Raw genomic sequence first — 576,716 nt, forward strand, 5'->3', positions numbered from 1 at the left:
TTTAAACGCTGATCCTCCTTGAAGGCCCTAGGCTCCCATTTAAGGATGGAGTTGGGGCCAACAAGATGGCTCAGCGGGTTAAAGCACTCTTGGCTATACCTGAAGACCTGGGTTCCACACCAGGACCCAAGTTCTAGAAGCCGCATGGAAGAAGGTCAGAACCAACTTCTTCATTTGTCCTCTGAGCCCTCATACACAACCTGATGAGAAGCACCCGCTCCCCAACAAAACAGATAAATAAAAACATAATACAAAAATTTTTAATGGGGTTTACTTTTGTTTTGACAGAGACTTGCTATGTAGTTCAGGCTGACTGAGAAACGGTGATGTCCTGTCTGGGTTTTCCTAGTTTGGATTACAGGCATGTACCACCATAACTGGCTTCAAAAGTTGATTTTAACAGTCACCTTCTACGTAATTGAAATGTTGCTGACTTTTGTGTGTACTTTTCTGACACTGGACATTGATCATACTGCCTCAAGTACGTTTGACACCTGCTCTGCCATTGAACAACACTCCAGGCAAGCTGCTATTGCCCTTAGCATCAAAATAGCTCCTGTTTACTTTGCCAGGGAGAAGAACCCAGTATCTTGGCTGTAACATGGTGACAACGGATACACCCGTGCTCATGAAACATCATATTTTCTACCTAGAGCTACTTACCATTTACACAGAACTCTTCAAAAATGTCCTGGTCGGTGTCACATGACCAGACTTTATAGGTAAATATACAGTGTTCAGAGTGTGGCTCTGGTACAGTGCTTGACTAGCAGGCCCAAGGCCAAAGTTCAATCCCCAGCAACGCACGCACACAGAGACAGAGACACAGAGAGACAGAAGGAGAGGCAGAGAAAACGCCCTAAATTATGAGTACAGAACTGAACAATAGAATGGAAAGAAATGACAATTTAAAAGGAAATGCACACGAAGATCCCACGCTTCAGAAAAACCAGGAACAGAAAATGCCCAAATTCTCATCAGCTAATAAACTACCTAAACGGAATGGAGTAAAGCCATATCACAGAATATCACACATGTATAAAAGAATGAAAAGGGAGCTAGAGAGATGGCTTGGTGCTTAAGAGCATTTGCTCCTTCAGAAGAGGACCGGAGCTGACTTTCCAGAACCCACACGGGGTGACTCCCAACACCCATAACTGTTCCAGAGGATCTGACCCTCTCTTCGGACCTCCCAGGCTCCTTAAGTCAAGCACACACACCGACTTAAGTAAAATAAAACTTAATAAAAGAAACTGTGGCGTATGTTACAACATGCATATGCCCTCAAAATACGATAGACGCAGCCGGCTACGTGCTGTATTTCACATTTGCACAAAAAAACAGACGATACAAAAAAAAAATCATAGGGATGAGAATGTTTTTCGTCTAGCAAATAAACTACAAAATCCAGACAAATAACAAAATCATTTCACTAAGTGCCCTTCACACCTTTAGCTTTGCCCTGCTTTTCCTTTCTGCTCCTGATGATTTCTTTATTTGGTAAGGATTTGACAGTCAACTTCAAACAGAAAGGTAATTAGGTTTTCAAGGTGAATTGCCTCAAGTGCTTTCTATTGGCAGTTTAGAAACACCTTTGTCGTCGTCTTAGTTTATTATTGCTAAGTTAGTATATTATATTTTAGACTGGCATACATTTTTTTTGAAAGCCTCAATGACATTTCTTTCATATCTGAGCAGTAGCAGTTGAACCAAGACACAGCTGAAACAATCTTCACAGGGACAATGATCATCGGTGAGCTTGTGGTCGATGACAGTAGATGCTCCTATCGCAACATAAATGCACGCCGGGCATTGGGCATATTCCTGTAAAGTGTTCCGCTCGGCAGCAGCTAGCAGCTTTCCTCAGGAGTGACAGCAAACCACAAAAACCTACGCCACTAAACCAAATTATCCTTTCCTTCCCTCCAGGGACCACAGTTATTCCAGCATCAGCCAGGGAAAGGCCAAATAGAGGGAGAGTGGAAGAGGAAATTGTCTACTGTAGTAAATCACTTAAAAAAAAAAAAGCAAATTTTCAAAAACTGCATGATGGTGTGAACACAGTACCAGGAATTGTTTAGGGGCTGATACAGGTGAGGGATCTTAAACCCTAAGCATTTCCTGCAAGATTATTCTGTGCATGATGAAAACAGACTCTCTGACGCCAAGCCCATTATCCTTTTTTTATTTCCCAAGATGATGTATTTTCCAGGAAATTTTTAACAGAGCTTGACTGAAAACCTGTTTTTAAAAATGATTCAGAGACCAGCCTGGTCTACAGAGTGAGTTCCAGGATAGCCAAGGCTACATAGAGAAACAAACAAAAACAAAAAAAGAAAAGAGAAGGAAAGAAAAAAAAAAAGATTCCAGGGTGCCACATGCTTTGTAAACCCACAACTGGGGAGGTGGAGGCAGGGAGATTAGGAGTCCAAGGCCACCCCTGGCTATACTCAGTGAAACTCTCCCATAGAAACCATCACAACAAAAAGACTCATTGGTGGAAGATGGGAGAGTTTAAGTTGTTCACGGAAAGCTAGACCCAGGATAAAAATGGCATCCACCTAGCTTCCTTGCATATTCAACTCAGACCATCAAAAAAACTCTGTGTTCTTCATCTTCCCTTTAATACAGTCTGTTTTCAGTTGTCATAGGAAAACACACACACACACACACACAGAAAATCCAATTCACACCAGCATACAAATAACTGCTAAAAGCTTAATGAATTACCTACAGATGGGGCGCTGGGGTTGTCCTTACTAAACTGTGAGGAGATAATCCTTTAATTCAATACCCCCGATCACTAATGACAGCAATTCAGACATCACTAGAAGGCTAGTAGAAAATTATTTTTGTTGGAAGGGAGCCAAGCATCCTTCAATCCTTTGCAATAAAGTAAATAGATAAAGAACTGATTTTTTTTAATTCAGATATCATAAATATTTCTTTTTAAATTTAAAGGAGGTGGTAGCACACACCTATAGTCCTAGCAGTGGAGGCAGGCAGGTCAGAAGTTCAAGGTCAGCCTTTAGCTAAATAGCAAGTGTGAGACCATAAGACTACATGAGACCTTGTCTCAAAATAAACCTGAGCAAATACGTAAATGATAAAGTTAAAAATGCTAGCTGCCCTGGGAGGCTCTTCCTTCTGTCATCCTGTTTCCCAACAGGCTTCACTGTGTAGCAGCCTACGCGTCCTCGGATCTCTTAGACTCGGCTCTCAGGAGCATCGCCCTTCCCTCAACACAGGACCAGAATCGGGGTGAGGCAAGCAAGGCGCCTGAGATGCAACTCCCACAGCCTGCCAGTTCAGGCTTGGCGGTTCCCGTTCCATGGATGCCTCCTGCTCTTCAGTCACGCGTTTTCTGTGTGCACCACACCCCTTTCCTACCTTCATTCGGTAGCAGCACCCTTAGGAAACCGCCCCCTCCCCTTCAGCGTATTTCCAGAAGGGCTGAGAGTAGCGAATCCCAACCTCCCAACCCATAATGGCGTAGAAGCTGGGACAGCCCTTTCCAGAAAATGTTGAATTGACAACAGAGGAGCTGTTTTCTGTGCTCTTGGAAGGAAAGTGTAAAACATGTGACCCACGTCATATCATGGGTCACGGGAAGGGGCACAAGGAAGAGGCAACCCTGGGAGGTAGAACAAGCCTGTGACCTGTAACCCCTCGAGGGCTGTGCCCTCGCAAGTTCAAAGCCTGCCCAGGCTACAGGAGGAGGAGAAGCAGGATGGTAGGGGTAAAGCCTAGAATGTTTATCACTTTCCCCAGCTGACCCCACCTAGGTAGGTGTCCACGCTCAACTCTGCAGGCTCGGCTCAGCGGCCATTTTCCTCTTTGATCCATGAGTTTTAATCTCTCCTTTGTGTGAACTACTGTGGAATTTAATGTGTATCTTCTAGTCATTTAGCTTCATATCTGTCATCTCCTATGTATAAGTCTTTAAGGCTGAGATCTACAGTCTCTGTAATCTTCCCAAAATTGAACGTAGACTCTTACCAACAGGAAAAAGTCAATAGATATCTGCAGAATAAATGAACTAAATGATCATAATAATTAAAGGATGGCCAGAATCATTAAGTTTCATTTCAAGAAATTTTATTCCAAATGAGCTAAAGTTCAAAACAGAATTTTAAAAATAACGTATTTTATCAAGAACGAACATAAAGTATTGCTATTGATTGCCAGGGAAAGAAGTAAAAATTAAAAGGTGTCAGCATTTTATTTTAAGTTCAGGAAATAAGACCTTCTGTTTGCTCATATCTAAACAAATAAATAAATTCTAGAAGCACAAACAAGAAACAGCGGCTTCAAGCTGCAGGGAACAACTGAGCAAATGAAATCCTGAAATTAGAGAAAATTTCCACGTATAATTTGTAAATTATTAACCTTATTATCAATGCCTCTTCAATGGTTAAGCTGTGGCTTTGGTAGTGTGGCTCAGTGGTGAGATATGTTCCCGCATGGCCCTCCCAGTTTGGTTGAAGCCCCGTTTTTGTTTTTGTTTTTTTACCATCTTTGACTTCTGATGTTAACTGTTATGAGGTCCAAGCTCTGTTGTCCAGAAAGAAGGAGGGTTACCGGAGATTGAGGAGAATTTGAGAACGTTTAGACTGATAAGACATACTTGGCTCACTCCAGACCAGGGCTGCTCCTTAGGCAGCTGGTGGCAGGCACCCAGGCACGCCCCGATGTGCACAGGCTACGAACAGGTGGGCACTGGCACCCACACCAACTAGAATGTGGGCCTCATGGAGGTAGGCCCACAGACCTACAGCAAGATGCTCCCAGGCAGGTGGAAGGCCTCAATCCTCAGGGCCGTATTTATATGGAGTCACACAAAAGTGGCATAGAGTTACTTAGCAGATGGCATCACTTTGACTTTTGGGGCCTCTTAGGCCCCGGGCAACTGCCATTTTGTGCTGACTCACAGGCTCACGAATATACAGTATCAACCACAGCTAACTTACACCGGATGTTCATATCAGCGCCATGTTGCCTAAATAGAAACTGACCCCCCTGGACCTTTGTTTCCAATTGTTCATCACCTGGACGGTCTACTTGTCACCGGCTACTGCTGCTGCCTCAGACCTTTTGGTTATCTCAAGTCCTGTCAACTGTATTAAGCTTCCTTTCACAGCCGGTGCAGAAGCAGCTGCATTTAGTCTTAGTCGATTGCTTGTCTGAGAGACGGTTTGGGGTCTCTCTCCTAAAGTAAGCGGGAATCTCTTCTTGGATGCCATCCTTTCTTACAATCTTGTCTATTATAAGTTAGCTGTATTAGAAGCAACAACATGTAAAATGCAATGGTGTCTAACAGATTCCTTCAAGGGCACTGAGTTGGGGGACCAGCCAGCCTGCTGTCACTGGCCCAAAGCTTGTCTGTCATAGCCCTTCTGCTTGGTTACCTCATGCCAAATCCTCTTCCTCCTCAGCGTTCCGGCTCTGCTGTTTTAACTCTTCATCTTCCCTTAGCCCCAACCCCTACGCTTATACTACTCTCCCTCACTACTTACAGAGACCTAGCCCCTGCGTCAATAGGGGGGCCTAAAGCAAAACAAACCCATAATTCTGAGAGAAGCAGAACGCCTCAGGCAGGCACCAGGTGAGGCCCATTAGTGCATGATGGTGCGTTCGGCCTCCCAAGGCCGAAATGAGAGGAAAAACATCGAAAGCAGATGAGGTCACACCCAGAAGTCTGCCCACCAGGACAGAGAGAACACAGGAGCCAAGGCTTTAAAAGAAACCAGGAAGAGTCCAGAGTGCTGGTGCTTCCGGCTGGGAGTGGTAGAGTCTATCAAATAAACATTCGCTTACGCGTTTGTTAAATCAAACTGCAAAAACAAGAAAAAGTAATTCTGAATTAATTCACCTTAATGTAAAACATTAAATTGATTTCCCCTCACTCTGTCCTTCCCACTTAAAAAAAAAAAAATGGAAGAAAACAGAAAGAACATCCTGCCTGAAATACCAAATTGCTTTATGGAGTCACTGTGAGTCACCACTGGAATTCTGTGATTTAATTTGTATCTCCTTGTTCTCACCACGTCCTGTCTCAGCCATGACAGATGATGTCTCTAGGTTTCTTCTCAAATTCTATGGCCTTCAGCAGAGGTAAGGCTGGTCTAAAAGAGAAGTGGACTTAGCAGCTATCCCAAGAAAATGAAGGACCCATTTCATTATAAAATGAAGGATTTTATATCTCAAGTAAAGTACGGCGGTAAAGACCATGACTGACTCTCATTCTGTAAGGCTGGCTCTGGGGGAGGCCGAGGATCCTCTCTACTTCAGAACAAGCCCCAAAGGCTTCTAAGAAAAGTCTGTGCTATGGTTGGTCCTGACTGATGAGAAAGGGGTTGGATAAGGAGCAGGGCTGAAGCTGAGACATGAACTGTAAAGATGGAGCTAGGCAAGAAACAGTTTGAAGTTTTTTAATGTAGAAAAAACTCTGAATTTTTGAAAGCAAATCTGTTACTTATCTGATTGTATTACACTGTAGGTAAGTAGTTTGATTTCTCTCTTTGATCCCAAATCTTATTTTTAAGCCCAAACCTGTTAGTAAAAAAAAATAAAATAAAATAAATAAAACAAACAAACAAACAAACAAAAAAAAAAACAACCAGCAGAGCTGGGAGGCAGGAGCAGATGGATCTCTGTGAGTTTGAGGCCAGCGTGAAGTACAGAGTGAGTTCCAGGATAGCCAAGGCTACTCAGAGAAACTGTCTCAAATGACCAACATAAGGCAAAACAAAACAAACAAGCAAACGAAAAACTAGCAGGACCTCTAGGCAGTAACACAACCTTTTGTTGAAAATCCACATATCGTAGCCAGGACTGTCATCCAGAATAGTCCCTGGAGCATGCTAGGAGGTCATAACCTCAGGACTCCATTCCAGGCCTACCCAGTTGGACCTCTCAAGTCCCAGGAACCAAACTCATATCACCAGGCTCTCAGAGCAGGCACCTCCATCGGCTGCACCATCGCAGCAGCCCCTCCACAGTATCTCTAAGCTGACAATCATCTTGGGGCTCCAGAGTACTACAAGTCAGACGTCCAAGCTCCTCCCTACCTATGTTTCCACAACAGTCTGTCTCGTCCGCTGCCCCCTCTTCAGGACCCAGCTGACACACATTTGTGTTTCTTTCCCGATTGCTATTGTTTCAGAGTATTTTTAAGTCTGAGCAGTTACCTAGTGGACAGGACAATAGATTGCCCTATTTGTGAGTGGATGCTTAGGACACTTCATGGAAGCCCCGTGCTTCAATACGACGAGAAGAGCCGCCGTTCACTGGTAATGACGTGGGAATCTAAACGGTTACGAGGCTTTCAAAAACACTGAGTGTGCCATGATCGTTATAAAAGATTGCTTCCGTTCAGATCATTTGGCAAACGAAAACAGACCAGCACAGACGTTTACAGGGCAAACGCAAGCCATCCCATTTACCCCTCGAAATACAGAGACAAGGCATGCGTTATCTAGAAAAATAGAACATAATCTAAAATGATTTTTGCTTTCATCTTGAAAGGACGTGGTCTTTACAATATGGTGACACTCTTTTGATTTCCTCAAAAATAATCACTTTTGGGGCTGGGGATGGGAGGGAGGCTTGGTGGATTAAAGATCTTGCCTGATAACCTGGGATTGATCCCGAGGACCACAAGATGGAAAGCAAGGGACTCCAAGCTTCTGCCCCTCTCCCCAGAGGAATGAATGGATGAAGGAGTGTGATTTCAAGCAATCACTTCTTTCTGGCATTGAGTTTAGGTTATCAGAGGGAAGATCCCCTTCAGGATTACCTCTAACCCCTACGTAAGGTCAGGAAAGGCACTGTTTGGGGATGTTTAGATGGTCCACATCACCACTTCTCTTGGCCTGGACCACCCTTGGTTAACATTTCATATCCATACCTGCCTCCGTGTTCTTCTCCTTTGTCCGTCTTTCTTTCTCTAACTATAACTGCTTAGGGTGAAGGAACTCTTCCTAGCCTGCATGTCACTACTGGGTATAAATCAAGTTGATAGTAATAAAAGCACAACCCCACATCATAGATCCACAAGAAAAATAATAACAGCAAATCTATAAACACGTTCCTTATTATATCAACTGGAGTCATGTGAAACTGCAGCTCAAGGCAGTGCTGGGGATGTAGCACGGTGATGGAACCTCCTTTTGAAATGTGGGGAACTCCACCAACACGTGTGTGAGCAGGACCTTTGCAGGCAGATGTTAGCCAGGCTTGTTACTGACCTCCGTTGCCCTGTACGTCTTCAACGCATTGGCAGCCACTGTAGCAATTCAGGATTGATGTGTAAGAAGTTTGCTGGGAGCCAGGCATAGCGGCTCACATCTATAATCCCAGCGCTCAGAGAAGCAGAGGCGGGTGGATCTCTGTGAGTTCAAGGCCAGCCTGGTCTACAACGTGAGTCCAAGGCAGCCAAGGCTACCCAGAGAAGAAACCCTGTTTTGAAAGACAAACAAACAGGAAGTTTGCTGGGGGGTGCTAAAATTCTAACTAGTTTTTATTGACTTTCTACAGCAAAAAGGACTTCAAGTTGCTCTTTACACCACTCCTAATACTGTTCATACTGATGCCGAGGTTAGAGCTCAGAGGCAGGTGATCGTCTAGTGCATGGAAGGTTCTGTGTCCCATCCCCAGCTCCAACAGTAACAACCGCTTTTCTTCAGCAAACATTCAAATTATTTTGTTCCATTTGGCTAAGTGAAATGTATTTGCAAGTTAATGCTACCTGATTCTTATAACATTTTTTTTAATGTGGCTGATAGAAACATTTCAATTTCCTGCATGTCTGGCTTTGTATCTCCACTGGACTGAGCTGTTAAGACACTGATCAGTGGTTAGGGCACAGTGTGGAGTCAGATTGCCACGTATCTTTTATGCCATCATTCAACTTCTAACTTAGATAACACTGCTCTGAGATCTTTAGCCATCTGTTCCTCTTGAAAGGCTTAAATGGATCCAAATAGGCATGGTGGTTCCCGTTAGGAACCTGTCCAAAGTCAAACAAACTGAAGACTTGATCCCCAGGTGATGTTGACATTGGGAGGTGATTTGAATTTCAGAATTGCTAAATTAATGGATTTAGCTATCAAGTGATTAATTATTGAGTGAGCATTTTTAAAATTATTTTATGTATATGAGTGATTTGTTTGCATGTTTGTATGTGCATGGCATGCATACTGTGCCTGAAGAGGTCAGAAGAGGGCGTCAGAGTCACTGGAACTGGACTTACAGATGGTTGTGAGCCACTGAGTGGATGCTGGGAACTGAACCCAGGTCCTCTGCAAGAGCAGTAAGCACTCCTAACTGCTGAGCCATCTCTCCAGCCCTAATTCACACAATTAAGTTTGGGCTGATCTGGAAAAGAACAGAAAAGTCCTGAGGATGATATAAGGAACTGTGTTAGCTTTCGATTGTTGTGATAAAATACATAAGTAGCTTAGAGAAGGGAAGATTTCTTCTGGCTCGTGGTTTTGGAGGTTTCAGTCCTAAGATCATTGCTTTGGACCTGAGGTGAGGTAACATGTCCTCATGGTGGGAGGATAGAACAGAAGAAGCTGCTTGCAGTGGCAACTAGGAAGGAAGAAGAGGGAGAAAAAGAGAGAGTGGGAAGAAGGTAGCTTTGGGAGAGATAGACAGACAGAGAACAAGCTGTGCCCTTCAGCTAAGCCTCCCTCTTTTGGAGTCATTGAGCTGAAAATCACCATCTGAAACTGCAGTTACCGGGAAATTCACAGCCCTCTTCTGGCCTCTGTAGGCACCAGGCACACATGTTACACACACATACATGCAGACAAAACAATTACACACATAAAAAATGAAAAACTAGTATGACTGAATAATTCTGAATTCATAACACTTAGTTTATAGGGCTGTTTGGAACATTGAGTTTAATTAGTACTGTTGGAAAAAAGTTTTCTTCCTATCTGTTTGAAAACTGCTTTGTGGACAGGCTGTGGTGGAGTATGCCTTTAATCCCAGCACTCAGGAGGCAGAAGCAGGCAGATATCTGAGTTCAAGGCCAGCCTTGACTATAGACTGAGTTCTAGGATAGCCAGGGATACCCAGAAAAACCCTGGCTCAGAAAGAGAGAGGGACAAACATAGAGAAAGACAGAGAAAGAGAATGAGAGAGACAGGCAGAGACACAAAGGAGAGAGAGACAGAGACAAACTCAGAGACAGACACAGATAGACAGATGGACAGACAGAGACTGAGGAGAGCTTGTTGATTATATTTTCTCTAGGACTTTGTACTTCTATACCCACGATCTATACTGTCACTCTGTCTTCACTGACAATCCCTTCATTCTCCTCCATCACCTTGCAGTTTTGTAAAATGTTGAAATACCCAAAGTAAAAAATTCTTAAAGTCTAAAGTTCTCCAAAACTTGCAGTGGAAGCTTTAAAAACTTAGTTATGTTATGTAAATATGTTTTTGTTTTAATCCCAAAACAAAAATGGGTTATGGAATTGCTTTTAGTTTGTCCACGGCTGATAATTGCTTCGTGTGGCTCAGAGAGGCACGTGATCTTTGCCAGCTGGAGTTAGTGGAATTCTGAGGACCCTGGGAGAGTATAAATATGAGAATGCAGAGAAACAGAAGGGTGGTAGGTTGGAGGAGATGGATGGAGAGAAGCCTTTGAGGATACAGATGTTGAAAGAAGGTCCATGGTTACCTGGACTACTGATAACTAGATTGGTATTGCCTCCAAAGAACCTGACGACCCTAATCCTAGTTCTAAGGAGGTCTATGTCCCATTTCCCTTCTAACCTTCTTTCTCACCCACCTAGGGTTGGGGGCTTGGAAGGAAAGTAGAGGCTTTAGGAACCCCAAATAAAGTAGAATTTAAAAACTAGCACCTACAAAAAACTTGAAGCTGGGAAGACTGCCCAGATGATAGAGTAAAAGGATGTGGACTGTTCTGTCAGGTAGGAGTTCTGTCAGGTAGGAACCAGAGCATGGTGGCTTGTTCATGTAATCCCAGCACTGAGAAGTGGACACAGAAGTATACTTGGATTTTGTGGATGGCCAGCATTGCTGAAAGTATGAGCTTTAGGTTCAGTGAGAACCCCTATCTCAAAAAACAAGATAGAGACCAATTAATGAAGGCCACTCTGGCCTGCACACACACAGAAACACATACATACCACAGAACACAAACAGAAGAAAAAGCTTCCCGAACCACAGTCTCAAAGGCTTGGTCCCAGTATGGTGGTACTAAGAAGTAGGGTCTAAGCTGGGTGGTGGTGGCACATGCCTTCGATCCCAGCACTCCGGAAGCAGAGAGGCAGGTAGATCTCTGTTAGAAGCCAGCCTGGTGGTCTGCAGAGTGAGTTCCAGGACAGCTGCAGCCACATAGAGAGATCTCTGTCTCCAAAGAGGAAGAAAGGAAGGAAGGAAGGAAGGAAGGAAGGAAGGAAGGAAGGAAGGAAGGAAAGAAACAGGGTCTAGTGGGAGGTGAGTAGTTCTTTGGGGTGCTACTCTAAAATGTAGTAAGAATTATCTCACAGAATGAGAAAGTACAGTCCCTTGAAAGGACATTGTTTTAAAAGAGGAGGGAGGGTGGGACTGGGAGGGGAAGGGAGAGGAGGTACAGCTGGGGTACAAAGTGAATAAACCGTAATTAATAAAAATAAAATTAAAATTAAAAAAAAAGAGTCTCTCTGCTGGGCATAGTAACGCACGTCTTTAGTCTTAGCACTTAGAAGCAGAGGCAGGCGGATCCCTGTAGGCCAGCCTGGTCTACACAGTGAGTTCTAGGACAGACATGGCTGCACAGTGAGACCTTGTCTCAAAATAAAAATAAAAGACTCTCTCTCTCTCTCTCTCTCTCTCTCTCTCTCTCTCTCTCTCTCTCTCCTTCCCTCCCCCTCTCATCCCTTGTTCTCTTACCATGATACCATCCATCCTGTGACGCAGCCAAAAGCACCCTCACCAGAGCCCAAGAGGTGTTGGACCGCTGTCCTTGAAGCTCTAAAACTGTAAGCTAAACAAACCCTTCTTCATAAGTGCTGTCTTGGTTATGTCTCGTTACAGCAATAGAACTTGACTAATGCAATACTGTCTTCAGTGTTTTGTCATTTCAACACAACACAGCTGGAAGCATCATCGCATGGTCTTCTCAGTTGGTTCCTTTCAATTAGCAATAAACTCCTGAGCTTCTTCTAACGCCCTTTCGTAGTTTGCAGATTCATTTCTTCTTAGCACTGCCTAATGTTCCGCTGTGTGCAATGCACCATCGTGTCGTTGTCCATTTGCCTGCTGAAAGGCATCTTGGATGCTTCCAAGTTTCAGCCGTGGTAATAGAGCTGCTATCAGCATCCTTGTCCTGTGTTTCTCTTTCATAAGGACACACTTTTAAATGGTTTTGCTGTTGTTTTCACTTTTGACATGGGGTTTTGCTGTTGTTGTTAGCTTATGGTTGGTTTGTTTTGTAGCTGTCTAGGATTGCAATTGCTGAACTGAATGCATGAACCATGCTTAGCTTTTTGAAGTGACCACTCTGCCTTGAATTCCAGCAAGCCATGAACTTTATATCCTGGGCAGCGCTGACTGTCAGCAGTTTAGATTTTAGCCGTTCTGGGGGCCAAGTTGTGGGAGACCAGAGGTCATCTGCTTGCAGTCGGTTCTTCTATTTCGTGAGGTTGGTGGCCAGTGCCTTCCAAAGCATCTCGATGGCCCTTGTTGTTTTAATCTGCCATCCACTGACAACAGCATGTGTTTTGAAGTCTTTTACCATTTGCATATCTTCTTCATATGGTGACTCTTCAGATCTTTTTGATTGAGTTCCATTATTTTTACATTATTGAATTTTAATAACTCTTTGTAGATATTTTGGATATAAGTATTTTATTAGGCACTTACTTTGCAAAAATCTTCCTCCAGTATGAAGTTTTTTTGTTTTGTTTTCTTCTTCTTCTTCTTCTTCTTCTTCTTCTTCTTCTTCTTCTTCTTCTTCTTCTTCTTCTTCTTCTTCTTAATTCTCTTAACAGTGTCTTTCCCTGAGCAAAAATTTTTCATGGATTGTATTTTTGGAGTTCTAAAAGTAATCACCAAACTCATAATTTTCCTCTTACGTTATCTTCTACAAGTTCTATAGTTTTGCATTTTATATTTAGACTCCCAACATATTTGAGATAAATTTTGTAAAACATATAAGGTCTGTCCAGATTTATTATTTTGTTCATTGATGTCAATTACTCTAGCATTGTTTACAGAAAAGATTATCTATTCCTTTTTTTTAAAATATTTTAAAAAATTTCTGTGAGGGGCTGGAGAGACGGCTCAGAGGTTAAGAGAACTGGCTGCTCTCTTAGAGGTCCTGAGTCCAATTCCCAGCAACCACATGGTGACTCACAACCATCTATAATGAGATCTGGTGCCCTCTTCTGATGTGAAGGCACACATGCAAATATTGTATACATAATAAATAAATAAATTTAAAAAATTCTGTGCATAGCTAGCCACAGTGATGGATGCCTGTAATCCCAGCACTCAGGGAGGTAGAGGCAGGCAGATCTCTGTGAATTCGAGGCCAGCCTGGTTTTCAAAGCGAGTCCAGGACAGCCAAGGCTACACAGAGAAACTGTCTCAAAAAAAAAAAAATGTGCAGTGCTTGTGTATATGGGGTGGTGGTTATGTGGTCACTGTGGCCAGCGTTGGACCCCTAGAGCAGGAGTCACAGGTGGCCCTCAGAGCAGAGAGCTCTTTAAGCCAGGAAGCCACCTCTCCGCCCCACCCTTTCCCTTTTGAACTACCTTTGTCCTTTCTGGCAAACTCAGTTGACTGAATTTATGTGTGTCTGCTCCTGCCTTCACATTTTTGTCAGTGTAAGGATGGACACAGAATCCCATTCTCACAGAGCCCCTACCCACTGAGCCACCTGCCAGGCCCTCTTTCTGGCGTTAATTGATTTATGACCATTTTCTGTCTTGTGTTAGCATGTCAGTCATACCTCTTTTTAGGAGTAGTAGGGTTTGTTTTCTGTGGTTTTCCCACAGTTACAATCTGCATTCACAACTAATCCGGTTCACTTTCAAGCGACACTATAATTGCTAAGCCTATCTTGAACAAATTGCTACCTGTTGGATAAATTGATAATAAAAAAGTGTGGGGCTTTGTGGCAGGTTACTTTTGCTTTCCTTCTCTAACAGTCTCGTCTCTTCACAAAGGCCTGGGTTTCTGAGCACACCATTTCCTTCACTCTGCAAAACACTTTGCAGGGAAGTTCTGATGCTAATCGTCCTTTCTTTCCTTCGCATCTGAGAAAATATTCTCTTCTCCTTTACTCTCAGAGGATAACTTTGCTGAACACAGAATTCTAAATCAAAGAGGGGTATTTTTAAATTCTTCCTTGTGCGGTCTCTGAGTAGACAAACTGATGCATGGTCTGTCCTATAAGGCACGTGTCCCCCTAGCTTTTCACTGGGTCCTCTCTTTACCTTTGGTTTTCTTTAGTGTCGTCATCCTCTCCTTTAGGGATAATTTTCTTGGCATCTGTCTAAGTCAGGATTTCTATTGCTGCGGGGAAACACCATGACCAAAAAGCAACTTGGGGATGAAAGGGTTTATTTGGCTTACGTTTCCATAATTGCAGGAACTCAAACAGGGCTGGGACCTGGAGGCAGGAGCTGATGCAGAGTGGTGCTTCCTGGCTTGCTCCCCATGGCTTGCTCGGTCTGCTTTCTTATAGAACCCAGGACCACCAGCTCAGGATGGCACCACCCCCTATGAGTTGATTGTTTATTGATTATTAACTGAGAAAATGCTTTACAGCTGGATGTCATGGAAACATTTCTTCAACTGAGGCTCCTTCCTCTCTGATGACTCTAACTTGTGTCAAGTTGGCACAAACCAGCCAGTACAGGATCTCCAAACTTCCTATATCTGTGCTTTGGTATCTGACACCAACTTTGGAAAATTCCCAGCCAATTGTTACTGCAAATATTTCTTTTATTCTTTTCTCTTCTCTGGTACTCCCACAATACATATATTGCAAGTTTTGTAATTTCCTCTCAAGTCTTGGGTATTTTGTTCCATATTTTTCTTTTTTTTTTCTGCTTTACATATCAGTTTTGGAACAGTCTGTTGACATTTATTCAAGCTCACTTATCGATTTTTGTTGTTGTTTTGTTTTGTTTTACACAAATGTGTCTGTACTTAAAATATATGGATGATAGGTCTTGCCGAGCATATGGCCTGATTTGGAGGGGAGCAAAGTTGGAAGCAGAAAGATCATTTAGGCAATAGTGGTAGTTTGGGGTTTGGGGGGTTTGTTTGAAATAGGAAACTGAATGAGGATGGGAGCAATCAAGGCAGTAGGGATAGAGACAAGAGACACCAGGTAAGCATCTGATTCATGTGTGTATACACAGGTAAAGCATTCATACATAAGAGAAAATAAATAGACCTAAAAGAGGACACAAATCAAGGAAAAGAACAATGAAAGGCGAGAATGAACAGTGAGAGGAAAAGGAGAATCAGAAGCATGGCAGCACACAGCTGAGCAGAGGGAAACGTTTCAGCATGAAGGGACTATCTGAATCCACCTCTATAGGTGAGGAAAATTAAATTCAGAAACTTTAACTTTCTCAGCATTGTTTTAAAAGGCACGCTCGGGGGGGGGGCTGGAGAGATGGCTCAGCAGATAAGAGCACTGTCTGCTCTTCCAGAGGTCCTGAGTTCAATTCCCAGCAACCACATGGTGGCTCACAAACCACCTGTACTGAAATCTGATGCCCTCTTCTGGCACGTATGTATACGTGTAGATAGAGCACTCATACATAAAAGAAATAAAATTAAAAATAAATCAATAACTAAAACGCACGCTCAGAAGCAGAGACGCTTCAAGTCCATATCTCTGGTTTGTAACAAGTCCATCTTGTGGGCCTCAGTTTCCTCATCTGCAGTACATTGAGGAAGTGGGGACTGGGCAGATCCATTGGACTAAGTGACCCCTGCTTCCCTTCTAGTTACACACCCAGTGAGGAATGTGTGGAGCCAGAGGGGGGTAGTCTTTGGTACACTCTTCAGATCTGGACTTGACTCTGCATCAGAGGGAGGGAACCTTTAACATTTCAAACCATAACATGAGAAAAGGATAAAAGGTGGTGGGGGGAGGCAGGGGCATCGTTTAGTGGGTACAGGTGAACTTTTGCGTGGAGATATCATTTCGGCTAATGGTGACGGTTGCATGAGTGTTTGGGTGTACTGAATACCATCAGCTGTAGGCACAAAGAGCCAAGTTTTATTTCTGCTTTTATTCACGTGACCATTTAAAAATGCTACTCCTGCTGGGTGGTGGTGGCACGGGTCTTTAATGCCAGCGCTCTGGAGGCATTGGCAGGCGGATCTCTGAGTTCAAGGCCAGCCTAGTGTACATGCTCCAGGACAGCCAAAGCTGCAAAGAGAAACCTTGTCTCAAAAACAAACAGACAATTACAATAATAAAATAAAACTACCCCTGAAGCTTCTAGAGAGTATCTGGAAAGAACCACGGTTTGGAGATGAGGAACTCAAACATTCTCCTTCCGAACCTTACACTTTGTGTGACCTGGGGAAAAAAGCAAGTTCTTGCCTTTCTATCATCATCATTATTATTATTATTATTAATGACTATTATTTAAGTTTTTGGCGCTTTTTTAATTTGTTTTTATTTGAGACAGGGGTCTCACGCTGAAACCCACGACTCACTCAGTATATAGCCCAGGCTGGTTTGCAAGCTTGTGCCATCCTCCTGACTCAAACCTTGCAAGTGCTAGTGTCACAGGTGTGAGCCATCATGAACAGCTTTTTGGGAAAGTAGTTTTTGAGCGGGAGATTTGTAGCAACCAATGCCTAACTAAAAAAAAACAAAAACAAAAAAGTTCTCAAATAAGTCAACTGGAGTCTCCTCCCCAAGAAGCTAGAAAAGTCAACTAAGCCTGACTTTGTAGGGGGAAGAAAATAATTATCGTCACACAGAGATAAGCAAAACAGAAGGAAAGAAGCAGCAGAAGCTGATCAACAGAGCCATGAATTATTGAAAAGGCAAAATCAACAAACCTTTAGCTAGGCTAAAAACAAAAAAGAGAAAAGATACAATCAAAATAATTAAAAAAAAAAAAAAGACACATTGCAACCAACACCTCAGTGACGCAAAAGGCCGTGAGGCTACAGTGAACAATTACACGCCAACAAACTGTTTAACCTTAAAGAAATGGCTGAATTCCTACGCACACTCAGTGCACCAAGCCTGAGGTGTGAAACAGAAGAAAACCCAAACAAGAGGCAGCAATGGAAAGTGTCCCAACAAGGAAAATCCAGGGACGGATGGCTTCACTGCTAGGGATACAGCGTGTTTGAAGAACTGATAGCCATACTCCCTCCCCCCCAAAAAAAAAAACAAACTGAAGAAGCACTGAAAGGGGCATGGCCACCTTACATGCCTGCTCTGAGTGTACTGAGAACATGCATGCCCCGCCTAGCATAAAGTCCTGGTTTTGGAGGAGGGCTCAGCAAATAGCATTTTTTATGAAAAGCGACGATGACAACAACAAACAAAATAAGCTTAAGGGCATGTGTTTCCATTTTGAAGCTACATGCAGAGGTGAACGGACCTTCCAGAGTTTCTAAGTACGGACGTTATTTAGGTCATTTGGAAATGATGAACATAGGGAAACTTGTTGGATGTCAAAACTTTGGAGCCCTAATGGGTCTTATTTCTAATTTGCCCATAAATCATAGTAGTGAAATCCTGTGCTGAGTAGGTCTGAATTTGTGAGCTCTGAGAGTTGAAGGATTATTTTGTTTTTCATCTCCCTTTGGGTTTCAGCTTACCAATATTTTCATTAAACATTTAATTACTCGGCTGTTAAGTTACCCTTTCTGCATTTAATGCTCAATTCCAAGCCAGACAAGTGAAGGGATTTGATGTAATTCTCATAGTTAAATGTCGAGGGATGGAATTAATCCCTGGATTACCTGTATGCAGATGTAACTTTAGGAAGACATGATGAGGAAGCAGCAGTTTCTCGAGGCAGAAAAACAGCTTCTGCTCGGAGGAGGCCCTCAGTGAATTAAGGTTAAAGGGATTTGCCCTTGCAGGACCCGAGGTCTTTAATTGGGACCTTCAATTCCTGTAATCCAGAAGGATTGGGACCAGACACATCTAGATTATTGCCAAAGCCCACAGGTGACTCACAAGGGAAAACAATTAGTGCGCCCAAAACGTTTGGGGGCATTTAATGAAACCTGATGCAAGCCAGCCAGGAAGTCTGTGGAGTACCCTCCTCTCTTAACCTCCTTAAACATCTGGGTCCCGCCCAACCCCAGAATCTATCAATTCTTCCCTGAGAAGAAGGTTTTTCTTTGTAGACCCACACTTTTTTTCATGGAAAAGTAATGAAACATGTAAAGCGTATGTGAAGCGTCTAAAATCCTACACACGTAACCAACGGCAAGGGCAGTCTGAGTAGGGAAGAAAAGTGTGCGGGGAGGATTCTGGGAACAAGGCTGCGAGCTCACAGTGGCTACTGGCCTGCTCTGCACAGCTGAGGAGTTTCTGGAACCTTCCCCAGACTGTGATATAATTGGCCTTGGGGCAGCTCTGGCCTCTGAGAGAGTAAAAAAAAAAAAAAAATCCCACAAATGCAACCTAGGAACCTCTCTGAGGAAAAGCAGCAGAGAGGTGGCCCCTTGTACTGGCACTGGCTACACAATTTTTTTTGGGGGGTCAGGTACAAAATGACAACACAGAGCCCCTTTAAAGATTCTTAAGACTCTGAGATGGCGATTGCAGAGCATCAAACAAAGCCTCTCTAAGCACAGGACCCCGTGTGCTTGCACAAGCACACACCCATGGCCAAGATTCCACTTTTTACCAAACCAAGTGTTTGGCTTGTGTTTCGAGAATTGACGTCTTTTGAGTATCGAGGGGAAAAGTCACCTTTCCGTGTGCTGTGCACCTCCAGACTCTCACAAACGGCTCGTCTCCGGGGAGCATTACTGTCTCCTTAAATGGCTTGCTTCGCTTTGAAAGCACCATCGCTTTGTCAGGATTAATAACAGGCTGTGCTAGAGAGATGATGTGTGGAGACACTTGGGTTTTCCTCCTCACATCCTTGTCCAAAACGGAACTATTGTGCGAACCTAAGAAATTATGTTTCACCAATGAAATGCTAACTCTGAGTGAAGGGTTTTAGCTCCGGAAAAGGGAGCAGGATAAAAGAGTTTATGACCAGGTCTATCAACCACATGCCATGAGCACAGCGGGCCCCACGCTCATGAGTAGTTAGGCAACACAGACTCCATGATGTGTGTGTGTGTGTGTGTGTGTGTGTGTGTGTGGTTTGTCTTTGTCTCTGTTTTATTTTCAGAGAGAGAAGGAACATGAAATTGGATGCGTGTGAAGGAGGAATTGGGAGAAGGGGAATGAATAAGATCAAACTAAACTCTATGAGTAAATAAGAACTTGTTTTTTTCCCCAATCCTTGATCTGAAATAGTAGCACTTGAAAACTCAACGACCTCACATCTGACAATCACGAATTGTATTTTTCCTGCTTCCGGAGATCAAAGCCAGGACCTGGTGTGGTCTAGGTGATCACCATCGCTTCCACTGAGCTGCCTGTGCTCAACCCTAAAACTCAAATTTTGTTAACGAGCACCTATAGTAAAGGGTTAAACTTATTTTAGTAAATTCTTCGTGATTTTTCAATATCGTGGAATTTCCGGAAAAAACGGTATCGTCAAATGTAGAACCCCCTTTTTGCACATTCTGTTAGGGGGTCCCTCCCCTGACCGGTCTGTTTTGCAGTGTTCGGAGCGCCCCCTGGTGGCACATTGGAGTTCTACGTCAGGAAAGCGAGGGAAGAATAAAGGAAATGAACGGGTCTAGAGTAGAAAGGGCAGTTTGCACGCCCGCCCGGTGTCTCCTCCGCCTGCTTACCTCATCGTCAGAGCCAGCAGGGGAAGACGTGGGGAAATGGAGAAAGCAGAGACAAGGAGCCGCAAAAACTGGTTTCTCGCTCCAAAAGAGATCTCTTAAATCTTAGGACACAAAACTCTCCTCAGTATACACACACACACACACACACACACACACACACACACACGATTTTCATCCTCTACCCAGAAGCCCTAATCCTAGGCTTTGAGTTTTTCACTGACGGTGGCCCACTGCGTTAAAATGACTGAGAAACCTCTCACGAGGGCTCAGAAATCCCACTGCAGGTTTGCAGTGCATGGCACAGTAGTTTGGGAAACACTGGTTTACGACACTGCCTCTTCTAACGCGGAGAGAGTTTGCTTGTGAGGCACCCGGTCTAAACACGCACAGACAGTTCACAGAGATTTCCTCATGAGCCGGGGTTCTCAAGACCTGGCCCTAAGAACCCGGCCCTAGGTATTCCGCTGGACAGCGCCAGACTGGAACCAGACACATGTGGTTACAAATGCCCCAGGCGACCCTGGCACACCTGATGGGTGGTACAATGACCTTGTGCCCTGTTTTTGTTGAACAGCTTGGCACAGTCTAGAGTTCTCTGGGAAGAAGGACCTCAAATGAAGAAATGGCTCCATCAGGCAAGTCTGTAGACCTTTTTTTTTTTTTAATGAATGATTGCCCACTCTCGGAAATGCCACCCCTGCGTAGATGGTCCTGAGTTACACAAGAAGACAAGCCATAGGAGCGAGCCAGGGAGCAGCACCCCAGCCCAGGTTCCTGCCAGCTTCCTCAAGATGGACCGCCATCAGGAGTTGTAAGACGAAATAAGCACCTCCCTCCCCAAGCTGCTGTCAGTCCCGGCCTTCTGTCAGAAACTAACAAAGGCATCCGTGGATGAGGTAACTCCAAGGCAGAAAGCACAGAGAGCGAAGGTTAGGAAGGAGACACACAGTAGAAAGCTTTGAGAGCCGGGCGTGGTGGTGCAGGCCTGTAATCCCAGCACTGGGAGAGGCAGAGGCAGGCAGATATCTGTGAGTTCAAGGCCAGCCTGGTCCACAAAGCGAGTCCAGGACAGCCAAGGCTACACAGAGAAGCCATCTCAAAAAATCAAACCCAAACCAACAGCATTTGAGAAATGCTTTTTTCATTTTGCACCTGAGGGTATACAGGTATGTTTGTGCGAGCGTAAGTACCCATGCCATAGCGCACACATGGAGGTCAGAGGCTCTGTCCTCCCACCTTGTGGGATCCGGGTGTTGAACTCCGGTCACCAGGACTTCTAGCAAGCACCTCTACTTACTAAACTATCTCACTGGCCCCATAGATTTTAAATAATGTTTCTTTGATAACTCATGTATCAGTTCGGGATTGACAGATTCATTTCATGTTCTGTTATTCTGTCTTGAGCTTACGGGTATGCCAAATAGTAACTGTAAAGTTCACCAGAAAAAGAAAAAAAAAGAATATTAAATTAATACTTAATTTGAGCTCAGAGTCCGTAAGCACTAATTCATTCAGCCCTAAGTCTTACTGAATAGCTGTCCTCATATTTCTAGCTGAATCCTACAACGTGCAATGAAAAGCAATTGCATACATTAATGTCTAATTAAAGAAGTATGCATTGTGTCCACATATTAATAGCATGTAAGTCATGCTTGGTGGTATAATCTTACAGTCCTAGCTAGCTGGGAAATAGGCAACTTTGTAAGATTCTGCCTCAAAACAAAAAGGGTTTTAAAAGTATTAAGGATATAAGAAATATGAGGTCCTAGGCTCAATACTCAGCATCACAGGGAAAAAAAACTCTCTCTCTCACCAATCATATTCCAATGTGTCATAGAATAAGTGTATATTTGTGTATTTTATGTAATATAATGCACCTAAATACTCATGTGCGATCTGCTTAAAACAAGCACCATCATAAGATATTATACAACAGTTTTTATGACCTTGGAAACAGCTTAGGAGGAGGTGGGCAGTGAACTCCATAACCATGCCACTATTCAAAGTAATACTGCCTTAAAAAGAACACCTGCTTTGATTTTCTTAGATTTTAGGCCATATAAGTCTGTGGTCGACCCCCTGCCTCCAGGACATTCCAAACTTGACCAACTGACAGAATAAACTTTTCAAAAATGTGACTTGTGCATTCCACAAGCTAGGAGAGCGCACAGAGGCGAGGCCAGTTCTCCCTTGCCCTGCAAAAGCCAGTTCAAAAGCAGCAGCGGGCAAACTAGAGCCTCCATGGGCAGCCTCTCTTTAAAACCACACTTCCTCTCTGTGTGCCTCAAGGAACGCTGACGCATTTCTTTTTTAAACCTCCTCCCAGAAACTGCCTCCCTCTGGACTCCCTGGAGGAGGCAGATAAAAAGGGGGGGGGGGAGGGAGCTCCAGAAACTGAGAGGGGCTCTCCGGATTCAGGAAGACTTTGGACGGGGCAGAGGTAAGAGGCAAACCCGGATTCTAGTCTACCTAGCCGAGCTAACTCATCCTCCCCGGGGCCTTTCCTGGCAATCCTATGCGCTTGGACAGCATCCAGAAAACACCCCCACCGCAGCGGGGGGGAAAAACTGCCCCTTTAAGCAGCTCATACTCAGCGCCCCCAACTCGGGTTCTGTTCAAGGCGTTAAGGAGTCCCCAGGTGTTCATTCTAACACAGGATCTGCCTTTCCCGCCACCACCACCCCCACTGGTCTTTTGAAACATCCATAAACACCTAATAACTTTTCTTACCAGAAATACTGCTTCAATTGTATTTTAAAAAGTCAAAACAAGACGAAACAAAACCCATAAACTACAGCTCGGCAGCGGCGAACAGCCCCTGCCCCCTCCACTGCGTTCTTCCCAAATCGCCCTTCCAAGGGTCTGTAAGGCCAATCCAAGCCACGAAATGGAAACCTGGGAATCTAGGTAGTAAATACCGTGTTTCCCCAGAAGGGCCTGGATACCTTTTCGTAAAAGCATCCTCTGGGAAGTGAGATAGGAGGAGGACCGGCCGAGGGGGAGGGAGAGGTCCGAGGACGCAGCTTTGCAACTCCAACCCCAGGGTGACAGACAGGATGCTAGTGGCGGCGGGTGACGGCGGTCCCTACCGCAGGGTAGCAGCGCCACCTTGCGGGCAAAAGGGCGCCTTGCTCCGTTTTCTTGCCTGCTGACTCGGGCTCACGGACACCTCTGAGCCTGCCTCCCTCGCAGCTTGAGCGTTGTTGACCAGACCCTCGCTCACCTGCGGTCTCCTTCCAAGAAGATCCATCTCTTTACGAGTACCCCAGCCTGCGGTGTGAAACTAGGCAAATGGTAGGGATTCGGAAACGTCTGACAAATGAAAAGATTCGGTTAACTGTTGAGTTGAGGGTCCCGGGGAGGAGGACAAATCAGTCCTATCAATACCAAATGTTTTCCACCAAGAAGCTCCTCAGGTTAAACTGGAAAACAAACTTTTAGGATTCTATCAGACCCAAGAAATTAAACCAGCTTTTGAGCTACAAGAGCGCCCCGAAGTTGACTGGAAACGCCAACGGAAAATTCAGTATTCACGATTCAGCCTTATCTGAAATAAGTAAAAAGTCCTGAACTAGGAAACCCGAGCCCTAACATGCAAACAAACTCACCAGAATTGTTGTACAAATTCTCACAAACTTAAACCACATCTGAAACGCCAAGACATGTGCAAGGTACTTTTGGGATTCTCGTGGCATTAAAACAATGGACAATTTTCTTCCAGGAGTCCTGTGTGACGCTCTAGCGTTAAAAACAAAACAAATGGATTTATGAAAAGCTGCCCAGTTGAGGTTTTTGCCTGATAGAACAAGCGCATCGCAGTCAATGCACAGGCACCCTTCATCTGTCAGCAGCCACACCTCAGGGCTCAACAACCTTTAGCAAAACCACACAGGCCCCAGCTTCCAAGAAGGGTCTTTCTGTCCAAAACTCTTATGAATTCCAAGGCTGGACAAGAGTATGTATGACTAATTCTAACTAAAATAAAAACCAGCTGCCTGGAGCACACCGGTAAGCACACATAAAACGCTGAGAGCCACACTTCGTGTTTTGAGCAGGGGGCTCGAACAAGGTACAGAACAGTAGGAAGCAGAGGTAGATTTGAAAGAGCCCCTGCCTGCGCCCAGGGAAGACTCTCTGCTATTGATGTCACACCTCACACTGCCAAAGGTGAAAAGGATTCCTGGTGGGATTCGGTGGTACAAGTCACGGTGATGCCATCTCTTCAAGGCACTGATTGCTGACATAACCTCATCAAAAGGCTGGAAACCTGGTTTTTGCATTTTGTCATGGGTGAACATTAGTTTTGAGCTATTTGGTATATGTGGTCTGTGAATCACATGAGAAACATACAGCAGCCCGCCATGCTTCTAAAGTTATTATTTTCTTTCTTAAAAGGTGCCAGCTACGTGTAAGAGAACAGACACTTTTGGAACTTCAGGAGAAACATATTAAAACATTAGCTTTTAAAACCTAAAAGCAAGCCAGGCATAGTGACTCTCAGCTTTAATGTCAGGACTTGGGAGGCAGAAGCAGACAGATCTCTGTGTGTTCAGGGCCAGCCTGATCTGCATAGTGAGTTTCAAACTATAGCGAGACCCTGTCTCAAAAGAAATAAAACAAAATAAAAGCCTTAAAAGCACCCCTCTGGAAAAAAAAAAAAAAAGCACCCCTCTGACGGTTAAATTCTTTTTGGAATTGTGCTTTTATTTAATTCGCACACACACACACACACACACACACACACACACACACACAGCTGTGCATAGGCTAGGAAATGTAGCCTCAGTTCACAGAATGTTTGCTTAGTATTTGAGTTCAGTCGCCAGAACCAGGCACACGCCTGCAATCCCAGCACTCAAGAGGAAGCGCCAGGAAGATCTTCAGTTATACAGCAAGTTTGAGGCTATCCTGGACTACACGTCTCAAAAGCAGCCATACTAGCCAGTCACCCTGAGTGTGGTGGTGAATGTTTGTAACCCCGGTACTTGGGAGTCAGAGGCAGGAGGCTATCACGACAGGCTCAAGGCCAGCCTGGCCTACATAGAAAACTCTAGGACAGACCGGATTACATCATAAAACCTTGTCTCGCAACAAACAAATAAGCTGTTCACCACGGAAGGTCACCGGGAGGGAAAGCTATGCTCAGGTCCTGGCTGTATCAGTAACCTGGACCTAAAATTGACATCAGAGCTTCACCAGCAGCTGTGGGGAAGGCTGGGGCTGTTTTCTTTGAATATTTGCAAATTGAGAGCATGTGAGAAATGCTTGGGTGCTATGTGGACATTTGTGTTTGTTATTTTTCACAGCAGCCTTAGGAAGGAAACTGAAATTATGCCATTCCCCCCCCCCCTTCCCCAGACAAGGAAATCAGGACCTGGGGACTCAGAAAACTTACCCAGGACCATGACAGGCAAGGTCAAACTGGCAGCCAGGCGTGAGCACGTGTGTCAGGGTGAGCAGCTTTGTATCCAAGACTCTGCTAGGCTTGTGATGTGGAAAGGGGACACAAGACAAGAAGCCCAGAGTTCAGCTGGGAAGTGGAAATGCTCACAGTGACCTCTGAGCTAAATGGGAAGACAGGCACATTCTGTTGTTGGTGTTTGCTTAGTATAGTTTTGGTTTTTTACAGAGTGCTTCAATTTCACACGTCTTTGCGGGTGTGGGGGGGTACATTGTCACCACCAGCGGGACTAGAGGAGACTGATGAAGCAGGTGAATTAGGAGACCTGGAAGCTGAGGAGCCTGGCTCCTACCCAAACTCTTCACAAGGAAGAGTTCCACCGACACCCAGCCTCAGGGAACAAGGGTGCTTTCTAGCTCCGTGGTTCCTGACCATTAACCAGGAGGCTGTAAGAGCATCTGTCACAAGCTTACTGTAAGCCAGGCTCTGTCTTGAATTTCTCTTCTCATACACACTATTTCTCATTTAATCATGGAGTGCAAAGCTAATATGACCAAGGTCACATCGCTGGGGGGGAAAGAGGCCGTCGGGTGCCAGCATGCTTGTTCATAATGCAGTGGGGCTGTGCATCACCCGGAGAAGATTAGGAAAATACTTGTGTCAGGTCCCCAACCAAACCCAAGGAATCTGAATCTCTAAGGAAGAGGGGAAGCCAGTCTTGCAAGCACAGCTATTTCCCACGCCCGGGGACTCAGGGATGGGCTGGCATCTTTAAAACAGTCAGAAGTCACCCGTGATGCTGCTAATCCTTGCTTGAAGGGACCACGTCTCTGCCACGGTAGTTAAAAAAGCTATGTTTAAAAAGGGAACTTTAACATAAACAAATGAATGGGGACACTGTTGGGGTGAAATGTTCCTAATGGAACATGAAGCCACGTGGCTACAGTGGCAGACAATAATACCCCCAGACTCGGAAGACCAAGGCAGTAGGAACATGGTTTAAACATAGCCCATTCTGGGCTATATAAGTAGATCCCTACTTTCAATTTTTTTTTTAATTTCAAGTAATTTATACATCATGAGAGAACATTCTTGTTTTCTGTGCTGTAAAATGTAAAGTCCATATTTAATTCACAGGCCGTACCAAATTTTACCCATGGCCTTTGTACACTAATGCTCCTGAAAAAGGTTACTTCAGGGTACCTATGGAAAGGAGCTCAGGCTACTTAGATAGCTCTGGAGTTCAGAAGGTGGATTTCAGCCAGATCTCTAAATCTGAGAATCATACACATAAGAAAATATGAGTGATGACATTAAATGGAAGGTTTTTTTAAATTTCTTTATTAATGCATCTGAGTGCCCTATCTGCATGTACACCTGTATGCCGGAAGAGAACACCAGATAGCTGTGAGCCACCATGTGGTTTCTGGGAATTGAACTCAGGACCTACTGGAAGAGTAGACAGTGTCCTTAACTGCTGAGCCATCTCTCCAGCCCAAAATGGAAGGTTTTTAAAGGCTATTTTTAGAGGTTCATTTTATGACCTACTGCCCTCACTGCTCTGCTAAGGTGACACTTGGCACTTGGCAGAAGGACATTATTTATGTCACAAGCCAGGGAGCAGATGAGGATAAAGAAATGGTCAGGCTCCTGCAATCATCTCTCTAGGCATGCCCTGAAGACCTAAGTGTCACCTACGAGGCTCCATTCCCAACGTTCCATTGTCTACTTATACTATCTCCCTTCAGACCAAGCCTGTGAGATGAAAGATGACACCCAAATGATAGCAGTCCCTTCCAGGAACATGATAGAAAGCTCTCTGCTTTCTTGAAAGCTGGGAAAGGCCGTGTCGTTTGCTTTGACCAGTGAAGAGCAGCAGGAGAGACCTGGGTCTCTGCCAGGAACGTGATTCCAGATGTCAACACGCATCATCCTGAGTCAAGGAGACATAGAGTAGAATGTCCCCTCTCCTCACCAATTCAAAGCAGATGTGTGACGAAGGCACAAACACATCTCCGCTGTCATCAGCCATTAAGAGTTGCAGGTCGGGCTGGAGAGATGGCTCAGAGGTTAAGAACACTGACTGTTCTTGCAAAGAACCTGAATTCAAATCCCAACAATCACATGGTGGCTCATAGACCATCGAGAATGAGATCTGCTGCCCTCTTCTGGCCTGCAGGCAGTTACTGTATAAATAAATAAATCTAAAAAATAAAAAAAACGTTAAAGAGTTGCATACCAGCTGAATGTGTGACACACACCTTTAACCCCAGCACTTGGGAGTCAGAGGCAGGTGGATTTCTGAGTTTGAGGCCAGCTCGGTCTACAGAGTGAGTTTAGGACAAGCCAGGGCTACACAGAGAAACCCTGCAGGGAAACAAAGAAACAAACAAAAAAACAGTAGTCAAATCTAGATGCATGTAATGATTTGAAAGCAAATGAGTTTAAAGACCAACTAGCAAACAGAGAATATATCCATTTATATTTATATTATATATATATATATATATGTGGTTTATCAGAAGATAGGTCAGCAGGTAATTAGGTGTTAATGATAGAAGGCAGCAGTGAAAAATAGATAGGTGGGAACAGAACTTTTGATAGGAGCCTGAAGCAGGGCACGATTTTCTCTTTGAAAGATGAACTGAATGGCAGGGACCATTAGGCTCATTTGATGAACAGAATAAAGAATGAACCGTTGGTGTAGGGCTAACATTTCGGCTGAGTGTGTGCGTGTGCGCACGGTTGCACGGGCATGCATGCGGGTGTCTGTAAGTGAGGTATCGAAAGCCCTTAGCACAATGTCCGCTCATGATTTTAGACATGACTAGCATCATCCCTGATGTTCCCATTGTTGATGGCGTGTAAGGACCACGGAGGCTTCTGAGAAACGGGCCACCACAAAAGCAGTACTTTAATCTGGCAGGTTTGTACAAGAGGACTCACTAGAGCACAAACATGAGAAAATCAATCAGGCCACGGTCCAAGAGGGCGGCAGTAAGAGAAGACGGGGAGAAAAACAAACGGTGCCGCAGCTACTATCTTTCCTATCCATCCAGCGCATCACACGGCCACCAAGCGTGAACGAAATCTTCCTTCATCCAGAACCTATAAAATTAGTGCTTGATGAGTCTATTGGGCATTAAGGGGTTGCCATAGTAGTAGTCTCTGGAATGATCCATATTATCGTGCCTGAGAATGGAATTGGGCAGCAAAGAAGCCTTTCATTCCCTTAGCATGTTCTGTTTAGACTCTGTGGCTCTACTGGAACCCACAGTAACTCCTCTCCTCAGAAACCGTGACTTAGTCAGACCCCCCAGAGGTCCTTCCATAACCAAGTGGAATACCTGAGGGCTAACTTATGCACGAAAAGGAGTGTTGGGTGGGGTCATAGTTTTGGAGGCTCCAGTCCTTTGGGATTGGCCCCATTGCTTTTGACCTGCAGCAAGTCAGCATATCTTGGAGGAAGTGCACAGCCCAGAATCACCTATATCGCTAGCCAGGGAACAAAGAGAAAAGGCTCCCCTTCAAAGACGGCCCTTCAAAGTTCTAAAGATCTCTCGACAGGCTGGCTCTACCTCCGGAGTGTTCAACCATTTCAATAGCCTCCTGGACACTAGCTCTTTAATACGAAAGCCTTTGGGGGATAGTTATTCAAATCATGGCCTCCCTGCCCTGCAAACTCCACTGAATGTGCCGGGCACTACCCAACATAGGAGGTGGGGGTGAAGCCTTGAGACAAGAAGATGAGCTCCGCCTGCTTCCGGGCAACTACCCTCCCTCACTTGACAGATTCGCATCCACTTCCTCTCAGAAGACAAGTTTAGCCTTGTCTGGAAGGTCTTGTCGCGGAGGCCAAGGCTGACTGGTCTTATTTGAAATGTTTTCTAATTCATTGCCTTCTACCAAGTACTGATCGTGTGACAGTTTAGAGCAAGCAGCTTAGAGACAGTCCCTTTGCACACCGCCACGGCCTGGGCAGCGGCCAAAGGGCAGTGTTCCAGCTTGCTCCTCCATCTCCCGGTAAACAGTCGTATTGGCTTCACAGGGAAGCCTTAATGATTGTTTGGGAGATGTGAGTCTTAATGACTGTTTGCATAACACTTCGACATCTTTTAATGAAAAGTGCTGTGTCTGGGTGACATAATTACAGGCATGTTTGTTTCTCTGATCATTGAGAGAAAAGGGAATGCAGGGGAAACAATAATTTGCACATTTATCCTTCTTGTGAATTCAGTGATTCCAAGCACACACCACCTCCCTAACATTCTGACCAAGGAAAGAAAGTCTTTAGTGACTAAAAATAAAACCCATTAAATTACCACATCACCTTTCCCTTCCATAACCAAGGACATATTTTTCTCTTTTACCAAGCCAGCAAATCTGGGATCCACTCCAACATACTTACACACAGCAGAGGGAAAAGATCCAGACCCCAAGAGCTAAGTGACTTGCCCAAGGTCAATCTAAATTTGGCCCCAGAAACTTTTATTCCCATTCGATAGCTCTAACTTTTCCTTCTCAAAACAGTTGAAAATGACAAGTCAAGTCACGAAAAAATTTAGGAGGCAGAAAGGATACCCCTTTCCTGGTAGGAATATTAGACTTGTATGAAATAAGAGCCATTTTCTATACCAGCCAGAGTGTGAGGATTCCAAAAGTCTTAACTGAGCGGGCCTGCGAGCAGAGACTGCAGTCCAGTGGAAAAGCATGTGGCCCTTAGCATGTACACGCCTCTGCACTCAATCTTCAGCACCAAAGAAAGGTGGACGTGGGCCAATGAATTCTCTTCCAAAATATTTTAGCTTTGCAGTAATGTCCTTTCCATATCTGGGAGGGTGAATTTCTAAATACATAGCAGATTTCTCATATTTTCTCTGGAAGCCTTCCCCAAGCAGCTTCGTAATAGCGGCTTGCTACTAAAGCCTGTGATGGTCCCGCAAAGCAAAACTCTCCCAACCCATTCAGCTCCTTGGCTCCAGAGACCAGCATGTGGACAGGTCTGGAAGCAAAGAGTCATCTCGAAAACCTCCATAGGTTTGCATTTAAATGCCCAATTTGTGTGCTTTCCTACCATAAAGAGTTTTACACACACACACACACACACACACACACACACACACACGAAATCTAAAATATGGTTTTGAGTATTCCTAACACAAAGAAATGATGAACTTTGTGGATAAAGGATATGCTGGTTGTCTAGGTTTGATTATCATGCAATGCATACATGTGTCGTGATGTAATGTTTGTGCCCTGCATGTACAAATTACATGTCAAATAAAAACCAAAAAAAGTGGGGCTGGGAATGCAGCTGTTAGCGGAATGCTTGCCAGCATGAACAAAGCTCTGGGTTCCATCCCGAGCGCGGCGTCATACCAGGCGTGGTGAGTCGTCTGTAATCCCGACCTTTGGGAAGCTAGAGGATCACAAGTTCAAGGTCACACTCAGCCACAAGTTCAAGATACATGAGACCCCATCTCAAATATATATATATATATATATATATATATATATATATATATACACACACACACATATATAGTGAAAAATGTAAAATATAAAAATATAAAACAGTTTGTGAAAGGTAAAGTTATATTTGTTTCGTTTCATATATATATATATAAAGTCCTACTTGTCTCTATAATAGCACATTTTACAAAATCTCTGCATGAGCATCCTGGGAAGGGGTTAAATTGTAGAATATTTCTTTCACTTTAGCTGCTTTTAGTGATCCTGTGAACCACATGTGAAACCTAAAGAGCCAGATTATTTTATGTGGGTAAATGTGGGTAGCACCCTACTATTTAATTAGTTTTAAATACATTACTTCCATTTTTCTCCAATAAGAACTTATAATGTTTGGGGTTTTTTTTTTTTGTTTTGTTTTGTTTTGTTTTGTTTTTTTAGCTTCTGAGACAGAGACTGGGGATGGAAGCCTGCTCATTTTTCAGAGAAGAAAAATTAAGATATTCCTCCCGTGATAATATACAAAACAGGTCTTTACCTCAGTAAGATGAAAATAACATTATTTTAAAAATTCATTCGAAAATTCTTATTACTCTCCGCCTGTAATTCCAGCACTTAGGGAGGCAGAGGCCGGCGGGTCTCTGTGAGTTCAAGGCCAGCCAAGGCCACATAGAGAAACCCTGTCTCAAAAACCAAAACAAACAAACAAAAAGATTCTATTACTCTCTACTGTGTTGACAATCCTAAATAAATGCTATGAACATAGGACTGGCTCTTTCTTGTTCGGCGCAGAGGTTGGGCACAGTGACAGGAATGTCTCCTCAGAAGTGTCACGCTCCTGGTGGGAATCTCACTAGAGTTAACAAAAACCAGACTGGGAACGCGTGCGGCTCTGGCTGCTGCTTTCTCAGAAACCGTGATGATCATCCGCAGAATGTGCTAGCGAGAAGAGAATTGTCCGTCCCCCCATTCAGACTGGAGCTACCCCATGAGCTCTGCTGAGGCCGGGGTGCTGTCTCCCAGGTCGGACTTCTCCACGTCTGAGATCAAATGAGAGAATGCCTCATTAAACAAAAAAAAAAAATGAAAAAAATAAAAAAAATCCCTCCATCCTGTTGCTTTGTCTCCTGAGCAAACCCTGACTAATACAGGAAATAAAGTCCTGCTGGAACCCTTTGCCTCAGTGTCCTCTGAGGATATTTCTGTGTCTTCATATGGATCCTTTTGTTTGGTTGGGGTTTTGTTGTTGTTTGTTTTTTGAGACTGGGTTTCTCTGTGTAGCCCTGGTTGTCCTGGAACTAGCTCTGTAGACCAGGCTGGCCTTGAGCTCACAGAGATCCACCTGCCTCTGCCTCCCAAATGCTGGGATCACAGGGGAGCGCCACCCCCATTTTTTCATTCCTAATAGCACAAACCTCATCCCACAGATGTTATCTGGACTTAATTTTGACTTAAGACAGCTTCTTCCCATAATTTGGCCTTATTATATGCATTTTCCTTTTTCTCTTAAAAGGCTCTCATTAGCATATATTAATTGTACAATTGTACTTCAGCATGGTGTTTTCATGTGTGTATGTAATATACTTTGCTTAGGTTCAGCTTTTTAACCCCCGCCCTCACACCCCCACACCCCCGATATTCTTCCTCTTTCCCAGCATTCCCCTTCTACCTCTCAAAAACCTGTGGCTGATTTCCCTTGAGATGATGGTCTAGATTCTAATCATTTTCCTGAGAATGAAATGATGGTCTTTAGTTCTTCCTAAAGAACATAACAAACCTTACCAAAGAGGTCAATCACTCCTACCCCATGTACCACTAAGACATAGCCTAGATTTGTTTTTCACTGTGGTTTCATGAGGTCTATGCAGCTGAAACTATTTTTAGTACGACCTTGGATTTGCAAGGAAGCTTAACGCCACATAAATTCCTCTGTTCTTACACTTTTTCAAATATTTTTTTTTTTACTTTTTAAAAATGCCTTTGTGTTGAGATACTATTTACATCAAGCATTTTTTTTTTAAAAAATGTTCTTTTTAGATTTTCTAAAATCTTTAAAAAGTTTATCTGCAGGGGCTGGAGAGATGGTTCAGTGGTTAAGAGCACCCTCTGCTCTTCCAAAGGTCATGAGTTCAATTCTCGGCGACCACATGGTGAACTGATTCCCTCTTCTGGCAAGTGTAAATGCAGATAGAACACTCATATACATAAAAAAAAATAAATATTTTAAAAAAATTTAAAAAAAATTTTATCTGCATAGTTCTTTTCTTGACTTTGACTCTATTTCCTGAGTCCTGAAGATGGAGCATCAATTTTTAATTTTCCCGCACGGACAGTCATTTGGCTCAGTGCTATTCCTAAATAACTCGTCCTTTATTCCATCAATATGCAGGGCTCCATTGTCACATATCACGCAGCTGTAGTGTATAGTTCTGTGAAGAGGCTGTATGGTAAAATCCACTTGTTTTTCACCCATCTTTGCTGCACTCTCACTAGTCCCTGTGATGGATTTGACTAAACCTTGGCAGTCTGTAGAAGCTTTCACTTTGTTCTTCAAGACCGTGTCGGGTACCCTCCTTGGGACTTAACTCATTCTCGAGAACTTTCCTGTGAACCCATCATAGTCTTCCCTTCCACGGCAAGAAAAATCTCTCTTGGAGTTTTAATTGGTATTGCAGTCATTTGGGGTATTAATGGGGAATTAATCAGCTCTACGATTCCGATCCCCTTTAAGAACGTAATTTAGGCCTGGAGAGGGTGGTCAATGGTTAAGAGCGTTTGCTGTTTTGAAAGAGGACCCGAGGTCAGATCTCAGCAGCCATGTTAGGTGGCCTAACTAACTGCCTCTAACTCGAGCTCCACGGGATCCACTACCTTCTGCCCTATGCAGACACTGTGCTAAAGCGATACACACACACACACCCACCACACACACACACATAATCAAAATGTAGGACAGATCTTGCAGAGGTCGCAGGCTCAGTTCCGGCACTCATGAGGCCGCTCACAACCACCTACATACAATTCCCGTTGCAATGGGTCCAGCACGCTTTTCTGGCCTCTGTGTGCTCATGTGCACACAAACTCAAGCAGACCCTCACACACACAAATGGATAATAAATAAACATAACTTTTGAAGATGAAAAAAGATATGTATAGTTCACATTCCTTTAATTTGTAGGCTCAATAGTTGTCTTCAGACCGGTGGTTCTCAACCTGTGGGTCATGACCCTTTTGGGGGTCAAATGACCCTTTCACAGGGGTCACCTCTGACCATCAGAAAACACAGCTATTTACATTAAAGTTAATAATAGCAGCAACATTACAGTCATGGAGTAGCAATGAAAATATTTTTTTCTGGTTGGGGGTCACCCACAACATGAGGGACAGTACTAAACCATCTCAGCATGAGGAAGGTTAAGAACCAGCGCTTTAAAGGATATTTTACAGGGTTTGTTTGTTTTTTTTTTTTTTTTTGGTTTTGTATGTTTGTTTGGAGTTTTTTTGTTTTATTTTGTTGTTTGTTTGTTGTTATGTTTTGAGACAGGGTTTCTCTGTGGAGCCTCGGCTGTCCTGGACTCACTTTGTAGACCAGGCTGGCCTCGAACTCACAGCAATCCATCTGCCTCTGCCTTCCTGAGTGCTGATATTAAAGGTGTGAGCCACCATGCCCAACTTAGGGTTTGTCTTTATAGCAATCATTTATTTTGCCTGGTTTGTTCTTATATAACATTCTTCTGCTGCTATTGTAAATTTCATCTTTTTGGATTAATATTGTCTAACCATTTATTGATGTTTAGAAATGCAATAGATTTGGTGCATTAATCTTATATTCCGTGTCAACAATTTTTCTGAACTCAAAATTAATTATAACCTTGTAATCACTATAAGATTTTTCTGGACTGCCTGTTTGAGCAATCATAATTTATGCCAAAGTGATAATGTTCTTTCATTTTAAGTTTGTTTCCTGTGGCTTTGCTCACTAACTAAGGTCTCAAGTATAATATTAATATTCTCATTTGATGTTTTTAAGAAATTTTATTTTATCAAAACCCAACTTATCATGTTATCTATAAAAATCTAGACGAAGTAGCCCATTATTATCTTTTCCTACTGTCCATCTCACAGCGCTCTTGTCTGCTTTCAACACTGAGCTCATAATACCACGTCAGGGATGGCTCCTCAAATGTTGATTGTGTATACGAGTGTGTAATTATCTGTTGTTGTATGTTCAGTAAAATGCTGAAAAGTCACTTGGCTTTTGTGTGCTTTTTACATAGGTAATATACATATGAAGGTCAGATTTGATTGAGTCAAGCTGTAATCATTGATTCAAGCTCCTTTGTGTGGCTTTCTGCATACTCTATAGACTTTCTATTACTTTTTTTTAAAGTTAACTTTTTGTATTTATTTTATGCGTGTGGGTTTTTGTCTGCACTTGTGTCTGCATACCACATATGTGCCTGGTGTCTGAGGAGGCCAGAAGAGGGGGCTTTAGAGCCCCAGGACCGCAGTTATAAACATGTGAGCTGCCATGTGGGTGCTGGGCATCAAACCTGGGGCCTCTGGAAGAGCAGCCAGCGCTCTTAACCACTCAGCCACCTCGGCAGTCTCTCTATTGTTTTCTGAACCCATATTCACAAGTAATGTTTCTACGACATTGTCTACTTAACTTACGTTTTCGCATTTACTGGCATAAACACAGTTGTGGCCTCTGCCTATCATTTTAAAATTTCTGCTGCACATGCTTTTTAAACTATTAACATTTATTTATTTATTATTTTACATTTTCCTTCAGAACCGTTCTTATCAGATGACTGCTTATTTTATTAGTCATTCTAAAAAGACCAGCTTAAGCTCTTGCTTTTTGATCGCCTCTAACTTATTTATTTTTTTTGTTTCATTAACATCTGATTTTATCTTTACTTCTTTCCTTTTATTTTCTTTGTGCTTATTTTGCTGATCTGTTGCTTAACTTGGATGCTTATCTCATTAATTTTCTGCCTTCTCTCTTTCTAATGTAAACAGTCAAAATCAGACATTTTTGTCTGGGACACGGCTGTGGCAGAGACAATTCACATTCACCTGGGTTTGATCTAGCCCACTGCAGAAAAGCTGCAGCTTATGAATTCTGACCGAAGAGCTTACGGACAGCTGTGAACGTTTACAAACTTCTCTTTGGCTCTGCCCTTACTTCTGATATTTTTACCAAACTTCTTTTAAATTTCCAAACTTTTAAATAATGCTGTATTTTTATTTAACTTATTGTTTAATGTGTGTGTATGTATGTATGGTGTGTGTGTGTGTGTGTGTGTGTGTGTTCTGATAGTTTCAGATATGGTTCTTGCCCATGAAGCAGGCCTTAAACCCAACAGCAGTTGATTACATTAAAAAAGTCATGCTTCTATCATGCTGGTGGGTGTGTCTTGCCAGGCATGCTGGTAGTGTAGGAACAGTCGTTACAGTTCTCCAGCAGCCAGCTGGCACAGTCTTTTCAGCCAGGGGAGAGAGGCTCAGGGCCAGCTTGCCTTCTCCATGTCCTGGAGCCGTGGTCAGTCTTTTATTAATCTGTTTTCCACAGATGATCCATTTTCCTTTTGCCTTCATATACGGTATCTTTTCAACATAGTTATATTTAAACGAATATATGGCTGGATCTAACAATCTTTTTGTTCATTGCGGGGTTTAGATTTAGAATATTGCTCTAAAGGGGCTTCTCCAATTTAACCCATAAAATTTTTTTTTTAAAGTATTCTATGCTTTTGTCCCAAGTCTATATAATTAAACATGCATTTTTAAAGCCAGGCAGTGGTGGTGCACACCTTTAATCCCAGCACGCCAGAGGCAGAGGCAGGTGGATCTCTGTGAGTTGGAGGCCAGCCTGGTCTACAGCGGGAGTTTCAAGACAGCCAAGGAAACTATCCCAAAACAAACAAACAAACAACAACAACAACAAAAAAAAACACATGCCTTTTTAAATAGTTGGTTTCTTTAGAATTTCTTTAACATAAAGAATACATTTAGAGACTGAGGCAATAGATTACTTACAAAGTGCTCACTATACAAGCATGAAAACCAGATTTCTATCCTCGGCACCCATATGACAAAAACAAACAAACAAAAACCCTGGGCTTAGTACCAAACAGTATACACTCTATTGCTAGAGAGACAGGAGGATCCGTGGGGCTTTCTACCTTAATTGGTGAGCCCAGGCCCCAGCAAGAGACAGAAAAACAAGGTGGACGGTTCCTGAGGAAAAATATCTGAGTTTTACCTCTGGCCTCCATATGTAAACACACACACACACTCTAACCCACATGCACACAAACATACACATACGTGCACACAAACATATACATACTTGCACATGAAGCCAGGCACAGTGGTACACACCTTTAATTTCAGCACTTGGGAGGCAGAGACAGACAGATCTCCGAGTTCTCAGCCAAACTGGTCTACAGAGTAAGTTCCAGACAGCCAGAGCTACACAGAGAAACCCTGTCTCTAGTTAATTCATTATTTACTCACTTTAATTAAACCATACTTGCACACGAATATACACAGATGTGTACATACACATTTAGGAGTGGGGCTTGGAGAAACGACCCTGCCAGCAAAGTGCTGGCTGCACAGACCTGAAGAGCAGCACCCCCATGAAGGCCGGGTGCAGGCCTGCAATCCCAGCCTGCTGGAGACAAAGTGAGGAAGATCCCTGCTGCTCTCTGGTAAGCCAGTCTAGCTGGATCAGTGATCTCCAAGTTTGGAGACCCTGTCTCAAAACAGTAAGAGAGTGACTGAGAGAGACTCCTGATGTCAACCTCCAGCTTCTGCTTGCATGAGTGTGTGTGTGCGTGTGCACACACACACGCACACACACACACACATATGTGTACACATGCACACAGAATAAACTAATCTATCGGGTTTTTGCAAAATCTACCACTTACCTTAGACCTATCCATTCATTCATCATTTACTCCCTCAAATAAACCACCGTCCAATGGGTTGTTTGTTGCTTTTTGTTTTTCCAGAGAGGGTTTCTCTGTGTAGCCTTGGTTGTACAGGAACTCACTCTGTGGAGCAGGCTGGCCTTGAACTCAGAAATCCACCTGCCTCTGTCTCCAGAGTGCTAGCATCAAAGGTGTACGTCACCACTGCCTGGTTCCATAGTGTTTATTTTAAAGATCCCTTTCCTATATTTTACCTACACAGTGGTGTCAATTCCTGGATGCTCTCTTCTGCTACACAGATCAGTTTTTTCACTAAACAGCAATAGTTTTATAATGTATCTTAAGAACCTATGAAAATATGAAAACTGGGTTTTCATATTAGTTTTGTTGTTTATAACTTAGCTAGACTCACATACTATATTTATTTAATAAATTTAGTCTAGTAAGTTTTAAAACATACATATTAAACATTGCATTGCAATTAAGTGTTGAAGTTGTCTTATCAATAATTTTTTATACTGTCAGCTTCATGAGACCATCCTGTTCACCATTGTCAAAGTCCAAAATAAAGTGCGCAGCAAGTACTTAAACAATGAGTTGGAAAGATGGCTCAGCAGGTAAGAGTATGTACTCTTCTTCCAGAGGTCCAGAGTTCAAATCCCAGGACCCGCACTGGGTGGCCCACAACTGCCTGTAACTCCAGCTCCAAGGAACCCACTGCTCTCGTCTGGCCTCCATGAGCTGTCCTCACATGTACAAACCCACCGCCACACGTGTGTACACCTAGTTATTAAAATAATAATAAAACACAATCTTTTTAAAGCACTCAAGCAGTATTTGCTGGGTGAATTAATGAGCGAGTGAAGCCAAAAGTTACAGCACTGTTAACCTGATAGCCCGAAAGAGAAAGATTTGTTCACAGTTAAACCCTCCTGCTGATTCTTATTTCCTCATTCTCCCGAGATCCTGATCCCTGGATTATCACTCAATAAACTTCCTGCTCATAAATCTGTATCTCGGTGTCTGTTTCCCTGGTAACCTAACTAAGATGGAGATGGCTTATACACCTGTAGGCAATACCCAGAGACATGATGTTACTCAACCGATGTCTGAGAAGCACTGCATAGAGAGCTTTGGAATCTACTCCCCAACCAGTACTTCAGAATTTTTTTTTCATCAATAAAGTTTCTATCTACCTGCTTATGGAAATGGAGGAGGGAAGGGTCCAGTAAGTTATCAATGCTGGATAAAACGCATACAAACTGCTACCATTGTGCTTTTCTTGAACACGAATTGTATATGGGGTGCATTTTAAGCTAGACCTGGTGGCCCCAGTCTGTGCTCTTAAGACTCAGATGGAGACAGGATCAGGAGTTCAAGGCCAGCCAGGTCTTTCCAAGAACCTGTCTCAAAAATAAATAAAGGGAGGCATGTCAGCACACAGCTGTAATCACAGCACTCAAGAGGCACAGGCAGGCTGATCTCTGAGAGTTTGAAGCCAATTTGGTCTACACAGTGAGCTTCAGGGTTGCACAGTGAGACCCCCTGTCTCTAATAAATGTAACAGTAAAACATAATAATCTAGTTGTGTCACCTAACAGTTGTGAGGAATATGGATTGTTTTGATTTTATTTGCTGTAGTCTGGATGTTGATGGGCCTTGAGATTTACAGGTTGAAACCTAGGGCGCATCCTTGCCTCATCTGAAACATACCTGACAGATGTCAGAAGGAAAAAAAAAAAAGGCAAAGTTTGATCCCTGACTCACAGCATACATAAAATCAATTCACAATGAATTGCAAAGCTAAACGTGAAAGATAAAATCATATGCCTTCTGAGTCCTCAGGTTTCATTGATTCATGTTAGTTGGCAGTGTGTTTTTAATATTTTGGAATTTTACAGCTTTTTTTTTTTTGTTTTGGACATATAGTTAACATGACAACATGCTATATATGATCTTTTTCTGCTTATTCAAGTACTTTATGGTACAGAATATGATCTACCCTGGTGAGTGAGGCATGTGCACCCTGCGGTTAAATGGAGTGCTGTGTAAGTGTCGCTGTTAGATCAAGCGAATTGAGGGTGCTGTCCAGTTCGTCTATAATCTCACTGATTTTCTGCCTGCCTGATCTATCGGTCACTGTAGAATAATGGCTGAAAAAAGAAGGCGCCTAGAAGACGCTGCTTCTAGTGCTTGGAAAGCCGAGGCAGGAAGATGGCCACATTAAGTTTAGGTCAGTTGGGCCAGCTTCAGCTACACAGTGAGTCTCTGCCTCAAAATGGCAATTACGAAGGACAGGTCACTTTTTTGGGAAATGTTCAGTGTACAAATTTTAGTGTCTTGACAGAATTTGGAGACAGAGAGTGAAGATATCTTGACCTTGGGGAGTTACTGGGCCGTGCTCGATTGGTAAAACTTCACAAGCTGCCCCCTCATCATCCACATAACTCTCTGTACGTACGCTACCATTTAACAAGACACTTGCTCTGCCTCCGCGTTCCCCAAAGCATTTTTCCTTTCCTATAAAAAGATTTCTTTTTATTTGTGTGTATGTGTGTGTATGTGTATGTGTGTCATGTATACACCGGAGGCCAGAAGAGAGTGTCGGATCCCCTGGAGCTGGAGTTACAGGCAGTTAGTTGTGTGTGGTATTTTCTGGCACCATGAAGGTTAGACCACAAGAAGGAGGCTTTCGGCTCAGACTTGGGCCAAATCATCTGCGTTTTGTGTCGTAAGAGTCAAATTGGAGTGTCGGTTGAAGTAGAAGTTTCTGGTTTCTTTGGAAACTCAGTTGTGATCATGTGAATGTTTTTTTTGTTGGTTGGTTGGTTGGTTGGTTGGTTGGTTTTGGTCCCAAGTGTGGGATGCGGGAATGTTTTTCCCCTCAGGAAACAGGCCCCGTGAGAGGGCACCTGCTGTTGGTCAGCTGAAAGCTACCTCGTGCGAGGGGCGTGTTTTTTGTAATCTGCAAAACATCCTCGTGTGGACTTTGAGAAGGGTTAACTAGAAGCCCACAAACAGTGAGACAATGCTTTCTGCATCTCTACGCTTTTGCACTGCTACGGTTATCATCCTTCAATGGCCTTGGCAGAGAGAAATGCTCCAAAGAACTGCGGGTGCTGCTTTGGGCGGAGCCTAGCCGCTTTGGGCGGAGCCTAGCCGCTTCTAGTGAATTGTTCCGGTTCTTCTGGCACATGTTGCTGCTGCTGCTGCTGCTTTGCTGTTGGATCGGTCTGCTGGTATCCTGACGACTGAGTCTGGTAATCCCCAAAGAACCCATCCACCCTTGTCAACGGGCAGTGGATAAAAAAGGTCTACAGCCCCTTTCCCTACTAATCTCCTACCTAAGGTCAGGGGGTTGGAAAGAAGGTAAAGGGTCTTAAGAACTTTAAATAAAGTAGGTGTCTGAAAAATATAATAAGCCTATGGTTAGTTTACTGTAGGTATTACAGGGTCCCACCAGGCTGGAATGACACAGGTGTGCCACCATGCCTGAATTCAGTCAAGTCGTCGTTCAAGGTTTATTTCAAAACAGGAACCACCAGCCCTACCCCCCACCCCCACCCCCGCCGCCCCGGTTCTCCTTTCCCTCTTAAGATTCTGAAAAATGCCTGTGGTCTTGCTGTGGGGGTGCAGGGGAGGGTGGCTCAATGATAGAGCCCTTGCCTAGCATACACGATTCTCTGGATTTAACGTTAAATATTGCAACCCTTCCTATTTTACTTTGCAGAGGGGTGTGTGTTTACGTGACTGATAGACAGAGTATCTCACTTGCCTGGGACTCACCAAGGAGTTAGACATCAAGCCCCTAGAATCCGCCTGTCCCCACCTCTTCCGCACTAGATCGTAAGTATACCGCCGAGCCTAACTTTTTTACAGGGGCTCCAGGGGATCAAACTTAAGTCTCATGCTTTCCAGCCCAGCTGAGCTAACACTCCAACCCTGTAAAAACAAACACACAAACACACCAAATCAATCTGTATATGCAGTCTTGAGTGATGCCATACATATATGGTGTGTATGTATATAGATTTGAATATCGATGTATAGACACATAGAGACTGTATACAATATACTGCCATAGACTAGAATAGGCTCTAGCCCCAGCCCATGCTAATTTCGTCAGAACGGGCACCTGTCAGTCAGCATACGCAATGTATTTGTGAAACCAACCAATTTACAATCTTTATTAACAGAACTCTTCTTTCTTTCGTTTTTTTCCCCCTTAAAACACGTAGCCCAAACTGGCCACTGGTCTACTCTGCGCTAGAGAAAAGCTCCAGTTCCTACCTGATCCTTCTGCTTCCAGTTTCCAAGTGCCAGGAGGACAGGCCTGTGCCACCACGCCTGGCTACCAACTCTCCTTTGTGGAATGTTTGTGCATACCCTTTCTCTATTTTCCTAGTTTATTCGTAATGGCTTCCTTATAAATAAACTATATAAAGCAGCCATCTTCATTTGGTCATATTTTTTACAAATACCTTCTCAACAAGTTTCCTTAATTTTTTTTAACTTAATGTGATCTCTAGTCATTACAAAAAATGCTTGAAAGGACCTGGAGAGATGGCTCAGCAGTTAAGAGCACTGGCTGCTCTTGCAGAGGACCCTGGTTTGGCTCCTATCACCGACAGGTTGGTTCACAATCACCTGTAAATCGATTTTTAGGAAATCTAATGCCCTCCTCTGACCTCCTCTGCCATCAAGTGCTCTATGATACACACTCATACATGTAGGCAAAACAAATAATAAAATAAAGAAAAAAATCTAAAAACAATGAATACATACTTTCAAGATATATATATATCTGTATATAGTGGATTTTTTAAATTTTGTTCAGGTATGTGATTTCATGGGATATTAATTATCCATCCCTACAGCCATCAAATTATCCAAGATGACATTTTCTACAATTAAGCCAACACTTTTGTACAGTATTTCACAGCAAATTGGCAGTAGATTTTGGACAATAAGGCAATGACATAAGTTGACCTTTGCAATTTATGTTATTTAGAAGTCAGGTTGCTCCATCCTCTACCATCCTGCAGGATAAAGTGTGAGATACTCCTCGCTCTTTTCAGTGCTAAGAATGAGCTCACTTGTGGGACAGACTTCAGAAAACTAAAAGACGACAACCAACATTGCAATCCCAATGTTGGGGACGAGGCCTGGAAAGAATGAGTTATCACTGGGAGTGATGGTCCACCAGGCCAAGCTGGTTCACAGAAGCAATTTCTAGGCCAGCCAACACTACACAGTGAGATCCTGTCTCAAACAGCGAGAAGAAAAACGTTGCTAGTTGTCGCACATGAAGACTTTTTTTTTTTAATTATTTATATTTTGAGCATAAGTAGCTTTCTTGGCTAGGCTGGATAATTTAATTTAAGAAAAAAAGGAGAGAAAAGATCTGGAAATAGAAAATAGATTACAATGACCTTGAGCAAGCCACAGGTACTCCCAGGACATTTGGTTATGCACCTGGGCATTTATGGAAACTAGAGGAAAAGAAAAAGTCCGTGTGTTGTGACAGTGCCGTCCTCCCCCTTTTGCAGGAAGGCCTCCTCCTGTGGCTTCTTCCCACACCTGACATGCAAGGGCACTTTGCAAAAGAAATCAGTGAGAATGAAAATCATGAAAGTCATTTGGCGTCTGCCTCACTCAAAAGGCAAAACTAATCTTGGCTCTCCCTTTTACCCAAATTGGAGAGAAATTATAACTTTGTGTGTCCTAGGGGGGTGGAATGACTAATACAGTCACAATACCAGTTACCTCGGCATCTGAGAATGAAACCCAAGCCAGACTCCTGTCCTTTACATGCCCAAGGCTTGCAAAGGTGAAAACTGAAAAGATTCATCTCTGCTAAACGATTGACAGCGAAAGATGTACTCAGTCTGTTTTTGTCGCAGAAATAAAACATTAATTTGTACTTCACAGTCAGTAAAACAGCCTTCGTGAAGCATACTGTTTGTTTGTTTGTTTGTTTGTTTGTTTGTTTTCAAAATAGGGTTTTTCTGTGTAACCTTAGCTGCCCTGAACTCACTTTGTAAACCACGCTGGCCTTGAACTCATGGAATATCCACCTGCCTCTGCCTCCCAGAGTGCTGGGATCACAGGCCTGAACCCCTACACCTGGCTAAACCTTGTATTTTTAAATGAGTTGCAAAGGTCCAATACCTCATACAAGAATAGAAACAACTATACATATGTGTATCAAAAATAACTTAATGTTTGTATCAGTATATAATAATCTATACAATGTATCAAAAATAACTTATTTCTGTATCAATGTATAAAATTCTATACCAATATATCAAAAATAATTGAGAATGACAATAGTTCTATAGTTAAAAGAGCAGATTCAATAATCTACCCTTTTCTCTTATTATCCCTATATGATATTCCTATTTTTCTTTCAATCCCTTTACCATTACCTAAAAAAGAAAGAAAGCAAAAAGAGAAAGAAATCACTGAGTCTAAGTTCTTATCCCTTGTTTTTTTCCCTGATCGAGACTATTAATAGCTTACAGCAAATTCCCCTAAATGACAACAAACATCCATACATAGCCCATTAAACAACCAAAACTGTCCACCCAACCTAAGGGACTAGGACATTGCTCTTGTTTTGAATTGCTCGTCGCTGATTTGGGGCAGAGGACACCTTTTGGAGGGCTCAAAGGAAATTGGAAAAAAAAATGATTACGCAAGCCAGCAGTAGTATTTGCTGAACAGTCTCTAAATGCTGTAAAACTTCAGGTTTAACTGAAATCCTGTTTGGCACAGTCTGTGATTCTGGACGATTTGAGCTCGCTGCTTTGGAGCTGTCCTGGGAGCAAGTTTTGATGAAAGAGCAACTGAAGCAGTCCGAGGCTTGATCATGCAGGATGCTAGAATAAATGTGTCTCAGCAACCTTGAGAACGAGTGTGTCAAGTCCATCTCCATTCTACTGGTGGTTGGTCCTTTTGCTCTGTAAACATGAATTCCTCCAAGTAATATACAGCTCTGTAATTGCATATGCATGGCCTGTGCAAGTCACATGGGTGAATTAGAGATGATACTTTGCTCTTTGTGTGAGCAGAAGAAAGACATCTGTCTTTCTTTAAGCCGGTCTGGATTGTATATTGAACTGTAATACCAATTTTTATCTATGCCACTTAAAATTATGACATGGTAAGTCCTGGAGAATTTGTAGCCAACAAGATTTTTGGTTTTGGATATGCATAGACATTACATCTCAGCAAGTCTTACAGCTGTTCCCATAGAGGGACTAGTGCATATACATTACCTGCTTGTACTTAATTTGTTTCTTCTTGTGTGGGGCCAAGATCTTCATGGGGTCTTTCTCTGTCACATCAAATTCTTGTCAGTGTGGATGGAAGACACAGCTTTTCTTCCCCTGTATGAACATACATAAACTCTCCTCCCCAACACATCCTGTCTTCCAGTTTGGAATTAGGACCTTTATATGCTGATCTAACTCAGCAGTCCTTTCTAAAAATCCAGCATTTTTTTAAAATAGTTGTGCTATTTGTCTCATTGACTTTAAAAAAATTCAAAGTCAACCGAGCACTATTAAATCTATTTCTGGAAACTATCATATCCCCTTTTGGTTCTTTAAATTATTGTTACATCTTTTTATAATTGCTTGCCCTGTAGAATTGCAAGATATATCTGTAATAGGTTTCATGCCATAATGTCCAAAAACTTGTTGCATTCCAATGGGTAAACAAACCATCAGACCCATTTTCAAAGACACCTCCACGGCAGTCACCACCTCCAACAAATGTGTAACCTCAGAATCAGACTCCACAGAATTCAAGCCAAAGGCCTGCTGGAATTCTGAATGTGTATCAGTAAGTAAAATCTGGATTTTTAATTTAATATATTGTATCTCTATGGATTGTCATGCTAATTCCTCAAGCCCCTGTGGGCTTGTCTCATCTGGAACTGGTTTTTCTAATCTCTGTTCTATGGTACCCAATCCAGCAATCCATTTCTCAGTCTGTTCCTTCTCCAAGTCTGTTTTAATCCTTCTTCAGGAGGATATATAGAACTATGCTTATTATTAGACATATTATTATTATTTGTATGTTGACAGTCAAAACAAACCCGTAGGGAGTCCAAATATCCTTCTCTGTAGGGTTTTCCATTTTTTGACATGAAATATATATTTATTATTATTATCATTATCATTTTTATTTTAAGCTCTCTAAGTCTCTATGTAGACTTATTATTTAAACTATATTTTTGACTGTTTAAGTTCAGTTTATTTATTTATCTATTTATTTATTAGCATAAAATTATAATTTTTAAACAATTTTTACCTGATTAGAAGTTTGACTGAATTTGGATTGTGTGTGTGTGTGTGTCTGTGTGTGTGTGTCTGCCTTTTTGTGTTTGTGCTTGCCTCCTGCTTCCCGTACTATGCTGTGCTTGGCCACGCCCCCTTTTATTAACTTATTCTTTTTATTAATTAATTCAACTTACATCTCAATCACGAGCCACTCTCTCCTTTACTCCCAGTCCCACTCACCCTCCTGCGGGATCCCCTCTCCCTATTTCCACAGAACAGAGGAGCCCCCTATCCAGACACCCCAGCTCATCTATTCACATGAGGACTGAGTTCATCTTCCTCCCCTTGTGGCCTGGTAGGGAAGTCCCATCAGGAGGAAATGGTAGAAAAGTAGGTAATATAGTCCATGTCAAAGATATCCCCCACTCCCCTGACTACCGCCCACATGAAGCCTAAGATGCCCATCGGGTATTTATAAGTAGAAGACCTAGATCCAGACCATGCATTGTCCTGGTTGGTGCTTCAGACCCCACAGACCCCTCTGGGCCCTGGTTGATTGGCTCTGATGGTTTTTGTTCCCACACTTCCACCATTATCTCTGTCTATTCTATTTCCCCTTTCTGACTGAGGTTTACGTGTCCTCCCTTGGGTCCTCCTTGTTACTTATCTTTGTGGAGCCTGTACATTGTAGTATGTCTATCCTGTACTATATGATTAAAATCCACTTATAAATGAGTATATACTATGTGTGTCTTTACACCAACAAACTAAATAATCCAATCAAAAAATGGGGTACAGAGCTAAACAGGGAATTCTCAACAGAGGAATATCGAATGGTGGAGCAACCCTTAGAAAAATGTTCAATGTCCTTAGCCATCAGGGAGATGCAAATCAAAACGACTCTGAGATTCCATCTTATACCTGTCTGAATGGCAAGATCAAAAACTCAAGTGACAACTCATGCTGGTGAGAATGTGGAAGAGGGGGAACCCTCCTCCATTGCTGGTGGGAGAACAATCCATCTGTTGCTTTTTCAGAAAACTGGGAATAGCTATACCTCAAGACCCAGCTCTACCACTCTTGGGCATACTCCCAAAAGCTGCTCCACCCTACAACAAGGACATTTGCTCAGCCATGTTCATAGCAGCTTTATTCGTAATAGCCAGAAACTGGAAACAACCTAGATGTCCCTCAACTGAAGAATGGATAAAGAAACTGTGGTACATTTACACAATGGAATACTATTGAGCTATTAAAAAAATTTGTGAAATTTGCAGGCAAATGGATGGAACTAGAAATGATCGTCCTGAGTAAAATAAAGGTCAGGTTTTAAAGGACTAAGCTTCCCACCCGGACCAAGTGGACAGGAAGGGGTGGTCCCACCATGATGTGAGCAGCTGGGGGGGTTGTTCTCGGTGGCATTTGCTAGCCCCTCTGCAGTGGCTGGCCCAGAAAACTGTGGGTCTGCCTGGACTCGCTTCAGAGACTGCTGCTCAGCTCCAGCCCCCACCCACCGAGCAGCTGTTCACAGGCCCTGATTTCACTAGCTGCAGGGTTTTGTTGTTTTTGTTTATTTGTTTGTTTTTTTAGAAGCAGGGGCCTTCTCTTTCAAAAGCTGCTTCTGTCTCTGCGGTTTCTGGATCTTTGGCTAGAAACACCTCTTTTCCAGCCACTTATGAATGAGCTTTCCCAGGCTCGTTTCAGGCTGCAGTTCTGGAAAGCTTTTTGCCTTCAGGGCAAGCCTGAAGTGTTAGTCTGGTCTACTTTCACTGTCTCTTAAGGAGACTAAAAAGCTTTTCTTAAAAAGTCAGAGCTTAGACGCTGTTTTCTTTCTGGGAGTACCTTGGACTTTTTTCAGGTTATTTTTTATTCTACGCCCCATGTTGGGTGCCATTTGTTGAATGATTGTTAATAATTAACCTCCAGCTCTGCCTTGCCACTTGTTCCCTTCTCGGGGATTCAAATCATCACTTGTCTGGCTTTCACTTTCCACCATTTCACCTCGTCACAAGAACTGTTTCTCCATGTAAATTAGGGCAGCAAAATGGAAAATCCTAAACATAAGGATTCTCAGCATTGTAGAATAATCTGGGAAATGCGCCTTACTCTCTGCTTCTTTCTAATAAAACGTTTCAACCATTCATCAGAATGCAGAGCAGACACAACAAACCTCCACTTACACAGCATTACACTTCATTACTGACATCCTGTCATTTTTATCTATTCTTTTTTTTTTTTTTTAGATTTTCTTTGCTGAGGTACTTTTTAAAGAAAACATGAGACAACCTATGACTTTATCCTTACATGTCTCAATGAATGTCTCCAAAACCTGTGGACCGTTTTCTTATGTACATCAGTGTACTTAATAAAATTAACAACAATTCTGTATGTCTTTTAATTTTATTTATTTATTTTGTGTGCATGTGTGTTTTGCCTACATGGTTATCTATGCGCCACATATGTGTCTGGCGCCAGAGGAGTTCAGAAGAGTGTATCAGATATCCGAGAGCTAGAGTTCCAGACAGTTGTGAGCTGACATGTGCGTGCTGGGAATTGAACTCAGGACCTCTGGAAGAGCAGCAAGTGCTCTTAACCTCTGAGCCGTCGTTCCAGCTCCAAGCAGCAAAATGTTAATATCATTTATGAAGGGTCGACATCAGTTATCCTGACAGGATCTAGAATCACCTTGGAGACAATCCTTTAGCCATGTCTATTGGGGTAATGGAGGTTGGGGGACTATGTTCCAGGCTGAGGCATGGACCGGGTTAAAAGGAAGAGCCAAACTGAGTGTGAGCAGCCATCGCCCTCTGTTTCTGACGGGATGGATGGGACCAGCTGCCTCCCGTTCCTGCCTCCAGGACCATGGTGACCCATACAGACCCTCAAACTATGAGCCCAAATGAATTTTTCCTCCCTTACGTAGCCTTTGTCAGACGTTACTGTAGTAATTAACACACCGTCCAATAAGGACCACATGTGAGGTAATCGCCTCTTCAATATCTTCCTTTCCCCAGTGTTAGGTCTGCATACGTTTACGTTCGTGCCGTATCACTACGTGGAGGTCAGAGGGCAACTTGCAGGCGTCAGTTATCCTCCTTCACCGTGTGGGTGCTGGGGCTTGAACTCAGCTGACAAGCACCGTGACCCGGGGAGCCAGCCTGCTGTCCGGCTGGCTGGCTGGCTTTGTAACAAGTGGTGTCACGTACTTGAAATGGCCTCTTATCAAGAAAAGCACAGTGCCGTTTGTCCTGCTTTGTAATGGTACCTGGTATTGCTTCATCTTAAGCCACTTCCTTTTCTCCATAATGTTTTTTTATTGATGATTCGGGAATTTCATAGCATGACCCCCAAGCACACTCACTTGCCAGTCCTCCCAGGCCTTGGGACCTCCCCCACCCCTCAAAAAAAAATTTTTTTTTTTAAAGTCCGATTTGTGTTGCCCATATACTCACGGGAACATACTCAAACTCCCGGTGGCCAGCCCCTTAAAAAAATAACAACAACAAAAAACAAACAAACAAAAGACAAAACAGAACAAAAAGAACTCGAGTCTTTCCCCACCGGCACCCCCGCCAAAAGCCATCAGTTGTGGAGAACTAACGTTTAGCGTCCTTATCACAATTTTTAAGAGTTTTCTTTGGTGGTTTTCTGTCTAGACTGCTACCATTTTTTTTTGGGGGGGGTGTCATTGGAGCCTTCTATGCCCCTCTTTCTCAACTGTGAATCTGCAATCATCAATACCACGGCAAATGTCCTTTCCTTGCCCTTTAAGGTCAGTGGGAGCGTGGGTCATGAACTTCCACATGGTTTGTGGCACGGATCACAGGCATCAGCATATGCCATGGACCTCAGCATGGTCTCTGGTGGCAGCACAGATATCAACACAGCCCTTTGGCATTGAACAGGCCACAGACACCCAAAATAGCCCTCAGCGGTAGCACAGTCCGTGGACATCAACATGGCTTCAGGCTGCAGCACAGACTACAGACATTCGCATAGCCTTTGGTGGTGACATGGGTGTAATGGAAGTTTTGGTTTCTTTAAAAACTCAGTTATGTCATGTGAATGTGCTTTCGTTTTTAATCCCAAGAGTGGGATTTTAGTTTGGGCTTTAGTTTGCCCGAGGCTGGTAATTGCTTAATACTGGGCGTGGTCTTTGCCAGCTGGTAACAGCCTGCCTCCATCGGCACAGAGAGGGGCGTGGTGTAGGATTCTGAGGGGGATAGATATGACAGCCCAGGAAGGGGGAGGGTGTCAGTTTGGAGAGACCAGAGATGGATGGTGTGGGGGCTTGTGGAGACGCTTTGTGGTGCAGAGGCTTGGAGAAGACAGATGGAGGAGACTGCTTGCTGCGTGTGCTGGGATTGGTATTGACCCAAAAGAACCCATCAACCCTAAACAGCTATGAAAAGTAAAGCGGTTTACTCCTTCTCTCTCTGCACTAACCTTCTCTCTCTCTCTCACCTAGGGTTAAGGGGTTAGTGAAAGGGAGATGGAGGCTTAGATACCCCAAATAAAATCATGTTGAGGGGGCTGGAGTGATGGCTCAGTGGTTAAGAGCATTGACTGCTTTTCTATAGGATCAGGGTTCAAATCCCAGCACACACATGGTAGCTCACAACTACCTCTAACTCCAAGATCTGACACCTCCACACCAACATAAATGCAGCCAAACCATCAATGCACATAAAATCATGTTGAAAAGGAGTGTCATCATTTGGGCTACAGACAGCAACACAGACCCCGGTTGCAGTAGAACCACAGACCCAGGCTTATCCCTCAGCCGAGCTCAGCCCCAGACATCACCATGTCTTAAGCCATTTCTTATGAAGATCCATAAACTCAACAAAAATAATCATGTATCTGCACAAGCCACATTCCCTTCTGGAGTCTCAGCCTAAGAAGAAAACAAGGGGGCAGAAGCCTACTTTTGCAAAGCTTCTCTATATTGCTATCCGTTCTCATCCTGCCGGCTGCACTAGGTGCTCTGTAGTGTTGCTGCTCCTTTGTAAAAATGAGTTTATATTAAAATGATTCGCATATAAAATTTTTATATTTGCTTGCATATGTGCAGAAGCACAGAACTTAGGTTCTCTTTGGTGGGAATGCATGCATTTGTATTAAAATGTCCTCATTGTTGAGAATGAAACTCAGTGATAGACAACTTGGCCGACATATACAGGACCCAATCATCACATACACACACACACACACACACACACACACACACACACGAAGTAAAATGCTTGGGGTCAGTAAAGTGCTCAATGGGTAAAGATGCTAGTTGCTAAGTTTGACAGCCCGAGGTTCATCCAAGATCCACGTGGTAAAAAGAGAGATCTGTGGCTGGCAGGATGGCTCAGAGCTTAGGAGCGCTGTCTGCCCTTCCAAAGGTCCTGAGTCCCCATTCCCAGCAACCATCCATAATGAGATCTGGTGCCCTCTTCTGGCATGCTGGCACACATGCAGGCAGAATACTGTATAAATAATAAATAAAAAAGAAAAAAGAGAAAGAAAGGAGTGATCTGACTTCTACAGGTTGACCTCACTCCCTTTGTCTCTCTCTCTCCTTCTCTTTCTATCTCTCTCTCTGTATCTACCTATCTATCTATATCTATGTAGAAAGAGACCTTATAGATAGGTTTATCTATATAAATTTATACATCTAGCTATATAGATCTATATATAGCTATCTCCATTTCTCCATATCTTTATAACTCCCTCCCTCCTTTGCTCTCTCTTTCTCTCTCTACCGCCTATGAATAGAGACACTGCAAAAAGGCAGAAAAAAAATTTCCTAACTTCTGGTTCTTTCCTTTCCCAAAAACTGACATTTAATTTTTCCTTGCATTTCATAATCTAGTTTTAAAAATCATTCTCAGTTATTTTCTGTACCTGACAAAAACAAGCACAAAAAAAATAGTTAAAACATAGAGTAGAACCAAACATGTACAAAAAATCATGTCATTGTCAAACAATATTTTTTTTCAAATAAACAGAGTTAAACAAAAAAAAAATTGTTGATTTTTATTTTATGTGTACATGTCTGCAGTGTTTATCTGTATGCCACAGGAGTGCAGCGTCTCTGGAGACCAGAGCAGGCAGTGGATTCCCTGGAGCTGAAGTTACAGGCAATTGTGAGTTGATTAACTTAGACTTTGGAAACAGAACTCTGGTCTTCTCCAAGAGCAGCAAACGCTCTTAATGACCGAGCCATCACTCAAAGCCCAGATGGTCTTAATACCATGAACATGGGTGGGCCTCTGGACAGCACTGGATGCAAATGGAGTAATCAGGAAGCCATCAAGCCAATTGGTAATGACTACACTCAAGGCCACACCTACCAAGATGCCAGCACTACAGCTGCCAGGATGTCCCCACCCCTCCAACCGTAAGCCCTCATACCTCCTCCACCTGTGGATGGAATAACAAAGAAAGAGGCATTTATTTAGATACCAGTTATGTGTTACTGTTCAAGGGAAGGGGGTCCTTCCTTTCATTTGGCAGAGCGAAACACCTTTTCAACTCAGCAAACTCCCTTCACCTTTCTTAGGAGATCATGAGTGGTCATGGCAGTAACTGTTTCATGAGAAAAGGGAAGGCAGAAGGAGGAAAGTGTGTGAGTGTGTGTGTGTGTTTACTTGTGACAAAAAAAAAGGTGGATGTTGGCTCAGAGATGTAGGGAAGGCAGGAGTGTGAGGTGGCTGGGCTCATTGTGTCTGAAGTCAGGAAGCAGAATGAGATGGATGCTGGGGCTCAGCCTGCTTTGTGCCTTTTATCAGTCTAGGTTCTCACACGGAAGATAAACACCCATATCTGAGGTATATCTTCCACATCAAGGAAAGGCCCAAAGGTGTGTCTCCTGGGTGATTTTAAGTACCGTAAAGTTGACAACCAAGGTTAAAAAAAAAAAAAATCACAAAACATCAGTGACGAAAGAGTAAGGTATAAAATGTCTGTCCATCTCTGCTATGCAACTGATGACCAATGAATTGAAGTAAGAGCATCCAAGGAAATGAAAATGATTTACTGTTTGTGTTTTTTTTTCTGTTTCATCAGTTTCTCATTCTTTCTCAAGAGTCTGAGTGTACTGCCGTTAATCACCAGGGTCTAGGGGAAGAGAAGAGAAGGGAAGGTGGAAAGAGAAGAGGAAGAAAGCAATGAGGAAGGGGAGAGGAAAATCAGAGGTTTTTTGTTTCATTTTGTTTTGTTTTTTTAAAAAAAAAACCTTTTTTGTGGGTTTTGTGATGGGGCCTCCCTCTAGGTGGGCTTCTCAGCCTCCCACACAGCTGAGAATAGAGGTAGATACCACCCACCCAGCTTGTAAAGATATTTACATTAGAGAGATCAAGCTAACACTGGCCAAGCACATCAATCAGAGTTAATCACGGAAGCCTAACACTGTGTGCCTTAGAATGTGGTACAGTCAGGAAGACCAAGAAACACCTAAATCCACTGAACTCCCTGGCTAGGACTATCATTTCACAGGAAACAGGAGGGAGAACTACAATTGATCATAAAACCATGCTATAAGGGGAAAAAAAAAATCATCCAAATGTTGGCTATCAAAAAAAATCTACTGACAAAATGGCCCGATGTCTTAGGGCTCTTCGGGAAATTAATTCTGAGGTAGAAAATCACGTGCAGGGACAGTTATTACCTACCTAGGAGGGGAAATGCCCACAGGGAGTGAGACAATCATGACGGGAAAAGAAAGGTTGAGCTGCACCGCAGTTAGAATGAAGAACCGGCACACCCGGGCATGCTGGTGCGGCAAAACTGACTGGCGGAGAGGTCAGAGGGACATGGGTGCCTTTGACCCTTCACAGCGACCCGACTCGCGTTTGTTGTGTGAGAAGGGGCCATCACAACAGGGGCACTCGGTAGCCACCTCTCTGCAACTTGTGTGTTCTCTCACCCAGTCCCAGAAGCGCTCCGTGATGGTTACCCTTAATGACCAAATTGATGAGATTAAAAGGCACCTAGGGGATTAGCTAAGTACACCTGTGGGTGTGCCAAACGCACCAGAGAGACAATTAGACAGCAAAGACACCGGCTTCGGGAGTGATTTGATCTATGCAGTGGATTTCAGTTTTGGATAGAGGACAGAGAGGCGGCAAAACAATAGGAAGGAATAGGCTGCCGAGGGGGTACCTTAAAGTTCGTGTGTCCAGTCTCTTTCCGTTTCTCTGGCCACCTCCTGTCTACCACGTGGCGAACAGCTTCTTCCTCCACTTGCTCCCGCTGCTGTGAGGTTTGGCCTCGCTGTGCTGGCTTGTCTCACGTCAACTGGACACAAGCTAGAGTCATCTAAAAAGAAGGGGACCTCGACTGAGAAAAATGCCTCCGTAGATCCACCTGTAGGGCATTTTCTTAATTAGTTACTGATGAAGTCCCATCGTGGGGGTGCCGCCCCCGGGCCGGTGGTCTTGGGTTCTATAGGAAAGCAGGCTGAGCAGGCTGAGCACGCTGAGCACCCCTCCATGGCCTCTGCATCAGCTTCTGCCTCTAGGTTTCTGCCCTGCCTGAGTTCCGACTCTGGCTTTCCTCAGTGACATATTGTCACATGGAAGTGTAAGCTGAAATAAACCCTTCCCTCTCCAAGTTGCTTTGCTCATGGTGTTTCATCACCACAATAGTAACTGCTACTAGGGCACTCACCGTAGGCCCAGAATCAACAAAGCCGAAGGCCATGGACTAAGAGAAACCACAAGAAAAATAAATTTTCTGCCTAATTGTTGCTCTCTCAAGTGTTTTATCCATTGTTACGCAAAATGCAAAAGTCCCTAGCACAAGCTGCCCTCACCGATTGATCTCATAATTTTATGCTTCTGACCAAACCCAGCTCTGGCCATAGGGTCATTATAGTCCAACACTACAGGGCCTCGGAACCTAAAAGCAGCTGTTTTGTGAATGATCTATCATTCTCTGCTACAATGAAGATGCCCTTGAGCCATGAGATATTAATTGTGACTTTTCTATGAGAGTTTGCCATGCATTCTTTGTGACATCTTCTTCCTGTCATCGGTACTTCCCGAGCCATGGTGTGTAGGACACGTGCCCCAGACAACAGGGTTGCTTTCACCAGTCTGCACCTGCTGCGGATCCCTTCCACCCTACGAGCCCCCAAACAAGCCTGGAAAACCTTCCACATCATTCAGCAAGTGAGTCAGAGCATTATCTCTTCCTATAGCCTATCTCCTCCCAAGAACCCTAATGGACCTATCAAATATTTTGCTTCCATCTTAGCAGCAGGAAGATGAAAATGCGGTCATTTGTCCTTCACTTTGGGGAGAATGTGCAAGCATACTCCTGATTTCTGGGTGTTTTACTGCCGCAGTGGACCCTTGAATATTTGCAGGGATTATCTCCTATCTGCTGGAAAACAGGTATCTTAAAGTCATTAAGGACTTGTCACTTATTGCTCATTCAGTCCAATTAACATGTCTCTGGTAAGCTATGCACATATGATGCTCTGAATCCTTGTCCCCTTGGACTGTGTAGGAGACAGAAGCAACCTCTGTAAACAAGGAGAGACTTAGCTTTGACAGAAGGAAAATGGTACTTTCTTCAGGGCCAGAGATCTCAGGGGAATCTGCTGATTTCCTGCCTCTAGTGCATTAAATCAGATACAGGTTCCTCCAGCCCCAGTCATAGGGAACCACTTCTTCCCAACCTGGGTCTGATCCCCACACCACAAACCCACCTTATATGACAGTACAGTCTTCTTCAGACCCTTGCTACACAACCATTTAAGTCCTAGATCTGATAGCCACGTCTGCCCTCTGGCTGCCAGAGATAAGAAACCCTTCACCAGCTGCCAAGGAAGCTCCCTGGTAATCAGCCATAGATTTTCATTCCATCTCTTTTCCCACTGCATCAATAGCCCCAGCCAAAGCTGTCCAAGTTGACACCATTGTTGTGTTTCCTAAGCTCGTCCAGTCTACCAAAGGCCTGAGAAACTGTCCCCTCACATCCCCTTCCACAGGACCCAGCAACAGTTTGCCCTCTTTCAAACTTTAAAAACATCACCTCTGTGGCCTGTGGGAGCCGCCAGGATTCCACCTACCAGAAACAACATTTGAACTGCCAGTTGGCAGGCAGGACAACTCCAAAATCCCATTTGGATTCTGCTTCTGAGAACCATTCCACTCAGCTCTCTTAGGAAACAAACTCTTTCCCCAAGACTTGAGTTCGGGAGTTCTCTGTGAAAAAGCCTCAGGGAGATGCTCTGACGGGGAGTGCAGGAAATTGGGCTGGGAAGGGAGAGAACTGAACGGATGTGGTCACCTCTGACATCTCCAGTCACCTGGCAGAGAAGCCGGCAGCCGAGAGAGCCTTTCAGAGTCATCTCAAAGCGAGGCGAGAGTGCCAGGCATGTACACCTTCAGAACATGCCTGGCCCTCTTACCACTCCAGCTGCAGAAAAGAGCCCCAATGGCTTAGAGGGAGGAGAGGAAGGGGACTATTATCGCAGACGAAGAGCTTTAAGAACAGATCAACCAAAGGTAATGTGTTGGTTTGGCTTTGATCCCGGCCCATACAAGCCAGCTATAAAAAAAAAAAAAAAAAAAAAAGAACCCGAGATAATTAGAGAAAGGTTCATGCAGACTTTGAGTATTGGCTTATGTTACAGAACTGTCATTCCTTTTGTCACAGGTGATAATGGCAGAGTAGCTATGAAGGCAGCTCCTTGGCCCATTTGGAATGCATACTGAAATGCAGGAGAAATGACATGATGTCTTAACATGTTTCAGGGAAACATTGGAGGAAGAGATGTTTGAAGATTGATTCAGGGGGTAGAAAGATGGTCAAAAAAATATTGTACTGTTCTTGTATTCATATCAGGCAGCTCACAACTGCCTATAACTCCAGTTCCAGGAGATCCAATGCCTTTGGCCTCCTCAGGCAATTGCACTCATGTCCACACAACCACAGACAGGCAGGCAGACAGACAGATACATACACACACACGAGAGGGGAGTAAAAATTAAATAAACACACACACATACACACACAGAGGAGGGCAATAAAAATTTTAAAAAGTGTATATTTAGAATTGGCTAGATGGACTCAGTTTAGATGATCCCATTTTTGTTGGCAACATCCAGAGAGCATCAACATCAGAAGCCAACAGAGTCAGGTCTTACCAGGGTTTTCACTTTGACCACAGCAATGTCCTAGCGTTTCTTCACAGCCTGTTGGATCTGGTACTTGCTGGCCTTCACATCCCCAGTGAACACAAGGGTGCTGCTGTCTTCTGTCTTCTTCATGGCTGGTCAGGGGGAATTTGAGGATGGTGTAGTGGGTCATGCTTGTTTTCTCCTGGGTTCATTCTTTCGGGGGAATTTAGGCTGTCTCCAAAGCCTCAGGGTCTTGGGCCATCAGTATGTGGGTGAAGTGGGGATTTTCTTTTTGTGGCTGTAGACACTTTTCAGCACTGCCCTCTTGGCTGTCAAGGCTTTGGCTTTGGCCTTGGGAAAGGAAGGTGCTTCCTTCTCTTTTGGCACCATCTTGGTGAAAAGGCAAAATTAATCTTTTTTTTAAAGATTAAGTGTTGGTGATTATTGATATTGAATGGCAAGCGTTAAACTTTTACTCTGATCCTATCTTTATGTTTTGTTAAAATTTCCGCACAGGAATAACCAGATCCGGTGGCTAACACCTGTAGCCCACCCAGGAGTAGCCTGGGTTATGTACTGAGTACTTGTCTCAAATTTTTTTTCTTTTTCTTAAATTTAAAGATCAATATTTGCCCAGGCATGGTGGTGCACGCCAACACTTGCACCCAGTTCTTCCTTGGGAGGCAGAGGCAGGTGAATCTCTGTGAGTTCGAGGCCAGCCTGGTCTACATAGTGAGTTCCAGGATAGCCAGAGCTATGTAGAGAGACCCCATTTGATGATGATGATGATGATGATGATTATGATGATGATAATGACAAATTATGACATGTCATTAACTATCCCTCACAAGTGCCACAAGACTCACTGCTGTCACTCAAGTCCCAGGTTCCTTTCCATGGTGTTTGCAAAGATAGAAAACCCTATCTCAATTTCAAACACTAGATATTAATTTCAAAGAGATGCCAACTTTTAAAAATGCAACTGAAGCTGTTTGGAGGCAGACATCTTTTTTGTATGTGCTCCATAAATCATACTCAGAGCCTAGCCCGGGATTTAGCTCAGGGTAAGGATGAATAAAACTTTGTGGAAATTAAAATATTCCCTGGGCCCCCTTCTTGTCACCATCCCTTAGTTTGTTTCTATGCTTTAGATTGTCTGGATTCCACTTGGGCTCTGCACCTAGTAGAACCAGGTCATGAATTTCCCCCCTCTTGTTTTTGGCCTTGAGTGAGCGCTGGCTCTTCGTGTGTAGCTATTATTCTTACTGCTGTTATCAATAACGACGTCTTCCCCTTATCACAACCCCGCTCCAAGTGGGTGTTCTGCAGCAAAGAGAGGAGCAGAATATGTAAAATGTGCTGAAGAGAATGCAGGGAGTTAAGAGGGGAAAGCTGAGCTCCAGCGCAGGGTAGAGAAGCAGGGAGGGAGGAAGGGAAGGGAACTGGGCAGATCCAAAAACCCTGAGGACTCGTGGGAAACAGTGTCAGACTTTCTGGCCAGGAACGGAGATGTGTGTCTGCAAAATATGGATGGCTCAGCAGCTGACCGCTTCAACCTCCCGACATCCTTTCTCTAGGCCTCTTAAGAGCTGTCCTCCCACACCTCGGCCCCCTCCCTTTCACCAGCAGAGTCCAAAATCAGCAATCAGTGTTGACATCAATGTGCAAAGGGCTTAGAGCCCCAGGTAAAACAAAAGACAGCCTGCAAAAAAGGCAAATGAGAAAAGAACCCAAGGAAAGATCACGATGGAAAAATAAACACAGGCAAAACAAACATCCACAGAGAGGAGAAAGAGGAAAACCAAAGAGACAAGATCAGCCAGAAAAAATAAGAACAAAAACAATGAGAAAAGCCAAGAATGGGGGGAGGGGGGAAGGGGTTGACTAAAATAAAATACAGGCGTAATCCTTCATACATGTCTTCGGAGAGAGAAGGGACAGGGCAGAGTGAGCACCCCGACACATGCTTGAGCGCTTTTGCGTACACCACCTCAGTTAATTTTCACACCAGCACCCCAAAGCGGATATTGCCATCTATTTCCCAGAGTGAAAACAGAGGCTTTCCACGTAATGCCACAGGTATATACAATTTAAAAGGGGTTGATGGCACACACCTGCAACCTCAGGACTCAGGAGGCTGGGGTGGGAAGGTCGTGAGTTCAAGACTAGCCTAGACTACATAATGAGACTCTCAAGAAACAAAGGAAAAATGGTAGGGCAGAGTCTGAACGTGGCTCTGCTGATCTGCGAACCTACTGCCTCTTGCAGTCTAGCCTGGATTTGAAAAGTGAGATGACTATGACTTCTAACCTTAGTTGGTTATATTCTCTAATACATGCTCAGCTATTTCGTAGTTTTGCAGTCTGTTGCTGAGGTCAAACCCAGGGCCTCCTGTATTCCAAGCACATATTTTCCCACGGACTTACACACTCAATCCTTGAACAATTTCTTAAAATTAATCCTGAATGTTTTTATTTCTTTATAATAACAATGTTATTATTATGTTACTTTATTATCCTATTATTATTATTTTATGTGTATGGGTGTTTTGTCTGCATGTATGTCTCTATGGCACTTGTGTGCCTGGTACCCACGGAGGCTAGAAGAGGATGTGAGATCTCCTAGAACTGGAGTTACAGGTAACCACCATGTGGGTGCTGAGAACCAAACCCAGGCCCTATGCAACAATACCTAGTATTCCTAACCACTGAACCATCTGTCCAGTTCCTGCCTTAATTTCTTTACAATCACTATCCTCCTCATTACACTTGACCTCCCACTGTGAATCTCTTCTATGTGGATATGTCACCTAACCACATCTAGGCAGCTAAGGGGTGGGGGGAATTTCCTGGGACTGATTTGAAAGGCTGATGTTATGGAAGTAAGTGGGAAGAGTCCAAGGTAGCGTGTGACGGAGACTACCTCCAGTATGGAAGAGCACTGGCTGATCTTCCAGAGGCCCTGGGTTCAATTTCCAGCCTCCACGTGGCCGCTTACAACCATCTATAACTGTAGTCCCATGGGATCCGATTCCCTCTTCTTGTGTAGACATACATGCAGACAAAACACCCATAAACATAAATAAATGAATAAATGAGTCTTTAAAAAAAGAGAGAGAATATCTCTAAAGTTTACGACAAAGGCGTAGTGGCAGTGTGTATCTGCTGTGTGCTGAGGGACCTGAATGGCATTATCTTCTATATCTGTGTTAAATCATAAGCTCCAAATGCACAGGGACCAAATACAAGATGTTTATCTTGTACAAAATAACACACTGTCTTAAAGCCCAAAGCTGTTCTTAGATCAGTCGAGTTACTGAACCAATACCATGTCTGAATTACCTGTGAGTGAGGATATATTCAGATACTCCTCTTTGCATGCCTTTAATCCCAGCACTCAGGAGGCAGAGGCAGACAAATCTCCATGAGTTAAAGGCCAGCCTGGTCTACAAAGCAAGTCCAGGACAGCCAGAGCTCTGTTAAACAGAAAAACCCTGTCAAAAACAACAAAACAAAGCAAATCCTTTTATTGAGCTAGGATTGTAGTTCAATGATAGAGCGCTTCCTTACCAAGTACAAGGCCCTGGGAATGAAAGAGGGAGATAGGGAGAAAGCAGGGTGCGACAGCCAAGTTCCATAGCTAAGCTTTTTCAGCAAGGGAGGTGCTGGTGCTTAGAGGCAATCAGAGAGAAGAGCCACTTCTCAGCCAACCCCGGGTGGCTTTGCTCTATCTCTTAGGTTTCTTCTCTAGTAATCGTTCAGGTTTCCCACTTCCTGTGTTCCACACTGAGCTGTAGCACCTGCATGAAGAGGGCACAGAGTATGTGCAGGCCAGATGGCCACACGCCTTGTTTTTCAGTTCTTCAGCCAGTGGCTGTTCAGATACAGAGGTCCTTCCGCTTCAACATGACTTTACAGGCCCCTCCAATTTACTGGCGGGGCTGCGAGCGCAGTGTTGATTTTCCTGGTTCATAAAGCCAGGCAGAGCTTCTGCCTGCCAGACAGGTGTATTTGTTTTTGAATGCTAAGGACACTCACTCGCTCTGTTTAGGCTAATAATAAGCACTTCAGAAATCCTTCTAAGTCTGAAAGCGGAAAAGAATTTAAAAAAAAAAAGTCAGCGGCAGAGTCTGTTAATGGAGTCCTTGTCCTCTGAGAACACAGCGTCTCGGGCCAAAGCTGGGTGCTTGCTGGCTGACCCCTCTGGCAAGCAAACCCCATGGAATATTGCCTTTGAAAGCCCTCTTCCATCAAAGGAGCCCTCAAATTAATGGGTAGTTCCACAGTGAGGAGAAAACAAACAATAAACACAAGTGTGGCCGCCCCGAAGATACCAGGCAAGTGTGCAGCAAGAGGCAGGCCCTTCCTCCCTTCAGCCTAGCGGCCTCTGAGGGCAGACTTTCCGTGAGACTTGAGACAGCCACCAGGGAAAGCAAGCCTGGCAAAGGACAGTCCGAGCAAGCCACAGAGAACAGCCTTGCTTGTCCTTGAACCCACCTAAAGATCCAATATTGAAAAAGAGAAAGCTTGCCATTAGATGCGTGTTCAGGTCACCCTCACAGCCCTCTGCTCTGGTGGATGCCATCCAGGCTCAAGTTGCAGCAGCCCTCACTTCGAAGAGTTCCAGCATCCCGGAAGGCAGCCTGCCACAGGGCAGGGACGCTGTCCTCCCCACTGGACTCATGTTGAGTGACCTCATGCCTTCTGCCCTTACTTTCCAGTCAAGCCCGTTGCTGAGCTTGTCTCGACCACCGCACATCAGCGGAAGGAGACTTGCCTTAGGCTGCAGTCTGATGAGTGCGACCAGCTGCAAGTTGGCTCCTTCTGAGCTCTTGGGCTGAGGTTATCTTAGTGGAAGAGGCACAACTTAGTCCCATTACTTCTACCCAAACACACACCTATACATACATGCACACACAAATGCACGCACATACAAATACGCTCATGCATCCAAAGATAATACACATACGTATACACACATACACAGAGACACGCTCACATATGCACAGACAACACATAGGTGTATACAGACATGCACGTACATACACACAGAAATACACTCACATGCATAGATTCTATACACACACATATGCCTCAACTCTTACTCTGAGGTAAGCATGAAAGAGCGTCTGTGACTAAGTTATCGTGTGTCTTAGTTAAGGTTATCACTGTTGTGAGGAAACACCATGACCAAAAGCAACTTGGGGAGGAAAGGGTTTCTTTTTGTTGTTGTTTTTTTCACTCACAGTTCCATATAACACTTCATCATTGAAAGCAATTAGGGCAGCAACTCACACAGTGAGAAAGCCTGGAGGCGGGGCCTGTGGAGGAGGCTGCTTCCTGGCTTGCCTCCATGGCTTGCTCAGCCTGCTTTCTTACAGAACCCAGGACCGCCAGCCCAGAGACAGCTCCATCCACCTGGGCAGGGCCCTTCCCCATCAATCACTAGCTAAGAAATTGTCCTACAGGCCTGTCTGCCTACAGCTTTTTCTCAGCTGGGACTTCCTGCTCTCGGGTGGATCTAGCTTGTGTCACCCGCCATAATAACTAACCAGCACGGCTTGCTTTGATTTCTCTTTGTGTGACTTCCCCTTCAGGTTTTTGGAGTCTCTACACATAAAACTAATCCTCTGTTCCCCGATCACTTTGTTTTGTCTTGCGTTTGGAGAAAGGCCTCGCTATGGAGTCAGGAAATCCCAATCCACCTGCCTCCACTCCTCTAGTGCTGGGGATTGCAGGAGGAGACGACCACACCTGTCTCACACAGTCTATCTTTGAGAATGATATATATTTGTTCCCTGACTCATAGATTCCCCTGGCTTCACTTTCTCCATAAATCATCACCTTTTCCCCTGTATTTTTTAAACCATGTCATGACGGTCCAATTAAACATCCAAATATTCTCATGGGTCACCTACTTAAATAGCTCGGAGTCAGCTTCACAGACAAATAAGGTACATGCATAAGTGTATACACATTTGTATACACCATACATCATAATTCTATGACTTTGGTTATATAAAAGATAAGGTAAAATTAGTAAACTTTGAAACATAATAGAAAGTATGCATATTCATTATTTTCACTCCTTGTATGCTGAAGCTTTTCATAATTAAAAACTTAAGAGAACAAATCAGACCAAAAAGAGATAAAAGAAATGAATGAAAAAAAGAAATGAAGGAAGGAAGGGAGGAAGAAAAGTTAAAATCTGAGTGTGCTAACATAGTCCTGTAACCCCAGCACTTGGAAGTTGGAGGCAGGCGGATCAGGCGTTCAAGACCAGCCTGGGCTACACAGGAGGGGTCGAGGAGGGAGGAGAGAGACAGATTGCTTCCTTAAGACAGCCCTGAGCTATGTAGCATTTAACTGGTTTTCCCCTTCTAAGGCTGCTCATGGTCATATCCAAAATAGCCTGCAACATTTTAAAAGACAGATTTCACTATACATCCCAGGCTTGTTTGGCACTGTCTACATAGACCAGGTTAGCCTCATATTCATAGATATCAACCTGCCTTTGCTGGGATCAAAGGTACACACAACCAGGCCAAAAACATTACAAAGTAAGTTTTATTCATTTATTTGTTTATGAGTTTGTTTTATATGTCTTCACGTATGTCTGAGCACCCAGAAAGGCCAGAAGAGTGTGTTGGGTGCCCTAGAACTGGAGTCAAAAAGAGCTGTCAGCCACCATGTGGGTGCTGGGACTCAAACCTAGGTCCTCTGGAAGAGCAGCCAGGGCTCTTAACCACTGAATTTTTTTCTCCATCCCAAAGCAACACCATGTATTAAGGAGCTCGCATACAGCTATTGTCAGGTAGATAACTGTGCTGTGAAGTCTAACTCAGGATTCACTGAACCTTCCCTGAGAATCTTTCTTTGGAGCATTCCCTGTAATTTAGTTGTGACACCCTTATGGGCGAGCCATACCTCCGGTTTACAGCTGAGCTCTGTCATGGCACGAGCAAATGAAGTTACAGGGGTTCTATTGCTGAGCTAGTCAAGGCAGGTTTCGTTTTTGAGTTTATGTTTGTTTGCTTACACTTATTTGTGTTGGGCCACTGCTCTGGCTCACATGAGGTGCCCGGGATTTCGGACTTAAGCATCCAGCTGGGCCACCCAGCCCTCACAGTTCCATTCGTGATAATGTGTATGGCAACTTGACAACTTGTTGGCTACGTCCTCTGGCTAAATTCTGATTTTTTTTCCCCTCCCCAAACTAACATTTCCTCTTAAGACTTCATCCCTTGTCTTTCTTTTTCTACCACTGGGGATCAAACCCGGGGCCTCACAGCACTACGTTCACCGCTGTGCTGCATCTCAGGTCCCTGCCCACTGACAGTTAGTTCCTTTTCCTCCTGGCTTGACGGCAGGTGTGAGGTCCAACAGTGATTGCCCGAAAGAAGAATGGCGATGAAGTTCAGAGTTCAGAGTTCCCGGTTAGAATGCCTGTTGAGATAAACAACAGTGTAAACCCAGAACCATGCAGGAGGGCGTTGGCCAAAGCATAGCTACACCATACCCAACTGATACAGATTTTGCCACCACCTAGAAGGCGTGATCGTGGCATGACAAGCCGTGTCAGCCTCACACCAGGTCCTGATGATGGCTGAGAATTGGCACTGTCCATGAACTATGGAGGGCGTGGTTTTTTCATGTCACTTTTCCCGAACTGCAATGACAGATGACTCCTGGGTTCTGAGTTTGACTTGTTTCTTTTGTTTTCTTCAAATCTTTAACACGACCAAAAAAAAAAATAAGGTGTTTTGTGAATGTGGGTTTTATTTCTGTATTTTAGATTATTGGGTAATGTCCAGTTCCTTTAGGCCAGACAGCATTACTACCTTTACCTCTAGAGAGTAAGCCAAATATTGGGCCAAAAGAGTTGAACATTGCCCATGAATCCTAGTAATCACAGCCATGACTTTTTTTTTTTTTTCAAGAAATAAATCTTCTTCTGGTCTTTAGAAATGTCTAGAGACTCTGGAAGAAAGAATGCTGGCCTGCATATCAGATAGAAAGGCAGGGGAAAGAAAATGATTTGTTCTTCCAAACGTCCAGAGAACAGTTTAAGTAAATACATTTCAGCCAGTAACTCTGCTGATAAACATCCCTCACCTTGGCATTGCTGAAGTGCACACCAAGACAGAATAAATTTCCTCGACCCTTAGTCCCCAGGCCTAAGCTTTGTACTGGGCCCTAAAACACTGTGTGTTTTAGAAACCCCAAACCATGCAAAACTCAATAGGTCTGGTGTTTGAACATCGGAAGAAAACGAGCCAAGTTTCCATCTGACCTTGGCTGACCTTGAAACCACTCGTCCTTCCAGTGCTAGCCCAGTCAGGAGTGAAGCTTGTGGTTTCAGCTCGGTTTTACCACAAGACTTTGTGACGAAACACTGAAAACCCACTGAGACTTCTGCTCCCATTCCTGTCTTGCTTCAAGACCCTTTCGCAGAACCTAGTGAGTTCTATGGCCCATGACTACACAGCTCTGTGATTTCTGTTCCACAGAAGAGAAACAAGTTTCTGCTGAGCAGAACTTTTTTTTTTGAGAGTTCAATGATGAAAGCGCAGCCAGGCTTGGTGGCCCGTGCTTGTAATACCAGCCCTTGGGAGGCAGAAACAGGGTGATTACACTGTGAGTTTGAGAGCCTGTCTCAGAACCCCACCACCACAAAAAGGGGGAAGAGATACAGATAGCATTACTAAAATCCATCCAACGTAAAAATCACAGATCCAACTCAAATCTACAGAATAAGAAAATTAAGCCAGACGTAACAGCAACTCAAATAATTTAAGACAATTGTTGGAAAATTGCTGGGGGTTTGAGAGTATCAGTAGAGGATCTAGGGGAAGGAAACCCAAGAACTGACAAATTTTACCCTAGAGTAGAAGTACAAGAAACATAAAATTGGGATGGCAGCCTGAGGGATGCCAGAGACAAAGAGTAAGTGAGGATTTCTCCTTACGTGGAGCATCTCCACGTTTCCAACTCTGAAATAAAGAAAGCATACCCGCTCTATCCCAGCGGAGGCTTTTGTGAGTTATTCATTGTGTTGTTCAGGAAACAGGAAGCCATAGCAAGAAAAAGGCACACCACCAATGAGGAGAGCATCCTAGAAGCAGAAAAATCAGTCTTGGCACGTTAACCATGCGTTACAGAACATGTGAAGGCATCACTAATGTTGTAGGGAACAAGCCCAGGAACTTCAAATTTTCTGCAAAAAAAAAAAAAAAAAAAAAAAAAAATGACCAAGAACGACCCAAGGGGAAGATAGACATTGCCCAGCATGTGCGAGGAAGGCCGTATGCTTTCTCCCCAGTACTGAAGGGAAGGGGAGAGAGAGAATGCCTCAGGGAGAAACGGCTGTGGTGGCCCAGGCCTGTAATGCCAGCACTCAGGAGCCCGAGAAAAGAGGGTGCGCTACAGCTCAAAGCTAGCCTGAGCTGCGAGCAAGGCCTTGTCAAAACAAAACACAAGGAAAAAAATGATCATGAAGCTCTTTTGGGGGGGGGAGGGTGTTTCAAGATGAGTTTCTCCATGTAGCCTTGGCTGTCCTGGAACTTGCTCTGTAGACCAGGCTGGCCTCGAACTCAGAGATCTAGCCTGCCTCTGTCTTCCCCAGTACTGGGATTAAGTGTCGCCACTGCCCAGCACATGAAGCTCTTAATAGATCAAAATATATCGGTTTCCCTTACAGTCCATTTCTTCCTTCTGGCCCTCAGGGGAAACCTTGAGTTGGCTGATGATGCTTGAACCTGTGTCTGCTGGATTACCCGTAGGCCACAGGTGACGGCCTCTGACAGAGTGGGACACACCTTCCTTAAGCACCAGCTGGCACTGCGGCTCCAAAACCAGGAGTCGAAGAGAAGATTACACATTTGGAATTGAAGCCAACACGTGGTCACGTAAAAGGCGCTCCTAATTTTCTACCTTCCCGTAAAATACATATGCAGGCCCCCCACGGTAAGAAGCCACCCACCAGCTGCCTACGTCACTAACGTATAAAACTCGGTGAGCTCATAAGACAAATAGAGCGCTGTTTACTGGATCCTTGGCACGGGTGCGATAATAAACAATTGCTCGGTGGGATATTTTTACATTTGCGTTTGTTTCCTGGGTATGTTTTTGTTATAAATCTTCACACTTACCCAAAGACCACATTACTCACTAGGATTTACAGCTGTCCTTGTGACCTGTTGCTTGGGCACGGTCCCATTAGAAAGCGCAAACGGATTCTGGGTCGAGGCGGTAAAGGTCCGGTGTATCCGGAAGGGGGCGCTCGCAGGCAAGGTTACGGGGAGCTTCGGCTGTTCGCAGACTTGGTTCATTAAAGCTCCCTGAGTGGTCTGTAAACGGCTTGCACTGTTGCGGGGGAAACCGAACTTTATTCTTAGTGCCTAAAGCGGAGTCTTGATAGTGGATTCGAGTAAGACTTTTTATCTCCCTTAATGCAATCTAAAAGTGGAGGAATTCCACACTGAAAATAAGGTTTTGTGAGCAATGGCAATCAGGCTAAGACGTAGACCTATGTCTGTTAGCTCTTTCCCAGTTGAGCGATGTTTGCAATGGGATTAGGAACTCACAGAAAAACCTACCTCACACTGCTAGGGGTAAAACCCAGCAGTTTCACCTTGAATGTCTAGGATGAGCAACGCCTAAGATCCCATCCCGGGAACTGCGAAACCACCAGAAACTCACATGTTGGGACTAGGGCGATAGCTCAGTGGTTAGGACCATCTGCAGCTCTTGCAGAGGGCCCAGGGCTAGTTCCTAGAATCCCCTCGGTGGCTCACATCCATCTGAAACTCCAGTTCCAAGTGATGAACAAGGGTCTGTCTGAATGACCCTTCTGGGCTGTGTGGGTACCAAGTACATGCAGCACATACAGACATGCAGGAGAAAATGCACATAAATTTTTTAATTAAAAATGTAATTAATCCTTAGATGCCGAAAAAGCATTTGACAAAATCCAACACCCATTCATCTTTAAAGTCTTGGAGCGATCAAGGATACAAGGCACATACCTAAACATAGTAAAGGCAATATACAGCAAGCCTATAGCCAACATCAAACTCAATGGAGAGAAACTTAAATCAACCCCACTGAAATCAGGGACAAGGCAAAGCTGCCCACTCTTTCTGTATCTCTTCAAAATAGTACTTGAAGTCCTAGCTAGGGCAATAAGACAACTAAAGGAGATCAAGGGGATACAAATCAGAAAGGAAGAAGTCAAAGTATCACTATTCTCAGATGATATGACAGTATACATGAGCGACCCCAAAAATTCTACCAGAGTCTTCAGCTGATAAACGCCTTCAGCAAAATGGCTGGATACAAAATTAACTCAAAAAATCAGTAGCCCTCCTGTATGCCAAAGACAAGAGGGCTAAGTAAGAAATTAGGGAAATAAAACCCTTCACAATAGCCACAGATATCATAAAGTACCTTGGTGTGACTCTAACCAAGCAAATGAAAGACCTGTTGGAAAAAAAAATTCAAGTCTCTGAAGAAAGAAATTGAAGAAGATATCAGAAGATGGAAAGATCTCCCATGCTCATGGATCAGTATTAACATAGTGAAAATGGCCATCCTACCAAAAGCAAACTACAAATTCAGTGCAATTCCCATCAAAATACTAACACAATTCTTTACAGAACTTGAAAGAACAATTCTCAATTTCATATGAAAAAAACCAGAATTGCTAAAACAATCCTGTAAAATTAAAGAACTTTTAAAGGTATCTCCACCCCTGATCTCAAGCTGTACTATAGAGCAACAGTAATAAAAACTGCATGGTACTGGCATAGAAACAGAATGGTGGATCAATGGAATCGAATAGAAGACCCAGAAATAAACCCACACACTCATGGATCTTTGACAAAGATGCCAAAACCATACAATGGAAAAAAGATAGCAGTGTCAACAAGTGGTGCTGGTCTAACTGGATGTCTACATGTAGAAAAATGCAAATAGATCCATACTTATCACCCTGCACAAAACTAATGTCCAAGTGGATCAAATACCTCAACCAGACACACTAAATCTGTTAGAAGAAAAAGAGGGGAAGAGCCTTGAACTCACTGGCACAGGAGACAACTTCCTGAACAGAACACCAATATCACAGGCAACAATCAATAAATGGGACCTCATGAAACTGAAAAGCTTCTGTAAAGCAAAGGACTCTTGTCATCAGAACAAAACAACAGCCGACAGACTAGGAAAGGATCTTCACCAACCCGATATCTGACAGAAGACTAATATCTGGAATATATAAAAACCCAAGAAGTTAAACACCAACAAACCAGGTAATACAATTAAAAAATGGGGTACAGAGCTGAACAGAGAATTCTCAATAAAGGAATATCTAGTGGCAAGGAAACACTTAAAGAAATGCTCAACATCTTTAGTCATCAGGGAAATGCAAATCAAAATGACCCTGAGATTTCACCTTACACCCATTAGAATGACTAAGATCAAAAACTCAAGTGACAACTTGCTGGAGAGGATATGGAGAAAGGGGAACCATCCTCCATTGCTGGTGGGAATGTAAACTTGTACAACCACTCTGGAAATCAATCTGGCGCTTTCCCAGACAATTAGGAATAGTGCTTCCTCAAGCTCCAGCCATACCACTCCTCGGCATATATCCAAAAGATGTGCAAATACACAAAAAGGACATTTGCTCAACCATGTTTGTAGCAGCTTTATTCATAATATCCCAGAATCTGGAAACAACCCAGATGTCCCTCAATGGAGGAATGGATACAGAAATTGTGGTACATTTACACAATGGAATACTACTCAGAAATTAAAAACAAAGAAATCATGAAATTTGCAGGCAAATGGTGGGCACTAGAAAAGATTATCCTGAGTGAGGTATCCCAGAAGCAGAAAGCCACACATAGTATATACTGACATATAAGTGGATATTAGACATATAATATAGGATAAACATACTAAAATCTATACTCCTAAAGAAGCTAAACAAAGAAGACCCTAAGGAAGTTGCTCAATCCTCACTCAGAAAGCAAATGGGATAGACATCAGAAAAGGGAGAAAACAGGGAACAGGACAGGAGCCTACCACAGAGGGCCTCTGCAAGACTACTCTGCAGGGTATGGAAGCAGATGCTGAGTCTCATAGCCAGACTTTTGGCACAGTGAAGGGAATCTTATGAAAGAAGGGGGAGATAGAAAGACCTGGAGGGGACAGGAGCTCCACAAGGAGACAAACAGAACCAAAAAATGTGGGCCCAGGGGTTTTTGCAAAGACTGATACTCCAACCAAGGACTATGCATGGAGATAACCTAGACCCCTTGCTCAGATGTAGTCCATGGAGGCTCAGCCTCCAAGTGGGTTCCCTAGTAAGGGGAGCAGAGACTGTCTTTGACATGAACTCAGTGGCCGGCTCTCTGATCACCTACCCCTGGGGGGAGTGGAGCTGCACCAGGCCACAGAGAAGACAGTGCAGCTAGTTCTGATGAGACATGACAGATTAGAGTCAGATGGAAGGGGAGGAGGACCTCCCTTATCAGTGGACTGAGGGAGGAACATGGGATGAGAAGAGGGAGGGAGGGCAGGATTGGGAGGGGATGAGAGAAGGGGCTACAGCTGGGATACAAAGTGAATAAACTGTAATAATAAAAAGAATAAGAAAAATTTTAAAAAAGAAAAAATGTAATTAAAATTTTTAAATTTTTAAAAAAGTTTAAAAGCTTCACATGTTAATTTGAACATTTGAAAGGAAGCCAAAACTATTTTGGATAAGAATAAATTGAGCAGAGAAAAAACTCAAAAAGGCTTTCCTTTGTGAAGAAGCTTTCTTTTCTCTTTTTCTTTCTCTCTGTCTCTGTCTGTCTGTCTCTCTCTCTCTGGACAGTAGGGTTGGTGGGGAAAAAAGGTGATCTGGGTCTCCTCATGTAGTGTAGGATGATATGGAATAAAAATCTTCCTGCTTTCGCCACCTAAAATCTGTCATTACAGGCCTGGAGCCTGTAACACTGGGTTAAGGCTATCTCAATATAGTAACACTGGGTTAAGGCTATCTCAATATAGTAATAGTTCCCATAGTTTTAATTAATAGTTCATAAGGGTCCAAATGTGTTCTGTAAAAGTGGTGACAATCTCACAATCAATAAGCTATGCTTAGAATTTATTTCTCCTTGACTCAAATGTACTAATTATTATTAATAATCCATGCTTCTTGAACAAGTAACATCAATCATTCTATTATTTCAGTAAAGTACATGGAAATACAATAAGATATTATTGGCTGTATAAGCTCAAGTAAGCTAATGCTGGCTGATTCTGCATTTACTGAGCAGTTATAGACCACCAAAAAAAAAATCTGCAACATACAGCAATTTAATGTTTATGACAACCTATAAGGAGGGCAGCCCAGTAAACTCCATTTTGTTAAGAAAGGAAAATGAAATTTAGAGGCAAGTTTATCTACATATAATATACAGTACATTAGTAGTTAATATATGTAAGTTAATCATATATAAAAATTAATCTAATGCTATGTAAATTAACACAGTTATAGATAATGAATATGTTAATTATATATTAGATATAGAGCCTCTCCTCATTATTCAAGCATGAATAAGAGAACATGACTTGGCTTATGAGAATTGTCCCTACAAAGCCCATGGACTGAATTGGTTCTTTTTCTCTTCGCTGTGACTAAGTGGATGACATGAACCAACTTAGTGAAGAAGGGATGTATTTCCGCTCACTATTGGAGTACATACGGTCTATAGGGCCCGGAACCTTTGCTTCTTGCTCATACCGCTACAGAGAGACTAAGGGCAGGCAGGAAGCTGGGTGGGACCATAGAGCCCCAACGTCTCCCCACTTCCTTCAGTGAAGTCCGCTGCCAGGTTCAAGACCTCCCCAAACAGCAACACCCAGATGGGCACCAAGTCTCCAAACATGAGTTTGTGGGTGCTGTATCATTCAAATCCCGACAGTGAACATATAAATCTCGCGTGATCACTATTGCTGCTGTTACAAGGCTTACTCCAGTGTGTTTGTATGTATATAGGTATGTGTGCATGCATGCATTTATTTTTATTTTAGATACGTCGGTGTTTTGCCTGCATGTGTGAGGAGGCTGGGTTCCCTGGAACGGGAGTTACAGACAGTTGTGGGCTCTGGGAACTGAACCCAGGTCCTCTGGAAGAGCAGCTGGTACTCTCAACTGCTGTGCCATTTCTCCAGCCCTGAGCATTTATTGTTGTTGTTAATGTTTTGAGGTTATTTGCTCAGGATCACGGACAGTACATCACAAAGTCAGAAGATGAACTCTTGCCTACATATTTCAAGCCTTCGATTCACAGCCAGTAAATGGTGCTTTCAAATGACTAAACCCTAGAAACCCGACCACAAAGGTAGAGAAATGGAAGTCTGACTCCTTTTATTGAAGGAACACACAAGAATAGTCTTCAGGCCACAGAAACCATCTCTTTCTTTTTCTTACAAACCCAAATAGACATATGAACAAAGGCTTCCACGCCCATCTTGTGGGTAAAATGACCTTTTATCTATTTAATCTTAATGGCCATAAAGTTGCATCCTTCTTGAGAGAAGAGGGCAAAGAACTGAAATTACCAGGATGATCGGGAACCTCAGCGCCGAGCCAGCCTGACCACACCACAGAAAGGAGAGCCAAGTCTTCATCCTGGCTTACCCAGTATCGGTGACGTAACGCAGAGCAAACCAAACCAAACCATTGTCCAGGAATGTAAATCACAGTCATCTTGACACATGGCATTAAAAGACAGCTTCTCTGAGCAGAAGCCTCAGTAAGATGGAGGGAAGTGAGTAGTTTTGACTGGCTCTTTCAGGGCTGGCTTTATTTCTGTGCTGTCGCTCTAATCGTGTGTGAAACTGTACATCAACAAGCCCCCTGAAGGTTCATTCTTACCTCTGCTCAGTGAATTGATTTAAGTGTTTTGGATTTCTGACTCTCAAGATGTCTCCATGAGTCTAGAATTTAAGCTTTGATTTCTTGAGCATCTACTGTGGGCCAGTGACTATGCTTCTAAGTCACATAGTTAGATCTTGTTGTTATTATTGTTTTACTAGGGGTTGAACCTAGGACCTCTTGCCTGTTGGGTAAGAACTCTATCTCACCCCTGTTTTCACTTTCTATTTTGAGACAAACTCTCACTCAGTAAATTGCCAGGGCTGGCTTTGACTCTGAAATCCTTCCTCAGTCTCCCAAGTAGCTGGGATCACAGGACTGTACCACCAGGCCCGTCATTCTTAGAACACTGACTCATCAAATGATTCTTCTAGACCAGACACTGGAAGCAGGAGGAAGGCTAGAGTATCCATGTTTTAGATTAGGGGGAAACTCCACGCATATTTTTAATGACCTCCTCCCCAAAACGTAACATTTTTTTTCCTATTGCTAAAGCCAACAAGCCAAGTGCTTGTCATAAAACTTGTTATCTTTGCCACCGACATAAACTGCAGATGTTTTCAAGATACATTACAGTTTTAAAAATCATCTCAAACTATCATTTGTGCCCATCATTATTTAAAATAACTCTTGATTAATATTAACCCAGTTAGTATTATTAAACTCTAATTGTGCTGGGTGGCTTTGGTGCATGCCTTTAGTCCCAGCACTCAGGAGGCAGACGCAGGTAGATTCTGAGTTGGAGACCAGCCTGGTCAACAGAGTGAGTTTCCAGGACACCCAGGGCTACACAGAGAAACCCTGTCTTAAAAAAAAATCTAGTTGTAATCAATAAAAGACAGTATATATGAATAGGCCACCAATGTAGTAATTTTGATGGGTATAGCACTTTATGCTCGATCCCAGTTGCTTAAAGATAAAACGTGACTCTGAGGAGTCTCTAGATTTTACAAAACTGCTGGATGCACTCAGAGAATGGAAAAGGGACTTGTAGTCCTCCATTCTATCAACAACGACCCCCTCCCGGCCACTGACTGGTGTAGGAATCTGTATGTGACTCAGTTCTAGCCAAGGAGACATGAAAGTCGTCTGGGGAGGGGACTTCCGGAAGGGCTTCTGCCCTCAGGAGAACGCCAGGAAGAGCAAGCTACTTTTGTCCCTCTGCATGCAGCTGTAACTCGATGCAGTGCCTGGAACTGTTACAGCAGGCTTGCAGCCAACCTGAGGATGACATCAGCGCAGAGAACATCTTAGCCTTCAGCACGCTGCCTGATGGGTAACACCGAGAGCCAGCTCCCTGTCCTATCTAGTTTGGATTATGGTTTCAGAATCCGCCTCTCCCCTGTGCTGCTATACTTAGGCCTTAGAGGAAAGGCCTGAGAGGTTAACCCTTCAGCTGGGGGCGTTAGAGCAGGGTGATCACAGAGTCAGAGGAAAACTGGGCTGGGGAAGTCCTCGAGGAGTGAAGGACTGCAGGCACGGGGCGCCTGGAATCCCAGCAAAGGAAGGTCGATGCCTGTGAGTTCAAGGCCAGCCTGCTCTCACTGGGATGAAGTAGAGCATGAAACAGGGTAAGAAAGAGACCATATAGGACCGTGTGAGATGTTTACCCTTAATTCCAATGTGATGGGAAGTTCCCGGAGAGCTTAAAGCAGGTACGTCTGACCCACGGCACACATGAGCTACGGCTGGCCCTGGCTGTTGCCTGCGTGGAGGTGACGTTAGAGAGAGGGGATGGAACAGTGGGGCAAACCCAAACGGCTATCGCAGGAATCCAGATAAACCACAAGACCTGTTCCCATCACTCAATCTTCATTTATTCGGAAAGCACTCATGAAACATAATCCAAACTAGATAGGTGAAACACTGGCTAGGAGCTGGGTCCCTGAGCTGGGAACTGCTCATACCAAACTGAATAAAAAGGAGTTTCCCTATCATTGGTGCTTGCCTGTTCCCTCTATCTCCCCTCAGGTGCCGCCCATGATATATAGCTTAACGTGGATGGAGAAAGGCAGAATTACAAAGGGAAACTGGGTTCTGCAGAAAACAGCAGTAGGAGGATGTTTCCTAAGACTTCAGCCATATGGCGGCACACACCTGTAATCCCAGGGCTCTGGCAGTGGAACCCTGCAGGTCATAAGTGGGAGGCCAGCCTGGGCTACTAGAAAGACACTAAATAAAACTTTTTTAAGGAACCAAAACACCAGAGCTGGGTGTGGTGGCTCACAGCTTTAACTTTAATCCCAGCACTCAGGAGGCAGAGGCAGGCAGATCTCTGAGAGTTTGAGGCCAGTCTGGTCGACATTGTGAATTCTATGATGACCTATGAAGAGAGACCCCGTCTTGAGCCCCACCCCACCCCACCCCCCCAAAACAAAACAAAAACCTACTGGGCAATATGAGACTGACCACAGCCTCCGCCAGGTCCCTCAAGGGGATCAGCTTCTCTTCCCTGAACCTTAGGGAACAGTCTGCCCCTGTTTCAGACCATCCGGCCATGGGAGAGCACTCCAGGAAAGTTAATTAAATACCCAGAAAAGACAACCATGTGACTAGTTGTTTACAAACCTCTGGGACTGAAGTTTTCTCCAAGAGAGAAAGAAGAAAACTGAGGTTGACCAAGGCAAAGGTCCAAAGCATCACACAGCGACCCCATCTGACGCGTGCACAGTTTTAAGAATCAGGAGATGCTATTCCGTTTCAGCCCGAGTCCTGGCCCTTTGAGGTTTATTTAATTAATGTGCTCAGCCACAAGCTCATGTACACCCTTCCTGAATTAGACTAGAAGGGTTTTATAGAGAGCATAATAGTTCCTTTTGTAACACTAGAAATTCTTCCCTAAAGGGTAAATATGATAGGGTTCTGAGAGGGCATCAGACCTGGCAGTAAGTTTTACACACATCTACCTAAACCCTTTTAAATGACTGTTGTTCAGTAGGCAACTCTGGCTGTTCTCATGGGTTACCTAGAACATCAAATGTGGCTTCTCCCCTCCCCACCCCCCAGCCACTCCAAGCACCTAACAAGAAAATAAAAATCCATATTAGATCATTGTAATAAAGGAAATTGTTATGACAGTTTGAACTAATTTTGCCGAGACATTGGGCACAGCGTGGCTTTCTGGCTGCTGAAATACACGCTGGCAGATCTTTGCTGAAGACATGGTTCCGATTAAAAACATAAAATATGCACCACACAATGGTGGCATGCGCCTTTAGTCCCAGCACTCAGGAAGCAGAGGCAGGTGGATCTCCGTGTGTTCAAGGCCAGCCTGGTCTACAGAGCAAGCTCCAGGACAGCCAAGGCTACCCAGAGAAACCCTGTCTTGAAAAAGCCACTGTGTGTGTGTGTGTGTGTGCGTGTGTGTGTGTGTGAACATAAAGTATGGCTGGCATGCTAACTCCATGCTTGCCACCAAGCCTGACCCTCTAAGTTCAATGCCTGGGGCCCATGCAGTGGAGGAGAAGAGAAGCAACTCCCCAAGAGAGAGGAGAGAAATGACTCAACCCCACATGTCTGACATGTGGCGTACGCACAGACACACATATGCACAGACACACATATAAATAAACACAAATGGAATCTTCTAAATACTTATATAAGGAGGTTTCACATATGAAAATATAGAAACAAGACCCTATGACCTGGGAGCTTTAGTGTGCCTTAGGAAATCTCTGATTTACTGGGGAAAGAGGGCACCCGAAGCTGACAGCCTGCTTTACATTTACAAACTAAGGTGGCTGTGGTGGCTCATGCCTTTGATCCCAGCAGAGGCAGGCAGGTCTCTGTGAGTTTGAGGCCAGTCTGGTCTACAAAATGAGTTCCAGGACAGCCAGGACTATGTAGAAAAACCCTGTCTCAGAAAAAAAAAAAATTAATTTATAAACTATAAGATGGGAACAATGCACACAGCACAAAAGTTATCGTGCCTTGTCTTGCAAACAGCCAGTTTTCCCTGTACTTCAGGTAGTGTTTTATAGAGCCATAATGCCCTTTTTATGTGGGCACAGCCTTAAGCACTTGGAAGAATCTGATTTGTCTTTCCTGGTTTAATATGAAGTAAAACACCAGTAAATTCACTGGGTCTGGTTAGATAAAAACCTCTCTTCCACTAATTTACAAATATTTCCTATGGCTAACATTTTCCTGGGGCACTGGGGCACCATTTTTGTTTTGAGTCTTTTAACGCAAACCGTGCCTTGCAAAGGTCTATAGTCACGACCTTAGACAAATGCTCTCTTTTTAAGACTTTTATACTGAAAACATTATTCATCCTCAAACACAAGTGGTAGGCTAATTAAGCAGAACTCAGTGAAGACATCCTGAGTCTTCATTACAAAGTGTGTGGTGTTTGCCAGGACTGTGAAACCCCATTTCTCCAAGGCTACCTGAAATGCTTTCAGTTTCTACCAGCACAATTTTATCAAGATCAGGCAGGGAGATAAGGCTACCCCATATACTGTTACAACTGGAGTCCACGGCCAAATTCTCACTGCTACTTTTGACCCAAGCACCATTTTGTGGAATGCTCTTGATAATCTTTTTTTTTTTTACTACTCCCACTCATTTTTAAAGACAGCTTTATTTATATTCAACTGATCAGCTCTTTAAAATAGATGTAACCTCAACTCTTTAAAATAAATATCACCTCAGCTTCAACTCTGTAAATTAGTGAGTGGCCACAGGCAGATTCCTTCGGAGACAACGGGCTTCAGTCATACAGCCAGGAGGGCAGAGAGGCCTTTCAGAATCATGACTTTCTACCCATTGCCAAACTCTCAAGGTAGGAAAAAAATAAAAAAGCTCCTGTAAGAGCTAAACAGGCCTGGACTCTAGCTCAGGACAAAGTACTCACCTCGTATGTTCAAGGCCCTGGGCCTGATTTCCTGCTCTGTGAAAATGGAAAGGGGAGAGGTAAAAGGAGCCAAAGGTACAGTCCTTCCTCACCCTCACATTTATCACAAAAACAGCGGAGTCTAAATCCTCAGGAGATGCTTCCTGCTTTAGGCCTGACGTATCATTAACATTTCTTGCACATACACGGGGCCGTCAATTTCACTTGTCGTGAACTTTCATTCTTGGCAAAATTTCTGATTTAAATGTAACGCCAAGAACATATCTAAATATTTGGATTCATTCCTGGCGAAAACAAAGGGGACAGAAATTTAGCAGAGATCTCTGTGCCGGCATGTCTAGGGTTGGAGAGGTTTGCTATGCTTTGTTTTTCTTTCTGACATGTCTGCTTGCTACACGCAAAGCCATTGGCCCAGCCAGGCAGTACAAGTTCACTCAGTCATCTAATCCCTTCTAACATTGCATTTTGCCTTTTTCAAATCCTTGGCTCATTATAAGCACAGCTCTATCAGGGAAAGAGAAAATATTTGCTTTTATGCCCTTTAATCCAACTTTATTACCAACTCTCATGTCACCTCCCACTAAGGCTTAGTTTAATTATGCACTATTGATGAATGAATCAATCCTTCAATAAAGATAGCGTCTGCTTCCATTTGTAAAGACAGTTGCGTCCAATCCAGAATGTGCCAAATAGAAAAAAAAGGGGGGGGATACAGACTTTTTAAGAGAAGACTACATGGATGAAATTACTGAGGAAACAGAGATCCTTCAGTTTTCCTGTTACCCAAAGCTGTATTCACTAAGGATCCACTGCTTGACGAGTTGACTGTCTCTAAGTACCAGATTTAAGATAAGATTTTTCATTAACATTAAGCTGACCTATTGACAGACTCTTTGAGATGTTTCTTTATCCATCTTTAATAGCCCACTGTTATATATAAAACCCAATCATCGATTTTTTTAACTAAAATTTTACAAAAAACAAAAACAAAAACAAAACATTAACCAATAGTCACAAAGGCACATAGTATACAAACAGACATTAATAAGAGAGTCTCAATAATTCACTCATATTTATTTTATTAAGTATCCTATTTTCTCTAATAATGAATGTTCCTGTAAGAATTTTTATTTACTCTTTAAAAGTTATGCCAATGAAATATACCAAAAGAGCCTTCCATGATCGGCCATTTGTTGAACAGCCCCCTCCACTAAAGTCTAGAAAGGAAAGTAAAAAATTCCTACTTCTAGTTACAACTGAAGCATAAAGGAGCATATGGAAGCCTTCCTCTTGAATTCCAGCCAGGGTATCAGGATTCTCGATACCTCCGTGGAGAGAATAAAGAACATTATAGAGAACTGTGTGGTCAGGCCTTGAGCTTTGTTTCCCGGCTAGGAAATATGACATGCCACAACTCTCCTGGTGTTTAAAGGGCTATAATTCCAGCTCTTTACCAACTGTACTGGATCAGAAAGGGCCAATGATGAATTTACAAGTAATGTCCTAGAGCGGCCTGTTAGCCAGAGAACTATGGGTCTTTCTCTGGACCTTCAGTTTCCTTCCCCACCCTATCAAAGAGGGCAAGTAATCACCAAAAGCATTTCCCACAGGAAACCACAAACCCCAATGCCCCTGGTGCCACCTGCAGTCCTTCTGTACAATGGTGGGGCCACCCCAATTCTCTTTAATTCTCTAGGGCCAACGGGTATACAACTGCACCAAACCACTGAATTTCACAATGTAACCCGAGACAAACTGAATCTGAAAGGCTATTTTATGGGTATTTTGCCTCCACTCTTGCAGGTAATACAATCCATAGTACACCCACTGGCTTGCAGCGTTGGTCCTCCTAATCCTCATTACCATACTTCCTTTGGTTCCCTTCTCAAAGGAAGTATGGCTGAGAGGACCAGCCAGGAAAACTAGTCTTTCTCAATAATGGTGTTGTTCATAAGGAGCATCATGGAAGATTAGATTGATTTTTAATTTTGTTTGTGATTTTTTTTTACTTACTTTAACCAAAAAGAAGGGTGCTTTTGTTTTTAATATGTTTTACCGGTTTTAAGTTATGGTTTAAACCAAAGTCTTGGTTGTCTTGAGGTTGTTCATGATGTATGAACAAAAAGGAGGGTGGTCTCAAGCCATAGCATTGGTCAGATGAATCTTTTGACTGCAATTTTGCCAACTACATAATAAATACCAAAAACTCAAAAATCCGAAAAAATAATGTTTGGACTTCATTCATTACTTTGCTCAGCTAATATTAAAATTTTGCACTCGGCATGAAACTGTTGTATGCATCTATAATGTTAGGTCTTAATCAGAAGGACGGAAAAATACAACCGGTAGCTGAAGGACCTGAAGGTTATCTGCAATTGACCCATAAATAAAATGATAAAATGCCCTGCATGAAGTATGCTGAAGACATCTTTGTTGTCTTGTAAGCGTTCCACGAGGGCTATTTCATTTTCTCTGTAAGTAATTTCCAGTAGGGAGAGGGTGACTATATTTCTGAGCATATTGACAAATAAGTCTTTAGCTTTCATGGCAGCTGAATGATCGAACAGGAACGCCAGCCTCAGCACTTACGCACAAGCCCTTTCGTCTGAAAGGGGGGGACCTACACTACCTCACTACAGTATCTGCAGAGTGGGCACAGAGCTCTCAGCTTTTCCCAACCTTCAAGTTCAGTCATATATTTTTCTATTTGAACCGAACTGATGCTGATTTAGGGCGGACATGCCTTTTGGAATGCCCTGAGCCCCTTCATTTCTTGAATGATATGCTAAGGCTTGGAATCTACCCAAACCTCCTTGAAGCACCCTCTGCAAAGTTTAATCTAATTTAAGTAAATTTATTCCTCAGCTTAAAATGCTCTCTCTTGTTCCCCTTCTTTTCTTTTTACAGTGGGCATGTGGACATATTTCTGTTTCTAAACATGTGGATGCTAAAACAATTCAGAAAGAGAGAACAAAAATGAAACAGTCATGTTAAAAGCAGTGGCAGAAAGGAATAATTCTAAAAACTGTGCAAATTATTTCACAGTACACAAAGGCCCAGGCAGCAATACACTCCGGTTTTTGTCACATGTTTCTCCACTATGAGTAATCCCTTAAAGCCAGAGGCCTGACACTTCCTTTCTATTTTACTCATTTCTGTAGTGTTTACATCCATATCTTTACAAATAAAAGTTACAGTGAATATGCATTTGCCAAAATGTGCATGCATGTGGATAAATGCAATTATACATGCATACGACATGGTACACAGATTTTGATACATTTCAAAACATTTATCTCTACAAGGAATATGTGCGTATAATGCAGAATTTCGTAAGCAAACAGAAGTGTTGAATTCTTCCTGGACATATATGGTGATTGGCTGTAAACTGATCAGCTCTTCTAAACAAAAACTTAAACATTTACAGATTGTAATTGACCAGGATGCCTATGAAGATCTTGGAGGTAGGGGAATGTCATGTTTAAAGAAGGGACACAAAAAAGTTCCCTCTGGTAAAAACAGTGATGTAACCGTGAAGGGTCACAGTGCATGAGCTTACAGTTCTCTGCCTTGTGTCATCCCCAACCTCTCCTTTTTTCCTAGCAATTTCCAGCTAAGCGTTTTGCCTCCAGTAATGCAGGAAAGGGGAAGTCCTTGAAATCAGAGATGTGTTTTATATGTTGAAATGAGCTATTCATCCCTGGTGATCATTAGACAATGTCACCAGAGAAGAAATGTCCCCAAGAGGGCCTTGCAAAACTCCAACTCTGGGAATTCTATTCTTTCTGAAGACTTTCTATCGTCTCGGCAGCCCATTCATTTACTCAAAAAAAAAAAATTTATCAGGTACCATTATACACAGCACTTTTAACATCAGCAAGGCATTAAATCTTCAAAGCAGTTTTTTTTTTTATTCTACACTGATGTTGACACATTTAGGTGGAGCCTTAGAGTCTCTATTCAGCTGAATGGCTTAGTTCCTTTCTAAGTAATTTGTCATCCAAGGCACCTTGAGGAGGGTGTCATTTTTCACCAGTGGAATTCTACCATGTATGATGGTAAGAGTTCAAAATCATACAGAGTATAGATGATAAATTCTAGCACTACAGATTAAATATTCCAGAAGTGGGTTACCGGAATTAGACTTCTGAATTCTGTACTTAGTTTGGAGCTTTAAGAAATAAATTTCGGTCTTGACTATCCTCCAGAAAACCCAATCAAACCTTAGTTCACTATAAAATAATTTGTTTCTTTCATTGCTCTAGACAAAAGGAGGAATGAGAATAATCTCCTTTTAACTGGATGAAACTCTAGCATCATGGGAATTTTCCCAGGCAGCTTTGCGACAATCCAAGGAGGCTTCAAGGATGTTATAATTATAGCTACTATTCATTATATGTCTATTGTGCTGAGCGTTTTATATTCAATACTCCGGCTTATTTTAAGCTTCCCTGCAGTGTATCATAATTCCTACTTTCCCAACAGGGAAATCAAGGCTCGGAGAAGTTAAGAAACCTTCCCCAAGCTGCATAGCTTGCAAGTGTGCTCAAGAGAAGATTTCTGCTTCCTGGATCAGTATCAGTTCTCTGTAGCGTGTTTCTGTGTGTAAGAGAGAGTGGGGTGGGGCGGTGGGGACCCGCCATCACCGTGAAGATTGAAGAGATGAGGACTGATACTGCTGTCTGGGGAAGATTTCTTAGTACAGAGGAGGAGAAGAAGAAGAAGAAAAAAAATAAAAAATCCGGGGGGGGGGGCGGTGAAGGGAACAGTCGCAGCTGTTGAAGTAAAGGGCTCTGGTCCTCTTTCCTCCCACCTACCAGGAGCTGGATCCTACTCCGGGCAGGGTGATTGACAGGCCACTGCGAGCCACCGACGGAGGACCGCGTGGGGGTCGGGGCAAGCGTCAACTTCTCGGCTTAGCTTCTCCCATTACCTCCCCACCCGCCCCCTCCAGGCACCCGCTGGAAGCTTCCACCGCCAGCGCCCGAGGCCTCGAGGCAGACGGGGGCGGGGAGGGGGGTTCGCTGACTGATGAGGGTGGCCGGGAGGGAGGGTGCTGAGAGGGGACCCGGCCAGCCGCCCCCTGCTTGCTTGGCCAGGTCGGAAGGGACGCTCAGGCCCAAGGCTTGGCCTAGGTTGTCCCTAGCCAAAGGGATATGGCAGAGGTGAGGCCTTGGCCTGCGCTGTGGCCTCGTTGGCTTGGAGACCATGAGGCCTAAGCACCCAAGGCGGAGGTCCTCCCACCCGGGATTGACCCTGAAGACGGATTTCACCGTGTCAGCAGCCCACGAAGGCTGATGAGACGCAGCAAAAGAGCAGGCCCTAGGGCCGGGCCGCCGTAGGCCTCAGGCTCCCAGCCGCCCTGCTCGCCTCCTCCTCGGCCTCCGAAAGCTTGCCAGCCTAGGCCCCAGCCTCCCCTAACCCCTCCCCGGAGCTGAGCTCCGCTTTCCCTCCATCAACTCCGGCCTGAATTCAATCCGAGAAGGCTCCTTTGAGCTTTTGTGTTTGCTGGGGGAGATGTGGGCGCAGGAGAGATCGCGTTACAACTTTCATTTCCTGAAATGTTTGAGGGAACATCCAGGGTTTTTTATCCCCACATCAGGCCGGGCCGTGGGCTCGAGTTTCAGGCCTTGTCACTCAGCTGTCACCAAACAAACCAGGCTCTCAGAGCCCAGGAGAGAGGGAGAGCTACCTGCTATTCATGACCCCTGAAGCAGGTGATCGCTCATGGGAAAAACAGGTAGAATTAATCATAGGGCTGGTCTCTGCTTCCTCTCCTTTTTGGCAGACCTGGCCACCGTGTGAAATCTATCAGAAACCAAATTAACCCTTTCGTGTACCCCCCCCCCCCACGGGAACAGAAAATACTCTTCAGAGAACTCAAACATGCGTCCACACCCAATGAGTGTGAGGTGACACATCTTGCGCCCCCCCCCCCCACCCTGCAGTTTCTTAGCTTCTAGTGTCCCCTGGATTTGGGGTAGACTGAGACACCTCCAGGAGACACCTATTAGAAGTTCCGCCTGCTAGAAGTCACGGGTGGAATCCCTAACCTCGCATAGATTCCAGCACCCTCCCTCCTGTCCACCTGGGCGCCATGCCGGTGCTTGCAGTAAAATGGAAACTTCCAAGGGGAGTTACTAAGAAATGTCCGTGGACAGGTGTTTCCTGTTTCCCATCTTACCCCCCCCCCCCCCGCCATCTATCGATGGGTAGAGTAGCCTCAAAATCTGCCCCACCGTTTTCTTCTTATCTTTTGAGAGTTTCATACACACGTGTAAGGGTGTTTTGATCAAATCCATCCCACTTCCTGTCCCTTTCCCCACCACCCTAACTTCATGGACTCCCCTTCTAAAAGCCCGCAAAATGCTGTTAGCACGTGCACGCATGGGAGTGAGACCACCCACTGGAGCGTGGGCAACTCTCCCCACCCCCAACCCCCTTCGTTTTAATTGTGAGTTAATTCTTGCTTCAGCGGGACCAAATCAGAAAAGTCCACATTCCTGTGCTCTTTGCAGATAGACTGTTTGCTCTAAAATGGTAGTATGAATTTTAAGCTATCCTATTCTTGTGTTCTGTTACGTCTTTCCTTTTCCTAAACCTCTTTCCTCTCCCTCGGAGGAAATTTGTTTTAGAGGGAAAACAGAAATGCATTCGGTTTTGTTTCTAAGATATATTAATATTGGACAGTTAACTGTTAACCAGGATGGCTTAGGAACTTTAAAGCAGACTTTTTTTTTTTTTTAAAGTAGAAATGTGGTAAGGAGCTTGCTATTATCATTCTGCCTCTTGTGGGAAAGGAGGAGATATACTGCATGTAAAATAATACCCCCTGGCCTTTCTAATGAAGATTTTGTCTGTTTATTCGGAAAATAGCCATTCCAGATTCCCAGGACTGATTTTTCTTAGATTAATGATTTGTACTTAGAGGTAGAGCCCTGGGCAAGTATCTTTCTTCAATTAAAACAACGATGATAAAAAACCTTGACTTTAGGGGAAGCATGTCATGTTTGCATCCACAGTGCACAGAAGACATTCACCACACATATCTGAAGGCAGACAAAGGTGCAATTGTTTAAACGTTCTTTTCCCCTCGTAGATGCTAAGGTGAGTTGACATTCTATCCAGCTCAACCTTAAAAAAAAAAAAAACAAAAAACCCAAAATGACTATACCTACTTCCACCTTGAAAGCACTCTAAATAAATTCAGCACCAGCTCTGCCTTTCCAGGACTAACCCGGACTCACATCTTAGAGGTACAATTAACACCAAGTGTTTCAGAGTACTCCTCTCGCTCTACCAACACTGTAAACTTCTGTTCCCCCGACCCCCCCCCCATACCAGTCCCCACCACAGCAATCCCCCCCAACCCAGCAGCGGCAGCACAAGCCAAGGGGAGTGTTACCCCATACAGATGCTTACAGGAATATAATATTTATGTGAGAGCCATCCAGAGATGTCACACTTTGCTGGGCTGCTGTGTTCTGTTCTTGGGTGAGGCAGAGGTCACAGCCCCATGGTCTTTTCCTGGTATTTAAACCACTTAGATATTTCTAGGGTCAAATTAGAAATTTTAGCAAAGCAGCTAAAGCTTTGCCTGAGGGCAAGAGGGAAAAAAAATGTGTGTTTGGAGAGAGTGGGAGAGTAGCTGAGTTTGTGAAAGTGCTTAATGTCAATAAAAGAACACCCCCCCCACCCAAATAAAGACATTTTCACAGATGTGAAATGCTGGGATTTGTAGATTATCAAGGGCTCTCTCTATGAGATGAATTCTTTATGAATCTCAAGACGTTTAATGTCTTGTGTCAGTAAAAATATGTAGCCTGGGACTATTCTTTAATTTCCATGTGCACATCAGCTCAAATCCTGAATCACCACCAATTTCCCACCTCCCCCCTCAAAAGTTGTTTCTGCTATGAATGAGTCTTGGCATTTCCAATGTCACAATCCATTTAAAGTCCCAAATTAAAGCCAACTTCTATGGCATATTAAGGTGAATTTGGCTGTGTCAGTCCACTGCGTTCCTATCTGATTCCTCCTGTGTCAGTCATGAAGTGTGTATCTTTTAACTCTGAGGGAAGGGCAGGAAGCGGCGGTACATATTCTTAGACGTGTTATGCAAAGCGAAGGCCTAGAATCTCTCCACATATTTTTTTTCCTTCGGTGGCAATGGCTCACAGTAAGAAGAAAGAGCGCTCTGTATCTCTCCACCATGTTTCATTACAACTGAGCAGCCGCTTCAGGTGCCCTGAAAAAATCTAAAGCTAACCTATTTCCCTTTTCAGTAATGGCTTGGTTTTTAGTTTTCGTGTCTTTCCTTTAATTGTTCTGTTTGATCACAGAGAATGTTTTCGCGTTACGGTAACGGAGGGTGGTGAGTGGCTTCCTTAAAGGCGGCCAGTGCTCTACCTGCTGAGAAGCCGGGTCTCAGCTGTCCATTAACAAATTAAAAGGAGAGGATCCGAGGCCCGGGATTGGAGACCGAGCAGCTTTCCACGGGCCTCCGGCAGTCTCTTTCTCTTTGTTTTTAAACGCTACTGCAGTGTTGTTTCTCGCTGTCTGAAGGACCACGGCGTCTAAAACCCTGATTGTCATCCTCAGTAGGAGAACAGGTTTCCAATTTCATCAGCTGGAACAAAGTTGTGTGTGTGCCGAGTTTAAAACGCGCAAGAAAATGAGGCCTTTCCAGGGCAGCGCTTTTTTTTTTTTCGGGGTAGAAGAAAAGCCAACTAGTACATGATTTTGATGGGTTGGGTTCCTGGCTGGTTCACCTATCTCTTAGTTAACCCACCCCCGCCTCGCTTAGAGCCGGCTCCAGATAGATTTTATGGACCCAGTCTGAGCAGCCTGGGGGGCTCAGAAGCCCTCCCTTGGCTAAAGTAATCCAGCATGCCTGCAGCCTGAGGGGCTAAGTCCTCCTCCCCGTGAAAAATAAACGCTCCTGAGATACAGTGGCCACGGGACACGAGTTCTTCTGGCTTTGGGCAGCTGGAGGAGGTAGTCTAGGGGTTTTTAGAGCCTCCTGGGAGAAGGCCTTGGGAAAGGAATACCCCACCTGTGCCTGTCAGTACCACCCACCTCTAGAAAATCCCTGTGTACTGTGCAGCCAGAAGCAAGAATGCCCCAACCCCAGCCCTACCCCAAGCCACCAGGCCACACCGTGGAAGCAAAGCCACCCTTTCCCCAGCCGCAGAAAGGGCAGAGACTGGCTCCGAAATTGCCCAGCTCCATGCTAGGCACTGCTAGGTCAGTGCCGGGGCGAGGTAGTTAAGTCACAGAGCCGAAGCCCGGGTCCCGTTTTAGTGGGAAGGGCTGTGGAGGAGTGGGCCGAGGTCGCTGAGAACAGGGCTGGCACCTGCCCCGGGGGCCGAGTGAAGCGTGGAGACCTACCCCGCCACAAGGCCGGTGTCACCCCGCCGTGGAACGTCCTGTGCCATTCACGCGTGCGCTAGGAACTCAACAGGGAGGCGGCCCGGCACTCCCGGGATGACAACTGCCCCAAGGCCTCCTCTTCTCCCCCGAGGCCTGGCCTGGCCTCCTCTGCTCTCAGGAACTTCAGGGGTCCACCAGCCCCTCCACCGGGATGCTGCTGCGATGGGATCCAGCACTAACGGGCCTCTGGGGCCGGCAGGTGAGCGATGCTCCAGTTCTCTGAAGCCCAAGAGGTCTCTGGATCCTGGAGTTCAGGCGTGGGCGAGGCCGCTCCGGTGCAGGGGTGCGGTGCCTGGCGCTCCGAGGGCCCCCCACGAGCAGGGAGGAGGACGCGATCCGGAGTAGACAAACTTGGAGCTAGTCCCCCAGCGTGGTCCCACTGAGGGCTTCCACCCCATCTCAAGATGAAGACCAAGCTGTCCTGGCTTAGGATATAGGGTCGGTACCTAAGGCTACCAACTCCAGGGATCTTGAATCCAAGTTCTCCTGTCCCTATTACCTGCTAAGCCAAAGACTCAGGAACCACCGGCCAAACAACTCCTTGGCCTCCAAATACTTAGGAAGCTTCTTTCTCAGCCAAGGGGTCACCGCGCGGGGGAAGAAAGCCAGATCCCAGCGACCTTGCGTTGAGATTAAAAAAACGTTTTAGAAAACAACACTCGATTTGGTGTTTTTGTTTGGTTTTTGTTTTTTTAAATCTCACGTGGCAAATGCTGTGAAGTAAGTCTCGTCCTGAAACCCCTCTATTTATGAGAGGCTGCGCGTTAATTTTTTTTTGGGGGGGGTGGGTGGCTATCGCTATGAAATCTGCGGAGGAGAAACGAAAAAAGTGGCTGGAGACTCCATCAGTCGGGTAAATCGGATGCCCCTCGACAGCTGGCTCTCGAAGATTTTCCTCGAGGGGGGAAAAATGGTTACTTTCTCCCCCTTCCCCACCCCCAATGATAGCCCTAAAATGATTGCCAAAAAACCCTCAGAGCACTATCCAGCTCTCTCCTCCCGCTCTCAGCCAGACTGGGCCGAGAATAGCAGAGAGGCCGACTGTGCGATTTCTTATTAAACACATCTGGAATATGCACATTCGGGATCGAGTGCCAGGGCTTTTTTTTTTTTTTTTACAAAGAGTTTATGGCTATGACAGAAAGCTGTCCTTTTAACGAGTTTACAAGCAGTAATCACGGGGGCTTTTACAGGACCCGCCGTTCCTAGCTGCTAGCCAGACCCGAACACAGACTCTTCCAAGACCCACCAACCGATCCAGCAGGAAGTGGGCCGGCGCGCCCTGGGAGACACAACTTCCACAATTATGCCAAGAGGAGCGAGGCTGCGAGAGCGGGAGGCGGTCCGGGTAGGAAGCGGGGGCATGTAAGAAATTAAAGTAATTGGCCCTTCCTTATTTTCCAGAGAGATTTCCGCGGCCTCCTTTGAAGCCTGTCAGGGTCACTGAAAGCTATCTTTGTGCCGGCTGTTTGTTTTGGGGAGTGAATGTGAAGAATGTGTGGAGATTCCCCGAGAGAGCCCCTCCTGCAGAGGGTGGCGCTTCTCCGTGGCCCAAGACGTGGAGAATAAACACCCCAGTGACTTAAATAAACACCGACTTAATGATCCAAAACACTAACAGGGGAGATGGGGACCCGGAGCTCCCAGGCCAAATGATGGTCTCTGAGCGGCTGTGCGCACATCTGTCCGTCACCAAGGGAAAATGACTTTATAAGTAAAAGTGACTATATTTAAGAGCACAGTGGCCATTTCTCTCTTGGACGCAAAACAATCCGACAGTTTAAAAAAAAAAAAACTCATAATCAGGCCTAAATTTCACACACGCACGCGCTCACGAGCGCTCCTACGCACACCATTTCACTCAGTCAGCTCAAGGACAAAAGGGAAAGGTAAGAAAGAAATATATTAATGTTGACACTTATAGATGAGGAAAAATCAAAATTATGAAACTGTCATGTCAGAAAAATAAATAAACTCTCCCTGGGGAACAATATTTTACAAAGCACGAGCAAGCCAATCCTGTTATCCTGAGTAGAATTTTAATAAATAATGCCATTTGTTTCACTAGTCTTAAAAGCTAAATACAGGAGACACATTATTTTGCCCCAGGCAAAAAGAACATTGAGCCTTCATGATTACTGGGATTTTTCTGGACACTATCTGACAAAAGAGCTCCCGATGGCCTGCATTTTCATTTGTACAGATCAATTCATAATTTTAAATCTTTGTTCGAGTTCCCTTTTTTTTTCTTAAAAAAAAAAGCAGATAAATTACTTTTACTTTCACAGTCTTTCCATAAGTTGTCAACACGAAAGAGCCCAGTTAACATATGAATGCTGTGGAGGAGAAACCGTGGTAAACAAAACTGCATTTCTAAATAATAAAAAATAAATAAATACCCCAGGCTAAGTTTCTTCTCTTTTCATCATATCATTAACCTAGCCACTATTCTTGGTTTCAGGTGATAGACTTCAAAAATACCCTGCAATTCATAACTGCTACTAAGAAAGCAAGAAAACTTGTTCTTTAAATAGGCCCAATGACAGCAATACAGAACTCACCTTTCAGAAACAGAATCAAACTCCCGGTGGTCTACGAAGTTTTAATTTAGACTGGTTTAGGTACAATAGAAAAGAAGCCTAAAAACACATGCTGTTTTAGTAACAAATAGCGGGTTGCCGGATTCATTGGCACCCCTCTTTGCAAGTAGAAAGTAGGAGTGGCAGAATCCTTTGGGCAGAGGCAGCCTGGAGACAGGAAAGTTCTGAGGGAAGAAGTGAGGACATTTAGGAAAGTGGCTTTTCCCCTCCCTTATTGGTACACTTGTGAAGTTTGTCATAAAAATAAAAAAAAAAAACCCAAGGAAACAATCACCAAAACCCCCATTAAATTTGACAAAAATAGCTACCATCACTTCTATTCCTAACCACCTCACATAGAGAGCATTAAGACATTTAGGCACTTGTTTTCCCCACTAATACTGTTCTTTTATTTTAATCTACATAAAATTATTTAACACTAAATATGAAAAATGTAAACTTAATTTTCCCATCAAAAAAAACCAGTTATGATTATATTTTTTTTCCTAATCATCTTAAGAAGGCAGCCAGCTCCTCTCAGACTGGAGGTTTCTTGTTTTCATTATTTTGATACGTCTCTCTTTTCTCTTCGTTTCCTTTTCCTCTTCCCTAAACCGTTTCTCCATTAATAAATTAAAAGAAAATAATTAAGATCCAGTTGGTTTGTAATATCTGTTCATTAAAAGAAGACGAAGAGGAAGAGGAGGAGGAGGAAGAAGAAGAGCTGGAGGAAGAGGCCACTGAAATGGGTCGCCCCAATCAAGACTGGGTGCTGTTCTTTGTTTCCTGACCTTTCTGTGGGGAGGAGAAATGCAAGAGTATTAAGAGCCGAGGAGAGAGGAGAGGGAGACCGTACTCGACTGAGATCGCTGTCGGTTGTAATTTCTAAAAAGACATTTGTGGAACCCCACCGTTCCTTTAGGCGCAAAGAACCCCCAGAAACGAGCATCAGAATTGTTCCTGGCTTCTATGTACAAGTGTCCCTAGTTGCTGCGGTCGGTTGCTGCTCTAGCCATCCCTTGGAGGCCCCTGTAAAACCTCCCGACTTAGGAACCCAAGTCCACCAGACTGGAGGTGAGCGGGCCCAGTAGAGAGTCCTGGAGCTGATGCTGATGAGCCTGCAGGCCGTGGCCGGGCTGTGAGGCCGTTAGGCCCGGGAGAGAATAGTTTGAGCTCCTGGCGTGGCCCATATTGCTCTGTAGCAGAAGGACCGAGTTCTGGTCTGGACTTTGGGGAGGTGAGAATTCCTCTTCGGAGCTGGACATGAGCGGCTTGCCCCCTTCCAGAGGAGAGAGTTGATTCTGCTTGTTGGAGGAGGAGTTATTGTTTTCAGTGTTCTCCCTGAGAAATAGAGGATAACACCATATGGTTAAAAAAAAAAAAGTAAAAAAAAAAAAAGTGTGAGGTGAAGGGAGGGGAGTCTGAAAAGGAGGAGAGGGCCATTGTGCAATCTGTCACCAACCCAAATGGAGGAGCTCTTTCCCACCCAGCCCCAAGGGTCATGGGGGGAGGTGGAGAGAAATGGAGAGCCTGATCCATGGAGATAGCTCCCTCCTGTACTTCTCAAAGTGGGGTGAGTCGGGTTTATTTAAAATAAGCAAAAAAGAAGAGAGAAAAAAAGCGTTTTCAATTTTGTTCAAGCAGCTATGTTTAAGTGCCTATCCACCAGCCCCGAACTTCCAAGTAACTGTTTGGAAGCCTTCCGACAAATGGTGGCTGCGATAAAGAAACGATCCGGAGACAAAGTGTCCAGTGCACGGACGCTCGCAGTGACCCAAGTCAATCGCCCGCCTCCATCTGAGGAAACAATCAAGACGACCAGTTTCCCCGTCCCCGTCCGGAGACCGCGGTTCCAGAGACCTAGGACAGGTCATGGGGAAGTCGTGCCCAGAGCGGCCCAGTGACCTGGGCGAGGGCAGGGAGCTTAGCCGGTCTCTCGGATTTCACCCGAGAGTGGGGGCCGTCGCCTGGCTTCGGGGGGACCCGCCGATTCTGTAAACCGGAGGCTAGCCGGACCCGTGCCACCTCAGCCCAGCCGCCCTCCGCCCCAGCTGCTCGCCAGCAGGCCACAGCCTCCCAACCCTTTCTCGGCAGGAAAGAAAACTTGGCTGCCCTGCCCCGGCTGGGCGCCCCCCGGGCCCCGCACCACCCAGGGTCAGTCAGTCCCCGCACCCGGGCCGGGTCAACTTCAGGGCTCCCCCGGTTCGCGCTTCCACGCCCAGCGCTCGCGGCCACCCCACGCCCAGCGCCGGGCCGTCTGCACACTCCCTTCCCAGCACGATCTCCTCTCTCCTCTCTCTCTTCCCTCTCTCTCTGCGAGGAATCCAGACAGGCTCTGCGGTTTCCAGACCCAGAGGGGGGAACCCAGGAAGGCAGACCTTCGGCCCCCCAGGCTGCCCACGAACAAAGAAGAGCCAGCGGGGCCTTGCGCCCCGGGTCCCCGGCTTTCCGGTCTCCCCTGCCTGCGCCCTGCCTCCGCCCGCCCCGGGCGGTCCCCAACCTCCGGGCCGCAGCAGGCGCCGCGGGGCAGGGGAAGCAAAGCTCCGGGGCGGGGAGAAGCCAGCCAGCGGCAGGCGCCCCACTCACTCCTCGCCCGCGGCGACCCGGCCACGCGCGAGGGAGGGAGCGCGACAGGCGGCGGTGCGCGCTCCAGGCTCGGGGCTTCGGCTGAGACGGCCAGCAAGCCGTTTCCCCCGCCCCCGGAGCTCTGTTTTCAGGGCATTTCTTTCCTCTTTGTCCAGCCAGCGCGCAAGGACGCAGGGCTCCCATCCCCTAGACTACCCCGAGAGAGCGCCGGAAGGCGCCGGGAGGCTCTGCGCAGACTAGCCAGAAGGCGGAGCGAAAGGACGGAGGTTCAAGACCCTCCGCCGCGCCGAACCTCCTCCCGGCTCTTCCCTCCAGATACCAAGCAACGCTCCCCTTTCCCTCTGATCGGCAACCCCCCCACCCCCCGGGCCAACCCCTCTCTACGCCGCAGCCAGCCAGGGAGGCGTGAAAAAAAAAAAAAAAAAAACCCAGCGCCGGCAGTTCCCGACACCCTTCCCCACCGAAGAGCCCCCACGCGCGGGCGCTCCACGCAGACGCGGCCCGGTGCCCGGCAGGCAAAGCCCAGGGGTTCGTAAACTTTGGCTGCGGCGTCGCCGAGGGGTGGGGAGGGGGCCGGGGCGGCGGCTAGGGATTCGGTAGCCGATGCCTTTCGGGAAGGGGGTGCAGAAAAGGGGCGAAGGAGTGAGACTTTTCTTTTCTTCCGGGATGGCCCCAGCCTTGGACAAGCACGCCCCGTACCTTTCCTTGGCCTCGGCGGCCCGGTCTCTTTGCCTCCGGTTCTTAAACCAATTGCTGACCTGGGTGGTGGTGAGGCCGGTGGCCTCGGCCAGCTCCCGCTTCTCCCGCGGCGAGGGGTAGGGGTTGTGCGCGTACCACTCCCGCAGCACTCCCCGCGACTTCTCCTTGAAGCAGTAGCTGGTCTCCTCGCCGTCCCAGATGGTGCGCGGCAGCGGGAATTTTCGGCGCACCCGGTACTTGCCCACGGCGCCCAGGGGCCGGCCGCGAAGCTTCTCGGCCTCCACATAGTGCGCCTTCAGCCAGAGCTGCTGCAGTTTGGGGTGGTTGTGCGGCGAGAACTGGTGGCTCTCCAGGATCTTGTAGAGCTCGCGGAAGTTGCCTCGGTGGAAGGCCACCACGGCCTTGGCCTTGAGCACGCTCTCGTTCTTGTGCAGGTGGTCACAGGCGGGCAGCGACCACAGGAACCTACCCAGGCGCTCCAGGTTCCCGCCCTGCTGCAGGACCTCGCACACGCACGCCACTTGCTCCTGCGTGAAGCCAAACGACGGCAGCATCGACATGGCTGGCGCTGCCGGGGGCGCACGGGCCCGGGCGCACGCGGCAAGTGAGCTGAACGCGGAGAGCGAGGGGTGGAGGGGGGGGGGGCGCGTCTGCCGCGGGGAGGGGGGCGCGGCTGCTCCCGACCCCCTCCCTAGGCTTTGGCGAGGGCTAAAAGACCGGTCGGACCTCTGGCGGGCGGGAGCCGAAGGGCAAAGCGAGGTGAAGAAGAAGGGGCTCGCTCGACTCCCGAGTGGCTGGCACACTCCGCTGCCTTCCGGGCCTCGCTGGCTCCCGCCTGCCGCCGGGTGGATGCTGCTAGTTGCCCGGGAACTTGGTTTCTGTTCTCTCCGCCGCGGCCTTAAAGCGCGCAGTGTCCCCGGCACGCTGATTGGCTGCGCCCGGCGCCAATCCGAAGCTGGCCAGCCTGCGCGCCGCCGGGGCCCGGGCCGCTAAGCCGCGCCGCCCTACCGGCTCGCGGAGGGAGGGCGAAGCTGTGGGGCCTGGGTGATGGGGAGCGGTGGTGGGAGGAGAAGGACCCAGGGAGGTGGGAAGTGAGGTGGGGGTCCGGAGGAGGGAGCCAGGGTGCCGGACCTTGCCAAGCGGCGCTCTCTTTGGTGTCACCTAAGGGGAGCCTCGCGCACCTCGGGAGAAAAATCAATGACTGCAGACGTTCTAATGACCCTCTTCGCCGTGCTCCCCATCCCTGTCCCTTGCAGTCTTGGCTTTTCCCGGTGAGCTCATATTTAATTACCTTAATGTTGAGATGAATAAATAATGGATTGATGAATAGCTTATGGAAAGCGATAAATAATACAAGAGCAGACCTAGGGTTCTCTGCTGCAGACGCTCAGAGAGTGGCTTCTCCCGGGTTTGGCTTCAGCTCCAGGAGCCAATCCCCTCCCCCATTCTCCCTAACCCCCAACACCTCCCAAAGGGTGCAGGCACTCTGATCTGGGCAGCGTTCCCCTCATTCTCAAAGTGCCTCTAGAAGTGGGACCAGAAGGGTTGAGCCTGGCACAGTAGCCAAATGGATAGACACACCAGGGCTTCATTTGCGATTTAGTGTCTTGACGACGTCGACAGGCTTCTGGACTCAGTTTCCCCATTTGCATGGCTGAGTTTTTCCAATGCAGCCTCTGCCATCGATGAATGCTGAAAAGTTTTACTTGCCACCAGCAAAAAAATGTTTTGGGAACCTCATGCAGAAGGGGCTGAATGGGGTGTAAATTAAATAAAACTGTGCCCAGCTCCAATAACCGTCCGGCTGTAACATAATCCTTGCCCTGCTCTAAGAGGGACACTGCCCTCAAAGCTAGAACCACAGTGGCTCCACGAAGATTAAATAAAGTATGTGCGTGTGTGTGTGTGTGTGTGTGTGTGCGCGCGCGCGCGCGCGCGCGCCTTGCAATGCTGGCCTATTTTGCTGCCAGAGAATGAGAGATGTCATGCACTTTCAGTCCCATCCTCTGCTGTTTCGTTCCCGTGTGGAGGACGCTTAGTAAAACAGCACAAACAAATGGAGCTGTAATTATCTTAAGCCTCATTTGCACACCTTGTTCCAAAGCAATTATTAAAAAGATTTTGAAAACAATTAGCCTCTCTAAACAAAGATAATCTATTGTCAGTAGCTAAGACTGGCAGCAGATAAGAACAATGTGTGGAGATAAGGGAAGCCAAATGGTGGAAGGGGAGTGACTTTATGACTATACTTATCTCTGATTAGATAAGTTCAAAACAGAATTTTAAGTACACTTCAAAAATGCTTTTGATTTCAGTGTGCCCTCTTAGAGAATGGTGGGGAGCAAACACTAGTCTCTTTAAGCTTGCTTGTCTTCTTTCAGTGTTTTGATTCCATCAGCCAAAGAACCTTTAGCATTTTGAGATCTAAGTGAGAGAAGGCTTTCCCTTTTTATTATTTATATGGTTTTAAAATAATGCACCCAGTCTGGCACACCCTGCAATATGCATTTCAAACTCATAAAGGGTTCCCACCTCAAGGCTGCTTCCCCAGAGATTACAAGTAGACAGAAAGCCCCCGTCCCCCCCCCACTCTGATAAGCTCCCACACATTGCTTTCCTCCTCCTTGAAACTCCTTCTAGCCATGCAATTAAACCTTGGAAGCAGATGCTGATACATCATTACGATTAGGCTCCATTGTTTTGTTGTTGTTGTTGTTGTTTATAAAATTCATTTAATGGGTGTGTATTATTTCAAAAGAGCTCCTGCCACATGGTACGCCCGATGACTTACTTTCTAAACTGGAAGCCTGGCACGGCTGAGCCCAAGGCTGTGTGCCTGGTAATTTTCCCTCGCTGTCTTATTTTAGTGCTCATGACGCTTCGCTTCAGATGAAGTCTAGGGGAACTGCAAGTGTCCTGCCAGGAGGAGTGTCTCTGCTTGGAACAGTCCTTATTGACATGGCAGCTGTGTGAGGACCAGCATTCGGACTTATTTGGGCTCTCAGAATCAGCACCCTAAAGTCCGGAACAAGTGTGCACAATTAAAATGGGAGGGGGAGGGGCATAAGCAGAGTCGCACCCTGCAGGACAATCGGTGCCTGGAGGGCCGCGTGCACTCTGTCATCGACAGTCTTTGGAGGGAAGGGAGGTATAGCTCACACAGATACACAAATGTATATGGGCATACGTTCACAGAGGATAACTAACTAACGGGAGAGGAAGGTGGCAGTGTGTGACCACCATGGGCCTGGCATCCTCTAGATTCCCCTTCTTTTCGTCTCTGTTGAAAAGGAATCAGGACTGTCCCAGGCGCTGGTGACAAATGAGGAGTTCCGTAGGTGCTGTGATAATTGGCAGAAAGGTAAATGAAGTGCCAGCCTCCTCCCTCTCCCCATTTAATCCAATAGCTCACTTAACTAGAAAGGAAAAGTGCTGTGAGCTTTGTACCAAGGAGCCTACCTGTTATTTGGAGCCCTCGGCTAAGGGAACCAATTGTTATAAATGATAATTATTGGCTTGGATATATAAGGTTTCCCAAAATGGAACCTTTCACTGAAAACCACTAAAAGAGGTAAAATGACATGAATTTACAAACCACATAAACCAAATGATCCATTTTAAATCGCGCACAGAAAGGTTTGAGCTGTTCTGTAACATAAAACCTTTGCTGTCAATGCAAATCTCATGAAAAGCAGAGAGGAGTCGGGAATTTAAAGGAAACCCAACAACTCTAGCCTGTCCGGGCTTAGTAGGTTAGAGCTGGGCGGAAGAGGCTCTCTCTCGAAATACAGGTAGGGACCAGATATACCCCAGCAGTGGGCTGAAAACCCAAGATGAAAACCTTAGGAGCTGCTGGGCTGACATAGGCCTTGGGTCAAAATCCTGTATCTGGGACCTCCTTAGGTTTTTTTCCCCCCTCTTGACTTGAAGCAAGCTGCCTTGAGGCGCCCGGTCGGGTTTCTTAAAGTTCTTTTACCATCAAGAAGGACTTGGGGCTCCTACCCTACCTACAGATTTGGAAGTCAAGGGCATCTTCAATAAACAGCCATCTCTGTGCGGCAGTGCGGAGAGACTCAGATCTGAGCTGAGGCGACAATATTCATCTTTTTTTCCTCTGCTTTGAAGAGAGCCGTTCCTGCCCAGGGTCTCTGGGAACCCGATTCTGATCCTGGGGGACGAGCTGCTGCCCACCTGCCCTGTCCAGAACGCCGCCGTTGCCTGCTAGGACTGAATAGGCCGAGGGATCAGGAAGGGAGATTTGCGGACCCAGAGAGGAGAAACCCAAAACCAGTCCATTAGTAAATGAGGTTTGTGTTGTCAAGGTTCTTTCCCATCCACTTGCTGTTCTGAAAAATAGATCACGTTTCGTTATCTTTAGTGGGAATCTGCAACGAGACACCGGATCCGCGCGGCCCCCGCCTCCCTCCCTCCCTCTCTCCCTCCCTCCTTCCCTCCCATCCTCTCCGCCGCTTCTGCCTCGCGGAGGGGAGCCGTCCGGCCTCCTCGGCTTATTTCTGAACAATGAGGATTTGTCTGCAGCCTTAATGTATTTATGTATGGGAGCAGGGGCTGGTAGTGGCTTTCTCCTGGAAGCGGGAAGCGTGGGGGACAGGGGCTCCTGCTTCCGCGGTGCCCGGGACGCCGGCCGACCGCCACCCCCTCCCACACCTGGACAAACAGAAGCAGCTGGAGTCTAACGCCTGAAGCCCTGGTCCTCCCAGCAGAAAATGCCACCCCCATCTCCGCACCATCCCGAGGACACACGTAGGGACAGACAGAATACGACGACCCCAAAGACCTACACCCTAACTCCGCTCTCGGCCAACCTGAGTTTCCTATCCCAGTTCCCTCCCCTCCTCGTCCAGAAAACTCCAAGAGGGGGTCGGGAAGGAGTGCTTGGCCCCTGCAGTTTGAGAGGTTCTAGGATGTGCCTCCCAAGGTGCCTCCGTCTCATTCTCTGTACTACTCAAAGAAAAGTGGCTTATTTCGTCTGCACCTGAGCTGTCACTCACTCGTTCACTCTCGACTCTTGCTTTCTCCTTCCGGTCTCCTCCTCGTCCCTTCTTTTAGCCCGTTCCTCACTCCCTCCCCACCACCACCCTTTTTTTCTTAGGTCTTTCCGTCACTACAGCTGCACTCCGAGGAGGCTCGGCCCAGGGACACCAGAAGATCCCATCCAGCCTTAGGTGGCAATCGCCTTCCTGGAGAGTGAGGTGTCAAAATCGGTCCTTAGGGCTGGACTGTAAGACGCACCGGCCCCTTTCTCCTTAACTATTGCACTGGAGCAAGTCTGCAAAGTGCTCACCTTCCATTGGCTATTCAATCAACTCTCCCCTCCCTCTCCTCTCTCAACTAACGTACATCCTGAGTACCGCGTCTGTCTAAGCTACAAGAATTTCCTTTTGGGAGGTGAAAGCCTGCAGCTCCTCCTGTTCAGAGGAAAGTGCTAGTGATGGTAATGCAGGGTGACACTAAATAAACAGTTAGGGTGGACTGGAAAGATGGAGTTAATTATCCAGTGAGCTGCATTTCAGCCCAGACCATCAGGGGCTGATTTGTTTTGGCTCATACTCCAAGAAAAGAGACAAACCGCTCTCTTCTGCACATCTCTTTGGGATCCTGATCATTCATATCTTGAACAAACAAAACAGAAACCACCATCCGGGTACCGCTGCTTTAATTATAATTCTTCTTATTACTCTTGCAAAAAAATGTATATAGAGAAAACATACGCACATTCCTATGAGATTAAAATCTGCATAGAGACAAAAATGTTTTTAAATTCCAGTTTTAAGGAAAGCAGACTCTGTCCCTCCTCATCTCTTCACTGAGATCTTTAAAAATCTATTTATAAATCTACTTTATTTAAAAAAAAAACTAAAACGTTAGCCTGCCTTTTGTCGTTCTCTCTCTCTCTCCCCAAAATCAAACTTCGTGAAATTTTAGATGCAATTAGATTTATTGTTTGCGTGATTCCCTGACTATCCGGTTTCCTCAGGTAAGCCTGTAGTTATATATAAATCCTAGTAACTTAAAACGTCTCCCTCCCCAGTTTGCTCACCCCCACCCCCCCACATTCTGATATTAATAATCCCCGGCTGCCCCTCTTTCCGGGTCATTACGGTACTGCTGGTCTCTAATCAATCCTAATGCGATGGCAATTGGAGTCCCTGATGACTGCGGCTCGGATTTCTTGTAATGGCTCTACCACATTTTCCTGGACCTCTTTCTTTAACCTGAGATGCCAGGGGGACGAGTCCCTCCTCAGCTGCTGATTACTTCAAGATGTGGGGGCTGGTTCTAGCAGAAGGAGAAAGACGCGCGCGCACAGTGTGGCCGCGGCAGCCCGCGGGGATGCTCAGACGCCCGTGCGCCCGGGCGATGCCTCTCTCTGTTCTCTGTTCTTTCCCGCGTCACTGTCCAGGCCCTGTCCGCCCTCAAGGACCGAAATGAAGACTCGAAGACCGTCTCCCCCATCCCAAACCAGCTCCCTGGTGTGCAGAAGCCTGGCCGTCTCCAGGCCTCCCCAGCTCTTGCGGGGTGTCACCTTAGCAGCGCGCCCCCGAGGCCTCCCCCAGCTCCCCCAACCCCCCCCCCAGGCCTGCCTTTTCCTGGCTCCCCACCTCTCCGAGCCGGCTTCCCTTTCCCCTGCTTCCTCTCCACTCTCCACTCGAGAAGAGGCCAGATTCTCCCAGTACCGGCTCAGACCCTTGACCTCCCTCTCCTGATCCCCGTTTTAAAGTTCTCAACCTGTTACAGACTCAAAAACCCCTGCTCCTCTTGGCCTGGTCACGGCAGGGCGCGAGCCTCTCTTCCCCCCAAGCTCTGAGGGGCCTTCGCTGGGCGACTTTAACCTCTAGGGACAGAGGACCGGCTCTTCTTTTTGGCTGCTGGGGAAAGACAGCGCGTCTCCGCGCCGGGTCTCCCTCTCCCCCGCGGAAAAGTTCCTCGACCTGCTCCCCCACCCCTCGTCCAAGCTCAGCCCCGAGGCGATCGACAGGTTCGCCGCGTCGCTGTTCTTCCATTTCGCAGTCTAAAGCCATTTAGGGTAACCCGAGCCCAGGATAATTGCCACGTCTCCGGCGCGATACTTAAAAAAAAGAAAAAGAAAGAAAGAAAAAAAGAAAACCGGGGTAATACTTCTGAATTGCGGACAAATTGGGCGCTGAGCTGCCGAGATAGATGGCTTTGTTAGGAGCGGCCGGTGGTTGGTGGTGACTCAATTAGCTCATGGCTGGGAACCGCCTGGGTTCGACAGGGAGGTCGTCTCGAGGCGAACTGCACCCCCCACCATCGTTCTAGGGAGCGAGAAGAGGTTCCGTCCAGGGCGTGGGGTCATTTTAGGCCTGTGGTTGCCGGGGACGGTTTAGCCATCGTTGTTTTCCTCAGTCCCTACGAGAGCTTGAGTTTGGCTTTTCACGCGTAGAGCTGGGCCGCGCCGGCGTTTGTCCGCAGCCCGCTGAGTACTGGGGACTCCAGGGCAGGGGTTGCTGGGAAAGTGTCCCTTCACCCAGCGTCTCTGGGAGTCTAACCCACCCGCCTGTGCTTCAGCTCTGCAACACCGTCACAGCTCCTGGCTAAGGCCTCCTGGAACCCAGCGGGGCGAGGCTGTCGGGACGCTGGTGAACTTCCCGGGTGCAGGTTTAGGATTAGGAAGGAGGCTGCAAGGTTTGTTTGGTTTTTTTTTTTTTTTTTTTTTTAACGTCTCCCCGCCCCCACCCTAGTTTAGCCACGCGCACCCCCACCTATCACTCCGCGTGCACACTGGGTCCCTGACTGGGCGCTCAGTTAGATGCGCACCCGGAGTGCTCCCGTGGGGATCTCGGAGCCTGGCCTCACCGCGGGACCCGAGCACGGCCTCTGGGCCGGGACGGCTCCGCCCAGTTTGTGCCGACCGGGGTCGGGCGCTCTAGCCAGGTCGCCGGGGAACCTCGACCCGGGCGGGCTCTGGGGCCGCTGCTCTCCCGGGTGGAGGGGCGATTAGTAGAAGGGCGGATCTCCGTGTCCGCCGGACGAAGGAGGAGACCCGGAGCGGGAGGGCGGGGAACAGAGGGAGGCGCCGCGAGGTCAGCCGAGCAGGGAGGGGGCGCAGGCCGAGCGGCTGGGCTGGAGGAGAGAGGGCGCTGTCTTCCTGGCAAAGCAGCCTCCGGCCTGCTGAACCCAAAACAACAACAACAAAAAGGGAACCGGGCGGGCCGGGCTGCAGGATGGAGGAGCAAGGACCCGCGTGGAAGATAGATTCTTAGCCGCGAGTCACGGAGCCTGGGAGCAGGGGTCTTAGAGGGGCTTGTTTAGGCTCCCAGCCCTTTCTCTTCGCCTCTTTCTTCCTTCAGGCATAGCCCCTACTCCACCCCTATCCCCAGACCTGCCCTCCCCAAACTGGAGGCACCCGTGGAAGGAACTTTGCAGGCAAGAGGTGTCCCGCTTGCCCTGGGCAGGCAAGGAATCCGGACCCCTTTTCCTAGGTCCTGGGACTTGCAAGCAGGAAACCGCGACTTTCCCAAAGCAAAACGGTCTCACCTAGTTCGGCTGCCCCTTGCCCAGGATGAGCGAAGACAAGGGGGGAAAAATCTCTACGTTACCATCTGCAATGCAATTGGTCGGGGCGCCCTGGTAAAGCTCAGAAACATCCAAAACCTAGCCATTTGCTGTTCCCCATCCAGACCCACAGATATGAAAATTATGTTGTTGGGAAATTATTATTCCCTCTATCCGCAAAGGTGATACTTCACTATCACCTACCGAAGACAATGTGTCCTTGTGTTCCCAAAAGCGTAATAAACCAGGCAAAACAGAAGGAGCCCAGACCCAGATAGATCCCACGGCAGTGAGCTGTCTCGAAAGGTCCTTCTAGGTGAGTGGAGTGTCAGGGGCCTCCTGGTTGCGGCGTAGATACTAGAAGCCTTTGTCTGCATTCCATTCTTCCACCAGAGCGTCGCTGGTCGCGAACTCCATTTGAATTTCCTGGGGAGACCTGAGTCCTCGGCAGCCCCTCCGGCAGAATCCAGGTGGCCCTGCAGTTCCGCCTTTGGCCGGAGAGCTAATTCCCAGCAGTAACTGGGTGGGCCGCCGTCTGCCTGACTCTTCACGTTGACAAACGCTTCTCTTGTGGGAACGTCTGTTTCTGTTCATCCGATTTTCTAATTTCTTTGATCAGACTAAATATTTTCTTGGCAAACGGAAATTGACCGTGCCATGAATATGATAACAACCCCGCTTGGAAAAGAGCTATTTTGTTTCCAAGCAGCAGGAACAAGGAGGGGGTAATGCGCGTGGGGGGTTGGGGGCTGGCTCCTAGAAATGCCTGTAACAGATTCCAGCACCTCTCTCTTTCTCTCCTTCTCTCTGCCTCTCCCTCTCTCCCTTCTCTTTCTCCCTCTCCCTCGCTCTCGCTCTCAGTCTCTGTCTTTCTTCCTCCTGGTTTAGGGCCTTCCCTTTCTCCCCTCCCTTCAGGTAAACACACACCTGGCCTTCTAAAGCTCTTTGATACTGTTTATTAAAAAAAAGAAAGGAACTTCAATGGATACCTCTGGAGAATTTCCCTTTAAAACGCAGATGAAAGGCAGGCTTGCCACAATGTTCTCTTAATCCCTTTGCCTTCTGAGTCAAAACAAATATTTTCTTCTGCATGCGACTGTACAGCCTGCCGTTCGGCTGTGGTTATACGCGAATCAATGGGCAATAAAAGTGTTTTTTTGGAGGCTGTGCATGAAATGCAATTGTCTTGAAGTCCAGGGGGGGAGGGGAGGAGCCTTACTTCACAAGCATGAGTTGGTGGCTTTCTGGAAAAAAAAAAAAAAACTGCAAGAAAAGGACCTTTCACCTCTCATTAGTGGTACCATCAGTGTTCAGGCAGAGTGGGGCTGAGGTCATGTTACATATGGCACACAGTCTGCTCAGCACTTGAAACGTCAGCTTTGAAATTTTAGAGAGGGGAAAGGTCATCTTTAATAAGCTAAAGTCTGGGGCTCCCTTTGCCCTGGTTGCTTACTGGGTGGGTTGTCCATATGCCTCAGACCCTCTGCTCAAGGTTTTTTTTTTTTTGTTGTTGTTGTTTTAAGTTTGAATTTTAGGCTGATTTGGCGTCCATCCTCATTTAAGTCCTAATGTTTTCATCTGTTAATACAGCAAAAGGCCTCCCATTTTTATAACAGCTCTGCCATCTTCCCCTTTCTTTTTATGCAGTCATGAAACTGTCCATTCTGAGTAATAGCTTTTTAGAAATCTAACTTCCCAGGAGAAGTGAAGTCTATCTGTCCATCTGCATACATGGATCCAGACATGTGGGCTATAGGGTTACTATCTGAGTGGGTAATTTAGCTTTCACTCCTGTGCACTGCTACATAATTTACTAAACTTTCAAACTTCTATGCCATGTGTTCTGAAAGCTTTCTGAGTCCTCCTAGAATGTTTCACGCCAGTTATTGGAATTTCATTTTATTTTTTACCACGTGGAGGGGGAGGAGTGCTCAAATTAGAGTACCCTGATTCCCCTACGAGGCTAGCAGACAGATGGCCTGATGGCACAGCCTGCACGGAGCAAAAGTGCTAACGTCCCGCTTCCTCCTTCAGGGAGATATTAGGGACATTTGTGAGTGTTTAATCCTTCAATTTGTTCAAGAAGTGAAGTCAGCCAAACCCAGGCAACTGCACTAACCCCAGGTCTCTTTGTAGCCATTCTAAAGGTACATAAAAATAGCTTTCTGTCATAATATCCTGCAAGGGCGTTCTCAATATGATTACTCAATTTACCCCGCTTCAGAATCTTTCCTCCACCTGAACCTACTGCCTGCAGCCTTCAGACACTGTACACGAATCCCTCGCTTAATTTTTTTTCTTTAGAGTTGTCAGTTCCTTTTATCTGTTTATCTCTGTGTGCCAGATTTGGGGTGTTTTCCCTTTCTCTCCTTCCTTTCCATAAGACTTACCAGTTTTGATCACAAAATAAAAAATAAAACCTAAAAAGAAGACAACAAATGAAAGTAACCAATGCCAAGCAAACATACCCACTGGTATATTTCAGAAACCTTTCTTCCACTCTGCAGTGGAAAAAACACTGATGTGGTCTTTAAACATCCTCTTGAGCCAGTAAGGAGCTGTTTCTTTGTAGAGAACTTAATGATTGTAACATGGAAAGAGATTGGGGGTTTTCTTTATGACTATAATTTCAAAAATCCTTGCTGTCGAATAAGCAAAATTTCAAAAGAGGGATTTGTGCATGGTAGCAACCAAAACAAAGGCTGAGCAGGATGATTTCACAACCGAGAATGACATCAAGTAAATAATTTATTTCTAATCACTCTCTTGCATTAGGGTTTACTGCTAATGAGCTAGCGGACTTTGTGATACTTTAGCTAACCCAAAGCACTTGAGGCTTTGATGACCCAAATGGTTTGGTAAGTTCAATCAATCTAGTCAATAAAAAGTGGAAATAAAGATGCACGCTCTAGTCAGAGAGAGAAAGAAGAGAGGAAGGGAGGGAGAGAGAGAGAATGCATGGGGAGGTGCTATATTATATGTATGTGTTGTGCATACATATGAGGTAATGTTGATTGTTTTATTTCATTTTATTAAATTTTAAAGTACGCCTCACTCCCAAAACTTCCAGGATAATTTATGTCTCTCCAGTAACCCTGAAAAAACAAGGAGTGATTTATTTCAAGCAGCAGATTAATGAATGACAGGTTGATAACTCATTAAAGGCCTGTAAAAGGGATAGTAATAATTTTCTCCTCTTATAGCATCCCTTGCTGAAGAACCCTTCAGTTTTACAAGCCTGAGCCCATCCATCCTCTCAGATCTTTGGGGAGTATTATGTCTCTTACAAAGGATGATTTTACCTATTAGAGAAACGTGGCAGGGCTGAGCATGACAGCACATGTCTGTAATCCTAGCATTTGGGAGGCTGAGGCAGCCGCTTCAAGAGCTTGAGGCCAGCCTGGGCTACTGAGTGAAACTTTGTCTGAGAAAACAAAAACATGGCCGTGTGTATGCACAACTTTCTCGTGGCTGAAAGAAGGGAGTCTAGGGACAGATGTTATGAATTCCAGTCGTTCTAATGTGCCAATTCATTTGTTGGGATCCTTTGGATAAATCCAGGGTCTCTCAAATGCTGGCCGAGTGATCTACCACTGAGCTATGCCCTCAGCTGCCCCCCCTTATTAAAAAAAAAAAGCAGTTTTCTACACAGAAATAAACGATTAAAGTAGGCTTTGACTGGTGTGCTCATGGCCCTATCACAGGGTTCCGTCCCTAGCACTAAAAACAAAAACAACAGCAATAACAAAGAGGGAATCCTTATAAAATACTTTTTCTTCTGAAAGTAGGCTCTATAATATAGGGTCAAGATATTTGAAACATTTCACGAGTGTTTTTAAATTGCAAGGAAAAAAAAATAAAGGAGTAACACCAGTTATACCATCCTGTCAAGAAATAAGCTGTTGTCTTGGTGCAAGTGTCCTGTGGGAGGAGACGATTATGGGGCCATGACCTGTCCCATGGAAAAGTTATTAAGTGTTCACAAACAGGGTCATAATAGAGAACGTTTCCTTGACAAGATCTGGTCTATTTTTGAATGGCTCGCTACTACTTGACTTACTGAATAGCAAAACATTAGTGAAAGTTCTACAACATGAAAGGTTGGGTTATTTACAGGGCAGGGCTTCCCAAACTTTAAGCAGACGAAGGTGGCACTGAAAAAAAAATGCAGCTTCTGGAATCACCCCTCTTGTGTTTAAGGAGGGGCCTTCAACTCTTGGCTTGAGCAATCACCACAGGCGACTTTGGCACAGCTGGTTGGTGGGCAGTATCTTGATGGGGGAAAAATCATTCTCAGAGCTTAACAAAAGAAAAAACCTTTCAAGGAGAAAAAAATTAAACATTCCAATTTTTACTAAGCTGGAACTTGATGTTTTTGTTTTTCACAGCATTTTGAAGAAAGTTGGTAGGCCAGGTTTCCGACGAAGAGGAGACTGGGTTCCCGAAAAATTCTGTAGAAATGAGAAGCTGAGCAGCTAATGACTAGATTGGGCAGTCACTGTCCTCTATAAATGTCCTCTGAGATGGGGGAGGGGAGCTCTGGAATGGAACCCTCTTCTAGCATGTGCTTAGGCACAGGGCTACATCCTCAGCACCACAGCAGAAATAAATAAAAATAAACCATTGCTCTACAATGAATAGCAGTTCCTACAATGAATAGCAGTTCCTACAATGAATAGCAGACAGGGTGCCACAAGAGACAAAAAGTCTCTGAGGAAAATGGAAGCACCAGTCACAAACATTAAGCAAGTCAACATGAACACAGAAGCCAAAGGTCTTTTTGGTTTGGTTTGGTTTGGTTTGGTTTGGTTTGGCTTTGACTTCTTTTAAGCCAGGGTCTCACTATGTTCCTCTTCTACCTGCCTCTATCTTCCAGGTACTGGGATTAAAGAAATGGACCACCACACCCGGTAAAACCAAACTTTCTGTTTGTTTGTTTGTTCTTTTTAACACATCTCTCTATGGTGCCTGAGTCCTGTAGAAGAGCATAACTCAGTTGGACTTCCCTTCTACATATGCAAGTAGGGGTGTTGTGGAGAATAGGAACAAAAGGCCTAGTAGAAAAAATCTGTGAGGAACTTAGATGTCACCTGCACTGCAGCCCATTGTTACTTATAAATGAACTTTAAGTTACTTATTTTTTTATTTATGTCTCTCTGTGTGTATGAGTGTGTGCATGCACTTTTGTGTGTGTGTGGGTGTATGTGTGTAGATAGGTTGTGTATAGATGGGTGTGTGTGTGTGTGTGTGTGTGTGTCACTGAAAACAGGTCCCAGGGCTTCTCAAATGCTAGGCAGACATTCTGCCACTGAGATAAGCCTTTTTTCTAAGATCTTACTAAGAAGCCCAGTTTGGCCTGGACTCCTTATCTTCTGGCTCACTTTGAGCTGTGTCGGGACACACTACCAGGATGGGTGTGCCTGCCAATCTCTGTAGAATCTCAAAAACAAACAAACAGATTCTTAATTCTTCAGCAGGTGGTGATGTCAGGTTGCTAGGCAACCTAGGAGTGGGCTAGTGCTTCTCTTGTGAACTAACAATGGTGGCCAGAGAGATGGCTCAGTGATCCAGAGTCCCGGATGCTCTTGCAGAGGTCTCTAGCTGGATTCCGGCACCCAAATGCTAACTTACTACCATGTGTCTTTTCAGTTCCAGGTGATCCAATGTCCTCTTCTGACCTCCTCAGGCACCAGGCATGCAAGTGGTGCACAGACATACATACGGGTGAAACACCCAAGCACATAAAATAAAATAAAATAAAAATAAAACACTATCATGTTATAGAACTCATCACTCCACATCTGTCTTGTATGCTTCCAGAGTCACCGAGACAAGAAAGGTAAACCTGGCGACAGCAGGTCGCATGCACCCAGGAGCCCACAGAAACTAGACAAGATGTGGGAGCGGCATGCAGGGCCTCCTCCAATTACCTGTTGGTGAGCTAGAAAGTTGGAGTGAGCCACCACCAGCTAAACTGCTCTCTCAAGTTTCCATTTTAGGCATTTCTACTGTTTGCCCGCTGCCTACCAGGCTGCGAGCTCACTATAGGAAAAGTAAATATTGTCATTTCAAATAAAGAACTGTTTATTATATAACAGAACAGAGGCTGCCTTCTATTTTTGCGTCTCTGGTGAGTTAATTGGGGACAGTAGCCAAAGCAGCTGCCCAGGAGACAGTGTTTTCCAGCAGCCACGGTCTTGAATGCTGACGGGGTTCGTGTTTGTAAAGTGGTAATTGCATTGCTCTTTTCACTGAATTCTCTCTTGGCGTCCGCTGGAGTTGAACAGACCTGCTACCTTACCATCCTATGTGACTGCCATCGCAGGGGCAAGCCAAAAGACAAAACACATCATGCCCTGCCTGGAGAGCCTGGTGACTGCGAATGGGATTCAGCCCAGATTCTTCTCAATAAAAAAAGAGAAAGAGTCTGGGGGAGAGGGGATTTCAAATCCTTTCAAACAGTACAACTCCCTAATGACCAAGCATTCGAATCTGTGAGCCTGTGAGGGCCATTCTTATTCGCACTATCACAATGGGTAAGCACTCAGACATGTAAAATAAAAACAAAATATTGTTTGTTTGTTTATTTAGTAAAGCATTTGGCTGCATGTAAATCTGTGCACCATGTATTTGCCTCATCCCAGAAACACCAGAAGAGGGCATTAGATCCCTTGGAACTGCAGTGATAGACAGTTGTGAGCTGCCATGTGGGTCCTGAGAATCAAATCCAAGTCCTCTCTGGAAGAGCATCCAGTGCTCTTAACTACGGAGCCAACTCTCCAGCCCACCAAAATTTTAAGCCAACAAATGAAATAAACTGCTGAAGCTGGGCATGGTGGCCCATGTCTTTCATGTTAGCACTCAAAAGGCAGAAGCATGTGGATCTCTGAGTTTGAGGCCAGGCTGGGGCGTGCCTAGAATGATCAAAGGCTGGCCCCAGTGACAGCAGAGCTCCTGTCCCAAAAGTTCCACAACCTCCCCAAACAGTGCCACTATCTAGATAGAGGTCATGTGTTCAAACATCCAATCCTGTGAGAGTACATTTCCCACTCAATCATGACAGTCTTGACCTGAGATTTATCAGTATTATTCTTTTAGCCATCGCAAATGGTTTACTAAATCCTCTCCTCGGAACTATAGTAATTGTCTTTTCTCAGGCCATGTCAAGTGTGCAGGAAGCTATATGTTGCTGCAAAATGTACATTTACCTGAAATCCTAGCATGTGATTCTGTTTGGAAATAAGATCTTTACATAGAGATTTAAGGAAGCCAGAGATGAGATTATACAGGATTAGCGTGGAACCCAAATCCAAGGGGGGGGAAGGACACACAGGTGCCAAGAAGGCATCCAAGTGAAGACACTGCCAAGGGATTCTGAGAACTGATGGAGCAACAGGAAACAGGAGGCATGGTGTAGAGACTGCTGTCCTTAGAGCTGCCAGGAGAACCAATCAGCAAACACCCTTTTCCTCTCAGTGTTTTGGGTCTCCTGATTCCTGGAGACCTGTGGCAGTCATGGCAACTCAATACAGAGCATCCTGGGAAAGTTTTTAGAGTTTATTAACAACAAAAGTGTAATTTTAAAATTAACTTTATTTCTAATTTTAGGTACTTTTAAATTGTTATTGTGAGTAAAATCTCCGAGGGTTGTAAAGCTAGAGTTCTCTGTATTTCTGAGTCAGGATCTCCGAGGCAGCCCTGACTCCTGTGTAGCCTGGAGTTCACCATGTAGTCCAGTTTAGGCGTGAACTTCCCCCATCTTGCTGTGTTCGCCTTGCTGAGTCCTGGGATTACACCGCCTATCACCATGCCAAGCGCAAATAAAGTCCTTAAACTCCCAGTCGGCCATCTAACCACTGCGGGGGACCTGAACAAGCTCTTTTGGGGTGGGGAAGGGAGTTGAAGATCAGCCCAGGAACACCATTCTAAGCACCACGCTGTTATCTTTTATCTGGCCTCCTTATTTAATACTGGCTATAAATATTGTTTTATTATTCCTATTGGTTTTTCTATGATGGCAAAAAAAAAAATTAAGGAACTTAAATTAAGTCCCCATCGTTTATAGATTATCACTATAACCATAAGTAATTTTAAAATTACATTTAGTGTGTGCGAGTGTGTATGTGTGTTTATATGTACGTGCATACACACAAGAGCCACAGCACACATGTGGAGGTCGGACCACAGTCTATAGGAGTTAGTGCTCTCCACCGTGTCGGTGGGGGGTCGGATATTGAACTCAGGTCCTTAGTCTTGGCAGGAAGTACCTTAGGCTTGACAGGAAGTGCCTTTACTCACTAGTCCCAAACATAAAAAAAACTTTTATTGGAGTTGTCTCATATTTTTTGTGTGTAAAAATCCCCCAGGTCCTGACAGTTCTTAATGTGTTGCTGGACTAATTTATTTATTTGTTAAAAGGTTTTAGTGTGTCGGGAGAGCAGGCCCTGCACCTTACTGGGGCAGCACAGTAGAGCTGGCACGGGCACCGATGAGCCCCGAGGGCTTTGCCCCTTGCTGGAGATGGCACTGGATGGACTAGCTGGGGCAAAACAGGAGGGTTCACCCTGGTGGTGTGGGTGTGGGGAAGCTGGCCGGCCGACCATCTCAGATACCTCTCGGGCCGGGCCCAGGGCCTACCCACCATCTACCTCATCTGTGAAGTACTGGAGGGCATGAAGGGGCCGGTCCTACAGATGCAAAACTACAGGATCTCCACGACACAGGGCAATGACAGAGCATCCGTGAGGAGTCCCAGCGACGTTCCAGTGTTGGTAGTGCAGAAGTCAGAGGCCTCCTACCAGACCCAGGAGTCATTGCCACGAACCATTGCAAGCGAGAAAGTGTGGGCAAGGAGTATACCGTGAGACGCGCTGTGACACACTACATTTTCCACAAGATTTTTTTTCCCCCTCTGTTGTGGGGGAGATTGCAAGGGTGGGTTCCAGGGGAGAGGGAAATGAGTGGGATTGGGGTGCATGATGTGAAATTAACAAAGAACTTATAAAAAGTTAAAAAAATATTAGTGCGTGTGTGGTAAGTACGTGTCAGTGCATGTGGCATGGTTTACATGTAGCAGTCAGAGGATAACTCTGTGGAGGCTGTCCTCACTTTACACTTTTTTTGTCGGTCCCAAGGATCAAACTCAGGACTGGAGGCTTGCTTGGCAAATACCTTTACCTGCTGAGCCATCTCATTGTTTACTTACTAGGTTATTTATATCATTGTTATTAGTAAACTGTTCTGTTTTCATAGTTTGGTATTTTAAAGAACATAGACAAGTGTAAAAAAAAAACAAAGAAAGGGGGGCGTGGTGTTTCAGGCTTGTAATCCCAGCACTGTGGGGGAGGGGGGGCAGAGACAGGCAGATCGCTGAGTTCAAGGCCAGCCTGGTCTACAGAGCCAGGACAGCCAGGACTACACAGAGAAACCCTGTCTCAAAATGCAAAATAAAAAAAAAATTAAAAAAAATAAAATTAAAAAAAAAAAAGACAAAAGAATTGTGGTCTGGAGGCTGGAGAGATGGCTGAGAGGAAAGTTACCTGTGCATGCTGCTCTTGCAGAGCAAGAGTGTGGTTCCCATCATACAGGCCTGGCACTCCACAACTGCCTGTAATTTCAGCTCCAGGCACATCTGATGCCTCTGGCCTCTGAGGGTACGTTCTCTTATGCTCCTGTGTGTGTGTGTGTGTGTGTGTGTGTGTGTGTGTGTATGTGTATATGTGTATGTGTGTGTGTGTGTATGTGTGTGTGAGTGTATGTGTATGTGTGTATGTGTGTGTGTGCGTGTGCTGCTGCAAATCAACGCAGAGCCTCCTGCATGCAAAGCTCTGCCCTTGAATACCCTTAGCCAGACTATTTATTTTAAAATAAACTGTAATAAATACTCTTTCCTTTTGAAAATGTCCATTTTACCTGGAATATTGTGTTATATTGTCATTATTTGAGGATAATTTTATTTTGGAATCTAGGCCTTTAAGCTAATGTACATTATAATAAGGTAATTTTTAAAAAAATATTTTTAGTGTTTTTAGGGGCTGGGAAAATGGCTCAGCGGTTAAGAGCACCAGTTGCTCTTCCGGAGGACCCGGGTTCAATTCCCAGCACCCACAAACCAGCCCACAACTGTCTGTAACTCCAGTCCCAGGGGACTTAGCACTGCCACACGAGCATACATGCACATAAAACACCAAGGCACATAGAATAAATAAAATAAATAATTAAAAAATATTTTTAATGTTTTTTAAAATTACTTGAAGCCTGTGGAGATAAAAAAAAAGAGTTAAACATAAACTTGATTATAATTCAACAGTTCTAATTGAGGTAAAAAAAAAAATGTTTTGTTTCTTTTTGAGACAAGGTTTCTCTGTGTCACCCTGGCTGTCCTGGAACTCCATCTGTAGACCAGGCTGGCCTTGAACTCATAGAGCTCTGCCTGCCTCTGCCTCTCTGCGTGCACCACCAGGGTTGGTTGTTTGTTTTTTTTTAATGTGTCTGTCTGCTGATATTTTTCCCAGTTTTCCAGGATATTTTTCTGCACTTTGTTTTTTTTTTCTTTTCAGATTTCTGTTTACTGTTTTTTTTCGTATTGTTAATTTCTGTTTATTGTTTTTCTTTCATGTTGTTAATTTCCATTGTTCCACTGTTCTCTGGATGTGCCCTTGCCATGACAACCTCTTCTGGTTTAACGGTTAGAGCATGTTCTCTTGGAGACACTAATTGGAATTTCTTATGTTTTATAAATTAGATTTCCATGCCAGATTAGTTTTTTGATGTTTATTTTTATTGTTCTCACTAAGCTACCTACAGCTCTTCCTCATGACTCATGGCCTCTCACTATCCTTTCTATGAACTAAGGTTTGTTTGTTTGTTTGATTTTCCCTTTGCTCTGAATTAGAGCTAGGTGAGTAGACAAATGAATGGCAGGAGTCACTTCAAGGTGTTAGGAGAAGACAGTCAAGATGAGCATTTCCTCAAATACCAAAGCAAAGGAAGGCAATTCTTTCTGGTGTTTTAACCTCCGGCACAGTTACATGAAAACACCACATTCCCCAGGCATGTTTTCACCTTGGCCTTAGAGCAATAATGTAAGTCGAAGGGCTGAAGGACCCCATCAGCCCTGATGGCATACGCCCATCTTTAAGGTGTGATGATTGAGCGTGGTATAAGTTGGTCCACACTTGTAAACTCAGCGCTTGCAAAGTTGAAACGGAAGGATTATTAATTCAGTCCAGACCAGACTAGGTAGAAAAACCCTTAAATAAGCAAGAAAGCAAAAAACAGAAGCAAACAAAAGCAACATCAAACCTACAGTAACACAGCCAAACTATAAGTCAAGTAGGGAGGATGCTCTCCTTAGGAACCCAGTGGGTTTTGAATTGTAAATCAGTTTGTTTGTTTGTTATGTGTTATGCTGAGCTCAAGCTAGAGCCTCTGAACTTCCATTTCACATAGCTTAGGTAAATACTCTATCACTAAGTTATATCCCACTCCTCATGTATTTCTTTTTGTTTGATGATTAAGCCAATAACGATCAATGTCTGCAATTATTGGCAAGTGTGATTAACCATGTTTTATGAACAAATTGGGCAAAAAGTGTGATGGAATCAGGCGAATCGGCTTTCACTACACATATTGATCACTGAAATTCAGCTAAAGAGTGAAAATCTGAGCATTTCTGTGGGTTTAACTGTGGCCACCCTGTACCACCTGTGAAGAGAAAAGAAGAGGCTTGGAAAGGGGAAGGCTCTGCCATCTGTAATACCACAGTAAGGATGTAGCTGGCATTAAAGAGACCAACCCTCAGTCCTGGATCCAGTGGAAATCTCTGTTAAGATGAGCATATCAAGAGCTGGAAAATTGGCTCCTTGGTTCAGAACACCTGGTCTTACAGACTGTCTGGGTTCAATTCCCAGCGTCCACATGGTGGTTTCCAGCCATCCATATCTCCAGTTACAGGAGATCTGATCCCCTCTTCTAACCTCCCCAGGTACCAGGCAGACAGTCCCGCACGCACGTGAGCACACACACAGAGAAGTACACACTTAAGCAAAACACACATAAAACAAATATAAATGAAAAATTTTAAAAGATCATAGCATAATCATTGAAGGAGACATTCTACCATGTCTGTAGGAAAAAAAAAATCTGGAGTTCTACAGGATGTTTGGGGCCCTATTCACTCTATTTCTCGATCTCCCTTCATTTGTAGAGCTCTTAATCCACTTCAAAGACTTTCCTGAGTGCTGACAAGGAAGAACGTTTTGGCAAATTGGAACCTTCGGAAACAGATCAAGATTTTCAACATACCCCAGCGCCATTAGATTAGAGGCAGATAAATCTCAACCTCGTCACAATGTTGATGGGATCGCTCACTTCCTTCCTTTTCAGCAGAATAACTGTCATTCCCAGACGCAGCTCGGTTGTTTAGTCTTAACAAATGTTGTAATCAAAATACAGGGTGATTCAGCTTATCCAGTTTCCCATCCGTGTCTCAGCGGTAATGTTTAATTTTCATTTCCTCTTTTCAATTGACATCTTAACCTAGTCAGGGAGGCCTGATGGGCCTTTCCAGGGATGCTGTTACTTCCTTATTTCTGCTTAAGAGCTGGAATTCCATTTGGAAAGAGAAATTACGTTGGGTTTGATCAATAACCTCAAAGAACTAAAAGACAAGAATTACCTGTTGTCTGACTTTAATATGTACTCTATGTATGTGATTTGTGTTCTTGTGTTAATTTACGGTCACTAGTTATTTGATTTGCTATCTTTAAGACCTAAAATTGATTCAAATGCAAAAAAGAATCAATACTTGAGCTAAATGTTTAGATATCTGGCCCCTAATAAGAGACTGAGTCTTCCCAATTGAATTATGCTTTGCTTTATACATTTTAGAAGAATGGGCATATTTAAAAGAGATGAAAAATCTACTATTTTATTTATTTGTTTTTGGTTTATTTTATTCATTTATTAGGCAGGGTCTCACCGTGTGGCCCTGGCTAGCCTGAAATTCAACATGTCTTAGACCAGACTGGTCTCAAGCTCACAGAGATCTGCTTGGCTAAAGGCGTGCTTCACCACACCTGGCAAAAATATGTTATTTCACATGTCTATGTAAGTTGTTTTCTATGATCATAGACATGAGAGAGTCACTAAGGGTGTTTTCTGTTTTGTTTGTTTAGTACATACTATATGCTTAATACTTTTATTTTTCTTATTTAACAGAACATAAAAAGAGTAATAAGTAACTAAACAAGAATCTGCCTGGGAGCTGGAGAGATGGCTCAGTGGTTAAGAGCACTGGCTGCTCTTCTAGAGGTCCCAAGTTCAATTCCCCACAAACACACGATGGCTCACAACCATCTATAATGGGATCTGGTGCTCTCTTGCATGTAGTCAGATAGAGTGCTCATATGTATAAATAAATAAATTAATTTAAAAAAAAAAGATTTTGCCTCCCACCAAGTCACAGTGGAATACTGGGCTGAAGCCCAGGTCTGCAGAGGACAGATCTAAAACCCATGACCAGTATGCTATGTTTAAATACATGCACACACATACAGACACACACACAAACACACACAAAGACACAGACCTAAGCACATATACACATACGCAGACACACACACCCACAAACACACACTCAGGGCCTTGAGTATGCTAATAAGTACATTACTGCCGAGCCACACATACAGTCCCAGCACACAATGTTAGATATTCGAGTGCCGATAAATCTAAAACAGAGGAAGTCCAAACGTGTGGTGTCTTAGTTCCTTTCCTATTGCTGTGAAGAGCCTCGGTGATCCAGGCAGTTTGTAGAAGATTCCTGCGGCTCACATTTCCAGAGGCTAGAGCCTGGGACCACCATGGTGAGGAGCAAAGCAGGAGCCAGGCATTCACGACACTGCAGCAAAAGCTGAGTAGAAGCGTGAGGCAGAGGGACAGGAGTGGGAGGATGGGAGCGGGAGCGAGCTGGACACACTAGGAAAGGTGTGGGCTTTTGAAACCCCAAAGCTCACTCCCAGTGACACACTTCCTCCAGTGAGTTCACAACTCCTCATCCTCCTCAAACAGTTCCAACAACTGGGGACCAAATAGTCAAATATATGAGGCTGTGGGGGACCATTCTCAGTCAGCTCACTGTAGATAACATATTTGGATTTTGGAGTCTATTAATTACTAGCTATAGTAATATGCCTATTTTACTCTCTTGTTAGGTTTGATGTCACTGTAACCACAAATATTTGTTAAATTTGATCCTACAACATTTTAGAGTGTTCAAACCTCTTTTGGGGTTCCCTAACTGAAAACTTCAGGGTGTGTGCTGTCATAGACCATGTCCAATTTTAGGACTGTGGGTTCTGGAAAAGCTAATTTTAGCTCAAAATAGGTGGGATTAGTCCCCCATCCCCACCTGTGTGGGTGTGTGCTGGAAGAGTCACAGGAGGTAATCAGGATGAAAGGATCCTAAACACTGTCAGTCCTTCCTTTGAAATCAGCACTATCTGGTAGGCATATTATCTGGGCTTTTGTTCCTTGGAATCACTGCAGAAGTGGCCACAGTCATAGAAATGTGTGTCCAGCAGACTCCCCGCGCTCTTGCAGAAAGTGGTATAGCAGGATCTCCGTGAGTCCCCAAAGGCCCTTTTACCAATAACCGCTGGTTTGTAGAGCTGAAGAGAGCAGGCAGCAGTGGAATGAGATAATTTGCACAAATAATCTGAAAACCGAACAAGCTCCTTGGTGATTTAATATTACCAGTGTATCTCTAAATGAACGGAGCCCATCTTAATGGAGGGACAAAGGGCTGGAAAGGGCATCGGTGGCCCCCTAGAGCTACCCCCAAGGTCAGGGAGTATGATCTGAGGGAGTAAATGAGACTGGGTGTCACCCACTTCTGGCCTTTGTCACCTGGGCATAGAGAATGCGGGTCAAGTCAAGAGTCAACGCTTGAGCCTGACGGGGTGAAGGAGTTCTACCAGTGCCCAAGCCTACAGCGCGCTGGATGCAACCTTTGAAGGCGTGGCTCCTCCCTTCTTAGCTTAAGAACTTTAAGAAGAAATGAGCTGGGGGTGGAGAGATGGCTCAGTGGTTAAGCGCACTGCTTCTTCCAGGAGACCTGGGTTCAACTTCAAGCACCTACATGGCAGTGCACAGCTGACTGTAACTCGTTCTGGCCTTTATGGGCTCCATGCACACATATGGTGCACGTACATACAAGAAAAGTACACACGAAAGCACATTAAAAAAAAAAGGTTAGGTATGGTGACACACATTTTTAATCCTAGTGTTAGGGAGGCAGCAGCAAGTGGATTCCTGTGACTTTGACATTAGCCTGGTCTACATGGCAAGTTTCAGCTTCTAAGGCTACATAGTAAGAGCTTGTCTCAAACAAAGAAGAGGTGAGTTTTTTAAACTTTAAGGGGAGCAATATTTTAATACACCCTCCAACAGTTTCCAAGTATGCTAATCACCCGAGTTGCCAATTTGACATCTCACTGACAGATATGTTTTGCGTTAAATTTTTATTTTAGGTGAAAATGCTTTGTTTGAGGATATCTTAACAAAACTAAAATGTATTTTTAAATTTGGTTTGTTTTGCCGAAGATTATTCCAGTTTTGGAATCACTAGTTTCTACCATTTTGGCAAAAAAATTTGTTGTGTTTGATCTATTTGGAACCCCAGGAAGCACCTTTTCCAGCCCCTGTACCCTGTGAAGGTGTTTTTGTAGAAGTGTTTAGGCTGGAAGAGTCACCCTAGGCAGAGCATACACAAGTCCTGGTTTCAGTCTTCAGTACAGCAGAAAGAACCGCCAAGACTGGGCTATGAAACAGGCCGAGGCAGAAGGATGGAATGCTGGAGGCCAGCCTGGGCTACCTACTAAAACCATATGTTAAGCAAAATAAAACAAAGCAAAAGGAAAGACTTTATATCAAGTAGTTCTGGAAATTTGGGTGGGATATGATTGACCTTTATTGTCTTTTTCCATGTTCATGTGTTTGTATGTATGGGATTACATGTGTGGGTATGCATACGTGTGGGTGTGCTGGCTCAAGAGGGTTTGGGGTTGATGTATGGAATCGCCTCCGTCACTCTTCCATCTTAGTCTCTCCATCAAACTCGGGCCTCATGGATACGGCTAGTCATGCTAGCCAGCTTGCCCCGGGATCCCCCGTCTTCATCTTGCAAGAATGTAATTGCACGGCATTTCTGTGGGTTTTGAGGTTCTGAACTGTAGCCCTCACTCTTGCAAAGCAAGCTCTACTCCCAGCCATTCTCTGTCTCCCCACCTCTTCCTGACTTTTAGGGAAGTTCTCCTTACCCTCTGTTACATGTTGACGGCCCTCAGGGAAGCTCTTCCATACTGAAAAGTGCTTAAGGAGGTGGGAGATTCGGGTTCAAATCTTGGAGCCTCTACTCATCTTTGGGATGGTTAAAGACCAAAATTCTGAATCCTAGTCTGAGTGTTCAGCGGTGGAATAGGAGGAGATGATGGAAACTTTGCAGAGGTCTTAGGATTTAGTGAGCTGCCATGTAAAAGTTTCTACTGACTATTGGCATGAAACATACTCTGCTTCTCCTGATCATTCCTGACTTTTGCAAGTTAGAATATAATTTACCACTAACTTTCTTGAGATTGCATCAAGACTTTTATTATAGAGTCTAGGAGTCTAAGGAGAAAGAAACAAATTGGGCACCAACTCTCATCGCAGCATGGAATGATAAAAAACAAAAACAAAAACTTCAGATAGTAGATGAATAGATTCCTTGCTACCACTAATTGTTGTTGAATATTTATTAATTATAGAGGGCTTTTCTATGACTAGAGGGCTTGGCTAGTTCCTCAATAATTGAGACAGAGACCTACTGTTTTATTTAAATAAGCTTTAAGCACAATAACTAGAGAGATACGATTTAAGCTAATTTTCTAAGCTAGTCTGGCTACCTCCCAGCCACACTCCCCAAGTTACTTGCCAATCTTCATCCTGTCTGGGCTGGATCTGCTCCTTCAGGCCACATTTTCTCTCTTCATCTTTTTCATCTCTTCTTTCTTCCTTCCTCTCTCTTTTCTCCTGGCCAGAGACCCCAACCCCAGGAACTAAAGCTTCGCCTACTTCTTTTCTGCCCAGTTACAGGTTGTCCAGCCTTCTTTATTAACCAATCAGAGATAATTGGGGAGCAAAGTTTACACAACAAAGATTGATGAACACGAGAATGCACTCCTATGGACTGCAAGCAGATCTCAGCACTCAGAATTTAGCATTTGTATACACAGCACCAACCAACCCCCAACAACAACAACAACAACAAGAAAGACAAGTTTCTCTTCTATTTTTTTTTTTTTTTTCCTGAGACAAGGCTTTTCTGTGTAGAGCTGGTTGCCCTGGAACTCACTCTGTAGATCAGGCTGGCTTGGAACTCAGAGATCGGCCTGCTTTTGCCTTCTAAGTGCTCGATTAAAGGTGTGCACCACCACTGTCCAGCTTGCTTTTTATCTATTTGTGGAACAAATATTTACTGAACATCTGTTATCTTCCAGGAATTATTCTAAACCTGGAGGAAATCGTAAGAAAACAAAGAAAGTCATCCTTGTGCCTGACTGAGGACTACACTCTAAAGCACTCTGACACCGTGTGTGTCTGTGTGAGGGTACCAGATCCCTGAAACAGGAATTACAGAGAGCTCTGGGCTACCATGTGGCTACTGGGAATTGAACCTGGATTCTCTGGAAGAGCTGCCAGTGCTCTTAACAACTGAACCATCTCTCCATACCCCAGATTTTTAGACCTACTTTTATTTATTTTTCATATATTATGAGTGTTTTGCCCATGTGTATATATGTGAGCCATGGAGGTCAGAAGAGAGCATTAGGCCCCCTGAGACTGGAATCGCAGTTGGTTATAAACCACCATGTGGTGCTAGGATTAGAACTTGGATCCTTTGAAGAATAGCAAGTGCTTTAACCTCTGAGCCATCTTTCCAGACCTGAGACAGGGGGTCCTAACACTGTGACCCACATTGGCCTGGAACTCACTATGTAGCCCAGATAAGTCTCAAATCTGTGCAGTCTTCTTGTCTCAGGTTCCTGGATGCCTAGGCTGCAGGCATGAGCCATGGCTGATTTAAATGGCAGCTATGTTTTTAGATTTATTGATTTTATTTTATGTACGTGAGTGTTTTGCTTGCATTTATTTATATGCACCATGAGCATGCATGCCTGGTGCCAATGGAGGAAGGTATGGGATCCCCGGTAACTGGGCTTACAGATAATAGTGAGCCATCACAAGCTGGGAACTGAGCCTTGGCCCTCTGCAAAGACAGCAGATGTTCTTAATGGCAAGCCCTCTCTCCAGATGTGAACTGCATACTCTAAAAAGGTTCCAACAGTACATTTAATGTTACATTTATTTTACCACAATTGAAAGTAGAGAGGGCTGAATGACCTTCCTCTTCAAATATGTACAAGTACATATTTACACATAAATACACCTGTCTGTTGATTTCATGTGTGGGATGGATGTGCCACAGTGTGAAAAGTGTAGCATCTCTCCGTCCTCTCCGTTCTGAGGATTGGATTCGAACCATCAAGACTGGTAGCAAGTGTTTCATCAACTGAGCCATTTGCCAACTGCAGCCTTCTGGAGTCATAGAACATAACTTTTGTACTTTAATAGTAGCAGGCTTGGAGAACTTGGAAGTGTGGAGCAAGTCTGCTCTACCGTGGGTTGGTGCCCAGCCTCACGCTTTCCCCAGAAAGTAAAGAATTAAATCATAAGAAAGGAGAGCACATTATCTAATCTTATTTTTCTTCAAAATTTGAAATAGTGATTAACAAGGTGTCTGGTGGTATACACAAAATGTGACTAGAATACACAATGGAATTAGCTAACCAAACAGTGAAAGACAAACTCAGGCAGTACCCGTCAGCCATCAGGACAGGCCAAAGCAAACAAAGGCATTTTGCACTGCGAGTTAAAGGTTAAGAGACAGACTTTGCCAGCTCAAGAGAGGCAGAGAAATGTGGAAACAAGGGTTTGAGAAAGGAGCTTCATCTCAAAATCAAACCCACTGGCTAGGCCTCCGATAAGATCAGTGTGGCTATGCCCGGAAAGTGACAGGAAGAAACCAGCTAGCTGGCTCTGGGTGCTAGAAAACAATACTTTAGTACCAGCCCATTTGGGGTAAATAAGCTCAGCTCCAGGTTCCAATCAGCAGGTAAATACGACGGTTTTTCCCAGTAACGAGATTGCGAGGATGTAATCAGGGGTTCCACTCAGCCTGGGGGCCAGAAGAAAAAAGGGGGTGTTGGGTTTTTCACTTCCTCCACCATTATTGTAGTTCAAATGCTTTCACTGGACAGTCTAGCAGACACATCCTGTTTGTGTGTATGTGTGTGTGTTGCTGTGTGTGTATACCGTATGCACACCTGTGTGCACACGTGTTTGCCAGGGTGTGTCACTCTCTTTGGGTGTCACTCTCCTCGTTACTCCCTTGAGGCAGGGTCTCTCATTGAACCTTGTTGGCACAAGCCATCCCACTCCACAGCACCAGGCTTACAGGCACTCAGGGTGTGACCACACCTGACTTTTTTTTTTTTTTAATTTATTATAGACTGGGTGAGGTAGAACATGCCTTTAATGGGAAGCACAGGCAGGTGGCTTTCTGAGTTAAAGTCTACAGGGAGAATTCCAGGACAGCCAGGGCTACACAGAGAAACCCTGTCTCGAAAACCCCCAGAACTTGTGTGAGCGAATATATGTGTGTGTGTGTGTTTATCATTACTTATCTATTTATGTGTTTGTACCCAAGAAGATCAGATAGGTATCAGATCCCCTGGAGCTTGAGTTACAGCTGCGACCTGCCTGATTTCGATGCTGGGACTTTAACTCAGGTTCTGTCTAAGAACGATATACGCTCTTAACCACTGAGCCGTGTCTCCAGCCGTGTGCCTCGGCACATGGGTCCTCATGCTTGGTCAGCAAGCTGGTCTGCTGAGCATCTTGATAGCCAGAAGCTCACTGCTTGATGGCTAAGCAGCTGTCTCCTAGGTACCTTAGACTATATGCCTCTGCCCTACCTGTCCACTGGGTGCTGCTATCTTCTCTTACAAAGCTACACCCCATTCCATGGCTTTGTCCAGTTTGGTCAATGACAACCCTAACTCAGTCACTAGGTCTTGACTGGAATGGAATCTCAAATGGACCCATAAGGATGCACAAAAATTCTGAAAGGCAGGGAGGTCCTTGTCCAGCACCAGATGAAACAAAGAAACGAATGAATGAATAAACAGGTAAAATGGGCCGATGAAAACATTTCACCGACATTGTTATAGCAGACAGTCCCAACCTCTGTAGGCATTGGGATTACTCGTATCTCTCTCTTTTCTTTCATTAGTTAATGTTGTACTTCATATTATTGAGCCTTGGGCTTCCTATATTGACATTCTGCCACCAGTGTATACCCCCAATCCGATTCTTTGTTATTCTGTGTAAAACTAGAATACGTGACTCTAGCAGCTGCTGGTGACATGGACATCTGGTTTACGGAGAAGACAGCCCTCTCACAGCAGACGCTGACCCCAGCTCAGGGAGGAGCAGAAGGAAGGATGAAAAGAGACCTTGGTTCTAGTTAGGTCTAGCAACTGGCCTGTGGGTTTTATTAAGACTCTGAGGACCAGAGTTCAGACCCCCAGCATTCACAGTGCCACCCCCCCATAATCCCAGTCATCCAAAGGCAGAGCCACAAGATCCAGAGCAAGTTTGTAGCCAGAACAGTTGAATCAGTGATCTGTGGATTCAGTGATAGACACAGCCCCAGTATATAAGATGAGGGCTGATGGAAAAGATACCTACCGTCAATTTCACATCAGTCTGCACACATGAACACCTACACATGACAGCATGCATATACACAGAGAACACTCACACACATGCACGCACACTCACCACATGAACATACACATTCAACTTTTTTGGCTGAGCATAGCGGCACATGCCTGTAATCCCACTGCTTGGAAGAAAGAGGCAAGAGGCATGAATTGGAGGCTAGCCAGTCACAGAAGTTTAAAGCTGTAGCTGTAGCTCAGTGGCAGAGTGCTCTGTCAAATAGGTGGTGGGCTTGATCCTTAGCAATGAAAGACAGACAGACAGACAAGAATAAAGCCCAGGCATGGCTCACAATGCTTATAATCTTATTTTTAAAAAACTCAGATGATGTGAGCCGGGCAGCAGTGGTACAAGCCTGTAATTCCACCACTCTAGGAGGCAGAGGCAGGTGGTGGATCTGTGTGAGTTCAAGGCCAGCTTAGTCTACAAAGTGAGTCCAAAGGACAGCCAAGGCTACACAGAGAAATGCTGTCTTGAAACAAAACAACAACAAAAGTAAGATGTAGTGGTACATGAATATTTTTCAGTCAATACTCAGGAGGAAGAGGCTAGAATGTAGACTGGCCTACGTAGAAAATTTGAGGACATTTAGGGCTACAGAGTGACACCTAATCTCAAAATATAAAAAAGGATTATTTTATTATGTGTCTGTATGTTGGCCCAAACATTCTTTCATTAAAAAAAAAAAAAAGAGCCAAGAAACAAAACTTTTGTTGGGGCCCAGCAAGATGGTTCTGCTACACTTGCCAAGCAAGCCTGGTGACTTGAGTTCCTTGCCACATGGTGGCAAGAGAGAAGGAATTCCTGCAAGTTGTGCGCCGCGCACACACACACACACACACACACACACACTCACTCACACTCACATAATGCATGCACAAATAACATATAAAAATATTTTAAACTATATTTTTGTAGCTGTGGAACTTGTATTCCTTATCGTCACCTTTGGCACCGGGAATTGATTCTAGAGCTACATGCCTGGTGGCAAACACATTAACTATCCCCAATTCTGTGGGCTCAAGAAGAGAAGAATAGAGCTGGTAAGATAGCTTTGGGTAAAGGCCGTTGCCATGCGAGCCTGACCACACAGTGAAAGGAGAAAAGTAACTCCTAAAGGTTGTCCTCTGACCTGTGTGCATGAAAGCCTACACTCAAACACCACACACACACACACACACACACACACACACACACACACACATTCTATGATCAACTATTTTGAAAGAGAGAGGGAGGGAGAGGGATGATGAATCAAAGAACCTTTGTTTTCCTACGGCTAGTTTTACGCTTTAATTATTGCTACTGACTTATCTTTTCAACACAGGAATCTTTGTAGGCCCTGGTGTGGGAGAAACTACGTCGCTGTTTTCAGAGGATCTACAAGGTTAGATTCTGCTGTTGGGTCCCCTGATACCCAGTAGGAAGTGGAACAACAGAAAAGGAAGAGGACAAAGAGCGATATTCTCCATGCCTCCCAGTAACCCATCCTTTTATTCTCACGCCCAGGTCTGCCAAAGGCGGACTTACAAAGGCGATGTGCTCCTTGTTATCAATTCACTTAGTTGATCGTAAGTTACTCCGGCTAGGTGCTTCACACTCCAAAAGCTGTCAGAATGCAGATTCCCCAGCGATGGAGTGTGGGGCTCTGCCTCCTTAAACTGCTAAGTACCAACACCAGATGGTCAGTTATGGTATTTGGGGCAACAGAGTAGCCAAGTGACCAAGGGAAGAAAGCCCCAGTAGGGTAAGGTAGATACAAGGGAAGGAGGGAAGATGAGTTAAAAACCAGACCTGCTTTACTTTGAACATCTCATCTCAAGGAGTTACGGGCTGTTGCCCTCATATCAATCATTTCATTTAATTATTTTATTTTAAAAGATATTTAATTTTTTGTCTGCCTGAGTGTACATATTGCGTGCATGCAGGAGCCTATGGTGGGGCATTGAATCCTCTGCAAGTAAACTGCCACGTGGGTGCCAGGAGTTGAACCCAGGTCCTCGGGAAGAACAGCCAACGGTCTCAGCCATGGCGCCATCTCTCCAGTCCCCAGTCGTTTTATTTTAAGATTGTTGTTCTTATTCACAGTGCACTTTCATCCTAAATTTGGTTTGACTGTCTTAATTCTGTGACGTGTTTTATTAAACCAGTACATACAACTGCTTCATACGCGTCTTCCAACTGCAGAGATCTCAGGCAGTCTCAAAACAGTGATCTCTACTTGGCACAAAACAATAGAGCCCAGGGAGGTGAAGTAAATACATCTGAAATCCTAGGGTAATTGTGATTCAGTTTCTGATGCGTGATTCGTTTCTTTTGCTCTTTCTCACAGATTCTGTAGGTGTTTGCTCAGCCCAGCTACAAGCAGCATGAATATACCCACAGGAAACATTTTGGAAACAGTACCTCTATCTAAGTATAAACAGCTCTTCTGTGTAACAGCGCTATTTTGAGACATTGCCCTAGGATGGGCCAGGGAGCGCTTGTTGTTGTTATTGTTGTTGTTAGTGCTGTTCTTGTTGGTAAAACTTAAGCCATCTGGAACCCAGCCTCAAACTTGGAAGTAAGTGAAAAAAAAAAAAAAAAAAAAAAAAAGAAAAAAGTCTCTGTCTCCGTAAGGAAAACAGTAAGAACCATCCACTAATGCTGGAAGACTGAAAGCCACCCCCAGACTCCAGCCCTAACTGTGTTGATTGGCTTAGGAGCTTTAAATGGTGATAAGGGTTGGGGATGTGCCTCAGTGGTATTAGCACATGCCTAAGCACAGAAATAGTATAGTTCCCCAGCACTGGGGGGTGGGGGCGTGGAGGGAAGGTAGGGAGGAGGGGGGAGGGGGGAGGTGGGCATAATAATATTTGAATTATGTGATTCTCTAATCCATGTCAGTAAAATGGCTTTAAAAGATGATGGAAATGCAGGCATTAGTTTTAGAATGCTTTTCTGGTATCTATCATGTATGAGGCCTTCGGTTCAATATCTAAAAATAGAAAAAGAAAAGAAAGGAAGACATGAATTTCTGTGGAATCTCAGAAAAGGTCCTTTGTCATTTGATGAAGGAGGGAGCGATAAGGCAGGGCTTCCCAGGAGACAGGTGACATTCAGCGATTCTTGAGGTCCGACATGTAAAGAATCTGGGCTTCCAGGAAACTCTTTCACCTATCTTGGACCTTGCTTGCATGCTCCCAGTTTAAGTGAAAATTCTTAGATAACAGCTTCACCGAGTCTTTAAACTGGGATATGCCTCTAATTTTGAATGTCCCACATCCATGTAGTTGTAAAATGTTGCCCAAGTGAGGGGGGCAGTGAGGCAAGCAAGGGAAAAGAAATTAACTCAGATTTGGAGACTGAGGAACTCAACAGAGCACTTGTCTAGCATGTACAAGCCTGGGTCAATCCCGAACACCGAAGCCTAGCAGGACAGAGTGGCTTTGGCCTGCCACAATGGACTGCTTAGAGGACATTCCATTCTGGAGACCTTTGTGGGCCAAATGGCCCTCCCTGCTGCTCCTGGGCTCCTGATCCTGATCTATTTCCTGTCTCACAACTCAGTGCAACCTGGCCACGGTTTCCCAGTTCCTGCCTTTTGTCTTCCTGACATTCATTTTCCAGAGCCGCCACACTGATGTTTAAAAGTGCAAATCATTATATGACTCCTTGCTTCAAAACCACCTGGGTCTTCGACTCAAATCCAAAGTATCTGGTGCTGGCCCCACAACGCCACATTGGAGGTTCCTTATCTCTCCGAGCGGATCCTCTCTCTTGATGCCGAAAGTTAACCTTGAAACTGAGACCTGCCTCCCAGCCAGGGACTTCCTAGCTGCTGTCCTTCGCGTTGGAACAGTCTTGGTTCTGAATCATACCACTGAAACGGTGCTTTCCTGTCCAATCTGTCACCCACCCAACAATACCCACTTGCAACTCCATTTCTCTTTGCTCTTTGTACTGACATCCCGTGGGACTGTCATGCTTATCTGCCACCAAGGTGTCCCGGGGGTGGATTTGCAAAGGCAAACTTCTGTAGATAGTATTTCTTATGGGAGACTGGAAATGCAGCTTAAATTCCTGTTGTATTTAAGTGATCGGTTTTGGAAGAGCCACAAAGGAGGCTTGAAAAAGGCAACTACCTTTCAAATGTTTCACAGTACTTTGTTTTGGTTAAGAAGTTATGAAGTGTAATCACTTCACTTCGTGCTGAACTGGTTTAACTCCTACGCAGAACACTGCCAAATGAGCTGAATGACAAGAATGTGCCTAGATAGCCCACCTGACACTAACTTGATGCCTTTAATTAGCTTCATTAAAAAAAAAAATGTACAGTTGGTTCCTGATATGGCTTTTAAACATCTCCTGGGCTGATGTGTAAGAATAGAATTCAGACTTTATGTGATTATAAAATCAGGACCAAACTAGATTAACGCTCCATCTTCTCCACTCAACAGAAACACAGCTCTGACCAAAGCTATTTGCCAAATTGGGGTATAATCACAATTTGGTTAACAGCAGTGGCCAAGGGGTGAGCAACAGAACTCCAATTTTAATCACATCCGTGACAGAAGGGTCTTTGGCCCTTTCAGTGTAATCTTACAGTGTCATCTCTGTGCCATAGTCCATGTGCAGCTTTTGGGAGATGGAAACCACTGAGTCTACCTGTCTCTAAACTCTTGTGGTTTAGCTCTGGGTATGAACGCAGTACAGCTAAGTGAGTTACATAATTCTGTACAAAGACCAACAGATTACTTTTCCAGAATCACTCTAATTGGCCTTCTAAGTGTTTTCCAGCTGAAATATTTGCATTTTCTCACTCTTTGCTTTTCTAGGCAAACATAAAAACCATGTCCTGTTTCTTGATGACTGAAGTGGGTTGCCCTCATTTCAAAGACCAGTATTCCCCAAACAATCTCTTTTTTTTTCAACACCAAGTATGTATAAATATAAAGTTTATTTAGCATAGTGTTTAGAAAAATAAGTTCACATCATTTCAGAAAACAAATAAAACACTTAATTGTCCAGGCATAACCCCCCATTACAGTACAACATACATACTTTAGATCTCTTTGGTTGGGTAGTTAAGCACAGAAATGTTCTGGGACATGCTGTGTGCTATCATCTAACAGTGCAGTCGAGGCTCTGTTCCCCACCCCATGTCATACATTCTGTATAGTGTTTCTCTTCATGTAAGGCACAGTAAAACCATATCGAGTGTACAACTGGTTGCCTCTAAATGTACAGTACATGCAACAAAATGATACATTTTCTTGGAGAAACCCTGAAAGCCAAAAGTCACATGCTATATAACTTTGATTAATTAAAAAAAAAAATAAGGTGGTAACATTTAATTAAATGAAACGTATCAATTAGACACAAAATAACCATTAGGTTCTACCACCTAGATTTTAGGAAGACTTTGAAACAGTTCTTGTAAATTATCATTGCTTTCCCCACAGATTTCCTGAATTATTTTTATGAGATGATCTATCAAAGATTTTAAAGAATGAAGGACTCGCGGTTACGTACTAATGTGCACATATTGAGGATGTAGCAAGCTAGTCCGCTACAAATGGCCAACAAGCCAACTTTAACATGCAGACTAACAAGGGCACATACAGAGGTCAGGTCAGTGTGCAGTTCAACTATGGGTTTTCTTAAAAAAAAAAAAATCTATGGCTACAACCTCTACTTGCCTTTCACGACACAAGAAAGGCACCGAAAACGTGTAAGTCAGTCTTTAGTATAAATATACATGAGAATAGTTACATAGTACAACACAGATGCTTTTGCTTGTTGGGGGGGGGCGGTGAATGCACCTCCTTTGAATGCTAGATCATTCTCTCTACTAGATGTAACTAAGAGCTGAATGCCAATTCTGGCTCTAGAGTGCATAGATAGGCTGACACCAAAAAAAAAAAAACCACCCCACAGCCAGCAGCAGGGTTGGGCTTCTAGGGAGTTATTTACCTCTATTCCGATTCCTCTTCAGGAATCACTAGAGGGTAATTTGCGGCATCTTCAAGCATTGGTTCATGGAAGGAGGATATCCTGCCACACGAACTCCAAGGGCTCTGAGGCTGACCCTTGGTGTTGAAAGAAAAAAAAAGTCTTTGCACTTCTGTGCACTGAGATCACAGGGTTTACCTTTTCCCATTCACATCTACACGAGCTATATAGCAACTGGCCCTTATTTTGCTGAAAAGAACAGTACGTTCTCATTCATAATGTGCACTGACTCTTGGTGGATTGTACAGCTACCTGGAGAAATTACAGGGTTAGAAGTTCATTCTTTGGGAATATGAATACATTTCCTAGGTAAGTACTTAGTTTTGTGCTATCTTTTCTTTTTCATAGGGAGAAAAGAGGAAGAATAAAAGATACTTTTTTGTGTGTGTAAGTTTGCCTACACACACACACACACACACACACACACACAAACCCCTCATATAACTTGCTGACTTCCCACTTCCTTTGCCAGACAGGTATTTGAAGATAATGGACTCCTGATATCTGCAGCAAGCTAGTGGAAAATATCTTTTTTATGTATGTAAATTACACTACAAGGCCTGTGTAACTAATCACAGCAATATGATCAGCACACGACTGGGCAGGACGTGGGGCCAACACAGCTGTGTAAGTAGTGGCAGAGCGGAAGACGGATGCTCAAACAACTGGCTCTGTTAAAACAAAAGAGTAGCCCCAAAACAAACAGCCTCTGGCCACATAACGTTGTTTCAGCAACTGAGGGACATTCACCAGTTTCACAAAAAAACTGGGATTTAAGTTCTTTATCAGAATGATGGGCACGGAAGTCTTCAGAGGGCTCTTTATCCAGGCTGAAAGTTCCCTTTGTAAGAACAGCAAATGCTAAATAAATACCCGGTGACTTATTTCACGGCCCCAGCCGATAAGCATGTTAGTTAGAAATCAAGCACTCCTTTCCTCCTTTTAAAGAAAGCAAGGTGTGTGCTTCTACCGTCTTTATGCTTGACGACGGAAAGTCACCTTGGAAACGATCACTTTCTTTCTTTCTTTCTTTCTGAAATCAGAGACGCCCTGGACTAACGACATGAAGGCATTTGCATAGTTACATCTTGGATGCGGAGTCCTGCGAACACTTTTAAACACAGCCCACAACATTATCATACAAGAGAATATCCTACAGAAACCCAAAGGATTTGCCAGTAATGGAGACGTGACAAAATAGGGCAGGCAACAGTCTGTGTCATAGTGTACCAACCAACTCAAAAACACTGAGATTGGAGTTTCAACTGGACGGATTTTTGTTCACTACAATTTACATGTCCTTTGTTTACTTGAAAATGAGTAGTGGTGGTGCATGCCTTTTGTCTCAGTAGGTAGGAGGCAGAGGCAGGGAGATCTCTGTGAGTTCCAGGACAGCTCTGGCTGTTACTCAGAGAAACCCTGCCTTGGGAAAAACAAAAACAAAAACAAAAACAAGAGAAAACAAGTAGTTTTCACAGCCCGAAGAATTGCCGTTTCATGGTCTTCGATAATTCTTTTACTTTCATTATAACGATAAAGCATCGCCAATAAGTGTTTATCCACGTGCATGACAAACTTTACACATATTTAGTGAAACTTACGTCTGCCGCACATAAAGCGGTAGTAAACGTGACCCTGTTTGACAGTACAAAAGAGCCACCCACACTCTGTTGACACTTCTGTACCTTATTAGTAATAAAAAGGCCACAAGGTAAAAAGGCACATAGGAGTCTATATAAAACATATTTAAATGAAGCAAACCTGCTAAAGAAAGAGGGATGTGATGAGAAGTACCAAAATTCCAGTTTTGGGGGTTAAGAGTTCCTGTTTCAGTGTCAACATTGACCTCAATAGACTACTGACAAAAATCACAAAAAAAAAAAAAAAAAAAAAAGCTTGGTTGGAAACAAAGATGTCCTAATTCCGCTCAAACAATAAATATAAATTAAACAGTAAGAAAACAATTTTCTTTTCAGTTCACAGAGCCTGAAGGGAGACATACGTGATATAAATAAAAATTCACTGTACTTACTCAAATCTTGCTTATAGAACTGGCATATTTACATTCGTACCCAAGTTGTGTCAGAGTTTAGTGGAGTTTCAAACTTTCTCTGCCACATTTAACTACTAACAATCACATTTAGAAACAGGTAGAGAACTAAAACCAAGCCTTTCCCAAAAAAAATGCTGAAAACGATGAATGTGTGTACGTACACACAAACACACACATAAGCTACTTAATTTGAAAAATATACCCTTATGATAGTCTAGAGTACCACTGTTTCACAACCATCTCAATGCCCATGGAGTAAAAGTAAACAACAAACAAACAACTGCATTGCTTCTAACAACAGCCTCTAGCTATTATTTAATTTTCTAAGTTTAGGCGAATACATTTTAAATTTAAAATCCTATCATGTTCCATTTAGACCTTAGAATTATATTGCTGACTAAATGATATATGATGGTTTGATACAGTTCACTTGTCACCATCTATTTAAGAGCAACCGTGATGTGAACAGAAAGGTCTCAGCAATGCAGTTCCACTCCTGTGTATTTGACTACGATCTTCATGCAGATCAGTCCAAATGCATGTGCTTCCGAAGTAGACTGGTTTCCTTTAAACGAGTAAGAGCTCTCTGTCTTCAGGGCTTCACAAAGAGAAGATTTGCTGCTGATAATGGAGAAAAGGGGTGTTGTGTGGTGAATCAGGCTTATAAGTCTTGCATATCTTCATCCAACTGGACAGTCTGGAGCTTGGCCAGCTCTTTTTTGTCCGTTCCCAGGTCTTCACAGACAGTTTCTACCATGCCGTCCAGAACATACTTGGATTTGGAGTCCAACATCATTAAGTTGTTTGTTGCTTTGTTCTCCGAGTTTTGTAAGAAATTCTCCTTTATGTTAGCTACCGACGGCAGAACCAAGCGCTGTTCCCTGACAAAATCCTGGTGAACGGCTGGCGAGGCGTGACCCACCTGCTCTTCAGCTGTAGGAACTATTTCCCCCAAGGCAGCCTGAGTCATAGGGACTGACAGTAGGTCTTGACCAGTGATAAGGGAACAGTTCTGAAGGGTTGCATAGTTAGTGTTGCTAACAGATGTCACAGTAGATTTGCTGGCCACAGGTGCAGACATTGGCTGGCTCTCGGCAATGTCAGGGTTTAGCTCAGTGGGATTTAGTAGTGTAGGGGGAGTCAGGGAAAAGCTATGAGCCGGGGACACATTCACTAAGGAAGAGGCCAGTGGGTGGAGGCCACTGCCAGAGAGATTGTCAGAAGAGAGGCTTGCATTCACTTGTGCGTTGTGATTGACGGGCATCAGCTGAGAAAAGACCAGGCCTCTTTCTAAGCCTTCCTGTTTCACAGCTCCTACAGTCTGGCCTGAGTTAGGAACAGTGTATACCACTGCACTTGGGGCAAGAGGGCTCAGGAAAAGTTTGCCATGCTGGACTGTGGCAGACTCGCTTGTAAATGTGCTTCCATCTGAAGTGCTTGAATTTACTGAAATATTCCCTAGGGAAAAAAGTACCAGTTAGCATTGATGAAAACCACACAGAAAGGGAAGCAAACAAACGGTGACTTCTTTCACACACATGGTTTTTCCTCAGGTATAGGATTTATGGAGAGGGGCCGCTTCAATGTGCTATGGCAGTGATGGGGACTGAACTCGGAGCCTTCCACATGCTAGGCACAAATTCTGCCACTGAGCCACAGACCATCTGCATTTGTTAACTTCCCATGTCACTGTTATGACCGAAAAGAGGCACTGCTGGCGGCTTGGAAGGTTATGTGTAGGGGAGGGCCTGGGGACAGAGTCCCTCAGCTTCCCCCCAAATTAAAACAAAAATACAAGACAGCCAATCAAAGCAAGCAAGTATGAGGGACCTGAGACTGAACTTGAGACCAAGGGAAAAGGAAAAAAGAGAAGAAGGAAAATCTTGTTCAAGTTGTGATGTGTGGAGTTTCTGGGTCTTTACCAGAGACTTAGCGTCTCTTAGTTGGTAGTGATCACTAACACTGTCAGTCAGAAAGAGAAAACACAGATGCAAAAGAAAATATTTTTGTTAGAACTGCACCGGCACTAGCCAGGTGGTGTGGAGAACTTGGAGCCAGGGAGTGTTGCGGGGGAAAAGGGGAGCAGAGGCAGGCAGCTCTCTGCGAGTTCGAGGCCAGCCTGGTTTACAGAGTGAGTTCCAGGACAGCCAAGGCTACACAGGGAAACCCTGACTCAAAAAACAAACAAACAACAACAAACCTAAACTAAACCAAACCAACCAAACAAACAAAAACTCTGCACAAGTCCTGACATAAAACGTAAATGAAAACATCCAAAATACCACATAAAATGGGTTTCTCTAGAATTTACAAGTTAACCACATCAGCCTGTACAGACACGTTTCAGACCTCCGCCAAACTATGAATAAAGCAGTCTTGAGTCAACAAAACCCTGAAGGCTCTTTTTTTCCTCTTCTTCTTCCCTCTTTTCTTGTGCTAGCTCTAAATCTTCAGTGTTGCAGTGATGGGAGAAATTAATGGTAACACTGAAGTGTTCTTTTTGAAGTACAGAAGCACATAAAGTACCAGAATTAACACCTCTGTAAAAGGTGTCTTTTGAGGCTCTCTAATGGCCTGTAGAGGCTAGGAAAAAAAAAAAAAAAAGCGCAAGCTGAAGATCGATGGTCAAATGAGAAACTTGGGACAACACAGACCCCATATCTCCAAATACAACCCCCCATTTGAGTTTTTGAAAAGGAACAGTGAAATGACAGCAATTTAGATGACTCAAGTCCCCAAATATTACCACAGAGAGAAGGGTGAATTTAGGGAGATTTCTGGGGAAGAATTAAGATGGGGCACTTATCAACCCTCCTTTTGAATTAGGGGTCTAATCAACTCCCTTACGAGTCAGAAAACGGGCCAATATTAGATTAAGTAATTCACTCAACATTGCCCTTCTTGAATTATTAGAATAATTGTGATAATAGCACTATCTATGTTAATAAGTGCCGTTTATATGCCTTTCAACATTATAAGCACTTTATGTAAACAAAAGAGTGTCTTTACATGAGAAAAAAAAAAAAAAAGGAGAAAACACTGTATTTGAACTCCTTTAAAAAATGTCTACCTACTAATACATAATAAGTAATTCTCCGTGGAAAGACTGTTCGGAACGAAACAGTTCTGTGTATGGTTGGGTTAGTCTCTAATCTATTTTAAACCTTTTGGTTTTAAATGCTTTTTAAAAGCCATGTTGGCTTCAAAACTGTAAGGAGGGAAAAGCCGATCAATGTTTGCTTTGCTTTGGGTATGTGTTAGTGAAACTGTTTACTAGCAGACATGCACAAAATGATTATTTTTGATAGAGTCATAAATAGCAATATATGCGACATTTCCCCAACAGCTAATAATAAAAAAAAAAACACGTAAAACAATGCACTCTGTACATGTAAAATAAACTTTAGCAAATATAAACGAAGGAAAAAACAAGATATATTCCAAAGGATGATTTTTTTCTCCCCCCAGTATTGGGGATTGAGCCCAAGGCCTCAGACATAAAACACGATTTTGTTGTTTTAAGACAAGATCTCTGTAAATAGCCCCGGCTGTCTTGGAATCCACTCTGTACACCAGGCTGACCACAAACACAGAGATGGGCCTGCCTCTGCCGCCCAAGTGCTGGGATCAAAGGTGTGCGCCACCATGCTGGGGTGGAACATGATTTTTAAATACAGCTGCAGCTAAGTTACAAATTAAACAATAATTTAAAAATCAGTACCAAAACTGAACTGAAAAACCCCAGGTGCAAAGCATAATTTCACAATAATGCTAAGGAAGAAAACAAACAAACAAACAAACAAGAAAGCACAAATCCTCTCTGATTATAAAATGAATAAAAATATAAACTGTCTGCTTTTCCTTGTAACTTCCTATTTAACTTTCCCAGCTATCTAGGAAGACAGGACTGTGTTTCTGGACATTTTAAAGAATGTTCAGTGTTAAGGTTGACTTGATTTGGTTTGGGGATGGACTCTCACTACATAACCTGGTTTAACTTGGAGGTAGCTCTAAGTGACTACGTAGTTCAGGCAGGCCTTGAACCCTAATCTTCGGCTTCAGTCTCCTAAGTGTTAGGATTACGGGCATTTACCACAGTACCCATCTTGGCCTGTTTTTGTTTTTTTTTTTTTTTAAATAAAGTTCAAATTCCCGAAATGCTTTCCTGCAAAGTGTAATACACAACTACTACAAAGCAAGGTTGCCTCCTTGGAACCCTCTGGTTAAACTTATGCCTTCAATTTGCCCAGAGAGTCAGAGGTAAGAGCCTGGTCATTTGATCTTAGCTAATTTAACTGACCATGCTATTCTTATTCCTAGTAAATATCCCATTTAGGAGCTAGCAATTGCTGGGTGGTGTAGGTGCAAGCCTTTAATCTCAGCACTTGGAGGCAGAGGCAGGCAGATCTCTGAGGTCTGCCTGGTCAACAGAATGAGGTCCAGGACAGACAGGGCTACAAAGACAAACCCTGTCTTGAAAAAACTGAAGGGGGGGAGTGGAAAACAACACCCCCCCCAAAAAAAGCCCACCCTAGTTATTACTTCATAATACTTTTCTATGACACTGTTTTTCTCAATTACAGATGAAAAGCCTTTTGTATTTCTCCCCTGCTAACATATATACTCCTACTGTCTGTACAACTTTGTTGTCAGAAATGCTGCAAACTTCTCGGAAATTTTCATAAAGCGGGAAAATGGGTTAGAGTCCTAAATAATTGTAAAACTAAGCTCTTTGGCTCTCTCTGGATTATTTGTCTTTTGTCCTAGAGTAACTTGAGTTAACTCTATACATACATAACCTGGAGCAAAGAACTAAAGTGTGTGCTACAGGGCAGTGTGGCTTACTCTCTCTCTTTTTCTAGAGAGAGAAAATATGTGGGGTGAAATGTACAACCCATTTTTCACTAATGCCTCCAATAAGTTGAAATACTTGTATAAAAACTGACGGCGTTGCAGAAGGTTGACCTTTGGTAAAAACCTGGGTTTTCAGACTTGCGTACAGGAGGGATAACATGTCCACCAGTTCCTGCCTCTAAGAGCTAAGGGCTGCACAGCTTCCAATGCCCAGCCTTCTCACTGTTCCTGTTTCTCTGCAGTGAAAAAAACGACAAGTGATCCAGGTTTGATTCACGTTCCTGAGGATGGTGTGCTAGCCTCAGGCTTACTTCCTTTCTCCAATAGACTGCTGTTAGCAGCACCACAAATGCTCGAGGACACAGTTGATTTTAGAACGATAAGCCCACACAGCTGAGAAAGGAACATACATCCAGAGCGACAGAAAAGCACATATTCTTCTAACTTTCCTTTAGGTCCTTTTAGGTTTTAGTATTAACTGTAGGAAGAACAGGACGCAAACAAGAATAGATCCTGCCTTTTAGTTTACTCTTTTAAAAGGTTTTTTTTTTTTTCTGGTCAAATAAATAACTACTTGACTAATTTTTATGTTCCTAGCAATTTTATTAATTTTTAATTTAAAAATGTCAAGTACTGGGTTATTTCATAAGCGCTGGTTGACTTATCATACTCCTCTAATTGTAGAGTTGGCAAGATCTGCTATAAACTGTACTTTTCCATTCCGTTTGAGGAAATTAAAACCCCACTCCCCAGGATGTAAGAAAATCAGGCAAGCTGGAGAGTGTTTAGATACTGGGAATCACATCAAGGCTATTCTCTAACTGTGTAAACCAATGGTGTGTCTGGGTAATAACAACAATCTATTGCATTCACTATTAAATCCATCATCTACAGCAAGTAGCCAACACATGCCCTGGTGCATTATGGTACCAAAAGAGGCTTTTACCTTGTGAAGCTGCTACTGAGACAGGGGGCAGCTGCAGTGGAGAGAATCCAATGCTCCCATTAAGGAACTGGCCGTTTGCTCCCGAATTAGGGATCTGGACAATGCCATACTGGTTAATTTGCACTGGTGTAGTAAAAGTCACCACAGAGCCGCCATCCTGAGAGGCCACTGTCTGAACGCCTTCTCTTTTCACTTCAGTGCAGGGTATCAGCCCTGGGAATGACACGGGGGCACTAGCGCTGTAAGAGGTGGTGGCTGCTGAGTTCACAGCTGAACTCTGGAGGACTTTGAATTCCTTCACATCCTGGGAGGTAGAGCCCAGGATGTCTGTCATGGCTATGCCATTGCTCACAATGTTTGAAGACATTTTTGGTGGGTTCAGCGACACAGTCTGTGTGTTCCCCACATTCAGTCCATTAAGGATAACTCCACTGTGTCCCTGAATAAAAGAATTACCATTAAGGAAGACAGGTGAAGTACTCGCTGGTACCAAGCTTCCATTCAACAAAACTCCAGAAGAGCTTAAGGATATCTTAGCATTTCCAATTTGTTGCATATATACTGGCTCCATGTGGCTAGAAAGGCTGAGGTTGGTGACGCCATCAGATGCACCCGAAAGTGGGTGGGGAGACAAATCCTCGTGTCCCTTGCTGGATTCGTCTTCAGTGCTGGGGTTGCCATCTGATTCACTGTTAAGGGGGAGAAGACATTTTGAACGTCAAGGGGATGACAATCTACGTAGCTTATAAAACATCCTCCAAGCCCACTAAAGGCAGTATTTAAGCAAAGCACACCAGATGCCTGCTGGCCCTGCTGAAACCACGAGGTAAATTCTGCCTGGCTGGACAATGAGAACATGAATTCGGATCCTAACATTTTTTTTTTTTTCTTAAAAATCAATCCAGAGAAAGACAAGAGGGTTGGACAATGTAAAATTCAACCAAAAGAACTTCAGTACTGTGTTTTCTTTCCTTCTTATGGCATTAATGTTAAAAGGACTGCTACCTCTGCCATTGAAACAACTCATTAAATGTTAATGTGTTTTTTCCTGTTTAAGAAAGCCGTCCTCTTTCTAAACCATTTCAGATTAGTGTTATTTTTGAAGGTAGATGGAATTGCCAAAAGGAGCAGGAGGTGTGGTGAGGTGTTCAGTTTTATCTTCCAGTTAGTTGAAAAGAGATAATTTTCTCACCTGCTCCCAAACTTCTACTCCACCAGACAAACAACTCTCATTCAATAAAGTGGCTGCCCTTGTGGGAAAGATACTTGCCACCCAAGGTAGGCGCAGTTGCCTTTGAATCCCAAGGAAGCCATAGGGGCCTATTTAACACACACCATCCGGTGCCCTGGTCAGGTGGGAGGGAAAAGGTGAGCATCACTCAGTGGCCTTGTAACTATCAAACTCCTTCACCGAGTCCTCAGTCCCTCTATGCCGGGATCCTGGACTTAAGGGAAATAACCAAGTTCAGGTCAGGGAAGAATGGTGGCAGTCTTCCTCACTTGGTCTGAGTCTGGGCGGGGCAGGACAGAAGCAGTTCGCAGGCCTGGTGGGACTTGGTCCAGCTGAAGATCCAGTGTGGTCCGATCCCTTTCAAGCTGAGGGGAGGGGATTACCGGGCTTTGGGCTTTGGGGCTGGGAGCGCAGAAAGCGCTTTGATTTACGAGCTGAGCGGTCGCCGCCATTGGTGAGGGTGACTCACCAGGGGTGCGGGTGGGAGGTAGATCCGGAGAGGGGCCTATACCAGGCAACTGGGCTGGGGGTTGAGGGTGTGGAGTTAATGCGGAGGAGGGTGAAGTCAGCAGAGCGTGGCTAAGAGTGTGTGTGGTTGCAGGACAGCCGGCCTGCATGTGGCACCGGCTTCGTACCCAGTGCCTTGGCCTAGCAGATTCCTTCGGTGTGTCTGCACTCCAGGGTAGGTGGGGTCGCCTAACTAGTGCTCCTTCTCTGAGTTGCCCCCTCTCTCACGGCTGATGAGGGGTGCTCCCAAGTCGCTGGGAATGTTTTGTTTATGGTTACCGGGAGCCAGAGTCAGGGCTGCACAGTGCGCCTCTCTCCCTGCCTGGGGTGAACTGTGGGCCTCAGGGCTCCGCCCGGGCGCAGTGGCAAAGCAGCGAGGGCGGGCTGCTGCCGGCTCTGGAATGCGCAGGGTGATCACCTTCACCTAGCCCAGGAGAGCTGCCTGCCTCCCTGGCTCCTGAGTTCCTTCACAGGGCAGAACATTTGAGCTGCATTTAGATTCTTTTCTCGCCAATCCCCATAGGGAGGGGCCCACCTTTTCTTTACCCACCCTACAAGAATACACATAAACACACACAGACACCCAAAAGGCACATACAGCCGAGATTATGACATTAGCGGACACACAAAAGAGGTTGAAAAACTGCATTTTCTACGAAAGAAGGGGGGAGGAGGGAAGCATTGACTATAAAGTTCAAACCAGAAAGAGTGGGGGTCGGGGCTGAAGGAGGACTTAGTGGCTACCTCCCCCACTTCTTTCCTGCTGTCCACCTTATGCCAGCTGGTCCCTTATCCCCCAATTGTCCCACCAGGAGGGAATCATGCTGCGTTCAGGGGCCCAAGAAACTGCCCTTCAGTCCTGCCACCCCTGTGGCACTGTAACCCGATCCGAAGTTGTTCAGAATCAGGTTTCAAAACACCGCATTGGCAAGCAGCACTGGCACCCTACGCTGCCCTAGCCGCGCTGGGAACCGGGGAGGGCAGGGTGAATGATTAACTCTGTCATATTAAAGCCTCGACGTCCCCAGACCCCATTCGGGCCACCGGTCTCCATTAACGCCCCCTTTTCCTTCCAGGGCGGCCCTGGTGACCTCTAGGGCAGGACCGGGGCTCAGTCGAATTCTGGGTATCCTGGAGCGTTGGCGCACTCCTGGCTCTCAGGGACCCGGCGGAGCCATAGACCCCGGCCGGCGCCGGCAGCCCCTGCGGGCTCGGAGCCGCCGTGAGAACAGCCTCGCCGGCGTGCGCACACCCTCCGTACAGGAACCAAGGAAAGTGGCAACTTCAAAGGCAGCAGGATGGGGGTGGGAAGCCGGGCAGCAGTGACCAGCGAAGTGGGGGCGGAGACTGAGACCTAGGCGGGCGACCAGAAACTTCTGGTGGCAGGAGGGGGAGGGTTAGGAGGGAGGATCCCCCGCCCGTAGCCACCGTCGTCCTCCCCTCTCCCCGTAGGGAAAGCGAGGTGGGGGGCGGGGAGAGGTGGGCAGCCGGACCAGGCTGGTGGGGAAGGTAAGCGCCATGTTTGCGAGCGCTTGGAGAAAAAGAAAGCTGGGAAGGGGTGGGGGTGGGGGGAAGGAGGAGGAAAGTTGGCGCTCACCTTTTGGACTGGGTCTCGGAGGGATTCCGGTCGCGCTGCCGCCGGTTCTTGAACCAGTTGCTGACCTGGGTGAGGGAGAGGCCAGTGATCTTGGCCAGGTGCCGCTTCTCGGCGGGCGAGGGGTAGCGATTCTGCTTGTAGAGCTCCTTGAGAGCGTTGCGCGACTTCTCCTTGAAACAATACACCGTCTCCTCGCCGTCCCAGATGGTGCGGGGCAAGGGGAATTTCCTGCGCAGCCGGTACTTGTCCACGGCGCCCAGGGGCCGGCCGCGCGCTCGCTCGGCCTCGGTGTAGCGCGCCTTGTACCAGAGCTGCTGCAGCAGCGGATGGTTGGCCGACTCGAAGCTATGGCTCTCGAGGATGCTGTACAACTCGGGGTAGATGCCCTGGTGGAAGGCCACGAGCGCTCGCGCCTTCAGCAGGCTCTCGTTGCCACGTAGCAGGTCGCTCTGGGGCAGGGACCACAGGAACCGGGCCAGGCGGTCCAGGTTGCCCCCCTGCTGCAACGCTTCGCACACGCAGGCGACATGGTCCGGGGAGAAGGCCAGCGGGGGCTGCGCAGCCGCTGCGTGCTGGTGCCTGCCCAGAAGTTCCGAGTGGAGTTGTACCTGATCTGCCGCTCCGGCCGCCGCTGCCCCTTCCTCCCGGCTTACCCTGGAGGCAGCCGCGGCGTCCCCCGGCTCCAGGGGGAACGGAGCTGGAGCCGGGGGGCTCAGCCCTGCCGCCGCGCCCCCCGCCACTTCTCGGTGCGCCTCCTGTCCTTCCGAGGCGCTTTCCATCCCATTCTCCTGCTTGATGTCCGCCGCACTTGCAATCTGCCCGGTGGGGGAGGAAGAGGACATTTTTTGTTGTTTATTTTCCTCCCTCCCTCACTCCCTCGCACTCTTTTCCTCTTTCTTTCCCCCTCTCTTACTCCTCCTTCTTCGTCTCCCTCCCCCTCCCCCCTCCGGAAAGCCCACTCCCTCCCTCCCGGTTTCGGCTGGATCTGGCCGATCAGGTTTCCCCCAGGCCACGCAGTCACCATTAAGATAGCTGCTAGAGCAAAGTAGTGTAAACGGATAGCTGCCTTCTGCCGTTCCCCCAACGTGACTCCTCCGGTTGCTGCATACTATATGGCACTGGCCGCCCGGCCGGCCCGGCCGCGCCACCCCATTGGCTATTTCACATTCAGTGGGAGGAGGAGACACTGTTTCTATCCCTGTCGATCACCCGCCTCCCACTCCACCCCTTGCCTTTCCCTCTCTCTCTGACCCCCCAGGCACCTATACCTGCCGGAAAACACCGACATTCTTTTCTGGCTATGTTTCTGAATGGGCAGTTACCTAGTGGGGCCTGAAAACTCGACAGCTCTTTCAAAGAAAGGCCATGTGATTCCCAAGGGAATATTAATCTCGTGACCTTAAGGTCTGGACGGCTAAATTTTTAACAAAGAGACCACCCCCAGTATGTGGATGCCAAAACTTAAGAGAATAATTCCCAAGCTTCCCGGCTCCTCCCTCTTCTCCTCCCCCACCTTGGGATGTCTTTATTAAGGATGTGTATTCAAAAGGGTCAAGAACAGCACTAAGGAATGTTCTGCGGGAGAAGCATTGATAGTAATGAAAATTCCAGAGGGGGAGAACTTCCCGAAAACCTGGAAATAAGCAGTGTGTGTAGTCCACTTGGATGACAAAAGCAAGAAGTATTAATAATAATAATAATAATAGTAATAATAATAAAGTTGCCAGAAGCCTGGAAACCCTGAGATGGAATGGACATAAATAAGCGTATAGAAAATAAAACTGGATGTTTATCTTGGATAAGTAGTAAGAAAGAGAGCTAAGTTATAAGATAAGCTAAGAACCCAAACCTGCTTATCATAGTAGAAACACTCAAAATATATGCACCAAATGTCCCCCGCCTCCAGCTCCCAACACACACACACACACAATGTGGTGCTAGGATGGATAAATAGTTTCTCTTTGAAGGTGATAGATTGGTCTGGGAAGAACAACTTCTCTATATGCGGGCATGTTGGAGATCAGTGCAGGATCACCAGCCCTTGCCAAACACACACAAATGGAAGACTGGTCTCAGGGTTTGGGGCTGAGGGTGTGGAGGTAGAGTGTGTTGCTGTCATCAGTTGGGTTTCTTCCGATCATGGACCTCTGTTCATGAGGTCTTAGCTCAGAAAGGGGCGAAGCTGTCTGTGGCTTCTGTGGGTCAGCTGGATTTGCCTGTGGGTGCTTCTCAAAGTCTAACAGCTGAGTGTCTTCTCCCTAACCTTTATCTGAGGGTTGCCTTGTATTGCTTCTGCTTCGCAGTTAGTCACAACTGCCTATTTCAGCATGTTGTAAGGCAGCTGTTTGGGTCACCTGCTGTCACATCAATTTGGTGAGACTCTCTCTCTCTCCTTTTTTGCTACCAGGCTGAATTTTATTGTTGGTCAGCCAAGATATTTGATACAGAACCTAATTGTTCTATGAAAATGTGTGTGTGTGTGTGTGTGTGTGTGTGTATGCCCGCACATGCCAGCCATCATGACATATGTGTGGAGGTCAGAGGACAACTCTTAGGAGTCAGTTCTCTGATTTTCTTCTTCCACTTAGGTGGTTAGGCTTAATGGCAAACATCTTTGCCAATTCAGCTTTCTCACCAGCCCTCACTCTTCCTTCCTTCTTCCCTTTCTTTCAAAAACAATATCCTAATATTATGAAACCATAAGTGGTGATATATTTGGCAGCTTTAAAATTGATGATCATAGGAAAGACTTCATTTTTCTCTTCCTTTGAAGACATCAAGAGAGCTATCAAGTTCAGGGTGATATTTGGGTTTTAAAACTTCCTTGCTTTTTAAAATTTTCTTGTACTTGAAAACATACTTTCGTTTTAGAATAATTTTGATTTACTGAGAAGTCACAAAAATAGTAGAGTTCTGGCTTACCCTTCATATATTTGTCCCTAATGTTGAAATATTGTAGCAGTACATTCGTATGAGCAGATAACATTGGCATATTACGCACCATTATTAGTTATTTATAGACTTTATTATCTGGAGTCCATTCATTTTTCTACTACTTTCTGTGTTGCAGTCCAACCTAGGTGGCCATACTGCATTTGATTTTTTGAAATTTATTTATGAGAGCAAAGTAGACAATAAGTAGTTTGCTTCCATGGAAAAGAAACACACTTATGGTTCAGCTAGACAGACTTGAGTTCAGTCCTAGCTCTGCCATTTACTTGAGTATAAAGAAAGCAGAGGTTATTGTAAAGATTAAATAAGTAGTTCCAAAAAAAAAAAACCTTGATACATAATTACTCTTCTGTAAATAATTGCTGTCTTCCTACCAATAATGCAAAGCAGGAGACTTTTGAGTTTTATATACCTAATTTAAAATTCCTTTGGCCAGCTTTATGGGGTCATAGGAGTTAGCTTCTGAATCATTATCAATTAAATATAATGCGTGACTTAGAAGAGAACACGTTTGGCTTTTGCATGTCTTCTGTATGTTGTCTCTAGGGTACCAAGTTCATCATTTTATACGTAAGCACTGGTGGCTCTGTCAGTCTACACTAGTGCATCTATGGGAACCATGGACCTTGGGGCCTGAATAACTCCATTCGCAGGAGATCTAAGGAATCCCGCTACAGATTCAAATTTTGTCAATTTATACACCAGCTGCAGGGGAAGGTGCTTCTAGGACCAGGAATCTTAGTCTTTGGGTGTCTTGGGCAGGGTGAGATTCAGAGCATATCCTGCCATAATTCCTAGTAGATTCTAACATGGTCAGTGAGAGTGGAATGGAACACTGGATTTATGTGTGGAGTTCATCTTGGAGCAAGCACTTGTTGCACCAAATGGTTTTTTTGAAATTGTTTCTGTTTCCTTCCTCTGTCATGCTGGGAACATTGAGTCTGCTGTGCTGACGTGCAAGGCTATGCTGTGTTATGATCTGGGAGAGTGGCTGAGATTGTGTGAGTATGAAGAACAGAAGAAAAACCCAAATCCTTATTCTGTGTCCTTTCTTATAGACTGAAGACAGTGATGAAAGCAAGGAGATTTTCATGCTATCTTAGTGTCTTGAAGAAAATCTGGTTCAGTATAACATGCTATGTTTTGAGTTTTTGAGTTCGTTTTTTCTTTTTCTTTTCTTTTTCTTTCTTTTTTTTTTGGGGGGGGGGTTGTTTGTCTGTTTTTCCAGATAGGGTTTCTCTGTATAATAGCCCTGGAGGTTCTAGAACTCACTTTGAACACCAGGATGGTCTTGAACTCACAGAGCTTCTCCTATTCGGTCTCTAGAGCACTGAGATTAAAGACATACATTACCAAGCCCCACCATGTCATTTTGTTTTTGGATTCTTGAGACAGGGTTTCTTCCTGTCCTGGAACAGACTCTGTAGGTTGGCCTCAACACTTAGAGTTCTGAGATTAAAGGAAACTCTTTAATCTGGCTTCAGATTTCTTTAAAATTTAGGCTGGGTGGTGGTGGTGCATCCCTTTAATCCCAGCACTCGGGGGGCATATATATATATAATTATTGTGTGTTGGTGTGTATATGTGCTGCAGCTCATGTGTGGGAGTCAAAGGACATTTCTGTGAAATTAGTTCTCTCTTCCTACGTTGCATTGGTTCCATCATCAGGCTTGGCCCACAGAGCTATTTCTCCAGCTCCAGAATGGGAATTTCCATTTCCAAATTGACGTTGGCTGTCTGAAGATAACCAGCTTCTTGGTAGGCTCGTTCTGTTTCAGAGAGCTAATGAAGGCTGGTTCTAAACTCACCCTCCTCCATTGCTACTTAATGAAGGTGGTTGATGTGTAATGAGCATTTCTGAAGGACCATTCACTTCCCAATCGTTTTCTGAGTCCTGCCTAAGCATAAGGCATTGCATTAGGAACTGAAGGATAGAAGGGCGAATCTATTGAATCTCTGTCTCTGTAGGAGGTTGAATTCTTGGGGGGAAGATAAGACATTTATAGATGAATACAGTCTAGAGCAAGGGAAGGAGGAAGAGAGTAATTTTAAGAGTGGTGGGTGGTAAGGCTTGGGTTTTCAGCCGAATCTTTAAAGGATGAGAATTTTGCAAGGACAGTGAGTGGTTCATTAGAGGCAAAGGAACGGAATAGGAAATGCATGGAACCAAGAGTATTTGATGCTTTGCTGAAATACTAAGTAATTTGATATGGAACAGAGGTTTTTATATAAATGGGTAGTTGGAAAGTAGTTAAAAGACAGAACATTGATCCAAAGTTATAGACCAATCAAGATCTTGCCTAAAAAAACAAAACACAACAAAAAACCAGACAGGTGCAGTGGTGTACTCCTGTATTCCCAGCACTTAGTGAGTTCAAGGCCAGCCTGGTCTACAAAGGGAGTACAGCAGAGCCAAGTCTACACAGAGAAACCCTGTCACAAACAAGCAAACAAAGAAGCAAACACCAACAATAAAACCACACACAAGCAAATAAAAAAACACCAAACAACAAAAAAACTTTTAAATGTTCAATTTGCTGTTATGTTTGTAGTTTGTACGTTTGTCTATGTATACCATCAGGGCCAATGCCAATTATCCAGAATGAGTACCTTCCCAAACCAAAACAATGAGAACCTTTTTTAAAGGGCTTTCTATTAGTGCTAGAAGAATCAAGATTTGTATGCATGTTTTTTGTAGCACACTGATCAACAGGAGGTAAGGCAGTGGGTGACCTAATGAGTCACATAGGTGACAGTGTAGAGAAGAAATACAGACAGAAAAATGACTGATTGTAAGTTTCTAGTGGTCTCCTGTGTGTGTGTGTGTCTGTGAGAGAGAGAGAGATGATATAGATTTCTCTAGAAGCCCAAGTCTCATTGCTTAAGCAAAAGGATGAACTTACTGAATTATGACACTGGATTATTAACTTTTCTCATTACTCTGACAAGATATCTGACACAAACAGCTTAAGGGAAGAAAGTTTTTGTTGTTGTTTGTTTTTTCGAGACAGGGTTTCTCTGTGTAGCCCTAGCTGTCTTGGAGCTAGCTATGTAGACCAGGCTGGCCTCAAACTCACAGAGATTTGCCTGACTCTGCCTCCCAAGTGCTGGAATTAAAAGCATGTACCACCACTACCCAGCTCCACCACCCAGTTTGTGAAGGTTTTTTTCTTGGTTGTTTTTGTTTTTTTTGGCTCACGGTTGTAGAGGGTTCAGGCCATGGTCAGTTGGCTCCATGTTTCTGGGCCTGGAACGAGACAGTCCATCAAGACTGCAGGAGTATGTGGCAGAGGCTGACCGCTTTGTGACAGAGGGGCAGCAGAGAGAAGGAAAGCTTCTGGGGATCAAATATAACCTTCAAAAGTATGGCCCCCAGTGACCTACTTCCTTTAACTTGGCTTCACCACCTAAAGTTTCCAGAACCTCTCAAAATAGCGCTACCAGCTGGGGACTAAGCATTCATCACAAGAGCTTTCAGGGGATATTTCATATTCAAATGCTAATAGATAACAGACAATGTGAAGGTCAGGAATGGAGCTGTGTTGACTAGGTAAGACTTGCAGTTCTATTTTGCTCACCTCTGCTTTTCTTCCCGAGTTTCCAGAGGAGTTTCCACCTCAGAAGATGGAAGTTCTATGGCTCCCAATAGCTCCTAGTTCATTCTTTCATCATCATTATCGTCATCGGAGACTCAAGTCTTTCTGAATTGTCAGTTAGGAAAAGTAACAGAGCCTCTTTGACTCTGATGATGAGATAACAGTGTTTTAGGTCAACCTCTCTGTTTGAGGACCTGCATTCTACAGGTCAGCCTCTGTAGGACCGCTCAGCCTGTGCTGTTGGAACTGTTTTTCATAAGAATTAGTGAGAGATGTTATCTCTAGCAAAGAGACAAAGCAGTGGTTCTGCCCACTCCGAAAAGGAAAACCCAATAAATCTGTAGCCCTGGGGCAAGGAAGGAAGTTTGCATTTAAAAAACATTGCCCAGGAAGGTAGATTCATTGTTAACTTGGACCGGCAGATTTGGCAAGAGCAAGAATGTATTTAATTGGTTCAGGTAGCTGTCTTCAGAAAGGCCAGAAGCTTGACAGGTTTGTTGTTGTTGTTTTTGTTTTTTGTTTTTTTTTCCAACAGATTGAGCTTCCACTTGAATCAGAAGTCTGGTACTGTCAACACTGCTCTCTCAAAGCTATCTTGCTATCTAGCACTTCAGAGCTTCTGTTTTGTACACGCAATGTTCTGAGTCCACTATGTAAGCCCAAGCTATACAATTTCACCATCATCATCACTACAACCATTATTATTATTATTATTATTATTATTATCACTTTTTTTAAAATTTATTTTATGTTTGGTGTTTGACTGTGTATATGTCTGTGTGAGGAGTTATAGACAGTTGTGAGCTGCCATGTGGGTGCTGGGAATTGAACTCAGGTTGTCTGGAAGAGCAGTCAGTGCTCTTAACCTCTGAGCCATCTCTCCAGCCCTTATTATCACTTTTAAGACAGGGTTTCTCTGTGTAGTCCTAGGTGTCCTGGAACTCTATCTGTAGATCAGGCTGGCCTCTAACTCAGAGATCCCCCCTACCTCTGCCTCCTGAGTGCTAGAATTAAAGGGGTGCACCACCACCTGCAGGCTTCAACTTCATCATTATAACCCACTGGTGAAGGAAACTAAGGTAAGGGCTAAAAATAATTTGGCTCAAGTCCAGTTGTCTGATTTGAAAGAAGGTCATGCTTCTCTTATTCATTATACCGCCTTTTGATATTACTGGCACTATCACTATGAATGACAGTCAACAGGTACGGTGTTAAGCATTTTAAATGAAATGTCTTTTTTGGACTGTACAAGTATTTATCTTCAATTTATTGTTGGGAAAACCAATACTTGAATCATCATGTAACTCGTAAGGAATGCGGCCATTATTTCCACCCAGTTTTCTCAGTGCCGTGGCTCATGTATGAACAGTATTTTCTACTGCATGTGATTCTAGGATCAAAGTGTTTCTGACAGAGTTGCAAGTCAGCTCTCACTTCTGTCACTGGGCTCCTCTGCTTAGCAGTTGCCTACACGGCAAATGGAAGAATTTCTAGCAGTTTCCTCCTATAAGTAAGTTTTACTGTTTTCTTTTCTTTGATCTTACGACTTGAGGGAAAAGAAGAGCAATTCACTTTAAAGTGTGGCTAGGAATTTTCTTTTTCAAAGACTGTTCTGGTGCTAAGAGACAATAGTGCCAGCTGAGTGGATGACATCTTAGCACACATCTCTACTAAATTGCCTCTCCAGCTTCCTTTCTTGGCTCAGGAACCACACTGATTCACTGGGACTTTCTAACGTTACCTTTATTCTTGTAGAGTTTCACTTTTGGTGACAAGTTTGCTATGGCCTTTTAAAATCAGAAAGTATGGCGCGACAGGCCTCCAGACCAGCACGCCTTCTCATGATTCTTATTTTAGTGAACTTGGGTTTGATTAGCTCTTACTGGTGAACAGCATGACAATCAGGGAGATAATGGAGTTTGTAAAGGAGTCGCTGATGCTTGTACGCTGATGTCAGAGTCTTGAGTACCTCCTGGCCTGCTGCCTCTGGAATGTGATGTGTAGCTCTTTGTCTTTTTTCCCCTTCCATAACATATAGATGCCCTAACTTTATTTTCAGCCTAGGGATGACTACTTTGTTCAGTTTTTAAGAGGGGGTAGGGTTGTTTCTTTTATATTTTCATTGAAAGGAGAGAATTCTGTAGAGGTAAAAATGGCTGAGAATGGATACAGCTGGTATTCAAGCAATGGGCTAATTTGGAAAACCTTTTCTGAGAGGACGATTGTGGTGCCTCACCCTTGGGAATCCCAGCACACTGAATATGGAGGCAGGAGGACTGCCGTGAGTTAGAGGTCAACCTGGACAGCACAGTGAGTTCCAGGCCGGTGTGAGAGCTGGAACAAAAACCAAAACCAAATCATAAAACAGGGGTGGTAACATATTTGGGCCGGTTAGCTGAGGAATTATTGGCATTTGATAACGTTCAGGAAAGGAAAGAAGAGTCACTTTTCTTTAATGGAGAAATCACTATATACTCCAGGGTAGGTGCCAAATCTAAGAGCAGCTGGCCAACACAAACTGGCCTGGATGGGGAGGGCATCGAGAAAGAGAGGGGGAGGCAGGAGAGAAAGAGGGGGAGGCAGGTTTTGTGGGTAGGAAGGGAGTTTGTGAGGGTGGATCTAGGAATTGGGGAAGAGTTGAATATGATCATAATAAATTGTGTGAAATTATCAAATAAGTAGTGAAAGTAATATTAAAACAAAACTAAAATAGAGTTGGTGAGATGGCATAGCAAGCAAAGGCATTTGTCACCAACCCTATAATCTACAGGACTCACATGGTAGAAATAGCGAACTAACTGCTGTATGTTGTCCTCTGGCCATCACATGCATTCTGTGACACATGAACACACACACACACACACGGGCACATGTACACAATACTTGTAATAAAAAAGTTTAAAAATAGCTGGGCATTGGTGGCACATTCCTTTAATCCCAGCACTCGGGAGACAGAGGCAAGTGGATCCCTGTGAGTTTGAGGCCAGCCTGGTCTACAGAGCTATTTCAGGACAGTCAAGGCTATGCAGAGAAACCCTGTCCTGAAAAACCAAAACCAAAACCAAACAAAGAAACTCCACAACTGATATACACAAGCAAACGAACAAAACCTAAGCACCTTCTCTACAAGTTTACCTCAGATAGAATTTCAGTTAGGTGGAGGTGATTATAAGAAACGCTTGGCATTACAAATGTTCACATTTGCCTGGGCACACACCTTTAATCCCAGCACTTGGGAGGCAGAGGCAGGCAGATCTCTGTGAGTTCAAGGCCACCCTGGTCTACACAGTGAGTTCTACAACATCCAGGGCTACACAGAGAAACCGTCTTGGACCCCTATACCCCCCCAAAAGAAGTCCACATCATTTTACCGTTATTTGATGGCCATATTATGAATTCATTTAGTCTTCATTTGTTAAGTATCAGTAAATCCTTATTCAGAGAAGATGTATCCCTTACAGTAAGAATAGTTCATTAACTGAAAGCTCTTTAGGACTTCTGACTGTCTTCTTATTTGGCTTACAATTCCCAAAGAGAGTAAGGTTCTCAGATTTTGGGATTGTTGAAATTAAGTTGTATACAGTACAGGCTATCCACTTTTTGAAAAGAGAACACTGGTCTGTGTTATTGAATGTAAACTAGCATCAATCTTGGAAATCATGTGGACGTCTCCAAACAAAACAAGAATTTATCTTCCTAATTCTATCGAGATGGTTCCTTGTAAAATGTAGTTAGGCAAGAGGTGTATAATTTAAAAGCATCCCTTCTCTCATTCCCGGTTACTGAACTGCCTCACCTAAGGTAAGGGTGGAATGGTAGCGGCGGGATCGGAGAACTCACTCCCGGAACCTTTGTGCTGCAGTGCCTGGCTTCTACCCGGTGCTCTTTCGCAAAGGACCATTCCGGCCAAGTGCCTGTTGGTAGGAGCCAGGTTGACGTCGGGTCTGGGGGTGCTCGTAGGTGGCAGTAGTTCAAGCCGGAGTTGGGGAAAAGCCCAAGCTGAGGAGACGCCATGGACGACCAGGGCTGCCCCAGGTGCAAGACCACCAAATACCGTAACCCTTCTCTGAAGCTGATGGTGAACGTGTGCGGACACACTCTGTGAGTCTGGCGGCCGTGGATTCCGTGGGTGGGAGGACAGTCCTGGGAGATGCTGGGAGGCTGGTGGGGGAACTAAAGGGTGTGGTTAATTTCAACATGGGGCGAGGGGAAAGGAAAACGAGAGCGTCGTTTCTTTATGAGGTCTGTATCCGCTTGCCCCGGGCTTCTCTGGCCCGCTTTGGACTTGGAGTTTTGATTGTGGCACGCAGGAGTTTGGTAGGTTGTCCCTCATCTACCTTTCCAGTCAGTGAAAATCCCGACTGTTTCCAGGCCTTGTGTTGTTAGTTAGACTCCAGACAGGTCTCTGGCTGAAAAGTGTGGTGGATTGGAGTGTTTAATTTCTTACGAAATGTTTTCTTTTCTTTTCTTAAATTGATAAGAGAAGTAAGTGAAAAGTTACTGTGGGCATATACTGTTAATTGATTGAACGAATGAATTGGAAAGCCTATTGTGAATGTATGCATGTCCTGATGAATTCAGTTGGACTTTAACCACGTAAAGGAAGAAAAGAAAATACAGACTCTAGGCAGTAATTTTAGAGATAAGTAATGGTTTGGCTTTTATTGGGTGCATATTATATTCCATGCACTGTATCGGCCTATCATGAGCAAACTCATGATAATTTTATGCGGGGATCAGTCCCTCATCACAGGAAATGATCCTGAGACTTCTCAGGATTGTGGGACTTAAGAGTTTGGATCGCAGGAAGTGACTCTAGGAAGTAGGTGCATTTTGGTTGCTTGATAGTGGAAGGAGGGAAAGTGATTTTGTGTATTTTGAAGAATAAGTGCAGAATTTGGTCAAAGCGTTTATCGGGTTTTTATGGTAAAGTGGTTTAGTGAAAGGTGGTCTGAGATTAAAGGTACTGTAAATTGTGATTGCATGTATTCCGGAAGTTCCAGCGTTCTTACCGAGAGTAAAGGCAAGTTACAGTGTGGTAGACGAGGTCTTCAGGCATAAATTGCACAGTGAAGTGTATTTATAATTGTCATGATGGGATTATTTCCTTCATTAGTCCCTTTTCCTAATTGACCCTTATTTTGCTTTAGACAGTGTGGCTGTGGCTGAATGGTATAGGATGAACACCACAGTAAAGGTAGTCAACTGGAATGCGTGAAGATGGAAATGAGGGAACACTGTGGCTAAATTGTCAGGCACTTGTTAAAACCGGGCCTCAACTGGTAGCCCAGCCTAAGGGTGTTGGAATTTCAGGTATGTGCTACCATGACTAGAAGACTGTTGAGGCTTTTGGAGAAGTTCTGCTCAATTTCTCTGTGTGTTACATTTTTAGCTTTGAAAACCACACACACACACACACACACACACACACACACACACAGGTAATGTACTGAGATGGTACTCATCCTCATGACCCACTCTACCCTCCTTCCTTTCCCTTTGAATTTCTTCTGAAACACGCCAATACCAACGGTGGCTGCACCATTGAGAAGCACTCTCCCTGACCCCCACCACCTGGGCCCCCGCTCTGTGATGGAATGTTGAAGGGCAGATGCCTATTGCTGCTGTATGCTCATGATTTGGAACGTCTGGGCCATCTCTGGATGACTGTTTCATAGCGCTGCTTTCTATCTCTGGCTTTTAACCTTCTTTTTGCAAGCTCCAAAGGCTCCCCACTCCCCATGTGTGTGTGTGTCTGTGATATAGTTTCTATTGTACTGGATTATTGTAGTGACGGAGTTATCCTGCCTAAGAGTGAATAATCTCTTTGGCTTTGTCCACTCTCCTCTGTGTTATATCTAAACTGTTAGTTATATTGAGTTTTATCAGATTAACATTTAACTAATGTATTTGCTGGTGAGAATAACTAGTAAATGATATCCATTTATTTTAAGTAAGATATAGTAGCATGCAAATTTGGAAACAGCACCCTCTGTGGGCAGAAAAATTAGGAGAAGGCACTCATCCTGGGGGGGTAGTTAGAAAATGTGTGGGTATCCTCCAGGAGTCTGTGAATCAGCTGCATGAACTTCCCGCACTCGAGCCCCTCCTACAGTAAAGCGTAACTGCTGTGCCTGTTAAAGACTTGTTTCTATTTATTTATGCATGTGGGTGTTTGCCTGCAGGGTATGTGTATGCACCATGTGCTTGCCGTACTACCAGAGGCTAGAAAGGGACGTTGGATCCCCTGGGACTGGGGTTACAGATGGTTGTGCGCTGCCGTATGGATGGTAGGAATTGAACCTGAGTCCTCTAGAACAGCAGCAGGTGTTCTCAATCTCTGAGCCTTCTCTCCAGTCCTTATTATTAACTTTTTTTTTTTTTTGAGACAGTGTCTTGGTACATAGCCTGGGTTGATCTGGAACGTGCCTTGTAGCCTAGGCAAACCGTAGATTCTTGCTAGTTCTGCCTTAGTTTGAGTCCTGGGATTATTAACTGTGTGCCACCATTCTTAGGTGTGTGCTCTTGAGTGTGTGCACGCCTTCAGTGTACGTGGAGCTATGCGTGTTAGGTATATGCATGGAGGCCAAGGGAGGATGCCTGCTGTCCTAGTGTATCACGTTCTTCCTTATTCCTACGAGACAAAGGGTTTCTTATTAAACCTGGAGCAAGCTAACTGCTTCTCATAGTGCTAGGGTTACAGGAGCTTGAGGCCATGCCCAGCCTTTTTATGTGGGTACAAGTATCTTGAGTTCAGGTTCTTCTGCTTGCAAAGCAAGTGCTCTTACCCACTGAGCCGTCTCTCCAGTACGCCCCCACCCCCTTTTTTTCTTTGTCTTTTTGAGACAAGATTTTGCTTTGTAACCCAGGCTGGCCTTGAACTAGCTAGGTAGCCTAGGCTGGCCGGGAGGGAACTTTGGTATCAGAAAGTTTCCTAGGGTCTTTGTCTTTACTGAGAGCTTTTAGGACTTCCTTTCTAGGAACCTATATTATCAAATGACATTATCAAACAGATAATAGGAAATTTATGCTAAACCTTAAGGACTGTTTGTTAAGATGCAAATTGTTTTATTCTGTAAGAGCCTGAAACAATGGCATATTAATACAAGTACAGATAGAAGTGAAATTAATTTGTTTTCTTATAACTTTTTTTAGTGAGCATGAAATATATCTATCGAACAAGTAATATGATAGCCCTCTTGCCTCTCAAATCCTAGATTGGCTATTTAATGTGTAAAAGTAGTGAAAATTAGTCATTCGCTCTAAGGATGGGATTAAGAGTTATGCTTACTCCACAGGGTCACTGTGAGGGATTGCTTGAGAGATAGTTTAAGTAAACTTAAGAATTAATTTACTCTCACCTATGAAGAGATATTGCCAATATTCTAAATAAAATAATAATTTCTTGGGCCAGTAATATGGTCACCTTGAGTTTAATCCCTGGGACCTACTTAATGAGAGGAGAAAACCCATTCCTTCGAGTTGTCCTCTGATCTAGGAGACACACTCTTTCTTATACCAAGTAAGTAATTATAATAAAAAATGGTTTTGTTGGGTTAAGTTTTAGGAGTCTGTAAGTTTGAGGCCAGTCTAGTCTACCTAGAGAGTTCTAGGCTAGCCAGGGCTACATAGACCCAAGAAGGATGAGGAAGAGGAGGAGGAGGAGTAGGAGGAGGAACAACATTTTGAAAGCCTGCAACATAACCAGTTAGGAAAAGGGCCTTTGATTAGTGAATACAAAGGTTAACACCAAGGGAACAAAATGTTTGTTTGGCTTCAAATGCATAAATGTTGTATAAATCAGACGTTGAGGAGGGAAGAGCCTCTTAGGAAAGTCTGATTTGGCTCTTAGGCTTAGTCAGGAAATATGTATGAAAGTACAGGCTACAAAGTGCTGTTTATTTTATTAACAGGAGGAAGTTGGAAGACATTTTAGCTGGAAGTTGGAAGGATCTTAGCAATCTTGCTTGTGTTCCACACCCACTCTTGTCAGACGTACAGGGAAATGGAAGCCTGTTCCAGTTGTTCTGTGTGTGCATTTGTTAGGAGTTATTTCACGAAATTTTAATCATGTTTGCTAAATAAAACTCTACAAAGATTGCATTTTTTACTTTTCTATGTATAAAATGAAAATACTGTATTATCAAATTAAGTTTCATCTACTTAGGACAATTCTCTCTTAACATTTTATTTTTTAGGGTGCTAGTTTAAACAAAAGAAACACTGCTAAAACTTTAAACATTCAGTCATGGTTGTGTGGCCCATTGCTGCATTTTGCCACATCTTTATCTTTGGCCTATAATATATAAACAGTGTCAGTACTTATTTTATAATTACAATTAGATAACAAGAAGGCTAAATAAATTTTATTACTTACTTGAAGGAATAATTTCAGTACCTTCACTTCTAATGTTTCATTTTCATGTTGTGTATCAGGATATATTGTGTATATGTGTTATATATGCATAAATATGAATATGAATTCCCTACAAATAGAAAAGAAAATATAAAGTTCATGAACTTCAGTAGAAATGCCTTGGACTGTTAGATTTTTTTATTTAACTAAGTTGAAATATGTAAAAAATAAAAATTTTGAGAAGAAGGCAAATTTTTATATCCCCTCCCCCTGCTTTAGAGCACAAATATGATAGTGGCTACATCATTGAAAATTAATGAGGGTTCCATCAATATGGTGCAGTGTCTATGCATCATAGATTCATATATATTTAATGAGCCTGCTATTCTAATTCCAGGTAACTGAAGCAAACTGCATTTGACATTAACTCTGATTTGCTCGTAAACAACTCATCCCATTAAAATATAAATAAATGCCTTGAAATCTACCAGTATTAAATATAGCTTCTTCATAAATAATCTCGTAGTGTTTACTTTGTTGCCATAACTAAGTTGTTTTTAAACAAACAAGGCTTAAATTTTAGTATTGTTTCAGATGTTGCCACATATGTCATATTTAATTGATATTTTAAAAATGATTAGTGGGGCTAGAGAGATGGCTCAGTGATTAAGAACACTTTCTGCTCTTGCAGAGCGCCTGGGTTCAATTCTCAGCACCCACGGGGCAGCTGAGCACTGTAACTCCAGGTGCAGGGGTTGATAGCTTCACACAGATATCCATGCAGACTAAACACCAACATGTAATTAAAAAAAAAAAAAAAAGGGAAAATTCTTTAGGGAGCTGAAGAGGTGATGGTTCAACAGTTAAGAGAACTAGCTGCTCTTCTAGAGGACCTAGGTTCAGTTCCCAGCACTCACAGGGTCAGTCACAGCTGTCTGTAACTGAGTTCCGGGGGACCCGACACCCTCAGAGACACACATGCAGGCAGAACACATAAAGTAAAAATAAAAATTAAAAAAAGAAAACATTTAAAAAAACTTAGTGACTAAGGGGTTAATAAATACAAATTCTTTATCTCTGTTTACTTTTTGCCCAATTGATAGCAAAGGGAGATGTCTCTCTTTGACACTAATAATATATATATTTATGTGTGTGTGTGTGTGTCCATATGTATATATGTATGATAGTTTTGTGTGTGTCTCTGTGTATGTGTACACGTGTTTGTGTACCTGTGCACACATGGAAACCCAAGGAAGATGTCAAGTGTCCTGCTCTATCACATTCCACTTTGTGCTCTTGAGACAGAGTCTTGTACTGAACCTGATGCAAGGCTGGGGCTAACAATTTCCTGTGATTCTCCTGCATCCTCCCTACAAGGTTACAAGGGCATGTAGCCACACCCAGCTTCTTATGGGTGCTGGGAGTTTGAGTCAAGTACTTATTCTTGTAACTGAGCCATTGTCCCAGCCCATTAAAAATCAATGTACTGTATTTGTTGAGACATGTTTTCATGTTTGGCAGCTTAGCCCTGAACTCACTAGGAAGCGATGGGTGACCTTGAACTTCTACTCTTTTTGCTGCTCCCTCTCAAGTGCTGGGGTTGCAGGGGTGGGCCACCACCACCAGTTTACCTGTTGCTTAAGGGTTTGTGCCTGTTAGGCCAGCACTATCAGCTGAGTTGCGCCCCAGTGCCAGCAGCAGTTTAAAGGCAGGAAATGTGTAACCTTAGCTGGGCATGGTGGCATATGACTGTAATGTCAGCACTGGGCAGGCTGAAGCAGGAGGGTAGCAGGTTGTAGGCCATTCTGGATTACACAGCACGTCTTTCCCTCCAAAAGAAAAAAAAATCCTGTTTAAGGTAGTTTAAAATATATATTGAAATAGATGTTTTTTTCTGCATTATTCAGCTTATGAATGTCTTGTTCATATATCAGGCACTCATTAATGTTTAATTTCTTTTGGAAGTTAATTGCAAAAAGTGATCTCTGTAATGTGCTGTAATTAAATGCAAAATCATACACTTTATCGTGGGAATGCGGATCCTGTCGATAATGACCACGACTTGGGCAAATTTAGTGCTTCTAACTTTTCTTTGGAAAATACGTTGTGTCTTGTGCTTGTTTCATGTGTTTTGGATTTATGTTATTTGAAGAGGATGGAGTCTAAAACGTATGTTATGTGAGGAAGCTAATATGTAATAAACTAGAAATTATTGAAAACATGGCTCAAGCAGATTGATTACTGTACTAGTTCATGAAAGAGTCCCATGAAAGAGTCCCAAAAGCTCCAGGGCTTTTGTTTTCCCTCTGCATTGAAGTCGGGGTCTGGGTGTGCTCAGCACCTGTTCTGCCACTGTAATGTATCCTCACGCAAGTGTGGTTCTCTGACTAGATATTTGGCATGTTGAACCTGGCATATGGTAGCAAATGCTTTTTGACCACATAATATATTATGTATTGTGATATTATTTAGAGTGATGCTGCCAGTCTCAAGTGTTACAGAATGCTGGATGTTTGCAATAATGGAGATTTCAATTATTGGTTGTCTCATGTAACCACAGGTCGCAGTTTCTGTGCCTGAATATCTTTGTGTATATGTGAGTATAAAAGATACATTTCCTCCTTCCTCTCTTTTCCTTTCCTTCCTCCTCTCTCTCCCCTCCCTTCCTTTCTTTCTTCCTCCCCCACCCTTGTGAGAGTGACATATTTGTAGTTCAGGCTGGCCTGGGACATACTATATCTTGAACTTGAAGTTGTACCCCTGTCTTGACCTCTTGACTGCACTACCACACTTGGATTTTTTTTTTTCTTCTTGTTTATGGTGCTGGGGATCAAACCTAGAGCCTCCATCATCCAAGGCAATGTAGCTTTCATTAACACGTCATCAGCCCCACATTTCTTCTTTCCATTCTCCTTCCCTCACCCTCTTCTCTTTTTCCTGCCCGTCCATTCCTCTCATTCCCCTTCTTTTCGCTCCCCCTCCCCCCATTGTTCCTCCTTCCCTTTTTCGGTAGGTTCTTGCTGTATAGTCTCAGTTTGGACTTCTTATCATCTCACTTCAGCTTTCCAAGTGTTGAGGTAACATATACTTCACTGCATCTGCCTTCAGGAGGCTAGAGGTCTAGAAATAGGGTGCATATGTATAGTTTTTGGTAAATATTTTTCTTTTCTCAGTTTTATTAAGATATAATAAAAGCACATATTTGAAGTACATAGTTTTATAAGTTTTGAAATACACTCATGAAACCATCATCATATTATTTTTGTCAACTGATAAAATTTCTGTGTCTAGCTGCGATGGTGATGGCATACACCTTTAATCCCAGCACTTGTGAGGTAGAGGCAAGTGGAGAGTTTGAGGCCAGCCTGGTTACATATTTATGGGCCAGCCGAGGTTATGTAGTGACCTTGTCTTAAAACAAAACAATTAAAAAAAAAAAAAAAGGAAAAGAAAGCAAAAATTCCTCTGTCCTTTTCCCTGCATTCTTCCATCCACCCATCCCCCAGGTAGATTATGACCCTGTGTAAGTTATAGTAAGAGCAACCACAGTCTGCACTCTGTGTGCTTCCTGTAGCAGCAGCTGGCTCCTCTGCACTGGAGACTGGCATTCCATCTCATTCCACCTTATGTACCACACTTCGTTTATCCATTTGCTGGTTGATGGATGTTTGGCATGCTTTTGGTTATCTATGTCAAGGGTTTCTCTGAACTTATTTTTAGAAGCGTGTGTGTGTGTGTGTGTGTGTGTGTGTGTGTGTGTGTGTTTTCTTTTGGGTGAGTATCTAGGACACTGACAGGGTTAGGCACCATTCATACTTAATTTGTTTTTGTTTTTCGAGACAGGGTTTCTCTGTATAGCCCTGGATGTTCTGGAATTCACTCCATGGAGCAGGCTGGCCTCAGACTCACAGAGATCCACCTGCCTCTGCCTCCAGAGTGCTGGGATTAAAGGTGTATGCCATCATCATCTGGTTCATGTTTAATTTTTAAAAATTTTATAGTTTTGGATTTTTGTGATCCATTATGACTTAAGCTTTTACATATCTTGTAAGGTTAAAAGGTTTCTTTTCTGCAAGCATGTCTAGTTGGCTTAGCAACATTTATTGAAATAACTCCTCTTTCCCCATTAGTTTTCTTAAGTATTTTTTATTTTGTTTTTATTAATTACAGTTTATTCACTTTGTATCCCCCTGTAGCTCCTTCCCTCCTCCCTTCCCAATCCAACCCTCCCTTTCCCTTCTCTACCCATGTCCTTCCCTAAGTCCACTGATAAGGGAGGTCCTCCTCTCCTTCCTTCTGATCCTAGTCTTATCGGGTCACATCAGGAATGACTGCATTGTCTTCCTCTGTGGCCTGGTAAGGCTGCTTCCCCCTTAGGGGGAGGTGATCAAAGAGCAGGCCAATCAGTTCATGTCAGAGACAGTCCCTGTTTCCATTACTATGGAACCCACTTAGACACTGAACTGCCACGGGCTACATCTGTGCAGGGGTTCTAGGTTATCTCCATGAATGGTCCTTGGTTGGAGTATCAGTCTCAGAAAAGAACCCTGTGCCCAAATTTTTTGGTTCTGTTGCTCTCCTTGTGGAGCTCCTGTTCTCTCCAGGTCTTACTATCTCCCCCTTCTTTCATAAGATTCTTTGCACTCTGCCCAAAGATAGGCCATAAGTCTCAGCATCTGCTCTGATACCCTGCAGGGTAGAGCCTTTCAGAGTCCTTCTGTGGTAGGCTCCTGTTCTGTTTCCTGTTTTCTCCCTCTTCCGATGTCCATCCTTTTTGCCTTTCTGAATGTGGATTGAGCATCTTAGCCAGAGTCCTCCTTCTTGATTTGTTTCTTTAGGTGTACAGATTTTAGTATGTTTATCCTATATTAAATGTCTCATATCCACTTATGAGTGAGTATATACTCTGTGTGTCTTTCTGCTTCTGGGATACTTCACTTAGGATGATCTTTTCCAGTTCTCACCATTTGCCTACAAATTTCATGATTTCCTTGTTTTTTATTGCTGAGAAATAGTCCATTGTGTAGATGTACCACAATTTCTGTATCCATTCCTCAACTGAAGAACATCTGGGTTGATTCTAGCTTCTGGCTATTACAAATAAAGCTGCTACAAACATGGTTGAGCAAATGTCCTTGTATACTTGAGCATATTTTGGGTATATGACTAGGAGTGGTATAGCTGGATCTTGAGGTAGCACTATGCCTAATTGTCGGAGAAAGCACCAGATTGATTTCCTCAGTGGTTGTACAAGTTTGCATTCCCACCATCCTTAAGTATTTTTAAAAGCAGTTCACAGTGCAATGTGATGGATGGTACAAGCCTGGAGTTCCAGTTCTAGGGAGACAGAGGCAGGAGGATCCCATGTTCCAGGTTAGGTAGCCTGGGCTACATAGTAAGTTTCAGGTCAGCCTGGGTTATATACTTAAGAAAACTCTTTCAGAAAGAAACAGATGAAAGGGAAAAAATAATTAGTCAAATACAAGTGTAGTTTCTCAGTCCACTTCTTATTGATTTATATGTAAATTTGCCAGTATATACAAATTGTGTTGATTACCAAAATGTGTAGTAAGTCTTGGAATAAGGTACTGTAATTTCTTTATCCTTTTTATTACAAAAGTGTCTTTGATTATTCTGTAACTTTAGTATTTCAATATAAATTTTGAAACATTTTGCAAAGTGAAACAAACAAACAAACCTGCAAGGGTATTGACTGGGATTGCGTTAAATTTGGGGAAAAATGCCATTTAAAAAATATTGAATATACAAATCTGTGAATGTGATAATGCCATCTTAGTTATTTAGGTCTTTACTTTCAGACAGCAGTCGTCGGTAGTTTCCAATAAAGTGGTTTTAGCTATCTTTTATTACATTTATTTTAGATAGTTTTTGGTTCCACTGCTTTTTTTTTCTATTTTACTTTTTGTTGTTGTTTTGGAGATTGGATTTTTCTGTGTAACAGCTCTGGCTGTCCTAGAATTCTCTCTGTACACCAGACTGGCCTCAAACTCATAGAGATCTGCCTGCCTCTGCCTCCTGAGTGTTGTCATCAAAGGCATGTGCCACCACCACCCAGAGATAAGTTGAATTCTTACATTCAGTAGCAAATATCTAGAAAGTGAAATTAGCTGAGTGTGGTGGCGCACACCTTTAAGCCCAGCACTTGGGAGGCAGAGGCAGGCAGATCTCTGTGAGTTCCAGGCCAGCATGGTCTACAGAGCTAGTTCCATGCCAGCCAGGGCTACACAGAGAAACCTTGTCTCAAAAAAAAAAAAAAAAGAAAAAGAAAAAGAAAAAAAATAATGTGGAAAGTAATTGAGGAAGACATCTGAGTAGGCTTTTGGCCTCCACACACATATGTACGTAAGTACAGGGATGAACACATACAGGGAAATAGTACAGCTCTATTTAGTCATTATGTAATATATTTATTTGTTATATATAATATATATTATATATATATATTTGTTGTTGTTATTGTTGAAGACAGAGGGAAAGCTGTATCCAAAAAAGCTTAAGACAATTTTTTTATTATTATTATTTTTTTTATTTTGGAACATATTGTAGTTGCCTCAGAAAGTTTGTGCTTGGCAATTTCTCATTCTTTTGGAACATACTATGTTGTACATGAAATTGTGACCTTTATAGCATATAATTTAAAAAGGGACTTTTCCTTGTTGCTAAAGAGATTGATTGGATGTTCGTAACTGATACCCAGAGGTTTCTTTCATATTTTTAGATTTCTTAGCATCTTAAAGATAAAGTTAAACTAGAGGATAGAAAAAATCTTGCTGTCATTGGTAAGTGTATTAATTGAAAATCAGTTAAAATGAAATTAACATGTGGGATTGAGCATTCTTAGAAATATATAGTTTATTCACAAAGAAGTCAAGGTGTCATTTATGTATTTTTTTATAGTTATATTTTTGTTGCCTAAAGTCACATGCTTTTGTGACTTAATTTTCTTTTTTTCTTTTTTCTTTTTTTTTTTAAGTTTGAGACAGGGTTTCCTTGTGAAACAACAGTCCTGGCTATCCTGGACTCACTTTGTAGACCAGGCTGACCTCAAACTCAAAGAGATCCACCCGCCTCTCCTTCCCAAGTGCTGGGATTAAAGGCATGTGCCATCATACCTGTCTTTGTGATTTAAGTATTACCATAGAAGAAATGTGTTTACAAACCCAAGATTGTGCTGTGGGAAGTGGGTATAATCCTGTATGAATGAATGATGTGGTTGAAGGACCCAAATGGATTTCTGTTTTTACTTTTGGTGTATGGAGTCTTATATGTGAATCCATATATCCATGGCCATTTCCTCTGTCAGACTGGATCTCAGGGAATCCAGTCTTGTAGGTCTTGCCCTTCAGGTTACAGATGGCTGCTCCCTTGTCCTTGGGAGACAGCTACAGATAGTGACAGAGGGCCGTAGCTGCAGCTCTAATAGTGCCCCATGACCTACAGAGAAAGGGAAAGGAGACAGAGAGGTAAATTCAATTCCTGTTGAATTTGCCCCAACCTGCCTGATACCTCGGATACTGATGCTGAGGAAAGTGACTATGAAGATGCAGTTACCTAACTAGCCCATGGTAAGTTTTACCTTGGTTCTGGACTACCAGAAGTGAGATGGAGTGATCTGACACTCTTACCACAAAGCTTGTTAGGGTGAGAGATTTGGGGGAAGAGGCTAATTGTCTTAACTGCCTTCCCATGTTGGAGGGGCCTGTTCCACAAAAAAGCCAAACCAAATGGTGCTTTATCTTGAGACTGCCTTTCACATCCTTAAAGGGGGTTAAAGAAGCCTGCACAGCCTGTGGGCCCATTGTTCTATATACTCCAGGAGTTACTCAGAAGCTCCTCCTCGACAGTGCCTTGCCTTCTTCTGGTTGGCTAAGCATGAAAAAACGTTAAGTCAACCCAAGAGGAGTGATTACTGGTTAATCAAGACTGGGTTTCCAGAGCTACCTTAGGACTAGGAGCAATGAGCTCTAGCCATGGACTTGCTGTCACCACCTGGTCCAGTAGCTTATGAAGGAGGTAGCAACCAGCTGTGCTAGCCTTTGCCAGCTTCCCAACAAATTAACAGCCTCCTCAAGGGTGTGGAGGGAATTGCTCACCAAAGGGGGAAAAACCTTGTTGCCAAAATTCACCAGGGTCCAGAAGAATTCTACCCAGACTTTGTGTCCAAAACTTAGAAGCAACCTGAGAGAGGCTTGTTGTAGGAGGAGAACCTTTTGGTTTTGAGTTTTTCTAGTTCGTGAGAAAGATGACAGAATAACCCAGGACAGAGGCTGCTCTGTTTTATTTCATTTCTTCTTAGACTGCAGAGAGTCGGCAGAGCTGTGGCTGGACTAGAAGCCAGGCTGCATTGGAAACATCTAAGAAATAAAATAGGGGCGGCGTGGGGGGCGAGCTCGCTCCTGTGTGAGTGAATACCCTCTTGTCAGGACACCAGTGCTCTGACCAGCGGGAATGGCAGGGCCTGAGTAAGCTTGTTCCTCCAGGTCCTCCTCTAGGATGAGACTGAGACTGCTCCCCTACAGTGACCCCATACTGAGAGCAGCTAACCCACTGGGCTGAGTTTCTAGGCTGGTGGTCCTTCTGTGTCAGAGCTCCCCACCCACCCTATCCCAGCTTTTCTCTATCTGTGTCTATCCTTTCTTTTCTCACTGCCCCAGTCACGTGAGTCCCAAAGCCCTGCAGGTGGCTACAGTGCATGCTTGTCTTTTTTTTTTCAACCCCCCAGAGCTGAGGATGGAACCCAGGGCCTTGTGCTTGCTAGGCAAGTGCTCTACCACTGAGCTCAATCTCCAACCCCCCAGTGCATGCTTGTAATCCAAGCACTTGAGAGCCTGAGGCAGGAAGGTTGTGAAGAGAAGTAGGTCATGGATCTGGAAGATGCCAAGCCTTAAGACTGTGCTTTGTGTTGAAGAAATGAACCTCAGGTTGTCCTGTTGTATTCGTAGGTGCTGAGGCCCATGCATATACACACATCGCATGCACACACTGCATGCACGCATGCTTACACTAAATGAGTGTAGGGACTATAGAAGTAGCTTGGTGGTTACGAGCCCCTTGTTGTTCTCACAGAGGACCTGAGTTCAGTTCCCAGCACCTGCTAGAGTGGCTCACAAAGGCCTGTAACCACCTCCAGGGTACCTGGAGTCCTCTGCTTACCTCTCTAGGCCCCTGCTTTCAGGTGCATAGACCCCACACAGACACATACACATAATTAAAAATACAAGTGAAGTTTTAAAAAAAGGTGGAAAAATAAAAAGATGAACAGGCTAGCCAGAGCTACATAGAAAGATCCTGCCTGGGGGGGGAGGGGGATGTGTATAAAATATCTGTGTATGTTTTGACAGCAAATAGTTTTCTTTTTGTAAATTCTGAACAAAACCAGTTGTGCCTTGTATCTGGTGATACTGACAGTGTGTGCTTACAGCTTGCATAGTTGTCTCTTCAGGTTATGTTTGACTTCCTTTCTAAAATGAACTTTAAGTTTTCTTTCTTCTCTCCTCATTTAAATTATTATTTGTGTCTGTGTGGTCATGTGTGTGTACATGTTTGCGCGCCCTGTGTTCATGTGTGTGCAGGTAACTGTAGAAGCCAGAGGCCAATGTTGGGTGTCTTCCTCTTACTGCTTTCCAGCTTATTTTTGAGGCAGCTTATTTATTTTTTTTTTTTTTATCACACTTATGGGGCTGTTTAGAGGACAGTGGGGATCACTTTTCTCTTTCTAGAGATTGCTCTCAGGCTGTCAGGCTTGGCAGCACGTGCCTTACCAGTTGACCCTTCTCACAGACCGGAGTTTTGGCTTTTTAAAAACTAAATGTAACTGTTTGGTTTGGATCAGAGCTTGTTTTTTTTTTTTTTAATTACTTACTTTTTATTTCTACTTACTTACTTTTTGTTTCTTTTTCTTTTTTCTTTTTTTGAGGCAGGGTTTCTCTGTAAAGCCTTGGTTGTCCTGGACTCACTTTGTAGACCAGGCTGGCTTGCACTCGCAGAGATCCTCCTGCTTTCGTCTCCCTAGTGCTGGGATTGAGAGTGCGTGTACCATGCCCAGCCAGAACTTGATTGTAAGACGCATCAGCACTGAATTCCTAAGTGACAGTCTTTCAGATTTTACTAAGAGAGATTAGGCTATTTTGCTTAAGAAACTTAAGAAATATGTGCAGGTTTTTTTTTTTTTTTTTTGCTAGTGTAAAAATTGTTGAGAAACAACATAGGGTTCGAAGAAGCCAGAAATTTCCTGTTTGAAATAGAGTTGGCAGAAGTAATTGTTATATGTGGAAGGGTTAGTGTCAAAGATGTGGAGATACATACTCTTTTGTCAGTATCTTCTCACTCAGACTGTTTCCTCCTCTCTTTTCCCTCTTTCTTCTCCCTCGTTTTTTCTCTTTTCTCCTCCCCTCCTTTATTCACATTCCTCCCTCCTTTCTTTCCTCTCTCTCTCTTCTTTGCTTGCTTAGGATGGGATCCAGTGCCTCAGGTGTGTTAGTCTAGCACTGTGTCACTGAATTATGTTTCCAGCTCTCAATCTCTTATTCTCCTTTTGTTATTTTTTTCAGGTTTTGGTGATTATTCTAAGCTATACAGTTTATAGACTTATTTAAGCTAGCATGAAACTTTTAGGATTTATCTTTCCTTTATTTTTATGGTCAAATGGATTGAACCCAGGGCTTTGTGCACTCTTGTGCTCTGCTGCATAGCTATCCTCACAGTACCAGGATGAAATTTTAAAAATTTAATTTAAATTTATTTTTTGAGGCAGGGTTCACTATATAGTCCTAGCTGGCTTGAAACTCACTGTGTAGACCGTGCTGGCCTTGAACTCACAGAAATCTACCTGGCTTTGTTTCTAGTGCTGGGATTAAAACATGAACCACCACTTCCAGCTCCAATATGAACTTTTTAGCTAAATATAATTCTACATTTTGTGATATGTTAGTATATTATTCCTTTATTGTATAAGCATGCACACACACACACACAAACAGAATGCTAGTCAGTTGAGATATAACCTTGAAATGTGTTACCTGGTAAACATGCTGCATTCTGTGTTCTTATCATTTATTTTCAGTTTTAAAGGCAGGTTTTTGTTTTATCACTCAGGCTGCTCTTGAGCTCACATCAGGTCTCCCATCTCAGTGTCTTTAGTGCTGGGATTACAGATATGCATCACCATGTCTAGCTTACATTCGATTTTGAAAAATTTTTAATAGAATGATTTTAAGTTTTCAAATACAACAACATCTGTAAATTTTGTTTTTTTATGGCAAAAGTTTAATTTTTAGAATGTCACCTATCTCACACATAGATGGTATGAAAATTTAGGAGATAAAGTACAGTTTTATTTTAGTTAAGATGATTGTCTCTTAGTATCTATAGGGAGTTGGTTTTAAGACTCCTAAGATGCCTGTATAAAGTATAAAGTATATACTTTATAAATCTGCATAAAGTAACATAGTAGTTGTTTGTGATTTATATATATCTTTTTCTCTGGATGGATTGTGCTGCCTAATACAATGTGAGCAAGATATAAATTGTTGTATTATCCAGGGGATAATGACAAAAGAAAAAGTAGTCTACATGTTCAGTACAGGCGTGATTCTCTCCCCCCAAATTTATTTCCCAAGTTGGTCGTGTGTGTGAATGAAAAGGAGGGACAGCAGCACTTTGAAAATGTCTACCCTGGATATGCTAGTCTTAGAGATGCTGGTGATGAGTCATAGAGGTTCTTTTTCCATTCTCAGTCCTAGATCCAAAGATTTAAGAGAGAGAGGACCGGGACATGTAGAGTGGAAGAAGCTGTTAATGACTTCCCTGGCTTCTTGATTTCCTTCTACTTCAAATGTCCTTTCACTTGGCACTTTCTGTGTGCTAGAACCTGATGCTGCAGAGGTAACGAAAAGACAGTCTTTCCCTGGGGTATTATTAGATAGGCAAGGTAGGGCTGCCGTGGTTGTACTGCTGGAGTCATCTGTGGCTTGTAGTTTAAGGAGTAGGAGCAAGGCACCACCAGACATGTAAGTCATTGCCAAGCCCTGTGTAGACTGTCTCCTCTAACTGCCCGTTTCCTGTGTCACAATCCATATTCTTCTCTCTCCTTGGACTGTTTTAGATGTCTCTTATCTGAGGCTACTCTGTTTCAATTATAACCTGCATGCTTGGCTTGATGCCACCACTATTCCCCTAACTCCAAATTGAGAAAATGAAAAATTGCCTTCCTGCTTAGAAAAGCCACGTAAGTAATAATGATACTTTCTGCTTAGTCTGAGCTGGTTACCCAGCTGGCTTTCCTGCGCTCATACACTCGGGGAGGTCCATCAGCAACCCCGAAACCACAGCCAGGTCTACCCTGCTGCCCAGGTGTGGTGCACGGCCTAACCACCTGAGTATTGCATCTGGGGACATCACCAGTTCTCCCACTCTCATGACCCCAGGGCCAGCTTTCCTGCCTGCCATAAATTGTGCGGGATGAGGGAGGGGAAGAGGACATCTCTCCCTCATCTTCACTGCCACCCAACAGAGAGGCAGGGCTAGCTCTCCCGGGCTCATGCCCTAGCGGGCTGGGTCACCTGCAATAAGCCCTGTGTTCAGGGCCTGCTCTACTGTGCTGCCCAGGCGAGGGGCAGGGACAGCTCTCTGGAATGCTGCAGCAGGCGAGGGGCAGGGACAGCTCTCCTGCTCTCATGATCCCAGGGCCAGGCCTTGCACCTACTGCAGGTGGTAAGGGGCGAAGGGGAGAAGGTTATCTCTCTTTCATCCTCCCAGAACCAGCTCTCCCACACTCATATTCTCAGGGCCCACTCACCTGTAACTCCTGCAATGTGCAGTGATAACTGAGGGTGAAGTGTCAGCTCTCCTGCTCTCCTGCCTCCCTGGATGCCCAGGTGAGGGGTGGGGGCCAATTCTGCACAGCCTTCAGACATCAGCATGGCTCCCGGTGGCAGCCCAGACCAGGATGTCTGCCAGGCCTTCAGCAGTAACAGACCTGTGCTGCCGCAGGGCCATGGACCCAGATATAGTCCCTAGGGACACCACAGGCCAGGACTCCATCATGGTCCCAGGTAACATCACATCAGGCTGTTCCTCACTACCCTCGAGTCTCCAGTTCTGCCTCTCTTCGTTGTGCCCATATTCTTTTGTTTCTCTTTCTCTTCCATCTTCTCTTAGTGGCATCTCGCGTCTCTGAGTGTCTGGGTCACAGGAGTGGTCTCGAAAGTGCTATGCTCCACTTATGCATTATGACTTGGTTAGGATCATGTTGGGCATGGTCCGTTTCTCCCCCCAACCCAGACCTGCATGTTCCTGGGCTAGTGATCATCTCAGGCTAGCTTCTTGTCTGGGCCCCATAATGCCAGTCTGGTGGTTGTCTTGGGCTTGCTCCTTGCTCCATCCTGCCCTAGTGGCCCTATGTGAGGTTTGTCTCAGGCTCACTCCCTCCTAGGGCCTGTGGTCCTAAGTGAGATTCTTCTAGACTCCCACTTGCAGGGAGCTCCTCTGGGCCTATGCAGCACCTGACTGGTGGTCTCATCTCAGGCTAGCCCCCTATCCAGGGGCCCTGGCCTCTGACTGCTGGTCATCCCAGGCTCCCTTTTTTCAGGGTTTGTTATGCTACCTATCATTCAGATGTTCACAGGTCAGAACCCTGCGTGTAGACACAGCCTGTTCTCTCTGCCGCCTACTGACACACATGTGACATGGCGACCACACCAGCACGGCTTCTAGGGGCAGTTGTTCTTACAGTCTTTCCTCCCCATCTTCCGGAATGCTCCTTGGGCTTTAGCTTTTGGGAGTCACTTTGTGGATATATCCATTGGGACTGGGCTCCACAAGTCTGCATTTTGGGAATCTTGAAAATTATTAATGCTCTGATTAGAAAGTATAAGATCAGTTGCCTCAAAAGGAGACTTTTTCCTTCTTATTTAAAAAACGTTTTTTTACCCCATGAAATGATTTGTTGTAGATATCCTTATTTTAGCTGTATAATCAAGCCCAAGTTAAATAAATTAGAATTTTAAGTAACAGCTTTATGTATAACACTTTTCTAGTTGGTGACCAACTGATAAAAAAATCATCTTTTCTTAGTTTAAATTTATGTTCATTCTATAAAAAATGTTTTTATTACCTATAAGAGCAGCCTATACTTATTTAAATTTTATTTTAGGAGATTATAATGTTACTTTGAAGGAAGTAAATTTTCTAGTTAGATATTTAAGTAATAAAAAAATAAAGAGCTAAGCACAGTGGTGCATGTTTGTAATTCTAACACTTGAGAGGCTGACACTGGCCTGAGCTTTCTAGCCAGACTCTTGTTTAAAAACAAAAAATTGAAACCAGTTTGGGCAGATATAGTGAGGGAAACTGAAATTTGTGCAGTTTTTTTGTTTTGTTTTGTTTTGAGGCTGGGTATCCTTGGCAGACTGGCCTTGAATTCACAATGATCTGCCTGCCTTTGCCTCTCTGAGTGCTGGGATTATGGGTGTGTGCCACCACGGATGGCTCTATGCACAGTTTTTGTATGGTTAAATAATGTATGTATTGTAAATGAGTATTTTTAAACTTAGGCATTAATGAAGTGATGTGGCCATATTGATTAAAAATCTGCACACATGGGATCAAAGTGCATTTTCTGCCTTTGCTTTTCTTCAGTGTAGAGTTTGCTACTGTATGTCCTCTATACAAGGATTGATACTTTTCCTGTTGGTAGGAATGTAGAAAGCCAAAGTTGTTTCTGAACCACTCTGTGAAAGAGCAGTTCATTAAATTCCCTGCAACAACTTAACAAAGTGCCGTTTCCTCAGACCGCTTTGGAACACTTGGGATTTCTCAAAGGTTTGTGACTTTTAACTTACTCAGATCTCTACCATTCTTTTATTATTTTTTTGTCTTTGTATTTAGTAGCATGTTTTCAATATGAAGCAAATACACAGGTTAAGTTTTAAGCTTACAATTGTATAATTTTCTGAGTAGTTAAACTCTGAAGGAACATTAGAAATGTAATTATATGAAATGGCTTTGTTGATAAGCACCTGATCCATCTCTTATTTCTGTGAAAGTATCGTATTTCAGTGAGCGTGGGATCTGTTTTTTGGGCAGACAGCAGGAGAAGGAAAATGACTCTTGTGGCTGGAGAAAGTGCAGTGCATTTTCCCATAGTAGACTCGTTCTTTTTCAGAGGATAATGGATTCCACACTGGTGACTCAGCCTCTTGTGGTCTTACAGGACCAGGCGCGCTATTGATTTTCATCATGGCAGTCTCGGCAATTCTCATACCAAGAAGCTGTTACAAATGGAGGATAACCAGACATTTCCACATTTGGGTTGTAAGAAAAGACTTTACCTCAACTCTTTTGGTCTATTACACATTTTTCTTGCTAGATGAACTATAACCCCTTTGGAAAATGGGTTTAATGCGTTGTTACTTTTTGGTGCATGGATTGTGCCTCATGATCTACTTACTTAATTTAGACAATGAAGCTAAGTGTATTTTAAGAGTGGGAAAGATTCCCTATTACAAACTTTTCCACACACCAGATTCTAGGAATAGTCTTCTTCAGATTGTATTCTGGGCTTCCAGTCAGTTGATTGACCTTTAAGTCCTAATGCCAAATACAAGTTTTGAGTTCCATCGAAGTCAAACATTTCAGAATAAACTTAAAGTAGGTTTTATAAATAAACTTTTGGTGTTGGATAGCTCAGTGTAACAGTACTTGACTCCTATGGCACAAGGCTTTGAGTTTGATCTCCAACCCTCACACAGACACATGAACACACAAAGACACACACAGATAGGACAGACACATGCACAGAGACAGGCATATACACAAACACACACAGACACGACAAACACATTCATAAACACACAAACTGACACAAAGAGACATACACACAGACACACAGATGCATGCACAGATACACACAGACAGATGCGTAGAGTCATACAGACACACTCAGACATAGACACACACACAGAGGAACAGAATTCTTAGTTAAAACCACTCACTTTAATAACTGAGGAAGAAAAAAAAATAACTGAGGAAGAACAAGTGCCTCCTGCTTTACGAGTGTCTCTCTTTCAGGTTTATAAATTGTTCACTGAATAAATGAATGAACTTAGTGTGTGCATGTACATGCCACCACCTGTGTGGGAAGGTCTGTGTAGTTCTTGAGCTTAGGTCACTGAGCCTGGCAACAAGTGCTCTTAATTGCTGAACCAGCTCTCTGGCTCACATTCTTCATTAAAAATAAAAAAAAAAAAGAGCAGAACTATGTAGTGAGCATGGTTTATTCTATTTTAATATTTAATGGATTTGGATATTGTCAAATAGTTGAAACAAAACTTAATTTTGTAGGTTTTTTCCTCCTTTATTACTGGGAATGAACTTTGTGCATACTTTGCAAGCAGTCTTTCTAACACTGAGCCCAGCCTAGGGTAAATTTCTTTCTAAGGTTGTCTTTTCCTTTTGTACACTTTAAAGAACACTACTTGTGTTAAATGTATTTATCATTACAGAATGATTTTATCGTTTGCCCCGGAGATTAGGACTCTTTGGTTATTGACTGTCACTCTTAGTAAAAATTTTGTGGCTGTTTCCCCTTATTATGCCTTATGTTATAGATAGTTTCGTATGTATTATTTAAACTACTTTTGTGGAAGTTAACAACTCTTAGTATCTAGGTAATGTCTTGACTGGGATAAAATTATGTAGCCTTTGGACTCATATCAAGGTCTCATCCTATAGCTCTGATGCACATAGAATTCCAGATTAGTCTCAAACTCACAGGACCCACCTATTTCTTCTTCCTGAGTTCTGGGATTAAAAGCACTGTCATGCCTGAACCTATAACTTGTGTTTTAAAAAAGAGCACAAATTTATATTTTCCTTTTATTTTATTAATTCTATTTGTCTTTTAAGTCCTTTCCCCCTTTCCTGTTAAAGTAATCATCTACGTTCCTGTCACAAAGCAGATTATTGCTATAATTTGAGTCAGTAACTTAAAGTTTGGGGGACCAATGTTTCTTTAGAAATTTTTTATTTAGCTGGCTTTGGTAGTGCAGGCCTGTCATCTTAGCTATTTGGAAAGCTGAGGCAGGAGAATCACAAGTTCAGTGCTTGCCCTGGCATAGAGAGTCAGTCCAGACCAATCTGGGCGACTTAGTTAAATCATGTCTCAAACCGGAAAGTAAAAATGGAGGGGCAAGATGGTCCTGTAGGTAAGGGCTCTTGCCTCCAAGCCTGGTAATCTGAGTTTGATTCCCAGAAGCCTTATAGTGGAAGGAGAGAAGCAACTCAAGGATATTGTTCTTTGGCTTCCACACTTGTGCCATGCCATGGTGTATCCATGTGCCTACATTCATGCATACACACATGTATAGATAAATTAATAAAGATTTAAAATAATTATTTTTAAAAGGTCAATAAACAAGGATTGAGACTATATATGGCTTAATGTGGAATGCTTGCCTGGTATGCATAAAGCCCTACATTTATTCACCAGTACACACACACACACACACACACACACACACACACACACATGAACGCACACATGCATGCACATTCATGTTCTACATCTGAGCAAATGAGTCTCATCTTCATGGCTTTTAAAAAGTGTTTTCTTCAATAGTGTCTGGGGGTTTTAGACAGCGTCAAGTAGATTAGCAGGGCATGGTAATATGCTTCTATATATTATGGTATGTTTTTAAAACGTTCTTTATATAACTTTTCTTTGCGTCTCGCCAAACATTAAATTCTAACTAATTGGTCAGAAAGTTTTGCTGAGCTGTGCAAGATTATTTACATACAAAGTAAGATATGGAGGCAGGCAAGGTAGCCTAGCAGTAGAGTGCTTACCTGGCACGGGTGAGGCCTTGAGTTCAGTCCCCAGTATAAACAGGGGAGGAGGGGAATTGATATCCAAAAGGTCGAAGAAAAGAAAACTCAAAAATTTTTTTCTTATGTTGCAGTTTGCAACTGAGTGCTATATAGAAGTAGCTTATTCTGTGTATAGATGTCACACAGCCCAAAGGCGCCTCAAAAATCATATAGCTGGCAACTTATTTTAATGGATCAGATTACACTTTTTTTTTAAAGGATTTTTGGTATTGGAACTTTACAAATTCAAAGTGGTCCCTCCCTTTCCCCAGTTGAATGAAATTAGTGAAGTGAAGAAGTTTATAGCTAAGGAGTTAGGCCGCGCAGTTCTTGTTGCCCCTCCCCACGTTCAAACAAGCCCACTTGTTCATCACTTGCCTTGTTAATTTATGGGTGAAATGGCCATTACCACATCTCTGTAGCTCCAACCTATATCACTTAAAATGATGCTTGAGCTTATTTTCCAATGTGTGTAGATATTTTAATTTTTTAGGACTTTAAGTTTTTGTGTTGGAAGAAATCTCAGAGAGCATCTATTACGTACTCTTATTTTGTAGATGAATAAACTAGGGTCCAAGGCATTAAATGATGGGTCTAAATCTCTATGTCTCTAAACCATTTTATTTGTTGGAATCCTCAGTGACTTAGTAATGATAGAGACCTTAATTAATGCTGTCTGATTTCAATGTTACTTGGCAAACTACCAGTTCATTAATGTGTTGGTTGTGTTTTATGCTTTCATACTTCATTTAATGGTCAAGTAGTGAAAACTCAGAATTTATGGTGAGTTGTAATTAGCAGTCATTTTTCTAAAACCTATCATTATCTGTAATTTAGAAACACAATGACCAGGAAGCAGTATTAGTGTAAGCATAGTTTTATAAGTTCATATTAATCCATCTGGTAGAGCATAACATTTTAACATACCTTTCAGAGCCACAGTGATAGGAAAAAAAAATGATGGAATTGCTTATTGTCAAAACAAAGAAGTGCTTTAGAAAGGGCTACTTAAGAAGCTGTTTTGCAGCATGAAAACTTTAGCTCTGAGAGACACAATCATGGGGGCTTATCTTTCAGTGACAACTGTTGACTGTCTGGGTTTACACCTGAATGCAGGTGTTGATGTGTTATGCTTCTCAACTTGTTGCGTGGCATGGAAAATAGTTATTTTGCTGGTTATACACAGTACTATCCTGTTTAATGAAGTAAAACCCAACTTTAGTGTAGTATGACAGAGTTGTGTGCATGTGGGACTACTGTATATGTATATATGTATATATATGTGATATTAATATTTTATGTATAAATATTATTTACAACATTTCTTCAAGTTACAATAATCTTCAAGTTCAAAATAGAGAACAAACATCAGACACTTAAGACCTACAGCTAGAGAGATAGAGAGATAGCTCAGTGGTTAAGAGCACTGTCTACTCTTCCAGAGGTCCTGAGTTCAATTCCCAGCAACCACAACCATCCATAATACGATCTGATGCCTTCTTCTGGCATGCAGGTGTACATGCAGATAGAGCACTCATATATAAAATAAATGAATGAATGGATGAATAAATAAACAAATATGTGCAGTGTTGTGGTAGGCATTCTTGTCTAGTGCATCTGTTAACCTCCTTTCCCTTGTTCACAACTTTATATTTATGTCTTTAATAGCATAATTCTGCTAAGGAAGCCTCTGCTATCAGTCAGTCATGTTATTAGAGCTACTTGTCTTTTGACTCTACCCTGTCAGGTAGGTAAATACATGGATAGAGCTCATCACAAGAGCTTAGAAGTTAATGGGTTGTTTCATTTGGAACCCAGACTCCTAGTCACTTGTTTTATGCTGAGTTAGTGAATGTTCTCCTCAAACTTTAGAGCTTACTTGATGAAAGGAAAGAAGATTTGAGATAGATTCAGGAAGCAAGTGTAACATGATTTGTCACATTTGGCTTCTTATGTATCCCAGGCTTGCCTCAGACTCTTTGACAGTTCTGCCTCAGCTTCTCAAATGCTGCATTTACAGATATGTGCCGCCATTCTTTGATCTCATTTGGAATATTTATGGTTATGCGAAGATTTAGTAAAAAATTCCTTTCTGGAAGAGGGCAGGTGATGTATAGGTAGATGAATAAGCAAGTCAGTTAGCAGTAGTGGTCAGTGAAATGATATCCAAGAGATGTTATAAAAAGAGATGTAACTAGAAATGAACTATAATTAGAGAAAAAGTATTAATGATAGAGAGCTGATCATATAGATCAGAGGGGAATCCAAGGGATAAAATATTGGCAGTGCTGGCTCAGAAAGACTTAGTTGGAAATAAGAATGTAACCAGACAGGCTGATAAGTTCTCCAGTGCTGGAGAAGATATTGGGAAGAAAGCTATATACAAGAAGATGTTTAAACAATTAAGAATATTACAGTGATTTTCTAAAATTATTATTGGAAAACAGAATTTTATTGCTCATGACTGCTATTTATAATTCCTGTGAACATAAAAATGCTAGACTTCTTGCTTTTCTGAGGCACTGTGTGCTGTTCGTTTTTGAACTTTTAATTTTTACTATGATTGTGATTCTAGCAGAAATTGGGGAGAGTCTTCATTAAGTATACAATCCTTAAAGTATGGAATATATATGGGACATATATACATTCCATGCATATACATATATATGTATATTCCTGACATATAACAGTAAAGATGTAACTTAATGATTTTTCAATTTTTTTTCATCTTTATTATCTAAAGTTTTTACATTTGTTTTGTGTTTGTGTATGGGTCAATGCACATGTCCCATGGCGTATGTATGGAAGTCAGAGAACAATTTGTAAGAATTGGTTCTCTCCTTTTATCATGTGGGTTTCAGGGATTGAATTCAGGTCATCAGGTTTGGCAGTGAGCACCCATGAACTGCTGAGCCATCTTGTTTAGCCTTATTTGTGTTTTTTAAACTTTTACTTTCCTTCCTTCCTTCCTTCCTTCCTTCCTTCCTTCCTTCCTTCCTTCCTTCCTCCCTCCCTCCCTCCCTCCCTCCCTCCCTCCCTCCCCCTCCCTCCCTCCCTCCCTCCTTCCTTGGACTCGCTTTGTGCCAGGCTGGCCTTGAACTCACAGAGATCCGCTTGCCTCTGCCTGAGTGCTGGAATTAAAGACAAGTGCCACTACACCCGTCTGTTTGGCCCTATCTTTTAAAAATCATTTAAATTTTATTTTTATATGCATTAGTGTGAGGGTGTCAGATGTCTTGGAACTGGAGTTACAGAGAGTTGTGAGCTGCCATGTGGGTGCTGGGAATTGAACCCTGATCCTCTGGAGGAAAAACCAGTGCTCTTAACAGTTGAAGAATCTCTCTAGCCTTGTTTGGCCCTATTCTTAAATTATTATTTTTATTATGTTTTGTTTTCACTGTGTATGTGTAGTGTAAGTGTGTATGAGTGCGAATGAGTTCACACGTGGGCACATACTGTGGAGACCAGAGGTTGATGCCAGATGTCTTCCTCAGTCACTCTCTTGAGACAAAGTATCCCTGAACCCAGTGCTCCTTGATTGGCTGGACTGGCTGGCTAGTGAGCCCCACTTGTCTTTGCTTCTTCCAGCACGTGGCTGCTGGGGACCCGAACCTAGGCCCTTTTGCCTGTTATCAACTAAACTGTATCTCCAGCCCCAATTTTTGTTTTTGATGCTTTTTTAAGAAGACAACTTAATTAATGTAATTAATGTAATGTAATGTAATAGTTCGTTTCACAAATAATCTGTATTACTTCCTCTTTTCCTCATTTTCAGTATCTTGTTTCCCAAAATCTTTGAGAAATGCTCATATATAGGACAACCAGTAGGCTAATGAATATTTAAAGCTATTTGTTATATGATTTTAGATTTATTACACAGGAGTTTTATTAATATAGTTTAATAATCTTGTTATTAAGAACAGTGAATTGGGTAGATGTTTGTTAGAACTTCATATATAATTGAAATCTTGAATCAAAACAAGGGAATAAATAGTCTGAGGAACAGGAGGGCCAGGACATAGCGCAGTTGGTAGAGCACGCCTCACACGCACAAGGCCCTGGGCCGTCTCCGCACCACCAAAGAAAAACAACCCAAACCAAATAAGACACGTGGACAGCGTGCCACATGCCTGTAATCTTAGCACTCCTGAGGCTGAGGCAGGAAGATTGCTATGAGTTTAGGCGACCCGGGCTACATAGTTCCGGGCCAGTCTGCAGGATAGTATGAGGCACCCTTCTTTAACGCCCCTTGCCTTGAAAGAATTAAAAAGTAATAAGAAAGAGATGTTTTCAGATAACATGAAGGAAATATGTTCAGTAGTAAAAACTATTTCTAAGTAAAGCAGGTTTTAGAATTTCCGTTTTAATGTGTAAGATTCTGTTCAGAGCATTGTTTCTTTAAATGAACATTTAAAATATAGTAACAGATGAGGACAATGGTTTCCATATGCTTCTGGAGGTGTTAACAGTGCACTTTTAGATTGGAAATGCAATATAACCTGCACTCTTCTGGAAGGTGAGCAAAAGAGCATGTCATGGTAATATTTACAAGTAACCCTGTGTGTTGTGGATTTGTAACTCCAGTTTTATGAGTTTCTGGAAGCTGCAAATCATTTTTCCACAAAGTGTAGTCTGACATGTGTGCTCAGTCTGGCCTAGTGTTCCCTCCACTACATACAGTTTATCCCTGTGGACTCTCTGTAGGGAGAATCCAAACCATCTTGGGGCTCAGTTTTAAGAGATTTAAGATATCTAAAACAATGAGGATGATAGGGGAAGTAAATAAAACTCATCTGCGAGACCCTTTATGTTCTTAGTGATCTTGAAGGCAGCAACACTTGAATGTTTAATATTGAATGTGTGTGTGTGCATGTGTGTGCTCCTTGCAAGCACATGTGTTTGTATGCTTGCATGAGTAGGGACACAGATGTACATCATTTCTAGGTCATAAGTCATAAATGAGTATTTGACAGGAAGGAATACCAAACTTTTTCCTAATGAGGCTGTATAGTTTTCACTTCTCTGTAAAAATACAGCTTTTCTATGTCTTTGCTGATATTTGCTGCTGTTAGGTTTTTGAGTGGGATTGAATTCAGAGCTTCAAACATCTTAGTCATATCTTTTACCACTGAGTTACAACCAAACCCAGACCTTGTTTTTTTGTTTGTTTGTTTGTTTGTTTGTATTTTAGATATAGTCTAGCTAAGTAATCTAGACTAGTTAAAATTTTGCTGTAAGCCCAGGGTAGCTCATTATTCACAATTCTCCTGCCTTTGTGTTCTTAATGCCAGGATCACAGGTGTGCACTATCACACTAGCTCTTTTCTATTGACTTTTAAAGATATGAAGTACTGTCTACTGTGGTTTTAAAATATATTTCTCCAAATGCTCACCTTTTTATGCACCTTAATAATTTCTGTGTCTCCTCATCTAATGCTCTTAAAGGCTAGAACCTGGTCTCTTGTCAGGCTGTTTTTATTTTGGTCATTTTCTTCTTGGATCTACTTGGATTTGATAATCGCCCACAAATTAGTTCACCCACTTTAGCCTTTGCTCCCTCTGGTCTCTTTGGCTTTTTCCTCTCATGGAGGAAAGGCCAGTACCTTCTGTGATCTTACTTTAAACTTTCCCATATCAGTGTTCCCCTTGCCATCTTCCTCCATGGACGACCACTGTGTTTCACCCTGGTAAGCCTTTTTCACAGGCTTAGCATCTTCTGACACTTTGTAGTTTACATCCCATGCTGGAGTATAGGCTTAATCAAGGCAGAGGTCATTGTTTGGTCACTGAGGAACTCCTAGTGTTTCAAACAGTGCTAGCTATTTTAGTAAGTAGCTAATAAATATTTGTGTATGAATTTGGTAAATAAATGCCCATTTTTTTATGGTATAAACTTTTTACGTTCAAGTATTTTAGCTCTCTGAAGAAATAGAAATTTTCAGTAAAATTAAATCAAGGAGACAGTGTTATACTTGTTTTCAGCCACAACAGAAGCTTTTGCTTTCCTTTGTCAAATCCTTATTTAGATGAGTTGAGGAATATTTCTTTGGTTTTGTGAGGCAGGATCCATGTTCCCAGGCTGGCCCTGTATGTATGACCCTCTTTCCTTGGCCTATTGAGTGTTAGGATTGAAGGTCGCTACCAGTATACTCAACTTCTAAGTGCACATTCAAATTAAAAAGAAATACATTTAAGTTAATGAATTATTTGTGTATGTGTGGTGGTCAAAGCACAGCTTTCTGGAGTTGGTGCTCTCTCTCACCTTTACTTTGTTTCCACAGATACAGCTTACATTGTCAGGCTCTTTTAGCAAGTGCCTTTGCCCACTGAGCCATCCACTTGGCCCTTGATGAGTTTTATGATACAGTAATCACTATAGAATTTACTTTGATATATTTTACTTCTTGTGTTGCTGGAGATCAGGGCCTACCATTGACTAGACCCATGGACTGGGGAATTTGGAATTAAGATAAAAATAAGCTGTACATCAGAAACTCAGATTGCATTGTTTTAACCACAGAGAAAGATAACCTTAATTCAGGTTTGTCACAAATTGGACAATCTTATGGTTTAAGAATCAGAAGCCAAACTGAGTATTGCTCTTGGTTGTGTTGTCCTAGTAGAGATCAAGGAGTTTTAGGGTAGAAATTAAAAATAACAGCAAGGCTCTACAGTAGCTGAATAAGCAAAGGAAGGAAGGAAACCAAGGTTAAAGAGTTCTGGTTATTTACTTACTAATTAAATGTTCAGTTTCTGGTTAGGGTCTTGTTATGTAGCCCAGTCTGTCTTTGAACTCACAATTTTCTTGCCTTAGCTTCTCACATACTGGGATTCATACAGTCTATAGCCTGGCTGAGACACTTTGAGAGTTGGCGCTGCTGTGTTTGATATTTTTTATTTTATTGTGAAGGGGTTACATTTATTCACCAAATGATTGTTCTCTACATGAGGTATAATAGTGAGCTTAGCAAGAGTGATCCCTGTGTTTGTGTGGTGATTTAGTTTGGAAGCTTAACAACTAAAAAACCATTGAGGTCAAGTGTCATGCATAGCTCTTGCTTTGTAGTCCCAGCACTTGTGAGGGACTGGAGGATAACTGTGAATTTGAGGCCAGCCTGGGTTGCATGAGAACCCATCTCAAAACAAAACAAAAATTATTGAGTCAGTCTTCTTGGCTCATGCCTGTAAACCCCAGCACTTGGGAAGCTGAGGCAGGAGATTGCCAAGAGTTTAAAGCCTATTCTAGGCTACCTTTCTCCCTCCCCTTCTCCTTAGAAAAAGGGACTTCCTCCCTCCCCCAACCCACCTGGAACATCAGGACTAAGCACATTCTTCCACTGAGGCCAGACAAGGCAGCCCAGCTAAAGGAAAGTGATCAAAAAGCAGGCAACTGAGTCCATGTCAGAGATAGCTCCCACTCTACTTGCTAGGGGACCCACATGAGACTAAGCTGCCCATCAGCTAAATATGAGTAGGGCGCCTAGGTCCAGTCCATGCATGCTGTTTGTTTGGTGCTTCCGTCTCTGTAAGCCCCCATGGGCCCAGGTTAGTTGACTCTTTTGTTCTTCTTGTGGCTTTCTTGTCCCCCTCTGGGCCCCTCTACCCTTCTTTCCACTCTTTTACAAGACTCCCAGAGCTCCACCTAATGTTTGGTTGTGGGTCTCAGCATGTTTGGATCTGCTGCTGGGTGAAGCCTGTCAGAGGACATTCATGCTAGGTTCTTGACTACAAGCATAGCGGAGTATCATTACTAAGTGTCAGGAGTTGGCTCTCTCCCATGGGGTGGGCCAGTCTTTGGCCATTCTTTCGATCTCTGCTTCATCTTTTTCCTGTACACTTTGTAGGCAAGGTAATTTTTGGGTTGAAGGTTTTGTGGGTAGATTGTACTCATCCCTCCAGATGCCCCTCAACTGAAGAACAGATAAAGAAAATGTGGTACATTTATATAATAGAATATTGCTCTGCTATTAAAACAAGGGAATCATGAAATTTGCAGGCAAATAGATGAAACTAGAAAAAAAATCATTCTTAATTAGGCAACCCAGATCCAGAAAGACACACATGGTATGTACTCACTTATAAGTATGCATTAGCCATAAAGTACAGGATAACCATGCTACAATCCAGACTCAAAGATAAGTAACAAGGAGGTGAAGGGAGGATGTTTGACTAGCACTAAGAAGGGGAAATAGAATAGACATCAGAAGTGTATGAAGAGAGGGAACTGGGTTGGAGAGGGTGTGGGAAGGGGAATGAGGTGGGAATAAGGTGTGAGGATCAAAGGTGAGAGGGTGGGAGAGATAAGGGAAACCGATGGGGCATCTCTGAGAAGAGCTGGAGACCTGAGACAGGGTAGGCCCCTGGGAGGACATGGGGTGACTCTAGCTGAGATTCCTAGCAGCTGAGAATACTTCCTAGCCAGGCTTACAAATTGTTAAAAGTATAGGGGCAGTAAGGGAAGGGAAACTCCCATATCCAGGAAGGCTGGAGGAGCAGGTGCTTCTGTCATTGAAATAGGGGGTACGTGGAAAGGCTGGGAAGGAAACCTGGCATTAGCTGCTGATACTTGTGGGTTGCCCAGCATTTCGGAAAGGAGTGATGCGTCTACCGATTTTTTTGCTTATAAAACTTTTGTAGATATTGCTCTAGGCAGAATGAAAACTGAAGCCATGCTGGAATAGATTTTGCTTCTATTCTAAATGTAAATGTACTTCCCAGATCTGGAGAGCACAAAATGATGGAAATAGTGTAGAGATGCGACAAGACAATCTGCACAGATAACTGACAGACTAAATAATGTGGCCACCAACTTCTGAGCGGGTGGTGGAAAAGGCTACTCTAAAGTGGAGATATTATTGGATACATCAATACAATAAGAGTTTTTTTTTCTGACTTACAAGAGTTATATTTAAATTGGAATAACATTACTTTTTCCAGTGGGTATCTGCAAAAATAACATTTCATTAGAGAGTGATCAGAGGAGGCAGCTGTAGGAAGATTTGGAAGAAGTTTCTAGGAGAAAAGATAGGTACCAGGACAAGAGTGATCTTGGTATGTTGGAAGGAAATAAAAAGGGAAAGTTTGATAGAGCTGAATCTACAGAGGCAGTACAGGACTCTGCTTTTAAGATCTTCAAGAGTATATGGGAGGTATTTGTATTTTATGCTCTTTAGCACAAGACAGTATTGAGTCATGAACAAATACATGAATGAGCTAGTTTTCATTTTAGAGCAGCTGTTACACCTAAAATTTTGGTGGTAACATGGCTGGAAAGATGGCTCAGTTGTTAAGAGAACTGGCTGCTCTTCTAGAGGACCTGGGTTCAATTCTTAGTAACTGTGGTGGCTTACAACCATCTGTAACTCCAGTCCCAGGGGATCTGACAAACTCTTCTGGGCTCCGGGGCTACCGGGCATGCATGTGGTGCACAGACACACATGCAGATCAAACATTCACACAAAGCAAGCAGACAAATAAATTATTATTGTTTTTTGGGGGGTGTCCTTGACGAGGTTAAAGGGCAGTAGTGTGGAAGTAAGGAAGCAGTTGGAACCTTTCTTTAGTGCTTCTTCAGGCAATAAGTGACACTGGTGTATTGCAGCAGAGATGGACAAAATTAGGTATATTTTAGCTATTGAATTAATCAGGCTTTATATAAATTAAATGTGGGAAAGCAGGAAGAAAGAATCCATGGAAGCCTCCTAGGTTTTTAGCCATAGCAACTGGGTGTATAGCAGTAGTGTTTACTGAGCTCACCCTTTCTAGCTCTTTATGAATTCTGGCGGCCTGTTTCAACTCAGCTGCCTGGCTCAAAACTCCTCTTCATGCTGACTGATTCAAACTGGCTTTTCTTAGCTTCTGACTGAGTTGCTCTGGTTGGCCTCATAGTAACTTTGGCAATATGTTCTAATCTTCTGTCAGCTTCTCATTCTTTGGCTCATTTGATTCACCTGTGTTTAGCTTGCTCTCTCTGCAACCTGTCTCTGTACAACTGTCCCAATAAAACTGGGTTCTCCTCCTCCTCTCTCTCCTTATGCTCTCCCCCTCTTATGTGGTTTCTCTTTCCTCCCTGTTCAGTCAGAGTTGGGCATCTTTTATTCTGTCTCATTCTATCAAATTTTTCTCTGATTTGGTACTTTGCCCCTCAATTAGATATCTATCACTTTCAAACATCCGTGCTTCTTTTGCAAACTAGCTTTATCATCATTGTTTGGGATTAAGGTGTGGGCATGTCTGTATTCCAGCCGGAGTTGCCATGCTGTTGGATTAAAATTTTTTTACACAGTTGAGTAAAAATAACTCTTCTCTGTTAATTAATCATTGGCTTTGGTAAAATTGAGAATATTGGTAAGTTCTTTAGAAATATTTCAGGGGAGGGGCTGGAAAGATGGCCCAGTTGGTAAAGCATTTGTTGCTCAAGCATGAGGACCTGAGTGGGTTCTTCTACACCCACATACAAACTGCCATGACACTGTGCTTGCAATCCCAGTGATAGAGTGTACAGGAAGATCCCTGGGGGAGTGGCCAGTCTGCCTAGCCAGCAAGTCACACACATATACACCTTACCCCATCCCACCTCACCCCGTACATACACATACACCTTTACACCACACCACACCACACCACACCACACCACACCACACCACACCACACCACACATACACACCCCACCACCACACCTCACCCACACCACACATAAACATACCCATACCAAGCCACACACCCACATGCGCACATCCCCCCACCACACCACACCACAGCACAACACACCACACCACAGCACAGCACATCACATCACATCACATCACATCACATCACATCACATCACCACACCACATCACACACACACACACACATCACAATACACTATACCACACCTCATGCACAAACAAAGTGTTTCAGTGGAAAGTCAGGAAAGGAAAATTGATCATAAAGAGTTCAAAGGATAATGGGAGGAAAGGCAGTGAAAACATTATATAGACAACTCTTCCTTCTATAATTTTGCTTTGAATGAGAACAGAGAAATTGTGTGGTATCTGGAAAGGAACTAAAGAGCCAGGTTTTTGTTTTGTTTTGTTTTGTTTATTTGTTTTGTTATTTCAGTTTTTTGTATTAGTGGATGAATGTATGCTATTAAGAACAACTCAGCAAGCCAAGTGCACACTTGTAGTCCCAGCACTCGGGGAGGCAGAGGCAGGCAGATCTCTGTGAGTTCAAGGCCATTCTGGCTTATAAAGTGAAACCAGGACAGTCAAGGCTACACAGAGAAGCTCTGTCTCAAAAAACAAAAACAAAAACAAAAAAAAACCCCAAAAAACAAAAAACAACCCCCCCTCAAAAAAAACAACAACAACAGAAAAACAAAACAAAACAAAAAACCCAAAAAACAAAAACCAAAAAACCTTAGCAGAGAAGGCATTCATAGTGCAGGGCATGGACAATTGCAAAGCTAAAGTACTTGAATAGAGATTAGTGAATGGGATACAGGGCACAAGTGCTGGGAAGGGACCAGTTAGTTAGCAGTGGGGATGGTTTTGTTTTGTTTTGTTTTTTTTTTTTTTTTTTTTTTTTTTTCATTTTGCTGTGAAGCAGTGTGGACATATAGACGGCTAGACTGATGGAGTCAGTGTTCTGAACCGAAGTGAATTTTGTCTGAATAATCTTTATTAACTTATTTTGAGGCTAGGTCACCACTTCTAGGTGACATTGGATCAGGACATTTATATATAAGGGGAGAAAAGAAAAGCTACGATATTTTTCTCAGAGAACAGGGAAATAAATATACTTAGAAAGTGCAAAAGGAATGTCTGGCAGTGTTGAGTGATTGAATTCAGTCTGTAAGATTACAGAAGGATTTTCTCCAGCAAAAGCCAGCTGCTCAGATGCATCTGGATAGGTGGATAGGCTTGCCGGCTCCAGATGCCTATGGGACAGGTGGTAGAACAGCGGAGGGAAGAGTGTTCAATGTGCAGTCTAAGTTTGTGTAGGCATGAAGTCAGGACCATGAGGGGAATGGTGGTGGCGTCATTATAGGGGAGTTCCTGGGAAATCAAATGTCCTACTTACTGCGCCTCATCCGGAAAAGAGGAAGAGGTATTAGAGAGTAGACTCTTAGAAACAGGTTGCAGGGGAGACAGCCACCAATGACTAGATTGAGGGTTGAAGCTGTAGTTACAGGTGGTGAAGGTCTAGATAAGGAGAATGGGCAAGACTCATTGACATTAAGAAAGTCAAGAAAATGAGTCCCAAGAAAATGATGGCTGGCTCATTTGTGAGTATGCTTGAGTTTCCAAAAATGATGGTGGTGACAGTGGGGAGTGGGGACATCATAAGGCAGATACACAAACTGTTGAGGGTGGAAAGAGTGAGTATTCCATAATACTCTCTGAGGTAAGTGTGGTGGGTTCCAGTTGCAATGCAGTACTGGTTGAAATATGTGCAGAGAGTGTGTGTGTGTGTGTGTAGATCTGATCAGTGTCACATGAACAGTTAGGTGTCAGATGTTAGATTGTGACCTTGGTGACAGTTTAAGAGCTGTGTCATGTTAAGAACCTGAGGCTGTGGTATGGCTCAGGGGTTGAGGACTTGCCTCACATGTGTGAGGCCCTGAATTTGATTGCTAGCACAGTGCCTCTGCCCCCAAAGTTAGCACTTGAAGGTATGTCTTTAGGAAAGTAGCGCTCTAGGTCATGTGTATGTGTTTCTCTCTCTTTATAATCCCATTGGCTTACATACAACATTTTTTTTAAGAAGGTAGGCACATCACTTGGAGATGACTTATCCTTTCTTCTTCTTCTTCTTCTTTTTTCCCCCCTTAATTTTGAAGGATTCGCATGAACCCAGTTATAGGTATTTGATTTGATGTTATATGCTTTTGCATACTTTAATGACCTTTTACATTTTTCAAATGCTATTCTTTTTATTCATTTATTTTTTTGAGACAGGTTTTTATGTAGCTCAGGTTGGTCTTGAATTTCTGTCTTATGCTTCCTCCTGAGTACTGGAATCACAAGTATGTGTCATCATCCTCGGCTGTTTACCTTTTATATAGGTGTTTATTTATCCATCCATCTATCCATCCATCCATCCATCCATTTATTTTTGAGACAGGGTTTCTCTGTATAGCCCTGGCTGTCATGGAACTCATTCTGTAGACCAGGCTGGCCTTGAACTCAGAGATCTGCCTGCCTCTGCCTCCTGAGTGCAGTGGTTAAAGGCATGCACCACCATTGCCTGGCTTTTGAGACAGGTTCTTACTTTGTAGTGTTGGCTTCCCTGAAGTTGCTATGTAGACCAGGATGGCATAGAACTTAGAGAAACACACCTGCTTCTATTTCCTGAGTGCTGTGATTAAGGGTGTGTGCCACCATGCTGGGTTATGTTGGAATTCTTTAAATTGCTATAATTAACCTGATGATCTCCCTGCCAACTTCATTCATATATATTGCTAGAAATAAAATACTGGATTGCTAATATATGTATCTGTGTTATTTTTACAAATATTCTAGTGGCAAAGTTAGTATAAGAAGCAGAGTATATGATAATAATGTAATATTCATGTAAGATGGTTGTGTCAGTTGGTTGAATTTAATGGGTTGGGTTCCAGGCTAGATCAGAGCTACCTGAGAGTTCATTTCTATTGGCAGTGCCCAGGATTACTATATATTTTTGTGTAAAAGTATCTTTTATTTGTGTCTGTAATTGTCATTTCGGAGGCTTACTTCCTCCATCTGCTAACCTTAGGCCTATTTTAGATTGTATGGAGGCTAGCAGTTTCCTGGACTAGGCCTAGGTTAGCAGATGGAGGAAGTAAACCTCTGAAATGACAATTACAGTGATGAATAAAAGATGCTTCACATATGGCGCTCAATGTGGTTAGAAGGATAATTCAATGAGATTGGAGAAGAAAGCCCACCAACACTGCAGATAACAGAGGACATCTGACAGAAACATTGCAGAGGATAGGAGACATCTGGTGAAAGCAGCAGAGGAGAAGTTCACCGGGGGATCATCTCCAGAGGAAGCATCGGTTCTTTGAGTTAGGCTGACTGCCCAGAGAGACTCAGGAGATCCCAGAGCAATGGGAGCCGTGTCTGGTGTAGATGCAGGAGCCTCAGAGACAGTGAATCATCATCGAATACAAGGTTGTGCCTACATTTCCACAGGTGATGAAAGACTATAGGTTCTATCAAAATTGATGAAGATTTTGATCTGAATAAGAGAAGCCGTCACATGAAAGAAAGGAAGGAAGAGACACAGAAAGACAGCAGTATAGTTAGTGCAGAAAGCAGATCCTCCATTGTGCATGGAGGCAGCTCAACAAGCCAGCTGACGAAAGACTGGTCATTCTCCAGACTGGCAGATTGGAAAGAAAGCCCTGATGCTGAAGTGGACTGTTGCTGAAGACAGATGATCAGGATCATTGAATCAACAGATTTTCATAAGGACATTTGGAATGTTAGGTTAGTGGAATTGATAATTGTTTCTGTTATAAAAGTTAAACTGTGTACAATTTTTAGCTTAAACAGAAAGGGGGAAGATGTAGAGGAATTTAAATTCAGAACATGACTACTTTGGCAAGAGACCACATAGAAAGACCTTCTAGGTTTGTGTGATCTAGCTGGAATACAGACACACTTTCCTAGGAGACAGAGGCAAGCAGAGCTCTGAGTTCAAGGCCAGTCTGGTATAGAGCAAGTTTCAGGTAAAGAAAAAGTTTAGGTTTGGGCTTGGTGGTACATGCCTTTAATCCCAGCACCTAGGAGACAGAGGCATGTAGATCTCAGAGTTCTGTTCAGTCAGTTGGGTTGAGTGGGTAAGTTGAGACACAGTGCAGTGGAGTTGAGTTTGTGGCAGTTCTGTTTCATGGAATTCAGAGGCTGTTTCACTGGGAGAATTATATACAGGTTGAAGCGAGAACAAGCTAGACACAGGTGAAGACAGAATAAGCCAGAGAATGAGAAGGAGCCATAAGATTAGAACAGATAGCTAGAGTTAATTTGAGGCCAAGCAGAGCATTTCAGTGAGAAACTGAAAGAAACTAGTTTGAATCAGTCAGCTTGGAGAGGAGTTTGAGCCAGAACAGCTGAATTGAACTAGCCAACCAGAGCTCAGGAAGAGCTAGAAAGGGTGAGCTTATTCAGTAGTAAGTCTCAGAAGATGAAAACATTCTAGGCCTAGGTTAGATTATATGGAGGCTAGAAGCTTTCAGGAATAGGCCTAGGTTAGCAGACAGAGGCAGTAAACCTGTGAAATGACAATTATAGAGATGAATATCAGATACTTTTACATTCTTTAAGCTCTTTTTTGGACTTTATTAAGATGCTTTCTGACATTGTGACAAAATACCTGAGAATATAAACTTAAAAAAGATGAAAAGGCTTATTTTGACTCAGTGTCAGAGGTTACTTGGTTCAGAACATTGAGCCTATGGTAGCATAGTAAGTAGTACATCTTGATAAGAGTACATGGTGCAGGAGCCCTTTTTATTCATGGTGTTCAAGAAGCACAGAGAGGTACTTGGGAGATGGCTCAGCTGGTGAAGCGCTTGCCATGCAAGTATGAAGATCTGGAGTTCTCTTCCCTAAATTCCATTCATTAGGCTCTACCTCCCTGACTTTTTAGTAGTACCATATGCTGAGGACAGACAGACCTTTGGAGGACTTTTAAGATCTATGCCTAACCTGCCAATAGTATGCTGGTTTTGATTATTTACAGAGTCGAGAGTTACCGTTTAATCTTACTGTGCCCGCATAGCCTGTGAATAATGGTTGTGAATAGAATGTGAATTGACAGTAAAATCTCTGGTCTAACTTCTACTCCTTCCTCCTCATTAGGACAAGGAGCTTTAGTCAGGTAAGTATAATAGAGCCCTGGTGTCTGTTCTCACCTGCTGCTCATTTCATTGATTCCTAGATTTGTAGTTGGGGTAGATAAGCATGGTAGCGGCAGAAGTCTCCAGTTGTCAGTAGGGAAAAGTCAAGTGAAAACATAAACCTGTGCCTTTCTCTGCTCTGAAAAGTGCAGCTGTCCTACTCTGAGTTAACACATTTGTTGGATATAGATTTGATTTTCTGTCCACTGCTAATTCTACATTCTGAGGAGTTACAGTGTGGGATCTTGAGTAAAACTTGTACTGTTTCTTGCCAAGAGTCCTACATTATAGGAAAGGATTAAAGCAATGAGCCTCACTTTGAAAATCTATTGGTTCAACTCAGTGCTGCTCTATTCATGGCCCTCTGGTTGATGTAGAAGTTAAATTTTAGTCTTATAAAGATACAGCTGAAAAGCAAGCATGGTGACACATACCTGTAATCCAGCATTCAAGAGTCAGAAGCAGATGGTGAGTTTAAAGACATCCCGAGTTAGAAGATGTCCCGAGTTATGCAGCAAGACTCTTTCAAAACGGGAAAAAGCTTGAGGTGCCTGATTGGAGGTAATTGTCTGCAGGAATTAGCAGCATCTTTCAGGATCCCTACTATATATTTTGAACACATGGCCAATATGTGGATGGCTATTGGATGTCCTCAACAGATAGGATACATGGGTCCTTGAACCCAGGGATGAGAGTGGGCGTGCTCTCACTTGATGCCTTTGTACTTCCTATTCATGTAACTTTAGCCTGTGTGAGTTTAGAAGTCTGGTTACCATAAAGGGAAATGTCCCGCTAGGGGGCAGACACAATGAGAGCTTCTTTAAGATGTGTGTGCATCTGTTCACTTGGGACATCTTGTGCCAAAAGATTACTGGGAAAGCGGAGGAGTCACCCTCCCAGCAATGGTAACCGACTCTCCTATCATGAGGGTTCAGGGAAGAACTTGTCTGGCACTCAAGGGAGCCACTGGAATGTCTCTTGGTGCTCCCAAACCCATTACTGTGCTAAATGTACAAGTGTAGCAGACACAGCCTGCAAAGGGTGTAGAATCAGGCGTTTAGGGCTTTTAGAGATAAGGGTTTGGGTAAACATAATAGCAAGTTGCCATGCCAGCAGCTGTTGGCAGAGGATGACGGGACTCTAGAGTGGGATGATGCCAGTAATGGCCAGGAAATGAACTGCAGCATTGAGGCTGGAGTTTGCATTTCTCTTGAAAAAGTTTCCTGTGGAAAAGAGAAAGACTCCTTAATGAGGTCTTCTGCAAAGGATCCTTCTCTAAGAGACAAGTGTTTTGACTTTTTTGGATAGTTTAATTTGTCTAAGCTACTCATTTTTCTATAGCATTTTATGATTGATTTGTGGAACCCATTTGTAGTCTGAATAATTTATGTGCTGTGGAAAAATTGCCTTTCTTTTGTGGCAGAGCTTTCAGTATTATTGTATCCACCCTTTCACATAGAAGTTAAATTTGTATAAAATGAAATTTATCAGTCTTTTTACATGATTTAAAGTTTTAAAGTTACCTTTAGGGAGTCCCTGCCCCAGTGTTATAGTTATGTCTTCCAATAATTTCATAAAAATTTAAACTTTTCTCTTTTACTTGTTTGTTCAAATGAAATTTATTAAAGATAGACATTTCCCTTCATCCAGAAAGCCAATGATATATCAAGTATTTAACTTATAGTATTCCTTTACACATTGGTTATTATGCTTTCTCTTTCGTATGTCAAATTCTCAGGTATGCATGAGTCTTTTTTTTTTTAAATTTTAATACATAGTCTCACCATCTAGCCCAAGCTATCCTGGAGCTTGCTGGATGTAGCCCAGGTTGGCATTGAACTCACAGTCGTCCTGTCTCAGCCTTCCATGTGCTGCGTTTATAGGCACTAGCCACCCTGCCAGGCTTTCTTTATGCTTTTCAAACTAAAGCCTGTTTGTTTCTCTGCATGTGCTTGTATTTTGATGTTAAAGGAATCCATATACATCTTCTTGGAATGTCAGACTTACCTAGGAAAAAATTAATAAGCAATATTTATCTATAGGTGTTTTTCAGTAAAATATAACATTATAGAGACAAAATTTTCATCCATTTTCTAAAAAAATAAAATGTTATATTTTGTAGAGGGAGGATTGGGGGAACCATTGAGGCTGTGTCAGTCTTTCTGAAAGCACATTACTCTCTGCCTTTTTAGAGTCCCAGTGGAATTGGAAAAAAAGAATATGACTACCTTACAGAAACTGTTTTATCAAGTTTTTTTATTGTTGTATTTCTAAATTGTGAGTATAATGGCTCTTATTTTTGTTGTTCTTTATACTTTGTATTTAGAAATGTCAGTATTTTGTCTTTAAGGCCATTACATTTCTCAAGACCTGGGTCAGTTCAGCCCATTTCTTCTGGGTATTTTGATATTTGTGATTCTTGATATTAGTGTGCCTTTGAATTTTGGTCCCTATTGATTCATTGGAAAGTCTTTGTAATAGTTAATATTCACTGGGAACATATTATGTACCTGGTGCATTTCCGAACCTTTAACCTATGGAAAACTTACAGTTCAGTTATCACGATATAGGGAAGGTTACCTGGGTGCATTAGAAATGACTAAAAGATATTCTCTGCTGCAGGCTAATGTAGATCAAGACCCTGTCTCAAAACCTGCCTTCTGCTGGCCCACAGCTCTGCCTAGTCCCTTCCAGATGTTTTCTTTCTTTTTTAAAAACATTAGCTTTATTTTATTTCCTTCTGAGCTTGGGGTCTTCTTCTTTCCTTCTTTCTTTCTTTTATTCTTTTAAAAGGATCTCACTATTATCCTAAATCAAGGCTCAACCTCCTGAGCAAAAGTGATCTTACTGTATCAGCCCCCAAAGCAGGTGAAACTACAAGCACATGCCTCCACCTCTGTTTGTAAAATTTTAAAAATGAAAATAAGACTCAGAGCTGAGCATGATAACTCATGTCTAATAATCCCAGGAATTGGACGGGAGGCTAAGGCATGAGGATTGCCCAGAGGTCAGCCTGGACTACATAATAAATTCAAGACCAGTCTAGATAAGAAAGTGAGACACTGTCTTAAGAAACTCCCATATAAAATGAATAAATATAAATTAATTACATAAAATTCACCACTTTAAAATGGATAATTCTGTGCATTTTGTACATCTATAGTGTTGTACAAGTATCACCTCTCTCTAATTCCAAAACATTTTTATCACCACCAAAGGAAACCCTATATCTGTTAAGCATTTATTTCTGGTCCTTATTTCTAGTAAATCAGTCTGTTTCTTTGCCTATTCTTTATCTTGCACAAAACAGGATTATGTAATATGTGGCCTTTTGTGTCTTACTCCTTTCACTTGGCATATGTTTTGCAAGGTTCTTTTTCTGGTCGAATGATTCAATTGTGTTTCCACATCACAATTTGTTCTTGTATTCATCCGTTGGTAGACATTTGGGTTCTGCCTTCCTTTTGGTTGTTGTGAACACTGCTGTTTGTGAGCATGCCTGCACATGCATTTGTTTGAGCACCTGTTTTTGGGTGGAATTGCTTGGTCATGTAATAAATGCTATTCTGCTTCTTGATGAACCACCAAGCTGTTTTCCATAACAATTGAACTCTTTTACATTTCCACTAGTAATGTTTGAGGGATTGGATTTCTCCATATTTTGCTGACTCTTTCACATTTAAAAAATTATAATTACCCTTATACATATAAAATAAAGTCATGGTTAAATTTGCTTTTCTCTAGTGACTGGTCATGGCATTCTTTGGTGATTTGTCTATCTTTTTTTGAAGATTTTCCTTTTCAGTCTTTGGTAGTTTTATTATCTTTTTGTCCCTGAGCTATAAGATTTCTTCATCTTCTGTGGAGAGCAGACCTTCATCTTGGTCCTTCCCATTTTATAGATTGTCATTTTACTTCTGAGTAATATCCTCTGCTGCACAAATAATTTTTTTAAAAATTTGCTCTTCAAGATAAGAGTTTCTCTACATAGCTCTGCCTGTCCTAGAACTTCCTCTGTAGACCAGGCTGGTCTCAACTCAGAAATCTGCTTGCCTCTGCCTCCTGAGTGCTGGGGTTAAAGAGGTGTGCCACCACATCTGGCTCCTGTGCAAGGTGTGTGTGTGTGCACACGCGCGTGATGTGTATAGATGGCTGCAGAGCCCAGACTATCACTTCAGATGCCCTGGAGCTGTAGTTAGAGGTGTTTGTGAGATGTGTGATGAGGGTGCTGGTTACTGAACTCTAGTCTGCTGGAAGAACAGCAAGTGCTCTTATCATAGAGCCAGCTGTCCAGTCCCTGCTGCACAAATTCTTAAAAGTTTGACAACTTTCACGTGGCTTCTCCTTTTTTTTTTTAATTTTTTATTGTTGTTGTTGCTATGTTTTTGGTGCCATATAGAAGAATCCCTGGTCATGGTCATGGGTTTAACCCTCTATTACTAGTGTTTCGTTTAGCTGCTCTATTTCTGTCATTAATACATTTTAAGTGAGTTTTTGTATATGGACTGCTCAGTCTTCTGCGTGTAGGTTTAGCTCTCGTTTTTAAAGTAATTAACATTTTTTGGGGGGTCAGAAACTACAAACTTTTTTTTTTTTTTTTAAACAAACGGTTTTGCTTTCAACATAACAGGCATAAACAGGTGTTTTCTCTTTGGTTTCTGTTGGATAAAGGCCTGGCTTGCCTGGGCTGGGAGAGGAGACGCTACAGGCTGCACTCATGAAGCCAAAAGAAAGCTGGAGCTGGGTCACCAGGAAGGCTAGGCAGTGTGGTGGATCAGCAGAACAGGTAGAAGGTTGTGAGGTAGGGTTTGGCTCTGTAACACAGCTTAATATAGAACTCGCTGTGTAGCCTCAGGCTTTCCTAGGCTGGTTGGCTCAAATTCATGGCGATGCTCCTGCCTCCGCCTCTCAAGTTCTGGGATTTACAGATGTGGACCCATTCCTGGTCTTAATTAAATACTCTTCAGGAAAGAAAATAAAATCTGACACTAATAAGTCATTCAGAGGGGAAAGGGGAAGGTGTCATCGTGACCTTTAAAAAAGAAAACTGTAAACATAATAACTAACGATTTAGACCTTTTCGGCAATTTTTCCTGTGTTCTGTAAAATAAGATTTTGTTTGGAAGAATTCCCAGAAATGTTGCAGGCAAGCAATTGCCCACATAGTGCTGACCTGGTGGTTATGCTGCCAGAGAAATACAACTAGCAATTATCAACTTTTCTTCTGTTCTTTTGTGTGTCTAAACATCCATGTCTGTACTCTATAAATACATCGGAAAAGATGTGCCCATATAAACAAAATCAGCAGTTTGTTAGAAGCGAGGCACAGAGCCGAATGATTTGAAGCTTTTTTTTTTTTCTTGGTATGCTTTATATTGTTTAAACATTAAGGGTGTTTTTATTTTGTTTTATTCTTTTGCAGGTAAAATCAGAAAGAGAAAGCCTGGGAATGTAGTTCAGAGCATGTGCTTAGCTGTGTTCAGGGCTCTCGTATCATTCCCTAGCCCCCAAACAAATAAGTAAATCAGAAGATAGATAAAATTAAAAATAGTGTAAGGGAATTCTAAAGTGTAGCTTCTTGAGGCTGGAGAGATGGCTCAGTGGTCAAGAGCATGCAGTGGACCTGTGTTCTGTCACCCCCATGGTGGCTCACAACTGTCCATAACTGCTTTTCCAGATCTGTCACCTTCTGACCTCCATGAGAACCAGGCATGCAGGTGATGCACATACACATATGCAGGCAAGACATGCATACACATAAATAAATCTTAGAAAAAGTTGTTTCTTTTTCTAACCTTTTCTGAAGTATGTGTGTGTTCGTATGTGTGTGTGTGCGCACACAGGGAATTGAACCTAGGGTCCCATTTATTCTGGCACAGATTTTAACGTTCAGCTAACCCACAGCAATACTGTTTCAATTATTTTGACTTTAAAATAGGTTTTTAAAAACTAAAAGAGCTGACAATTTTATTTTCACATTTTATAATGCAAGTGAAGCTGCACTTTTTTATCCCACTTATCCTTTCAGAACTATTTTCTTCGCCAGGAAGGGGGAAGTCTTTTTTATCATGCAGCTAGAAAGCACTCAGGCTCAGCACTGAGGTCTCCTGGTGAAACACAAGTAGTTCATAACCAGTCTGTCTACTTGGGTCATGCCAGTCCCAGTGGGTACTGTCATGGTGCTAATGGGAGGTCTCATAATTGGTGGCCTGGGCATCATGGCCATGTGGTTTCCCATGTTTGGCCTTATTCCAGGATCCAGTCCCCTGGGCATCATCTCAGGAAGAGGAGGACTATCATTGGCATCATGGGAGGGCCTGTCATGTGGGTGTGGGCACCAAAGCAGGGCGAGGAGGACCAGAGGCTGGGAGAAAGCAGGACCATGGTCTCTGCAGAAGGAGAAGCAGAAAATCTTTTGTTGTTGAAATGCAGCTGTTTTGTTAGTCAGGCTCTTGGCCTGCTCTTTCATTGTTTTTTGTAGTAGTCTTTCATGTTTTCTTAGTGTTTTCTACTACCGTAGTGTGTCTTTTTCATAGATGGAGAATCATGGCTAGATGTATATTTGTGGTGGTTTGAATAAGAGTGACCCATAGGCTCATCCATTTGAATGCTTGGTCACCAGGGAGAGGCAGGCACTATTTGAAAGGATTAGGAGGTGTGGCCGTGTTGGAGGAAGTGTGCAGTGGGCTTTGAGGTTTCAAAAGTCCATGCAAAGCTTAGCATCTCTTTCTTGGCCAGCAGATCAGTATTAGCTCTCAATTATTCGTCCTGCACAATTTCTGCTTGTGTGCCACCATGATGATAGTGTACTAAGCCTCAGACACTGTAAGCAAGCCCCCAGTTAAGTGCTTTCTTTTCTAAGAGTTGCCCTGGTCAAGCTGTCTGTTCAAAGCAGAACACTGACTAAGACAGTATTGCAGTAGTCACATCAAAACTGGGGTATGTTGCTCTACATAGGAAATGATTAAAACAAATACACTTGATTAGAAACAAACAATATATGTCTAACATATAATAACACTTTAAGGAATATTTATTTATTTATTTTTATTTGCATGAGTATATGTATGTATATGTTGAGTATGGTGGATATGCGTGTGCATTGGTGTGTGGGTAGTATATCCCTGTGCTTGCTTGGAGATCAGACGATGATATGGGTCCTGCTCTTCCGCTCTCTAACCCTGGCGCTGGGTGATAGCGAGCAAGCCTAATCAATCCTTGTCTCCACTTCCTGCAGCACTAGAGTTAGAGGTACATATGTGGCCATGCCCAACTTTTTACTAGGAGCTGAACTCAGGTCCTCATGTTTGTATAAAGCAAGTGTTCCTACCCATTGATCCATCTTCTCAGCCCTAAATATAAATATTTTAGAAATATTAATGTATTTGACATATATTCTGAATAACTGAACTATTAGTTTTCAACTCTTGAAGTTGATTTTAATTTCTTCTAGCCTCAAGATATAGCAGAAATGAAATACTGCTTTATGGTTTTGTTGATCTTGGGAATGACTGCTATGATCTGTGAAATTTTTTGTCATTAGGATTTTAAAATTTACATTGATTTATATATATTGTGTGTGTATATGTGAGAAAGATAGAGAGAAAGATAGAGAGAGCGAGGCCAGTGTTGGGGGTCTTCCTCAGTCATCCTCTACCTGCTGTTTTGCAGTGAGGCCTCCCCCTGAATGGGGCTCACAGGTTAGCTAGACCGTTTTACTAGGTAGCCCGTGTCTCTGCCTCCTCAGTACTGGGTTACAGTGGTGTACCTCCACACCCAGCCTTTATGTGGCTGCTGGAAGCCCAAACTCATACCCACATGTTTGCAGGGCAGGCACTTCACTGGCGTGTCGTCGCACCAGCCTATCTCAAAGTTTGGAAGGGACTTGACGGTGCAGAGGGAGTCTTTTCATGACTCATTGTTAGTGCTTTTCACTTCTGAACCTTCTTCGTCCTCATTTAATTTATTCATGTTGTACATTTCTATAACTGGTGTCTTTTCAGTTATTTATGTCTGAAAAAAATAAAAGTGGTATTTCAGTTTTATTTTTTTTAAAATTATAAGTATCAATGAAATTTTTATCCCAAATCCTACCCTGAAGGGCAGACTGTTCAATCTTGTAGATTTGAACACTACCTTAAATCTTATGTTTTCTTTCTTTTTTCCTTCCTTTTGAGAATTTCATCCATGAATACTGTTTTGCATCATTTCCACGTCTCCCTCTCCCTACTCCGCTTCATCCTGTTTCCCCAATTCCCTTTCATATTCATGACCTCTTCTTGTTTAACTGTCACTACTGCGTGTGCTCTTTCTTTATAGGTGTGAGAGCTGTGTGGATTTGCTGTTTGTGAGAGGGGCTGGGAACTGCCCTGAGTGCGGCGCCCCACTGAGAAAGAGCAGCTTCAGGGTGCAGCTCTTTGAAGACCCCACTGTTGACAAGGAGGTTGAGATTCGGAAAAAAGTACTAAAGATGTAAGTGCTATGTTTAAGGGATTTGGCCAGCAAAGAAAACCTCAACAGTTATTTCAGTAGTCATGATTATTATTTTCTTACGTTATTTTTGAGCAAATTGGCAAATAACAAGTTATAAAACCATCTATATTCTTATTTTACAAAATTTATTAAGTTTAGAGAAAAGTGTAGTATCTAACCTTTGTTTAAGAAGAGCCGTCTTGATGTTGTCTGTGTATTCATTTGCTACTTATTAGTTAACAAATAAATACCTGTGTAATATATATTAACAGGGATTAATAAATAATGTATAAAATAGCTATAAACCTTGTTTTCCTGACTTACTAATAAAGTAACATAGGATATTAAAGACAGAAAATAAAAGAGCGAAAAAAATAAATTTTCTGTAAGGACTAAAGAAGTAATATTTACGTTTCAGTTTGAAGCGTAATTAGATACACTAAAATATTAGCTATTTTTTTTGTATGCATGTGTTGCATTTAGTAGTTTTGAGCTTTATTTTATCTGTCCTTTTGTTGTAAGATACTTTATTATTTTAGAGTTGACACATTTTCTTACGGTTTTGTTTTGTGGTTTGGTCTTGGGAGTCTGAACCCAATGCCTTGAGTACTTGAAGCATTTGCTGTCTCTGAGCCACACATCTCACCCTTACTTCATGTCTTAATTTTTAAAAAATGGCTCATTTTGTTTTTTAAATTATCTGTATTGTGAGTGTATCTGTGTGTGGGTTTGTACAAATGAGCGCTGGTATTCTGGGAGCCGGAGGTGTTGGTGCTGGACCCACCAGGAGCGGGAGTGACAGGCAGTTCTGAACTCCTAGCTGGAGGGGCTGGAAACTGCTCCTTGCAAGAGTAGTGCAGGTTCTCTCTCTTCTCTTTTTCTTTTTCATGTCATTAGTTTATTTCTAATCTTGTCTAGTATGAGAGTTCAAGAGTTTAATCTACTTTTCAGAGGTCACACCTCTTAAACATTCTTCATATCTACTAAAAGGATGAATTAAACATTCTTGTTTTTTAAGTAGTAGGTTCCTTACTATAAAAGAAAGTACAGCAAATTCAGATCTAAAGCACAAAGTCCTCCTAGCCAGCCGCCGCCACTTGTTTTCTACTGAAAGTGGCAAATTCTTCCCGGGGCCCTCCTCATGGTGCCTGGGATGGATCACGGAGGTGGTGGGCCTCCCACGCCCTGGCCAATATGGTGCCGCTAGAAGTTCTGTAGGGGCGAAGAGAAGGAAGGCGGGAGAAATGGTTTTCCTCATGAGCTTGCTATCCTGAGGGTAATACAGGCTTTTAACCACTGAGCTATCTCCCCCTTGCAGTTCTTATTTTGGGGGTATACAGTTTACTAATGGTTTAGTAACATTTTCCTAGGTTTTGAATCAGTAATACATTTCAGTGATCCAGCTGACTTTTTTCTTTATTTTTGCTTGTATTACTTCAAAGAGTCACCTTTTACATTCTGATATTTTATCTTTAACCTTTTTAGTTGTATTTTTATTTTGTTATTTTTATTTTTGTTATTATTTGTAGGCACATTACAATATTTACATATTTTTATGATGTAGCCTCCCTACCACCCAAACCCCCACATAGAGCTTCTCTGTGTAATTCTGCCTGTCCTGGAATTTACTCTGTTGACTAGGCTAGATTCGAACTCAGAGATCTGCCTGCCTCTGCTTCCCAAGTGCTGGGATTAAAGGTGTGTATCTCCACTAGCTGGTAGACCTAAATGTTTTAAGTCATTATTGTCATGAAAAAAATAGTCTTTTTTTCAATTGAGCTTTAGTTTTCTGTAATTAACGGCTCTATAATAAATAAGTAATATAATTTCAGTGATATATCTTCTTTAAGTTCATTTCCAAATCCCCAAAGCACCTAAGTATATCCCTTTTTTCTTAAGTCTTTAAAAAATTGTGTATATGATACTATTCTCTTCTGATTTTACATTTTCTGTAATCATAAGAGTTTTAAGAACAGTGTTTTTGGGTTGCATGCATAGCTCAGCAGTAGAGCACATGCCTTTTGTGAACAAAAATCAACCTTCCACACCCCTCAAAAGAATCAGAAAAACAAAACAAAACGAACTTAAACAACAACAACAACAAACAAAATGAAACAAAAAATCCCCGAAAACCCAGCTTTCATTTTTGGTCTAGTTAAAAGTCTGGCCTCAAGAAAACAATTCTTTATCCAGTAAACAGTCCTTTTCTATACAGCATGTCTGAATTAAGCAGGGTGAGCAAGGTGCCCGTGATAATAAGATGGTCTGCAGTGATAGGCGATACGTTGATATTTTTCTTCTCCGCAGATACAACAAAAGGGAAGAAGATTTTCCTAGTCTGAGAGAGTACAATGATTTTCTGGAAGAAGTGGAGGAAATCGGTATGTTTTCATTTGATGTGCTAGCCTTGAGAGCTTGTGCTCTTATCTTTTAGATGCCTGGACAGTGTCTCACACAAAAGGCTCCTGATCGATTCTGTTGTGGTAGTGGTAGCTGATGTTCCTTTTTTTTTTTGTAATTGAATTATGTTTGTCAACTTTAAATTATACTATAACTAAAGAGTATTCTTTTTGGTTTTTTGAGACAGGGTTTCTCTGTCTCAACAAGCCCTGTTGTCCTGGAGTAGCTTTGTAGACGAGGCTGGCCTTGACCTCACAGAAACAAAAAAAAAAAAAAACAACAAAAACCCTGAAAACCCTGCCGGAGACCGCCTGACTTTGCCTTCTGAGTGCAGGGATTATAGGCATGCACCATGCTGGGCCACTAAAGGGTATTTTTAAGTAATTTTATCCTGGAGAAACTATTCGTCAAGTAGCACTTCTTGGCTGGACGAATGATGTGTCCATACTTTGCCAAAGCAGTTTAAGCCACAGGAACTGCTGATGACGTCGTAGGAGTGTCTTTAGCTCCATCTAGGACAACAGAAGACAGACTGTGTATTATCATTTATGCCTGTGTAACACTGGGTTGGGAGGGGTTTGAAGCAGTTGACTGTTGAGGAGAATTTTACCTGGCGGTGTTGCCGAGACGCAGTGCTTCTCTTCAGTGGGATTAGTCACGAAAGTACACTGTTTCTGTTTGCTTTCCTCTCTTTCAGTGTTGGGTTAGGGATTGCTGCTTGTCTCGTTTTTTGCTAAAGAAAATTTCAAAGCTGTTAAAAGGTGTGAAAATTGTGATGTAGTGATGAAAAGTTATGCTCTCTAAAGCTGTGATAGTCAGAGCAGGATGCTTGCCAGTAAGCGCAAAGACTCGAGCTCCTTCCCACAGTGTCAGAGGAGCACCAGCCCCCATGTTGTCCTCTGACCACCGCGTGTGTGCACTAAATACGGAACTGTGCAGCACACATTGAGCAGGTACAGACCACAGAGCACATCTCCTCAAGTGATAAAAGGGTATAGCCTAAGAAAACTAGACTGAAACTGTGAGGATCAAAGAGTCATCTTTCTATTCTCCCAAAGCATAACTTTATTATTTAAATATGCTAAAAGGATCACCAGAAGGTTTTTATATATGGCAAATTAAAAACTTCAAATTCTTTAGGAACTAATTATTTTAACAATTCAAATCTATAATTCTTAGGATTAAAATTTTTTATAAATTCCTTCTGATAAAGTCCAGATACCTCTCTTATCAGGACTTTCTAAAGTGTCCAAGTTACCTGGTATGTCACAGTAGAAGCATGTGCAGAGCATAATTAGAATTTCTTTCTGATATAGTTTAGTACCTTAGAACTGGTGTTTTTCATTCTAATGTCATTTGTGCTTTGTGTGTATGTTAGCTACAATGAGTACCTGTGCTTAGTCGGACATTAGGATATAGACTAAGAAGTTGCTTTGGTACAGGACAAGCAGGGGAACAGCATCACAAAGAGACAGTGTGCATATATATGAAAGGCAGTACATTAGTCAAAGCCCTGCTGATTCGGAAAGGCAAAAAGAGGGTATAGCGCTTACAGGCAAGTTGAAAACACTGTTACAGCTCCAACCAAGTATCCTAGGTAGCTGAAGGAAATGGAAAGACAAACTGGAGACCAGGCTTAAGGGATGAAACAACAGGGGACTTTGATTTTTCATGAGCTTCTGGTTAAGCCTGTTTACGTACTTTTTTCCTGTGAGATGAACTAATTTGAAAGAATTGTCAACCTGGGGCCCATATGTAAAACCAGGGTCATGTTGGAAATTGGCACAAGGATTAACAGGACAGAGTAAGACAGACAATTTACAAATTGTCTATGACTAGACAACATGTAAAATTTTTTTATTTTCCTTTTCTTCGTGATGGAGTCTTACTATGTGGCCTCGGATGTTCTGATAACTGTTAGGTAGGTCAAGTTGGCTTTGAGCCTGCAAAGAGTTTTCCTGCCTCTTTTTCCGAGAGTTGAGATGACAGGCATGCACCATCATACCTGGCCTATATTTTTTCTCTCTCTGTGACTGTATGTTGGTACGTACACCCATGCGTGTGGGTATTGAGGCCAGAGGTCAGTGTTGGATGTCTCTGTCATTCTCCACTTTATTTCTTGAGACAGAGTTTCTTGCTGAATGTGAAGCTCACCTATTGGCTAGATTGGCTGCTGAACAAATCCCTGGGCTTTTCCTGTCTCTCAACCACAGTGCTGGGGTTACAGGTATATCCTGCCATGCCTTGCTTTTTATGTGGGTGCTGGGGATCCAAACTTGGGTTCTTATGCTTGAATAGCAAGCACTTTACTCAGTGAGCCATTATCACTTCACCAGATAGAGAAACTATAGATAAATCAGTGCATTTGACTTGAAAATGATTATGCTACTATATATATTTCATGAAAGCCTGTCTTTAAAATATGTAGAAATTCTGAACCAATGTCTAGTTAATTGTCTCATTGGAGGAACTGATATTTTCCCGTCCTTCTGTAGACTGTGCTGACTCATGCCAAAGCATGGTGATGCATGGGAAATGCTTTGCGTTAAAAGCTGTCCTCAAGTACATCTCTATTCTGCTCTCCAGTGTTATATACCATTAATTATTTGTACCAGTGATCAAGCTTTCTTAGGCCAATTGTGCTTATTATTTAATGCAGTTTAGTTCAAAATCATATAACTATGCTTTTGCTTCCCCTAAAAAATGGAAATAGCACTGTAGGTGGTAGTATGATTTATATAAGAAAGAAGAACTCCAATTAAAGTCTTGGATTTATTCACTTAGAGAATGACTGCTGTATTAGTTACTTTTCTATTGCTGAGATGACACACGATAACCAAGGCAAACTTACAAAAGATAGAGTTTAATTGGGCGTATAGTTCCAGAGGGTTAGAGTCTATGATGGTAGAGTGAAGGCATGAAGGGAGTAGGAGCAGCCAGGAGCTTATATCTTGATCTATACACAGGAGACAGAGCACACTGGAAAGACTGGAATCTTTTGAATCCTCAAAGCCTGCCCCTAGTGACTCACCTCCAACAAGGGCACACTTCCTAATCCTTCCCAAACAGTTCCACCAATTGGGGACCAAGTACTCAAACATATGACTATGAGGGCCATTCTTACTCAGACTTCCAAACTGCTGTATTAGTCAGGGTTCCCTAGAGGAACAGAATCAATAGAATGAAAATTATATTAAGTTATTATACATATAATATCATTAAATTAGCATTTCTTGAAATAGTAACAATAGCTGCTTCACATCTGAGATGCAGCAAAACCCATAGTTGCTTGGTCCTTGAGACCAACAGTCTTCCACAGTCAGAGTCCCACAATGGCAGCCTCCCTCAGGAGAAGCTGATAACTCAGCTGTTACACAGTATATAAGGCCGTGTGCCTCAGCAGTCCCAGTCTGGTGCAAAGACCTAGCAGATTGTTGGAGAGTCACAGTTCTTCAGTCAGTGATAGGAGCCTGGAAATGCTCGCTCTGCTATGAACAAAGGAATTGCCATCCCTAGCAGCAACATGGTAAATGCACTTGATTGTAAGAGGGAGGCCAAGAAAGCAAACTGTGAGTAATCTCTTTTTCATCTGGGCCACGCCAGAAGGTGCCACCTGCATTTGGTCCACTTCTCTTCAGGGAATGAGTACAGCTCCTCAGGTGAGGCTTCTTGCGCAGATGTTTCCACTTGGTGGCAAGCTGACATTAAAACCGTCAGAGCTGTGTATTTATGCTATGTGTTTTTCAGTTAAAATAACCTAGAGGGAGGAGGTAAGGAGGAAAGCAGAGGGGCAGAGAAGGAAAAAGAAGAGGGAGGAGATGAGAGGATTGATCAAATTAAAAGGCTTTGCCAGAGCAAAGGAGACAAACAGAAGAAAAGAAGAGTAGAAAACATTTGCAAACCACAAAGCCACCATTAACTCCTTGTCAGTTCCACTTCTACTGCTGTGATAAAATACCATGGCCTAGGTAACATTTAGTAGAAAGACTTTATTTTGGTTTACTGTCCCAGAGGGATAAGAACCCATCACCATCATGGTAAGGAAGCATGACAGCAAACAGCAGACGTGGTGGCTTGAGAAAGAAGGTGAGGACTCACATCTTGGAACAGAGGGAATATACATTGTTCGGAATAGCAAGAGTCTTTAAACTCTCAAAGCCTGCCTCCAGTGATGTACTTCCTCCAACAAAGCTACATCCTCCAAGCTTCCCTAACAGCACCACCAAATGGGACCAAACTTTCAAATGTCTGAGGCTATGGGGACATATTCAAATCAACACATCTCTGAAATTTACAAAAACCTTTAACAACTCAATAGCAAGAATGCAGATAATCTTGTTAACAAGTAGATATTTCTAAAACAAAACAAAACAAAACCATATTAACACGTATATGTAACAATTCTCAATATCCCTAATTATTGGGGAAATGCAAATTACAATCACAATTAGATACCACTTGCTAAATGGTCCCACTACAAAAAAAGAGCATGTGGTGTGATAGGTTTCTTAATCAGCTTACTGTAGTAATTCCACATGTGTACATATACCAGATATCACAGTGTATCCTATATATACATACAGTTACTGTTTTTTAAAAAGATTGGAGAGATGGCTTAGTTCTTAAAAGCACGGCTGCTCTTCAGAGGACCTAGTTTGCTTCTCAGCATACAGATGGTATCACAGAGCTGTCTGAAACTCTGATCCCGGGAGGTCTGAAGCCCTTCTGTCTGAGGGCACCAGGCATGCATGTAGGCAAAACACCCACACTAATAAAATAAACACGTAAATACAAATGTTTCAAAAGGTAACTATGAAATGAGATGCTGTGCAGACTTGGCTGTCGGAAAGATTTCGTCTGTGGCCTGTAGGAAGCCAGTGAGGTTTTTAAGGGACTGTTGTCGTAGTGTGGATAAGAATGAGGAAATAGACTAGACAGTAGTGGTGGGCAAAGTAAAGACGTTTTAGAATATTCACTCACCGATTCCACATTGGAAGTGATTTGGAATGAATAGGCAGATGACTTGAAATATGACCTTGAACATTTCAGTTCAGTGGTGTTAAGATATGCAAATGAAGGGCTGGGAGAGTTGGCAAAGTGCTTGCTCTGCAAGCATGAGGACCTGAATTCAGCCTCTAGGACCCAGGTGAAAAGGTCAGCTGTGCTGCCTTGTGCTTATGATCGCAGCACTGAGGAGGCTGAGACAGATTCACAGGGCTTGAGCCAGAGAGCCTAACTTACTTGGCATATTCTAGGCCTTGTCTCAAAAAACAGGGTGAATGTTGGGTGGTGATGGCGCATTCAAGAGGCAGAGGCAGGTAAATCTCTACTAGTTCGAGGCCACCCTCGTCTAGAGAACAAGTTCTAAAACAGCCAGGGCTATACAGAGAAACCTTTCTGTTTCGGGGAGGAAAAAAGAAACAAGGTTGATGGCCCTCATGAAAACTGACTCCTAAGGTTGACCTCTGTCCTCCGCAGCAAAAGGTAATGCATGTTGTAGAGTTACGGTTTTTTGTTTTGTTTTGATTGTTTTGTTTTGGTACATGGGGAGTGTCCAGGATTGAGGGTTTGGATAAAGACTTAGTTTAGGCTTTTAAACTGTTGGGTGTGGTTCTACCACTTCGTTGTGTGGCAATGTTCAGATTGTTATTGTAGAAATAAAATGTTCTTTCAAAATCTTGTTTCTGTAACTGTCTACTTTATGCCTTATTTGTCCTTTCAGAGATACTTAAATTTCCTTGCTGTCTGTATTGACTTTCTCTGTTATTCAAAAGAAGAAAATGTTAACTTAATAGACATGTACTGATTACCAGCGTGAGCTGCAAGCACACTGTAATTTTCAACATTCTAAAAGAGACAGGCATTTTATGGCATTGTATATGGAGAACAAACGCAAAGAGCTCAAGCATTGTGGACAAGTTCATATTGCTCGTAAATAGTGGCAGTGTAGACTTTTCTTCCCCTCAGTGCTTTGAAAATACACGGTGGGTCTAATGAGTAGTTAGCAGCCTATGTCTAGAGCATGGGGTACTGAGAAATAGAGATGAGAGAGGAGCGTGTAGGTTTGGCCTGGTGTGCAGGCAATTCTAGTATCCAAATGACAGGCAAGATGTCTATAAGTTACTGGCTAGCCTTGGTTGCAAAGAAAAACCAATCATAAAACAAACAACAAATCAAAATGACCTCACACCTACTAACTAGCCCATCACCAAGAAGGAAGTTTTCTAGAGCTGTGTTTTGACCGATGTAAAAGCTTTGACTTTGCTTGTGTAGTAAGCAAAGTGTAGCATTAACGACATTTAAATAGACAGTGAGAGGCTTAGAGATACCAGGTAGCTCAGGTTAGTGTTGAGGAGTCACAAAATGGAGATGAAGACATTTTGTTATATAAATGTCATTAAGGCTTTCTTGAATAGTCCACATATAAAAATTAAAATATGCAATTTTAAATAATGATATAAAAAACTCACTATAGAAGGTATACATGAAGATGAACTTTCTTGTGGCATTACAACAGGCCCTTCTCTGTAGGGGTGACATAGAACTTTTTGTTCCTCTTGGCCCCAGGGATCATCTCAAACATTTGTTCTTAGCTTCATAATAAATAGATTAGTCTTTGAGTTCAGAGAATACTTATTTTAAAAGGATGAGAAAGCCCAAAGGGCATTAATTGTAAATTCCAAATGCCAAAAGACTTTAAAATTGTACTTAAATAGCATTAAATCTTCCAGAAAATATAATAGGTTTTTTTGTTTGCTTTTAATTTTTGATTAGAGTCAGGTCAGTAGCTGAGCTATAGCAGCAGACAGATAGAGCGTCCAGTGACTGTGACAGGGCTTGCTTCTGCCCCTTCTCTGAGGCTCTCATACATCCCGATTCACTGTGTCATGAATAAGCTTCCTTCATCTAAAAAGTTTTTGTGTTAGTGATTCAATTTTATGATCCTTATTTTTGAGAGAAAGAGGTTGTATTATCTGATCATGATTTATCTTTATTATATTGCTAACACCTTTATGTTTTTAAGTGAAAAATGAAACAGGTGTTTTTTTTTTTTGCTTTTATTGGGATTTCTCATGAGATTTGTAATAGCAAATGAAAATAATTTCACTTAGAATTGAAGTTTACTTATTTTTTTGATTGTATTTAACAACAAGAATAAATCAATAATAAACAGGACTATTCTAGTAGGTCTAACAATACCATGTACACTGAAAAAATTACAGAGGGTAGAGAGTGGACAAGTAGAAGAGACTGGTAAGCAGTAATGTATCTTTGGCATTTGCAGAAGGAGAATTGTCATTGCAGAGTGAGGTGAAGGAAGAGCTGGTGATTAAGATGGAGATAGTAAGGGGCTCAGATCTTGATATGGACAGAGTTTTTTTCTCTGGTGGTAGATTGAAAAGCTTCAGTCTTAGGGATGTAGAGCATGTATAGGTATGTCAAAATGCTCAGCTGGGCAAACATTTACAGAAACAGCATGTTTGTTGTTGATAAAAGTTCAGCTTTTCTAATTTGCTTATATTAAAGTCCTGGTCCCAATGATTGCTAACCATATACCTTGGCTAAGCTATTTGTTAGCTTTAGACCACATCTGGGACTGAGAGCAGTAAAGGTACTGCTGTAAACCTGATGACCCATGTTCCACTCCTGGAAACCACAGGATGGAAGGAGATAACTGACACTCACAAGTTATCCTCTGACCATCACACACATTCTGTGGAACACACACGCACACACACACCATTTAATAAATGTAAAAAACACAATCCTCTATCTGCCATGTATGGATTAGACTAAGTGAGATTATTAGATAAGAGACTGTATTACATAGATGTTTACAGTATAGGTCAGTTAGTCTTGATTTGTTTTTATTAATTTTAAGTTTGTATGGGTGTCTGTGTGTGTCCCCCCAGTAAGTGCTGGTGTCAATAGAGGGCAGAGATTAACAGATACTCTTGGATCTGGGGTTAAAGGTAGTCATGAATGACCCAATAAGATAGAGAGATGATTAAAATACACAAATACAACCTTAAAGACTGTTAATTCAATGAGTAAGAAGTCAAAATACTTAATCTTTGGCTTTTATAATCACTTTAAGATTTATATTAAAACCATCTCATCACATTTTTTCCTTTCTGTTATAGTCTTCAACTTGACCAACAATGTGGATTTGGAGAACACTAAAAAGAAAATGGAAATATATCAAAAGGAAAACAAAGATGTCATTCAGAAAAATAAGTTAAAGCTGGTTGGTTATCAAGTATTTCCTTCTTTTGTATGAGTAACAAAAGGTTCACATAATATTTAAAATGATTTTATTAGTTCTTTGAGTATTTCATACAGTGTGTTCCCATTATATTCACTCTCACTCTTTTCAATCTTCCTCAATTTACCCCTTTCTGCCCTACATCTTTGTGCCCTTTAAAAAACATCTTTCAAAAGAAATTTGTGCTACTCAAATATTCTGGAGAGTGGTTGACTTGCTAGGAGCTATTTTTCTCTTAGAGAAAGGTTCTTTGTCCCTCTCCCAGCAGCTATTGATTTCCAGTAGCTCCATGGCTAGGGGTGGGACTGTGTGACCAACTTTCTCTCCATGTGGTCTGGCTTGGGCTCAGACAGGTTTTGTGCATGTTGTTGAAATTGCTATGAGGTCATCTGTGCAGCTACTCTGATGCTTCCTGATAGTCATCTACTGCCCCAGGCTCTTAGCCTCTTCTCCGTTGATCCCTCAGCCTTGGGAGGGCTGTGCAGTTTTCTTTAGGACTGAGCATTCTGCAGTTTCCTAGTTTCTGCACCTTGGCCTGTTGTGGATCACTGTTAATTACTATCTACTGCAAAGAGAAGTTTCTCAAGTTAGGGTTGATAGAAGCATTACTCTTTGAGCATAACACTAAGTCATTAAGAGATGGTTTAGCAGTATATCTGTTTAGTCACGTAATAGTAGTAGATTCTCTCTAGGCCTATTACCTGTCTAGCCACAAGTTAAACTGTGGTGCCAAGTATGAATTTCATCCCGTGGAAAAAGTGGTTGGTCACTCTCATGAGGTTTGTGCCACTGTTACACCAGTGGGTATTCTGTCTAGAGCAGTTGTAGCTCACAGAGGTCACAGCCGAGTAAGACTGATGATTACTTTTCTCTTCTGGTAGCATCCATAGCACCTCTGGCACCATAAAAGCTAGATATAGGGATAAAGGTTGTAGTTCCAAGCTGGCCTGAATTTTACCAGGTTATGGGACTCAAGTATGTTTCTTTTCCCTATCAAATTCTAGTAGATAACCAGGAGTATTGATAATAGCCTCTGATGTTTGGATGTTTATGGGGCCTCACTGGCTAATAATTCCAAAAGAAGTAACTCATGCCTGGCATTGGGCTTCTTAAAAATTTGTTAGCCTCTCAAGTTTATTAGGCACATTATTGCCTGTTATAGCATAACTTAATTTTAACTTTGTGTATGTCTATTTTATATTTTAGAAAGTTTCTGTAGTAGTAGGTTTTTGAAAAGTCTTTAGCGTTATTTATTCCTCTCCATTATACCTTCTTTATCCTCCCATCTGCTCCCAGTTTAACGATTCCTATTCCATTATTCCCTTTTGATCCTTATGCCAGAGCAGTCTCAGTCCTCACCTTTGGAAGGCCCTCCCTGTGGTCCCTTAGCAATGTACTGACTTTTGTGGCATTACAAATGAAACATACATCTGAAGATTCAAAGCTAATATCCACAGAGGAGAGATAACATGACATCTTTCTAGGCTTGGAGTACCTCACTCAAAATGATTGTTTCCAGTTTCAACCATTTACCTGCAAATTTTACCTTTCTTTGGTGTTGAGACAGAGTCTCTCTTTGTGGCCTGGGCTGTCCTGGAACTCTCTGTGAAGACCAGGCTGGTCTTAAACTCTCACAGATCACCTGCCTCTGCCTTCTGAATGCTGGGATGAAAGGCTTGTGCCCCTTTTTCCTAATTTTTCATAATAGTTGTAAATGTTTCTATACTTTCATTATCTGTTCATCTGGACATCTAGGCTGTTTCTATTTCCTGGCTATTGTAAATAGAGCAGAAATGATCATAGATTATCAGGTATCTTTCAAATAAATGTTGAGTCCTTTGAGTATAGACCCAAGAGGAGTAATAGCAGGATCCTTTGATGCAGCCCCTTATGGAAGTCAGTGTGGAGGTTTCTTATAATACTTTTAAAAAACTATCCTCCTTTAAAACCAGTTATAGTTGCAAGGGATTTAACTGAAATTTATGTTAGAAATACAGCTGTACTGTTATAAATGCGTGTATTTAAGAGGATATCCACATTACTGTAGCAAAAAGCATTTTGACAGTATCACATTAAACTTCTTTTTTTCTTAAGCGTAATGATTATTTAATTCTTTGGAAACTACACCCATAAGTTATTCTTTTATTATTTTTAGAATTTTTTGTCAGGGTTGTATTTTATTTTATTTTTAATTTTTTTCATTGACAGATACATTTATTTTACTAACAGCAGTAGTACTAATTCTTCATCATTTTCTTTTTTTTATATTAATTACAGTTTATTCACTTTGTATCCCAGCTGTAGCAGCCTCCCTATGTCCCTCCCAATCCCACCCTCCCTCCCTCATCTCCTCCCATGCCCCTCCCCCAGTCCACTGATAGGGGTAGCCCTCCTCCCCTTCAGTCTGACTCTAGCCTATCAGGCTTCATCAGGACGGGCTGCATTGTCTTCCTTTGTAGCCTGGTAAAACTGCTCCCCCTCAAAGAGCCAGCCACTTCTCCCCTTACTAGGGGGCTCACATGGAAACTGAGCTGCCTATGGGCTACATCTGTGCAGGGGGCCTAGAGCCTCTCCATTTATGGTCCTTGGTTGGTGCATCGGTCTCTGCAGGCCCTCTGTGCCCAGATTTGTTGACTCTGTTGGTCTTCTTGTGGAGCTCCTGTCCCCTCTGAGTCCTTCTATCTCCCCAACTCTTCCATAAGACTTTCCACCCTCTGCCCAGAGTTTGGCTGTGAGTCTCAGCATCTGCTTCAATCTCCTGCTGGATGGAGTTTTCCAGAGGAACATCTATGGTAGGCTCCTGTCCTGTTCACACCGTCTTCAACCATTTCTGGTGTCTGTTCTGTTTGCCCTTCTGAATGAGAATTAAGCATTCTCCCTAGGGTGTTTCTTGTTACCTAGCTTCTTTAGTTCTGTGGATTGTAGAATTGGTAAAAATGGTTAGGAGAAATACAACACTTAGCAGCTGAGTTAAAGGGAACGAAAAAGAGAGAGTAAACTGAAAAGCTTTGAAAATGAGTTCACCTGTGGTGTGGGTTTGCTATCATCAGAACAAGGAATACAGTGACCTTGTTTAATTTTGCACATAAGGAGGTTATAGTGCAGGAGTGTGCAGCTCCTCTTTCTCCTTGAATTTGCCTAATACATGAACTGAAAAAGAAAATCTGTGTTAAGTTCTATAAATTGAATGACTTTAAGTTGTCTAAAATGATCACCCAACCCCACCCTCCACCCAGTATGAACTAGTTATTCCATTTCTGCTTCAGAGCTTAGTGTACTTGGTTTGGTGCTTGTCCTCTGGGGTGGTATGTGCTCGCATGAAATAACTACTATCCTAGTTTGTTCCGTATAGAATTGTTACATTATTAAAGTGAGGTGATTCATTTGCTCTTTGTTTCCAGTAAATAAAGCAGGAGAGTACCGCATAGGATTGCTATGGGTTGGTCAATTCATTCCATTCCTTATGTAAATTTCTGTTTAGACGCGGGAACAGGAGGAACTGGAGGAAGCTTTGGAGGTAGAACGACAAGAAAGTGAGCAACGAAGACTGTTTATACAAAAGGAAGAGGAGCTGCAGCAGATTCTGAAAAGGAAGAACAAGCAGGCCTTTTTAGATGAGCTGGTAAGTGTTAATGCTAATTACCACGTAGAAATTAATTTTCCCATGTGCGTTGCTAAATAATGGCATTTAATGGAAGTTCAGAGTATTCCTGTTGTAGTTGACTTTGTTTTTTTTTCTAATATATTAAAAGTTTTAAAATTTTTATTTATTATTGTTGTGTTCAAGGATTGGGATGGGTTGTAGAGCATGTGCCTACCGCGATGTGTGTGGGGGGATCAGAAACAATGTTGTTAGATTTGGTTTTCTTCTTCAGCCTTTACCTGGGTTCTGAGCAGTGAACTCAGGTATTTGGGCTACCAAGGCAGGTCAGAGGCTTTACCTGCTGAGCAAATTTCGCTTTTGCTTCTGATAGTTATTGATGTCATCATATATATTGGTGAATAGTAAGACCTATCTTCTCATTCCATATATGTTTACAGTTCTGTGAGTCAAGTGGGTGTGGTGGCACTCACCTTTAATCCTAGCACTCAGGAGGCAGAGGCCGAGGCAGAGGCAGACGGATCTCTTGAGTTTGAGGCCAGCCTGGTCTACAGAGTGAGTTCTAGGACAGCTAGGGCTACATAGTAAGACCCTATCTAAACAAAACAAAACAAACAACAATAACAAAAAAAACAACAATTCAAGCGGGCTTTTGAAATCCTGTCCTCTGGAGTGTCTCCGTGCTGCCCATGTGACTTCTGAAGTTGTGTAGTTGGACATCTTGTACAGCCCAGAGCTGCAGGGATATTCTAAGAGTAAAGAAGTAGACAGTGGATAGTTTGAAGGTTTTGCTGCAAACTGGCACAAGCACACCTCCTCATCAGTGAAAGAAGCTGCTGTGTCTCGGGGGATAGGGTGTAGATTCTGCCCCTTTGTAGGTCAGTTTGACCACTTCTTCTATAGTATCGGCTCAAAAAATGTATGAGTTCATAGAATTTGCTGTAGTGTATGTTAACTTGATACCCAGTTTCCACCCCAATGAGAGTTAAGAGATAGGATCATGACAGTGACTTTAATTATAATTTTTATGATTGTCACATGCCCCCCTTTATATCTTTCCAATTTCTATAAAGGATTTAAAGTGATTCATCCTAAGCTACGAAGATGCTTGTGGATACGACACATTAGTGGGCCTTAAAGAAGGCTGTCAAAGTGAAGCTCTGTTGTATTGCATTCCTGTCCTTCCTCTCCTCCTTCTCTCTTCCTCTTTCTTCCTCTGCCCCCACTACCCTCTCCCCTTTTCCTCTTCCTCCTTCCCCTTCTTAGTTTTTGTCTATCTTCATTTTCAGATGAGAGTAACATTATGATTGACATATATAAAAATAATACTCAATAGATTGCTTATGTGTCTCTAAGCTTACGAGCATTTTCCCTTAATGGTTTCCCAACAAGCTAGTTTTGAATTCGTTCATGATGTGCTGAAATATGGTGACTACATGCCATATTTCTGCATGAAAAGTAGCATAGTTGGGTGAAATGTGTTATTAGAATACTAATACTTTTGGCTCTGTATTCAACTTTGTTAACATAGCAGTAGTGACTGTGGGCAGAGAAGTGGTTCATGGAATTGATCCTTTATTATTTATATGTATTATAACCCTTTGTGATGCTGGTGACATCACAAGCTAGAAAATGTTTCTCTCTGGGAAAGTCTGCATTCTTACTTTTTCATTCTGTCTTCACATATTCATTTTTATGAGGCATTTCTTCAGTATTGTCATGCTTCCATTTCTTAATTGCTGTGTTGTTATTCTATATTGGAATAAATGTAAATGTATTTTCTGTTATGCCTTTCTTCAAAAAGCATTTTAAGCTAGTTAATGAATTACTTGTAAAATGAAAAGGAAGATTATGTCTTAAATTAGATGTAGGTAAGAAAATAAGGAAATTAGGAATAAGAGGATTAGTGAGGATTAGACAGAAAGCACTTATCATAAATGCCTATCTAGGGCTGATGAAATGCTCTGGCAGGTAAAGGTGCTTGCTGCCAAGGCTGACAGCCTGAGTTCAAGCCTCAGAACCCACTTGGTGGAAGGAGAGAACTGACTATCACAAGTTGCCCTCTGACCTCTACGTGTGTGTGCTCCATGGCACATGCATATGTACTCATACAAAATAGATAAACTGTAGTTAAAAACCTTTCCCCACTTTCTGTGAATAGAATGTGAATTTGCCTCTGAACTCGAGCAGGCAGCATCTGAGCTGGAAGAATACTTCAGCTCTTCCCAAGCGCAGTCTCTCCATTAGTTCTTTGTAGCAGCTGGGCTTGCAAGACCTTTTAGACCTCAGGAGCACTGCGCCCTGCTGTCTCACTGAGCTGCGGGGCCGTCAAGCTCCCCTCAAATGCAGTGAGGCAGGAAGTAAGACACTCTTGCCTGTGCTGTATATTTGTGTGATCTGGAGTTAATACGGGTCCTGTGAGTTCCCTCCTCTTGCTTCCTGTTTTCTTCACCTGCAAGTCATTACCGCACAGAGTTTACTCACTCTTTAAACCATGTAACGTGGTGCTTAAATAATTCTTAGTAATTCACTGTATTCGTTACTACAATTAATCAGTAGATAGTAGGTTATAATGCCGCTGCAGTTTGGTTTTTGATTTAAATTTTAAATTTGTTTTTATAGATTCTTTTAATCTTTATTAATTTTTTGTTACTTTTAACCCTTGAGTAACTGAGTTAAATTTTTCTTATCGTGATTGACCTGTACTAATGAAGTGAAAAATATATATATATTTCTGTGCTTTTGAGTTGTTTTTATAAAAAAGGAAAGCTAGCGTAGACATCTATAAGTATGTCTAAAAGATTTAGCTTTTGAAATGTTCCCTGAACAACACTTATGCAAGGAGAACTAATTGGAGGTTTTTTGTTTTTTTTTCCCCCTGTTTTTGAGTTTGGTCTTTGTGCCCAAAGTCACTTTTGAACCATCTGAGAAGCACTGGCAGCACATTATACTGTATGTGACGGGGTTTAATGTTACGGTCTGAAGGTTTATGGCTTAGCGTTTGCCATAATGTTGGCCGAAAGTCCATTTATTTTAATCCTAACTGTAAATTCAATTTCTTAATAGTTTGGAAAAAGATTTTTAATCAGGTTCTCTGTTATTAAATCTTTTTATATTCCTGTTTGAAAATTCTGTTCCATTTATGTCTTAAATTTTATGAGTTAATGCTGTTGTCAAATGCAGTAGCTGATTCTTATTAGGAATATTGTTTGCCAGATGGCTTGCTTAAAGTCAGTTAAAATAATCTTTAAAAATGGTCATTATAAAGCTTTTAATGAGTATTACAGGCAGTCTTATTAAAATTTCTTTAAATATTAAGCAGTGTGCCTTTAGGCAATTACTATGGGCTCTGCAGCCTTCCAAGGTGGAATGCAATGCCCAGAACAGAGAAGTAACTCCAAAACTAGACCTGCATGCTCTGTATTCCCCAAGCTTGTTTCACAGGCTTGTTCTACTCTAGAGCTATGTTTATCATGAGAGCCTATGCTGAATTTTGTTTTAACACTCATAAAGGCATTCAAGGCTCCAAAATTTTGAGTTCTAAAATAGAAGTGATAGTTTTAAAGTGTATTCTGTGGCTTGATATTAAAGTGAAATACCTAGAATGCTTAGGTTTTACAAATTTTCAGTATTAAGACATGCAAGGGGCTGGAGAGATGGCTCAGAGGTTAAGAGCACTGGCTGTTCTTCCAAAGGTCCTGAGTTCAATTCCCAGCAACCACATGGTGACTCATAACCACCTGTAATGTGATCTGGTGCCTTCTTCTGGCCTACAGACACACATGCAGGCAGAATACTGTATAAATAATAAATAAATATTAAAAAAAGACATGCAAGCATTCAGGTCCTTTTACTGTGAATGAGATACTAGGATTATAGTAAACTGGTCTTGGTTAGCAACTTTTTAAAAAGTGAACACGTTTTGCTTTAATACATTAAAAAACAGTGAGAGAGAGAGAGAGAGAGAGAGAGAGAGAGAGAGAGAGAGAGAGAGAAAGAGAAACTCTGTGTGTTTGGGTTAGCTGCCTAATGTAAGTGCTGGGTTCCCTGAAAGAGCAGCAAGCACTCCTACCTGGTGAGCCATACTTCCCATTCCATTGTCTTGCTTTTATATATGGAATTTTGCTCTTTAGAATAAATAAATGTGAGTGTATCCGTGTATGGGTGTATGCATGTGAGTGCAGGTATTCTCAGAGGCCAGAGAATGGATGCCTTGGAGCTGGAGTTATAGGCAGTTTGAGAAGCCTGGAGTGGGTGCTGGGAACCAACATAAGTCCTTGGGCTAGTCATATAGTTCACTCTTTAAAGGCTAAGGCTTACACTTTTTAAATGAAAGAGCAACAATCAATAAATGGGACCTCGCAAAACTGAAAAGCTTCTGTAAAGCAAAGGACACTGTCGTCAGAACAAAACAACGGCCTACAGACTGGGAAAGGATCTTCACCAACCCTATATCTGACAGAGGGCTAATATATAAAGATATATAAAGAACTCAAGAAGTTAAACAGCAACAAACCAAGTAATCCAATTAAAAAATGGGATACAGAGAATTCTCAATAGAGGAATATCTAATGGCAGAGAAACACTTAAAGTAATGCTCAACGTCCTTTGGTTATCAGGAAAATGCAAACCAAAATGACCCTTAGATTTCACCTTACACCCATCAGAATGGCTAAGATCACAAACTCAAGTGACAACACATGCTAGAGAGGATGTGGAGAAAAGGGAAACCTCCTCCATTGCTGGTGGGAATGTAAACTTGTACAACCACATTGGAAATCAATCTGGCTCTTTTCAGACAATTAGGAATAATGCTTTCTCAAGATCCAGCTATAGCACTCCTAGGCATATATCCGAAAGATGCTCAAGTATACAACAAGGACATTTGCTCAACTAGGTTTGTAGCAGTTTTGTTTGTAATAGCCAGAATCTGGAAACAACCTAGTTGTCCCCCATCTGAGGAATGGAAACAGAAATTGTGGTACATTTACACAATGTAATACTACTCAGCAATTAAAAACAAGGAAATCATGGAATTTGCAGGCAAATGGTGGGAAGTAGAAAAGATCATCCTGAGTGTGGTGCAGAAAGACACACGTGATATCTGCTCACTTATAAGTGGATATTAGACATATAATATAGGATAAACATAGTAAAATCTGTACACCTAAAGAAGGTAAGCAAGAAGAAGGACCCTGGGTAAGATGATCAATCCTCATTCAGAAAGGCAAGTAGGATGTATGTTGGAAGAGGAAGAAAACAGAGAACAGGACAGGAGCCCTCCACAGATGGCCTCTGAAAGACTGTACCCAGCAGGATATCAAAACAAATGCTGAAACTCATAGCCAAACTTTTGGCAGAGTGCAGGGAATCTTATGAAAGAAGGGGGAGATGAAAGACCTGGAAGGGACAGGAGCTCTACAAGGAAACCAACAAAACCAAAAAAATCTGGGCACAGGGGTCTTTTCTGAGACTAATACTCTAACCAAGGACCATGCATGGAGATAACCTAAAACCCCTGCCCATGGCAGCTTAGTGTATAAGTGTATAAGTGGGTATCCTAGTAATGGGAACAGGAGCTGTCTCTGACATGAACTCAGTGGCTGGCTCTTTAATCCCCTCCCCCTGAGGGGGGAGCAGCCTTGCCAGGCCACAAAGGAAGACAATGCAGCCAGTCCTGATGAGACCTGAGAGCTAGGATCAGAGGGAAGAGATGGAAGATCTCTCTTATCAGTGAACTTGGGGAGGGGATTGGGAGGAGAAGAGGGAGGGAGAGTGGTATTGGGCGGGGCCACAGAGGGGGCTGCAGCTGGGATACAAAGTGAATAAACTCTAATTAATAAAAAAAATAAAATAAAAAAAAAAGTAAATGAAAATGTTTAGTTCTGAAAGTCAGGTCCTCTGGTTGAACCGCAAGTGCTTTTAACCACTGAGTCATCATCTCTCCAGCCCTTGATATAATTTTAAAACATTAATTAATATGTATGAATATGAGTACCTGATGTGTGTGTTTGGACATTAATGTGGAGTTGGTTTATTCCTCTGTCTTTATATGTGTTTTGAGTATAAACTCAGGTCTCCAGGTTTTTGGGCAGGCAGTCTTTCCTGCCCAATTATAGTTTAACTTTTTAGCCAAGAATATTTCTTTTTTTTCTTTTTGTAGTTTTGCACATGAAAAGGTTATTTAAAAAGATATTTTTGGCTATAGCTCATTTAAAGTCTTCTTTAATGTTACAGTTTTACAAAATTCCTAAAGGAGATTTCAGATTGTTCCAGGAATGCGCAACAATGCAGTACAAATGCTTTGTTGTGGAACATGAAGTGAAAGGTATTGATGACTCTTCTGATATTGTTTCTTATTCATCTTTATTATGGCTAAACCCAGGTTTAGGATCTGTTTTATAAAGAAATTTGTGACCTTATATGTTTTAATTTTTGTGATACTGCTCTTGAAAAAATTATGTTGTTATAATGTAATTTTGGTTTTGTTTTTTAAGACAGGATCTCATGTAGTCCAGGCTGGCCCTGAACTCACTGTGTAGCCAAGGCTGGCCTAGAACTTCTAATTTTTCCTACTACATATTAAAGTCTGTATTTTTATGCCCTGCTGTGTTATAAAAATCTTAATATTCTAGTGAAGGAGAGAATCAGCTCCTGCACTTTGTCCTTTGACTTTTGTACATGCTCTGTGACATGTGTAGACACCCATACACACATACACACACATGCACACATATATACACACACACACACACACACACAAATACACAAAATGGGAAAGAGAGAGAGAAAAAGGAAAGAGGGGAGGGAGAGAGAAATGCAATTAAAATGCTTATGTTGGGGACAATGTTTTGCTTCTTCCTACACCTCTAAGCAAAGCAATGTAGCACATCTTTATAATTTAGCTGCTACATCTACTGAGCTGTGGGAGAAATTTTCCATGGCAGAGAAAAATGAAAGTATTCTTTTAAATTCTCAAAAACAAAAACAAAAACCCTGAGTCTTGATATGCATCTTTATTTTCTGTTGAATTGAGCTGCCTGTTACTGCTTCTATGCTGAAATTTTAAAACATTTATTTTAAATGTGTTAGTCAGCCACATTTGTGCCTAAAAATTATTAATGGGTTCAATTTGGAAGAAAAATGAGAATTTGTTGTAATGTTTTCATTATGAGATGATAACCAGGGAGTTTCTTGAGGATTAAATGCTGGGTGACTGCTCTTCCTAATACTCAGTACTCTCTCTGGTGGCCCTGGGGAGGGCACCTCAGTTTCAGATATGTTAGGCCCAGCACGGCATCACTGAGCTGCGTCCCTTTCTCTATTTTTTATTTTTAGATGACCTCAATAAGTTGCCCAGGCTGGCCTTTAGCTTTCTGTGTAGCCTTTCACACATAACTGTAGTGTGAGAGACAGAAGAATGGTGGGTTTTGTTTTGTTTTGGTTATTTTTTATCTTTGTGTCTACATTCAGAATATATACTCTTGTATGGGAAAGGTGGATCCTTTCTCTGAATGTGTTTCTGGGTTCTTATTTACTGACAGCTCAGAAAGGTAAAAGCCTAGGTACCATTTAGTTTAGACATTAGTTTTACAGTACCTCAAACACGTCAGTGCTTCACGTTCAACAGGATAAATAACAGTCTCTCTATTAGGATCATGTTAGGATAAGTACTTTGCTGCTCAAAACAGGAGTATGTACAGATTTGTATAAATAAAGGTCCTGGGTAGTATCAGTGTGTGATATTAAACATTTTTTATTTCGTTACTTGATTAAAATGTGATTTAAAATGTAAAAATAAAGGATAAAATAAATAAGTCTGCATGTGGTGGTGCTTACAATAGTTCCATTGTTCAAAACAACAAAGATTACTTGCAAACAGCCTTAGGTGAAATCTAATGGGAAACATTTCAAATGGCCTGAACTCTGAGTGAAAAGAATGTGTCTCAGATAAATCTCTGATCTGCTCTTTTTGTGATTAGCCTTTCTTTAATAAATGAGTTGGTGGCTAGATGAAATAGGACCCTATTATATTGTCTTTAATGTGGCTTTTATAAAATACTTGTTTGCAGGTTATTTTGATTTATGAGTCGACAGCAGCCTTTTCTTATTATGGAATGTTAATATTCTTTTGTAAAGTGTTCTATATAAAGTGAATATTTAGGTTGATATCAAATGTTTATAGAGGCATAGTTTGAAAGTGTTGTTGCATTTTATTCTTTCCATCTTAAGTTTCATATTGAATTTCTTGCAGGAGAGCTCTGACCTCCCTGTTGCTCTGCTCTTGGCTCAGCATAAAGACAGATCTACCCAGCTGGAAATGCAGTTAGAGAAGCCCAGATCCATGAAGCCAGTGACATTTTCCACGGGCATTAAAATGGCAAGTCTTATTTTAATTGTTTATTTGAAAGAGATTTCTCAGGACTGTGCTTTTCAATTCTTCGGTAATTTCTCTGGTAAAATAAGTGGGTTAGCTGTTTAAGGACAGGTATGTTCTAAGTTAGATGTCTGGAAATATGACACATAGTGTAAGAAAGGTGAAAAGTAATACTTTTCAAAGGATGCAGAACAGTGTTTTCAGCGTGACATGGATTGGTGTGGTGTCGGCTGTGTGTGGAGATGAGACTCAGTGTCTTGTGCATGTTAGACAAGTGCTGTTTCACCGAGCTGCGTCCTAGGGCTGCTTTTCCTGTTATGTAAACTTGTAATCGTACATGAACATTTCTTCATTGAGAAGGCATAAATATGGTTAGGGAACTATTTATCTGCTGGTATGAAATAGAGTAGTTGATTAATTTATACTTCCCTGCAGACAGGTTTTTTTCTACATAAATGTATTTCAAAAATGTATTAAAGCCATTTGTAGATTCTATACTCTTTAAGGATAGACTGATTTGAATTAAAACATTGTTTAAGCTAACCATTCTTAAAATAAGGGTATGTTTATGAGGGTTTTTTTTTTTGCTGTGGTTGTGCAAGAATTATTAATTTTATTTTTTGTAACTTTCTAAATACATGTACTTATTGTATGTGTATATCTGTGTGTGTCTGGACATGTGTGTGTCAGGGTCCATGTGTGAAGGTTAGAGGGCATCTTGTAGGAGTTGAGTCTGCTTTAATCACGTAGATTCTGGGGATCAAGTTTCAGTCATCAAGTTTGGCACTAAGTCACTTAATCATCTCACTGGCCTGTGACTTATTTACATTGTTATAGTAATTTTTATGTGTTTTGATCCAGCGTCTTATGATATAGCTATAATATATAAAGTTTTCGAATGATTAAGTATATTTTAAAAGTTTCATTAAAGTAATATAAAGTATTGTACATGGTGAAATTGTGGTTAAAGATTTGAACTGTGGAATCAGGTTTGTCCCCTCTATCTGTAAAATGTCAATGACAATAAGTGTTTCATATTACCAAGGATGTTAAAGAAAAATGATGTGAGAAAAATGACCAACATCATGCCTGGCTGATGATAAGCTCTCAGTAAAAAGATAACTGTTATCAGTGATAGCGTGAGTTGATTATTCAGATGACTGTTATCATTTGTCCATAAAAGTTTATATTTTGTGTTTATATACTGAGTGGAATTAGACATGCATTTAAATGTTCTTCTAACTTTATTGATACATGAGCTTGCCCAGTTTCTCTGCTTCCATTCTCTTCATCTATAAAGTCATTTGCCTCTTTATAAGATTGCTCTGAGGATTAAATATTGTGTTCTTTAACTTCTGCTTGACATTTATAAAGTATTCTGTAAGTATGAAATAAAATTAGAATTCTGCAGTATTGTTTAATATTTTTGTTTTCATAATATAGTATATATGAGCTATAATATATTCTGTGTATGTCTAGCATTTATTAATACAGTTGCTATGCAGAATTTTTATATTTTTACCCTTTTTTCTTAAAATGTTTGAGGATCTGGCTTGCTTCCATGTATGTGGACCTATCTGCATTGCCCCCGTGGCACGCCTGAGTTGGCTACCCAGAGGCTATTTAAGCTGTGGGCTGGCTTTCCCCGGGGTCCGAGGATTGTTCAATGTTCCTGAATAAACTGCATTGAAAAAAAAAATGTTTCGCTTTAAAACAGAAAGCTTCACCAATTAAAACTTACAGACTCATTGCTTGTTGTGAAATGGTTTTATTGTCTAATATCATTTTAGATTCTTAGCTAATAGAATTTCTTGCTTGCTATTTTATTGCTTGCTATGTTTTCTGTAACATTTTTTTTCTTGTATCACCACTGTCCCAGTATTTAAATTATTAGTTTACCTTTCTTATTTCTTTCATCTATAATTATCAGATAATAAGCGTTTCATAACTCTTGCTTAGAAACTAGGATGTTGAACAGATGAATAGACAGTTGACCAGAATTGTATCAAAGTGTATCTTAAAGAAAATCATTAAAACTCCTAGTGAGTTATATAGACTGCAAGTATTAAGAATCTACTCTGCCATTGAAACTTAAGAGGATGGGGTTTGTAGCTTTTTGGTTGACATTTGTCATTGTATGCTCATGAGTAAGTGTTTCAAAGCTATTCTTAAGGGCATGCAGAAGTTGAGGTAGATAAATTAGCTGAAAGACTAGTCTAGTCACTTTCTGGATTTAGTCTAGTGCTTAGATGACACAAAATAGCCAAATACCCATAAGTCTCTCTGTCCTCAGTTGAAAGCAGAGCATGATGGGAATGCAACAGAGAATGGCTCAAAAATGTTACCACGTGCATTTTAACTAGATACAGTATTCTGACTGTAAAACACACAGACTGTTCCTTCTCATACTACATTAGTTTGAGCAACTATGCAGCAGATGCTATATAGTTATCTTTCTTTCATAGTCTATATAATCAGGGGTGACAGTCTAAGTAGAAGACACAGATCATCTAAGTTTCTCGCAAGCTCATTTTTTCCCCACCTGCTGCCTACAGTAACTTGAGTATCTCAATGATTGTCTCTATTTTAGAATTTATCTGGACTTCATTTACTTGTCTTTATCTCATCCATTCTAGGCTAGTTGCTATCAGTTGCTCTCTATTCTGAGCACCTTATGGTCTACTTAATAAACTTTTTGGATGCTCCCCCAAATGAATAGATTTTAATAAATAAACAACATTTTAAAATTTGATAACTTTCTTGCTTAATATTTTATTGTCTCTCCAATTTTCCTAGAATAAAATCAGAACGTTAATCATTCATTCTTCTCATATCTGAGAAAGTGACATTTGTACTAATAAGTTTATGATGAAAATGAATTAGCCATGCAAAAATCCCAGCAGAGGAACTAAAAATGTCTGTGTAAGAAGTAACCTTTTTACAAACGAAAAGCACATTTAACAATGTTTCTCCTACCATGCTTGCTCGTTATACTTAATTCACGGGGACCTTTTCCCACCTTCAGTGTTTGAGAGAGCATCTTAAGTAGCCCAAGGTGACCTTGAACTCTCTATATAGTGGAAGATGATCTTAATTTGAACCTTTATCTCCACCTCTCAAGTGTGTTGATTATAGGAGGGAGCTACTGCTCTCAGCCACACTGAAATTTTGATGGTCCAATCTAAAGTATCTTTTTTTTTTTTTTACCAACACCCTATTATTTTATACTGTTAAACTCTTTAAATGTTTATTTCAATGTTTGGCATATAAGCACTGCAATCCTAACACTAAAAATATGCCAGGGTTTAATGAAATGTTCTAGAAGAGTAAATGAACATTCTACACTATGTTACTATTAATGGAGTCTAAAGATATGTATATACTTTGAAGCTTCTTTGTCTTTATGGAATACTGTGCTTGGGATGTTCTTAAATGCTTGTGAAAACACCAGCTTTAGTTTAAAAAGAATTAATTGTATTTGGTTTTTAGTGAGAACTTTGAGCGAAAGATGGCATTTCATGGCCATTTTTTCTTGTTTTTCTCTTTACTTTTTGCCTCCTCTTCTGCTGTGTTTACTGAGTCTCAGAGGAGATTCTAGAAATGCCTTATTTATGGCCGAGCACCCACTGCTTAGGGCCATGCAGTAGCCATGAATCTACCCTCACCGCCATTCACTGGGAGATGTGCCATTTTATTTTAGGGCCTTGAATGCCCTTGGATTTTGCTAAAATCAATACCTCACAGATATTAAGGCATAACTATGTTTGTTTAGACCAGCTTTGAATTTTTTTTTGAAGAACAATCATTGCTTAACAAATATATTATAATAAAGATAACAGGAGGGAAATCTTCGTCGGTGTAATGTGTTTCCTTGAAGAGAGTAGGAAATTGAGCCAGAGTTGGCCCAGCAGCATTCCTTCTCATGAGAGATGAATAGGATAGCATGGAGAGCTTTAACCATTTTCCCTGTAGTGTTTCCTTGCCATTAAGGCAAGACTTTAATGTTAACAGATAGGTATCAGTGTCGAAGACTCACAGACATACCAAGTTCTACAGAGCAGATTCCCCGAGAGCACCATTGCTGAATCCCCATGGTTGTTGGCTAGGAGAGGTGCCCACTGTTATCTAATTATCTTGGGGTGGGGAGTGTGCTGTGCAGATCTTTCTCTGTCTGGCCCTCCCTTCCTCCTCTCCCCTCTGGTGGAAGCTCTTTCTTTTCATTTGTTTTTAATCATGTTTAGCATGTGCCGAAAGGCAAAGCTGTAGAGGAAAGGCTTATTTCTGTGTTTGTGGTGCCTTCATGCTCTGAGTGCTACAGAGTTCTCTCATGTGGGGACAGAAGACAGCTCACAGCAGTTGGTTCTTTCTCCCCCATGTGAGTTTTGAGGGTGGCCCCGGGTCAGCAGGGTTGGTGGCAAGCCACCTTTCCTTGACAGAGCCGTCGTTTACCAACCTCCAGATACCAGCTTTGGTCTGCAAATATGCATCTTTTTCTTTTTTTCTTTTCATACATCTTTTATTTTCAGCTTCCACACAGCTACTCTTGGATTCTTAAAATTACTTACTTCGTGTGTTGAAATGTATGCTAGTTAATAGGTTATAGATGCTTTGAGGGGAGAAGCTTCATACTGTTTCTCATCCTGTGAGTTCCGTGAGTGGTATCCTTACTAGCGGTCAGTATTGTGAGTTTAAAATGTATCTTAGCTGTGTTGAATAGGTATTAGTGGCATCTCAGTATGGTTTTTTAATTTCCTCCAGTTTTATGATTTTTATCATCTCTTTGCAAACTTATTTGCCATTACTTTTCATTTTGTGATATATATATATAATTTATATATTACATATTATAATTTATATAATTGTAAAAACAGTATAATATAATTTATATAATTTTAGTAGAATGACTAAGTCAGAATAAGTGGTATTTCCATTCAGAGCCCATTCCGCTTGGCTATAGGTACGTTCGTGCAGTAGAACATTAGAAATTTGTATTCCTCTACAACTGTACCTTGTATTTGTTAACCGTTCTCTTTCCACCTCTGCTCCCTTCAGCCTCTGCTAACTACACTCTGCATGGATTGGATCAGCTACATAATATCCTCTTGTTCCATTCATGCTGCTGAGAGACAGAATTCCATTTATATTTACAACTGATATCCTACTGTAAATATTAACCACATTTTTTTAAAATCTGTTTTTCTGTTGGTGGACATGCAAGCTGATTGGCTGTCTTGGCCACAGAGCATAGTGCTGCAGTAAACAGGGGTGTGCAGATACTTTTTTTTATTTGTTTGTTTTTTGTTTTATGAGGCAGGGTTTTTCTGTGTAGCCTTGGCTGACCTGGAACACACTCTGTAGACCAGGCTGGCCTTGAACTCAGAGATCCACCTGCCTCTGTCTCCCTGAGTGCTAGAACTAAAGGCATGTGCCACCACACCTGGCTAGCAGAAACCTCTTTGACATGGTTATCTTCTTACCTTTGGATATTTATCGGGAAGTAGACTTAATTGCTGTGTCAATTAGTAGTTATGTTTGTAGTATTTTGAGGAACTTTCCTCGTGCTTTTGGGAGTGCTGTGCTGGGTTATACCCTCACCAGTTGTCTGGGAGCTGCCTTCTTTGTGCCTGCCCAGTGGTTGTCATTTGGTGATAGCTGCTCTGTAAGGAAACGCAAGCATCTCATGGTGGTTTTGACCTGTGTGCCTGTTGGTTGGTGCTGCTGAGCACTTTTCATTTACTTGTTAGTTATTTGTATATCTTAAAGAAATATCTGTATCATCTCCTCATTTCTAATCATATCATTTACTGCTGTTTTTCCATTACAGTACAGATATTAATCTCTTGCTGGATAGATAGATTGAAGATGTTTTTTCCCTCTCTATATATGCCATCAGTTTCGTGTTTGGTTTTGCCTTTCTAATTCCTTACTTGTATTTTTAATTATTAGTTTTGTTTTTGTTGTTTGTTTGTTTTGTTTTGTTTTTTTGAGACTAGGTTTCTCTGTGTAGCCCTGGCTGTCTTGGAACTTGCCCTGTAGACCAGGCTGACTTTGAACTCAGAGATACCCCCGCCTCTGCCTCCAGAGAGCTAGGATTAAGGTGTGTGCTACCATGATCTACTTACATAACTAGTTTTTTTAAAAAGTTTTTTGAGTTTTTTTTTTCTGGATTTTTTTAATAGGCACTTCTTACCTTACCTCAAGCTTATTGGTTAGTGTGGCTTTTTGCTATATTTCATAGATATCTGTATGTTGCATTTCTGTTTTCATTTATTTCAATAGCTGTAAAGTTTTCTTTATTCTTTCCATTGGTTCATTGTCCTCAGGAGCACATTGCTTAGCTTTGGTGTCTTTGCACAGGTTTTGAAGTTACCTTGATTATTTATTAGGGAAGATACATACATGATGTGGTTTTCATTGCTTAGAATTTGTTGAGACTTTGTTGTGTGGCCTAATATAAGAATGTTCCGTCTACTGAAGAGAAGAATGTGTGTTCTCTAGCTGTTGGGTACATTGTTTTGTAAAAGTCTTCCTGCTGCTTGGTTTATAGTTCCTTTCTGATGATGTCTTACTTATTTTTCTCTCTGTATGATTTGTCTATTGAAAAATTCTGTCAGATTGGGAAAATTAGGTTTTATTTCTTTGTATAACTCTGCTGTTCTTTCTCTTCACCTTACTATGCAGTTTTAATTGCCTATAAGTTATTTTTCTTAATAGTTGATGCCTTGTCCATTATGTTTTTCTAATCATTTCTTGTATGTGCTTTGGGAGCTGCTATTCCTGTGTTCTCAGATTCACTGATTGTTTTTCTCTCATACTGCCTGATATTCTTACCCAGCTGTATGCTTTTTATTTCTCCCTCCTTCCCTCTCGTGTTTGAGAGAGGGTCTTTCTATAGAGCCCTAGCTGACTCACAGACGCTCCCTCCGCACCCCCCCCCCAGAGTGCTAAGATTAAAGGATGTGCCACTTTCTTTTTTATTTTGTGAAGTATATGTTTTTATCCATGGAATATTCTGTTTGGGTATTTGCTTTTTTATTTTTCTTCTTGTATTTGCTTTTTTTTTCCCCACACCATCTTCTTGAGCATGTTGAATATGTAACGTATTTTCATTAGCTATACCAGCTAGGCAAGGGAGCCCAGGCCTGTACCCAGTGCCTTCAGAGGCTGATGTAGGAGAGTCGTGGTGAGTCTGAAGTCTGACTCAGCTACACGATGAGCCCAGCCAAAGTGAGATCCCAGTCAGAAACCTCTAAACAACCAACAAACACACATTGTCTCTACTAACGCTCTTTTCTGACATCCACCACCTCCGTTATTTCTAGCTTTGTGTCAGCTGTTTTCCCCTTCTCTTTTCTTTCTTTTTTCTCTATTGGGGCAAGCTGATACTTCTGCAATGGAAGTCTCTTTATCTCAGATGTATTTTATAGTTTTGAGTGGTATGTCTTAAGACTTATTGACACATCTGTTCCCATGTATTTCATGTTTTAGATATTGTCTTCAAGGAATTATTTCAGATTTCATTTTCAGTTGTTTAGTCCTGAATAAGGTATACAGTACAAGAATAAGCCACATGTAGCAAAACCACGTTTTTTTTCTCCTAAAATGCAAATAAACAAATAACAATAACTAGTAATAATGGATAATTTGGAGTAAACTCACTCCTGTCTGATACACCTGTTGGGAGGGTGTGAAAGTACATTCCAAGAACAAACCGTGTTCTGGAGGAACAGAGGTTACAGCCCTCTTGTTTGCTTGCAGTTTTCTCACAAGCTCTCAGAACTCCCCTCACATAGCTTCCTGGAACGTATTCTACCAGGTGTGAGCCACCGTTTGGGCTGGGAAAAGAACCTGGGTCCTCTGGAAAAGCAGTCAGTGCTTTTAATCACTGAGCCATCTTTCCAGCCCTGTCAATTTTCATTACAGATTTTTTGAGTGCATGTTAATGAAGTGTGTCCGTAGGTCCACTAGGGCTTCAGCTTCTATGGTTCTGTCATGTGTCTGAGGCTTCAGTGCAAACAGGCAATTTAAAGTTTCATTATATTCAGACTTGGAGACTAAATTCATCTTATTTGGTTGCCTTTTCCTTTAAGTTTTCATATTTGTTTGATTCCATAATATCTCTTTGAGGAGGAATAGCTCAACATCTTTACCTGTGAGAAATGGAAATACTATGTGAAGTTTCTGTTTCAGCACATGCTGTTTTAGCTCATATTTTGAAAGCAGTTCGTACTAGTGCTTGAATTCTCTTTTTTCCTTTTTTCTTCCTTACAGTATTTTGAACTCATGGAGTCATTATATATATGTCAGATAAAAATAAAGCTTATCATCACAAGGTATAAAACATAAAAATAAGGTTCATAATGATCAGAGGTATTAGCTTTTCTTGAAAGTCTATGTGATCTTCATTTTCTTTTTAATGAATACTTAATGATGATTTTAAATACTAGTAAGAGATATCACAGTACATTTAGCATTGCATTAGGAAATGCATATTCTCTTCAGGCGTTTATGTCAATAAACACTTCCACGGACAATGTCATTGCCATGTAATATCCAGAACTCCAGTTCCCAGATGGAGATTTGATTTGCTGCCTTATTTCTTGAAAAGTGTAACTATGAACAATAGGCAGGCAAAGGCAAGAAGGGGGGTGGCACATGGCAGGGAAATAAAACAACAAATTTCTACAGCCTGGTTTGGTTTGGCTAGTTCTTGTCCTCAGCATATGGAAATACTTTGCACATTTGAGAATTGTGTGCTCCTCAACCGTAAATCACTCATGTAACAGAAACACAATCAGATTGTTGGGACATTTCATTTCTGGTCTTCCTTTGTCATAAGTAGACAAATTTACTCTTTCAAATCACATTTTTTATAATATATTTGGAGCATCGGAAGCATGAATTTAAATTAGGTGGTACAGTTAATATAAATAAATGATAGATTTATTTAATATTTTCTTGGCACTCATAGTCTTCTGCTATAAAAATGAATGTTATTAATGGGAAGAAACAACATATACACCTAAAGTCAATGTAGTGAGGTTTTTGCAATTACCTGTGTTCCTTGATTTTTTTCTATGTTAACTGTGTTCATAGGTTTTAAGACTAAAGAACATGTTCTAGTGTTGAATACATTTCCATGCCTATTTGTAATATAGCTATTATTAGTCACCCCTTGTTACCTACTAATATACTCACTAAGCATAAGATACAGTAAAAGCACAAGCATGTAGATTGTTTGTTTAGTTATGTTTTATTTTAGCAGAATGTCTCTTGTGTTGAACATGTTAAGTTTGAGAGAGGTGACAAAGACTTGATCCAGGACCATCCCTCCTTGAACAACGTTATTATGTGTGGCTGTAGGGCCTGCAGAGCTGTGCCAAACCTAACTCTTTTGAATGAAGATTATTGGCGTAGACAAGGCTCTGTAAAATAATTTTTAATTTCCATAATTGCTAATTTTAGTTTAAAGCTCATAGGCACAGATGTAATTAAAATTTCTGACCCATGATCTGTGTTCCTTGAAATGGTAAGTGATGTTGCACACATTTTCTTGGCTATTTTGAGTTCTAGAAAAGTTCCACCACCCTTTTCTCAAAGGTTAGTTATCAAGCTAGTTCCTTGTGTCCTATGTGGTAATGAATTGTACTTTTCTCATAGGAACATTTGAGTCAAGAACGGGAAGTAGGGGAGCATAATTATGGTCACCTTTTATTCTGATTTAGTGGTATATGCACCCTAAGCCCCGTTTATAAAAGACAGAGTTATGATGGCTGTAAGGGCTTCAGTGTCACATTGAATGGGTTCGTATTCTGGTTAATGCCTGCAGGACTTGGACAGATATCCTTGGTCATCTTTACATACACTGCAAGGTGCTATTTATGGGACTAAAATAACATGCTGAAAATGCTTAGAGAGCATCCTTAAATGGTCTTAGATGTTGTCAATTACAAGGTAAACTGTTTCCCATATTTAACTTAACTATTTTTCCATAAATTTTAACCTTTTAGAAACTAAAGAAACTAACAACAAAGATGTCAAAGCAAGAGAATGATTAGGCGAATAACTCCATGCAGAAGATCCCTCTTACTTGAATATAGGGCTTTTAGGGGTCCAGCGTGGGTTTACTGCAGAAGATGTCACTATCAAGTCAGAGGCACCTGACACCCTGCTACTGCAGTAACATGCTGAGTGTATTGCTTCTTGTGGCTCGAAGAAAGATGGTTGTGAATACTTGTGCATGTATTGCAGAGTGAGTGGCATCGCCTGGGCCCTGACAGTGATGGATCTTATGGGACAGCTTATTATCTCATGAACAGAGAAGTAATATTGACATGTATCGAGTCATGTTAACATGAGTGTCGGGGAGCAAGCACTGGACATGGTTCACATCTGTATACTCTTAGTGCTGTCCAGATTTTATATCAGTAATAATGTTACTGATATAAAAGATAAAGTGGAGTATGTTCAGAGTCTACAGAAGGTATTTAGGGAGAAAGTGATAAAGATTCTCATTTTCTGTGGTGGCAACTTTGACTCTCTTGGGCACCCTTGATGCTATGAATGTGGGAAAGGTGATTGAGTTTGTTTTCTCTTGTATCAACTTTCATGATTGACTTGAGCGGGCTTGTGCTGGACAGCTCTGTTGTTGCACATGATTCTTGGTGATGATTAGTCAGTTGTACCAAGTGAATTCTGACCTTTTTGGTTGGTGGTTTTTGAGAATAGCAGTTGTCCTCAGATGGACTCGGTGGAAGACTGGAGAAGTTGCCAGCTGTATGCTACTCATGGTGGATTTTGGCCTCCCTAAAGATAATCAGGAGGCTTCATTGCATTGATAAAGAAAAGCTGTGCAGTTTCATGTTTGAGTGTCATGGTGAAGAGCCTGGAGGTTTTGCCAACAGGCCTGGAGGTGCGGTGGATCCTTTTCATACCTTATTTGTCATTGCTGTACTGGAGGAGTAAACCTGTTAGTCTTGTCTTTTGAATGCCTGAAGTGTCCCAGTGGGTGGAGAGGCTACACTTCTGAGCTATGTTCAGAGGTGGAAAGATGCATAGTATATGCTGCTGTAATCTAACACTGCTGTATTTGAAGCGCTGTCAAACCTAGAGGTGACTACTGCTAATATTTTGTATATCATGCTGACTTAGAGATAAATTATGTAATTGTGACTATTGTAAAATACCTATTTAGATCTTCTGCAGTGTTCTTGTCTGTACCTGAAGTTTATGTTTTTGATGTTTTTATAACAGCAGACTGAAAAAGAGGTAGTGTTTGACTGGTGTCTCCTGTTGACCTGGAACAATAGTGATGGAAAATAATTTTTGTTAACAGAGTGCTAACTGATACAAGTGAGTTACACTCATGATTTAAAAGGTGCATAATGTTAAAAAGAAAAAGACACTTGGAAATAGAATCTGCCGGAATTTTCAGCCCTTTCGAGAAGGAAGGAGAGGCAGAACTCTTTCTCTAAGGTGTAAATAGACTAACTGTAAATAATGTCACAGTCTTCTATACACTATTAGTGAGTTTATAAGTCATTCAAAGGATGATATAAAAATCACATTTTATAGATAACTGGAACTCTAAAAGTTATCCTGTTCCTTTTAAATATTTTGTGGGACTTTCTGCTAAGCAGATATGGTGTAGTTAAATGCATAATGAGACTGACATTAATCTGGCAATTCATTAGAATTTCTGTAAACAAAAAAACCAGAATTCAAAGTATGTCAAAACCTCCGACAGACTTGCGTTTTAGAAACAGCCTTGTTTTGTTGAGTGAAAATACTGTAGTTAGGGAATTTTCATAAGCATTCGTTCTCTTGTCCTTTGTGTGACAGTGGTGATTGATGCCAGTGCAAGGACACGTGTATCTGCTGTAAAAATCATACCTTACGATACAGGAAATCTAGGTCTGCTTTTGTGAGACACTGTGGTTTTATACCTTAATTAGATGTGGATAGCATTTTATCTGTGTCACATAGATTTTTGTCTCTGACTGTTGAAGGGGATTTTGTTTTGCTTTGGGGACTGGTGCCTTCAATTGCCGGGCCCTAAAATGTACTTAATAGATTTGTTTGGAGACAGAGAGGGAACCTGCCTGTAGACTGTTTGAATGCCCTGTTGCTCTGTTGGTAGTATTTAGATATGTGAAAGGACATTGAAGAGAGAATCAGAAATTGAGAGGTCAGTAAGATTGGAGACAGTCTTTCCTAGCCTTTCTAGTTCTGAGAGTCCTTGAATTTCATTATTTCTAGACCTGTTAACCCTGGGTTTCTGTACTCTTCCAATCTCCTATCATAGGGTATCCAACCCTGCTCATTAGCCACTGTGAAGTGTTGGTCTTTGTCTTCTTTAATAGGAGTGTGTAAGATAAAAAGTACATAGGTAATCTTTGTGGACAATTAAAATACACAAATATCAAGCAAGACAGAAAATAAGTAAGTAATCATTAGTCTGTTTTTCAAAGAACTACTTTACATATTGCTTAAAATTATTTCACAAATGCCTTTAAAAATATCAATAATGAAATAACAAATCCCAGATGTTTACCAAGTAAAACCATCCAATTCCATTTCTCCTTCTAACACCTTACTGAAGTCAGAGAGTTTTTATTGTGATAAATTCAGGTCATGGCTTAAGATCAGGGAGCATAATAGGATTCGCAGTGGCCAGAAGGGCAAGTTTCTTCTTAGGAATTTAGGGGTATCCTGTTGTGGGGATATACAGTGCCTGGGATAGGCACTAGGTGCTAGATGAGAATACAAAGGACAAGGGTTTCTTTTGGTTTCCCTCCTGTATTGTTCCCAGAGCCCCAGACTAAATTAAAAGTTGTTAATGTACTTTGTATGTTGTCAGTCTGGGATGCACCATCATTAAGAATGTTATTTCTATAGGAAGATGTTTTGAATTTTAACTTAATTATAGACAGATTTCCCTCCCCTCCCCCTTTTCTTGGCAGGGGCCATGATAGGATTTCACTGTGTTGCCCAGACTGTCCAGGCAGTATGTAACCCAGATTGGCTTTGAATTCTCTATCCTCTCCTCTCATCTCCACACTGGAGATGCTGTAAGCCTGCAACACCATGTCAGCCTACAAGGATTCTGTAAAGGGTACATTTGATATGCTGAGGAATGTCTGCAGTGATTCTATGTGGTGGAATATTGAATGACAGTGGATGTGATAGGAGTGATCCACCTCCTCATGATGTAGATCATGATGATGGAGCAGTGATAATAAAGGGCATTTTGTAGACATTTTGACTCTGCTGCATCCTTTATGTTTTATTTGATTTCTTAAACATATTTATAAGCAAAACTGAGACTTAATAAAAATCCCTGTTCATTCTTGTTCAAAAATCTGTTCATTCTTGTTCAAAACATACAGTTCAAGATACAGGATAACTTTTTGGGTTGCATAGCCCCCTCCCCTATCTCTGTCTCTGTCTGTCTGTCTGTCTGTGTCTCTTTTTCTGTGTATGTGTGTGTATACCCATGTGTGTGCATATGAAGGTCAGTGTATATATCATGGGATAGGGGAGGAGGACTGTCTGTCTATCTCTCTGTCCGTCTCTGTCTCTCTCTCTCTCTCTGTGTACGTATGTGGGTGTATATAGCCGTGTGTGTGCATATGAAGGTCAGGGTATACGTCATGTGTCTCCCTCTATTGCTCCCCACCTCAGTTTTTAAGATAGTCTATGACTGAACCTAAAGCTAACTGTTGGAGCTAGACTGGGCTAGACTTGGCCCAGAGGGTCCTTGGGATTTCTTCTCTCTGTCCAGCTCCTCCTCAGTGCTGGAGTCAGAGTTTCCTGGTGTAATGCCCATCTTTTTACATGGATGTTGGGACCCTAATTTGGATTCTTGTATGCCTATATTTTCAATAATGTATTATTTTAAGGGTATATGTCATATGGGATGCTATAGGCAAGTAGTCAATATACTTGTTTTCTTACTGGTAAAAAGATATATTGATGATAAAGCTATTGTGTTGTGAAGAATCAAAATCAGTGGAAGAAAATTGTTCCTCCAGCTTGTTGGATGAGTTCCAGGCCATCTAGAGACCTTGTTTCAAAGAGCAAGTTAGATGGAGCCTGAGGAATGACACCCAAGGTTGATCTCTGACCTCCACATGTATGCCATGAATGTAGAGGTGTACCTGCATATACATGAGAACACACATACTTTACCAGGTTTTAAGGCATTTTATAGATGTTTGTCTTGTTTTATGAATATCAATTTTTATGTTGTTCTGTATAGTATAGATTCATATTGTTACTGTTTCAGGTGAATAATTTTCATATATATATTTATATACTTAATTTTTCAAGATTAATGCCTGTAAACATTTAAATTCTTTATTATAATTTTTTATAATAAAATGCATAATATAATCGCATCATTTTCTCCCTTTCTTTTCTCCTCTCAAGTCCCTCCCATCCACCTCTACTTGCTCTTTCTCAAATTCATGGCCTCTCTTTCTTCAGTTGTTGTCACACACACACACACACACACACACACACACATACTCGGTAAAACACTTAAAAGTTCAATAATTTTTATTTTCTGAAAGACTAAATTTTCTAGAAAATTCCTGAAGTGTTATTTTGGTTTAGTGATGAATACAAAGGGTCCAAACTCCTAAACTTTTAAATTAATTCTCTAGAGGGGGCCATCGTAGATAGGAACTGCTTGAGATAGCCTAAGAACTGAGGTAGTATAATTATACTCTCAGTGTCAAACTTTAATGAAAGATATTTCTTCTTTAAGTAAAGACAAAGTATATTTGGTACTGTTTATGAATATACTTATTTTACTCACTATTCAACCCCTAATTTCTATAAATCCTTTGATTTTTTTTTTTAAACCACAAAATAGCTTAATAATCAATTATTTAAAACTATATTTGGGAAAGGATTACAGACCTTTTCCAGTTTGTATGCTTGGTGTTAATGGGATTATTAGAACTATTCAGTGAGGACATGGCCACTTGACTTAACGTACTTCCGTGTCTTTGTTAGGCAGCTAGCTGATAGGTTAGTTTGGACTTGGCATTCAGGATGGAATACTTCTTCCGTTATGTGATCTCTCTCTCTCTTTCTCTCTCTCTCTCTTTCCTTCTTTCTCTCTTTTTTCCTTTCTCCCCTCCTTCCCTCCCTCTCTCCCTCTCTCCCAAGGCAGTACTGTTTGCTAGATCAATTAAGCAAGTGCTGAAGAATTGATTTAAACAGTGTGGCAATTGTTATTAGAGATGCTTCTTAAAACTTCGCCCTGTCGCTAGGAATCAACTCTGAGGAGCTAAGGAGGGGCCTGCTGAGGATGCTCCCAAGATGAAGAAGAAAATGCTTTTGAAAGGCCCACAGGAGAACTGAATGAAAAGTAAAACATGCAAGACTGTGAAGTTTCTGATTTTGAAAGACCAATGAGTAATGTGAGATTAAAAACAGCAAACAGATCTCATTTTCTTAATATATAGGTCTGTAAGCACAGGTTTTTAATAATGATTTTAATAATGATTTTTATTGCTTTTACCTTGTAAGGACAGCAAGGCAGGTAATTGTTTTAGGGTCTGAGAATTAGAGTGCTATTGTTTGGAATGTGCGTTGAGACTAGTTTTCACAACCTTTATACATAGCTTTATGTGCTAGCTTTTTTTTCCCAGTGTAAAATGAATCTTAATATGCCCTGCAATTAGTGACAAATAAGAAACTTTGTAATTAAGTGATGATCTATTTATTTAAGAGCCTTCAAAGGTTGTAAAAGATTATACTTGGCTGTACGTCCAGGATGAATGTTGTGAAATAATGGCCCTCAGTTCCCCTTTTATAATAAATCTCAGCTGTGTGTTCAGCGCAAGGGCTCAGTGCCAAAGAGAACAGGTTCAACTTGTCTGTGAGGATTTGCACTGGCAAATCATACAACTGCTTTGTGGAGGTCATAGTGGAGGTCACAGGCATGTACAACCGAATAAAAGTGGGTTTAAAAACACTGTTGAACCCAGTGTTGCTTGCTGTTTAAGAGTCTGTGCTAACTTCAGGCATTAAAAGCACAGCTAGATCATAAAAGTAAACACTGAGTACAGGTCTGTCTGTTTCCAAATGAATTCGAAGTAACTTCATCAGCGCCGTGTACTAGACCTTTTTAAAGTTCTTCAGAGTCATTTTATCGTAAGTTCCCCGTGCAGAAAAGTTATTTTATTTGGTAGTTCTGAATGCGTTTAGTGGGGTCGCATATACTCGTGGAAGAACCAAGTGTGCAGGGGTGGGAGGTTTTTACTGGAAGAGGGGGGGAATGTGGATGAGTTCCAATGCAAGGCCAGATGTCGTGAGAAGGTGGGAAGGTTTATGTCTTCACTAAGTTCTAGGTTTCCTGATCTTAATATGATCAGTGGGGTTAGAATTTAACAACAGCAGCAAAGAAAACACCATATTATATTACTATGTAACTCTTTGCCCCAAACATCTTAGGTTTATTCGTTTGTCTATCATATCATATTCTGTTGTCTATCTGTCTGTCTGTCTGTCTATCTATCTATCTATCTATCTATCTATCTTCCCAGTTTTTAGAAGAGGCAATTTTGAAACAGCCCATGGAGAGATGGTGAGAGCCAGGAAAGGAAGATGTGGGTTTAATATAAGGAATTCCAGAAAACTGTAGAGGGAAATAAGTAGATGAAGAACTTAGGTGAGCTGTGTTTTGCCTAAAGTTATATCTGATTACTTTTTCTTGTTTTGATGACTCTGTTTATTTTCAGTGGTGATTATAACAGAGCAACTGGCAGCCGTTGCTGTTGGTGGGAGATTAAATGGTAATCTGTAGAATGTGTTTCAGCAAAGGCAGCTGATTGGCGACAGCACCTGTCCTAGCAACTGGTCACATGTCAGTACTGAAACAGCGTTAAAATACTAAGCTGTAACATTTAGAAGCACTTGAAAGTTAGGGTTTTTTCATTGCTCGTTAGGTTACTTTTTTACTAAGTATACCTCTCTTCACTTCAGTTTTTTTTTTTTATAATAAAAGGAAGACTATAGCATAAAACTAGGTTTTATCCTCCTTGATTTAAAACAAACAAAACCTAAAGCCAACTGTGTGACAGTCTAGATGCTTCCATGTTTGTGGGACCAGCATGCAAGCTGAGTGATACATCTGCTTTCAGATGAAAACCCGGAAGCACCGTGACTCTTTTGTGTTGCTTCTGTAATCATAGAGTACATGCGGAGCTCTGTGAGGGCTGTGAATGCAGCTGACCAGCTTAGCTACCTAGATGGTGCTTTATCTCAGCATTGCTAACAGTTATCCTTTTTAGTTGAACCAGTCTTTCTGACCACATTTGAATGTGTATACAATTTGTAGTGGTCAACAAGAAAGCCATCAGTTTATATATTATTTGAAAATGAGATTGTTTTCGCTTATTGTACGAAGAAAACTGAACATGTAAGATATATTATATATATATATATATATATATCTTAGCGTTTCTGTCTCAGTACAGATGTAGTTTGCCTAAGTCTAAATGCTTTTTCAGAAATGGATTGTAAATATTTTCTACAAATGACATTTTAGAAAACTAATGTAGCTTTCATTTAAAAAGAACTTATATATTAATACATAAATAAGCACCTTATACTTTATGGTTTATGTCAATAAATCCATATTGTTGCATATTAATTTGTTCCTACTGATAAATACTTGAAAGTAATGTTAGTTCTAATGATGCACGCTAAGTTATAGCTGCACAGTGCCTACCATTTGCTAAATATTTAATAAATGAATTAAAATATTCCTGTAATAGGTAAGTGCTTAGTGTCTCTGGCAGTGAAGGGGTTAAAACCTGGGTAGGGGGTCTGGAGAGATGCTTTAGCAGTTAAGAGCACTAGCTTTTCTTGCAGAGGACCTGGCTTCAGTTCTCATCACCTACATGGTGGCTTGTAACAAATGCCTTTAATTCCAGCGCTCGGGAGACAGAGGCAGGCAGATCTCGAGTTTGAGGCCAGCCTGGTCAGAGTGATTTCTATGACTGCCAGGGTTACACCAAGAAACCCTGCCCCTCCTTCCTCCCCCTCAAAAAAAGATTTATCTGTGTACTGCAGTTCAATAAGATCCAACACCCTTTCTTGGACTCAGTGGCCACTAGACATGCACACAATGCTCATTAAAAAAATAAAATAAAAAAATCTTGCCAGGCAGTAGTGATGCACACCTTTAATCCAGCACTTGAGAGGCAAAGGCTAGTGGCTATCTGTGAGTTCAAGGCCAACCTGGTCTACAAAGCAAGTTCTAGGACAGCCACAACTACACCGAGAAACCCAATCTAGAAGAACCAAAACCAACCAACCAGCCAACCAACCAAACAAAAAACCTATAAAAAGAAAAAAATCCCCAAGCTTGTGTAGGGATATTAGTCATTTGTCTTGTTGTTGTGATATAATACCCAACAAAAGAAGTTGTACAGTAGTTATTCATTCTGTAGTTCAAAGACCTTAAATAGAACCAAGAGATTTGTCATGCATTATTTGGGAGGATGAGGTAGAGTATTGAAGGGGCCATTATAAGAACACCTGTTCATTCTTGAAATAAACATTCCTAATATGTACCAAGCATAGTACCAGGCATAGAACATGTATGACTCAATCTTTATAGCTTTTTATTTTGTTTTCACTAAAATTTGTTTTTGTTTTGTTTACAGAATAGTGACACATTTAGATAACTACATAAATCAATTTTATATTTATTACAATCAGAAATGTAGATATATGTACAAGTTGTCATTATCATTGGTTACCTACTAGTTCACTTTTGGTGGCAAGATAACAATTCTTTTTTGAAAATCACTCTTACAGGAACTAGCAGCAAATCATCTAAAATGTTGTATGCCCAAAAAGCTGATTTTGAAATTTCTAGCAGATACTGTGAGTTTTCTGTTGTTGGTTTGTTTGTTTTGTTTTTGTTTTGGGGGCTTTGTTGTTGTTGTTTAACATTTAACACAGTCTTTTTAAGGAAACAGGTTTTTGTCTCACTAGCTAGTCTCCCTTGATGTTTTTCTTTTCTGGTCTTTTTATAGAAACAGACATGATTTGCTGGACGCTATGTCCTCCTGGCAACAAATTATAGTCCAGCCGTAAGACAAGCATCAGAGAAAGAATCAGTTCTTTCAATGCTTTGTTGTTTGTCAGTGCCCAAGGAAAAATAAACCTAAAACAACAAAAAGAGTAAATCAATTTCGTGGGTCCTGTCCTTTGCTCCCTCTCTCCGTCCTTCCTTTTCCCCTTTTCCCCTTGGTAGCCCTGAACTCCATAGTGAGCAGTTTCACTCTCCTCTTCCTATCCCACTTCCCGAATACTCAGATTACAGGTAGGTGCCATCTAACCTTTCAATTCTACATAAGCTACTTTTTATTTTTGAAACTTTTTTTTTTGCAGTAGTTTATATTGGTATATTCCAATAAATGTCTAAAAGTTGAGTTGATATTATTAGAGTATTTGACCACTAAGTGATGAGTTTTGAGAGTGGATGTTGCAGATGGGATTTGATTGACAAAATTATTCTTTTATAATTAACAGATTGTGAGGATTCAGAGCCAATTTGCTAGAAACAGTTTTACAGTCTTGTCTTGGCCAAGAAAGAATATACTATAACTTTTTAGGATCATTTGATTGCTAACAATGAACAAGAATATTAAGTCAGCTAGATGTTAGGAATTTTTGATGGTTTGAGACATATTTTCAAAATATGATCATTTGCTGATGAACTGCCTTAGTGCATACAGGATGAGAGCTCCTTTCTTACTTTGCTAAAATGTTTTTAGAAGAAAACATTTTGGTTTCGTGGCTAATATACTTTAAAAGATAAAGGGTCATAAAGGCTGATTCTAGGAATAAGTCATCATTAGAATATTTAATAAGTAACTAACATTTTTGAAGTTATAGTCTACCCATTCTAAAACTTTTGTCTTATTTGATGATTTTAGTGAAGAAGTACAGAAATGAGTGCTTGTTTTTTTCTCTTTGGGTGATTTTCTTTCTTTCTTTCTTTCTTTCTTTCTTTCTTTCTTTCTTTCTTTCATACATGGGAACCAAACATATTAAATTGGATATTAAACTACATATTTTTATGATACATGAACAGGCAGAGGCTTGTTTCTGCTTCCTGATCATTAATTCCTAACAGGCTACCTTGGTGTGCCAGTCTTCCCCAACCCAATAGTAGATAACAAAAGTGAGACTTAGAGTTTACCTCAACTCATTCAACTCTAGAGGCATAGGTCTATAGTTACTAGATGCCTGCCCTTCATTTGTCCTTTGACAGTTACTATAAATTTTGAAAAACAATGAGAAAAAGTAATTTCTGTATGCCTGTAAGGGATGGAGATGAATTGTTCTGACCATGATAGGATGTTTTAGCAGGAAGTTATTACCGTGCAGCTGTTACAGTGATGACAGGCTGACATCAGCCTAGAGTGACCGGAACAGCAAAGTACAGAAATTACTTTGCTTGTTCCTAAAATAAATTCAAAATACCTGAACTACCACAGAAATGTAACTCTAAACAAGCTGCTTATAGACTGTGCCAGGCATATTCTTTTGGTTTGCTTGCCTCTTAAAACATTAAAAAATTTATACCAACTCATATATGCATATATACATGCTCACATGTTTAATTTATTAGGACACTTACCAGAATAGAAACACTACAGAAAATCTTATTTGATTTTTCCCAGAGGCTTTCTGTAGATCCTGTCTCTGGAAGTAGCCTCAAAATTGAGGAGACTCATTGCCCAGAGAGCAAAATGTTTTGGATCCCAGTTTCAATAACAGAGCTGCATTCTGTGCAGTTTGATAAATTTACCATTGTAAGAGAAGCAAGCTTTTGGAACCCTCCATTGCTCTTGTTCTTTCCGGAGTTATTTAAATAACCCTAAAAAATGCAAGTATAGACAAGTTCCTTATACTATGATTTACTGAAATAAAAACTCTGCAAGGCAGAAGCTGAATTGTATATCTACCTACACACATACATGATATGCGTGTATGTGATGTCCATGAATGGTTTTATGTGGCCGTGTGTCCATGTATGCAAGTGTGTTGAAAGGTCTTCAGTTGCTGTCAAGCACCTTCCTTGATTAATTTATCCCACGTGTTAGTCAAGGCTCTCAGTTGACCACGAGTTCACTGTTGTGACTAGTCTGCAGAGCCAGCTTCCTCCAGGCATTTCCTGCCTCTGTTCTGCACATGCTGGAATACGTGTGGGCCACCTGACTCACCTTGCATTCGTATGGGTGCTGGGGATCCAAACTCTGGGCCTAACGCTTGCATACTTGGCTTTTAAGCTGGAGAACTGGATGGTGTATGCAGGCAAATAGGAAGAAATTATATTGTTGAGTGTATGGTTTGTGGCCATCTATCCATCTCTTCCAAGGGGAGTGATTAAACACCCCCTCAAGGTTGTGTGGTTTTCGGTGGCTCTTCTCACTGAATTTTTTTCTGAAAAGCCTTATTTTTTATGATATGGCAACAGTAACAAAAATGGAAAGGGTCTCAGTTTTGTGCTTCTTTTTGAAAGCCAAAAAATGTACTTGAATTACTCAATGTTTTTTAAAAACATTTTTGTGATTTTATTAATTTTAAAATTATGTCTAACTACATACATGCATATGTATGTAGATTTTGCAGGTGCTCTCAGAGGTCAGAGAAGTTACTAGGCAGTTGTGAGCCTTCCAGTGTAGGTGCTGGGAACCAAATCCGGGCCCTCTGTAAGAACAGTATGCTTTTAATCTTGAGCCATCTGTTTCATTCCTTAATTTTCAAACCCCCAGTCCACTCTTTCTCTGCTTCCCTTTAGAAAAAGGTAGGCTTCCCAAGCTCCCCTGGATATCAGTCAAACATGGTAATATCAAGTTGCAATAAGACTAGGCACCTCCTCTTCTATTTAAGCTGAATGAGGTGACCCTGTGGGAGGAAAAGGGTCTCAAAAGCAGGCAAAAGAGTCAGAAACAGCCCTTATTCCCACTCTTAGTAGTCCCACAAGAAAACCAAACTACACAACCAAAACATATGCAGAGGGCCTCGGTTTTACCCATGCAGGCTACTCGATTGTCAGTTTAGTCTCTGTGAGCCACAATGAACCCAGGTTAGTTGATTCTGTGTGGTTTTCTTGTGGTGTCCTTGACTCCTCTGGCTCCTATAATCCTTCCTCCCCCTCTTCTGAGGTTTTCTCGGGCTCTTCCTAATGTTTGTCTGTGGGTCTCTGCATCTGTTTCCATCACATGCTGAATGAAGCCTCCCTGATAATGATTATGTCAGGCTTTTCTATGTATATAGTATAGTGTAATATCATTAAGAATCATTTTGTTGATGTTTTTTTGTTGTTGATTTGTTTCTGTTTTGTTCTTTTTTTTTTTTTTTTTTTTAACCAATCTTGTTTGGTTTTATCCTAGGTCTCTGGGCTATTCAGCTTCTGGTTCCTGACCCTTCAGGCAGTGTCAGGGGTGGGCTTCCTTTCATGGCATGGGTCTCAAGCTGGACCAGTCATTGGTTGGCCGGTGCCACAAGAAGTGACCCTAAAAATTCTACCAGGGAATTCCTACCGTTGATAAACACCTTCAGCAAAGTGGCTGGGTACAAGATAAAATTTAAAAAAATCAGTAGTCCTCCTGCTTACAAACAATAAACAAGTTGAGAAGGAAATTAGGGAAACAGCATGTTTCACAATAGCCACAAATATAAAATTTCTTGGGGTAATTTTAACCAAGCAAGTAAAAGACCTGTATGACAAGAACTTCAAGTCTTTGAAGAAAGTAATTGGAGAAGATATCAGAAGATGGAAAGATCTCCCATGCTCAACCATCAGTAGGGTTAACATAGTAAAAATGGCCATCTTACCAAAAAGCAATCTACAGATTCAATGCAGTCCCCATCAAAATCACAACACAATCCTTTATAGACCTTGAAAGAATAATTCTCAACTTGAAGTGGAAAAACAAAATCCCAGGATAGCTAAAATAATCCTGTACAATAAAAGAACTTTTCTGGAGGTAACCAGTCCCTAATTTCAAGCTATAGTAATTAAAACTGCATGGTACTGGCATAAAAACTGACATGTTGATCAGTGAAATTGAATTGAAGACCCAGACATAAATTCATATACCTATGGACACCTGATTTTTTACTAAAACAAAACAAAAGACAAACCAGAATTATACAATGGAAAAAGGAAAGCATATTCAAGAAATTGTGCTGGTCTAACTGGATGTCTGCATGTAGAAGAATGCAAATAGATCCGTATTTATTACCCTGGCAAAAACTCAAAGGCATCAAAGGCCTCAGGATAAAACCAAACACACTGAACTTTATAGAAGAGAAAGTGAGGGATAGCATTACTTTTTAAAAAAATTACATTTTATTGTGTGTATATGTATGTACATATGTATGTGTATTTAGGTATGTATGTGTTTGATTGAGGGTTTCCACAGAGGCCAGAAGAGGACAGTGGATCACATTGAGCTAGAGTTACAGGCTGTTGTCAGCTGCTTGGTATGGCTCATGATAACTAAGCTCGGGCTTTTGGCATTCTTAGCCTTGGAACCACCTCTCCGAGTCCCATTGGTATTTTTAAGACTTGGGAATCAACCCCACTCTTAATACATCATCTCCTCTTTTAATCTCATTTATTCTTGGTTTTGTTCATTACTTTGAATCTGAAGATAGCATAGTTTCTCTTGGTTTTATTTTATTTTCCTGGCTGTCTTTACTGAACACTCCTACCTGGATTTTAAAGTAGAAATACTAAATTGATTTGACTGCTTTAAACTCTTAAAAGATACAGCTTTCTTGTGTTATAACTTATTTAAATTTAAAATCATTTAAATTTTATGATTTAATGATTTTTAGTTTACAGAATGTCACAACAATTTATGCAAGTCAAATTGAGGGTATTTTCATTACTTTAAGAAGGTAACTTAAACTCGTTTGGAGTCACAGCACATCCAGTGCTCCTACCCTGTATCAATTACTAATGTGTATTTTGTTGCTATCTAGACATTTTATATATATAAAAGTATTATAATATCCTGCCCTGCAGTTCATCCATGTTGTAGTACTTATCAAAACTTCATTCCTTAATGTTCCTCAATATTCCTCTGCATATTTTATGGTGACTACACTACACTCTGCTTATGTTCATTGTCTGGGCATTGGGGAACTAGATAGTTAGTTCAGTGGTAAAGAGAATTTATTGCTCTTCCAGAGGACCAGAGTTTGGGTCCCAGCATCCCAGGCTGCTGTTCACAATCACCTGAAACTCCAGCTCCAGGGGATCTGATACGCTCTTCTGAACTCCATGGGCATCTGTGTTCACATGTGTTCACAGACACAAACATAACACATAATTAGTAGGTACAAATAAATCTTAAACAATATGAAGCTTAAAAAGAATGACATTGAATTTTTTATGGGGTTTTCACATTTAATCCCAGCACTTGGATCTCAGAGTTCAAGCCCAGCCTGGTCTACAGAGTAAGTTCCAGGATAGCCAGAACTATACAAAGAAACTCTGTCTTAAAAAAAAAAACAAACCAGAAAGAGAGAGTGAGAAAAACAAATGATAAAAAAGAAAAAGCAATTTTGCTGGAAATTAAATTGAATATGTTAGGTTGCTTTTGGTAAGATAGCCATTTTGACAATATTGATGCCCCCATCCATGATCATGGTAGGTCTTTTAATTCTCTACAGTCTTCTTCAATTTCCTTCTTCAGTGTTTTATAGTTTTCATTGTAGAAGTCTTATTTCATTTTGTTTTTAGATCTATTTTTTGAAACAACTGTGAAGTTATTTTTCTGATTTTCCTCTCGACATGTTATTGGTATATAGAAAGGCTACTGATTTTTATATGTTAATTTTATATCCTGCCACTTTAACATGCTTATAGGTTTTCTGGTCTCATCTTCAGGATCTTTTATGTATAAAGTTATATCTGTAAACATGGATACTTTATCTTGTTTCTTTCCTATTTTTGTATCTTTTTTTTCCTTGTTTAGCTGCTCTAGCCAGGTTTCCAAGCATGATACTGAGTAATCGTGGAAAAAGTGTACACCCTTGACTTGTTCCTGATTTTAGCAGAAATGTCTTCACTTTTTCCTTTTTTTTTTTTTGTTGTTGTTTTTTTGAGGACCAGGCTGGCCTTAAACTCACAGAGATTCATCTGCCTCTGACTCCCTGAGTGTTGGGATTACATGTGTGTGCCACAGTGCCTGGTTCATTTTTTCCCACTTTTAAAATAATGTTGGCTATAGGTTTGTTATATACAGCCTTTATTATGTTGAGATGTATTCCCTATGTTTTTGTTTTGTTTTGTTTTGTTTTGTTTTTTCTTTAGAACTTTTATCATGAAAGAATGATGGATTCTCTCAAAATACTTGCCTGTGTCTATTGAGATAATACTGTGATTTCTATTCTGGAGTCCACTCTGTGTTGTTATTTATTTGTATATGCTGAACCATCCCTGTGTCTATGAGATGAAACCAACTTGAAGTGTTTTTAGTTGGGTTTGCAGGCACTTAATTGATAATAATTTTGCATGTATGTCCTCACCAGGAGACAAAGGAGATTCACTGGGAGATTGATCTATATAGTTTTGAAAAAATGTTCTGTCTTTATTTGGTTTTGGTATTTGTAATGTTTTTTTTTATTTTTTTATTTTTTAATTTTTTTTATTATTTTTTTTATTTTCAGGCATGCACACACCTTTAATAATCCTAGCACTCTGGAGGCACAGGGAGGTTGATCTCTATGAGAAGACGTTTGTATTACTTACTTGTCTTGGTATGACAAAAACCTGGCAAAAGCAATTGTAGGAAGGATGGATTTATTTTGGCTCCTGGGGTTTGAGGCTGATGGCAGAGGAGTCGGCAGCGGGAGCTTGAGGTGGCTGGTCACATCGGTTCTGTAGTCAGAAGCAGAGAGCAGTGAACACTGGGGCTGAGTCTGCTTTCTCCTTATTCAGACTTGACTGTAGCCTATAGAGAGATGTTGCCTACTCTTAGAGGGCTCTTCACACCCCAGTGAACCTAGTCTAGAGTCCTTCACAGGACTTGCCCAGGGGCTTTTCTCTGGGTCATTCTAGAACAGGTCAAGTTAACAGTGGTAATTAGTATTGCATAAAGAGGGAGTCAAGTTAACAATAGTAATTAGTTTTGACCAGCTAAAACACCACGGAGGGAAAATTGGGTGAAAGAGAGACCTGTAGTGACAGGGATGGGCAGTGAGGGAGGTTTTCCTAAAGGTTGAATGAAAAAGAGGAAAAGAATTGAATTCCAGTAACTTTTAACAGTCTCATCTCTGAGGAGGCTGAGATATGGTGAGCCTGCAGTTAAGGCCGGTGTGTGTTCTTTGGGAAAGCCTATCAAAAGGAAAGGATAGGGAGAAAGGGGACAGGGAGAGGAAGGGAGGAAGGGAAGAAGAAAGGGGGAGGGGAGGGAATGAGAACAGGACAGGGTAGAGCTGGCCTGCTAACCTGACGTTGGGCATTAAATAAAGGTATAAATACGACAGGGAGAGTGGGAGCTGGATGGGGTGTCTTATCTGTTGACTGGGTATAGCCTCAGTTCTTGTTCCTGATGCCCAGATATTTGTTACACCTTGGGTGGTCCTATAAAAGATCAGGTTTGTACATACCTGTTCTGTTAGTGAGCAGTACTCTGAGGGTTGGGTCATAGATACTGGATACAGTTCTGTGTCACCCTCATGGGTTTAGTTGTGAATATTGACCCCATTTCTGGGCAGACCTTCACAGTACTGAGCATTGCTTAGAGCCCAAGTCTGCGTTCCTTTGTAGATTGTCTCTGGCCAGGGCTCTACCAGGCCAGCCAGTGCGTAGCTCTGTGCAAGATGTACGGGTAATCCTGCCAGCCAGATTTCAGTATTTGGTCTCATGATATTTGGAATTTCTGGAGAGTATAATTCACTGAGAATCTGGGGTCACCAAGATGCCTCCTCAGGAGGGACCTTTCCATAATGGCCTCTTGTCTATCCTCTGGTTGAAAGGTGAGAGAAGAGGGTTCCTCCACTTCTCCCTTTGCTGTTACCTTCTCCCTCCCTCCTTCTCTCTCTCCCTCTTTCTCCCCTTTTTCTTCAAAACAGCTGTAACTATATTAGAGGTCTTTAGGGAAACAGAACCTATAGTAATACACATGAAAAGGCTATTTATTAGACTGGCGTACATAATGAAGTCTGAATAGTACCACAATGGCTGTCTTCATACTGGAGAAGCTGAAAATCCATGGGTGGTTAGTCGACCAGGGTGTGTGCCCGACAGTCCCAGTCTGGTGCCGAAGGTATAGGGTGTTCCTTGGCAGCCACTGGTCTTTTGTCCACATTAAAAGTCAGAAGAAGCTGGGTTTTGCTGTTGAAGGATGGTAACAGCAGTGGGAACAGTAGCACCAGGTGATGGACTCAGGAACTGGGTAGGTGGACTCAAGTACTACAGGGTGGATACACTCTGAAACAGCGTGATTGCTGTGGAGAAGTGGGTGGGCAGGCTCTAGAATGGGTGATAGACTTGAGGACTGGGTGGGTGAATTCAGGAAATGGGTGAGTGGACTTGGAAATGGGCTAGATGGACTCCCTAGGGAGATAAGAAGACTGGCAAAAAGCGAAAGCTCCCCCCTCAGATCTCCTTACTTATGTGCAGTGCCACCAGCATTTAGGGTATGTCTTTCCACTCTAGCTAACCCTAGCGGAAACCCCTCATGAGTGTGTTCAGAGCTTTTCTTCTTAGTGGAATTTTAGATCCAGTCAAGCTGCCGCCAAGGTTAAGCATCTATGCGTTTGGAGCATCCACTAAGGTGCTGGCATCGTGTGAGCTCTCCAGTGATGCAGCTTCCTTTCACCAGCACTCTTTCCTTCTTGCTTGGTGGGTGCAGAGATGTGCTTAAGTCCTGGTGGCTTCTGAATACCGTTTCAGCTGCAGCTAGTGTCAGTGCCTCCTTTGGATTGTCTGTCACTGAAATCTATACTGTACCCTATGATACCCAGCCAAGTGTACTTTATTGTAACATATGACTGGTGCATCATATGGTGGAACTTCCTTAATCTGAACTGTTTCCTGATAATTTAGAGTATATCACACTACTGCTGTAGGAATTTCACTGGAACTGTTTTGTATTTAGATATTTTCTTGTTGCACTTGTGTTGTGAGTGTGTCTCTGTCAGTGTGTGGGAATGTGCACGTGAGTGCAATGCCTCCAGAGATCAGGAGAGGGGGTTGGATCCTCTGAAGCTGGGGTTACAGGTAGTTGTGAGCTGCACAGCATGGGTGCTGGGAGCTGAACTTGGGTCCTCTACAAGAGCAGCAAGTGAGCTTCACTGGTGAGCCATCTCGCCAGCCCCTGATGGCTATTCTTTTTAACATGAGAAATTTATTTCATCTTTAAAATTACTACAAATAGCACTATGAAAATATTACTAAATGTATTTCCTCATTTCTCTTACAGGGTCAGCAGATTTCATTAGCACCGATCCAGAAGCTTGAAGAGGCTCTTTATGAATACCAACCCCTGCAGATAGAGACCTGTGGACCTCAGGTTCCTGAGCTGGAGATGTTAGGAAGGCTTGGGTGAGCATCAGAAGCGCTTTCTGCAATGAGGGGCTGCTGTGCAGAGCTGTGCTGTTACTGTTATTTCATTGATGTTTTAACATTCTTAGGATTTTACTTTGCAGAACTTAATTCCGTTTCTTAAAAGTAAGTAATGCTTAATACTAAATTAAGTTTTATTCAGTACATTGACTTTTCAGTGGTTCTTGAGATTAGGACAGGAATGCAGCAGTTCTCTTTTTGAGACTGTCTTTGGCAGACATTTGAAGTAGCTGCTTTAGCTTACTACTTGCTTCTTTGAATCCGGGATTAATTGCCTTAATAAATAATACATCCGCAAAAATATGAATTCAGTACCTTCTCATAAAAAAATGGTAGATTTAATCACTGTCATCTATCTCTATTGAGACTAGATATATAAGAACTGAGCCATGAAACATTTTTTTAGTAGGTATAATGTAGGGCTGGACAGTGGCTCAGCAGTCGTGGTATATGTTTCTTTTTGGGAAATGAATTTGAGATTGGGTTTTGTGAATCCTAAAGATAGTTCATCATGGGAACAAGTGAAGTATGTATGCACTTGGAATGTCCACACACAGAGGAAATCTTTTTTTGGTTTGTTCTTTCAATATAAACTATTGAATAGAAGATTGATTCAGAAATTGCATTTCTCTTTCTTTCTTTCCATAAGACGGGGTTTCTCTGTGTATCCCTGGCTGTCCTGGATTCACTCTGTGGATCATGCTGGCCTTGAAGTCACAGAGATCTGCCTGCCTCTGCCTCTTGAATGCTGGGATTAAAGGCATGCGCCACCACTGCCTATACTCCGAAATTTTATTTCTTAACAAAGAAAGTAATGTGAAAGAAAAATAATGCATACAATGAGGACAAGTAATTAAAAATAAAGACTACAGCAACAAAAGCTAAATAGGAAACATATAATAAATCCTACATCTATTTTCAAATTAAAACCGATACCCTGAAGATGATGAGGCTCCAAGGTAGACCTAAATAAGAGTGGTATATTATTTAATTATCCAGTGTTGGGTAGCTCTTAAGGATAGGTCAGATTTAGTTCTGTGTTCTCTTAAAGTCCTATAGCCTCCCAATATAAAGTCAGCAAAATGGGAGAATCAGAAACTCTCCTCGAGGGCTGGAGAGATGGCTCAGAGGTTAAGAGCACTGGTTGCTTTTTGAAAGGTCCTGAGTTCAATTCCCAACAACCACACGGTGGCTCACAGCCATCTGGGATGAGATCTGGTGTCCTCTTCCAACATGCAGGTAGAACATTGTATACATATATAAAAATGTTAAAAAAAAAAAAGGAAAAGAAAAGAAAATTTCTCCCCCTAGGGAGCAAATTCATTAAATAGTTACCCTGTGTGCTAACAGTTAAAGCATGAGAATATAAGATATGCACACATTGTGTGTGTATGTGTAGCTGCAGTACATGTTTTTACGTGTGTGTGTGGGTGTGTGTGTGTGTGTGTGTGTGGGTGTGGGTGGGTGTGTGGATGCCAGAGGCCTGCCTTGGGGGTTATTCTTCAGGAGCCATCCACTTTGTCTTTTGAGGCAGGGTACTGCAGTGGGTACTGGGCCTCACTGACTAGGCTCAGCTGAGTCCCCTCCCCAGTGGGATCACTAGTAGGTGCCACCACACCTGGACTTTTACACGGGTTCGAATGATTCTCCTCAGATCCCCATGCACTTTTCTCACTGAGAAATTATCCTTCTAAGTCTCAAGAATATGATATTTTATGGCATAGAACAGTTACGTATAACTCAGATGTTGGTTTAGAAAACCTTTGGCTGAATTGCCAACAGCCAGAACTATCATTTTAATCTTTTCTTAGAGTCTTTAATGCCGGTAAAGATTAAGTATTTAAAACAGTGCCTCTTCTATTAAGAGTTTTACCTTTTATAATAAATTTGTTATAAAAGCTACATTTATGAGATCATGGGACTGATCGTAAATAATAGCAGTGCCTTATTGGTTTATTACATGAAAAATTAAATGTTTTGGGTTCAAAAATATTTAGAGAGAAACAGAGACAGAGACAGGTACTGTGTACCATGGTGGCCCTGGAGGTCAGGGTGTCAGTTCTTCTCTTCTGTCACATGGGTTTGAATCCAGTTCACCAGCATTGGCACAGGCACCTTTATCCTCCACGCCATCAGTGGCCTCAAAGCAGCAGTAAAAGGACAGGAAGGAGAAGAAAGTTTGCTGTTGTTACATTTGCAGCATCTGTACAGCAAAACAAGAATATCAACCAGTACCAGAGAAAACAGTGGGTTCATAAGAATCTAAATAGGGCAAGGAAGATGGCTCAGCAGTTAAAGAGTTTGCTTCGTGAGCATGAAGTCTAGAGTTAGGACTTCCAGAACCACATAAATGCAGGTGGGTGTGGTAACCTATCTGTCATTCCAGTCTCAGCAGGCAGAGATGAAGGATCCTTGAGCAAACGGGTGAATGGGACCAGCCATATTGGCAAGCTCTGGAGTTCATTGAGAGACCTGCCTCATTGAATAAGGTGGAAGAATGCTAGTGGATGATTTTTGACATCAAATTTGACCTTCACATGTATGTTCACCCACATGCAAACATTGACATAGATACACATGTATACATCCCATGTGTCCTCCATGTGCATGAAAATGGGGAAATAAACAAAGTTCGGAATTAAAGGTAGGAAAAGAAAAATAATAGGAAATAGAAAATAACCTGACAGTAGGTATAATCTTAATGATATGTGGGCTGGAGAGATGGCAGGACAGTGAAGAACACGTGTTGCCCTTGCAGAGGGCCCGGTTAGGTTCCTTAACCTGTGTTGGATTGTGAGCCACCTGCCTGTAGATCTGGTGTCTCTAGGCACTGAACACAAATGGCACATGTACATTCACACTCAGGTGTATACACACATGCTCGAGAAACTAAGAAAACTAAACTGTGCACTGTGGTGACCACTGGTCCTGTTCTTCTGAGCACTTAAAATGTGCCCTAGTGTAACTAAGGACCTCAGCTTGAAATGATGAATTTCAGTAAATGTTAAAAGTTTTGAGTTTGTTAGCAGGTTGATGGTAGTACACGCCTTTAATCCCAGCACTCAGGAGGCAGAGGCAGGTAGATCTCTGAGTTCAAGGCCAGCCTGGTCTGCAAAGTGAATTCCAGGACAGCCAGGGATGCACAGAGAAACCCTATCTCAAAAAACAAAACCAAAAAAGTTTGAGTTTGTTTAATCTGCATTTTATTTTTTTAATTTTGCAATGACCCCAACTATTATCTATTCAAATATTTCTTCTTCCTTATTTTTTGTTTTTATCCTACACCTTTGATTTCATATGTTAAATCCTTTAAATGACTTTTTTTTTTTTTTTTTTAAGGTGAGGTAACATTATGGCTATCTGAACAAATTTATTGGACAACTTAGTGTTATTAAGTAGTTCCATATTGTTGCGCAACAAACCATCTATATTGCCTATCTCAAACTTTTTATTTCACAAACCTGAATCTGTATTAAACATGACACCCTAATCTCCCCTCCTTCTCAGTGCCTTTTGTCTCCAAGATCTGACAACTCTAAGTACCTCATAAAATGGAATCCTGTAGAATCTGTCTTTAGTGGGTGTTTTAAGCTATCATGTCCTCACATGTCTGTCCTGTTGAAGTGTGTAACATGCCTTTTCAGGTTAAATAATGGCACGTCGTATGTATATATACCACCTTTATCCTTCTATTCATCTCTGTGGACATTTGAGGGGCGTCTATCTCTTGGTTATTAAGAATAGTGTTGTTGTGAATCTGGCTGTTCTAATAGGGTATGCATGGATAGGGCCCCTGCTTTTATTGCTTTTAGATACACATCCAAAGGAAGGTTACAGGGCCATTTAATAGTTCTGCTTTAGCGTTTCTACAATGACCCTCCACACTGTTCTCCACCAAAGCTGAGCTGTTTGCCCTAAGTAGGAACAGAGTACCAGTGATCCATTTTTTTTTCTTATTCCTGCAAACACTTTCTGTTTAAGTGATAACTGTGCTACTGCCTGTAGATGGGCACTCATTGTAGTTGCAGTGGGTGTCTCAGTATTCAGCGGCCATGTATATCTTCTTTTAAAAACACTGTATTGTTGTTATTGTGTGCACACACGTGGAGGGCAACGCTGAGTAGCTGGCTGCCTTTTTCTCTCTGCGGCCCTGCTTTAAATCCATATTGTCAGGCTTGGAGGCAGTGCCCTTACCAGCTGATGCCCTTGCCATCTCACACACTTTACGTTTATGTTCATTGAGTATATTTTTGCATGTGTAAGTATTCTTGCAGAGTATTTAAGAAATTAATAGCAAATGTTCTTTATATTTTCTAGCTAGGTGTTTAAAGTAATATTTAGGAAAGGGAGAATCTCAGTTCTTACATTTGATTGAAGTAGATTAGTTCAGGTTTCTTTCGGTGAGATAATGAATAGTAGTCTAGAGTGCCGTAAAGCGCTATCTCTTAAAAATATGATCTTATTTAACAGCTTCCTTAAAGTGCAATTTACGTACACCTGCTTTCTACATACAATTCCATGAGTTTTGACAAATGCATATGCACAGCAACTACCACAGTCACAAGAGTGACTGTGTTATGCGCTGTCACTCTGATTGCTTTTTCCTAGAAAAAAAAAATTCTAGGACACTAAACTATTGCTTATATTTTAAAGTCTGGCAAGGGAGAAATGACATGTTATGTACTATTTTGGTCAAGGGCTTTACCTGTTGGTAGTAAGATGTGACTTGCTCAATAGCAGACAACAATGTTTAAGTGTAGTTTTATGCTGTAGAACTACAGTAGTAGTTTTACAGAGTCATTGGGAACATTATCAACTCAAGAAATATAGGTAAGCACAAACATCACAAATTACACTCTTTGTATGTAAATATTATACTTGGTTGTAGTTAAAGTATTTTTAAGCTAGCTTGGGCTCTCTCTTGTTTAACTTACTTGTATCTGTTTTTGTTGGTATTTGAATTAGAAGTCAGTTCACACATCGGCATGAACCTTTGTGCTTTAGCTGCTCGTGTGGCTGTAGTCTGGTACGCTTTAAGTCTCTTTTTATGCAATCATGGAAAAATATGTTTCTGCTTGGAGCAGTTGTCAAACAAGCGTCTTTCATCAACAGTCAGACACAGGGCAGCTGAATGAAGCTGTTTAGTCTAGAGCAAATGCTCACGAGACTGCAAGGGTCACTGAGGAAATGTAATTATGCAGTCTGTCCCAGAATCATAGTTTTGTAGTTAAGATTGGAGCAATATTAAATCATAATGCTAATTAAAATATGTAATGAGATATATTCTAAAATTAATCTCAGAAAAGCAGCTTCAAATATAATAAGTTATTATAGTGATATATAGTTGTTGTTTTTTTTAATAGGGCTCCAAAGGAGCAAGTTCAATTTACTGTTGGAATTTGGTTATTTATTCTTCTCAAATCCTATAAAATTTGTTAGACCCTGTAGATGCTTTTTAAGATTGTCTCCATTGGAAAATGAAAGTTTTTAGTGTTTTTTGAAAAGCAGTGAATTTTTTAATAGTAACTTTGTTATGTTATTCATTTGCTTATCACTCAGCAGGTCTTTATGATGTATTTATTGTAGGACAGTTACCCATAGGTGCCAAGAAACTATCACTGAACAAAACAGAAGAAAATGCCGCTTAATATTCTGGCCTAGAGCAGACAGTACAAATACATTATCATATCTGTTAGTAGATAGTCTAGCCGGAGTTGTCTAGTGACAGAGACCAAACAGAATTCTAGATAGTATTTAAGATTGGATCTGTTTTGGGAATTGGCTCATGAGAGTGGGCACCATGAGCTGCTGTTTGCAAGCAGAACAGGAGTGTTGGTGGTAGAATTCACTGACTCTCCAGAACTGGGAACAATGGCAGTTGATGATGTGATTCCTGGTGTGAAGCCGAAAACCTGAGAATGAGCAAGTTGGGTGGTAGTGGAGGGGTATAGGGGTCTTAAAAAGTCCTGTATCTCAAGACTTGAGAACCCGGAGTTCTGAAGTCTGAAGATAGAAGGTAAATGTCTTAGCCCCAACATAGTATGAACTTGTCCTTCTTTTCCCTTTTTTGTTTTTCTTGTTAGTATGGCTCTTATTTGAGCTGGATATTGGGTGGGGATGAATCTTTTCTATTCAGACTGCTGATTCAAATGCTTATTTCTTCTGGAAACACTAGTATAGACTTCTCCTGGAAGGGAAAGGAAAAACACCAATAAAATGGTAAAATGTGTGTTGTATGACCACCAGGGCTTGCTTTTCATTGTGAAATATTTCAGAGTGGGAGAGGATTCTGTTTCTGCATTACTGTATATTGATGTTATTTTAGATGACATTTCAAAACCTATTACTGTTCTGATCCTAAACATAATCCTCTTTCCCTGTCTCTTCTTCTGTCTGTCTCCTCAGACCCACATCTCTGGACAGGTTCTCAGTGTATATTCCAAGCTGACTTCCAGTTCAGAATCCTTCTGCCTCTGCCTCCTGGATGCTCCTATCACAGGCAGGCAACAGCACACTGAGCTTTTGCCTGTACTTCCGAAACTGCCATTTCCTTAGGAAGGCTTAGTTTTTGAAGGCTTTATCATTCATTTGCTTAAAGATGTTAAAGCTTGGTGGTGACTCTGTTCTTTTCTTGACTTTGAAAGTGTTTTTGGTTTGTTACATATAGTTTAGCCAATCACATTCTAAGATTCAACTTATACAGTACTGAGATATTTTAAAATGATCTACTGAGGATTTTTTTTTATCATTAATCCTTTCACATTGTGTATCTATTTTTGTTGTTTATTTTATTTTATTTTATTTTATTTTATTTTATTTTATTTTATTGAGACAAAAGTGCTATATAATCTAGACTGGCCTCCAACTCTCTGTGTAGACAGGGATGACCTTGAACTTCTTGATCCTCCTGCTTCTAACTTCCAAGTGATGTAATTACAGACTTGAGTCACCATCTCATTTTATGTTTGGGGGATCAAACTCAAAAAAGAGTGCTATGCATGCTAGGCATGTACTGTGACCAACTGGACCTGATTCCCCAGCCCACATCCATTTTTAAAAGGGAGTAAGATAGAAGGTAAACGTGTGAAGAATATTATACCTACTTAGTAAATGTACTTTTTATGAAATTTATTTTAGTTGTATATATGCAGATGTGTGTATGTGTGTGCATGCCATACCCACTTACAGTAGATTTTCATGTAAAATAAATTTTTACTTGGGGTATGAGCAGTTTGAGAAGTGCAGATTTAAACACGAAGCATAGAACAGAATTTGTTGCATGGTTGTTTTTAGGTTTAGTGACCTTACTTTTGAGGTCTAAGGAAGACTCCATATGAGCATAGGTGAGCGTGGTCTCCAGCAAACAGAGAAGGCCTTTCTGTCATAAAGTAGACATTACAGTTCTCCATGGAATGCCCATTTTAATAGGAAAAATAGTTTTCCCGACCATATAGGTCCAATGAATACCCTTTTTTTTTAAAGTTGTTTTATGAATAAATGAATAGTGAAAGACAGTTTTTGCCAGATAAATTAATAGGGATTTAAATAGCACATCTAGATTGTTATTCTTTATGTCCTTATTGGTTATATGTATAACCAGAGTTGACAATATCCTTTGACTACAGCCAAAACTGGTTGATAGTCACACATGAACATGAACATTGCATTCTGTATAGGTGAAATCCAGATTTCAAGTATATCTCTATTGATTTTGAGGTTTTTATTGTACCTGGCTCTTCTTGCATTTCTGTGTCAAAGTGTGGTATGGAGCTAAAATTCTAAATATATAAATAATAATGTCTAGCTTTTACTGTTACATCTTACTCTTTTTGTGATACCAAAATTTGGTACTTTGTAAAATATAAATGGCTTTTAATATGACTTCCATCTCTTGTTCTATAATTTTAAGAGACTAAGTTGTAGGCTTATGAATTTCAGTGAAAAGGATTCATCCAGTTAATTGTTCATTCATATATGTAATTTTAAAAAGATTTATTTATTTATTTTATGTATAAAAACACTGTTTTCATGCATAGCAGAAGAGGCAATCAGATTCCATTAGAGATGGTTGAAAGCCACCATGTGGTTGTTGGGAATTGAAGTCAGGAACTCTGGAAGAACAGCCAGTGCTCTTAACTGTCCAGCCATCTCTCCAGCCCCTTATATATGTAATTTTTTATTTCAGAAGTCTGTATGAATACATCCTTGCCTATCGCATCTGGAAATAGTATCAAGTTCATTATGGTAACCAAGTACCATAAAAAGTGGAAGAATGCTGATATACATTCCTTTATAGGGTGGATGATTTACCTGTCTTGTCCCTAACTTTTGTGAAATAAAATCCATCCTGTTTAATGACTACTCAAGGCATAGATTATGCAGAGAGAGGGTAGACGGTTTGAATGGATGACATTTTCTTTTTGTTCTTACTGAAAACTAGAATCTATTGATTGCAGATTAGCATATGGGATCTGTTCGGGGGTGGGAGAAATGCTCTAAACTTGAATTGTCATGGATGCAGTTTATAAATTCGCCAAAAATCACTGAATTGTACGCTTGAAAATATATTAGCAACTAAAAGGTAGAGGCAGAGAGAGGTGAATCTCTGTGAGTTCCACTCTAGCCTGGTCTATGTAGCAATTTCCAGGCCAGCCAAGGCTACATAGTGAGACCCTGTGTCAGTATCCTTCCCAACACCTGGTATTAGTGGGCTAGGTTGGGCCAAGTGAAGTCTAAGCTGCCCAAGTATGAGGTTTGGTCCCCAGTACCCATGCCAAAAGCTAAGCATGGCTGTATGCATCTGTAACTCTGCCGCAAGGGTAGAGGGTGGAGAAAGGTGGATTTTAGAGGCTCACTGGGCAGTCACTCTAGCCAAGCGGTGAGGTTGAGGTTGGGGTTTACTTTGACCTTTTCTTTATTTTTTTATTTTTATTTTTTATTAATTACATTTTATTCATTTTGTATCCCCCCATAAGCCCTTCCCTCCTCTCCTCCCGATCCCACCCTCCTTCCCCTTTCTGCATGCATGCCCCTCCCCAAGTCCACTGATAGGGGAGGTTCTCCTCTCCTTTCTGATCTTAGTCTATCAGTTCTCATCAAAAGTGGCTGCATTGTCCTCTTCTGTGGCCTGGTAAGGCTGCTCCCCCTCAGGGGGAGGTGATCAAAGAGCAGGCCAATCAGATTATGTTAGAGGCAGTCCCTGTTCCCATCACTAGGTAACCCACTTGGACACTGAACTGCCATGGGCTACATCTGTGAAGGGGTTCTAGGTTATCTCCATGAATAGTCCTTGGTTGGAGTATGAGTCTCTGGGAAGTTCCCTGTGTTCAAATTTTCTTGTTCTGTTGCTCTCCTTGTAGAGTTCCTGTCCTCTCCAGCTCCTACTATTTCCCACTTCTTACATAAAATTCCATTCACTCTGCCCGACAGTTAGCCATCAGGCTCAGCATCTGCTTTACTAGTCTGCAGGGCAGAGGCTTTCAGAGGCCCTCTGTGGTAGGTTCCTAGTTTGTTTCCTGTTTTCTTCTTCTGGCTTTCAGAGGCCCTCTGTAGCAGGTTCCTAGGTTGTTTCCTGTTTTCTTCTTCTTCTGATGTCCATCCTCTTTGCCTTTCAGGATGGGGATTGAACATTTTAGTTTGGGTCCTCTCTCTTGCTTAGTTGCTTTAGATGCACAGACTTTAGTGGGTTTGTCCAATGTTGTATGTCTATATGAGTGAGTATATACCATGTGTGTCTTTTTGCTTCTGGGACAACTCACTCAGGATGATCCTTTCCAGGTCCCACCATTTACCTGCAAATTTCATGATTTCCTTATTTTTCATTGCTGAGTAATATTCCATTGTATAGATGTACCACAATTTCTGCATCCATTCTTCAGTTGAGGGGCATCTGGGTTGTTTCCAGCTTCTGGCTATTACAAATAAAGCTGCTACAAACATGGTTGAGCAAATGTCCTTTTTGTGTTCGTGAGCCTCTTTTGGATATATGCCTAGGAGTGGTATGGCTGGATCTTGAGGAAGTGCTATTCCTAGTTGTCTGAGAAAGTGCCAGATTGATTTCCAGAGTGGTTGTACAAGTTTACATTCCCACCAGCAGTGGAGAAGGGTTCCCCTTTCTCCACAACCTCTCCAGCATGTGTTGTCACTTGAGTTTTTGATCTTGGCCATTCTCATGGGTGTAAGGTGAAATCTCAGGGTTGTTTTGATTTGCATTTCCCTAATGGCTAATGAGGTGACCTTTTCTTATAAAGTAAGGTAGAGACAGTTTCTTGTGTGTGCTTTTATTTGGTGGCAGTTCGGTAGGTTTTTTTGGTTTTGTTTTTGCTTATTTTTTTGAGGGGGAGGGTGTTCTATTTTGTTTGCTTGGTTTTAGGAATATTTGAGAAATACTTCAGTGGTGCAGAATCAAAGTTAACAAGCTCCATTTGTGTGTCAGGAAATGCTGTAATAACTTCATTGATATGAAGTCATTAAACATCACATCTATCCTAAGGGAGGGAGACTCACTCTGTAGCTACAGAAACTAAACATATATTCTAGCATTCTATTATAACACAAAATAGGTTTTGTGTTTTATACAGCTTTGGGTTGAAGTGTTAAGCAGTAAAGCTACCTCACGCAGAGCAATACTTTGTATGATATAAATAACTTGTTAAAACAACTGAATGAATAAAATGTGTGTGTGTGTCTCTCTGTTTATCTCTATTATCTATCTTTAATGTAAGCTCTTATATATAAATATTAATTGAATTTAAGCTTAAAGCTGTTGTGATTTTTATTACCCCAATGACTTAAAACAGTGTATTGTGACATCAAAATACTGATTGGTACCTTTTTGTAAAGTTGTATATATACACTGATATGTTGAGGTAAAGATTCCATCATCCTGAAAAGACAATGAGGTGGAGAACGGTGGAGGAAGGCTCCTCATGTTGATCTCTGGTGTCCACAAACACATGTGCAGTTGAATACATCCATGAACATTTGCACAGGCATGCATGTAACACACACACACAGTTGGTATCTGGCTGCACCTTTAGCTTGAGAAGATTCACCTGGCTATGTTTGATTGGTTGACTTACATGATTACCTTTATCCTCCTAACTGTAGCTGAGCAGATTACCCTGGCCTGTTTATGGTTTATCTAGCAATAGTAAACAGTGCTCCTTTGTCATCCTTCTTCCTTACCATTATGAACTGAGAACAAAATTCTGAATTAAGTGTATTTTCTGAAAGCTTAAAAGAGACTTTGATGATAATGTGCTATCATCTTAGGTGCAGTAATTTGGGTAATAATTTTTTCAGGAAATGGAGAATTGGTATAATTGTTGTGATTTTTTTTAACTGTTGTATCATCCTTTAAGTGATTTCATAATATTTGATCCTTTCTGTTTTGGCTTTTGTTTTTATTTTTTTGCAAAATGAAAAATAGTTGAAGTAATTTCTAAGACGATAAAAATACATTTCAGTCTACAGTAAAAGTAAGATCATCAGGACCCCATAATGTTTCTTTATGTAAATGAAAGGATCCACTGGACCTACATGTCAATTTAAGATAGAATGAATTTCATTTTATTTGAAACAGCTTTGAATAGCTTTACATAACATAACATATATCTTTATCCACATGATTAAAGGGTAGGGTTTGCTGAGCTTTTGTAAGCATAATCAAGGTAACAAATGTGTCTGTGGGCTCCTAAAGTTTCCTGCTGTCACTTGTGATATTTCCTTCTAACCTCTCAATTCCCTACAAGGAAACCCGATAATATGCTTTTTGAAGTATGCATCCTTTTATAGCTTTTGGTGTTTTATATAAGTGAAATAATAGTAGATACATTTGCTTTTGTCTTACTTATTTGGGTCAGTATAGTATACTTACTTTGACAGTCACCTATGCTGTAGTACATACTGGTGATTACTTACTTTGTTATTGCAAAGCGGCATGCCATTGTTAGTATATGCCACAGTTTGGCTTCTTACCTGCTGACCGGTATTTGAGTTGTTTCCAAATTCTCTGCAGTGCTGGACTTTTAAACAGATCTGATAGGGACACTCCTATCAGAATGTGAGGATTTGCTCTCTTTGATTGAATACCTAGGAATAGAAGATTGTGTCCCTTATGGGTATTTATTTAAATTTTTAAGAAACTCACAGCTGTTTTCCAAAAGGGTTACATCATTTTATATTCACCCTCTCCTTTTGAGTCTCTGAGGTTCAGTTACCTCATTTGTCAGTACTTGATATAGTTAATCTTTACAAAATCTTAGCTTTTCAAATAGATGGGTGATAGTACTATATTTAACAGTGTGTTTCTCTAATGATTAGTGATACTGAGAATATAGTCACACTGTTTGCTGCTTTTTTTTTCTTTTTCTTTTTTTTTCTCTGATGAAGTGTTAGCTCAAATCTTTTATTCATTTTGTTGTTGGGTGTTTTTGTTTGTTTCTTTGACTGGGTCTAAAGCAATTTTTTTTTTTTTTTTGGTGTATTCTAGAGGTAAGATGCCTGATATGATTGACAAACATACCTTCTCATTGTGTGGCTTATGCTTTCAGTGCTCAAGTGTTCTTTGGAAGAGTGTAAATTTTAATTTCTATTGAGTCTATTTTACCTAGTTTAATTTTCCCTTTTATGGCTTATATCTATGAAAATTTCCCTTGAATCGAAGTCAAAATTAGTTTCTACATGTTTTCTTTTAGACACTTTATTGTTGACTTGGGTGTAATGTCACTCAGTCTGTGATCCCGTTGCAATTCATTTCTTTATGTGGTGAGAGTTATTCTTCGCTGTTTTTCAGTGACATAGCATATTGAGCAGTTTTGTATGGTTTGTTGAAGACAGCCTCTTCTCCACTAAAGCACATCTGTGCCTTAATGAAAAGTGAGCTGACGTACCGTGTATACTTCTGACACGGTGCTTTGTTTGCTGATGGTGCTGGAATTATGGTGTCCTGGCTACTTTGGTATTATAGTAACTCAGAATATGGGCATCTGTCCTTTAGTTTATTTTTGAGGGGAGGATGGTTGGATTTTGTTTTTTATATTTTGCTATTTCAGCTTCTTCATATATGCAAATTCTAGGATTAGCATCTACATTTCTACAAAAAAAGGTCTGCTAGAACTAAAAAAAAAAAAAATCAAAATGACAACAACAAACAAACACAGGCTTTTATAGGTGTGGTGGGTCATGCCAGTTACTCCAGGAGGCAGAGACAGAAGGAATTAGTGCATAGTGAGTTTGAGTTAGAGGCTAGCTATGGTCAGAAAAGGAGACCCTGTCTCTGTCCACCTCCCCAGAGTGATAGAACATCTTCAGATTTATAAAAGAATTGCTAATATAGAGAACATACTGTATCACCTCATCACATAATCCACATCATTTCCCTACCAACAGCTAACATTAGTATGGTATATTTGTTAGAATTAACCAGGATTGATTTAGTCTTGTTAACTAAAACTTCTACTTCCGTTCCTTTCTACTTCCTATCTCAAGAAAAAAAAATATACACACACTATATATGTATGCACATACATGCACACAGATATATATGTGAGTGTGTATGTGTGTGTATATATATATATGTCCTGTTGCATTTGTGTCACCTTTGATCACCAGGCAGAGGAGTTGTTGGATTTCTCTGCTGTTAAGTTATTCTTAACCTGCTTTGCCCAAGCTTCAGGAGTTGGGGGTTAATCTCCAATTTCTTGGTCGTGCAGTGTCTATTCAAATTACTTGGACTTCTGCACTTGGGGGTGTGTGTATGTGTTCATGTCTCTGTGTGCAGCTAGAGGTTGATGTGTCTTTCTCAGTGATTCTCCACCTTACTTTTTGAAGCAGAGTCTCTCACCGAACCTGAAACTCACAGATTGTGCTTGACTGGCGTACCCCAGATATCTTCCTGTCTGCCTCCAAAGCACTGGGCATGTACCAACTTTTACACAAATGCTGGCAATCCAAACTCAGGTCCTTATGCCGCGCAGTGAGCATGTTGCCCACAGCTATTTCCCTTTCCCGGGCTTTGCCTTCATTATTTAGTTCATTAGTTAATTTATTTAAATGTTTTTGGCCACCAAATACTTGTGTATGTTTCGTGTATGTGTGTGTATTTTTTTTTTTTTTTTTAATTTTTGGTTACCTTCAGTTTAGGTTGTGGGCTCCAGTGACCATTTGGTATCCCTTCATCATAGTATTGTTTAATGAATTGTATGTTTATAAAGAGAGAAAAAAGAAACAGAAGTTGTAATTATAGAATGAGTCTCTCTTTGAATTCCATGTCTGTTACTAGGTTAAACTGACAACAGAGTTTAAAATCATTCATTAAATCTTCCTTTCCTAATTGAAAGTTTGGGATCACAAAGTGGGATTTAGTTGTCCATTTTTTTCTATGTCTTGAAATATTCATATTGTCTTAGGAGACAGTGGTGGTGCATTCCTTTAATCCCAGTACTAGGGGAGGCAGAGGCAGGTGGATCTCTGTGAGTTTGAGGCCAGTCTGGTCTACAAAGTGAGTCCAGTGAAAGCTACACAGAGAAACCCTGTCTGGAAAAGCGAAGGAAGGAAGGAAGGAAGGAAGGAAGGAAGGAAGGAAGGAAGGAAGGAAGGAAGGAAGGAAGGAAGGAAGGAAATATTCATATTGCCTTAAGAAACACTTTCAAGTAGAGAACCCTTTTTAAAGTTAGGCATGTAGAAATTGCATTTCCATTTAAAGAGACTGAGGAAAAAACTGGAAAAGGAATCTAAAGATTGAGTTAGTGGGAGGTAATTAGATACATGTCATTTGGTGATGCCTTTAACCTTTCAAATATAAAACACAAAGGCTCTTGACTAACATACTCCCATAATTTATGTGTATCATGGTCTGTGATTTTCAACTTAGCCTGTTTCTTTTCTTTCTCCGTATTAACTGAGATATAATTCATTTTTTAATTTTTAAATCCTTCTACCATGAGTTATACAACTAAATGAAAACATAAGAAACTTTAATAAAAACAGAAACACTAGAAATTCTGAATTTTGTTGAGCTATGGGAATTGTCACTCCTATTTTTGGAAATAGATATTATTAGAGTATAAATTGGAAAGAAGCAGTGAGCACAGTATATCAGAGCAAGAAATCATTTTGTAATTTTAAGATGTTAAAATAAGTTCATTGGTTTTTTTTCTTCTTCTTATTGAACAAATATGTAACCATTCTTGAAAAACGTTGAAATGTGAGTGAGAGGAACAGTAACTTATGATTTGAACATTGAACTCCTCCCGCAGTGTGTGAACTCTTTGGCTGTAAGTAGTTTCTGTCCTGGGTAGCACTTGCCGTTGCCGAACGCTTTATTAATTAAGCATTTTCTACCTTCCTCCTTGTCTGGGGTTGGGCCTGCCTTAGGCTGGGAAGCCAACGCTGCCACTTCTCAAATAAGCAGTTGGAGAAATGCAAACTAGGCATTTCTGCAAAGTCCCGAATCCCCAAAGTAGTCATGATTCTGACTTGAAGGTACTTTTTTTTGGGGGGGGGGGGCTGGTTTTGGTTTTTCTACATAACTAGTTTTAAATGTAAAAACATAAATCCTAAAGAGTGGGAGTGGAAAACAGGGATGGTTTTCATTTGGGACAATTTCCTGTGAAATGTGACTCTAAACAAGACCCATATTTACACAAGTGAACATAGTTTTATTTAGAGTGGTATACTCAGCACAGTTTAAAGTGATTAAATTTTAGTCATTGGTATTTAATGTTTGCATGGCAAAAGTGTCTAATAATAGTAGGTAAATTTTGAAATATTTTCAAATAATTTTACATTAGAAACACTAGCTAAGTCAACTCTGTAGTAATAAATGTCGGAATAAATTAATTATTTTTGCTGCCACTGCAAAATCAATTTTGTGACTGTTCTCTTTAAACTAACTTTTACATTACTGAGTTCTAAACATAACACTCCTGTAACTTGTCAGAAGCAGGTTTTAGTTAATAGATATTTTCAGTGATGTAATGGGAACTTTTGGCAGTGAGTCAGAATATAATGGACTGTGATTAATGTTTTAATAAGTACTTTTCTATTGCTCATGATGTAGAGGAGAAATGGTTTCCTGCTTAAATTGATGGGAGAATAGCAGGTGCGCACACTGTTGGTTTTTTTTTTTTATGGCATGTTTTTTCTAGGTTAACATTAATATTTTAATGAGTTCAATTCATTACCAAAGGGTGTGTATGTGTGTGTATTCACACAATACATATATATTCCCACAGAAACCTAAAGTTGTTGTGGTAAAAATAAAGTCTGACAATTATACAGCCTCTAATCAACGTTTTAATTTTTGGACTCTTCTTTGGTTGTATGCTATGATTTTAGGTCAGTATGATTTGCTTTTCGTTGTGAGTATAAATATGAGGGACTAAAGGATGTACTTAAAGTGCATAGTTTAGGATATGAGTCATGTGCCACACTGAGAAAAACAGTGAGTTAAAAAAACTCTCTTAAGAGGTTTCCTCATGAGACCAGAAAGATTGATATCAAGTGGAGTATTCGTCATGTTAGACTCTTAATTGGAAAGTCCACCAGTCCAGCCTATAAACTAAATAAAGTTCAGAAGTTTGGGAAGTTAAGTCCCATAGATGTCAGTCTTGCAATCTAAGCAGGACTCTTAATTGGAAAGGCCACCAGTCCAGCCTATAAACTAAATAAAGTTCAGAAGTTTGGGAAGTTAAGTCCCATAGATGTCAGTCTTGCAATCTAAGCAGATGAAGACAAGTGGGGGGAGAGAGTGCTGTGTCATCCTTGAGGGCTTGCTTTATAACTAAGCTTGCTCTTTAGTTTTTGTGTGTAATTTAATTTTGGCAATTTCTGTGCAATTGATAGTGTCATAGGTGAAGCGTCATAGGGCTCAGTAGATTCCACTTGGGCACAGGCCTACACCACAGCAGATACCTTCTGCTCCGTCCTTGTGTGTCAAACTGGATTTGTCCAAATGTGTGCTTTCTAGAAGAAAGTTCATGGATTTCATCAGAGTCTCAGAAGGATCCTGACTTTAATTTTGAAAAAGTCTAGATTAATGAGCCTTAAACTTTTGCATATCTTGCAGCCACTAAAGCCAGATAGTGGACCTCACCTTCAGGGTTTCTGGTGTAGCTGACTTGGGTGGGGCCCCCGAATGTGTGCTTCTGGCAGTAAATGGTGTTGATACTGCTAAGTAGGGACTGCTGTAAGCATCGCTGACACAGATTTGGCAAAGAGCCGTTTGGAATTTTCTGTCTCCCTGTCTCTTGAGGGAATGTGTACTGACCCGGTTTCAGGCTTTCTGTTTTCATGTGTGTTGGATGCTTATGTTGAATGCTTATGTTAGTTGTTTGTCGTCCTTCTTGCCCAGTCATTAAACGTGTCTGGTGCATCCCCTAAACTATCCATGTTGAAACTTACTTGTCTCACTTTCTAATAGACATTCCATTTAACATACGTTGCTTTTTGTTTTTAAAATTTAAATCTTTTGCTCGTGTGTGTGTGTGTGTGTGTGTGTGTGTGTGTGTGTGTGTGTGTACGCGCGCTCACGTGCACACGTGCCTCTGTCTCCTGAGTGCTAAGATTGAAAGTGTGTGCCACTACACTTGGTGATAGGTTTCAGCAGTTTTAATTTTGTTTTTAATGATGAAAATTTGTCAAGCAAATAGAGTTTTATAAATTAGACTAGGTATTTTAATCTTTGTAATCATAATCAGAATTCAAATGAGTAATAATCTATTTTTATTTACTTGTTTTTAAAGGTATTTACCATATACATTATTGGTGTGTTACATATATGTGAAAACCAAAGTTTGCCTACTAACTTACAGCACTAGTTGTGGGTTGATATTAAAGAGTTATTCTGCACTAGTGCATATTTTTGTTTAAATGTAGCAAGCTGTGGTAGAGGTTAAGGTAGAACATGATTTCTATTTGTACGTGTAATAAGCAAAGCTAATAGAAATGGTTTCTAAGTTTGAGAAATGAAATATCCAACTATCAACTTTTAGTAGCATGTATTGATTGTATAAGTAAATCACTTCATTTTATTTTTATAACATTTGCAATATACTTTGGTTCTGTGCAACTCCCCATTGCCCTCTCTTGTCCCCTATTTAAAATCTAGATTTTGCGTATGAGAGAAAACTTGCAACATTCATCTCTTGAGTCAGACTTATTTCATTTAATAGGATGGTTTTCAGTTCCATCCAATTTCCTGCAAGCATGATTTTATTCTTTATGAATAAATCTTCAATTTTTGTTTTGTTTTTTCGAGACAGGGTTTCTCTGTATGTAGCCTTGGCTGTTCTGGATTCACTTTGTAGACCAGGCTAGCCTTGAACTCACAGAGATCCGTCTGCCACGTCTCTCCGAATGCTGGGATTACAGGTGTGAGTCACCACACCCGGCAATTTCTATTTTCTTTATGCATTCATCTATGCATAGACACTTAGGCTGACCCCGTAACTTTTCTATAGTGAATAGTGGACATGCAGTTATCTCTGCTACATTCTGACATTGATTACTTCATGTCTATGTCTAGGATTTGTATAGTTGGTAATTCAGCCACCCTGGAAATAGAGAAAAGAATATATTCACTCTTTATGCTCTACTGTGAAATCAGTCGGGACAAAGAATATTTCCTAGTCAATCCTAGCTGTCGACTACCATTGCTTAAGGGCTAGAGCAATGACTGTGGGGTTTAGAGTTTGATGCTTTTGAAGAAGACCTAGATTCAATTTCCAGTATTCAGATGACGGCACGCACCCACTTGTAGCTCCAGTGCCCTTTCTGTCCTCATGGGGTGCTAAGCATGTACATGGTATACACATACACGTGCTGGCATTCACACATATGCATAAAAGTAAATATAAATAAAACAATTTTATTTTTAAGATACTAAAGGCTGGATGGTGGTGACACTCACCTGTAACCCAGCATTTGGGAGGCAGATGCAGGTTGATCTCTCAAGAGTTTGAGGCCAGCCTGGTCTACAGAGTGAGTTTCAGGACAGCCAGGGCTACACAGAGAAACCCTCTCTTGAAAATCCAAGAGTGGGGGTGGGGAGGGTCCTCAGAAATGTGGCCATTGACACTTTCCATTATTGGGACTAGGAAGGAAGGGTGATTGAGTAAAAAAATTGACAACCAGTATTTAGACTGAGGCAGAAGTTCGATCAAATTCCATCTGTTCTACTGCATGCCTGTTTCTTGAACACATAGCTGAGACACAAATTCGTTTCTATTTAGATGGTAACTAGTGAAATGGTATGTGTCTATCGTGGGAGTTAAATTAGTTTGCATACAAGTTCTGCTGATAGATCAGTGTTCTGCCTCATGAGTTGATAGCCAGGGAACTCATTATATACAGATACATGGACACAGCTTATGGCAGAGGAGCAGAGGGCTTTGTGCTTGCACAGCAGGTACTTTACTGACCAAGCCATCTCTTCAACCCCCATCATTTTGTCTTAATTATATTGGCAGTTTCATTGAAGTCTTGTCTTACTAATTTTTCCCCTATGGGAAAAAATTTTCCCATATGCTTTTAATATTATATCTAAGACACTTCTACCTATCTGGAAGGTATGCTTTGTTATGTTGTTTTCCTCTAAAAGTTTTAGAGTTAATTCTTAATCTAAGCATCTTGAGAAAGCTATGTTCACTTATTTCTTGAGTATATTATGAACTAAACATCCATGCTGGTCTTTTGTGCATACAGATGCCCAGCTGTCCAGTACCATCTATTGGTAGGATTCCCTTCCTTGCTGGACACCCAAAGAGCTGGGTGTTTAACCTTTTGTCCCCAGTAATTCCTAGTGCCTACCAGCAAAGTGTGTGAGAGAACTCTGAACTTTTCATTTTTAGCTTTAAGCTTATCTGAAATGTAATAGTAAATTTTCAAGTGTATATTAAATCTGAGGAACTTATAATTTTAGGTACTTTTTAAAATTTGTTTGCCTTTTTGAGACAAGGTCTGATTATACTGTTGCCTCGGCTGGTCTCTATCTCATGGGTCTGAACAATCCTCCTGCCTCAGCTTCCCAAGTAGCTGGGGCTATACTTACGAATCATTGCACCTGACATTTCTAAGTTAAAGTGTCATAAGGAAACATTTTATATCGTTCTGTCAGTTTATAATTAAATCTTGAAATAAGTAGATTGTCAGACAACTAACTATTTTGGTCTATTTTGGTGGGAAACACCCATATTCAGTCCTAAACAAGAAAACACCCAGCCCTTTAATGCCAAAACGTCTATATTTTGTTTCTTCAGACTCCAAAGTTTTGCATTTAGAGGTCAGAAAAACATAAAGTACTTTGCTAAAGCAAAACTGGTTTCTATAGTTACTTTTCCAGGTCAAAAATTAGAGGTCATTAAAGTAGTGTTAGTTTTGGCCACAAAATAAATAATAGGGCCAGTCAGTTCTTTGAAAGTTGCTTAGGAAACCATCCTCCTTAAAGATGATTTTTAATAATTCTTTTTTTTTTCATCTTTTTTAGTCTGTTTCCAACAGATTGTAACCTTCCTTAGTATGAGTATGTGTGTGTTACTCATTTTTGTTTTCTCATTTCATTGCACTCCATTTTACTCCATTATGTCACCTTATTTCAAAGTCTGTTTGTAAAATATTTTGTGTGTGTGTGTGTGTGTGTGTGTGTGTGTGTGTTACAAAGCTCCAACTTGCAGGAGTTTATTCTTTCTGTCCCTGACAGTGGTTCTCAACCTTCCTGTTGCTGTGACCCCTTAATACAATTACGGTTGGTGTGGTGACCCCAACTGTAAAATTATTTTTGTTGCTACTTCATAAGTGTAATTTTCCTACCATTATAAATCATAATGTAAATACATGTGTTTTCTGATGGTCTTAGCCCTGTGAAAGGGTCATTCGACCTCCAAAGGGGTTGAAACCAGAGCTTAAGAACCACTGGTCTATCATGTGGGTTCTGTGGATCTAACTGAGATTGTCAGGTTTTGTGGCAAATGCCTTTCCTGTCTTGAGTTACTTTGTTGTTCTCCTTGGTCTCCTGAAGGGCAGATGATTGGGAATTAACTTTTTAAACTGAGGAGAATTTAGTAAGTACAATGGAAAGGTAGATAATGCTCAGTACCAAGGCTCTTCTTCCTCATGAAGTACATGAAGGATAGTCACTTTGTAGGCAAGGATTATGACCTACCAACCATTACTCCTGCCTCTCAGCAGCTGACGGAAGAGAGTCTGTCATGTAAACAGTAGCATAAGGCAAGAGAGGCACAGCAGAACACCATTGTAATATTGACATACAACTCTGCCGGCAAGGGTAAATGAGTGCTAACAGCATGCGCAGACCGTTTATCAGAGAAGGGCAGTGCAAAACCTCAAACATTAGAGGGAAAGAGATTTGAAGGCATGGGATGTATTTGCATAAGGGGTTCAGTCCAAAGAGAACACAGGGTTCATAGCAGAGAACATTACAAACTAGTTAGGACCAGATCACAAAGGATCTTATTTTCCATCACAATCTCTTGGATGAAATAATACTCTCTGTGCTCCATTTTGTGTGTGTGTGTGTGTGTGTGCGTGTGTGTGTCCTAGGTCAGAATAGAAATTCTACTGCTAGTTCTATAACTAGACTCTGAACAAATACACTTTATGAGTGGGAAGCTTGAAGTTAGCATATGTTGGGTAGTCAGATTTATGTTTTAGAATGGTATTTATGGAAGACATGTTTGAAAGGCCAAGATTAAAAAAAAAAAAGTTAAAGTAAAAGAACTCTAAGCACTAAAGGCAGGCTTCAGAGAATGACTTCAGAGATTTGAAGTGCTCAATCAATGGGACTCCATAACTGGCTTCAGGTAAAGGCATGGGCAAGGAAGATGCCAAGGCTCTCTGCATGGCTCTCAGATGCCTTTCACAAAGACAAAGCTTGCCTTAGCTGTGGAGTCTCCAGAATGTACCCTTGACACCCATCTTTGTCAGCTAGTTCAACAAACATCTAAGTGACTGACTGGGGCAGCTGCTTGGGCCTCCCTTCTCAGTCAGCTGGGACAGGCATTGCATTTATTCTGCTGCCAGAGAACACATGCAGCTGCTGCATCCTGCTGATGCACCACGACCACTTGCCACAGCTGCTGGGCTGGACCAAAATAGGCAGACTGGGAGAGGCATGTCCCCAAAGCTCACTCCCAGCACTGGGTACAACTCAAGGATTTGATTCATCATATTTGTGTGTGTGTGTGTGCGTGTGTGTGTGTGTGCTTTTAAAAAGGTTTATTTTAGATGTGTGTTAAAGTATTATAACTGTGGAGTTGTGACACCTGAGAAGAGTTCTTGTCACTAAAGAGGAAACCCCAAAGTCGGTCTCCCCAAGCAAAAGTGAACTCGTTACTTACTCCCCAGACACTGAGCAGACTGTTTAAATTTTATTTTCAGTTGTTGCTGAAACTGGAATATTAGTACACTGAATAGCCTTGCTTAACCCTTTACTGTTTCTAGGATGTTTGTAGTAATTATCAATTTTATTGCTCCCAACTTCACATTGTCAGGATATCCTTTCCATCAGTTTTGTATTTAATTATAAATCCCCTCTCCCCAGTATATATGTTTCTTTTGCTTTGTATAGATGCCTTGGGTTTTTCTGTAAGACTATCTTCTTGGGTTTTCGTCATCTTGCTTTCTGGATCACTACTGGTGATTTTAGGAGATCAAAAGTTAGACTCTCTTGGCTCAAATGATTACCTTATTGATGAGTAGACTCATCATTTGTACTGAGTCGCACATTATGATTCTCGGGGTTGGGGGTCTTGAGTGAGTTATTACTATGTTGGTTTATGCTTGTTGTTGATCTAAAATAAATGTGCCATTTTAATAAAATAGTCAATGGCACAAAGTGTTTTATTGTGAGGTTGACATTCCTCAGTGGTCTTTTATCCCTTCACATCTGTTTTCATTAATTTGTGGAGACTAATATGATATGGATTAGTTGACTATATTTATGCCTGAAATAATCCATTCCAGTCAGTTGGTGTATTTCTACCTGCTTATCTTAGTTGTTTAAAGTCATGACTTCATTTTGGAGAGAGGTAGTTGACTTTAGGTGGTTGTTTCTCTTTGATGGTCAGGAGATTGGTTTGTAATCTCCATTGTTCCTTTCTTTACTATTGCTTGTTTGTTTGAGACAGGGCCTCATATTCTAGCCAAACCTGACCTTGTGTAGACCAGGCTGGCCTTGAACTCAAATGGATCCACCAGCCTCTGCCTCCCAACTTTGGGAACCAAAAGCATTGCTAGTACTACCATGCTGAGCCTTCATCTTTAAATTGTAGATTGTACTGCCCCACTACACTGTTTGTTAGTTTTTACAGGAAAGAGACTCCTCTTCATTTCATAGATTCAGCTGCCCTTTCCCCTTCTGTTTCTTGCTTTATTGCTTTTAAAAAGACAGATGCCTTCAACTGGAAAAAAAAAGTTGTTTTTTTTTTCCCCTTACCAAAGCATCCAGGCACTATGCTTATTGCCCCCTCTTCCCTTCCCACTCCCCTTTTCTCTCCCTTGCCACTTAACATTAAGATTATTGTTACTTTAAAAAAAAAAAAACTGTTTTATTCAAGTTTCATTTTTGTTTGTTTGCTTTTAAAAACATTTCTCAGCGTAGCCCTGACTGGCCTTGGAATTGCTATGTAATTCAGACTAATCCTGGACTCACAGAAATCCTCCTGTCTCTGCCCCCAAGTGCTGGGACTAACAATCATGCCCAGGGTTTTCTTAATAACATTTAAATTTAAGTTATCATTACCAGTTTTTAAATGTATATGAGCATTTCATCTGCTTGTATGTGTACCATGTTCATACAGTGCTTGTGAAGGTCAGAAGAAGGCATTAGATCCCCTGGAACTGGAGGTGAAGGTGGTTGTGCTGGGTCCTCTCCAGGAGCAACAAGTGCTCCTAAGCCCTGAGCCTCAATATCTGTTTTTTCTTACATAAGAGAAGTTTAAAATTAGACTGACAAATTAGTTTAATTCTTTTGATTTCACAAAATGTATTTCATTTTTAGTTTTTAAAACACTTAATTTTAATCTTTCTTCGTAAGACCACACCAACTTTCAGTTGTTCTGGGTAGTAAGTATCCCTCTGTCTTAAATGTGTTTGCATCTCAGGACTGTCATTTCATTTGGTGTAGAATTTCATTTTTTAAAAAGTTATCAATTTTTTGAAATCCTGTTTATTGTTGAGTGTGAGGGCACAGAAGCATTTCATGGCTACTGTATGCAGCTCAGAAGACAATTCTGTGCAGTCTGTTTTCCTTCCCCATGTAGGCCTTGGGTACTGGAACCATATTGGAAGATTTGGGAGTAGGTAACCTAACTTGCCAGCCACTTAATATTTTTACAGACAAACAAAAATTCTTCGTGCTGTTTAGGAAAATATTAGAGTAGCCAAGGATTTCAGCTGTTTGGTTTTTTTTCATTTTTATTCTTTAAATGCTAAGTGCATTTTAGTTTGCTACTTTATTTAAATATGTGTATATCTCACCATCACTTATTTACTAATTTTTATTCTGTACCCTTGGCATTCATTGTCAAAGACAATTAAATATGATATGTGATTTTAGTGGCTACTTTTCTGTTGCTGTGATAAAATACCAGGACTAAGACAATTTACAGAAAGTTTATTTTGGCTTCAGGTTTCAGAGCAATACGGCTCTGTTAAGAGGTGGAGGAGGAGGCAAGAGTGACTAGTTAAAAGATAACATCTTTACCGTAAGCAAAGAGCAGAGAGCCATGTGGAAGAGGGGTGAGGCTGTAAACCTCTGACTCTGACACGCACATGGCTTTAGGGTGATAAATCCTAGAGTACGTGATAAGAAATAATCACACATGAGCACTGTGTGGTTTAAATGAGAACTGACCCCTAGAGGGGACATGGGTCACTAGTGGTGCTAGTCTTTTCAAGTGGTGCCAAATATGATCAGCACTGGCTAGGTTTTAAATTCAGTTCTTAATTTCTCCTAAATCTCTCCAGTAGTAGTAGTGCTGGTAACAATAATAATAGAAAAGGGGTAAAGTTGTTTAGCTCTGAGCAGTTCAGATTCTCAAGTGTTTTTTTTTTTTTTTTGTTGTTGTTGTTGTTGTTTTTTAGTTTCTGGAATTTAGTCACCCTGTTTCTGTTGAAAGTTTGAAGCTAAGTATTTCTGAAGGTAAAAGGGGCTGGAAAGATGGCACAGTGATTGAGAGCACTTGCTGCTTTTCCAGAGGACCCACCTTTGGTTCCCAGCACTCGTGTTAGGCAGCGCACAATTACCTCTAACTGTAGCTCCAGGTGATCTCACACCGTCTTCTGGACTCTGGGTACCTTGCTCTTTTGTGCATATGTACCTGTACATGCAAAGAGCCAGTAACTTAATGTTGCTGTAGTTACCCAAATAGTATGCAGAGGTTTTAGGTTTGTTTTCATAGTCAGTGATTATTTCATAGGGTGACTAAGTAATCATGGTGAATTTAACAAAAATCCATTCAGTTGGTATAGCTGATTTCTGAGGAGCCCATTCCTCAGTTGATCTCTTAGTCTTCCTTGACCTCCTCCCCTGTGACAGAGGAAATCATACTTACGGACTAGTATGCTTTCTTTAAAAAAAAAAAAAAAAGTTGTGTTTTGTAGCTAGAATGATAAAGCAAAGCTTTGTTGTTAAATATTTGCACAATTAAAAATAGATTCTGATAAGTGGTATTATCAGAATATTACCTATATCATTACTTAATAATTCTTTGGCTGATTTAGAACAGGCATTTTTATCATTGTTAAGAGTTCAAAAATGAAAACTGTTCCTATATTCAAAGATACAGAGTGGGTTAGTTCAAATATTTTTTTCCATACATGGGTAAAATTTATTTTTAGTCTATAAAAATACTTTTAGGGCAACAGTCTGTATGTAATAGCCTGTGTGTTTGAAATGACTGTATGTCATTAAGTTTTCATTAACAGTTTAGCCAGCAAAGCGCTTTTCTTTTCCTTTGACAATTGTTTTTTATTCCAGTAGTTGTAGCATAGGAGCTTGTTTTTCTGGACTTCTAAAATGTCTCCCAGAAGTATCCAGTATCAGATGCTAACTAACTTGATGGGAATCTGCAAACTTTATTTCTAATGCCAAAAATCTCATGTAGCCCTCACAAACTGGGGAGTCAGAGGAAATGTGTCCTGTGGTGCTGTGAAGGAGATGGCTGTTCTCCATAGTCTCATGCATTTGACCCTGGTCCTTAGTGGACAGCTCTTTGAGATTTTAAGAGGTGTGCCTGGGTACAGGAAGTATGTCACTGGGAGTGAGCTCTGAGAGCTCAAACGCTGGTGTCATTTTAAGGGTGCTGTCTGCTTGCTGTTTAAGATGTGAGCTCACAGCTTGCCCCTCCAGTTGCCACACCTGTCTGCTTCTGTGCTTCCCTGCTGTGACTGTGGTGGCCTCTCATCCCTCAGGAGCCACAAGCCCCAAATGAAACCTTCTTCTGTAGTTGCCTTGGTTACGCTGTTTTACTACAGTAACAGGAAAGTAACTAAGACAAAAGTTGGTCCTATTGGATGAGCCCTTGATGTGACAAACCTATTTGTCATTCTATTTTAGGGAGAAGTCTAGAAGGCTTTGGAAGTTTGGACTAGAAAAATGGTTGGGCACTTTAAGCAGAGCTATCTGTCTAGGAGTTTGGAAGAAGTAGTGTTGACAGCTCTGTGGACTGTGGGGCCCACAGAGGGGCAACAGCATGTAGAGGGGAAACAGTGTCAGCAACTGGGGTACAGAACATTCTTGTGATGTTTTTTGTCAAAGAATGTGGCTGATTTCTGCCTCTGTCCTAAGAACTTGTGTGGAACTAAATTTAAATGTAATGGACCAATTTTTTTTTTTTTTTTTTTTTTTTTGCTGGAGGACATTTTAAGACAGCCTAACATTGACTCTGCTAAATGGTTTCTAGTAATCACTCTTGTGCAGGCCTACAATGAAAAAGAGCAAATTAGGCAGAAATAGAAAATGTACAGTTTGAAGAGAAAAACAGCACCAGGCAACTGTGCAGCCAAGGCTTGTGCTAGAAGAGGCTTGCCCTGGAATACAGGGAAGGGTACACTCAGGCAGAAGCCACTCAGCTAAGCTTCCAACTTGTGAAAGGAAAAAGCCTAAGGTATTTTCTGCTTCTAGAAAGAAACAACAAATAAAAACTGCTGCAAATGTGATTCAGGATGGTTGAAGATTTACCTCAAGCTTGCAGCTGAGCTTAGCAGTGTCTTACACATGGCTCTGGCTGTAGAGTCATAAAGAATGTATAAAAAAAAAAAAAAGCGTTGTTGAATCATCTTCCATGGCTTCAAAGGAGCCTCTGAGGCCAGGCAGCCTGTGTCTGGGAGCCAATGTAGTGAAGGATCTGAGAGAAGAGGCCCTGAGAGGCCATTGCATGAAGCTGTAAAAGTAAAATTTAGGTTGTTGGAGATTATAACACGGGAATCTACACACGGGGCAGAACTACCCTGAGAGAGGGGGTAGTTTGTTGCCAGCAGGAGGGTCAGAGCTGTCCAAGCCCTTTGATATTGGACATAGGCTACAGGCTTTGGAGTTTGACCTGATTATTTTTGGTCTTGCTTATGCTAGTATTTCCTTACTCTGCACCCCTTCCTCACCCTTTGAAATATATATTCTGTGCCATTGGATGTTGGAAGTATATAATTTGCTTTTTGATTTTACAAGGATTTACAATTTACACATTGCTTGAAAATTTGATTCTTGCCAGTGTTGAGACTGTGAAAGACTATGGGAACTTTTGAATGCATTTTGCATTGCGATATGCCTTGAGACTATGGGAACTAGGAAGTAAAATGTGGCTGTTTGGATGAGATATCCCCTCTTGCTTTTCACATTTAAATACTTGGTTCCCAGTTGGTTCTACTGCTCAGATGGTATAGGAGGTATGTTCTTCCTGGAGGAAGTATGTCCCTGGGGGCAGGCTTGTTCAAGGCTTCACATCATGCCAGTGCACTCTGCTTCATGCTTGTTTTATTTATTTATTTATTTTTTATAACTTATTCACTTTACATCCCGATTGTACCCCATCCCACCCCAGTTTCCTCCCGGTCCCACTGTTCCTCCCTCTTTTCCCCTAACCCCCTCTCCTAGCCCTCATGAAGGGGGAGCCCTCCTCCCCTACCATCTGATCCCAGCCCATCAAGTCTCATTAGGACTGCCTGTATCTTCTTCCTCTGTGGCCTAGCTAGGTGTGCCCCCCACCCCCAGGGGGAAGTGATCAAAGATCAAAGAGCAGGCATCAGAATCCATGTCAGAGACAGCCCCTGATCCCTTTACTTGGGCACCCACATGGAGACTGAGCTGCCTGTCAGCTACAACTGAGCAGGGGGTCTAGGTCCTTTCCATGCATGGTCCTTGGTTGGTGCATCAGTCTCTGCAGGTCCCCCTTGGCCCAGATTTGTTGACTTGTTGGTCTCCTTGTGGAACTCCTGTCCCCTCTGGGTCCTCCTATCCCCCTACTCTTCCATATGACTCTCAGTGCTCTGCCCAAAGTTTGGCTGTGAGTTTCTGCATCTTTTTTGATCCCCTGCTGAGTGGAGTCTTTTAGGGGACATCTGTGGTATGTTCCAGTCCTGTTGCCTTTCTTCCAGGTTGTTTTTTAAGACACGAGCTCTCAACTTGCTTCTTCAATAACCATGCCTTCCTGCTACCCTTCCTCCCTGTGATGATGGTTAGCTCTGTCATTCTGGAGCTGTACCCAAATAAACCTTTCTTTTCTAAGTTCCTTCATTGTGGTGTTTTGTCACACCATATAAAAGCAACTAATACAAGTCCCTGTTATTCCAAACTTTGCACCCTTAGACACACACACGGGCACAAATGTTTGCACTTGCGACTGCCTTAGTCTTATTTAATCCCACCCTTTCAGTAGGCTGCTACTGAAGTGTTGGCTTCACCAGTGCCTGAGACCTTCATGAGAACTATTTCAATAACAAAACCTACTATACTAATTTCATATGCTAAGTTTTCTTATTTGGGTATATTTTGTTTGATTGGTTTAGTTTGGGTTTTGGTTGTAGTAAATTTGTATTAAATTAGTAAAAAATTATTCAACTTTATAAATTAAAATGGTAGCTCAACATTTATTAGAAAACCATTTTATATCATTACAGTTTGTTTCAGATCTTGATTTGAAACTTGCTTAGCTTCTATCAGAAAACTATCAGAGTCAGGTTTGCAATAAGCCTTGGTTGCAGATAAAGGTTTCATATCTAGACAACAAAACAAAACCCCACAAAATTCACTCATCATAAAACCTAATAAGCATTCCCTGTCACTCCAACTCTATAATGTATAGAATAAGCCAAATAATTTTGAGGTTTCTTCTCTTTATACTAATGTAGAAACATTAAAGGAGTCATTAAAGGAGTGTAGATGATACAGTATAGTTGTAAGGTTGATGCCAGAATTATTTTTGGTAGTGATTTTTAACAGCAACCACTATTCTTATAGCCTAATTATTACGCATTTATAAGCTTTACCATACTTTAAAAGCAGATTGCCTAGGGCTGGAGAGGTGGCTTGGGTGGTAAAGTGCTTTTCACACAAGTTTGATCCCCATGTGAAACAGTGAGGACTGTGGCACACTTGTCCCAGTGCTGGGGCGCTAGAGACAGGTGGATCCCTGAGATTCACTTGCCATCCAGCCTTACCTGTTTGGTAAGGTCCAATGAGAAACCATGCCTCTAATAGCAACGTGGCTAGCTCCTAAAGCACAACCATGGCTGACCTCTAGTTTCCATATATGCACAGGCACTTATGAAAAGAGAAGGTTGCTTAGAAAAAATAATGTATTCTAGTCATGATGGAGTTTCTTTGAAATTGATTTTTAAATAAAGATTTGGGGGTCTGGAGAGATGGTGAAGAGTGGTTGAGAACACTTGCTGTTCTTCCAGAGGACCTGGATTCAATTTCCAGGCCCCATATGGTAGTTCAAAACCATCTATGACTGCAGTTGTAGGTGAACTGGCACCCTTCTGCTGACCTCTACAGACACCAGGCATGCGCACTGGGCACAGATGTAATACGTGGAGGCAAAACACCCATATACATTTTTAAAAGGATTTTATTTATCAGAAAGGTATAGATTCATGCTTTTTTGTGAAATTCATAGAATGTTAAAAGGTAGAGCATATTAGGAACATGGTAAATGAAAAAGTTATATAAGAAGTAGGCAGGTTTACTTTCTGTCACTTAGTAGAAATCCCTTCCTGCTTTTAATTCCTAGGAAACAATGTCACTCATTTGCTAAGCGTAGTCCATTTCCCTTGTGTCATTCTTTAAACTATTTGCTTTCGTGGCTTTTTGTGCTTTTCCCCTTTTTTTTCTTTCCTTGCTCCTGTTTCTTAGTTGAAGGAAGCCTCAGATCCATTGAGGTAGAGTAGAAATCAGCAATACAAGCAGACAAGGGTTTTCCAAAAGCTTATTCGATAGACTTCAACATCTAACAAATGCAGGTATCAAGCTCCGCAGAAAGAAGGCTGCAGTACAGAAAGAGCATTTTCTGTTTGTCTTGGAGGGAGAGTAGAGCCCAGATCTGGGAACTTTTACAAGAGGTTGTACTCAAAAGTGGTCTAAACGATGTAGACATTGCCAGGTGCTGGGGAAAAAAGTCTTTCTCCTAGCAGGAGAAAGGCATGCAGTAGCTCGAAGTCTGGCCTAATAGTTGGCCACATTCCAGGAAATGCGGCATTATAACTGAAATATGAAATATTCAAGGGAGAAGGAGGAGGAACATTTTGAGAAAGGCTGGAAAAGCAGGTTTGGATTTAAGGGATCTCTGTGTCCTACAGGAGGGTTTACGTCTTATTACCCAGGCAGTGGAGAGCTAACTAGTGGATGTGGAGCCGGGGTATAGTGTGATGAAGTTACTCTTGTTTAAAATAACCAGTGATAGACTATCTATCCAGGCAGCCATGTGACAAAACTGAAGCCAACGGATACTGATTTACTGACCATGAATGTTATGCATTTAACTTCAAACATGTTCCTCAGGTAGGGACTTGAGCTGCAAGAGAAAAAGGCTCCTTTCTTCTCTCATAGAGAAGGCCAGCTTGGGCTAAAAGTGTCTTAGAAGCTGTTCTTTTTCTTTGTACTTTAATAATACATTTGAAAATGGAAATTTTATTCTGTAGAGCTCTCATAAAAAGTCATAAGCAATTTGTTATCCAAAATGAATCCACTTCCTCCAGAGGAACAGATACGTAATACCACAGGCATTTTCCTTTCTAGGCATGGAGACGACTCTTAAGTGTTAGAAACACACTAAATCTTAGGATCATTATGGTGTTACGTTCCCTCTATTCCTGTTCTGGCTTATAGTTCATATTTTATGAATTGATTATTAGTAGTATGGCAAATTAGTTTTATGTTAGTGTTTGCATGTATGTAGAATTTTTAAAACTCCCATTTTCTTCTTCTTTATGTAGTTTTACCTTATATCACTAGTCAGTGCATTCTTACTAGACAATATTGGTAGGACTTTACACAACCTGTTTTCATAAATTACTATAGAATGTATTAAAGTTGTATATCTAATTTAGGTTTTAATCTTATTTCTGAGTGCTATTTTATGAATCAGTTGTTTTTATGTAAATAGGGATTAAATTTTTTTACTTTTCAACTCACAAGTCACAAAGTTTAATTTCAGATTTACAAGTGGCATTCTTTAAAACACGCAAGACTCCTGATGTCTTTAAGGCTAGCATGGCATTTCAACAAGATGTCTTTTCCACAGAAGATCATTGCTCTTTTTATGGCAGCCCTCCTCTGTTGCCATTAATTTAATGGCATGGTCTAATGATGTTTATTAATCGCCCTATAATTATTATGGCAGTCTGCTATCACAATCAGTAAAAAATAGATACCTGATAGATTTTAGAATAGCCTTATCTTACCTGGGGCAAGGCAGATATTATTAATCCTCTAAACTATCCTTATCACTTCTATCCTTATCACTTCTAAGCCCCCATCCGAGGCCATCTGCTTGAATCATTCCTGACTGGGCCGCTTCCTCCCTCCATGACAGCCATGTACTTACTTCTCCCATACTAAGCAATGGTGGCCCTCTGGTTTCTTCCTCTCTGTCTTCTGGTTTCTTCTGCTTCCCAAGATCCTTCTCTCCCCAAAGCCCTGGAAACTTAGCCACGCCTACCACCTTCTGCTCTGCCCAGGTTTAGGCCTTTTAATCAACCAATCAGAAATTATTTCTTAGGCAAGATTATAAACATTATTTTGAGGTACTTGAGTGTCTGCTTCTTTGGCCAGCAACCAGATCTTGTGGGCCAATAATTAGCATCAGGATACATAGCACCAAACCAACCTCTAATACTCCTCCAAACCACTCTCAGTTTTTGGGTTCTCAGAATTGTAATTGTTTTTTTTTTTTTTTTTTTTGTCCTACATGACAATGGCCCTGCTGCCACCCTGGATCACATTAAACTGTTTGTTATGGTTCCAGTATGAATTGTCTTCCATAATCTCTGTCTTGAGCACTTGGGCCCTAGCTAGGGTGTGATTTTGGAGGAGGTGGAAACTTTAGGAGCTGGTGCTTAGCTGAAGGAGGTAGGTTCCTGGGAGCATGCCCTTTGAAGGTTATACCTTGTCCTTAGTCCCTTCCTTTATCTCTGAGGCTTGTACATCTTATGGTGAGCAGCCTTTTCACCTGCATACCCTGGGACTGTGATGTTCTCCTTCACATCAGGTCCAGAAGCAAGAAGCCAAGTGACCGTGACTTTTTAAGAGCACACCGAAGTACTGTTGTCTGTAGGTTTGAGGCTGTGTCAGAGCTCTTAAACTTACTCGTTTGTGTTTGCATGTGTTCAGAGATTTTGTCAGTCTTGAGAAAACCACACTATTCTTTGAATTTCTCTGTATCTTTACTTCTTTTTAATGGCCTTTTAAAAATCACCCTCCCTCAGGTTACTCTGCTGAGAAGAAGCTCTCTCTTTGATTTGGGAGCTTAGCTGGCACATGACCCGAGACAAGTTAGTAATATCTTCATTAGTACATTAGTTTGCTTTTCATTTTGCGCTTAACCCAGTTACAACAGTAAGTTCTTTTCATCCCGGCCTTGTGTTTTGTCCTGCTTTTTTCCGAGATAATGTACCTGCTAAACAAGTTCCTCCAGGTTTTACTTCATTATTACGGTAATGATATTTTTTAAATATATCATTTTCAGCCCTAAAGTCTGACATGTGCTGAAAGAATTCTGAACCCCTGTGTATTTACACTGTGTTTATTTTTTAAGTAGTATATTGAGGGTCAAACCCAAGTATCACAGTTACACATTGAAAAATGAAATTTGAAGCGAAACATGGCTCAGCAGTTAAGAGCACTCGCTGCTCTTCAAGATGATTTGAGTTCAGTTCCTAACACCTGCTTAAGGCAGGTACCAACCATCTATAAGGGATCCAGCCTTCATAGGCACATGAGTGCACACGGTCTGTATAAAGTCACACAGTCCCCCCACACACACATAATAAATCTCTTACAAAGTTTTAAAAGTATAAATTCACTGGGTTTTAGGACATTCACAGTGCCGTACAGTCGCCATGGTAAGACTTCTTTCCAGTCTTTTGGCTCCCAGACCCTAGGAACAACCAGCTTGCCTCTGTCAGTGTGGATTACCCATCTGTTTTGAGTATTTCATATTGGTATAGACATATAGTATGTGTCCTTTTATGTCTGCTTATTTTATGTAGCATAGTTTTTTGAGGCTCTGAACTCCATAGAGTTTTTTAAGATCAAATAATATTTTCTGTATGAATAGGACACGATTTGTTGGTCTCTTATTTATCGATTGGCCTTTGACTGTTATGCCTGTAGGCTGCTTTGACTAACACTCCTGTAAGTGTGCTTACACATAGTTATTTCAGATGTTTCTTTTCTGTTGCTATATGCAGAGAAGTAGAATTGTAAGATCAAATTATAATTTAGTCTAAAGTTTGTCAATTTTGTTGATCTTTTATTTTCTCTCTCTCTCTCTCTCTCTTTCTTTTCTTCTTCAAGATAGGGTTTCTCTGTGTATTCCTGGCTGTCCTGGAACTTGCTCTGCAGACCAGGCTGGCCTCAAACTGAGAGACTGGCCTGCCTCTGCTGGGATTAAAGGTGTGTACCATTACACCTAGTTCATTTTGTTGATCTTTTTAAAGAACTAACTTTGGTTTCATTGATAACTTTTGTGTTCTCTATTTCATTTGTTATTTCTTGCCTTACGCCAACTTTGGGTTTACTTTTCTTTTAAAATTCCTTAATAATATTGGGTTATTGAATTAAAAAAATTTTTCAGTGTTTTTCTATTTTAAGTCTTATTTTTAATTTAAACTCTTATTTTTTTTACATCCCATTTGCAACCCCCTCCCTCCTTTCCTCCTGTTCCCCCCCCCCCCCCATCTCACTCCCCTAGTCCTCAGAAGGGGAGCCCTCCTCCCCTACCATCTGGCTCCTTTACCATCTGACCCCAACCTATCAAGTCTCATCAGGACTGCCTGCATCCTCTTCCTCTGTGGCCTGTCTAGGCAGCCCTGCCAGGGGGAAGTGATCAAAGAGTGGGCATCAGAATCCATGTCAGAGGCAGCCCCTGCTCTTACTAGGGAACCCACATGGATCCAGAGCAGCTTATCGGCTTTTCCTGAGCAGAGGGTCTAGGTCCTCTCCATGCATGGTCCCTGGTTGTTGTAGTTAAAAAAAAAAAAAATATTAAATGTGGGGTTACTGCTATATATTTTTCCTGTAAATTTTGGTATAATGTTTACATTTTTTGTTTTTAAAAATACACTTTTTGGCCCATTATTCATTTTTAATAGTATGCTTTTAAGCCTGTACAAATTCGTAAGTTTTCCTTTATTAATTTATAGCTTCATTCATTGTGATTGAAAAAGATGCCTTGTATGAAATCAGTCTTGTTTTGTGACCTCACATATGCTGCTTCTTAGAGAGTGATCCATTCATTCATGAGAAGTGTGCATTTTCCCAGTCTCACTTTTTAGGCCTTATTGATAATAATCTGCTCTGCTTCCTTGATCCAGGGGCTGTGGCCACACACTGGTTTCTCAGGTGCAAAGCCAGGGAAGGTTTGAGGAAATGGCAAACAAGAATGCCATGCAGCCTCTCTAACATTTTAAAGTGCTCTTTCCTTGACTCAGCATTCACGTGAATAAAAGAATAATGGAAACATTATTCTTTTCCAGAATTCTGAGGCTTTCTGATTACTTGTTTTTGAGTGTTACTCTGAAAGGATGAGAGCTCAGAGCCACTTTCACCATTTTTCAGAGATGCTAGCCTCCTTTAAAATATTTCATTTTATTTTGGTAAGACCACTTGTCATGTGACTTACTTGTCTGGTGATATATTTTTTTTTAAAGAGGATGATGGAGTATTGTTGTCTATAGGTTTGAGACTGTGTGTCAGATCTCTTAAACTTACATGTTTTAATTAAAACTTTATGCTCCTTTATTAGCCATTCTCCACCCCCTTTTCTTTTATTCAGCTAAAAATTCAAAATGTTTATCTGTTAAGTCCATTTGTGTGTGTGCATGCCACAACACACTTACAGAGGTCGGAGGACAGCGGGTGCGAATCTGCTCTCTCCTCCCATCATCTGTGCTCCAGAAACTGAAGTCGGGTCCTGAGGTTTAGGCGCAAGCCTGTGCTCACTGAGTCATCCTTGTTACCCCTTATTTTTTCACTATTCTCTTCTCATGTTCAGTGACCACAGGTCTGTAATTACTTTATGTATAATTTGACTCAGGTTTCTGTTAGCCTCTCCCTGACATCAGAGATGACAGTATCTTGAGCAAATCATCTTTGAACTTCGACTTCTCTTTGTAATTGAAAATATTTTCCTTTACTCCTTTCATTTGTTTCTGGATTCTTATCAAGATCAGACAAGAACATGCATAGGAAAATGTTTTGTAAAGCCAACCGAATGATCTAATCTTTCCATATGCCTTATCATGTATATGTCTTGTATTTGTTTGTCAATTAAAAGAGTTAAATGAGAACCAGTAAGCAGTGTAATAAGATGAACTGAGAGCTTTTCTGAATCTATTCTTTTCATTCCACATATTTTTTTTAGTGGGTTGTGGTTATAGCAGAATATGCATATTTTGGGGGAATCACTACAGTCTAAGATGACTTCCTCAACTAAAGAGTGAAAAGAGAACAAACCAAGGGGAAAGCTACATCCTTAAACATTTTTCAGTCTTTTGCAATTAATATTACCAATTATAGTCTTGATCTTTTTATCCCTATAATATTAAAACATAAATTTATTTGAAGGTTAATTTTCTGTCTTAAAAATCATGCGTCTGTTATCATTATGCATTTTTATATTTTCCTGTTCTTGGTAGAAGACCCAAGGATATTTTATGACCTGTCTGAATCTATTATTCTTTTATTGGAAAACACAAGGGTAATGGAGAGATGGGGTTTAGTCACATTTGCATATAATTATTTTTTATTATATCATATTATTGCTTTTGTAATTTAAGTCTCCTTACTTTAACAAGTTAAAGGTATGAAATACTATACTGTTAGGCACTACTCAGCATGCCGTCTCTATGTCTATCTTAGGCAGTGTTGAAACACTATATAATTATTGCTGTACTGTAAAAACACTTCACTGTCTTGATTGTTTTAAACAATAAGTACTATTTATAGAAATACAAAATTATTCCACAGACATATTTTGCCAGCCATCTTCGTACATTACCACTCCGGTTTTAATGTATTAGATTTCAGAGAGAGAAGGGTATTAAAAACCATGCTCATAACATCTATTTATCGCCTTATGTATTCTTTCATTCATTTGTGTGTGAGGGGCATCGTGCGTGTGCCCATGCATGGCACACTTGTTTGGTCTTAGGACAAGTTTCTGCCTTGTTGAGACAGATCCCTCTTGTTCTTGATGCAGTGCTGCTTAAGTGTACATCTGCGTGGTTGTGTCTCCACCTCCAACCCCCAGTCTTGCTGGGATCACAGACATAGAGAAAAAATCTCACTATGTAGCCCTGGATGACCTAGAACTCTGCGTAGACCAGGTTGTCCTTGAACAGATATCTGCCTGCCTCTGTCTGCTGAGTGATGGGATCAAAAGCATGTGTCACTACACCAGGCCCTGCATCTGGTTTTCTATGTGTGTTCTGCAGAGTTAAGTCACTTCATGAGACTTATACAGCTAGTGCTTTTACATTCTGAGCCATCTCCCAGACCACAACCCATGTTCTTATATTTCTTATATTTAATTTTATACCTCTTTAGTGTGTGCATATGCACATGTCAATATGTGTGAGTGCATGTGCTTACATGTGTGGTGCATACTTGTGTATGTGATATATTGTGTGTGTGGTCGGAGGGCAACTTTTGGGAGTTGGTCCTTTCTTTGTACCATGTGGTACAGGGCTTGAAGTCTGTCATCAGGCGTAATGGCAGGCATTGTTACCCACTGAGCAATCTTTCAGACCTCATTTGTTATATTCTTTTATTTGCTGGCCCCAGTACATGTGCAAAAAAAACTAATATGCTTAGTAGCTTATTATAATGTTTACAATGGATTTGTATTTTCAGGTTTAAACTGAAAATTGTCTTGTGATTCTGTCGTTCGGTTGCAGAAAGTGAAATGTATATAAAAAGAAAAAAAAATTCAGCCGGCAGCAGTGTGATGTTTTAGTGTACAAGAAAGGGTGATTGTGGCATGTTAAGCTATTTTAAAGTGACTAGAGGTGACAGATAAAATATCTTGTTTGGATATATCTAAGATGCTTAGTTAAGCTAGTGAACATGTATGTCTGCTTTTTAGTTTGCAGGATACCTTGGTTTGTTCCAATAAAATTCCATAAAATAAATTGGAAAAGTTCTAGTAAGCAAACACTTTAATTTGCATTTCATGGTTTTCTATGTGAAATTATCTCTGGTTTTCTGTCTAGTTCTGAAAATGACTTTATATCATTTCATAGAAAAATGAATAATGATGACTCTAAGGAGTTTTCTTGTAAACATAACTATTAGAGATTTAAACCTTTGTTCACCCTGAGGAAATAAATGCTTAGAAAGTTCTTACTGTAAATATGATTATAGCAATTTCCCATAGCCAATAAAATAAGTAAATGGTCAGCTGATGAAAAATTCAGTTGATGCAATTAAGTAACTAATGTGAAGACAGCTTCAGAGCTGCTGAGAAAGCTCTCAGGACCATCATGCAGCCCAAGCCCAAGTACTTTCTCTCAAGTCCTACTGCTATAGTTTCTTGAACAAGGTAAACTTGAAGAGTATTTCCCAACATACAGCTCTTTACTCTGTTTAGAAAGGTTTTTTTTTTTTTTTTTTTTTGAGAGATAGGTAGCATTCCTCTGACTTCTTTGTTTTTTTAAGGCATGATGTCATGTAGCCCAGGCTAGTCTCCAGCTCACTTTATAATTCAGGTTACTTTTAAACTCCTGATCCTCTTGTCTCAGCTTTGGAAGAGCTGGGATTCTAGGCATGAACCACTGTTGGAGGTTGGTCTAATGCCAATTACTGGCTCTCAAGATCAGGTTACTGCCCACCAGACACACCCATCCTTGCTTGTATAAACCTGCCTAAAACATTATACCCGATTGGTTTATTAAATGGCTTATACCTGGGCAGGGCAGAATGGGGTAGGTGGGGCTATAGTTCCCGAGCTTGGTGAGGACAGAGAGAATCATGGGAAGGGACACTCATGAGGAGAAGAAGGAGGAGGATGCCATGATGTGTTAGTCTGGAGAAGAAATCACATGGGCCTGGAGGAAGGACTCCAATAATGGTGTGGAAAGACCCAGATGAAGAATATAAGCAAGTACCATGGGATTATGTATGGAAGGTAGACCAGATGAGGAGGATTAAGGTGGATGGCTTTGGATAGGGGTGGAAGATGAATAGTGAGGCTGTTGAGACAGTGTAAAAAAATACCTGACCAGCCCAAGGTAATAAGGCAATTATAAATCTAACAGGTGTCTGTGTCTCATTATTTGTGACAGCAGGTTAAATAATACTGCCATGATAATCTTAGGGCTAACAAAAATAATATATAGTACAACACCTTTTTTTAATATTTGCTACAACAAACCGCTGTACCTGCTGTTCATCTACTCAGTCCACAATGTGTCATAAGAAGCTTTACTATGGTAGACAGGCAGCGGGTAATTTTATCTCAGTCCAGAGCTCTTTGTTAGGACTTTATATGAAAAATTCTAATGATATGTATTTTCCTTGTTTTATTTGGATTATGTCATCTGTGGATTTCTTATGTATAGCTTTTGTTATATTGAGGTATATTCCTTCTAGTCCTACTCTGTCTAGGACTTTTATCATAAAGATATGTTGGACTTTGTCAAAGCCTTCTTCAGCATCTATTGAGATGTGATTTTTGCCTTTTAAGTCCATTTATGTGGCTTATTTTAGTTATTGACTTGAGTTTGTTGAACCGTTCTTGTATATCATAGATAAAGCCAACTTGGTCATGGTAGATAATCTTTTTGATGTTTATTTGTTATTCTGTATACAAGTATTTTATTGAACAGTTTTGAATCTCTGTTCATTGAGGATATTGGTGTGTGGCTTTCTTTTGTTTTTGTCTTTACTTAGTTGGGTTATTATTGTGATACAACTAGAGGGAAGCTGGGGATGCTCCTTCCATTTCTATGTTTTGAATAGATAAGGACTGGCTGCAGATCTTTGAAAGACTGATAGAATTCTCCAGTGAATTCATCTGGCCCTGGACTGTTTTTAGTTGGAGGCTTTTTATTACTGTTTCAATCTCCTCATTTGTTATGGATCTATTTAGGTTGTTGATAGTTTCTTGATTTAATTTTTTGTGGTTTGGCAGGATCTAGAAATTTGTTCATTTCTTTTAGGTTTTCCAACTTAAAGAAATATAGGTTTTTAAAATATTCCCTTATAATATTCTGAATTTCATTGCTGTCTGTTTAATGTTCCCCTGTTCATTTCTGGTTCTATTCATTTGGGTCCCCTCTTTTTTTTTTTTTTTTTTTTTTTTTTTTTTTTTTTTTGCTAGTTGGGCAATGAGTCTGTCATTCTTGTTTATCTCCTTGAATAACCAGCGCTTAGATTCATTAGTGCTTTGTATTGTTTTGTTCCTATTTCATTTACTTCAGCTTTGATTTTAATTATTTCTTGGTGTCTTGTGGGTTGTGATTTTGTTTGTCCTTATTTTTCCAAATTTTTGAATTGTACTATTAAGTCGTTCATGTGTGCTCTGATTTTTTTATTTTTTTCCAAGACAGGGTTTCTATGTGTAGTTGTCCTGGACTCTCTTTGTAGACTGGGTTGGCACTGAAGTCTCAGAGATTCACCTGCCTCTGCCTCCCCAAATGCTGGGATCATAGGCTTGTACAACTTGGTAATTAGTTAGAATATTTGTAACATAGTAAGTCCATTTAGTGTATGATGTCACTTGATTCTGATGATTCGCTGTTTATTTTTTGTTCAGATGACCTGTCTACTTGAGAAAGTAGGATATTGAAATGACCTACTATTAATGGATTTATAATAATCTGTGTCTTTAATTCGACTACTGTACTTTTCATGAAATTAAGTAAACCAGAGTTTGTTAAATATATGTTTAGGACAGTATTCTCTTTTGGGTAATTATTCTCTTTATTAGGATAAAGTATCCTTTTATATCTCTACTGATAAATTTTAATTTGAAATCTGTTTTATGTGATACTAGGATAGCAATGCTCCTGGTTCCATTTGTTTGATTGAGATACTTTTGTCCAGCCTTACACTCAAAGTCAGAGCCTGTCTTTAAACCTATATTTCTTGTAGACAACAGGTAGATAGATTTTGTTTCTTTTGTTTGTTTTTGTTTTTTGAGATAGGGTTTCTCTGTGAATCCTTGGCTGTCCTGGTCTCGCTTTGTAGACTGTGCTGGTAATCTGCCTGCCTCTGCCTCCCAGAGTGCTGGGATTACAGGCATGTGCCATCAAGCCCGTCTGGATTTTGTTTCTTAATTTATTCAGCCACCTGTGCCTTTTGATTGAAGAATTGACAGTTTGTATTTAAAGTTATTATTAGAAGCTGTTCATTGATTCCAGTAATTGTGGTGTTGTTTGTGCTCTCAGTAGTACTTTGTGTTTAAGTAATCAAGTTTTATTTTTCTTCTACAGTTTCTTGGCAATATTCATTCTGCTTTTCAGCCCCAAATACTGCTTCCTGTATTTTATTTTATTTTTAGATTTGATCTATTGGATGTAAATTTTTTAGGCTGTTTATATTATAGGACTTTTTTTTTTCCCTTTCCTTCAAATGTGGCAGATAGCATTCCTGGGTCCATTAGTCTTTGTTGACTGTCATGTCCTCTTAGGACTTGGAATGCATTTCTTTAGGCTCTTCCAGCTTTCAAAGTTTCCACTGATAAATCAGCTGTTATTCTGATGGATTTTCCTCTATATGTGACTTGTATGTTTTCTCTTGCAGCTTTTAATACTCTTCATCGTTCTATGTATTTTGTGTTTTAACTATAATAATGCTGCAGGGAGTTTCTTTTCTGGTCTTGTCTGTCGGTGGTCTGTGTGCTTCTTGTAACCGTGTGAATAGGTCTTTTCTTAGTTTGGGGAAGTTTTCTTCTGTGTTGAATATCTGTTCTATGTTATTAACTTCATCTGTGCCTAAGTTATAGTTTGGGTTTTTTTTTTATGGTGGTCCACATTTCTGGTATGCTCCTTTCTGTGTTTTAAATTTTTTTTCACGTTCTTTGTTTGTTTGGTTTAGATCTTCTGCTTTATCTTTGATTTCTAGTATTCTACCTTCTGCTTGATTTATCCTCCTTGTAGCAGTTTTCCTTGAGTTTTCTAGTTGTGTAATTAGGTTTTTGATTCCATGTTTATTTCAGCTTGAGTCTTCATCAATGTATTGGTGTATTTTAAAAAATCTATTTTATTTGGGTTCTTATATCTACCATCCATCTCCACCCCAATCTTTTCCAACCCCACAATGCTAGGTAGGTGAGCAAGAAGGTTAGAAAGGAAAGGGGACATAGATCTCTTTAAACCACTTCCTGTCAATTAGGTTGGGCTTCTTGGGGCAAGTCTAATCTTTGTTGTCAGAATATCTCCAACAACAGCAACCAGGAGCAGAAAGTGGGGAGCAGTTGCTACCGCTGACACTATCTCTTTCTCTTTCTTTCTTTCTTTCTTTCTTTCTTTCTTTCTTTCTTTCTTTCTTTCTTTCTTTCTTCTCTCTCTCTCTCTCTCTCTCTCTCTCTCTCTCTCTCTCTCTCCCCTCCCTCCCTCCCTCCCTTCCCTTCCCTTCCCTTCCCTTCCCTTCCCCTTCCCCATCCTGGTCCCCTTCCCCTTTCCCTTTCCCTTCCTGTTCCCCTTCCCCTTCCCTTCCTTCTCCTCCTTTGGAGCACGCCCACCTCTCTTGGTACCCTCACATTTATACCCTCTCCAGAGTCCCCAAAATTCCAAATATAAATTATTTGCAACTGGAAAAAAATCATGCCCCTATTAGTGTATGAGGCACATCATAATCACCTTCTGTTGAAACAGCCTGTTGTTTCATATCTACAAGTAAATAAAAAACATTCACATAACTGGGTTTTAAAAGGAACCAAAATCCTCTCTTTATTGAATTTCACTTTCATATCCTGTACTGTCTTCATTATTTCCATCAAAATTACATTTGGATTTTCTTGGGCATCACTCAGGTGTTTAGTCTCTTTAAGTTCATTGAGCTGGTTCTTGGTGCCTTCTTTAAACTCCCTAAATTCTTTGATAGGTTTATGATAACTCTCTTAAGGTCTGTGTCCTGGTTTCATCTAGATAATTCTCATTGGTGAGCATTTCTATAGGACTGATTATTAGGGAGGGGTGGTTTTTCATATTGTTTGTACTTTTTCAATGAGATATGGGCATGTGGAGTTGTTTTGTCAAATGGACCTCTTGTGTTAGGTCTGTGTGTGTTGTGGAAAGAGCAGGTTGGGCAGAACACAGGATGTGCAGGCAGGTTTGGACCTAAACATTATGGCTGGGGCAGAATAAAATTAGATGATCACAGGGGCTGGTTCGCATGCAGGGTGTGTGTCCTGGTCTCAGCCTGGAGTTTGCCAGTAGATTTTGTGAGATAGGGAGTATGCATGGAGGGTAGAATCAGGTAGACTCACCTGGCCAGACCCTGGCAAAGGATATGCAGGCAGGCACTGGCTGAGCAGGGAGGTTGGATGTCAGCTTGGAGGGACATTATGGACAGGCAGGGAGCATCTAGGTGAAAGCCTAACATTTGGGGCAGGCAGAGGTGGACAGATGGAACACTGGAATGAACCTTGGGCTTGATCTGGGAAGAGCACACAGAATGGAAGACCACAGGCTCACCAGCTAGTCCATGTTAAAGAATGTATAGAACCTAATTGGGCAGAAGTGTCCAATAACATATCCTTCAAAAATAGAATTCAAGGAAATCGTCATTAGTTTTTCTTTCTTTTATTTCATTTTTCTTACCTTCTAGAGTAATGAAATAAAAAATGTCATTTTGAATTATAAGGCATCTATAATGTGTTGAAGTACATTCTATAAAATCAAAATTTTAAAATTCATGATTTGGATGTTGTCCTAGTTTGTTTTCTGTTGCTGTGATAAAGACCATGACCAAAAGCAGTTTGGAGAGAAAAGGTTTATCTTCCAGATTACAGTCCATCATGAAGGGAAATCGAGCAGAAGCTCAGTGCAGGAACCCAGAGGCAGGCTCTTGAACAGATGCCATGGAGAAGGAAGCTGCAGGGGGAAAATGCCCCCACAGACTTGCCTTCAGCCTAATCTGATGGAGGCATTTGTCTTGGCTGAGGTTCCTCTTGCCAGATGGTTCTCACTTGTGTCAAGTTGACAAAAAGAAAATACTAGCACAGATGGAAAAGTCACATGGAACGCGTTAGAGTGTGCTTTAAAAATGGCATTATAGTAACATATGTATGGTTTCTAGCCATAGCCAGAAAAATTGTAATCTGGAAACAAAATAGAATACTGAAAATAATGGCATAATTTTTAAAATATGAGGAAAATATTTTCTTTACACATGACGTTTTTGGTTCAAAAGCTATTTAGCCAGTTAAGCGACTGGTCTGTTCACACACGGTGCTCAGCAAAGCCTCATGTTGGGCCATTGCTTGCATTAGCACATTATGTCTGATAATAGGCAGAGACTTCTTTCCCCCAAGCGATGTTGTGGTTTTTGGAAGAGTGTGAGTTTTCTGAGGGCGTATGTATAAAAGCCACATCTTCATAAAACAGCATTTAGACTCATTATACCCTGAGCCAGCACTCTTTCAGCTTTACAGATTTTTCTGCTGTCATTGCTGGTTTGGGGTTAGCTGTTTAGGAACTCAGTTTTACTTGCCGAAAATAGAATTTTCATAGTTAAGAATAAGCACCAGTTTGTTTGTTTGTTTTTGCTGTTGGGGTTTTGTTTGTTTGTTTTGCTTGACTTTGCCTTTCCTTATTTTCATTTGACTTATCTAAGTTGTTGACATCGAAAGGTTCCAGTGTATGGAACAGCTTTTAAGGAGAGGCTGCTCTGAATGGAAACCAACTATGTGCTTGTCCAGTCCCACTAGGTCTTATTTGTCTTTGCATGCATCATTGTATCACATCATACCATGCAGTTTTTAGTTTAAACTTCTAATGCAATGAATTCAGCTAACACGACAGAACAAATTAAAACCTAAAGGGTGTTTGAAATATAAACATTTAAGAAAATGTATTTATAGCTGGACACAGTGGCACACACCTATACTCCCAGCACTCTGGGAGGCGGAGGCAGGTGGGTCTCAGAGAGTTTGAGGCCAGCCTGGTCTGCAAAGTGAATCTAGGACAGCCAAGGCTACACAGAGAAACCCTGTCTCAAAAAAACCAAACCAAACAACAACGAAATAAGTATTTACATCTTGAAGGAAGTGATTTTACGCTTTGTTCTAGCCTGTTTCATCTTTACTCATGTAATCATCAGTTGATTTCCAGAAATCTTCCTGTCTTCTTTGGTGTTAATGGACAGCTTGCCCTCCACGTAGTCCTCTTCTCTCTTCTTCCCCAGCTTCACAGTTTGTGGTTTTAATCTGTCAGCTGTTATCATGGCCATACTTGATGCCTGCAGCTTTGCTAACCAAAGCCCTGATGTACTGTTTTAAATTCCAGCTAAAAAGGGATGATCTTTTAAAATTTTTTTATTAATTGCTTATAACCTTCATACATGCATACAATGTATTTTGCTCATGTGTATCCCTACATTTCCTCCTAACTCCTTCCATATTCACTCTCCTAGCTCCTACCTTCCCAAGGTCATGTCTTCACCTTTTTTTTTTCTTCCTTTTTAAAAATAACCCACTGAATCCAGTTTGTGCTGCCTATGGGTCTGCGTCCATCAACTGAGAATGGTCTGTGTACAGGGGCCACAGTCTTAAAATAAGCAAAAAACAAAAACCAACCAACCAAACCAACCCTCAGTCACTTCCTTCACTGGCAGCCATCAGTGCCATTTGCTCCTCAGGTAGGTGTAGGGACTTGTGGCCCTTACCCTCCATGCAGGAAAGTTGACAGGCTTCATCTTTTGCAGGCAACAACAGCTGCTGTGGCTTCCTGGGTACGTCAGCACACTGAGGTCCAGAGACACTGTTCTGCCTTGTTCTGGTTCTTAAAACCTTTCTCCCCCTTGTTTAATGATAGTCTCTGAGCTTCAGTGAGGAGGGATTATGATACAGATGTACATTTAAGGCTGAACAATCCACAGACACTTACTCTCCACACTTTGACCAGTTGTGAGATTTTGTGTTAACCACCATGCACTGTACAAAGAAGCTTCTCTGATGAGGGCCGAGAGGTGTACTAACCTATGGCTGTAGACATACCTATTTAAACAGTAGTTTAATTTTATTTGCATTTAACAAAATAATAACAGATTCACCCATGAGGCTTGTGAAGTCATGGTATAATAGTACCAGGCATGTGTTTCTTTCTGTGGAGTAATCTTGAAATCCTATAAAAAATAGTTGTTTACTCCTATAACATTCATGCCAATGTTGTGCCTATGTGTGTCGTCATTGCAGCTTTCAGGGTTCACAGTTGGGTGAGGCTGTTGATAACTCTCCCCCCCTCCCCTGTGTATAGTACCTCTGGCATTGTAAACGTAAGCAGTGAAGAATCTTTCCAGTCAGTTGCAGCTTGGTTTTTTTCATGACTATTATCTTCAACAATAAGGACTTACCAGCAAGGAAGAGCAATACCAACTTTGAATTATTTGGGGGTGGGGAGCAGTTCTGGAACACCCTTGATCAATAATTTGAGGGAGAGTATTCCAAATTTGGCAGTGGGCTTTTTATTTTGGTAACCCATGCCCTCTGGGAGGAACATTTCCCCCTATGTAGAGTAACTCCAATTGTGTGTACAATTGAATAGTAGGTTTCCATATGATCTTTTTTTTTCAAATATACTTAGTGTTAATCCTTTCCTGACTCCTTTGTTCCACTGTCCTATTCCCCTCTGCACTTCACTCTCTTTTTTCCTTTATTCCCCTTTCACCAAAACGATGAGTGCTGAGTGATTAAATATCTACAACCGGCAGCTAATGATTATGAGATGTATAACATTTACAAATAAAATGAAAATAAAAGTGTTTTGTGAATCCAGAGAAGGAAAATAGTAATTCTACCTGGACAACCCAGAAGAGGTGTAACCTGAAAGAGTTGTGAACACAGAGGGTATGAAAAGACCTACTTCTGCTGTTCAGGATTAATGAATGCTGTTTCTAAAAGGCTATAAAGTATCACTCCTCCTTTGATGACAACTTTGGAGAGCTGAGTCTTGGACTTCTGTTTGTTTTTCTCGGTGTTTTGTTACCTGTTAAGATTCTTTAAGTCACTCTTGCCTCCTGTGTCCTGACTTCCTGTCTGGTCTTCCTTGCTGAAACAGCTGTTTAATGGCACATTCACGTTTACTTTTATGTAGTGAGGATTTTGGAATTTTGGTTTCTTTAAAAACACAGAAATATTATAAGACTATATTTTTGTTTTAATCCCAGGTATGAGTATTTAATCCCAGCTTTGCAGAAGCTGGCTATGATTTGTTTCATGCTCTGGTGGGGTTGTGATTTTGCCAGTGGCAGATAGGTTTTGCAATTGTGTGAAGTTGTGTGGGAACTTTTCAGAGGGTATATAAATGCCAAGGCACTGAGAAGCAGGGAAGAAGGAAGGGCTGTGGGGGTGGAGTAGTTGGTTGGTTGGTTGTTGTTTGGATGTTGTTTGTTGTTGGTTGATGTTAGTCGTGATTTGTTAAGTAGTCACACACAAAGAAAAAAACAGCCAGAAGAAATTAGTTATCCTGAAAGCAAAAATCAAACTTGCCCCAGGGAACTCAAAGCAGGAAGCAGTCTACCAGTAATGTTGCTCCCGCTCTGACCTGACTTTATTCAGGAGTCTCTTTCCTCTCCTCTCTATCCTTTCTCCCCCACCCCCACCCCCCTCATAGCTAGTGTTAGGGGGTTAAAAGGGAAGAAGAAAAGGAGTGGAGAAGGGTGAAAGAAAGAAGAGCCCACAAAATAGCAAAGACTGGCTACACTAATTTTTATCTTCATGTGTTTAAGCTCTGTTATATTCTGTGTACCCCGTATCTATTTTAATTCATTAATTTTCATCTGTGGATAGCCTTCTGCTTAAGTTGCATTTGAGCTGCTTGGAGGGGGAGCTTCCTAGTGATTTTTTTTTAATTGCCTAGTTTTTCCACATTGTCCTTTTCTTGCTTTGTCATGTCTTTTTCTTCATCTTTTGACATTAAATACTCCTCTGTTTCTCTCAGATTATTCTCTGATCTGTGGTTTAGGATTGTAAGACCTGGGGTCTCACAGCTCAGGAGTTAAATCGCGCCCTTCCCAGAAACTTCCCTAGACCAAGACTCGTTGCAAAAGCAAGAGGTTTATTAACCATTGTACAATGGGGTCACCCCTGCCGGTCAGCAAAGAGTGGCACCGGGAGACAAAGGCCTTTAGGTTTTTAAAAGAAAAATTGCGGGAGATTTGAAGTTCTATTTTTGGCAATTTAGGATTGGATGAGGAAGCTATAAAGTAAGATAATTGGTTAGTCTTAGGTGCTCAAGCTTGGCCAGTCCTGCCAAGTGTGGATGCAGCTGCAATTTAAGTGGGGGTGGTTAGCTCATCCTTGAAGATTAGGGGCTACAGACTTTTGGCTGGAGGTCAAAAGCTACTCAGAAGAAGTCTAGGTTCGTTGCTAAGAAACGCTATCTCAAGGACAAGGGTCTGGACCTTCTTTTGCTGAGTGAAGGTCATTTCTTGCTTGCCCTTTTTTTTATATTTGTCCTCACAGATAGGGTCACATTCCTCTGTTCTCTGGAAAGATACTGAGAGGCTTTAGCTTAACCTGGACCTAAAACTCAAAACTATAGGCTTTAGAAGACATATAGGTTACAAAGTTAGTCTAACCCTTTCAGGATGTTTAACCTGCCATTCATAACAGCATTTGTGTTTGTTTTCTTTACTATGAGTGACATTGTTTTTGTTATTTCTGTGAAGCCCTTTTTATGGGAATAGTTTTCCATAGGCCTTGTGTACGAATACAGAGAATCACACTTGCTTCTGCTAGAATTCAGTGAGCAGCACTGAATCTGGACCAGCTGATCTTAATTTGTTGGTGGTGAAGTAGCCTTAGTTGCTCTATTTTCACTCCTGTCCTAGATGAGTTATAATCTTTATCACAAACTTGTGGCTACCTCTTGGCTGGGTAAGGGTGTATTTTCTATAACTGGTTCACAGAGCACACAGAATTTAGAGACGGAGGCTATGTGTAGAGCCAAAGCCAGTTCCATTTCTTCCCTTTGACGGGATTGAGGCCTGTCTCTGTGTGGACTATGAATCACTAGTACATAAAGTTAGAAAGCCAAACTCAGCTGGGATGTTCACTGCCCTTATTTTGACTTCTACTGTGATTTCTGGTACCTAAGAGATTTCTTTTAAGATTATTTCACTTGGGGACTGGAGAGATGGTTAAACACTTGTATTGTTTTTGCAGAGGACCAGAGTTCAAGTCACTGCAACCAATTATGGGGGCTCACAACCACCTGCAACTTCAGCTCCAGGCTTAACACCCACTTGTGCCACCTGTGGGCACTGAGCTCATGTGCAAACTCCCATACACATAATTTCACACTCTTTGTAAAGCTTACGTGATTCATCGTTCTAGACATTTCTGTGTGGGACGGGGGAGCTTGTCTTTCTTGTTCTGAACTGAGTGGCTGATCCTTGCACTGTGATTTCGTTACAGTAAAGTCGCTGTCTAAACATTCCAAGTGAGGGTAAGAACACAAGTAAGAGTATGTATAGCAGGGAAAGCTGTGAGGCTTTAACAAGAATACTCATCGTCCTGATTGACTTCAGGGTAATGGATGTGATGAATGGGAACTATGCTAGGAAACATGAACTGGAGTCAAGTAGAATAGACCGTGAATGGTAGGCTGAGGAGTTTGGAGCTGATTCTTTAGAGCCCAGAGTCAATTAATGTCTCCTTATATGAGAGTCAGGAGACCTTTGTCCTGAGAAGAATAATTTAGCAACCAGGAAAAGATGGAAGTGGAAATGTGCATGCTGTGAATCAGTTCCGACACTATTAACAGTAGTCTATGACCGGGCCCAGTGTGGTGGTGCACACCCGTGACCCCAGCATTTGGGAAGCTGACACAGGAGAATCATGAATTTTGGACCAGCTTGGGCAGCAGAGTGAATCCCAAGTATTCTGGGCCACATCTCAAGAACAGAGCAAAACAAAACAATAAAACTCAGCATAAGAAATAAAACAAAGATAGTCAAGATCTGAAATAAGATATATTGGTGGCAGTGAAAATGATATGTGGAATAAGAAAAAGGAGAATCAGTCAGAATGCAAATAAGCTAGTAACTTAATCTTTGAAAGAAAGTATGCCAAGGCAGCACTGGGTCATAGAACCTGGGCAGATGTAGTCTGGTACTATGTGGCAAAGCTTTGAGGGCTTATGACAAAGCCATATATAACTTCCCTTTTGTAATATACAGAGAGAATAATTTTCGTGTTCTCAAAAACAGACATTATATTTTGAGAGGCTATTCTTTTTTCGGGGGGAGAGGGTTGGTCTTTGGTTTTTGAGACAAGGTTTCTCTGTGTAGCCTTGGCTGTCCGGGATTTGCTTTGCAGATCAGGCTGACCTCGAACTCACAGCAGGCTGCCTGCCTCTGCCTCCCTGAGTGCTGGGATTACAGATGTGCACTACTGGGCCCAGTGAGAAACTATTCTTTGATTACAGACTATTATTATAATTGTCGTAGTTCATTATTATTTATTGTATAATCTTTTGCTCAACCTAATTTATAAATAAAATTTTCTATCATATAATATATTATGGAAATGCATCTTATGTATGGGGTTTGGTTCTGTCTACAGTTTCAAATTGGTGATCTTATACTAAAATTGGCCAAACATAATAATTTGTTTTTGGAATAAAGAACTTCTGAATTTAAGAAATCTTTTTAATAGTTATAAAAAAAATCGCCTGATCTGTTGGCTATTGTGTCTATTTCTGACTTTATCCAAATTCTGCTGCTGTAATAAATGACCGAGGCGGCTTATGGAAGGAACAACTTATTTGGCATCTGGTTAGAGAGGGATAAGAATTCATCGTGGTGGGGAGGAATGGCAGCAGGCAGCATGGCCGAGAGATCATATTCTCTCAACTTCCAGAATCTTATGGAATGAGCAAACTGGCAGTGGGTTGACTCTATGAACTCTTTAAAGCCTGTACCCAATGATGTACTTCCTTCTCCCCAAACTGCCCTCTGCCTCCAACAGCACTGTGTACTGGGGACCAAGTATCCAAATGCTGTCGGGGATAGTCTCATTCAGACCACCATAGTGCCCAGTTCTTCAGACATTCCTGTTTGTGTCTACTGCTCATGCAGAATCTATCCTTAGAGCTCTATCAGTAGGGATGTCCAGCAATGCCAGCAGGAAATCACCACAGAATCCATTAGTACGTTCTTTATTCCTGATTTGAGTATTTTATACTCAATTCAAATCAAGGAAACATTACTTGGATTGCATGATTATTCATTTACAGTTATAGCTACTTTATCTGAAAATACCTAGTATAGTCTTGAGAAGCGATAAATTGTAGTGTGCTTCAGCTGATCTCTGTAATGTTGTGGAATGAGTGGTGAATCCTAGTGCATACGTGCCTACGTGCAGTCTTAATTTCCAGATCTAAGCCTTGCTGTTCAGATGGCCTAAACATCTGCCATACTTGCTGTCTTTGTTCCTGAGTATGTTGGTATAAATGTGAAGCAGCTTTATTATTTAGCTTATTCACCTGGCACCCTCATCCACTCGCTAGACCAATAAAGGGTAACATGATGTCTATCTATGAAAGTTAGGTTTTTTGGTTGGAGTTCATCAAGCCATATTGGGGTTTTGCTTGTTTTTGGTTTTGGTTTAGTTTTTTTCTTTTGTTTTTGTTTTTTCAAGACAGGTTCTCTGTGTTGCCCTGGCTGTCCTGGACTCACTTTGTAGACCAGGCTGGCCTTGAACTCACAGAGGTCCACCTGCCTCTGCCTCTCAAGTGCTGGGATTAAAGGTGTGTGCCACCACTACTGGGAGCCATGTGTTTTTACAATTAGCTGCAGAAGTATGGCTAGTATCTTAATCCTAATACCTTCCCCATTTATCTTAGCATGCACACTTATCCACTCATTGCTATTCTAGTGCTGTCAGTAGACTCGCACATATTCAGTGGTGTAGTTAGTTTTTAGAATGCTTTATTTTATCAATAGTCTGAGGAGCCTATTCCTCAGGTTCTTTTTTTAATTGTTTTTGTGAATGTGTTGCCTGTGTGTGTGTGGGGGGGGTACACCAGGATGTACACATTTAGAGAGGCCAGTGTGTCGTCCTCAGGAGCAGCATCACCTCCTTTGAAACAGGCCTCACGTTGGCCTGGTTCACCAATTAAGCTAGGCTGGCTGGCCAGTGAGCTCCATAGATCCTCCTGCCTCTACCTTTTTAGCAGAGATTAGAAGTATGTGCCACTACACCTATCTTTATATATATGTGCCAAGAATGGAAATCAGCTCCTCTCCTTACATAGCAAGCACTTTACAGACTGAGTTCTCTCCCTGGTTCAATACAAATATTGTGTAGCCATGGCTAAACATTGGGCGGTTGGTTGGGGGTGAGGCAGGGGATACAATGCATTGGATTGAAACCAGGACCTTGAACGTGTTAGTAGAGTGTTCTACCACCAAGTAACACCCTAGCCGATGGAATGTGGTCCTCAGACCTGGAAGAGCCTTAGTCTTGACCCAGAACTGTATTGGGACCGGCCTCCTTAATGAAAGATGGCATTAAATGCAAATTGTAAGTGGGCTGGCACCCTGCAACTTGGCACAGTTCAATGAGCCTGTAGACCAGAAGATCACTTAAGCTCAGTAGTTCATGGCCAGTCCTGGAAATGTAGGAAGACTCTGCCTAAAACACAAAGCATTAGAAAAGCTCACCCCACATTTTGAAAAGCAGGTCTTATTTTCTAGGCTTCACTATTCTTTCTTTCTTTGAAACAGGTCTGAATGTAATTCTTCACAGGACCTCGTAATTTAAAAGAGAAGCAACTGATGTGAACTCGTTTTTATTTCCATTTCAGTTCTAAAATGTGTTCCAGGGTTGATCTCAAAGAGGCTGTGACAGGTGCTCGCAGAGCGCGCACTGACTTGCTCCATGCTCTGCCCCTTCTTGATCCTTGTTTGAGCAGCAACAGAAGGAATCGAGGACAAAGTGTCTGCCAGATGGTCAGTGCAGGGCTTTTAAGGGGAAGGAAATAGTAAGAGTAGTCCCAGAGGCACTCTGTCCGGACCTGAGGAAGTGAAGTCTTTCTAAAGGAAAGTGTAAATTATACCACCTACTGGGGAATAAGAGCTGCTAAAAATGAGAAGCAAAAAGGGACGTGTAAATTGAAGTCCAGGAAAACCATCAAGTCCAGTGTTCATGCTCCTCTAAGGTCCACTGTTTCATTTTCTCCTCCATCTCCAGAATCCGCTAGTGATTTTGATGTATAGTGGCAAAGGAAGGCAACTTTAGGCAGAGCATAAATTAGAGTCCAAGATGTCCTTTGTATAAGAATTACCTTATGTGTTTTTCAAAACACACTGTTAGGCCTTGTTAAGAAAATTACAGTTTTTTTTTAAATTGAATTTAGTCTGTTTTCAGTAAAAATAAGGGTATAGCTACCAAAATAAGCAACCCCACAGTGGATTCTACTTCCAAGACTTACACATATTCAAAATAAAGCCATGAGAAGCAAAAATAGTTTGGCATTGGCTAAGAAGAGCTGTTGTGTCCAGGTCCCAAAGCTTGGCTTCTAGAAATGAATTCGCCTAAGATATATTCCTTGTTTTGTTATATAAAACTATAAAAAATGATGCCGACCTCTAACATAGTCCCAGGATGTGTCATTGAATGACCACAGAAGAAAAAACATAGGTATGGAGTAAGGTAGAAAAAGGGGCAAAACACTAAATTCTTGATGTCTGGTTTCAGTGTGATAGAGCCTTAAAATACTTTGGCATACCATAATAATTAAAGGGTTTAAACAGTGAATTAAAACACCTAGAAACAAAATCGTACAATTGAATTGTAAGAATGAACTATATTTTTAACTTGATTTAACACAGATTGCCTTGGTTCAAATATATTGAACCACCTAACAGCAAAAGTTTTGTATAGCCCTCGAGATCAAAAAGAGTAATATAAGTAGGGAGGACTCTTAAAGACCACAGTCCCAGACATGTTTAATGTAAATGACTGGAGAAGGAAAATGCATTTTCTTCAGTGCTACGCAAAGAAATTTTAATTGACTTATTTTGGCAGTGAGAATCGTACAACTTACCATTAATAACTCAAATTTAACAATATTTGCTCATTGCTTTGGATTATGGCTGTGTTCAAGAAGTACTATTTTCAAACACTAATTAATCATTTTAGATAAACTTTTAAAAAATGCATTTATGGCCTCAATGAGTATGACTGTTTATTACATTTTCCTTATAAAAGCTGAACTGTTTTATATACTCTTTATGGAAACAGTGCACAGCCATAAATTAGAAGATGCAACTGTTTTAGGTATTTACTGGGCCCGCGTTTGCCTGCCAGCGGGGCAGCTGTTTCAGGTTTCTCGGCATAACATATAAAAAGCCGTGTGCGCACTGCAAGTTTATACTGGACTTGCCAAGCCAGAGACGTGTGACTCAACTCTCCCAGCAGCCAGCCAGACCAAACGTAAGGAATCAATAGCTAGCTGCACATTGGCTTTTATTACCGCCATGAAAGCCAATTCCATTGGTGATTGTCTTTTTCTGACTGTTGACCAACACTGCGGTGCTTGGGAGCCAGAAGGCCACCTTTCTTTTGAGGCTCTGAGAAGAAAGTAATGGGCTATTATCCGGTGTGTGGGTGAAAGTCAGCTCAAACAACTCAGTAACTGAGTATGCAAGTTCCATTTTACCTGTAACAGTATTTATTTGTGTGATCATCAGTGAGTCTCTGGTGGCAGGAGCTGCGTTTTACCTTGTGAGGCAACTCACCACATACCCTGTTTAGTGATAGGAATCCCTTTAGGATCTTCAGGATTTTTTTCTTTTTTTTTTTTTGACAAAGTCTTACTTTGTAGTTTTGGCTATCTTGGAGCTCACTGTGTAGACCAGGCTGTCTTCGAACTCAGGGAGATCTGCCTGCCTCTGCTTCCTGAGAGATAGGATTAAAGGTGTGCACAACACTCAGCCCTATCCAGCAGAATCGTAACAGCTTGCACTTTTTTGTGCTCTGCAGGGTAATAAGAAAATAACCTTACAGTCGTGTGATAGATTTAATAAGTTCCTGTGAGACTTTAGGCTTTGCAAGGAACACTTAATGATGCTAGCTCATCCTCAGAGGTGTATAACATAGCATAATCCATGTTTTATTTTATCCCTTAAATTCTTCATCTAAATACATTTCATATTATACTGTAGTTGTATATAATGTTTATGGTTATGTTACACAGAGTATCCATTATTAGTGTTCTTTATAACTTATAGATAAGTTTTGGGGATATATAACAAATAACCTGTTTACTATAAATAGACTACCCAGATAGTTTAAGATTGTTGTTCAATAAACATTCGGTTTTTTCTCCTTTGACTTTTACCCTTGGCAGAAAAGCAAGGATTTGGGTTAAGACCAAGATTTGTGACAATGTGAATAAATTATATCCAGTTCCGGGAGCTTGGCCTGTCTCATTTCGACAGTTCCCTCTATTTGGTCCCTTAAGTTGCCATATATACTTTAATCATACAAGCTTATTAAACATAGACACAAACAGAAAACTGACTTGTTATGTTAGAAATAAGAAGTTGCTCATGCATTAAGATTTCAGCACACAGGAAGTTTGAATGAATGAGTAGAAAAAGTTCCAAGCTATTAAAATGTCTTGCTTCTTGATTTATTCATCTGTCATACTTGTAATTCTGAAAGTGGGCAAAGCAGCTTTGTTTGCAGGGACTATGTGGCTTCCTACAGAGGCATTAAAGCAAGGCTGCAATTATTCATTTTCCTGCAGTGGTAATGGTCATGCTGACAAGTCATTTCTCTAGTCGGATTCTCTTATTCTTTAGGCCTGTTTTGTGTTTTATGAAGCAGACATTTTTCATTGATAAAAAAAACCTGTCAGAGTAAAGAAACATCATTATCCTGTCTTTTAAGATCAGTTGAGTACTTCTGCACTTACTCTCTGAGTCATAACATTTTCAGCGTAGACTTAGTGTCAGATTTCATGGACATGTCAACTCTAAGGTTTCTTTTCTTGCATGGAAGGAGACAGTACAGTTTGGGGTACGGAGGTGATCTTGCACTATTGTTTGCTCTCTTCCCTGCCCCATTCCTTTTTCTCCCTGCCCCATTCCTTTTTCTTATTTAAGGATTTGCTTTAAAATGCCTTTGTGAAAATATTAGTAGCATAATAGTGTCATGATGTGTATCTATCTATTAAGAGTACCCAGAAAGGACAGCATTCATTGGATGCCTAAACCGTCACCAATGAAACAAACCAGTACTGGATAGTGTGAAACTGCACATTTTAACGTTTCATTAGGATGTATGGGCTACAGCTTCAGGACTACTCTTTGACCTCGCTGTTCTTTGTAACTTAGTCGTAGCTGGACAATCCATGCACACAGTCGGCATGTTTCCTTTTAAAAGCTGATGTTCGTTTATAAAAACCTGAGCATTTCCATCTCAGAACTCCTTTTAAAATTAGTAATCAGTCTTACACTTGCTTTGTAAAGGGTCACCAGCTTCTGTTTTTCACATCGCTGCTGTACTTGTCATTTCCTTTCAGGTATTTGAACCATGTCCGAGCAGCATCTCCACAGGATCTTGCTGGCGGCTATACTTCTTCCCTTGCGTGCCACAGAGCGCTCCAGGATGCATTCAGTGGGCTTTTCTGGCAGCCCAGATAACGTGCATTTTCTCATTTATAAGATTTGGATCTTGGAGCCAAACCAAGGGGCTTGAAAGTAAAGAGATTTGTGACATCCCAGTCCGCGCAGCCGCACAGCGGCACCGCCTCTAGTTGCTGTGTCAAGTGTTTATTACAGTCTGGACCAAGCTGAGAAATGTGCTGCATATGGAGTCACGGAAGAGATTTATTTTTTACTTCTATTCTTCGGAGACAGAGCAAAGCATTGAGCCTCATCTGATAGGAAAGAAATAAATGATTTGCCTATGTATGGAGTTGGCTTATGACACTTTTTAAAAATAAAGCTTGACTTTATGGTACATTTTGTGGTTTTTCTCTTCTTATAGTATTTTCTGGAGCATGTTTCCAAATGCCTTTTTGATTATAACATTCAGTGTTAATATCCAAGTCTATATTTTTCCCATAAAACTTCCTTTTTTTTTTCTAATGTCTTCTTAGTAGTGGTCCAGATAAGTGGATATATTTCCTCCTTCCAAAAGGCTGTGTCAAGTAGAGCCTAACCTATGATGATAGTGCCTTCTCAGCCTTAAGAAACTCAGGACCTCTTTTCAGCGGTGCAAAATGAGGCAAACCTAATATGGTTCCCAGCTGTGAGCCACACTCATGATAAACCAGAGCACCTGCTTTAACGGCAAATTCAAAGAAGTAAGCTAATAAAATTTAATACATCAATGGCACCTTTCACTGCCAATGTGAGCTCATTTTATGATGAGATGTTGAGACTGGAAAAGGTACCGTGTAAGTGAAATTTGTCTGCCTAAATTGTAGACTGATGTAGTTTTCCACTGAAACTTGAAGGGCTTTTACTGTGTGCATGTCTTTGTTTAGAGTCTGGGTAAGGACAGGATAGGCACATGGAGCACCCCAACCTGTGTGAGTGTTTCATGAGGCCCCTGAATACAGAACATAGTTTTTCAAGGAAATGAAAAGAATGGCTATCACAGCACATGCTAATTTTATGGGTGGAGAATTAAAGGAATCAGGTCTGTGGTTCCATTGGCGTGTGATAGTCATCAGTCACAGTGCCATCTTATTTCGCTAAGTGGAAGTTCGTTCCAGTGCATCTTGTGGTGCCACACTCCTTTGTTAGATAGCACAACGCCTCTCATCTTTGATAAATGAAAAACCCAAGAAACTGAGTAAGTCAAGATTATACATGTAAATCAGTAAAAAGCTAGAATTACTCCAAGTTACTTCTTAATCCAAATCCAGCCTGACCTGTTGATGTGAATGAAATGGGTGTTGGGCTACATGTTGTTCATTATTAGCCCTATGATTACCATGCAGTATTATTTAACCTGCTGTCACAATTAAGATTTAGACACCGATTAGATTTTATAATTGCCTTATTGACCTTGGGCTGGAGAGATGTTTCCACCCACACTGTTTCAATATCCTCACCATCCAACTCTCCCATCCTACACCATCCACCATAACCATTCCTGTCTTGGCTACCTTCTATCCATAAGCTTATAAATACCTTCTTATATTTTTCATCTGGACCTTTCCATGTCATCCTCGGGAGTCTTTTTCTCCCAGCCGACATGGTTCCAAACATGCTAACCCATCGAGGCATCCTCCTTCCTCCTCTCTTCCTGTCCATCTGTTTTTCCAGTGATTCTCAATTCCCAACGCTTGGAAACCTCAGCCACGCCTACCCCATTCTGCCCTGCCCAGATTTTAGGCCTTTTAATCAACCAAATCACGAGTAATGTCTTAGGCAGGTTTGCCCAAGGATAGGTGTATTCAGGCAGGAACCAGATCTTGAGGGCCGGTAATTAGCATTATAAAACAAGCATCAGGCCAACCCTCAACACTGACCACTCTACAGTTTGCATAGTATATTCCTTATATTAGGTGTTTGCTAATTGAGAATTCGTGCTTTTAAGTCCAATGTATAACTCTGATAAAAGAAGTGACCAACGAACCTACGGTTAGGGCTTTGTATGCTTGAGTGCAAAATTAATGTATGTAAAGTTAGTGAACTAATTAATAAAACGTTTCAAAGGCTTTCAAGCTTTGTTTTGCATCTGCCTTAGAAATCTTTACCTGACAGATTCAATGAAATGGAGAATGATCATGTCAGTAAGAAATGGGAAATTCTAATTTGAATCCTGTGCTTTTTTCTTGCCTTTCAGTGATTTTCCCCTAGAGGCAGAGCCTGCAAGTCTTTCATCTGCAGTATCTGTTGTGTAATCCTAGTACAGAAATAGCCATTGTTCAACTTTTGTGCCAGGCACTGTGCTTTTTAATTCCTGTATTTTCTAGTCCTTACAAACAGTTCCATTATCATCTCCCCTGTTTTAGCAGATAGAGAAGTACAGTAACTTGCCAGGAGCAATACACCTTAAAAACAGTAGAGCCAGGATGTAAGCCCAAGTGGTAAGGCTCCTTTTACATAGAAAAATAGGCCTCTAGCTCATCACTTCCATGTACTTCTTGCTGTTTTACCTGCATTTTCACTTCCTGCCTCCTTATGCTTTCCACCATTACCACTGATTGTCTTTACTCATTCATATTTGCCCACCAGGCTTCTGAAGCTGTAATTATTATTCTAGGTTAGAGGTCCATATAGTAGATGTTTTAGGCCTTTTGGGCTAAGTGACAAATTAAGAGCACATAATGAGATTAAACAATTTGTGACAATTTCATTGATAAAAAGGTATAATTAAGCACAGTTTTTGTAGTGCCTTTAGTTGGAGGTCTGATTGTTATCAAAATTAACATTCACTAATTGTCTGTAATGGGGTTCTACACATTTTACCTTTAAAACTTTTTGTTTTTTAAGGAGCTCTGGCCAAGTTTTTTTTAAAGGAAACTTTCCCTGGTTTACTTTTCACCGATCTCTTCTGGCTTCTAATACTATCAGAATCACTGGGGTCAATGAGAGCCAGTGAGCGTACTCTGTACTATTTTCCGCTCGCTGTGCCCAATTCATTATTATTGCCAGTGTGGTGATGGACACCAGTTCTAGCCAACACGGCATCGTATTCTTCCTCAGATTTCCTCAGAGCTGGGCGGTTGTTGGCGAGGATAACCAGTGTCTCTTTGCCTTGTCTGATTATCTTCGTATCCCAGCACGTACTTTCCACTTTTCATAACAAGTTGGAGCCTACAGTTGATGGACTCTGGAGACTTGTTTGTCTTCTTTGCCTCCACCATCTTCCTGCCTTAGGTGCAGGACAGTCCCAATCAAGAACAGCAGCCAAGATGGCTGGGGAGTGAGAAAAGCTAAAACAGTTTTTAATGGGCAAATTCTGCCAAATATTGGTCTCAACCCATGAAACATATGATATCAGCTATGATGGTTAGCTTTCATTGTCAGCTTACCAACCTAGAATAAAATCATCTAGGAAGAGAGTCAGTGATGGACTGTGTACCTTGGGTTGCCCTGTGGCATGTCCGTGGGGGAACTGTTTGAAGTTATTATGCAGAGCCCCAGCCTGCTGTGGGCAGTATCCTTGCTGAGCTGGGGTCCTGAGCTGAGTGGAGAGGTCAAGGTGAGTGCAAGCAGGTAAGTGTACACATGCATTCATTTCTTTCTGTTCTGACTCGGGGTGTGTGACTTCTTTACAGTGATGGTCCGTGTTAGCCAAAGTAAGTCCCTTTCTCCCCTAAGTTGCTTTCTACAATGGCAACAGAAATGAAAGCAAAACATTAATCAAGATCATATTTTCTTCCACATTACTGTTCCCAGACAAACCCGCCACACTCAGTCTGTGTTAACCATAAACTCTGGGTGAGGGGCCATCCACTGCAGCACGGCCGACTACCAGGGACCTCACCCTCCTAAAAAAGACACCTCTCCCAGAAGCCATCTGCTGTCAGCTGGGGGTGGGAGCTCATGCTATCCCTCCATCTTACTGTTTACCAGCTTTATCATGTACAGGCACTCACAGATGCCCTGAGTATATGAGGGCAGCGGTCCTGTTATTTTCAGATGACACATACCCTCTAGTCCCCCTAATCTTTGGTTCTTACATTCTTCTCGCTCCCTCTTCTGTGCTGGTCCCTGAGCGGTGTGGTGTGGTGGTGGTGGTGGTGATACTGATGTCCTAGTTATGGCTGAGCGTTCAGTTGTGAGGTTCTGCCTTAGTCACCATCCACTATGCAAAGGAACTTTCCAGTCTGAGAGCTGTACTAATCTATGTCTGTAGAGACATGAATTTAGAGCGCAGATTGATAGAATGTCTTTAGCAGAGTAGTAGGTTCACCCTTGATAAGAACCCGTCCGTGGTTCTTGGCTAGATGTTACAGTGCCAGTCATGTGTTTGCTCCTGTGGAGTAGGCCTGAACTCCAATCAGGAAGTACTTGGTTACCCATTAACATTCATGCCAACTTTGAGCATATCTTGCCAACCTGCTCATTATTGTTCACCACTGAATAAAACTTGCCATCCCCTCCTGCACCCGGTGTAGCCTACATAGCACCTTGTGCTTTGAGAGCTAGGAAGCTTCCTGCTATCAGCTGATCTCTCCATTTCTTATCACAAAATCATCTGTCTCTAGCAGTAGGATTTTACCATCAAGTTCTGGTGGGCAACCAAGAGCAAAGGCAAAAGCCTGTATTTTCCAGGAGTCGCCAGCACACCTCTGATCAAAAACTGGAGAGGTGTTTCACACCTAGCACTGAGCTAGGCAACCTGTGACTTCTCAGAGGAGCAGGAGGGTGTTCTAAAAAAGATTAGATTCTTTTCCTGGTGTGTGTCATTACAGAGCATATGAACAGACTCTAGTTTGTGGAAGCTCCTTAATGGCAGTAAATAGTCTGAGGTGACAACCCCTTGGCACTTGCACACCACAGAATATTGAACTTCAGAAAGACAGCTTACTGCTAATTTGTGAGGATGGAAACATTGTCTTAATTTTTGATAGCCTGAAGTGTACAGAATAGGATATTTTGAGTCAAAGTCAGTTGTATAAATAAATGACTACTATAGCTGTTTCACATTAAAGGGGCCTTTATAACCTTAGGTGGAATCTTTAAAGAAATTTATCAGGTCCCAAGTCCTCATGAAGTTATTTTCTGAGGTTATTCAGTGTTCCAGAACAATGTTTAAGGATAGTTCTTCTTTTTGAGAAAAAACTAGTATTGGATCAAAAGCTAAAAAATTATAACCTTTAGAGCCAGTGATAAAACTTAGCATATAAAGGCTTTTGCTCTAAAGCCTGATGACTTGAGTTCAATCTCCAGAAACCACATAAAGGTAGACAGAGCCAACTCCGTGAAGTAGTCCTCTGACCCCACAAGTGTTCCACAGTGCAAACACACACATACACTTTTTTGAAAGCTGTATTCTTTCATATTACAAACTTGTAAATTAGGTGGTACAGCTAGGAAAGATCTCAGCCTCAATTGCTGGCAAAACTCAAGAAATTGGAGGATTTAGTTATGAAAGCAAACGAAGTTTACCACAGATACAACTGGTTCAGACACATTTGAGAGATCACAGTGCTGAATAAAAGAGTGAACAGATATAAGCTTTAAACTCCTTAAAATTTCACAAGATTTATAAACATGTCCAACTAAGCACTCTGTCATACACTACATGGTATTACTGGGCTTGGGGTGGCAGCTCTGAATCTCCTGGGCCTTGCTCTGTACACCAGGCTGGCCTCGAACTTAGAGATCCAAAGGCATGCACCACCACCCAACTTCCACATACTTTAAAAAAAAAAAATCATTTATAAGAGATCTTAGCAAATTCTATTTTAGTTGCACAGTAAAGTGTTTTGGAAGCTCCCTTTTCATTCATAGTTCCACACTGAAAGCAGTCACGGAGGCTAGTTCTTCAGTCATTTCAAGCCGGGTCAGCTTTAAAGAACTGGGCAGTGTTAGTAACATCTGTCAGCCCCTTAAAAGCAAAGCCGAGTTCTTTACCCTCTTAGTTGCCTACTGACATCGCTCCCAGCCTTCTCAACTGAACAATGTTCCTGCCAAAGGCCGGACTCTTAAACATGTTTCTATTTTCTCCAGACACAGTTTTTCAGTTGCTCCACTGAAACACAATTAACAACAGTAAATGCTTTCTTTATGTGGCTAAACAAGTCATTTTGGGGACTTAAAAGTAAGTTATTGTTGTTTTTTTAAATAAGACATGTTTGCTATTCTGGCTTAAGGTTTTCAAATTTTCTTAAAATTATTTCAAAATAGAGACAAGTACTTTGATAATACCATGCACAGTATTTATAAAAAAAATTTTTTTTAACATGGGCACAGATGCTGTGTCACCTCAATAATAAGAATTCACAGCCCACTGTGCCTTCAAGGCATAACATATCCAAGGCTCATTTGTCCTGAGATAACGGCTTTCACTAATAACAACAAAAATGAAACTCGTGAAGCTGGGCATGATGACTCACCTGTACCTAGCATCTGGGAAGCTGAGGCAGGAGGGTTGCTGTGAGTCTAAGTCAAACCTGGGCTGCGCAGAATTCTGGATGAGATTGAGCTATAGTGTGAGACTCTTGTCTCAAAACCAAAACCAAACTGTGCGTATATTCAGAATGCTGTCTGTTGAGTTACAGCCTGGGACCGGTAGCAGGCCAAGCTGCGGTGTGGCCGTGAGTCGCCTCTGTGGTGCAATTGTGCCACTTTGCTGTCCATCACGTGAGCAGCTGTAGACAGTATGAAAACTAACAGGGAGGGCAGGTGCCAATCAAACTTCATGCACACCAAAACCCTAAAACTCAAATTTTATTTAAGTTCCATGTCACAGTATGTAAAAAGAACTTTTATTTGCCTGGTTCCGTAGTTGTCTCAAAGGCTTTCTGCCTGCCACTGCTAACCTAGGCCTAGTCCTGAAAGCTTCTAGCCTCTACAATCTAACCAAGGCCTAGAATGTTTTCAGCCTCTGAAAATTACTGCCTAAATAAGCTCACCCTTACTCATTCTTCCTGAGCTCTGGCTGGCTGGGTCAACTCAGCTGTTCTGCCTCAAACTCCTCTCCCAGCTGACTTATTCAATCTGGCTTCTCTCTCCGCCCCTGAATTGCTCTACTTGACCTAAACTAACTCCATCAACCTAGTCTAATCTCCTGGCTCCCTCTCATTCTTTGCCTTCACCTGAGTTCGCTCACTGCAACCTGCATTACTGTCCCGGTAGAACAGCCTCCCCTCTTGCTCCCATTGCCCCTTAAGTAACTTCCCTTTCTCTCTTCTCCTAAGAGTTGGGTGTATCCTATTCTGTCAAATCTTTCTCTGATTTTTCACCATTTCTGCTACTCGGGCATCACTTTCAAACATGGGTACTTTCTTCTACAAACTAACTTTACCTTCATTGTCGGGGATTAAAGACATGTACCACCACACCTGGACTTAAGCTTTTCTTTACCTGAAACTTGTTCTATACTAGGCTGGCCTTGAACTCAGATCTGCTTGCCTGTCTCCTGGATTAAAGGCATATGTGTATTCCAGCAGAATCACACAGACCTAAGTCTTTGCATATGACCTCTTGCTAGAGAAGCCATGTTCTGAATTAAAGTTCCTCTACAGCAAAATGTTATTATTTTTTAGTCATTTGAAAATGAAAGAAAATCCTTATGTCACAGGCTGTTATGCCAGACTTAGCCGGAAGATGTGGTTTTCCCAGTCCTCATCTAAATAAACTAATTTTGTATTACTTTTATACTGCTAATTGGTACAAAAGTTATATAATTACATTCCTCCACTACCAGCTACAATGTAGTTAAATGCCTTCCTGGTTGAACAGAATATGATCACTCTATCTACCAAAACTATCTTTCCAGGCAGGCATGGTGGTGCACGCCTTTACTCCCAACAGAGGCAGGCAGGTCTCTGGGAGTTCGAGGCTGGCCTGTTCTACAAAGTGAATCCAGGACAGACAGGGTTGTTACACAGAGAAACCCTGTCTTGGAAAAAACAAACAAACAAACAAACCAAAACCCTATGTTTCCAAAGGACAGACATTTATCTAATAAAAATAGATATAACTTGGATTATAAAATCATTATATAATTTAGATTTTTAAAATTTATTAATTTGTTCCTTATTTTGCATATGTGTATGCAGAGTGCCTTGGTGAAGTCAGAGAAAAACTTTCAGGACTTTCTCCTTTCACCATGTTGGATGATCAAATTCAGGTCAAGAGGTAGCAAGTACCTTTACCAATGAGCTGTCTTACTGGCCTATGCCAATTCTACTTTAAAAGTATGCTGGATAATGGCGGTGTGTGCCTGAAATTCCAACAACTGTGAGGCTGAAGCAGGAAGACAGATTTTCATGCCCTGGGTTGCACAGTCAGACCTTGCCAAAAAAATAATACATAAAAAGAAAAAAAACAATAGAAACACAAAACAGTCTGTATACTACACATGGTCAGCTTATTTCAGTTAAATTTTACTTTGGTAATATTCCATTTATAAGAGTGAAACATAAGGGCGCAATAACAAATACCTGATTGCTAAAGTTTATAAAACCATACAAATGTACTTCTTTACATAAAACCCATGGGGGAGGTGGAGAAGGCATTTCAGACTAAATCTGATACAGTTTGAGGCTCTTCTGAGAAGGAAGCACTCGTCCTCGGCCGTTTAGGAGATGGCTCTTCGGAATTCTCTGTAACAAAGTCAGAAAACCCATTTTACAGTATCTTAACATTTGAATACATTTTTTTAAAAAAAGATATTCTTAAAATGTTTTTCATTCAGTCAACTTAAAGAACACTGCTATGAATTTATTGTCTTATCAAAACAAGCCTCTTAGACTGACCCGTGTACTATGTTAAAACCCGAAGAAACATTCTGAATTAAGTGGCTAGGAGTCACAAACAACATGACTGGACCTAGTTTGATTTCCCTACTTCCAACCCCCCGCCCCAGCAAACACACACACACACACACACACACACACTGTTAAAGGTGTTCTACTCCACACTGCATTCCAGAGAACCTACCTAGACTGAGAGGCGGGTCCTTGTAGAGTATGGCAGCGGGAACCCGGAAGGTGATGCACAGCATTTTCTTGTTAGGGGCCACGTTTCTCACCAGGTGGATGGAACTACTCTCCTCCAAGGAAATGCCTAGCACGGCCTCAGCTTGCTGACGGACATCCTTGGCAGGGTCGGCATCTTTGGAGAAAGAGTAGCAGTGCACTGTGGGGAGGGGCTCCCCGCTGCGCGGCTGCCCATCCAGAAGGGATCTGAAAACACTGAGGAACTCTACGGCCTTTGCCGGCAAGTTCATGACGATGTGGACAGAAGGTTTTGCTTCCGTTGACAGTTGTAGCCGAAGCATTAACTCTTCTTTCACTGGTCCTTGGAGGAAGTCTTTTCCATCCATGTTAAAGACTTTCACTTTTTGGTCAACTTTATTCAGTTTACAATTGTGCAACAGCCATTTATGGGACTCAGGATTGAGATCATTGGCAAACACTGTGCAATTTTTCCTTGCTGCTGGTATGGCAAAGGGGCCAACCCCAGCAAACACATCAAACAAGACATCTCCAGGATTGAGAAGGTCAGTGATCCTGCCATGTTCTGTAGAGAGACGAGGATTCCAATAGACTTTAGAGAAATCAAACTCATATGTGTAGCTGTTTTCTCGAACCTGAAAAAGGTATATTTTGAGTTAATCTCATTGGACTTAAAGTTTGCCCATTGAAACTAGATAGGCTATGTATGTACACATGAGAACATACATGTAAATGTTACTACCATACGAGCAAAATAACGTCTCTTAAAAACATTCCGATTAGAGTCCTGGTGTTTATACCATTTCTGGGGCCAGTTACTATCTTGCATTCACCTTCTTCATGAGATTAGTTGCTCCTCCAAAGCCAAATTGTTGTTCCCATCCTAAAGGGTCATGAAGTTGATTCCAAATCACATGAGGAATCTTGCAGAAAGGCCAACTAACTGGCATATGTCACCAGATAAACAGAGATCCTCTGAAAGCTACTGTCGGGCACTGCCACACAGCACGGAGGAGCCCTCCAGAGCATGCAGGATGCAAAAGACATGACTGAAGCATCATTAGAATCCATGTTTTTTTAGATAATTACTAAAAATTTCCAAATTTCATGCCTATAAATTGGACATTTTAAGCCCCTCATTTTATGAACAAAGAATCAAAGGCCCGAAAGTTCCTAACTTAGACATATCTGAAACATCCTTTTTCTGTTTCCTGGGATCTTAATTTCATGTAGGCATATGTCTTCCCTTCCCCTCAACCAAACCAGAGGCTTCTGGCCAGAACTGGGAATGTTTCTTAAGCTTCTGCCCCCTAAAAGTGCCCAGGAGTAAGCTGGCAGGTGGAGTGCACAGGCACTGCTTTGCACACACTGCACCACAGCCGGTCACTTAACTGCCCCTGGGCAACTGACTGCAACAGAGGGCTGAGAGCTCTCTAATGATGGACCGCTCCATCGTCTAGCATTACAGCAAAAGTCAGCCAACTCCTCTTCCGCTCTGAGTGTGTGAGCTTACACAATACTTCAACCCTGGGTACTGAGAACCGCCTTGATTCCAAGCGGCAGTCCTGCGGTGCATCTGCAGTTGGGCAACAGTGCAGTACCTTGGTGAGCATGTTTTCCTCTCCAGACAGCACTTCCATTTGGAAATTTCGGTATGTACTGTCAATGCAGCTGGTCTTATTTACTGCCGACGTGATTCCTAGGTTTTTGTCAATCATAACTTGGCCTAAAAGGTGAAAATTCATTATAAATACTGCTTATTGTTTGTGAGCTTCAAATGAAAAAATATTTAACAACAATGAATTACATTTTCTTTTGGTTTGCAAACAAAAACTGTACTTGGTGTGTGTAGTTCTGCCTACAATTCTAGAAATCAAAGAGATAAGCTAATGACTAACAGCCTTTAGTACATACAGAAAATTTTTTCTAATTTATTTATTATGTATACAATGTTCTGTCTGCATGCCAGAAGAGGACATCAGATCTCATTATAGATGATTTTTAAGCCACCATGTGGGTGCTGGGAATTGAACTTAGGACCTCTGGAAGAGCAGCCAGTACTCTTATCCTCTGAGCCATCTCTCCAGCCCTACCTATAGAAAATCTATGGGTTCCTTTTCAAGGACTTGTGGTCTATTGATTTTTCCGTATTTTCATTAAACATACTCAAATAAAGGCAAAAGGGTGAAGCATATGACACAGACAATGGAATGGGAAGCTGTGAAGACCATGACAACAAACGGCCCCAGGAATGGTAGCAAAGCCATATGCTTGCCCCTCTGGCCTCACACCAAAGGTTTCTTTTACTGTGGGTTTGAAGAAAATGCCACCAGTTTGGAAATGTGTATCAGCAAGCAATGTTTACAACCAAGGAGACGCACATTTTTCAGAGTCTGACCTAAATTAAAAATGTTCTTTTACTTAAATTGTTCTTTTAGTCAAATATTTATCATAGCAGAAAAGCTACAGTACACATCAGACTTACTGTCACAGCCCTTTAATTAAGTCTGTATCTTTTTGTTAACACTTCGAAATTTTATAAAGATCTGTATGCTCTCATTTCATAAGGAAAAGAACTTCGTCTTTGAGTTAGTAAAATGCACTAACAATAAACTTGCTGAAATACAATAATTTCAGAATTCAGAATAAAATAAAACAATGAATCAATGCCCTACGTGATTATGTTTTGAAGCTCTTAGGCCCCTTCCCCAGTCTCTCCCAGGCTCACCCCTTCCCTACCCATCTAGCTTTTGTGTTCTTATTTTTCACCCATCAAGTCCAGTTTGTGCTGTCCAGAATGTATTCCTGGATGTATTGCCTTCCACTAACTTCCGAGATATAAAAGGTAAATTTTCAATGAAACCTGGAGACATCAAAAGCAATTCTATAATACCGAGGCAAAACCTAAGGGCTTTGCACTTACCTGGTAAGCCTGCTGAGCTGTATCCCCAGCCGGAGATGTTTCACTTTTAACCCTTGTGCACAACCACCACTTTATGAGAATTTAAAAAACCAGAATGGCCAAAGAATGAGTTAGGGTAGGCAGGTACAATGTGAAAGCCCACATCTAACACTGCCCTGAGTCCTCACTCGAAAGTGTGGTATCACCAGAGTGTGGTATCAATGTCTTTATCATAAAAACAGAGAGAAAGCAGAATGGCATTGTCAAGTCCCACCCATGCAAAATACTGAACACTACATTTTAAACCTGTGGACAATTCCCACACGCTTTGAAAATTATTGTATTAAAGAGTGACCTACAGAATGCGTGTATACCAAGTATTTATATAAAATATGATTTTGATTAGCCTTCTATGCAAAGAATAAAGGCCTTGAGTTTCCCTGGAGTTCCAATAGTAGGGTGTACATGAGAAATTTCTAAAAGGCTAGGAGCACTTGGAATAAAGTTTTAAACACAGCGTGGCGGTACATGCAATCCCAGCACTCAGGGAGGCAGAGAAAGGTGAATCTCTGTGAGTTTGAGACCAGCCTGGTCTATAAAACGAGTCCAGGACAGCCAAGGCTACACAGAGAAACTCTGTGTCAAAAAACAAAACAAATAACTACATAAATACATAAAAAAGTTTTAAAGTGCTTAACATAAAGGCTTAATTAGCTAAGTCAGTAAGTGAACAGCATTGTATATTTGACTCTGAAACCCAAATTTTTGAAACCTAGTACTAAACATTGTCCCAAAGGCCTAATGGCTTTTGCACCAAAAGAATTTTGTTGAATATAGAACAGAGGTTTGTTTCGTGTGTCAGGAGACGTAAAAGTTGGTGCCAATATGGTGACTATGCAGAAGATACTCCAAAATGCTCTTCAAAGAGGGGGACGGCACTGTGATTTGGCCTCAAATTAAAACTAACCTATGCTGCTTCTGTAGATTAGCATTTTTAAATAAAAAAATTTGAAGCATTACAATTGGAATTAGCCATTTTTTTTTTCTAGAACATGAATCTGACTATATAATACACCCACCAATTAAATGCTTGAAGGGCAGCTGATGATCTCGGAGATTCAGGTGTGCAATATGTCCAACCCGGCTGAACGCAGAGGTTACGTCTTGACCCTCGGGAAGCACAGCTTTCAAAATTTCTTCTGACTTAAAATTTTCGTAAGTTAGTTCCAAGTTGTACTCAGACAGCTGTGGGCTGACATCAAGTTCTTTTAAAACGGCGAGTTCCGTTTTCTCAAAGGACTCAACGGTAAGCATTTTGTAGGGATCCAACATGATTAGTCTACCGTCTTCATCTCCGGGGTCCTCAATCACTCGCTTTATGCCTGGGCGATGCAGGGCCACTCTCTTGAGGGCTCGCATCAATCTGTTGACAACTTCTTTCCTCACTTTAAGCACCGGGATGGACACTGTCTTTTTAAAAGCTTCTCTGTCAAGTTCTGTCATTCCTCGAACATCAGAGGGTGGTGAAAATAATTCAGCATCTCTCATACTTGCTTCTATTTCTGGCATGGTTGAGAATCCTTGTCTCTGACACAACGAAAAAATACTAGGTGCTTTCCTAAGCCTCGGTACCAATGTCCTTCTTGTCAGTACAATCAAAGATACTGACTCACTGGGGTGACACCATTCTACTTGCAGAAGTCTTCTTGAAAATCCAAATGTCTTCCCTAAGATTCTAGGAAAAATATTTAAAAAAGAAAATACCATCAAGCTGCACAGGAGCACACTCACAATGACTTTTGAGAATGAAAACACAAATTCTCTTTTAAACCACTTGCCAAGTGCTAACAAAAAATTTGGATGGCAACGGAAACGGACAGTCTCTCTTGCAAGAAAGTATGATTCTTCAGTCTACCTGCCCTTGTAATAAGAAGGATTAGAGGTCTGGCAGCCTCTCTATACCCAACGAACTTTGCTCACAGTTTCCTATGGAACACAGAGTACTGGAAGCATGAAATTTGAGTTGAGGGACATCTAAAAATGAAATTGCCACCAATGGCAACATTTACTAGGACATCCTTATGGGTAACTGTCTCAGAAGTTGTTATGAACTTTGTAAGCTAAGGAAGTTAATAACCCAATGTCGTGTGGCTGGTAAGTGGCTCAGCAAGGCTTATACCTCCATTTCTCAGTTGGGATAGACCTCGGGGTCTATCCCCAGCATCACACAGTATCAGGCACGGTGGTTCCTGCCTGTAATCTCAGCATAAGGAGACAGAAAGGAGGATTAAATGTTCAAGGCCAGCCTGGGATGCGTTTGAGACCAGACCTCAGAAAACAAAACCCTGTTAGGAATGCTCTTAAGGGCTGGGGACATCGCTCAGTTGGAAGATGACGTGACTAGCACGCACACATAAATCCATGAGCTTTCGGCACCGCATGAACTGGGCATGGTAGTGCAGGCCTCTGACCCCACTCAGAGGGCGGAAGTTGAAGGTCATCCTCCAGGCTAATCTGGATACATGAGATGTTCTCCCTTCCCACGTGACCTTAGTTATATTGCTGGGATGCCATTCAGACTGTACTGCCATGTGCCTTGCCTGTAAGAAAAGGCTTCGGCATTTTGATGAGGAGTCTTTACTGGGTTGTTCATTTGAAGCACGGTACTGGGGATTCACTTCATCCTTTAAAATACCAAGCGGTGAAGGGCCCTGTTACAGAACCCTAAAATACAAAGCATGAATGTTTAGGTTTACACCAGGAGTTAATGAGTTAGACTGACACTGGCTCAGTCTGGGTGTCCATTTTCCATTTGTAAATGTGGATAAAAACCAGGAAAAGATTTTTGTGTGGTCCTGGGAATCTAATCCTGGGCACTACTCATGCCAGGGAGTCGTTCTACCACTCAGCCACACCCCAGCCGTCACCAGGCGTTTGACCGGGCCACTTACCAAGGGCTCGGGCCTTGGCTTAGCAACCAGTGGACCGCGAGATAAATGGCCCTGGCGGCTTTTTCTGTGCTCCTTAGGCTTCTGACCCGGACCGTCAAGTCTTTGGCATCACCCGGGACCCTGCGGCCCCTCACCAGCTGCACTTCCCCAAGTCCAGCGCTATCCAAGGCCTCAGACCAGAAATTCTCACCTCATGTTCTGGGGCAGCTCGGAAATGGGTCTGCGGCGGGTGGGCGGGCTCTCGCTGACGTCATCACTGTTGGCCGCGAAGGCCGCTTACAAGCTGTCAGACCTTGCGGACTCGCGTCCTTCTTCCTGGCCGCGGGAGAGGTACGGGAGCCCCGAAGGGCCAAACGCGTAACTCCGCCCCCGACGCGGCTCAGCCGGGGAGAGCGTGGAGCCGGAACAGAGGCTCGCGGATGGACTTGGCAGTCGGTCGCCGAGCAGCATGCAGGCGTCGCGGAGCAGCATCCAACCCGAGCCGGGATGGTACGTCTCTGTCCAGCCGCCCGACGAGGCTTCGGCTGCGGAAGAGTGGAGCCCGTTGCTAAGCAACGTAAGTGGGTTTTTCTGACAGCGCGCGGGGCTAGTGTGCTGAGGCATCCTCCACCGCTTGCAAGAGGAGTCCTGGACAGGAGAGGACGGACCCTGGGGTGGGGCCCGAACCACTGACCCCAACCGAGTTTGAAATGTGGCAGTAGCTTGGCTCGCTCAGTCAAGAGTGGGGCTTGGGACACCGGCAGCATGGTTTTGTGACTCACCGTTGTTTTGTATCTGTCGCCTCTCAGAAACTCCATCTACTCTTTCGAGGTCTTTGTAGGAACATCACGAGGTGTTTTTTTTCTGGACTTAATCACAGGGCGAAGAAGTCCCCGTAAGTGAAGATGAGGAGAGGGCTGTGATACTGTGCACGTAGTTTTTCCTATGCTCACCCCAGTGTCGTGGGCTGTGTGCACTCCAGGGCCCCTGCCACACTTTGGTGCTGAAGATCTAGCCCAGAGCCTTGAGCATGCTAGAAAAGCGCCCTAACCCAGAACTACTTTTACTGGCACCCCGCTTTTTAACTGATCCTCGAACTGTAACAGTTGATAGTTTGGCTTCTGCTGTTCCTGTAAGGCATTCCTGATCACCTTCCTGGGCGAGCTTAATTCATTACATGTGTAAAATAAAAGGTTAGTTTTGAGGCCCTAGTATGGGAGGAACAGCTTCGATGGAAAGCAAGCAGTTCCATGCTGACACGGGGATTCTTCAGGAATCACGTGAGCTGAGTGAGGTTTGTTCCTTCCCTTGGTCTCCACCCTGTGCTTAAGCTTTCTTCCTATCTTGAAGTCACAAGGCCATGGCTCGCCGAAAGACTAGGTTCCTCAAGTTGTACCAAGAGGTCAAAAGGAAAGGAAAAGGAACAAGTGTTATGTCCAAATTTGCTTTCTGTTGGTGTGATGAAGACCATGACAGAAGCAGCTTGGGAAGGAAAGCGTTTATTTCACCTCACAGCTGCAGTCCACCATGAAGGGAAGTCAGGAGGCAGAAACTGAAGCAGAGGCCAGGGAGGGATACTATTTATTGGCTTGACCCTCTGGCCTGCTCAGTTTGCTTTCCTTAGTCCCAGAACAGCCTGCCTGGGGATGGCACTGCCTAAAGTGGGCTATGCCCTTTCACATCAGTTGTGAAAATGCCCTCCCCCGCAGTCTTGCCTTCAGGCCAATTTGATAAGGATATTCTTCCAACTCTTCTCAAATGACTCTAGCCTGTGTTACATTGACCAAAGAACTAACCATGTCCTCGTTAATTAGTTAATGTTTCACAGAAATCCTTAAGTTTGTAGGTTGGCTCTACAGTTTAATGTGTAGTGGTGTTTTGACATATTTTAACTTCCTAATTCAAACATCTAATGTGGTTAAAATGTGTGTTTACAGGAACCTCACCGACAGGGATCCCCAGGTGCTTCGTTTGGCTTCTCAGTCTTCAATGTGATGAACGCCATCATGGGAAGTGGCATCCTTGGCTTGGCTTATGTGATGGCTAACACCGGTATCCTTGGATTTAGGTGAGGCCTGTTTTTGTCTTTTGTCATCATCTTTTTATTTGGATAAGGAATTTTAACTCCAGAAGTTACTGCTCTACAATCCCTGGTTGGATTATTTCCGAGGCTTAGCGTTGTTTTGTTATCTTTGCGCCTAACTCATCTGTAGCTTGGAGGGATGCTACATACAGTTAAGCATTGCCTGAGGGCTGTACATTTTTTTGTAAGAACATCAAGAAGGAAACTAGGGATAGCATAAACTTTGTTTGGAAAGCACCTATAGAGGGTGGCTCTGGTATAAGGATCTGCCTGTTGGCTTACAGGAAAGGGGAAGGCTACCGAAATCTTTGCCTTTTTGGCAGGTGGTTGTTAAGGGTAGCTAGGGAGATAAGGTGAGTGCTGAGATTGTCATGTGGTAGATAAGCACCTTTCCTGGTCAGCCATTACTGGGGGTCCATAGGGCACAGAGGGTGAGGATCTAGAAAAACAAGTCACTTGATTCTGGGAATTGTCATTGCTTAACCAAAATAGGGGAGCTTTACCACATGGGGTGTCCGTGTTCCGAAGTGTGGCACAAAGCCGGTCCATTGTTAAGTGACCTTTATAGAGAACTAAAGCAAACCTAGATGGTGAAGCTTCCCACTCATCTAGGCTATATGATAGAGCCTGTTGCTCCTTGGCCAAAACTCATCTCATACATATTAGTGTAGTAAATGCAGTAAACAGTTGTAACATAAAGGTATTTGTGCACCTAAACATACAAAAGATCCTATGAAAGAAAATTTCTGTTCCTGGATAGGACAGGACTATGAGAGGAGGTCACAGGACTGCTTTTAAGAGACTTCTGTTAATTTTTTGATTCTTGTTAAAACAGCCGAAAACACAAACATCATATGTGGTATAAAAATCTTTCTTTATCTCCTTATTCTGTAAGCTTTTTAAAATTTAATCAACTCTTATTTTCATATTTTCCTTTTCTAACTTTTTTCTTTAAAATTAAGGCAGAAACACAGTCACTCCCTGAGAGCCAGGATCACCGGGAGGTCTTTAGGGCAATATACACCTGAAGCTGCATTGCCTGTGACAAGGCCTTTTCTGAAGCACCCAAAGGATTGGTCCAAGACTATTTTATAGTTAACATTCCCCCGTAATGAGAGGGAATGTGCTACACACCTATAATACCAGGAATTGGGAGGGAGAGACAAGAAGGTAAGGAATTCAGGGTGTTCCTCAGCCCCAGAAGTTCAAGTGAGACCCAACCTCAAAAACCCAACCAACAGCAACAATAAAAAAGTGTACTCTAAAACCATGATTTTAAAAAAAATACGGTCTGATAGTATAACAAATGCAGTGCTGTAACAGCTGATTTCTGAACTAATGATTTGATTATTCTTAGTGTGTAATCTATGTTAGATGTGAAAGCATGTGCTGTACATTTTATGGCTGACAGTGTAGCAGCCTGTTTCCCCAGCTTCACCATGACATGAGTAACGTGTGTTACACTATGAGTCTGACAGCCATATTGTCAAGACCTGATTGTTAACCCAAACAGCATTTGCAGTACAGGACTGATGTTGATTTTTTTATTACTCTAAAAATTTAGCTAATATTAAAAAAAACTTGATCTACAACTTTTATAATTTTAAAAGTCTCTTATTCAAACTTATGTGTGTCAGGTTGGCCAATGTGAATTGAAACTTGTGTCAGCCAGGCATTTTTTTTTTTTTTTTAAGACAGTGTTTCTCTGTGTCCTGGACTTGCTTTGTAAATCAGACTGGCCTTGAACTCACATCGATCCTGCCTGCCTCTGCCACCCTGAGCGCTGTAATTAAAGGCTAATAGCAATTTTTTTTTAAGTGCGAATAGAACATCCTTCTTGCCTCCTCTTGTTGCTAAATAATACTTCTTTAATGTTTGGGAGCCCGGTGCATGTTCTGTGCCTAGTTTCAAGAGCTGGCTTCCGTGTCCCATTGATGTGACTAGACACCATGACCAAGGCAGCTTATAGAAGGAAGATTTGACTGGGGGCTTGCATACAGTGTCAGAGAGTGAGCCCAGGATCCTCATCACACTGGGAGGTGTGGCTGGTGGCCCACAGGCAGGCCCAGCAAGGCACTGGAGAATAGCTGAGAACTTACATTCCCAATCCACACGCAGGAGACACTGAACAAGACACACCTCCTGATCCTTTCTAATTTGCTCACCATTTGCTAACCAGACAGTTAGTGCTCGGCCTAAGCTGTGGGCACCATTGCCGTGCAAGCCACCCCAGCCAGTTAGCCCAGGACAGTTTTCTGGCTTCTTGTTTGCGTAGTGCTTTGTATGTTCATTGTTTTACTGTCATGGGTGGCTTTGTTTTTGCAAGTTCATCTCTGCTCTGAGCTCTGAGATGTTTTGGAACCAGATCTCATACTGAGCTTCTAGCACCGGGTTCCCCTTTGCTTGTTTGTTCAGGTTGCCATTTGTTTGTTCTGTCAACTTAAAATGCAAAGTCTCTTTTCAGTTTCTTTTCTTTTTTCCAAACTTCTTGATAGATAAAACAGCTTTTAAGTATTTTGCTTTTGTTATGGAGTGTGCTCACAAGCTTTGACAGTTTCAAAAACTGTATGTGACATGTTAGGCAGCCCATAATTAAAGAAGTTTTTTTCTTCTTAAGATTTTTTTTATAAGATGAAAAATTCATGTTTTATATATTGGAGTTTTACGTGAAGGTGTGTGTCACTGACAGTGGGCCCATTATGTGAAACCAGATGGGCATTATCAGACTGTTATTTTGTGAGGTCTCTGATGTCATTTTAGTGGCTGCTTACTATGTATTACGTATTAAGTGAATCACAAAGAGGATTTCTATAACTTTGGTGTGGTATCCTGAGGACAGTGATAGAGCTAGCCTGCCCTGTCAGGATCTTCCTGAGAATAAGCAGAAGCATCTATGCTGTCTATTGTCACAGTGTTTACACAGGTTTTTAAATTATGTTATTAGAAATGTGTTGGTTGCATTGTTTGGGTTTGAGCTGGAAAGGTGTGTATGCTCCATAGAGCCCAGGAATTGTCATCTTGATATTACCATAGTAAAGCTATGGTAATAGATATACATAAAACCATAGTAAGGCTACAGTTAATGGGTTCGCATCACTGGAAAGGGAAGGAGTTTGGAAGATGGGACAAGAAGAAGACAGTGAGACTTAAACAGGAAAAATTAGTCATTAAAGGGAAATATTTAGATCACTGGTGAGCTGACTGTCAGCAGACAGGGCAAAATGAGGAATTTGTGTTTTAAGTAAAGTTTATTTTTTTCTGATTTCTCTCTTAACATTAAAAGCACTTCATTTTGATTTAAGTGCAACTTGGTAAATATGGAACATTTCTTTAATATCCGTAGTTCTGTCTGACTGTGAACAAAGGAGAGATGAAAGAGGGCAAGTCTGGGGAAAACGTAACCGTGTGTTCTTTTACATTTTAGTTTCTTGCTGCTGGTGGTCGCTTTCCTGGCTTCTTACTCGGTCCATCTCCTGCTTACTATGTGCATCCAGACAGGTGAGCAACAAACCACGCTGTTTACTTGATCCAGTCTCTTAAGCCTGTTTGCATAAGAAGCAAATGCCTGAGCTCTGGTGTCTGTGGGTGGAGGTATAGCGCAGCAGGAGCACACAGATGTAGCAAGCACAGTCAAGACCCTGGCTTCAAACTCCAGCACCACACACACAGCCCCAAGAATCTAATTTCCAGGGAGCATATATCATTAATGCTGTGGATATCGGTTTTGTTTTCTTGTGGTAAGGATGAAAGTTGGTGTTTTTATCACCTGATCTCTCTTATCTTTGGATTAGATTTGTTTGGAAGTCCAACACAAGCTATATCTCTGCATGGTCAGCTCACTTTGCTCTCAATGGTCTTGTGGCTTTCAGACTTACAGAAGCAGCATACATGTACATGTACAAAAAATAGGGGTTTTTTTTTTAAAGCGGTATTATTCTAGGCTCAAACAAATGAGAACCCTAAAGGTGTTTTTGAGAATTTTAAGAATCTTGAGAACAGAGTTCTAAAACTCTGTTTATTTTATTTTTCTTGTCTGTGCATCAGAAATACCTACTTGGTTGTTTTTTTAATGAACAGAATTTGTAACGAATCAACCCGGTGACCTTTACAGAGCTTCAGCTTGTATCAGCAGCTGGGTGGCTTTGACTATCCAGCGGCATCCCCCTGCATGCCTCTGCCTCCAGGGTGAATGTGAAGACAGATAAAAATACCAGAAGACAGTGTAAGATAGCAGGCTGTTGTAACAGCATCCTGAGTTCAGGAATAACGATACCTTTAGATAGATAGCATTTGTAAATCCTGCCAGGAATATTAATTGAAAAACTGAACTTCTTCTCATGAAAAAAGTTCTTCAAATTAGTATAATTCTTCCAACATTGTAATATATTCTTTTGTTAAGTCCTGTTAAAAGACTTGAGTCAACTGTGTGGCGGTCGATTTTAGTTACTTGAGAGCAGTATTTAAATTTATAGAGTTAAAAAATAATATTAATTTTATCTTTCAGATCATTTATCCTTAACATTCTGACACTGTTGTTCTTTGGCTCTGGGGAACATAAAGTGAAAACACCTGTTTCTCTCTTTCTTTCCTCTTCTCTTCCTTTTGTAGCTTGCTTGGTCCATGAACTAACCTCCTCCTACTGCTGCCCCTGTCTTCGCTGATTGATTCCTCAGTCACTGTAAGGCACTCAATGGAGGTAGGCTTCTTCTCAGTGCATTCTGTGAGACTAGAAAATTGTATGTGGTTAATCTCCCCCTTCGGCTGATTGCCTACTATAAAGTGGTACTGTGTTCAACTTGGAGTCACTGGTGAGAAATCAGTTTTTTGGTTTGTTTGTTGTCGCGCGCAGCCTTCGCCGATAAGGATGACGCGGCAACCGAAGATTTGTCCAGCAGAATCTTTATTATGAAGCTCTTGAAAGTAGATGGAGAAGGACCTCAAGCCTTGTGAGTGCTCTGCTTAAATAGCCCGCAGGGCTACGTGCTCGTCTTTAATTGGTGCTCCGCACAATACCCAATTAGCATGTGTTCTCTGATAGGGAGAGCACTCAAATCCATATTAGCATCCTGTGGCGCATGCGCTGCTGCAAGATACAGCACTGACAAGAAGAACCAGGAAGCAGGAAGCCAGCGCCATCTTGTAATGGCGAATGCGGCTCCCGACATCTCCCCCTTTCTTAAAAATTACAAGCAAAGCCAAACGGTACACTATGAGATATCCGATCAGCTCACTGACTCAACAGTATAAGCGATCGAGGAGGTTACATAGTATAAGAGACCCTTTGCACCTTGAACCCCGTGCAATGGGAACCTGAGCCCTGGGAGATGCAAAGGTCTGATCAGAACAGCATCCCGGTGCAATGGGAACCTGTGCCCGTCAGGAGTGCCATGAGTTCTGACAGTGTCTCAACGGCTAAGCATGTTTAACCAGACTTGAGGGGATGTTCCCTGTTCGACAGCCAGCATAGCCTGAATGATGGCCACATTTTTTGCATGTTGTTGTCTTTTGAACTTGCGAAGCAACCAAAAACAGAGGAGCAGTCCTGCAACCAAGGTTACATTCCCACCCCCACCCAATCTGAAGTAAGAAAAGGCAGAAGAAACCCAGGGTAAAATTAGTGGTCCTCCTCGCTGTCCTTGATTCTTTAAGCAGTAGCAGGTGTGTCTGTTGAAAGATCATCTTCAGCTGTCACGAGCTTTCGCGTGAGGCACTCCGGTACCCAGAATGGATTTTCTTCCTGTGGAAAAACACAGACAGCTCCCCTGGATCTTATTAAAATAGGATCCGGGCCTTTCAGCGAGTTAGAAGTCTTAACCTTTCTTTTATCTTTACTCTGGCTCTTCTCCTCAAGCAGAGGCGCTGTCGCACCATACCCTGGCGCATAAGGCGGAGGAGGGTTTGGGCCATATCTTTCTGATTCATATTTGGCCGCTTGTTCAGCAGGATCAAGCCCTGCTTCCTCAGAGTCAGATGACTCTTGCTGATCCTCTCCTTCGGAGGACGTCTCCTCCTCGGAAGAGGACGATATTGTATAATTTTTAAACTCAGTGAGGAGAGGATACAATTTAGGGTCCTCCTCACCTTTACTTACCCCTTTCTCAGAGGCAGGCAACAGCTTTAAGTTTTTTGCTCGCTGTTAGAGCTCTTCTTCCTTCTTTGCAAGCTGCTTTGCCCTTTTTTCAAGTTCAGCTAGCTTATCTTTACCTTTTACTTTCTTTTTTATTGGCTTTCTTTCCTGCTTAGCCTTTTTTTCCCTTCTCAGCTTCTGATAGACTATCCTGATGGTCTGACAATGCCCGTTGGCCTTTAAAACAAAAACGAAACTAACAACGAGAAACGGAATACACCAGACCACAGAAATCATACCTTGCTGAAAAGTGCTGCAGCTTTTCACTCTGCTGGCTTGAATCTTCCTCCGACGAGCAGTCGGGGGTCCTTCGAGTCGTTCCTCTGCCCGGGGTCGGCGGTTCCCGGGTTTCGGCACCACTTGTCGCGCGCAGCCTTCGCCGATAAGGATGACGCGGCAACCGAAGATTTGTCCAGCAGAATCTTTATTATGAAGCTCTTGAAAGTAGATGGAGAAGGACCTCAAGCCTTGTGAGTGCTCTGCTTAAATAGCCCGCAGGGCTACGTGCTCGTCTGTAATTGGTGCTCCGCACAATACCCAATTAGCATGTGTTCTCTGATAGGGAGAGCACTCAAATCCGTATTAGCATCCTGTGGCGCATGCGCTGCTGCAAGATACAGCACTGACAAGAACCAGGAAGCAGGAAGCCAGCGCCATCTTGTAATGGCGAATGCGGCTCCCGACAGTTTGTTTGTTTTTTTTTTTAAAGTGAAGAGACATCTCTATTTCATGTTTATAAAAAGAAAGGATATCAGAGGCTGCAGAGATGGCTCAGTGGTTAAGAGCACTGTCTGCTCTTCCAGGGTCGTGAGTTAAATTCCCAGCAATCACATGGTGGCTCACAACTATCTGTAATGTGATCTGGTGTCCTCTTCTGGCCTGCAGGTGAACCTGCAAATAGAGCACTCTTATACATTAAATAATAGATAGATAGATAGATAGATAGATAGATAGATAAACAAACAAATAAATAAATCTTTAAAGAAAAAAAGAAAGGATCTTTTCACATGAAATTCTCTTACTTTAAATTTTTAGCAGGTTGCAGTCTGTCAGGACTTTTCTTGGGTACTGAGGAGGCATATCAAGGTACCACATGCACCCAGCCTTACTTTGTTGACTATACAGTGGTCTTAACAACACTTTCCTCCTAAGATTGTCATGAGAATGAAACAAGTTGTGAATGTAAGATGTCAGGTCTGTGGTGAATGCTGAGTTCTCTCTGGGACAGAATCACAGAATCACAGGTCTTACACATGATGTCATCTCAGAAGCTGCTAGTGGCTGCTGGTCATTCTGTGAAAACATGGCTTATGCTCTGGGATTAGAACAGTTGCCCTCCCTCCCCTGGCTTCCACATCACCATCAGCAGATGGGAACAAGTATTCTGGAGCACTGTAATACGGCAGCAGTTTTCTTTAGCTAGTTCCCCAGTAATTGACACAGACTATGATTTATTACTAAGCTGTAGGCACTATGCTGGGCAGGTTCTGAGGTATTCTAATCATATTACCCTTAAAACCCACATAAATGTCCACTGCTTGCCAACCTGATGACTCCTGGGTGGCTTCTGCTCCATTAGTCTGTCTTCAGGGTACACTTCCCTTAGTCGCATGCTCCTAGTCCATCCCAGGGACCTAAGGTCTGCCTGTTTCTCTTCTGCCCAGTTACAGGCTTCAGCAACTTTATTAACCAATCAACTTTACATTAGGTAGAACAAGATTCACACAACAAAGACCGGCATATGTAAAGATGTACTTATCTGGGCATCAACCAGATCTTGGGGGCGAGTAATTAGTATCAGAATACACAGCAGCAGACCAACACAGAACAAGCAGAGAAGTACTTTTATAGAAAAATAGCTCCAACTACAAATAATGAGGGTGGAGGGAGGCCTTCAAGGAAGACATGGTTTTATCTGTGTGACAGTCCTATGATTAAGCCAGAGCTTCCACTTACCCTTTTAGTGCCTCACAGTTTGTCAACAGAAAGCCAAGTCGTGCAAGACAGCAGAGAAAGATTTGTGCTGAAACAACCACAAAAAGAAACACAGAAACGACAGTGAGATGCCTTCATAAATATTCTTAAATGACAGAACCAGCACAGAGGCACAGCAGAGGCTGGGAAAGGTGGGAACAAGAGAAACTGCCTTCTCCACCACCCCGGAATGCTTCGGGAGACCTTTGTTGTTGTTTATTCTTACGAAACCATACCTGTACCACAAGGTCTGGCAGGATTACTCCCATTGCCATTTACCCAGAGACTTACGTCTACACAAAACTAGCATGTAGATGTTTATAGAACTTTTATTTATAATTGCTCAATTCACGGAGTGACCAAAATATCCTTCAGTAGATGACTAAGTAAATTGTGATGTTGTAACAACAGAAAATTATTCTGTACTAATAAGAAATGAACCACCAGGCCCTGAAGCATTAGGGAGGATTCATAAAAGTGTATTGTAGGTGAGAGGAATCATATGCCCCAACAGTTCTGCTTGTAGGAGTGTATACACAGAAAACAAAATCAATACCTCATGGGGATAATCTATGCCATCTCTTCATTGTGACATTATTCCCAATGCTGAAATATAGGCACATTCTGTGTCTCCTTCAGTTGATGAATACAAATAAAGAATCAGTAGTCTCTGTGTATTAGAATATCATCCAGCCTTTAAAAATGGGCTCAAAAGGGTAGTCTTGCCAGTGTTGGGGGCATGGAGGAGCCTGGAAAGCATTATGATAGTGATTAAGCGAAATAAGCCAGACGATAGAAAAGCTGCTTGTTCTCACTTACATGTGGACACTAAAAAGTTTAGTTTAAAAAAATGGAATAAAACTGTTTACCAAGGATACTGAGGGAGGGAAGGATGGGAAGTTCTTGGTGGAGGGACACAAAATTAAGCAGGATGTGGAGTTTAGAGAGCTGCAGTACAGTGTGTTGGTTGTAGTTAATATCACATTTTTCTTGAAATTTGCCAAGAGAATAGATTTCAGTTGCTCTTAATCAAGAAAGAGCAGCTGAGCATGGTGGCACATGTCTGTGATCCCAGCACTCAGGGAGGCAGAGACAGGCAGATCTCTGTGAGCTTGGGGCCAGTCTGGTCTACAAGGCAAGTATAGGAACCATCAAGACAGAGAGACCCAACTCAATAAACCAAAAATAAAAAATAAAAAAGTATGATTATCTCCTTGAATATCATAATTTCAACATGTGTATCAAAACACCATGTTGAACATCTTAAATATATACAACTAAGAGAAAGAGGAAACCAACCTGAAGAGATTACGGACGCTTTGGTGAGAAAGAGGAAACCAACCTGAAGAGATTACGGATGCTTTGGTTCCCGCTGTAGGACATTGTGAAAAGGCAAAACTGTGACTCCTTAAGGAGTCTGTGGTTACCAGGGGTTTTAGGAAAGCAGGATGAATGAATACAAGAATACTTAGGGCAGAAGAAAGGTGCCGTATGCTGGCATAATGGTGGGTATATACTCATCAAGATCTATAGAATGTTTAGCACCAAAAGGGAGCCTTCCTGTCAGCTGTGGATTTTGTATGATACTGAGAGGTCAGAGCTCCTTGGTAACAATACCTGCATTGCTCTATGGTGGGAATGTAGCATTATGTGTGAGGCTGGAAGTATATCACAGTCTACACTTCCCTAATTTTGCTGAGGCTATACAAACACTCTAAAAAGGAAAAGCAAATGGAGAGAGATAATAATACAGGAACAAGGTGAAAAGTAAAAACTTAATAATAATGCACCCATCAAATCCCACAAGGCCTCAACCATGCATAAAGAACTAAGACAACTAAGGGATTTGGAGAGAGGGAGAAATGTAGTCTCCCCCAGGAAGGACACACCAATTGATTATCCAATTCCAAATGGTAAGCCTGAAAACATGCATACAAGGAACATCGTACAGACTGGGCAGGTTGTGTTCATATACTTAAAAATAATTATGCATATACCATATATATGCAACAGTTAATGGAGGAAGAGGTCGTGAATTCGAAAGAGAGGAAGGAGGGGTGGATGAGAGGGTTTAGAGGGAGGAAAGGGACAGTGAATGATATAATTATATAATAATGGCAAGAGAAAAAATAGTTTTTAAAATGGAACAACAGATGAGGGTGTCTTTTAATCTAGAATAAAAATATGCATTCTGAGATTTGAAATAAAAAATAATGAATCTGTAAAAGAACAAGAAAATAATATTAAAAGTGTCCAGAAACCACAAGTGCGTTGAAGTTAGAGAAAAAAAAAGGAAAGAGAAGAGAAGGAAGCAGAGTGAAAGTAAAATAAAATTACTGTTATAGTTGAATTGGAACACTTAAAGAAATCTCTAGGGATTGTCACTAGGAAGGACAAAGAGCTTAAAAATGGTAGTAAAGATTACCGCCATACCCCATTAAATGTGGCCAGTCTCATCTGAAAATGAAAGAAAAACATAAGAAAGTTAGATCAGTCCAGGAGAACAACATGCGAACTACTGAACTTCTGCAGGAGAGACATGGAATGACAGAAAGTTATGAACCAAATAATACAGAAGAGCTGGTGCAACTGAAGAAAACAAGTTTCCACAATAAAATGTTTCTTCTAGAATAATCACTGTGAAATAATCCACATCAATTGTGTTGCAAATGATGGGAAAGCCAGCTTTACAAGGTGGTATCTTAAAAATGTACACAGAATGGAGCTGGAGAGATGGCTCAGTGGTTAAGAGCACTGTCTACTCTGAGTTCAATTCCCAGAAATGACATGGTGGCTCACAACCATCTATAATGTGAACTGATTCCCTCTTCTGGCAGATGTAAATGCAGATAAAACACTCATATACATAAAATAAATAGATCTTTAAAAACATACCCAGAAGAAACAAACAGAAAAACACCAAGAGTACTGGGGAAATGACTTCTGGTTAGAAGTGCTTGTTAGGAAGGCTCGGCTCACACCACCCACGTGACAAGCTGGGCGTCCTGCAGCGGCTGTGACTGTGCCAGCCTTTCCAAGAAGCCTGAGCTCCGGGTTCCGCCTGAAACTGCCTCCACGGAGCAAGGCAGAGAGTGATACACATCTTACCCGGCCTTCCACACGGAGCGTGTGCACCACACACAGGTGTGAGTACACCTCAGATGCACGCCTCATACAGACAAGGAGGTTAAAATCCATGCCATAGCAGCACAAGTCTTCACAGAGCCGTAAAGTGGGCTGTAGACCAGTCTTTTTATAATTCTTGGGGGAAAAATGATTCTAAAATAGAAGTTCGTACCCAGCCAAAACTCAGTGGAAATGTGAAGTTTCAGTGATGACGTTTCATACATGCAAGGCCTAAGAAACAATCCCTCAATATACCTATGTAATGAGCCGTGGAAGAGTAGGAATATGCTGCCCAGTTCAGGAGTAACAGAAATGAGAAATCCAGGAGAGCAGAAAAGGAAACTCCCAGGACAGCAGCCATGCAGGAGGTCTAAATGCCACAAAAGCACAGCGCTGTTGCCAGCCTGTTACTGCACTCAGGGTCTTTTGCAGGGTGGCTAGCTCCAATGTCTACCATCAGAACTTGAGTAGATGAGAGGTTAGGTCAGCACAGCAGTCTTAGGAATAAAATAGGGATGGATCAAGGCAGCAGCAACAGGGATAAAGGAAAGAGATGGGCTGAGCAGTATGTGGAGTCAAAAGAGGAAAGATATTCATGTGACAGTGAAGACTGGAGGTGAAGGAGCTCTGGTCTGGGCTGCTTGGCTAATAGCAGCATTATTAATGGAACACAGAAGGCAGAGGTGGCTCAAAATTAAAAATAATATCAGTTTTGAAGGTGTGGTCTTTGGGGGTATATGTGGGTAGACTGGTCTTAGACCTGACACGAGGGTAGAAGTTCATTCCTTCAATAGCCTTTAACTCTTAGGTATACAGAAATAATCAGTTCCTTCCCTGAAAAACTCTGTCTAGCAGGAAAGACAAGTACATGACAAATGATGTGAGCTCCAGTGTGCTAAATATGTACTTTATTCACTAATAGTGGTAAGCTATTTGAGGTACATTATGTACAATGCACAGGATATGCTTTTGTGTCTGCTAGATTAAGATCCCTTTCAGCATAGTCTTCTAGGAATATTCCCTGGCTCTCTGCCTCCTGACTGCTGTGGCTTAAGAGTGTGCTACCGTACCTGAGTACCACCTTTTACATCAGCTATTTCCCAGATGCTGTTCCCTATCTGATAGGAAACTTCCTTAGATGCGACAGCCTGCCTGCCTGACACTCTGCACGCTGCTCTTCAGTCGATATCTGCATGCCTGGAACCTGTGTCTCGCCATATGTCAAAAGAAGACATTTGACAGAAGTGGCCCAGGATGTCAAAATGGAGAACTGTCTTGCCAGGCTCTAAATTCAGTCACATGTCTTGAAGGAACAAGAGAGAAAGGTACAGTGTGGCCACAGAGATCGGAGAGACCTGGCCACAGATCCGGGAGCCAGCAGAGGCTGAAGAGGCTGGGAGAGGATTCTCGCCAGAAGGAGGGGCTCAAGTCGCCACCTTCATTAAGACCCAGTGAATCTGATTTTGAAGTTCTGTGTCCTTCCAAACCTTGAAGCAATAATTTTCTGATTTTTGAAGCCATCAAATTTGTCATAATTGGTTACAGCATAGTGAACTAAACCCTGCTTACAGTAAGAAAATGCCACAGCACTGTAATAACAAACCAAAACAAAAGACATGTTGCTGGTGTGATTTTCTTTTTTCCTTCGAAACACGTTTCTGGTAAAGCCCTAATGCAGTGTTAGGAGTAAGTCCTGCATTTGTATGGTAATTGTGTTCCTGGAAATTGAGTTTATATCCAAACCACTAGCCATCATTTTCATAGTCTGCCATGCCCTCAACACAGGAGGACATTCAATGAAAGCTGGAGATAGGTGATAATTGAATGGAAGTATTAGAACTATGGAGAGATCTCACTTTCCTGGTAAAAAATTAACATGCATGCCAAAAATTGTGTAGTCCTGCAGGCACAGGGTCATGTGCCTGTAATCCTACACTCAGAGGCAGAGTCAGGAGGATCAGCAGTTCAAAGTCAGCATGGTCTGCAGACTAGGATCCCGAATCAAAACAGCTAAATGACGAGTAGTCAAAATGACCTTTGAGATTTCCTTATGTGTTTATAACAGATTATGAATATTTATATGTTAAACACCAACATAGCATTGTCTGAGGAAACTGACACCTGGGCGTCTTTTTTCGGTTCACTCTGCCCAGAATTGGGCTGGGTATCCTGTGGGTAGGGCTTGAGATCACGTGTAGGTTATAGTGAATTCCATTTAGGACTGTGAGAGACTCAGAACTGAAACTGAAAGAGGTGACAGCAAGGCACATTTTCCAGATCATATTTCTCTGCAACCATTTGTTTATTAGGAAAGGTAGTTAGGTGTCCACACTATATTTTCCTCTATTTCAGTTTTAGATTAGTGAGCACAGTTTAATGCAGTCAGAGTTAATTGAGTGAATCATTTCATTGACCCTGCTTCAGTGGGTTAATATTCTTTTGCCTTCCTTTTTATTACTGCTTCTTGACTGGGTGTGATTTCTATCCCCAGGGCATCTGGCAATGGCTGAGAAATTCCTGGTTATTGTGCCCAGAGATGGGGTGGATGGACACAGTGCTCTTGGCATCCAGCGTGTCAAGGCCAGGGTTCCTGTTGAATATCCCACAGTACACAGACTCTATCTGACAGAGAACTACATGGGCCAAAAGTACTTGCCAAGCTGTACAACCATGGGTTAGATTGTGTGTGTGTGTGTGTGTGCTCTATTCATTTTACCTGACGTTAGGCTAAGAATTTCCTTGCCAGAAGCTAAACTTTCTATTTTTGGGTAGGGAAGAATGGACGTGAGTTCCTTCAACATTCACTTTTATTGTTAGTGTGTATGCGTATGTGTATGTTGAATTGGTCATGTGTACCATGGTACGTGTATAGAGGCCAGAGAGCAACTTCATGGAGGTAGTTTTCTTCTCCAAGCTTTATATGGGTTCCAGGGATGGAATAAACTCTAAACCATCTCACTGCTGTTTATTGTTATCTTTATCAAAAACATTACATGCTTGGGACTAGAGAGAGTTGAAGAGCCCTGACTCTTCAACGGGACCTGGGTTCGATTTCCAGCACCCACAGGGTGGCGCACAACAGTGTCTTAGTGAGGTTTCATTTCTGTGAAGAGACACCATGACCAAGGCAGCTCTTTTATGGAAAGCATTTAATTGAGGCTGGCTTACATTTTCAGAGGTGAAGTCCATTATCATCACAGCAGGAAGCATGGCAGTGTTCAAGCAGACATGGTGCTGGAGGAGAAGCTGAGAGCTCTACATCTTGATCCCTAGGCAGCAGAAGGAGACTGTGGTCCACACTGGGCATAGCTTGAGCATAGGAGACTTCAAAGCCCACCCCACAGTGACACACTTCCTCCAACAAGGCCACACCTTCCTATGGGCCATGCATTCACACTCATGAATCCATTGGGGCCATTCCTATTCAAACCATCACACAACAGTCTGTTACTTCAGTCCAGGGGAATCTGATACACTATTCTGGCCTCTGCAGGTACCAGGTATGATTATGGTGCACTGATAGATATGCAGGAAAAGCACTCATACACATAAAATGGGATTTTGTTGTCTTGAGACAGGATCTCTCTACATAGCCTGGCTGCCCTGGAACTCACTACATAGACCAGCTTAGCCTCTACTTCACAGAAATCCAGCTGTCTCTTCCTTCCAAGTGCTGGGATTAAAAATGTGCACCACCATGCCTGGCTAAAATAAATATTTTTATAGACCCAATATATGCTTATAAGTGTGGGGAACATGTAGGCTTATGAGGTATGTGGAGTCCTTTCTACTTCATTCCTTTCCTGCTTCTTTTGGCAGTTGCCTTTTCTCATTTAAATTATAATCTCTTATTTATTGAGTTTTGTTTTTTTTGTTTTGTTTTGTCAACTCTTCATTGTAAACAGTAAAGGCAGCTCAGGTGTGCCAGGTGATCCCCGCCCCACTCTGGATTTCCATTTCTACTCAGTAGTCCATCACTGATCATTTTACATGTCACTACAAAATATACAAAGCCTTAGTTTTGTTTCCATTGACTTGGAAAGTTCTTTTCAGCTCTCGTCTCTCCTTTCTGTAGAGCATGTTCTTTTCTTACATCAGTGGCTCTCAACCTTCCTAATGCCACAACCTTCTAATACAGTTCCTATGCGTGGTGACCCTCCACCATAAGAGTATTTTTATTACTACTATATAACTGTAATTGTAGGTGCTAGTTTTTCAATTGCTACTTTGGGGGGGGTCTTTAAAGCCTATACCTTCCTTTCCACCCACCCTCACCCCAGATAGGAGAAAAAGAAAGTTGGAAAGGGGATATAGACCTCTTTACTTCTACTGTCTGGGTAGGGTTGTAGGATTCTTTTTGGGGGTGATACCAATCTCAGTTGTCAAGATCTCGAGTAAATGTAGCAAGCAGTCCTTTATCAGCCTCCTCCAAGCTGTCGTGCCTTCTTCCTTTGGGCTATCATATTTATACCCCTCATTTGGGATTTTAACAAACATGTTTTGTTAACAAAAACATGTTTGCATATTATAACTGAGTTTTTAAGAAAACTAAAACTCCCATTATATATCTCCCTTTTCTGTTTTTTTTTAATGGCTTTTTCTCTAACGTTAATAAACTAGGTATAGTAAGAATTATGAGAATTATCATGTAAGGATTACATTTACAATGTCTAGAGTTCATTTGTATTTGGAAATCTTGGAAAAAGTATTCTACTATCCTATCGTCGTGAATCCTAAATCACTTTCTTAGCATATTTTGTGTCTGTCAACCTCAAAACATCTGTCTAGACCTTAAAACATCTTTTTAGACATAAATCATCGTCTTAAGCTTAATTGTAGTAAAACTATGACTATGCAGTCTTCGACCCCATTAGAGACTTGAGAAGGAAATGATATTACCTAAGTATGTAGGAAGCACGGAGCAAACAGCTTCCAGAACTATAGAAATGACAGAGAGTTAACTGCCTGAACAGTCACTGGAGGGTTCTCTGTGTCATTGGAGCATCCAGTCTTCAGCCTACCCGTGCAGAATACCTGACAGGCTTTTCTGTGAGGCAGGAATTTTGAAGGACTGGCCTAACTAGTCTCTGCAAAGTTGGACAGTCAATTTTCCAGGGTCCTGCTTGCCAACAGTTTGGACAGCCAGCCTGTTATCAGCAGGTAAAGGACAGTTCCTCTTTCCCTTTCCCCCACCCACAAGGGCCACATTTATTTCTTAGATTCCCATCACCTTCTTTGAAGTAGATTAGAGATGCTGCCCAGAACAGGTGTGCCTATGTGTCAGAAAGTCCTTTTATTATTAAAACATCTTTAAATGTCATTTTCTGTAACTCTTTGAAGTGTTTGAAGACCTTCTAGCTATTTACCATTATATACTGTATAATTCTATCTATCTTTTTCTATCTATTTATCTGTCTGTCTGTCTGTCTATCATATACCTATCTGACTATCTGGCTGTCTATCTCAGTATGTCTAAATAGACAAACGTTACTTGTTTCTAGCTATGTACTATCTGCTTGACCTTGAAAACATATAAGAGACTAAATAAAGCTTGTTTCTGTGATTAAGTAAACTAGTATCTAACAAGACTACAAGTCAGATTATTTATAGGTGACTAATTACTAACTTGCACCTCCCATCATCTTGAACAGTTTTCAATAGTTACCTTTCATAAGACTAGAATTTTATACCCCATTTTAAAATAAGTTGCATATGTACAATACATTAAGCAAAAGTTGAACAAAACGATCTTAAATTTCTATCAATATACAATAATCTATACCAATGTAAAATATTTGAGACTAGTAGATTCAGTAATCTACCTTTTATCCTATAATCCTATATCCTCTCTTGTCTTTTGTTATTCCCCTTTCCCCTAACACAAGATATAATAGAGAAGAGAAAAAGAAAGATAGAAAGGAGAAAGAAAGACATTTTTTATTTTACCCTTTACTTTTTCTCCTCCCTCACCATGACCAATCCATAATCCACAAAATGGTCAAAAACACCCACCCCACCTCTTGGGAATAGGGGTGTTGTCTTCTTAAAATTACTTCTTCCTGTCTGGGGTTAAAAAAATCTTCCGATACCCTTAGAAAATTAGGATATTGGCCAAGTGTTTGAAATGCTAGCTGTATTTTTTTCCCCAATCTCTGTATTTTCGATCTAGTCTCTGTGTTTCCGGTCCAGTGACTGTTTTCTGTCCAGTGTCTGAGGGATGATCTTTTGGGCCAGCCCTTTTGAAGCTGACCTGGATGTAGATTCTTGAGGAAACAGTAACTGAGGCAGTCTGTAAGGCTGGATCATCTGGGGTACTTGCTTTATTCTTATTGTTATCTGTTTTTTTGCTCTGAAAATAAACTTTTAAAGGTAATATTATAGGTCCATTTTTGCATCATGAGGACCAGGTAGCCAATAAGATTCATTGACAATATGAAGACATTCATGTCTCAGCTAGTAGAAGGTCTTCCCAGGTCAAATCTAATCTTTATAAGTTTTGTTGGTAACCACATTTTTTTTCATTTCCTGTAGATACTTAAGCATAACCACGTCCTCATCTCAAAACTATTGCAGGTTTCTGTCAACACATACTTATAATAAATGGGTTGATCTACTTATACAGTTTTTTTCTATAATAACAGTATCAGCTGCTGTGTTCCTTTTTCACTAATATTATATGGGAACATTTAGAGTTATTTAGTTGGTCCCTGAGGGGTCTTTGCTCTTCTTTTTTGTTTGATAAACATCTCTTAAAGCGCAGTTAGCTCTTTCTACAGCTGCTTATCCCGTAGGATTGTGTGGTATACCAGCAATGTGCTTTATTTTATAATATTTAAAGAATTGCTTCATCTTACTGGATACATATGTAGGTGCATTATCAGTCTTAATTTGTGCGGGTATACCCATAACCACAATTACTTCCAATAAATGTGTGATTACACAACCAGCCTTTTCAAAACTTAAAGCAGTTGCCCATTGAAACCCTGAGTATGTATCAGTGGTATGACGTACAGACCTTTGTTTTCCAAATTCTGCAAAATTAAACACATCCTTCTGCCGAAATTATTTTTGTTACCCCCTCGGGTTACTTCCAGCCGGTGATGGAGTTTGGTAATGGAGAAAACATAGGACATTTTTATTATTTCTTTGGCTTGTTGCCACGTGGTAGAGAATTTTTTTTTCTTTAAACCTTTACTATTAACATGTTTTTCATGAAAATTTGAGGCTTCTAACACATTTCCCATTAGCACTTGAACAACTTCATTTCCTTGTGCCAATGGACCTGGCAAACCTATATGAGACCAAATATGACTAATATATACTGGGTAGTTTCTACTTCAGATGGACTGTTGCTTATTTTTTCTGACTTATGTCCTGCCGTTCCCATGCTGTTTACATCAGTGTAGAATGTAGGTGCCTCAGGAACTGGTGTTCCCTTTATAATACAAGGAAGAATCCAGTTAGTTCTTTTTATAAATGGTATACATTTGCTTTTAGAATATTTGTTATTAATTTCTCCCAAGTAATTACTACAAGCTCTTTGCCGAACTTCATTGATTACCCGTAATGATATAATCTCAGAATTAGTAAGAGGCACTACAATTTCAGCGAGGTCTGTTCCTGACAACTGACCTAGTCTTGTTCTACCTTTTATAATTAATTCAGAAACTTTTTCTATGTATGTCTTTAATTTTTTTCATTTTGTTTATATGCCAAGAACATCCATTCCATAATACTGTCTTCCCTTTGCATAATGAGCCCAGTATGAGAATGAATTGAAGGCAAAATGATCAAAATACAAAATCAAGTTTAGAATCACTTTGATTCACATCTGCATATTACAGTCTTTGTTCAACCAGAATTAACCTTTTCTGCTTCAGCTGTTAGACACCTTGGACTGTTTAAATCTGAATCTTCTTGTAATGTTTGAAACAAATTACTTAACTCATAAGTACTTAATCATAAGTACCAATTGTAGGCCTCCGCCAGTTAATGTCTCCCATTAATTTTTGAAAATTGTTAAGAGTTTGCAGTTGGCGCTTACAAATCTGTACCTTTTGTGGTCTGATTTTTTGTTAACTTATTTTATAACCCAAATAGCTAAGTGAATTTTCTGTTTGTATTTTTTTTCTGAAGTAATCTGTAACCCCAAGCATGGCAGAATTCTTTTTGTTTCCTTAAACATTCTTTTCTAAAGTATCTGCATCAGAATCAGCCAACAAAACGTCATACATGTAATGATAAATGATAGACTGAGGAAACCGCCTATGAATATTTCTAACAGCTGTTGCACAAAATAGTGACATAAAGTTGGTTTATTAACATTCCCTGTGGAAGCACCCTCCAGGAGTATCTCTTTATTGGACCACTATTGTTCAGAGTACGTACTGAGAAAAACAAACGTTTTCCTATCCTGCAGGGTATAGTGAAAAAGCAATCCTCTAAGTCAAGTATGATTATAGGCTAAGGTCTAGATAACAAAGAAGGTAAAGGAATTCTAAGTTGTAAAGGACCCATTGGTTGAATGACTCTATTCACTGCTCTTAAATCCATTATCATCCTCCATTTTCCTGATTTCTTTTTTTTTACAACAAACATAGGGGAATTCTATGGGCTGGTAGACTCTTCTATATATTGAGCCTTGAGCTGCTCTTGTACCAATTGTTCAAGTGCCTGTAAATTTTCTTTTGTTACGGGCCACTGCTCTCTTGCCACACAGGTCTGTTCAATAACCATTTTAGGGGTTAGGACTGTTGGTATTTCAGCAGTGGCCCCTCTTACAAATTTGGAAACTAAATCCCTGTGATGTCCTGTGCTTAAACAGTGGGCACAGTTGTGATTCTTCTTGATTATCAATATTTTCCCCAGGAGCATCTACCATTTCACCTCTAATTTCATCATTCGCTGTCTCTGGGATTGCAGGAATATTAATTTGAGTACCCCATTGTTGTAAAAGATTTATGGTTAGGTCAGCCACATAGGGTCTCAATTTCCCTGTTTGTCCTTCTGGTCCCACACATTTAATCCACCATATACTTTGTCATTTTTGACATAATTACCAATTCCCATAAACTGTGTGTAAACATTCTGAAATGGCCAATCCAAGACTTTTGAAAGAGGATACTGACATTGGTTCCTGTATCTACCAAAGCTTCTATTTCAAAACCATTCATTTGTAATATTAATTTAGGTTTCTGATAATTAACCACTGTTTGCCAGAACGCACGTTTTCCAGTCCTTTCAAATGTCTCTGTTCTGTCTGCTGGAGAGGCTTTATCCTTGATGTAAGGAAACAGTCAGAGTTGAGCAATTCTATTCCCTGCATTAATTTGTATCTCCTTTTTTACTTATGCTATGATTTTAATTTCTTCCTTGCAATCCCCCTCTACAGTTTCTGGATGCACAATAAATGTTTTGGACGTTAATCCACTTCTTCCCAAGATTTTTCCTACTGTTCCTGAAGGCAAAGGACCATAAACAGCTGTGGTTAACTTTTAATTTGTAAGATTCAACTCTTGGGGATAGGGTAAGAGGTTTATCTGTAGCCAGATCCAAAGCTGCTCAGTCTTCAGTAGCCTGCATCACAGCCAAGGTTCTTAGTTTTGGTTTTCCTGCCTGCCTGTTACCTACTGGCTGTCCAACGGAAGACTGCTCATATTGTTTGCTGCGGAGCTTCAAGCTGATAAGTTTCCCAGTGGCAAAGTGATACCGTGTATGTGCCTCTTGGAGTGGCAATCCCAAGACCAATGTTTCATTGTCACAGCGACTGCAAAACCCTGGTAGCCGTTGTATTCCATTGCAGCCAGACTCTGCTTGTTCCCAGCACAAGTAGAATTTCTCAGAGTTAATGCTTCTCTTATTTGGAGCTCTAAAGCTTATTTAACCTTACAGTTTCTTTGTAAATGGCCAAAATCACTGCAATTAAAGCACGGGTATTTTGATGGCTGAGAGCTCTAGCCATGCTTGTCCTATGATATTGGCATGATGCTCCTGAAAGCCAACATCAGTTCTCTCTCTTATCCATTGTCTATTGGGGATGCTCATGCTTTTAATGGTCTAAGTACCCTCTTACTTCAGAATTTGCATTCTCACACGCCAAGATCTGTATCAATGCTTGTCTGGCTCAGGGTCTGGTATGGCTCTATTTAGAGCTGAACCCAGTCTCTGTAAGAAATCGGTTGAGGCCTCTTCAGGGCCTTGTACTATCTTTGTAAACATGCTGCATGTTTTCCCAGGCTTCTCAACCCTATCCCACACTCTTAACACTGCAACAGGAATTGTTCAATTATGACATCATCAGATCGGATTTGTTCTCAAGTCAGCATAACGCCCTTCACCAAGCAATTGATCTTTAGCAACATTTATTCTTCCTGCTCTATTCCATTGTTCTTTTTTTGTGGCATCATTCCTCCACCACAATAGCCACTGAAAGTGCTGATGAGCTTCTAGCACAGCTGACACCAATCCCTTCCAATCTTGGGGAATAAGTTTGTTTTGCATAGCCCAGTTACTGAATTTTTTTAATGAAAGATGAATTCACTTCATACTATACAATAGACTCTTTAAAATGTTTTAGATCTTGCATTGTTATTGGGCATCGTGACATCTCATCATCAGCCTCACCACCATCACTAGCAGGCATAGGTTGCACAAAGACTGGGAAAGCTGATGGGGCCTATGTAGCCCCAAGCAACTCCTCTGGTGGCACATTTGGCACCACATTAACCCTTTTGCCTTGTACAGCCTCCTGCTCTTCCTGGCCTCCTGCCTCATGCAGGTGCTGTGGGGCAGGGCAGGGCAGCAATCTGCCTTACAGCCTAGTTTTCTTTCCTGTCTCATCCTTCAGGAAATTCCCACTCTTAGACACCAGGCCTGAACCCTTTTGTTCTCCTTCCACTGGCACTTTTTACTTTCCAAGCACCTCAGCCTCTACTTGCAAACTCTAGGTGCATAGCCAACTCTGCAATCTTTTCTGCAACAAGAGAATTGAGTAAAACTTTGGATTTTTCAGCTATCCTCCCAATCTTTTTTAGAACTGAATGCAGGAAGAAGATGAAGAAGAAGAAAATCTACTCTGGGAGTAAAACAGAAGAGAACCCAGCAGCAACAGCTGCTATAAACCTTTTGCTGGCATCTTGAATCAGTACATTCATTCCTTCATAACCTGCTGTCCCCTGTACAGGTTCAGAAGCCAAGTTTCCCATCATGCCTTGCCATGTCTGGGTGCCACCTGTAGGCGTTAGTTTTTCAAATGCTACTTTAGTAATTTTGCTACTCTTATGAACTGTAATGTAAATAATTTTGGAGAAAAAGATTGTGAAAGAGGTCACAAAACTCACAGCTTGGGAACCACTGCCTTACATTGTTGAAGTAGATAGCATTTATTTTGTGTTTTGTAATGAGTTTTAAACTCTCCATGTTAGCTATGGCTTGAGTTTAATAGTTGAAAGCCAGTGTGTCCGTTAATAGGCTATGACTGTGTAAATATCGTTCACTGCACAGCTAACTCGTAAATTAGGAATCCAGAACCTTCCTCTGCATGCAGTATTAGCGACTCTGTTGCTAGCCGAAAGAATGCCACAGTATCTTATCATTGTTTTCTTTTAGTACATGTAAAGATTGTTAATCCTGCCATATACGATTGGCACAATGACACTGAAATGTATATTAAGAAAGATCAGAAGCAGTCTCAAAATTAGCGGATATTCGAGAATAGAATGTCATGCCCTTCATGCACTGTTGGGGAAAAAAAAAGCAAGGAGAAAATGATGGAAAACACAAGAAAGAAAAGAATTTCAGAATAATAAGAGTATTTTCCAAATGGCCAACTTTCTGAGAGTTGAGCTGTTTGGATAACTTGTGTCCCTCAATCCAGATCCAAAGATAATATTGCTTCTGCTGAAACTTGGGCTCATACTGTAACCAGAGTTTATTAATTGTCCTATTTCATTGAGGAAAAAATGCTAGGCGGACAGCACACTGGCATAACTAGCTGGAAATGCTCCATGGTTTCATGGGAAGCAGCTTTCCAGTGATTGCCATAGAGGCCAGGAGTATCGGGCCTGACGCACATTAAGGAAAAACTCCCCATTTACTTGGTTACGACTTACAGGTTCCAATCCTTCAGAACACAGCACTGATTTCTTTTAATAGCAAAAAAAAAAAAAAAAAAAAAAGACTTCTAAAATATACTGCTGGCGATTGTTTCAGCTAGTAGAAGAAAGGTTTGCTCTAAGTGCTACTTGTAGAAGGCTGCATTAATTAAATAATTAATATAATTCCTATTTTGTAGGAATATGCCACTGCTGTCGCTGGTTATCAACATTGTATTTTTGTGTCTCTGGAACACCTTCTAAATCTTGATAATGGTGTAAAACATATGAAGGAGCCAACAAACAAACAAACAAAAAACAACCCTCTCAAAATTCCTCGCTAATACATCAAGCATCAAATTACTTAGCTGTAGGAAAATAAAAAGTAAAAATTTAGCTTAACTGCAAGCACTCAGTTTTGTAGAAGAGGCGGAGCTCTTTATTGCCTGTTTTGTTATGATGAAGCAGCGGGGGTCCTGCTGTGCTGCGGGTGCTTTCAGATTCCCAAACTCAAGTGGGCAGTAGTTGGGATCAAATGCCTGTGCCAGTACCCTTGGCACTGCGGTTCTTAACAATAAACTGTCTCATTTGCCCCTCAAGTCATCATATTTGAACAACCCATTTCTTCAAAAATACAGAAAGCGAAAGAAAAATGACTAAAGACTTATTCACCATTTATGTGTTTACTTCATAGATTGTATTTGAACGATTTTTTTTTCACTTAAAATAATATTGGCATTTTCTTGTTGTTATCAATGGGCTTTCAAGGTTGTATTTTTCTATTAGGTGTCCCTACCATGATTTACTTAACCACTTTGTGGCACATTTAGGTTAGCCCTGTTTTCCCAGTGTAATTTGTGGCATGATTAAATATCTAATGAGTTCCCTGGCTTTATTCTCATCTCCTAAGACAAAAGCTCTACAGTCAAATGTTTTAAATATTCTTAAGGCTTGTTGTTCAATATGCTCCAACCATCAGTCCAGTTTGTGACTTTCACCAGCATTTGAAGAAACAGCCATGAGACAGAGTGGAACTTGAAAACGGTTTCACAAGTGCTGCTTTGGTTCATATGCTGAGATGTGGAAGAATGCACTTGGCTGGCTGTGTCCACATTTCATTTTAGCAAAGCCTCAAAGCAAAGCCAGGAGCCATTACTCATCTTCATGATGTCTCAGGCAGGGGAAAGTGCTTCTAATTTTTGCAACATAAAAGAGATATGATGACAGCGGCAGAACTGAGCAGGGACCCAGACATGCTGACGGGAAAGCTAGGGTTAGGGCCGCAGCACTGGATTTGGTCTTCATTTAAAAGCCCCATGCTTTTCCTCTTTGAGTTTGGGACTTTGTGGTATGTAGAGATATTTTTATGAGACTGAAGGAATACTAGAACCAGAGGGCAAGTTGGAGATTGCAAAAGTGTCATAAGCTAAAACGGTCATCACTAAGCAGTTAGGTTCACTGTGTTTTCTGGCACTAGCAATGCTTGAACTTTAACTTTTAAAATTTAGAATATATGCTTTGTGTCTGAATTTGATATTGAAATACCTGTTACCTTTAGAATTTTTCAGTGTGATTTTTTTCTTATTGGCGTTTGCTGTTCCCATTTACCAGCTATGCAATCAATATGTATTTCCCATATATATTTATATAAAATATAAATATTTAATATTTATATCTAAATATAAAATAAGGCTGGAATGTAGCTCAGTGGTAGAGCATGTATCTAGCATAAAACAGTCTTGAATCCAATACCCAATACAAAAATGAAGTAAACACATGTCTGCTTACATACTGAGAAACAAATACAAAATAGGTAGTTTGAAAAGCAATATTTGATGTAGTCCCATTTGTAACACTGGAAAACCTTATCAGTTTAAGTTCTTAGAAGGAATGTTTTTCTTTCTTTCTTTCTTTCTTTCTTTCTTTCTTTCATTTTTAACACCACCCAAATTTATTTTCATTTTAAAACATGGTCTAGTGACATTTTTCAGTTGCCGTGTTAGATTTGTTCAAATTAACAAGTGCATGTGCTCCTTTCATATATCTATGATATTGTGAGTGCACTAATGAGATATTAAACTAGTTTATGTATGAGAAGAGAAGAATTTTGGTTCCAAAAGAACTTAGTACAAGGGAAAGATTAATATATCATAGGAAATATGAGAGCTAATTTAAGTAGAAGTCATCTTAAGGTAGAGAATAAACTTTGAAACAATGTACTTCAAATGCTTATATTATCACAAAAGTGCATTAGCGCGGTAATGCAGAAGAACTGTAAAAACTCAGTTTTGCTGCCCATATCCCTGTAGTCCCTACATTGTCAGTTGTATTCTCACTTAGTCTCTGTAAATTGATCTCATTGTATCCATCACTGTAATTATTCTGTTTAATTCTATTTAATTCAGCTGAAGTTTATATAGATTATAGTATAGCATATTTGTGGAATGTTGCCTAATTAATTGAATATGCTTAAACTCACATGCTGTATCTCATATATGTGATATAAATGTGGAAATCGCTGATAAAGAAGGTAGACATGAATGTGATTGCTTATGAGTTACCATTACCTCTGAATAGAAAATAACTAAACGGGAAAAGTCCAAGAGACTCGGGAGGATATTTATTATTAGAAAATCAGGAATTTGTTTTTTTTAAATAGTAAGGCATTTAGGTCAGGTAATTTTTATAAAGTGATTAAAAAAAAAGAAAAAAAGAACACTGACAGCATAGAACTGTTTTTCTTAAGCAATAATGGAAGTCTAGAGTAATGGTGCATGCATTCCTGTAATCCTGCCAGCAGCAAGGCTGTCACCCACAGTTTTCTTAATGTCTGTGGGGCCACACCTCAGGTAAAACTGGGTCTCTGGCCTCACCGCAGAAAATAATTTCTGTACAGCCAGTATGAATCCAAGTTAGAGTTTATTAAATGGCATATTAAATATAGATCCGAAGCAGACGGGTTGAGAGAAAGAGGCTGTCCCAAAACAAGACACACCTGACCATGAATGAGCTTCTCTAAGCTGTGTGACCTTCATATATGGCCTGCCCATATAAAAATATGTCTTCTAAGTCCAGTGCTAGATTGTACGTGTGTGCTATGTTTAGCAGAATGTAATTTTTAAGTATAGAGATATCACTCAAAAAAGTTTCCAAGTCCCTTGATGAACTTTGATAATAGATTAAACTGAAGATTTTGTTAATTGTTAATACCTTTTTATTCAGTATCTCACCATTTTCTTCCTGGTTCCATAGTTACTGTATGTAAAAACCTCCTATGATTTTTAGGATACTTGTTTTATGTACCTAAATGTCCTTCATTATGAAAATATAAAAAAGATCTTGGTTTCGTTCCCAAGTGGCAGTTGAAAGAAAGCCCAAATGTGTCCTAAGAGATGCAGTAAAACTGGCTTTACGAAATGAGCCACATCTGTGACCAACAGGAAGTTTGCATTGCTGTCCCAAGCCTTGGTGTCCCCCAGCCTGCTTCTCCAAGGTGTAAGTGCTGTGGGCTTCTGCACTTCCCAGACTGCAGAGCCGCAGAAACAGCGGCAGCACCGGCCGCAGCCCAGAGCTGTGCGGGCTGAGAACATACTGCGGCTCTTCTGCAAGCCTTTCACTTTTCATCTGTTTTTAATAACCATCCTTGGACATAAGGAAATGAGAATGTGCCCCCTAATTATAGGATGAAGGTTCTTTTTCCACTGTGAACACATTATCATCACCCTAAGCACTTGGAAAGGCAAATGTCCCTGAAAGCACAACTATTGTACCTCATTGAACTATGTGTCCGGTGTTTAGAAATTCTTGCCAGTGAAATTTTCTATTTGGATAGTGTATCTGCAAGTACACAAGTCTGGTACAAGAATAAGCCATCACTGTTAAAGAGACCTTCTACAAAAACATCTAAATCTTAGGCATGTGGGTTACAATTGGAGTGAAAATTAATATTTTAAAGAAATAATTCCCAAAGGCCTTCTAGGAACCAACCAAGTGACCTCAGCCCTCTTTCCTACCTTTACCTTAATTCCAGGAGATCAGAACTCCAGGCTACAGCTAGTCCTGATTGGCTGAAGCTGGAAATGGCACCAGGCCTACCTTGGAAGAGTAAAATAACCTTCCCGAACAGTTTGTGTAGAGTAACAATTGTGCTTTCCCATAACAGCAGTGACGTCTTATGAAGATCTTGGACTCTTTGCATTTGGATTACCCGGAAAGGTAAGTTCACTTTCTCCTCATTGTGTCTAGAGCCTAAAGGAGCATTGTTCTTGTGCTTCGAGTTCAAAAAGATGTGCATATGAGAAAGACCTTAAGAGATTATGAGGAAATGAAAGTAAGTAGAGACAGAACGGTGGGAATAGGGAAATAGGAGAAATCTGCGCCCCTCTCGAAGCACGTTTGTAAACCAGTTCATGTCTAAACCTTGACGAACACGTTATCAAGGTTCATCAAGGTTCATGCCGACTTGATGAACAACGGAGTGGTCATGGGAACCCTCCGGTTTTTTGTTTTTGTTTTTGTTTTCATTCATTTTGATCATATCCTCTGAGTAAATCCTTAAAAGGGAAGAAAACAATATAGAATTAAAATTATAGCATGGCTATTTTCGAAAACAGTAATTAGGCAGTATTTTTAAGAGCTGAACAGTGCTGAAAGATTGCCTAGCTAGCTCATTGTTTACACATGAGAAAATGAAGGCCCAAAGCTGTTAAGGGACTTGTTATCCATTGTCACCCAGCACCGGCTCCAGGTCTGAGGACTGTGGGCGCTACATATAGTGGTTCCCCTTCTTAGAATAATACAATTAAACGCACAATTTTATTTGGCACTCTTTGGCACCTGTTTTTGGTAGGTTTCCTAACGTTAAAGTTTAGGGAAATGTTTTTCATACAGCTTACCAGGAGTTAAGCATTGCTGATCGTGTTACAATGCTGCTGTTTTTGTTTTTGGTTTTTGGTTTGTTTGTTTGTTTTCAGTATCTCAAGAGCTACTTTTAAACCCATATTTATTTTGGTTCTAAGCAAGATTTCTTCCAATTGTAAATCTGCCTTAGTGTCTTCTGTTTGCATTTATTTTTAAGTTAACAAACAAACAAGTCATTTACTTACATTATGTACTTAAAACATGGATGCACTGCAGAATGCCTGAATATGAGCTATCTAATGGATAGTTGCCTCACACGTTCATTCTCTTGTTTTCAACCTAAATGGATACGGTATTGTAAAGACTAAACTGATTTCTAAGGAGTGGGTCTCAGAGGAGGTTACAGCCCTGCAATGGGGAGAAAACCTGTATTTGCTCCCAGTTACCTTTACTCTTGAAGTGTAAGGAAATATGTGAACATTTTCTTCTTGCAGAACAGAATGTTTAGTGTGCCTCAGGTTCATTTCCTACATGTAGTGTAACCAAAGAAAAGAAAATGTGTCTGTGGAAGACAATGCCCCGGGTTAGGACTAGAGTGCCTGCTATGCAAGCATCAGGTCCTGAGTTCAGATCCCCAGCACCCGTATAAAACCCGGGCAGGGCAACGCGGTCCTGTAAGCTCCGTGCTGAGGGAGGGTTCAAGGGGCCTCACCAAAACAGCCAACTCCAAGCCCAGTGAGAGACTGTCTCAAAAAACAAGGTAGAGAATGCTGGGGGAAGACTCCTGCGTCACCCTTGGCCTTCACACAGGCATTACATAGCACAGTAGCATTACCTAACACGTGGTGCACGCATGGACATACAACAGGCACACTACAACTCTAACACTATAGCTATATAACAATATAACCCTAACAGCAGTAGCAACGGAAGATGAGAAAGGCAGCTCCCTGGTTGGTTTAACGTGACCTACAGGTGTGAAGCTGTGCGTCATCGCTGGCACCACTATCAGCTCGCAGCGGTGGCTCCCTCATCCCTGCACATCCCTCCAGTCTAGGAGAGGTGGGCCATGGAGTCTCTTCCCCGAACGTGGGCTTGCGCTTCATGGGTTACCGGGTCCCTGGTCCTAGTAGGCAGCTGCACTGGGCAGAATGTACCCCGAGCCAGGACTTGTTAGGTTTTGTTTGTGTTTCTTCCCCATCTCTCTAATTGGTCTGAAACCTTCTCATTTTCTTCCCTCTGGCTATAATATGGTGATTGGACGATATTGTTCTGAGCATCAAAGAAATATTTTTGAAAATTTTAAGGAATATTTTCAAAATTATCTTTACACTTGTGTATTTACTTATCAGGTAAGTTTGTTTTGCCTTCCACTGTAGTAGGCACAGAAAATATAGATAGGCAGACATTCATTCTGTCTTTCTAAACATTAAACACCTATATTTAGCCAAGGAATGGAGAAGGGGCCAATACTGAAATAGAGCATTTGTAATATAGTCATAGAAAATAGAGGTATTTCATGTGTGTGGCCAGGGGGGTTCATTTGCACTGCAGATGGTATACACCAAGTCAGAACTTTCTTCTCACAAATGACAGGATTTCCAGGAGTTCATTTAAGCTGAAATACAAACTGCCTTATAGAAAACAGAGTGGCCATGACCACTGCCTTCATTGGAATTACTATCAATGTGACATAATACCAGAAACAAAAGCTTACACTTCCAGGAAACAGTCCATCACTGAAGGAAGTCAGGGCAGGAACTCAAGCAGGACAGGAACCTAGAGGCAGGAGCTGATTTGGAGGCCTAGGAGGGTGCTGCTTACTGGCTTGCTCCCCATGCTTGCTCAGCCTGCTTTCTTATAGGATGCAGGACCGCAAGCCCAGTGATGGCACTGCTCGCATGGGCTGGGCCCTCCCCTATCAATCACTAATTAAGAAAATGCCTGACAGGATTACCTGCAGCCTGTTCTTATGGAGGTATTTTCTCCATTGAGGTGCAACTGCATCTCTAGACAGCTTGCCAGATTTCCAGATCATTAGCCAGGGTTTCCAAGATAGGCAGGGCTTGTCCTAGGAATTCCGTGGAGAGGCCAGCCTCAAGTGTGACCTCTGCTCATTCTATGGAGGCCTGGATGATACAAGGAAGCCAGTCAGCTCCAAACATTTGCTGGAGGCTACAGCCCAGGTGTTGAGTGATCCAGAAGCCCCAGAGAGAGTATAATATTTAAACATTCTTCTCAGTTGCCCAGGAGTCTTATCCAAGACCAGAAATAAGAGCCTATAGATGACTTAGTCCTGGGCATACTTTTTTTTTTTTAACTCAAATCTTTTTTTTTTTAACCTATTGCCAACTTTTATATTCCTTTTGTTTGCTTGTTTTGTTTTTCAAGACAAGGTTTGTGTGTAGTACTGGTTGTCGTAGAACTTGCTCTGCAGAGCAGGCTGGTCTCGAACTCACAGAGATCCACCTACCTCTGCCTCCCGAGTACTGGGATTAACGGTGTGCACCGCCACTGCCCGGCTCAACTGTTACACCCTTGAAGTGTGAAATTCAATTTCTGACTTACTAAGTACTAGATGAGCTGCCTGTATTGGGTCCACTTCCTCAAACGCCGTCGACTAGACAGCCCGGGTAGAAGGGAAAACTCCTGAGGAGGAGTCTCCAGCCACTGTCGTCCTTGCCACCACCTGCTGCTTTAGGCTTGGCTTATTTCACATTTTTGGGTGTGAAACTTTTTGCCTAAATTTTCCTGACCTGATCATTGTTATCTTAGAGTTTCCTGCAGTTGGTCAGTCTTTGAGACTAGGATGCCCGGAGGCTAGGAATGTGGCTGAGGTGAGAAGATCAAAGTACTGCACGCTCCAGTCTGTTTTGGCATACCTACTAGAGCAATGTGGGAAAGCCAGTAAGAAAGGGGCCTCGGGACCCTCCAGATTCTGTTTTGTTTTATTAGACATTGGTAATCACCACGGGCTAGTTTTTCAGCACTTTTTAGCTATCCAAACATGACTGCTAAGAAAATCTTTAGAAATTTTTGTTTGTTTAGACAGGGTTTTTCTGTTTAGCCTGTTACTTTGTAGATCTCTTGGCACTCGCTTTGTAGATCTCTTTGAACTCACAAAGATCCGCCTGCCTCAGCCTCCGGAGCCTCCTGGGACTACAGGCGTGCGACACTGCTCCCAGCTCAGAAATATCTTTATATTAATTGTGGAGGTATTAAAGAAAAACTTCATTTAGTTACATCACAATTCATAACAGTAGCAAAATTATAGTCATGAAGTAGCAATGGAAATGATTTTATGTTCGGGGTCACCACAATGTGAAAAACTATATTAAAGGGTCGCAGTGTTAGAAAGATTGAGAACCACTGCTGAAATATAAACAGATGACAAAATTTATTCTTCCCATTATCTCTTTGGTCATGAGGTATGCATTTGTCTTTGTTGTGTTATTTACTGAATTTTAATAAAATTCTGGGGCTTTTGTACTTGTTTGCCCCTCTCTTTTCTGAATACATTTGTTCTTTTATAGGTGGTGGTGGCAGGCAGCATAATAATTCAGAATATTGGAGGTAAGCATTGAAAGTGGATCATGTATGCATACAGGTGGTGGAAAGAATTGTTTCCCTGGATTCTTGCCTTCCTGCAGGTCTAGCTTGGACACTAAATCTCTGTAGATGTAGCCATCTTCAGAAGTCCCCTTTATTTGCCTCCTCGTCTTTCTCGGATCTTTTTTAGTAGCACTGGCAAACATGTTTGTAACTTCAGCCCTAGCTGAATCTTCATTGCAGTCTTCTTGGGTCTGCAGTGCATTGTAGCTGTCTGTGGTTGTGGTGGCGAGAGGGTGCAGTTTGGAAATGCTCGCAAAGCAGTTTGTAACTATTTTCTGTCTACCTTCACCTTCTCAATCACTCCCACTGACAGATGCCTCCTTACAGGGACTAGTGCCCTGTGGCCTGTATGAACAGTCAGTGTGCACAATGTCCCCTTGAAGCTGAGACATTAGAAATGACCAAGTGGGGCTGGAGAGATGGCTCAGAGGTTAAGAGCACTGGCTGCTCTTCTAAAGGGTCCAGAGTTCGTATTCCCAGCAGCCATGAGGTGGCTCATAACCATCTATAATGAGATCTGGTGCCCTCTTCTGGTACGCAGGCACACATGCAGACAGAACATTGTATACATAATAAATAAATAAATAAATAAATAATTTCTTTTAAAAAATGACCAAGTGGCTTATAATAAATCTAAGGACAAGAGCCATTCTCAAGTTTATTTTTCCTCTGGTTTAGACTAAAGACTAACCCTACAAATGATTCAAATTATGAGAACTGCATAGAAATGAAAATTACTGTTAATTATAGACAGTTGACCAAATATATTAAACATTAAACTCCAAAGTTTGAGAATCGTGTGCATGTTGTGAAGAGATTGCATAGAGCAGGGCAGTGTCTCCATTTCTTTTAATCATCTGCTAGAATGCTAAAGAAATACTGTCAGAATCATGGGAAACCCACAGGAAAGTGATGTGCACTTGGGATATTACACAAGACGTGTACTCACAAGAAATTTTAATTCTTTATTTTACATCTGATAGTTTTACACAATTGAAACATTATAGCCAGGCTGTTGTGGCACATTCCTTTAATCCTAGAATTTGGGAGGCAGAGGCAGGCAGATTTCTGTGAGTTTGAGGCCAGCTGGTCTACAAAGTGAGTCCAGGATAGCCAAGGGTACACAGAGAAACCCTGTCTCAAAAACGAAAGAAAGAAAGAAAAAAAGAAAGAAAGAAAGAAAGGAAGGAAGGAAGGAAGGAAGGAAGAGAAAGAGACAGAAAGAAAGATTATAAATTAAGATCTGAGCTATTTCACTCTAAGTATTGTTCAGCTAAACTGAATCTTTTTAAAAAGCATTTGTATTTATTTATTTATTTGTTTATTTATTTATTATACAATGTTCTGCCTGCATGTACACCTGCACACCAGAACAGGGCTCAGGACCTTTGGAAGAACAGCCAGTACTCTTAATCTATGAGCCATCTCTCCAGCCCACTAAACTGTATCTTTAATGAGTATTTTGGTAGCATGTGGGGGGTGGGGGGAAGCTTCCTATCAATAAATTGTTATGGAATCCTGAATGTCCACATTTTAATGTGTTGAATTTTCATGAAACAGTGACTTCATACTTTACTCTAGAAACCAGGAAAACTAACTTCATCCTTTGGGCATTTTTTAATAGTACAATTGCTTTCAAAATTTGTAGTAAAATATTTTCTAATTAGAAATTTGTGTTGCTTAGCTGCATAGTTATAATTCTTTTGCAGGACCCCATTAAGATTTGGTTCAGATTGGAATCAACCATTGTTAATGATTTTGCTAACTTTTTAGTTTGGAATTTGAATCTAAGCTTTAGTCTTGGTGTGATATCACTGTCTTATTTCCTATAGTTTTTACCTGATGTCAGAAGACCATCGGTTCACTTTATGTACTATGGTGTTGGCAACGCACACTCCAGTCTGTTTTGGCATACCTACTAAAGCAATGTGGGAAAGCCAGTAAGAAAGGGGCCACGGGACTGCCCAGTTTCTTTTCCTCTCACCTGGTTAAGACATGGCTGTTTCATCTCTGCTGCTGTCAGTCTGAGGTTGTCTCCACATGATTTCTCTTCTGTGCTCTAAGCTCTCCCAGGCGTCATGGCCCATTCTTCTTTGTACTCCCAGTACCCACACAGTGTCTGAAGTTTTTCTGGAGTGAGTGGGGCCTAAGTGATTAGGACGCTATATCTAAGCATTGGGAGCTGGAGGGATGGCTCAGTGGTTAAGAACGCTGGCTGCTCTTTTAGAGGACCCAGGTTCAATTCCCAGCACCCACCCGGCAGCTCACAACTGTTTGCAACTCAAGTTCCAGAAGGATGTTATGCCCCCTTCTGGTCCCCACAGGTGCTGCATGACGTGGTGCATAGACATATATGCAAGCAAAACACCATACAATCTTTTTTTTTAAGTGAAAGTAAATGTTCTTTGTCCCTGAACGCATTCAAATGAAACTGTTTGGCCAGTTGTTTGAATGTTCTGGAAAAGATTCTTGGATCTGACGTTATGTAAATCATCAGGTCCCTGCATTCTTCAGGTTGTTGATTTGCTTGCTTCTTTTAGAACTTGAAAAGAGCGACTTAGATGCTGTCACAACATTTTAAATGTCCCCTGGGTTCAGGAAAGCTGGTAATGCTTATTTAGAGTGACTTCCTCATTATTTTATTCACATTACTTGAAAGTTTATTTATTGAGCGCCTGTGAGTAATAAGTGAAAGCATATTTCCAGAGGTTTTCTTTTCTCAGCCAAATTTGAATAAATTATTCCTTCATTACGATAGAATTTGAAGCTCACTCTTGTAAGCAGAGCTCTGGGTCGGATGTCAAGGCGTTTCGTCTTCTGTCACCTTCCGGCTTTGCTCCAGTAGGCGCATGCTTTGAGGAGCCTCTCTCGTTCTCTTGGCTTTAGTTTTGTCTTTGTTTAAGAGTTTTGGTGGGAAATTGGGCTTGGAGTCTCCTCTCGTCTAGAAATGTGGATTCTAACATGCCCTGGGGAAGGCGTGTTCGTTCTTTCAGGCATTAATGGGGCAGAGTCTATATATTTTAGTTAGGTGGCATGTCTTAAAGCTGCTTAACTCTTTCACTCCCTGCCTCCCTTTGAGTGTGATGGGGTCTTGCTGTGTAGTCTAGGCTAGCCTCCGACTCTTAGTCTTTCTGCCTTAGCCCCCTGAGCACCGGGACTTCAGATGTGCACCACGACACCCAGTAGACCAGTTATGTTTCATGCTGCTGCTGCAAAGGAGAGAGGGTTTATTCCAGCGTACAGCTCCGGCGGAAGGCCTGGAGTTCCTGAGGCTGCTGTCAGGTTGGCCCACAGTCTGGAGTAGGGACGCTCAGGACCCCGTCCCATGGAGCAGCACCATCCACGTGCAGGCGGCTCTTCCCAGCACAGTTAAGCCGAGCAGGGTAATACCTCAGAGGCTTGTCTGCGAGGGAGTTCTAGATCCTGTCAAGTTGGCAAACACTGTTAGCCACTCCACCCAGCTTCTCTCTCTTTTTCTTCAGATGGTTTTGTTATTTAGAAATTTTTCATACGATATATTTCATCCATATTTTCTGTGCCTTTTGTCCTATGCTATGTGATATCTAACCATCTCTGCCTTCTTGTTTCAGTCCGCAACACTAAAAGGAAACACCGGGGGCAAAATGATCATAAATTTCTAAGTTGCACTTGACTACTTATTCTGTAGGTGTTTTGGTGAAGGCCTGGTTTGCTCTTTTACCATAGTCATAAACAAAAGTGAGGCACTGTCACTTATCACGGGCCCCAGTGTGACCTACCAAAGTGATTGTCGTGGGTGCTTCGTTCCAATAATGTTTACAAATGCCACTTACTACATTTAGGACTCTTAAGGCTTTAGAACTATTGTCCTTTAGAGCGTGGAGAGCCATCTAGAAACTATTACTCACTTATGACTCCTGATTTCTCAGTAGTGATTATTCGGAGCCTGACAGAGGCCGTTGCCATGTGTCGCCCACCACGTCCCCTGCCTGCCTCGGGCAGAGCTAGCCTTTGCTGGCGTTTCTGCAGGGACAGTGGGAGAAAGGAGACCTCCCAGAACTTCAATGTTGAATGCTTTCACTGGCAAGAGAATGCTAGCACAGGGTTTGAACTCAGTAAACCGCCCCCTAGGAGGACTAAGAAGTGTAGTGGGAAGGCCGGCTAGTTCTCACAGTTCCTACTCCGTTGCATTACTCGCTCTTCCCACCGTGTGAAAGGAGTTAAGTTTTACATGAAATTGAACTTCTGCGGTAGACCATTCTGTAGGCAACACTGTCACTAGAAATCAAACAGCAAACCCCCACTCATCTTAGTTAAGCCAAGAAAAGTCCATGATTAAAGCAAAGCCAGTTAACGTTCCTAATTCATGTCATGCTCAGCTCAAAACATGGAAAGGCGAGCGGCTCCAAGCAGCACGCCAACTTGCTCTACTTTTATGAAATCTGTCGTCATTACAGACAGCATATTCTTTCTCAGTTCCCCAGGTCCTCAGAAAATTAACAATTTAATGTCTACGCATTGTCGGGAGAACCCTAGCTTCGCTGAAAACGTCTGAAATGGCTTAGAATGGCCCAGGTTTTCCAGCCTGGCACCCAATCCACAGACTTTAGCAGCCTTGATCAACGCCTCTGTTTGGGGCTGTGAGGTGTGGGAGAACCACGGCACCCATGCACTAAGATGGCGCAAGAGTCTGCATCTTACAGACAAGATGATTCAACGAACGACCACAAAAAAAAATCTCAGATTCCCATTATTGAACAAATCCACGATGTAATGTTAGGCGATTTAAATTTTTTTCTTGCTGCTCTTAGGACTGTGAAGGAGGAGCACAGGGTAGTGACACGGGCTGTTGTCCCTCGGGAGCTGGGCTTGGGAGTGCTGCTACAACGCCATCTGCTGGTCAGACACTGCAGCTTTGTGGGTTGTTTTGTTTAAGCCTGACTAGTATTATCCCCAAATTCTAGAAAATACTGCAAAAGAGGAGAAGTACAGGAAGTCTGAGGGTCCTTTTCCGCAAGCATTTGCCTCGACACAAAATCTAGTACTAATATGTCACTTTAAAGAGACTTCAAAAAATGCGTTAGCAATGACTTCTGTTGAAGTTTGATAACAAGGTTTAAAAAATAGATATTCTGATCGTGTGTGTGTGTGTGTGTGTGTGTGTGTGTGTGTGTGTGTGTGTGTTGCTGGGGATTGCATGCATGCTAAACATGCTCTCCCACAGTGCTTTCCCAGCCCTCATTTTCCCCTCTGTTGGAGACAGGGTCTCGCTAGGCTATCCCAGCAGGCCTTGAACTTCCCATCCCCTGGTGTCAGCCCCCTGCCTAGCTGGAATTCCACGTCCTAGCCACCAGGCCTGGCTCTGTGGTCACTGTTCAGGTTTAGGGTCTTAACAAGCTATAAAGTAAAGGCTTTTTTAGGACAGTGAAGGAACATTTTCCACCATGTTTTTTTTCCCCAGTTTTGCAGAACTTGGGAAAATTACATTGTTTTATAGAGATTTTGAAAAAAATTATTCTTAAAAAAGAGATTGTATACAATTTGAGTGGAGATAGAATTTCCATGGCATTGAGATGTTCAGTGGAAACACCAGGTTAATGAGACATCTTGAATAAACTAGTTATTATCCATGACTAAAGACAAGTTTGAAATAAAACTGAATCTGTTCGATGGAAAGGCAAACCATGGCGCCTCTGTTTGTTTAGGCCACTGACTTAATCCCCGGAGAAGTTGCTGGGCTCTCCCCAAGTGCTGAAAACCCAGTTCTATTTTTAAAATAGCTGAACACCATCCCGCTTCACGCTTGCTCTCCGAAGTGTTTAACAACACAGACAATTGTCTTTTAGACTAATGATTGTTTAGGCCCATACCCAGTTGAATCTTTTCTTTCTTAAAGTTGTGTAGTTAACTAATGACAAACTGAGAAGCAGGTTACTGGGGAACATTAGTTCCTAAAGCATAGAGATATGGAAGAAGGAGTATTTTTGTTTGTTGTTTTTGTTTTGTTGTTGTTGTTATTGGGGGGGGTATTTGTTTGTTTTTAGGTTTCAGTGACCTGTTAAATCTCTGATATATTCGAATAGGAGAGTTTCTCCTCCTTGGAGCTACATCTCCACTGACAAGCAACTAAATCATGGCAGTGGATGCTATGAGGTCCTGACATGAAGCTACATGAATTTTGAGCCAATTACACCAACAAAAGGGCTACAACCCCAAATAGACTCCGTTAACAATGCTCTGTGTCTCCAGCTAAAATGGTGTAAAACTTTGATCTTCATTCTAGAGGTTCTTATTTTCTTTAAGCCCAACTGATAAACTCAGCAGTCAAAAGCAATTTGTTGCTTAAATGCTGATAAAAAATGAGTGAAGGACCTCATTCTAGAGAGACCCATCTCACCAACTTTTTAAAGTTTTTTTCCTGGCTTTGGCAGACTGCTTCTCCACCTGCCTGGAAAAGACTAGCATTTAATAGAGTGAATTCCTCCAATGAAACCAGCTGTTTCCACCGACACCCTCATAGCAAGTCAGAACACGGGACTCCAGTGTCTGTGGGTGAAATCATGTCAGGTTGCTGTGGAAGTTAGAGGTGCAAAGATCTTCCTATCACTCAGAATATAGCCAAGCATGCAATAGGCAGGCTGTGCCCAGAGTGGGTAGCTGTTCTCACTTCCTAGCCTTTCTCCTCTCTGTCCCAACTCAGGTCTTCTGTGACCATCAGGCAGTAGAACTCACGTGTCCCGATGAATGCCAGGCAGTAGTGCTCACATCTCCCATGACTATTGGGCAGGGTAGTATGCACATCTGCCCCTGAACGTCAGGCAGTAGTTAGTACCTGCATCTTGCCAGGGCCATCAGGCAGTAGTTAATATTCACACACACACACACACCCCTTCAAGCACTAATACTCAGATCTGTCCATGGCGACAGGCAGCAGTGATAGCCTGCTGCCTGTCACCTGATGAGACGTCCCTGCTTCAGTGCCTTCCTGGTGTAACTACACCGTTTCCACGTGGTTTGTAAGGGATGCGTCCCATTCCTGTGCCTTGACGAGGCTGACAGACTCTTTATCTTCTTTCCAGGGTGGTTTCCTTTAAAGTGACGAGGAAAGAGTACCTATTCGGCTGATGTGGTGAAACTGAATGATTTGTAATGGCTGATAGCTGTCATCCAGGTGTATCCTGTAGCACAGATCTTGGCTTTGGTGTTGTAGAGGCCAGAACTGTTTGACTCTGACTGTGGCCCTTGTGGTTGATGCTGGTACAGCCATTAATTTGGAGGAAGCACGGTGTGTCTTGTATTAGGAGTCTGTACCATGGATAGATGCCAGCAAAAATCATTTACAAATTCTTGTTCATGGCCTGTCTCTAAGATAAGTCTTAAACATTTCCTTCTGCCATTAATAGAAGATAGGTGACAGAAGGCGAGGCAACCAGCTTTTCGGCCGGGTGACCTTTTGGTTAAAAACAATAGATGTAGGAGCTTTCCTGCTGACAATATTTTTTGAAACTTTCCTCTGCTTTCTTTACTGACCTGATCTTTTGATGTGGCTATGATTAAGATGTATTTCCTAACTTTGTGTATATCTAGCAGTCTTTTGTTCTCAGTATTACACATGTTAAGGTGTTAGTACTTACATGAAAATTTATTTTGTGGTTAAGAAAAAGTAATTTTAACAGTGAGATTTCTTTGTTTTACTTGCTCAACCAGTGGGATTTCCCCCATGGAAAGCGCTGTGGTTTTGTAGGTCTTAAAACACCAGCATTCTCCAAGGAAGAAGCAGGGCTTCACATGTTTTATTACACTCGTGTACACTGAGAGGCCTTTTTTTTTAAAAAAGAAAAAAAAAACAGAGAAACATATGTTTAGTGAGTTCATATTTCTTAAAATACACATGGCTCTTCAGACTGGAATCTGTTGAAACAGTACTCCCATTTGAAAACCAAAGAGTGAAGGCTACACACAAAAGTGATCAAGTGATTAGCCAGAGGCTAATAGAAATTCTGGAAAGAATGACAGATTGTGTATGAGAAAGAAATATAATCTCACATTCATTGTAGCTTTTTTACAATTAAAGATCAAAAAATAGAAAATTACTGGAGGAGATGAATTACTGAAACCTTAGAAATGCACATGGTGTCGGATTGATCCCAGCAAGAGGACTGATGAGCCCATGATAAAAGTATTGAGTCCAAGTCTGCGTTCCTTGTTTTAAATGTACTTTTGTCCTTTTATCCGCTCCTCTTCTCTCAAGATATGGTTAAGTAGTTTCTAAGCCAGTTTTGGAAACCTCGAATCTGTTTTTTTCTTTATCATATCACATGCATATATAATTCTTTGGAAAACAAAGTGCTGTAATGACGCCAAATCTTTGGAGGGAGGAGGTAAGCGCAACCTTCCCCTGTCCTGTGCCTAGCTGATGGTGTTTTCCCTTCTGAGAAAATGTACGAGGCAGAGAACATTTTCACATCCAGCTGCTGAGAGCAGCCACGGCTAAGGGCTCGCGGGCATGCCTCGATGGCTCTAGTCATAAATGATATAACATGGGTACATGTTTTCATTGCAGGAGAGTGATCATTACTCACGTGTTCTAAAATTAGCTTTATCCTAGGTATCTGCTATTTTACCAAAAAGAAAAAGACTGGCCATGTATTTGTGCACGTGGCAATCTCTCCTGCAAGCTAGCTTCTCATTTTTCTTCAGAGTTAAGCCATCCCAGCATTCTAACTGCAGAGCTCAGCTTCTTTCCGACAGCCGGACCGAGGAATGTACACTGTTCTTAAACTGTGCTCCTTTTCATCCAACTTCCTCCAGACTTCCATTGTTCAGACTTGGCATTCATTGGTGTTCTTAGTTTTTATAAGCCCAAGGAGAAAGTGGAATGTTTCCTGAAATATAAATAAGTAATAAAAACAGTATGCACATAGAACACACTTATCGTTCTTCAAGGGTGTTTTTTTTTTTCATTGGCTCTTTTAAAAAGTGTGTGTGTGTGTGTGTGTGTGTGTGTGTGTGTGTGTGTGTGTGTGATCAATCCAATCTCTGGGGAAAACACTTAAGCTGACTGCAGATCAGCTGGGTTTCCACGGAGCTGAGTATGTAAGCTTCCCCTCCTGTATTTGCCTAAATAAGTTCTACATTCCATCTGTATTCATGATGGAAGGTTTTCAGAAGTGTGTGTGTGTGTGTGTGTGTGTGTGTGTGTGTATAGGACAGAAGAAGGTATCAGATTCCCGGAAGCTGGAGTTACAGGCAGTTATGAACTGCTCAGCAATGCTGGGAGCCAACCACTGAGCTCTCTGCAGCCCCAGAAAGTGTGTTTAATAACCACATGAGGAACAGTGTCATTATTAAATGACATGAAAGCTAGTTCTTTCTCGTAGGCTAGCGGATAAAATCTGGGTGGTGGTGCTGCCTTCGGTCTCTGACTGCGCAGTTGGAGCAAGGATTAGCAGCCGTGTGTGTTTACCGGCCGCATGGCGCAGTGGCTCAGAGTATCTTAAATATAAGATACTGTTTACTCTATTCATGTGTTATAATGTGTGGCAGAGAAGGAGGGATTTGGTTTCTGAAAGAGATGTGTCTTCCTAGTTAAATTTTAAAAAAGCAAGTGATTAGTTATTAATTGTATTAAACGTGTTTTGTGTTTCTTACTAAATTAACTTTTTGTACATTGGACAGAGGAGAGGAAAGGGAGCTTTTGCAAAGCTTGGAATGGTTTCATTATGAATGGCCTATTACAAAATCCTCTGTTCTCGTATCTTTGGATTTGCAGTACAAAGGTTAGGTGTTAAACTCACCGATTCTCCTCTACAGGGCCGTTTACCTTCCTTTCTGCTATCTATGTATGTGAGGCAGTGCGTTATGTTATCTTCTGTATGCTGCCCAAGATCCAATGGACATACAGGTTTCTGAGTAGATTACTCTTTGAATGGTTAGATTCTAATAGGAATTCTTTTTGTTCTTTTTGCAGCTATGTCATCGTATCTTTTAATTATTAAAACCGAGCTTCCTGCTGCTATTTCAGAATTTCTGCCTGGTGACCACAGTGGGTAAGAGAAAGGGTTTCTTTGTATCCATTCATTCATTCTTCCATTCATTCATTCATTCATTATGGGTTTTTGTTTTGTTTTGTTTTGCTTTGGTTTTTCGGGGTTTTGTTTTTGTTTTCAAGACAGGGTTTTTCTATGTAGGCCTGGCTGTCCTGCAACTCTCTCTGTAGATCAGGCTGGCCTCAAACTCACAGAGATCTTTCTGCCTCAGCCTTCTGAGTGCTGGGATTAAAGGCTAGCCACCCCGCCCAGCATGGTTTTTTGTTGTGTTTTGTTTTTATATTATTGAAATCTAGTGACAAGGGAAACAAGTGGAGCACTTGCCCTCGGGACACCTAAGGCTTTATGAGCGGAACAGCAATAAAGTGAGCACCTTAGGGATGTCTGCTGATGAGCCACTGAAGCCCTTGAGCCCCGTGATGGTAAAGGCCACATCAAGTCCAAATTAGCTCTTATTGAAAAGTAAAAAAGCAGCTAAGGGTATGAGAGATGGAGGATAGTGGAGGAAGCCTTAGGATCTCTAAGTGGGAGGGACATTGAGTGATTTTTGCTGTCGTTTCTCAGCAAGTTATTGTGACAAAGAATGTGACGGCTGCAGCCACCGTGAGAGAGTCATATTAGACAGTGTAAAGAATTACGGACGAGAACTTTTTCACTTAGCATTTCTTAATATTATGAATAAAGCTGAATCACAGTAGACATCCATTCAGACCCAGGCTCCTGCAGAATATGTTGACTTAGCTCTTCCTATAGGTAAGGAGCCCACATTCATCATGCTTTTCTTCTTAATATGTAGAGCAAAACTTCCCTTTTTTTAAAAAAAAAAAAAAAGTAAACTCGGGTTAAGCCTGTTAATCTTCCAGCTACTCTACCCACTTTTCAGAACACAACAAAGGAATGCCGTTTCTAGAATGGAATATTTGGTTGGTTTCCCCAGTAATCAAACTGTCTGGGATGCAGAGAAAAACCTCAGGATTTAGTTCTCTGCTTAGAGAAGTTGACTTCTCTTAAAGAAGTAGAAAGTGCCCACGTGTAAGGAAGGGTATGCTTGTTTTCCATCACGATGGGATTAAAGTGAGGGTAATAACGTCCTTCACGATCTTCATCCTTGAGGACTCCCTTCACTTCCTGGCCCATTAGGCCTCACAGCATGCACCCAGCTACCTCGATTTACCGTCAGCTTCATCTGGCTGCCTTCTGATTACGTTCTGTTAGACAGCAGACTGCTCTAAGAAGTAGCTGTGTAAAACACACTTTTTTGGTTTTGCTGCAAAAAAAAAAATTAATAACCACGTTTGTTATTTGAATTCCAAGCAAGAAATGTGTACAGAGAGTTAGAACCCAGGGCAATGTGAGGAAGAATAAAAAAGTATGGAAATGTGTATCCTGTGTGTTTCATGCTAGTTAGCCTCAAGCATCTAACTTGTCATGAGCTATAGGTTTCTTTCCCTGGAGCTCTGAGGGCCCTGATGAGGGCACCGATGAGGGTTGGGAATGTGGCTCCCAGACAGGGTGCTCACCTAGCATGCCCAAGGCCCCAGGTTCAATTCTCAGTACCAGAAAGAAGCAAAAACAGACAAGCATTCTGCAGTGGCTGGAGAGAGGGCGCCGTGGTTAAAGGCACCAGTGTTCTTTTAGAGGACCCGGTTCAGTTCCCAGCACCCACGTGGCAGCCCACAACCCCTCAACTCCAGCTCCAGAGGAGATGTGATCCCTTCACACAGGCAGACAGGCATGCGGGCAAGACAACAGTGCACGTATAATAAACAAATAAGTCATGAAAAGAGGACACCAACGACCTTATCTTTGTTTAGCTGCTTCCTTAACGGTGCTGTTTTGATGATAAATAAGATGGCGCATGGCGCATGTGTACATGCTTGTGAGTGGGTAGCGCAGGGTAAATGTGGAGGACGGGAATTCCAGTGACCGGGATTAATTAAGGGAAGACTTTCCTCTTTTATCCAGACTGCCAGGAAGCTCAGAGCCAAACAGAAATAAACTCTGTTAAATCTAATGGTTGTCCTATGTCACCTGAGTTTGTCTTTGTTTCATCTCTTTGTTTATCTTTCGGTTTCAGGTTCTGAATTTGGTGACTCATTTTAACATGTTTTAAGTAACTTTAGAAATAATTAAAGTGCTGAGTGACAAAACTGCTATTAAAACGGGGGGGGGGGGCTGGAGAGCTGGCTCAGAGGTTAAGAGCACTGGCTGCTCTTCCGTAGGTCCTGAGTTCAATTCCCAGTAACCACATGGTGGCTCATAACCATCTAATGAGATCTGGTGCCGGTGAACGTGCAGACAGAACACTGCCTAAACAAACAAAAAACAAGTAAATAAAAAAAAAACCAGGGGGAGGGGTTGTTGCTAAAGCATTTTTCACTTTAAATCAAATGCCATGTCTATTGTTTTATCATTTGTTTTAAATAATTAAAATTAACTCCTGTTTCACTTGTATTAGTAAAATCTTTATACAAATCTTCTATTTATATGATAAATGGGCTTTTAAAAACTGCATGCCTCAAACACTGTCACCTACTTTCACCCAGAGTGTATTAAAATTGCACATTTTTGATGGCTCATACTGTTTTACATGTAGTATATTCATTTATATAGAGACTATATTAATTGGCTACAGGGAATTAGTCTTTGAAGCCTAGTCTTGTAAAGTCAGAGACAAATGCTGCAGTAATGAACATGGCTTTGGGAGTAGTTTATTCCTGGGTGGAGTTGTGTGGCAGTATTTCTTAACTGAGATCACGTGGTATTGCTGTTTTATTTTAAGGTTTGGTTTACTCTAAGTTTCAGTTAAAATCTTTCAGGTGTCTTTATTTTCTGGCTTGTCTGTGGGTATGGATATCTTTATGAATTATAATCCTTTAGAAAGATGCTGTCAAATCACTTGTGGTCACATATTCTAATTTCAAAAAAGTTACTCTTGGAAATCCAGATCAGTAATACTTATATCAAACTCTTATGATACATCTATATTTTTTCTAGAATAACTTGTATTTTTTAAATCTATAGCTGTTAAAAGTTGGGAGCTCTCTGTTAACATTTAATGGTCTTGTCAGGGGACTATGATTGACACAATTAAGTTGTCTTGCATTTGAGTTACATAATTGATATGGGATGTGAGCAAGATCCTAATTGAGAACATACGATGCTCTTGTTCCATTCTATTTGAGAATGAAATTAAAGCAACTTATAAATAAATCTGGTTTTCATTAAAAAATGGAAAAAACATCTGCGTGCCAAGCATTTGCAGTGCAGCTAAGGATTTATACTCTGTGTTTCATAGTTGGAGCGTTTTTATCATATAGGATTAAATCCACAGATCAAACAAGTTTTCTAGGAAGTATAAAACTTTTTACTCTAATTCTTTTGGCTTAAAGAGAATGTATATTTAGGTCACAGTAGGAAAACAGGAGTTTAGTTAGATAATTCTTTTTCCCCCTCTTAGAAAAAAATTTATGTGCAGTAAATTTTCCTAAAATCTTGGTTTATAAAATAGATGCATTTAGTATGCACTTTTAAGAGTGCTTGTTGCTGGTTGTTTTCTCTGGGCTTAGGGTTAATCTCATTTGTTCTCTGGACAGTCTCCATTGCCAGACACAATGCAATTGTCTGGGACTCGATGTGAAATGTAAACTCCGCTGTATGTTACAATGTGGCCTTTACTGATAATGAAGGAATGATACAGAAATCATTATCTTAATGATTGGTTTTATTAATGTCAATCAATAAGTATAAGAAACAAGTTATAGTAACCAGTCTCCAGGCCTAGATAAAATCCTTTTAATGTTAAGAGTTCAGTTCAGTCCTAAAGAGAAAATGAAGCATGACCTTGAATGGATGAGGGAGCGTCTGAAAACATGCCATGAACTCAGAGCAGCCACTCAGAGTGGCTGGGAGTGTCTGTATCACTACTGTCATGAGCCCACGGTCCTTTTATGGCTTTTGTATACACATGAAATGAAGATGCTGGACAGGGTGATCTCTGAGGCCTCTCCAGCCCAAGCACTCCCCACTCTACAAGTCTGATACCGTTACACCCTACAGTCAGGGCTGCGTCAATCATGCCACTCTTACAAATGCACCAGGATTCCATTTTCAGGTCACACACAGCAGCCCTACTTCAGGATTTCCAGGTGTTCCTCTAATCCTATGCAAGAGGATAGTTGCTGTCCTGTGGCTTAACACACAGCCTTTTACGCAACTCCACTTTCCCAGCCCAGTATTTTGTTTCTCTTCTTTAAGAGTCAGGTTGGTTTGTAACCATTTTATTTTATTTTATTTTTATTTTATTTTATTTACAGTGAGAACATTGGTCACAAGCTGTACCCTCTTAACAGATACTCACTGTACAATGCAGTGTTGTTATCCAGCAGGAACAGCAGTGCTAACAGATGGAATCTGCTCAGCTTATCCCTTGGGGCCATTTTTCTACTGGCACTGCAACTGTCTGCGTCTGATACCGGGTCCCAGAAGGAAAGACATTTCAGACATAGAGCCCCGGGCTGGCTGCCAGTTACAGAATTTAGTTGCCAGGTGGTTCTTAGGGAGGGCTATTTTGAAGTTCCCATTTGGTTTTTTTATTCAAGAGTGACTAGAGGATGAACATGTGAGCATCAGTTTGTGTTTATTATATGGTTGCTTTTGTAGCACTTCCCACACACCAGCCACCGAGGGCCGCGTGCACATGCAGACAGAAAGCACAGCACAAGGCCTGCAGGGCAGAAAAGCTTGTGCATCTGCCAGCGTATTTGCAAAGGACAGGAGTTGGAGTGGGCAGGGGAAAGTGATCCTGTTTCTGCTGTTGCTGCTCAGCTTGCTCTCTTAAGGAGGATGGTGTCACTACCCAGCGGGAGTGAATAAAGGTATACCAGAAGGATGGCCTCCCGAGCCAGGGTGTAATGGTGCGCGCTGAGCAATAAAAGCCAGGCATGCAACAAGCCAGCTCCTAAATCCAGGCTAAGGAAAACTGTCTTAACTTGACAGGGCAGTGGGACACTGGCCTCCTGTTAAGAGTGACCGAGGATGGATTATCACAGAGGGGGATTTTGAAATCATCTACCAAACACTTATGGAAGGAATCACCATTGATCACTGATGCTTCCCAAACCTGTTCTATCCTGGGTTTTCTTTTTTTTTTTTCTTTTTCTTTTTTTTTCTTTTTTCTTTTCTTTTCTTTCTTCCTTTCTTCTTTCCTTTCTTCCTTTCTTTCCTTTCTTCTTCCTTCTTTCTTTCTTTTCTTTTTTTTTCTTTTCTTTCCTTTCTTTTCCTTTCCTTTTCTTCTCTCTTCTCTTTTCTTTCCCTGGAACTCACTCTGTAGACTAGGCTGGCCTCAAATTCAGATATTAGCCTGCCTCTAAATCCTGAGTGCTGGGATTAAAGGCTTCACCACCGCCCAGCTGGGGTTTATTTTCTTAATGTTGTACAATTGTGTTTATATTTATATGTTTTGCTGATTTGTCACCACACTTTCATTGTGCTGGTTACATACTGCCAATTTTTTTCCAGAGAGTACTAATCAGACAATCACATAGTAATACATGGAGCCAGTTGTTTGACTATGTTACTAATTTAATTTCAGTAACTAGCAACTGTTATCAGATTTTTCTTCCTATATATTTGCTAGTTGTAGTTCTTTCATAAATTATCTTTCACATGTGCATGTATTAAGGTCTTGGGGAATTAACTTTAACTCTAAAATTTTTCTATAAATGTATCAGGAAATTAAAATCACATATGCATACCCATGAATTGCTACCATATAGAAATAGCCATTTTTTGTATTCTAGGCATATCCTTCTGATTTTTTAATATATATATTCAAATATATTTATATTAGTAAAATTCAAAATGTTTTACTTATATTTTATATTTTAGATTATATATTACATATAATAGATACTTATTATATGGTATATACTATAATGTTATACACTTAAATATTACATATTTATTATGTATACCATATTATATAACATATAAATATATATTTATTAAATGTGATTATATATTATTTATATATTATAAAAACATTAAATAAAATCATATATGTTATTATTAAATATATATATTCAGAGTGTTATTTTTCCCTTTCTGTACTGGAATTTGTCTTCCGCTCTTCTTTCTGTGTGTGACTGTGCGTGTGCACAAGTATCTGCACGCGTGTATGTGGAGATCAGGAGACAGCCCTGGTGTGGTTTCTTAGGTGCTGCTCTCCTCTTTTCTTCTCCTTTTTAAGGCAGGGTCCTTCGTTTTTAACCTTGCTAATGAGGCTGCTCTGTCTTGCCAGCAAGCCTGCTCCAGGTCCCCAGCATACACTGGTATTGTGCCAAGTAACCAGCTCTTTTTGTTTGTTTGTTTGTTTTGTTTTTTAGGTGGGTTCAGTGATCAAATGCAATTCCTCATGCTGTAAGGCAGGCACTTCACTGACTGGCCCCAGCCCCATATTCCATTTTTATTAACCATCACATGATCACACCTACTAACTAATCATTCTCATTCAGTATTCTGATGTCTTTTGAAGAAAAGTTCAGCATTTTTAAGCAGGTAATTCATAGCCCTCCCAGAAACTCTGGGGAAGTGTAGAAAACTATGAAGAAGAAAAAGGATAATGATTTTATCACCCAGAAACAATGAAGTTCCTGGTCATTTTTAATACCGATTCTTTCTCTCAGAACAGTGTCAGTCTACACGCATGTTCATTGTAGTCTTTCTTTCTTTCCAAATTGCACCAGCAGCTATTTGCTTGATTCTAGCTTTCATTATTTTTAACTTTTTTAAATTTTTGTTATTTTAAGTGCTCTCAATAAATAACGTTTTATGAAAATCTTTGTTCGTATTGTTGATGTTTCTTTGTTTTTCATAGTACTTTGTAAGTCTTATAGGGCATGATCATACAAAGGCTCTTAGCATCTGTTGCCAAATTGCTTTCCATGAGGTAATTAATACAGTTGTAGCTTTCAGCAGTGTTTGGCCTACCTCAGGACTCCTCACCAGCATGGGTTATCATCTCATGTTAAGTATTTGTTATTTTGGTAATTGAAAAATGGCATCTCATGGAACATTTTTTGTGTGTTTGTTTTGGTTTAGGTGTTGTTTGGAAACAAGGTCTCTGTGTAGTCCAGGCCAGCCTCAAACCGTTTGATCTGGCCTTCACCTCTGCCTAACACACAGTGTTTTCCCCAACAGGTGTTGGTATCTTGATGGGCCAACGCTACTAATCATCATCTGTGTTGGCATCGTATTCCCTCTCTCGCTGCTTCCCAAAATAGGTAAGTCTGAAGGACTCGGTCCTCGGGTCTGCCCAGCTAACGTATTACATGGCTTGCAGTAGCGTTTTGACTGCCCTACTAAAATGCTACAACAGAGCACTAAGGAGCAAGCCTTCCCTTGCATCACAATGCTAGTGGCAAGCCAGTTCCCGTTCCACTCTGCAGAGCTACACAGATGGGCCCTAGGCCCAGATACCAAGCTGCAGTAGAAAACACGCCTGAGCGCATGGCTCTATGCAAGTCAGGATCACCTGCCTTATAAACTGCTTTTTATTTTATTGGTATTTTACAGGCTTTCTTGGCTACACAAGCAGTCTATCATTTTTCTTTATGGTGTTCTTTGCTCTTGTGGTAAGTTTAAAATATAATGCATTGCTTATTTCATCTCAAAAATGCAACTGTGTTAATGACATCTTTTAACTGCTTTGTGCTGGGCACAGTAGCCTGTTTCATATTATTAAAAGCATTACTTTTGCAAAAAAAAAAATTAATTTCGGTCACAGGATTATTCATTTTGTCCATTCTACAGACACTTAAAACAGCAATTCAAATTCAGTGTCTTGTGGTTCTGTAGAGAGGGATGCACAGGATTTTTGCTAAGATAGTGGGTGGAGTAGGTCCCTGGGCAGCTGTGGGCTCTGTGGACAGTGGCCTCTGCTCTGCAGCCAACACACACACCGCATCCTGAAACTGTGTTCTGTTAATGAAGTTATAGTTTCTGAGACTTGATGAAAAGCTCTAAGGAGAACTGGGATGTGAATGTAATCCTATCTGCTCTGCTTATTCAACATCAAATGTTCCTATAAAGATAGTGTTGGGAATAAATATTTTTCTTCACATGCAGAAAATATATTGAAATGAGCTCAGTTTAACTTATATTTATAAAATAATTTAACATAAGGATAAAAGAGAATTTTAATTTATGACCTTATAATTCTAAGTTACATAACATCCTTATATATGAGATTTTTTTTTAAAAACTTTTTTTTCTGGGGCTGTAGAGCTATCTCAGAGGTTAGGAGAACTGGCTGCTCTTCCAAAGGTCCTGAGTTTAATTCCCAGCAACCACTTGGTGACTCATAACCATTTATAATGAGAGCTGGTGCCCTCTGCTGGTGTGCAGGTATACACACAGACAAAACATTGTATACATAATAAATAAATCTTTTAAAAAAAAAACAAACCTTTTTTTCTTTGCACTGTAGTTTATTCCACAGTATCTAAATGTCAAACCTTTCATAGAATTAAACATTTTTAATTTGCCAAGAATGCATATATTCCAAATAACCTTTTTCTAAGCACTTAAGCTTTCCCCTAATTACTGATAAATGAATCAAGGGGAAATTTCACACATAAGCAAGTTATAGAGCCAGCTTCCAAAGCTGTCCAAACAGTCTCTGGACGGGAAGGCAGTTCAGCTGAGTATTGGCCTTGCAGTGTGAGGGCTTGCGTTCAGTTCCCAGGACCCACGTGGAAAGCTGGGCATGCTGGTGCTTGCTTGCCATGGCAGTGCTGGGGAGATTGAGACCAGTGGATCTGTGGGTCTCATTGGCCAGCCAACCTGGCCTGCGCCTACCTGGTGCAGACTGTCTTAAAAAGCAAGATGAATGGCCCCTGAAGAGTGACACCCAGGGCTGACTTCTGGCCTTCACATGTCCATACATGTGCACACAAAGCCACATACACAACACACACATGTACACACAGCCACCAGACATGCAACCGTGTATCCACTATGCATATACGCATCAGTCATGTTTGCGTTACATTTGTTTTTTGGTTAAGTCATCTTCTGAGACACAGGATAAAATAACTTAAGTGCATCTAAACCCTGGTTCCACTCTTCGTAAACATTTGTATTATAAGAAATATTTAACAGTGCTTGATCATTTTTTAAATTTACCTACATTAAAACTATCCCCTCCATACCCACCCACCCCAGTTATAATTCAAATGAAGAATCTGGCAAATAATCTTTAGGTTTCATACTTCAGGGAGAAGCAGTAAATATCTCCATCATAAGGTGGTTGTGGAGAAGCATCTGCATGGTTAGAAGGTGTCCCGTGCGCCTTGTGTGGGTCTTAAATGAGTGCGGATAACACACTGAATCAACAAGGCAGACATTTCATAGGTAGAAGTAATTCAGTTTCCACAGTCAACAGCTTAACACAGGTAAACTGTATTGATACAATATGTCTGTCGCAGTTTTTGTTTCTGTTGCAGCAGATACTCTGTAATTTGATGCAGGTTTCTGCTGCAGTAGTCATATGGAAATAATTCTCCTGTATTAATCGTGATGCTCCACAAATCGTCTACTTGGATTTCTACCTGTGAGAAGAGTTGAAATTTGGTCTCCAGTGAGACCATGGAGATTATGTTTTTGTTTTTGTTTTTTTTTTAATGCTGTCTTATAGATTCTATTTCTACATTTACTTATTTGCTTGTTTGTTTGTTTTCTGAGGCAAGGTTTAACTGTGTAACCCTGGCTGGCCATGAACTCACTATGTAGCCCAGGCTGTCCTGGAATTCACAGAAGTTCATTCTCCCATGCATCTGCCTCCTGAGGGCTGGAATTCAAGGCATGCTCCACCACATTCAGTTAACTGACTTTGTATGCTATTTTTTTTTTTTAAATACGAGACTCCTGTGATCCCCTCCTTTCTTGTGTGTGAATCTCTGCCCATTACTCACCTGTGACTGCATCCCTGCCCACTGATTGTTTTTCGAACCTGTATGTATAAATCTATTACATTTATATTATATATTTTTAGAGTCAATCCAGAAAACATTTTCTTAATTGTACTCTTCAAGCATTGCAGATCAAAGCCTCTCTCCTAGCTCTTCTCCCAGATCCTGATTTTCATTAAAAATTTAGTGCAGAGTTTCCCTTGAGAGTACCCAAATTTAAAAACAAGTTTCAATTTAGCAGTGGCTCAAAGTGACAGTAACAGATGCCTTCATCCTTTTTTTTTTTTTTTTAACTTACCCTTTTGGTCACCTTGAAGTGAGTCACTAGAGTTGAGGGGGAGGGATTGCTGAGATCTCTGCAAAGGGATTTGGGATAGTGGGAGCTACCCTGCAGAGATGGGTAGGCTTTGAGCAGGGAGGAGGAAGAGGGGCCTTTTGTGCAAGCACATTAAGTATTTTTAGTGCTTGAGGTCATTTTTCTTGTTCTCTTTCCATCCCCCAAAGTTACCTTCTTACCCAGTCTGTCCTCAGCCCAAGCAAGGATGCCCTGTGACTCTGCCCTGTCTTGTGGTTGGGTCTCTGCCCATTCCTCACGTGTCTGCATCTCTGTCCACTCCATTCCACCATTTAGGTTTGAAGCTGGATGACCCTTTGCACAGGAATCAGCTATAATACTGGGATTTATGCTATTGTGAAATCAAGTTGTTAATAATTCTTCCTATTCAGTGAAATAGGTTATATTGCAAGGATTTTGGCTTGAAGGCTTCTAAGCAGCAGATGGCCAAGCAAATAAGAGGTAGTAGCTGTGGCGTGGCATTCAAGGCCTGGTGCTCAGCAACTGCGTTGCTGTCAGAGCTCCCAGTACTGAATTTGGAGTGGCATCAGCAGGGCAGAAAAGAGACCAGGAATAGCCTGGCTTTTCCAGCTACTCTTTCCCTCACCCCACACTCTATCTCTTTAAAAAAAAAAAAAAAAAAAAAAAAACTTTTCAAGGAAAAAAAAAAGATAATGAGATCTTTGGTTCCTGTTTTGTTCTTTTGTCTTGATAAATTGATGGTTGAGCTTGGTTTTATACTGAAACCTTACCTGGAAATGCCCAGTTTATCCTTAGCCGCTCCACCACTTTGTAGGTGAGATTTTAAATTAAAAGTGACTCTTGGGTTCACTCATTAACTTAATCCTAAAAGTGTGTGTTTTCTTTAGATTTATCACTGTATAAAATTTTGATTGAATTTGTTAAAATCCCAAACTAGATAAGTTCCAAATAGGAATAGTATTTACTTACTGGTCTCCTGCAAAGACAAATACTTCCTTTCTTCTCTTTGCCCCTTTGTATGCTGGGATTTAGCCTGGAGCAAACATTTACAGAGTAATTATGTGCCTTCAACAAGGGCTACAATGGCAGTGTTGACACAGCCACAACTGTGGCTCTAGGAACGGGATGGCCGCAATTAAGAGTCAAATTCTGAAGCATGTTCATTGATGGTTTCTGGGAAACAGCATCCCTCTGGGTTTCTTTTATTTATTTATTTTTTAAATTTATTTTTACCAGCTGGAGTTCCCTAGCTCTGTGCTCTTATTCTAGCCAGCTTTCTCCACATTCACAAAATAACAAGCAGAAAGAGCGAAGAGGTGAAAAGGATACATTCATGGGAGTGCTGGCAATCATGCTGTGTTTTAAAGTCTGTTCATTTCTGCTTGCTTTGTCTGCTACTGACACAAATAATTATATTCTGTACAATTATCATTGAAAACATGCTTCTTGAGTTGCACTTGAAAAAAAAACAACAGGGTACTGTTATGACACAAGAGCATAGCTAGTCTTTAATGGGCAAGATTCCCATTTTTAATTTTATATCCCTTTAATGAGATGTAAAGCACCCTGTCACCCTCTGCCCTTTCCCTCTGCCCAGTGACCATGTTAAAGGGTGACCGAATTCTAGCTGGGGAAGATAGGAGCATCGAGGAGTCATTTTGTTTGGCATTATTTAAAACCGTGTCCTGGTTGACATCAACTTGTGGTGAATTCTATTACAGATCATCTTAAGTGCTGGTTGCATTTACTTTCACAGGTAGTGATTAAAAAATGGTCCATCCCCTGTCCTGTGACCTTAAATTGCATCAATGCAGTCTTTCAGGTAATAATTTTTAGCTTTTATTTTTTTAATTTTTAACTTTTCAACTAAAATAAGAAGTGAAAGACAAATGATTAGTTTTATAATTAATGAAAAAGTAATGGTTACATTGCATTTTAGAACTTTGCTTTGAAGTAATTTGATTTGAAATTCTAGTAGTAATAAATTCATCATATTTGTTGATGTATTCTGACTTTTAATACCTATTGGTTTCTCTTTTCCCCTCAATACTCTTAAACAGTTTTCAAACGCTACAGATGACTGTAAACCAAAGCTCTTTCATTTCTCCAAAGAGGTGTGTAAGTTATTAACAGATACTTTTGGTTGATTTTTCACATTTCAAGTTTTAAGAGATTTGTGTAACGGGGTCTCTTAGGTCTTTGTACCTGTAACTAATTAATTTTCATGAAAGTGCTAAGTATAGGATTGCCTACCAGAAGAATAATATTATTTAACACAGGGTGGCCCATTATGAAACAGCCACCTTTTTCTTTTCTTTCTTTTGGCATGCTTTTAAATGGAGCCTGTTTTAAATGGGCCTTTGCCTAAAAGAACAGATTTACCAAATGTCTGGTCTGGCCAGTAAGGTCCTCTGTGGATACGGTTTTCCTGTTGCGCTCTGGACTTGTAAAGCTAAATCGCCAATTACATCAAAAACTCCTCCCCCGGTGAGTAGGACTTTGGTCTCTAGCTAAACAGCTCCTCACTGGGCCAGCACTGAGTACTGCCAGTACACCTCCTGAACAGCATTCCAGGGGAAATTTATGATGCTCAGAGCGGAGACCAGAAACCAGGTCCCATGCCCAGTCCAGGAGAGCTGTAGGATCCTGAAAATACCTGGAAGAGTCCCTGAACACAGGCAGAGAAATGGGGACTGCCATCTGCATGGTCCCAGCTTTGCCTCTAGTGGGAAAGCTGAGTCTCCTTTTCCTGGGAGTCTCTTCCTGTCTACCTCATATTTCTGCTGAGATGTTGTTCTGTAGGGCCCAGACACCAGACTCTGCTCTCCTCATTGCACAGCTTTGTTAGTATAGAATGTTAATGTGGTTAGTCCTCCGTGCAAAGCTTTGCTTTTTATCCCCAGTTTATAACTAAGAAATGTCTCTCAAGCCTCACAAGGGAGGTCACCACATCTTTCACATGCTAAAGACCTCCACAGGCCTTAAAGATCTAGGTAGGGTAATTGACAAGCTGGGAAACTGAACAGTATATGAAACAGAATTTGTGACTTAAACTCTCACTCCCCCTAATACAGCTGCAGGGAACACAACTTCCTAGATACTCTATCCCAAAGTAGGTCTTCATCTGGAACTCCTTTTAGTGACGAGCCTAATGCTAGCTAAAAAGAAATATTTTTAGACCAGAAGAGAGAAAATAAATCATTACCATCCATTTGTTAAAGACAGTACTTTAATTTAGAGGGTAACTTTTGGCTTTCTGGTTTTCTCTGGCTCTTGTTAAGTATCCTAATAATAATTTTTAAAGAAACGTTAAGCTTATGTATTACATGGGATCCCAAGGAGTTTTTCGGGTCTAAAAGTAATGATCTTTGTGCTCATTAAGAAAGATCTTGGTCAAAGATTCTGGCAGTACAAAGATGTGGCTTCTATTTTTAGTGCCTACTTCCATTGGTAAGTAAAAGCAGATTTGAAAACATTGGCATTATTGCTTGGGGTAATGAGATGTATTTCAATTGGGCATACCTTAAAATGACTGGAAATTATAATAAGATGAATTTAAATGTAGCTGCTTATGTCTCATCTAATCCAAAGAGTGTAGAAGGCGGTGATGGTAACAGAGCAGCCTGAGAATGAGAGGCCAGCCAGAAGCTGTTCTGGTCAGAGTAAGCAAGCTACCTGTAAGCGGCACTTCTCTCTCTCTCTCTCTCTCCCCCTCTCTCCCAAAAGTCTCAAAGGAGATCATTTATGAGAGATAAAATAAATTTGACTAAGTTGTTTTTAAAAAGAACTTTATTGTTGGTCTGGCAAGATGATGCCAAGCCTGATGGCCTGACCTTACTCACCAGGACTCACATAGTGGAAGAAATTGACTCCTACTAGTTACCCTCTGACCTCTGCAAGTGCATGGTGGCATGGGTGTGTGGGCATAGACATACACAAAATAAATAAATAAAAATGTAATTAAAACATAAAACCTGAGTCTATTATCAAATAAAACTGGAGCAGCGCTTAATGATTTTTTTTGTTCTATATTTTTTTCAGAGCGTTTATGCCATACCAACCATGGCTTTTTCATTTCTCTGCCATACCTCAATATTGCCCATATACTGTGAGCTTCACAGGTACTGTAGAATGCTGGGAAATGTGTATTTACCTGTGGGGCTTTCAGATTGAATCTCATTCTCATTTATAAATCCTTCCCTGTTGTCCTGAATTCTGACTGTTAGTTTAAAACAAACAAGGCAACCAAGAGTTAATTCTGCGCTCATTGGGAATGTTGCCAGAGACATCTTCTTTGTCTCTGAGAGTCCACTTGTGAATTCCAGGGAGTAGTCATCGATGAACTCACGATTGTCTGAGAAGTACCAACTGGCCCGAGATGGTTGTTCTGTCAGGTGTGATTCAGATCGCTGCTTTTGTCAGCCTTTTCCTTTTTTGTGTTTCAGCCCCTCAAAGAAAAGGATGCAGAATGTAACCAACACAGCAATTGCATTCAGCTTTCTGGTTTACTTTGTGTCTGCTCTCTTTGGATACCTCACTTTTTATGGTGAGTATATCCTTAGTTCTTAATCAGTTACGGGAGGAAAGAAGCACAGGTGACCTCACCCCTGCCTGTGGCCTTTCTTTCTGCCTTTGCCAGCAAATTCATCTGTTCAGGCTGCGTTTCAGCTCTGTGGCAGCTTGTGGCCTCCCCCGTCTCTGACAGGTAAATCAGGAGTAAGATTAAGGACTCCACAGGAAAATGTTTCCTCCTTTTAGATTTTTGTTTTTATTTTTAATTATGTGTGTATGTTTGTGTGCAAGTGTGAATTTGTGCTTGTGAGTGCAGTGCCAGTGGAGGCCAGAAAAGGGTCCCTGCAAGCTGGAGTTACAGGGAGCCATGAGCCAGCCAACTTGCGTGTCCAAGTCCTATTCCTGTGAGAGCAGGACAGGTTCTTACGGCTAAGCCATCTCTCCAGCCCTGAAATTTTTCTTAGGCTTTTATGTAAAATTTCAAGCATATTGGTGTCTCTATAAAATAACGATTTGGGTCTTTTTAAATTGCATACGCAGTGCCAGGGGTCCACGGCAGCGTACACTTTTAATTCTAACACTCGGGAGTTTGAGGCCAGCCTGGTCTCCATGGTGAGTTTCAGGCCAGCCAGAGCTACATGGTGAGATTCTGTCTCAAAAAAAAAAAAAAAAAAAAAATTACACATTCAGTGTGTTAGACTCTATATGATAACCTTAGAGGTTAGGCGTGTAAACCATCTCAATAATTACAAAAGAGCATAATTACAAAAGAGAGTACAGTGCGCTCCACTGTCGGGCGCCTCTGCCTTCAGACCTCATCTTCACAGCATGCGCTTGAGCACCCTGCTGCCCCCTAAACAGACCTGTAAACTTGTAAAGCATAAGCAGAATTCTCTTTTGTAGGAAATGTTTCCTGAATAGCTTGTTGGGTTTTTTGTTTGGTTTTTTTTTTTTCCCTCTTTCAACAAGAGCGTCAAGAACTAAAACAAAAGTCTAGATTAAGAAAGAAAAGATGAGCAAAATTCACAAACAGTCACACGGTAACACACAACACTCAGCTCACCCAATTGTGAGTGCTCTCCAGCTTATAACTGTTTCCACAGTAACTGCAGGTAAATGGCTGTTTCCAGGTGGAGGTACTTATCTGCTGGTGATCTGCTTGACGGCCTTGTGTGCCTTCAGGTTTTAGACGGCTGTGGTCACTGGCTGTAGACCTTCATTGATACTTCCCTCCCCATTTTCTTATTCCGCTGCATTTCACAGGCCCGTTGAGAAAAATACTGCTTTTGAAACCCAACAAATCTGAGTCATGTAACTAACTGTCAATGCCCTAACTACCCTATAACCTGAAGTAGCTTCGGCTCCCAATCTGTAATGTGAGCCTAACTGCATAGGGTTATAGCGAGGCAGAAATGAGTTCTGTATACAGCCCTCCTACAGTATTGGGCACGTAATAGCCCTTCCCAAATGGGAGTTGTGTATAGCTGTATACCACCATCATCCTAACTATTGTAATTGTCTCAATTACAATTATAATTTTAGGTATCCTATTTCAGCATTGCGCTTCTAATTCTTAAGTGCATGTTGCATGTATGCTCAGGTACACGTGTGCACATGTGTAGGAGGAGGTTAGATGACAGCTTCAGGTGTCATTGTTCAAGAGCCAACCACCTTGCTTTTTTGAGGCAGGGTCCCACCCCTGGCCTGGAATTTACAAGTAGGCTGGGCTGGCTGGTCAGCAAACTGAAGACTCCGCCTGTCTTTGCCTCCCCAGCACTGCGATTATACACACAAGCCAGCACACCCAGACGATTTCTAAGGTGGAGTGTAAGGACTGAATAAAGATCCTCATAGCTGCGAGGTAGCAGTTCTATCAACGGAACCCTCTCTCCGGCCCCTCTTACTATGACAGCCTTTCAGTGTGTGCTCTATTGCCATGGCAATTTCAGTGTGTGACACATTCACAGTTCTGTCTGCTTCTTCCTTCTTGTCTGTCATTTCAACAGTAACAAAGGTTGTGCCGATCATAGAAGGTTGAGCTTGCATTTTAGCCTGCTGCAGGGTGAGGGTAGTGGAATTCTGCGTGTATCATCCGGAAAAGCATGCCTCCCTGGCTGAGCACAGGGTCTGCTGCAAGGGAGGCAGAAAAGGGATGCTCAGTGAGCCGGCATTTAAGCAAGGGTCAGGCATTTTCCTCGGATTGCTTCTCTCCTCACGACAACTCAGATGGGTTGGTTTAGATTGAGTAATGAGGTCACTGCCTTCAGATAGTATGTGGAACCAGAGCTTGGATTCTTTCTTTCTCTAAGTCTGGTACCTTCAACGCTTGCTGCCTCCAACAAACATAAAACCCAGCCCATATTCCTTTATTCTAGGTGCTAATTAAAGTGAACTTTAGGGAACTATGGCTCACCAAGCCCCCGTTATATGTCTGTCTGTCATCTGTGCAGATGAAATGTCCTGGAGAGGGGATTTGCCGAGCTATCAAGTAAAGCTGTCAGGGAGCCTCTAACCTAACCCCTTCTTCACAGTGCACGGGCTGCCAGATGCTGTACACCGAAGGAACGAATGCACAGGTGATAGGGTCACGCAGTTGGTGGGCACCTGACAGACAATAATGCCCTCCCAAAGACAGAAGACCCATGGGGAATAATAGTTTGTTCCTTGCAGTACTTCTTTTCTCCCCGTTGTTAATCATACTCAAAGAAATGCCTTCTATTGCAGCTTTCAAATGGTATGGACAAAGCTGTCTGACAGAAAAAAAAAACAAAAAACAAAACAAAACAAAAAGCTTGTTTGTTTGGTAGGCCTAGCCTAAAGTTCAACCTTATAAAGTTCAAGCTGATAATTCATCTTTTTAGGTTAGCTGTTTTATCCTAATTCAGTAAAGTGGCCTGTTGGGGAATGAAAGGCATCTTTCCGAATACAAGCCCATACTATTCTTTCTGTTGCCTTATGGAAATCTTCTCGGTGTGAGCAGGTGGCCACATGATACCAGTGGTACAAAAATCACCATCAGGTCCTTTCCGAAATCTGTAACACTTTCTCTGAGTCCAAAGAAGTGCACTATAATCTGTTCCCTATCTAAGTATATAGGGTGGCTGCCTGAGAAGGGTTTCTAGTGAATGGAGTTATTAATACTTCTGGAACTGATCGGACTTTATCCCCGACTCTCAAAGCTTAGTTAGTATGGGACTTCTGTCAGATTAAGGGGCTCTGTAAGTATCAACCCACATTAACAATGTTGGTTCTAATCACAGATGTTAAAGAGGAAAAGCATTTATTTCTCTGGTGAGCCAGGCTAGTGCCCAAGCATTGGGTAACCAGGCCATTTTAATGTCTGCAAGGTTGTTAAGCAAGGAGTGTTAATAGCTCATTTTATGATTCAGAAAATGGAAATGAAGTAGTTTGCTATATTTCTCCAAAGACTCCCAAGTATCTCACAGATCTGGAAATAGAATCCAGATTTCTTGGCTGTTGCCAGTTCCCCCACCTAGTCCCATTCTTCATTCTGTAATTTTTGTCTCTCGCACTATAGACAGTTGCCTTTCTCTCCCGTCCGTGATCTCTAGCCTGGCTCGGAGTTTCCTTACTTTAGTGATTATGGCACTAGCTTTCTGGTTTTGTGTCTCTGATATTTTTCTTTTGCTCTGTACTTATGTGTAGTTCAGGTCATAATACACTCCTCTTTCTGTCTTAGGTCCATTCCTCATCGCTGCAACAAAACACCTAAGGTGCAAAGCAACCTGAGGGGAAAGGGTTTATTTTGGCTCACAGTTCAAGGTTACAGCCCTTCCTGTCAGGGAGGGCACAGTGGCAGGAGCTGCTCAGAAGACTCAGGAGGCACGGAATTCTGTCTAAGGTGCTTTCTTCTTCTTTTACAGTCCAGTATCCCGGTCCATGGAATGGCGCCATCCACTGAGCCTCCCCTGACACCCTCCCTTTAGCTAACCTAACCAAGATAATCCCCACAGGCATGCCAGAGATCCATCTCCCAGCTACAACTCATGAAACTGACAATGGAAACTAACCTCACTCACCTGAGCCGTGCCTCTGGCTTGTCAGATCTAGTCTAAACCCTGCAGGGCCATCTCGCTGGGGCTTCAGTGCCTCTGCCATTCCTTTGCTCACTGCCCTCAGTGCCCTCCTGCTCATCATGCCAGCTGCAGTGCCCACTTCCTCAGACACGTTCCCTTTCTTCTGCTGGTGCTGCGTCTTCCCTCTAGAGCCTCTCCTTCCACAGCCAAGGATGTCAGCACACACGGCAACTCATCCCATGCACTCAGCAGCTCTCAAGGTCCGTGAATTGTTTTCACCTGAAGGCATAAAAATTAAGAAGTCGCTGGTCCATTTGTGGCCTTGTAGTCTCCGTTTAGAATCACCATAGCTCTTTGTTGAAACCTGCTTCTGCCACTTAGATTTTGTTCATGATGTGTGAGCTGTCTCTTGTGTCTTTATGGGTTCCTCTTATCTCCTAAGACCTAGAAAAGCAGAGGTAGATCAAGCTGCTCTTTGTCCATGGGTTCTGAGGTGTGGTAACACCCTCATTCTTCCTCAGGTGACCTAGGCGAGGGAAGCTACCAGGAGGAATGCCTGGCTCCTTTTCTCAGTCCTGCCTCTGGCCGGCCTGACTTACCAAACAAGCCATTTTCTTACCACTTCATTTTCTCTTTTACACAAGATGAAATTTGTGTAAATTTCACAAAGCTGATAATTTGCACAAAACACTATTCGGGCTCTAGAAACAATCCCTGAAAGTATGCTCCTGAGAAAACACTGGTACTAAGGGAGCACTTTACCCCAGAAGTGTGGGCTGTTCTGTTCTGTCCCCCTGCTGTGAATTCTCAGGCAACATCCGGCCCTTGGTCCTTGTTTGAGCCTCCGTATCTCATATTGCTCTGGTGACCAAATTCAGCAGTGTATGTACAAACACTTTACAGACACAAGGGTGCAAACCCTTTCCTTAAAACAATAGACAAGTTCTAAGGAGTTAGCTTTGCTTTGTGTTTTGTTTTATTTTGTTGATTTTGTAGGTAGGCCTCACTGGCCCGGAGCATGCTAGGTAAACCAGGCTAGCCTCAAATTTACAAAGATCCACCTGCCTCTGCCTTCCCATTGCTATGACAACAGCCACACACCACCACGCCTGGTTAAAGAGATTTCTTTTTATTTTTAAATTTAATTTTATTTATATATTTATTTATTACAACTTATTCACTGAATCCCCACTATAGCCCCCTCCCTTATCTCTTCCCAGACTCACCCACCCTCCCGCTTCTCCCCCTATGTCCTTTCCCTAGTCCCCTGGTAGGGGAGGACCTCCTCCCCTTCTCTCTAACCCTAGCTTATCAGGTCTCACCAAGGCTGGCTGCATCATCTTCTTCTGTGACCTGGGAAGGCTTCACACACACACACACCCCCAATCCAGGGAGAGGTGATCAAAAAGCCGGCCACTGAGTTCATGTCAGAGACAATCCCTGTACCCCTTACTAGGGAACCCACTTGGAAACTGAGCAGCCAATGGGCTTCCTTTCAACAGGGGTTCTGAGTCCTCTCCACGCATGGTCCTTGGTTGGAGTATCAGTCTCTGCAGCACCCCCCTGGACCCAGATATCTTGCCTCTGTTGTTTTCCTTGTGGGGTTCCTGTCCCCTCCACAACTTTCTATTGCTCTCTTCTTCCATATGGATTCTGGCATTCTGCTCAAAGTTTGGCTATAAGTCTCAAAGAGATATTCTTACATATAAATTTTAGTCCTCATTTTGGAGATTCTGTGTGTTCTGGTTTAAAGTATCTTAAAGGAATACAAAAACAGTGTATGGGTTGGCAAGGTGTCAGAGTGTTTGTGGGCTGGCAGGATGTCTCAGCAGGTAAGAGCACTTGCCACCAAGCCCAGTGGCCTAGGTTTGATTCTCAGGACCCACATGGCAAAAGGAGAGAGCAACTCGCACACATTGTCCTCTGAGCTCCACATGTGCGTTGGCACAGGCACCCCCCACAAAAGTAAATAAATGTAATATGTTTTAGAAAGAAGTGCACATCTCAAGAAAATACTCAGTATCTTTGTATATCACAAGACCCTGATTGTTGCTATTGTTGTTTTAATTTATTTACAGACAAAGTGGAGTCAGAGTTGCTACAAGGCTATAGTAAATACTTACCACACGATGTTCTCGTCATGGCTGTGAAGCTATGCATACTATTTGCTGTGCTTTTGACAGTCCCTCTAATCCACTTCCCTGTAAGTATGCCTAAAGGTTTGGTTGCTCAGTGTCGTGGCTCCCTAATATGGCAACGCTAATTCTTTGCAGACCAGAACCTTTGAATCACATCTAGTCTTGTGTATCTTATTCATTTGTCAAGTAATTGATCCAAGACCTCATACTAGCATATGGTCCCATGAAAGCACAAAAATAACAGTGAACCTCGAAGCTAATTTGTGCTTTCTGAGATTTAGTTTAGATTTACCTCTCCCTCAGTTTTGTTTCCAATTTAGAGACTATAGTTCTAAAGTTTTGGGGGTTTTATTTTTTGGTGGGGGGGCTGTCTTTGTGTATTCTGTTTTCAAAAGAATGTGCACAAAGAAGAGAAAGTCAAGTCAGCAAAAAATAAGCTGCTCTTGGTCTATTGCAGGTTTCTTAACCACAGGAGGAGCCAGTTCACTCTTAGACAGTATACTTGCCCTAGAATGTAAGAGGCAGAGCAGTCTCCCCTTCCACATCCAGTCGCCACGCTTAAGAATCTTAAGAATTTCCGTGAAAATGAAAACAACAGCTTTGGGTGGAAATGCTTGTGTATGGGTGTCTTGAACTCCTGTGAGTTTCTAAGGACCCGGACCTTCAGGAACCCCCGCTCCCCGCTGTGAGACTGCAGGGTCAGAGGTCCCGCATAAACTTATGGGCTGTGGTGGCCAGCGGCCTGCCCCAGCAATGGGAGATTGGGAAACATTTTTGTTTTGTTTTATATTTACGCGCCATGGAACAGATAACAGAAATAAAACAGAAAATGGTATTTCTCTTCCATGCCATGTTCTTTTTGTTGTTGTTTCTGCTTGAAAAGTTTGTTTGTCTGTTGAATTTAATGAGAATTGTTCTTTGTGATTTCATAACATAGTGTTATTGCTTGTAATTCTTTAAATTACAAAACTGAAAAAAAAATTGCCTGTGAAACTTTTGTGTGGAATTTAAGCAAAATAATTTTTATGAAGCTCACTGAGAAGGGTTTATGTGTATAAAAATACCGCATAATGATAGTTTATGCTGTGTCTGGGGAATATAAATGATTTGGAGTAAAAATATTATGGTTACTATACATGTGTTTCTCTAAGCAAATGCTATGCCTTTGATCCTTTCCCTTTGCCCAAATCTCTCTTTTTCTGCTCTACAGGCCAGAAAAGCTTTAATGATGATACTTTTCTCAAATTTTCCATTTTCATGGATTCGGCATTCTCTGACCACATTAGCACTCAACACTATTATTGTTTTACTTGCAATATACGTTCCTGATATTAGAAATGTATTTGGCGTTGTTGGTAAGTTCTGCGCACTCACGCACACACACACACACACACACACACATACACACACACACCACAGGGCGGGGGGATGGAAGGGTGTCTCAGTGGGAGAGCACTCCCTGGCCGAGACCTTAGACTAGATGTCCAGCTCACAAGAGTAAAGGGATAATGAAGTCAGCACTCACACAGCCGAACTGACAGGTCTGTTTCTTCTCCTCTCTACCCTTGTAGGCGCCAGCACATCAACCTGCCTGATTTTTGTGTTCCCAGGGCTATTCTATCTTAGACTCAGCAGAGAGGATCTTCTCTCATGGAAAAAGCTTGGGGTAGGTTGTTTTCAACTGTTTAGGACTTCCATTTTAAGAAATGGTTGTTGTTTAAGAAATGGTTATTACTATGTCTAAGAAGCCAGTGCATCTTAATATACAAAGTACACTTTGGAGTCAGGCATGATGGCTCATGCCTGTAATACCAGCTCTTAGAGGACTGAGGCAGGAGGATTGCTGAGTGTTTGAGGCTAGAATAGACCCTGTACACTGAGTGAGTGAAAGTACGCCAGGGAGAAGGGCGGAGGCTCACACTCATTGTCGCCTTTGTCTCCACAGGCTCTGTCCCTGCTCGTCACCGGCATCTTGATTGGGAGCTTCAGTTTATCACTCATTGTTTTTGACTGGGTCAACAAATGAAATAATTTTATTTTTCTATTATAAAGACTAACTTACCTCTGTAAACAAGAAGGGATCATTCTGGAAGGTGCTGCATATGAAATTCACACTCTTAGGAAAACTCTTAACAGAAAAGCAGGACAGACCATCAGTATGCGATAAAACGTAGTCATTTTAAATTTAACCAAAATTAGAAGGACTCAACATGTTGTTCCTGAATAGAGTCACTCTTTTATTTGGGAGTTTTGTTTTTTGTATTTTGTTTTTGAGACAGAATCTGGCTGTGTAGACCAGGCTGGCCTTGAACTCACAGCGATCTGTCTGCTGCTACTTCACAGCTGCTGGGCGTAGAGCCATGTGCCAGCATCCTGGCATGCCTGGCATTTGTGACTTAAAAAAAAAAGTAGCCTTTATTTTTTAGAGCAGTCTAATGTTTCAGATATACTGAGCAAATGAAATAAGGGATTCTGTGTGGTGCCATACTCCATCCCCTGTAGCTTTCTGCCGTGCATCTCGTGTCAGCACAGCACATTCCATGCAGGGAGGCTAAAGTCCATGGTCGACATTAGGCTTGCTCCTGGTTGCCACTCATCTTTTTACCGGAATGCCGTGGTTGAATCACGAAGGACTGTGTGTCACTCTCTGGCCGACTTCACTGGTTTCATAGCTCGTTTCCTTTTAGTACCAAGTAATATCCCTATTATATTGACGCTTCAAGTTTGCTGATCCGCTTCACCTCTTGGACCTTTCTACTGCTTCCAAGTTTCGCCATCCATCAATAAAGGTGCTAAAAATGTTTGTGCGCAGGTTTTTACATGATGGTGTTTTCAGTTTGGGAGGGAAGGGTAAACATTAAGGAACATATTCTACATTGTAAAGGTATTTTTAGCTTTAGAAGAAACTGCCAAACTGTCTTCCAAAGCAGTTGTAACATTTTGTGTCATTGCCAGCACCTAGCAAGATGCAGTGGCATCTCTGTTTTGAGATTCCCCAGCAGCACGATATGGGCGTTGCACAAGCTTCTGCACCCTCAGCATATTTTCTTAGATGAATGTCTAACTAATTTTTTTGCCCATTTTTAAGTTGGGTTGTTTGCTCGTTGCTTAGTTTTACCTCTTTGTGTGTATTGGATGCTTGTCTTGGAGATAAGTATTTGCAAAGATTTTCTCTGAGTCTGGACCTTGCCTTTCCATTTTTCTAACAAGCTTTCACAGAGCAAAAAGGTTTTATGTAACTATAAAGAATCAGGGGTCCAAAAAGATGGCCCAGTGGGTAAGAGCACTCATTGCTCTTCCAGAGGACTCAGGTTCAATTCCCAGCATCTATATCGCAGTTGACAACCAACTGTAACTCCATTTCCGGTGGATTCAGCACCATCTCCTGACCTCTGCAGCCACGAAGCACACGCATGCCCCATAGACATACGTGCAGGCAAAATACTCATACACACAAAACAAAACATTAAAGTATATATATTGACTGAACCAGCCGCTGTAAGGGTCCCAATCGGCAAGGTGTGAGGAGTGATGACCAGGGATGAGAAACAAGGAAGGTGAGAGGTAAAGACAACAAGCTATAGCCGGGACCAAAAAGTCTTGCATAAGCTAATGGCTTATGCCAAGCTAGTTCATGAAGCACACCGTCATATGTACTATTTACTGGGGGTAGGGGAGGGGCAGAGGCAGGGGACCAAGGCCGGCAGAGAGCTAAGTCGGACATGCTGACAAAAACACCAGGGTCCTCCGACACAGCTGCCTAAGGACTGATAACTGTAGCTCAGGGGTGAAAGCCAGGTCCCAAAACTCTGACTTTGACTCTTGAGCTCTAGACAGGCTTGTCAAGTCCACTCATGACAAGGACACAGAACTAAAGTTCCCATTGTCCTTTTAGCAGGACTTGTCTGGCTCCCCACAATATATGAAGAATATTTTTGTTTTTTAAGAAATCAGTGTATTACATTTATACACAAAATTGACTCTTAGTGCGTGGATTAATGTCAGTGTCAGTCACTGATAGGGGAACTGAGCTTTCTCCACTGGGTTCGGCCCTGCCTCCCCTCCCAGTTTTTGCTGAGATTTTTTTCTGTTTGCTTTATGTATGTTTGAAAATTCTCCAAACCTCAGTTTGTCATTATAACATGTGACATTGTTCTTGGGAAACAGACAAATATTGATGGTCTGCCTCATACTTTGTTTAGAAATTGCAAAATACTGCTTTCTGCCCATTGACATGATTCCCAGTTGGCGATCTGGAGCTCTTCTGCCGCGAGGACGCTGTGTAAATAGCCCGCCCCCACCCCCACCCTCACTCCCGGTTTGGCAGCCTGCCAAAGCCAGGATGCATCAGTAAAAAAAAAGATCCTGCTGCAGTTGACTTGTAAAGTAGGGAGTTTCATGCAAAGCGATGACTTGCATACATGCAAATATACACATTTGCAGGAGTCCTCTTGCCTTCCACTTAGGAAAGAGACTGCAAGTTTGGTAACAGAGCTTCTCTTTTGAAAAGATCAAAGAGAAGGTTGGCGACCTGAGAGCGCTGGGTACAATGGGGGAAGGCCAAGCTTTGGTGTAGGGAGAGCTAGATTCAGATCTTAATGTAATTCATACAACCCTTAACTTGTAAGCCTCTACTTGCAATTCCGTACAAGCGAATCAATACCCATTTTTAGGACTGTGTTGGGAGGAGGGTGGTGAATGACCTTTGATAAGTTAGATGCAGACCAACTAGGCTTTCTTACTGAGGTTTGTCCCTTGTCTCTGTCTGGTCCCTTATCTGGAGCAGTAAAATGAAATGATTTTCACCCAAGGGCATGGAAACAAGTCTTGGACTTGCGTGTCTTTTACCTTCTGAGTCTCTTTAGCCTTCAGTCCCCTGGAGCTGGCCCCAGAAGCAGAGGTTAGTGCTTTCCCACAGTCCCAGCCAGCTGTGTGCTTCCACTTAGCCCGGTCTGAAGCTAGTTACTCAATGCCCCCAGCCCAGGCAGGCAAGCATGGCCTCTCATTTGGCTTCAGGTCAGAGCTCATCGATTAATGAGCTACTGGTACCCTCCTCTTCTGTGTATGAAATAATGCCCATAGATGTTCAGCTGCTTAAATAAATCTTAACTCTAGTAATACCAAAATAACCCCAAATCTACAACAGATGCAAGGATGCCCCCAGGGGCAAATGTTAAGTGTGGTGACAGCTGGGCATCAATTAATACATTTGTCACCTGTTCATGAGATAGTGCCCTGGGAGATTTGGCAAGAGACAAATATCCTTTGTAACACTGCACAAAAATTGAGTTACTATCAAGGAAAATAATTGGTGGAGGTGGTCGGTTTGGCTTTAACGTTCTGTCTTGCCTGATTGCCTATTTGAGTCGCATTTTCTGTGAATTTGGAGGAAGCCGCTGAGAAGGCTAACAAGAGCCATGGCCCCTTCATAACCTCGTCCGAGTACCCCCAGCATTTTTTTTTTCTGGGAAATATGGGCCTTCTCCTTATGGGCTTAATGGTCATAATTTATTAGGTAATAACTATTTAAAATAAAACTGAGAAACGCACAAAACACACTTTTCTAACATTTGGAGAGTTATTTGCTAAATTAAAAGACAAAATGCCAAGACTGTAAATTACTTTCATATGTTCAGAGCAAATGTTTAAGTTGCATTTTTTTTTAACAGAATGTTTACTCATGAGCTTAGCATTTAAACGGTTAAAACAAGCCTTTGAAGTTAACACTCCATTAAGATGAATGGGGGTAATTCACACCTCTGCTGGGGCTGTATTATTTCAGTCTGGCTGTGGGGAAAACAGGACAGCAGTGTGTTGATTTACTGGGCGAAGGTCCTTTAAACACCCTTTGTTCTTGTGGTGGTGGTTTCTTTTGTTTGTTTGCTTGTTTTCCTTTTTTCACCTCGAAACAGGATCTTAGGGTCCTCACTGCACTTAGGTGCGGAGCTGGGGTCTTGAAAGATGGTAGTCTACCGTCTGCTGGGTCTGCCTGTGACTTGATGGGCAGCTAGTGACCAGGCCAACTCAAGCTTTGTTCAGTTCCACACTGCAAGGTATCCTTTAAAGTGTAATTCAGTCCCCTGGAAATTTCACTGACAGAAAAGGCAGGGATGGTCCATTTTCAGGTCAGTTTCACATAGGCCTCTCATAAGTGGGTTAAGAATTAATTGACTTTCTTGTACATTTAAAAACTTTTATTTTTGCAGAGTTTTATGTTCTTAGTTGCCTGTATGCAAATGTCTGCCTCTAAAAGCCGGGCATGATGGTACACGCCTTTAATCCCAGCAGGCTGAGGCAGATGGATCTCTGTAAATTTGAGGCCAGCCTGGTCTACATAGAGATTTCCAGAACAGCCAGAGCTTTTGAATAAAGAGACCCTGTCTCAAAAGGGGGTGGGGGAACCTTGAGAACTTTTTTGTGATCCTCAAAATGACTCAAGATAAAGGCCCTTGTGGCAAGCCTGACCGTCCAGCTCCACAAAGTTGTCCTCTGACCTCATAACTGACACACTCTATATCCCCATGTCAGCTCTCTCTCTCACTCTCTCTGTCTCTCAGACACACACACACACACACACACACACACACACACACACACATACACAGCAAGTAAAATAAAGCTTTTTTTAAAAAAAGAACTTTTCCCAATTCCTGTGGTAGATCAGCAAGGAAGGATTCCTCTTCAGTGCGTCGATTGTAGCAGCCCTAGGTCTGTGTTTAAAGTGTGTATCCCGTTCATTGACTGTGCTAAAACTGTTTACCGTGAGAGGATTCATTTTAGAGCCTGGGACTGAAGTGTTTTTAACACACATAAAATGGCTAACTTTATATGAAAGTTAATGAATTTGAAAGATCTCCCTCTTTTTTTTTTAATTTTTTATTGTGGGCAAGTTTCTCTCCTTTCTCTGCATGTTTGCAGGATCAGGTTACTGGGTGCCCTGTGGGGAGCTGGGAGAGCTGGGCGTGGAGGCTCCTCCTCTTCATCCATCCACAGTGCTGGTGCTGCCAGTGGGATGTGGAGAGACAGAAGGGAGAGTGGGGGAATGAGGGATCCATGGGAGCTGTGCTGGCTTTGCAGCTGCCTCGGGGTGACAACCCCCCCCCCATGTTAAGCATGTTCTGATGTCATAACATTTGACCGTAGGACATCTCAGAAGCTTCTATAGTACTGAGAAGTTTGCTCTCTAAAATAAACAAATGGGTTCCTCACTCTTCTGCCTGGACTTTGGCAGTCCTTCGTCTGTGGGGTAGAGAAATTGGAAAAGGAACTTGGGTGGAAGATGGGTGGATCTTCAGGCATGGTTTCTTCCTGGAGTGGCAATTCTCTCTCCGCCTCTCCCACGGCAGGCCATTGTCCCAGCTCACCACACAGCCAGTCAGGAAGAGCAGGGAGACTCAGCTTGGCTGACAGCCAGGTGGACAGGTGGGCATGATAGCTCCAATTACCTGTGGGATGAAGTAGAAGGGAAATTGAGCTGCCGGGGTGGGGGACAGATGGCAGAAAAGACGCTGTAACATGGGGTGCTATTTTAAGAAAATGTAGGTGACCTTTAGAGAAACATCTCTCACTTGTTTGAATGTATGTATGTTTATCTAATGTCATCAGTGGACTGAAGGGCAGAAACAAGTAGTTACCTAATATTATAAGGCCCAGGGATTGTGCTGGTCCTAGAGTCACAAAGCTAGGAGCTAGCTGTCCGTCCGTCTTGCCTGAGAAGGAGAGTTCAGAAAAGCTTCTTCAGATAGACCGGATCATTGAAACTGCTCAAAGGGAGATTTGTGTGCACATTTCCATGTGTGCATGTGCGTATGTATGTGAGCGCTCGTGTGTGCATGTATGTCGAGGATATGAGTACCAAACTTAATGTGGTTCAGCTTTTTCTACTTTTGGACAACTTTCTGAGCTTGCTCTGAAGATTTTTATTTGATTAGTTTTGTGTGTGTGTGTGTGTGTGTGTACTTGTGTGTGTTCCTTGTATAAGCAGAGTCCAGAAGAACGGCAGTTCTGCCGCTCTCTACTTTTGAAACCGTCTCTCTACCACACTCAGCTTGTTAACATGGGTGCTCGGATCCAAACTCAGGTCCAGTATTCCCCTGGCTCTTAACCATCTTTTCAGCCTAGTGAGATGGCCTCACTGTTAGAGGCCAGGCTGGCCTGGAACTCACCGGGCAGCCCCGGAGGACCCCAAATTCCCAGTTATCTTCCTGCATCAGACTGCTGAGTCTTGGGTGCCGGCATGAGCTACCACCCCATGCCTGCCTGGCTCTCCCTGAGGATTTGTGACACTGGAAAACAGTTTTCCTCTCGACCAGGAGAGGTATGCTCTGTTTCTTCCAGTTATGTGGTAGTTGGGGAAAGCCCGAGTAAGCCTTTTAAAACACAGAGAATATGGACACTTTTATTATGGACTGTTCTTCAATCCATATGGCTCCCAGCCAAGCATCTCTTTTCGTGGTGTCAGCCACTTAGGAACCGGAAGACAGGGTTTGCCTTTATTCTTGCTGCTGAGGTCTTCTTCCCCGCCCCGCCCCCCAGAATAGCCCTTTTCATTATATTGACATTCTGACTGATTTTCGATACCCATTACACCATCGACACACACAGCATGTGGCTAATAAAAGGTGCTGGCCTTTTTCGGGTGAATCGCCAGGTTTTTGAGACCCCGTGTTTAAACCGTGGATTTAAAATATTCAAATATGAGAGAATGCACACTGCTAGAGATGAATATCAACTGCTCCCCAAAGGCTCATCCGTTAAAAGCCTGGTCTCCAGCTTGTCACTAATGGGAGGTGGCAGGAGCTTTAAGAGGTAGGATACAGGAGAGGTCCTCCAGACATCAAACTCATGAAGTATGGGACCCCACCTCTCATCATTTTTCTTTCCTGAATGCTATAAGTGATCGGTTTCCTTCACCATGTCCCCTGCCCCCGGGGAACACCGTATGCTTCACCATAGGCCTTCACAAGGAGACTAAGTGCCCATGGGCTGGAAGCACCAAAGCTGGGCCAGATAAACCTTGACTTTCAGTCAATTTTCAGTCAATTCAGTATTTTCTGTGTATGTGTTTGTGTGAGTCTGTGTGCATGCGTGCATGGGGGGGTGTGTAAGAGAGAGAAGAAAGATTGAATATAAACCTGTTACATTATATGTTAATTTTTGTCTAGCTACCTTGACACCTTTTTAAAATCATGACTCTAGCTGGGCTCGGTGGCACACGCCTATAATCCCAGCACCCGGGGAGGCAGAGAAAGGAAGATCTCTGTGAGTTTAAGGCCAGCCTGATCTACAAAGTGAGTCCAGGACAGCCAATGCTACACAGAGAAACTCCATCTCAAAAACCCAAAAATAAAACAAAATGAAATTATGACTGTAGAGCACCAGCCATTACTCCTCCTTTTTTCTTTTCTTTTCCTTTCCTTTCCTTTCCTTTCCTTTCCTTTCCTTTCCTTTCCTTTCCTTTCCTTTCCTTTCCTTTCTTTGTGTGTGTGTGTGTGTGTGTGTGTGTGTGTGTGTTTGGCTGTCCTGGACTCACTTTGTAGACCAGGCTGGCCTCGAACTCACAAAGATCTGCCTGCCTCCACCTCCTGAGTGCTGGGATTACAGGCGTCGCCGCTGCACCCCACTGCTCCTGCTTTTTTAAAACATCCTTTATTGTCCTTCCATTTCTTCATCTCACTCACAGAAAGAAAAAAAAAAAGCAAGTGAGAGTGAGACAGCTGAGTACAGAACCCTGTAGCTGCCACTAGAAATATTTCTTCTACATTATCATTACGTTATTCCTCTAGGGATATGGTAATATCCTTATAGCGTCACCTCACCTTCAATTTCTCGCCCCCAAATCTGACTAGGAGCAAGCTTTACGCATTTGCCCGTTTCCTGGATCTCTAGTTGCTCTGGGACCACCCTGCTAGAAGTTCCACGATCACCTTGAGCTCACCGTGTCAGAATCTGTTTCTCTGCACGGCACAGCTCTTCCGCTCACAGCCAGCATTCTCATCCAATGTCCCAGCTGGTGTCTTGCTGCCCCCCTGCCACCTGCAACCCATTTGCACAGCACGGCCAGAGTTGTTATTAAAAGTGTATGATGGCTTCCATCCCATTTACCTTCCTCCAGGCTTCCCATCTTACTTAGAACAAGATCTGCGTTGTACTCAGCAAGCCTCAACTGTGTCCATGCTCTTAACAGACTTCCATGCATGGTGCGACGGGTATCTAGAGCCTTCTCCTCCAGCATGACTAAAACTGAATACCACTGAACAGTTCCTATGTTCTCATCCCTGCAGCCCTGAGCAACCCCACTGCACTTCTTGGTTTCTGTGAGTTGGAGCCCTCTGCCCGCTCCTGGAATGGACCCTGTAAGGACAGTATGTGAACCATTATGTGTAGAGGAGCCTTGTAACGTCTGCCCTTTGGGGCCTGATTTGTTTGGCTTAGCGTATTCTCCAGTCTCATTCAGGCACACACAGAATTCTCTCTTCTTCTGAAAGCTGAATGGCATTCCACTGTGTGTGCGCATCAGGGTTACTTCGTTCTTTGACCAGTGGACATTTAGACTATTTCCATCTCTTGGATATCACAGATAATGCTGTGATGAACATAAGAATACAAACGGCCCTTTGTGGTGCTGTTCTCAATTATTTGGGGTGACTATCTAGAAACAGGATTACAGGATCACAGGGTAGTTCTACTTTTAATCCCTGAGTAATTCTCTAGCTGCAGTACCATGTTACACTCTCTTCAACACTGGCTCTGCTTTCCCCACACCCTTGTCAGATTTTGCTGTGTCTTTTGGGTAGCAGCCATCCTTAAGGGGTGAGATGCTATCTCTCAATGAGGTTTTGCTCCACCTTTGGGTGTTTACTCATGAGTGTAGAGAAATTTTAATTAGGAACATGGCTGCCCTGTCAAGAGATAACATCCAAAGACTTTCTAGGCTTGTGTGACCTGGCTGGGATACAGACATTCCTCTAATCCCTGGAGACAGAGGCAAGCAGATCCCTGAATTTAAGGCCAGCCTGGTATACAGCAAGTTTCAGATAAAGAAAAGCTTAGGTCCAGGCATGGTGGTACAGGCCTTTAATCCCAAACAGTGAAGGTTAAAGTTAGTTTGTAGAAGGAAGATCCCATGTTTGAAAGTGATGTCTAATTGAGGGGCAGACAAAGTGACAAATCAGAGAAAGATTTGACAGAATAGGATATGCCCAACTCTCACAAGGAGAGAGAGGAAAGGGAGCAGCAAGGTGAATGAGAAGAGACAAGGCAGCTTTATACAGAGAGAGGTTAAAGAGAGGACAAACCAGAGAATGAGAAGGTGCCAGAAGGCTTGAACACACTGCCAAAGTTAGTATGAGGCCAAGCAGAGCAATTCAGTCAGAAGTGAGAGAAGCCAGTTTGAATCAGTCAGCTTGGAGAGGAGTTTGAGCCACAACTGTGAGTTGAACCAGCCAGCCCAGAGCTCAGAAAGAACAATAAAGGGTGAGCTTACTCAACAGTGAGTCTCAGAGGCTGAAAACATCCTAGGTCTAGATTAGATTGTATGGAGGTTGGAAGCTTCCAGGACTAGGCCTAGGTTAGCAGACAGAGGCAGTGAGCCTCAGAGATGACAATAACATCTGGCAAATAAAAGTCATTGTTAAAGATGATGTTGAGCATCTTTCCATAGAACTTAGCGGTTTGTATGTCTTCTTGGGAGAAACTTAGAGCCTAGTTTTTGTTTTGTTTTAAAATCTAATTATTTGGGGTTTTGTTATTATTTCTGAATTACAATTCCCTATATATTTAGTATATTAACCTCTTATCAAGTTTATGGCTTATAAATATTGTCTCTCCATCTAGAGATGCCTTCATGACCTGTTAATTGTTTCCATCTATTGTTATGGGAACCAAAGCCGGAGTCTCGTGCACGAGCTCTTTAGAACTTTAACCTGATGATTGTTTCTTATAATTGGTTCTCAGTAAATCGTATGAGCCCTTACCTCATGGTGTATTTAAAGAGTTTTCTTGTGGCTTTTATGAATGCTGTGTGAGAATTGTTCCTTTTGCTTGTCTGCAGTCCCGTGAGATAAGACGTGGTTTGTGGGTAAGATGCTGTGTTAGTCTGCTTTTCAAAAGGCTTGGTCACTTACAATGAACAAAAATGAGCTGGTCACAGTCCTGGAGGCTGGGAAGTGTAATATCTAGATACCATTGGAGTGGGTGTCTGACTAGGGCCTGCCTGGTCTCCTCTCCCAAGATGACTCCCAGAACAGAAAGAAGAAGCTGTTGTGATTGGGGGGAGGGAAGCAAAAGCCACAAGAGAAAAAGCAATCCCCTTCATTAAGGCTTTGCCTACCCATGAGGGTGCCTCCACAGTCCCATTACCCTTGAAAGGCCCTGCTTTCCCAAACCATTCCACTAAAGACTGCATTTCAGAATGGAAATGGAATGTTTGCATTTCAGAACGGGCAACCCAGGCAACAAACAGGAGAGGCCAGCAGGAAGCTGTTATTATTGCTCTTCCCGGATCCTGGATCATCAGTGACTTGCAGGCAAGACAAACCTTGGTTCTTTCCTCAGATTTGTTTAGTTTCAATCTCAGTCTTGAGGTTTAAGGCTGTCACAAAACACACCTGATACCGTCTGTACCCCATAACTTAGGAGATGAGCATGCATTTTTGGCTGTATACGATAAATTAAACAGAAAAGTCACTTCATGAGTATACACTATCTTCTTACAATGAAAACTGTCAAACATGAGTATGAATTGAACTGATCTGCCCCCACACTGAAATTTAACATTCGTCCAAATTTGTATTATTACGCACATCTAAATAAAATTTATTTTAAAAAGATTTTAATGTTATCATTTGTTCGTACGTCTCTGTGTGTACCTCTGTGTCTTTGGAAGTCAGAACAAGATGTTGGCTCCCCTGCAGCTGTCTGGTGTGAGTACTGGGGACCTCTGAGAGAGCAGCAGGCACTTTTAACCCCACAAATTAAATTTCCCTATAAATATATGTACAGAATGATTTTCAAGAACGTGTCTGAGAGCCCACTGAGTGGTACACTTAAAACGGTATTTTGTTAATTTCACCATCTGTCTCAGCTTAGGCTGCCATAATACCATATCACCGTAATAGAGATAAAATGTCATATCAGGACAGCTTGAACAGTAGGAATCGGACTTGCTCAGTGAAAGAGGCTGGGAAGATGAGCGGGTCTGGTGAGAAGGCTGAGCAAGCCTGTGATGGCCTCTGCGCTGTCTCTTCGCACAGTGAAATGTGCAACTCTTCTCTCTTCTCAAAAAGCCACTGATCCCATCCCGGGGGGGGGGGGGGCGGCGGTTTTCCATGTCTTAACCTAATTACTTCCCAAAGACTGCTTCTCCACACACCATCAAAGTGGAGGTGGGGATTTAGGAAAGGATTTGGAGTGTATGAAGAACGCAGTCCAATCTGGATCTCCATCCGCCAGCGGTGTTCCACAATGGGGGATTTTCCCTTTCTCCAGAAACGCAAACTGTTTGGTTGCATCTTTTTCAACGCATCCAAAAGACCATCCATCCCCGTGGAGAGTAGTGAGGGCACACGGCCAGCACCGGAGTTTCTCTCAGCAGCTAAAGGGGTTAAGATGTCTTGGGAAAATATCTCGAGAAGCCATTGGAGGATGGAAGTGAGAGCCTTTGTGGTCACACAGCGATGTGAGTGGACTAAGGGCCTGAGACCGTGTAGCTGAAAGTGGTTGATTTAGTAGTTTGTGTATTTTGCCTTAAGGGGAAAAAACAAAACAAAACAGTGAGCTCCTATGAAGATGGGTTGGGAGGAGAAGGGAGGGAGGTCTGAAAGTGACTGCATCACAGAGAGTGGAGAAAAGCAGAGGGAAAGGCAGAGAGGGGCCAGCAGCAGAGACCAAGACTGGGGTGGAGGAGAGTGATTGCAGGGCGCTGGAAGAACAGGAAGGTCCGCCGCCAGCTCCCTTTAATGCACCTGCCTCCGTCTCTCCGAGGCCAGTGTAGCTGGTAATGGGTGAAGACACTGTGCGAAGAGACCCGCCTATGGGTCTCTTGGTAACCTACATGACACGGCATGCACTCGCCCCGTTATTCAGCAGCCCAGGGCATTGGGGAGGCTGTGGGACTATTCTCACGACAGCTGTGATTAAACTAACCCTCCCGACTCGAAGCGTAGGGAGCTGACGCCATACGGTGCTACCTCACCGATCTGAGAGTTCCTTCTTCATTAGGTCTTAATTGTACTCTTAGAGAAATGCCCCTTGTTGGAAAAGCGCCGGCCTTTGGGAAGGGAGAGCTGGGGTTAGGGCAGGTGGGCTTTACCTCCTAACCTATGCTTTAGTGGCAAACCAGCTGCTAGTTCCGGGCCCCAGCTTCCAGGACTTGCCTTGCCTTAGAACAGCTTGGAATTTGTGCGTGTCTGGGATCAGAACGTACGACCTGGCTTGGAGGTAGTTGGTGGCAGTAGACATCAAAGAGAATGCCCCCCCCCCCCGCAGTTCTCCTCCCGTGGGAGAAAGGGAAAGTCTCTTGTTTTTCTTGTTCTGTTAGCCAGTCCTCCACTCCATTCCAATACGAGAAACTTTGGCATCCTCAATAACGGACGGTTATCAGTCTCATACAACTGTCTGGTCGTAGTGAGTTGTGTAGTCAGAAGCGCTATGCCAGGTGCATAGAGTCATGTGACTAGGGGTAGGCCTTCTAACCTCCTACCCCCACTTAATAGCTTAGAAATGAAAGTTGGTAGAGATTAGAAGCGACTGACCTGTCCAAAGCCACACATCCCCAATAATCCTAAATTGAACTGCTGTATTCTTAACTATCATAAAAATCAGTTCGTCATACACATACCAATTAGTTATTATTACTGTGGTTGTTTTATTTATCATTTTTCATAAAAATGTTCTGATCTTAAGGGATGCACAGGCCATACTGTGTTGAAGGCTGCTCTATTAATATCTAATGTGTCATGTAGGCCTTCTCTGTCACTTGCTCTGGATAATGCCTGAGCCTCTGTGTCCTCTGAACCCGGGTTTATTGCCACAGCGTTAATAGAGGACAGACATGCGGGCTCTCAAGCAGAACAGGAAAGTTCTAGTACTAGCCAGACTTTGAGAAAAGTGGTCCCTTGAAAAACAATCTTAGAAGTTCGTTTCTATGGCTCTGCAAGTATAAAATACTTGCCTAAAAGTCACAAGAAAGTTTGACATTTGTTTTATGTGTTTGTGTGTATTTTGCCTGCGTGTGTGTATGTACACCCCATGCATGCCTGGTGCCTGGTGAAGTCAGAAGAATGCATTGGATCCTCTGAAAAAAATGTAACTTACAGATGGTTGCAAGCTACCATGTGGGTGGTGAAAACCGAAACCCAGCCCTCCGCAAGAGCAACAAGTGCTCTTAACCACTGAGCCATCTCACTAGCCCAAATAGAATTTTTAAATACGTACACAGAGAATTATAATCTAATTTAGTGTTTTCTACACTGGGTATTTCTTTTGGCTCTTTGGAGCCTTCAAAACCTACGTTGGGCATTTGTAATTTAGCCAGCCTTTTATTTTGCAAGTTGATTGATGACATTCAAAGGCTACTACCTGTCCTGTCGTAAGCTGTGATTAGTATCCTAAACAGCTGTATACCCAAAACACCACACAGACACTGGGATTTATTTAATTAACCTAGAGCACAATGCTGGGCAATAGTTAGCCCATCCTAAACCTCTAAGCCTTCATAGTTTCCTAACATTTAGATTTCCCACATTATACTTGCTTTTAGTGAAATCTTAGGTCTGGTTCATTCTCCACATAGTTCCAAGACCTCTGCTCCTGCCTCTGCTCTCCCAGCTCTTACCTACCCTTCTTTCCTCCTCTTCTGCCTCCTACCTTCCTGTCCTCTGGCTCTTTCCTTTCTTCTTGCTTACTTTCTATTGCTCAACATTGTGGCTAGTTGCTTTATTTTGGCATGTTTACACAAAGTTGAGACAGGTGATGCTTAGAATAAGTATCACAATGCAATGTCCAGATTGAAACCAGAGAGTGGGGGGATAAAAATCAGCATTTGAATGAACAAGGGTAAGGTGTATACATTTCAAAAGAACATTATACCAACACTGTCCTTTCCATTCAATATAAAAAAAATAAAGAAGATCGGCTCAGCAGGTCTGGATCTGTGGAAAACTTCCTACACAGTCTGATTCTCTCAAGAACCAATGAAAACCTTAGGGTAACACATGAAAAATACCAGTTTGAATAACTAGAGTCTGTATTCAAAAATTCAGTCATGATTTCCTCATGTCTTACACTCATTGGCCTTAATTATATTCAGAAGGAAATATGTTTAAAATAGTTCTTGAATATAAAGTGACAAAAATTCTGTAGATGTCTGTTAGGTCCATTTGATCTATCACATCTGTTAGAGTCATTTTTTCTTTGTTTAATTTCTGTTTTGTTGACCTGTCTTTTGTTGAGAATGAGGTGTTGAAGTCTCCCACTAGATCTATGTGGGGATCTATGTGTGCTTTAAGTTTTGTTAATGTTTCTTTTACAAATGTCGATGCCCTTATATTTGGGGCATAGATGTTCAGAATTGTGTTGTCTTCTTGGTGAAAATTTCCTCTGGTGAGTATGAAGTGACCTTCCCCATCTCTTTTGATTAATTTTGGTTGAAAGTCTATTTTATTAGCTATTAGAATGGCTGCTCCTGCTTGCTTCTTGGGTCTATTTGCTTGGAAAACCATCTTTCAGCCCTTTATTCTCAGGTAATGTCTATCTTTGTGACTTAGGTGTGTTTGATCCAGCTATACCACTCGTAGGCATATATCCAAAATATGCTCAAGTATACAACAAGGACATTTGCTCAACCATGTTCATAGCAGCTTTATTTGTAACAGCCAGAATCTGGAAACAACCTAGAAGTCCCTCAACGGAGAAATGGATGCACAATGGAATACTTCTCAGCAATTAAAAACAGGAAATCATAAAATTTGCAGTCAAATGGTGGGAACTAGAAAAGATTATCCTGAGTGAGGTATCCCAGAAGCAGAAAGACACACAAGGTATACACTCACTTGTAAGTGGGTATTAGACATATGATATAGGATAAACATACAAAAATCTGTACACCTAAAGAAGCTAAGCAAGAAGGACCCTGGGTAAGATGTTCACTCCTCATTCAGAAAGGCAAATCAGATAGACATTGGAAGAGGGAGAAAACAGGGAACAGGACAGGAACCTATCACAGAGGGACTCTGAAAGACTCTACCCAGCAAGGTGTTAAAGCAGATGCAGACTCATATCCAAACTTTGGGCAGAGTGCAGGGAATCTTATGAAAGAATAAGGAGATAGAAAGACTTGGAGGAGACAGGAGCTCCACAAGGAAACCGACAGAACCAAATATATATATAAATATATGTATTTAGGTCCAGGGGTCTTTTCTGAGACTGCTGCTACAACCAAGGAGGACCATTCATAGACATAACCTAGAACCCCTGCACAGATGTAACCCATGGCAGCTCAGTATCCAACTGGATTCCTTAGTAAGGGGAACAGGGACTGTCTCTGACATGAATTCAATGGCTGGCTCTTTGATCCCCTCCCCCTGAGAGAGGGGCAGCCTTACCAGGCCACAGAGGAAGACAATGCAGCCAGTCCTGATGAGACCTGATAGGCTAGGGTCAGATGGAAGGGGAGGAGGACCTCCCCTATCAGTAGACTGGGGGAAGGGTGTGGGAGAAGAAGAGGGAGTTAGAGTGGGAATGGGAGGGAATGAAGGAGGGGGCTATAGCTGGAATACAAAGTGAATAAATTGTAATAAATTTAAAAAGAAAGTTAAAAAGAAAAAATAACAAAATTGGCTTTCTCTCCAATAATTTATAAACTTTGTAAGGAAAAAAAATTAATCAGTTCTCTATTTATATTCCAGAATTTTGCCAACATTTCAGATAAACGTGGGTGCCATTCTTACGTTAAAACATCATCAGCTTATCAAATATTCTTAGCCAATCAGGGGTGATTAAACCAGCATAATGTTTTCATTTCATATAGAAGCAAAATTTTTGGAGCTTCTCCACATGTCTGTCTAAAGATTTGTCATTCATTTGCATCCAGATAAATTCCTTGTTGTCAATCATCCAGAATAATTCTCAACTTATTAACTAACCAGACTAAACAGTTAGTTACATTCATGCATCATAATATCAGTGTCAAAAAAAAAGAACCAAAAAAAGAAAAAAAAAAACGGTTTCCTCATTTTGTTTTCAATCAAATCCCCCAAATGATGTCTAATGACTCCCAGATTCAGTTACTAAGCATTCTACAATGTCACTTGCAGAAGGAGAAACAAAACTTGCTTACATCATTTTGGCCACTTTCTAGAAACCTGGAGCTGTGCTCTCACCTACCTGTGTGAAGCTTTATGAATGAATGATTTTTCCTGTCACAGAGGCACACAACTAAGGAAACATTACTAAGTATAGGATTTGGTTTTTACTTGGTTATAATGCAACGGAGGAAACCTGTGTGCCGTCCTAGGACAGTCACTGCATCCTAAAGGGCAGAGCTTGTCCATTGCATGACCCAAGCAAATATTAGGTCACTCATGGGTGCTTGCTGAAAAAAGGGAAATACCTTAGTAAGAAGAACACTGAAAGCTTCACTGGGAAAGTCCACAGACAGGGGTGTGGGCTCCCTGCCTTCAGGGTGAGGAGGGAAGATTTGGAGCCCATCACAGCTGGTGTAGAGTTGAAGGATAACCGAAATGGAACTGAGAATGGGAGAACAGGCTTTTTTGCCTGCAGAGTGAACGCTAACAAAAGCAAAGGAAAATGCCAGGTATAATTTAGAGTGAAAAAAAAAAATGTTGCTAGGAGCAAAGATATACAGTAACCTGAGAAGTTGCCCCGGAGGGTAGGAGCTAGGTACTAGCAGACTGCTGGAAACCAGACTTAGCTTGAACTTTTCCACAAGCAGAACATGAGTCGCCTGTAGAACAATATGCGATTAAAAAACAAAAACAAAAAAAGCAGTAGCAGAGAGGGGTCAGTTGCCTCTTCGTTGAATACCATTGTCATCTTCCAAGACGCAACATTAACCTTCAAGAGCTGGCCATCTAAAAACCCACACTTAATTTCTTTCTCTGTCTCAGATCTTAGGGCTAGTGAACATGAGGACCTTTTTCTGGAGTGTTAGGGGATCTACCAAGGCTCTGAGGTCCTAGTACAACCATTAGCATCCAAAAGGGATTTCCATGAATTTTGCCTCCATATTTTTGCCCAAGTCATTCATGGTGCTCTTGTGTTTCTCTTCGCAGCTCTTACTAGCCATCTAACTCAACACTCATCTCCTCTGGAAGAATTTCAAAGACTCAGGCAGCTACTCGTTCCATTGCTTTGAAAACCCATCCCCAACATCTTGATACTTCAGTTCATTTCCTTATAGAAAATTACATAGTGTTCAGGATGGATACCACGTCTGCCTCTTTCAGTCTTCATTGAGGACCCCTCTTTTATTCCTCTCCCAAATTAGCGATTTCATAGGGCAGCACGGTGCCCTTGGGAGAGTTGTCCCTTTAAGCAAGGAAGGATCCTTGGAAGCTGAAGCCCTATAAGATACATAAAATTCAGATTTTCGTCTTTCTTTTGGCTCCGGCTTTCTATCAGAACATGTAGAATTGCTTTGTATCCTGGTTCCTCTCCTTACTGTTTCCTGCTTCTGTGGGTTTATTAGTGATATCAGAACTCAAGCTGTTAATAGTCTAGAACAGGAAACACTAAAAACAAAACAAAACAACAAAAACAAACAAACAAAAAACCCTGCAAAAACAATTTCACGTTCTTCCAGCTTACTTTTTAAGAACTGTTTCTCCTCAACTCCTACAACTAACAGTGACGGGACATGGAACCCGTATGTACTAACTCACTTCCTCCAGACGTTATTTAGAGCTCCGGAGCTGTTGAGACAGCGTGATGCGTCGTCGGGAGAGGACCCAACAAGGAAATCTGTGGTGCCAGGTGAACAAAGGCACCCTTATTTCCAGATCCCAGCCTGGTAAAAATCAAGGCATCTGGGAACTCAGGGCTACCTCTTGTTTGACAGTAAATTGGGTCTTCCAAAAATAAATCCGGGCCTATGCTTACCTGTGAGTGATAGTTTTCCAGGCCCTGTACTAACTACTGCTGCTGGCTGTGCTTTGGCAAGCGAAAGTCCTGCCCTCGGGAATGCAAATGGAAACAGAGCACCGAAAGCAAGCCTGGGAAGCAAGTCCGGGGGGTTTGATTTGCATGGAAAGCTTTTGCCTCTGAGCGGAGGCGGCCAAATTCCCTGGGCTCCTCAACCCTCCGGAAATATGCCTTACAGGGGCCAGGGGCGCTAGGCCCAGCCGGGGTGGGTGTGATTTGAATGTTCATCGCCACAGCTGCTGCGCTCAGCCCTGGCCATTGCCATTGGTCCCGCTGCATTTTACTGCCTCAGAATCCCCTCGTGCATGTTAGTGGTTAATACAGCAGCCAGGAGACGCCAGACAGCTCTCAGCACCTGGTTCAAATTTAAGGCTCATTTACACATGATGTCACACACGCATTGTCAGCGCGAGGGAGGTCAGGATGGTTCATTTTGGGAAGGTTTGCATTGTTGAGTCTTTACAGCACTCACTGCTATTAATGCCTTAACCATCTGACTTGGATTTCGGTTTTCTGGCATGAGGTAATCCCAGGCCCGAGATTTATATGCTGAATGGGAAGCCAGCAAGGGTGGCTAATCATGCTGGTTTGCAGATCTGCACCTCTGGAGCCTTGGGATGGAATTAGAGGGCACATGGCGTGTAGCAAATCACAGGGGTTCGGAGAGCAGGGGAAACAGCCAGACCTGGAGTCAGGCTGCGGAGGGGTTGCTACCTAAGCCAAGATGCTGAGGAAAGAATAGAGATCTGGGTCTAGACCCAGTCATTTTAGTGTTTTGGGGTCATTGTGAAGCCTATCTTTCTGCTCATGACCCACACAAATCCCCAACCATCTTCTTCCCAGGCCCACGCGAGTCTCATGTTCCAGGGAGCCTTCCCTGACCTCCCAGTCCTCAGTAATTTCTCTTCCGAATGGCCAACCGCTTCTGTCAATCAACCCGGCAGAGCAACCTTTACTGAGCGCTTCCTTTCTGTTACGAGTTCCCTCTTCCCTCACGACCATCTCCGTGGCAAACCTTTACCCTTGACATTCTTTAAGGTAATTGAGCAGATTCGGAGTTGGAGTCACGTGTCCAATGTCACGTGGGCCGGGTCCTGGCCCACCAGGCAGGCTATGCGCTACACAGTGGTTTCACGTCTTCAGCGGCACACGGTGACACAGTCAGGGCCAGCTTTGTGTCCCTAGGATACGGCACCAAGGAGTTTACACTAAAGCTGCCTGATGGTCCCGGTCCTGTGGCCTTCCTGCTCCCTCTGCTAGCTGGTGTGTATTTAAAGAGCAGGGTAGCCTCCTCGGGGTCTGCTTAGATGGGGGGAATGGAGATCGGCCCCCTTCACCATCACCATGGCCCAAGTTGGTTTCCCACGTAAGACACTGAAGCGTTTGCAGTCTTTGGATAACCAACGAGTCCCTTGTTACCGGGCTCTGTCGTGTGGTAGCTCCGAGGAGACCCTGAAGGGGCATTGGAGCAGGTGGGAGGGTCGGCGGAGGGTTTCTGAGCGTGGTCCACCTCCGGAAGGGTAAGCTAGTCAGTGGGAAGGAGTGCGGGGGACACTCGTGGCTGGGAAGGCGGGATGGACCCAAAGGTGAAATCGCCCGCCTCTAGGGACAGTCTTGGACTTAGAAAGCCAAAAGTGCCCTGATGAGAGGAGTGGCGCCCAGATCAGACCGGCTGCTTTTCTGTTGTCCCTTTGAGCAGCAGAAAAGACTCTCGACTGTGCTGTGGATGGTTTGGTTTGATCCCGGGTGTAGGATGGGACTGAGTCAGATCGTCCACAGCAGCAAACTTACTTGCCTGGTGCAGGCTCTGAGAGGGGACCTTTGCCAGCTGTAGACAGTTTAAATCTGAGGACTCTGGAGATCCAGAGAGTAAATACCAGGGCCCAGAGAATAAAATGAGAGCTCTGAGAAAGAAGGCCGCTGGTGCTCCCCCCTTGCTGCCCCCAATTGCTGTTGGTAGTTGTATGCGAAGAAGTTGGAGATATCCTAAAATGAGGATTGGATTTGCTCTAAGGAGCCCGACGACGCTAGCTAGCAGGAAGTAGCTAAGGAGAATTCTGCCCCCTTCTCCCCACTTTCTCTCCTTCACTGTATTGGGGTGTTGGAAGGGATTGAGTGGAGAAGGAAGAGGTATAAGAAACGTAAATAAAATACTATAAAAAATAACGCCTTCACTCCTGACTCCACGTGTTGGAAGACAGTACTGACGTCTGTAAGGATGTTTCCTGACGACAATGCTTCAGTCTGTGTGTCCTCTCACCTTGGAAGAGAGCCACGAATGCTTGAAAAACAGGCACTCGGTGCCCTTCTTACAAAGCGTAGTTGACCAGAGCAGAAGACAGTGTTCACTTTGGGAACTGTGCTGGAAGCTTGGCTCCGCCCTACCCCACACCCTCCTGCTCTAAACCCAGGAGACCCACCTAAGTAGGCTGTGTCCGTGGATGCTTTACCTCTGGCTCTCCGTCGGCTTCAGCCAGAGAGGCAATAGTAATAGCTCAGAGTAGAATAAAGAGTGAGCTGTTTATTGCCCTGATCCTCACTGTCCTGCTCAACAGTGCACAGCACCTACCCGGTATATTTATCCGTGCAACCGTCTTCACCAGGTCTGGCTTCCGGCACTTCCCCTTCTTTTTGCCCTTTAAGTCCTAGGGTTTTAACAGTCCCACGTTGTTACTAACTGTTCTGAACAGGGTTGTTCCCCGCCTCTCAATTTTGTGGTTATTGTTGTTTTTAATTTGAAACAAGATTTTGCTATGTGGCTCAGGCTCTCTTTGAACTCAGGGCAATCCTCCTGCCTCAAACTTCTGGATACTGAAATTATAGGTGCTCACCATTATGCCTTACTCACTTTTGTATGTTGAAACTCTGACCCCTGTACCTCAGACCACAGCATGTTTAGAGAGGTAATTAGGTTAAAACAAGGGCCTGTACCAAGTCCTGACTTACAGCCACTGTTGTCCTTAGGAGAAGAGGAAGCAGGAAGTAGGCACGGAAGAAAGACCTGATGAGGACATGGCGAGATGGTGGCTCTCAGCAGACCTGGGAAAAGGCCACAGGAGAAGCCACACCCTCCAAAACTTTGAACTGAACTAACCCGGGAAACTGAGGGGAAACGTCTGGTTTTAAAAGCTATTTGCTCTGTAGTATTTTGTTACATTAATATTATCTGTTGGTATTAATTGTTACAGTGCATTATTCTACAGGGCTCCTCTCCACCCCTTTGTGATTTTGTTAAATCTTGCTTATTACTTTGTATACGATCTTTCATTAAACTTTTCCTATGGGATGCTGTGTCCATTAGTTTTCCATCAGTGTGGCAGAATACCTGAGGTAATAAAAAAAAAAGAAAGAAAAGATTTACTCTATTTCAAGGTTTTCAGTCAGTGATTGGTTAGTTCCATTGCTTTGGGGCCTTTGGAGAAGCAAGGCCTCATGGGAAGAAGCCTGCGGTGAAGAAAAGTGCTCCTCTCAGAAGCCAGTACGCAAAGAGGGAAAGAGGGATGGCTGGGTTCACCGTGTCCTGATGCCAACCTTCAGAAGGCATTTCTGAAGAAGTGCCAAGCCTCTTGTCAGGAAACATTTCCTCAGATGCTTCAGGCTCCGTTTCCTCTATGTCCTCTCACCTCGGAGCGGGGCAGGAATGACAGACACTGGGCAATGACAGTGGCTTTGTGTGGCTTCTGGTGAAGCACAGTTCGTCGGGGCAGACGAACTGTTCTGCTTGTGAGCAGGGCCCCTGCCTCCTAAATGCCCCACTGTCTCTCAATAGCTACACAGGCTGCCAACCACTTAACACGTGGGACTTCAGCCATCCGAATTCAGCAGATAGCAGATGTTGTCCTCGTTGGGACCCTGCCTGACCCCAGAGGACTTGGTGGCAAAGGAAAGAAAATACATCAGTGGAGGCAGCTCCCTCTAAGGGTGCTTTTCCCTCAGTTCTTAGGAATCGATTTATTCGATTGAGGTACTGGTCATCTTGGAGGCTTACTGCCTCTGTCTGGAAGCTTCTAACCTCCTTACAATCTAATCTAGGCCTGGAATGCTTTTAGCCTCTGAGACTTACTGCTGAATAAGCTCACCCTTGTTCTTCCTGAATTCTGGCTGGCTGGTTCAACTCAGCTGTTCTGGCTCAAACTCCTGACTGATTTAATCTGGCCTCTCTTTCTGCCTCTGATTGAATTGCTCTGCTTGGCTTCATACTAACTTTGGAAATATTTTCTAATTCTCTGGCTCCTTCTGTCTTCACCTGTGTCTAGCTTGTTCTCTCTCTCTGCAACCTGTCTCTGTAAAACTGTCCTGGTAAAACTGCCTCATCCCTTTCTCCCTCTGCTCTGCTCTTCCAAGTCCTCCTTTTCCTGTCTCTTCTGTTGAGAGTTGGGTGTCTTCTATCTCTGGCCCATTCTGTAAAATCTTGCTCTGACTTGTCACTTTGTCTGCCTCTCAGTTGGATGTCACTTTTAAACATGGGTGCTTCCTTCTTCAAACTGACTTTACCTTCATTGTTTGGGATTAAAGGTCTGTACTACGGGCATCTCTGTATTCCAGTCAGAGGGGTTAAAGGTGTGTGCTAGGGTCACGTCTGTATAGCCATGTTGCTGGGTTAATATTCCTCTACACCTTTTTTCTTTCTGTTTAAGCTAAACATTGTACACAGTTTAACTATTATATCAGAAACAATTATCAGTCCCAAAAACTTAACAGTCCAAAGGTCTGTATGAAGATCTGTTGACTTCATTAACTGCAATTCTGATCATCCACCTTCAGCAACAGTCCAGTTCAGCACTAAGGTTTTCCAGTCTGTCAGTCTGGTGAGCAGTCTGTCCTTCAGCTGGTTCGTTAAGCTGTTGCTATGCGGGGACATCAGCTGCCTGCATTGTCTGCATTGTGGCCTCTCTGCCTATCTTCCTGCCCTGAATCATGCCTTTCATGTGGAAGCCTCTTTTATTCTGATTGGTTTTTATTATTTTTTTTTTATGGAAGCCATAGTCTTTTATCACCTGTGGAAATATAGGCAAAACTTCTTCCCCAATGAAACACATTTCCTGACTTCCATTTTTTTTAGCTTTTTATTTTTAAATAATTTTATACATTCACTTGTTTCCCAGCTGTAGCCCTCTCCCTTTTCTCCTCCCAATCCTCCTCTCCCTCCCTCATCTCGTCCATGCCCCCTTCAGAGTCCACTGAGAGGGGGTGTCCTCCTCTCCTTCTGTCTGGCCTTAGCTTATCAGGTATCTTCAGTCTGGTTGCAATGTGGCTCAGCAAGGCTGCTCCTCCCTCAGGGGGGAGGGGAAGCTCATGAGTTCATGCCTGACTTCCATTCTGATGTTAAAACATCTTTAAAGTATACAGGCTGATCTAATTCAACAGTTGTTTTTTTTTCCCTCCCTACAATCCAGCATTTTTCAGCAGCTGTTATTCTGCCTCATTGGCAATCAAATAAAATTCAGTCTATTTCTGAATTCCTATTTTTTTGGAGTTCTTATTTCCCCTTTCATTTATCAAGGTACAATTACATCTTTATGAATCCACATATAAATTAACACTTAGGCACTCGCATTCTGTGTCCAGCTCCATGCCAGCTGTCTATCTTGATCCTCAATATCAGTAGGTACCATAGGTTCACAATTAAGCACTTCCTGTTCTCTTACTTCCTCTGTCTTTTGCCTCTCATGCCTTTGTATTATCACAGCTAATTTTCTTGTTGTACAGCTATTTTTCAACCTTTTTTTTTTTTGAGGGGAAGAACTATAAAGCTGGCAATTGAAAGTAGGGAGGGAGTGGTGACTCTGATGGTCACAATTGCAATGAGTACTGCAATGGCTTTTTCAAGTAACATTTCTAGCCCCTCAATTCTTACCCCTGGTCATAAAGGATTTACAACAGTGTTTCCCATTTTTTAATGTAGGAAAAGTCTGTCTATCTAATTAAAATTGTCTTTTGGGGTGGCTCTTGTCTTTTTTTTTTTTTTTTGAGACAGGGTTTCTCTGTGTAGCAATGGCTGTGTCCTGAACTCACCTTGTAGACCAGGCTGACCTTGAACTCACAGAGATCCACCCTCCTCTGCCTCCTGAGTGCTTCCATTAAAGGCATCACACCACCACTGCCTGGCAAGAAACATACTTAACAATATAAAGGCATAGATTTGCTTTTTTTTAAAAAAATGAATGAACAGAAGGTATTGCAGGTAAATGATAGCCTAATATAAGCCAGGGTGTCTACATTACTATCACACAGACTAGAGTTCATAATAAGAAATGTTATTGGGAAAGATACAAAATCCAAAAGATAGTAGTTACGTAACATGATATAACGACCTGCATGGTACGTACCTAGCAAGGTTTCAAAATACAATGGCACACCTGTCATTATCATTAGAGAAATAGTCCTATCTATTTCTCTAGTGATAGCATAGGTAGATAGAAAATCAACAGAGCAACCCCCTAAGCCAACTCACTTAATTGACAGTGTTTATAACCCTAAACAGCAATATTCTTTGCAGGTGCACATGTAGAATCCCTCAAGGCAGATCATATTTTGAGCCATAAAACAAACTTTAGTAATTTTTTTAAAAGTTAAAATCACACAGATATGATATTGGACTACAGTGACATTTAAGTAGAAATTGTTAATGGAATTTTTTCTAGAAAGCTTCTGAGTTTTCAACATTAAGTGGCATGTTTCCAAATAACCCAGTAATATAGAAAAACTGTAAAAATACATCACCTACACTTCCTCTCATGGGAGTGGGGGAGCCTAGTTAAAAAACAACAACAACAAGAACCTAAACTCACCACAAAGGAAATAAAAATGAAAGTAGAAATCAATAAAATTGAAAACAGAAAAACAAACAAACAAGAGAGAAAAGTCAAGGACAACAAAAGTTCTTTAAAAGCCCAATAAAATGCATAAGTTGTCAGCAACATGGACCAACAGAACAAGAGACACAGTGAACAACTCCAGGGATGAAGGCAGAAAAATCACTACAGATCCCGCACAGAGGCCGGAAGAATAAAATAACCCTCTCTGTTGTCCACTTGACAACACTTATAACTGTGTATTGGCTCATGTGGTAAAATATACTGCCCCAAATAAATTGCCCAAATAAATTGGTAAGATAAATTGTCCAAACACTTAACCCTTGTCATATACCTCTTGATGAAAATGAATTCTAGTTATACGTCTGAGCTATCCAACAATGAAAAGCCCAAACAACATAACCTTTTATGTTCTGATTGGATGCAAGGACATTCAATGCATAGATCAGAGCAGGTAAGTAAACAAGATTTGTTCCTGGAAAAGGCCTGTGTGCGGTTTTCAGTACACAGAGGCAAGGCCCACAAGAGCTTGATTCTGTTGCTGCTGTCATAGTTGATATACTACCAGATTTAGCTTCCATTGATTTGTGTACGTAGTGTGACTGAATTGCCATGGGGAGGGAGGCTAGGGCTTTATTTTCTAGGTTTCTCTGCACCCTTAAATTTCAGCTTTCACTGTGTCTATGCTGAAAAGGATCTTTTCCCGTGCAATTGCCTTCTAATTCTGAGGCTATTATTTATAACTTGGGGATATGGACTAGCTCAGTCTCAGGGAGGCCCTATCGCTCTGAGTGTCTTAGTTAGGGTTTCTGTTATTGTGTTGGAACACAGTGGCCAAAAGCAACACAGGGAAGGTATTTCATTTACTCTTCCACATCATAGTTCATTATCAAAGACAGTTTGGGTAGGAATTCAAACAGGGCAGAAACTTGAAGGCCGGAACTAAGGTAGAGGCCAAAGGAGGGCTTCCTCCTCATCGTCCTCGTCTTCCTCTTCCTCATCGTCTTCTTTTCCTTTTTCTTCTTTACCTTTTTATTCTTTCTTTGTGAATTTCACATTCAGGCACCCCAATCCCACTCGTCTCCCCCTTCCCTTTGTTCCTGCCCTCCACCTTTGCAACTTCCTCCAAACCAGAAAAAAAGATCTCATTATGGAAGCTGTACACTGTGTTCCACAGTGTGCCATTTTGTCCACCCTTCTTTGCTTGCAAATGTTCACTGCAATGGCTTGTTGGTCTGGTGTGAGGCTTCTGGCTCCTGCTGCTCTATCAATACTGGAACCTCACTGGGCCTCCTCTTGCATATCCTGTTGTTTTGCCCTGTGTCACGGAGATCCTGTAGTTTTGGATCTGTAGGACCAGCTCCTTCACTTGCTCCAACAGTTCATCGATGGGGTAGATGTTGGGGTAGGCCAATTGAAAGCCCTGGATCTGGGCCTGAGAGGTATCTGAGCTGGTCAGCCTGAGAGCTTCTTCACTCTCACTCTCACACCCTCAGCTAGTTCACCTGAAACACCCCCCACACCTTACCCCACCCCCGCAATCAGGGCCAACTCTACCCTGCTGCCCAGGAGAGGTGCAGGGCTCTGCCCCGCACCAACTCCAGCACTAGGGAAGAGTGTGGGCCCTGCACCTCACTTGAGAAGCACAGTGGAGCTGACCCTGGTGGCAGAGGCATGGCAAGCTGCCCTGAGGGAGTGAGCATGGGATAATTGGCCCCACCAATTGTCTGCCGTGTGGTGGCATGGGCAAGGGAGAGATTTCCCCACCACTCACCCCCTACCACCCTCAACAGGCAGGAGAGCTGTCCCTGCCCCTCACCTACTCAAGAGTAGTGCTTCTTACTGGCTTGCTCTTTGTGGCTTGCTCAGACTGCTTTCTTATATTGTACAGGGTCACCAGTCCAGGAGTGGCAGAACTCACAGCAGGCGGGGCCCTCTCACATCAATCATCAGTCAAGAAAATGCCCTATAGCCTTTGCCTTCAGGTCAGTCTGATGGGGGCCGGGGTCATCAACTGAGGCTCCCTTTTCCAAAATGACTCTAGTTTCTGTCAAGTTGACATACACTGAGGCCAGGACACTGGGTCTCAGGAATGGCCTTTTCTCAGGATTCTTGCTTATCTACCTGCTGCAGCTGAACTGTACCCTGTGTCACAGACAGGAGAAAAATGTTCTGACTTTCCCTAGAGATCAAGAGCTGTTGTTTTTGCTATAGCCTCGCTGCAGTGAGTCTGCACTTGACCTTGATGTTATCGAACCCTGATTGCAGCAACCTCTAATGTCCTCCTTAATATCCTTAAGGGTAGAAGGGTGGGAGGATTTTGTGATTTTTCTTTAGCAATGGTGTTGTCTTTCCTCAAGCCTAAAAAAAAAAAAAAAAATGGATGTTGGTCAGTTTGGGCCTCTGCCCTGTTTTAGATATTTAGTCAATGGGTGGAGGCCAAAACAGAAAAGAGCTGGAGGTCGGTCGGTACTCTTGGATTTGAACTCCTAGGTTTGCTATCTTTCCATGTTAGCCGCTTTGGACCTTTAGTAATTTGTTAATTTTTTTTTATTCAGTTCCTTTTTCATTCTTATATGTTCCCTAGGCTCTCTTCTATTTCTGCTCAACCATAAGCCCTTATCTACAGTCTATCTCCTTTGGCTTTCTTTCCTCAGATTCCAGGATTTGGGATTCCCTTGAATTCTGATGAATTCAAGAAGCTATACGGTGATAGAGTTTATTATTGTCAGAATGGGAAAGGCACAGCTTATAGCACAACAGGCAGGAGTGAAACTCAGCCCACTTTCAGATCTAATCAAGCCTGTGTTGTACTCTGAGCTTTCCTTTTGAAGTATTTCTTGGCTATTCTGACATATCTATTTCCTTCAAAGCACTTTAACGTCTGTTTGTTAGGCTCCTTGTGTCTGAACTAAAACAAAACAAAACAAAACAAAACAAAACAAAAAACCTTTTAGATTGAAATGGGGTTAAACACTTACAGACCCATTTGGGTCTCAGATGTTGCAACCCCATCCCCAAGGTCTGAATATAGCAGCTGGGGCAGGCGGGTGTGGTGGGAAGAGTGCCTCAAAGGTCAGCCTGCCTCTAAATCCTACCCGCTTTGCTCTGGGGCTTTGAAATGCTAGCATTTGTACTAAGAGAGACATTTGTAGAATGAATATGAGGAGATGAAATTGTGTGAGATGGCTGGAGATGCTCATTGCTCTTTCAGAGGATCCAAGTCCAGGTCCCATCACCCATGTTAGGCAGCTCATAGCCACCTGTCACTCTGGCTCCAGAGGACCTAATGCCCTCTCCTGGCCTCAAGCATTTGCACACATGTAGCACACACTCATACAGGCATACACATTAATATAAATAAAGCTAAACCTTTCATGTGTGTGCTGGCTGGGAGTTTAGCCCAGTGGTATAATACTTGCCTTGGCTGCATGGGTCCCCATGTTCCACCCTTCACACTAGGAAATGAGTGCAAATCAACCAATGACTAGGATGTATGTCATCTGCATCGGAATTATGAGCACACAACCATCACTCCGCTTGCAAATTAAGGTCACAGAACTCTGTGACTTTGTGGAAACTGAATGAGTTAAGACGGAGAGGGAGCTGGGTAAGCACAGAGTTGGCACAGGCATCGCTGGCATGGATTTGAGAACGAAGATTCCGAATCTCCTGGTGGAGGCCAGGAGAAGAAGGAGAGGCCCATGCTCCCCTCTGGAGTCACACTTGGAATTTCCACCCAGAGGAGAAGCCTGGCCAGGCCCCAAACAGCTTCTCAAGACTTGAGTCATCAGGTGGGACCCCTCAGGTTCCTCCCCATTGCTCCTGCGCCTCTGAATCAGATGGAGCCCCCAGTAAGTTTAGAAAGGAATTCCCAAGAGCAGAGAGAAAATGATGAAGAGCAAAATAAAAAAGGGAAGAAAGAACAAAACAGCGGCATGAAAGAACTTGATATTTTCTGCAGACAGATCTAGAAAGGGAAAGAGTGATGCAATTCGGTAAAGGCTGATGGTCCTCGGTTGACCCAGGACATTTTACAGGCCAGAAACTGAGGAAGCACAGGCTCCCACTTGCAGACCTCAGTTTTAATTTTTTTTTAATGCAGCATTTTTTTGTAAATTAATATTTAATTTTCAACCAGCTCTAGCACCTCGTTAAGGAGGCCTGTTTTTTGCCAAACTCTTCCAAGGAAACCTGCTGGCTTGAGTGGAGGTGTCGGAAAACACTTCCCAGTGTGTTCTAGAGGGGAAATATTTATTTTGTAACACTCCTCCCTAACCAAAAATACAATTATGTGACATGTTTTATACCGGCCAAGTGGAACTGGGCTGGGATTGTGTAACCATGCTGCACCCTAACACTGAGAAACATACTTTGGGTGCGTTTTTCCTTCGGCGTGGTCAGGGTGCTGCATCCAGAAGGGCAGTGCTTCATGGGAAATTCTCTTTTGTGCTGACTTAAAAAAAACAGTTTGGAAACTAGTCAGAATGTATTTGGTTTGGGAGCTTGAATTCTGAACAGTCTTTGAAGGAAGCAAATAGGTACAAGAAATAATCACTTGTTCCTGCAAGCTCCTTTTATACTGGCCTACAAAAACACCAGGCTTCACTTCAATGGTTGCCAAACCTCTCTACAGCTAGTGTTCTAAAAGAAGAAAGTTGTTTTTTTTTTTTTTCCATAAGGTCACTTTCTGCTTTTGGTGGAATAAGGTAGAAAGGACTCTTCGACAGAAAAATTGGATTTAAGGCCAAAATTCCATACACTTTACTTGTAATTGACGATCCCAGGATTGCCTAGGATATGTGAACACCCATCCAGGAACCATGAGAAAACCAGCTGCTCCACCTGCCCAGCATTGATACAAATCACATGCTCTGCAGGGTAAAATGTGCTTACCTGCTAAGACAAGGCTCTGCGAGGAGAAGCAGGAGAAATGGCAACCGTCTTCAACAGAACCTAGGAAGAGAGCCTAACCCTCCAGTCATCAGCCTCCATGCATTAGGACATGTCCCTGGGAACACCTCCCTGGCCTGGGTGCAAGAACTCAGTGTCCCCATCCTGTGGCAGAGAGAGAGAGAGAGAGAGAGAGAGAGAGAGAGAGAGAGATTAAGATCAGAGAAGGCATTTCTGTGACTCTAGTGTCTAGAATGTGTGGCAATTTGGAGGCATTGAAGAGAGGTGTGTGTGGATCAAGAACGAGGATTAATGTTACTAGAAGAGGTCGACCAGAAAGCCTGTTAACTGGCGTCCTGCTGTTAGGCAGGGCAGCTGTCAATTTAAGAAGGCCTTTTGTTAGAAGACAGTTGTATTTATATAATAATGATGCCGTAGACCTCCGTTCAATTGTGCATATGAACAAAAATCCAATTCTGACCTATGAACTCAACAGGAAATAAAGAAATGAACATTTCCATAAGAGTTTCTGTATCAATTTATGATCCCTTCAGCATGACATGTCATCTGAAGCATGATTGGTGGAGGCCACAATGTCAGCATTTTCAGTTAGGAGGTTACTTCCTGCCTCCCGCATCCTGGTTTGCTTTAATAATTTATGATGATTCCTTCATCCACCCATCCATCCCTAAGCCAGTCATTAGCTGCCGGTCCCCCATGTGAAAGGAATACTGATTTTTGCCTCTTATCTTACAATATATAAAAGACAGTGTTTCCTTTTTCTTATTAGGTTTGACTCTAACTCTCCAAGGTAGAAGGGAGAAGGAATTTTGTTTCTCTAAAACCTGGAACAGACTTTCTATTTATCTCCCTTACATCTTTCAAAAATTTTATAACTCTATGGTCTAGTTTCAGTTTAGCATTCGTCTTTCCAGGAAAAAGGATCCATTTTTTTTTCTTGGCTGTACAGAAGCCATTCCATTTTCTGGGCCATTTTATTATTATTATTATTTCATTTCTCTGGCTCTACTCCAGCTCCGTTTTGCCTTCCCAGAAAAGGCATGTTTTTAAAAGAAGTTATTTTGGAGAATAACCTCAGATGGATTATTATTTTTCCTGCTTCATCAACCTCCATTTTGCCATGCTAACAACTGTTGGTAGAGCCAAAATTGAGTCGTGAGTAAGTAGTCGCAAATAGAAGTGTTGACACAGACTTGGTGCACTAATTTGCTAACCCTTCTGGGATGTGTGCACACATACAAGTAATTTAGCGCACACCCACACAACTGCAGAACATCCAAGGTGGTGATGATTACACACGCCCACCCGCGGCAGCCACAAAGTGATCAACAAGCTGTAAGCCATGAATGCACTGACACACATTTAGATACACTCCTGTACGGAGTATGGAGCATGTGGGTCAACATTAAACAGGCAGAAGAGTCCCCGGACATATAAGCCAACTCCACATCCCTGGATTTAGAGCCAGACATCCAAGCTAGACGAGTCAAGCTGCTGTCTTTCTTGTGAACTCAGTACATCCAATGCACATTGTATGACATCAACGAGACCCAGCTCCAGCCATGGAAGCAGGGAGCCCTGGAGTCGTTATGGCATTTCTGAGGCTTTGGCTTCTGAAGGGACTAACGCGACCATATCCCTAATCTGCTTAGAAGAGAGCTGACTGTGCACATAGTAAACTCATATGTGTTCATTATAACGCTGCCCTGTAGCATCCACGTTTTCATGATCAGAAGAAAACAGCAGATTCACAAACACCCGGTGAGCAGAGCCACAATGGAGATGGGGATGAGGCTCTGACGGCAGAAGGACTGGACAGGCCTATGGGGCCAGGCATTAGAGAGAACTTTCATTTGGGCCTCAGACAGGGGCGGGAAGGAAGAAGGTAGGGAAACAGCACTAACTACACCCTATTCTTGCCTCGTTTTAAGGCAGTTTCCTCTTGTTTGGGGCTTTTGAGAGATAGACAATTCTGATAGGAGAGGACTGGTATCCACTCTGCTTTTTGAAGGCTGCTAAGTCACCCATAATACATGCTCCTTCCAGACTGTAATCTGCCTAGTTCCTCTTCTCTTCCTTGGGGCACATGTGTCCATCTGGTTTCGCTCTCTGGTGAAGAGACAGACAGGAGGATCTGCGGCAAGATAGCCAAGCAGGCGCATTTTCCCTGGACCCCGTCCCAGCTTAGAGTCTTTCTGGAGGATTTTAGCGCAGCCCACCCTCACTGCACACCGTCCTGGAGTCAACACGAATGTCTACATTGCACAATGCATGCTCTCTGAGAAGACTGTTTAGTTGTTGTTGTGTGTGTGTTCGTACAGATCTTACCGTGCATTGCTGACTAGGCTTGTACTTACTGCAATCTTCCTGCCTCTGCTTTCTCGTTGCAGGGATCATAGGCATGAACCAACACAGTCTGCTGAGAGTGGCATTTTAATACAGAAGGTTTGTCAGACCAGTAAAACTTCCAAGAATTTTGGTAAAAACATTAAGTCAAAATTTAAGTCTGACAATAGTCCAAGCCTAGTCAAAGTGTTTTCTATGTTGTTAAGTGAGAACATTAAAAAGAAAATTCCCGTCTAATGACACCAATTCCCCCTAAGTGAAAGCACATTTTAGGGTTGGAGATGTGTTCCAGTTGGTAGAATGCTTGTCTAAGATGCAGGAAGCTCTGGGTTCCGTCTCTCCGCAAACCGGACATGGCAGGGCACACCAAATCAGGAGACGGTAGAAAGGTCAAGATTCAACTACACCCTCTGCTACAAAACAAGTTCAAGGGCAGCTTTGGCTACATGAGACCCTGTCTCAAAAAAGGTAGGGGCCAGGGAGGAAGCACATTTCAACAACAAAACAGTGGAAGTGGAGAATTTCAGAATGAACGGTTGTCTTTAAAATGGAGCATACGAAAAGCCTCCTACCTTTACCTTGCTGCTAACCTGTGACAGTCATTTAATAAGCGCTGCATTAACTCGAGGGGTGCTGGTCAGATGGCCGCAAGCTGAGCACCCTCGGGGATCTGGCGGGAACAGGTTGTAGAAAAGGAGATACCTGCCTTGGCTTGTGAATACTTCTACCTTGTTTAGACTCTGCTAGCTTGGCTTTCTGAGCCTCCGGTGCCTGACTGACAGAGTGTTGGCCTTTTCGTGGGCTGCCTACGCCACTGGGTCAGCAGCTGACCTAAACAAACTGGTTATTATCTAAAGCCGTATCATATCTCCTTAGCCCTCAGACATCAAGATGAAACCTTCCTTTGGGGATCAGAGATGCAGGTCAGTTGGTAGAGAGTACTTTCCATCACATACAAGGCCCTGGGTTCTACCCCGGCACTGTGTAAATAGGGTACGCTGGTGAGTGCCTGCAATCTTAGCCCTTTGGAGGTAAAGGCAGGAGGATCAGACGTTCAAGGTCATATTGGTACCAATCGGGGACTCTTCAGCAACTCAGCATCAGCAGCTTACTTCATCACCAGCTGCTGCCAGGTATGGTGCATTTTTGCTGTTACTAAGAGTTGCGTATTTTCCGACGCAACACATGTACCTTTTAAAATGCCTCAGCACTCAAGGAGTCAGAGGCAGGCGGATCTCTGTGAGTTTGAGGCCAGCCTGGTCTACAAAGTGAGTCCAGGACAGCCAAGGCTATAGAGAGAAACCCTGTCTTGAGAAAACAAACAAACAAAAATCTTTAGAACATCTCCTTCCCTTCTTTTCTCCCTCCTTCCCCCTCTTCCTCCCTCTCTCACTCTCCTTCTCTCTCTCATTCTCTCTGTCTCTCAGCCTCTCTCTTTGCCTGTCTGTCTCTGGCTTTCAGGTTCCCACTCTGAGATGGCCTTTTGGCCCTCTTCCTCATAAACCTCTTACATGAGATCTGTTGCATGGTGTGATCTCTGCTTCATACCTTGGCCCAGACCCACCAAGGTACCTCCCACCACTAAATCCTAACACATATACAGCTACATAGCAGATTCGAGGCCAATTGTGGGCTTCTTGCAACCCTGTATCACATGGGGGAAACAAGTCCCCATCAGGTGAGGACACTGTGTTTAAAATGTTACACTCAGCAAATGCTCCTCTGAAGGCAGCTCATCTTTGACACAAAGGACATCAAGTGTCAGCACATTTTGCGTAATCACAGCAGCCATCTCAGCCCACTACGGGAAGGGTCAAAGTGCTAGGTTAGGGGACGAGGTGTGCCAAACCCGCATTTCTATTTTTGGTCACGCTCTACAGCATGGTTGCTAGAATAAATCGCCACAGCACAGCAGCATTTGGGGAAGCCATACTGACGGACTCTGTATTATGATGTGTGCAGAAAGGCCACTCTGTGGATGACACCGGGTAGAAACTGGATTCCAGGCGGGACGGAGACCCCTCACAGCCTTCCAGATCCCGTCCAACCCCTTTCTACACACTCTGAATATACTATTCTTGAAACTGAGTGAGTTGGCATCACCGATTAGGAAAACCGTTGGAGGTCTCAAGACTGGCAGAGGAGAAAGCCGTTTATCTTCAGACGCTTGCATTGCCTCCTGCCCAGCAGCCACTTGATTGTTTTGTAAAAATGTGTATTATAGGAGGAAACGGGATTTTTGTCTAAAAAAAAAAATGTTCTCTTTTGGCATCGTGTTGGGACAAGGACAGGTGTCATCACTGGGAACTTAAGATGGTAGGCCACTAATGTCCTCTTGTTGGCTTTCAAAGCTCGGTGGTCCTCATCCGTAAGGACCACATCGTTCACTGCCGTTGTTATTTCGTTCAGTTGAAAAAAAATTACCCATGCACTCACGCCAACCCGTGATGCGAGCAGGTATCCACAAATGTCAGGTGGATAGCCTTGGCGGCCGGGTTCGCACTGAGAAAGCTGGCCCTTCCCGTGAGCGCCTCACTTCCGGTTTACCGCACCGAGAGAAGGAGTGGGGGTGGGGTGCCGGGCACAGTTGCCCCTGCTCATCCAGCGCAGCAACGCAAGCCAGGCGCGAGGGTCTCAAAGTGATCCGCTTTTGTTTTGAAAGCTCTCCTCTACTGACACTATCACATTTGGTAAACACTTGGTGTCCCATAAACGCTAGCGGACAGATGGGCACGCTGACGCCGTCAGCTGGCTTGAGTGTCCAACCCCAGAGCCCTGGCTGACGGGGAAGTGAAGCTCCGAGTCTCTGGCGTGTTGTATGGCACCAGGCCCTTGGCTACGCCTCAGACCTCCCCCCTCTCCCCCCACTTAGCACCTGCCAATCTCCTGTCCTCTCCGAAAGAGTCTGTTTTTCTCCCCGCTGGGCCCCCCACTTCGGGGGTTTCCTCTATGCTGTCCATCCAAGTCTTTCTGCTGCTAGAAGTGTTTTCTCAGGCCCAGAAACGCTGGGAGTGGAAAAACTGGTCGGCCCCAGCTCCAGCCACAAACTCTCCCTCTCCCCACAGCCTGGGGCCTTTCCTTTCAGCCTGACCACTAGGACTGAAGTGCTGCCAACTTGGTTCCTGTTCTTAATCTGCTGGACATAACCCCCATCAGTCGATGGTGGTGTCCCTACCCCTGCCATTCCAGGAGGCCAGAAGGAAAGGAAATGGAGAGCTAGGCCGAAGCGCGAAGGTCTGGAGCCTAGCCCGTGTGCCCTGTGCCCAGCCTGAACGAGGGCACTAAAGTCCGCATGGGAGTGTTTGTTGTGCATTCAGTTGTGGCACTTGGGGCGCAAGAATCAGACGGTGCGGTTTTCAGCTCTGGATAATGAAAAGGAGCTTAACTGCTTTTCAGTATGGCCTTTTCGGACCTTCTCCACTTCCCCTCCCCGTGAAATGAGTCACGGCTGGAGAATCTCGCTTCCCCCCTACTACCCCTGGGTCTCCAGCAGCACAAGAGGTTGGCTTCCTGGGGTTTCTCTTCCTGGCAGTAAACCGCATCCTTCCCTGGACTCTTATAACTGGTTCAGGGAGAACATCAGGGGTTCTCCTTTAAGCCCTGTTCCCATCAGGAGGGAGGACCAGTGTCTGCTACAAATGTCCTAGAGCAGGGGCCGGGGCCAGAGAACGATGAGGACAAACAGATGGAGAGCGCTGTCCTGTGAGGCCTCAGGCCCTGGAGGCCTCTCTTTTAAACACATGTGCGTTTCCAGGTCCTGTACCGAGCGATCGATAAGAAGGGTAGAAACTCAGCCCCTAAGTTACTCTGCCAGCGATGCCATAGCACCCTGTGGCCTTGAAAACAATGGGAATTGGTTGTCTCATGGTTTTAGAGGCTGGAAGGCCGAGATGAGGGTTCAGCCCAGCAGGACCAAGGAGGGATTGGTCTGCGTCTGGTTTCCCTCCGTGGCTGCTGGAGGGCCGTCCTCCTGAGGTACTCACTTGGTTTCTTATCCACACATGCCAGTGTCTAATACTTCTCCTTTTGTAAGAACATTGTTTAGATTGGATTAGGGCTTAGCCTAGTGACCTCATTTAGCTTATCTCTTCGGAGAACTCTTCTCCAAACAGTCCTGTGTGGAGACAGGGCACGTTAGGACTCTAGCGTATGAGTTGCTGGGGGTGAGAGCATAGTTACACAGCAGCCTCCTAGAGTGAAATCTCCTTCAGAGGTGTTCTGTGGCACAGAGGGGCTAAGTTGGGCAATGTTCTTTCTCTCCCCTCACCCATCCCTTCTTCTGTGCCTTCCTTCTTCCATTCTCACTTCTCTCTCTTGTTCCTTTTCTCTCCCTATTTTCCTCTCTCTGCCCGGTCCCCTGCCTCCTCCTCCCTCTCATTCCCCCGGGATGAAGTGAGTTCAGTTGTAGATACCCCTGATCTTGCCCTGTCTCCTTAGATAAGTCAGCACCTCTGTAACAGACCACATGTTACTGGGTCGTTTAGCTGACTGACGTCCATCTCCGTTAGACTGGAAGCACAGGAGAGCAGGCCGAGTGACTATTCTGCTCTCTCTTCAACCCCAGCACCTGGTGTTTGCAGGAAAGGCTCTTGACTCAGTGTTAGGTTGAGAGTTTCTCATGCTTGACCTTTCTGCCCTCTTCAACTCTCGCTCTTTCCTGTGAGTATAAACTGACTACTTGACCGCTTCATGTAGGTTTTTATTGTAGGCATGAAGGAGAGTATAGCCAGAGGGACCTGGAAGAGCCCACAGCAGACAGAGAAAGGTGTAGACTAAACTCATCCAGCAGAATGAATCTGGCCGTAAGATAAGTGGGAGCAGAGAGAGGGAGTGAGAGATGAAGACAAAGAGAGGAAAAAGAGAGAGAGAGAGAGAGCACATTTGAGTGAGCATAGCCAAAATAGCAGGGTTATAAGGAGAGATGAGTAGCTGGGGAGAAGGAAGCCCATGAGATGGAGAAGTTTAGGGTAGGGGTCCAGGGCTGAGGAGGGTGAGCATGGCAGCATGGATTCTGAAAAGTATAACAGGCCCTTGTGAAACTGAGGGAGCCTGGAGGCCAGCATGTGCCTTGGTATATTAATAGGCACCACAGATAGAAATTTGTCCCTTTTTGCCCGTGAGAAGGGAAATACCCTCCTTTGGTAGGGGGAACCGGCTTTACAAGTTCCTGAGGAAGGCTGGCTTTTGTCTCACAACTGCCAGAATTAGGGAAGATGAAGTTTCCTTTAGACCTGACCCTAAGCAGTTCCAAGTAACCCCTGTCCTGTTTGCCCTCTCTTCAGAGTCACACACCGTACGCCGTATTTCACTTCCTATCACTTGCACTAAAGAAGTGAAACGCTTTATTTTCTCACCCATTGCTGTGTTTACAGGGCAGAGATCCTTATCAAACGACACAGGTTAACAGAGAAAAGCATTTGCATCTCTTGAGTAAAGGTTTATTGTGTAAGTCTTTTGCTGCGATTGGATCACAGGGACAAGAAATTCCACAAAATCACACCACACGATGGCCCTCACCTGAAAGATTTATTGGGGGGGGGGGAATATGGAAAAGACTGCCTCTGAGGCGGGAGTGGAATAGTTGGGGCTGTTAAGGCCCAGGCTTTATAAAGGGTATGGCGCATGCACACGGAAATTATTCAACAGCAGAAATGCGTTGCACTGGCGGCTGGTGATGACGCGGCCACCGGCATTGAAGGCTGGATGGGAAACGGGGGCGGCGTTTGGTTCTGGAACGTGGTGGTTCTCCGTTTCCCAACACAATGCAACATGGGTGCTTTCAGAAATGAAGATCCAAGGAAACAGAGAATTCGTACAGGATTTTTTTCCCAGTATTCTCCTTTCAAAACCGTCTCTCCAGGGCTGCTCTTACAGAGAACCAGAGTACAGTTCCCAGCACCCACAGAAGGTAGCTCCTGTCCACCTGTGACTCCGGCTCCAGGGGATCTGACGCCCTCTTCTGGCCTCTGAGATAAGTAAACAAACTAAATCTATAATTTCTGCATACATGTGCACAGACATACACACATACAGAAAAAAAATCTTAAAACGCATTCACACTTCTACTTAAATGAGCACATGGTTAAAAGGGAATGGGTCAAGGGCTTTGATGCTGTTATTGTATTCTTTACAGTTGGCGACCGCTTAAAAAGTCACAGATGTTGAAACATATTCACAGCTATTAAAATACATGCTTTTATCAAAAATGCATTGTTTGGGGCTGGAGCAATGTCTCAGCAGTTAAGAGCCCTGTCTGCTCTTCCAGAGGGCCTGAGTTCAATTCCCAGGAACCACATGGTGGCTCACAACCATCTGTAATGGAATCTAATGCCCTCTTCTGGCGTGCAGGTGTACCTGGCAGAGAGAGTACTCACATACATTAAATTACTAACTAAATAACTAAATCTATTTTAAAATACTTTGCATGTGTTTCTCAAGGAATTCATAAAAATACACTAAAACATCAATGTTTAAGCCAAGCAAAGGTGGCACACACTTCTAATCCCAGCACTTAGGAGGCATGGGCTGGTAGATCTCTATAAGCTTGAGGCCAATCTGCTCTACAAAGAGAGTTCCAAGACAGCCAGGACTTGTTACACAGAGAAACCTTGTCTTCAAAAACCAAATATAAATAAATACATAAATAAATAATAAAATTCATAATAAAGAAATAATTTAAAAAAAATCAAGGTTAATGTAATAGTTGAAGTTCTTGAGCAAGGCACTGTGGGCTATCTGTTCTGAGCAGATCCTGGAAGGATGTGGGGTACCTGCTCAGCTAACTGTCCTTGCTGTTACATTTTGAGGGCTGAGTGTCTCTCCGTGCTCTGGTTTATGCTCCTTGGCCTTGGTCCCATCTCCTGGCAAAGACAGCAGCCATCGTGGGCACCACGTGGAGATACGGCTTTTAAAGACAGAAGAGGCTCCTCCGTATTTGTCGTTCTCTCTTTTTCCAGAAGTCCTGTCAGACTTATTTCTGTTGGCCAGAATGGAACCAAATGCCTACTCTTCAATTCAAAAGCGAGATAAAATGGTCATGAGAGTCTGCAGCATAGAAAGAACGCTAGAATGACAGTTACTCTATCGGCCACACACATCAAGGCTCGGCCTGTGTGTGAGTACCCACTTCTGGTCCATTCAGCAATTGGCAGATAGTTTCTAAGCCAATGGCATATAGTTTCTACCGGAAGCTCAGCACAACAGGTGTCATGACGGACACATCTGTAACATCCCTTAGGTGACCATTGCTCTGATCCTCTAGCAATGCCTGGCCTCAGACGGAACCATCAGCCTCTTCAAGATGCTGCCTCCCCTCTGCATTTCTAATGCTCTGGATCCCAGGGGACCTGTGCAAGCTGGGCCAGCACCCACCCACCTTGGATGCTGAGTCTGGGATAAGAGGCTCTGCCAGTGTCTGCTTTTGATGGTGCTGGGCCAGACCCGCAGGACTCATTTACTCTGTCTCCTGCTAAATTCCCTGGCTGCTCCTCCACTGTCAGGCTGCCAAGCTCCCAGTGTCTCCTGGCTCCACACGCGGCAGGAAATGGGCCTGACGATTGTTCTCCCAGAGTCGGCGATTTTTCAATATGTATTTGCACGGATCCCACCCACACTTTACCAAAACCACAGCTCTGATTCACTGAGCACGTACCGCAAGCACAGCTCTGTTCTCAGCACTGAGGGGAACTAGACACAGAAGGAGCCCCAAAACAACCACTGGTCACTCGTTTGGATATCGTTGTTGTTGGTTCAGCCGGAGCTACAGTCACACGCTGATAAGGAAGGTAATCGGTGGCCACAGGTCAGCTAAGTGGTCCATTCCGGTTCAGAAAAAGGTGGTGTAAAACAGTTACTCTGTCTGCCCCATACTCGGGCCAGTTTCCACACTCCTTTCTTGGTGCTTTCAGGACTGGTGGCCATGGAGGGAGATGGCAGGGCAGAAGAAAATAAGGGGCAGGGTAGGGGATCGGGGCTTCTGGAATGGTTACTTTCTTACTGCTGTGGTAAAATGTCATGGCCAAAGCAACTTACAGAAGGAAGAGTTTTATTGGGCCTATGGTTGCAGAGGGATAAGAGCCCCCTCAGCCCACAGTGAAGCAAGGCAGCAGTAGGCAAGCCTGCTGACTAAGGCTGGGAGCTGAGAGCTGAGAGCTGAGGACCTTCATCTTGAACCACAAACAGGGAGCGGAGAAAGTGAACTTGAAATGCCTTTTGAAACCTCAAAGCCTGTCCGCAGTGACACACAGCAAGGCCACACCTCCCACGCCGACCCCAAACAGCCAGTGACTAAGGACCAAGCATTCAAATCTCTGGATTACGAGGGACATCTTGTCAAAACCCCCACATTCCTTTCTCCCACTGCTCTTGCCATGATTTTGATGCTGGCCTGCCCCTCTAAAGCTCCTGTGAGAAACTGGTGGCCACAGCTTCCTCCTTGACTCCCTGGCCAACCCCACTTTCCTGGCAGCCATCTCCATATTCTTTAGTGGTATCATGAGTTATGTTGGGACACTCACTTGTAACGCCCAGGAAATACTCCCCAAAGGGACAAAGGCAGAGCTGGCTCGCTGGGGAGTTGAAGAAAGAAAAAGTTTCTCAAGGGGGGCACATCTCCAGCTAAGAAGCCAAGAAGAGATGGCATGGGTATGGCAGCATTGTCTGGAATGGAGCCAGAGGGCTGGGACACAGGTGAAGGCTTACTGGGGGACGAGGAGCTTGAAGGGTTTGGCCTTTATATCTCTGGTGAAACTCAGAGCTACTAGAGTATTCTGAGCTAACCAGGGAAGGTTATTTTCTTCACCGTTAATAACTTTGATTTTTGTTTCTACTCTTTCTTGTTACCGATGTTATCACGAACCACAGCTCGTGTTCATTAAATACTGTCGTAGGTTGAGGGATGGCCGTCTCCGAGTCCATATGTTGGCTAACACTTCAGCGGGTGACGTTATTTGGAGATAGGATAGTCCCTGAGGTAATTAGGTTAAATGAGGTGGTTTGAATGGCTTTTATCTGGTATGATTGGTGTCCTTATCCTCATGAGGACCGGAGTTGAGATCCCGGGCACCTGTGCACAAATCTGAGTGTTTTAGTGCACATCTGTAACCTCTGTGCTGGGGTTGGGAGAGCACACTCACTGAGAGACTCTCTCCAAAGATAGGGCGGATCGGTGGTGGAAAAATCCCAGCATTGACCTCCAGCATTGGCCCAGACACGGGCAAGCTTACCAGGGTGCACACATACCACATGCATGAACACACACACACACCACACACACACACACACACACACACACACACACACACGAGTAAGAAGAGAATATGGGTAGAAGGTTGCCTCTGCAAATTGGCAGAGGATCTTATAAACCCAGAAGGAATCCTCCTGCAGACATCTTGATCATGTCCTTCCAGACTCTGTAGTATGTGACAATTCCTTTCTGTGGTTTGAGCCGCTGCATCTGCATTGCTTTGCCAGGTCAAGGGGACATGCTTACAGGTCCCCCTGTAAAGGACTGTGCTCGCTGAACCGTAGGTCAAAGTTAACCCTTCCTTCTCTCAGATAGTTACCCACAGCAATGTGAGCAGAAACCAGAAAGCGGGTGGCTAAAGTCCTAGCTCAGAGCAACCCCACCGTGTAGGTAGGGCCTCTGGTCTCCATCTCAGCACACTTCATTTCTTGCCATAACACTTCCTAGCATACAGACACTTCCTTCTTAAAATGTGTTCCTTTTGTTGGGCTTCGGACCCAGGACAAGGGACTGAGGTGCCTTTTTTAACCAAATCAGACCTGGCCTCCAGGTTCTCCCAGCATCCCTCAGTCCTTCCCTTCCTGTTACAAGGCTTGGCTGGCATATCCCGTCTTCTATCCTGAACTTTCCGGCTTGGGGATGGGGGTCGCTTTCCCTCCCCCAGAGGCTATATAGTCTAGACATTTCAGTTCCCTTCTCTTTCTTTCTCTTTCTGCATTTCCTCTCTGTCTCTGCACCTCTCTCTCACCCTCTCTCTGCTTTTCCTCTCTTCTCTCTCTGTGAGCATGTACTTTGTCTCTCTGTCCCCACCCTCTTTTTCTGTCTCCCCCTATATGGTGACTTCCCTGACCCCCTTCCTGGGGACCTGAGGAGAGCTTCCCTCAATAAACCTGCATTCATATTCTCTTCGTTTCTTCAGGCACAACACTTCCCACCTTTACTGAGCACCTTTTCAGGCACAAGAAAGTAAAAACGGACAAAAATCCTTGCCATCCTAGAGATGACATTTCATGTTTTGAATCTGTTTTTTATCTCTATCAAAAAAAAAAAAACCCTTCCTGAGTGTGGGGGTGATGCCCTCTTCCACCCCTCATCCCTCACCACCTTTGGTAGTTGAGAGAGCTGGCCCTGAAGTCATGAGAGCAAGAGATCTATCCCTACCCCTCACCAGTGTAGAACCTGGGAGAACAGGCCCTACACCTCACCTGGGCAACACAATATTGCTGGCCTTGATGGTGAAGGCGAGGGTGGACCAGCCCCGAGGGTGTGAGAGCAAAGAGCTGTCCCAGCCCCTCACCGGCAACACTTGGGAAAATTGGGCCCCGCACCTCGACTGGACAGCAAGGTAGAGATGGCTTCCGGAGACCTGGGTGCAGGTGAGCAACCACAGGGCTTGAACGTGGGAGAGCTGGCCCTGCCTCCTGCTGGTGACAGCATTGGGTGGCCTACCCAGAGCCGTGCTGAAGAGCTCACCTTGGTGATGAGGAGAAGGGAGAGCTGGCAGGCTGACCAGTTCAGCTGCTACTCAGTCCCAAATCCAGGGCTTTGGATTGGCCCATCCCAAATTTACATCGTCTGTGAAGTATTGGGATGCGTGAAAGGGCCAGTCTTGCTGACCCAAAACTTCAAGATCTCCATGACACAGGGCAACAATGGGATAAGAAGAACCCCAGTGAAGAGCCATTGTTGATGATGTCACAGAAGCCAAAGGCCTCACTCCAAACCAATTGCTATGAACAGTTGCAAGCAAAGATGCGGAGGAATATACTGTAGGACACACTGTAACACACAACAGCTACCATGAAGAGATGTTTTCTATGTTTCATTTATTTATTTATTTATTTATTTTTGTGGGTTTGTTTGTGTGTGCTGAATTTTGGGAAGGAGGTTGCAAGCAGAGATGGTGACTATGAGGGGAGGGGAGATGAGTGGGACTGGGGTATAGGATGTGAAACTCACAAAGGATCAATAAAAGGTTAAAAAAGGAAAGAATAGGGAAAAAAAAAGTCCCAAGAGTAGGAGCAGTGTTTGTCCTGTTCAGACATGGCCATCTGCAAATACATGATAAGGAAGGCCAGATTCAAACCCTGATGTCTCTTGCCTATTTTCCGTCCCTCCCAGTGAGCTTGGAAAAGGGCAGCTGGGTGTATGGATGCCTCTGAGGGGAGTTGACCCAGGGATCTTCCATCTCTGTGTGAGTGGTGGGATAGGGGTGGTGGTGAAAGCAGGGGCCAGCACTGTTAACCCTGTGGATTTGACTCACAGCCCTGAAACCAGCACTTCCAAAGCTAGAGGGGGGAGGGGTGGAAGAGGGGAGGAAGCTGCCAGCTTTCTGGAGGCCCAAAATGTGTGACCCAGGAAGTGAGTTCTAGAACCTAGATCCCAAAAGGACCCTTCAACCCCCTTTTCTGGCATTCTGGCAAGAAGACATCATTTCTCCCCTGTTCTGTTAGTCATTTGCAGTTCCTTCCTAAGACCCCACCCCCACCTCCAGCCTCCAGAATCTCATGAATCCCCAACTGGCCTTGGACTTGTTCCGTAGATGAGAGAGATCCCGGACTTCTGATGCTTCTACCTCCCTAGTGCTAGGATTACAGGAATGTACTACCAAGTCCAGTTTTTACGAGGCTGGGATTGAGCCCAGAACTTTGTGCATGCTAGGCAAACACCGAATGGATTAGATTTACTGGCTCACCTTCGTGTGTGTGGTGTGTGTTCGAGCACCTGTGCATCCCTGCATGCAAGCATGTGTGCGCACATGTGCACCTGAGTTTCTGTATGCATGTAGGTATGTGACAGGCATGTGGAAGTCAGAGGTCATCCTCTGATGTCATTTCTCAGGTGTCATCTACTTTGTTTTTGAGACAAGGTCTGTCAGTGACCTGACATTCGACAAGTAGGCCAGTGAGCCCTAGAACTATTCGCTAGTCTCAGTCTCCCCAGTACTGCATCATCACCCCTGGCATTTTTATGATTCTGGGGCAGAAACTTGGGTCTTCGGGTTTTTTGACAAGCACTATACCAACTGAGCTATCTCCCAACCCCCTTAACCTTAACCTTTTGAGACAGCCTCATTATATAGCTCTGGCTAGCTAGCAAAACTTGCCCTATAGTCCAGGCTATCCTAAAATTTTTGGTGATTCTCCTGCCTCTGCTCCTAGAGTACTAGAATTATGGCAGCTGGTACCATACTTGGTCTCCTCATTGTCTCTCTGTATTGAGGATTAATCATAAGTGTTCCAGCAGAGAAAACAAACATCTAACCACTGAGCAGTATCCCTTGCACAACTCTGTTTTACTTTTTGCTTGGAGACAAATCTTGCTGAGTTGTCCAGGCTGGCCTTGAACTTGAGATCCTCTTGGCTCAGTTTTAAGAGTAACTGGAATTATCACACGCAGCTTATCCATGTTCTTACATGTGCAGGCTGTGTATCACTCTTGACTGGGTCTCATGCCTTGTTTAGGTGTGTTTTTTTGTTTGTTTGTTTGTTTGTTTGTTTTTAATTTGAGACACTGTCTTGCTGTGTAGCCATGCTGGGCTCAAACTCTCCATCCTCCTGTCTCCATCTTCCAGGGCCACCATCACATCCAGCACGGCATGACCATCTTGACAACAAAATGTTACATTAGTTCCCCCAAACTCTGCTGGACATGGTTTTCTAGTCCACATGTAAATTAGTATGTAACACCATCTCTGAGAGCCTATAGATGCTGGCCTGAATAAAAGTGTGTCTGTCCATACATCCATCTCCCTTTCCTCCCTGATATATATATATATATATCACACACACACACAAAAAACCCTGAAAGTAGGACAAAGAAACACTTAGGAATCTCTATTCTGGCTCCAAGTGTGTTTGTTTGTTTGTTTGTTTGTTTGTGTTTTAGAGACAGGGTTTCTCTGTGTAGATTAGGCTGTCCTTGAACTTACAGAGATCTGCCTGCCTCTGCCACTTAAGTGCTGAGGTTAAGGCTTGTGCCACCAACTGCCTGGCTTCAGGTGTCTTTCTTATTAGGTGCCCAACAAGATGACACTGGGATAGCACTTACTTCAAAGTAAAATGTCAAAATTGGTCAGTGATTCTTATACTAATTGAAAAAGAAACTATAACCAATCCTAGATCACCCTATAATAATGTACTTCAATCGTTTTTATTCCAGTTTGCTTTCATAGATGGCAGAGAAAGTGTTGGACAGCATCCAGGAGGTTGAGACTGTGCACAAGAAGGGTTGGTCGGTGGGTATGTGCTGCCCACCCAGACTGTCAGCCTGCGAGTTGGCAAAGGCTGAGAACCAAATCTTTCTTTCAGGGTTTTAAGAGTCCCGGCTTCTGGAAGATCCATTAACACGATGCTTTGGAAACGGGCTTGGAAAATTTGACAGGTCAGTTTTGTCTGCTGAGAAACCTCCAAACCTTCACAAGGACTAACTCCAGCTTCCCCCCCTTCAGTGGTATCTGGCCATCTGAGATTTAAATGTAGACCCAGGGTAGGATGGTCCACGGTTCTGGGATGGTATTCAGGGAAGATGGGAAGCTTGAGGATAGGAACCATCATCCTTCTGCAAAGTCCCCATTTTGCTTATTGTACATGTCAGGTGTTTTGAGACAGGGTTTCTCTGTATAGAGCCTTGGCTGTCCTAGAGCTCACTTTGTAGACCAGGTTGGCCTTGAACTCATCTAGACCCACCTACCTCTGCCTTCCAAGGGCTGGGGTTAAAGGTGTGTGCCACCACGCCTGGCCACAGGCCGCTTTTGTGTGTCCATGTGTGTGTGTGTGTGTGTGTGTGTGTGTGTGTGTGTGTGATTGAGCAGGTGTTGCTGTGTGTGCGGGTACCCATGTCTTACCTGTTCTTCCCATGATGACGTATCCCTAAGACACCTTGGCCTCCAACCAGCATCCATTGTAGGAGCCATTCTAATACAGTGAGCCTTATGGAAGACTGCAAGGCTTCTTTGGCTGGTGGGGCCGTGACCTTTCCCTGGGAAAGCAAAGGAGCACAGGCCGTGCTGTGGGAATGGAATCTGCCCTAGGGACCGGCAAGCAGGCTCTCTCCTCTGATGGTTTAGAATGTGCACTGAAGCATTCAGAACCCCACACCAGAGCTCGTTCTGTTTTCTAGGATGTCTCCGCCATGATGCTCTCTCACTGGCCCTGGTGCAGTGTCTCAGAGTGAAACTTCAGGCCCGCCTCATCCCTCCTCCATGCAGCGGTAGCTCTCTGGGGAAATGCTTCAGGATCCCTTTGCCCCATCTCCAGCTGTGTGAGCTCCTCTCCAGCTGTGCAGGGCTCCAGTTTGCATCCTCATGCCAGGTAGCCCTGGAGTTGACTGTCTCTCTCTTTATTTGTGTCTCCCGCTGCCTGTCATGTGAGAGGCCTTATGAATGCCGGGGGCTCCCCAGGGGTTGGAGAGGGCAGAGCTGAAGGATGACCTAAGGTGGGAAAGAAAGGCAGATCTGTAAATAAACAAGGGCAGAGTTGGGAGACCCGGGGCCTCTGTGGCTTCTGCCGAGGGGGGCTCCTGGGGCTCCTCTGAAGCAGCCGGGAAAGGCAGTTATTGTTTTTGGATTTCACTGAGATGAACTCCAGATGATTTTCCAAGGGCTGATTTCACAGCACATTTGCTCCATCTGAGCAATCACTCTTTGCAACAGTTGGATTTCCATTCGGCATTTACCTCGTGTGCCCGGGGAATCAGGACTGTCTGCCTCCTTGGGGTCGAATCCTTTCATTTTCTTTGGGGCTCAGCCAGACCCTTTCCGTCAGCCCTGGTTTCATCTAGCCATTTCGATTTGTGTACAGGCGAGACTAGACCAGGTTTCCAGAGCTAGTGACTACGTCACTCCTTGTTGAATATAATCAGTACGGACAGCAGGGACACCGGACTCTCTTAAAACTTCAGAGGGATGGATATTCAGCTACACACAACTGAGTGTAACAAAAGCCGCAATGGTCCCTAATCTGAGAAACACTGTTTTATTGTTCCTGTTACAGCAAGGGAGAAACCTGGAGATGTGGGAGCAGTGGAGAATTGCGGGGAGTAGAGGTGGGGTGCCACGTGTGCATGCTATTGAGCCATTTTGGAGACAGAGCGCTGATGACAAAGAATCGGTAGAACTTGCATTGAGAAGTTGTGTCGTCCTTGAAGAAGTGATGTGGCTCTTGCGGTGTTTTGGTGTAGATTTCCTACTATGTATTCATCTTGCAAGGGTTTGAATGAGAACGGTCCCCACAGGCTCATGTTTGAACAGCTTAGTGGTCCTGGGGAAGTAGCATTACTTGGGAGGGGTTAAGAGGTGTGGCCTTGTTGGAGGAAGTGAGTCACTGGAGGTGAGCTTTGAGGTTTCAGAAGGGCACGCCATGCCCAGAATCTTTCTTCTTTCTTCCTGCTGCCTGAGGATCCGGCTGTAGACCTCTCAGCTTCTTCTCCAGCACCATGTCTGCCTGCAGGCCACCATGCTTCCTACCATGATGAAAATGGACTAAGCCTTGAAGGCTATTTTATTTTGTACTTGCCTTTTGTACAAGTCACCTTCAAACTCCAGGCCTGCTTGTCTACCACCACCGGCCACAGCAGCCAGCTGTGGAGATGGGCTCAGCATGGCCTCAGCCATCTCTGTTCCCTGCTCCGCTCCCCAGCTGTGCTCAGTCATTGCTCACCCTCCAGCCAGCCCTCCGCTTCTCACTTTCTCTACCTGCTTTGTCCTCTCCCTCACTGTCTTTCTCTGCTCACAGAGCTGAGTGGCCTCTGGCTCTGGTTCCATGGTGGCTCCCTGGTACAGGGACAGGGTTGTGAAGAGTGCCTGTCATTTCCTAGCGGACTGTGCACACTATTTTATGGTAGCCCGTGGCAGCTTCTGTTAGTCTGCTCCCACTAGCCTGCTTCTAGGTTGCCTAGCAACCTCTGACATTATCTGCCATAGCCAGGTGCAAGGTACACCCACCTGTGACCCCATGCAAACGTGTGCTCTCTCTCTTCCTCCCCGGAACTTTCTCTCTTCCTCATTTCCTCGGTTTCTTTCTCTCTCTGTCTCCCTGGGGCTCTCTTCCTCCTTCCCCTTCTGCAGTAGACTTCCTTCCTTACACCAAATGTGTTGCAGTGGGATTTTTAACCATTATTATCACAGTGGTGCCTTGAAACTTGTTGGGGCTCTTCTGTTAGTGTCTGGGCCTCCCAGAATCCCTTTCGGCTGGCCGTGCCACTCGCCACAGATTCGCCTTCTGCTCCACCAATCGCTGATGGACTGGTAGGTTTTCCCTCTCTGGTTGGCAGAGAGAGCAAAGGCTGCTGTTTCCGCTGACCTCCACTCGGATTCCTCCCCTGGGTAATGCTCTCTCTTCCACCCTTCTGTCTTTCTCCAGCTCAAAAATCCTGGTACCAGGTGAAACCGTGCCACTCAGGCGTCTTCCCAGGTCCTCGGCAAGCTTGTGATGACATGCTTGTCCCGCTTGTACCTCCTGTCTCTAGGCCCTCCACACATTTGGGAATGCCCAAGGCTCAGGGCTGTGGCTTGCTTCTGTCCTCACCCGTGGGACAGTGTCCCCATTCAGATCTCCAAGCTCCCTCCATCCAGACACTCTTCAGTTGCTTCGTTGCACCGCCCGCGCAATCTGGGGAACACTGAAAATTCTCCTGTCTTTACTCCAACCCCTGTTTCCGCCCATTTGCTCTCCTATACTGTGTGACTAAGACATACAGCGGACTCAGCCCTGCGGGAACAGACTACACGACTCGCCTGCTCTCCAGCTTCCTCCTCCGCCTCCCCACCCGCACTGTCCCCTTCACGAATACCTACCTGTTACTTACCCAAGCTCGCCATCCTCCTTTGACAAAGACGACTCTAGACTCTGGAACAAGGCCTCCTTCTGCCACGTCTTACCTGTGTGTCCCCAAACACACTTTTAACTTTTCTGAGCCTTGGCTTCCCAGCTATGAAAACACAGAGGCCTAGCACTTGACTCTTAAATTACGTTTGAAAAAGAAAACAACAACAAAACAACCAACTGAACAAGAAAAATTCAGGATTCCTTAGGGAGGTGCCCCGTGGCTATGGCAGGAGGTTCTCTGCAAGGTAACCTCCAAACCTGCTCTTTCCTGCTGCCACCCTTCATCTTTGCTTTTTTCTCTACCCAGTCATCCATGGTGACACGGCTTGGGCTCCCTTCACTCTCCATTACTATGCAGATACCTTTTTTTCCGACTCTGTCTTCAAACCTCACTGGAGACTCCCAGACAAGGCTAGCTGGTTCACGTCTCTGTCTTCCTCATCCAGGACTCTCACTGCCTTACAACCCGCTGGTTGAAGAAAGCACCCAAGGCTGGAAAAAAGATTAGTGATTAGAGTTTTCTACAGCCGCGAGTTCCACTGTGTTCCAGTGTCACTTCCAAGCAAGAAGAATCCAGCTCAAAATAGAATCCTAGGCTGTTGTCTCCCAGGAAGAAATAACCGCTTTAATTTTAGTTTGACACATAATTATTATACATTACATGGGGTGATAATTCAATACATACATACAATGAATAACGACCAAGTTATTATAATAAGTATATTTATCATGCCAAATTATTTCCCATTTCTTTATGGTAAGAACATTCAAAATCATCTCCTCCAGTTATTTTAAAAATACACCAAGTTAATTTTAATTATAGCGTTAATATTCAGTACTGTAGCACTGAACACCAGGCTTATTCCTCCTATCTGCCTGTAATTGTTTATTCATTAAGCAAAAAAAAAAAAAAAAAAAAAAGCAAGCACACTATTGGGTTATGGTCCAAAGCCCACGGAGGAGCTGAGAAGGGGTTATAAAATATAAAATGTTATGTTTTTACATGTAAACAATGCCCCACTCTTTTTGAAAAAAAAAAAAAAGTTTTTAATTAACACACGAAGAAATGAGCCCAGTACGCCATCTTCACAATACTGTCTTGGGTGTTTATTGCTCGTCCTCCCTCTTTTCTTCCCCCTCCATCACTTCTGTCCCCTTTTCATTTTCATGGCTCATGTGTTCCACCGCCCTCTTCCCCTCACTTGGAATTCTTTCCCTCTCACAGTCCCTTTCTAGTTCCACAGCCCACACCCACATACGTGCACATATATAAAACCCTAGAATCTGCCTTGTGAGAGAGAACATGTGCTGTTTGTCTTTCTAAGCCGGGATTACCGAACAGTGTCTGACTTCATAGTTTCATTACTAGACAACACCAAGGGAAATGAGCAGAAGCCTAAGAACTAATTACTATTAAACTTTTGAAAGCATTGTTTTATATTATGAAATATAATACAATATAAATATATTTAATCATTATAGAATGCATACCTAAAAAGGAGACTATTATACATAAAAAACTATTACACCATGAACTTGTGTGTATGTTTATAATTTTTAACATGTTTTTAATAGAGATGTAAAAGGGACTTCCTGCTTGTGTTGTCCCTGAGGCTTACTGCTTCCTTCTCCTAACGTAGGGCTGGTCCTGGAAGCTTCCAGCCTCTGTACCAGTCTAACCTAGACCTAGAATGTTTTTCAGCCTCCGAGACTTATTGCTTAATAAGCTCACCTGCACTTATTCTTTCTGAGCTCTGGTCTGCCTGGTTTGATTCACCTGTTCTGGCTCAAACTCCTCTCCCAGCTGACTTATTCAATCTGGCTTTTCTCTCGGCCTCTGAATTGCTCTGCTTGGCCTCAAACTAACTTCAGCAATCTGCCCTAATCTCTTGGCTCCTTCTCATTCTCTGGATCCTTCTGTCTTCACCTGCTAGGTCTAGCTTGTTCTTTCTCTGTAACCTGTCTCTCTATTACTGTCTGGGTCAAACTGCCTCCTCGCTGTAAAAACTGCCTCTTCTCTCTCTCTCTCTTTCTCTCTCTCTCTCATTACCCTTTAAGTAGCTACCCTTTTCTCTCTCTTCTCATGAAAGTTGGGCATATCCTATTCTGTCAAGTCTTTGTCTGATCTTTTCTGCCACTCAATTAGACATCACTTTCAAACATAGGTGCGTCCTTCTACAAACTAACTTTACTTTCATTGTTAAGCTTGTACCACAATGCCTGGATCTAATCTTTTCTTTATCTGGAACTTGCTCTCTATTAGGCTGGTCTTGATCTCAGATCTGCTTGCCTCTGCCTCCCGGATTAAAGGCTTGTTTATATTCCAGTCGAATCACAGACCTAGATCCTTGGATTAGATCTCTTGCCAGCTGGATCACACAGACCTAGAAGGTCTTTGGATATGATCTCTTGCTAGACCATCCATGTTTTGCATTAACATTCCTTTACAGAATTGTATCACTTTAGCCTATCTCTTTCTTCCTTTCTGGCTCCTCCCATGCCTCCCTATTCTCAAATTGATGGCCTCTTTGACTATTATTATAGCATACATATATGTAGTCTGTCTTTCTGTCTGTCTGTATGTCTGTGTATGCACCAATACATTAATACAATCTACAGAGTCTGTTTTTGTTGTTTGTGTATATATAGTTTCAGAGATGACCACTCTGCATTGGACAACCAATAAGGGTCTCATCCCTGGGAGAGGCTAATTCTCCTTCTCTCAGCAGTCGTTAGTTGCCTCTAGTTCTTCTACAATAATACGTTCATATGTATTGCTGTTCTGATGTGGCTTATGCAGCTGTTTCTAGAAGAGAATATTTTACCCAAGACTTCCTGATGTTCTGGCGTTACTTCCCAACCTTCTTCCAATAATGTTCCTGACTCATAGATGCAGGAGCTGTGATATGGATGTATCTGTCGGGTCTGGACTCCCCACAATCCATCCATCTCTACATTGTGTCCATTAGCTATAAAGAGAAGCTTCTTTGCTAGTGTTGGCAGCTACACTTCTCTGTGGGTATAAGGATAAGATTTAGAATGTAGTAGCGGACCGTGCTGGCCTAGCAAAGTGAGGTCAGTAGATTCTTTTCTAAGGTACATGACCTCACTAGCCCTGGGAAGCTGGCTGGGGTTCCAGTAACAGACATGATTTTGAAGAGTTTAAGTTAGCCTAGGTATAGTTAGCCTGGGTATAACTCCATTTTTTGAAATAAAGAGCCATCTTGACTGGGAGCTGAATTCAGGTACCAGGAAATATCACAAAATGTGCACCTGGCAGAAAACAAAGTTAACTCTCCTAGCAACAGCCTCCAGGAAATATCACAGAATAAATACTTCATAGAAAATAGAGACAATCTCCCTGGCAATAGTCAATGAGAATCGGTTGGGAATCGACTGGGAAAATTTCCCCTAATGTTTCAGATATAGTTTAGAAGAATAGCCATTGTGCCTCAGAGAAGCATAGGCCTTAGGCAATTGTGCCTCAGAGAAGGTCATCTCGCCCCCCCCAACTTTTACCTAATCCTGTAAAGCCAAGACATGCCCCCCCATGCTGTCATGGAAACCCCCTGCTCACAGACTTTTCCTTTAAAAATCCTGCTCACTCAGAGCTCAAGGTCCCACTTCTCTACTGCTGCATCAGTGAGACTTGGGTCCCGAGTTCGATCGCTCTCATAATAAAGCTCTCTTGCTATTGCATTGAGTCGTCTCCTGGTGGTCTCTGAGGATCCCGTGAACCTGGCATTACAATTTCCCTCCTGTAGAGTGGGCCTGATGTCCAATTAGACAGCTGTTGGCTACCACCAACATGGGAGTGCCACCTACTGCACCTTTAAAGATACCTTGCCATGCTGGTCTCTGTTGTGGTCTATAGGTGTTGCAGCTTGGTGGGACTGTTTAACCGCTTCTCCTCCTTGGGTATATTCATAGTATATTCTGACACCATGAAAGGTAGACAATAGGAAATAGGGTTTCAGGTCAAATCCAGTTCGTGCCATCTTCTTGTATTTTAAGTATATGGTGTCTTCATAAGTAGGGACCCACCCTCAACCCATGAGAGGCAACCAAAGACTACACTGATAATTTATAACGTTCTTGGAGTCACTTAGAGTACCCTGACCAACCACAAGAAAGGAGGTTTCTTGTGCCTGGTACAGGGGTTTTTTTGTTAGTCTAAGTTTCTCGTGGGGAGCATTGCCAGCCCAAGTGGCTTAACTTCAAGATGTGTGTGTCTATGTATGTATGTGTATATGTATGTATATATGTCTGTGTCTATGTATGTATGTATGTAGTATGTATGCATGTATACATGCACATTGACACGTATTGTGTATAATTATTTTTAGATAAATATAAAATAATGTGATTCCTTGAGGCTTTATTAAACAATCTTACTGTTGTTTGTCCCTCTTTCGTCCTCTGCCTGTGATGACCTCCCTCCCTCCTCTCCAAGCATAAAGTAAATAAGCTGACTACAGTAAAAAAAAAAAAAAAAAAAGCTTGAGAGAACCATCCAGAAAAGTGACCTGAAATAATCTCTCTCAATTTCTTTTTCCTGAAAAAATGGACTAAGGATTGGTCCCTGGGGAGGAAAGCCTTTCCAGGTCCCGAGCTGTAGAAGCAAAGCTCCAAGTGTGAGAGTATAAATACAGATTGTCACCTCACAGCTGCAGTAGCACCTCACATTGCAAGGGGGCAGTTTGCCACCCATGGGCCTGATGCCATAGTCCTCAGTAAGACCTGGCCTTCCGGGAGTGTCATGTGATCTCCATGTGTTGGTGAATGGGCAGGGTCCCAGGGACCCAGAGCTGACCCCAGTTATGTGAGGAGTCAGTGTCCGTGGTGGGAGCTGGGCATCTCCCCAGAGGCCAAGAGCAGCTTCCCCACACCACATGGGAATGACAGTGTTTACACTTGGTGTTTTTTTTTTCCTCCAAAGTTACAAAATCTAGGGTTATTACAGAAGAGTTGAAAAAAAAATTTTTTTAAGTGGAATCTCAAACACAAGCTGACCTCAATCTTGCCCTGTATCTGAGGTTGACCTTGAACTCTTGATCCTCTTGCTTCTGTTTTCTCAGTGCTGGGATTACGGGAATGCACCACCATGCCTGGCTTGTGTGGTGCCGGGGCACACAGACCGAAGACTTGTGTGTGGTAGACAAGCACTCTCCCATCTGAGACACATCTCTAGTAAAAGAGTTGGAAATTCCTCTTTAAAAATAGGAATTTAAAAAGAATTGTATTTATTTTATGTTTATGAAAATAGCATTTTGCCTACATGCATATATATCACCATGAGTATGTCTGATGCCTGTGGAGGCCACAAGGGAGTGTTGGATCCTTTGAGGCTAGAGTTACAGGTAGCTGTGAGACATCTGGGTGCTGGGAATGGAACCCTGGTTTTCTGAAAGAACATCATGCCAGTCGGTGCTCTTAAGTGCTAAGCCATCTTTCCAGCCCACAAATTTTTCTCTGTGGGGTGCGTGTGTGTGTGTGTGTGTGTGTGTGTGTGTGAGTGTGTGTGTGTGACTTTTCAGGGGGATTCAGGACTCGATCTCAGGTCTACATGCTTACATAGTATGACAGCTATTCTTTAATTAATTGATTGATTGATTACTTTTGGTTGTTAAAGACAAGGCTTCTCTATGTAGCCCTGACTTTCCTGAAACTCTCTCTGTAGACCAGGCTGGCCCCAGACTCAGAGATTCATCTGATAATGGCTATTCTTGGTTGTCAGTTTGACTTTATCTGGAATGAACTAAAACCCCACGTGGCTGGGTACACCTGTGAGGGATCCTCAGGAAACCCTGCTGCTAAGGTTGCAGTTCTTCACAACAGGAGCACCGAGCTTGCAAAATGGAGGACTCGCTTTGTCAATGGGGCTTCCTCTTATCTGCCTGATCTGGGAGCCCAAATCCCCAGACCCTCTACCTGAGGAAGGTCACCTAGTGCTTAGGGAAATTACAGGTCCAACTCCCTTTCTCCCAGTAAAACCTGTTCAGCAAGCACTGAAATATTTACCCCTGTAAAGAGGCATCTCAGTACCTTAAGACCCGCCAGAAAATGACATTTGCTCACCCTGGATTCTCCCACCTCCTCCCCAAAGTCCTATTTAACCATTATTTACCCAAAATAAAATTGATGTGCCTCTCTGAAGGTGATCCCTGTTCCCCCTCCCCACCTCTGCTTCCTTTGTCCTCAGAGACTGATGGCCATGATTCCCCCTGGGGCCAGGAGAGCTATAAGAGCTATTTTCCTTAATTAAATCATTTGAAGTGGGAAGACTTTTAATTCAGATCTTTCGAGATGAGAAGATCCACCTTTAATCCATATCTTTTGAAGTGGGAAGATCCACTTTTAATCTGGGCCACATCTTCTGCTGGACATGGAAGAAGGAAGCCTGCATGCTATTGCTCTTGCTGGCAAGTCCTTTCTATCTCTGGCATTAGAGCCTACTTCTTCAGGATTCCGGCATAGAGTGAGGGCCAGTCCATTTTGCCTTATGGACTGACCGACTACTAGATTCTGTTGGTAGGCAGCCGTTGTTAGCCTAGCTGGACCACAGTCTGTAAGCCGTTCTAATAAATCCCATTCACTCTCTGTACACAGATTTATTCTTTAAGTTCTGTTGCTCAAAGGACCCTGACTACCACACATGGCAAAACACTTTACCAACTTAATCATTCCCCCAGCCCTCGAGCATCTATGTCCAGGACTAACTTTATTGCATAAGTCTGCACTTCACGGTTTTATAGGTCTCTCTCTGGATTTCTACCCTCAGTCTTCACTCAGGTAAAACAGTTGTTGATATGGTGGAGTTTTGGTCCACAGCAGTGGAAGCATCATTGACCGGAATACCAAGGTTCTTTAGGCCAGCCCCTGCAGCGTCTGCGAGCTTTCCCTTGGAGAGGACTCAGACTCCCAAACTGCCTGCTCCCATCCTCCTCACTCCTCACCATGACCCCAAATTATCTCTTCTCATGCTCTGCACACCTGTCCACATCCTTCCCCTCAAGCAAGTGGCTTATGAACAAAATTGTGTAAACAAGGACTTTTTCCTTGCAGTAACTGTTACAGTAATAAAAGCCTTTAGATCATTTGCTGCATACAGCTTTTACCCCGCCTTTCAAATTCTTTCTTGACAAGACCTCAGATAGCCCAGGAAGGCCTTGACTCCTCCTGATTCCCAAGTGCTGGGGTTTACAGGTATGAGCCATGCAGCTTTCATAGGTATGCTTTTTTTTCTTTTAAAGATTCATTTATTTGTTATTTATATACAGCACCCGAAGAAGGTGCCAGATCTCACTATAGATCTTTAAGAGTCACCACGTGGTTGCTGGGAATTGAACTCAGGACCGTTATAGGAAGAACAGCCAGTTGCTCTTAACCTCTGAGCCATCTCTCCAGCCCCAGGTATGTTGTGTTAAGGTTCATATTGATTGCCAGATTTTCCTTCAGAAAAGTTGTATCAGCTTGCATGCTGGCTGGATGTGAGTGTCAGTGCTTTTCCATGGTTTGCTAATATGGCACAGATGTGATAGTCTCAAGGCAGCCAAGTATCTGGTCAGAGTGACAGCACCTTTCGCTAAGCCCCTTGGGAGATCTTGGCCTTGCTGGACTCCAGGGCCCCCGGATAGTTGATCAACACCCCAGTTTATCTGCTGCCACCTGCCACCAGACCCACTGCTCACTGGCTCAAGGTCTCAGTAAATCCTGCTTCTGAACTCTTGCCCTTAGGAATGTAACCCAGAGCCACCTCTCCCTGCCACCCCCACGCCTGTCTTCAGGGTGCCTCAGTGGAGCCACCCTCACACCTGCTTTCATCCCCCCACCCTATTCCCCAACAGATGAGTGGCTGCCGGCAATTTGGCCTTCTCCCCAGCTCAGGAGGATCCTGGTTTCCGGCCCAAGTAATTTCATTTCTCTGCCCCACCTTGGAGTCCAGAGAGGTCACCTATTTCCCTGTGACCCCATACCACCTTACAGGAGGTTACTTTCACCTTCTCAAGGCCGTGGGATTCACATGCCCCCCTCTTTTCTGAGATGAAAGTGCTTCAGGGCATCTGAGCCTTCTGTCACCCTTCCCTCTGCTGGGGCCTTGGTGAGCAACGCATACATATGCACAAGCAGCCATAGAGGCTATTTTTACACAGACTAAAAATACACCCTTACCTCAGAGGTTGTGCCGAAGGAGGGTGTGGAGGGTATCGGATGGACCTCTGAAAATACAAACTGCCCCGGTATCACCGTACTCCCACCCTGCAGGCTTCTCACCTGAAACAAAGGGGATGAGACTACCAAAGGTATGGTGATGCCCGTGGTCTCATTTCCTCTGTCCTCTAGGCTTTGGAAAACTCTAGGGAAGATTCTGGTTCCAGCCTTAGGCCTGGCCCACAGGAAGCTCCTGCAGAGACTGGCAACTGTCACGAACAGAGGATTGAGAGCATTCTTTTGGCCGTATCTGTGCAGGTCATCGAGGCTGACCTCAATGTATCTAGAGCATATGATCCCATACCCTGCCTGGTTAGGTGTACCCAGGCCACATGCACTCTGTTTCCCTCTCCTTCTGACCCTAAGTCTTTCCGCCCTGTCCCTAGCCTCATACCCTTTCTGAGACATCTGTCTCCCAGTGTGAGGCTCCGGGGACAGGCTGCACAATGGAAGAAGAGCAAATGTGATTCTGTTCCAGGTCAGGCCCTTTGGATTTAACTCTGAGGCAGAAGCTCAGCTGCCATGACTTCCCACCCCTCACTTCCCCAGCGACACCCCCTGCAAAGGCAGCCCGGCACGTACCGGCCTGCCGGCCACCAGCTTCTTGGGGGTGATAAAAATAGCTGAGGCCCTCTAGCTGCTGAATGATGGGTTCTGGAAGGAGATGATTGATTCTCACAGCTGAGCCTCGAGGTCAGCGAGCCTTGTGCAAGCAGAGATGGCGGGCGAGCGATGGGGGTTCTGCTATAGATAGAGCCGTTGACAGGTGATGCTGGGCTGCTCCTACCCAGGGAGAACACAGCATAAGCTAATTAAAAGGAACTGCAAAAAGGGGGGAAAGATGCAGACAAGCGTTCTCTCTTTTCTCTCAGGCTATCTTTGACTTTTTTTTTTTTTTTGTCAGACACACTCATCCCCTCCACCTCCATGCTGGGACAAGACTCAAAGCAGAAACAGAGTGTTCACTTCCAGGAGAGGCAATGGGGGTGGCTGGCTTCCCTTAAAACAACGTCGAGGGGCTGTCGGGGTTTATGAGACGCTGCAGGGACAGCAATGTCAGGAAGCTCCCAATTGCTTGGAGTTAATACCTGATCTCCTCTCCGGCTGGGGGAGGAGGGTTCATGCTTGCCTTGCCAGGGGTCTGGGCTTGGTCAGCCACGGAGCCTGCTGTCTGAGTCCTGGAGAGCTGATGTTAACGGCACACTTGAAAAGACACGGAAGCCCTGGCAGGTGACGAGGAGGCCTTCAAGCCAGCTCGGTATCGTGAAGCTGTTGGGCTGTGGAGTTGCACAGCTGGCCTCGATCTGGACAACTAAGAGATAAGGCCTCGTGCACTTACTTTACGGTGCATATTTTCCAGGCAATCTATCCCCGAGGGTTCCGTAAAGTCCTAATAAAGTCCCAGAGAAAGAGAAAAGACGCAGGCGGGAGGAGGGAGAAATGAAGAAGCAAAGGAGAAAGGCTATGTTTTCAGATGAGATTATAAGAAGGATGATGAGTTGATGAGGCGGCCAGACTCGGAGAAGGTATCCAGATGGCTGCTGTGCTCCTGGAGAAGGCATTGTGTTATGATAGAGATGGAGGGAGGGAGAGAGGAAAACCCACCCGCTTTTATAGGGGAGACCAGAGTAGATTGCAGGGAAATCAGGGTTAGGAAAACAGGCTAGAAAGCAAAGCATGCCTCGCCTTTGTCCTTGGAAATGAAGGCCCTGAATGTCTTCACCCTCGCCCCACCCCACCCCCTTTTCGTCATCTGCCCCTCTGAATTACAGTTTGGGGCCTCTCCCCAGGGACCTCCTCTCTTTCTCCTACCAACTCCAGCCCTGAATCCCCCCCCCAAAAAAAAAACCATCAAGGCCTTCAAAACTGAACTCAGCCTCCCTGGTTATAGAGAGAGTACCCAGCAGGTACCCAAATTCCTAGTCTGGCAAAATGTAGTGTCAGATCAAAGGAGGACAATGAAGAGGATGAGGGGAATGGAGACTGAGTCAGGCCAATGGGGCTGAAGCAGGGTGGGGGTGGTTCTGGAATTAGTCTAGAAAAGAGGCTATTTCGGGTCTCTAAGAAGATAAACCCACATGGTGGCCCCAGGCCTGGCTCCAACATTCAGGAACAAGCAAGGAGCTTTTTATCCAGGCTCCTACTGTGTCCTACACCGTGCACAACCTTGCACACGTGTGGAGAAAACCCCGACTGTGTATCCAGACTCCGTCTGCACACTCCACCAAGCAAACAGCACGAGGCCAGAGCCTGGGCTGCTCTGTGAGCAACCCCGTGAGCTGTCCTTTGCGGGGCGGAGAAGGCTTCCTCCTTCACCCCCAGGGCAACCCTGAGACAGGCTTTCCTTTTCCATCACACAGTCAGCATTTTGAGCCTGCAGAGTCCGGCTCCTCTATGCCTACGGAATCTTCATTCTCTTTCAAGGTGATGAGCCTCACCGTGCCTGGTCTGCTTTCCTGGCCTCCTGGGCTGAACTCCTCTCCTCCAGTCCCCATCCTGCCAGCCCAGCAACCCTTCCCTTGGAGTGAAGTCGATGTTGCCACCCCATTCCCTGCTTACAAGTCTTCGGGGGCTGTCTACGCCAATAATCAAGTCAAAGCTCTCGAACTCAGCACCCTCTGCTCGTGCCCTGACACTACCCATCTCCCTCTGTCCCAGCCTACAGCTCTTGAGCCTTGGCAAATGTCCTTACAGCTGATGTGACCAACACGCCCAGCCTCACTGCCCATCTGTCAACAGAACTCCTTCTTCTTCAAGGGCCCTTTTCCCTCCCCTACAAGCCTGATAAGTTCTCTCTTTCCCTCCCCAGTGGATCACTTCCCGGCCTCCACACCTCTGCATCTCCAGGAGAAACTGCTCGCTGTTACGTGCAGACCGAACTGATGTCTACACCATGGCAATTAAAATACTTCGTACCATTTACTTGTTTCCAAGCCTGTTTGTTTTTGCAACTGTAAGCTCTCTGAAGCCAGGGGCTGTACTGTCCTTCCTGACTCCCTGTGCCTGACGCGGAAGCCGGAATTGAACCGAAATAGACAAAGATGCCCATGAGTGATGCTTGTTGTCACAGATCACATTCAAGCACAGAGCGCTTGATTTGTTTTAACAGGGCAGGGTTGTATGTGGGGCAACCGCTTGTAAACAATTGTAAGACGATTGTGGGGAACTTGAGGCGTATGTCCAAGACATGGATGAGGCCATAAAAGGTGCTTGGTCTTGCAGGGTAACTTGGCATCTCCAGCTTTTGGAAAGGCACTGGGAGCCCGGAGCAGTTCCAGGCCTGTGGACTTTGTGTCTCAGGTGCCAAGGTTACCTCAGGACGAAGGTCAAGGCAGTTCCTCTGGCTGCTTGGATCTCCACTCTTCCTCTGTGAGAAGGGGATTACTGGGGCTCCTTCCTCCCTTTTGGAAGAGAAAGGGAAAAGAGAGGCAGGTATAAAATCTGCTCAGGAGGTTGAGCACCAGCTACACGCCTCATCCACCCATCCATGAGCCACCGAAGGGCCTCTTGCTACAAATACAAAAGAGCAAAATGAGGCCTGAGTTTGAAGGCTCCACACTTGTCTTCAGAGCAGGCTGCGGCTGGACTACTGTCCATCTCCTTCCACTAATCTATCTTCCACGGAGCTCTGAGGCTCTCTGTCCTCCAACCGAAGGTGGCATTTGTGCCTCAAGCCTGTCAGTTCTTCTGACCATACGGCACCCTCTGCCTGGAGCACTCCATCCCTCTTCCCTGAGTACTCTATCTCCTGGGTTCCTCTCTCTGCTCATCAGCACTGAAATGACTGCTTCCCTACCCACAGCAGCCTTTCCACTTTAATTCTTGTCTGCTCCCAGCTCCTTGCTCACCTCCTTCAAAGGCCTCATTGACCATGCACGTCTCCTTAGATTCACTAAGGCAGAAAAGGGAGGCACCTTATTTTCTTCTGTATTGACAGTACCTGACTCAGACAGGAGCTGAATTCTTGTCTCTTAAGCAGATGGAGAGAACCAGCTCTGTGGTAGTTTGAATGAGCATGGCCTCCACAGGCTCCTGTGTTTGAAAACTTCCTCTCCAGCAGGTGGCTATTTTGGGACAAGGGGCTGAAGAAAGGTAGCCTTATGGAGGAAGTACAACAACGAAGGTGGGCTTTGATGTCTCAAAAGGCTTGCACGGTTTTGAGTTAGCTCCGCCTCCAACTTGGGGATGACGATGTGAGCTCCCAGCAGTTCCTGCTGTCACCCACACCTTGGCTCCGCCATTACGGACTGCAGCCTCCTGAAACCATGAACCCAGTTAAACACATTCTTTTAGAAGTTGCCTCGCTTGTGGTGTTTCGTCACAGAAATAGAGGAGCAACTAATACAGGCTCCCGAAGGCTCTCTGGTGTTTGCGACGGGCTAGGTCTCAGAGCAGGCTGTAGGTTCGTTTGATTTGGGGGTGGGGCGTTGCATAGCAAATGTTTGCTGCCCGGAGAGTCCAGAGCAGGTGTGTGAGCAGAGAGTGAGTCTATGGCTGCCAAGGGTGTGAGAGGTGAAATATGTGGAAGGTGGCAGAGGGGGACATCTGCCGTCCCTTTTCTGTGTGCACTTCCCCTTCCATGACAGATGGGAGTAGGACAACTTTGACACCTTTGCTTCTTAGGTATGCCCACTTAGGCTAAACAAATTTAGCACTAGCTGAGCAATTGGAACTCAGACCTGATCCCGGGGGATTTAACAAGAGTGGCAAGGGCACTCAAATGACCCCAGATGATTCTGAAACCTAGGACAAAAAAAAAAAAAATCCTCCGGCAAGCCCAAGCTGTCTGATCATGAGACTCATCTCCTGACTGAGTGCTCACAAAGACCCGGCCAAGGACATTCCAGCTGTGCCAGGCCACTGGGCAGAGATCCCAGAGACAGCAATCTATCACTGCTCTTCACCCCCATCACACCTCAGGGAGTGTGGGCCTGTGTCCATGGGCTGGCAGACAACAGCCCCTGGCCCTGGGGACAGTGTGTGTCCCCACTGCCAACAAAACAGCCAAGGTTTTTCCCTGGGCCATTGGGTGGATGCTGGCAGAGCCCTGGTGACTTACGACATGCAGGTTCACCATCAGGTGGCTCCTAAGATCATCACCAGAAAAGATGTCTCTCTCAGAGAGTCACGGAGCCAGAGTGAGACGGTCATTTTTACTCTTCTCCTCCTCTTTCCTTCCCTTCATAGAACAAATGGGGCCCGCAGGGCTGTGGGCACTCTGGCTTGAGACGGTAAAGGTGAGGAGGCTGCACTTACCGTCTTGCTCCGGCACCTGTTGGCAGTGATGATAGCCCTTGGCTATACCCCATTCTTCTGACACTGTCAGCAATTTTCGTGGTGCCAGCAACACAGTCCCAGGCATGATGTTCTCACTTTGGCACAGCTTTTTCTTGCTCTAGAACATGATTAGGTCACAGCCACAAAGCTGAGGTTTTCGCATCTGACCTTTCTTCCTTCCTTCCTTCCTTCCTTCCTCCCTCCCTCCCTCCCTCCCTCCCTCCCTCCCTCCCTTCCTTCCTTCCTTCCTTCCTTCCTTCCTTCCTTCCTTCCTTCCCTCCTTCCCATAAATCTTACCTTGGTGTCTTGGCAAGAGACTCCAGGGGGTTGGAGTTTCCCTCCATAGGAGCAGAGCAATCACAAAGCCACTGGGGCCCTGGACACATTGGTTTTTGAATGGGGAAGTCAAAGAGAAATAATCCAATGGTCTTGTGCCCCGCCCCCATGTTGCCCTGGGCAACATCAGGGCAGTGATGTCCTCTGGGGGTAAGAATGGTAGACTTCGAGATGGAGCAGGAAAGAGGTTGGGAAGTGTCACACACTCTTTCTATCTTTAGTAGCCACCGGTTCTCTGCAAAGAGACTCACACTCAAAGCCCTGGGAAGTACTTGGGAACTTATTAGGTCGATTCCAGCTTCTATGGAGAGCTCACAGGCAAAATACCATGACAACCCTCTTTTGAATTCAGTCCCTCTCCCATCTACCGTATGCTGGCAACAAGGAGGAGCAGATAGTGTCACACCAAGGGAGCTACCCAGAGGGGAATGATGTAAGCCAGAATGCTAATGTTTCAGCTCTAAAGGCAGCAGCCAGCAGCAGGAGGTGCTGGCAAATCCCTGGATGCCAGGGATGTTTCTCTGAGCTTCCAGGCTGCTGCTCGTGGTTGCAATTGCCTGGGTCTCTGTGGCCTCCAGAGTCTGTGTGCAGGTATATAGAGAGGCATTGAGTGTTTGGGGCCTCATGAACCCACAGTGCTTGCATCAGCAGTCTCTGCTGTCATTTCCAAGGGATGGCACGTTGTCGGTCATTAAGACTAAATATCACCACGTTTGAGCATTTAAGCTCTCAGGCACTGTATTATCCCCTCAAAAACCCATTAGGAATACATCGTTATCTGGCTTTCGCAGATGAAAAACCTGAGTTTTAGAAAGGTTGTATGATTCATGATTGGGACCGCTGAGAATGGATATGGGTCCAAAGTTCTCATGCTTAGGAAGGAAATGATGCTACAACTTTTACAGACTCAAGGGGCACTAACAGACTAGTCAAAACACTGAACAAGCAGAGTGTGATAGCTCTCGCCTGTAATCCCATCCCTCAAGAGGTGGCAAAGGAAGATTGCTGTGAGCACAAGGCCAACTTGGACTACATGAAGAGATCTTCTCTCAAACAAACAAACAAACAAACAAACATCCTAAACATCAGTCAGATGGAGGTTGTTTAAATAAAGCAGGTAGTTTTCCAGAATATGGGTTGGTACAAAATGAAAATTACACACCCCCTCTAATCCTTGGCTGAATTTGAAAGCAGCCACGAGCTTGGAAAAAGTTTCTTCTGCTCCTCAGTGGTTCAGAACACATCCCTGGGCTCCGTTCTGTTGGACACAGCTTGGGTAAGGGCTGAAAAGCAGGACCCTAGGGGCATGGATGATGTGGGAACATTATTCTGCCAGCACACACAGGTCTACTCTTAGGGGAGCCCGTTGAGGCACTGCATCCATTTTGCAGACAACATTTTCTACCAGAAAACAGCAAGTCTTCTGGAATTTACATGACTTCCACAAGGTTGCACAGCCACTGAAGATCACAGTTAGGGAGGCTGGAGCGATGGATGGCTTGGCAGTTAAGAGCAAATATTGCTCTTGCAGTGAACTAGAATTTGGTTCCCAGGGCCTGTGTCAGGTGGCTCATACTCTCCTATAACTCCAGCTCCAGATTATCCAATGGGGGCCACTTCAGGCTCCCACAAACAAGTGGCATATGTGTGTGTATTGCGCACACACACACACACACTCACATGCATACACATACATATAAACGAAATGATAATATTTTTTAAAAGATCAGAGTCAAGGCTGAACATAGATTTGCCTCTGGTTTAATTACTGTTCCATGATATGTGCAATAATATGTATCACTTCTACAGCCCATTTGAAAAATTCCATGATATACATTAGCCTTGCCTTTATGCCGCATCATTGTAATGGTTGCAATGGGATCAAGATACAATGTGTAAGCTGGGTGTGGTGGCTCACACCTCTAATCCCAGCACTCAGGAGGCAGAGGCAGATGTCTGAAGTCTTAGTCAGCCTGGTCTACAGAAGTAGTTCCAGGACAGCCTACAAATTCAGGCTACAAATTCTCCTATACAATGCATATTATTGTTTTATGCCCTTATAACAAATAGGACAATAACAATTAACAATATATAACAAATGGGAAATAGCCATAACACACAAGGTGTGTATGGGAAACTTAAGCAACACACATGGTTTGTAAATCACAGCAAGTAAATGTAAGTCCTAAGAAAACACCCAACGGGCAAGGCAGGTGTGCTTCAGGTAACAGAGCCACACTTAATAAAAACTCACTTATTTGTGATTTTAAATTTTTAAAAATTAAGTTATTATTATTATTATTATTATTATTGTATGTGTGTGTTCATGGTGTGTGTTTGTATTTGTGAATGCAAAGGTTAGAGGACTTTGTGGAGTTGGTTCTCTTCTTCCATCTTACATGTTTCTGGGATCAATCTCGGGTTCCCAGGCTGGTCACATAGGTGACTTTACCCACTGAGCCATCTTGCTGGCTGGATTTATGCCCTCAACAAAATATGCCTTCATGAAAAGATTACCTTAAGTAAAGAAATAAAAAACCTGGGCGTGGTATTCTCTTGCCTCTGAGACTAAATATTCTGACTCTAGCACTAAGGATTCCTCCACTAGGACCCAAGGTCACACTGACCTCAGCTCTCACCCTGACATCCAGGAGACATCCTGTGCTGCTCAGCATCCTACACATACTTGTTTCTGGTCCTCCTCCTCTCAGACACTTCCCTCTGTCTGTTCTTATTTCCAATCCCACCCAAGTCCTGTCCTGAGGACCACTAAGGTCTCTGGTCTGTGCAAAGTACATCAAAGTAGAAGTCTGCTAATAATGCTCTTTGGTTGAATGTTGCCAGAATCTGGTCAAAGGCTACATCCCCAGAAGCTTTCCCATGGGCCCCTCCTTTCATATACTTTATAGAGTCATATCCTGTTGTAAGATATTTGATCACACTGTGAACCCCGAGATCCAGATCCTGTTGTTTACTGGAAAAACCTGTTTCTAGTGGTGTGGCTCAGGCCTAGCACACACCTTTAATCCAAGAGCTTTCTGCTTGAATTAAATAAAATCAACAATAGGTCATAAGCAGAACAAGTAGACAGTTGACAGGGAGTGAACATAGGAAAAAAAAACAGAGCAAGAGGAAGGCTGAAGGACAGATAGAGAGACGAACAGGAAGTAGAAAGGGGGGCATTCAGTCTGTTTGTTTTCTTTTTTCTTTTTTTTTTTAGATGGCATAGGAAGTAGGTTTTCTTTTCCTCATGGGACATTGGCTGAGGAGGAAGGCCAACTAGGTGCTTTCTCTGCTTCTCTGAGCCAGCAGGCTTTCACCCCAGCATCTGAATCCAGAATCTTTATTAGTAAAATAGAACGTTCTGAGATTTTGTTTAAAACAACTCTATCCTGGAACAGTTAACCACTAGACACTTTCCTGACTTTTTCACAGGAAAAAGCCCCAAGCTTCAAATTGAACCATAGTTATTTTTGTGTAACTGGGAAGTTCTATATTTTCTTCTCAACGGAAGTGTTTATTCCAGGAAGGTGGGATGGGCCTTGTGTGCCCATTCTCTCATGACACCCAGCATAGGCGAACCCAATGGTATTGTTGTGGTTTGTCCTGTGGTAGGTGGGTCTACCTACCCCGGAGGACTGGGGTAGTTATTACAAAGCATGTTCCTTTTGTGTTTTGCCTCTTCCCCATTTCGCTGGCCACCGTGGCCTGTCATGCCTACCACTGTATTATGATGCAACAGGAAGGGCTCGCTAGATCTGGCCGGTTGAACCTCCAAGCCTCAGGCATTCTATTAAAGGAACAGAAAATGGACCGAGACAGGTGAGTGTGGACCAAAGGCTCCATGGGCCATAGCATAACGGTTTCTTGGGATTAGTCGAAGTAGGTCACTAAGAAAGACATTTCTATAAGCGTTATGCCCGTCTCTCTAAGACTTTTTAGTGGTAGAAGAGGAGGCCACCTGGTGACAGCTGTCAGCTCTTGAGCTAAAGGCTTCAGAGTTGCACTTTGACTCAGGCTGTAATAGGTCACTTTTTGGTGTCTGCCCAGTTAAGCACATTCTGCTGCTGGGGCATCAAGAGATGAAGTTTTGGACTAGAATGATGGCTAAAGGGTCTTGCTGCCAAGCATGATGACCAGAGTTTGATCCTTGGGACCCCCTTGTCAGAAGAAAATTACTGACTCATGAAAGTTCCCTTCGGACCTGCACACATGTACCATGGTGTTTGAACACACACACACACAAGTGACTGGAACACATTAGGTAAGGGATTGGCAAGCTTTTCCCAGAAAGTGCTAGATATGAACCAAGAGAATGTTGCAGGATATTTGATCCCATTGTGAACCTGGAGACTGTGAACTGTAAAAACCTGTTTCTAGTTGTGGAGTGGCTCAGCCCTAACACACACCTTTAACCCTAGAGTTTTCTATTTACTGTAAATGAGTATTTATGGAGTGGCTCAACCCTAGCACATACCTTTAATCCGAGAGCTTTCTGTACACAGGATTTCATAAAGTTAACCGTAGGTCAAGAGGTGGAAACCAGCTGGCAGGGAGTAAACAGAAAGGAGGGACACTGAGAGGTGGGTATTTAAGGCATCCTGGAGAAGAAGAAAAGGCTTTTGGCTTTTACCCTCTGGGATGTGAGCTGAGTAGAAGTGTTTTGTTTTTGTTTTTGATGGGGGGGGTGTTGGCTGAGTAGGAAGGTCAGCTGGGTGCTTTCTCTTCGTCTCTGAGCTAGCAAGTTTTCACCCCAGCCTCCTGCGTCTTTATTGGTAAAATTGAACCGTTGGAATTTTCTTTCTTTAAAACAACAGCAGAATCTTTGCTGGTCCCGTGACTTCTGCTATAGCTCCTGCACACTGTCATTACGTGTGAGGACGGCCACAGATGTTACACAAACAAACGCATGTGGCTGTGTTCCAATAAAACCTTATTTATTTTGTGGACCCTGCAATTTGAATTTCACATTACTTTAAATATGACAAAACAGTATTCTTTCTTTCTTTTTCTTTTTTTTTTTTTTTAACCATTCAGAAATTGAAAGAAAAAAGCGCTTTCAGCTCACGGCTTACAGTTCCCAACCTCTGGCCTAGGCCACTGAGGGAAACATTTTTCTCCTGTTTTATCAATGTGCCTCTTAGACCACTTGCATCAAGGTTACTGGGCACAGGGATGTCTGTTAGGGTCAGGTGTATTGTCTCTGCCCTAATGCTACTGAGCCTGACACCCAGAGGAAGAAGCAGGTTCTTCCTGGGGAACTAGGCATGTCCTCAGAGATGCTTTTGAATTTGGACAGAAAAATGATACCTGCTGAGAAAATAATGCCTACCCAGGTGGGTGTTCGCTTCTTCTAAATTCATTCTTTTCGTTTTATTTCATGTGTAGAAGTGTTTTCCTGCATGTAGATCTGTCTACCACTTGTGTGCCCGGTATCCATGGAGGCCAGAATAAGGCATCATATGCTCCACTGGAGTCACAGACAGCTATGAGCTGCTGTGTGTGTGTGTGTGTGTGTGCTGGGAATTGAACCCAGGACTTCTGCAAGAGCAGCCAGTTCTCTTATACACGGGTCATCTTCCCAGCTCCCCAGTGTGTTTGTTTGTCGTTTTGGTAAGGTATTCTCTTGTGGCCTAGGCTGCCCTTATATTTGCTGTGTGGATGAGAATAAACATTAACTTCCCCTGCCCCAGGATAGCACAAAACCACTGCAATTATCTCACGTGAAAGTCGAGTCATCTTCAGTACTGAAAAGCGCGCGCACACACACAAAAGTTGTGTGTGGTGATGTACATGCTTAATCCCAGCATTTGGGAGGCAGGTGGATCTCTGAGTTCTGGTCAGCCTGGTCTACAGAGCAAGTTCCAAGACAACCAGGGCTACACAGAAAATCCTTGTCTCAAACAAACAGTGAACAAACAAAGTGCTTCATTTTAGACTCTTTGAGTCTAGGGAGTAGCGCAAAAGCTTCATGTTCACACAGCTATTTGTGAATTCTGGATCCACTGACATCCTCCTCCAAGCTTAGAGAATCCCATTTTGACACAGGCTCCAGGCCTAGGGAGGAGGATCTTGTCAGAGTGATATGCTGGCAAATGGTTAGCCCGTGGCTCTTCACAAAGATAGCACTGACACTCAGGGTCCGCCAATTCCTATGGTAAAAACAGTCCCACCAAGGCCACCATCACAAGGTCACCGAAGTCAGGGCTGGAGAGAGATGAATGCTATCAGTTTTCACAGGCTGGCATGTTCTGGCTCTAGTCAGATACTGTGCTGTGATGATCGGGGATACATAATCGTCGTGACCCCGACTTAACTGCCAGGGTCTGACTTGAGATCAGAAAACGTTCGGGGCCAGGCTTGGGACACTTTAGGCAAAACTTGCTTTCTTGTGAAGGGGGTGAGCGGCTTCTCTCCTTCTGCCATCACTGCTGTGGTAGTGCTGGCCTCTCTTTATGGAGGCAGCTGCCTGAGAACACCTGAGCACTCCAGGAGGTACGGAGCACGGCGAGGTCAGCTGCTTCTCGAAGCAGGTCAGCCTGCGCAGCGAGGTCAGCCCAGCACTTAGGACTTCTGCTTAGGTTCCAGCTGGCGAGTCAGGGTTTCTGTCGCCTTCAGCAGAAAGTCTTCGTAGGATGGGCCTTCTCCTAATTCGTCATTTAGATGCTAAGAACAAGGACATGCCTGAGCCGGGCCTTTATCCCCTCATGTTAGCAGATGGAGAACACAAGTTCAGAGGCAGTCGGCCTATGGGCCAGCTGCTCACAGCTCATTATCCCCCAACCCCAGGTGTCCCCCCCCAAAGCCCACCTTCCCTGTGAAACATCATCCAGTTTGTACCTCACCTATCTCGTTCCACTGCGGCTGGGGCATTATCAGGGCTGCCGAACAGCGTGTGTGGCTGCAGTTTGAGTGAATTTCATCAGCATGATTAAATACTTATTACATGAGTCAAGCATACGGGCTTCATTAAGACAGTGAACTCCCAGGAACCTCCTTCTCTGTTTATACAGCCCATCTGGACTCTCAGATTACTTTAAAGAAACGGGATAAATGGCGTTCGATATGACAGGCAGGTCATCTGTCAGCATTATACTCTCAGAGGGAACCCATCTTCCATCGCTAACTCTGGCATCCACACAACTGGGTGCGGAGGGTTTCCCATCTGCCTCTGGCCCCCCGTGAAAGCCTAACTCGATGCTGAAATTGAGACTTTTTGAGTAACGTGCCAGGACAGGACAAGCATACTTCTCTCATTGAAGCATGGAGCATTGTCTAAAGTCATTTGCGAGCCCAAACCTTGAGCCTTTTGCAGGAAGGCACACCTTGAAAGCAAAATAAAGTTGCTACGGTTCTTAATGAACTCACTGAGCCTCACCTAGTCATTGCTGGAAGCTCTTTATCATATCAAAGGCCTGCCAGGAAGGGAGAGCTGAGAAGCAGCGGTGCGCATCAAGTACCAAGGTAGATTTTAATTGTTTGCATGAGGGAAGGCTCTCTGCAGTGTGGCAGACACGCATAGAAGGGAGTGTACAAACACCACACACACACACACACACACACACAGACACATCCCCCAAACGGAACCACAAGCTTCTCAGGGACAGAGCCCTCGGGAGACATGTGGCCGTCCATGCTCTGTGAATGCCACAATTATTGTTTGAGACCAAGAAGTAACAGTAACAGGTTACTTGAATGCCAGATTTCGTGTTGTCTGTCATCCCGTTGAAGTGCCTAACCTTCCTCTTACCTGTTCTCGGATCAGGCTGAGATGTTATTCCGTCTTTGGTGTCTATCAAACCTTCAGCCTGGTGACCTGAGTTTGATTCCTGGGATCCACATGGTAGAAGTACAGAGAGAACTGAGTTCTGCAAGTTGTTCTGTCACGGCGACAGATACGCCATGGCCCATGCCCTTCTCCACCTCCCTGGTGAAATTAAATAAATAAAACGCATTTTAATTTTTTAATACCCTGATCTTGCTATTTAAAATAAGTTCCCATTGAAGTCCTTATTTTAAGGACTCGAGTTGAGTGTGCTTGCACAAACCTTTAATCCCAAGCACTTCCTATGGAAGTGAATGATGGAAAATTAGGAGTTCTTCGGCTAATAGCAAGTCTGGACTAGCCTGGGATACATGAGAATGTATGGGGTATGGGATAAGAAGAAGAAAAGGTCAAAATCATCCTTAACAAGGCAGAAAAGAAGCAGCCGAGGTATCTTTCGGCTTCCTGTCAGCACCACGATCTGATATAAAGTTCTTGGGGTATGGGCACAGGACTAGAGAGGGGATAGGAATCTTTGGGATAGGTTTATAGACATTCACAGATATTAACAAGCCACAGCCTATAGCTGCTGGCGGGGAACTGTAGATGCACGACTTCGAGTCTCTGGAACCATGTTGAATCAGGGGATGTTTTTATAAAGGCTCCAAAAACAAACATTCCAGGTTGAAAGCACGCAGCTACGTGCACTCAAACACACACCCTCTGTTCCAATAACACCCGCAGGTCCGAAATATCCCGGATGTACCACATGGAAGAGAACACACTTCTTTCCACAATGTCTTTGTGGAGGGCTTTGGAGAGACAGCTCTCACTCAATTTTCCAGCCAGACAAGGCTTTGAACATGAAACAGAAGTGTCCCAGGGCTCTTACAAATGAGCCACAGCAGGCTGATGTCAGGGCCTGGATTCATGGGTTGCTGTGGGGGTTAATATTGCTGGCAATTACACAGAAGAAAAAAGCCCACATTCTTCTTCATCCTGCCTGTTTCACACACCCTTGGCAGCTGCGCTTCCCAATGCTTCATTTAGGCCAATGTCCGTGAAGGAGCCGACCAGCAGGAGCGGGCCATCGGCTGGCCGTTTTAAGCCCTTGGCCTGCATCCCCACTCCCCTTGATCCGGGGAGACAGACAGGCCTTTGTGTGCCTGGAGCCAACTAAGCCAGGATGTGACTGCGAGCTGGAATCTGACCTTTCATGGGCTCCAGCACCTGTCAGAAAATCGAACAAGCTTCGGGTGTTTTTTCCGCTCTGGACTTAAATGCCACTTCTGTGACTCCCTCATGATGGAATGGTGCCAAGGCAGTTGTGGTCAATGGCAGCTCTCTGAGGAGAAAACCTGAGACCTAAGTGATGGACGCCCCAGCTCCAAAGCCTGGCCAGTTCTCAGTTAGGGATGAATTCAGGCTGAACAGAGGTCCCCCATGATTTAAGGTAGGAGGCACAGAGCAGATGAAACAACCATATTCCTCTATACGATGCCATGTGTGTATGTGTGGGGGGGTTATTATACATGTGTTGTATATGTGTGTGGTTACACATGTGTGTTGGAGCGGGCATTTATATGTTCGTGCATTCAGTAGCCTCCTCTTGGTCATGAACTTACTTTGTTCTTCTTTGACTGGACTCTAACTTATAATTGTCCAGACTTTGTCCAAGCGACTAAACCTCAACTTTCTCAGCTGCTGAATGAGAGTAAAGGTACTTAGTTACAAAGGGGACAGTGGAATAAAATGAGAGCACATACACAATGCACCAAGTATCTTGTTTAAGCACCTTGGAGGTGCTCGGTCAATACCACCTTGCTTTCCCCTGCTGTCAGGCATGCTTAGGCTGTAGGAGAAACAGGTGCCAGTCACTACAGACATTTGATTGACACATGGATATACCCTATCCTGTTCATGGAAGAGAGACAGATCAGCTCATCAGTAATTCATGGTGTGCAAAGGTAACATTCCCCTCAGTGTGGCCCCAGAGTGGCCCCAGACTATCCTGTTCAGAGGCTGTTGGGTGGTCTGACCTTTTGAGATGTCCCAGCTGCCTGAAGGGCTCGGGGGCTGTGATGTGGGTGGACCTGTGTTTGGTGTACTGGTCTGCACTCTGCCCAGCTTCAGAGCCCTAGAGGATGAGGGAGACCAGTCCACACAGCTTATCCCTCTGAAACTAATGTGGCCCCTGCACCTGCAGAACTGACTCTGGCTCCTGCCTCTGAACTTTGTTTTACAGGCTATCAATCTAGCAGCTGGGATGGAAGAAAATGTGAACACGGATACAGAGCCCAATGTGCATGGGGCATGGCAATGTAAAATGCAATTGTTATTCTAGAGGTTGCTGGTAATTTTTAAATGCACAAGTTTTGTTTTGTTTTGTTGTTGAGACAGGATCTCACTTTATCTCCATAGCTATCTTGGAACTCACTGTGTAGACCAGGATGGCCTCGAACTCACAGAGGTCTGCCTGTCTCTGCCTCCAGAGTGCTGGGATTGAAGATGGGCGCCACCACATTCAGCTCACAAGAATCTTTCTATCTAATCCGACCTTGAATCACACGGATTGTAAATAAACATTAGAAGAGAAACGTCTGCTGTTTTGATTTTATTATATCTCATGAATATGGCTGGCAGTTTTTTAGTGCAGGCACGTGGTATGTGCACCTGTGGGCGTGCCTGTGTGCAAAGAGGCCTTGGGCTGCTTGCTCTGCAGCCCTGCCATAGTTCTTTGGAATACTCTCTCTCTGTAGATAGGCTGGTGGACAGCAAGGCCCAGATATCTTCCTCTTTTCAACCCCCAAAATGGGGTTATAGGCCCACATAGGAACAGATCCTACTTTTTACATAGACACTGAGGGTTTGAACTCAAACTCCCAAGTGTTCTTACCCACTGAGCCATTTCCCCTCCTCTTTTTCTTTCCTTTCTGTTCTTTTCTCTCCTTCCTTCCTTCCTTCCTTCCTTCCTTCCTTCCTTCCTTCCTTCCTTCCTTCCTTCCTTCCTTCCTTCCTCCCTTCCTGTCTTCCTTCCTTGTCTTCTTTTCTTTTGATACAGGGTTTCTCTGAGTAGCCCTGGCTGTCCTGGAACTCACTCTAGACCAGACTGACCTCAGACTCACAGAGATCCACGTGCCTCTGCCTCCCAACTGCTGGGATTAAAGACATGCACCACCACACTGGGCTTCCTCCCTCCCTCCCTTCCTTCCTTCCTTCCTTCCTTCCTTCCTTCCTTCCTTCCTTCCTTCCTCCCTCCCTCCCTCCCTCCCTCCCTCCCTCCCTCCCTCCAACCTTCCCTCCCTCCCTCCCTTCCTTCCTTCCTTTTTTCCTTCCTTCCTCCCTCCTCTTTCTCTTTTCTTCCTCCTCCTCCTCTGACACTGCCTCAAACAGCCCAGTATGACCTCAAACTCTCTGTAGCTCAGGCCCTGGAACTTGTGTTCTTGCCGAGTCTTCCTCTGGAATGCTGGGATTATAAGCATGTGCCAACCTGTTCTGTTTATGTGGCACTGGGGCTTGAACTCCAGCATGGACAGCATGGACATTTTCTAGTTGTTTAGGGGATGCTTGGTTGGGGGGGGCTGGACAGCAGATGTGGAATAGGTTGTGAGGCACTAAAGTCACCCTGTTGAAAGAGACTGAAACTTAGCTAAATTTAGCTCCCCGGAGCTGCACTGGACTGCAGCTGAGGCCCTGGACAGAGGAAGCGCACGAGAGTGTCTCAGTGAGGTTGACAGTTAACAAAAGTTCACAGTGTCATGTGTCTCAGACTTGTTGCCAAGACCCTAAGTTGGCTTTTTGCATAATTTCTTCCTTTTTTTAAAAAAATTACTTATTTTTCCCCGAGACAGGATTTCTTTGTGTAGTCCTGGTTGTCCTGGAACTCACTCTGTAGACCAGGCTGGCCTTGAACTCAGAGATCTGCCTTCCTCTGCCTCCCAAGTGCCACCACTCCCTGGCTTTCTCATGATTTCTTCAAGTGCCATTTTTATGTACCTCGGATATTCAGATGGTCATAATTTAATTTGGCCGACACAGAGAGTTTTTTCAGTTAATCGAATTGCATGCTGATCACATATTTTTCTATACCTCTAGAGAAAGGTCTGGGTTTTAAAAATTCAAATGAAAGGGGTTTAAGGGCTCTAAATTAGATTTTCACTGGTAAGTCCGTTATCTAATCATGTTATTGTTTGATGTTTGGTAAACACTCCGTGCTGCTGTTTGGTCCTCGGTTGGGCTGCTGTTTGGTCCTCGGTTGGGCAGTGAGAAGGTGCCTCTCACAACCTAATATGAAATATACTGAGGAGGGTCAGCCAAGCCCAGGCAGGCTTTGCTAAAGGTTTTTTACATTGGTCACAGTTTTGACTTATAGATCATCAATTAGTTGCAGATGTCGGCAGCAGTATGGAGTGTGGGGCAGGTCAGGAGAACACTTCGTTCCCATTTGAAAGGAATTTGGAGCTTAAAAAAATACACTGTTAATTCTGAGCTGCCAACATATACACGCTTATGCATGGATGGGATGTAACTCCCTGGAAAAGCAATCAGCCACTTGGAAGTCGTTCAGCATAATTCTATAGATTTTATAAGGTAATTCGATGAAACTCGGGTTTTAAAAATAATCACTGGCCATGCAGAGAATAATGAGTATCCCCGTATTTTCCCATCTGCATGGGTCAAAAAGGTTTTAACACTTGTGATATTTAATCACAGAAAAGTGATGGCGGGGAATAATGAGGCACCATGGAGCAAATGCTGAATGTTGCTTGTGTCTGCGTGGTTAGTCCTCATACTCACACTGTCATTTACTCCACTCAGAGACAAAGAGGGCACAAGGTCACCCAGGGCAAGGTCAACCCAGCCATGGCCTGGTATGCTCCTGTCACCTTAGCTCAGCCACTCTGGGTTATCTTCATCTGGGAGGTTTAGAGAGGGCTGAGCCACGGTTTCCAGAACTTGCAGAAGAAAGGCCCTAGAGGATTCCAAAGGACAGTAGAGAGGGAGGCTTCTGAGGCCAACTGATTTCCCTGGGCTCACCAGTTATGGCCACAGGCTGTGCCAGAGCCCAAGGCCTCCTCCTTAGCTCAGAGAAAGGGCTCTCAGTGGGAAGGTGGGGAGTAGAGAGAGCCATCGGAGGACGAACACTGACAAAGCATGTGACATGCACTTACAAAAATGCCACGGTGAAACCCATTATCCTGTGCAATTTGGTAATACTCCTTTAAGTTTTAAAATTGAAAATTATTAGTGTGTGTCTTTGTGTGAGCGTACCCGCACACATGATACGGGGGGGGGGGGGACAGGGAGCACGGGTGCATGCAGGTCAGAGGACAACTTTGTGGAATTCCTTCTCTCCTCCCATCTTAGAAAAAATAATAACTTATGTGTATGGGTGCTCTGTTTGCATGCACACCGGAAGAGGGAACCAGATTCCGTTACACCGTGGTTGGGAGCCACCATGTGGGTGCTGGGCACCGAGCCTCTGGAAGAGCAGCCAGTGCTCTTAACCACTGAGCCATCTCTCCAGCCCCTTCTCCGGTCATCTTTGACTGGGTTCTAGGGACCAAACTCAAGTTGTCAGGCTCTGACAGCAAACACCTTCACCTGATGAGCCATCTCACCAGCCCTTAAAGAATTGTTTTTGTATTTTAAATTTAGTTGTCTATATTTTAAAAAGTTGCAAGGAATTTACCTTTCCAAAGATTGATATGTTTCAAAGGGCAGTAGATGAGGTGGAGGAGATCAGGATGAAGACAAAGACAAATGGGCCAGACTGTATATGGTCCTTACAAAAAAACGCTGTCTGTGTCTGACCTAGGGTAGTATTAACAGAGAAAGAACCTTGACCCATAGTAGGCAGCATTAATAAATCAATATGAAGCAGGTAAAATTAATCATAATAATGTACTTTATTTAAGCCGTAATGTTCAAAATATTACATCTCAACATGTAACCCATGTGAAAATTATTAACAAGACACTGACACCCCATGGCTCGTATGAACTCTTAGGAACTAATCTAGCATTTGACACAACACACGTGAGTTTGGACCATCTGCATTGAAAGCGCTCAAAGCCACACGTGGCCCTTGAGATGGCTCCGGTGGTTAAAGATATTGCATCCAAGCCTGATGAGCAGAGTTTAATCCCCAGGACCCGAATAGTGGAAGGAAAGAACTGCCTCGTGGAAGTTGTGCTCTGACCTTCACAAGTACGTCATGGCACACGCTCAGAGGCATGGACACACACTAAATAAATGTAATAAAAAATGTAACCTCACGTGGGATAAGTGGCCAGTGCTTTGGGCAGTACAGGTTTTTGTTTGTTTGTTGTCATTAATCAATTAATTAATTCATTCATTCATTTTACATCCTGGTCGTAGCCTCCTCCCTCCTCTCCTCTCTGTCCCACCCTCCTTCCCGGTTTACCCTATCCCCCTTTCCCCTACTACTCAGCCTCCCCCAGCATATCAAGTCAAATCTGGATTGAGCTCATCCACTTCCCCTGTGGCCTGGCGAAGCAGCCCAGCCAGGGAAAGTGATCAAAAAGCAGACAACAATGTCCATGTCAGAGTGAGCCCTCATTCCCCTTACCAGTGAAAAGATTGGATGTCAGTGGGAGGAGGGCGTGTCAGCATCCGCTCTGTGACAGTGAGAGATGATGAAGGGGTGTCCTGAGCACTGCAATATTTCTCTATACCCTCTGGATTCCAGTAGATTCCAGTAGACACCAAAAACACTCTCTATCCCAGCATAACAATAAAAAAAATGTCCTCAGATTTTGCCAAAGGTTGCCTCGTGCTGAGGACCTCCAGCCTGTGGCATGAAGAGGCTGGGCATGCCGGAAGACGTCAGCCAAGTCACCCAGTTTCGTGGAAAAAGGGCAAGTCAGAGAGAGCACTGAAACTTTGGTAGGAAAAGCCCAGGCCAGCTCTGCAGCTGAAGCGTTTGAAGTTTGCTCCCTCAGCAATGATATTCATCAAAGAATTCGGTGCCGGGGAATTAAATTAGCCAAGTTGTAAATTAGAAACATTTTCTTCCATCTTTGAAAAACCGAATTCTTCTCTTTCTCTTACTGGCATCGCTCCTCCCTCCGCCCCCCCTCCCCGCAACCCCGTTTAAGAAAAGCATCATTTAAAGAGCTTGTGCCCCCGCCCTGCATCTATGGGGTGTTTTATTATTATTATTATTATTATTATTATTATTATTATTATTATTAAATTCCAGAAGAGGGCCAGGTTTCCAAAGCACTCAACCCAGCTCTTGGTGAGTAGGCTCCCTGCCACTTAGCTGACATTCCACCCACAGGGGGAGAGGAAGATCTACAGCAAGCAGGCAGAGCTGTCTGCTGCTGTTGGGGTTTCCGGAGGGGCTTTGTTGGTGTAAGAATGAGCTCAGCCAGCCAAGGCACTGAAGATGGAGGTAGCCTGATGACGTCCGAAGGACCTGACCGTGGCTAAACCGCTCCATTCGCTCCGCATCTCGTGTCTAGAGTTCGCTAATGCCAAAGATCGTAGCAGCAGGAACAAGTGGAATATTATGCAGAGCCTTTTGCTTTTCACTGATCACACAGCCCCGAAGGCAGCAGGTATATCTGCCTTATTTGAGAAGCTGTTATTTGGGGGTCCGAGCAGGGGGTAGAGATACCGTCTCACTCTGCTCCCTGGGACCACTGGCTACCTTCCATCCTGCCCTAGGAGGCTGACCTAGTCTATGACTGAGTGACTGGACTCTTCTGCCCTGAGTTGTTGCTGAGTTCAGCCAGAGCGAGGCCCAGCAGGAGATCAGAGGGAAGGCAGACAGAGGTTGGGCATTCTCTCCCTGACCTTTCCTGCTGGGCTGTGGATTGGCAGAGGCCTCAGACCTCCCTAGATCCCCAAACCCACCTTCTCCTCTGGCCCTTTCAGAGCTCAAGATGTGGCTGTCATCAGCCAAAGGGCACTTCCTCACACTGGTGGTTACAGAGTATCACATCAGTTCAGGAACTCTTCAGTCATCCCTCTGAATGCTCTATCTGCTCCCTCCATCCCCACCCCTAAGGCCCCGGGTGGCTACCCCAATTCTCCTTAGCCTCCAAAAGTTCACATCTTTATGACCCTCCTACAATCGGAAGGGAGACTTCACACAAAGCTAAAATCTCACAGTTCTATGAAGAGGCTCAGTCTGCTTTATTGCCACACAGGTAGGCAGGCAAGTTTTCTGACTCTTCCTGAGTTACCAAGACTCTTGGTGTATTAGAACTAGGTAGAGAGATCTGTGAATCTACCCAATCAGTTTTTCTCCCACAGAGGATGTGTGTAATGGTCTGTAATTCAGTACTCTCCTTTCTGGAATGTCTAACAATAATCCTGTTCGAAAGGGAGTTGGGATATGCGTCAAAGAAAACCATTCAGGTATTGTCCTTTGCTGATGTGTAGAGTGTCTAAAGGCATCCAAACCCCATCTCCATCTGCAGCGCCTGAAGAGCTTCCACAGGTGCCTGGAGGTACCGAGGAGGACCCTGAGCTGACTGCAGGAGTGGGTAAGCAGCGTTCACTATGAAATATTTAATAAGATTGCTGAGAATTACAATGTGTGTTCTTTTCCTCAGAATGTCATTCAAGAACATGGGGGGGGGGAACAGTCCTTATTTAAACCAATATACTTGGCAAAAAAAAGAAAGAAAGAAAGAAAGAAAGAAAGAAAGAAAGAAAGAAAGAAAGAAAGAAAGAACCTCCAAATTTGAAAACATGGTGTCTTGAGCAGACTGTGGGGCCATTAGGCTCAGTATTAGGGAGGGCACACAGTCAGCCGAAGGAACCTTAGACCATCCAAAACCACAGGAAAGCAAATCCCTGTTGTTGAAGCCACAAAGGGGTATTCTGTTACGTCAGCCCGAGAAAAAGCACATGTGAGTGAGGGGCGATGGCACACAATAATCCTGGCATTTGGGAAGCTAAGGAGTGAGGATTACAAGTTCGAAACCAGCCTCAGATACATGGTGATAGTGTCTCAAATAACAAGCAAATGAACAGGACTGTTTAATAAAATAGACAGAGAAAGAAAGTAAGAGCTGGGTTTTTGTTGTTGTTGTTGGAGACAGGGTCTTACTATGCAGCCCTCACTGGCTGGCCTGGAACTCATAAAGATGTATTTGTCTCTACTTCCTGACTACTGTGACTAAAGGCATGGGTCACCATGACGGACTGCTCCTGAGATAGGATTTCACTATGCAGCTCTCACTAACCTGGAATTAGATATGTAGACCAGGCCGGCCTTGAACTCACAGAAATCTGCCTGCTTCTGCTTCCCAAGAGCTGGCAGTAAAGGCATGAGTTAGCATGGAAAACAGGTTTTTAGTCTGAAATATGTCATATCATGATCAAAAGTTAGGAGCTGGAGAGATGGCTCTGCCAGTTAAGAGAACTGGCTGATCTTCTAGAGGTCCCGAGTTCAATTCCCAGCAACCACATGGTGGCTCACAACCATCTATAATGAGATCTGGTAATGATCAAAAGTTAGAAAGCAGACGAACTATAGTGCCTGCTGAAGTTTGGGTATAAAATGCCCTTTATAGGCTCTTATGTTTAAATTCTTATGTTTAAATGGTGAGGGTACTTTAGAAGGTTAGGGGACTTTTAGGAGGGGAAACCTTGTTGGAGAAGTGAGTCACAGGAGGTCGACCTTGAGGTGTGGTGGTTCAGCTCTGCTGCCTGTGTTTTTTCTTGCTCCTGACCAAAGACACGACATGACTAGCTCTGTCAGGCTCCAGCAGCCACAGCTTCCCCACTGCCAGTACCCCGCCCCCCAAACTTCAAGACAAAATAACCCCTTCTTCCCTTATGCTGTTTCTCGCTCACTGTAATGGAAAAGGCAACTAGCGTAGCCTGTTATGTATGCTGGGAACCTGATGACTACATTTTTAGTGACAAGCAAGCAAATGACAGAAGATGAGGAGAAAGGCTTAGAGGAAGGAGTGACAGAAGGACATTTGTAACACGTTTATAAGAAAATGAGAAAGACAAAGGAGAGAAGGCATGGGAAGTAACCAGTGCAGTCAGGAACCAAAGTCATAAATCAGGCCTGGCCCCCATCACCTCATTTTGAATTATTCTGGTTTGTGCATCTTGATAAAGGAGTTCGCAATGGATTTTAATTTCCTGTTGGTTTGAGGAGATTCGAGTCAGATATTTGAAAACATTTCTAAGCAACTCAGCTCTCTCCTGCCAGTTGCTTTCTGCTTGGCTAGGCTCTGATCTCGTGGTGACTCGGTTATTGCTCTGGAGCCCTGGAGTGAGATAACCAGTTCACCCACCAGGGCAAAAACTTTCCAGAAACTGCCAGGCCTTTTAAAATAAGACTTGAAATCTCTTGAGCTTAGGAAATCGAACCACAGAGGAAAAATAATAGCAAAGACAAAAGAAGAAATTTCTTTTTATTAATGATTTTCATAAGAATGTGTTTATGCTAGCTTAGAATGTTCTTTGAACACTTGATTTTTTCCCCTCTCTGATACCTTCCTCCTTCTGTCTGTTCCTTTGTCCCTCCTACAGTTTCACTCAGATTTTTGTGTCATCTATACATACGTACATGAGCTTTTGCCTCTGCATAAAATGTAGTATCCATAAAGGGAGAAAACATTTGCTATCTGCTTCCTGAGGCTGTCTTAATTCTCTGATTCTGATTATGTCCAATTGCATTGCTTTCTGAAAAATGACACTTTATTCCTGTTTATGGCCAAAACCCAAAATCCATTGTGCACACACGCCATATTGTTTTTATTCATTTTTTTTCTGGTTAGATATTGAAGTTGATTCTATAATTTAGATGCTATGAACAGAGCTATAGTAAACACTGATCTCTGTGACATGCTGATTTAGAGTTCGTTGGCTAAGTGCCTACTGTGGCATAGCCGGGCCATAAGGTAGTTCTATTTTCAACTGCTCCGCACAGTGGCTAGGGCAGTTAATTCCTACCAAAGGCACATAGATTTCCCTTTGCTCACATTGTCGTTAATATTTGTTGTTGTTTTTCTTAAATGACTGCCATTCTGACTGGTGTGAGATGGAATCTCAGTGTAATTTTTATTTGCATTTCTCTGATGGTTAGTAAAGCCGAAATGTTTTCATAGTTCATTGGCCATTTGCATTTCATTTTTTGAGAACTGACCATTCATTTCATTTACCCATTTGTTGACTGGGTTATTTGATCTCTCCTTATTTAGTTTTGTTTCTTTTCTTTTCTTTTCTTTTCTTTTTTTTAATTTTTGAGACAGGGTTTCTCTGTGGAGCTCTGGCTGTCCTGGACTCAGTTTGTAGACCAGGCTGGCCTCATTCTCATAGAAATCTGCCTGCCTCTGCCTCCCTGAGTGCTGGGATTACGTGCATGCACCACCATGCCCGGCTCTTTATTTAGTTTTTAATGGTTTGAATTTTCTTTTTATATTAATCTTCTCTCAGATTCGTAGCTGGCAAAGGTTTCCTTTAAAATGGAAATTTTCCTAGTGAGAAAGGAAAAACTTCTTCAGGAAAACACAACCATCCCAAGTAAGTATTCACCCAATAAGAGAGCTTGAAAGATGTGAAGCAGAGCTGGGCAGAGTGGTACAGACTTTTGATCCTGACAGAGGTTGGTAGATCTCTGAGTTGAAGGCTGACCTGTTCTACATGAGTTCCAGGCTAGCCAAGTCTACATAGAGAGATTTTTGTTTCAAAAAAACCAAAACCAAAAACAAAACAAAAAAAACAAACAAAAACCCCATGGAAGACTGATGAATTGGAATCATGATAAAATGCTCCTGTTGGTGAAAGTATGAGCAAGAGAATCAATACTGTTGTATTGAATTATATCCTAAGGTACAAAATAAGCACCCACAGACCAACATGGGTAAAAAAAAGTTCAAACAAATAAGTAGAAAATTCAGTAAGAAGAATTCATATGTGTGTGTGTGTGTGTGTGTGTGTGTGTGTGTGTGTGTGTATGAACATATATATTCAGTCTCCTCTTGAGTGTGGCTATACTTAGTGACATTTTTATAAAAAGTGGAATTTGGAAAGGAAGAAATAGGTGATGTTACAATTGCAAACCCTGGCCAGGGAGCCATGACTGGCGTTACCAGCAGTAATCTATGAACATGAACCTTTGTTGCGGTGTACTGAGAATGGTTCTTTGCCTCTGTGGCTTCTTCCTGCCCTGAACTTGTAATACAAGTGTAACCATGAAAAAAAAATTAGACATGCCCATGCTGAAGAACTACCTACAAGATACCTGAAAACTCAAAAAGCTGTTTCAAATGGGAAAGTCTGAGAGACTGTCAGACCAGAGAAAGCCAAGGAGACAGGATGACAGTAGGTAATGTCATGTCCTGGACTGGACTAGACTAGAAAAGGGGCAGGAAACAACTAGGGGAATGGAATGAGCAGTGACATCGAGTCAGCGGTAATGAATACTACTGATTCTTTAGTGTGGCTAGAGGACAAACTTGACTGAGGTTAGACAGGGGTTCTCTGCTCTTTGCCCTATCGTGGTAACTTTTCTGTAAACCTAATCCAATAAAGGAATGGAATGAACTAAAAGAAAAAAAAAAAAGACAAAGATAGAGTACATTAAGAAATTTTAATCCGGGGCTGGAGAGATGGCTCAGTGGTTAAGAACACGGTCAGCTCTTCCAAAGGACCTGGGTTCAATTCCCAGTACCTACATGGCAGCTCACAACTGTCTGTACCACCAATCCAAGGGATCTGACACCTTCACACATAAGATAAAAATTAAACAAATTACCAACCCTAATATAAAAAAAAAAAGAAAAAGAAATTTTAATCTGTATCTCTTCCTAAATATAGGATAGGCAGACAAAACAGCTACTGAAAAGCATAGAAGAGTCAAGGAATGCCATCCACAGACACGGGGAAGAACGGAACAGATAGACATTGTGAAAGACATGGCTGGAACATGTAAATAACCACATGTAATAAATGAGAAACAAATGTGTAAAAGGTTTCAGCTGCAAGTTCCCCGAGGAAGATGTAGGAACGGCAAATAGGGACGTGAAAAATTGCTCAGCACCACTCACCGTTAAGGAAAGGCAAAGTAAAAACACAAGTATGTCTCATTCCAGGGAGTCACCTAATTAAAACTACTTTAAATTCCATGTGTTGGTGAGGGTATGGAGCACCTGGAATGCTCCCGTGTCACCAGCGGAGTAGGAGAAACGGTGTCATTCTCGGGAAAACAGGTTGGCCGTTTGCCAAAAATGGAATAAAAACTTATCCTACAACCCAGTAGTTCAGTTCTGAGATGTTTATGGAAAAGAAATAAAAACACGTGTCTGCACAAAAACGTAAGCATAAATGTTTATAGCAATATTACTCACAGTAGCTGAAAGCTGAAAACCAGTCAAGTATCTATCAACTGGTGAGGAGATAAGTAAACTAGAGGATTTCCTTACAATGTGGTACCTCTCCGTATCAAAAAGAAACTGACCGCAGATACAGGCAACAATCTAGTGATTTTCACAAGTGCTGTGCTAAGAGGTAAAGGAGCCAGATGTGGAAGATGGCCTAAACTATGGTTCCACTTACAGGAAATTCTAGAGAAAGCAAAGCTGTAGTAACAGAAACCGGATCAGTCATCGCCAGAGGCTGGAGATGGCGACGTGAGACAGGCTGCACTGTGGTGTGGGGATGCTGCGTGGGAAGACGGAGATGCCCTGAATCTGGATTGTGCTGATGACAGGGTGACAGTGAATATGATCACATGCGCATACATACATTAAAAAAACAGATGCTCTGGGGCTGGAGAGATGGTTCAGAGATTAAGAGCAGCACTGCTCTTTCAGAGAGGACGTGGGTTTGGTTCCCAGCACCCAGGTTAATGGCTAACAAGTGGCTGTAACCCAAGCTCCTGATGATACAGCACCCTCTTCTGGCCTCTGTAGGTATCTGCACTCAGATGTGCATACACACACACACACACACTTAAAAATAATTTAAAAATAAATCTTAAAAAACTAGTGGAACTTATTGCATACTAACTATATGCTTGAATGCTTGGTCTCCAGTTGGCAGAACTGTTTTGGGAAGGATTAGGAGCTGTAGCCTTGTTGTAAGAGATGTGTCACTCAGGGTAGGCTTTGAGGTTTTTAAAAGCCCACACTAGGTCAGTCTCTTTCTCTTTTTCTCTCCATTAACCCCTCTATCTCTATCTTTGTCTCTCTGTCTCTGTGTCTGTCTGTCCCTCTCCCTCTCCCCTGTCTCTCTCTGTCTCCCCTTCCTCCCTTCCCCTTCTTTCTGTTGTATGCTTGTGGATACAATTTAAGCTCTCAGGTATGACTCCAGCACCATACCTGTTGCCAAGCTTCCATGATGGTCATGGACTCACCGTAAGCAAGCCTCCTATTAAATGCTTTCTTTTTTAAGTTGCCTTGGTTCCAGGGTCTCTTCACAACAGAAAAGTAATTCATGGCAAACTCTTTGGATCCAAGAGAAGTGAAGACCTGTAGCAATTAACGAAAGCAGTCTTCTTGGGGCTGGAGAGATGGCTCAGAGGTTAAGAGCACTGGCTGCTCTTCCAGAGGTCCTGAGTTCAATTCCCAGCAACCACATGGTGGCTCACGACCATCTGTAATGAGATCTAGTGCCCTCTTCTGGCACGCAGAAGAACATGCAGGCAGAATACTGTATAAAATATAATAAATAAAAAGTAAAAAAAAAATCACTGCTTGTTCCTTCTTAAGAAAGAAAGAAAGAAAGAAAGAAAGAAAGAAAGAAAGAAAGAAAACAGTCTTCTCTCTGATTCTCTGATACTGGTTGTAATAAATGTTTTGTGGTTGGTGTTTGAAGGATTTCTCTTGATAATCTGAGCATCACACCCTTATCATGTTTCCCTTCATTCCAGTCTTTGGCTGATCCTCTGATATAATTTCTTGTTATGAATTTAAGGTCATGAACTTAAGATATTGTTCTTGGATCTCTTGCTGTGACAAAGAGACTGAGAAATAAAAACTTTATAATTAACTGAAGTGATTCCCCCCACAACACACACTCCTTTGCACTTGGAGTGCCAGTGTTTCCCACATTATCCTGACACTTTGATGTGTGTGTGTATTGGTTACTTCGCTGTTGTTGTGATAAAAATATCATGACCAAAACCAACACGAGAAAGAAGGTTTATTTTGGCTTACGGTCCCAGAGAGAAAAGAGCCCACCAAGGCTGGGAGGCAGAGCAGCAAGCGGCAGGCATGACAGAGGACTAGGAAGCCGAGCTCTCACATCTCCAACTGCACACACCAAGCAGAGAGCAAAATGAAAAAAAAAAAGTGTGAGGTTACACACTCTTTCTGTCAAAGCTGTACCTCTCAAGCCTTCCCAAACATCACTGCCAACTGGGGACCAAGTATTCAAATGCCCACACCTATGGCAGACATTTCTCATTCAAACTATCACAACGAACAAGAGGAAGAAACACATGAATAAAGCTGATGAGCTAGCTGTCATGGAAAACCTCTTTCAAGACCTTCATCTTAATGTAACAAGGCAGTTCGTATGATCACTGCAACTTGCAGAAAAACTAATTATTGCTGTTGTGGTCAACGAATAAATCCCTCCAACAGATGTCTGGGAGACAGAGCTACGGCCTCAAGAGACCTAAGATCTGAACTCCATCAAATCTCATGAAAAACCACGAACACAAAAGGGGAATCCAAACACAAAAGAAGCATGCTCTCCTAGTCTCTTGTCCATTTGATCTGAGCAAGGCTTTGCACACCAAAATACATTTTAAAAGCTGCTCTTAGCACAATTCTGTGGCTGTGGAATGGTGGAATAAGTGATGAGGGGACTAGACAATCTATCCAGTTTCTTTGTTGGAGGCAAATCACACCAACGGAGACATTCTAGGTGTTTATATTTGCTGACTCTGCAAAGTAAAGAAAGCTGCCTGCTTTTTTTTTTACTCCCAACCATGACAGACAGTATCCCTCTCTTTGAGATTTTGTTAAATGAAGCAACCGGTAAATATTGTTTTGATTAGTCGAACGCAAAATGGATTCGAAATAGATGGATGCAATTTTCCTCAAATTTACCCAAAATTTTCATAATTAAGAAGGAAGCAAACACACCTTAGATTGAGTTAACTACCCCGAAAACCCATTTAAAAACATTCAGGGACTGGAAGCAGACAGACTTCCACATGAAGGTAGTTTTGCTTAGATTTTATACGGGAAACAAAACGCTTGGGTTTGCTTCCACAAACACGAATCCGCTTTCAGTGTTTATGCCTCAGCTGACAACGGACAGGAAAGCTGTCGTTGCTCTTTCCTGGAAATGCAATCAGTTTTCAGGGAGATTCTGCTGAAACTTGAGACTAGCCCAAGAGTACAGGGACGTCCCCATGCCTTTTTGACACTCATCTTTTTCACTTTCCTCTACGTGATACCCATTCTTCAAGAAATTGATCCAATTATTTCTGTCTGATCATCTGTTTGCTTGTTTGTTTGTTTGTTTGTTTGTTTTTCCTTCTTGTACCTTCTTTTAAAGACGGGTCTTGTGATATGGCCTTGGCTGACCTTGTTCTCATTATGTAAAGCGGGTTACTTAAACTCACAATCGTCCTCTTGACTTAGTTTTCTGAGTTCTAGGATTACAGGTGTGCACCGCCATGTCCAGCTTCCAGGTCTTTGGTGCGTCCACTGCGTGTGGAGACTGGAGGACAGCAATGGCTGCTATTCATTGGGCATTGTCCATCTTTTATTTTATTTTTTAATGGGTGTTCATTTGGCCTGGAGCTCACTAAGTGCACTAGACTGGTTGCCCAGTGGGCTCCAGGAAAGCTGTTTCTCTGCTGGGTTGGCACTGGAATCGTGGGCATGCTACCATATGTGGTGCTTTTAAAACCATAGGCTGTGAGGGTGGAACATGGATCCTTATGCTTATGATGCAATGTTCCACTGAACTGTCTCACTGGCCCCAAGTTCACGAACGCAACAACTATCTCTTTCTTGTTCCACTTCCTCTCCTCCTCCTCCTCCTCAGAGTCCCTAGCTTCAATTCTGTTCCTTCCAGGCACTCCTCTGTCTCAGATGTCCAGTTCTTTCCCCTGGGAGACAGCTCAGTACAAAGCCTTCACTCCAATGTTGGCTCTTCCTTCATTCAACTTCTCTTCAGGAAAGAAAAAAAAATTGGACTTCTGGTCCAGGGACTGTTGGAAGTTTCCATGACATCAAAGCAGTACTCAACTAACCCCAGGCCAAGGATTTGGGAGGGGGAGAGGGGAACTTTCTGCTAGTAACGAATAGCTTCAGACATTTCCAGAGATGGTTGTCCAACACAACTAGGGAAAATTCTGGACTGGGCTCCTAGGACCAGTGGTATATCAGCTTCTGCCAAGAATGTGCGCAAATCTGAAAACTCCTCCATCTATGTGGCCACAGGCAGATGTGGACTGAGGAGGACAACTTGTAAACACGGCAATGGTTCAGGATTGATTAACCAAGAATCAAAGAAGTTTTTTCTATCCCTTTCTGTATGTTTTCATTGTAATTTTGACAGTTTGGACCTTAAAGAGAGAAAAAATGATTTCAAAGATTTCACAAAAATGAAACAGATTTTTGGAGGTCTTAATACTTGTGTGTGCTGCTAAATGCTTAACTAATGGTTGAGGGGAAATGCACGGCTTTGGGTGCTGGGCAGCTCTTGTTATATAATTGCGTCCACCACTTTCCAGCCTGGACGATTCACTAAAACAGTTCTCCTCCTCAGAGTTCCTAGCTTCAATTCTGTTCCTTCCAGGCAGGGGGGGAGGGGGATAGTAGATTCTCTAAAACAGATCTGGGCAGGGGGGAGGGAAATGGTAGGAGCAGAGCACAGCATGCCACTGCCCTTGGGTTAGGCACCCTACAGAAGGGGGTGAGGAGCCCAGCCACGGGCAGCTCTCCGCAAGTCTGCTCTCTGCCCGTGCCTTCTCTTTCGAAATATTGGCAACCAGCATGCAACCCTTAGAAGTGAATTCAGAACTTAGCCAATTTACCAGAAGCCAAACCTATGCCCAAAAGAGCTGGAAAGGAGTGGGGACTCTATTTATAAAATAACTATACCCACAGCAAATATTTATGAGGGTTCAGCCCATATTATCCTAGCACGGATCGCCTATGGTTTGAAAGCATCAGTAGCAAATGCCAGCCAGGTGCCAGCAATCCCAGCATTTGAGAGACAGACCCAGGGAGCACTTGAACTTAGGAGTTCAATATTAGCCAGGGCTAGTGAGTGAGACTTTGTCTTAAAAAAAAATGGAGAGGGGTTTGGAGCTGTAGTTCAATGGCAGAGGACTTGTCTACTCTACATGAGGACCTGGATTCATGCCTCAATGTGACAATGACGACGATGATGATGATATGATACGATATGATATGATATAATATGATGATGATGATGATGATGATGATGATATGCTATTGATTAAGCACCTGTCCGGTACAAAACCCACATGTGTTAACTTGTTTAATATTTACTGTAGCTGTAGGAAGGAGGTATGGTTATTCAAGAATTCAGAAGATCAAACAATTGTTATGAATATTTTCAATTAAGCACCCAGGGTAGGCACGGCCGGGTTGAGATAGTTAAAGAACCTTCACGAAGTGTCTACTATGGACATGATGTTTCCCATGAATTCTCCATTAGAGTTTTTTTGGTCTAGTTTACAGTTAAGAAAATAGAGGACTTAGAGTTGGAGAGATGGCTTAACAGTGAAGAGTGCACACTGCTCTTTCAGGGGACCAGAGTTTGGTTTCCAGCATCCATGTTGGAAGACACACAAACACTTGTAACTCAGGCTCCAGGGGATCTTAGGCCTTCTTCTGGCCTGTGAGGGTACCCACACGCACGATCATACATATGACATAAGCACATACATTTATGAGTATACATATAGATAGAAATAATAAAATAAGTCTGAATGAAAATGAAAACAGTGAAGACTCTGGTCCATGAAGGCTATAACCAAAATCGGATCTTAAACACAGGGCTCTCAGTAAGCAGGACCATTGGGGGCTCATAAGTTTGAATGTTTGGTCCGTAGTGGGTAGAACTGTTTGGGAAGTCTAGCCTTGTTGGAGGAGGTGTGCCAATGGCTCTGAGGCTTCATAGGACCTGTACAGTTTCTAGTGTCTTCCCAGACACCTGCTTGTGTTCAAGATGGGAGCTCTCAGATGCCCCTGCTGCTGTGTCTTTGCTCCACCATCATGAACGCCAATGCTCTGAAGCTGTAATCCCAATTATATACTTTCTCTTATAGGTTACCCCGGCCACAGTATTTTGTCGCTGCGATAGAAAAGCAACTGATTCACTCCTTGACAATTGCTCTTAAACCACACAGAGGTCTGCTGAAATTAAGGGGTTAAAGAAAGTCTTTCATGACAAAGGTTGCATACTCTCTCTCATGGGAGGCTCCTTGCTTCAAATCTTTAGATCTGAGTACGTAACTTGAAGTAACTATAGAAACCAGGAAAGTAAAAGAGGGTCATTGCCAGGATAGGGGGCCGGGACAGCAATAGAGAGGGAAATAACAGGATACAAGTGATCTGGCTGATAGGGGAAATGGGAAAGGGAAGGCATTTAGGGAGGAGAAGGAAAGAGGTAAAGAGGGAAGTAGGGAGATGTGTAAAATAACAATAAGGATATTGAAAAAGCCACAAGGAATCATACTTTTATTTACCTGGAAGAAAACTTGTAACACCCGTAACACTCTATGTTGATATACATATGTAGTTTTAACAAACCTTTCTCGTCTAGGCTAACCGTGCTCCCTCCAAAAACCAAGGACCAGACATGTGATGCCCTTTTTTCACGTTTGTAGCCCAGGTTATTCAAGAGATTCCCAAACATACAGCCTGTTGCTTTTCATTATCTCCCACCATCCACTCAGGGGTGGAAGTTACATTCTATTGCCAAAGACACCATGCACCTCAGAAACAGCTCCCCTGAGCTAGAACTGACCTGAATGACCCCTCTCTGAAAACTAGTTTTCCTAGTGCAAGAAGGCACCATGCTAATTTCCAAAGGCAGGAAGCAGCCAACAGTACCACGTAGATACGATGCGTATGAACCATATCAGTGACCAGCATAGCACAATAATCTTACTGGCTCAGTAGTGGTACACATACTTTGGTGGTAACCAATACTTCTCTAATTCGTACTTAAGACCTACTCAACAAGAGGGAAAACATCCTTGTACCAGGAACCTAGCTAACTCTTCAGTGCCAGTGAAGCCATAGGGGGAGAACCTACAACCACATTAATTTACTAAACCAATATAATCCCTAACAACACTCTATAAACATTCGTCCTTATGCCCACAGGTAAATATAGTCTTCACCCCTCAAAAAGGAAAATTCTCTTTGCAACAGACAGAAATTGTTACAGAAAACAACAACCAATCAATAGGTAGGCTTGTGGAGCCAATCCTCAGGGATACAACTACAAAAACCCTGCTACACCTAAAGCTCAGGGAACATTGTGAAAGAGGAGATGGAAAGACTGTAAGGTCTAGAGGATCAGGAGTTTGCTGTAAGATTGTATCTCCTAGTGATACCGGAAGCTACACCCACAAAGTCTCATCCACGAGACCACCTAAACGTGAGCTGAACAAGGATGACAACAAGCATGCCAAACTACATTCAGAAAAGTTCACAAGGCCTCATCCCTAGACATAGAACCACAGGCAACCTGGGCGAGGGCTAAGTGGTCCTGGAGTGGGACAGAAAGCTGCAAGTGGGATAAGAGATCCTGTTAGTTCACAAGCTGATCCCAATAGCCTGCTTCTAGGTTGCCTAGCAACCTGACATCATCACCTGCTGCCATGGAGGCAAGGGCCAGATAAAGGCAGAGGCCTACCACCTCTCTCTCTGGCTCTCTCACTTCCTGTTTCTCTCCGAAGCGCCTTCTTTTTTCTCTCTCTCCTAATGTCTCTGTCCCTTACTCTCTCCACCCTCACAGCTCATTCAGGCCAAAACTCCTCTCCCCTTCCTCCTCAAATAAACCTCTTTGTATTAGAGCCGGCACGTGGTGTGTGATTCTGTATGTGTATTCTAATAGGCCCTCCCCAGGAAAGAACACATCAATCGATTGTTCAATGCCAAATAGTCATTTCTGAAAACATACATACAAGTAACACTGTACAGGTTTTATTTTGAAATACATACATACATGTATACACATCTACATGTATTCATGAAACAATTATTAGGGAAGAAAGAAGCCATCAATCCAAAGAAGAGTGGGGAGTGTTATATAAAAGGAAAAAAGAAAGGGGAAAAAAGTCTTTCAGATTTCAGAAGGATTCTGACTGCCTTTTTTGGTTTAATCCCCCCCCAAAACACACACACACACACACACACACACTCTCTCTCTCTCTCTCATTGGAGCGATATAATTTACACCTTTCATTGTGAGGTTGTCTGAATGTAGCCACACAGTGCTGTTCTTATGTAGACAAAGCTCCTGGAGTTTAGAAACAGGAAGGACTAAAATCTCCCTCTTTAAAGTAAAATAAAGCTTACCCAGTGGGGGACTTCCTTAACCCTACAAACCCTGACATGTGTTAGGTAGCCAGGAAAGAATAATAAATTTCCCCCAGGAAGAGGTTTCACAAATGGCCATGGTTAAAATGTGGTTTTCTAGGTAGCCCCGGGTCTGATTTCCACCCCACTCTCCTCAGCTCCTGCAGGGCTGGTCTCGGGTTGCTCGTGCTGAGACAGATCTGCAGTCCTGCAGGAAGTGGAGCCTTCCAGAACAGACGAACGGCAGCTCTGGGCCTGCCAAGCAGAATCCTTTTGAGTGTGTGTAGCCCATGGATCTGTGTTTGAGGCTTCTCCTTGAATCGCTCAGGAAAGGCCCATTTTGGAGGAAGTCTTGACACTCAGCCAGCACCATGTGACGATGGGGAAAAGGAGAAAGCACCATGCAATGGAAAGCCACCAGGAGAAGCCGCAGGGAATGCAGGACTCCAGGAGGTAGCTTTAAGCAAGGACGGCATGTATACGGTTGAAGACAAAGACAGAAGGACATTCTGTGGGTGCTTCATTAAGTCACCGAGACCTCTGACTCAGCCTCAAGCAAGGAGTCTGAGACTCTGGTTCCCGGCACATTTTAATTTATAGACTCACGCCTGTAGTATGTGGTAGCCAAACAATGGCTAAGGGAGACACACGCATATGAAAAGAGCCAGGTACTTTCACAGCGTATGGTAGTTTTACATATTACATTACATCGCGTCGGTTCTGCTGTCAAACAATATATGCATTCCTAAGACTCACTGGGTTGTGCAACATTTCACAATAAAACCACAGGGCTTACAGAGAAACGGGCCATGGGTGCAGTACCACTCTGTCAGTGGAATGAAAACAAAAAACAGCGATTTAGGAAAAAATTCTAATACAGTGCTGAGCATGTTAGATCATTTGTGAATACATAAATGCTCCAATAAACACGGCACTTTGTCGTGAACAAAGACCTGGAATTTATGTGTGACGTGGGTCCCCAGAGGGTGGCAGAGTATGGGTTAAGATGAAGGGGTCAACGTTTTCGGCTTTTTTTGTCCTGTTCTTGAATATAAGCTTTTTGATACATAGCATTTGTCAAGGGGACCTTTTTCATCAAAAAGTGAAAAATGTGGTTTTTAGCTAACTTTCATCCCTGCTTGAAGTTTGCTCATGTCTCTCTGATTTGCATCCGGAGCTCCACTGGAAAATGTAGTGATGCTTGAAACTACCAAACCAGCCACCCAGAGCACCAAAGTTGCCGGGTCTGCCGGATTTAGCGATGTCCATGACTGTAAACAGACGGTGCTCTGTCTCTTTGAGAGAGCTGCCTCTCCGCTTCTGCTGTGCGGTTTTCCGTCTCAGCGACGTTTATCTCATCTCTTTTGTTTCTTCCCCTTGAGACAGGATCTTGATATGATGTCCTGTAGCACAGGCTGGCCTCGAACTCATGCAGCATGCCTCCTGCAGCTTTCTCCTGCGTGTGCATACCATGCATTCCAGGGGTCTGGATTCCTACTCAGGCCTATTCTTTCTGATGTTAGCACTTGAAGCTATTCTTCTACCTATATAGATATAGGTTTTTAAACTCCCATAATGCCATTGTTGAGATGTGCTCTCTTGAATTCAGGTAGTGGGTGTAGTAGTGATGGAACTGTGAGCCTAATGGGAGTTGTTTAGGCTATAAGATCTTTACCTTCAAAAAAGAGGGTGTGTGTGTGTATGTTTGTGTGTATTCATAAAAATGAAAGACTAGCAAAACCTGACCCTGTAGAGAAGAACTCTTGGTTAGGATAATTATGAGAATTAGGATAATGTACCTTCAAGGCCGTAAGTGAGATAAATACATTTTGTAGATTTTGACAAATTTGTTTGTTTGTTTTTAAATCTCAAAGTTCTTTGAGATTTTCTGTACTAACTTTTTTTCCCCAAAAGATAAAATAACCCATGAGATTTTCCCCTTATATTTTAATCTAACTGGAATGAGCTCAAATTTGCATTCCTTCTGTTTTTGTTGTTGTTGTTATTGTTTTGCTTTTGAGGACAGGGTTTCTTTGTGTAGTCCTGGCTTTCCTAAAACTCACTCTGTAAACCAGATTGTACTCAAACCTGGAGATCTGTCTGCCTCTGCCTCCCAAGTTCTGGGATTGAAGGTGGGTGCCGCCACTAGCCAGCTCTGAAATCACCTCTTCTGACTGTATACGGTAATTCTGCTCTGCTTCATCTTTGTTCAGGATAATCCCAGGTGGAGTCTGGGGAAACTAATAGTCTTGAGATACAGACAAGGAAAATGAAAGCTGAACAACATCTCACTTTCCGTCAGAAGCCTGGACCAATCAGACAACAGCTCAAGTTCTGGCCGTGTTCAAGTTCCTGGTCATCTGCTTCCTAAAACTAGTTCTACCATACTTTGGAAGTTGGTGAGCCAGAAAGATTTCTTCCATCGTCTGAATAGTCCATGAGGGTTTTTGGGTAATATAAGGTTTCAGGAAATGCAGACTTGACTGAGCAGAGTTGAAATTAGTTTCACTATTTTTGATATTTATCTTCTTCTTTTTTTCTTTTGAGGCTAGCCTGGGACTTTCTATGTAGACCAGATGAGCTTAGAATTCACAGAGATCTGCTTACCTGTGTTTCATGAATGTTCAGATTAAAGGAGTGTGTCACAATGCCTGATCTATATTTTTAATATTTATCTTTTTATTGATACTTAAAACAGATTTTTTTTTTTAAATGTACCTTTCTGGGCTGGGTGGCACATGCCTATCTAGCACTTGGAAGGTTGAAGCAAGGGAATTACAACTCTCAGGCCAGCCTGGGCTACATACTGTTTTCTTGTTTCAAACGCCCCCCCCCCCCCAAAACCAGCAAGAGTGGAAATCCACCCACTTATACCATAAGGAATACTTCCTAAAGTTTTTTGACATGAATAGCCATGTTTTGATTACAAGTTAAACACCTCCAGGCAGGCATAGACAAGAAAAAGGAAACTGTCTCTTCATCCCTGTCCCCTGGGGATTGGGTAGGAAGGTCCCAGTCAGGGCAGGTAGAATCTTTATAGAGGGAGCCTGACTCATGTTGTCCCCCACTTGTCCTGTTCTAAAGACGGCATGTCCTGCATTGTTCTTGTGACAGCCACGGTGAGAAGGGCTGTTCCCATCAGGAGAGCAGACGTCAGGAGAGGTAGGACGGAGCCTCCTTTTTCTCCTCTTCCTCTGGTCCTAGGGTTTTCTGACAACACCTGTGGCACCCGCACTGGACAACAGGAACGCCCCTGAGCATGCTCCATTGTGCCTCGATGGCAGCTCTATTCAGAGAGTCCCAGAACCCCACTCCCCTGGGATGTGCTGAGGGCCCATCATGCCGGGTTCAGCCTCTCCTGGTTAGGGTTGCTGGAAGTTTAGCTGCCACAGTCAGTTTCCTACTTACGGGGAACCTGAAAAACTTGCCAATGACCTTCCCATGACCTGGGTGGCAATTTCTCAACCTGTCGTTGCTTGTCATATGGGAGAGCGGGATTAATTTTCTTCCATGGGTGTCTTTGTGCTCGCTTGGCTGAGCCTGAGGTTTCCTTCTTCCGTCCCTTCCCCTCGCCCTCCCTCTTTTTCCGAGTCCTTCCTTGTTTTGTTTCTTTTTTTTTTTTCCTCATGCATGCACTTGGACCTGTTCTACAAATACCAGAGGAGAAGAGAAAGGACAAACTAAACAGAGCAGTCTAAATACTACGGGGTTTTGCTTTGTTTTGTTTTAATTTCATGAATGAGGCCTTTGAATGGAGCAGCCGTGGCTCCTTCTAACCTGTGTTTTTCATGTCGTGTTTCCAGGTGCAGCGGAAAGTTTGAGGCACCTTGGCTGGGAGCCCATGGTGAAACCTGGCCGGCCATAGCTTATGTCTCCTCATCGTCAATGGGCAGTGGCACCGCCAGCTGTCGGAGTGGAGGTGCAGCGCCAGGGCAGAGCCTTGCAGGGTTGTTGGAGTTCATCGCCACACCGAGGAAAATTTGCTGGGAAGGAGGCGAACCTTCACCCAAGGTGGCCAAGTAGGGCAACGGAGGGAAAACAGTGGGCAGGGCTGGAAGGAGAAGGAGGAGGTGAAAGGGGGTCTGAGGATGTTGGGTTTTGAAACCCTCTGTCTTGACTGAAGCCCGGTCTCTCAGCACAGGGTCCGTGACGCATGGCTGAGAAATTCCCGGTGGCCTTGGATGACATTTCAGTCCTTTTCTCTGAGCCACACTTTTGGGAGGGTTTTTATTTTCCTCACCAGAGGCATGCTGAAAGGAAAATGGCTTGGACGGTGGTTTGGAAACAGAGAGGGAATGGGGTCACTTGTGTTAAATTAGTAGGAGAGTTAAAGACATGCAAGAATGGAAAGAAAAACAAGAGGGAAGGAAGAGTGTTAAGGAGGCGGGAATGATCTGGAAGGAGGGCCGGGAGAAGTGGTCACTCTGGTAACCAATAGATGGATGGACAACCCGGGCAGACCTTACCCTTCTGCCACTCACTGTGGTTAACAGTATGAGTTGGAGCCGTAGGGCTTGCGTTTCCATCACATATCCGCATGTGGCACCTTCTATATTCCAGATTCCGTTCCAGGTAGCAGCGATACAGTGAAGGGTGGTTTGCACGAGTCCTGCCTGCCCTTGTGACAGCCGATCAAATGGTGTCTTTTTGTTTGTTTGGTTTGGTTTGGTCTTGGTTTTTGTTTTTTTTTCGAGACAGGGTTTCTTTGTGTAGCCGTGGCTGTCCTGGACTTGCTTTGTAGACCAGGCTGGCTTTGCACACACAGAGATCCGCCTGCCTCTGCCTCCCAGAGTGTTGGCATTACAGGCGTGTGCCAATGCGCCCGAATACTCTCTGAGTTTTTAGCAGAGATCTGTACAGAATGTTCAGGGTCCAGATGCTGCAAACGCTCATCCTCTCCTGGACCAGGAGGTGTATAGGAGGAGGCCCCGCCCATTAGCAGCACTGGGTTTCAGTAGTGTAGGGTCAGCCCTGGGGTCTTAACTTGGAGCTGCTCAGCCCCACATGGTGACGCCTCCTCTCTGCTAAAAGGGGGGTAGGATGTGGACCTGACAGGGAAAGAAGGATCCCCCTGATCCCCCCCCCATCTCACACATACTTTGGACACTCTAAATCTCACCTGGGTTGAAAGTTCTCATCAGAGCCCTGGAGTGGTGGCTGAGCAGTCAAGAAGACCCTTTCTCAGAGAGACCCAGGTTCAATTGTCAGCATCCACCCGGCAGCTCATAACTGTCTGGAACTCCAGTCCCGGGGGATCTGATGCCCTCTCTGGCATCCAGAGGCGCACATGTGTCAGACATACTTGCAGGCAAAACATAAAAACAAATAAATAAGAAATAAAATAAGTATAATTAATACATAAAATAATAAATATTTTTTAAAAGTACTTATCATGTGAATTCTAGGCTCCAAGAGTGTGTCTAGAGACAGGAAAAGCCACATTCTTGATCCAATAGGTTTCCTAGTCCCCAGCAGAGAAACAGACAGAGAACACTGTTGACAGATTGCCTCACTTCTGCCTGACTTGGATTAATGAATCTGAAGCCATTTCTTACAAAAGCACCATTTGTAGCCAAAAAAGCAGTAATCTGGACAGCAAAGGAAGGCCACGCTGAGGAGCAGTAAGAGCCAAGGACCCAAAAGCAGAGCTCTGGGGTTCACGCTGGGCTTGCCGTTGGCTAGCTGTGCCAACAGATTGAGAGATGGAGACCAGAATGCCTGGACCCCTCACCCAAGCCACAGAACAAGTCTGGCTGAGAAGGGGGAGGGGGAGATGCTACTTGAGAAGGCTGAAGGGAACTTGTACCAGAAGGTAGGAACTACAACCTGCAGCTAGGATTCCAGCATCTGACAGAACCTTAGAGCCCACCAGAGTGAGGGGCTGAGATGGCTCCCCCCTAGGGTAGGAGGGAGAATGCTGGCAAGTTTCACCTCATCACAGCCGCGTTTTCTCCACACATGGGCCAGCACTCACTGACACCCCCCCACCCCACCCCCACCCCCAGCCCAACTCACACCCTGGCCATCTGTCTGCTCTCTTAATCTCAGCGTCTGGCTGGGTCCTCAGGGCCCTGTTCCCCTAACTGACCTCCAAATGACTTCCACTCACCAGTCCACCGGGGGACAGGCAGCCTCAGAGCAGAAACACGGCAATAAGGAGGGAGAGGAGAGATGGGAGGGGAAGAAGGAGAAGAGAAATGTGGATGGAGGGGGACCGCTAAAGGCCGAGCCAGGCTGGGGCACATGGAGAGTGAGTGACGCCTGCGAGATTTGCCTAGCTCAGTGCCTCTCAGCCTTTCTCATGCTGCCGCCCTTTACTACAGCTCCTCATGTTGTGGTGACCCCAACCATAAGATTATCTCATTGTTCCTTCACGGTAATTTTGCTACTGTTATGAATTGCAACGTACATATCTGATATGCTGGATATCTGATATGAAACCCCCAAAGGGGTTGCAACCCACGGGTTGAGAACCACTGATCCAGCACTTCCTTGAAAGGCCAAACAACCAGGAAGGCAGAGCTCCCCTAGTCCTCTCCAGCCCCTCCAGCCTCCTCTCCTCATCCTGTCATTGCCTCATCTAACTTGCTTGTCCAGGTGCTGCTGACACTTGTTACCCTACTCCCCCGACCTCCCCAGGCCTCTCTCTATACAGCCCAGACACCTATAGAGCCAGTTACGGTCGGGGCCAAGTCAGAGCTTGGATGGCGGCACGGTATTTTTAGCTAGAATCCCAAATGCACTTGCACACCTATGCTCATTTATGAAGGTCAAGGGGAGTACTGTATCTACAGTTCCAACAAAGGGGGTTTGGATTTCACACCTCAGGAGGCTAGGAAGGGAGGTGGGTACGTGGTCACCCAAAGACAGGAATTAAAGCAGACCTGCTAGTATCTGTGATTAAATATTTATAAGCAAACATGTCATATGCAACGTGACCTATACCTCCTTATCTGGACACGGAATAAACTGTTTTCCGATATCGCTTTTCCCTTAAAACGGAAAGTAGAACACGCCATGTGCTTATGGTATGGGCCACTCACTCGGTCTGTGGTCTTCAGGACGAGCACATTCGAGGTCCTGAAGGTTTGATACAGTCTCCTTACTGGGGTTCGACGGGATTGTGTTACTATAACTTGTGGTTATTTGCCATTCGAATGAGTTGGTTTATTACTGACATGATATTTGGATAAGGGGGAAGAGAGAGGGAGGGTGGGGCTGAGGGGAGTCGAGGGAGGGGTCGTCAGGTGGGATATATAATGAATAAGCTGTGGAAAAAAATAAAATTAAAGGTTAAAAAAAAAAGAATCAGGAAGCCGATGCAGAAATCATAATCCAATCCTGAAATTGTGGAAAAGGATGTGCGATGGTCGTGACCCAAAATTCTCTCTAGGGTGTCTCTCAGAATGCTGAGAAGGCACGGGCTAACCCAGGATGCTGACGAACATGGATCTTCCCAGACTTAAACGAGCCACTCTTCGCTCCTCCAGGTTCTCAGTGGCTTTTCAAGATGCTGAGGCTTAGCCACCGGACCACGAAGGAAAGCAGCCCAGGGCTCAGCCAATCCTCCTATTCTTAGTCGTCTCTCTTTCAGCAGCCAGTCCCTTTGAAACATGTCCAGAGAGCTCCTTGGGGGGGCAGAGGTGCTATGTTGGGACTTGGTCCCTCCATCTTGATGACACTGAGTGAATCCAGTCTGCGTATTTGCCACCGAACAAATGGAGCTTGGTGGGGCTTTATACATGGGCATGCTTCTGCATGTCAGTGCTCTCTTCCTTCTCCAACCGTGCCACGGAATGCACCATGAGCATCCAGCCTTGTAGGCGCTGTTTACACTTGACTGGGACCTCTTGATCCTATCAAAGGAAGGCTGCCAGCTTTCCCCGACAGAAGCAAGTGGTCCTGGGGGGAAACAAAAAAGAAATTGGGCGATAGTCTTGTATGCGTTCAGCTCTGTCATGGATGGTCTTTCGCAGGAAAGCAATCAACAGAATCAAAAGAACCTCATTTCTCCTTTGCATGATGCCAAAGGAGACGCCAGATTCAACGGGCACCATTGTTTCACCACCTGTGCCAGTCACTGACAACCACAGTGTAAGTGATAACACATGATGAGGATTGTGGTTTCGGGGTAAGATTCTTGGCTTTTGGCACGGCACCGCACACCTTCACTTTCTTTATAACCCTTTCCAAACCTAGGGAGCTTTCTTTTCTTTTTTGATTTCTTTTCTCCCCAAAGAACTGTATCTCATTGTTTTCCTTCATGCAACCTTTAAACCCAGGCCAGCCAACTCCCAATTCTCCTCAGCTTTTTTTCTTAAGCAGAAATCATATATATATACAATTAACTATTGCATCACATAGGGTTAAAATAAACCCACTCTGTATTGGCCCTTCAACAATCCTGCTTTTCCTCTGAAAATGGCTCATTCCTTAAGACTGGCTTAGAGGGAGGAAAACCTCTCACATCATATTTTTCTTCCTTTCCAGGCTGATCTGGGAGGTGACGATAGGTCATAAGCCATAGCCTCTGCAAGGATGTAACAACCCTAGAGCCGGCTGAAGGTGCAGATGTGTTTGGAATGTAACAAAAGGGAAAAGTTACCAGTATGCTTTGGACAGGATCCTGAGGGTTTAAAAAAAAAAAAAAAAAAAAAAAAACTCTATTCAAATGTAGAGACTATACAGTCCTGTTAGCTGCTCAGATGGTTTTCTGCTGAAGTGAATTAAGGGCTAACTAGTCGTCTGAGCACGCCCTCCCCTGCCAGCCTGTTGGCTTAGTGGCTAAGAACTGTGGTGCTAGGCCCAGCTGGCTCAATTCCTAACAGCCCCCTGGTTTTCTCTCAGAAATCAGTGTGTGTTCCTATCTCGTGCTGCTCTTTTGCAAAGGAGGAAAACCTGGCCCTCCAAGATTGTCACCAAGAATGCCAACATCGGTGACATCCTGGGGTTCGCTAGAGAGAGAGAGAGAGAGACAGAGAGAGAGAGAGAGAGAGAGAGAGAGAGAGAGAGAGAGATCAAAGGTCATGAAAATTCCAGGTGAGAAAAACTATGCAATCTTTACTATTCCCATTTTTCAGATGAAGAACTAGAGGGCCCGGCATTCTGTTAGACTTGTCAAAACCATGACTAGACCCAGGCTGCAAAAGCCTTTCTAGAATCCCTCTGTTAAGTGTGGGTGGCCTGGGGATTTTTCTGCACGTTGAGTGAGCGGCAAGCTAACCTGCAGAAACAGATTGTGACTTGCTGTCTTAACCGAAGGAGCCCTCTCAGCCACAGTCCACAGAGGGTTCAGAACATCCTCAAACAGACAGTGGTTAGCTGTAAGCCATCGAACTGTCTTTGTACCCCACTTCCACCTTTCACTTCACTTAGCTCCTGTGGTAGAGCATGGAGCTCTACGAACTCTTTCAGGCCAGACTGCTGTTCCAGAATCGCCAGTTGAAATCTACAAAGGCAGATTTGTTGTGGTTTGACCTTTAACCTCTCTCAGAGATCCATTCATTTATGCTCATCCTGTCTTCAGTTGCCCCGGAGTCCCCCATTCTTTCCAAGAAAGCAAGAACTCCCTGCCTTCTTCGCACAAGTCAGCCTCACACTCCTGGGCCTGTGCTGCCTCCTGTGGTCTCCCAGGAGAGGAAGTGTTCACTGAAAGATGATTGGGCTGGCTGGTACCAAATCTCCTTCCCTACCAGCCCACCCCTGACACCATTCTTTTTCTGTAGAAGGCTCTCTTGGAATGCACACTTAGGACCTGGTTGGGCTTCTAGATGAACCATCAACTTGGCAGCTATGCTAGTTTGTTCCTTGAGAGCAGGAACAGGGACAGACTGAGAAGATGAGAGAAAGTGGACCTGGGGAGGACAGATGTCCGTGTGCGGTGAGGGTCTCAGGTCAGGTTCCCAGGGGAGGGCACTGTGAGGGAAGTCTGTTGCGGAAGGCTGTCAGGATCAACAACCGAGGCAGAGTTAAGGAAACAGTAGGTTGAGGGAGGATCAGACAGCAATAGGGCTAGCCATCCCTTCGGAGTTAGCTTGCCTCGAGGAAAGGGGTTGGGTCTTGCTGAATCTGCAGTGGTCCTGGTCATTGAGTGCCGATTGCTGCTGGAGAAGGTGACCTCAGACTAGGTGACATAGGCCAGCAGTTCCTGGAAAGAGACTCAGCTGAGGACCTTCACAGGTCTAGTATGACAATGGACAGAGTGAGGTCTCTGCCTACAGTGGAGTCTAGGTAGAGTGCAGCCATAGCCGCTATAGAGAAGGAAGCCGGTGAGACCTTGGGAGCCTGGGGCAGCAGGCTAACAGTTGGCTAGAGAGTAAGGCAGATAGATGCCTGGAGCTTTTCAGACTTTAATGAAAAAAAAAAAAAAAAAAAAAAAGGCTGTAGGAATAAAGGAAAATGCATCTCTCTCCCTTTAAAAATGTATTTTATTATATATACAATATATAATGTATAAATACATTTCTATATAATATATATTACACTGACATATATATAAAATACAGGCAAACCATCCATATATATTTTATATAATATATATTATGTTTTATATAATACACTAATAGACAGAAATAAGCCTATGATATGAAACCTTTCCATCCCATATAGACTCAGGGTTGTGTTCCCTTGGGTTTCCCTTGGGTTGGACAGTACCATGGCCATCTTGAATCAGTAAGATGTGACCTTCATGAGATGGGACCTATCAGCATTTCCTCATGGAGAGAGAGAGAGAGAGAGAGAGAGAGAGAGAGAGAGAGAGAGAGAGAGATCAGGGCTCCTAGGCTTCCTCAAATCCTCATAAGGTCCCTCCCCTCTCCAAGGTTATAGACAAGTTGACTGATATGGGACTCTTCTGTAGTACAGCTGACTCTAAGTTGCACAGGGAAATTTTGGATGGCATTACCTGTCTTTTGAGTACTGCACCTCAGCACAGCCATTGGTTTGCTAAGCTAGACTTGGGCAGATTATTTTCTTTGGTGTGCCTGGGTCCTCTCTGTCTGGGCTGAATAGAAATTGACATTTCTTTACATCCCCTGTGATAGGTTGAGAGGTATGATGGTTGGTGTCAATTGTCAACTTGACCAGATCTGGAAGCAGCTAGGAGCTGCCCCTACAACACACCTGTGAGTTATTGTTTAGATTAGGAAGCTTTTGGACGTAATTTTGGGGGATTAATTTAATTAGGTTAATTGAGGTAGGAAGAGCTTCCCTAAAAGAGAGCAGTATTAGTACTTGGCCTTGGGTCCTGGGCTGTAGAAAAAGGAGGATGCTAATTGTTTGCTGAGGAGGGTCACCATGTGACCTGCTGTCTCAAGCTTCTGCTACCACGACTTTCCTGCTGTGATGGACGATACCCTTGAACTGTGAACTGAAATACGCTCTTCCCCCGAAGCTGCTATTATTAGGCCATTTATCACAGCTCCTAAGTAAGACAAGGAGGCTCTGGTCCACCGCCTTTTGTTTAAATGAGAGAGTTCCACATGATAGGTTTTAGGTGAAGCCAAAAGTTTTCCGTGCTTACCTTCCATACCCTGGTCTATTAGCAACAAACGTCATCTAACTCCCTCAAGGCCATTTGAGAGAGGCGTCTCTTGCTTGTTATATTAGTTTGGCTTTTCCAACTACCAACCACAGTACCAAAAAAACATCTCACAAAATAATCCCTCTACTTGGAACTCACTTCTCTGTAGAGTCAGGCCCTTAAAATGAAAAGGAATTCCTTTAAAACAGAAAAGTTGAAGGCTATATTTTAGTTGGTTTGGATTGGAAAAGGAAAGCAAGTAACTCTTTGGCTGTACAACATTTGCCCCTGAGAAAGCATGTTGCGGTATTTGGGGTGGTGGCCATGATTGTAGCGGTACTGATGGTGCTGCTGATGGTTTTGAGGACGGCGAAAATGAAAAGCTCCCAGGAAAAGGGGGCCTTTCTTATTCTCTGGCATACTTGAGGCATTATCCCCAGTGCGCTGTTATAAAGTTCTTCAGTAAACGATGCACTTAAAATATGAGAAAGATTCAGTAAAAACTCACATAAAACTTCATTCGATTGTTTCCTGCCCGTCGATTGAGTAAAAACCCTTGACCATGCTGCCAATCTCTCTCCCTTACATATAAGGTGAACATTTGATAGTTATTATTATTATTTGTAGTAGTAATAGTGTTTGTATGTGTGTCATGTGTATTGAGGGAGAAGGATGGTGCTGTTGTGGGGTCAGAGGGCAACTTTACAGTCAGCCCTCTCCTCAGGTTTGGGGGATCAATGTATGGTAAGCACCTTCAAGTGGTGAGAGCCTTTGCCAGCCCCTCTCTCTGGCCCCTAAGGTAAGCATTTAGTAGTTTTCTTTTCACCTACTTTAAAGTCACTTCTGTTTTACATCCTCCATCCTCCTCCTCCTCCTTCCTATTTGCTGTCTCCAAATTAATCTTAGCAGGAAGGCCTGAAGCAAATGGTCATGTTACATGTCTAAATGTGATAGCCTGCCATCCTTCATTATTCTTGACATAAACAAAACTGTCAGAACTCTCTTAGCCCAACCTTTGGTTCCTAGCAGTCTCTTTGAGGCCAGAGGACACATAAGGATTATGAAAAGGAGGTCACCCCAGTGTAATGAAAAGAATGTAATGAGAAGATGAGCAAGCTGCCAGTTCCAGATTTGTATGTGCTTTTAGCTCATCACATTTGAGGCAGCTATTGATTAAGGCTGTAACATGTTTACATAACTGTGGCTTCTTTTATAAAGTGGTGGTCTGGGTGTACCTCATTAACCAGATTCATTTCTCGAGCCCACTGTAATTTTCTTGAATGCTTAGCGTTGATACACAATTAAAGAATGAGTGCCTGGCTTGTTTCTTGAAGATTGGCACTTTCGGTGGATGGAGCTATCAGAGACCAAGAGAGAGGAGTGTGTTTTTACATGAAAGATCATCTCTATTCATCAAGGCTCTTTATCTTTCTCTGGCCCCTTGCTCAGAGCAGCACCATTTTTTTAATTTTTATTTTTGAAGGAGCCACAAGAGCTGAACTCCAGCAGCAGAGAAGCGCTTGGTTCAGAGTGGGTAGTGTGGGAGGCCATGGTTGGTTTAGGGACATTTCAAAACTTTAATATTTTGGTAACCCATGCTCCATAAATCATTGAATTACATCAAGTCTATTTAAAAGCCCTCTGGGCAGCTGTTTAAAATGCTGTCACCGCAGTAAGCAATGTCCTCAGACTCACACGGCAGGCCTACTCGAGAAGGGGACGAGGCGTTTGTTTGTGTTTCTTTCACTCCAGTGAGGGTTACCCTCTGATTCTCCACCTCTGTGAAGAGCCCTTCCGCTTCCGGTTATTTTAGAGTCAGGATCCGGAGGCCGCTCAGACCAGCAGCTCGCATCTCTTCCTTACCGTCTTTCTGCAAGCCGGTTAGTGGAACTAGCACAAATTGCTAACCTCAGATTAATATGTTTAATAAGAGAAACCTGGACTCTGTCAAGAAGGCAGGCAGGCAGCCCACAGGATTGGTTGCAGCTGAAGGATCCCGGGGGCTTTTTCTAGGTCATTGCTGGGGGCTGAGGACCACCTGTGTCGCACCTGCAGGCAACTCCGGCTAATTACCCTGGGGAGCTCAGCTTCCTCAGCCCCACTCTCTGGCCTCTGATTTGCTCTGGGGCCCTGAGAATAAGGGGGTGTGGGGAGCTAAGATGGAAGGGAAAAGAATCCTGAAGTGAGGCCCCAGGCATCCCTTTCCGAGTATTTCATGTTTACAAAGGCATCTGCTTGTTGCTGGGGCTCTCAGCTTCTGAAAAGAAAGGCGCAGCTCATACTCTGTCCTCCATGATGCTCCAGTGTTAGTGAACTGACTTTGATGTGTGTGTTTGTGTCACATTGAGTGAAGCAGGAGGGGCCCAGTATCTTACAACAGTCTCTGGTCGTTCCCAGCACACGGCAGGTATGCATGCCACTGATCAAATCAGTTGGCTGAATACAAATTAGGTAGAGACTTTGAAGTTAAAGTGTGAGCTTGGAGGGATGACCTCATCCCTCTGAGCTTCAGTTTGAGGAAAGGATTTAAACAGGAAAAAATGTGTTGGTCTGTGTATGTGGTTCCGTTAGTAGAGTGGTTGGCTTAACTTGCACAAAGCCAATGCCCAATGCCATGGGACTGCTTGTGGGGGTACCTGCCTGGAAGGCCAACATTTGGAAGACGAAGGCAGGAGAATCAGAAGCCTCCTTGACTACATGGCAGCATAGCTTAGGGAGTTCAAGGCCAGCATGGGGTACATGAGATTCTTTTTTAAAGAAAGAAAAAGAAAAAGAAAAGAAAGAAAGAGAGAGTGAAAGAAAGGAAAGAAAGAAGGAAGGAAGGAAGGAAGGCAGGAAGGAAGGAAAAGAAAGAAAGAAAAGAAAAGAAAGAAAGAAAGAAAGAAAGAAAGAAAGAAAGAAAGAAAGAAAGAAAGAAAGAAAGAGAAGGAAGGAAGGGAAGGAAGGAAAGGAAGGAAGGAAGAAAGGAAGAAAGGAAGAAAGGAAGGTGGCTACAACTCATGCCACTAACGGTATATATCATACCTAACTCATGCTAACTTATACTCTTGCATGGAATTTGCTATCAGCAAATTCACACGGCTATCCTGTGTGAGGGGATGAGCCAGCTGACAAGGATGGCCAGGCTCTGTTTTGTGCGCCAGCTCTGGTGGGGAGGTGTCCTGTGGGCTGGAGGAGGCCGAAGCCAGGGCAGGAGCGGGGAGGGCGTCTGGGCCAGGCTGGGCTCCCCTGGGGAGCAGCCTGAGGTCTGGCCCATGGCCTGGGGAATTTGCTTTGGCCCAGCTGCCTAGCCCAGAGGCAGCTGTGTCTCCCAGGACCTGCCGTCTCTGGGACTCCCCTGCCTCCCACAGTTGTGGATTCCGAGCAGAACATAGCAACAGTGCACAAAACAGCCTCGCTGGAGGAGAGTGGCAGCTCACAGACGCCTTCAGAAGGGACTTGGGGCCGGGCCCTCTGAGCCCTGGGACTCAGCCTGTGTTTGGAAATCTTAGCAGGGCCCCAGCCAGCCACTGGCCTAGCCCTGACCTTCCAGAGGTTTCACACTGGGTCGCTGTTTCTTTACAAAACAGAACTACAGAATGTTCTTTTCGCATCTCTTGAGTTTAGGGCAGAGTCCGAGGGAGTCTGAATTACCCCCTGTGAGATCACGTTTACATCCCCCGCCTTTTCCTCCTTTCTTTTCAGGAGTGTTTGATACTTGCTCTTCATTTTTTGAAATCTGTGTGCACTCAGGAGGCAGAGTATATCTGTGGGAGTGGTGGTGGCCATGGTGGGTGATTTTGGGGACAAGGTGTTTGTGTAGGTAGTCCCAGGTAGTCCCTTGTAGCCCAGGATGGCCTCAGACTTAGCACTGTCTTCCTGCCTCTGTTTTCACAATAAGGAGATCAGGCTACTGTGCTGTGTAAGTGTTCTAGAAGGCAAACCTGTTGAAGGTTTGGTCGAGAGGCTGGGAGGAGGTGAATCTTTACAGAGGAGGTGGGAACTGGTAGGAGACGCTCAGGTTATTGGAATGCGCCTTCAGAGGGGTTGGTTACAGGGCCGTCTTTGTCTTTGTTTTGCAGTTCCTGTGAGGTAACCACCACACACTCTCTGGCATGATCTATCAAACCCCAAGGCAATGGGTCAATTGATCACAGACCACCCCAACCCCCACCCTACGAACCAGAACTAACCTTTCCATTTTATAAATTTCATTACCTCAGGTACTTGTTCGTCATGGGAAGCTGACAAACACACCCCGCATTTCTATCACTTTCTTCATCGCCATAGCACCGGGATTAACTTTTCATTCCTTGAATGTTGGTGGAATGAGTGGCTTTACAGTGGGAGCGGTAAACCAGTTATTAATATTCAGCCCTAGCCAATGGCCACAGAAATGAATGCAATAGCTTTCAGCAAAAGGAGAGTCATAAGGTTAGCCAATTTCTAAAATCACGTAAAGAGATTGTTGATAGGAGAGCTGGCCTATAGATTCTCCCCCCACAAGAAGACTACAGAGAGGAGAGCTGTGACTTCTTGATAGAGGAGCTATTTTCCCTACACAGCTGCAATGAAAATGGGAGAAATTTATATCTATCTAACAATGAAAATGTCTTATGTTCCCCTCACCCCTGTTGAGTAAATCTATGAAGATAATCAACTTTTGCCTGCTTTCTCATTTTGCCTCAAGGCCTACCAGCACGCTTCATTTTCTGGATGACTGTAAATATGTTGCTGGTTCTGCAGGGAAAACAGGAATCAGTGTACACAGCAGCAGCAATTGGGTCTGGGTTTTTCAAGCCTCATCTTTGCTCTTTCTGGTAAGCCAAGCCTGGTTGTTTAGAAGCTGTTGGTTTTGATGGCTTTGAGAATGTATTGTGCTATGTATACATTATACAGTTATATATATATTTTTTTTCCTGAGTAATTTGATTTTGATCAAATCTCCCAATATACGTTTCACCTCCCCTTAATTTGCAAACTCGTTGTGTATTCCAAAAGACTGTCATCTGCATGGTTAGATTCGTTTATGCTTATCACATCTCATGGTCATTGGCAGGAGATCGAGGTTCAAAGCATGTGAAGACTAACGTGTCTCTCTCTCTCTCTCTCTCTCTCTCTCTCTCTCTCTCTCTCTTGCTCTCTTTCTGTGTGCGTGTGTGCGCCTGTGTGTCTGTGCGCATGTAGAGATGTGTGCAGATGGGAATCCCCGGAGAAAGCCCAGGACTGTGTTTAGAGGTGCTGGTTTAAGAGAAGCAGGCTTGCCAGCCTGGATGTCAGTCACCACTGCTGGGCTTGGCCGTGCATCTACTGCTGCAGTCAAGAGGCCATTTCTCTAACTAACTCACCAAATGTTGAGTGTCACAGCAGTTTTGGGTGCTACTATGAAAGTTGCTCTCATTGTGTCTGTGTAGACCCATGACTTTCATCTATGTGACCTTTGGAACTTCTTCCCTCCTTTCTTAGACCATCACTGATCTACAGCTCGGTAAGCGGACCCGCCATTTCTAACATGGGCTGTGGAGACCCTTCATTGACCTCATCAGGGCTCCAAAGCGGCAGTCTCCTCACGAAGCCTCCGAGGAACATGGAGTGTCTCCAGGTCCAGCGTCTGTAGACCATAGGTTATGGTTTTCACTGTGAAAAGGGAATATTTGTAGGAAACAGTGAAAGACAAGAGATGCTGTTCTGGGCATGTATGGGGAAGATGGTGTCAAATGGCAGGACAAACCACTGTGGTAACCTCCAAAGTAATTACGGACATCTGGGTTGATGAAAAGAACCAAAGGATGGCAGGCATTCTGCGTTTGGGACTAGGTTTTCCCAAAGGAGGATAAATGGAAAAAACATGTTTGCTTTAACTGCTGACTCATGGTACAAAGTTTTAATTCAGGGGCTTTAATTGAAAATGCATCAAGAATGTCAAAGATTTACATAGAAAATGTTTTAGTATATTGGCAAGATACTGATTCCAAAACCAGATGGCCATTGTAGAAAAACCAGCCCAGGGGCCTTTGTTTTCCTTCTGTTTCTTTTTGTGAGGTGTTTTCTTTTATAATTTTTTTTTTTTTAGTATTTCATTAATTATAAGCAACACCACCTTCTTTTTAAGACTGAAGAATAATTATGGAGTTTTGAAACACATATTACACTTTAAAAATATATAAAGTCATCATGACTGAAAGCTGCGATATGAAAGCATTCCTGCGATTGAGGCTTTGCATCCCAGACTCTCATTCCCTCTCCCTAGGGTCTGATCTAATGAGGCCATATTTCTCAGTTCCTATTGCCCATGACTGTTGTCTCTGTCAGGGGTCATTCACTTGCAACAGAAGGTTGGACCAGGCCTGAAATTAGCCCAGAAAGTACAGTTTCTTGTAAGAATAGCAAAAGTTTTCACTGTCCAGAGCCCATGTTTGGGGGGCGTCACTGAGCTAGACATCTCATCTGAAAACTCATCCATCTTTCTCTTGAGTCCACAGTGGCTCTCCTCTCTGCACACCTGCTGCGTGATGACCTCGCTGCTTCCCCAGACTGCCTCGTCAGTCTGCTTTTCTGGAATTCATAGGCTGGACAATGTGGGTTCGAAGCTGTCATCTTCATCTTTATTTACAAATTATGCCACCTTTAAAACATTTTAAGACTCATTTTGTTTTTAATTATGTGTGTCTCTTGTGTGTTTGTGCCAAGTGAGTGCAGGTGCCTTCTGCGGCAGAGAGGTGTCTGATCCTCTGGAGCTGGAGTTATAGGCCGTTGTGTGATGCCCAACATGAGTGGTGGGAATTGAACTCAGGTCCTGCCTAAGAACAGTCAGAGCTCTTAACCACTGAGCCATCTCTCCAGCCTGCATAATATGTGGTTTTGAAATTTTTTTTCTCTCATCTTCTGTCCTTTCTTACATTAGTCATTAATTAGGAATTGTAGGAAGCCAGAGGAGCCAAGGACAGCAGGAGAACATAGCCCACACTTACCAATAATAGGGCTCATAGAGGCTCACAGAGGCTGAAGTGGTAATCATGGAGCCTGCACGGGTCCGAGCTAGGTCCTCTGCATTTGTACTATAGTTGTTAGCCTGTGGCTTTGTGGGACTTCTAACAGTGCGAGTGGGTGCTGTTGGGACCTTTTCCTTCTTCTGGCTTGCCTCGCCCAGCCTTGATGTAAGGGTTTGGGCCTCAGCTTATTGTACAGTGTTATGCTGTGTCCAGTGGCTATCCCTGCTCTCTTGTGAAAGGAAATAGAGGAGGAGCCGATCTGGGGGGTGTGGAAGGAAGATGAGGGCTACTGGGAAGAGGAGGAGGAGGACTGGGAGGAGTGGAGGGAAGGGAAACTGGTCGGGATGTATTGAAAGCAAACAAACAAAAAAAAATCAAAAATAAAAAGGAAAGAAAGGAAAAATTATTCCATGTCTACTCCCTGTTTGTTGACTATACATTTTAAAGAATTGTTCTTTTTATGTTTACTACAGAGATACAAATATGCATCCTTGACTTATTGGAATTTATTGTAAGTTAGTAACATTAGTTCTTCTTAGACAATTAAAATACCTTCCCGAATTTAGAACCATCTGTGTGGTCTAAATACTCACACCCCTCTCCTAAATCCTTATGTTGAAGTCCTTGCCTCCATCATGATGGCACCGGGACCTTGGGGAGGCTATTAGCTCATGGACGTCTAACCCTCAGGAGTGAAATTAATGACCCGACTAAGGAGGCTTGAGAAAGACTCTTCACCCCTTCCACCATGGGAAGACCCAGTGAAAAGATATAGCAGCTGTGAGCCAGAAACTGGGTCCTCACCATACTCTGTGTCTGCCTTAACTCTGGGCTTCCGAGCTTCAAGAACTGTGAAGAATACATTTCTGTTGTTTAAAAGCCACCGGGTTTGAAGCATTTTCTCACAGCTGCCTGGGCAGATGGAGGTGCCCAGTTACCCCGCGTTGGCTGCTGTTATTGTTGTCATATGTTTTATTTCTGCATACTTTTCATCCCACAAAACATTATTGTTGTTGTTTTAAGCAGTCAATATTTATTATGTTTTAGCCAATGTTTACCTTTTCCTCCTTTACATTCCTTCTGTATGACCATGTTTCCAGCTAGTGTTATTTGCCTTCGGCCTTCCTTTGGTATATTTTTTTTTTAAGTACATAGCTACTGCCAACACATTCCCGCCGTATTTGTCTTCCAGAGTCTTTGTTTCAAAGCTTGCTCAGTAACTCTTGTAAGTTGTTCTTCTAATTGCTTTCTGCCCAAACTTACATAAAATTTGTTTTTCCACCTTCAAGAATAAACTTCCATAATTACAGGAAATTATGTGGCTTATAATTAGGAGGTCTATGATTTGCATAGAAGATAAGATTCATGGGGTGTTTTAGAACACAAGACTGCTCATATGCCAGGTAATGCCCTGGTCACGGGGATATAAACTCAATGGAGACTTGCTCTTGACTCCTAGAAGGTCATAGTGTGGGATTATGTTCTTGTGATAGCTGTGGGATAGAATTCTGTATGGGGTATTTTAGGAGCCAAAGGAAGAACACCCAAATTAAAATTAAGAGCTAAGGGACAATGGCCAAGAGAGATACCTTGAATTTTAAAGAATAGATTTTTGTCAGATCCATGTACCAGTTAAAATTCTGTAAGGGCTTATTTCCAGATTTATACATGTTATAACCTTCTTGCTATGTCATAAACATAGTCTTTCCCCGGGGAACACAGAGTAGGAAGAGAGAATGGGGAAAGGGGAAAAAAATCTGTTATCTGTGCTAGCCTTCTTGTGTCTCTTCTTAAAAACACATAAATCCAGTAGGAGTGAAGTCTTGTTCTATGACCTCGTTCAGATTTAATGGCTTCTATAGAAGTCTTCTCCCTAAATACAGTCATACTGGATGGTAGGGATTCATCATATGCATTTGAAGGTAACAAAAACACCCCAACCCATAATAGACAGGCATTAGGGAAAAGAAAATGTTTTCAATTGAAGTTAAAGTGTCAATGAGGAGGACACATTGAAGACATAGAAAAGAAATAACATGGACCGTTGGAATGATGTCCACAGAGGCGAGACCTAGCCTTAGATTCCACAGGGAAGGAGGCTTGGAGCTGGTGTAGATGGAGCCATCTGAAATTCCTGCCCAGCCTTAGGAAGCAAAGTCAGGTGAGAACAAGAGATGGTCAGGAACAAAGGATTCGAGGTGAAGGATAGACAGGTGATTGCTGAGGGTGGGCTGCTCCAGGAGAGCATGGAGGTGATGGCTGACTTCCCGCTCGGGATGCTGAGCTCTAACTGGAAATTCCCTACCTAACTTCCCAACCAGTCATACACAGATGATCTCAGGCATAGGGGACCATGCCTGGCTTTTCTTTACCAAGGCTGCTTTCAAGAGAACTACTTTACTTTTGGAGATCAACATTAATGCCTTGTGAGGGTGGTACCCCCATAACCCAATTACCTTCTTCTGGGCCTCACTTCTTAAAGTTATTTTGACCTCAATTCAGCCCCATAGAAACCAAGCTTCCACCAAGTGATAGACATTGGGAAAAGGAAAATATTTTTAATAGAGTTGAAGAGTCAGTACCTCATCGCCAGCCATAGCCCTGCTGGGCCTAGAATTCTCTCTGTAGACCACGGTGGTCTTGAACTTACAGATATCCTCCTGCCCCTATCTTCCAAGTTCTGGGGTTAACGGACTACAGCACCATGCCTGACTTTGACTACCCACAAGCTTGTGTGGACTCTCTTTTCCTGCCCTGGTCACCTCTCCCTAGATATACTAAGAGTGTTTTATTCTTTGTTCTCGTCGCTCCTGGGGACTCCCGGTTCAGAGCCGAGCATTGAGTGGATGTATGATGTTACGCCCTTTGCTCTCGTAGAAACTCTATCTCAATTTCCCTCGGCTGTCCACCACACACACTTCATTAAACAGAAAGTCTGAAACAAAGGGCAGTCGGTGTTCCAGTTTGCAAGGTATGGAGGCAGGACAGAACCCTGAAGAACTGTCACCCAATAATAAGTAGTGTTGAAATATTCAAAATTCAGAGCTAGTAAGAATTTCCATTTGATATTGACATGCTTCTGAAGACCGAAACTGGAGTTCCATGAGATTTAAAAGGAGCATTTTGGGGCCTGAAGAGGTGGCTCAGCGCTTGTGTAAATGAGCCACGAATGTCCTGTAAACATGAATGACATAAAGAGCACGTGTTGCTCTCTTAGAGGACCTGAGTTCAGTTCCCAGCACCCACATGGCAGCTCACAACCACTTGTAACTCCAGCTCCAAGGGCGTTGATTCTCTCTCTGGCCTCCGTGGGCCACACTCACACAGACAAAAAAAAAAAAAAAAGTCTTCCATGATGTAGCCTACTCAGGCTGTGCTTGTCTCCAGAAAGCTGTCCCTGAACGAGCTGATGCTCTGGAAGCCCCACCAGAGGCCTGCTTCTCCCTGATGCTTCCAAGAGTAGCTTGGCTCTCCAACGTGGCTGAACCCTTATGTGTGTGGTTTCTCCTTGTAGAAGTCTGCAGGGTCATTTATTTATTTATTTATTTATTTATTTATTTATTTATTTATGGCAACGTCTTTTTTTCCTTGAGAACCATTTATTCTCCTCTTCCTCTCTGAGGCATTGCCTGTACGCCCTAAGTGGAATCATTGACTTCCTTCCCTGTGACTTTGATTTCTGTCATAGTGCCTCCTATGTCACAATAAAATTATCTATTTGCCTGACAATTTCTTTTACAGTGGGTCTGATCAGGGTCAGGAGTCATGTCTCTGACTCTCTAATGCCACACCTAGTAGATACATAGATTTTTTTTTCCTTTGAATGAATATGTCCATCAGACTTTCTTTGATAAATAACTGAAATAGACGCTAATGGTCATCAATCAATCAATCAATAAAGGGTCTGCTGGTGACTGCTGGTGACTGCCTGCAGACCGAGGAAGAGACAGAGGTCTGGGTCTGGAAAATAGGTAAGACTAAAGGGAACTCAGGGCCAGTCAACAGAGGAAACCAAACCCTTGTGGCCACACACCCTGGCTTCCTTCGCTTGATGTCCCACTGAATGGCTGTGTCACCTGCACCTAGGCTGCTCCTTGGGCAGCTTGGGATGAGACTAATTGGTCCCCTTGAGTTTGAAGCACTAACAAGCAGGGGGATCCAATACATCCTCTCAAGCCTACCCACAATAAGGAAAGCCAATTCCCTATGCCCTGAAAGGAAGCTAGGATGTCATCAGAAGGGGAATGAAATACGTCTAACCAAAGGCAACCAAAGCAGTGGCCAGCGCGTACTACTATAAGCACGACTTTACACGAAGGGAACCATAGATTTAAAAGTGAATCTGACACTGGATGGTTTGATTCCCAGTGAATCACTCATGACATTTGGCACTTTTCTTTATTTTCCTTGATGAATTCAGAGCTCTTGTTCAAATTTAGTAATGGGTTACATGACCCTTGGGTTTCTAATTTACTAGCTGGAGATGAATGATTAGACTTGATACAGAAAGGAGCTTGCAAACCGTCGTGGTTTCCAGCCACCATAGAGTTTGCAAACTCAGCCAGGGCTTTCCAGCCATCGTGGAAGTAAGCTCTTTAGCTCCCCGGAGAAGTTAAGAATTCTAAAATGAAGTGCCCTCTGCTCTGGTTTCTGCTTCTCAGCATTTCTCTTCTGTTTTCACATACTTCTGCTGCCTTAAAATTAAATCTAAGAAACTCATTCCATATTTTTTCATCATCGGCTTTTGAAAGTGAATGTTATGGATTTATGTTTTGGGTTCTTTGATGTTAGAGTGGCAAACTATGCTTGCTTCACTTGTTTTCATTTCACTTTTTCTACGTTTATGAGCCTTTGATAATCTGATTTATTAAGACACCACAGTCAGTGTAGGGGAACTGACAGCATTTGCATTGTTGGAAAGTGGAGAGTGTTAGGAAATATCAGACACTCAATCCCTATAGAGACCTCATGTCTGTTATAGCTCCCCCCACCGCTCCCTTTGGTCTCCTGGTAAGTTTGGCATTGATTAAAACCCCAAGCTCCCGTAAGAATATTTATCATAAGGAGTTTTACAGTTATCATAATTACTAATATCAATAAGCAACATGGATGGGTTCTCCTTCCTTTGGCTGTGGTGATGATGGACCCTATTTGTTAAAGTTTGCCGTTCATAGTGTACGCCGTCAAATGTGTAGCTTAGGAACCGAGTACAGCTTAGGGATTCCACAGCTAACTGTTCGGTGTATTATGAGTCTGAGAAGGACTAATGACTGAAGAGCAAGACTGACATTTGTACAAGGTGAAGGACATTTTAGTTTCTTCTTTTTCATTTCTGTAGGAAAGTGAGAGAAGAAAAGGAGAGAGAGAGAGAGAGAGAGAGAGAGAGAGAGAGAGAGAGAGAGAGAGAATACATAAAGGCCATAGCCGGAAAGCCAGCAACCACAGGGCTCCATCTCTGTGTCAGGAATTACACAATCACTTTCTTTTCAAATTTGGCCCTTCAGCACACAGTGTAATGTTGTCTGGTCAACATCATACTGTGTGGTCTCTCTGGCCAACAAGAAACCAGAAAACAGAAAAGCAATTAGAAATGCCAGGAAATACAAAAATTCGAGGTCTCCAAATGAAGCAAACTACGCTGTGGGATAAGTTTGTATGGATGACGTGTCAAGAGAGGGCATTCATTTAACCTCGGTGCTTGCCATAGCCTCCCCAGATCGACACAGATTTACAAACAGGAAATTGTCAGTGACCTTCTCAGTAAACTTATTCATATTATCTAATAATAGTAACTACTTCTATAAGGTAACAAGAATAAATTATTATGAACCTTTATTGAAAGTTTTACTGCATACACTCTAGGCTTGTTTTTTTTTTTGTTTTGTTTTGTTTTTAATTTTACCTTTGAACAGTCCTGTGGGGATAAATATTACTATGCCATTTTTTTCCAGGAACAAACTGAGTCACAGAGAGATGAGACACTGTACTGCCATACAACTGTCAAGGAACAGAGATATTTGGGGCCACCTGGTTACCCCCATGACACACTGTCCCTGGCCCAAGCGATGCTATCCAACTGGGTAATGAGTGTTTACACTGCAAATTCTCTGACTTTGAAAAAAAAAATATTTTTCTATAGACAAAGCATGTGAGACTTCATGATAATTACAAGAGGCAATGACACAATGGCTGACCTTGGCCACAGAAAAGAAGCAATACAACCAGAAGTTAGGGGGACGAGAAGGGGACAGAGGAAAAAAAAATGTGCATTTCTTTGTATTCCCCACTAGAGGAGATCCCACTTAACGACACTGCACAAAATGCTAGAGTTTTACGTTACAAAAATAGTTAACAGAATTGAAATTATAAAAGGCCAATTAAAGTTATCAAAGGGAGTTTAAAAAGAATCAGAAGTTGTAATTTTGCAAAAACTGGCATTCAATAGTTCTCCTTAAAGCTGATGAACCAGAAAACAGTATGAAGATGCCGTTCAAAGTCGATGATTGGCTCTTGGGGTGGAGAACGGCCATCAATGAGCAATACTGCTTCCTTTAAAGAGAGTGTCTGGGTTGAGGATCATGAAGCATTATTTTTAGTATTTATTTCATACCTTTCCAGTTAGATGATTATTTCCACATGCACATTTTACGTTTTATAACAAGAACCATGTGAGGACTATTCACTTCAGTAAGTTATCAGCTAGGTTTCACTCCCAGCATGCGCGTGGGGAAATGGTGTTCGCCGAAGAAATGAGGAGCTCTCCCAAGGCTGGGCTACAGCTTTGGGGGTGCTGTGTCCACAGACCCTGTGTCACTGCCCCTATACCTTCACCCTTCCCGAGCTTCGGTCCTGAGGTGGGAGGCAGGAGGACTCATCTGTCTGTATGCACTGTTCTTTTTCAGACATTTCCACAGATAGGCACACGTTTGGCTTCCTTGTTTGTCTGTGTCCCACTTTGGTTCTGGGGCACAAGAGGCATTGGTTTGACTCTAGTGGTAGCTGGGGTACAAGAATTGAAGGAGGGCAATATGGAGAGGTATTTGAAAGGTATTGTTTCCTCTGGATGTATAAATGCATAAGCAGTCTGCAGGAATGCGGCCTCTCTTGGGGCAGCTGACACCTCTGGTGAAGGGGAGTCAGGAAAGAGAGACAGTGTTTATGTAGGATGGCCGCAGTAATTCATTCTCTTTGCCTCCCTCCTTTTCCCTCTCTTTCTGTGTGCACATGTCCGAGTGTGTGTGTGCGTGTGCGTGTGCGTGTGCGTGTGCGTGTGTGTGTGTGTGTGTGTGTGTTGCATTTGGGTTATTTGGGGGTGGTGATGAGGGAGACATTTATTTCTTGACCTTTGCTTCATTTTTAACCAATTTTCAGTGCTTCGTCTATTTCCTGTACTTGGATAAGCATAGTAGCCAAATGAGGTTAGTTTTATGTCCACTTTTTAAAAGTTAGGAGCAATTTTGAGCAATTTTAGTTTTAGAGGAAAACTGAGTGGGAGTTAAGGAAGTTGCCACACACTCACCCTCAGACCCCCTTTCCCAGATTCTCTGTGGTTGGCATCTTGCCTTTTTGGATGAGTCCATGCCGGCACAATTTTAAGAACCAAAGCCCACAAATGAGATCAGGGCTCACTTTTGGCGCTGTGCATTTAAAGCAGTGGTTCCCAACTTTTCTAATGCTGTGACTGTTTAATACAGCTCCTCATGTTGTGGTGACCCCCAACCATAAAGTTATTTTTTGTTGTTACTTCATAACTGCAAATTTGTTGCTGTTACGAACTGTAATATGTAAATATCTGATATGTGACTCCTGTGGGGGTCCCGGCCCACAGGTTGAGAACTTCTGATTTTAAAGGTTGGGTTTTGCTTAAAAAAAAAAAACAACAAATTCATAATGTCACACAGAACAGATTCACAACATGAAAACTCAACTGTGCTCCTCCTCTTCATCTCTCCCTTAGCTGTTTGCCCCAAATCCATGATTTCTGTGCCCTCCTGGCTGGCTGTTACCATTTGCCTGCAAAATGAAACTAGGGCCCCTGCACCTGTTCCTTCCATTGCTGACTCTGCCCTGGGTGATAATAGCCTCATGAGTGGTCTTCAAGCACCTCATATCCTGCCACTACCGCCACTTGTCAGGGAAAAACCCAGACAGGATGAGATCCACATTCCCAGCTGTCCCTGTCTTCCAAGGAAAAGAAATCTAAAACCAGCGGCTGAAGAGTGAAATCAGATATCCCAGGGAAGGGGTGGGGATGTCAGGTCCCTGGTGGTCTGTAAGAAAGGCGCCAAGCCAGGAGCTCCAAGCACTGGGAAAACCAGCACAGACATGCGGATAATGCCCAGCACCATCCCCAGCACTGTGGGGCCTTGAAAGGTTGAGCTGAGGATTTGTAAGGATTTGTGAAGTACCGTCACCGCACAGCCGTCAGGAGCAGCATGCGGCCCCCAAGCTTCCTGGAGAAAATCATGCCTGGCTTCCGAGGATGCCGTGAGTTGAGAAGCAATCTCTTGTGGAGACAGCTCAGAGTGAGGCTCTAACACAGGGGCTCTCACCCATCCTCATGCTGCGACCCTTTAACACAGTCCCTCATGTGCTGACCCCCAACCACAAATTTATTTTCGTTGCTACTTCCTAACTCTAATTTTGCTACTGTTATGGATTATAATGTAAATATCTGATGTGCAATCCCAAAGGGGCTATGACCCACAGGTTGATTGGTCTGAGATAATTTCTCTGCAGTGTTTTTCAATGATTATTTTTTTACAGTACCCACAAGAGTAAATTTCATATTGACCTAGTGCACAGGAACCTACATGTACTGGCAACTTGGAGGAAAGAAAGACTATGTAACTTACTTCCTATTCACTAGATTAGGATCTGACTTTTAGCAGGGTTTCCATATGCCTACGATGCACAATGAAGTTTAGGACACTTCAGGGGACCCTAGTGAAAGATGAGTAAACCTTTCAAGGTAATCTCATTGGTGAGGTTCTTACACTCAAGGCCAGAGCCCCTGCAAATTGTCCATACACAGTGGCCCAGAATGCTGCCTTTCTCAACTCTCAAGCCCTCAGCCCATTATCAAAATGATAAGCAATTTGTATGCCATAAATCTTTTCACAGGCTGAGTGCTGACCTCATGCCTCTGTGTGCACTAACTTTTAAAATCCTGTGCAAACCTCAGTGGGGGCAAGTTTCACCGTTTTGCACTTTATGTGCAAGAAAACTAGGTGTAAACTGTTTGAGTAACTATTCCTGGACACACAGTTCACAATGGAGTCATAAAAAAAAGTGTTTGGAAAGAGGAGTAAGCACATTTAGGATAGGAAGGGGTCAGCAGATTTCCACACGATGGAAAGTGAATAGGGCGGAGACTATTGAATGAAACGGGCAAAGTTAAGATTTTATATACTCTGACTAGAAAGCTGCAAAGATGACTGGAGCCAAGCTACCTCATAAGCTCCCAAGAGGCTCAAGAGTGTGCTTAGAGCCAGTGGGGCAAAATCCAAGATGATAACCAGAAGTAAATGCCCCTGGTAGTCTCCCCACCTTTAGAGCATAAAGTATAGTCAGCTAGAGCATGAGGTGAACATATTCTGTCAGCTCTGTTCCGGAAGCTTTGAGCTGTCAGGGTATGGGGACATGAAGAACTCTCATGTAGATCTATCACTGTTCTCATTCTTCTCCGTGGGAAGCTGCAGAAGGCTGTACTCATGCAAGATAGAGGGAAGGAGAAATGCAATCTACAAACTAATAACCCTGGGCTAGGACAGCAGAGACAAGACAGGTCCCAGGGCAGACCAGAAAACCGTACAGAGGGCAATCCCAGATAGTACAGGAGAAGAATGGAATCTTTTGGGGAAAAAGCTGACTTGCTGAAGAGAAAACGATGGTAGGACAAAGCAAACAGGAGACATTTAAGATGATAGTGAAAGAAAAATTTATATGAGCGCTCTGTCTTCACACATGGCAGAAGAGGACATCAGATCCCATTACAAATGGTTGTGAGCCACCATGTCGTTGCTGGGAATTGAACTCAGGACCTCTGGAAGAGCAGTCAGTGCTCTTAACCGCTGAGCCATCTCTCGAGCCCTGCCAGAAAAATTTATAAATGTACTTCAGTCAACTAGATATGTCCTGATTTAATGAAGCTGCTGTCTGAAAGAGAGACTCCATTAGTCTTCAAAGCACATTCTAAATGATATGCTCCTAAGCTGCTAAAAGAGGGCATTCAAAGAAGCAAATGCAATTCTAACAGCCACAGAATAATATTAAAATGACCACAAATGCCAACATATGGACAAATCAAAGGAACTTTGATTAATGTTATAAAAGAGTTTGAATCGTGTACTTTATATAAAAGACAAAATGTAATCAAAAGGTATAAGGTAGGAGAAAAAAAGAAGGAAGATAGTAATCATTGTATTTATTTGTTTTCTGTTGCCAAAGGGAAATACTTCAAGTTGGATACCTTACAAAGATGTATACTTAGTTAACAGTATTGGAAAATAAAGTTGCAAGATCAGTTTAATCTTTAGTAAGAGCCGGTGAAAAGTAACTTTTATTTGCCTGATGTAATTATCATCTTGGAGGCTCACTGCCTCTGTCCGCTAACCTAGGCCTAGCCCTGGAAGCTTCTAGCCTCTGCACAAATTTAATCTAGGTCTAGAATGTTTTCAGCCTCTGAGACTTATTTATGAATAAGCTCACCTTTTCTAGTTCTTTTTGAACTCTTGCTGGCTGGTTCATCTCAACTGTCTGGCTCAAAACTCCTCTCCAAGCTGACTGATTCAAACTGGCATCTCTTACTTCTGACAGAATTGCTCTGCTTGGCCTCATACTAACTTTGGCAGTGTGTTCAAGCCTTCTGGCACCTTCTCTTTCTCTGGCTTGTTCTGTCTTCACCTATGTCTACCTTGTTCTCTCTCTGCAACCTGTTTCTGTAAAACTGTCCTGGTAAAACCCCCTTAACAGTCTCTCTATCTCTGTCTCTGTCTCTGTCTCTGTCTTTCTGTCTCTCCACTGCTCTCCTAAATTCTCTTTTCCTGTCTCTTCTGGTGAGAGTTGGGCATACCCTATCATGACTCATTCTGTCAAATCTTTCTCTTAGTCAACACTTTGCCCCTTATCAATAAGATGTCACTTTCAAACATGGGTGATTCCTTCTGCAATATAACTTTACCTTCATTGTTTGGGATTAAAGGTGTTTACTAAGAGTTTGTCTGTATTCCAGCCAGAGTAGGCCTGTTGAGGGATTAAAATTCCTCCACAAGAGCCCTTTTGGCAAAGTCACAATATGGCAGAGAGAAGGAAAGGGAATCAGTGTGGGAAGTTGGCACTCCATGAAACAGCTTCAGCTCTGGCATTCTACTCTCCCAAGAACGAACACAAGGCCAGGTTAATACTTTCTTAGGGCAACACCTCCAAAGACCTAATTACTTTGCACCAGCTCCCAGCTATTAAAGGTCTCACCACCTTAACATTATCATACCAAAGACTGTCTCGAGAGCATGAATCCTGAAGCAACAAACCATATCTACACCATAGCTGTGTCCTCTTTCCTGTAGAGTAGGAAGTCACTGAATACAAGTTGAAGTTAGTAGAGCTCGCGGGAAACATGAATTAGCATTTTGGAAAGCATTTTGGCAATATATGTGGACAACTGAAGCCATCCCTCTTCTGTGTTGCAATGATTTTACTAGAGAATCTCATACAAGAATACAAAGACCACCGGCCTGGCTCCATGTAGAGAGCCAAAAGCCTTTGGAAAAATCCATGTCCCTGTCTCTCTGCCAGTCGGGACTGAAAAGAAATGGAAGAAATTGAGATTCTGAAGAGCGTTTAGGGTAGAGACAACTTTCTGAAGGACAAGTAATAGGAGAAACCATGGACAAAGAATGACGGAGCCCTGTTCCCAGTCCCTAACAAAGAAAGGGAAGTTCTGCAAGAGCAGGTGGCAGGAGAGCAGACGGTCCAGTTGCTGAACCCTAAATTCCCTTGGCCCAGACCTGGTCCCTGTGAAAAGAGCACACGCCTTCCTGCCTAAGTTTACCCAGGGGCCTTCCTCCCCAGGAGCTTTCCTAGCACTGGCAAAGCTGAGGATGGCAGGGGCACCCAGGGGCACCCTTACCTAACTAACGGTGATTATCAGCATGCAATGCTTCAGCTTCCCCACTCCTGGGTCAGAAGTATTCGAGATTAATTCTCCATAGCTCCTCAGAGAATCCAGTAGGACTGAGCCTCTGGTGGCCATTGTGTAACTATTAAGGAAGATTCCCTCTCTCCGGTTTTCTTCCTCCACAGTCTAGTGCCTTTGTTTCCTCGCAGTGCTTCCCAACATCACCTCCTGAGTAACTCACCTTCAGCCAAGCCCCTCTCTCTTTTTGAGATAAAGGTTTCAAACTAGGCAGCACAGCAAGGGAACTGTGTGATGGGGAGTGAGGAGGAGAACAGAAAACTCCAGGCTGGTGTGTTGTATTCAGCAGCTGCTGAAACAAACCACCCCTGAGTTGGTAGGGAAGACATCAGTGTTTACTCTTTCACACTCAAGACCAGAAACCAGAAGTACAGGGGTCGTTGGAGCTGGACTTTCTCAGGCTGCAGAGAATCCTCCTTGGCCTTTCCTATGGCTCCCTGTGTACCTCAGCTTATACCTAAATCTCTCCCCTGCTCCCACAGTGCCTGCTTCCTGCCCCTGGGTACTCTCTCTCCTATACAGATGCCAGTCATTTGCTCCTCACTCCCAGTCCAAGGTGAACTGCACCTACAACAGACGTGTGATGGTTAATGCTGTCAACAACGTCAGACTCACCTGGAAAGCAGCCCCCAGACACACCTGTGAAGGAGTCCTCGATTAGGTGAGCCTCTGGGCAGGCCTGTGAGAGATTCTCTAGACCGGGCTAATTGAAGAGGGAAGATCCATCTCAATTAGGAGTGCCACTGTCCCATGAGACAGGATCACCGACTGAATGAAAACGAGAAACGGAACTGAGCGCCAGCATTCATCTCTCTCTGTTTCCTGACTATGGACACAATCCGAGCAGTTGCCCCAAGCTCCTGCCACCACGGCTTTCCTACGATGATAGATAACACCCTGGAATTGTGAGCCAAAATAAACCCTTCCTTCCTAGTTTCTCCTGTCAGGCATTTTGTCACAATAATGAGGCAACCTCTTGCCTCATTATTATGAAGAACCTTTTCCTCAATAAGGTCACATTCCACGGCTTAAGGTAGACACATACTTTGGGGTGGGGAAAACATCGCTTCAAACCACCACCAAGTGCGAGGGTTGCGGTTGTAAAAACTGCGAGTGCTGTGAAATGAGGCCCGTCCTCTAGGGATGTGGAAGACGGAGCCCATGACTTTTCCCGCTATGCTATGGGGGTAGCGGTAGAGAAGAAAGGCTGACAACAAGAACCTGCCTGACCACTAAAAAGAAAAAGGACAAGCCTTTGTCTCTCGGTGATTCTGGCACTGACTCCAGGTTGCCTTGCCGGGAAAGCGAATGCCCTTTTGGCAGTGAGTGATGGACGAAGAGCTGCAAAGCTGCAAGCTCAGGTGGCCTCTCCGCTACATTTGCTGGGTCAGCCAAGAAGTAACAGAGTAAGCAGTGACAGGGTGCCTGGCACCTGCAATGACCTATGACCTTCAGAACACAAACACAGAGACAAACACACCCACAAATCTCTCATGTGGCCATTCCTATCCTGAAGAAGACACTCATTTTTTTATTTTATTTTATTTTATTTTTTTGCTTTGTTTTGTTTCGTTTTTTTTCGTTTTGTTTTGTTTGTTTGTTTTTTTTTTTTAAACAGGGTTTCTCTGTGTAGCCTTGACTATCCCAGACTCACTTTGTAGACCAGGCTGGCCTGGAACTCACAGAGATCCCCCTGCCTCTGCCTCCCAGAGTGCTGGGATTACAGGCGCGCACCACCACACCCAGCCACCATACTCTCAAAAGGTCACTCCAGCCTGCCTCAGCAGATGCGGGGCAATACCACCGCTTGTTCTTGAATGGATTTTTACTGGACTAAAGGTGCCCCGGTGGTGAGAAAGCTCCAGTAATTCTTCCAAATCTACACTCTACCGAGTAGGCTCTTTGCACACATCAGACACTCCATGTGTTGGCCCGTTGCTACGCAATAACCCGAAGAGCAGACCTGCAGTCTCACACGAGTAAGTCAAACACAGCTGTGCAGCCCTCCGAGGGCCGAAGTGGTCCCTAAACGGCTGAGGCCCACTCCTCCCCTCCATAATTGCTTCTCCGCCTTAGCTCCCAAGCCGCCAAGTGTACCATTCCGTCAATACCCCTCCAGCACTCACAGGTTGGTCGCCGTCTGAAATCACGTCAAAAAGGTTTGAATAAAAGTAGGGTGGGGAGAATCAGAGTGGATGGTTAAAAAAAAAAAAAAGAAAAAACCCTTGAAACTCAAGAGTGGAAAAAATGAGCGAAAGCAAGCTGTCAGAATCCACGGCCAAGAGGACAGTAATTACAGCTGCAGAGGCAGGGGGGAGGCATTTCTGCTCAGGTGAAGAGGCCACCAGCAGCCCCAGCACTCACAGCACCAGAGGTTTATTCAAATCCCACTTTAAATCTTGTAATCCCTGCAGTCCTTAAAGGCTAACAATGACATCATCTCTCCCTTCCTTTCAGACCGAGGCCATGCCTCCGAATCCAAGCACTGCTGTGGTCTAGCGAGTGTGTGGCTTTCAGGATGACTAAGGAAATCCAATCGAACACGGAAAAAAAAAAGTGAGAGCTTTACTCCTTACTCACAAGTGCCGTTGACTTTGAACCTCAGCAAAGTGCTACATCACGGAGCAGGGCGTGGGTGCCTCCGCATTGTTGGTAGACTTGTGTGTTCATGACACTATAATGATGGCAAGCTTTGGGGGGGGGGTGGCAGAGAAATGGCAATTTTCAGGGCTTTGCCGCCTGGAAAAGGCTATAAAATGGAGACAAGAGTACTAATGTAGGGCTACGGTCGAAGCATGCTGCTGCTACTTGAATGAACTGTTTAAAACTCTGTAGTTCCAGATACCTGCTAAGCTAGGGTCAGATGGAAGGGGAGGAGGGCCTCCCCTAGCAGTGGGCTTGGAAAGGGGCAGGGAGGGGATAAGGGAGGGAGGATGGGATTGGGAGGGAATGAAGGAGGGGGCTGTGGCTGGGATACAAAGTAAATAACCTGTGATTAATATTAAAAAGTTAATAAAAAAGAGGAAAAAAAACCTCTGTAGTTCTACTCATGGGATCTCCAAGAGATGGGAACCCTGCCTTGCTTTTCTTTTCCTTTCTCCTTCCCCTCTCCATTTTATGGTGGCCTGTCTCTCTGTCTATTGAAATCTGGATGGTGGGATCTGAAGTCTCTGGCTAACACAGAAGCACCATTTGAGAGAGTCCTTCATTGATTCATCAGCTATCTCAGGAAGCACGGGCCAAGCAATGAGTACTGGATAATCAAGAGTAAGTGACACTGGATTGTTGTCTCTGGACCTTCCGGGTCCATTGATGGTAACAGCCTTTGAAACAAATAAATTGCAACATGCAAGGATAGTGGAAGGAGCAATATGCCAAGACAGCATTTCCCAACAGTTCCAGAGAACCACCCTTATACACACATTTCCTGAGCCATAAAATATTCTTACAGATCACTTTGAGTTAGTTTTGTAGTATTGAGTTATTTCAATGGAACGAGGAGCCATTTTTTTTGTGTGCCAAAAAATACCCTCATGTCAGAGATAGAAGGGTGGGTAGAGAAAAGCGGACAGAGAGGGAGGAGGGGGTGTGACCTTAGCTCTTTGCCAGCAAGCTGGGAGACTTAGCACTTCAGGGCCCTGGTGATTTAGTGAATCATTAGGTTGTTACGGTTTGGGGTGTGTATTTGTGTGCAAATGTATGTGCTTGCTCACTCACTCTTCTCTAACAGCTTTCTTCCCCTTTCTGCTGCCTCTTAGTTCCTTTTACAATGGGCTGAAGGAATCATAAGGACAGGGAAGAGCTTGATTTCCTTATCCTTCTGGTGGCTGGAACCATCACACCGTGACACTCATCAGCATCGTTAGGAAATCTACATTCCAAGGCCTGTGAAATCCCAGCTGTGTCTCCGAAGAGAGGGAAGAAGGCAGAATTGCCAAACTTCACCCCTCCCGTTTTTGCTGAGTCTAAATTTGGACCCAAAATGCAAACTGAGGCCTCATGCTCATTTATAGCTGGCAAACGGCAACTGCCTGTTTTGTGAAGAAGGACTTCATGGCCATCAAAATCTGTTAGGGTGTCACGTGGTGATGAGTTTAATGTTAATGAATCTGGACCATCTGGATTAGATTTCTTCCCAAACAAACAGGGTTCTGAATATTAGTTGGATGCAAAGTGTCTTCTGACCAAAGGTACTGTGGGCTATTTTAAGCAGGGTCCTGGTAAGGTTGTTTTACACCTGAGGCCATGGCAAACGGTGCTGGAGCAGTAAGGACTTCCCTTGTGAGCCATCTGTAATTGGAAAGTGAGAAATTTTTATTGAAGAATTGTTTACTGAGCACCTAGTACGTGCCAGCCCCCATGCTAGGATCTAGGGCTCTGCAGAATCTAGGTCAGCCTCACCTTTGGCTCTCTGAGAGCTTGTAGTTGAGAGTTTCACACCAGCAGACAGTCCAAGTCTCGTTGCCAGTGTAGGTGTTTGGGGAGCTCACAGCAGCCCACGTGTGTCCTAGCTCACGGTGGGTGGACTGAGAGGGTGTCGCTAGGAAAGTGACCTAATGCTGGCAGCCCAAGAATGTCGGTGAGACCGCAGACCCCAGATCCAGTCCCAAGGCCTTGCACCTGGCAGGGCCCAAAGAAATACTTGTTAAGTGAAAGGCTTAAAAAAAATGCCAAGAAGGAGGGAAAAACAGAACATTCGGAAGGAGTTACTAGTCTATGCCCAACGTCTGGCTGAGAAAGCAGCTTTGTAGGCCGAACACAGCGGGGAAGAGGAAGGAGGTGGCTGCAGCAGAGCTCAGTTTCATGAGGGAAGGCCTTGCAAGGCCAGTTAAAAGCTCAGGCTTTATTTTAAGTTCAATATAAAATTCCTGAAGAAAGCTAAGTGGAGTGGCGGCACAGCCAGCTTTTGCTGCAGGAAGCACCCTTGGTTACCATGTGCAGAATGGGTCTGTCTGCACGGAGACCTGAAGCTGCTGCTATGGAAATGCACTGTGGGTCTCACCAGGGTAAGAACAGCAAGGGAGAGAGAATTGGGCAGGTCTCAAATGTATATCAGGAGCAGAATCAGGGAGTCTCAGTAGTTGTATGAAGACAGAAGGTAAGGAAGATGCTGTCAGAGGCCACCCCACCCCAAGGCAAAGATTTTTGTGGGGGTCATTTGTTAAGTGCTCCTCCATGGGAAGAACAGAGTAAAAAGGGAAGATGCTAAGCAAGCAAATGACTTCTAGGTTATATCCCCAGAGATAACAGTTTTGCTCTGATCCCTCAAGGAAACACTGACATATCTCACTGTCATAGTTGGTGTACTTACTTATGTCAAGGTACTCAGTGTAAGAAGCAAGAGCAACTCTAAGTGTATATCAAATACAAGGTTGCAAGGGAAAGGCGTGAGAAAGAAGCCAAGATGCCAGAAGGACACTGTGCGTGCCTATGGCCCAGTGTGGAAGGCTGAGAGGCAGGAAGACTGCTTTGGCTCGGGAGTTTGAGAGTACCCTGGGCAACATAGCAAGTCTGCATCTCGAAAAAAGAAAAGAAGAAAAGAAGAGGAGGTGGGAAAGGGGGGTGGAGAGAAAGGAGAAAAAGGAAAAAAAAAGGAGAGAGGGAGGAAAGGAAAGATGGAAGAAAGGAACAGAGGGAGAAGGCCCAAACCAGGGCTCAGATGCATTGCTATTTCTCATAGGCACAACTATTGTAGACTATGGAAGGAATTCCCTCCAAGGTTTTAAAAGTCATCACTAGCTGATTTCGGGAATAGCCTCATCACGACTTGGACCGTCAGACAGACAGGAATTCCGTGACTATCCTAAAAACACCAATCTTCATGGCATGCTGGCAGCATCTCATCAAACACAATTCAACCAAGTTCACCTGGTGGGAGCTGGGTGTGTGAGCCAGTCCTACTGCTTGCCTTGGCTAGCACGGGTAGACTTTAAGACTCTAGAAAGTATCTCTTGAAAAACAAACAAACAAACAAACAAACAAACTAAAACAAAACGGTGTGTGACCCCCTTCAAGAAACCCTTTTGACCGCTGGTTCTCACAACTAATTGCTACTTAAAGCCACAATGAACACGAAGTTTGTTTCCTAGGCTTTATCTCAACTTTAAAATTGAGAGTTGAGTATAGACCACTCCAGTTGAGTATAGACCCACTCAGCTTTGTCTCCGTTCATCCCATGATTAAATCTGTGGGCACTGCCAGAACCTAAATCCTGTAAATAACAACAACAGAGGAGCCTGGAAGGTGAAGGAGGGTGTGTAAGTTTCTTTTCTGTTACTCTGAGAAAATACCCTGAACATAACCAAAACCAGCAACAACAAAACCCCACAGACAACACTAAAGAAACTTCCGGGAGAAAGGTGGGGCTTTTTTGTTTTGTTTTTTATTTTGTTTTTTTTTTTTTTTTTTTTTTTTTTTTTGGCTTACTGTTCCAGAGGAAGACTCTATGGCGGGGAAGCCATTGCAACAGGCACGGGAGTCAGAGCAGCAGGAGCAGGAAGCTGGCTGGCCACAGTGGATTCCCATTCAGGGAGCAGGGAGGAAACAAGAAAGGGGACCAGGCTATGAGACCTCAAATCCCACCCCAGTGATCTACTTCTTCCTGCAACGCTCCCACTCCCGAAGACTCCACATCGGAAGCCAGGCTTTCAAATACATGAGCCCATGGAGGGCATTTCCCATTCAAACTACAGCAGGGAGGGTCCCCTGTGTATCTCGATAGAAAGCACTTCTGTGAGGGAGTCTCACCAGCAGCTGCCTGTCCAGCTCTGTGTAGAAGACATCCTTGCTGTCCATCCTGTAGCCGAGGGCGAACAGGAAGTCGGGAAAATTTATGCGCTGCTTCGGTAGCCTCACTCCTGGGGCTCAGAGGTGAACCAGGAGCAAGCAGCTGTGGGCTGGTCCAGATCCTCAGGACTCCTTGGGAGCTATGTTGGTGAATTAGCCTGTGTTGGATTCCACTCTCTGTGACACAACTGGAATAGTGTCAGCCTAGAAAACTGAATCTTAAGGCAGTCTGTTCAGAAACCCAAGCCCAAAAGCACCTTGAGCAGCGGCCCTGACATATCTATAGTTGAGTAATACCACTGTCCCGTCCAGCCTCTGTGGAAAACCAGGTCACTGCAGTAGAAGAAGAAATACCTGGCTTGTCCCTGGTTCCCAGTTCGGTTCTTGGTGGGAGCATTTCCTATTGTTCATAGTGAAATACTTTCTGTTATAACTAAGTTTATGCTATTCAGTGATAGGGCAGGGCCCCTGGGGAATCTTGGGATGGGTTAGCCTAAAGACCAGTTACCGGAGTTTCAGCCTCTTCTGCCTACATCAGGGATGAGGAGATGGAGCTGAAGAAGGAGCTTCTAATAACTCTTTGAAAGTAGGATTCTGGAAGCTCCTCATTGGGGAAAATCTCCACGTGCTGGAATTGCACCCCTACTCCATGGGGACAGAAACGCTGCTGCTCGGAGTCCTTCTGGACCTCACCCTACGCCTCTCTTATTCTCGTCAGTCATTCATGTCCTTTCCAGTAAACCAGTAAACATAAGTATCAAAATTTCCCGAGTTCTATGAGCCACGTTAGCAAGTTAGAAACCTGGAGTCAGGAATCACAGGAGCTCCAAACTATAGTCAGTCTGTCAGAGGGTGGGTGGGTGGGTGAGTGACAACCGGAGACTGGTGACTGGAACCTCAAGTCTTGCAAGACCTAAAACCTGACCTATGTGGTCTATATAATAAAAACAGACAGGGAAATTGAATTGAATCATCGACCATCCAGATCTTGGAGTAACAAATGACATGAAACGAGACAGTTAGTTATGCACAGATCCAGACAATGCTAGGAATAGCTACTAACAACAGCAAGCTTAAGGTGGAACGGATGCTGGGCAGTCCCCCCTGTCAGCAGCTCCGAGTCAGGATCAGTGGCCTCTTCAGGAGATCGGCCTGATACAATAAAACAGTGCTATTGGCTTATGGAATAACTCTTTTACTCTCCTCTTCGTGTAGCAGGAGGCCCCCGCGCACAGTTCATTCAAAACTGGCCCAGGCTCATTACCAGGCATCCTAACTAAGTTGGGCCTGGAAATGCATGTGTTACTTAATACTTTTTCCTTGTTCCGTGGTGAGACCTTTCAGGTAGGATCTCGTCTTCCCCCTACCATTCCTGCTGCAGACTCTTCCTGAGGATCAGCCAGAGATCCTGGTTGGATGGGTGGTGGGTGGCTTAGCCCTTCAACAAGTCTACCAAACGGAGAGATCGGTGACATCTGGCAGTAGTTCAGTGAGTCTCTTAGCAGACTTCTCTAAGAGACGGGAAAGAACATACAGGTTAAACATCCCCTATCCATCACTCCCCAGTCTGAACTGCTCCAACATCCAACCTCCTTTGAGCACCAACGAGGTACCACAAGTAGAAAATTATATACCGTATAACTTCATTTCATGTACAAAATTATTTAAAATGGTCGATAAAATTACCTTGACACTGCGTGGGCATATAAGATATAAATAAATTTCGCATTTAAGTTTGGGTCCTATCTTAGGGTGTCTCATGTACAATTAAATATTACAAAAGTTAAGAAAAAAAAAACTAAATCTGGACATTTTTGAACCTGAGCGTTTCAGTGATGTTCAACCCATGTCAGGCTTTATGGAAATGTGTGGTTTAAAGGCTGGTGCCTTCTCATGTAAAAGACTGGCCAGAGAAACCAAACCACACGTGCACAATAAAGTAACAGCTGTGTAATTAATTTGGGAGAAGAAAAATTGACTTTTTAATACGGAGTAGCCATACCGGGATCTATTTGGTTATGCTGTTCTGAGAAGTTGATTAAATCTAAGTCCTTAAATGTTGAAAAACTGCAAAAGTCTTCCCGGTTGCTTCACCCCATGTCTCACACGTGCTTTCTACCACTGAGCCCCAATCCCAGCCCCTCAGTGAGCATTTTGAAATGATCTCTTAGGGCTCAAGAGCAAAGGAGGAGACAATCCACATCAGATGAGGACACTGGCCTCAGCTTCTGAGAATGAAGCAGGTGAGCCTTCCAGGAATCAGTTGGGAAGGAGCCCAGCTTCTTTCTACCAGGTCATTTTGGGGAATTACATTCACCTTCAGTCACGTCCTAAGATTAAAAATAGCCCACTAATGAGTCACAATGTCCCGCTGATTTTGTCTGAGGGAAGGAAACAAGTCAACAGACCTGTACTATTCTTAGACAAAGCTCTTTTTTTCAGGTTCCTCCATTCCCCAAATCCAAAGTATCATGACCTCTTTATTGTTATACGCGCTGATGTCTGCCTCTCCATCCATTTCACCTTGCAAACAGCCATACTTTCTGGGTTTCTTCTTCTGACATTTCTGTGTGTCTTTCTCCTGCTAAGACTATCACTGGGGACCAGGTTTCAACTGCACTGCGTCTGTGTTCCTCTGACTTCAGCAATGCTGTAATCTAGTTCTATTATATAGTTCTAGACCTATTAGCCACCACCCCTGCTCTCCACTGATGGACATACTTTGTCTCATTCTCCTACGGAGCATGCCTTTAGACACTTGGACTCATCTCTACCTATGTCTTCTCAAGCTTTGTCACATCTATCGAGGGCAAGTCTTTTAATCTATCAGAAATTTTGTCATTTTGCAATGACTCCACCTGTCCATAGTAGGTATTGCCCCCACCTCCTTCAAGTCTATTTGGGCTGGAGACAGTTCAGTGCCAGTGTTTACCTGGCAGGTATAAGGCTCTGGTTTGGTCCTCAGCATGACACAGACATACAACATCTTTCTGGTGTGTTGATAAAACAACAGTAGTAGCCTTCTCTCGGTATACATATATCTTTCTTATAATTTACTTTCAACCTTTCTATGTTTTTTTTTTCTTTTCTTTTCCTTTTCTTTCTTTTTTTTTGGGGGGGGCGGAGTTCAAGGCAGGATTTCTCTGTGTAGCCTTGGCTGCTCTAGACTCACTTTGTAGACAAGGCTGGTCTCAAACTCACAGGGATCTTCCTGCCTCTGCCTCCTCAAGTGCTGGGATCCTTTCTGTGTTCTTATGAATAACCTTCACACAGAGAAAACGCCTGATTTTTCTTCTTATGTTTATTTTGATTAGCGCTGTATCTAGTTTTATTTGTACCACCCTCTTGGGTGGCGCCTCTCCTATCTCTCACGCCTCTTTGGTTCATTTTCTTTTACTCCTACCTTGCTGATAGATTGAGTAGTTTTATTATTTTTTTCCCTCTACAAGTCTGGATTTGCACATTAGACTACATGTCTTTCCCTTTACTGTATATCCGAGGTATTTAATACCCTAGTTTTACTTCAATATATTCGTTTCATAAATTTCCCCTCTTCCTGAGAAGTGCAAGGATGTGAAAACATGTTTTTTTGCTTTAGTAATTTATTTCCCAATTTGGTTGTTATTTGGTACTAAGCTCTAGTTTATTTTTAAACATTATAAGATGAGTACAACATTTAAGACACTATGAACAACATATTTGCTTACTGTCTTAGCAAGGGTCTCTACTGCTATGAAGAAACACTGCAACTAAAAGCGACTCGCGAAGGAAAAGGTCTATTTTCAGTTCAGAGTCCCACAGCCACAGACCCATCACTGAGGGAAGTCAGGCCAAGAATTGAAACATGGAAGCAAACCAGACTCGGGAACTGGAACAGAAGCCACGAAAGGGTCTTGTGTCTTGGTTTACTCCTCACCGGGCTTGCTCATCCTGCCTTCCTAAAACAACCAGGAAGAGCAGCCCAGACTGGCACCGCCCCCAGTGAGCTGAGCCCTCCCACATCAATCCTGAGTGGAGAAAACGCACCTAGGGTTTGCCCACAGGCCAATCTGGTGGAGACATTTTCTCTATTGAGGGTCCCTTTTCCAAATGACTTTAGCTTGTGTCGAGATGACCTAAAACCAACCAGCACGCTTTTCCCTTGTTCTTGTATTACAGTCTGTTTCTCTTGAACGATATTCTTGCAGTTTCTACTGAGTATCTTTTGGTATTAAATAAAGTCTTTATTATTTCTCTATTTCCTATAGTTTGGGTTTTTTGAAACAGGGTTCCTCTGTGTAGCCCTGGTAGTCCTGGAATTCTTTCTGTAGACCAGGTTGGTCTTAAATTCACAGGGATCCACTCTGCCTCCCAAGTGCTGAGACTAAAGGCATGCACCACCACACCAGGCTTTATGGGGCTTTATAGCGGTTTTTGACACATTTTCTGAGTATAAAAAGGTTTGGATTGACTTATTTTTTTTCTTGTGTATTGTACACATTAAATACTACTCTGCTTTGCCTTTTAATGTATTGTATAACACTATTTGCTGGGTTTTTTTGCTATTTTATACTCCTTTCCTGCTTCCCTTTCTTTCTGAGGGAGACACTGTGTAGACCAACCTGGAACTCACTCTGTAGCTTGGGCTGTCCTCGAACTCCTTCTCTTCCTGCCCCAGCCCCTCACTTGCTAGGATTACAGTTATATGCCAACATGACAGGCTTCTTTTGGCTTTCTCTCCAGATGTTATATGACTTTCTTTATGTCTTTTCTGTCCCTTTATTCTATCACACTGATGTATTATTTACCAAAATTTGACCGCCTGGTTCCCTGGATAGCATATCTAAGGCTCTTCAACGATTCTGGAAATAAGGAGAAAGCCTGCTAGATTTACAGTAGGCTTTCTCCATTTGGCTTCCAGGTTCCTCAGTCACTCTTTCATATGCTTTGTCTTTGTCTTCTTGTCCAAACTCTGAATAATTCACTCACATCTCTTTACCAGTTTGCTTTATTTCCCTTTTTTATTTGTTCAGTTTCTGGTTTGTGTCAAAATCACTGAATTTTGAGTTTCTAGAAACCCTATTTTTAAAAATTATTTCCTGTTCTTTGTTCATATTTTCAGGCTTCCATTTCTACAAACAGATTGAAACTATTTGCATTCTGAGTCTGATAATTTCAGAACAGGAATTTTTTTTGTATATGTAATTCTGCCAATGGTCATTCACTGCTCCTTGTCTGTTTATGGGTTTTATGATTTTTGATGCTGACGTTGTGTTCTTGGTCCTCATCTCTAGGGATTCTCTGAAACCTGAGCTGTAGTTGACAATTGCAGAAAAGATCTGTGCTTGTCCTTAGTTGCCTGGAGGACACTGTGACTTGGAAGTACTGTACACTAAATTCCCCACTTGTGTTTAGATCACAGAGACTGTACAAATTTAGGTCAAAAAAAAACCATACAAAGATAAACTTCGTCCACCCGCTCCATTTCTTTGCAGGAGGCTTGTTTCTAGTCGACTCTAAGATCTATGACTCACGGGACCCAGCTTCAGGTGGAGGTCTCCTCTTTGATCCCTTCTCATGGCTGCATCCTGAACCCTCACAATGAGAGTCCAGGTCACCAAGGTTTGACAGTCCCCTAGAGGGCTTGCTCCAGGGCAGTGTTGGGTTCTGTCCATCCTCCCTCACTTCCCTTTCGTTGTTAGAGCACTTGAAACCATGTTGCAGCCACCCTTTACACCACATCAGAAATCCAGCTGATCACGTTTCCAAGAGGGAAAGTCTGTTTGCCCCCTCTGCATGGGTGACAAGCTTCCTGAGAAGGGATGGCTTCTGATTAACTTCGGTTTTGTTTTCTATGGATTTCCTCTGCAAATCCTAATATAGGGTTTAAACAACCGAATGTTGTTATGGTTAATTTATCTGTCATCTTTGCCAGGCTGTGTTGCCAGGCTGTTTGGCCAAATGTCAGTAGAGATGTGGAAGTGTTTTAAAATGAGATTTAACATTTACAAACACAGCGTTTAAATAAAGCAGATTACCTTTTGTAGAGCAAGGGGGTCTTGTCCAATCCAGTAAAAGCCCCAAGAGAAAAAACTGATGTTTCCTTTAGAAGGAATTCAGCCTCAAGACTGCAACACAGAAACCTTGCCTGCTTTTCTAGCTCATTGTCCTTGCCAGGCGGGTTTCAGGGCTGAGGTGACACCATCGACTCTTACCTAAATTTTTATTTTTGGCTCTACAGAGTCCAGGTTTACCACGTTCCCAGTCATTGATCCGATTTCTTTTGGACGAGAGCTCTTTGTTCAATTGAAATCACCTTGTTGTTGGTTCTCTCTCTCTCTCTCTCTCTCTCTCTCTCTCTCTCTCTCTCTCAAAGAACTCTGGCCATTGCAGATGTTCAAGAAACACTTTTAAGCATCTGTAAATTAAATGTATTTGTGAATGATGAGTATCAAGTAAGCACCTGTTGTTTAATCATTTAATTCCTTATAACTTCTAGTCTGGGGCTTTCCTTTCTGCTGGGTTCTGCCACTGCTTAGTAAAAGAGTAGAGCTCTGCTTCTGTTGTGTTCTAGTCCACTTAGTCACAGATCCTGTTCTTCAGTTGGGCCCAGGTCTGTGTGATACAGAGTATTTCTGTGCTTCGCTCAGAGCAATGCTACAGCTTAGAACTGCTATGAGTTTCAGGAGACCCTGGGGGACCACCACAGACTCTGGAACGCCGTAGTATTCCCGATCCAAGGTAACAACAGCACACAGTCCTTCGCAGGCTCTCACACTGCCGGTTAAACACATGGTTCAGTAGCAGCATGGTCAGGCCTCGTCTCTCCACATCCACTTCATCATCCAGATACAGGGCACCTTCTGGTATCAGGCCGGAGGAAAAAAGCTTAGGGATTGAAGACAAATAATAAAAGTCAAAAGATACCCAGAAAACAAGCAGTCCTGGTGAATGGGCCGAGGAGGCCATATTCAGCCTTTCTGAAAGACAGGTAGGTCATCAATTTTACCTCTCCTTCTCCAAGTCTGCCTCAGCTGCTCACTTCTCTAGATGATCTAGCACATCACTCTGGGCTGAGGAGACCTTTCGATGCTGAAGGCTCGGTGCCTAAATGTCACGCGGTAGTGCTGGCTATACGTCCGTAGAGCCAGGTGCTGCACAACCAAGGCAGCTAGCTGCAGTAATTCACTCAATGTGGCTATTTCTTCCCAGCAGAGAGCGGGGGCCAGACTGGAGGTGCAGGTTATTATGGCGCTTAAAGGGTTGAAACTGCCATACCTTGGAATGTTGTGGTTAGGGTGTCTTTCATGCTAGGCTTTGCTCTCTGTCAAACTCTACGCTTTAGATTCATGCCCTTTACTATAAGTGGTATCTTAAGAGAGGAGGGAGTGAGGGAGAGGGGATAATAATAGTAATAATAATAATACTATAATAAAATATATTTATATATATTCCTTAATTCATCTTTTCTTTTTTTGTGGTTTTGGGGATAACATCCATCAAGGGCTTATTCGAACGGTGTAAATGCTCTCTACCTACTGAGATGCATCCCTGGCACTCTGAGTTCGTCGTGTCTCGTTGTGGGGTTGGAGGAACTGACAGGTTTGAATCCAGGGCCTCCTGAGTGCTAGGCAGGTGTTTTAGCACTGAGCTAAAATCTCCCGTCACCGTTTCCGTTGTTACTTTGAGACAAGATCTCACTAAGTTTCCTAAGCTGAGGTCCAGCTCAGCCTCTGAAGTGGCTGGGATTACAGGTCTGCGCCACAGGCCTGGCTTGTCTTTATCTTTGAGTTTCTATTGCCACCTGCAGGAGCATCCCTGAGCCCACTTTATCTGGCCTTCTCTCCCGGGCCATGAATCTTTCTGACTTCATCCACATCACCTCAGCCTCGTCCGCAACATCATCACCTTTTCCTCCCTCACCAGCTAAAGGCCATCCCATCATAACCTTCTTCGTGGCTTTGAGAGACGTTTCAGGTCAGGTCATGGGAAAAGATTAGACTGACATCTGAAAGAATGAAAAATCCAGGCCTGTAATCCTAGCTACTCTGGAAGCAGAGGCAGGAGGATTGTAAGACCCTGGTCTGCCTGAGCAAGTTCAAGGACAGCCCAGGGAACTAAGTGAGACCCTGTCTCAAAATAAAATAAAAATAAAAACAAAAAGCACTGGGTATACAACTCAGTGGTAGAGCACGTGCCTAGCATGCACAAGGCCCTGGGTTCAATACTCAGCATGGAAAGAAGACAAAACAGAAAACACTGGCCTTGCCCTAGTCCCCGAGGCAGACATGCACCCACATCCACAGGCCTGCTCTTTCTGTGCTGGCATCTGGATAGGCAGCCTCTGAGTGCTGGAAGAGCCCCCTTGACTTTCTCAAAGAACGTCTGTTCTTTTAAACGCCTGTCAGACCTGGGCAGATATTATAAAGTTTGTGCAGAGGCAAATATAGGGCCTGCCTCGGAGCCATTCAAAGACAGAGTCTTGATTTTTATCTTCTGCTGATTTCCTCAGCATAGCTAATGTCATGTTTCTGGTCAATAGACATGAAGGTGGAACTGCTCTGAACCGGTCTGAGCCGGTCTGTTTTATCCTGTGGCTTACTGACCTTGACTGCACTTTCATGTCCATTCATACAGAGTTTACTGTAAAATGAAATTAAAACAAACTGGATTCTCTCCAGAAAAGCAACATTGGAAATATCTGTGAGAGGAGAAATTCGCCTACTGTACCCAGGCGCTCCCTGGCCCTCTCTCCTCCAACCTTGCACCCTCTCCTCTGCAGTACAGACTTGTGGAGAGGGAAGGGGAGAGGAGAGATGAGCTGCGCGCATGCCCGTAGACACCCCTGCGTCATCTCATAGCTTTAGACCAAACATCCTCTTCGTTTGTAGATGAGCTTTAAAAGTAAACGCATTCCTCACCTTTCCAACATTTCAAAAAGTCCATCTTCACCTGGTTGTGACCCTCAACAGCCACATAATAAAATGTCCTCCTGCCCTCAGAGTTTAAAGTGAAAACTGAGTGGGGCCAAGGCATCTGTGGACAGACATATTTGGCATCTTAATAAATGTCTTAAAATTTTGAGTGGAACTTTGGCTTTTGTCTGTAAACCCTCGGGGGGAAAATGTGAACCCATTTCCTCACTAACGAAATACCACAGCCCTTGACAGGCTGTATTCTTTGATCCTCGAACGCTGTGCCCCTCTATGCTCTGTCTCTCCTCTCCCCCCAACCTAAGGGAGGCTTTGTAACCTGATGCACTATAAAGAGCATTTCTACAAGGGCATAAAGAGATGGCCTTGCTTAGTGTTCAAGCTGTCCCCCCATTGCCCTCATCCCAAGTCCTGTCCCCTCCGAAGGCATGTGCTGCAAGGCTTGGCTGGCAGGAAAGGCTGGTCCAGCTGTTTTGAATTAGAGGTCAGGGGAGGCTTCTTTGTAATATATGACTTAATCAGTGTCCCCGAAGTAAACAGGCCAAACTGAAGCTGGCAAGGACCAGAATTTGGACTACGTAAACCTCCTTTGGCTTTGGAGCAGGGGCAGAATTTGAGACTCGTAGGTATATTAGAAGTGATTGTTACAAATGGGTAGTGGTCCTTGGCCCTCCGTGGGAATGGAGTATGGCAGTCATGTTATTAGAATCTCCAGATCAAGTACACAATGCCAAATTGAGTTTGAGTTCCAATATATAACAAATAATCTTTGAGGATAAATAGCCTGGCTATTGCTTGGTAACCACCATGCCACTGAAACTCCAAAACTGAAGAAGGCGTTGTGTTCTTCATGCTCTTTCCACCAAGGTGAGGATGGTAAACGTCAACAGGACTCTGAGCTGTTTCTGTGTCTGTTGGCCCGTGCTTTCTTCTTAATGTAAGTTTCTGTCACTTTCACCCTGGTGGAGTTAGAGCTAGCCTCGCAAGCAAGCAGGGTATGGGCTGTGCAGAGGCGCCACCACCCCACCAAACAGAAACAGAAAGGCAAGGCTAGTCACTGTCCCAGCCAGTTCCGTTACTTCTCAGACCTTAGTTAACCTAATGGTTGCACTACTTAATGTCACCCAGAGGAATAACATCCACTGTTAAAATGAAAAAAAAAAAAAAAAAAAAAAAGCATGCAAAAAATAACATTTGAGTTGTTACAACTTCTCCAACTATGGATGGTAGAGATGTTAGAGATCATGATAGAGATATTATTTTAGAGATGCTAGAGATGTCATAGATGTATTATGCGTTTCAGCTTTATAACTTATAAACCGTTTCCATCTTTGCTGTTGCTGAAGGGCCACATAGAAAATGGCTCGAGAGAAACTATGTGGACCTGTCAGAGCTGCCATGGTATAGCACAGGGAGGGCGTGTGCGGGTCAGCGAGGCTGTCACGTGGATTAACATGTAAGAATCGAGAGCCCGCGTGCTCCCTGAGCCCTTGGGAAGACTCGGCTACGCTGTTCTCACTACAGGGATGAGGGGTCTGCTGCTGCAGGAGCATTAGGATGTCTGAGCTCAGTGAAATGGTAGGAGAAAAGATTCTAGAAAGTGCCACAGTCCAGGGACCCCACTCCTGCATCTGTCCCAGACTATTTTCCACTCTATAACAGAACGTGGTGGTTAAATTCAGACTAGAGCAAGCTCTTTCAAGATCACCATTCCGTAGGCTCAGAAGTCCATGAGACCGTGTCCACAGCTGGGGAAGGCCTCTTTGCTGCCTTGTAACACCAAGGAGGGGAGCCCCAAGATGCATCAGGCAGAGCCTGCTTTTATAGCAAAGCTACTCTCAAGATGACTCCTTGGTCTACTAATCCACCACTCCACAAACGCATTAATCTACAGAGGAGGGCGGAGCCCTGGTGGTCACCTGCCCTCTCAAGGAGGCTGAACTTGAGACAACACTCCCGACATACGGACTTTTCTAGATTATATCCTGACTGCATCACCCCTGCCCCAATCAAACGGCTCCAACAACAAACTGCAACTGCCTACTGTGTGTGACTCACCTGCAGAATGCATCTGTAAGTGGTAAATGCTCCAGCTGTCTTCCTTCCAGAACACTGCCTCTGTCAGAACGTTGGATCCTGAAGGCAATGGAACCCAAGAAGGGATTTGGATCAGCCCAGCAAGAGATATAACAGGAAGGCAAAAGTTATTAGAAGCTTTTCCAGTGGGGGAGAGTGAAAAGGCAAACACACACAGAGAAAGAGAGAGAGAGACAGAGAGACATGGAGAGATACAGAGCGAGACCCATAAAAAAAGAAAAGAAATTTGAGGGTTAAAGAATATCTCAAAAAATTATATTAGGATATATATTAGGATATAATTATATTAGGATATAATTAGGAAAGGAGGTCCTTACAAACAGCAAGCAGAAAGGAATGCTGAGATACTGAAAATCCAGGTGAGATTTTTTTATTTTCTCCCAGAGAGGCAGCCAAGACAAGGAACCATGACCCAGAGCACAGAGGACAGAGACGACTTCAGCTGGAAGGACCAGCTCCACACAGAGAGACAGGAAATGGCGAGAGGGGACATTATAAGGCAGTGCAGAGGGTGACCTGCCGACCTGGAAAATTCATAAGGAAAGGTAGACATATTAAAATCAACATGGGAGGCGAGAGCAAAGCTGGGTAAAAACTGCCGTATTATGGGAAAAAATGGAGAAGAAAAAAAGTATTAAAGTTTAAAAGAGGAATACTAGGCAGGCAAAGATACATAATTTAACATTTTATTTTTATTTATTCCTGTTACCACATTTTATTGTATTTTCCTGGCAGGCAGCCCGCACTCCGGTAAAACTGGGGGAGAGGGAGGGGCTGGCAGAATAATGTGGCTATGGGGATTTGAATCTTATTACTTGGTTCTCCTAGTGTTGGGTAGACATTCATAAAAATTACATGCTATAGTGGCAGGTCATTTTTTATAAAAATGAATCTTGAGCTTCAGATTTAGGACAAAGGTGAGCGTTTCAGATGAGTCAGGAAATGAGGAAAAATAGGACAAAGGCACCAAGCAAGGGAGAACCCCTGGGTCCTAAAGCCAGAGAGCCTAATAGATAAGGCCACTGGGAGACACTCTGATGGGTGGCACACATTCATTTCTTGTAAATTGTCTTTGGATGCTTAATTCCCCCAGGGGACTCCTAATTGAGGTAACATTATGGGGCAGAGGCTTAGACAACATTATTGGGATTGTGTTTGGTTAGATTCTGTTCTCTCTCTTTTTTTTTTCTCTTGTCTCCTCCTTCTCACCATCCTCTTTCAATCTTTTTGCCCTCACTCTTTATCATCATCATCATCATCATCATCATCATCATCATCATCATCATCATCTTGAGTCATCTCCCTCTTCTACCAACCCCTTTCCATCCCTTCATGTTCTTTGCTTCTTGGTGAGAGGAATGGGGCATGGGAGGGCAGTGTCCACTGTAGACCTGACCCGCCTCCGCTCCCATCTCTCCTGGCCTCCCTCCTTCCCCCACCCTCCTTCCTTCTGCTTTTTTTTTTCCCTGCGGGCACCTTCCTTGGATGATTTACTTAAGCACTGGTCCAGTGGGAGAAGGAAGGGTTTCAGGTGCAGCTTCTCGCAAGACACTCTTTGCTAAAAGGTGATGTGGGAGAGAGTACTTGTGATCTGAACGGTCCCCAGAGCTTGCCCTCAGGTGCTGCTGCCTCATTATCTCCAAGTTCGCTGAAGCAGAGGGCAGTTACAGCAGCACTTCTCCAAGCACTGCCTGGTCACCCCTCTGTCTCCACAGGGTGGTGATGACCTCCTTCTGAAAACTCCATCTGTAAAGTGATATTTTCCTCCTTTCTAACCTCAGGAAAGTTGTCAGACTGGCCCTGGGCTTCCCCCAAAATACAGCTCTTTGCTGCACAATTGGATGTGCATTCCTATATTTCAATTATGAGATTAATGACTCCACGACCTAGAAAATGATCCTCATGATATCTTTGAAATGATTCCTGATTGTTCAGCGCCTTCCTTTAGTTCTGTTCAGTTGATTGTATCCATTTTGGTCATTTATGTAGCAAATCAGACCGGAGATGTATTTTTGTTGCTCATATCCTCATGTGTGTCTTTTGAAGACAACCAGTGGCGTTTTATTTCAAAGTTCCCTCGCACATATACACCGGCTTCAGAAGACACAGGTCAGCCTTGTATCTCCTGTACTCTTGCACACAAACAGTGCTCTCTCTGGTTTTTTTGATGGGCTAATGTGTTTCCCAAGGATTTTGGCTTCAGGCACTATCAACCTGAACTTTCTGGTGTGTGAGTTCTTCTGAGTGTTGGATGGTTGCCCCCTAGGGTGATGAATGCATGAGACATCCTACCTCTACCTTCAGTATGCCGTGAGACACTTTCTCAACAAAGGCTGAGAACCTTACAGTGGCTAAGCAGTATTTGAGAAAATAAACGCTGCATGGACAAAAAGTTCTGAGCTTCTTGCATGGACTCTGCTTTCTCTGAAGAGCAGAGATCTCTCATGAGCTCGTGAGGTTCGAGCCTCGGAGATTCATCTGTCTAACCAATTCCTGTCTCTACATTTGATTCCCACTCGCCAGTTTCACACTGTTAGCATTTAAGAGACTTGGGAAACCCACAAGGTATTTTCAGCCTGTCAAGACACCCTTTAAAAAAATACAAACGGATAAACAAACAAACAAAAGTGTCATCGATTCCCATCTTTAAATTTTGTACCAATCGGTCTTTCTCTTAGTTTTTTTTTTTACCCGGTCTTCCCAACAAGGAAAATTCAAACTATGAAGCCCATTTGCTCACAAGCAAAGACGTTTGTTTCTAAAAGTGGAAGAAATGCCAAAGGCCATTTAGTCTCATCCATCTAAACACTTTCAATGGATTCAAGGATCTAGGTGGAGGGACTGGGAACCCCAGAGCACAGAGGAGAGATTTCACACAGCAAAAGAAGGTTCTTTGAACTTGCAGAGTCCAGACACCCTCCACCAGCAAGCCCCATTAAATGGGGGACATCAAAAGGACAATTGGGGTGGAGGCCAAGACTTTGGCGTTGGTTTGTGTTTAAAACAAAGCGTTTTCCTGCGACCTTTGTCTTTAGCTTCTAGACAGGGTGTCTTGCCCTGAGACCTCAGCGGAGATGAGCTTAGCCCCCACAGCCCTGCCTGCAGCTCACAGCTCCGTCCCTAGCTCCTACCATTTGGCCCAAGTTCAGCCTCTCCTCAACTCCTACCCCCTTCCCCAGCCTCCTGGGAAGACTCCGTTGCCTGATCTTTATTGCTCTTTTCCCACACTCCATTATACAGCATGATATCGGCCTCTGAATTTATTTATTGGGGCTCAGATCTGTAATATACAGCCCTCCCTTCCTGTCTGACACCGTGCCTTTGCAGCAGAGTGAATGAGAGGCGCTGCTTGCCATTAAACAGTCATGGAAAGTAAGCACCCAGAAAGGAAGGGCCAGAGGTTTGCAGGAGAGCTAACTCTCAGGAGGCCCCTCAGAGCCAAATGGCTTTTTCAAAACTTCACACTCACAACCCGGCAGTCCAGACAGGCAGCCACAAATAGCTCCTTGTGGGGGAGCACACTGGCAACTGCAACCTTATCCCCACATGTCTGGCCCTCATTTGGTATGCAAGCTATACTCTTAAAAATTAACATTCTGCTTAATAAGCACCCCCTCTGTCATTGTTCTCTTTCAACATGTTGAAGCAAGCTATAGTCCCAGGAGACACGCGAGAGCACACACACACACACACACACACACACACACACACACACACTGTATTTACGTGGTTCATAACTTAATATAATGCAAAAAGCATACATGGAGAGATCATGCTTCAGCTCCTGGTTAAACTTTATTTTAGAATAATTTTTTTGATTTACAGAAACACTGGAAAGAGAACAGAAACTCTTGCGTCTCCCTTATTCATCCTCCATTGTTACTGCCTTATATCTCTACGGCACATTCGTCACAGTTACGACGCCACAACGTATCTGTGTTTCGCTAGCTTTATTTCATTTTATTTTTCTTTATTTTGATCCAGGAGTCTACATTTGCCATCGCCTCTTCTTTGGATCCTCTCGGCTAAGGCAACGTCCCTCATTCCTTGCTTGGTGACCAAGAATTATTGGGTTGGGTGTTTTCTAGAATACCCGCCAACCGAGGCTCTTTTTCGTTCGTCTGCTTGTTGTTTTCGTTTTTTTTTTTTTTTTTTTAATAATTAGACTGAGGTTATGACTTTGGCGTGGGGCAGATGATGGAGGCGTGTTGCCCTTCCTATTACACATGTCAGGACATCTGGGTTCTTGTGGACAAATCCAACTGTTAGCTTTGAGCATCTACCGGGCCCTTCTGTTTACCGTCACTCTCATGTTTATTCCCCTACTCTGCTCTTTGAAGCAAGCTCCCAGCCACAGCAAAAGGGGTCACAGAGGGGTTTGTTGTTGTTGTTTTTCTTTCTATGTGTGTTTATGCACATGTTTCTTGCAGGAGAGTACATATGTGTGCATGGAGAGACCGGAAGACGACCTTGGATAATGCACCTCAGGAGCCGTCTACCTTGGTTTCTTGTTCTGTTTTTTTTTTGAGATAGATTCTTACAGACACCCGGGGACTCTGAATCTATTAGGCTGTCTGGCCAGATAACTCCAAACTGGCCTTGAACTTTATGCTCCCACCTCCTTCAGAGCCTCCACACACCTCCTTGAGGCCTCCACCACTTTGCAAACAGCCAGAGAGCCCAGAGGTAGTCCTCTCTCCGCCTCCCCCAGTGCTGGGGTTACAAGCACCTGACACCATGCCCAGCTTTTCATGTCAACCCTGGGCCTCAAGTTCAGATCCCACTGGTTGCTGCAAACCTTTTAGTAGCTGAAGTGTCTCCTCTGCCAGTTCCTTAGTCTGTCTGTGAACTGTCGGGGCTGCCCAACCCCACGCTAAGGCTACGGCTGCAACTAGAACTTTCCCAGCAGCAGGTCAGCTCCAGAGAGGACTCAGCCAGCAGCAGCAGCAGCAGCTTATCCGCTCAGCAGCAGCAGCAGCAGCTTATCCGCTCACGGAGCTTCCGAGCTGCCGTTCTGTGATTTGCCCACGCCTTCCTGAACCTTCTGCATCGGAAGCACCCTCGATATCAAGAAGCAGCTACTCTCTAGCAGGAGCATTCTCTCCTCTCCTTTTAGTGCTTTTGCACTGGCGCTTGTTTTGAGCTGAGTCCCGAAGTGTGGCTTGTGAGATAGCGATTTGGGGGACAGAAGGGCATGTGCATGAGCTTCTAATGGCACGTGTGCTTTGTTGTTCTAGCCCGGGAACTTTCCTTCCTCTAGTTCTGTGTCTCTGCTGTTCCCTGAACTGTGAGCTTGGGAAGTTCTGTATGCGTCCTGGAGCCCGAAGACAGTTTCCTGCCCAGAGGAGATGAAACACAAGTCCCCACCCGAGCACCCTGCCGAACACACTTAACCCGAAATGGATGGAATCAGGACAGGCACTTCTAATGCTGAGGGAGTGGGACAGGCAGACCCTGGCACACAGAACCACCCCCACACCTGACACACACACAACTCCAGGAAGTGTCTATGGGCAAGCAGCACAGAGCACATAATATTCATAAATTCCCTGAGGTTGCTTTGCGAGAGCTCCATCAGCATACAAGCAGGTCCTGGCATCAGGGAAATGGGAGATGCCCGTTTCTCTGTCCCTTTGTAAGCATCAGCAAGACAGAACAATGTACTCTTATGGAAGTTCTTGGAAGAAACAAATGTAATCTAAGAAGTGGAAATGTTTTTCATTGGTAGATCATGAAAAGTGTCTTACGCCTGGCAGCCTCATCAAGACACTCTCAAAGTTGCTACCTGCAATGGCACCATCCTGACTATCTTAACTGTCGGCATGAGTGGGTGGAGTGAGTCTACCATTGGGTTCTCGGTACCCACATGCTCAAACCAACACACATTCTTGGGCCTCCGCTTGGAGGCCCTGTGTAGTTATTCATCCTGAAAAGCATGAAAAATATTGTTCTACATGTCAGCACCACCTTCATGACTCATTAAACTCTTCTAAGTACACTTTCCCAGAACCAAAGTATACATATGCAAGCCAAAGATGATATTATTTCTTGGCCACACCTTACAGCACATCATCTTCTCTCTAACATAAACTGTGTGCTGGCCCTAAAGAGAATCAGGAGAGGAAATGATATGCGGGGTGCTGTGGGTCAGTCAGATTAAAAACGATGTGACAACATGCTGCAGGTATGTGATGCGTCCCTTGGTTTATCCCAGGCTAGGGTATAACTGGGTCCGTGTGGGGCATGCGTCATACTTCCGTTGCTTTCCTTAATCACAAAATGGAGACGAAAACAAGATGTTGTGGACAGACCGTGGTGAGATTATGTGGTTTCCATTAAACATAGTGTTTGGTCATCACTGACAGGCTATAGCAGTTCCCTGGAGACTTGGATTTTTGTTTTAAATCATGATGGCAAACTCATGAACAATCAGTCACTCCTAATAGAGACTTACAGGTTCTGTTCACTGCGAGTCTTGCTCCACAGCTGAGTGAGCCACTGACTGAAGATACCACAGGCTAACCCACCATTCCCCAAGGCTAGCCTACCTACTACACCTCAGGTTCCCAGCACTGTCATTCTTCCGGCTGACCTGTCGTTCTTGGATGTCCCTGGCTGCCACCGCTCACTAGTCTTTTCACAGTTCTAGTCAACTATCAGTTTACTGAGATGGGGAATACGTTAGCCCATTACTAGCCTAAATTAGATAATCAGATTAGATTACAAGGCTCAGGTAAGATATTATCAGGATAAGTGTGTGTGTGTGTGTGTGTGTGTGTGTGTGTGTGTGTGTGTGTGTGTGGTGTGTAAAATTCCAAGCCAAAGGATCAAGGTAGACAGTTGGTGGATAATATTGGTTATTAATGTGTCTCTAAGACTCAGAAGCCTTTCCCCCGCCAGCTCTGTTATCTTCAACAAGCTTCATAATTGCTTATGCTTCAGCCTTTTCCCACACACAGCATGAAGTGTAATCGAGGCAGCACTCCAAGAGTGCGGTTACAGTTGAGAGGATTCAATGAGCACATTTTATGTTAGTGAACAAGGGTGTTTGGCATATGGCAAGTGCATAATAAATGTACATGCTAGGGAAAAACCAAAAAACACCCGAGCAAGCATCCATTAGAATGAAGATGCTGGGGATCTTGGCAATGTGGACGGAATGAGGAAACATTTCTGGGGGAAAAAAAAAGTATGTAAAATAACCCTTGCTCAAAATCATTCTGCTAGAAATTTGTTTCTACTACAAATGAAGTTCCCTTGAACTCTTTGTCCTAACCTTCCCAGAAACAGAAATACTTCCTGGTACTAAATATATGCATGTATTAAAACTGTTCAGGGGTGCTGGGCTGGTGGCTCACTGGGTAAGAGCACTTGATGCTCTTCCAGAGAGCCAGAATATAGTCCCCAGCACACTGGGCAGCTTGCAACCGACTGTAACTACAGCTCCAGGGGATCTGATGCCCTCTTCTGGCCTCCGTGGCCATCCGCACTCACATGTGTAAACTCTCATGGAGACACAAGCACATAGTTATACAATAATAAAGTAAATAGTTTTTAAAATTCACATGGTACATACTCCCATAACATGCATAATACATCATTTTATATGTAATGTAAATATATGCATAATATATCATTTTATATGTAAGTAAAAAATAAATTTAAAAACATACTTTATAATGCTAGCCATGACTGGCAATGGTTGTTTGCTCCGGTTTGTGCAGGGAGTCTCCCTTTACCTTGTCCCAGAAAAAGGAGGACACCTGATTTTCTGCCTCATGCTCAGAAGCCTTTCCTTCATTACACAGAGGGGAAAAGCTACCACGGTGCCCACACTGGGTCATTGTAGCGGCTCAGATGACGAGTCACTTGGCTGTTGAATCCCATAAAAGAAGAAATGGTTGAGTGCAGTCACTTGTACCTACGCAAGGACAGAGGCAAGGTCAAAAGTTGAAGCTCAGAAGACACAGAGAGAGAGAGAGCAGTCCTGTTAAGTCTAGACGGCATATTAGCAGCAAGGGCTTGATGTGTCGGCCTCTGTTTATAGGAGCCTTTTGCTGACAGCATGGAACCTGAGCCCTTCTTTCTCTCTCCTTTCTCTTCACCCAGCAAGTTCTATTCTGCTGTCAAAGGCCATCCCTTCCCAGAGTGCCTTAAGGGATTCAAGATGAGAGCTGTAACTGTAATCTGCAAGACATCGAGAAGGAGAAAAGGAAGGGCATCAGGCAGGAGGTGAGTCTGTTGTACAGGCTACATTTACCCCTCCCAGGGACAATTTTTAGCAGCAAACAAGAGAACAGATGATGGCTCATCAGACATTTCCTCTGTATATGACGTTTTCCTTAAGAAAGGAGTTCTGAGAGTTTTTTTTTTCCTTCCCTACTTAATCATTCTTGTAAAAAAAATACATATATAAAAGATGATTTTGGATATGGTATCAGGCACTGGCTGATTGGAGTATAAATCCATTTCACCTTTCTGGAAAGTAATTTGGCAACATGAAACAAAAAACCATCAAAATGGGCATATCCTTGACTCAGAAATTCCACTGCCTGGAATTTATGGAAACAGTGGCATAAATATTTATATAACAGAGCATTCCTCATGAAATAATTATAATCGCTCCCCAAATGGGACTCGTTTAAATACTCTGAAACAGGAGATGGCTTAAATATCATACAGTGGGAATGCCAAGTAGCCACTCAACAGCTTCCTAGAAGTATTTAATTGCGTTGAAATATAAGGCCAGGCTTGAGGTCCGCTGAGGAGCAGGAGGCGCTAAAATACTGTATACACTGGGCTGCTGAACCTGAGCTGGGCCGGTGTGAAAAGAGGAAGAAGCCTCTTGTCTGTCTGAAATCAATCCTGCCTTCAGTCAGCAAGCACAAAACTTGTCAGCACTGGGGTTCAGCAGGCACGAAGCTCACCTGAGTGAGGGACCCGATTCCTCACAATCTGTATGTTGGGCCGTGGTTACATAAGCCACAGGCTTGTTGCTAAATGCTTATGCTGGATAGCCTTGCCCTGAATTGGAAAGAGACGTTTGATTAGAGCAGTTTATATAACGGAAATCTGAGACCGGAGGAAGCATTTGGCGGGACCGTTGATTGCATTGGAGAGGGGGGTTGGAAGGAAACTTCTCAGAGAGAGAAGCTCTTAATTCCGGAGCCAGCGCTGGAGAACAAATTGTCCTCCGCACTCCACCCAGCCGCATCAACACACAGGCAGATCTGGTCCATCCATAGAAACGGGTTCTACTCCATTTGGGGGAAGACAGGGCTATTCCTCCCCCAAGGATGGACCGAGCACACGAGCTAATCCAATGGCACATTTAATAGTCATCCCATGGTCCCAACAGCATTCCAACCTCCTCCTGTTTTTCTAAGCCGGAAAACATTTCCACAAAGCCTTTTTTTTTTGGATGTAGGATTTTATTTTTGCAAGAGTAGATGTGTCTGTTGTCTCTTTAAAAACTTTTGGGTTATTTTTTTTCTTCCTTTTTCCCCCCTTTTTCTTTTCCTGAATTTTAATGGGCCTGAAAGTGGGAGCCTGCCAGGATTTTAACATTAAAAGAAAAAAGGTAGAAGATCCTCCTCACCGAAGCCTGCCTGGGGTGCGTTTCCCAGACCTTTCTCCCGCACCCGCTCAGCTGAGGCTGGCGAGGCTGTGTGGGTGTCCAGCATCGCCCGGGGCTTCAAGTGTGCGCACGCTTCCTGTTTTGTCTTTTGCCTCATCTGGACCCTGGGGTGGACTCAGTTCTCGTCTGAGACTGTTATTTCAGTTTTTTGTCTCAGTGTCACTTAATCAAGAAAATGCTAAATCCCCAGCAGGGAAAATAAAGTCGTAAGTCTCGTCGTAGTTTTCTGTTAAATCTCCTAGAAGCTCCGAACAATGAGTCTGCTAACCTCGGCTCTGTTTTTCCATCTGCAAAGGAAAAAAAAAAAACAACCTGTAAAGTGTGCGGAGCAGAAAGGCTTCTGGGAACGGCTTAGGTCATGTCTCATTCCCTGAAAAGGTATCGAGAGAAAGGATCGTATGATGTAAATTCCATTCATTTGAGTCAGTGTCACCAATCAGCTGTGGTTTAGTCTGTGGGTCCCGTAGAAGTGACCAGGGGAAGGGCGTGATCCCAAACGCACACCCTGCCAACGCGCAGTGTCCACACCCCGCCCCACAGGCAATGGTGTTAGGGTATCCTTTCTCATGTCCTCTTCCCGGGACCCCGCCACCCCGAGCCCCACCAAAAGGCCTCCCTTCCAACTCAGAACTCAGCCCCTTTGGAGAACTGACTGTCCTGCCCGCGCGCCGTGGGGACAGCCCTGCTGTTCAGGGTAGGGAGGAGTCCGCTGGAGTCTCTCCGAGGACTCATCCGAGGGAGGAGCGCCGCAGCACAGCCTCCCTTTAGCAACTTTAGCCTTTCCTGTCCTAGAGCGAGAAAAAAACACGGCAGGCTTGTTAACCCAAGTCCGGGGGGCCAGAAAACGCACGCTTAAACAGCATTTAAACGTTTAAATGCTTGCCAAGGAGGTGCTTGTTTCCCGTGGCGAAGTCAGGGTGGGATCACCTGGCAGGGCTTCCCATCGGTCCCACAGCCGCGTTCATTTCAAGGCATCGCTGGGAGGATTCAAGGGGGGGTGTTCAGCTCATAGGGAGTCCCCACACCGGTGCTTGCTAACCACGCAACAAACATGGCTGCCATTGTTAATTTAGATTAATCTTCATGTTCTTCTTGTTCTGAGTAAATCCGATGAAACGTACAGTCCCTCTTCCCTAGGGGGGAAAAATTGGACAAATGTCCACACATTTTTTTCTTCTTCTTTTTTTTTTTTTTTTTTTTTTTTTTTTTGGCATACAAGTTCACGGGTTCTAAGGACCCTGAGGCCTCCTCCTATTTCGAGTGGCTTGGTGGAGGCACTTTGGGCAGTGTCTCGGAACCCCAGGCTGGCTGGGTTGCAGGCCTGACTCCACGACTCACTGGCGATTTCTGTGACGTCTCTAGGCCGCTTAGAAGATGCCTCGCCCTGTGGACTTAGCCGAGTAGAAGCAGCTTCTCTGAGGTAAGGCAGCAGGCGTTTGGAACAAAGAAATCGTGAGGGTCATTGAGAGGAGGGGTGACCCCGGCTCCTAGTCTGTTTCCGGCCACTTCCCACGTCACACGGAAAAGCCAGGAGTGAGCAGAGGTGGCGTCAACCATCCTGAAAGTTCCTCCTTTAATATGAATTCGGGAAAAGAGAAGCAGCAACGTCAAAAAAATAAAAATAAACACGGCGAAACTGCACCAGTCCACGTATTTAAGAATCCTAATCGCTAAGAGACCTTAGCTGATACTCTAAAGGGGGTTCTCAACCTCTGGGTCGAGACCCCCCCTTGGGTTGCATGGTGGATATTTACATTACGGCTCATAACAGTAGCAAGATCACAGTTACGAAGTGGCAGCCAAGACAGTTTTCTGGTTGGGGGATCACCACAACACGAGGAACTGTACTAAAGGGTCCCAGCATTAGGACGGTTGAGAACCACAGCTCTAGAACGGTAGTGAGGTATGGCACGGAGAAGCCTGGGTTGGCTCCCAGGGTCTGGACTTAGTACCATCTCCTTTAAAGATTGTTGTCGGTGGGGGCTCAAACCTTCCTCGGCTGACATGAGGAACAAACGACAAGAGCCCGAGCATCTTAAGCGGACACGGGGAGTGCGCCTTCGGCAATCTGGGTTCATTTGCGCAGCCTCTTTGTAGTTATAAGAAAAAAGCCCTAGGAGGTATAGCAATATATTAATATTTGTTATCTGGGGGGGGGCACGGTTATCAATTGCTTTAACTTTCTTCTGCTTTTTCTGTGCTTTCTGTAAGTTGTTCTGGAATAAGCATGTGTTTTTAAATAATTAATCAAACAATCAGACAATAGTCTCTATACTGAGTACTCTGGAGGCACTGAGCACCCAGCATCCATTACTGCCTGGTATTTACAGTGCAGGGTACTGAATAAGGAATTACACCAGGAATTAATAGCTTCCACTGACAAGAGGCTCTACCAAGAAGTCAAGAAGACAAGGCAGCCGGGGGGACATTTTACCCAAGCCTCTGAGGTGGCCTGCCTGAAGTATGGTTTTAGAGCCAAAGGCTGGAGGGAAAAAAGAAGAGGAGGAGAAAAGAGGAGAACGCGTTCCAAGCAGACAGAACAGCACGCTCAAGGACCAGAAAGGAAGGTGACTTCAAGCATGCCGGAGTGCTACAGCCTGGAGGGAAAGGAGGCCGTTCAAGTAAAGATGGGCTGGAGCAAGCACAGTCCCATAGATCTCTGTGCTTAGCCCACGCTGGCCTTGAATTCACAGTCCTGCGTCAGCCTCCCAATTACTGACTGATATTACAGGTGTGCACCAATGTGCACATATATACACATATCTAATTATCTCCCTCTTCAGGGCTGGAGAGATGGTTCTGTGGTCAAGAGGGCTCGCCTCTCTTCCTGGATTTGATTCCCAGCACCCACACGGGGCAGATCATAAACCCCTGTAAATGCAGCCCCAGGGGATTGGACACCCTCTTAGGGTCTCCATGGGCACCCAGACAGGCGAGGCATTTACTTCTACAGGTGCACACATGCACACACACAAATACAAATAATAAAAATTAATTTAAAAAAAGAAACCCAGCTCCCTCGACACACAGAGCCTGGGGAGTTGAAACTGGCACAGCCTGTGTTCTGTCTCTGTGCCATGGTTTAGGGCAATGAAGCATGATGTGATAGAACGCAAGAAGAGACCCTCTCCCCTACAGACACAGGATGCTGAGACATGTAACTGTCTCATGTGCATTCTGTCATGGAGATTCACGTGACGTGGAAACACAATACAATTTAATTTCTGGGCCTATCACCCTACCTAGAACCCGACCACTGGGGAGGATAGTTTTCAGCTCAGGAGTGCAAAGCTAGGTCAATGTCGTCCCATTAACCATGGCGCCGACTTAGGTAGCTGACTTCAGCGGGCCCTTCCCGAACTGATGCGTGAGGGACTTAAGCCACACACACCGAGCTCTTATGTTACCGCTTTAAGCCCGCTGCACTGTGCCTGCCTGGGATGTGACTGTAACAGAATTAGTCACTTGGGCTGTTGAATAACAGACAGAGGCTTTCAGCAAATCTCGTCCAGTGCCCCAAAGTCATCTGGGCGTGTCCTGACCTCCCAGGGGTTCGTGAGCAACAGCGTGAAACTGTGAGCCGGCCTCCACGCCAGCTCCTGGAGGAACTCCGAAGTTTAGGGGGCTCTGGAGCTACAGAAACAGGCACCTGGTGGTCAGCCTTTGCCTGTAATGAGCGGTTATTAAGTATTCACATCAGGATCTGGGACTTGGGTCAGCCCTCAGCTACTCTTCTAGCCTGCTACCTATTACGCCTCACACTTTATATACCCCTCAAATACAAGAAGAAACCCGTGAGTGTTCTATAAAACTTGCCACTGACATCAGGGTGGGTCTTGGAGGCTTATGGTTATCCTAATAAAACCCAGGAATGTGTAACAGGCCATAGCCAGCAGACCACCAACTACTTTATTGTTAAAACACAAAAGACCGGCTCTGGTAAACCTACAGTACCTGAGGCGCAGCGTGTGGCCGGTTCTTAACCCTTGAAGACTCTATTATTCACCCAGCATTGGATGACACGTGTATGTTTCTCGTTTCCTTCCATGTGATGAGTCGACTAAGTTACACACTCAGACAAGAAACACCGATGATGGAGTGGTTATGAAATACAGATTGGAGCTTGCAAATCAATTTGGAACTTTTTTTTTTTAAACATAAATTCAAACCAGATCTGTGGGGGCAGCCTTTTCTCAGATAACAGAAGCATGAGCAGAAGAGGGCCCTGAGCAGACGGGCAGTCAGCCAGCCCTCGGATAGGTGGGAAGGAGGTCGTCTGTGACTCCAGAATATCTCTGTCTTCCCGTCTCTGTGTCTCTCTGTGTGTCTCTCTGTCTCTGTCTCTGTCTTCTTTCTTGATCCTATCTTCCTGTTGTCATGGTATAAATGCAGGAAAGGTCCCACGTCAGCAGGAATGTTGGGACCCAAAGCTCTCCACGAGGTCACTGAGGAGCATTATAGAAGGAAAATGGCTACTTAGGTATAGGCTTGTGGAAAAACAGGGAACAGGAGAGAGACCAGGACTGCCGCCATCAGGATTCTGTACCCATCCCTACACCTAAGGGGGTTCACACAGGAATCAGGCAGGAAGTTCAGCCAGTGGAGGCGGCAATCAGCTGCCTGACAAAGAAAAGATGCATCCGGGGGACAATCGGAGAGGTGCTGGCACAGGCTGTGGTTCCATGTTATTCCGTCACCTTGCTCAGACTCATTAGCGTCCAAACCTAACTGATGCAAAAGAAAAAAAAATGAGGAGTCCTAGTAGACAATGGCATCATGAGAAGATTTGGAGGTGGAGAAGTTGAAGGAGGCTTCCTCTGTCTCCCAAATCATACCTGGAAGCTGATGGCCCCTAGTCTCAGAGATGCTCAGCAGTCTGAGGAAGAACATCTCCAGGTGAGACCTGATACCCAGGAGACCCAAGGCCTTCTTTCTAAGTATTCTGAAGTATTCTCTGTAAGTATCCGTTCTCGGTATTCCGAAGAACACTGAGAACACTGGTGCATGGATCCGTTTGCACTCTGTGAGTGCTTTCAGCACACTTCACACCTTTGCACTGGTGAGAGTTTCCTCACCAAGCTTTGTTGGCAGCTGTAGCTGTAAAGGTCTGTGCTCTGAAAACGCCTTCTCACCAGCTCCTCTGCCTCTGCTCTTTCTCCCTCCCAGTCACGAGTTACCATATCACCATTAGAATCCTCTATCCAAAACTTCCTCCTAAGACCACTTGACCCCAAACTCCCCGAGCTGACCCACGGCACGGTAGCTTCGCCATGTTTAGCTTTGCCCTCTCCCTGTTGGCGTCATCCACGCGCTGATAGTTTTGTTCCTGGCCTCCATGGCACAAGATCCTTTTTTCTGCCCCTCCGGCTTCAGCACCATCCTGTAGGTCTGCCCTTCTAGCCGTTTGGAAAAGTATCCCAGGAGTGTGACTTCGGGCTGTGAAGCACGACCTCACATAGATGTTTATCTGTTACTAGGTCCCTCTATGTATTCTGTGTATGCTTTGGCTCCTTGAGGAGTTGTTTAAGTAAAAAGCCACAGAATTTTGAAAGCTGATTGATTAAAGGATGTTTGATGGAACACAATTAGAAGGCATTGGTGGGCAAAATCAGCCCTAGTGTCTGACTTCTGGAGGCTTCAAGAGATCCTCTGGGAGAGGAGGAACTGTTAGTCACCTGTGGGCGACAGTCCAGACCCTTTGAGAATGTCATGACTGAGAGGCAGCCTCTAACTTCCCCTGAGCCGTAGTTTTCTATAATCTTAAAATGGCTTCCAAATCCAGCCCGTTCTTCTGTCTAGTAGAAAGTGTCTTTGTGTAGCTGTGCAGCTCCGGGTCAACCTTGCATAGTTTGTGGGGTGTGTTTCTTAGCAATGGGTATGCTGATGACCCGAGTCACTCGCACCTCGGCTTTCATTAGTTGTACCTCTTGTTACCTCAGATCAAAGCCTCTCCTTGGGGCTCTGTACTCCTCTCACGGTGGTAGCCACAGTGCAGCCTCACCCCCCAGCTCTCCCTCCTGGGCTAACCTGGAAACTTGCACTTTTACATTCAACATTTTACTTCAACCATCAAACTAATCTAGAGTTGGTTCATCTTTTAGAAAAACACATGCTCCATTTTTTTTTTAAGGTGCCAGGAAAGATGACGCTAATGACAGGAAAATCAGAATAGCATAAACAAAGCTGAGACCTTGCCTGTCGCCAGCCCAGCTGCAGAGGACAAATGAAGAGCTGGCAGGAGCCTTCAGCCTTCATTCGGACCCACCGATGCCATGACCAGAGGCACAGTCTGAGGGCTCGAGATGAGGAATGCTCATCTCCTCCGACGGAATAGGGATGGACCTCATGAAGTCTAGTCCCTTTTATAATACTCTGTGCTAAGGACCAAAATGACCATCAGGGGATGAAGGAACCCAGTTGATTAATTAGCCTGTGATTAGCCTGGAGTTTGATCCCCAGCATTAATAAATAAATAAATAAATAAATAAGTAAATAAATAAATAAATAAAGGCAAATTATTCACTAATGCAGTGCTACTACCACCACAGCACAGAATAAAACAGCACAGCACTCTTTTGCTAGAATGTGAAGGTGTGATTCCTCTAACTCAGTGATTCTATATGTATGGGCAATGGGTAAACGGAAGCCCCGGGGGGAGGAGGAGCATCTGTGAGCACACGCCTTGTGCTCTAATTCTGGACAAACCACCAGTAAAACTACCTAGACCCTTTTGTGGCAACAGCTGAAGAGGCTTCAACGGAGACTGCCGCCTCCTTTCCTGCTGACTTCTCTTGTGACAGGCGCAGCTCAGCCATGGAGTTCTTCTCCAGAAGGGGATGTAGGAGGCGGGGACCTGGGGTGTGTGTGTGTGTGTGTGTGTGTGTGTGTGTGTGTGTGTGTGTGGCTGTTAGACCCAGTTCCCAAACTTGGGGTGGTATCTGTCCTTCTGAAGACACAGCCTTGACCCAGCAACCGCAAAACTTAAAACAGCAACAGAGGCAAATAAATAGAGGCGAGGTCTCAGTGGCATAGGCTAGACCCCAGCTATCTAGGGGGCAAGCCTCACTGGCATAGGCTGTAACTCCAGATACTTCAGACGTTAAAGCAAGAAGGTTCCAAGTTCAAGGCCTGCTTGGACAACTTACTGAGAGCTTGTCTCACAATGGGAGAGAGAGAGAGATGGGGAGAGAGAGAGGAGAGGCTCTAAGTTGTAATTCTTGTAGAATGTTCACCTAGAATGTACAAAGCCCTGAATTCAATCCCCAGTAACGGGGAGAGGTGGCAAAAGACAGCAAATATTATACTATACGTGATGATTACATTCACACCCAACCCTGCATGAAGCCTTTTAGAATAGTTTTCATTTCTTCTTTGACAGTTTCATGTGTGCATACGATGTACTTTGATCCTAGACACCCCCAAGTCTCTGTCACACCGCTACTAGACAGCCCACGAGATGTCTCCCAACTTCACGGCCTCTCCATGTATTCATTTGTTATTTTGATTTTTAACCTACGGAGTTCAGTTCGTGCTGCCTGGTCTTGGTGTGCTACAGTTCCGGTGACTGTCGGTGCCGTGAGTTTGTAGGTGCAGAGGGAGCATCACCTACAGGAGACCACATTTCCCAGCATTCCTCCTCATCCAGAAACCCTTGCATTCTTTCCCCTGAGTCCTGGTGAAGGGGCCTTGATACGGACATCCCCTTTCAAGGCTGAGCACCCCATGGCCAGCTTTGCCAGTCCTCTGACCAGCTGTGAGCCATTGCATTAACTGTTGCACGAGGATATTTAACCACCGCCTTGCTTGTAATTTCAACCAAGATGTCTTTCAGGGGGGAGGGGGTGAGCAAGCAGTGAAATACTATTCAGCGGTAAAGAGACGCACGCTATCAAGTCATGAACAGGTGTGGAGGAGTATCAAGAGAAAGAAGAAGCCAGCCTGAGAAAACTGTATAACTCTCTCTATAACACAAGGACATTCTGGAAAAGCAAAACCATTGAGACAGTAAACAGTGGTTGCCAGGGAGTAGAGACGGAGGTAGGGATGAATTGGCAGAGCACCCGGGATTTTGGGGCAAGAAAACTGTTCTGTAGAGTGACACAATGGTGGGTTAGGGTCACTATACATTTGTCCAGACTGTGAGGCACAAAAAGTGGACCCTAATGTGAGCTATGGACTTCGGCAAATAATTATGTGGTTTGTGGGTTGTTACAAATGGATCAGAGGTGGGAGGGGGGTGCAGGGAATACAGAGAGGCTCTCTGTGCCTCCTTGTTTTTTTTTTCCCCCCTGTGGTCCTGAGTCAGTTCTGAAAAACAAAGCTTTTTCTGTTGCTGTTTGTTTTGCTCTGCTTTGTTTTGTTTTGGCTTTTTGTCTAGCATGTTAGAAAGAGAACAAAGCAAAGGCAAATCTATCTTTACGGTTTTCCACGCTAGGAATTAGACCACGGGTCCAAGGCAGGCTGGGTTAGCATTCTACCACCGAGCTACTGCTCCAGCCTTAAGTCTTTTCTAAATATTTGATTTAAATGCCAGTGGTCAGCCCCTGATGGGTCTAGAGAAACCAAGAAAAAGAATGTTTCCTTTAAAAATATATATTAATTTTCTTCCTTTTTAATTGTGTGTGCCCCCGTAAGGGTTTGGGCATGTGTAGATGCCCACAGATCCCAGAGGACAGTGTCCCAGGGCTAGAGTTCCAGGCACCGCCCGACTCCCACCATGTGGGTGCTGGCAATCAAACTCCAGGCTTCCGCAAGATCAGGCCACCATCCTACCCACTGAGTCATCCTTCTAGCCCTGGTGTATTTCATTTTTAACGTCAGCGGGGATGCAGCCATCTTCAGGGTGCAGTGGGTCAGCTTGGTCTGTGTTAGAACCCACAGTGTCCACGGCTCGTGGGGGTCCTTTCGGCACCTGGTCAGGGCAGCTTGTCTTCTACCCAGAAGACCACGCCGAGTGGGAGAGGGGGCGGGGCGGGAGGACTAGGTTTCCTCACTGGAACCCTATCACACGCACGCATAGATATGAGAAGGTCCCGGAAACCCGCTGGACCTGCCCTGAGTTCCTGAAGGAGGAAGCTTCTTCCCACTAAAGCCTACCTCCCACCTGAGCTTAGACCACCTTCTGGGGCATCCAAGATTGGATCACGTTGGGTGTTTAGCGGTGACATACAGGCCACCCTCAACAGTGGGACGGAATATTCTGTTGAGGATGGCCGTGGGAACCGCTTGACTGTCCTGTCCCTCAGAAGGAGACCAAGATGGGCAGGTTTAAGAAGAGCGGAGCTAACCTTGACGTTGTACAAAGGGAACTGACCAGTTTTTCCAGATTGAAGCCTACTCGTAACAGACTCATTATTAAAGTATCCATTTCCCCGGCATTGCGAGCCTATCCCCCAAACCACAGATTCTTTTCTGCTCCATCTCTTAAGACTAATGTCTTTGCCCGTGTTATTTCACCTTGCAGCCCCTGCCTAAAGCCCCTGGAAGAGCTAGGAAAGAGAGAGAGAGAGAGAGAGAGAGAGAGAGAGAGAGAGAGAGAGAGAGAGAGAGAGAGAGAGAGAGAGACTTTGAAGATTACGATGGGCAAGAGCGACCTCTGCTGGGTGAATGGGGAATACTCGCACTATCCTGGACTAATCTAGAAAGACTAAGCTCCTGGGGTGGGGGTTAAAGTCAAACACATGGATTTACCTTCTCTCAGCTTTGTAGAAGCAAAAGCATGTCACGTGCGCGCCCCTTCTACCGCCTGTTGGTACCTAAGTGATTTTTTTCAGAGAGCCTCGGGTTCCATGCACACAGGTTCTAGAGCAGCCTCACCGCTGATTGGTTAACGTTATATTTCTTTCCCCTCTACCTGTCTCCTGCGACCCCAAGCTGGTCGTGGCCAGGCAGGAATGCGTGCGGCCCGCTTCTGAGAAGCCTGACGTCGGCGGCAGGCTCTCTCTCTTCACAGCTCTTCGGAAGTAAAACGAGTTGCAGATACAGGTCAATGTGGGAGTCGTGCGCATTCAAAAGTCGGGGCGGGGCAGCAGGGAGAGCATCGAGACTACTTCTGGAAAGAATGAATTGGAAATGACCGCGCTTATCAGGAAAATAAGACACTAGCTTCTCCCCGAGAAACCGATTTCAGCCTTTAACATCTTGACGTGCCCTTCCAAACATGCTAGAGGACTGGCGAGGCATGTGTGAATTTCAGAGGTGGGGGATATCTTCAATGCAGGGCCGTTGGTAGGCGGGCCTTTAATTTTGGAATGAGTGCACATAAGTTCATTCTAAAGGTTTCTCTGCTTATATGAACCTTGACCGAAGGATGGGGTTTAGGAGACTCTTGGGAATTCCCAGCTTCCTAGCCGTGAGTGCTCTGGCTGTCTTCGTGGTGGAGACGGTTACAGGCAGTCATCCCCCCCTCCCCCCCTCCCCCGGCGCCTTAGTTTTTTCCATCAGACCCCTGTGGGCGGTGCCACCCTTGGGCAGGTGGTTCTGGGTAGTAAAACAGAGCCAGCCGGAAGTTCCTCTGTGGTCTCTGCTTCGGTTCCTGCCTCCGGGTTCCTGCCCTACCCTCCTGCCTAGGCTTTCCTGGTGATGGACGGCGATCTGTGAGGAGGGCAAACCCCTCTCTTCCTAAGCTGCTTTTGGTCTCTGTGTTCCTCAAACTAACCCGTCAGTGCAGCGCCGCCGCCTCCATCACCACGCCCCACCGGCTCTGCGTCATCACCTGGACTGTACCAGGAGAACTGCTACGGCGCTTTTCTCTTGGTTTGCGTGGCCCCCGGGGATCCACTGTGGTGAAACGCTCGGTCTCTTGGGTGATGCTATTGGAAAGGAATGGGGGCATTAATGTGGGGTCCGTGGAAGATCCTAGGGTTATCAGATGTGAGTCCTTGAGTGGCCTCTTGGGTTCTTGGGAGTGGATTTGTCCTAAAAGAAGGAAGCCAGCTGTTTCTGCTTCAGGATGTGGCCACTCGCTTGCTCTCACTGCTACTGTGTACCCTGCAGTGTTGTGGCCTAGGGGCAGTCTCCTAGAGCCCGTGCTTGTCGGACACTGCCTCTCACGAAATTCTTAAATGAGCGACCTGTCAGGTATTTTTGTTATGGTGGTGCAAGGTTGACTATAAAGAATGGAGACACAGATCTAAGATAATGAAGACAGCATTCTCTGCCTGTGAGGAGTGCTGCTGGGGAAGGGAGATGAATTCTAATCCTCCAAACCTGAGGCGTGCCTTGCTGCCTTCCTTCCCATCATATACTCTCAGATGGGCCCGTTAAAGGCTACAACATCCCGTCTCCCTGCAGGCCACTAGGAGTTCAGTCCAACAGAGCAAACACGGTTCCCCTCAAACCAAGTTAGCCAACTCTTCGCCAGACCAGTTTCCCATCATTGCCCTTGAACGCTGGGGCAGGATTAAGGAAACATTTTTTTGGCTTCACTAAGCAGGTTGTAGCCCTCGCTTAAATCGAGAAGCAGAAAGGCTAGTAGACAAGTCTGGGATTGTTGTTCATATGCTGTAACAATACCCAGCTGGCCCCTGCCTTTAGATTTGGTCATATCTCAGCAGGAATTACAGATTGAACTTGACACTCCCGGGGCTCCCAGGAGAGGTCCTGAGAGATGGGATACATTCTTTTGAAGTGAGGCCTCCGCTTCAGTCTATTCTTTAGATCAAACCCTGGTCATCACACCTGCCCTTTTGAGAGCGCAGTTGTGGATGAGGCAGATTTTGCCTTTTCTCCCCGAAGAAGAAATGATTATCCTTTTTAAAAGAAAGAAAGGAGAAAACAGAGCTTGTTTATGAACTCGCCTGCTTCCTAACAGTTCAAATACAGATGAAAGCAATAATCCTACTTAGCATTTCCACCACCTTTCATGTATAGCATTCAAAAGTATTTGGCAAACATTAATTAATTCCCACAGAAGCCTGGTGAGGCGAGCGTATTATCTTATAATAACATATAAATACTGACTGGCCCGTGAAAGCTGCTACTTAAAAGGGACAATTCTACTGGATCACTTTCAAAACCAGCCCTTTCACCTGGTCTAGACCTGGAAGGTTTGGGTGACGCGTTGGAGGACGTCCAATTTTCTGATAACGTGATATCCCAGAGTGAACAAGCTCTCCCTCTCCAGAAGATTTCTTTCATGGTCTTAGGGGCTCTTATCTATTTGGAGGACCCTTTTCATGTTAAGGACACTGGTCGTGGCTTATCCCAGCTACATGGCTGTTAGTCTCTGTACTTGAAAGAGTTCCAGAGTGCTCTCGCGCCTGAAGTTTAAAGCGCAAGGATCCGGGATCCTGTTTCAAACACCCACGGATTTGAAGGGATTGTGATCATTGCAGGGTTTTTGTAATGTTTTTCTTCATCGTTTTAAAGTCTGAGCATCTTGTAGAACACAGCTTCGCAGCTCACGTGAATGCTTGCCGGCCAGAAATTGCGCCCAAGAACAGTGAGCTCATGAGGACTAAGCAAGACCGCTAAACAGGCTTCTGGATGTAGCATCCTCAAAGGAGGCCTCTTTTATACGTCAAATCCTTTTCTTTCTTTGTCTTTGGCCACGACCTCCCTGAGCAAAGTCACGGGTAATTGACTTCCCAGTGGCTGACCTGAAATCAACCTCAGGGTTGATTTCCCAGCACCTCTTCCTCAGCGAACCTCAGCAGACTCCTCCACGTCCTACCAAAACCCGTTACCCCTAGAATCCACCTCCTGAGCCTGACTCATCCATTCGACATTTGACTGTTTTGTTTTGTTTTGTTTTGGAACCCTGAATGTTAATTTGGGGGGGTGGGGGGTTGGCCAACATGTATGTTTTCTATATCTTTAAAATCACCCCGCACCTAGACCTGCCTTCCATGGGGGAAGCACTGGGTAAACATGAATTCAGGATTTATGCTGTTCTGTTGAAACGTAAAAATTTCCCCAGGCTCTGGCCGAAACCATTCTTTATAGCCTTAGTTGTGCATGACCTTTATATACATTGCTCTGAACTGATCCTCGCAAGTGAATTCTGCCACTCTACTAGGCAAGAAACCATACATACTGCTCAACGCCGGAGCACTGATCTGCTCTGTTTATCTGTTTGCCATTGTCACTGACCTCCCTGGGCAGCCTCAAGGGAGAGAACCTAGTTTTGGACTCATAACTTTGGTTGAGCCGATGGTCTCCAATCTCCAAAGTGGGATAAAACAGACCCCTCCCCTCTGTTTATGTTGGCCCACCATGTCCCTTTATGGAGAGAATGGTCCAAATAAAGTGCTTCCTCTGTGTATTTTGACAGGAAACACACTTTTTTGCTTTTCTTTTGTTGTGTGCCTTGCTCTTTTCTCCCAGAGCTGTTTAAATATTTTTGGTCCAATGACATATTTATTAATCCACTCTTCTCTGCACCAGGCATTAAGTGATTGGTTCGTCTGTAAAGTCCTCTTGGAAAAGGTGATTTCTCCAGTGAGAGTTACTAATATTGCCACGATTCATGTAAAAACCACCAAGACAATCTCTTAAAAAGGGATCACACTTATCCAAAACAGCTGGTAAAGAAAGCATACAGGCCCAGCCAGAGGCAGCTGGGTCAGGGGTCAGGGTTAACACCGCTCTCCGTGGAACTTTGAAGCTGACATTTTACAGATTATACGTGTCTCCGTGCACAGTGGGCATGGCATATAAATTGGACTTAGAGGCCCCTATTTGTTCTCTGCCTTTTTACGAGCCCACGGAGCTCCTCTTTGAAGCAGCCTACGTAGAAAATAAAAACTCATTTCAATGTTGTGGAACTATTTACAATAAATCACATTTATACCCTGGATTTGTGAAAATATAAGTTCCCTCTCTGTCTCCCTCCCTCCCATTCTCTCTCTCCCTTTCTCACACACACATTCATGGGGTCTATTTTTTTTTTTTTAATCTTTATGGTATTGTTAAGCCTGTTTCCTTTCTCCTTGCCCTGACTTCAGCGTGGAACAGTGGGCACAGCTAAGTCTAGCACCGCAGGGCACCTCTCTGAGGCCTGTGAGTTAGTTGGTTCAGCCAGAATGAGCTGCTCCTTTTCCCCCAAGGAAAACACCATGATACCACGAAATGCTGGCTCTAACACAGCCCTTTTGCACTAGAAAACAGCATCTGATTTCAAAGGGATTAAGGTCCACTCTGGAACTAATTATATCATTGGTTTTATGGATTTTTTTTTTTTTTAAGTCTCTAGGTGCTTTAACTGAAGAAGGCTGGCAACCCAGAAAGAAACTTGTCCTGGCAGAGACTCTGCCACGGGCACTTTAGCCACCTAATTAATTTTCAATAAAAGCTCGCAATAGTTAATTTGCTCTCAACCCAATGTAAATCAAACAGAGACAAATAGGTTAAAATTAGAAATGTGTGATGGAAACCATGTTTATGGTCAAAATTACCTTTCACCCTGGAAATAAGAGAGATTGATAGAGAAGAAAATGAGACCACACAGGTTTTTGTTCAAATAGATTTTGAAGTGAATTAAAGACTTCATTAAGAAATAATCCTGTAGCCCCCTCTCAAATTGTCTGTCTATGAAATAATGTTATTTTAATATAAAAGCAGAGTTTGGAAAAAAATGTTACCTTTAAAAAAAAATCACAGAATTAAGACATTGCTCCCATTATTCCAGGTGGCCTGAGGCCCCTCATTTTCCTCCAAGCTTACCACAGCACAGGGTCCAATCATAAAAATACTATAAAGTTATTACGTTCCCAGGCCTAAATTGGCAGACATACCTACCCAGTGCCACATTCTTTCAGCTCCTATGTTTTAAAGTGCAGCTTTTTTAACATCAAATAAGCATTTTTACTTTTATGAGAGCACAGACACAGATTTCTTATGAGTTTATAATGATACTCCAATCTGCCAATTAAAATACCCAGACAATATAGATGTCTTTGGCCCCATCCAGTGGACTAATATTATTATTAAGGTCCTCTCCAGGACTTTATATTTGCAAAATATTTCATAGGCTTTAATCATTTTAAATTGCCTAACTTGTGCCCGTTTTCTTGTGCTTTCCTCTTATCTCTCAGACATCAATACAAACCCCTCCTGCGGTGGATGGGGAAACCAGATAACTTTTTAGCGCATTAAAATGCTAGTCACAGAGACCGTGAGCCATGGCCATTGAGCATTGGACGTGGCCATTGCAAGTGCCCTGTCTTCTATTTTTGCTTCACTTTTGCCAAGTTCAAAATGGAGCAAATTCCTCTTTCTCTCTCATTCCAGCTTTTCTTCCTGCCCCAGCGGAAGGCTGCTGCTGCTGTAATGTCTTCTAATGCACTGTAAGCGCGGTGATGAATTGGACACAGGCTGGCTTCTTCCGAGTGCGAGTCCATTATCCTGTCACAGCGCTCCTTTCCTGTAACTTAATTTTTATTGTAACGAATGACTAAGGACCACTGTGATAGCCCCACCTGAGGCCGCCTTCTGATGCTAAGTGCGGTGGAGTGACAATTGTTTACAGCTGCCTCCGGTGAGGTTCTCTGCTGACATTCACCGCCCAAAATGGAGTTAGCAAAAGCGTTTTCTGACTGTGTGTAGAAGCCCTTCATTCGCAGAGACTCGCTAATGATATTATATAGAGTGCTTTGCAGAAAAGGCACTGTTTGAGATTAAGAGTGGAAGAGACAGGCTCACAAACTTGGCTCTGCCTTGGGAATATAGATCTCACTAAACTGAAATGCAGGGCCCTGCCTCCCATCAAAGGGCCTGTGACAGGGTGTCCTGAGGCAGGACCTCAGGGTGACATTTTCAAGGGTCATCTCCACAAATGGGTCTCAAAGATGATATTAGGGATTTAACCCAGTGCTTCTGGTCCTCTGTCTTCTCAATAAATGTCTGCTAGCCACTTGACCCTTGTTTTATAACAAAGCGCTCCCACTCCCCGCTCTCCTCCCCCCCTTCGAATTTCTTAGGCTCTAAGGTGGTTCTCTCAAATCCAAGTTCCCATTTGCACATGATCTAGTCACCACCAGCCCATTCTCCCTTCATTTGTTTTCTATACCAGGAGTCATCAAAGTGTCCCAAAGGGGTAAAAGCATCACTCTATTGCAGATGGGGAAACGAGGAAACCATCAACCTGGAATGCACAGACCCCAGAAGCCCAGTAAGGGCTCTGTTCTGCTTCGAAAGAGTCATAGGTGCCACCGAATTCCCGAAGTGAGTCTATGACTCGTGAAAGGGCGAGAACTGCTTTTCCACAAAGTGTCCAAAAGCAGTCATCTTGGCTTCATTAACGTGCACCTTCTGTGTCGAAAGGTGGTTGGTTGAGAACCTTCCTCAGAACAAACTGGAAGTTGAGAATGGACTCTTGAAAGTTATCCTTTGACCTCCACATGGGTGCAAGCACCCTTACACACACACACACACACACACACACACACACACACACACGATACACACATACACAAAAAGAAAACAAAAACAAAAATACTATAGCTTTGTCACTCCTCACTTATCATAAAACTTACTTTCATTGCTCTGAAGCATTAGAGCAAAATTTTCTAATGTCTGAGATTGAACAAGTGGTGTAGCTATACTTTCCCCAAAGCACTAAGATTTTCAGAAGAAGCATTTAGGAGCAAAAAGACGCCCCGGGACTTAGGTGCAGCCATTTAGGTGGGGGGATACTTTGAAAGCAGAATGAGATTGAAGGATGTTAGGAGACCTCAGCATTGATACACCAGTCTTTCCTCTTACTAAAGCCTTAGTAAAGATCCATCAGGAGAGTGAGAACTATCATTTTCCCCCTGGTACTTGAAGCTGGCATAGTTTTGAAATATCCCAAATTCAATTAAATAAGGGCACAGCCTTTGAATTGCCATCATGGGAGCTTCTAGTCATTGAATTTTGTTACAGGCAGTTCAGTAAAAATATTAGAGAACTCTATTCATTCACAAAATCTGTCTTTTATTTTTTTCTAGTGGGAGGCTAAGGCAGGGGAATTGTGAGTTCAAAGCCAGCCTGAGCTGTATAGCATAAACCTACCTAAGTAAAAGAATAAAAGTACAAACCTTAAATTCTTTTTTTTTTAAAAAAAAAGAAAAGGTAACCTTTGTGAGTAATCATTATTGATAGTTACAAAATAATAGAAGACGTAGCAAAGCAACATCACTATTCTGCAAATACCTAACCAATTTCTGGTATTAGACAAGATGCCCTTGAAAGGAGCTTCATGTATTTCACGATAATCACAAGCCACGAGGTGTTAAAGGGGTTAATGAGGTCTCAACTCATTGTCGACTAATTATCCTTCAGTTTTTGTCATCACTTGCGCTCCAGCCAGCTCCACCACGGTGGGTGCCCAAACCCAGAGAAACTGCCTCCAAAAATACACACCCCCCAACAACAGCCCAGCGTGGCTCACCCCACTGTGGGGGGGGGTAGCTGGAGTAATTACTGCTGTCACCAACACCTTTGCGCACACAAACATGCACATGCTCGTACGCAAAAAAAGCTTTTTAGAAACTTTCATCTTTTTAAAAGGGCAGGAGGAAAAAAAAAAAAAAACCAATAAAGTGGTGGCCTGGCCTGCAGGAGGGGCTAGCTGAAGCAGCATGGGTGGCTGAGCTGTATGAGAAACAGATGTAGGTTCCTTGGGACCAGGGCAGGCCATTGTCTTTACAACCAAATCAACCAGCCAATTGGAAGCAATTCGAGTCCCTGCCACCCTTCACCAAGCAACCCTTCCACCCCACCCTCGGGCAAATGACAGTCCCATATGGATGCCGAACCCCCCAGAGCAGAAAGGGGCATCCATTCAGCCAGAGAAGCCATGATTTAGGCTCACACTTCACCCAAGTGGGATTCTTCATCATGATTCATGTTCTGGCTTGAACCGGCGGGGAAGCTCTTTCTTGCACTTCTGCTTTCGAACCTTCTGCCATCGGACGGGTTGAAATTCATCTGTTGCCATTTTCGTCTGTATTGTCTCAAAGTTTTATTTTGCCTGGTAAATTTTACTTTAGAAATTGGGACGAACACGGAGCCAGCACGATGGGTCCTTGCTGGTGTGGTTTCTTACCAGAGCTCAGGATTCCGCGTGACCCCAGCCACTTAGGAAACCTGGCAGTTTCTCATGAAAATAAACAGGCACCAACCTCAGCAGTTCAAGTCCCAGGCATTACCTAAGAGAAATGAAAAGATGTCTCCACAAAAGTAATGTGCAGGAATATTTGTAGCAGCCTTATTCATAATAACTCTAGACTGGGGGGGGGGACACAAATTATTCATCCAAGGGAGAAGGGAAGGACAAGTGATTGAAAATTCCTAGGTCAGACCACCGCTCAGCAAGAAAAGGTATGAACTACTGGTACAACGTCGCAGAGAAAACCCCTGAAGCGTGTCCGTCAAAGGAAGCTGAAAAGAATATTCCTTGATTCATGTCTACAAAGCTGATGACAACCAAAGCCAGTCTGTAGTAAAGGCTGGAGAAGCTGCCTCCGATGGGGAAGAGATCAGTTCACTTCGATGAGCACAAAGAGAATCCTGGGGATGGTAGAGATTTCCTGTATCTGGAAGCCAGAGCGAGCTGGACCACTGCCACACTTGCAGTGTGAGCTTGGCGGGTTTGATTCCCAGAACTCATGGAAAGCAGGGCACAGGGGCACCAGCCCGTGATCCCAGAGCTGGGGCTGGGGAGACAGGGGACCCTGGGCTCTGTGGCTAGCCAGGCTAGCCCAATTTACCTCAGAGCCCAGTGAGAGACTCCATCTCAAGAAATCAAAGCAGATGGCATCTGAGGAGTTGTAGCCGAGGTCCATCTCTGGCCTCTGCACATACATGCACCCATGAATGTGAACACACACACACACACACACACACACACACACACACACACTGTCTTATATGGAACGATGGTCATGTTTTTAAACACGGTTGACCAAATAAACAGAACTCCCAAGGTCTGTTTATGGTATTATGTTATACATAATATCTTAATGTAAAATCAAAAGTTAAGTATTTGGGAAGTACAGTAGGAACAAAGAGAGGATGAGGAAATCAGGAAATAGAAACAGGAAGCTGTTGATAGTGCTAGGGAAAGCTAAACTTATTCAGGAGGAGAATATATTTGAGTGTGCATAGAAATCCCAAGCCAGCTACCCTCAATTGTTTTAACAGCCATTGACTGAGTGCTTACTAAGTACCAAACACTGTGCTGATCACTTTATCACACATCTTTTCACCCCAGTTCAGAGCTGGGCTAATTGAGATCCATGGTTCACGACACATGCGCACTTCTGACCCCTGCGTGGCTAGATTTATTTAGCTATCGAGTTGTTTTAATCATGGTGTGTCTATATAGGCTTATCACTCTGACACAAATGCCTTGCCTGTAACCTGCTACCTCACTCTCTGATTCTTCCTTCTACTCTCTCATCTTCTCCCTAAAGCCTGTGTTGATTCCTTATCTTTTAAACACACACACACACACACACACACACACACACACACAAAGCCTGTGCACGACCACCAAGCTCCATACATGCCACTGTATCCAGCCTTAGATATGACTTTGTTGATGCCACATGAACACACAGACATCAAGTTATATATATATATATATAAAACATCAATATATATATATAATATATAAATATATATTATAATATTATATTAAAATATAATATTATATATTATGGTTTACATAAGTTATTATGTGCCTTTGTGCTGCTTAATCGTTGTTACAAAGCTGTGAAACAAGTATTATCCACGTTTATAGACGTTAAAGCTGGCGCTCAGATAAGTTAATAAGTCTAAGGACAAGTGGCTGGGAAGGGACAGAAGAAAGATTCAACTCTTGGGGTCTGGAAAGATGGTTCTTTCAAAGGTCCTGAGTTCAATTCTCAGCAACGACATGGTGGCTCACAACCATCTATAATGAGATCTGGTGCCCTCTTCTGGCCTGCAAGCATAACACAGTATATATATAAATAAATCTTAGAGAGAGAGAGAGAGAGAGAGAGAGAGAGAGATTTACTCTTTACTAAGATGCTGAACTATGGATTCCACTCTATGATGTCACTGGGCCATATGGTTGTCTATGTCTACCTACACATTTATATTCAAACATAAAAGCCAAGACATGGAATCCAGGCTGTGAGCATGAACCAGAATCATCCAAGTTCATTTAATAACTTAACTCTGGGAGAGAAATACAAACATGTGGATTTAACCTCAGTTGTTTAGTCCTCTAAACTCAGACTATCCAAGCAGGATATCTTTAGAGATGCCTTTGGAGGTCAAGTGTGTGTGTGTGTGTGTGTGTGTGTTCAGATGCACTTTCTGGAGAACGTCTCAGAACAACATCCTTATTCTATTTAATCTCATATGCTAAAAGGGTAAATGCTCAGGCATTGTTTAACCAAACCCTTGCTCCTCACCTTATAACTGTGTATCAGAGGCCGTGGAAACTAGATCACCCTCTCAGGATGCCATTACAGCCATGCAGAATCTCATTAAAAATCAATTCCTTGGGTCCATAAAGCCAGTTTATGTCCTCTTCCCGGAGTGCCTGCTGGCAGTTACATAGTTGCATCGCGTGGCAATCTTGTCTTTCAAGAACATGGAACAAAACAGCTATTTAAAGGTGGCCCATTTCACGTTACCTTTCTAATTTTACAGTAGTTTAAGTCTTGAGGGTTCGTTTTCGAGCTTCAGGGATCTTGTTACACGTGTGAGAAGTAGCATTGCCAGCCGCAGAGCCCCATTAATTAAATATTTGCCTTTATAAACTAGATGCTGTCTGATCTTAATGGAGCTGCAGGGGTTCCAGAGCTTAGAGAGTTCAACCTGTCCAGTCTCAACAGGTCCCTGTCCACCGCTGCTGTCTGATTGCTGGGCGGCGCCTAAGGTCTTCATCAGCGACAACACAAAACTCAGGTGGAAAGTTTTCTTTCTGTAGTGACTCAATTCAAGTATCTCTAAACACCCTGGGGATCGGTACGCATCGGCTACCTTTTATAAATGGGGAGCTGAAAGCACCATAGAGATTCCATGACCTATACAGGTCACACCCTGAATCAGCAACAGAGGCAGAAGAAATCGGAGGGACTACTCTGTCCACATCTGGAACCTTTTAACTCTCTCAGCCCCCTCCCGTGGATTTAGAGGCTGGTGGATTTCAAAGATCGGTGGCCTTTTGGGAAAGCGCCTGGCAGTGAAACATACAGGCTTGAATTCCTTAGAGTTTGGCTATTGGGCGCAGGCTCAGAGCACACGCAGCAAACGTCTGCGCTGTTTGTGCGGAGAGTAAGGAAAGATGGAGGAGGGAGGGTGGGCTGGAAGTCAGGTAGGAAGGGCTCTTCCCCTGCCATGCGTGGTTGACTAGCGAAAGCATAGCTTTTTTTTTTTTTTTTTTTTTTTTTTTAATGTCAAACCTCAATGTAACTTTTAAAAAGAGTCCTGGGTGGAAGGGCTGGGGATGTAGCCTACTGGGCAAGGGTGCTTCCTCTGAGACCAGTAGCACCTGAGTGTCACTCTCTGTTAGTCATGTGAAAGTTGGGCATAACAACACGTGTCAGCAACTCTCTGGGCGCAGGGGTAGGGGGATGTAGGCAGGGATGGGTCCCGAGAGCTGGCGAGCCAGCCAGTTCAACCCAAATAACAAGTTAACAGTTCAGTGCTACACTCAGTCTCAAGGCGATAAGATGGTGACGATACAAGGAGACACCCGATGGCTTTTGCTGGCTTCCTCATGTGTGGATATGGCCGTGGTCACTTGTGCATTTGTATGCATGCAGCACAGGCCACACACACACACACACACACACACACACACACACACACTCCTCAGTGCGAGATAGCAGCACTGCCCTCTGTTATGGACTCTTAAAATCTGCCAATGGCAATTTTCAAGAAACCGTTCCTAGAGCAACGTGCTCCAAGGTTTGGCAGCATGATCGTTGATAGTAGAATGAACAAAAGGAGCTTGTTCCAATAAGGTTGTGTTCTACGCACTTGCTCTCCTTCACCAGACTTATAAGCATGCCTCTCTCACAAGTCTAAAAAGTCCTTGGTGGAAGAAATCTAATTTTATTTTGTTTGACCGTGGACTTCTGATGCAACAAACTGACTCTATACAACTTCTTATTAAAAAAAAAAAAAAAGAAAGAAAGAAAGAAAAAAAAGAGAAACAAGATATTTCTGAGAAACAACTAATCCTTTAATATTAAAGAAAACTGTACACCGGTGTCTTAGTTAGTTTTGGTTTGTTTGGTTCGTTTCTTTGTTTGTTTGTTTGTTTGTTTGAAACAGGATTTCTGTGTAGCCCTGGCTGTCCTGGAACTGTGTAGCACAGGCTGGCCTTGAACTCCGCCTGCCTCTGCCTTCCAAGTGCTGGGGTTAAAGGCGTGTGTCAGCACTGTTTGGCTTTAGTTAGGGTTTTATTGCTGCAAAGAGACACCGTGACAACCTCTTGAATCTGTGGTCGGACTCAAGTGAAGACATGTGGACACTTGCTTTATAAAAGGTCAAAAGAAGTCTTCTAAGAACGTGGACCTGGAAATTGCTCTGTATGTATGCTGGTTATGTAGAAGCCCTCTCACTACCTCAATATTTGTACACATCAAATACAATGGGCTCTCGCTTTCACCCAAGAGTGTGTGCATGCGAAGAAAACCTGATTCCCTGAGCTCTGATAAAATGAAGCCTGGGCAGGCAATCAGGAGGTAGGAAATGAGAAATTATGTTTGGCGGCAAAACTGAAGCCAGGTTCCTGAGCTGGGAGACAGAGGGTGAGTGGAAGGAGGAGTTTCTAGCCAGGCCAGTCTAAGGAGGAGGCCTTGCTTGGAGCCTCCCCCCCCCCACAGTGATGTTTTATCACAGTGTGGTTTCCAGTCTTGGCTGAGAGAGGGCGCTGGGAGGAATAGCCTGGCCCAGGATCAGCTCTGACACATTTCCCATAATGGAAGACATCTTTCCCTCATAACTTGAAAAACATGAAAGCAGATATTGGCTCTGAGTATGTCTGATAGTCTAACTTTATTTCCTGTCAACAGAAATGACTCTGATTTATATTCGGTCACCAGCTTCACGCACTCACACTCCCCTCATATTGAGAATGCGTAGAGAGATGTCATACTCAGGCCCATGATGTATGCCTTTCCAGCAACGCTTCGTGATCCAAAGGAGACCTCGGGGACTGAGACAGACACTCCGGTATTTTCACTCTGCTGACACTCAATCCCCCTGTGCATCTTTTTAATGAGGTACATCACCCTGCCTTCAGCTGAGCTCCATGTTGGCTTTGATCTCCGAGCACCACACCTATCGGTCCCATGGTGCACAAGTTGGCTGGCCTGCATCCAGCCTTTACAGCGAGCTACTGCCTGCTGTGGGGTTTATCCATGTTGGCATCTGGCGCATTATTTCACTCTTCCATTATCTAGTTGCATCCGAGGAGTGAGGGAGTTCTGAAAATTCCATTTTCTTCTCAAAATTGATTTATGTTTTGGGCAGTGCAAATTGAGTGATGTGCTTTTTGGTACTGCCGTTGCATGTCATCTGCTTTTAAATTCAGAAGCATTCTTTCCTCTGCTCTGTTATGATACTATGTGATTCATTGAGTGGAAGGTAGCATTAATCATAAGATCTGTCTTTACTCTATGTGCCACTAAGAGGAAAAAATGTTAACAATTAGAACAGGACCCGGCCATTTCCTTCATTTAAACTTCTGTGTGTTGCCCCACTGAGTGGGCTCTTTTAAATCTATTTACAGAGCTCATTCATGTACCATGCTTCAAAGACACAGAAAGGGAAAAATGACCCAGCATGCTGACACATACTGCAGAAGCAGGAAGATCAGAAGTTCAAGGTCATCCTTGACTAAACAGCAAATTCAAGGTTGGTCCAGGATATATGAGATTGATTCGAAAGAAAAATGTGCATAGAGTAAATTGGCTAAAGTTTTCCTGAAACTTCTGTTTTGTACTGGGCCAAGCGTTCTGAATCCTGTCAGTGAAAGAAGCTTCAGTGTCTGTTTTATTGAACACGGCGCAATGTTTTTGCTCCAATGCATGATGGTAGAATATAACACCTGGATGACAGCAAGTCCAGGTACCAGTCCCCTGGCTGTGAAGGGCCATGGATTATGAGATGCCAAGAACCTAAGACATGCCTTGATTTTTTAAAGATGTTAAAATGTGAGGGAGAAATGTGCAGTTTGCACGGGATAGATACGGTTTGTTTGGTTGCTAGATCATGGTGTTCGGTTCTAAGCGTTTTATAAAAATTTCATTTCTTCACTTATAATTCCAACCTCAGAAAAATGTGTGAGGTTTAAAATTACTTGAACCAGAAACTTTTATTTATTTATTTATTTATTTTTTGAGAAGGTTTCTCTGGGTAGCCTTGGCTGGCCTGGACTTTGTAGACCAGGCTGGCCTCAAACTCATAGCAATCTTCCTGCCTCTGCCTCCCTTAGTGCTGAGATTAAGGGGATGTGCCACTGTGCCTGGCTACACCAGAAACATTGTTTTAATTACTTCGATGTAAGCGATTTCTGGGACCCCCAAGTTAGTAAACTCATGTTCCCTCTAGTAAAAGGTGCCAGAATTTCTCTTTTTGAAAGAAATAGCTACCAACAGGGTCCATCCAACTGGGAGGCAAAGTCCTACAGCAAACAGGGAAGGCATCCGTCAATATTCATCAGTCTTTCATTTTAAGACTGCAGCTTCTACTATGAAAAACCTCACAGTCAGGTGTGCTGGTGGTCTATGTTTGTAATTCCAGAGCCCAAGAGGGTGAAGCAGAAAAATTGCTACTCAGGGTCAGCCTTGGCTACCCAGTAGACTGTCTCAAAAGCCCAGGGGCAGCAGTCTACAGATTGTGCACAGCATTTGTCTGGCATACGCACAGCCTAGATTTCCACCATGTGGGATGCAGGGGAGAAGAGGGAGAAAGAGCTGCTTGTTTTTCAAAATCGTCTGGTAAAAGAGCAGTAGTGGTTGTTTCTCCTTTTTTGTGCCTCTCAAATGACTGATACTTTTCCAGCATTACAGTGCAAATCCTTTCTTTATGACATAGTTCCAAACTTTATTTATTCTGTAAAAAAAAAAAATAATAATGTGTTACAGGTGAAAAACAATTGGTAGCAACCATTAGAAGGCCACTAAAGAAATGACCTATTATTATTTGAGCAAAATCTAATGATCAACATGCCAGTGTCTTTTTCAATCAATTAATTAAATTATTAAAATTCACATAATTATCATACAATGTGTAACTATCTACTTTATTTACTAACAAGAATTTTAATTATCTATCAATATATTTATTGTTTGTTTTAAATTTTTTAAATTTATTTTTACTGGGGAGGCATGCCTGTTCCACAGAGCACAAATGGGGGTCAAAGGGCCACTTTGTGGAGTCAGTTCTTTCCTACCACCCTTACAAAGGTAGGGATCAAATTCAGGTCTCCAGTCTGTCCTGACTATCTCCTTTACCCTCTGAGCCGCCTTGATAGCCTAATTCATTTTTTGAGACAAGTTTTCACTTTAGTCCTGGCTGGTCTGGAACTCAGAGCACTTTCTGCCTTAATCTCCAAATCGCTGAGATTACAGGTTGGGAGATCACGCCCACCAGAGGTTTTTCATTTGCGCAGCTAATATTTCACATGTCCATACACAATCTAATAAAAGCCTCCGGCCTTAAACCTCAAGCTAGTAAATGCTGGTGGTTCTGCCAATCTCCAGAAGAGGGAAGTAGTGTACATCTTTGGGATCAGATACTCCGCTCTTAGAGCAGCTCCAGAAACCTTAAGTTAACAAATGCCAGCTAATTGACTCCCAGAAGCCAAGCAGTTTCTGACGTCTCCCTGGGCTAGCTGGAATATCTGCTGTCTCTCAACCAGCTTCGACCTTGGGCCAGTTTCTTTCTCCAAAGTCTTGTTTCTGTGCTAACAAAATGGAGAAAACACTGAGCTTGTCAAGATGAAGCTGAGAGCCAAGATAGTTCACCTAGGGTGTCATCTGGAAACATTTCAGCATAAGCTACTTAACTGGGCTTAACTTTAAAAATGAACTGTATCTTGTTGCTGAAAGCCTCCCCAACACTCACTTCATAGTGGCCACACAAACACTTGCCTGGAGCCAATGAAAAAGAATCCTGGCATAAAGGGAAGCTTGCAAACTCACTGTGGGATCTTGAGACTTTTCTATTTTCCTCTTTTTGATGGACTCCAGAGGCAAGGCCATTCCTTATTCTGGGACCAAGGCTCCTTCCTTAAATCATTTCTCTGGCTCCTCCATGGCTTAGAACAAATCCAAATCCATTTCTTAACTTGTTTTCCGGAATCCAAGGAAAGTTCAATGTAACATAATTTTTTTATAACTTCTTCCCAGCACCATATATTACTTTTAAAACACAAACATACCTTTCCCTTGTCCTGCATTATTCTTCTCCACGTACAGCTTTCCTGACGTATTGGAGTGATATTCCATGGTTTGCAGCAACTTGGAGGTTTATGGCCCTTCTGTGGCAGATCAGACTAAACATAATTCATTCGTAGCTACTTAGTGCTCAGGGAAATCAACCCCAGAACTTAAATAACTACGGTGTGACCTCTGTAAAGTATCATTTATAGTTCTAAGATTGCTATTATGGAGATATCAAGATGTGCTAAACCTTATAAACAAAACAGCAAACAGGAAAGCTACTATTGTGTTTGGTTTTGCCTTCCTTTTCGGGCAGTTCTCCATCATTCTATTTTTTGCCTAAATGGATTCTGAGGCAATTACCCAGCAGAAGAAAGCAATGTTCATTTTACATTGTATTATAAAATACTTCAGTGAGTCAAAAACTCTCCTCTATAAAGAAGCACCGCAGAAATGTAAATATCCCATTAACATACTGCAGTTACTAGCAAAGGCAGTGATTCCCTGTGAGCATAAAGGAACCGTCTCACTATCGAGGGCTAATGCAACCCATCTGCTACTCATTTCTGCAAATTACTTTATGGAGGAAACCCCGACCAAACACTTAAGCTCTACAGATGGGAACTTGAAGCTTAGCGTTTCCGTGTTGTTCAGAATATAAGTGTGTCCACGGCACTGTTAACCCTAAAATTTCCATTTTTTTACAGTGTCATTTCTGCATCTCATTTGTTTCCTGACTTATTTCCAGCACATTCAATTATAGGCAGTGAAGGGTTCCGTGGCAGTAAAGTAATGCAATTATCGGTTTCCTAGCTGTCATTTAACAGCTGTTTAAGGGTGTATGTGTACTAGTCCAGGTACCAGGGACTGGCAATGAAAAAAACAAAAAACAAAACCAAAAAACAAAAGAGGGAACAAGTTCTCACCCATCTGTAGCATTAACAGCCTGAGCACTGAGATGGAGAGGGGAACTGCAGGCCTCTGGGCAAAACGGCAAATACCCCAAGAGAGGACTGAAATGGATACCAAGGGGACTAGGCTGAAGACAGGAGTTTGAAGAGAGAAGGAGGGCTACAGTTTCGTGGAGTCTTGGAAGAAAGGTGCTTGGAGATCCAGAGCAAAGCCAATCATGAAGGCCTCCAGGACCTCTTCGAGGATTTAGACTCCCTCCAGCAGGCTGTACACAGACGCAAGAGATTCTAAGCTGGGGGCTAACACGTGAGGTTTGTAATTTGGCTGGTGGTCATGATGAGAAGAGGTACCTGGAATGCTGGCCAGGAGGTGCCTCCAAGTTCCAGGTGAGAAAGAACAAAGCAAGGCTGGGGCAGCAGTAAAGATGGGCTTGATTGACGGTGCCTTTGGGAGGCAGAAGCCTCAGTGTCTGACAACAGCTGGAAGCGGGAGAAAACAGAAACAGGCCAGCCAAGCAGGCAGCTCAGGATTTTGACCAACAGCACGGAGAAGCCAGGTTAAGTACTTTTGAAGGTGTGGTGCTTTAAGTGAGAATGGCCCCCCGTAGGCCCGTATGTTTGAATGCTTGCTCCCCAGTTAGTGGAATTTTGGGGGAAGGATTAGGTGTAGCCTTGCTGGAGCAGGTATATCACTGGGAGTTGGCTTTGTGGCTTCAAGAGCCCCTGTCATTCATGGGCTCGCTCTCTCTTTCTCTCTCTCCCCCACACACCTGCTGCCTCTGAATCAAGGTGTAAGCCCTCAGCTACTGCTCCGGCACCATGCCCGCCTGCCTGCCCATTTTCATGCTCCCCCCACAGTAATGGGCACCAACTACCCTTCTAAAACTGCACACAAGCCCCCACTTCAGCACTTGCTTTTGTAAGTTGCCTTCTCTTCACAGCAATGAAACAGTAACTAGGACGGAAGTGCAAGGCCTCCAGGAGACAACAGTAAGTTTGGCTCTGACCACTCAGGCACCTGTGGGCACCTTCAGGCGTATCTAAGAGGGGCGTGGAAATATGAGCTAGGAGAGAATACAGTTTTGGAGACAGGAGGATGGACACTTTCGTATCAACCATTCAGTAATGTCTTAAAGATTCATGCAAGTGAACATGAGCACCAATCGGCTTCTTCTCTAAGGAGAACTTGACAGGCGCCACATTCGGTCATCTAAAAATTGTGTTGGGGTATCTGATAAGTCTTAAGTTTTAAAGACGTGCAGGGGAAAAAAAATCAGTTTTTCAATTCTGTTACTCAGTCTGAGTGGGAAGTGTCGTATCTGCTATTTTCTGTGTGTTAACAGGAGCTAAATTAAACATGGGCTCAGTGATTAAAACACTTTCTGAAACCAAGAAGACCCACGCAAATCCCAGGTGGGCCTGGCGGTCTGCTTGAAATTTCAGATCCAGAGAGAGAACACAGGGAACGCAGGATGCAAGCTGGCTAAGATGACAAGCTATATCAATGAGCTCTGGGATTGATTGATAATCCCTGACTCAGTGACTAGAGTACAGGGGGTGTAGACTCCCAACAACTCTGGACCTTCCCAGGCATGCACAAACACCTGCCACACACACTCAAAAAATACATGTACATATGCACGCATACCCTATTGCATGTACGCATGAAGAGGAGAAAAAGAAAAAAAAAATAGGAAATGCCCTTGTAATTCATAAAAACAAGAATAACATTATTTTTAAACTTTTTTTTTTCAAGACACTCTTTCTCTGTATAGCCTTGGCTATCCTAGACTTGCTTTGTAGACCAGCCTGGCCTTGAACTCACAGGGATCCCCTGGCCTCTGCCTCCCCAAGTGCTGGGATCACAGGTGTGCGCCACTGAGCCCGGTTTAAAATTATTTTTAAATGATGAAGCAGGGTAGAGAATTCAGAAGCTCATGGCTGCCCAAGGTCCTGAGAATTAGAGACAGACAAGTGCTCAGGCCTAAACAGGACATTTATACCATCCCCTCTAAGCCTCAGGAAACACTGTGGAAGAGGAGGCGGGAGAAGGGATAAGCCAGCAGATAGGGAGAAGGGCTCCATGATGTCATTTTCTGGAGAAGACACAACCATTGTAATTACAAACTCACAGCAGCCCTGGGTCTCATCAGCAGTCAGGCACGGATGATGGAGAGGCCCCGGGGACCTCAATAGATTCAGGAAGTGAACACACCATTGCCTTCAGTTGTCCACCCACCGATGACCCCATTAAGCTCCAATAGACACTTCCAATTCAGTAGTTCCATGAAGGCCCTGGCCAAATTAAATAGGTAAGAAAACTGAAAGTCATGAACATGGGAGAAGTTCTAGTATGGATGGGGGAGGAGGAGCCTGTGATAAGAACGGGAAAGGAATGAGAGGGTGTTAAAGAAAGCAATCAGCATGCACACACACACACACACACACACACACACAAGAAACTGCTCAAAACAAAATTAATTTTTTTTTAAATGGTGAAGCAGGGACAGCAAGATAGCTCAGGAGATAAGGGTGTTGGCCACTAAGACAGATGACATGAGTTTGAGCCTTAGGGGCCACAGGTAGAAAGATAGAGTAGACTCCGGAGGGGCTGGGGAGATGGCTCGGCAGTTGAGAGCACTTGCTGTTTCTAGCGGAGGACCCAGGTTTGAGTCCTAGCACTGGCATCGTCGCTCACAGTCATTGAAAACTCCAGTTCCGAGGGATCCAGTGCCTTCTCCTGACCCCAGGCACCTGGCAGGCACACGGTGCACATACATGCAGGCAAAACACTTATACATAAGAAAAGATAAATCTGGAAAAAAAAAAAAAACAACAACAACAACTCCTGAAGGTTGTCCTCGGACTTCTACATGTGTGTTGTGGATCGGGAACACTTGGTTCAAGCATGCGCCGTGCAAACAGGCAGGCACACACACGCACACAAACATAAAGCAAACAGATGAATGCAATAATTAAAAAATAATTAAGGAAGCCATTTCAATGGCTGCCACTTCACCCAGTACTACACTTCTGTTTCTAGGGCATGCTGCTTGAATTATTATTACACTTATTTATTGGGTGTACTTGTGCGTGTGTGGGGGGGCATACATGTACAGGAACTCCAGTGTGGAGGTCAGCAGAAAACCCGCAGGAGTCAGCTCTCCCCTTTCACGCTGTAGATCGTAGATCCTGGGAATAAAACTAGGATTGGCAGGGTTGGCAGCAAATGCCTCTGCTTACTGAGTCATCTCCCAAGCTGTCATTGCTTATTATTATTATCATTATTATTATTATTATTATTATTATTTTGTAGAGCTTTGAACCAAATAGGAAGGAATATATCCCTACCTCTTTGGTCTTGATAACTTTTGGAAGAAACAAAATAATCACTATTAATGACACATTGTTTACAGTTTCCACTGGCTACTATGTCAGCATGGAGGGCAGGACCTTGAAGGCACCTGACAACAAAAATTTGCTCCTAAGGAAAGGATACATTGCCCTCAAAAAGGCAAGCTAACGGGTACAGAAGGGGATGAGCCACTTTTCACCCACTGTGTCTCACAAAGCCCTGTGGTTGGTGGATTCTGTGGCTGAACCAGCACTGACGTCTTCAGGTTCCACTTCGGCTGGCTGTTGACCCCTTGCCCTCTGTCGGTTTAGGATCATGTCCCCTGCATCTTTCCCCTTCATCCTTCGTGTCTGTGCTCTTCAAGCTTACCCAGCAGGTATGTGAACTGAAGGCATGCTGGCGTGCTGGAGAGAGCTCCCAGACGCAAGGGGCGCTAACGACAGCGATCTTCACACAAGGTGATAGAGCAGCGAGGGTAGTTTTCCCCAAAACGCTCGCCGTTTGGGGAAACTATGGAGGGTGCCGATGTGTAACGTCAGCCTCTGGAAAACAGCTGAAAGCTTCAGCCAGTTCTTTACAAAGCAACGCTCTCTTAGAGGTGTCCTTGGGGCCTTAGTTCGTTTCAGGCAGATTTGGAAGGGCCCTTTAAGTGACTCATTTAGTTGCTGAGAGAATGAAGAGAAATTCTCCTGGGGGAGGGGGTGGAATTTGTTTTTTAATTGCCAACTAAAATTAACCAGCTCTGTTTTACCTATAGAAAAAAAAATGAACGTCCAGTGAAAAATTTTTAAATTTAAATTTATTCACAATGACTGATGACTTTCACCCAAGTCCAGATAAGGAGCTGGTGGATAACACCGAGACTCACCAACAACTCTTTGGTGTGGCAGAAGGAATTTTGTTTGTAATCTTACCTAGTAACATTTGTTCCAGAGGAAACAATGTCCTTGACTTTTAACAACAGCCTAGGAAGCAGATTGCTGAGTGACCTCAGTTGAGGAGAGGCTCCAAACCTCACCTTGTTTCGTTAATGTTGTGTTGTTGTTGTTGTTATTTACTCGAGGTGAACAATCCAAATAAAGGTATTCATATCTCACTCAACACTTCCGCTTTGTACCTTTATTTCACAAAGTAGGTCAAAGTTGATTTCTGGGTTAACTGCTGGGGTTTGCTCTGTGTCTCACTTGTAGAAGACACACTTCCAGTTGGGAAACACAGGGATCCAACCAGATCATGATACTGGGCAAAAAATGCTACACAGCCCTGGGGTCACTGAAGCAAAGGTCAGGCGCTTCCATTTTAAACTCTCTGCTCTTTTGTGGTCTCAAATACCAACAAATAATTGAAATTTACAGTCTGAGTAAAACACAGAGGGGCAAGGCTGCTACGATCACATTCTTTAATGACCTTGCATATTAAAAGTTAAAAGATTGTCATTTACGGAACTTAAACAATAGTTGAAGATCATGTAATTCAAACACAGGATATTGATAAACATTCAAATTCTGTTTTAGGAGGTTAGCAATAAAAGAGTGAGTTCACGTTGACTGAATCTTATTCTGAAAGGTGACATTCTGGGTGCAGTATAAATCTGCTAGTAACATGAGGTAAATGCTGGTACTGTTTGTGCCTTTAAGATCATAGTTCAAAAGAACCAAGTAATGTGATAACAGAGAAAGACAAACACAACCTTTATTCTCTTTCAAAAACAAAGCCTGAAACCACGATTTAATCACAGGACTTTAAGCTGCATGGTCTCACATAAAAAATTTATAACAAAAAACTAATGCTCTACAAATGATAGTGAAATGCATAGTTACCTTCAACTATAGAATGAAAAAAAAAAGTACCAAACGCCATCATCTGACAGAGGACAACTGATCAATCAAGCATTCATAATAAATAAAACTTCCTGAAAATACAAATGATCAACTTTTCATAGTCAAAAAACACAGTATGTGATCTAATACTAAATCTTATCACATTCAGAGGTCAGGAAGCCAGCACACTGGAATTACTAAATAATTCTTTTTGACATACATAAAAACGAGACAAGATTATTTTAAGTCACTTTTTGACCCAGATGATCTTAGACGGACATGCTGTTCATCCAAAACTAGGCATCAACTAGGACAGAATAACAGAATGTGTAGAAATTATTCAATCTAACTCAACATTTGACTGCCATAAAAGTAAAACATACTTACAAGACGTGTGCTGCCTTAGAAGAATTAAAATACAGTGCTCTAGACAGCCAGGCCAGTGGATCCTTACAACTATCAAGTCAAGTTTCTTCCGTGAACCTGGAAGACGGTATCCTGGGGAATTTTATTGTTAAGTTCTCTTAAATTATTGTTCCATAAAAGGGGGAGTTTAAAAGAAAACTGTCCCAGTTGCCTCTGAGAATAGCTTTATATCAATTGTAGGCAATCAAATAAAGGCAGATGAGTAATTTTAACATTATCCTAAGGGCTAAAATAATCCCGAGTCTATTCTGCATATGCAAAATAGCATTTTTAAACATGATCACTAGAAATGGGTTTCATTGGAGAATTTAAACTGCATTTAAGATAGCGCTTTGTGAAAATGATATGAATGAATTAAATTATTTCCTTAGGCATTAAAAAAAAAGTGGTGATGACTGAAAAGGAGGTGAGCAAGAAGGCAAGGGTCACTCAAGATTCCAGGGAAACAACTTCCCACTAACATCATTTGCAGCTAAGGTACTAAGGTTAAAGCATTTCCCCGAGCCATGCAAACTGGCCTTGAATTTTCAAGTTTTTACATAGCGTCTTGTGAAGTTGGTTTTTACATTTAATTACAAGTTGACGTGTTTCTGCCCTGCAGATCTGTATGCTGGTTTCCTAGACCCAGCAACTTTGTCACATCCACTCCGCAAATCGCCAACTTCCCATGTTTAAGGCCAAACCGGAACACTATGATTGCCAGTGTTCGTGGGAACAAATTATAGCCGGAAAAACCGAACTCAGGTGAATGCTTCAGGCCCAACCTGGCTCAAGATCCCCAGATTCAAGGGCACGGAGACTCCAGGGAAGCTTGCTCATTCTGGCCTTACTGCCTCTTCCTTCCTCGACCTAAATTCTAACAAATGTGCTTCCCCACCCCTCCAGGCTGCCCTCGATGGGTGCCACTCTCCATCTCAACCCTTCCCTTCCCGCCTTATACCTCCGTCCCAGAAAACTTAAGGAACAAAAGCTTAGACTCAGAATCGGGATCCAACTGCTAGCTGTTGCTGGTCTTAATGAGTTCCACTCCAAGAATCGGCCCTGTCCTTTGCTCTGAAATGCTGTGGACTTTAAGGACCTGACACGTCAACTCGGTGAGCTGGGGAGAAATCGCCAGATGCGTCCATTCCGCCGTCCAAAACCCGAGAACAGCCCGGCGCCTCTAAGAGGTCTCTGGTCATTAATTCCCTTCCCCAGGCCCCTCGCCCACAACAGGAGGTCGGCGAGCCCCAGGTTGTGTTGGGAGCAAAGGGCCAGCGCCGAAAGCGGCTTGGCCGAGGAGCAGGAAGGGATCGTCGGCCTCACTCGTCCTCGCTGTCTTCCTCGTCCTGGTCCTGGTAGCGAATGTAGACGACCAGCATGACAAACCCCACGAGGATGCAGAGGGAGCCGACGACCAGGTAGGCGATGCCCAGGAAAGGATTCTTGCCACCCATCCAAGAGATGTTGCTGAAGATGACGAGCTTGCGGCCGCCGAAGGCGAGCACCGGGTAGTTGTAGGTGATGTTGACGCGGTAGGTGCCCCGGGGCAGGCCGGCCGAGTAGTTGCCCTGGCGGATGCGCGCGTACAGCTTGCGGAAGGTGGGCAGCGCCGCGGTGCGCATCCACACCACGAAGTCCTGGTTGATGAAGCCCGTGTTGTTGGGATCCGGGCTGAGGTCGTAGACCGGCCGGTGCCAGTTGGGAGGGGGCGCCGTGCCGCGGAAGGCCAGCGCCAGGCTGCCGTTCACCGGCGGGGGGTTGCGGAACTTGACGTGGTAGTCGGTCCACCAGGCGATGGCGGCCCGGTCGAGCGGCACCTCGACGTACGGCCCCCCGGGCCGCCGCTGGTGCCAGAGCGAGAAGGAGTCGTTGAACAGGCTGTTGGCGATGGCGCCGCAGGGCGCGATGGGCCAGCCGGAGGCGTTGTACTGGTAGGGGGCGCACTCGTTGGCCGGGTGGCGCAGCGAGGCGGCCAGGCCGCTGAGCTGCGAGTCGTCGCGGGACACGCCGTAGCGCCGGTTGTTCTGGTAGAAGTTGGACAGCTCGTAGTAGAGGTACACGGGGCCCGGGAACAGCTCCGGCAGCGTGAAGTTCCAGGAGCACCAACAGCGGGGCGGCGGCGCGCGCCCCTGGCCCTCGGCGGCGCACAGCGAGCAGTGGCCGGCGCCCGGGTGGCCCGGGCCGGGGTTGCCGGTGTAGTCGTACTCCAGCTCCTTGATGCCGTTGGAGGAGTAGAAGAGGCCCAGGCCCAGGCCGATGAAGGCCAGGCCGGCGCAGAAGAAGAGGGGCAGCGTGATGCCGGCAGACAGCAGCGGCTGCCAGGCCGGGAGGCGCTGCTGGGTGAAGGCCGTGTTGTCCGGCTGGTGCGCGCCCCGCGCCGAGGCGCTCCAGGTCATGGCGGGGTCACAGCCGGGGCCTGCGGTGGCGGTGGTGGTGGTGGTGGTGGTGGTGGTGGTGTTTGTGGTGTCTCAAGCCGGGCCTCCCGCCTCCGCACGCTGTCTGGGCTCGACGGCGGCTCTCCGGCCCCGCCCCCACCCCACCCCACCTACCCCCGCCCGCGCAGGTGCGCCCGCCCCGCCTCCTGCGCAGGTGAGCCGGATTGCCAGGTGCCCGGACTGCTCAGTTCCGCCACCTCCCGGGGGACCTGGCAGGGCTCCGCCCCAGCGTGGCGCCCTTCCCAGGTGAGCAGGGCGGGGTTCCTCACCCTACCGGGCCGGCTCCTCCTTCACCTCCTCCTACCTCTCCTTCTCCTCCTCCTCCCCATCTCCTCTTTTTACCCCAGTGCTCGGCGAGTGAGTGGCTCATACCTTTGCCCAGGTAATCACGTTCCTTTCCGCCTTCTACGCGTGGCCTGAGCCACTTTCCCCGGTAGTCACAAGCCTGATTTAAACGGAAAGTTCCACCCCAGAGCTTGCTCCAGGGTGGGGTTCTGTTGGCTTGATTATTTATTACCTTGTTAAGGTTGTTAATCCTCTTTGTTTAAGGAAAAGGGTGAGTCTTTAGTGGGTTTTCAAGAACAAATTATAGTGCCCTGGGAAATTTACATTATGGTAACTGTATCTATTTCAGTTCGGGGTGCTTAGTCTCCTTTTTTAATTTAAAGGGCAATTATTTTCTAGCCAGATGCGCCAGTTCTGGCTTAAGAACTATGAAAGGTGGAAAGTTCTGTAAAAATAAAATGATCTTTTCAAAAGAATCAAAGACTGGAAGAGTTTGAATGCTGGAGAGACAGCCAAGGAGGGGGAAAATGCTGTGGACTCCATAAGATTTTCTTTTCAGATGACCTGCTTGACTAGAGAAAGGCCTGATCCAAGGTCCTGGGGCAATTAGCTTATGTCCACATTTGCATGTTTGGCCTAAGTTGAACTAGAAGGACTTATTGACTGTATAAAAACTCTAATTAGCCCTAATGGTTGCCTGGGATTCTGGGGTTGGTTCGTTTGTGTTTTTGTTTGTATCTAGGTTGGTTAGAATACAGGGGAGAAACATGGGACTATTTTACTTTGTATTAAATCTTCTGTAGGTACTGAATTACACTCACTTCTCCAGCTCATACAGTGTAAATAAATGTTTTCTCTGTCCTACTTCCACAGCTGTATTGTGTGTTGCCCACAGCACTCATCCAAAATCCCAGGAACCTTGGAAATTTAAAACACTTGTTAAAAAAACAGTTTTAAAAGTAGTCTTACAAACCTCGTGGCGGTGGCACAGCCATTTAATCACAGCACTTAGGAGGCAGAGGGAGGCGGATCTCTGTGCGTTCCAGGCCAGCCTGGGCTACAGAGCGAGTACCAGGGCAGCCAGGGCTACAAAAAACTAAAACAAAACAAAATAAAAGTTGTCTTCCAAGTCTTCAGCCCTAGTCTGAACAATGTAGAAGACAAAAAGAAATTAGATCAAACTGGATTCTTTGTAGCCCAGTACAATACTGTCCAGGTTGTTGTTAGCTTGACATAAACTAGAGTTGTCTGAGAAGAAAGAACCAGCACTGAGAAGCTGTGGGCAGGCATACGGTATTGTTCTGATTGATGATTGATGTGGGCGGGGCTTCCTCTGGGTGACTAGTCCTGGAGGACAGAAGAAAGCAAGTTGAGCAAGCCTGGAGAAGCAATCCAATAGCACTATTCATCCACGACTTCTCCTTCAGCCAGGTTTCTGCCCTCACTCCCTTTGATAAGATTGACTGTGATGTGGAAGTGTGATCTGAAATAAACCCTTCTCTCCCCAACTTGCTTTTTGTCATGTTGTTTTATCACAGGAACAGAAACCTAGGACAGGCACATATTGCTTAGAAATAAGAATCAAAGCAGCCAATAGCTAGCATACAATCCCACATCAAGCTGTACATTACAAGAGTGACGCTAGAATTAAAAAGCAAAATCATTTTAGCAGTGGAAAGTTGATTTTGTTCAGTTGAACAAATGTAGGTTGGAAATGCTAGTTCTTAGGGAACACTGCAGAAGTCACAGCTGTCTTCAATTCTGCCTCTATTTCTTTATAATACAAGAAGGAGAATGCCAGTTTCCAAAGGTCCCCATAGTATGGCTCATTGTCCCTTACACTATATTATTATTGTTTTTGAGACAGGGTTTCTCTGTGTGGCCTTGGATGTCCCGGACTCCATCTGTAGATGAGGCTGGCCTCCAATTCACAGAGATCTGCCTGCCTCTGCCTCCCCAAGTGCTGGGATCACAGGCCTTACCTTTTACAAATTTAAAACAAAGGAATGAACAAAACATCTCTTTCCCCTTTTGGTGACTTCCACCCACTTCCTGTCACTGAATCAGCCTTTGGCACCACTCTGGTTGCAGGAAGGAATCCAGTTCTCAAGACTGTTATCTAATGAATCTTAATTCTACAGTTGTATGACCGCCACACCCCTGCAAGCTCACCTGGAGAAAGCAGATTCTTTCCCAGATGGCCTAAACCGTTGTAGAATCTTAGAAATAAGAGATTTGGGGATCATTTGATTGTGCGGTGGCAGAAGTTGTCCCACACCAGGGGAATTTGGAAAGCAAGGGCACCAAATTTTGGCCATTGAGCTGTACTGAGGCCAAGCTGTAGTAAGAACTCTGGGTCCAGGGAGGGTCTTTGCATTCTGCTCTCAAAAACAAACAAAAATATCCCAAACCTAAAAAACCTCTTAAGACCATGCTGTAAACTGTTGTGCTCGTTTATAAACTCTGTGTTATTTGGGGGAGTTAAGCCTCTACCCTCTCTTTCACCAACTCTTTAACCCTAGGTAGGAGAGAGAAGGTTAGTGGGGAGAGGGGTGCAGACCCCTTTACTTCTCCCAGCTGTTTAGGGTCGGTGGGTTCTTTTGGGGCTAATCCAGTCTTCGTCAACAGCAAACGCAGCAAGCTGGCTCCTCTGCCTGTGTCTTCCAAGCTGCTGTGCCAAGAAGCATCTCCTTGTGTCTCTCCAAGCTGTCACGCCTTCTATCTCTGGTCTCTTCAAACTGCCACACCTTCTCTTTCTGGGCTCTCCTATTTATATTCCCTCAGAGTCCTGGACCACCACCCTCTCTGTACTTCACAAGGCAGGCCGTTACCAGCTGGCAAAGACCACGTGCCGAATGAGACAGTTAGCAGCTGTGGACAAACTGAAGCCCAAACTAAAATCTCATACTTGGGATTAAAACAAACAAAATAGTTTACACCACATAACTGAGTTTGAAAAGAAACCAAAACTTCCATTACAGTAAACTCTATCTTAGGATTTAGAAATTCACTGGGTATGATTAAAGAACTTGTAACAAAATTTGGCTTAAAACTTAAAAGGCTTATTAGTTAAAAAAATACACATAAGAATTTTAATTAGATACAACATCCTATATATGTGATTCAACCCTTGTCTAAGAAAATATTTGTTTTTAAATAGCAACCCTATGGCTCTCCTCCATTTTGGCAAATAGCCTTATCAAGATGTAAGCAGCCACATAGCTGGCAGCCATTTTTACTAAGGTTAAAGGGTACATGCCATGTGACTTCACCATCTTAAGATGACCATTGTGTAAAGCAACACTTAGAAAACTTCTCAGTCCTGCTGAGCCCTTAGTTTATCATTGTATCTCCCTTTAGATACTTCCTATTGGTGTATTTTCATATAAGATTCTCTTTCTCTACTGGGTAAGTGTCACCCTGAGCCGCCTGGGCTTTGTTACTGTTACTACAGACGACACCAGGTGTTCCAGGAAGCTCCTGTCAGCCCTACTGGGCTCTATTCAAAAGAACAAGAGATGCCTTTCCTCTGTGATTTGGGACATTTTTCTCTCTGACAAGTTTTTCATTACACTTGGGACTTCCTGATGGAAGTTCTTGTCACTAGGACACTTTATCCATCTCAGCTGTTTGCATTTCTCTTGACTCTGGCCTGCTGCACCCCTCTGGGCCTGGACTGGTTCCCTTTCCCCCTGTTATCTCCTAGCTTTCTCTGGCCTTTCCTTAGGAATTACAGCTCCTTGGCCTAGAGCAGTCAGGGTTGTGGGCGGGGTATGCCAACCAGTAGGGCCCTGTGATAGGTAGGAGCTGAGGGATTGCAGGGAGAACTTGGTGATCAGGTCCGCTTTTATATGTTAAATAGGCAGGCACTTCAGCCATTTTGAAAACTAACAAAATGAAAGATGGAGAAGAGACTTTAGTATTTAGCGTCTGAGACGCCACTTTAGGGTGGAAGGAGTTAGCTTCAGTCATGAGTTGGAGAGAGGGGAAGTAAGCAATGGGAAAAGACAGCTTTTTTTAGAACTTTGTCAAAGAGAAGAGAAAAGCTAGTGAAAATGATCTAGAAGAACTTGTACCCTAAAAGAAGGACCTCTTT

General features: G+C 43.1%; 6 protein-coding genes, 1 long non-coding RNA gene, 1 other non-coding gene and 2 pseudogenes across 14 annotated transcripts; 4 read left to right on the plus strand and 6 right to left on the minus strand.

Annotated features, from left to right (window-relative positions):
* Positions 1-88,726: 88,726 nt before the first annotated feature.
* Positions 88,727-94,131, minus strand: Six1 (SIX homeobox 1). Its single transcript, XM_021647259.2, has 2 exons — positions 93,259-94,131; positions 88,727-91,314 (listed from the first exon to the last, which is right to left on the minus strand). Exons 1-2 carry the CDS (start codon positions 93,816-93,818, stop codon positions 91,020-91,022), a joined length of 855 nt encoding a protein of 284 aa, XP_021502934.1. The 5' UTR covers positions 93,819-94,131; the 3' UTR covers positions 88,727-91,019.
* Positions 94,132-128,304: 34,173 nt separating this feature from the next.
* On the minus strand, positions 128,305-140,966 carry LOC110554585 (homeobox protein SIX4). Of its 2 annotated transcripts, XM_060387638.1 has the most exons (4): positions 140,883-140,966; positions 139,862-140,676; positions 136,527-137,215; positions 128,305-132,184 (listed from the first exon to the last, which is right to left on the minus strand). In XM_060387638.1, the coding sequence occupies exons 1-4, from the start codon at positions 140,883-140,885 to the stop codon at positions 131,388-131,390; spliced, it is 2,304 nt and encodes a 767-aa protein (XP_060243621.1). In that variant the 5' UTR covers positions 140,886-140,966; the 3' UTR covers positions 128,305-131,387. The 2 variants fall into 2 exon arrangements, with proteins under 2 accessions (XP_060243621.1, XP_021502932.1); XM_021647257.2 differs by having other exon boundaries at positions 139,862-140,966.
* A 9,327-nt stretch (positions 140,967-150,293) lies between these two features.
* On the plus strand, positions 150,294-305,147 carry Mnat1 (MNAT1 component of CDK activating kinase). The gene is made up of 8 exons (XM_021647256.2): positions 150,294-150,510; positions 196,845-196,997; positions 199,305-199,378; positions 207,542-207,645; positions 211,145-211,285; positions 219,519-219,644; positions 248,126-248,247; positions 304,708-305,147. The coding sequence occupies exons 1-8, from the start codon at positions 150,422-150,424 to the stop codon at positions 304,826-304,828; spliced, it is 930 nt and encodes a 309-aa protein (XP_021502931.1). The 5' UTR covers positions 150,294-150,421; the 3' UTR covers positions 304,829-305,147.
* LOC132655659 (small nucleolar RNA SNORA17) lies at positions 168,377-168,506 on the minus strand. Its single transcript, XR_009593450.1, has one exon. It is a non-coding gene; the product is annotated as a small nucleolar RNA SNORA17 (small nucleolar RNA).
* LOC132655433 (geranylgeranyl transferase type-2 subunit beta-like) lies at positions 229,708-232,518 on the plus strand (annotated as a pseudogene).
* A 2,156-nt stretch (positions 305,148-307,303) lies between the features above and the next one.
* On the minus strand, positions 307,304-308,257 carry LOC110554581 (large ribosomal subunit protein eL30-like; annotated as a pseudogene).
* Positions 308,258-313,185: 4,928 nt separating this feature from the next.
* Positions 313,186-319,968, minus strand: Trmt5 (tRNA methyltransferase 5). Of its 2 annotated transcripts, none has more exons than XM_021647248.2 (5): positions 319,823-319,968; positions 317,761-318,416; positions 315,381-315,505; positions 313,763-314,414; positions 313,186-313,425 (listed from the first exon to the last, which is right to left on the minus strand). In XM_021647248.2, the coding sequence occupies exons 1-5, from the start codon at positions 319,825-319,827 to the stop codon at positions 313,340-313,342; spliced, it is 1,524 nt and encodes a 507-aa protein (XP_021502923.1). In that variant the 5' UTR covers positions 319,828-319,968; the 3' UTR covers positions 313,186-313,339. The 2 variants fall into 2 exon arrangements, with proteins under 2 accessions (XP_021502923.1, XP_021502922.1); XM_021647247.2 differs by lacking the exon at positions 319,823-319,968 and adding an exon at positions 319,633-319,816.
* On the plus strand, positions 319,969-387,290 carry Slc38a6 (solute carrier family 38 member 6). Of its 5 annotated transcripts, none has more exons than XM_060387640.1 (17): positions 319,969-320,188; positions 321,549-321,679; positions 325,119-325,192; positions 349,176-349,228; positions 353,407-353,446; positions 363,435-363,513; positions 370,714-370,796; positions 371,089-371,147; positions 375,557-375,622; positions 375,861-375,914; positions 376,177-376,287; positions 377,842-377,921; positions 378,246-378,346; positions 384,428-384,552; positions 385,698-385,842; positions 386,059-386,153; positions 386,433-387,290. In XM_060387640.1, exons 1-17 carry the CDS (start codon positions 320,081-320,083, stop codon positions 386,511-386,513), a joined length of 1,485 nt encoding a protein of 494 aa, XP_060243623.1. In that variant the 5' UTR covers positions 319,969-320,080; the 3' UTR covers positions 386,514-387,290. The 5 variants fall into 5 exon arrangements, with proteins under 5 accessions (XP_060243623.1, XP_060243624.1, XP_060243625.1 ...); XM_060387641.1 differs by having other exon boundaries at positions 376,207-376,287; XM_060387643.1 differs by lacking the exon at positions 376,177-376,287 and having other exon boundaries at positions 319,972-320,188.
* A 104,942-nt stretch (positions 387,291-492,232) lies between these two features.
* Positions 492,233-497,881, plus strand: LOC132655434 (uncharacterized). The gene is made up of 3 exons (XR_009593245.1): positions 492,233-492,309; positions 495,099-495,228; positions 495,875-497,881. It is a non-coding gene; the product is annotated as an uncharacterized LOC132655434 (long non-coding RNA).
* A 71,458-nt stretch (positions 497,882-569,339) lies between these two features.
* Positions 569,340-572,416, minus strand: Tmem30b (transmembrane protein 30B). The gene has a single exon (XM_021651036.2). The coding sequence runs from the start codon at positions 572,294-572,296 to the stop codon at positions 571,220-571,222; it is 1,077 nt and encodes a 358-aa protein (XP_021506711.1). The 5' UTR covers positions 572,297-572,416; the 3' UTR covers positions 569,340-571,219.
* Between the last annotated feature and the right edge of the window lie 4,300 nt (positions 572,417-576,716).

Source organism: Meriones unguiculatus, chromosome 7 (assembly GCF_030254825.1).
Source record: "Meriones unguiculatus strain TT.TT164.6M chromosome 7, Bangor_MerUng_6.1, whole genome shotgun sequence".
Lineage (NCBI taxonomy): Eukaryota > Metazoa > Chordata > Mammalia > Rodentia > Muridae > Meriones > Meriones unguiculatus.

Excerpts from the sequence above, each read along its gene's own strand:
- Six1 (XM_021647259.2), bottom strand. The coding sequence starts at position 93,818 with ATGTCGATGCTGCCGTCGTTTGGCTTCACGCAGGAGCAAGTGGCGTGC. Across the intron at positions 91,315-93,258 it reads GCCGCCGAGGCCAAGGAAAG|GGAGAACACTGAAAACAATA; the intron begins GTACGGGGCGTG and ends TCTATTTCTCAG.
- LOC110554585 (XM_021647257.2), bottom strand. The coding sequence starts at position 140,703 with ATGTCCTCTTCCTCCCCCACCGGGCAGATTGCAAGTGCGGCGGACATC. Across the intron at positions 137,216-139,861 it reads TCCGAGACCCAGTCCAAAAG|TGAATCAGATGGCAACCCCA; the intron begins GTGAGCGCCAAC and ends CCCCCTTAACAG. Across the intron at positions 132,185-136,526 it reads CTCAGTAGCAGCTTCACAAG|GGAATATTTCAGTAAATTCA; the intron begins GTAAAAGCCTCT and ends TTTTTTCCCTAG.
- Mnat1 (XM_021647256.2), top strand. The coding sequence starts at position 150,422 with ATGGACGACCAGGGCTGCCCCAGGTGCAAGACCACCAAATACCGTAAC. Across the intron at positions 219,645-248,125 it reads TTTCCACGGGCATTAAAATG|GGTCAGCAGATTTCATTAGC; the intron begins GCAAGTCTTATT and ends TTTCTCTTACAG. Across the intron at positions 248,248-304,707 it reads GAGATGTTAGGAAGGCTTGG|GTATTTGAACCATGTCCGAG; the intron begins GTGAGCATCAGA and ends ATTTCCTTTCAG.
- Trmt5 (XM_021647248.2), bottom strand. Across the intron at positions 315,506-317,760 it reads GCCCTTCAAGCATTTAATTG|GCCAAGTTATGATTGACAAA; the intron begins GTGGGTGTATTA and ends TTCACCTTTTAG. Across the intron at positions 314,415-315,380 it reads AGGAAAACATGCTCACCAAG|GTTCGAGAAAACAGCTACAC; the intron begins GTACTGCACTGT and ends TACCTTTTTCAG.
- Slc38a6 (XM_060387640.1), top strand. The coding sequence starts at position 320,081 with ATGCAGGCGTCGCGGAGCAGCATCCAACCCGAGCCGGGATGGTACGTC. Across the intron at positions 320,189-321,548 it reads GGAGCCCGTTGCTAAGCAAC|GAACCTCACCGACAGGGATC; the intron begins GTAAGTGGGTTT and ends GTGTGTTTACAG. Across the intron at positions 386,154-386,432 it reads TCTCATGGAAAAAGCTTGGG|GCTCTGTCCCTGCTCGTCAC; the intron begins GTAGGTTGTTTT and ends TTGTCTCCACAG.
- Tmem30b (XM_021651036.2), bottom strand. The coding sequence starts at position 572,296 with ATGACCTGGAGCGCCTCGGCGCGGGGCGCGCACCAGCCGGACAACACG.